Source organism: Microcebus murinus, chromosome 11 (genome assembly GCF_040939455.1).
Source record: "Microcebus murinus isolate Inina chromosome 11, M.murinus_Inina_mat1.0, whole genome shotgun sequence".
Lineage (NCBI taxonomy): Eukaryota > Metazoa > Chordata > Mammalia > Primates > Cheirogaleidae > Microcebus > Microcebus murinus.
In genome coordinates this window covers 60,986,124-61,562,839 of record NC_134114.1, presented here as the reverse complement: position 1 = coordinate 61,562,839, position 576,716 = coordinate 60,986,124, and the positions used below count along the sequence as shown (strand labels likewise).

At 34.3% G+C, this 576,716-nt stretch overlaps 1 protein-coding gene across 2 annotated transcripts; it reads left to right on the top strand.

Annotated features, from left to right (window-relative positions):
- The first annotated feature begins 130,539 nt into the window (after positions 1 to 130,539).
- EDIL3 (EGF like and discoidin domains 3) lies at positions 130,540 to 552,621 on the top strand. 2 transcript variants are annotated; one of them, XM_012784390.2, is made up of 11 exons: positions 130,541 to 131,138; positions 261,671 to 261,799; positions 287,404 to 287,433; positions 340,237 to 340,365; positions 382,231 to 382,344; positions 420,108 to 420,289; positions 448,672 to 448,827; positions 450,399 to 450,543; positions 455,176 to 455,360; positions 530,683 to 530,838; positions 549,639 to 552,621. In XM_012784390.2, the coding sequence occupies exons 1-11, from the start codon at positions 131,072 to 131,074 to the stop codon at positions 549,786 to 549,788; spliced, it is 1,443 nt and encodes a 480-aa protein (XP_012639844.1). In that variant the 5' UTR covers positions 130,541 to 131,071; the 3' UTR covers positions 549,789 to 552,621. The 2 variants fall into 2 exon arrangements, with proteins under 2 accessions (XP_012639845.1, XP_012639844.1); XM_012784391.2 differs by lacking the exon at positions 287,404 to 287,433 and having other exon boundaries at positions 130,540 to 131,138.
- Positions 552,622 to 576,716: the final 24,095 nt, after the last annotated feature.

The window sequence follows — 576,716 nt, the reverse complement described above, 5'->3', positions numbered from 1 at the left end:
TTTTCAAAGCAAACAAAGCCTAGGCACATCATAATAAAATTGGTGAGAAACAAAGACAAAGACAACATCCTAAATGCAGCCAGAGAATTACTTCAAAAATAATTCTTAAAAAGGACTAAACAATAAGACTAACTAGATTTCTCAATAAAAAATAAAGAATCAGAACACAATGGAATGACGCCTTCAGAGTTATAAAAGATAAAACTTCAAACTAGAACTCAAAACTCATCAAAAATATCCTTCAAATATGAAGACAAAATAGGTACCTTTACATAAAAATAAAAACTGAGAGAATTACTAGAGGAATTTTTTCAAACAGAAAGAACAAATCCCAGATACAATAAGCAACAGTGAAATAAAGGGAGGAATAAAGAGCAATGGGTGATGATCTCCAGTTCCATCCACATTGCTGCAAAAGACAGTATTTCATTGCTTTTTAAGGCTGAGTAGCATTCCATGGTGTATATATATTACATTTTCTTTATCTACTCATTAGTTGATGGGTACTTATGTTGGTTCCATATCTTTGCAATTGTGAATTGTGCTGTGATAAATGGGCTAATATGTGGACAAATCTAAATAAGTATTGACTATATAAAAATGACATCAGGCAGTGTTTAAATTACACATTAAATTAAAATAAATATATTTCAAAAGACAAAGGAGTAAGGCTTTTTCAATATTTAGAGGTAGAAAAACTCTTATTTGTACATGTACATTGTAATTTTCAGGGTAATAACCAAAAGATTAGTAAAGAATAAATAACTTATAAGCTAATAGAGAACAAAATAACAAAAATTCATGAATAACCCAGAAGACAGACAGTATAGAAAAATAAACATACTGTGGGACAGTAGAACAGTCCAATAGTTAGAACAAATAGAAAAAAAGAGAGTAAGACTAAATGCAAACATAAATGTGTATTAATAATTAAGTTAAATGTGAGTAGAATAAATATTCTTAAAAAGATGTATTTTATAGATTGTTCAACAGAGTTACAAACGAAAAGCAAGTATATGTTGCATTCAAGAGCCATAGCTTAAATATCAGGATATGAAAAAACATTAAACTAAAAGAATGGAGAATGATTTACCAATAAAAAGAAGAACCAAAAGAAAGTGAGTTATACTAAAATCAGACAAACTGGACTTTGAATTGATAAGTCTTACTAGAGGTAAAAAAAAGGGCATATTTTATCAATCCCTGGGATGGTACTATGATATTAATAATTCTAAATGTGTTAGAACAACATACATAAAGTAAAATAATATGAAGCAAAAACTGGCATTATTTGAAAAAAACTAGATAAATTTCATAATCATAGAGGGAAAGTTTGACAAAATCTTTGTGTCTGACAGAAAGAAAAACCAGACAAAAATAAAGCAGTAAAAACAGAGAATATTTGAAGAATGCAATTTATAAATATGCTCTTATTTATTTATGTTTATACATACATTTCCATCCATTTAGTTGTAGAGTAGTTATCTGGTTGCCTTATTGTTAAAACTTTGCATTTTCAAATAAGGGGAAGACCACAGAGAAATAAGTTATTCTCCTATTTTCTAGTATATCACAATTTGTGTTTTCAGGTTAATTCTCATGGCCTTGCAATCAGTAGCCTTCTTAGACCTGGTCAAGAGAAGCAGCTTTCCTGCTCCACAGTTTAGAGAATATCTGAACTGGTCTCTTTTAGCTATTTCTTTCTTATTAAATGAAAGGTCTTCAAAGGCATATTTTAACTGTAATAAGGCTTCCATATGATACCAAAGAGTCATCTCTCAGTGACTCTCTTGATGAGAGTCAATTTACATATCATCTTATTTTCATTTTAATCTTCAACCCCATTCCCAAATTATAGCTATCTTTTTTTGCAAATTGTTTAGACTTTTAAAAATTATTTAAAATATTTTATTTAAATATTTATTTATTTAATTTATTTAAAATATTGAAAATATTTTTAAATTATTTATTTGGCTTTGAGGACATTCTAATGCCTCTCTGCATTCAAAGACTCCTTACCAGTGTATATTTCATATGCTTATATCATTCTTTTAAATCATTTTGAACTCTTGTGTCTCATTTAGCTAGCAAGAACTCTGTATCCCTTTCCATATTTTTTTTTCGTTGTCTTACAAGTTCACAAGGCTTATATGTTAAGATGACCTTCCACATATATCTTGTGACTTCTGACTCTGGAGTCAAACTCTAAAGCCATTTTGACTATAGTAATAAATATTCAGTCAGAGTTGAAACTGAGCCTCAACTAGTATGCAGAGCTTGTTTGTGTAACAAATAGCTGAGCAGAGGGGTGCTGTCTTAGTCTGTTTTATATTGCTATAAAGGAATACCTGAGGCTAGGTAATTTATAAAGAAAAAGGTTCATTTGGCTCATGATTCTGATGGCTAGAAAGTTCAAGTTTGGGTATTTGTATCTTGCAAGGGCCTCAGGCTGCTTCCAGTCACTGCAGGAGGGGAAGAGGGAGTGTGTGCAAAGATCAGATGATAAGAGAGAAAGCAGGGTGTGGGTGGGGAGTACCAGGTTCTTTTTTAACAACTAGCTATCATGGGAACTAATACAGTAAGAATGCACTCACCCCGAGAGGAGGGCATTAATCTCTCCATAAAAGATTTGTCCCCATGACCCAAACACCTCCCATTATGCCCCACCCCCAACATTTGGCATCAAATTTCAACATGAGATTAGGTGGGGACAAACAAACCATATCCAAACCATAGCAAGTACTCTATCAGAGATTAAAGTTGTATTATTTCCTTCTTTAATAGTGGAAGAATTGCCAGAAAACTAGTTTGAAATTATTAAGGCTGACCTTCCTTAGAAAGTTAGAGAAACAAAGGACATAAGTATTAACACATCATTTGTACTTTGAGGTTCAACATGAAAACTTTTCAAACCACTACATGAAGTGGGGGATGAGGAGAAAGGAGGTGAAATTTTTAGGGAATAAATTCATCTTTCTGGATTGTGGAGGATGTTTCTGGAACCAACTGATGGCCTTTTAGATGATTGTTTGCAGGAACTAAAAAGGTCTGAGTATTTAAGAGCTACAACGTTGGATGGGATGGAGGAGGTCCCTTGGCCAGTGGAAAATTATAGAATGGTGTTCAAAGGCCTATCTAATTAAAATGGACCATAAACTCCACAGCAACAAGTTTTGGCATCACAATGATATCAAGGGTAAACTGATTAGATTTTAAGGCTTTCTTTTCTTATAAAAATTATAATGACCACTTTTGGATTATTTAAGCAATTAGGATACATGAACAATTCATGTGGTTCTGAAAAAAAAGAGTTGATAGATTTTAAGCAATGAATTAGAAAAATCAAAAGGTGTTCCTCTCTGCCTCAAATCTAATAATTGATTAATAAACATTAGAATTGAATCTGAGAAACTACTGTTTTAAAAAACTATACTTATTTGCTTGATTTGACATGGATGTTGGGAATAATGTTTTCAAAGGTTTGTGATATGGATGATGTGTCACAGAAGAAGGAAAATGATGACAAACAGAATGATTTCCATCAGCCAGACCCCAGGGACTAAGCTTGGCCCACCACAGGGGGAGGAGTAAGAGCAGAATATAAAGAAACACTTTTCAGAAGGTTTGTTTTGAAGTTTTGACACAAGCAGTGCTGATTCAGAGCCCATGGACTGACATAAAAACAGAGTTGGAAAGTGACCCCTTTCCCTCTTTTCTGCCCCAGGCAACTGCTCATCTATAGCAGCTCAGGGGTCACTATGTTTGCCATAAGGGGAACAGCAGTGACCAACACCAGCCACAGGCCTGTGCAGAAGAACATCTCTGCCAAGAAATGTAGATGAGAGGAGACATCTTTCTGATTTCCCCTCAGAAACTTTCTAGAGCCTCCCAGAAATCACTGGGAGAAAGTTTGAAGTAGACATTGATTTCTTCAAGTTATTAAAAAAAAAAACAAGCCAGCAATATTTGTGAATTTATATTAGTGTGACCTAGTTGGACCTATAGGCTGGGGAGGCAAAAGGACATTTGGTTTTAAATCAATTATTGAATATGTATGTGCAGCTTAAGGTGTACTTGGGTCCTGCACTTTTCAAGGGTGAATAAATATTTCGTTTTGCTTTGACTTTCTATATATAATTATTAAAAGTTGATTTAAGAGAGGTCATACGAGTGTGAAAAGTTCCCTCTGATTCACTCAGTGTCATAAACTATATAACTGCGTATTCTCAATGTTTCTCAATAAATATTTATTAAACTGGGGTGATATAAATAGAAAAATCTGAGACACAGTGGGGAAAGTAACCATGGAGAAAATTAGGGAATTTAGCAGAGTTTTCCAAAAACAAAAATTGTGGAGAGAGAAAGGAGTTTTCATTTTTGTTTTGATAGGAAAACACTGCTGCCAGTTATATAGCCCTAATTACATCAAAGCACAATTTGTTTATGATATGTGTGTTAAGTAATATTACCTGACATTTATTGATTTTTACTATATGGTAAGCACTTAATTAGGTAATTTAGATTTAGCATCTCATTTAGTCTTCTCAACAATCCTAATGTAGTACTATTTTTTCAATCTTTTTTATTTTGCATATAAACATTGAGGAATAGGTTGGTTTAATAATTTTGATGAGATACTTTTCAATAACTGTGAAGGGTCTGAGTTTTTACTCTTGCACAAGTTTGTGTGCAGCAGGTTCGTGGATGCTGACAGGAGACATGAGAATTCTGGGTCAGAGACAAATGACTTCATTATTTATTGCAGAGTGAGCAGCATGAGTTTCATGTTTGTGTCAGTTCCTTTGTCTCCAAGTCCCACATGGTGACACGGAGGAACCCAGCTGCATGCTGCATACACAGTGGGTCTGCGTCACAACTGAGAAAATCCGAACCTAGGAAACATGATGTTTCATGGTGAACAATAAGACACTCCGCCTAGCCGTTGCTCTAGAGGAGACTTTGGTTTTATATTACTGACTTCATTTTACTTTATTTCATTTTACTCCACTACAGAGGGAGGCACTGTCTCCATAATCCAAGGCTGTTCACTATGCCAACATTATTGAAAAGATACACTAGAATATAAAGAGAGTTGGTGCTCTGCTTGCAAGATTTTCAGAGAGAAACCTATTGAAAGTAGTTTCCCAAAACTATTTCTCACTTCCACATTACCTTGCCTTCTGGTGAATTTTCTCATGAGTATGTCATTCTATGTCCAGTCTCATTAATACCCAGTTCTCAATAGTGTTGCTATAATTTAAACCTTGGCATTCTAACTCTGATCTCTCTGAAAGGACATCAAGGGTATTAAGTATGTGTGGACCTAAGATAGTCCATACACTTAGCACTAACTAGCTGACAGAGAAAGAACCCAGCCTTTTAGGTTAAAGGAATGAGAGAAATTAATTAAGCAGGAGAAGAGAATTTTGTGAGCTATAGATCAGAAAGACCTTTAATTTTGCTGTATTGATTCTCCCAGGGATTCTTCAATATCTGTGCAGAAATCAAAATTATGTCTTAATGTTGAAACTAAATTTGTTTGACAACTATAAATTGTATAAAGTGATAACTTTAAATTTATTTTTAAAATATGTATTTATTCATTCAACAAATATATATTTAATAAATATGTGCAGATGCAGGAAGAGATATAGAGAAGAATTTTTTTAAAGAGACTGCTACATATTTATATCTAACTCCTGGGACTCTGATAAGTTTGTTTATTTTATATTTATCTTCAGCCAAACACAGCTTGTCTAAAATGAATGAGAGGAAGGAGAATCGCAGCTGTTGTCAGGAGAATTACTAAAGAATAAAGCACTGCCTAATACACAGCTGGTATTTGCTTTCACATTTCTAATTTTGTGTTATCTTTTTTTGTTCATAAACGTATTTTTAGGTAGTTTGAAACATTTTATTATTATAGTAATAATAATTCTTTTAGTTTTCCTAAAAGAACTTGGTGATGACTTTTTAGTTCTGCTTTCTTTTTTCTCTTTTTTTCTGAATCATGATTTTTTAATCTCTGCACTCATTTTTTCAGAGCTGCTCTATTTTTAATCTATCCATTTTGGAATATACTTCTTGTAGTTGTTCCAAGCTGTAGTATGGTTCTCAGGGCATTTAAAATGCTCTCTATATATGCACGTCTCCTCTGCATAAGTATGTTTCAATCAATGATGGAATACGAAAGTGGTCCCATAAGATTATAACACTTATTTTTACTGTACTTTTTCTGTTTAGATATATTTAGATACACAAATACTTACCATGTGTTCAAATTGCATACAGTTTTCAGTACAGTAACCATTTATACAAGTTTGTAGTCTAGGAGCTCTGAAGGACACTCTGCTTCCAAGAGAGAGAGGCTATTCCCTATAAACTAGGTGTGTAGTAGGCTACACCTCCTCTTTTGTGTAAGTACACTCTGTGTTTGTACAATGACAAAATTGCCTAACAGTGTATTTCTCAAAATGTATATCTATTGTTAAGTGACACATAACTATATATTCTTATATATGTTCTAATATAAATTACTAAGCACTACTAAGTCTCTAAGCACTACTGTGGAGAAAGATTTTAATGTCTCCAAATGCATTAATCCTACCATTCCTATCAGGGCTAGGACAGAGTGGTTTGCACACAAGCAAACATGTTCTTAAAGTGGCTTAGGGTGACAAAATTATGAAAGTTGAAGGAAAATGTAGGAATAAAAACGTTAAGAAGATGATGGAGAGGAGAATTATTTTATCTACTTCAAGGAGTTTTGGACTCTGGCAGCTTTCAGAGGCTTTGTGTCTCTGGAATCAACTCTCAGGAGTCTTCTAAACCTGACAGGTTTCTGGATCTCTGGGTGTGAAGAAGACTTTGCTCCCCACAGGACAACCGTTTAAATAGAATCAAACAATTTTCTTCTTTGGTTCTTGGCTTTTTATAAAGCTTTTTATAAAGAATTGAGAAGTACTCTGAACACAGCAGTTGTTCCTTAATTCATCAGGGGTTAGAAGAAGAGAAATGCTATAGTTTTTTCATGTTTGTTGGGTATCTTGACTTGATCTGAAGTTTGGATTTGATTTTGATTTGTTTTGTGTTTATTATATGTTTTAAATCAGTGAATACATGCATTGTATTTATGTTTTATATTTTTTCTAAAGGTTCTTCCTCATATACACATGTATACTCATATATATGCATATACAGAATATATATGGGGGAGTAATGTGTATATATTAAGGTACAGTTGAAAATAATGAAATGTGAATTGTCACACAGAATAAGGATGAGAGACATTCCCCTCGATATTTTAAAATACAAACAGAAAGGGCAGATCAGTGTCTAAAATGATATACACCCCATAATATAGATCAAGGTATTTTGTTTTACAACACAGTTTCACATGTCAAGGATGAATTCTGAATACCATAATTTAACTTTGGTAAGGTGTTCTAACTTACACTGACTGTCCTTCAACTCACAACCGTGTATCATTTCCTATCAATCCGGAGGGGAAATTCTCTATGATCACAAGCGAGAGACACATGGAAATGACATGGTTAGGACACTTACCATTGGCCCACAAAAACATGATGTAGAAAACAAATATCCCTCATCAGCCTCACAGAAGAGAAAACCCATTTCTTCTAACTCTTCTGTGCAAAATGGGCTTGTTTAAATCAACTGGAAACTCCTCAGCAATCCACAAGACTGCAAACTTAGTGGGGTCATCTCTGAAAAATAGGTTTGGGTTGCTTTGGTTTGATGCTAAATAAGGTCCTTGCTTGGGAAGAATTCTAGTCACCTCCAGCTAATGCAGCATTCTCTAGCCCACTTACCCTGAACTAAGGAAGGAGAGGTTGCACCCTTGTTAAAGAAAACACTATAAGAACAATTTAAGAAAAATGTCAGAAGCAGGGGTATAGATAATAGAATAGATTTTGGAGCATCTTACCTAAAAATATTAACTGTGGCAGACGTCAAGAATTTCCTGGACTTGACCTTCCATTACTTTGTACACACGCATTGTGGGAGTGTGAAGCAGGTTTGCTAATTACCAATCCCAAGAGAGGATTCCCACTGTGTGGAGAATAGCAAAGATAATCACTATGCCAACCAACAGACAGGAGTCCATATACTTATGCCCACTTCATCCTGAGCTATTGTTTAGGTCCACTATGCACTGATTACCTATTTGTTGGAGTCTGATGAGATAGAACACAAACACAGCAGGTTATGCAAAGCATGTTTATTACTTACAGACAGGCAGAAAGGGACAGATGAAGTCTCAGATCTATTGTGAGCTGGTTCCCTAAGGCTTAAGAAAGCTGCCCAGGATGGATGGAGTCTTGACTGCGGGTGTTCTACTTTGCACCACAGATGAGGGACCCCAAAATGTACCTTGCACTGGGACATGACATACGGAGCAAAGCTCTGAAGAACACCCTGCTTCCAGGGGAGAGAGGAGCAAAGTCTGGCTTATCCCCAGAGTTCCTACTTAATCCAAGCTGTTGTAATACTTTCCTCAGGAGGGGCAGGAACAAGGTCTGGGCTGCTTCAGGAAGCTCTCCCCTATCCCAGAATACTGCCCTCTCAGTGCATTCCATAATATTTTCGGGAACTACATGCAAGAAAGGGGTGAGAACTGGGTTGTTCCAAGGCCACCTTGAAAACTGTCCTGCAGAGAAAGAGGGAGATATCTGGCTCTTTCTATCTTTCTTTATCTATATTTACATCTATTTTAAAATCTCAAGTCATGGAAAGCCAGACTATTCTGGGTTTAAGATATCATTATTTTAAAACAAAATAATATGGTATAGATAACTTGCCCAAAACTTTAAGAAAATATTTTAAAGGATTCACAGTTCTGAAAATTCTGAAAAACAACCTTCCACTGTGTTTGGATTTCCTAATACTAAATTTAATTTCTACTCAGTCATTTATATTCTTTACAGAAGAAGTTCTGCTACCTTAAGAGGTGTTATCAACATTAACTGGACAGTAAATCAAATTTTCAGGATTTCTTTTTAAAACTAGAGAAAATGGCTTACATTTTTTAAGTATATAGAATCTTAGAATGTTCCAAAGTAACCCTGAAATGTTAAAAAAAAATCCAATTTGTAATGTTTAAAAAGCATAAGATATGAAAGATACTTTCTTCTATCTTGAAAAGGGAAATACACTTTATTCATGAGTGAACTCTACTTTAGGAAGATCTTTTATATTTAAGCAAGGCATGAGCTCAAAGCTTTATCTCCTCTAAGTCATTAAGGAATAAATGATTTCTCTGATAAAGAGTAATAGTTTCCATTGTGAGTTTCTTTTTTTTTTTTTTGATGAGTGAAGGTATATTATCACATTTTTAGGAGAAGATTCCATTTGTGTTTTATTATTTTGTTTTCATTTTCTCCTGCAATATTCTTGTCAACTAGATCTCAGATATTATCCAGCATGCAACTCACCATTGTACTTTGGATAGCTGAACTCAAGGTGCCTTCTAAGTGATTAGAATTGTCAAAGGAAACTGACATTCGTACTCAAGATCTGTAATCTATTTGCTATCACTAAGCCTACCTTCTATATGAAAATTATTCTACATAATTCCTAGTGGGAAAAAGCAGACTTAATGACATCCTGTACTTCTCAGCAAGGAACCTCTGTGGGCATCATGCCTATTTACTGACCACTGTTATCAAAATCGCTGTCTCTGTAGTTATTTAACATAGGATTTTGGGTGCCTTGCATGTTGAAGACACTGTACTAATGTTACAGGGGTTCAAAAATGACTACAATTGAAACTTTAACTCTCTAGTGACTAACCCTGAGAAGGAGATTGCATCATATATTATTTCCATACCTCCATACCACAACCGCCCCATCAGTGACCCCAATATGTGCAAATCTAGGAAATTCAGACTTTCAAAGAATGAAAAGAAATACCAACGTTTAAAAAATGGGAATGCCTATCTCATGTTTATTGTATACAACAATATTTAGGAATTGATTTGAATAGGAAATATACTAACAGTTAAAGTTTGAAAAAAATATAAGAAATAACTCAATGGAAAGCCTTGCTCCTTTCTTTAACTCCAGCTACATTGTTTCTTTCCCTGCAGGCAATGGGTGTTACTAATGCCTTATGCATCCTCCGAGGTATATTTTGTGCCTATACAAATAAATTCTTTTTCCTAACCAAATGTAAATTCTGGGTCCACACTGAATCAGTTAGGCACTATACAAGTTTCCTAAGAGCTTCTTAACTCTTATTCCTGGATGTCCTATAGTTTAATTAGTCACTGGTAGACATTTAGATGTTTGGGGGCTACCCCCCACATTTTGCTATTATAAATAAATGCTGAAAATATTCATTTATAAATACTCTATTTCACACATACACTAGTATATCATTAATTACTAAATTCAGATCATATGTGTTTATAATTTTGATAGCTTTTTTCCAATTTCCCTCAGTGGAAGCTGTACCAATTAAAATTCATGCCAGCAATATATGAAAATTAGTTGTCCCCACAACTTAGTCAAAGCAGTCTATTACCAAATTTTTGACATTTGCACATCAGATAGGTGAGAAATGAGTCCTAAGTATAGTTCAATCCTGCCTTTCTTTTAGGTGAAGTTCAACATCTAATATATCTTACAGCTATTGGCATTCTTTTGCTAGTGAATTGTCTGTTCATATATTTTGCTCATTTTTATTGTGTGTTATGTCTAATTCTCAATTTGATAATTCTTTAATTATATTTCTTTTTAATATTCATCGTGTTATATAGAGGGAACCAGTCTTTCCCAATTCCATGCCTATATCATTTATTTGTCTTTTTTCTTCCTCTTGTTCTTCAAGAACATTAACTTCTTCATATTAGATAGTATCTCAGATTTATTTATTTAGGTAAACTTTATTTTTCTTCTTGTTTTAAAGGTATTAACTTTAAGGTCAATTGAACCCTAATTATGTCTGAATTTTTTCCCTAAGTCACTATTTCTTATATTCTGAGCCACCATTTTCAATATTGTAAACGGTTACAAAAAATTGTCAGAATATATACTTTTTAAGGTGTAAGAAAGAGGGGTAAAATAATGTAATGAAATTTTTTTTTAAATTACTACCATACATATTTAACTTACATATTCCACTTGTATAATTATACACACACATACACACACACAGGCATGTACAGACAGATTCATACCCATGGCAGGATGGTTATATATTTGGCTTCTGAAATCAGATTATCCATTTTGACACCCAGGCTCTGCCATTCAGAGTGGAGGAACCTCAGTTTCCTCATATATATAAATAGACATAGTAGCAGTAACATATATCAATCAGAAGATTGCTGTGAAAATTAAATAAAAAAAATATCACTGCTTTTATAGTGTTGCTTCGACCTGGTAAGCGCATGATAACTAATTGTTGTTGTAATGCAGAGTGATGCAGAAAAAGCTAGATTTTCAGTCACCAATGAGTAAATTGCAGTCTTTCTATATATCAGTATCTTCATCTGTAATACTAGTATTGCAGTACTTGATTTCTGTGTGTAACCTAACACCAAGATTCTGTTGTTCTGTGGCAATAATTACATGTGATCTTGGTTCTGAAATGTCAGCATTATAGTGGAGTTCAATCGTGAACAACCAACATAAAAGCTATTATTGTAATTTTATTATTATTGTGATTAATATTATTCAGACAACTATAATTATTATTTTGATTGCTAGTGCTTATTTAGCTTTTATTCACTACCAGACAGTGATGTTTTGCAATCATCTTATTTGTTCCTCAGAAAAATTTTTAAGTACTATTATTTCTGTTTTAGAAATGAAGAAACTGAAGCCTACCTAGATGGGTTAATGAATTGATGAAGGTCAAATAACTGGAAAGTACTAAAATAAAGCTGAAGCATTAAGGAACATAAATGTCATCAAAGAGAAATTAGGAAAATTTAGATAATGGGCATGAATTTTAAAATCAGCCTTTTCTATAGACCTTAGATTATAAATTCCTGAACTAAATTCTAAGTTTCTCAAAAACAAGGACCATTTATTTTGTTTCCCAGTTTCTTTTAGCACTTTATTTAAAAAGAGTAGCCTCTCAATAAAACATATTGACTGAATCAATGAGCTAATCAGCCAATAATCCTAGCAATATCTTGAAAATATATTTGTTTCTTTTGGTGTAACATGAGCAGTCTCAAGCCATGAAGGCACAGTATTTTTAAAAATCACTGCATTTACTGAGTAAATGAATATAGAATAATTACTCAGAATCCAGTATTTTGGGGTCGAAGGACATCTCAATGTCCCAGTGTATTGATTTCATAATGTATTACAGTATATTGATTTCATTAGCTGTAGTTGCAAGTGTTTTCCTATAAAGAAAATTTTGGCAGAGCATTGACAGTGATCATTACCTTCCCGTGTGAACATCAAGTGGTTGGCAGAAGACAAGCAAAGTGTCAAAAGACAGGCTTCTGGTGCAGAAGGTCAGGGAGACATCTGTCTTTGCTAAAGACATACCATGTTCTGATGAACTGTGGCAAACTGAGAATGTCAACATCTCCCAGAGTTAAAAACCTGGGAAAATTTAGATGATCTCTGTTCTGAATAGAGAATTTATTTTCTTTTTAATATGATGTGATGAGTTGTAAATTGTTGCAAAATCTCCATTACATGCTTTTCCCCCCCTCAGTTTATGAGGGGGAAAAAAAACAACACACACCTACGACTAAAATAAAAGGATCACCAATCAGGAGTGGGTCATGTTGACACAGGGTAATTTTCCTTTCAGCTCTGAACGTGAAGCTTTGAAATGATGCCCAGGTTTTTCAAATCACAGAAACATTGTAGAATATTATCAGTATGAGACTGATACGCAGATAGTTTAAAGAACACAGACCTTTCACTTGTTTAACTAAAAGCATATTATGCCAAACCATGAGCTTTTGGGTTGTTTCACTTAAACTGTTGGTATACTTGCTTCCAATGTTTCATAAAGCAGAGTAAAATTGGAGCCAAGAATTTCATTTTGATATTGTCAGAAAACATAGGATGTCCATATTCTAATAGTAATAATGTTAACTAACACCTGCTCAGATCCTAATTCTGTCTGGTAATATACTAATCATTTCTCATATATCAATTCTGTATTATCTTACTTTAGAGATGAAGAAACTGGTTTTCAGAAAGATTAAATTACAGGCCAGAGTCACTGGATTGAAAAATGCCTTTGCCACAATGATGACGTCCTTTAAGTTCTGTCTTACTCCAAATTCTGTACTCAGACAGTATCATGTGAACTTCTACAAATTCATATTCCTTTCAATAAATACCACTATGAAGGGGTTTGGGGTCTACAGGGGACTCTCCAACATAGTACTTGTTGATCTGGTACTAAATTAGAATAATTTCTTACAGAAAGACTTTCCAAACGCTTTTCTACATATCACTCTGTAGTGATGTTAAAAGTCATGACTAAAACATAACAAAAAACAATGTAAAAGTAAATATTATCAAGGGAAAAGGTCCTTTTTCTAAAATATGTAAAGTAACTATAAAATATATTTAATAAATTAGTAACTTGTTTTTATTCATTGCTTGTTAGTAGGTCTTTAAGAAATAAGGAGGTTGTAAAGTTATATGTCATGTAATTCATGAACAGAAGCCCTGATGCCCTATTTGCATGTGTGTAAGGGACATTTCTAAATCTCAAAATTATGTATATCATCTACTTAATTATTATTGTTAATCTGTGTTATGTATCTTTTTATTTCAACATTTGTAATTTTTATTATATGTTTTGTGTTTATTTTATAAAAATATATTCTTCATTAATCCCAATCCTAAAATATTTTATATGTGAAATTTTTGGTTCTGAAACTACATCTAAATCAAATATACAAAAGTCAGAATATTTCAAATAGAGGATGCAAAATTACAGCTTCTTATTTCCATTAAATAGGAGGTAAGCAGCCTAAGATAAAACAATTAATAACTTTGGGAGCAGCCTAATAGCAGGGCATTGTAAATTTCAGTTAGCTGTTTTCTTTCTTATTCTGAAAGTATATCTATGTGAAACAGTTTTCCTTATATGCTATAATGAAAAAAAAATACAAAGATAGTTTTATTACTGTACCTAATTCAAAAATTTAATGCACCAATATTGTTGCTAATTTAAAATAGGCATGTGATACAACACATAATTAATTATCTTCTCATAAAAAATAAGAAAATATTGGTTATATTTTTATTTTTGTACCAAAAATGCAAAATGCATAATGTTTCTATGTATTCTGATACTTTTTTCTAATCAAATAAAAATGAGTTAATTTATATTTCTGAAGTTATGAAGTTTACTAAATTTTTTATATCAATTAATTTGTTGGAGACATACCAATTGCTGTGTAACTGATTTGACATAGTGTAGTTCTCTCCTGATGGTATTCTTCTATATATCTTTATCTGAAAATGATCCAGGTTGCAATGATCCAGGATCCTAGAGAAACCTCTTGTGTTAGGCAGAATTCTGCCTTCCCCTGAGTGTGGGTGGGCCCAGTGACTATGATGGGCTGTCAGTCGCATGATTAGTTTTATATAGCAAGGGTGAAGGGACTTTGAAGATGTAATTAAGGTCCTTAGACAGCTGACTTGAGGTTAATCAAAAGGGAGATTATGCTAATGGTCCTCACCTAATTAGGTGAGCCCACTAAAAGAGGATCTAGCAGTCAGATAGATTAAAAATGGGGAGGTTGCTTTTCCGTTGGTCTTGAAAAAACAAACTGCCAAGTTGTGGAGTAGGCCACAAGACAAGGAACTGTGGGTGGTTTCTAGGAGTTGAGGACCTCAGTCCTACAGCTTCAAGGAACTGAATTCTATTAACAGCCAGTGCGCTTGGAAGAGAACTTCAAGCTTTGAATGCAATCACAGCTCTGGTTTACAACTTGATTTCAGCCTAATAAAACCCTGAACGGAGGACCTAGTTAGCCTATGCTCAGACTCCTAACTTATGGAAACTATGGGATAATAAGTTTGTATCGACTTTAACCAGTAAGTTTGTGATCATTTGTTACACAGCAACATAAAATGGATAGAACTAGCTATAACTATTTTCTCTGGTCTTAAACCATGGATAATTGATTTGCATGTTCTTTGCATTATAACAGGGAGAAAGTAATTGCAGATAAGCATTCGAATTTTCTGTATTGTTACTAAATAGCCACTCTTTTCATTCATCAATACTAATTATTTTCCAGTTCAAGTAGCAAAATTGAATAATTGAAGCTTAACTCCCAATCAAGGCTTAAAGCAGCACAAAAAAAATAAATGAATGAATAAATGTCTATAAAATCAGTGGTGGGAAATCAATAATACATTTTAGTTCTCTATCCCATAGATTCAAGTCACATCCTATTTTTCTCTTAAGAAATTGAACATGAGTTTTATTTCATTTCCAAATTCTTCAAACTATGAAATATAATATCTTGAAATACACTAATTTCAAACAATCCAATTTCAACTGGACCAACCAATTCAAATGCCCCATGAGATTGTTTATATAAAGCTGATGAAGAATGTATATAATGAAAATATGACTTATTTGCTATACTGATAAAGTTGACTTGTCTCTCAGTTTTTCCAATCATGATAATATGTGACTTACTCAACAATATAATGAAAATTATTTTATGTATAATGATTTCCAAGGCAACTTCTTCAAGTATTTTTGAATTATGCAACAGGATGTAGTTCTAAAAAGATTCCTTTTGTAAAGCTGCATTTTATAAATTAAGTATTATTTCTTCATTGATTTTTTAGAAGTGCATTTCCAAAGGGAAAAATGGCCATAAAATAATCATTACCTTCTGAAAAGTACAGTTAGTATTCTTTTAAAAATGCCTTAATTTTAACATAAATCAAAAATTTGAATACATCTTTAAAGTAACACTAGATAAGTCTAATGTTTTATGTAAATTACTGTTTCAAAGTCATATTAGATTACCTAATATAAAAATTTAAATCTCAGACAGAATCAATAATATGAATTCAGCCAATTATGATTTTATCTCACTGTGGTAAATAATTTTAACCTGCAAAAAAGTGTTTTCTGAACCCTAGTCTAGGTCAGGCCTTCTGTCACAAGTTTTCAAGTACCTTCCTCTATTTTAACAATTGGTTGACTGTATTTTAATTACTTTCTAATGCTCACCTGCATTCCCCACCATAAGCTTTTAGGCTCCACTAGGATAAAAATTATATATATCTTGGTCACCACATGATTTTGATGACCTAGCATAGTGCATAGCACCAAAGAAACACTTAATGAGATGACTATCTGACCAAAGAAGGGAGAGAAGAATGAAGGAAGAGAGGGAAAAGAAGGAGAAAGGGTAGAACAAAGGTGGGGAAGATGAGGAAGAAGGAAGAAAGGCTAGAAAGCAAGACAAGCAGGAGGGAGTGAAAGGAAGAAGGAAGGGAGTGGAATAAAGAAGGCAGGAAAACTATTATCATGAATTTAAAGCATAATTTGTTTCTTGACAGTAATAAAATCATACCTACTCTTTAATATATGTCCAATAATAGACATTTGTTGCCCCTTCTAGATAAGTGTTATGTCTATTTTGCATATTTACATATTGCGTAATTCGAAAAGATATTCATGAAGTTCTAATATGCAAATAGTTTTCTCAGGCCAATTATTCAAAAATTATTAACTTATTTTTTCTCTTGTATGAAATGAAGATATTAAAAGTAATTATCTCATTGGATTCTTTTGAAAATTAAATGAATACAAAAATTGAAACAATGCCTGGAACATTGTAAATGCTCAATAAATATTATTGCTACTGTTTTTGTTGTGCTGCTACTAATTATTTTTATACCTATGATTATTAAAATGAAGCTAACAAAGATTTTTGTCCAAAGCTTCACACAAAGTGGCAGCACCTGAGTCTGAATAAAGATAAGTCTGCTTCAAATCCCACATTCATTTTATTACAATAAAATGTGACTACTCTGATATTGGAACGCTTCAAATTATGATATATTACTTCCTTAATATAATTTATGTAATTAAAATATATATTCAAGACATTTGAATATCAAATTTATCTACTATTTAGAGACAGCCATACTATGGATATTTTCTTAGAGCTGAAGAAACTGAATGACTTGCAAGTATACATATGGCTATAAAAGGAAAATGACAAGTTCCATTACTAACTTCTTCATATGGAAACATTTGTTTTTATCTGCATAAATATTTCACAAGCAGCAAAGGAGCTGGAGAGGGAATTCCTCTTTGCTGAGAATCTGTTCAAATGTTGAAAGCAGAAAGACTGAGGTTTTTTTTATATACAATATACTGTTTTCAAAAGTTTATAATTTAAACTCATAACTGTTTTATCCAATGACTATTGATGAGAGTTAATATTATTAGAGATTTTACATTTTAGATTTTTATGTTTGAGCCCTTAGGTTGTATTGTCATGCCCTAGTTTAGTTTTGCGTTACTCTCCAAGTCAATCTGCCCTAAGTTAAAGCCGGCCACTTTTCTAACTGCACTGAATTGACAGATCCTCCCTGAGAGGTCACAAGCTTCTTCTCTAGGACCCAGATGATCCAATTGCTGTAGATTCTACATGTAGTCATAGAATGTGCTTAGATGAAAATTAAAAAACAAAATCTATCTCTCTAGCACCAAAGTTAAATTATTCCGGTATTTTCCCCAACACATTGTTATTTCTTTTTCTTTTTTTCTTTTATTTATTTATTTTTTATTTTTTGCTTCTCGGATAGTAGTTGGAATCAAATGTCCTGTTATAGACAGCATTTATACCCAATTAGGCCGTACCTAGGTCTGTTCTGTTCTTAGCACTTAGTATTTTTAAGTATATATTTCAATCTAATGAATAAATGAAACTTTTTAAATGTTTGAAAAAGTAGGTGCACCTGTCTTTTGCTTAATGATTTTAATTTGTGTCTAAAAGCCTTGCCTCTTAAGTAAAAAAAAGTCCTTAAAATAGAAAAAAATATTAATTTTATTGAGAAACATATTTCTCTCTAACCTAATCTAAGACACCCAAATATTTTCCAATATCAAACAATGAGGAATCATTTCTATACATGGTGTCTTAATTAGCTGAAGTGCCTACAAAAAGTACCATAGCCTAGGTGGCTTATAAGTAGAAATTTATTTTTCATAGTTCTGGAGTTTAGGGTACCACCATGGTTGTGGTAAGGGCATTCTTCTGGGTTGCAGATTGTTCTCTTATCTTTATACCCTCACATGGTAGAGAGAGATTGACAGAGTTCTCTGGGAGTCTTTTTCTAAGGACACTAATCCTATTCATGATAGCTTTACCCTCATGATCTAATTGTTTCCAAAAGGCTCCATCTCCTAATATCATCACATTACAGGGTAGGATTTCAAGATATGAAGTTTTGGAGGGAAAAGATTCAGTCCATAACACATAACAATTTAAACACAAATACTATGTGTTCCCCAAAACACAGCATAAATGAGGTGTCTTGTACTGTTTAAAATCTAGGCTTTCTTATTATTCAGGTATGGTGAGACCAACAGATCAGGAAATGACTGCCATTGAAAAGATATTTTGTTACATTTCCCAAGTAGAGGGGACACACACCACAGGGGTCACACGTGGAAACACCAAGGTCACTCACAAGGTAGAAGAAGGGAGGAGAAATTGTAAACAAAAGTCTTTATTGTGGTTTCCATGGAGGGAATGGGCAAGACAGGGTAGGAGGCTTAGGATTGGCTAGTTTGAATGATTTAGAAAGCTCCAGGGACAACTAGGAGATATCCCTTGTCTGGTACGTGGTCCTGGGATGATTAGGACAGAGGAATAGTGCCCTGAGTATAGAAGTTCCATAAGGGAGGTGGTTAGAGGTATGGACTCTAGATAGTTGAATGTATGTGAAAGTTATGCTTGCACTTGAGTCCTTTACTATTTCCAGAAATTGGCTAACCTTAGGAGGGGCAGTCCCTCCAAAGTCAGCAAGGCCCCAAGGTGTTAAAGCAGAATACAGAAGTAGAAAACATCGTTAGTACATGTACTCAATATAGGAGAAAGATCAATGTGATTCTTGAAAATGAAGAAGATGTACAGAGCCATTCCTGAAAAGACAAAGTTCTCTTTCTGCACAATTTTGCCACCAGTCATGGCTCACAGCTATTATACTTTCAAACTACATTTAAAATAGAGTTGTAGCACAGAAAAACACCTATATGAGAAAATAAAACCAAAATTAAAGCAAAAGAGTATTTCAAAATATGTGAAAGTAATAGAAGTTGCTATGTACTTCTTGCTCTTGCTTAGTCTAAGCATATAAAATTAGTTATTTTAGATCATTCAAATATGATACATAAGTTTTTTTCCACATAATATTTTTTCTGATAGAAAAATAGTATAAAATTAATTACTACATCTTATTTTTGCCTAAAAGCATCATGTTTAAATATTACTTTTCATAGCATATTTATTTGATGTGTTTGGGGTTAAAAATACTAAAAAAATTAATTATTGTCTAAGAAAGGATAACTTTAAGAATTGTTACAATAAATCAATACTAAGTGAACCATGAGCTGAGTTGAGACAAGTTGGTTTAAACTATATTAATAACAAAATATACAACATTCATGATATTTCAATAAAATCTTCCTAAAAAATAAAGATTGTCAACATTTTACTTACTCTAGCTTTTCTCACTCTGTTATATATAGTACTTGCTTACAACTCTATCTGGGATTGACCTCCTTCTAGCTCCCTCTTCTTGGTACCTGAAACCCTTCTCATAGTTCTCTAACACTGGTTTCTAAATGCTAATTTTTTTTTCCTGAGACAAAGGACATAAAAATGTGGTGTGAAGTTGGCTGCTTAGGAATCAAAACCTTTTAATCAGTCTAATTGCCACACATAATAGCTTATCTGTGTTTCAAGATGCTCTACTTCCAGTGCCTGAGCGCTTCAACAATGCAAAACAGCAGTGTGCCGATGTGGAGCCTGGGGGTCAGTATTGTTTTCAGAAGTGCCCGTTCATTCCATCTCAGTTTCATCTCCAGTGTGATTCTGTCCCTATTAACCACCTAGCACTTTCCCTTGAATAGTAACATTTATATTTTCATAACTTAGTTACTGATATTCTATCAAACATCTCTGAAATTTTCATTTTCATTCTTTATTTTTTCCTTCATAGCTTTTTAAAAAATGATCAAACCTTTTTAAAATTTTCTCAAAGCATAAACAAAATGAGTCAACAGTCTTTAGATAATCATAATATGTTAATTTCTTGACACTGTCACTTAACATTTCTCAGAATTTTACAGCAGTCCTTTCATCCTTATTTGGAGCTTCTTGTTCACTTTTGAGCTTTCCATCAGTTTGGCAAGAACTTAGTTTGGTTGCCAAGTCTATCATATCATATTTATCTTATTAATCCTTCTTCACTTGTTAGTGTTTCCATAAAAATCTTGATGAGCATATGTATGTATCCACAGTCACACATCCACAGATGTGAATGCTGCAATTAATATAAAGTTTTTTTTCCTTTCTGCTGAGCAAAATGATCAACAAAATTTTATCAAATATAAATTTAAGGGCTTTTTGTTTAGATGTTTTCAATGGGTCATAGTTAACAGCTACTGCCAACCCTCTTCACCCTATTCCTAACAATAATACTGATTCATTCCTGGTTCAGACCTCTTTTGATCGGATGAGGGTGACGATTTTCAGAAAACGGATGATTTTCTCAGGTCAACACATGTGCTTACATATTATCTCCCTTGTGATTTATTTGAAAACAATGAACACACTGTTTTGGATCATTTACTCTGTACAAGACACTGTACTAGGCACTGTGAGAAAGGGATATATTCTTGGACTTTCTTGTAGCTACCCCAGGTTTGTTATAGGAAATGGAGGATAGGGGTTTGGTAGAGGGGCTCAGTATAAGAGCAGTACTGGTAACTACTTTTTTAAAAAAGACATTTAATTCATACATAAGTTGTATGTAATGACTTATCTGGATCACGAATGTTTCTTTTTCTCCACCCTCATGATTAAATCCTGTTTTATTAGTTCTGATTTTCCCTTGTGCATCTGCAAAAGATGAACAAAGATAAGAAGGCAAACAAATCTTTAAAACTCTACCTTATATTCATTTCTCCATCAGGACATACTTTGATGCAGAGAGATAATCTTTCCCTTAGTTACCTGCACTGTCTCAAAGGAAAAGCATTCTTTAAACCACTTCTTAGCCATGCAGAAAGCAGCCACTGGATTTTCACCCCATGCTAATACACTAGTTAGATATTATGTTGTGACTCTACTCCTGATGGGAAGAGCACAATTCTATCCTTCCACATAAAACACAAATTAATTAACATAGTAACTTATCTACTAATTTATTCAAGAATTATAATTTGAATGTCCTGGGGGAACAATGTGAACCAAACAGCCTAGGTCAAAATTTGTGTTAAAGTTTTGTTCTTGAAGGTGGGAGTCAAAGATTTTTTTAAATAAATGAATGAATAAACAAATAAAGAGTTAAGAAATAAATATATTAGATGAGGGTGATTTGTAGAGAATTTAAATAAAGTGATGTGATAAAATATGACAGGGTGGTGACTTTTAGTTTTGTGGGAATAAAAGCCACTCTAAAAGGGAGTGATGTTTTATCTGGAATCTGAATAATGAGAATCAGAGAGAGGCTTTCCATTTATGTGACAGATCATTCTAAGCAGAGGTAGGGCTAGTGCAAAGGTCCTGAGGTAGAGCAAGTTTATTATCTCCTAGGAGTGGAAAGAAAGCCAGTGTACCTGGAGCCTAATGGTGGAGAAGATTAAATATGCATTACAAATTTGGAAGGTGAATGGAGGTATACCACAAGAGGTTTGTCCATGCCTAAAGCCTTGAAACCTGTGAATATTACCTTCTTGGGAGAAAAGGGCCTTTGCAGATATAAAGAACAACTCTTGAGAAGATATTGTCCTGGATTATTCATATGGACTTTAAATTTAATGACAAATGTCCTTAAGAAAGAGTCTACTTTCTTTTTCTTTCTTAAGGACACTTGTCATTAAATTTAAAGTCCATATGAATAATCTAGGACAATATCATCTCAAGAAACAGATGGAAAGTTTTGCCTTTTCATGGATTGGTAGAATCAATATCGTTAAAATGTCAATATTACCTAAAGTGATCTACAGAATAAATGCAATCCCCATCAAAGTATCATCATCATTCTTTACAGATCTAGAAAAAATGATTCTTCACTTTGTATGGAACCAGAAAAAACCTAGTATATCCAAAGCAATCTTAAGTAAAAAGAACAAACTGGGAGGCATCAGTCTCCCTGACTTCAAGCTGTACTATAAAGCAATAATAATTAAATCAGCCAGGTACTACCACAAGATCAGAGGCATCAATCTTTGGGACAGGACTGAAGTCCCAGAGGTGAAACCATCTGCATATGGTAAACTAATCTTTGATAAAGCATACAAAAATATACATTGGGGAAAAGAATCTCTCTTCAATAAATGGTGCTGGGTAAACTGGATATCTACTTGCAGAAGAATGAATCAGGATCACTACCTCTTACCTCTCACAAAAATCCACTCAAGAAGGATAACAGACTTAAACCTAAAGCATGAAACCTTAAGAATCCTAGAAGATGCTGGGAAGACCCTTTCAGACATGGGGCTAGGAAAAGGATTCTTGAAGAAGACCCCCAAAGCAATCACCGCAGCAACAAAAATGAACAAATGGAATATGATCAAATTAAAAAGCTTTTGCACAGCCAAAGACACTATCATTAGAACAAATAGACAACCTACAGAATGGGAGAAAATATTTGCTCTCTACACTTCCAATAAAGGTCTGATAACAAGAATCTATCTAGAACTCACAAGAATTAACAAGAAAAAATCAAACAACTCCATCAAGAAATGGGCAACAGAAATAAACAGAAACTTTTCTAAAGAAGACAGAATAATGGCCAGCAAACATAAAAAATGCTCAACATCTCTAATCATTAGAGAAATGCAAATCAAAACCACAGTGAGATATTATCTAACCCCAGTGAGATTGGCCCGTATCAAGAAATCCCAAAACAACAAATGCTGGCAAGGATGTGGAGAGATAGGAACACTCTTACACTGCTGGTGGGACTGCAAATTAGTGCCACCTTTGTGGAAAAGAATTTGGAGATACCTCAAAGAGCTAAAAATAGAAATACTATTTGATCCAGCAATAGAATTATTAGGCATCTACCCAATAGAGCATAAGGCATTCTATTATAAAGACATCTGTACCTGAATGTTTATGGCAGCACAATTCACTATTGCAAGGATGTGGAAACAACCCAAGTGCCCATCAATTCATGAGTGGATTACTAAAATTGTGTATATGTTTACAATGGAATATTACTCAATTCTAAGAAACGACAGTGAGCTAGCACTGCTTATATTATCCTGGATTGAGCTTAAGCCCATTATCCAAAGCGAGGTGACACAAGATCAGAAGAATGGGCTCCTCATGTACTTGCCATCAAATTGGTACTGACTGATTAAGACTATGGTGCTCAAATGATGATGGCGTTCACCAGGGATTCGGGGGTTGGGGAGGTAGACCCACATCTGAGGGATGTGGTGAGCATTGTGGAGGGGAAGAGCACACCTCTACCGTTGCTAGGGAGAGGAAAAGATATAAAATGCAACCAAAATGTTTGTACTTTCATATTTTCTTGAAATAAAATTTAAAAAAAGAAAGAAGATAAAAAGACACATACAGAAGAGGAGAAAACACAGACAGAATAGGAGACAGTAATATGAAGACAGACACAGAGATGCTAGCATACCGTAGCACTGGGCTAAAGGAAGTTTTGTTGTGTTTAGGATGGAAGATACTTCTATTTATTTATATGCTGATATCTTACCTGTAGAATAAGTATTTTCACATCACCATAATAATTTTATTTCTTAATAGTCAATTTCTGTTAAGATAAAATAGAAGATAATTCTCTGAGGATAGTATTTTTGAGACAAAAAATTCACGGAGGTGAGAATTATTACAAAAGCAATGTTTTTAAGAAGGCAAGACTAGATAAGGATCTGGAACTTAGGTGAAAAATATTGGCCTGAAATAGGTAAAATTCATCTCCAGTGACATCAGAGAATGCCAGTGTCAGAAGTTTAGTACACTTCTCTGGGAAATGATGAAGACATTGCTTCTTTTCCTGCCAGAAAGAGATGTCCTGCCAAGCCCGTATCTGAAAAATAAGTCTCACTTCACTCAGTCACAACTACCATATCTGCCGCTAATTGGAATCAGCACAGCCAACAATTTACCAACCATTTCCTCATATCACACTAGGTCTCCAAAGATAAAAACTATTCAATCAAAAACATTTTTTTCCAATTATTTATGAAAAGCCTGTAAATCTTGGAAAGGAAAGCACTAACTAACCTTCTTTTTCTGTACAACTTTCTTTAAAATATTAACCTCTGAAATTATATGCAAATCATAGGTCTCACAAATCCTCCAAATATCTATAAGAAATAAACTTGTGGCCAAATATCTATAAGAAATAAACTCGTGCCAAATTTCCCTAGTTTATTCGAATCACAAAATGCCTTCAGTATTTTATGAGTGGAATGTTTAGCTGTCAGTGAAGTTGATTCTAAGAAATTCCATTAGTGTGTAGAGCACTTGATAGAATATTATATTTCTAGTACCCAAATATAAAAATTAGAACCTGTTATCTCCAAAATGGAGCAATCTTCAGCCACTGTGTGGCTACTGAGAAGATAGGTAATTTCTGAGATAATAAACCTCCAAATTCCTTGGAGTTTAAGTCTCATAACTGTAACTGGCTGTCAGTTGAGAATAACTCAATTGGGCTGAATATTTAGGGTAGTTAAAAAGCTTTTCATATTTCACTAAATTGCTTCCTTTTGCTGATGATTGAGACCCAACTTGTATATTGTGATTTTGTGAATGTGATATAAATTACCATCAGAAAATATTCTGAAGTCTACAGATTACACATAAAACAATCAATGTAGTCTGAATTGATTTGGAATTACTGGACTAGGGAAAGGCTTTTCATACCACTGGGAAAATTTCATTTCTTGCTGGTTTGATACTGTTAAGAAAAATATGTCACTTCTTTGAGGAAAGGATATTTTAAAGTTATCCTATATCATAGATACTGTGACACAAGTCTCTAAGTGAGTAACCCATGAGTCAAATAAGGTGTTTCCAGTAGATTGCTTACGTTATTTGACATACAAGAACAAGAAAGGAGGAAGAATCTCTTAGAAATTAAGAGATAATCATTTTTTAGGTCTCAGGCAAAAACAGTGTCTGGATTCAAAGTATTTTTTTGTTAAGGAGAGGAAATTATACTTTCTCTTTCTTATGCACTAGCATTAACTTGAGTCTTATATTCTTTGTATGTCAGCTGAGTTCTCTATTCACTACCTGCAGGCTTCTTCATCTTCTATTTTGTATATCTCTTAAATATTTCACAGCTTGTTTCATTCATTATTTACAGAGATTCTTTTATGTGCCAGACACTATGCTTGGCAGCAGTAAACAAGATGAATAAGGATCTTGCCTTCACAGAGTTTACCTTCTAGTAGGGGAGATGATGAGTAAACGAGGAACTTAAACCCAGTAAAGTTAGTACCAGTTGTGAAAAGTACTAGGACAGAAAGAAAACAAGGTCTTGGGATTAAAAGGATTAGGGTGGTGCAAGGCAGAGTATGAGTGGTGGGGATGAATAGTACTAATGTAGATATAGGGATTGGAAGGAGTTAGCCACGTAGAAAGTTGAGGAATGAGCGATGAAGGTAAGGGTTTGACGTGGGAAGAGCTTTGGTTTAATAATCATAGCAATGACGTAGTCATAACCTCCCATTAACTGATAGCTCACACTGGCAAAGTACATTAACTATTCATTCATCTTCCCTTTAGCGCTGGACAAAATGCTAGTGACCCAACTAGGGAAGCTCTCTACATGTTTGATTTCATTCCTTTATTGATTCTGTGGTTTTCATCTCCCTAACAGACTAGATTTTATGAATATGGTAACTTGTGTCTGTTTTGTTCCATGCTATATCTCCAATACCTACAACAGTGTTTAACACACAGTAGGACTCAAGAAACATTTATGGAATGAAATATTTAATAAATGAACTGTGGAAAAATAAGTCAATTTGGGGATGAATGAGGATTTTATCAGTTTAGGTTGGAGTAATGCATTAGTGTGTAATTCAAGGGCTTTTCATTTGAGCAAGGTTTGCTAAAACCCCTAGAAATGAAAAAGGAATACTACAAACAACTCTAGACCTAAGAAGTTGGAAAACTGAGATGAAAAGAACTAATTCTCTAAAAGACAAACTGCTCAAACTAAAAAGGATTAGATAATGTGAATGCTTCTATATATGTTAAGTTATATTTGTATGCACAGGCCTTCTATAAAGGAAGACTCAAGGCCCAGATACCTTAATTATGAATTATACCAAAAATTTTAACAAATAATACCATTATACACATCTTCCAGAAAATAGAAAGGAAGCATCTTTCAACTAATTCTGTGAGTCTAGGATTATTACCCTAATACCAAAACCAGATAAAGATGGTATAAGAAAAGAAAATTATATTTCAATAGCCCTCACAAATCCAGACATAAAAATCCTCAAAATATTAGGAAATCAAATACAAAAGGGCTTATACAGCATGGAATTCAAGGAATGCCGGGCTGGTTCAACACTGGAAAATTAATCAATGCTATGGGCTGTATGAGTATTCTAAATAAATGATCATCATGATAGATGAAGAAAAAGAATTCGACAAAAGTCATCATTAATGATTTAAAAAAACTCTAAGCAAACCAGATATAGGAAGAAACTTCTTTAACTTTATAAGAGATATTATAATAAAATCTACAGGTAACATCATACTAAATGGTGAGAGATTGAATGCTCTTCCTCTAAGATTAGGAACAAGGTAAAGGTATCCTCTTGTGCCTGCTATTACATGTAGTACTGGAAATATTTATCCTGTGGGATGGATTAACCTGGATCTCAACATGCAGTCACACCCTTGCTTGACTTCTGTCCCTTTCCTAGTCTGCCTTCCCCACCCAATTAGAGGCTTCTTCTGGAAGCTCATCCTTCATCGATCCCACTTGTATACAATTTCTTGTCTCACAGTCTGTTGTAGTATAACAGGACCTGAGACAATCCCTTTATGCCACACTCTTTCCCATTATTTTGATATGTTTTTTGTGTACTTTTAAAACCTTTGTAAGCTTTGAATGGACATTTTAATGAATTCTTATAGTATATGCATTTTTTTGTTCTCTCTCTCTCGTATTACCAAGCAGGACATATTCAAGATCTTTTTGTTTTGTTTTGTTTTTGGTTATGTGTGCATCCTCTCTTCCACCTGTGATGCTCCATTGTACATTGTCACCTGTCTTTAGTGCAACCTATGATAGATCACATGATAGAGGATTACTCATACGTGTCTCCTTTAAGCCCTGTGCAAAATTTTCACTGTTATATATATTCAGAAATAGAATTCAACTAAACTAAATAAAAGGATACTATGGAAAAAAAAAAAAACCCTAGAAATGGAAGTACAAACCTATATCTTACATATCATGAGTATGTAGTTTAGATTTACAGAATTTTTTTAGAAAGTTAAAACTACTGCTCATATTTATTTACATACGCATACATGAAGCCATTGGGAATAAAGAAAAATTATTATTAATAATTTATAATCCATATTCATACATCTCAAACCTATATTTAACTGGTACTTAATAAGTAGCGGTTTATGTGGATATATGTTTTTTTCTTCTATTTTACTGCTGTCTTGGGAAGTTATAATATGAATTTTTTCTCTATTACAAACATATAGTAAGCCTGAGATTATTTAATATTAAATATGCAGAATGTTTTCAACTATAGAATTAGTGGCATTACTCAATTTTAGGATAGTTTCCCCTCAAACCATAACTTTTGAATGTAGCTTTCAGAAGTTTTGCAAAGTGATATGTTCTATGAAATGAAAAATTAATTATTTTCACAAATGTCACCCACGGAAAAGCAGTCATAGAGCAGATGAACGTTTAATTAGGGTTTTTTTTTTTTTACATATTTCTTGTAACATTTTTTAATTCATTAATCAGTTAAAAATAATTTCTTAATGTTACTCGAACCTTCACACAGTCAAATTCCGGTGGGAATTTATTTTTTTAGATTGAATTAGAAACAGACATCTATTATAAATATATAAGAAACCGATTTCCAACTCAAACAAATCAGATTTTATCTGACAAATTAGTGTAGGCTTTCTCTACAGAATCCGAAAATTTCAGACTTTAAATTTCACAGTATAAGGCAACTTGTTCTTCATTCTCTGGAGACATTGATACTAATTGGACTAATGATCTCTGGCATCTAATCACAAATAAGTTTGGATCTAAATATGTATCACTGCAGCTAATGAGGAAGAGAGAGATGTGGCGCATAAACAACAGCTTCTGCCTTAGTTTCTAGTAAGTATCAAGAACTTTCTAGACTGTTCAGATAGAGTAACACTTTGACATATGCTATAGCTCCAACAGAGCACAGTTACATATTAACTGCTCAGTAGCACTAAAGTCTGCCTAAAATGTCAGACTTTCAGTAAGTTGTTTTAATAATAATAAAAATAATTTCCATTCAGTCGTTGACTCTACAAACCTCGCTGTGGTGTACAATCAATGTCAGGCACTGTGGTAGGGGCTATCTGGTTTACTGAGTAGCAAAACAAAACAAAACAAAACAAAACAAAACAAAAGTTGTATTACATAGAACAGAAAATTACGCAAGTCATCATGTTTTAATGTAAGTTAAAATAAACATGAATTTCAAATATTATATTAAATGTTATCGAACCTCAGATGAGAAAACTGAGTTCCATAAAGTGGTTACATCATTTAACTAAAGGTAAGCAACAGAACAAATTGCAGAGCAGAGTAAGGATCAATACTCAGGTGACAATGTCAGTTTTCCAGGACAAAGTTTTATATAATTATATCATTTATAGTGAAAGCTCTTTATTTTTATAGATGTGGTTCAAAGGAAAAAAAACTATGAGAAGGTCTACCTTCAGCGGGACTGGTAAACAGTGAAAAGTTAGTTTCACTCTAATGCTCAACATTGCAGCTTTCCTATCCAGAGGCAACCGATCTTCCCTGCTTCTTCAGTATTCTTCCAGGGATGGCTCTATCCATATATAAGCAAGTATGAATATATAGAGTAATTCTTTTTATTTGGAAAATTTGTGTTTTCTTCAAACTTGTAGGCTAAAGGGATCAGAAGGCTCTCGCATAAATAATGATTAAAAGAAAGCTGGTAGGGCTTTAGTGAAACCATCAGGTTAGGAATGTGCTGGTTCACTGTTCTGTGCTTAAATTTCAGATATACATCATCATCCATAAAGCGATAATTCCACTGACTTTTATGGGGCTAATTTTATTGGGTTAATGAATTCTTCACTGTCCTAGTCTACAAATTGTTAAACTTTACACTTAACTAGTTTACCCTTATTCCTGGTACATAAAAATGATTCCACGGTGTACATTCACCATTATACCATCATCTAGGGATTTCCTTCTCCCATCTTCATTATGAGATCTGCTTATGATATACAATGTCTTCCTTCCTTCCTTCATCCCTTTTTCCTGCCTTTCTTCCCTTCTTTCTTCCTTCCTTTTCCTTCTTTCTTCTTTTTGTCTTACTTCATCCTTAGTGGATCATGCCCTTGGATAACTTCCCAAGAAAGTATACGTGAGAAGCAAGTTGTTAAAGTTCTCAGCCTCTCATTTGGTTGGTAGCTCACATGAGTTTGGATTTCTAGGTTGCAAATTTTCTTTCAAAATTTAGAAGTCATTGCTTCCTTATCTTGTAGCTTCTACTGTGTCTATTAAAATATCCAAAGTCATTCTGATCATGATTATTCTTTTGTTGGAGATCTGTTTATATTCCCTCTCAGAGAACTTCTCTTTGACCTCACTAATCTAAAAGTCACAGTGATTTGTGTCTTGTGAGAGTCATTTTTATTTTTAACTATTATTTTTAACTATTATGCTGTACATGATATTTTGCATTTGTCTTTTCTAATGTGCAGATTGATACACAAGCTCTACCTATGTTCCTTGTTCCAAGGAAATGGTCCCAGTTCCTAGACCAAATGAGATACCAGAAAGAAATATTAACAGATAATAAGAACAGAAACATTCCTTAGTTCCCAACCACTGTTCAATTTTTGTTCTTGTATCATGTGGGATGCTCACAAAGGACATGAAATGGCAACAACCAATTCCAGATTATCTGATGCTGAATTAAGTACAGCCAATAGGCCATATTATTATTAATATTACTATGGTAGATTGCAAAAATGGTCACCATTTTTCACTCTTTCATAGAGGCAGTCCATTCTCCTAAACCTTGACTCTGAACTGACCAATAGAATGCAATGGAGGTAAACATGCACCAGTCCTGGGGCCTTTCTCTTTTCTATTTCTTTTTATAACTATACCTCTGCCATATGAACGAGACCAGAGCTGGCCTGCTAGAGCATGAAAAACATATGGCAAATTGCCTCCTTTCTCCAGTCAGCAGCTAGCCAAACCCCAGAAGCAGAATTGCTTACTTGCCTGACATCTCATTTCCCCATTGTATAAAAGATTCCCAAAATACACATGATCTGAGACAATGTAAAAATCAAGATTATGGCTGTAAGATCCCCTCTTAAAACATCTGAAAGAATTCAGACAGTGTATTAGGCCTTCTCAACTAGACAAAAGGGTTTCTGAGAGTCTGAAGGGTGTCCCACAGCATCCTGGCATACTCAACCAAAGTAAAGGGTACTGTGGGCCTGGCTTTTTGTTAATGTAACTGATACAATCAAATTCACTGGGGCCGGGCACGTTGGCTCACACTTGTAATGCTAGCACTCTGGGAGGCTGAGGCAGGCAGATCATTTGAGCTCAGAAGTTTGAGACCAGCCTGAGCAAGAGCAAAACTCCATTTCTACCAAAAAATAGACAAAATTAGTCTGGCATGGTGGCACATGCCTGTAGTCCCAGCTACTTGGGAGGCTGCGGCAGAAAGAAGGGTTGCTTGAGCCCAGGAGTCTAAGGTTGCTCTGAGCTAGGCTGATGCCATGGCACTGTTGCCCAGGCAACAGAGTGAGACTCTGTCTCAACAAAAACAACAACAAAAAACTTCACTGGACCCTACAAAATTTTAAAGAGAATTATATGAACAAAGGCGCTGCCTGCATGGATGAAAGGGGTAGTTCAAAATAAGAAAGTATCTATGGGCCCCTATCTTTCTTTCAACAGAAATTGAACTAAGAAACTAAGAAACATCCTCAGAAGGTGTTTTCCAATAACATTTTCAGAAATGGCCAAACGAAAAGAAATGGAAGGATATCCGAAAGGGTGGAGTTGAAAGGCATGCGATGCAATGGACTGGGGAGTGATTTCCAGGGGGCAGAATCAGGCCCTAAGTAAGAAAATTCTCTGCTCCTAGAATAGGTAGGCCTGGTAAAATCTTGCTTCTCTGAATTTTAGAACTGTCATTGACCAGTGATTCCACTGTTCCTCTGTTTTGCCCCCAAACAAGAGAGTTTTTGTATTTTTTTCTACTCCCATCAAACAATTATATGTCAGGGTATAGAAGAAAGATAACTTTTCATAGGTCTCTGGAGAAAAGTAATTGTATCCAAAGAGCTACACCCAATACTGATATAGATTATAAATTCTGTGGCTTTGAGCATGGTGCCCATCTCATCCATGATTGGATGAGATTTTGGAGGATCCTGGGATGAGTATAGTATACATTGCTTTTGGAAAGGATGTGATTAAGTTTAGTTAGCCTTCTGGAAGATGAGAAACACATGACTCAGTTGTTTATGTCATCCCAGAAGAGGCTCCTCTTTGACCTGTAACCACAGATGTATGAGGAAGTCAAGCTGAATCCAAGAGAACTTACCAACAGACCACTTCTAAAATTGTTGCTCTATAACTTTCAGCCATGGTGCTAGGCACAAAATTTTGTATTTGTCTATTGTAATGCCAAGGTTGGCACATAAACCTTTCCTGTGATTTAACAGGTGGGCCCCTGAACTCTGAAAATCACTTTGGTTGTCAGTCTTGTGATATAAAATTAAGGAATATTTTCAGACATTAAGGAATAGGGACTTCCCACTGATCACAAATTAGTGTTTCTTTCTTGTTCTCATAAGGATACACTCTAAGATTGGAAAATGGCAGCAGACAACCCTGGACTGTAAGGTCCAGGAATTTTAAGAAATAGCTAATGTCACTTCGTTTAGTACTTAGTAGGAATTTGAGTTAAAATACTCCCCATCAATATCAGCAGCCACTGTGTGAGGCAAGAACCACTTTGAGTGCTAGCTCCTCATTGTACTGTAACTCTAAAGCTGCTTTGATGTGTGGGTCCCTGTTATCAGGGAAATGACCTTGATTCTTTTTCTTAATGAAACAATAGGGAAGACTCTAACATATAATAAGGAAAACACTTATCATTTATCTAAACTACTATTCTCTGGATTATAGATAAAACCTCAATTTGGTAAGGAAACAAGAATGAGAAAGTATTTGACATTCATCCTCTGAACCATCAAAGATGCCCCGAATGGAAAAGGGGTAAAGCTGAGAGAGCAGGACTTGAGTTACTCCAACCTATGCTTCACCAGAGCTACTTACCTATTTCCTTTGTAAATATTGTTATTATTTTCTGAGTGATAAATGTGACATTTAAGGCTGCATGAGCATTGTCCTATTTAATTTTCACAGCTCCCATGAAGTAAGCATTATTTGCACCATTTTACAGATAAAAAGTCTTGATTCTTGGGAACTGAATCACTAAGTCTTACAGTAACTAGCAGGGCCTTTACACAAACACACACACACACACACACCATAAAAGCCAATGCTACTAAGATTATGTTTCACCTCTACTTTATAGGTTTTATTAATTTTTATGATAAAAGAAAAATGCTGCTAATATTTTGAGAACCACCAGATCACTAACAGAACTTTCATTCTAAGTTGCTTCAAGGATATGCAAAGTATTTAAAACCCACAATTTTTAGAAAAAAAATAGAAATAATTGTTTATCCACCCCTTATGTTCCAACTTAACTTTTTTAGTAACATGGCATATTTTTAATATGTAGAACATACCACCAGATACCAACTCTTACAAGAGAGGGGGTGGAATATATATATTTTCTGGCATCACTATAGAAAATTAAAGTTTGATAGTTAGGTTATTAAAACATAAATGTGTCAAAATGAAATTTCCCCAAATAAATTTTTGAAGCACAGATGCCTCAAGTTTTCTTTTACTGAACTATCTTGAAATATCAATTCTTTAGAGCATCCTAAGGTGGTGAAAAAAGAAAAATAAATAGTGATACTGATTGTATGCCAATATAACAAAGTGCTAGGTTGATAGATGAAATTACTGAATATGAGAAGATATTTTGTTATTAACTTAAATGAGAGGTACACCTGTCAATTCTATGTCTTATAGGATGACATGATCTAGCAAAGGTTAGTGTTAATGAAAAACATTTAAAATTTAATTTGCTGAAAATATTTTAGGAAAACCCCTTGAAGAATGATTAAATAAATGATAAAGCATATTCTCAGTAGGCATCGGAACATTTCAGAAATTTCATACTACTCAGGATTTAGCAATGCTTCATTAAACCACCTGGAATAAATCATATTTTGTCATAATTTTCAAATTTTGCAATGTCACTGTGATTAAATCATATTTATGAAAATGTTAGGTTAAAATACAAATAAGCAATTTTTAGACTAGGAGAGAAAAAGCAAAATATGTAGTAAAAATACTGTGCTGTTGTAAGAAATACATTCTCATATACTTTTCATTCACTGTATATTTACTTGCTGTGTCCTGACCCAGCCAGAAGGAAAATGATCATAGTAGAAACATGATCATCCATAGTCACTGGATTTTTTCTCTGTGAGACCTCCATTAGGCCAGAGGAGAAGCAGGGTTCTGATGGAACAATCTCTGAGACCTTTAAGTTCTTGAAGCTTTTAGTCAGAAATAATAATGATAATAATGGAAATAGTGACAATGATAATAATAATAGTAAAAGCATTATGTGCAAGAAATGTTTAGAGTATAAGGAAACATTAGAAGTCACTTCCCTAATCCCCTTTCTTTGCAAGTAATGAAACTGAGGCCACAGAGGCTAATTTATTCACATGTTGACGTGAAGTTATTTTGAGGTTGACATTTTCTTAGCTTTTCCTAAATTCCATTTTAGTGTTATTTACACTTATCTTGAAAATTGTGCAATCTGTTGTTCTCACCTTGAGTGGCTGCATTTGTATATATTGGAGTTGCAGTGAACATATTTTATGAAAAAAAAGTGAGAAATTTAATAGTAATGAAATAATAAAAATAATAAATGTAATATAGCCTTTTACTAAAATGCTAACAAATACAAATCAAGCGTGATAATATTTCAGTTTAAATCAAATATGATTTTCAATGAATTTTACCTTATGTTTTTATTGAGGATTCTCATTGCCAGGTATGTCCATACCAGAAACCCTACATTGATCCAAGAGTATATTTTTCATTACTATATTACCTAAGTATGTAGCCTATTTACAAATTATTTTGGTTGATGGGGAATAATGTCCATCTTAGGAAAAATGAGTCATAAACGTTACTTAAGATCTGATGCACATGTGAGCAACACAGCGTGGCTGTCAAAAACTCTGGCTAACTCTACATTGTTGGCATGTGCCATATCATTATGTCTTATAAAATAATTTGTTACCTAAATTATAGAACAAAAAATGGCTAAGTTTATCATGCAAAAGACCTTTCAAAATTTTGCTTTTATATAAAATGAATGATAAAACATCATTCATCAAGTGTTTTGTGCCAACACACTTTGCACACTAGATTTATGAATTGTAAATTCCTCAGGACACTTGTGTGTGTATTCATCTTTTCACTTGGGGAACATTTATAGATATTCTGCTATGTGACAGACATATGGATGCAAAGTTAATCAAATGACATGGTTTTTGAAGACATTAACAATCCTACTTAATGTAAGACATTCATTTCAATTTATGGATACCTGGTTGAGGAAATATTTGAATGGTCAGATATAGGATTTTAAGCATTATATTAAATGTGGATTCCCAAATCCCACCTGAAACTATTTGTATTTCCATTAAAACTAAGCTTATGGCCATGGGATGCATATGGCAAAAAAGAAAAACAAAACACCTGACAGTATTCTTTTCTAATAATATAGCTATATTCAAATTTAATTTCATGGGATATGTTTTCATATTTTCTGTTGTCTACCAATAATGAATCATAACATAGCATGATTTTATCACAAGGCAGTTGTCCTTTCACTGAATATTTGTATATACACTAAGCAGCTACCATAGATTCATAAATGAAACCCTAGATTATGAACCATATATTTTTTGGCTTTACAGTTGTTAAAACTTCAAGACTCAATTACATTGATTTTCTTCTGAAAACGGAGATATAATTCTACAAAGAAATAATAAACCGGAATTCCATAACCCACTGTACTTTAAATCTAATAAATTAATTTCAAGTAAAATGAATCATTAGTCACAGACTAAAAAATGCTTATGCTCCAAATTATATTCCACTCTGATTTTTAAAGCTACCACATTCAAGTACTTAAAGACATAAAAAGCAATATGCCTTCATTTTAATCACAAGAGTTTTACATTTTCTGAATTCTTACTGTAAACAAGACCAAATTAGTTCATACATTTATTTCACCATTTCCTGGCACTGTTTATGACTACGTGTCCATAAATATATGAAAAAAGTATTTGGCAAAATGCCTAGAGCAGCAGAATCTAACCATAGTACAGTGTCAAAGACATCCAGTTCCTTCCTTGGGAGCCATTACTGAGTGTAAAACTGAAAGTCTCTGAATTTTTTTCCAAATCTTGTGCATTTCATGTTTTGATGTTCGATAGGTGATATCATAACCTTGGCAAATCCCCCAACTATAGCCAATCTTTTTAATGTGGCCCATTGGTAACTAGGAAATTAAAAAGTACATGACATTTCTCATGTTAAAAATGCTTCAGAGTGATTCTGCCAGATTTTTCCATAAGATAGTCATTCAAATGAACTTGACTTTTGTGGTAGGTTTATAGGGTTGCTGAGTTTGCTTCTTGGTGCTCTGGGATAGTTATTTCTTCTCATGGTAGTATTATAATTCTTATTTTCCACTTACTATTTCTTTGTTTAATTGTTCTCACTCAGTTATGAAGTAATATGTTAAAATCTATCCAGAAATTAATGTTGAAGACAATTATTGCAAAGATAATTGTTAAAAAAAATGGTCTGACAAAAAAAAAAAGTATGACTTGTTTTGTCAATTCACGCTGAGTAACCAACTTGAAACTTAAGTGTGAAACTATTAGAATTCTAGAGGAAAATGTTGGAAATACTCTTCTAGACATTGGCCTAGGCAGAGAATTTATGAAGAAGACCCCAAAGGCAATCACAGTAGCAACAAAAATAAATAAATGGGACCTGATCAAATAAAAAAAGCTTCTGCACAGCCAAAGAAATTGTCAAGAGAGAAAACAAACAAACCCACAGAACAGGAGAAAATTTTCCCAACCTACACATTCGATAAAGGGTTGATAACTATAATCTATTTAGATCTCAGGACAATCAGCAAGAAAAAATCAAACAACCCTATCAAAAAATGGGCAAAGGACATGAACAGAAACTTTTCTAAAGAAGACAGAATAATGGCTAACAAACATGAAAAAAATGCTCAACATCTCTAATCATCAGGGAAATGCAAATCAAAACCACAGTGAGATATCACTTATCTCCAATAAGAATGGCCTTTATCAAAAAGTCCTAAAACAATAGATGTTGGCGGAGAGATAGGAACACTCCTACATTGCTGCTGGGACTGCAAACTATTTCAACCTTTGTGGAAAGCAATATGGAGAAACCTTAAAGCGATACAAGCGGATCTACCATTTGATCCAGCAATTCCACTACTGGGCATCTACCCAAAAGATCAAAAGTCACTTTATGAAAAAGACACCTGCACTTGAATATTTATAGCAGCACAATTCACAATTGCAAAGTTGTGGAAACAACTCAAGTGCTATCAGTTCATGAGTGGTTTAATAAAATGTGGTATATGTATACCATGGAGTACTATTCAGCTTTAAGAAACAACGGTGATATAGCACCTCTTGTATTTTTCTGGATAGAGCTGGAACCCATTCTACTAAGTGAAATAGCTCAAGAATGGAAAAACAAGCACCACATGTACTCACCAGCAAATTGATATTATCGGATCAACACCTCAGTGGACATACAGGAATAACACTTATCGAGTGAGTGTCAGGCAGGTGGGAGGGAGGGGAAGGAGATGGGTATATACAAACACAATGAGTGAGATGTGCAACGTTTTGGGAATGGTCACCCTTGAGGCTCTGACTCAAGGGGGTGGGCATGGGCAATATACATAACTTTAACACTTGTACCCCCATAATACGCTAAAAAAAAAAAAAAGAACACTGGAAATTACCACAACTGTGTCTAGATAAAATTTCAAATATCAATCTTCTACTTATGACTCAACTGCCTAATCTGGAAAACACCAAGAAATTAGACACAAACCAGTCTTGCCTTTCACCGAACTGTCTTAACGAGGAACAGTTGTGTAGATAGACCCTGTCTCCAAGTACTTATTGGGTGTTTAAGGCCTTTTAGATTAATAGTTTAATGATTTCCATTGGATGGCACTCATTCTTTTGAGAGCTAATTATTATTCTAAGAATAGTTAGCAAGATAAGCAACAAATATATAGAATACCCTTTGTGATTTTCCCCAGAGTCAAAGTCTAGTACTCTTTCAAGTGCTTAGGCAAGGACATCAACACTTCTAGGTCACTTGGGTATCATTCAATGGACCATAGAAGTAATAATTTAGGAAAATGAAAAGTCATAATCTGGAAGTTTAAAAGGCTTTTGTCCTATGGGCCATCTTTGTGCCATCCCTATAGATAATTCTTTTTAGTTAAAATAAATCATGATGTTAAAATATATCATAGTGAAGATAAATCACTGGCATCACATATGTAACAAATCATAGTATAAATGATTTCCTAACATTTGCACTGCAAGTATAATTCTATGAGGCATAATAACATAAATGTATATGAAGAAATGTTTCGTGTTTGGAGGCACAGAAATGTGAGTAATCTGGAAGTATTTTATTTATTTTACTGTTGTTGGAAATTATATATTGTTACATCTTTCTCATATTATGTGATATATTTCTAGCATTTTAAAACTTATTTTAACCAAGGAAAAATATACAGCAATGTGTATGGTCCCAGGGTCAATTACTAGTACAGAAGTCATCTTTTTTCTGTATAGTCTGGCTTTCAAATCCTTTTCATAGTGAAATAAATCATTAAGTTATTGCTACTTGGAAATGGAATGGAGATCATTACATTATGAAGTAATATTTTTTGTTAAATGATTTTTTGTTTGATTTTGTTTGGTTTGGGTTTTACCAACCGCATCTTATTGACAAAATAATGAACAAATCTAATAAGAATAAACATTAATCTCAGAATAAACATGAATCAGTTGAATAGCTTGAGCTGTCTATTTTAGCCATAATGCCCTGGATTAAATTAATTAAGCAGATAAATCCTCAACTCATTAATAAATCTAGGGATGCTTGATGAACATCTCTAAACTCTGAAAATTACTTTGTAAAGGTTAACTAGAAACAGAACAATGGAATACCTCAAAAATCAGGCTGATTAGATATTGCTTTTTTTCTATAAATGGACAAGCTTTAGTTATTTCTTTTCATATACCTGTACAAAGAATATTGGGAAAACAAAAGTATTCTTAGAAAATGCTACAGTATTTCAAAGTGAAAATCAAAATAATAATTATGCTTATTCAGTTGAGAATACATGTTCTGTATTAAAATTTTTCAAAGATAATGAACACCTACTTATGTCACTACATTAATCAGTGAGCAGCCACTATTACAAAAAGAGCCAGTTTGCCTGAAAATGCAAGGATAAAAGTAAAAATTTCCTTCTTCTCTTCCTCCTCTTCTCCCTCCTTTTCCATGTTATCCTTCTCCTTATTTTCTAATCAAGCTGATGCCACAAAATACATCTAGTCACTCAAACAAAAAACCCAGAATAATCGTTCTTTATTCCTCTGTTCCTGCCTCATAGCCAGCCAGTTAGTATTGGTAATTTTGTCTTCTAAGTACTTTTTAAAATATTCACCCACGCTTTCCACATCCCTATCACTATTTTCATTTAGATTCAGAGTGTTTCTCTCCTGGACTGCTTCAACCTTCTTTTGACTATTTGCTCTTCTGGCTTATAATCATATCTTCTCAAATCTATTATCCATGCAGCTGCCATGGTGTTCTATCTAAAACACAAAACATCTCTTAAAACTCTTTAATGGCTCTCTATTTTCTATAGGATGAAGTTTAAACTACTTTGTATACCCCAACTAATTTACCTTCACCTGGACCCTTTCTATCTCTCAAGACATATCTTTACTCTTGTCTGTTTGAACTTTATGATCTAAAAACACTGAGTTGCATGTAATTCTCTACCCACGTTATGTTGTTGGCTGTCTCAATAGCCCTTCAGATGAAGTTGCCTGTGATGAGAATGTCCTTACTTTCACTTCTCACCTCGGTAAATCCTATATGCTTGTTTGTTTTTAAGATTGAAGTTACATATGTTTATCCCTAGTTTTCCATCACTTCATAATTATTTGCATATATACTTTCTTTCCCACTGTATCGTATCTATCTTTAATCTCTGGAACTTACCACAGTGACTAGAATAAAAACACTCAATACATTGTTATAAATAATTGTAGAGTTCAAATAAGCATATCAATTTCAAAATGTTTATGCATGTTAACAGACAATGTAAACACTCAACTTAATCTTCACAATTTAACCACATCTTCACTTAGTCATCTATTGAAATGCCAAAGTGGAACTCAAGATATTACTATCACTCATTTAAAACAATTCAAAATGTGGCCATACTATGATGGATAAAGGAAATATATTCTAAGAATATGATACCAGTTTATCTGCTTATACATGGGAGCATGTTTGTTTTTTCTTGTTTGTTTTGTTTTTCTTTTTTAGAGATAGGGTCTCCATTTTGCTCAAGCTGGTCTTAAACTCCTGACCACAAGCCATCCTCCCGCCTCAGCCTGACAGAGTGCTAGGACTGACAGAGTGCTAGGATTACAGGAGCGAGCCACCACGCCCGGCCTGAGCATGTTTTTACATGCACTGAAATGCAGCCCTTAAAAACTACTGTGGGTCCTTTCAAGGGCAAACACAAAGATCCTCAACCCTTTGCAGTGGTCAAGTGATATATTGCCAGAGTACTTTTAAATTCAGCATCAGGTTATACATGATTTTCATGTTTTAAAAAGTGCTGCAATTTTAATTATATTTACGAGAAAGAAACTTACCATATTCATTAAAATTGTAGCTAAAACATTGGGCATTTTCTTTCAATCTTACATTCTTTATTTAAATTTAAATTCTTTCCAAGATAAGCTTTAACATGTAAGAGAAAAGTATTTATATATTTGAAGTTCAATCATACATTCATTTAATAGTCAATGTTATTTTCAACTTATACAGTCAGTCAATTCTTTGATTTCACCTCTTCACCTCTTCTGTGTCCTGGTAATGTGTAAAAGCCAATGCAATATTTGCTAACTGCTTGTGAATATATCTTCCAGATAACTGTAATTTTTTTTTTTTAATGGCAGAGGTCTTGCCTTTTCAGATCTTAAAGGTAGCAGAGCTAGAGCTTTCATCAACAAAGAAATGAAGGTTACATAAAATCTTCTTACAACTGTAACTGCTCAGATTCTATTCAAATTAAATAGCTCTCCAACAAGAAGTTAATATGCCCATTCAAGTGTTAACAACACACAGCTTCAGCACAGAGTCTTTCTGTTTGGTTCACAGAATACCCTGTGGTGAAGGTGTTGATGTTGAAAAGAAACCCTTATTTCAATTCAAAGAAAGAATGTTTAATTCATATGGAATTATTTTCCTTGTTGTTGAGTTAAGCTTTATAGGAAACACAAAATGGAAGTCAAAGATCTAAACACCATTTTCAGCTATGTCACTGTCTTGTTGCTTTAGGTTACAGGAAGTCACAGAAGCAATTATATCTGTTTTTCCACATGTATAAATAGAGACCATTTTTTCCCACAAATAACTGTAAAGAATCAGTTAGAAAGTGTTGTATCTTTATTAAATGTCCATTTCAGGAGGGTAAATGATATCCCACTGAACTGCAGGATTTAAAGGAGTTGTAAACAATATTTCATTTGATCAGTATTTTTTATAACATATTGAGCTTTAGGGGTCAAGTTGGGAGAACATAAATCTGAATGAATAATGTCAAAAGTCTGAGGGGAGACACATGCAAAGTAGGGTACACAAAGACAGAAAGGAGACAATTTCAAGGAACCAGGATCAGTCCAACATGACCACAGCATGAAGTTAATTGAGATTGGGGAAGATCGAGGCTAGAAGTTTGAAAGAATTGCTGCGAGAGAACTCATACCTGGCCTGCCATGATAAAAGAATTTTTTTAGGGAATAGTGAGCACACATTTGCAAAGGACGTTTGAGTCTAGATAATAAATAGCCTTGAATAGCAGACTTTTCTACAATAGTTTAGACTTTTCCCTGTAGGAATCAGAGGCATATTATGACAAATTGTATATGAGAAAAATTCATCCCAGAATAAACAATAAAATGTGGTATGTGTATACCATGGAGTACTATTTAGCTATAAGAAATAATGGTGATATAGCGCCTCTTGTATCTTCCTAGATAGAGCTAGAACCCATTCTATTAAGTGAAGTATCCAAAAAATGGAAAAGTAAACACCACATATACTCGCCAGCATATTGGTTTCACTGATCAACACCTATGTGCACATATAGGAACAACATTTATCAGGTGTCAGTCAGATGGGGGGAGAAGGGTATAGGTATATACATACATAATGAATGCGATGTTCACCATCTGGGGAATGGACACACTTGAAGCTCTGACTCTGGGGAAAAGAGGGGAAAGGCAACACACATAACCTAAACATTTGTAACCCCATAATATGCTGAAATAAAAAAAAAAAAAGAAAATGTAGAGAAGGAAGGCAGGTAGCTCAACTGGTATTCTTACAAGTTTTCTCAGAATATAATTATACCCACCTAAAGTAGTGTCTTGGGTGAAAAAAAGTTGTTAGTAATAAGAAGTATTATATATAGGATTTGATGACTCTCTGGATAAGAGTAAAGGATTACCTCCTGAAAGCAGGTAAATTTTCTGAAAGTTGTAGCTTAACGGATGCCCTAAAATTGAGTCTTGAGAAATGCCTATGTTTACAGAAGGTATAGTACAAGGGTATGAGCCTAGTTTAAGAGATAGAGAAAATTTGGAAAGCTGGAAGGGGCTTACCAGATGGCAAGCCTGGCAAAGACTAAAGAAACTATGTTTTAGGAAACGCAACTTCACTCACCCTGATAAGCATTTCTCTCTCTCCCAGAACCAGTTCAAAAACAATCTCCTTTGAGGAACCTCCCTTAAAGCCCCTTACTGCCACCATTGTTCTACTTGCACAGAGGCACTCAATTCCCTCTTTTAAACCAACTGTCTACTTTTGCATATGTCTGGCATGTGTTTAGTAAAGCACTAATTTCATTCTACTGTCATACTTATTTTCATGCCTATTGCTCATACTAGACTATGAGATCATAATGGCTGGCCTAGATTTTCTTTGAAGAACAGTTAGGACATGAGAAAAATCGCATGGAAGGATTCATGTATTCATTGTGATTGGAGAAATGAATGGATTGGAGAAACTTGGAACTGCCAACCAGAGGAGTATAATAGAAATCATGAAAAGACAATGAAATAAGTATTATGGGTATTGGGCACAGGATATATTAACTTATTTTATACAGCCACATTTAGACAGAAAAGACAAATAGTAATTAATTATAGTTTTAGGGATAATTCATACTTAGATATTATAGTGGTTAAATCATGTTTATCCAGGAGATTAGAGATAACAATATATTAATAGAAGATCTCCTATTAATAGGAGATCTGGCTGGGTATGGCTCAGGAACTACTGGAAGAGGATTAGTGGTCTGTATAAAGTTGGATTATAGGTATTAAATGATTGTATTATCTGCTGAAGATAAAGAGTAAACTCAGGAGTAGTAGAATAGACAGGTGCAGAGGCAGTGGCTTAAGAGAGGGTGTGTAAGCTTAAAGGCTAGAAAATAAAACAATGTAGGGTAGTGAGATCCAATGTGAGGCAATGCTAATTGAAGACTAAGATAAAGTAAGGATAAATTCTATCAGGCTGTGTTGTGGATGCTGAAGATTGACTGTATTAGTAAGGGTTCTCTAGGGAAACAAAACCAATAGGATGTGTTATTTGTGTGTGTGTGTGTGTTTATAGATAGATAGATAGATAGATAGATAGAGATAGATAGATAGATAGATAGATAGATAGATAGATAGATAGATAGATAGAGAAATCTATCTATCTATAAGGAATTGAATTATGTATTATGCAGGCTGATTAGTCCAAAATCTGCTGTGTGTGCCAGCAGGCTGGAGATACAGGAGAGCCAATGATATACCTCCAGTCTGAAGGATAACAGTGTGGAGACCCAGAATTGTTGATGGTACAGATAAAGTCTGAAAGCAGTCTGCTGAAGAACTTTCATCTCCCTTGGAGAAGCTAGGGTTTTTATTCTATTCAGGCCTTCAACTGATTGTATTATACCCACCTACACTATGGAAGGCAAATCTTCTTTATACAAAGTTTATTAATTTAAATGTGAATCTTACCCAAAATCACCCTCCAAATTGACCATCACACTCCCCATGCCAGAATGGCACCCAAATATGTTTCCTGCATAATGGCCATGTGCTTCACAATTTTCTCTTTCCTTCTTTGCTATCACCATTCATATTTCACACATAGTCACAATATAGACTGAAATCTCAGCAGAGAACAAGGAGGATCTTCAGGGGGAAGAAAGAAATGAATCAAATCAAAAAGTATCCTGACCAAATAATTAGCCTTCAAGGGGGAAAGTATCAGTGCAAATTACAGAAGACAAAGAAGGGTAAACACAGGCTTAATCTAGGTGATATCGGGTATAAACATTTTACACTATGGTAGGCAGAATAATAGATCCCAAAGATTTCCATGTCCTAATCCTAAGAACCTAGGAATATGTTAGATTATATAGCAAAGGGGAAACAATGTTTCATGTGAAATTAAGGTTACTAATCAGCTACCTTAAAACAGAGAGATTATCCGGGATTATCCAGGTGGGCTCAATGTAATTACACCAGTCTGTAAAAGTGGACAATGAGAAGATGTAAGAATGGAAGAAGAGACTGGAGTGTTTTGATGTGAAAGGACTCAACTTGCCACTGTTGGCTTTGAATTTGGAAGGGCATAAAACAAAGTTTGTGAGCAGCCTTTAGAAATAGGGAAAGGCAAGGAAATTCATGCTCTCCTAATACCTACAGAAAAGAGCACAGCCCTGCCAGCACCTTGATCTTAGCTCAATGAGAACTACATCAGACTTCTGACCTCCAGAACTATAACACAATAAATTTGTGAGGTTTTATTTCAACAAATAAATTTGTTGAAATTTGTTACAGCATCAATACAAATATAGCACAGACAAGTGACAGAAATGGAATTCAGAATATGGATGGAAAATAAGATGGATGTAATTGAAGAGAAAGTTAAAATCCAACAAAAAGAAGCCAAAAAATATTTTAGGAAATCAATGAAAAAAAATTAAAAAATGGGAAAGTCACTAGAGAGCTAGATAACATAAGAAAGGAAATAATTCAACTTAAAGAAATGAAAGAGTCGTTTGGGGAATTTCAAAATGCCATAGAAAGCTTTAATAGCAAGATAAACCAAGGAGAAGTAAGAATCTCAAAGCTTGAAGCCAAAGCTCTAAATAACGCTGTCATTCAAAGAGGCAGACAAGATTATTAAAAAGTCTGAGCAATCACTGAGAGAGATATGAGACTATGTGAAGCAAACTAGCATTTGAATTATAGGTATCCCTGAGAGGGGAGAAGAAAGAACTAAAAACATGGAAAATCTATTTCAGGAAATTATTGAGGAAAATTTTCGGGTATTGCCAGAATTCTTGACATACAGATACAAAATAAACATCAAACACCTGAAAGATTCATAGCAAATAGGTCATCTCCAGGACACATAGTAATCAACCTGGCCAAAGTCAAAATGAAGGAGAAAATTCTGCAAGCACCAAAATGAAAGTGGTGAATAACCTACAAAGGAAAACTCATCAGGCTAATTGCAGAATTTTCAGTGGAAATCTTACAAGCCAAAAGGGTTTGGAGCCCCATCTTCAATCAACTTAAACAGAACAACTGACAGCCTAGAATGTTGTATACAGCAAAACTAATTCACAATAGACAGAGAAATTAAGTCTTTTCCAGACTAACAAACACTGAGAAAATTTACCATGACCAGACCTGCTCTACTCAGAACAGCACTATACACAAAACAGCACAACTGATACCCACCAGCAATAGATTCACCAAAACAACAACAACAATAACAACAAAACCCAAATTCACAACTCCTATAAAACAATAGAACAAGACGTAAAACAAAGAAATAAGGGACTACCCAACAGGATGGACAAAACAATATGCCACATATCAATGTAACCAATCAATGTGAATGGACTGAGTGCTCATCTCAAAACACATAGGCTGACTGAATGGATGATAAAATACAACCCAATTATCTGCTGTCTCCAGGAAGCACATTTAAAGCACAAGGATGCACACAAACTCAATGTGAAAGGATGGAAAAAATATATTCTACGTAAATGGAAACCAAAAGGGAGCAAATGTAGCCATCCTCTTACCAGGTAAAATTTACTTTAGGCCATCAAATGTGAAGAAAGACAAAGAGGGTCATTATATAACGGTAAAGAAAGCTGTCCAATAGCTGTTATGAAGACATAACAATCCTAAACATGTATATACCCAACACAGGAGCTACCAGATATGTAAAGCAAATCTAACTAGAGCGAAGCAAAGAAATAAACAGCATAATTATAATCACTGGTGACCTCAATACACTACTCTCAGAGCTCAACAAATCATCAATGATTAAGCTAAAAAACTTCTGCCCAGCTAAGGAAATAATTAACAGAGCAAATAGGCAACCTATAGAATGGGAGGAAATATTGGCAAACTATACATCTGATAAAGGGCTAATAACCACAATTTACAAACAACTCAGGCAAATCAGCAAGAAAGAAACAAAGAACACTATGAAAAAGTGGGCAAAATATATGAATAGGAGCTTCTCAAAAGAAGAAAGACAAATGGCCAATAAGCATATGAAAAAAGCTCAACATCACTAATTATCAGGGAAATGCAAATTAAAACCATAATAACATATCACCTTACCCCAGTCAGAATGGCTTTTATTAAGAAGTCCAAGAACAATAGATGTTGGCATGGATGCATAGAAAAAGGAACACTTATATTTCTTGGTGGAACTGCAAATTATTATAACCTGCATGAAAAATAGTATGGTGATTACTATAAAAACTAACAGTAGAATTACCAATTGATCCAGCAATCTCACTATTGGATACCTACCCAAAGGAAAAGAAGACTTTTCATCAACAAAACACTCAGGACCTAGCACTCTGGGAGGCCGAGGCGGGCGGATTGCTCAAGGTCAGGAGTTCAAAACCAGCCTGAGCGAGACCCCGTCTCTACCATAAAAATAGAAAGAAATTAATTGGCCAACTAATATATATAATATAAAAATCAGCCGGGCATGGTGGCTCGTGCTTGTAGTCCAAGCTACGCGGGAGGCTGAGGCAGCAGGATCGCTTGAGCCCAGGAGTTTGAGGTTGCTGTGAGCTAGGCTGACACCACGGCACTCACTCTAGCCTAGGCAAGAAAGCGAGACTCTGTCTCAAAAAAAAAAAAAAAAAAAAAAACACTCAGGGGAAAATTCATAGACATAAATGCCTACATCAAAAAGATGGAAAGATCAGGAATTAATAACCTAAAGTCACACCTCAAGGAATTGGAAAAGGAAGAATAGAACAAACCCAAAGCCAAAAGAAGAAAAGAAATAATGAACGTTTATTGCGGCACAATTCACAATTGCAAAGATTTGGAATAAACCCAAGTGTCCATCAATCCATGAGTGGATTAATAAAATGTGATATATATATATATATATATATATATATACACACACACACACACCATGCACCATGGAGTGCTACTCAGCCATACAAAAGATGAAATAATGCCTTTTGCAACAATCTGGAAGGAACTGGAGACCATTCTCCTAAGTGAAGTATCTCAAGAATGGAAAAACAATCGCCATATGTACTCACTATTAAATTGGAGTTAACCAAAGAGTACATATCTGCACAGAAAGAAGTAAAACTCAGTGGAAATTAAGTAAGGGGGAGGACGGTGGAGGGGAGGAGAACAACCCAACCTAATGAGTAATATGAAAACTATTTTGGTGACAGGCATACCTGTAGCCAGGACTCAATCATTACAAAAACTATCCATGTGCCCTAAAACATCCTTATCCCCTAACACTTTGAAAATAAATAAATAAATAAATAAATAAATAAATAAATGAATGAATGAATGAATGAATGAATGGACTTGGGCAACCCCTTAAACTCCTGCAACTTACTTTGTTTCTCTATAAACAAAGAGTGAAATTAGATTATATCTAAGGTTCCTAGCAGTTATAAATTATTCAAGCAGATAACTGAGTCCATTTCAACTAGCATATATTATTCCACAGTTCTGTCTTATCTAGTGTAAAGTCTAAGGTTTTTTTTAATTTCTAAGAGAATGTGCTTTGCCAAAAAAGGCATGGATTTCTGCATAGGGAATTCTAGCGAGTTACACACTCAACTGTGGAAGGATGAATGGGATAAGGAAATTTTTTAACCTTTCTAAAACAGCAAATAGATGGGAATTTTAACTATCTGCATCACTGGCCTTGAGTTTCCCCTATAGGAGCAGAATGAACTAGAGAGATTCATCAATCCTTATGTAGTGTAATCCCTCACCCATTCTGATAGAGTCTGCTTCCAATGTGACTCCCACTTTGCCCAAGTCTGTGTAGCTTTTTTCACATCACAGTTCATCGGTGCTGGGGGTGCTCACTTGATGAAAATTGCTGCATTTACAACTTGAGATATCTACTTTGACTTTGCCGGGTTCTTGGACTAGAATCTATGTAAAAACCTATACTAGGGTAGCCACTTATGGGACACTGGTAAAAAAGCTAAAGCAGTTGGTCTAGGTGACGACATTCTTTCTAGACTAGAGAGAGAGAGGAAAAGAAGCAGATGTGCAATAGTAAGCAGCACTGAGAGACTATCTAGCCCAAGACAGAGCTGCAGAGACAAGTGTCCTCCAGAGTGGGGAGAGGGAAAGAGAGAAAGGAAAGGGGAGGAGAAAATGAAAATATGAATGAAAGGCAATGAATGGGGACTGCATAACTTTAGATCCTAGGGAGATTAAGCTGCTTTTACTTATGAGTAACATGGTATGCACCTGCTGAATATTTCCCCTTTCTGAGGAGCTAACTTACGTTGCTTCTTTTCCTTGCAATCAGATATTCTCTGCTTACAGCAATAGGATTTCACCAATGCAGTAATGATTTTCCATGCAAATACCAAACGATTTATAAATGATCAAATTTAAAATGATCTCATCTCATTCAATGAGCAGAACAACTAATTACAAACTGATGGCTATTCACGTATATAAATTAATAAGAATTTCAATTTGCAGCATTTAAGTTAAAAATTGAAATATGTGCCTCAAGATTTTTATCTCCTCTCTGCCAATTTCCTGTTTATCACTTCCCACTGAAAAACCTAAGCAGAAATGGGAAAAACCTATTAGTATTACTTATTAAGGACTTAACCTTGTTTAGGAAAAAAGAAAAGCATTGCATTGCCTAATAACTTTTTCTTGGCTTTGCAAGTACTTTTTATTAAAATCTTGTATAGACTTCTGAAGGTTATTTTGTTTATATCCAAAAATGATAAATGAGGATTTTTACCTTAGGATACAGTTAAATGTCCTTTATTTAAGAGACATATACAGCTCTGTGTTTCGCATTATATTCAAATACATGAATGTTTTAAACATTGATATTCTCTTTTGGTTTTATAAGAGATTGTGTCAATTTCTATTGTATCCAGGGATTTTTCCACTGCTTTAGGTATAAATATACAAAAACTCACAAAAGTTGGAATTTATTGATGTATTACTAGTGTTGTAGCAATGACAGCTTGTCATATGTTTTGCAAAGGAAGTCATTAGCTAAATGGAAATTTAGGTCAGCTAACATTTCTGAATGATATTTAGGAGATCACTGAAATTATTGAAAATGTGCTTCATATTTCATCATGCAAATGTCAAACTCAATTTCTCATTCATTTATTTACAGTCATGTTTCCAATGTTACCTGACTATGCAACTACTGAATATCTGTCATTTAGTAGAGCTTTACTCTCCCACATTTCTGAATCTCAAGAATTGAGGTAAATCACTGTCTTGTGTCTTTGAGTAAACTCCCTCACACACAAATAAATATTTATGCATATTATGTATGCATAAATACATGTGACAGGCACTAAATATATGAAAGTATAAGTACTTATAACTTTTTTCCTCTCATGCCTTTTAAAGAAAATGTATGTATAACCTACAGCACAGAAAGCAGAACAATTGTTGTCTGGGGCTCATATGGGGGTGGAGTGTATGTAAACTAACTAGGAAGGGGTATATGAAAACTTTTTGTGGCGATGGAAATGCATTATGGATTGACTTCGTGGTAATAATATGGCAGATAAACTTCTATAATCTCATTCAAATATACACTTAAAATGAGTGTTTGCTGTTGCTTATGCATTATACTTCAATACAGTTGACTAAAATAAAATAAAAATAAAAGTAAAAATAAAAAGAAAATGTATGATCTGCAATGTATAATGTGTGACGATATAAATGCAGAAGTATTAAGGATCCTGAATGCCTTACAGAGTCATCAGGGTGACAGATTCAATGGGTTTGTCAGCTACCTCTGTCACCTTACATGAACTTTGGCTAATTATAATATCATTCACATTGTGGTTGTAAAATGCCTCCATCATTGAAGTCACCGTGACAGTTCTGAGACAACTACAGAAAGTATGAAAATGGGAGAGAACCCAATTCTAGGAATTACTACCCAAATTCTTAGTGAAATCCAACTCTTTGGCCTTGAATAATTCTCCCATCAGTTAATAAAACTACAAAAGATCTAAAACCACTTCCTCCCAGGGCAGCTGCTCTTTTTCAAGACTTCGAGAGAATACTAGTATTGCCTGGTATACACACATACACACATATATATATGCATGTGTATTAATATGTTTGAATACCTAGTATGTCAGAATGGTTTTATGTGCTTTAAGGGAAAAAAGAATAATGAGTAAAATTATGCAAATAGTAGAGATTTATATTATATCAATTCTCTCTCAAAGTATGATCTAGGATCAGTGCAAATATCATCTGACTAATTCAAATTCTCTGTAGTTGATGTTTGCAAAACCCTGGGTTTTTTGTTTGCTTTTATCCTCCTTATTTCCTATGTTCTTGTTCTTCTCTTTTCCTAGTCAACTCATTTCCATGATAAGACTTTAGAACTTTATATTTCTAATAATTTTGCCCTGTTTATACTCTCAATTTTAAACATCCAATTCTCCATTTATAACCAATCTTTTCAGTTTACTCTCTCTTATATTCTGATTTTAATAATTCTTTGACTACATTGAAACCTTCAATTCATTGGTAGGATCAAGTTTATCTTCAATTTAATCAGAAAATTCAAAGCATTGCTTTCTCTTAGAATTACAACATATTCAGGTTGAATGATTATGTTTGTTTGTAATTGGTATTTATAGGAAAGCACTCCCCTCTGCAAGACCTCTATGTTTTCAATTATATTTCTTACATTATATACATTGAAGTCTTTGTAGCAATATACAAAGACAAAGCATAGTGAATAAATTCCATTTAAATCAGCACATTTTCCTAAGGGATCAGCTTTCTTTTTATGGGTTCTTCTTATATCCATGTAAACTCTATTCTTTTTTTCAGGTCGAGGAAGCACAAATGGAAGCTCCTAAAACTTATTCAGATTCCTGAATTCAAGCTTAGATTCATAATTCAAACTGTAAAGATATTCTGTAAACTTTTATCTCTGTGTGAACCTCATAATGCAAGATGAAACTTTTGTAGTTGATTTCTCATTGTAGTAAACTTTCTCAGCTGTACATTTGACAGTTTCTGACTGTGATTTCATTCTCTATTAAATTCATTAATGAAAATAGCATAAAGTGAACAGTCTCTGAGACTGCCTTTACACTTATTGACATAAATTGTTCAGCAGATTTTACTCAGTAACAATTTCAAATTTCCTGGTATTCTGCATCCATTCATAGTCTATAATGTTACAGACAATTGACATCATGTTACTTGGCACATAAAGCTAAGATCAAAGATGCATTCTTAAGAAACGTATTAAAACAAGGTGGCTTTTTGATTCATCTTTAAGGAGTCAGATCAATATTGCTATTTTGTTAAAATCCTTAAAATCATCTCAAATAAAGGAATAATGGTCTCTTCTGTACTTTAATTGGTCCAAGACTAGAGTTCATCTTCCTTCATCTCCCTCTCACTTGTATTTCAATTTGTGATATCTCTTTGGCTGCCTCCAGGATAGAGACTGTATCTCCTCATCCTTGCTCGGGACCTAGTAGAGTACCTAGGGCACATAATAGGTGCTTAGCACTGTGTTCTAAATTGCATCACATTAAGTTCAAATGTAGTCTAAAATCAATGAAATTTAAATATTGACTTTAATAGGAAGAGGAAGCTCAGGTCAAATTTGACTTAACTACATATATATTATCATAAATTCTTAAAATTAATATTCTGAGAATTTTGATTATTTCTTTTAAATTTAACAAAATACATACATTCATTGTAGATAATAATTATAAATGAAAATGACCAGAAAAAATAATAAAACCATCTAAAATCCTACTACCCAAAGGTAACTACTATTAATATTCAGTATTTATCTTTCCAGATATTGTTCCTAATATGCATTACATGTACTTCTCAATGGAAAACCATTAAGATAGCTAAAGGCAAACTGTGGTCAATTAGTCTGGAGTTATTATCTAGATGACATTATGAAAGTAAGATTTTAAAAATTTAATCTTTATTTTATCTTGTCTCCTATCAAAGTTTTCCATTGATCATATACATGCAGTAAAAACAGCCAACTCAAGATTCTAATTTACTTTTATATTGTTATATCTGTTGTTCTAAAAAGTCCAATTAGAGATATCAAGTAATTTAGCTAAATGTTTTTAAATTTAAGTTATTGGATTAATTTAGTCATAATACCAATGCCATCAAATGTCATAAAATTAATAATGAGTTGATGTCTCATGCTTCTCATTTTTCATAATTAGTGTGTTATTTTGTTTAATTAAGAACATTAAATGGAATTAAATATAATTCAATAGAATTAAAGCTAATGAAACTCATTTATGTAGTGTTATCTAAGATACTTAGCTGCTTTATATTTTTCAAGTACTATATATGATTTGTCTACAATTTAAAATCTTGTCAGGGCTCTACAGTAAATATTACCCCATAATTAATGAGTATATATCTTAATGAAGTGACTAATCTCTCCATTGATCTATCTAGGTAATCTATGGTATAGTTAAGTACTGATTTTTAAGGAATATGCTCTCATAGAGTAGAGGAAAATGCATGGCATCCAACTAAAATCTTTAGTGTGGAAGCTTTAAATTATTCCAAACCACATAACCATTTTGCATCACTTTCTTCTGATAAGTAATAAATAGTCTTAATATTTCACTGCCCTTGTGCCACATACTTATGACCTTTTTCTTGCCCAAGGCTTTCATTCACCAATTCTCTCACACATGTTTTCCTAACAAGTACTATTTCTCTAAACAGAAGAGTATTTGGGTTGAAATGGATTTTCGGAGTTCTATCTGTCCTTATTGTCACATAGTAATAAATCACCTTTCTAAAGAGAAAAGAAGGTCATCCAGATTTTAAAAAGCTAAGGAAGGAATGCCTGTTGAGAAAATGTGCACAGTAGGATCCCAACAGGATTTAGAATGGTTTATTTACAAAGAGAATAATTAAAACTCATAGGGGCAGATTTTGGGAAACCATAGCAAAAGTCTTTCCACTTTAATACCCTAAAGGCTAAGAGAACAGTTAAGAAACCCAGATGAATGTCAAAGAAACTAGGTTGTCTTGACAAAAGCAATGAACTTTAGTTGAAGGACACACTAACCTAAACTGACTTCTCAGGAATGGGGTTGAGAAAATGAATATTCTATTCCCATTCTCCGTTTTCTCTCTAATTTCCTCTTGGCCAAGCCTAAGGCACACCGGAGGCCTTGCAAACCCATTGATATAATCCATTCATGGTAGGGAAAGCTGAAGACTTGATCTGGAAAGAGGGGAAAGAGGGGAGGAAAGAAGGGAAAAAAACCAGAACAGTTGGTGAACATAAGATGAAAAATGCATGAAACTAAAAAGTAAATTAAAATCAACAGAATAATGGTTTCTTTACCATCTAATATGAGCAAGCTCAGTACACATTTGTGAAAAAAAAATTAGTCAGAAATTGAAAGAGACTGAAGAAAATGTGTAGAAAAAGGATATTTGAGGAAACAAAGATCTAGAGTCAGGGGCTGCCATATCAATGAGAAACATAAGTCCAAACTGATCAAGGAATTAGGGAAAATACATACTTAGTGTCAACTCTTAACAAAACCCACAGAGATAACTTCCAATGTACTTTATATGGACTTTTGTGGGGACATTCCCAAATTTGCTCTTTTACTGTGTTATTTATAAAAGTAGGTTGTCTCCTCTACCAAAGTTTAGATTTCTTTAGGGTGAGATCTATATATTTAATTCAAAAAACATAATGAATAACTATTAAATACAAGGCACTGATATATGACACAAAAACAAATAAGGACAAGTGTCTGATCTCTAAGAGACAAAAATATCCTGGAGGAATACAACATAACATGGAAAGCTCTTAAATACTTCACGTTATTCTGGATAAGTGCTGTTTGATAAGAAAATCTTTAGAAGTCTAGAAGAGAGAATAATTAATTTTGAGGAAGAAGATGAGATTTCAAAGAGAAAGTGCTAAGATGTACCTTTAAAAACTGTTGATTTCAACTGGTAGTAAACAGAGTAGGCATATTTTAGTCACAAGGAATATAAAAAAGGAGCAAAGGCAAGGAAATATGAAAACAGTGTATGAATGGTGAAAAAGTCCAGTGGAATGAATATGAAGTGCATATGTAGAGAATTTGGTATGGACCTTTCATTGCTTAGCTAATATTATTCTTTTTTACCTCCTAACTAACAGGGTTCTGATTTTATAAGCAGTAGGAATATTCCCAAGTTAATATTTCCTAACCACCTTGCAATAGGGGTGGCCAGATGATTAGTTCCTGCCAAATTTGTTGAGTAGGCTATAGATAAAGAGTCTTTAAAAGGAGGATGACATTTGGCAGGCAATTTTTGTCCTTTGTGGTTTCCCTTCCTCCTTTCTTGAGTACAGTGGATCTTTCAGTTGTTCTCTTATAACCATGAGATAATAAGAGTATCCTACAGATTGGCTAAGTATAAGAATACAAGGGTCCTGAGTCCAGATGGTACCATGGACATGCTATACCAGTCCAGGACTGCCTATTCCCAGACTTTCCAGTATGTATTTTTATATTCTTTTTAAAAAAATTTCCTGTCTTATTAAGCTACTGATTTGAGGGACTCTATTCTCAAAACTGAATGCAACTTTTTTCTTAATGTCTTAATAATCTTTTGTTTACAAAGAATTTGGAATAGTCACCATAACAGACTGGCAGAATTAAAATGCCATCATGTGTGATTATTTAATTGTTTGAAGTTATTATTAATATTATTTTATGGACAAATCATAATTGTATACATTTAAGGGATACAATGTGGTGTTTTGATATATGTATACAATGTGGGATGATTAAATCAAGGTAATTAACATATCCATCACTTCACTTACCTATCATATTTATAGTGAGATATTTGCAATATACTCTTAGTTATTTTGAAATATACAATGCATTATTATTGACTATAATCACTTTCTGTGCAACAGATCTTAAAACCCATTCCTCCTGTCTATCTGAAACCTTGTATCCTTTGATCAACAGCTTCTCATTCCCTTCCTCCCTTCCCCACTCCCTACCCTCAGTTTGTGGTAACCATCATTCTATTCTTTATTTCTATGAGTTCAACCTTATTAGATTCTACATATAAGTAAGATCATACAGTATTTGTCTCGCTGTGCCTGTGTTATTTCACTTAGCATAATGTCCTCCAGATTCATCCATGTTTGGGGTTTCCTGCTTTGTAAAGGCTAAATAGTATTCCAGTATGTATATTTACCACATCTTTATCCATACCTTCATTGATAAACAGTTAGTTTGATACTATATCTTGGCTATTGTGCATAAGGCTGCAATAAACATTGGTGTGCAGATATCCCTCAACATATAGATTTCAGTTCTTTTGGCTATATGCTCAGAAGTGGGATTACTGAATCATATGGTAGTTCTACTTTAATTTTTTTGATGAACCTCCATGCATTTTCCATAATGGTTGTACTTTACATTTCCACCAGCAAGGCACAAAAGTTTCTCTTTTCTCCACATTCTTGTCAAAACTCATTATCTTTCATCTTTTTGATAATAGCTACTCTAATAGGTGTGAGGTGGTATCTCTTTGTGGTTTTAATTTTCATTTCCCTGAAGATCAGTGATGATGAGCATTTTTTCATATATCTGTTGACCATTTGTATGTTTTCTTTTGAGAAGTATCTGTTTAGGTTCATTGTCCATTTTTTGATTGAGTTGTTTGGTTTCTTGTTATTGACTTGTTTGAGGAGTTCCTTATATATTTTGTATATTAGCCTCTTATCAGATGAATGGTTTGCAAATATTTCCTCCCAATCTGTAGCTTGTGATATCAGGGTAATGCTAGCTTTATAACATTAGTATCGACATATTCTCTCCACTTCAGTTTTTTGGAAGAGTTTGAGAATCATTCAAATTATTTCTTCTTTAAAAGTTTGGAAGAATTCAGCAGTGAAGCCATCTGGTACTGGGCTTTTCTTTGATGGAAATTATTTATTAACTGATTCAATCTCCTTATTCATTATTAGTCTGTTCAGATTTTCTATTTCTTCATGGTTCACTCTTGGTAGATTTTCTATTTCTAGAAATTTATGCATTTTATCCAATTTGTTTCTGTCTACTTGTTCATTGTAATGTGTGTGTGTGTGTGTGTGTGTGTGTGTATATATATATAAATAAATAAACTTTTGTATTTTGGATGTCTCAGTTGTAATGCCTCCTCATTCTTTTCTGATCTCATTTACTTGAGTAGTCTCTCTTTTTTTCCTAGTTAGTCTAGCTGAGGTTTTGTCAACATTGTTTACCATTTTGAAATCTAACTCTCAGTTTTGTTGATTTTCTTTCTATTGTTTTTACAATCTCTATGTCATTTGTTTCTATTTTGATCTTTGCTATTTTTTTCCTTCTGATAAGTTTGGGTTTAGTTTGTTCTTCCCTTTTTAGTTCTTCAAGGTGTAACATTAGATTATTCATTTGTGATCTTGATTCTTTTTTGATATAGGTATTTATTGCTGTAAATTTCTCTCTTAAGACTGTTTTGCCTGCATCCTATAATTTTAGATATGTTGTGCTTTCATTTTCATTTATCTCAAGGTATTTTTTTATTTCCTTTTGATTTCTTCTGTGATCCATTGGTTGTTTAGGAACATATTGTTTAATTTCTACTTATTCATATATTTTCTTAGATTTCTCCTGTTACTGATTTTTATTATACTTTCACGGACTGTGATCCAAAAGAATATTTGATGAAATTTTAATCCTATTAAATTTAACGTTTTTGTGGCCTAACATATAATCTACCTTGTAGAATGTTCCATAAGCCCTTAAGAATAATGTGCATGTTGCTATTAGATGAAATTTTCTGTATATGTCTCAAGTATAATTCATGTCTAATGCTTTCTTATTGATTTTCTCTTAGGTGATTTATCTATTGTCAAAAGTGGGATATTGAGTTTCCCTACTAGTATGGTACTACAGTCTATCTCTCCCTTCAGATCGTTTAATAATTGCTTTATATATTTTGGTGGTTCTGCATTGAGTACATATATGAGGATCTTCAAAAAGTTCATGAAAAATGCATATTATGAGAAACTATATAATAGATTTCAAAAATATTTTACACTCATAAAATAAACTCATACTGACTTGTTATAACATATCTGAATAGGATTTAGTTTGAGACAGTAAGAAGAAGAAGACTTCAATTTGAAAAGAGTCGCTATCTGAGCAACATTAATTCAGCTAAGCAAGAACAAATGTCAAATTTATAGTGAAGTTTGGGTAGAGGAATGGTAAAATCATTGGTGCTTTATGGAAAGTTAGTGGGGGAAAATGCTGCAAAGGTTTCCTAAGTTTTCAAATGGATAACTTGTTTTAAAAAGGGACAAGACAATAAAATAACTGAAAGTGTAGACTACACTCAATTGTCAATTGGAAATAGAGAGTTAAAATTATTTTGAGCATTTGACAATGGGAGCTGAGACCATAATAGGAGCTGACCACACAAGAGTAAATGACATTGCAAAGCATGAAAACTCCACTTTGATTTGATCTTCTCAATGTGTATGTGTCCATATACCTGGAATTCTTAGGATTTTCTCCCTTCTTTGTTATGTCATAAAAGATTAATACATAATAAACAAAGGAAATGAGTGTACGTACCATTACTCTGGTCTGTTAGCTACAGAGGACTTTTTAAAAGTAATCAGGAGTTACAGGGACACATGAATATTTCTCTCAAATAGGTGATTTTGACAATATATAAGATAAACTGGGACACAAAACCAACTCTTTTGACTGTGCTAAACAAAATGAACAAAAGTTTGTCTAGAATGAAATAGTGTGATGCTTGAATCAGTCTGGTAACCAAGGGTCATGACTCTATGGGGAGGGTTCTCAGACAAATAGCTGGATATGTTGGCAGATTAGCAAAAACATACCTGAGAGCCAAAGTCCAAGTGCTAAGTAAAAGCATTGCTTCAAAAATATTTTAATGAATTTTTCAACTATGACTGAAGAACTGTGGCCCACTGAAAGCCTAATGAGGTACTAGATGAGCAATTACATATATTGTTAAGAGATCAATCAGCATGAATGTTTCTGCAATTTGAGTGGAAAATTCAAGTTAAATTTAATGAATATGTTAATCTTTCTGAAAGGGGAAAGGAAGCTTACTCCTGTATAATTATAAGAAGAAAGCCTACATGGGGGAAAGAATGGAGACGACACTGCTTTTAAAAGATTCAGAACTGGTATGAAAAATACTACACATGGAGGTAGAGAGTAGAAAGATAGAGAAAGAGACTTGGAAGGGTGTGTGGGGGTCAGAGAGAGGATAAAGAGAAGTGGGTTGAAGGGTTCAGGCATACACTTAGACAGAAGGAATAATTTCATTGTTTGATAGCAGAGTAGGGTGACTATAGTTAAACCAAAATGCATTGTACTTGGGAGATGGACACCCTAAATCAGGGGTGGGAAACCTTTCCATGTAGGAAGTCTGCATTAATTAAGCTGTAATCAAACAAGGCCACATTCAAGAAGCTTCAACTAGCTACACTTAAAAATGTGCATTGTGGAGGGGAAGGGCATACCTCTAACCCTTCCCAGGGAGAGGCAAAGATATAAAATGTATTTTGTATGTCAAAAAATGTCAAAAAAACCAAAACATTTATCGGGTGTCGGGCAGGTGGGAGGGGGGAGGAGAGGATGGGTGTATACCTACATAATGAGTGCCATGCACACCACCTGGAGGATAGACACGTTTGAGGCTGTGACTCAAGGGGGGAGGGGTGGCAATGGCAATATATGTAACCTTAACATTTGTACCCCCATAATATCATTAAATTAAAATATATATATTTTTTAATAATGTACATTATTTTGTAAAAATCATGGCCGGGCGCGGTGGCTCACGCCTATAATCCTAGCACTCTGGGAGGCTGAGACAGGTGAATCGCTCAGGGTCAGAAGTTCGAAACCAGCCTGAGCAAGAGCAAGACCCCATCTCTACTATAAATAGAAAGAAATTAATTGGCCAACTAACATATATATATATAGAAAAAATTAGCCTGGCATGGTGGCGCATGCCTGTAGTCCCAGCTACTTGGGAGGCTTGAGCCTAGGAGTTTGAGGTTGCTGTGAGCTAGGTTGAAGCCACGGCACTCACTCTAGCCTGGGCAACAGAATGAGACTCTGTCTCAAAAAAATAAAAAATAAAAAAAATCTAACTACTATGTACTTAATAATTTCAAAAAAAATGAAAACTATTAATTTTAAAGTTAACTTACCTTTTAATGACATTCTTATGTCTGCTTTTTGTTGGAAAGCATTTGAAAATTTGGTTGCAGCATGGAGGTCTACATTTGCAGTGGATCCTCTAGATGGGTATCAGTCATTTGTGATCTTAAGGGGTATCTTGATTTAGGTTAGGTAGAAGAATATAGATTCTCAGCAGTAAGTGGTTGAAAAGCAAGAAAGTATCTTTCACGAATGTTGCCGAAGACGTGGGTATTCTACTGCATTTTTTCATATTCAGTTGGGATCTTTCTTAGCATCAAACAATGGCTTTAAAATATCACTTACTGGGAACTCAATCAATTCCATCCATAGGTGCCTTGGTGATTGATATCAACTGGGTGAGGCTGAAATGCTAATTTGAATGTGATGTCGTGATTCTCAAAATCAGTGAACATTTCATTATATTCTCCAATTAATAGATCTATAACAGCTGCATATTCTTCAAATGATTCACATATATCATTCTGCTTATCAATGACCTTTGTTAACTGGGGAAAATGTTCATCTGAAATTTCCATGAAGCAGAAGTGTTTTGAAAAAAGATAGCTTTTTTCAAAATACTTGGATTTTTGCCACATGTCATATGCAGACTTAGTTTTACCTTGCAAAGAAATATTCAAGTCATTTTGACTTGACATGATATCACACAGAAATGCTGCATTTCTATAGAAATCCTCTTTTAATAATTCACGTTACTGATTCTGTTATTCATAAAATTTCACTATCTGTTCTCACAGAGATAAAATTTTGGCCAACATCTCTCCTTGCAATAGCCAACACATTTTAGAAAGTTATGGCAAATCCACACAGAATACCTCAGCACTCAACTTTAACATATTATGAAACTGATGTTGCCATGCTGCATTTGTATGAATATAGTTAACAACACTTCTAACTTGTTGCAAAGTGTCACTTAAAACAGTAGCTATAGCAAAGAGATTTTGCTTATGAAGGATACAATGAAAAGAAATGAGAGCATCTGGATCCGTTAATATATTTTTTTGTCTGTGCAATAAGCCCTTCATATTTTCCTGTCACGGAAGGTGCACCATCTGTATATACATTCACTAAATTCATCAAATTCACTCCAACTTCATGATATTTATCTTAAAATTTGCTGAAGATATCTAGTCCTTGTGTTCTGTTTGCAAGACTGCCCAATGCGAGTAACTTTTGCAGCAATGAAAATCTTCTGTTATGACTGGAATGAAGTATAAAACCTGTGCTTAGTCTGTAGTATTAGTTGATTCATTGAAAACAATTGAATAATATATATTTTCCTTTTGCAGTATTGCATGAAATTGTTATGTTACATTGAAGCCTAATTTATGCTGCCTATCACTTATAGTTCTTAAACAAGCAGTTATTTGTACTTTTAAATTTTATTGTGTTCTAAGAATCCTACAACTTTGACAATGCATTGTTTTGCAATTTCTACATTACTGAACAGCTTCCCTTTTCCTCAGGTTTATAACTTTGTTAATAGGTTGCATTAGTGGCATTATTTCCAGGTCTTATTGCTACTTGAAAGAATTGACTTTGCTTTTGCATTTAATCTTTTAATTTCTGCAATACAATCTTTTGTTCCTCCCCTCTAATTTAAAATATTTGTGGTCCTTATTAGTGTTATAATGCTGATGAGCACTGAAGTTCTTAATGTTGATGTTGTAGTATCACAAAGCAAGCAAATCATCTTTCCTTTAGCAGAAACGAGATAATATTGTAATTCCCAATCCTCATTAAAAAATCTGTTTTCTCCCTTCAGTGTTCTCTTGGTCTTCTTTGATATGATGGGCTGTAAAGCAGACAGAGTTTAAAAATACTGTCAAGCTATGTAACTATTCACAAATTCCACTTCAAACGGAAACAGTGCACTGTTGTCAAAAGCTGGTGAAAGACTGGCATAGTCGATCCCCATAAACTCTTGGCAACCAGCCTTGTGCAGTAGTGGCCCAGCCAGGTGGGGGAAGTTAGAACTAAGTAACAATCATAGCAGCTGTCAATTTAGCCCTTATGGCTTACTAATGTTCTAATTGTGCTGGTCAATTTGGGAGAATTATTTCATTGAAACTTATTTTATTCCTTGGTATTTAAAATATGTTCATTTTAAAAATAAAATAAAAATATAAAAGTCATAAAAATGTATTAATAAAAATAAAAGATTTTGTTCTGTAAAATTTGAATTCATTGAAAAGGCCACACTAGGGCCTAGAAGGCCACATGTAGCCTTAAGGCTGCAGGTTCCCCACCCCTGCTCTAAATTTTCTGACTTGATTAGTATGCACTATATACAAGTAAGAAAATTTCACATGTACCCTATAAATTTGTACAAATAAAAAATAAAAGACTACATTGTAATGTATTTATTGCAGACAGATTTGAGAACCAGTTCTGACTCTGCCACTTCACTATAAGACCTTGAGTTACTTGGCCTCTCTGAGCCTCAATTTCATCATCTTAAAATAAAGACACTGATAGTAATTGCAACATATATTTATTGTGATAATTTAATGTATATAACATAAATTAGCTTTGTGTTTGACATAAATAAGAGACATTGCTACTGTAATTGGTACTATAATTGTATTGATACTGGTGCTAGCATTGGTATTGGTATTGCTACTGCTGTCAGTATCCATACTTGTGTTTGTAGGGTTATTAGTGTTTGTATTGGTTTTGGTACCACTGTTGGACTGGTCTTGGTGTTGACATTGATATTACTACAAGGTTTAGTCTAAAGATGACAATGATGGTAATAGGAAAAGGATAATTAAGCCCACATTTTAGTCAACTACAAGTGCTAGACCTCAGAAGAAAAAAATATAAGAACAATCTATCTTCGATAACTTGGAAAGTGAAGACCTTTACAATGAAAGCTCTCAAAGTCTGCCAATAAAACTACATCAGGTTTTTACATGAATAAAAAGCTACCTGCTAGGTCGGGATGTATTAGCTAAAAAATATGCACTTATAAAACCTGCTTGAAAGGATCACAGTGTAAATTAAATGAAATACATGTCTGCAATAATGCCCAGCACACAGTAGATAACTTAGAATTGTTATTTCCCTGTCAATCCATGCTTACTCATATCAATTCATCTACTTTTTCCCTAACTTACTTTTAAAGCAAACACATTAACTGCAGTCTTGTTTTTTTGGACACTCTTTCATTTCTTGTAGGAATAAGATTTTATTCATCCTCTTAAAACTAAAAGGAAAGTCAATATATATGACCAAAGAATATGGCAAATTCTGAAGTAAAGATAATTTTAAACAGTTAATTTTATTAATATATAAGGGAATGGTTGTATAGTAGGTACAATCAGGAGAAATGACTACTACAAAAATTCCATTTGTCTTTTTTTTCCTTCATCTGTTAATTTTATATTACCTTAAAACAAATTTGAAAGATGCAGGATTTTAAAAACATGCAAGCTGCTCAGAGATAATTTCTGATTTCTATAAAAACATGAAATTAATGTTTTATATTTTTAGAAATTGGCAAAACAAGTTCATGGATCAGAAATTTAGGGGATGTGTTAATTTCCTCCTGAAAGCTAAAAATGGGTTGTGACTATTTAGTCCTGAGAATGAGCCAGAAAAGAAAACTGAAGTCTTCTATTTTGTTAATATAGAAAGATTGATAATTTCAGCAGCAGTTCTATATAATTGGTCTAAAAATTTTTGCTATCAAAATTATTAGGAACATTATATATTTTCTTATTTCAGTATATCCCTTTTATGCTTATACCTTTAATAGTTTACAACTGTTAATATGTCTTCATATCATTTGTTTATATCATCTAGATTACGAGTTTGGACAGTGACCAAGTATTATTCATCTTTTATTCTCTCAAATGCTTAGAAAATAATTATCAGTATATATTTTAATGAACTAATTGTGCATACTCACTATAAAAATGAGCTTAAATTGATCAACATTTTCACTTATTATAATTTAAGCACAAATCCTATGACTTCTATTTTTAATTTTCATTGATTGTTTTAAAAAATATAATACCAAAAAGAAAACCTCTTTGTGTTTTTTGTTGTTGTTGTTGTTCTTCTTCTTCAATTAGGAACCAGAGAAAAATTTGGTACCTTGTGGAGTCCTTTTGCTGCAAGATTTTAAAGAAAAACAGATCAATTGCTTAGAGAATAAGAAGCAGGTTTTTATTTGTCTTTCTGTATTGTTTTGATTTAATAAGTAGTATAGCTGGAATCGTGTTTGGAAATTCAATAAAAATGATAAGACATAGAAGATGCTGAGACTATTTGCCTTGAAAAAAAAAAAAAGATGTATCTAGGGAAATTACAGAACTGTGTCATTAGGGAACGTGGGGCCAGCTCAGAATATCAGGACAAAGAAAGCATTGTTCAATGATTGCTATAGACTGACACTGTCCCTAAAAAGAGTAGCAAGATTAGAAAGTATGTGGGAATGTGAATAACTACTGTTGACAGTATCCTTATACTAGTTACTCTACTCAGTTGTGGAAGTGTGGTAGTAAAACATAAAGACATTTTGAATTACTATGAAATCCTGGTGAATGTCATTGAAGTTTAGACAGTGAAGTTTGGGATAACCTTTAGTAAGCTCCTTGCTCATGAGGTTTATGAGGAGTGCCATATGCTTGGTAACTTTTAACCACTTCTGTGCAATGCTCACTGGTCGCGAAACCTTGCCCACAGCCGGCAGTCATAGTTCACACGGTAGTTTGTGCTGTGCATTGACGACAAATCCGTTTTGCTCTTGTGTGATGAGGAAAGCTTTAAAGCACTGAAAGCTTGTTTTACTTTACAGGCAGCTTTACTTGTAATGGAAATCAGAATACGTAACATATACATATATGTTTTTATTATGTTATTTTTAAATGTCCACAATTTTATTTTGATAAATGAAAAATTAGAAAAGTCATATTATGGCTGTCAGCTAAAGTCGACGTGCGTGTTCATCTGTGGCTGTCGACTATAGTCGACGCTGGTACCAAAGTGGTTAAGGAAAACAATTACAAAATATTATTCATAATCAGTAGGTCCCCCCCTCTCTTTTCCCCCTTTCTCTCTCTCTTTCAAACACATACACACACCCCAAACACTTTTTGGGTATAGAATTAAAGCTCTTAAATTAGATCCTTAAGAACCCACATAATAATGACATGCCTGGAATTTCCTAGAATTCAAGGCAATCTTTTACTGTATCTCATCCACGTTCTCATCCAGGTAGTAATCAACTTCACTTAGCTTGGTAGGTATGGATATCAAATAAGATAGAGAAATTATTTTAGTCTTCCTTTATGTTAATAAATCCATAAAATCTGAAATTGTACAGAATCTCTAATCTAGTTTAAATAAATGCTAATGTATCATCGGATCTGACACAAAACAAGCCTGGAATTAATGTCTTAATTTGGATTGCAGACATCAGTAGACGTCCCTGTCTCTTGCTCTCTCCTCATTACCCCGTGCCACCATATCTTTGGCTCGAAGGACATACTCCTCAGGTTAAGATATTTATAAAAGGTAAAAAAGTGTTTGCATTGCCTTTCTCAGAGTGACATGTTAATGCTTTAGATGGGCTTTATTTTTTATTTTATTTTTTGTTGGGATTCTTTTGAAAACACATTATTAGTGTTTCCATTGTCCTTGTGTTTTAAAATAAAAGATTCTGCCAGAATTCAACTCTTCTCATTTATTTAACATCTTTCATTAGTGTGATACATTTGTTACAATTAATGAACTAATATCGACATGTTATTACTAACTAAAGTCCATAGCTTAAATTAAGATTCTTTCTTTCATGTTTATTGCAGGACAATTCATAATAACAAAGATGTGGAATGAACCATAGCCCATCAATTCATGAGTGGATTAGTGAAATATGGTATACGTACACCATGGAGTACTACTTAGCTGTGAAAAATGAATTAATACCTTTTGCAACAATCTGGATGGAACTGGAGACCATCCTCCTAAATGAAGTATGGCAAGAACAGAAAAACAAGCACCACATGTACTCACTATTAAATGGGAACTAATAAATCAGCACTCATGTCCCCAGATGGAAGAAAAACTCAACAGAAATCATGCAGGTGGAAAAGGGGAGAAGAGGTTGAGTGAAATCATACCTAACAGGTACAATGTATACTATCTGGGTGATGGGAACACTTATAACTTTGACTCAAGCAGCACAAAAGCAATCCATGTAACCAAAACATGTGTACCCCTGTAATATTCTAAAATTTAAAAAAAGATTCATTCTTTCTTCCTTTGTACACTATTTGTACAGTTCTATGGGTTTTGGCAAATACACATCCATCATTAGATTATCATACAGAATAGTTTAAGTGCCCTAAAGGCTCCCTATGCTTTACCTATTCATCTTTCCCATCACCGTCACCACCACTCCCAGCAAACCCTGACTTTTACTGTCTCTTCTGTCCCAAATGTCTCAAATGTCATATATTTGGAATTACACAGAACGTGTTCTTTTCAGAATGGCTTGTTTCACTTAAATACCACATACATTTAATGTTCCCTCATGTCTTTTCATGGCTTGTTATCTTATTTCATTTTATCATAAAATAATATTACACCGTATGGATATACCATGCTTATTTATCCACTCACCAATTGATAGATATCTTGATTACTTCCAGTTAAGGGAAATTATGCATACAATTTCTATAAACAATTTTGTGTAGGTTTTTGTGTGGATATGTTTCAACCAAACTGGGTAAATACTTAGGAACATGACTTCTGCATCCTATAATAAAACAGCATCAAGATTCCTCAAAGAAATAAAATTAGGCCTGCCATTCAATCCAGCAATCCCGTTGCTGGCTATCTATAGAAAGGAACAGACATCATTTTATTAAACAGACAACTGCACTTGAATATTTATCACAGCAAAATTCACATCTGCAAAGATATGAAATCAACCTAAGTGCCCATCAATTCATGAGTAGATAGAGAAAAGTGACAAATACTCACACACACAGATACACACACACCATGGAGTACTACTCAGCTGTAAAAATGAGTGGAATAATGTGTTTTGTAGCAGCAACTTGGACGGAATTGGAGAACATTATTCTAAGTGAAGTATCTCAGGAATGGAAAAACAAACACATATGTTCTCACTAATAAGTGGGAGCTAATCTATGGGTACCCATGTGCACAAAGATGTAAATGACATTGTATACAAAGAAGGGGAGGTGAGGGATAAAAAGTTGCCTATCAGGTACAATGACCACTATTCTGGTGATGGGCATACTAAAAGCCCTGAATTCTGCATTATACAGTATATACCTATAAGAAAAATATTTATACCCCCTTAATATTTTGAAGTAAGTGAAAGACTATATTTAGCTTTATTAGGAACTGCCAAAGTATCTTCCAAGGTGGCTGTACCATTTTTCATTCTTATCACTAATGAAAGAGAGTTCCTGTTATTCTACATCCTAGTTAATATTTGATATACTGAGTTTCATTTGGAGGTTAGCCTTTTAATAGATGTGTAGTGATATTACGTTGTTTTAATTCACAATTATCTTATGACATATAGTGTTGGGCATACTTTCATTGGCTTATTTGTCATTTTCATATCTTTTTTTGTTAAAATGTCTGTTCAGATATTTTCCCCAGTTTTCAACTTATTTTCTTGTTATTGAGTTTTGAGGGTTCTTTAGGTATTTTAGACATAAGTACCTTATCAGAAATGGTGTTTTGCAAATATTTTCTCCCAGTTTATGGCTTGACTTGTTAGTTTTTTAACAGTACCTTTAACAGAGCAGAAATTTTTAATTTTGATAAAGTAAAACTTATCAATTATTTTCTTTCATAAACTGTGCTTTAGGTATTGAACATGAAAATTCATTGCTAAGTACAAGGTCACCTAAATTTTCTACTATGTTATCATATAGAAGTTTGTAGCTTTGCTTTATAACTCTATGATCTTTTTAAAGTTCTGTAAAAGGTCTGTGCCTATATATATCTTTTTGCATAAGAATGTCTAGTTATTAGGCACATTTATTGCAAAGATTATCATTTTTCCACTGAATTGACTTATTTCTTTGTCAAAGATCAGTTGACTGTATTTGTGAGAGTCTATGTCTAGGCTCTCTATTCTGTTCCATTTATCTATTTGTCTATTCTATCACCAATATCACAATGTCTTGACACAAGTCTAGTAAATTTTAAAGTTCAGTAGTGTCAGTATACCAAATTTGTTCTTGTTCAGTATTATGTTGGCTGTTCTGAGTCTTGTTTCCATATAAACTTTAGAATCAGTTTTTCAATATCCAGAAAATAACTTGCTGGGATTTTATTGAGAATGAGTTTAGTCTATAGACAAAGGTGGGAATACTTGATATCTTAACTATATTGGGTTTTGGTATAAAAGAACATGAAATACCTTTCTATTTATTTGGATCTTTATGATTTTCTTGATAAGAGCTTAGTAGTTTTCCTAATATTGATTCTGTTCATATTTTGTTAGATTTATATCTAAATATTTCATTTTTTATTACTTATGTAAATAGTATTGTGTTTTTAATTTCAAATTCTAGTACTTTATTACTAGGATATAGGAAAGCAATTGACTTTTGTATATTAACTTTGTATCTGAATCCTTGCTATAATCACTTATTGTTCTAGAATTTTCATAAATTAATTGGGATTTTCTAAACAATCAACTAATCTGTGAATGAAGACATTTTATTTCTTCCTTCACACTCTATATAGTTTTATTTCCTTTACTTGTTTTATTGAATTGTTAAAAATTTCCATTTCCTTATCATTTGTTTTTTTTTAATAATTGCCATTATTGTATTGTAAGTTTTCTTTTGTAAAATTCAGAATAATATTGGGGTACAAATATTTTGGTTACATGAAATGCTTTTCCCTCGCTCAAGCCAGGGCCACAAGTGTGTTCTTCCCACACACAGTGTGCCCCATCATCATTAGCTGTGGGTTTACCCACCCCACCTGCTCTAACCTCGACCCCACCACCCCCCACTTGACCAACACCCCGTGAATATTACTACCATGTGAGCACCTTTGTGTTGACCAATTAGTACCAATTTGATGGCGAATACACATGGTGCATGTTTTTCAATCTTTGTGAAACCTCACTTCAAAGGATAGGCTCAATCTCTATATAGGATAATATAAAATGTGCTAGATCACCATGTTTTTTTGTAGTTGAGGAGTATTCCATGGTATTCATATACCACATTTCACTAATCCACTCATGTATTGATGGGCATTTGGGTTGTTTCCACATTTTTGTAATTGCAAGTTTTGCTGCTATAAACATTTGAATGAAGATGTCTTTATCATAGAATGACTCTTTTCCCTTTGGATAGATGCCTAGTAGTGGGATTGTTGGATCAAATGGTATTTCTATTATTAGCTCTTTCGGATATCTCAAAATTACTTTCCACAGGAGTTGTACTAATTTGCAGTCCCACCAACAGTGTAAGAATGTTCCAATCTCTCCACATCCAGTCCAGTATTTATTATTTTGGTACTTTTTGATAGAGGTCATTCTCACCGGAGTTAGGTGATATTTCATTGTAGTTTTGATTTGCATTTCCCTAATGATTAGAGATGTTGAGCACTTTTTTCTATGTTTGCTGGCCATTAGTCTGTCTGCTTTTGAAAAGTTTCTGTTCATGTCATTTGCCCATTTATTGATGGGATGGTTTGGTTTTTTTGGTTTTTTTTTATTTCCTTACATTCTAGATAGATTCTTGTTATCAGCCCATTATCGGATGTATAGAAAGCAAATATTTTCTCCCATTCCATAGGTTGTCTATTCACTCTAAGGACAGTTTCTTTGGCTATGCAGAAGCTTTTTAATTTGATCAGGTTCCATTTATTTCTTTTTTTTGCTGCCATGATTGCTTTGAGGGTCCTCTTCATAAATTCTTTACCTAGGCCGATGTCTAAAAGAATCTTACCAACATTTTCTTCTAGAAAGAAAATATTCTTAAGTTTTCATGCCTTAAGTTTAAGGCATGTTAAATCAGCTCTGTTATCCAACATGAGCTGATTTTTGTGAGAGGTGAGAGGTGGGGATCCAGTGTCAATCTTCTTCATGTGGATATCCAGTTTTACCAGCACCATTTATTGAATAAAGATTTTTCCCCAATGTATACTTTGTCTGCTTTGTCGAAGATCAGATGACAATATGAGGATGGTTTTATATCTGGTATCTCCATCCTATTTCAAAGCTCTATGTCTCTGTTCTTTTGCCAGTCTGTGCCGTTTTCATTACTATAGGCCTATAGTAAAGATTGAAGTCTGGCAGACTGATGCCTCCTAATTTGTTCTTTCTGCTTAAGATTGCTTTGGCTATCTGAGGTCTTCTCTTGTTCCAGACGAAGCGTATAATTAATTTTAAATATGTAAAGAATGATGGTAAAATTTTGATATGGATTGCATTAATTCTGTAGATCACCTTAGGTAGAATGGACATTTTAACAATATTGATTCTACCTATCCATGAGCATGGTAGGGATTTCCATCTGTGCACATTGTCTACAATTTCTTTTCTAAGTGATTCTTTTCTAAGAATCTAAGTGATTCTCCGCATATATATGTGTCTCTCACCTTCTTCATTAAATATATTTCTAGATATTTAAATTTCTTTGATGCTATTGTGAAAGGTGTTGTGTCTTTGATTTGATTTTCGGCTTGACTGTTATTGGAATATATGAATGCCACTGATTTGTATGTATAGATTTTGTATCCTGAGACTTTACTGAATTCCTTTAAGAATTCCAGGAGTCTCTTGGTTGAATACTTGGGATTTTCTAGGTATAATAGCATATCATCGGCAAAGAGTGAGAGTTAATTCCCTTCTCTTGTCTGATTGGTCTGACAAGGACTTCCAGCACTATCCTGAATAGAAGTGGAGATAGTGGGCAAACTTGTCTGGTTCCAGTTCTAAGTGGGAATGCTTTCAATTATTTCCCATTCAATATGATATTGGCTGTGGGTTTGTCATATATGGCCTTAATAATTTTAAGAAATGTCCCATCTATGCCTTCTTTTTAGGGTATTTATCATAAAAGTGTGCTGGATTTTATCAAATGCTTTTTCTGTATCTACTGAGACAATCATATGGTCTTTGTTCTTGCTTTTATTTCTGTGGTGAATTATATTGACAGATTTGTATAGGTTGAACCAGCCTTGCATCCCTGGGATAAAGCCAACCTGATCATAGTGAATTATATTTTTCATGTGCTCTTGGATTCCGTTTGCTAAAATTTTTTTGAGAATTTTTGCATCTATATTCATGAGGAATATTGGTCTGTAGTTTTCTTTTTTTGCTACATCCTATCCTGGCTTTGGTACCAAGGTGAAATAAGCTTTGTGGAATTAATTGGGGAGGAAACCATCCTTCTCAATGTTTTGGAATAATTTCTGCGGTATAGGTATGAATTCTTCTTTGTATGTTTGGTAAAATTCTGTGTGAATCTATCTGGTCCAGGACTATTTGTTTTGGAAGATTTTTTTATTGCTGCTCCAATTTCTGTGCTTGATATTAGTCTGATCAGGTGATCTATTTCCTTCTGGTTGTGTGTTTACAAGAATTTGTCCATTTCTTCCATATCTGTAGCTTTGGGGCATATATATTTTTATAGTATTCAAAGATAATGTTTTATATTTCCATGATGTCTATAGTGACCTCTCCTTTTTCATTTCTTATTGAGTATATTAAAGTCCTTTCCTTTCTAGTTCTTGTCAATCTAGTAAGAGAGCTATCAATTTTGTTTATCTTTTTGAAAAACTAGTGTTTGGTTTTATTGATGTTCTGTATAGTTCTTTTGTTCTCAATTTCATTTAGTTCTGCTCTAATCGTAGTTATTTCCTTTCTTCTGCTAGGTTCAGGTTAGGTTTTCCTAACCTAAGGAAACCTGTTAAGTTTTAATTTCCCTCCAGGCACTTCCTGGAGATAGCAGATACTTGGCTTATAATGTTTTATCCATTCAGCCAGTCTATATCTCTTCAAAGGACAATTCAAGCCATTCACATTTATTGAGAGGAATGATATTTGGTGTAGATTTCAGTTCATATTGTTGGGTAAGTTCTTATTGTTTTGTTTTATCTCTCAAACCATTGTGGAATCTGAGTTCTGGGCTTTAACTCTTGAGTGTTTTCAATTTGGTGGCTGTCTATTGCACTGTTCAGTGGTTAATGCATGTCTGAGTAATTTCTGCAGGGCAGGTCTGCTCTTCACAAATTAAATCAATGATTGCTTATCTGGGACAGTCTTTATTTCTCCCTCATAGATGAAGTTCAGTTTTGCCAGGCAAAAAATTCTAGGTTGGCCATTGTTCTGTTTAAGAAGATTTAGGATGTGTCCCCAGTCCTTTCTGGCTTGTAGAGTTTCACTTGAGAAGTGTGCAGTTGGTCTGATAGGTTTTGCTTTGAAGATTATCTGTTGTTTTCATCTTACTGTGTGAAGGATTTCTTCTTTCATGTTCAATTTGGCCAATCTGATAATTATGTGATGTGGTCTTTGCCTCTTCACGTTGAGTCTCCCAGGAGTTCTGTGTGCTTCTTGTATCTGGTTATCTAGGTTTCTGGCCAGGCCAGGCATATTTTCCTCCAGTATTCCAAGAAATAGATTTTTCAGCACTTGTGTGTTTTCTTCTTCTCTCTCCAAGATGCTTATAATTCTTATATTTGATTTCTTTACATAATCCCACATTTCTTGTATGTTCTGCTCTTGTCTCTTCCTCCTGTGTTCTTGTTCTTCATCTGATTTGTTTAGCACATAGGCATTATCTTCAAGCTCTGAGATTCTCTCTTCTGCATGATCCATTCTATATTTAAGGCTTTCCACAGTGTTTTGTTTTGAAGTTCCTAGAAAGCCTCCTTCATTTCCAAAATTTCTGGTTGGTTTTTAGTAACATTTCAATTTCTTTTTTCATTTACTGTATTGTTCTTGTGGTTTCTTTGTGTTGGATTTCTATTTTCTCTTCAATTCCATTGAGTTTCCTTATAATCCATATTCAGAATTCTTCCTCTATCAATGTAATCATTTCATTTACATTAGTTTCCTATTTTGAGGGCCTCATGATTTCTTTTGGGAGTGACTTTTCTCTCTGCTTTTTCATATTTCCTGTGTTCTTTTTCTGGTTCTTTCTCATCAGGGTAATTGATTGAGAACTAGGAGTGCTAGGAATAGTTTGTGCCCTTAACTTTAAGCCCCCAAGGGACGTTCCTTAAGAGTGGTGGGAGGAGGCACACTGGTCTTGTATTGCCTGGCAGTATTTTGTCAAGTTGAGTTATCTCTGACCTGTTGTCTTCACCTCTTGCCAATGGAGATTAGTGAGCTTGATCTCCCAGGTTAAGCTGCTATGTGGTCAATCATTCCTGTGTGTATAACTCCACTGCCTTCAAATAGCTTGAGATGGAGGGCACTGTGTTGAGCTGTGAGGTTACCCTCTGTCATTGGTTGTAGATTGTGTATAGGATCCACTTATCAAATTAATCTGATGCCTCTGTGTTGGTTTCTGGTCCAAGGGTGAGGAATACTAGTGCCCCAAACTTTAGGAAGGATCTTGCCACACCTGAGGGTTACTTGGACTCTATTCCCCCTTAAAGTGGTGGTAAGAGCAAGGCAGATAGCAGCTGCTGCCTACCAGCTTGGATGTGTGTGCTTCTATGTTTGTTCGATCTGCCGCTAGGGGGAGCCACTAATATGGTTTTCAGGGTTCTTCCACCACACTTGTAAAGCTGCTCCTGATAGGAAGGTTACTTGGTGCACCTGCTGGGGCCTCTGGCCAGGGTTTTCCTTCCCTGACTGCTAAACCCACTGTTGGCAGCCACCTGGATGCAGAGACCAGGCCCCAGAGTTATGATTCTACTGGATGACCTAAGCTGGTCTAACAGGCCAAGTCACTGGGCTGTAAACTATTGATCTGTGCCAAGGCCCTGCAGATTCACTCCCGTCACACAGGGAAAGTGGCTTTTATTGTCTCTCCCTACCTCCAGGCGTGGAGCCTAGCACTTTCTGTGCCAAAGTCGCTATGCTAGGGGAAGGGGTGATGCCCAAGTCCGTCCAGCACCCCAGTGCTTGTGAATCCTGCAGGTGCTAGCCTTCCATGACTGGGGAAGCACTCAAATTTCATCCATCAAAATGAGCCCAGCTAGTTGACAATAGATCGTGGAAGGGCAGAGCCTGTTGTGAGAGTCCCCAGGCTGGAGGAAGGGTGGTGCCCGAAACCATAGCACACCACAGCGTCTGGGTTGTGGACCCCCAAAATGATGACTGCCCACCCACAGGATGCTAGCACTGGAGGGGACTGTTCAGGAGTTGGCGGACACCTGATCTGGGAGCTGAGTCAATAGCATGCCTGCTGTTCTTGTGTGTTGCCCTCCTGCAATCTCACGTCTGTCCAACAGGAGATCTTGCACTTTCTAACCCACCCTGAGCTGGCCTAATCTCCCATAGCAATTTCCAGGGTAGAGTCCCCTTTTCGGTGTTCACTTCCATTTTTCTGGTCCCTCCGACTACTAGAGGTGAGGTGCCTGTCTCCTAACTCCCTCAAGCAGTAGCTCAGACTAGTCCCCCACATACACACTCCCAGTGCAGTCTTAGCACAGAGCTCTGGGGAGTTCAAGATGCTTCCCGCTATTGTCCCCATTCCACAGGGCCCAACATCTCCTGCCATGATTTTGTACCAACTTCAGGTATGTCCCTGTCTGAGTGGGTGTGGAGATCAGTGGAAAAGCAGGACATTCTCCTGTGGGTCAGATTCCACTGCACTTGCTGGCCAGGTGGGTGCAGCTGTTCCATGTTCTATTCTCTATTGTTCATCTCACACTTTTCAGACTTTGCAATCCTATCTCCCATTCACCTTTTCCCCCCATGTTGTATGCCCCATGCTGTTTCTCTGCAGTTTCACAATGCTATTCTTGCAGAGGATCAATCCACTCATATATAGCAGACCAAGTTATTCACCTCTTTCACTGGGAGCAGGGAGCCAGGAGGTCACCTTTACTTTGCCATTTTTCTGCCTCCCTTATTTATTTATTTATTGGATGGGGTCTCACTATGTTGCCCAGGCTTGTATTGAATTTCTGGGCTCAAGAAATCTTCCTGCTTCACCTAGGCTTAAGCAATCCTTCCACCTCAGCCTTCATACATAGCTGGTATTACAGGCCTTTTCCACTCTGCTTTGCGTTTTTCCTTGTGTTATTGAATTAGTTAATTTGTAATTCCAGTACAATATTGAACAAGAACATTAAAAGGGGATATCCTTATTTGTTCTCAGTCTTAAGGGGAAAACATCTAGTTTCTCATCATTAAGTGTAAGGTGAAATTGTAGGATTTTTATCTGTTTTGTATCAAATTGTGTATCCCTAGTTTGCTGAGAGTTTTTTTAATCACAAATGAGTGTTGGGTTTTGTCAAATGTTTTTATGTACCTGTTGATGTGATACTATGATTTTCATTCTTTAACTACTTATTGTGATGGAACACATTAATGGATTTTTAAAACTCTGAACCAGCCTTGCATGCTTGAAATAAATCCTATTTGGTCATAGTATATCATTCTTTTTATACTTTATTGGATTGGATTTGATAATATTTTGTTAATTTTTTAAAATCTATTTATGAGAGATATTGTTCTGTAGCTTCTCTGTCATATAATATTTTGTCTGATTGTGATATTAATGTAATGCTGGCCTCTTAGAGTGCAATAGAAAGTATTCTCTCTGCTTCTACTTTCTGGAAGTGATTGTGGAAAAATTCATATAATTTCTTCCTTAAATGTCCACTAGAATTCACCAGTGAACCCATCTGGGCCTGGTGATTTTGGTTTGTTATTGTTGGGTTTTTTGGTAAGATTATTGATTGTTTTTAGAATTCTTTCATAGATTGAGGGCTATTCATATTTTCTTTCTCTTTAAGTGAGTTACTTTCTCCTTAAGTTTTTGTCTTTCATAGAATTGCCTCATTTCATTTAGGTTATCAAATTTATGGGCATAGAGTTGTTCATAATAATAAAGGAATGTTTTTAAGGTTCACAAGATCAATAATGATGACCTCTCTTTCATTTATGATAACAGTACATTGTATCTTCTTTATTTTTTTCTTGGTTAGCATGGCTAGAATTTTACCAATTATATTGAATTTTCAGTGAGTCAACTTTTTATTTCATTGATTTTCATTATTGATTTTTTTATCTTAAATTTTAACTTTAACTCTAATTTTCTTTCTTTTCTTCTGCTTGCTTTAGAAATATGTTGCTCTTCTTCCTCCAGTTTCATAAGGTGAAGGTTTAATGATTTCACATCTTCTTTTCCAATTGGATGGGGTCCTGCTTAGCACTACTTTTGCTAAGTCTCACAAATTTTGATAAGTTGTATTTTAAATTTTATTTAGTTGTAAATATTTTAAAATTTTCTTGATACTTCTTCTTTAATTCAAGTTGTAAATGTATAAGAACAGCTCTTAAAGGAAATTAAAATTGCTCCTCCAGTGAACACAAGAAACAAAACAAAATAGCCTTTTTTAAACATTTACCCATGGCATTAACCCCATGCATTAACATGATAGTTATATTGTAATAAACATGGCTTTAATATTAAACTTTTCCTTATTATCCAAAGTCAGCACAGTCCATTTCAATAAATATAAAAATATATTCTTAATACTTTGTACAATACTGTGTTTGGTCCAATATTTTCTGTCTCAGAAAAGCCAATAGATTCAACTTTAAGAATACCTAATTTTTTTTAAGATTTCAAAATGGATTTAGGCCACTTTGAATAATGGGATTTACATAATAAAATCTGAGACAAGATTAAACAAAAAAAGTTTCTAGCACAAAATTCAAAATTCAGTTTACAGATTTATGTTATACCAAAAAAGTACAGAAACAAAATTGTATTTACTCAAGTTTCATAATAAAATAATGAAAAATGCAAGATAGGTTACAGAGGAATGAAAACACAAAAATAACATATAATTATTAAATGGAGAATTAAGTAGATCTAACAAGTCCTTGGCATGGACCATTCTTTAATCAGCCTTCCTCTATCAGAAAATTTAATGCACAATACACCCAGCTCACTCACTCACTTCAGAAATATACCACCACAAACTTGGCATAGAAATCATTCATTTCAATATGCTCTAACCTATACAGAATTCCTCAGATACAAATATAGTTGCAATGCATTCTACAAATGCTTATCAATGAACATAGTGGGGTAGACAAAGATGTTCTATACTAAGTCATTTTCCATGGAGCTCTACTCCTGGGTACAGCCAGACTACGTTAAATCCATTAATGCTGGATCCTAAAAATATTTTTGCTGAAAAATCAGTCATTCAGTGAGGAACCTGGCAGATCAAGTGCCAGGAGATCCTGGCAGGCCACCTTGACCAAGTGGTGAAGGTTAACCTCCCTAGCAATGATGGGTCTTAAGTACTCTGATATGATGTGAAGAGCTTATATGGAGAAAGTTTTAGGGGACTAGATAGAAGATCAAACTAGACATAGTATTCGCTTAAGCCAAAGCCTAATACACAGCAAGGGCCTAACTCTCTTCAATTAGATGAAGGTTGAGACATGTGAGAAAGCTGCAAAAGAAAAGTTTGACTCCAACTGAGATTGGTTCAAAAGGTTTAAGGAAAGAAGCTGTCTTCATAACAAAAAAAAGAAAGAAGAAGAAGAAGACGCTGCTTCACAAAAGGCGAAGCAGCAAGTGCTAATGGAGAAACTGCTGCAAGTTATCTAGAAGATACAGCTAAGATCACTGATGAAGGTGTCTACACTAAACAATTGATTTTCAATATGAACGAAACAGCCTTATGTTGGAAGAAGAGGCTATCTAGGACTTTCATAGCTAGAGAGAAGTCAATGCCTGGCTTTAAAGCCTCAAAAGACAGGCTGACTCTCTTGTTAGAGTCTAATGCATCTGGTGATTTTAAGTTGAAGCCAAGGTTCATTTATAATTCTGAAAACCCTAGAGCCTTAAGAATTATACTAGATCTACGCTGCTCCATAAATGGAATAAAAAGCTTGGAGTACAGCACATCTATCTATAACATGGTTTGGTTTATTGAATATTTTAAACCTACTGTTCAGAACTACTGCTCAGAAAAAAAAAAAGATTCCTTTCAAAAAATACTGCTCAATGGCATTGCATCTGGTCATCTAAGAGCTCTCATAGAGATGTACATGGAGACTCATGTTTTCATGCCTGTTAACACAACATCTATTCTGCAGCCAGTGCACTAAGGAGTAATTTTGACTTTAAAGTTTATTATTTAGGAAATACCTTTTGTAAGACTATAACTTCCATAGACAGTTATTTTTCTGATGGATCTGGGCAAAATCAATTGAAACCTTTGGAAAGCATTCATCGTTCTTTATTTTCATTAAGAACATTTGTGATTCATGGGAGGATGTCAAAATATTAACACTAACAGGAGTTTGGAAGAAGTTGATTCCAACCCAAATAGATGACTTTCAGGAGTTTCAGATTTCAGTGGATGAAGTAACTATAGATGCTGTAGAAATAGCAAGAGAACTTAGAAAAGTGGGGCCTGAAGATGTGACTAAATTGCTGCAATCTCATGTTAAAACATGAACAGATGAGGAGTTACTTCTTATGGATGAGTAAATAAAGTGGTTTCTTGAGATAGAATCTACTCTTGGTGAAGATGCTGTGCACATTGTTGAAATGCCAACAAAGGATTTAGAATATTACATAAACTTAGTTGACAAAGCAGTGGCAGGGGTTGAGACCATTGACCCCAATTTTGAAAAAAGTGCTACTGGGCATCAAATGCTATCAAACTGCATCTTTTATTAGAGAGAAATCTTTCATGAAAGGAAGAATCATTGTAGCAAACTTCACTATTTCCTTATTTAAGAAACTGCTACAGCCACCCCATTCTTCAGCAACCACCACTCCAATCAGTCAGCAACCATCAACACTGGGGCAAGACCTTCCACCAGCAAAAACATGAGGACTTCCTCAAGGCTCAGATAGAGGATCATTAGGATTACTTAGTAATAACGTATTTTAAATTAAGTTATGCATATCATTTCTTTAGACTTAATGTTGTTGCATACTTAATAGACTAAAGTATAATGTAAACATAACTTTGATATGCACTGGGAAAACATAAAATTCATGTGACTCACCTTATTATGATATTTGCTTTATTGTGGGTGATCTGGAACTGAACCCACAATGTCTTCAACATATGCCTGTACTTATTGGCGTCAGAAGCTTCTGTCTCAAGTAAGTTGATCTGGGCTGTGACTCTCTGTATTCAACTCTCTCTTCAAATTTTGTGGTGGAGATTTGCCTGTGAACTCAAGTCTCTGATGAATCTAAGAACAGTGTTGGCTTTCAGTTTTTTCAGCTTTTTTTTTTTTCTTATGAGGACAGGAGTAATTTCAAAAGATTTCCAACCTTTTTATGTATTATAGGTAAAATCTAAAGTATTTCAAAAAACCTGAAGTCTTTTAAAAATATTGTGGAAGTGTTCAAAAATTTATGCCAACATTTAAAACTAATAATACAAGTGTACGAAGGAAAAAACAGAATATCGTATGTTTGCTTTTGAATCAAAAACATATTTTTTCCAGTAAACATACTAGAAATAATTTTGTAATATTTCAAAATTCATAACTTCTCTTCTACTTTATTAATCTTCAAATGTATTAATGTATCAGTGAAACATAAACATTTTTGTAATAATAGGCTAAGCCTGTTAAGATATGTTTTTACTATTTTTAGAACAGCTAATAACTTTCATAATAAAATCGTCTGGTCTTTTCTGTAGTCAAGGACAATTTACAGTGAAAGACTTTTCTGGTTTCTGTATAAAAAAGACCAAGTCCTTGACATGAAGTATTTTCATTTTTTTCTCCATGCCACTTACTCTGTCTGGAAGTCTTTTTATATAGTCCTGGCTCAGAAACTTCTTTTCCTTTCACTACAGTTGTTTGCATTTCTGACTCATCGATATCCTTATAAGTGGTTTGGAGTACAGAAAAAAAGCTTTTTATCATCAGTTTCTCCCTTACCCACCAAGCATGAGTTTTGAGCCATAAACACAGCATTGTGAAAATCTTAGAGTTCAAAAACCATGACCTCTTCATTTTCCAGAAAGAAAAGTAAACAAGTCAAAATATAATCAAATCAATCAAGTATATGAAGTAAGAAAAATGGCAAGCACAGTGGCCAAGGAATAAATGTGCTTTCGGCTCACCCTGTACACATCCCATTACACTCTGTATACTAGTTATATTAATATTTTTATTGCTATTTACAAATTCTTGTGTAATTATCTTAATTCATTCCAGGCTCAGAAAAGGAAAAAAGAAGTATTATTTGTTGACTTCTAAAAATCTCATAAATAAGTAGTATCTGGAATAATAGGAGTCAGCTTGTGTACAGGTTATTTTCTTAAAGAAATATACACTCAGTATTTCTCTTGGGGAGAAGTAAGATTATAGAAAGTATTATTTTGATTATTTAATTTAATGATAACTTTGTATAGGCCATTGTGTTAGCCCATTTGGGCTTCTATAACAAAATACCACAAACAGGCTAGCTTATAAGCAACAAAAATTTGTTTGTCACAGTTCTGGATACTGTAGACTCGGAGATCAAGGAGCCAGCAGATTAAGTGTCTGGTGAGAGCCCACTTCTTAGTTCACAGATGGCCATCTTCTCATTGTGTCCTCAGATGGCAGAATGGGCAAGACAACTTTCTGGGGTTTCTTTAATAAAGGCACTAATACCATTCATGAGGGCTCAACACTCATGACCTAATTGCTTCCCAACCACCTCATCTTCGAATACCATCACATTGATGATTAGGTTTCAACTATTAATATGAATTTGGTGTGTACAAAAACATTCAGAATGTAACAGTGATAAAGTTCTGATCATCAAAACATTGGGTACTTAGGTTCATTGACATTGTTAACTTTGTATCTCCAAACAGTTCAAGCTATATTATTGATGCTTCCTCTTTGGAGTAGACCATAGGAGCCAATAAGAAAGCAGCCACTGCCTCTGATGTAACAACACTGGTGGAAAACAAGAATGGGGGAGGATCTTTTCCCAATTCTTCATGTAGCCTGTTACCATTACTCTGTTCAAACCTTTACCTAAAAGTTGTTTTATAAGAAGGGATGGTCCTCATTTGATAATATAGACTTCCAGTTTCTCTATTCTAACCATTGAGTTTTTAATGATGCTTCATAAACCCAGACTGATAATTTTGAGCCCTAATTAATGTCTTCATAAGAAAAAAGTCACTGAATTTGTATTGGTTTTTTAATGGAAAATATCATGCACTCAATAAAAGATATTAGTTCTCTAAAAATAGTCTCCTTCCTTCTCCTGTACAATATATTCAGTTTCAGAAACAATTCTTGGTGCTAGATATACAAATAACTTGTAGTTAAAGAAATTTTCAGAGACATTAAATATATGTTCTATATTGATATATATACATAGCAATGAGATATTTTGTACATAAATGGAGTGCGGTAGGAAAAATGAACAAATATAGAGTCAAAAGGTAAAAAAGTTGTATGTGATCTGAAAAAAAATAAAATGGTATATAACATTCTAGAAAAATTATTCTGCTAAAGCACATATTATAAATCAAGCCTATGACATTATCTGCCAACAATAGAAAGAAAAAAAATAATTTACACCCACATGATTCTTTTGACAGATAAAAGGCTTCCCATCTCCTAAAAGAGTATTTTGAAAGCTTGAATTGATTTTTTATTTAACAAAATACCAATCATCTAAAACTAAAAGTGTTCAAAAAGTATATTGCTTTAGGGGTCTGGTAGTAGTTTGCCAAATATTAATTGTTAATATGCCCCCAGCAACCTTCCATATGCTATAGAGGATCATTTGGATCAGTCCTTCTTTAAATGGCCAATTTAAAAAATTGACATGTTAAAAAAAACCTAGAGGATAAGCTCAAACAATTATTAACCTGATTACAACCCTCAGAAAGAAAATATTGTGAATTGTGTAAGAATAGTCATTGAGGACACAGCATCCCCGTAATGTTATATGCAGAATGAATTTACAAGCCTGGAAAGCAGCTGATGTATGGATGGTCTCCACAAGGGCATTATGTCATTTGATGTAGGAGACAGCAGGGTTCTAAGCTTTTATGGTGACCCAAGTAGCTTCTGATCTAGGAAATTACACAACTCTGACACAAAGAAAAATATGTTAGGGAAATAATCTGATACGGAAGTGAGTTTTTACATCCTGTTCCCTAAAAGGAATTAGAACCATCTTACTTGTTTAAATATCTTGGGTTGAAAATCTGCTAGAGAGATGTTTAAATATTTTGTGTCTCTAAGCCGTTTGAACTAAATTAAAATAAAAACAATGTTTATCAAAATTTATAAAATGTTGCAAAAGCAATGCCTAAAGGGAAATTTATAGCATTGAATGCATTTATCAGAAAGGGAAAAAATATCTAAAATCATTAATCTAAGCTTCCACCTTAACAAACTAGAAAAAGAAGAGCAAAGTAACGTCAAAATAAGCAGACAAAAAGAAATAATTCATTAAATCAGAAATCAATGAAATTGAAATGACAACATAAATGAATAAAAGCAAATAAGCACATGAAAATAGGTTAAACATAATTTGTCATTAGGAAAATTTAAATTAAAAGCATAATGAGAAGCCACTAAACAATCAGCAGAATGGGCTAAGATAAAAAATTTGGACACTATCAAGTGATAGAGAAGATGTGAAAAAATTAAAAGACTTGTCCAGTGTTGATGGAAATGTAATTTAGTACAGCAACTTTGGAAAAGTCTCTTAAAATGTTAAGCATAGATTTACCACATATATTAGTGATTCCAGTCTTAGATATCTATCTAAGGAAAATAAAAACTAATGCCCAAAATATTCCATGTGTCCACAGCATCATTTATCTTAGAATGTTCAGACTGCTATAACAAAATACCATAAACTGGGTAGCTTATAAACAGCAGAAATTTATTTTTCACAGTTCTAAAGGCTGGAAGTCCAAGTTGAAGGCACTAGCAAACTCAGCATCTGGTAAAGGGCCACTTTCTGGTTCATAGAATGTGCTTTCTCAAATCGTTACATGGCAGAAGGATACAATGCAGCTCTTGGGCCTTCTGTTGTAAGTGCATTTATTCCCACATATAAGGGCTTCATCCTCATGATCTGATCGCTCCCAAAGGCCCCACCCCTAATACAAACACAATGGGGATTAGGTTTTAACATAAAAATTTGGGGTGAGAGGCACATGCATACCATAGCTAGCATTATTCATAATAGTCAAAAATTGGAAAAAACTGAAAGATCCATTAATTAGTGAATAGGTAAAGGGAGAGTATTCACACAATGGAATTCTACCAATGATAGGGAGGAACAAACCACTGATACATGCTACAACTACCTTGATTGGATTATTATACTATAAATACCCCAAATTGTACCCCATACATATGTAAAATATGTAAAATAAAAATGTGTCAATTAAAATAAATATTTTGTAAAATAAAATATATTATACAGATAATATTTGTTGGCACAAAAGAACAATCTAGAGAAAACAACGAAGAAAATAATTTTGATAAAACAATTTACCCTGAGCAACAAGAACAAAAAAGTCACCAAAACAAAAAAGCAAAACAATATAAAAGCTTTAAATGTAATTCATAATGTTATATTAATAAAGAAGATAAGATCATATGATAATGTCCATAGATGCAGAAAAAGAATTTTTAAAATGTCAGCATTCATATTTATATAGCTTTTTAAGAAAATTAAGAATAGGTGTGAAATTAAATGCTTTCTCCTTGAGACAATGAATGAAAAAAGATTACTGTTATTGCTACTTCTACTTAACATTTTACCAGAGCCAGTACAATAAAGCAAGAAAAAATGATCAAAATTGAAAAAGAATCAGTAAATGTGTCTTTATTTGCAGGAGACTTGAGTGTGAGTTTATTACAGAAAAAAATGCAATAAATTTCAGATAGACTTTGGATATAAATGTGAATGACAAAAGATTAGATTTATAGAAGAAAAATACTGAGTATCTTCAAGATGTTGAGATAAGCAAAGATCTTTTAAAAGAGACACAATAAACACTAAACATAAAAGAAAATGTGTAATTGGGCTTCAGTAAAATTGAGAACTTCTGCTCATCAAAAGACTACAAAAAAGAGAATGAAAATGCAACCAGACACTGGAAAAAGATATGCATAATACAAGTACACAATGTAGAACTCATATTCAGAACACATTTTTTAAAAAATCTTATACATAGATATGAAAAAGGCAAACAATAAATAAGAAAAATAGTGGCTAGAAAATGGACAATACAAAAGAAAAATATGACTTAAAGATGTCCTTCATAAAAGAGAATATACAAATGGTCAACAAACAAATAAAAAATATGTTTAGCCTATTTGTTTGACAGGGACTTGCAAAGTAAGACCACAATTAAATTCAATTACCTATGTACCAGAATTAGTGAATGACTAAAGTAAAAAATAACAGTACCAGGGGTTAGGAATATCCGCAACAATAAAAACTTCATACACTACTGGAGGAAGTAAAAACAAGTACAAACTTCTCAAAATCTACTTGGCATTATATACTAAAGTGAGCATAATACTCTTATATTTACCCAATACTCATAGGTATTTATTCAATTCCTTTAGATATATACTGGTATGTATAAATCCAATACTTCTAAGTATATATTCATAGGTATGTAACATTCAAAATGTGCACATATGTGCACTAAAAGTCATGTGCAAAGTTATCAAGAAAATACCATTTTATAGCAGCCACAAAACTAAAAATAAACAAGTGGTCATCAACAATAGAATTAATAAATTGTGCGTCTGTTCATATATAGGATTCTATTTATAAATTCAATTGAATAAAATACTGCTACGTGCAAAATGAATTAAGCTCACAAACACAAAGTTGACCAAGATAAATCAGACTATATAATTCAACTTATATAAAGTTGAAAAAGATAAATCTAGTTGAGAGGATAGAAATCAGAATAGAGTTCATCTCTGAGGAGAGAGAGGGAGTACTTGCAACAGGACAGGTAGTGTTTCAGATGCTGGTAAAACTCTATTTCGTGGTCTGGGTGGTCCTTATACAGTTATGTTCAGTTTATGAAAAGTGTGCTGCTCACATATGTTTTGTGTTCTTTTCTGTATGTATGTTATACTTCAAAATTTTCCTAAAATTAGACAAAGTAAACATTATAAAGGTTAGAAATCAAAGGAAATATTGAAAGGGAGCAATACACTTTAGGGAAATTAAAAGAGGAATACACCATGGAAACAACTTATTTTATCATATACACAAAACTGGAAAACATATTCAACTGAATTCTTTTTAAAAAGCAATTCAACGTTTGTACTATAATAAGTAGGAGGATTATTTTCTTTTTAAAAATGTCAAAGGATCAGACACAAAAGTAGATTTAAATATATGTTACATGGTAGAATTACAGTGATCTTAAGAATTGAATGTGCTTTTAATATTTTTTATATTAAAATTATGACATAAATTTTAGTGTTACTCTTGGAAAATTATATCCCAAGAAAATTAATTTTCATTTCTCTGTAAATGTACCATAATTCAATTCCTAATGTGAAAGTTTATTTTTCATTTTATACATTCGTTCAGAAAAAAGAAAAAGCCCCGCTGAATTTAGAAATTTAGTGGTTGGCCTTGCTTAGGGCCCACTACTCCACCTCCAACTCCTTACCTGCTTGCCTTGGCTCTCAGCACTCAGGCCAAGGTGACTTTTCAGTTTCTTTGTCATTCTCTGAAGCCTATGAGGGAACTCTCCAAAAGGGGAGCACTCCTATTGTTTTGATACCACAGTTGCTGCTCCAGAGGCCAACTGTGGTTGAGTGCCTGAATTATTGGTTCTAATTTTTCACACCTTTCTGCACCTGTGACTTTTGGTAGTGCCCTTCCATGCTGACTCTGGGCCTGGCCACATAACTTGGTTTGGGCAATGAGAAAGTAGCCAATTTGCAAAAGGAGGAAGCTTGGGAGAGCAATTGTGCTTTCTTACTTCCTCTCTTGCTCTTTTGCAAAGCCTGTTGGAAGATAAGGCACCTAGTATAGAGCTGAATCACCCCAATTGTCCCAGCTGAGGCTACTCTATACTAGCCAACAGACAAGGTTTTAAAAGAGCCTCTAGCAGATATACTGCCAGTCACAGGCCCTATGCATGAGCCTAGTTGAGGCCAGAAGCACCTAGTCAACCTGCATACTTGTGAGCTACACTTACTGTTCTAAGAATCTAAGGTGCTGACTGTTGGAGGTAATTCATTACACAGTATTGTTCTAGCAATAGACAACTGACATGCTGCCATTCACTTCAAATACTATCTTGGCCATACATAGCTAGGATCAGAGGAATGCCTCAGAAAAATGAGTGATAGCAGTCTTCTGACTTGAGGTAATCTCTATGCTTATGTAACTCTGACTTTGCAAAAAGATACCAGTTATAGTCTACAACACTAGCATAACATCAAATTGTAACTTGAAATTATCACTTATTATCTCTTTCATTAGATTTAGGGTTTAAAATATTATTCTTATGGGCTCTAGACATACACACACAAAACTAGTAGCTACTCATTGTCCCTTCTGCAATGTCTATCCCAGCAATTTCTTCTGCCCGGGATCACTTCACATATGGTTTCCTATGCTATTATACACCCTCTCTCCCTTTGACTTGTTAACACCTACCTTTACTTTAGACCTCAGCTCACTCTTTACTTTATGGATGACTGCTCTGATTTCACTAAGTCAAGGAATCCTCATTTCACCATGTACTTCTCCTTATTACCACTCATCACATGGCACAGGTTTACATTTATTCAAGCAATTTTTAGATTAATTATCTATCCTTACTTAGATTTTAAGTTTCATGAGAGCAGAAACCCTACATAGTTTTGCTCACCATTTTGTTCTACCACCTAACATAATGCCTCACCCATAAAAGACAGTCAATAATTATTTGGTCATTGATTGAATAAATTTAGTTTAAAGTCAACATAAAAACAATGCAAAATTAAAATGGAATAATATATTTGTGCATTTTGTTGCACAAGATAATTTTATTTGTTATTGTCTGCCACTTTTTAATAAGGAGATTGAATATATAGTGTTGCAAAGTAAGCAAATGATCAAATGGTAAAATAACAATAAAAACATCTAGAAAAACTGGAGGAAAACCTACAAAGACATGAAATTTTGAGAACATGTGCTACATTTAAAGATTATTTATAATTATTGAAACTTAATATAGTGTACCTTAATAATTATTAAAAAGATTGCAAGGAAATCCTATACCAAATTAACAAATCAATTCAGACTCAATAAGTAGTAAATTAATAATATAATATGCATATTATATTTTAATATCATAATCATTTACAATATTTGGTTGATATGAAAACAAAGTTTTCAAAGCAGGTTTTCCCCATTTAGTGTCAGTATGTATTTCCTTTCATTTGTAATTTAATTAGATTTTTAATAGAGAATTGAAATGGAGAGTTGGAATAATTATATGTGTTATGTAAACAACTAAATCAACCTCAACATTGTTAAAAAAATTTAGATATATAAGGAAATGAAAGTATATTTATTTCAATTTAACATTTTATACTTTGATGTAATAACAAATTAAAGTATATAGTATATGATTATATAAGGTTATGTGGTAGTGTTTTCCTACATCTACTTGGAATAAAACTTATTATTAGATGGCATTATAATATCTACTCATATAAAAATATAAATGTTTCTGAACCAATCATATCAGTTGCAAAAAGCATATAACTTAATTATTACCATTTAATGAGCACCTTTTCTATGTCTCTATTCTGTTAAGTGTCTAGACACTTGTGGTCTCTGGAAAATAGAAATTTTTAGCTTGTTTTATAAATGATAATATGAGGCTCTGAAAAGGTGAGTAAACCATCCATATTAAATGATATTATAAGGATTTTAATTTAGACCTTTTTTATTTCAAAATTTATTCTCCTTTTATTGCACATCATTCTATCTCCCCAAAAGACTGCAACTGAGTGAAAACATGTGCACATATTTTCATAAGATGGTTTTGGAAAACATGTCCTTTATAAATTGGTTATTAACTTAAACTGCTCAATTATAAAAGGAAATTGATTCTTAATAAAGATTATATTATGAATTATAATTAATTCTGGAGTGTATAGTTTCTTCACATTTTTTCTTCAGAAATACTCTATACAACATATATCGGGTAGAATTATACCTGTAATAATGGACAAATCGTGATTCACAATTGCTAGGTGGTTTAACTCCCCATCATGCCAATTATCATTTGCTAAATTAGTACATAGCACAACTAAGATTTGGATTCCCATCAGTTCTCACCTTATTGTTTCCTCCAAATAGGACCTGAAAGCAAATAATCCTTCATGGACCTATTGCATTTCTGCACATCTAGCAAATAGAGGTACTTGCTGTTCTAGCCTATCTTTACAAAGATATTTGTATAGGAAATAGCCTTGGAAGATAGATCCAATGTATCCCTCTGGAGCAAAAGTCAGACATGCTTAGTGCTCATTATAATTTGAATTCTCCAAGATCAAGTTTCCTCTCTTGTAATGCAACCTACTAAAATTCTAAGAATTTGATCTGATTATTTTTCCCTTGCTCTTGCCATCTTTTCAGTGAGAAATGCATTTATAATGAAATTTCTATTGAATCCAAAGTTCAGTTACACTATAATATCTTTGATTTCTCAAGAACAACTATTATCATACTCTTATGGTTTTACTGTTCTAAAAAAAGGACTAAAGAATGTCCCTTAATTGTTCTCTTTGTTTCAAAAAAATTATATATTTTCTTATACAAGAAAGCTATAAGAAACATATTTAAGTCACATTCTTGTATGTTGTTTGTGATTTACAATATGCTAATTTTTGTAAATGTCCATAACTAGTGTTTTTTTTTTTCCAATGTTGATTTTATTTGAAAGTACATATTTTGGCAAAAATTCCATTTTTTCTGTAATCCAATATATATCATTACTGATATAAAATAGTTCTACATATTAGATTTTCTTTGTATATATTTAGTTTGAGGAGATCAAGTATTTCTCCTCATTTTTATTATAATGTCTCATTGAGTTCTGAGGTAAATAGTTAAATAATACTATCTCTTACAAAGTTAACAGGTAGTAGGAGACCTGAAAATCTCATCTTTAGTGAATAACTAAAGTTTGGGTACCAAAATAGGAATACTCTTATAATATTATTACAAGTATATTATTCAGTAATGGAATCCTTTATTTGGGAACACTTTGGTGATAAAATGCCTTGTTATATTTTGTTTTATCAATTAACTCATGTAGGAAATAGTTCTTTAGGATTAAATGATTCCTTCTTTGATAAACTATATACTTTTCTTGATCAACAATGTCCATAAAGATTGAATACTTGCTCCAGATATATTTTTTATTGTCATTATTGTTGTTGATTTACTTTTTTGAACAGGAATCTTCTTTGAAGTTTTCAGCTCTTATCAATATCTCGAGTAAACTTCTTTTTATTTTGAACCTACTCAAATATAAGCAGTCTTCATCTTTAAAATAATAGTCATATGCCTAATAGAAAATAATATATGTAAGAGATTTTAGAAGTTAAAATAATAAATATAAATTAAAAACACACATAATCAGACATATGAAACATCAAGGATAAAAATCATAGAGATGGCCGGGTGCAGTGGCTCACGCCTGTAATCCTAGCTCTCTGGGAGGCTGAGGCAGACGGATTGTTTGAGCTCAGGAGTTTGAAACCAACCTGAGCAAGAGCGAGACCTCGTCTCTACTATAAATAGAAAGAAATTAATTGGCCAACTAATACATATAGAAAAAATTAGCCGGGCATGGTGGCACATGCCTGTAGTCCCAGCTACTTGGGAGGCTGAGGCAGAAGGATTGCTTGACCCCAGGAGTTTGAGGTTGCTGTGAGCCAGGCTGACGCCACGGCACTCACTCTAGCCTGGGCAACAAAGTGAGACTCTGTCTAAAAAAAAAAAAAAAAAAAAAAAAAAAAAAAAAATCATAGAGAGTAGAATGCATGAACAGTGAGGAAATCAGTCTGGCTTAAGCAGAAGTTGTGTGCTGTGTGCTGTGGAGCAGTTGTACATAGGGCTATAAATATACTCATATTTGAACCTTATGTTTGAGGCAATGAAATCTTTGAACACTGGGTACTCTGAGTAGGAAAGACAGAGGATGACAGCCTTACTGTCCTAACAAGATAAATTACAGAAAGAAAAGAGAATGCAGATTCCTTGAGGGTAGATGCTGCTTCTCACTTATCTTGTTATGTCTGCAGCACAGTACAGTGTCAAGAATGCAATATGTTTTGAGAAATAGTGAATGACATGGAAGAAAGAGACGTGAGCCAGTGTAATAATCTAGATATTACTTGAAAGAGGCCCAATCTAAAACAAGAGTAATATTAAAAATATCAGGGTAAAATATAAGAAACTATAGCCAATTTTTTAAAAATATCAAAAATAACACTTAGGTTTTAACCTGATAAAGCACTGAAAGAAACATGGCTGTAAAAAAAAAAAAAAAAAAAAAAAAAAACAAACAACAACACCAAAAAAAAAAACAGGTAATTAAGGGGAAAGCAGTTTTAGAAGTTTTGAGGTTGATAATGGAAATAAAACTAAGAAGAGCCATAAACAGTCAGAAATACAGGACACAATCCCTAATGAGAGGTTAGTGCTGAAAATATGCACATGAAGTTTTCTTCATGAAGTCACAGCTAAAATCTCTGAGAATATGAAACGGTTCTTTATAGCTTCTCCATAGCTTCACTGTACAATATGGCTACTATTAGCCATTAGCCACGTGGCTATTGAACACTTGAAGTGCAGGGCAACTTGAGATGGGTTGTAAGTATAAATTACACATTGATTTCAGCATTAGTATGAAAATAAAAAGTATAGAAAGATCTCATTAATAATGTTTATATTGGTTATATGCTAAAACAACATTTTGGTTATATTTGGGTAAATGAGATACATTATTAAAATTAATATACTTTTATTTTTTCTTTATTAACATGGCTACTAGACTATTTAAAATTGCATATTTGGCTCACATTCTATTTCTTCTGGACAGTACTGCTATAGAAGGCCAAGGATTAGATCCTCACAGTGGGAAATTAGGTAAAAGGCTTTGTCTAGATTTGATAGCCCACAAATCAAAAACATTGTCTTTTTCACCGCTGTGATCTCTGTCTCTAACATAATGTCTGACAGATGATTAATGAATAGACACTGATTAGATTTTTGAATTATCAAAAAAATTACATATAATTAATTACAGCATTCTTGAAGTATGTCACATCTATCGGCATCATCAGCATCTTCTGAGCACACCTTACAGACGGAAATTTTCAAGCCTCAACACAGACCTGCTGAATCAGAAACTGAGATTGCAGAGCAGCGACCTGTTTTGACAAGCTCTCAGGTGATTCTCATGATTTCTCTAGTCTAAGAACCACTGGTATAGAGAAAGGTACGAAAATTGAAAATATTAGGATAATTTGCTGGATATTCTTAACAATAAGTTAGAAATACTCATTTCATTGTGTAATACTCATTGAGATAAATCAATATTATGGTAAGTGACATTCAAGCAATGGAAGGAAAGAATGGGATTTAGTGTAACATACCCGAGAATTTAAAGTTCAATTATCTGCCTATTGAGATCTTAAAAATAGATATGAGTTTCACAAAGTAACGTAGACCTGTATGAAAGTTTAAAGCAGAAATGAAATGAAAATTTAATAAAGCTTTCACTTTTATTATAATGTATAAAATTGTGAAGTCTATTGTTAGCATCCTGATAAATTAAGGGGCAGTCTTATATTATCTGCACATTCCCTACTTTTAAATCAGCAAATAAAAGTCTATACAGGCACATCAAGGCTTCAACTGACTCAGTGACTATCTTAATCATAATCATATTCAATGATTACTATTTCACAGAAAGACTCAACCTATAGAAATATAGTTTATTGGTATATTAACAGATATGCCCAAACACAAATTCATATATATCTATGATCTTCACTTTTTAAAAATATGCCTTTGCTCTTTTTGCTATTGTGGATTTTTCTTTTTCTCCCTATGGCTATTATACAATATTGTATTTATCTGAAAAAGAACTGCATTTTATCACTATCTCTAAAGAAAGTACAACCTTATTCCTACCTCTTTATCCTTGGCCTTGCATAAAATACAAAATAAAACTAGTTAGAAATATAATTAGCTTGTGGGTCTACCTAAGAATGAATTCCACATTATAATTTCTGTTTTGACTGCCATTATTTATCTCTCCAGTCCATCTTTCTTAAAATCTAGAATAACATTGGCTACTGCATAGAAGAAATGAAAAACAAAATGATCCAAATGAAGATATTTGTTTACTTTTCTTATTATGAATATTAAATTGTGCTGAATATGAGATATAAATCCAATGATTGTAAACATACTTAGGGGAAAGTCCAACAATTTATAATTAGCTTATGCCATCACTGCTGGTCTTAACAAGGGTGAATGTAAATCAAAACAGAAAAAAAAATTGTCTGGAAATACAAGTAATAATACGGTCCACATTTCTTGCAACATTAGGCAATCAATAAATATGAAAGAATTAATTAAAAATTAAGAATTACAAAATAATGATGAATTATGTAATAGATTTCTCAATGGGTGTGTGCTGAGGCAAATATTACTCTCCTATAACATATAAGAAAAATATTTTTTATGTAATTTAATTTTATTTTTTGCAATGTTATAGTAAAAGAATCAAATATTTACATAACTCTCATGATGAAATCCAGGAGTCCCATGGACACAACTATTCACCCTCTATGACTACTGCCCACATTTCCCATTGACCAGTATATTTGAAACTTTTTACTGATTTATTGTATTGTTCCATATCTCTATGGAAAATATTATGCCTATATTATGATTTTTTTTATTTTTCAGCTTAAGAGTTATCTATCTCCTATAGAAAAGATAAGATTTTAGCTCTCTTGAACCATGCCCCTTCTCTTTTACCACAGCATTTATATATACACTTTTTATCTTTCTATCATCCCAATATAGTCATATAAAAATTCTGGTTAAACCAATATTCAGTGTTTATATTATTAAGATTATTTAAATTCTTTTCATAACAGAGTCTATAGAAATTGATAATCATTTTTCATACATTATTTTTGTTTCTTTGTTGTCAATAATTGCCTCATTTTGTCTTTGTTTTTATCGCAACTCTTTCTAGCTATATAAATCTCCATTCAACATTCATAGATTATGTGTTCTATTTTCTTACCTTTTTAAAGAAATATCTTCTACCACATTTTTACTTGACCCAATTTAAATGAGTTAATCTCTGGGCCTCTTTTACAGCTGTCATCTTAATATACCTCTCAATCATTGTTTTAGACATTCCCATTCATTATTCTCTGAGGTTGAAGGCTTTATTTCTTGAATGTCAGACTACTATCTTCTCTTGATTCCTCTCTTATTTTAGTGAAGCACATTTTAATATAATTTTGTTACAAAGGATGCATGTGAGATAAAACTTTTGAGATCAAGAATGTTCAGAATTTATCTTTATTCTAGAGTCTCACATATTGATAGTTGATTTGGGTATAAAATTCGAAGTAGAAAATCATTTCCCCTCAGATTTGTTGAAAGAATTTTTCCATTGTATTCAACTTTAAATTATTGCTATTGTAAAGTCTAGTTATCTTCTGTTTCTTGGTTCATTTATACAAAACTCTATAATACTATTTCTTCTTATAAGTTAACAGGATCTTCGTATTGCTCCCAATAATATCAAATGCCACAATGATGTGATGTGAGTCCACTTTTTTCATTCTGCTGGACCGTGGTGAATCCCAATAATTTGAAAATAGCTAATTCTGAAGATTTTGAAATTTTCTTAATTTTGTTTTGTTGATTTACTCTTCTCTGTTTTCCTATACTGTTTTGTTTTTTGTTTGTTTGTTTAATTTAGATGATAAAACACTTGGCTGGTTCTTTCATTCTCCTAATTTCTCACCTAATTTTTTTCTTGTTGTATCTTATCCTTTACTTTCTATATCTCTAATCAACTCTTCTGTTTCAATTTTCTTCTTTATTCTATTACATTTTTTTGCATATCAGTCTTTTTGTTTACTTCATGTTCTTTATTTGATGTAGAATCTTGTTCTTGTTTTATGTTTGGAATAAGTCATTTTATCTTTTGAAGATATATATATTTTTTAGATTTTTTAGAAGTTTTATTCTCTCTGCATAGTCTCTGTTTTTTAAACCATTCTTTATTTGTTTACTATCTTGGTCTTTACTCCACATGTGAGGAACTTGCCTTTCACATTCCAATCATTGGATGGATGACCATTCATATTTATGAGATATTTAAGAGTATGCCAGTATAAGGCTGATTAAATGCTCTGGGCCTTTGTGTGTGATTTAGCAACATAGTCTTCCATGTAGAATAATCTGATTTAAATTTATTTGGAGGACCCACATTTTGATCTTTAGTGCTTTATTTTAGTCTGATCAGATTCCCCAGAGAACATTTGAAAAATGTCCTTCCTGGAGATATATAATTCTAAATGCCAGGGTTTGGGGAACTGACAGAAGTCTGAGAGGTCTTAACAGTTAACATATGAACTTTCACCATGTTTTTGACATGGTACGTTAGCTATTAACTATGTGTGATATCCTTGAAGGCAGAGTTTTTATATTTTATCATCTTCAAAGGAAAACATTTTAATCTGTATGTAAGAGGTTACAGTGTGGATATTTGGAATTCTCCTACAAATTTTGTAGGTGTTTATTTGATTTAGTCAAATATACTTGTCAAAAGCCACATCTGCAATTTTTTCTAGACATGGTATATTAGTCAGTGTTCTCCAGAGAAATAAAACCAACAGGGTGTGTGTGTGTGTGTGCATGTTTGTATATATGTGTGTATGTGTATATAGAGATAGAGAGAGTACTATTTTGAGGAACTGGATCACATGTTTGCAGAGGCTTGGTAAATCCAAAATCTGTAGGGTAGGCCAGCAAATAGAGACCCAGGAAAGAGTTGCAATTCAAGTCCAATGACAGTCTTCTAGCAGAATTCTTTCTTACTCTGGAGAAGTCAATCTTTGTTCTATTAAAGCCTTCAGCTAACTGGATAAGACCCAATCACATTATAGAATGTAATCAGTTTTATTCAAAGTTCACAGGTTTAAATGTTAATCTCATAAAAAAAAACGGTCATAGAAATATGCAAAATGATATTTGACCAAATATTTGAATCATATGGTCCAGCAAAGTTGACACATAAAATTTACCTTTATATTATATATGCCCATCTCTTTTGACTAATTTACAGGTACTTTGACTGTATCAGCCTTCTTTGGGGCCATAAACAATCATTCTAGCAGCTCTTTTGACGAGTTTAAAGGATTAACTATATCTGACCTTAATATTTTTAGTAATCTTAACAAAGTTCTACAGCACAGCTTTGATTTGATATTTACCTTAAGCTTATGTATTACTGGCAGTATCCTGGACTTCATCTTTTTCCTGAAAGTGTTGTAATGAACACAGCATTGATTTGGTAAGAAGCAGCTCACATTTTCTAATGGAATTTGGGACTCTGTGTTATTTCATAATTCTGTTTGCAAACTAATTTTTCTTTTCTGATTTCACCTTTTCTCTTTTTTTTTTTTTTTGGTAATATCTTAACTAGCAACCACCAGCTCATACTTTCAATATTTTGACTTGAAATGTATTCGTGCCTCTCTAAAATTCATTAGGAATATTTTCTGTCTTTCATTATATAACAAAAGACAATTTTATGGAATAGCTTACCATTATATATAGGTTACCATTGTGCCAGCTTTCAAAACAGTTTCCTTAAAATTTTTGAAGGCTCCTATAGCTATTTTATCACTGATCACTCTTCCCCCAATGCTTTTATGATATCACATTACTCTTCTGTGCTAATTTTTACATTATTATCTATTACTATGCATACTATAATTTTTCTATTTCTGTTGTAACAAATTCAATGTGTTGTTAGGGTTGAATTCCTTCTGGAAGCTCATGAGGAGAATCTATTTGAGAGATTGTCCATACTCCCTGGCTCATGGCTGCCTTCCTTACATCTTAAAATGCAGCAAGAGCAGACTGATTACTTCTCAAGCTGCCATCGCTCTGTTTTTCTATAATCAAATCTTTCCCTTTTTAAAAGTGGTCTTCTGATTATGTTGAGCCCACCCAGAAAACCCAGGGTAACCTCTCTATTTTAATGTTAACTGATTAGTAATCTTAATTCCATCTGCAAGCCTTAATTCTCATTTGCTATGTAATGTAACTTATTCACAGGTTCCAGAGATTTAGATGTGAATATCTTTGTTGAGCCATATGCTGCCTACCATACTGTGTAATAAGCAACTGCAAAATCTCGGTGGTTTAGAACAACACACATTTATTTCTAGTTCCCACATATGCTAACTGGCTGGGGTTCAGCTGGGTTTGTTGGTCTTACCTCTAAGCTTCAGGTCAAGTTGAGACATGTTTTATAACCCTCTCATTTTCTTTGGACCAGCAGTTGTCTCAGGCATGTTATTGCAAAAGGCAGAAGCACAAGAGAGCAAGCAAAAGCTCACAAACATGTTTCAAACTTTTACTTGCATCATATCCCAATAGCCAAAGAAAATGGTACAGCAAAGCCTGGCATGTTTGGAGTAGAAAAATATACTTCCCATGAAGGTGTGGGGAAGAAGCATTGAATATTTGATAAGTGCATATAATTTTTAATTTATACTTTGTATGTGTATTATTTATACTTAATATATACTTTATAGATTTCAGATATTTAATATATAATATATATTTTATATACTGATATACTGAATATATATTTATATATTCAATATGTATATATTCTACTTTACTTACTAAACAAGGAATTACAGAAAATGGAAACAAACATCTTACAACTCCCCATTCACTCAACCTACATCTATGAATGCTATTCAAATACATAGTGTCTATTCCATGCATTAGAAAAAATGTTAATTTATATCTTATTTATCTCTTAGTCTCAGGTTAAAATATTTTAAGCAAATAGTAAAGCCAAAAACACTTTTTAAAAATAAGTTATCAAGCATCCATCATATCAATTACCATGTACACATAAAACTATTTCAATTCTTTTTGAAAAATATGATAAGGTCCATAAATAGGTTCGTAAAAGCATAGTTAAGTGGTCAGACTCCTGAGAAATTGTCCATTTTTGAAAGATTATAGAGTCGAGTTTACTTGTGGGGATAGCATCTCTCAAATAAATGGTGATATGGAAGTATGATGTCAGTGCACCTATAATACTTCAAAGTCAAGACAAGATTATTCATGACAAATGTTTATTTTTGTAGTCCATTTCACTGAATGCCATCAATTCATACTACAATGATCTACTTTAAACCACCTCTCAAGTCTTTAATTATAATCGTTTTATTTCTGCAGATAAAACATAAAGTGACTGTTAGAGAAAATAAGACTCTCTAAATGAAATGAATTTCTAAGGCAAAGATTATGATTAGAATTTTTTTCCAAAAGACTGTGCCCTAACTGGACTTCTGAGTTGTGTTACTTGATTCCATTATATACTGAAAGTTAACAATTTAATAACTTTCCATGAGTTAGTATTTACCTATATGTACCTACTGTTTACCTATCTTGCTGCTCAACGGAACAGAAAAATACATGGTAAATAATGATTTCTGCCATCTTCATGGGATCTAAATGAGCATTTGATAATTGCTTCTTTGAAAAAGTCACTTCAATGAGAAGTATTATTGGGCATATCCAATCTACAATTTAGGTAATATTTTGAAAAGTTGAAATGTGATTGATTTTTATTTTATTACCATTAAGCAAACACATACCTCTATAATTATACTTTTCATTATTTTTTTACTTTTAAATCATCTCAAATTTACAGAAGAGCTGCAAATACAATATAAAGAAGTTTGTCTTTTTCTGAGGCATTTCAGTGTAAGTACACTCTCTCCAGTATAGACAGCAGCCTTATTACCTGGCTTGGGCTTTGCTTTTTTATGCTCAGCTTTCCCTCACCTGGAAAACCAGTTTTGTTCTGTCCACTTAATTGCCTTTGGAAGCAATTACCCAGGAAAGGAAGAGGTAGGAACAGCATTAATTATACTTCTGGATTTCTTTTGTAGGCATGTTGGTTAGGCAGTACATACTGTGTGATTAGTAGAATCTTGGAAAGCATTATTCCAGAAAATGACAATTTAAAAAATCTTTGTTTTGTCTTATGTATTTTAATCTCTACCTCTGAAAGTTCTCCTATAAAAATGCCACATCTCACAAATAACAAAATTAGCGACCTAACAGCATGACTCAATCATATCTACTATTTGACTGCTATATATTTTTATTTTAGTGAAGTATTTTAAAATAATATTTTAGATATTTGCAAATAATATAAAATGGTAAAGTCTATACAATTGAAGATATTTTGAATGCATATTTCAATTAGTCTATGTCCAAACATCTGAAGATAATTTTCATGTATTTTATTACAATTTTCAATTGCACTTAGTCATGGCTGTTTTTATTATATTATTCTTTTTGTTTATTTTTAGTTTTTCATTTTACAGGCTAATCTTTAAAAAATAATTAATATTAAAAGGTGGTAGGCCTCCAGCCAAAAATAAATACATGGGGAGAAAAGACAGCCTATTCCAAAACAAAAATATTTCTGTCTTCATTTCTGGAAAAATGGTCTGTTTCTGTAATGCCAGGGGCAAGGTTTAAGCATGCTATTAGTACTAAGTGCATTTTCTAGGAGGAAACCACAAAGTACCTTTGTGAATCAATACATTCTGAAAAACAAAAGTTTAAACCTACCCCAAGATAACTTCATTTTCAAAGCCAAAGGACAGTGGAGAATAATAGTTACTAGAAACTTTTTCTTTCTCTCTATTCAGGATGACCCTGAATTCTCTCATCCTGAAGACAAAAGACTTAGATACATGGAACATGCAATTGAATAACAGCTCAGTAATCCTGAGACAGAGACCATGGCCATGGAAACTGCCACGATGGTGGAAAAATATCTGCCTTCTCTGTAATCCATTCCAGAGTTTTTGCAAAGATTTTTCCACTGTGGTGTAAGTGTTACATTTAGAAAATTTTTCTTCCATTTTCTACTGAGTCTCTTCTAATAATATATTTGCATGTCATAATTTCAATAAATGCAATAAGCACATGTGTTTTGAAAATATTTTTCCTTCAATGATTTTTATTTAAGGCAATCAAATAATATATTTAATATTTAACTCTGGGCAAACTGTACATGTCAATTTTTCTTGTTATGTTATGGAAAAGACATAGGAGAGGACAGATTACTTTAGTTTGGAATCATACAGCTGCTAAGAATATGGATTTTGTATATTTTGATTTAACCATTATCTCTTAGTCATTCATTTAACAGGTCAACCTTTATTAAATAACTGCCATCTGCCATAAAATTGCAAAATGTTGGACCCAGGATCACAGTGATAAATGAGATTGCATATGGGCCTTAGAGATATTCAGAGTCTAATGGGTGCCTACATAGAGCAGCTTTCAAAATGTTTGGAAAATTGAAAGTGAAAGTCATTTTACCATGTTCTGTTAATATCCATGAGAAAAGAACATTTGCTTTAGAAAGAAGTAAATTGTGAGAGTCAATGTACCTATAAAACATTGATTAAATATTAATAGGTTTCTATGATACATTGAAAACAAGTAGAAGTGGGAATCAACATTTCATGTATTAAATTATCTAAAGACATAGAATCTTCACAAAGGAGGGTTATAAATTCCTTCAATATAGAGTCCTCTGTCTTAAGCTAAGTCACTACATTCCAGCAGTCAAAGAATTAGAGGATTAATCCAATATATGATGACTGAAATCTTGACTCATTCTAAGTCTCTTCTATTTCCTTAATTGAGGAGGTTTTGAAATATCTAATTTAACAAGATAATTGCCTTCACTCTGCGCTTTACTTTTCCTTTGTAGACATTCTGCACAACTGTCTGAGATAATGGTATACTTCATTATATGTTTTATTCATTTAAAAATACTGACTAAATATATACTTCAAACAAGTAATAAAACTGTTCACATTCCATTTGGCTGATGGATAGCCTCTCTTTCATTTTTGCTTTAGTGCGTCTCAGTAGAGTTACATGTTTATAGTGTCATTTTAAAAATCAATAAATTCTGAGCTGATTTTCAACTTCTGTAACTTCTTGTGCCCTCTTATATGATCTAGTAAGAGCAAGAAAATGTATCAGTTATCTATTGCTGTGAAACAAACCACTTGAAGAAGTTTTGGTGGCTGAAAACAACAATAATTTACTATTTCACACAATTCTGTGGTTGGTTAAGCAGTTCCTCTGTTGGGTTTGCTTGGGCTCATTCGTGTGGCTGCATAAAGCTGGAGGTTGGGTGGGCTGGATGGTCCAAATGACCTCAACTACATGTCTAGAAGTTGGTGCTACTTCTCAGCCTGTGTATTTTGGTTTTCCTCCCATTGGCCTCTTGTTCTCAAGTAGGTATGACTGGACTTCATCCCAACATTGTAGCCTCAGGGTTCCAAGATGTAACAAGAGAAAGAACCAAGGCTTCTTGTGACCAGGGACATGAACCTAGGAAGGTGTTTTTTATTGGTGAACATTATTAAAATTTTCTATTAGAATATAGATTAATCATATAATTCCAAGTATGAAAATAACTTTAGGAAACATAAATGTCATAAATTCATATGATTTAAATATACATTTAGGACAAGTCAAATTATAGATTTAACATGTGCATTTCAAACTAAAAAGTTTATTTTGCCAAGTGCAGAGTTTGCGTGTACCAGTTAAAACACGGGTACTCAATTAATTACCTTTTGAAAAAAGTCATCATAAAATAAACTCATGGAGTCCAATACGGAAAGCTCTATGAGATCAGGGAGCTGTTTGTTTTGTTGTTGTTGTTGTTGAATTTGTTTTTGTTGTTATAATTTTTGAAACCACTGTTTCTTCAGCACCGACCAACCTGACACACAGGATGGATTGAATTGACATAATAAATATAGTAGGCATTTTAGTTGTCTTGTTGTTAAACATATAGTATGCATTGAGTTGTTATAATAAATATAATGAATGTGCTAAAACTTGAAAGACATATACAAAGACATGCATTGGATTTATTGGCATTGTCACTGAGAAAGAATAATCTAAGAAACTAGTTAAAATCTTATCATTGTTTTAACGAATTCAATTTTAGAACATAACCATTTACTGTGAGATTTTCTGTTTTGCTTTGGTCTGGTTTTGTTCATTGTTTGTTAGCTTGTAATCTTACTTGAAGGTTGAATTCACTTGTTTTAGAAATGAGAATACTGAAGCCCAGAGAAATTTAATTAATCATCCAGTATTAAACATTTCAGGAACAATAGCAATTTAATCCAAACTCTTAGTATGTTTATCTTATGGGAAAGCTATGTGTCCGTAATTTCCCTACATGAGTCACTCCTGACATCTGACCTCCTTCACGTAATAAAAGGAAATAAAAGATATGTCCTACAAGCAATATATGTAATGATATATATATATCAAAAGGTATATAAATATGTTTTTTATTGTATTTATTTTTGTTACCATTTTTAAACTATTATTTTTATTGACAGACTGACTTTCCCTAGAAAGAATAGTTAATTAAATAGGCATGCATTGCAATTCTGTTTTATTAAATTTCTTTTCTCTAAATCCAATCATATCTATAAAAAGTTTTCATATTCATTCAATAATCCAACTGTAAAACACATGTGCTCAACCTAGAAAGACATACATTGGATTTATTGGCCTTGCCATTATGGAAGAAAAACCTAATAAATTAGTTAAAAACTTATAATTGCTTTAACTGATTCCATTATAGAACATAACTGTTATTTTAACTCTAACACAATATTAGGTTAAATGTCTATGAGAATGATAGTTTTGAAGATCATAGCATAGGCAAACATAAAGTGATTTAATTACTTCCAAGTATTATATCAATAGTTGATTTTTGAAATACCTGTTAAACAGCATTATATTTTAATATTGCAAATTACTTTTACTCTCATAGCAAAGACTTTTTCAAAGTTCTTATTATCTAAGGATCATTTTTAAAACTATTTTTTGTCATGCTTTCCTTGGAATAATTTGAATAAGGGAATTTTTCATATTTCATGTAAGTGATGGAGCATGTTTAAATATATCAATCTTTTCATGAAGAGCTGTGTGACAAAGAACACACCATTTCTTTGGCAGCTTTGGACAGCTCTGAATATTAAAATGGCCTTTATATTGCAGGCTAAAATCTGTTTCCTGGTAACTTCCACTCAGTATTTCCCATCTAAACACTTCCTAGAATGATCTGTCCACAATGGACAGCTCTTTTAATCCCATCAAGTACTTCTTTCTACTCTATGTGGAAAGGGTAGTCTTGGTGCCAGTGGTTATTCTGGTGGTTTTTGCAAACCCCTGTGATGGAACCTTATCATGATTCCCTGGATGCCTTTTGCTCTCGCTATAAACTTTGATGGTTTCTCTGAGATGTTCTTATATATATTTTTTATTCTAATGAGATAAGTACACTCCTGAGGTGAAGGTTAGGGCCTGAGAGAATTTATCACAGTTATTCTAATCTTGTATTGCTCAACAAGAAATTTTACACTAGCTTCCTCTCCAAGAATAGTGTATCAGTAAATATTTCAAATATTAATTCATAATGATTAAAGAACCTTCTCTGAAAGTAAAAAATATTATTTTATTTGTATTTTTAAATAAGACAGTGAAATATATATTTTAGATAAATCATCTTGAAGTAATTAAAATAAAAAATTAAGTTTCTTTAAGTGATTATGAAACTTAATGAAATAAATGCCCAAATAAGTACTCTTTTAGAATGTAAAAGGTCAAATATATATTATGGAAATTTAGACAAGAACATGGCTGACAGAATGCCTTTGCCACACCCATTTCTTAGATTACCCAATAAAATTTCCCTTTCCACTATAATAAAAAATCAGATTTTTCAAATAAAGGAGGTGAATAAATAACAGTTAAATGGGATATTAAGAATCGGCATCTTGTATTTTACAAAAAATTTCTTAAAGAGTCATCTAAGATAGAATACTGAAAGCAGTCATCTCATCAGTATTCATAAGAAGCTGAGAGGTTGATCAGTTTTAGTCCTGAGCAAGATAATATGATAAGATTGAAAGAGATTCAATAAGCCAATCTGATCAAAACCTGGTATACACTAGGTTCTTCACACATGTAATCTCCAAAATTTAAAGAGTTCACAATACTTTTATGTAGATTTTATTCAAACATTTAAAAGATGGGTAAAATGTGGCTCAGAGAGCTTAACTAACTAACATGGTCAAAGTTACATAGCTAATAAAATGTGAGAAAGATAGGTTATTTGACTCAAAGACTATATTCACTTCTTGACACCACAAGCCAAGTCATTGTTTTTCCAGACCCATAGGAAGGAAAATCCAAGGAGTCCTGGGCTCATTTGTGGTTGCTTTAGCAATGCAGCTTAACAACAAAAGCAAAAGACTATGAGTCAGGCGATCTAGTCTTAAATTTTCCCTCAATTAGCTGTAGGAATTCAGGTGAGTCATTTTGCATCATGGTATCCAATTTGTCATATTTATGAAATATAATGTTTAAACTAGATGATCCCTAAGACTCATTTCAGATTTGACATTCTGTGGTTTCCTCACATAACTCTTTAAGTTACTTTTTCCTTTCAAATCAAGAGTTATATAGATTTAGATAATTGTATTTATCTTTTATGTCAGTTATTATCAATATTTGGAAACATGGTAGGTTATACTCTGCAAGATATCGGTAATAACTTGCAATAAACCTTTTAAAGTTTTCTTATGCTGATATCAAGTGTTATATTTCAAAATGAGTGATGGGTGACTGAAGGTCTTTTGATACTATTACTGTAATTCTCTTATTTAGAAATTGCAAGGTCCTTTGGCTCATGTGTACAGTTAAAGCTCTGGAGCATAGAAGCAGTGTTCCATTTTATGTGTTTTAAGTAATTCAGTGGTTTTGCCATTAGGAAAAATAAAAGCTGACATTTAGTTAAAAGTAACAATATAACATAAAATCTGAAAATTAAAAAAATGGAGGGATGTCCACCTAAAATATATGTGTAAATGTATAATCACACACACACACACAGGCCAAACTTTTTAGGACTGAAATGCTATATTTTGCATACAATTTAAAGAAATAAAGCTAACTTACTCAAACTGTTTTAACACTATTTTTTATGTCATTGAAACTGTCTGTTACTTTCAAATGAAAAGTGAGGAAATTTTCTAGTCCCTCTTTCTATCATTATTTATTTCTAAATTACATTTTTTTATTTTACAAAACAGAAAATGCAGCCAAGGAAAAAGAAAAGTTGCCTTCAACCCCATAATATAAATATAACCAATTTTTTAATCTCTTGGTATATATCCTTCCAAACTTTCTCTAAGAATTTGCATACATAAATATAATCATACTACATATACTCCTTTAACCTAGTTTATTTTGTTCAATATTTGACTGAACAAATACTAGTTATATTAATAATATTCAATGCCTTAAAAGTATTTGTATGTGGGTTATTCAATTAATTCGTATTATTCATCATTTAGTGGTTTTCCCATTTTTTTTTTTGATATTAACAATGTACCATAAACATGTATACATCCTGACAGAGCAAGATGGCGGACGAATAACACCGCCAGACAGAGGGTCTCTGCAGAAAAGACCGATTCTAGCAGAAACTAGAGGAAAGAAGCAAGAAGACGAGCATACAGCGGACAAGGGCCGGAAGGAGGGGTACCTGAGACCCCGGGAGACTCCACAGGAGGAGGCTGCGGAGGAGAACTGGAGGCTGAGACCACCGGAGCAGCCCGGAGACCAGCAGCAAGGGTAGGTGGATCTGCTGTTTCCCCTCCCCTGCATTCGGGACTGCTGGTGGGCTCCCCAGCGAGTGGAGAGACCTGCGGACACCAGCCCAGAGACTGCCGCTGCCTGCCAACGGTGAGCCTGTAGCAGACGTGGCACCAGGTTCCCAACTTCCTCCGGGCACCTCCGTTTGCACAGACCGGAGCCGCGTGGCAGGCGCCATATTGCCTCCTCCCCCCCTCCGCCGACCCTACCCGCGGCTGCCCAGAGAGACAATACAGTCACCAGTGGGAGGCACCTCCAGGGAACGAGACCTTCCCGTTTGGGACCCCGCCCGCCCTCCCAGGTGCTGCTGGCACCGTGTTCCCAGGAAAACGGTGCCGACTCAGAGGCTGAGAGACATAGACCCAGCTTGGGCTCCCTGTGGGTGAATTGGGACCGGAAATCCTCTCCCTGGTGGGAATACAGTTTGAACTCTGGGACCCAGAGGTCGGACCTGCAGACCAGATCCCCTGCACCGAGGGCTAGCATTGCCCGGGGCACAGAAGGGTTATACGTGAACAGCCTACTGAGGTCTGTGTGCCTCCAGGGGCGGATCGGCGTCCTAGAGGGCAACCCTCCTCCTAGGAGGAGGCTGTGCGCCCAACCCAGGTGGCATTCCTGTGCAGGGAACCTCCCCGCCGGCATCACAGTCCGGGGAGGCCTGGTAGCTTGTGGTCTGGCCTGCTGGCAGAGGCCCAGGAGTAGCTGCGGAGTTGGGGAGGGTGGAAAGAAGCAAGGCCTGCTGCAGACTGTGGGTCTCAGACAGCCCCACCCCCACACCCAGACTTTCTGGCTGAGCGGGACCATTTCAGCCCCGCCCTGACAGCAGAGAACAGAATTTTGACCCCTGCTAACGGCCTGAGGGCAGGCTTACCCAACCCAGCTCCGCCCAGAACAAGAGCTGATAACAGGACTCAAAATCAACACCATAGCCTGTTCCTCCAAGCAAACGCCACCTACTGACAGGGACGGCATCTTGCACAGCCTTTCCACGGCACCCACTGACTCAATATACAGGGAGTGGTCCAATTTCACCCACAGGCACCACCTAACGCCTCAGAAACTAAACAAGGTGTGTGAATACCCAAACAATAACCTAAGGAAAGAAACAACAACTGATCGACATGGGAAGAAATCAGCGAAAGAACTCAGGAAATATGAAGAACCAAACGGAAAACACACCCCCAAAGAGGAGCACCAGCCCCCTAGAAACGGACACCGACCAAAATCAGGCAACCAATATGACAGAAGAGGAATTTCATATGTGGAACATAAGAACACTCACCCAGCTGCAACAACAACTCAACAACCAGCACCAAGAAAAGACAAAAAATCTCCAGGATATGAGAAAAGAAATAGACACATTGAAGAAAAGTGTAACCGAACTCCTGGAAATGAAGAATCAATTCAAGGAACTACAAAATACAGTGGAAAGTCTCAAGAACAGGGTAGATGAAGCAGAAGAAAGAATCTCAGAGCTTGAAGATAACACCCTCCAATTAAATAAATCAGTCACAGAAATAGAGCAGAGAAACAAGAGAAAAGAGCAAAGTCTACAAGAGCTGTGGGATTATGTGAAGAAACCTAATGTGAGGGTCATAGGGTTACAGGAAGGGGAAGAAGACAACACTCAAGGATTGGACAAGCTGTTTGAAGATATAATAGAGGAAAATTTCCCAGGCCTTGCTCAAAATCTTGATATACAAGTTCAAGAAGCTCAGAGGACCCCTGGGAGATTCAACGCAAACAGGAAGACGTCACGACATGCAGTCATCAGACTGACCAAAGTATCAACTAAAGAGGCCCTTCTAAGAGCTGTAAGACAAAAGAAGCAAGTAACATCCAAGGGAAAGCCAATTCGAATAACATCAGACTTCTCTAATGAGACTTTACAAGCAAGGAGAGACTGGGGCCCCATTCTCACTCTTTTGAAACAAAACAATGCCCAGCCTAGAATATTATTCCCTGCAAAACTAAGCTTCGTATATGAAGGAGAAATAAAAACATTCTCAGACAAGCAAAGGCTCAGAGAATTCACCAAGACAAGACCAGCCCTACAAGAAGTACTTAAAACAGCGTTATGCACGGAACATCATAATAATAACCCACGAATATAAAAACAACCAAAACCCAAAGATATTAAAGGCCAGATATTACAATGGCTCAAGACAGAAATCATAGCAACAACATCCAACCCAACAGAATGATCAGTAATCTACCTTACCTATCAGTTCTCTCAATAAATGTGAATGGCTTAAACTCTCCACTCAAGAGACATAGGCTGGCTGAATGGATAAGAAAATACAGGCCAAGTATATGCTGTCTTCAGGAAACACATCTAACCTGCAAGGATGCATATAGACTAAAAATAAAAGGGTGGAGATCAATACTCCAAGCAAATAGAAGCCAAAAGAAGGCTGGTGTGGCAGTTCTAATTTCAGACGATTTAGTTTTTAAACCAACAAAAGTAGTAAAAGACAAAGAGGGTCATTATATAATGGTGAAGGGCACAGTCCAACAAGAAGAGATAACAATTTTAAATATATATGCACCCAACTTAGGTGCACCCAGATTCATAAAGCAAACCTTACTGGAGCTAAGCAAATGGATTAATAGCAACTCCATAATTGCAGGAGATTTCAACACCCCACTGACGGCACGAGACAGATCCTCCAAACAGAAAATTAATAAAGAAATAATGGACTTAAACAAAACTCTAGAACAATTGGGTCTGACAGACATCTACAGAACATTCTACCCAAAATCCACTGAATATACGTTCTTCTCATCAGCTCACGGGACATTCTCTAAGATTGACCATATCCTAGGACACAAAGAAAATCTCAAGAAATTTAAAAAAATAGAAATCATACCATGTACCTTCTCAGATCACAGTGGAATAAAACTAGAAATCAACCCTAACAGAAACTCACATTTCTACACAAAAACGTGGAAATTAAACAACCTCCTACTAAATGATTACTTCGTAAATGAAGAAATCAAGACGGAAATAAAAAACTTCTATGAAGAAAACGACAATGGAGAGACAAGTTATCAACTCCTCTGGGACACAGCTAAAGCAGTTCTGAGAGGAAAGTTTATCTCCATAAATGCCTATAACCAAAAGACAAGAAGATCACAAATAGACAATCTAATGAAACGACTCAAAGAGCTGGAAAAAGAAGAACAGACCAACCCCAAACCCAGCAGAAGAAGTGAAATCAACAAGATCAAATCAGAACTAAACGAAATTGAAAACAGGAAAGCTATTCAGGAGATTAATAAAACAAAAAGTTGGTTCTTTGAAAAAATAAACAAAATTGACACGCCATTGGCTAAGCTAACGAAAAGCAGAAAAGAGAAATCTCTAATAAGCTCCATCAGGAATAAAAAAGGAGATATCACAACAGATCCCAAAGAGATACAAGATACAATTTATGAATACTACAAAAACCTTTATGCACACAAACTGGAAAATGTGGAGGAAATGGACAAATTTCTAGAAACACACAGCCTCCCTAGGCTCAACCAGGAAGAAATAGATTCCCTGAACAGACCAATCTCAACAGCTGAAATAGAAACAGCAATTAAAAATCTCCCTAAATAAAAACTATTATCTTTGAGAAAAAAAAAAAAAAAAAATCTCCCTAAAAAGAAAAGTCCCGGTCCAGATGGCTTCACACCTGAATTTTACCATACTTACAAAGAAGAACTAGTACCTATCTTGCAGAAACTATTCCACAACATCGAGAAGAACGGAAACCTCCCCGACACCTTTTATGAAGCGAATATTACTCTGATACCAAAACCAGGAAAGGATGCAACAAAAAAAGAAAACTACAGACCAATATCCCTAATGAATATAGATGCAAAAATTTTCAACAAAATCTTAGCTAACCGAATCCAGACACTTATCAAAAAAATAATCCACCACGACCAAGTGGGCTTCATCCCAGGGATGCAGGGATGGTTCAACATACGTAAATCTATAAATGCAATTCACCACATAAACAGAAGCAAAAACAAAGACCACATGATTCTTTCAATAGATGCAGAAAAAGCTTTTGACAAAATTCAACACCCTTTCATGATACGAACACTTAAGAAAATAGGCATAGAAGGGACATACCTAAAAATGATACAAGCCATATATGACAGACCCATAGCCAACATCATACTGAATGGGGAAAGATTGAAATCATTCCCACTTAGAACTGGAACCAAGGCCGGGCGCGGTGGCTCACGCCTGTAATCCTAGCACTCTGGGAGGCCGAGGCGGGCGGATTGCTCAAGGTCAGGAGTTCAAAACCAGCCTGAGCGAGACCCCGTCTCTACCATAAAAATAGAAAGAAATTAATTGGCCAACTAATATATATAATATAAAAATCAGCCGGGCATGGTGGCTCGTGCCTGTAGTCCCAGCTACTCGGGAGGCTGAGGCAGGAGGATCGCTTGAGCCCAGGAGTTTGAGGTTGCTGTGAGCTAGGCTGACGCCACGGCACTCACTCTAGCCTAGGCAAGAAAGCGAGACTCTGTCTCAAAAAAAAAATTAAAAAAAAAAAAAAAAAAAAGAACTGGAACCAGACAAGGCTGCCCACTATCTCCACTTCTGTTCAACGTAGTGCTGGAAGTCTTGGCTACAGCAATCAGACAGGAAAATGGAATCAAAGGTATCCAAATAGGGGCAGAAGAGATTAAACTTTCACTGTTTGCTGATGATATGATATTGTATCTAGAAAACCCCAAGGATTCAACCAAGAAACTCCTGGAACTGATCAATGAATTTAGTAAAGTCTCAGGATACAAAATCAATACACAGAAATCAGAGGCATTCATATACGCCGACAACAATCTAATTGAGAACCAAATCAAAGACTCAATTCCCTTCACAATAGCAACAAAGAAATTAAAGTACCTAGGAATATATTTAACCAAAGAGGTAAAAGACCTCTACAGGGAGAACTATGAAACACTGAGGAAGGAAATAGCAGGGGATGTAAACAGATGGAAATCCATACCATGCTCGTGGATCGGCAGACTCAATATCATCAAAATGTCTATACTACCCAAACTGATCTACAGATTCAATGCAATACCTATTAAAATCCCATCAGCATTCTTCACAGATATAGAAAAAATAATTTTACGCTTCGTATGGAACCAAAGAAGACCCCGAATATCAAGAGCAATTCTAGGCAACAAAAACAAAATGGGAGGCATTAATATGCCAGATATCAAACTATACTACAAAGCTGTAGTAATTAAAACAATATGGTATTGGCACAAAAACAGGAATATTGACCAGTGGAACAGATGTGAGAATCCTGATATAAAACCATCCTCATATAGCCATCTCATCTTTGACAAAGCAGACAAAAACATACGCTGGGGAAAAGAATCTCTCTTCAATAAATGGTGCTGGGAAAACTGGATAGCCACCTGTAGAAGGCTAAAACAGGACCCACACCTTTCACCTCTCACAAAAACCAACTCACGCTGGATAACAGACTTAAACCTAAGATATGAAACTATTAGAACTCTAGAGGAAAAAGTTGGAAACACTCTCCTAGACATCGGCCTGGGCAAAGAGTTTATGAAGAAGTCCCCAAAGGCAATCACAGCAGCAACAAAAATAAATAAATGGGACATGATCAAGCTACAAAGCTTCTGCACAGCCAAAGAAATAGTCATGAAAGTAAACAGACAACCTACAGAATGGGAGAAAATTTTTGCATCCTATGCATCCAATAAGGGACTGATAACTAGAATATACTTAGAACTCACGAAAATTAGGAAGAAAAAATCAAATAACCCCATTAAAAAGTGGGCAAAAGACTTGAACAGAAATTTTTCTAAAGAAGACAGAAGAATGGCCAACAAACATATGAAGAAATGCTCAACATCTCTAATCATCAGGGAAATGCAAATCAAAACCACAATGAGATATCACTTAACCCCAGTGAGAATGGCCTTTATCAAAAAATCTCCAAACAATAAATGCTGGCGTGGTTGCGGAGAGAGAGGAACACTCCTACACTGCTGGTGGGACTGCAAACTAGTTCAACCTCTGTGGAAAGCAATATGGAGATACCTTAAAGCGATACAAGTGAATCTACCATTTGATCCAGCAATCCCATTGCTGGGCATCTACCCAAATGATCCAGTGACACTCTACAAAAAAGACACCTGCACTCGAATGTTTATAGCAGCACAATTCATAATTGCAAGGCTGTGAAAACAGCCCAAGTGCCCATCAATCCAAGAATGGATTAATAAAATGTGGTATATGTATACCATGGAGTACTATTCAGCTCTAAGAAACAATGGTGATATAGCACATCTTATATTTTCCTGGTTAGAGCTGGAACCCATACTACTAAGTGAAGTATCCCAAGAATGGAAAAACAAGCACCAGATATATTCTCCAGCAAACTGGTATTAACTGACTAGCACCTAAGTGGACACATAGGTACTACAGTAATAGGGTATTGGGCAGGTGGGAGGGGGGAGGGGGGAGGGGGGTGGGTATATACATACATAATGAGTGAGATGTGCACCATCTGGGGGATGGTCATGATGGAGACTCAGACTTTTGGGGGGAGGGGGGAAATGGGCATTTATTGAATCCTTAAAATCTGTACCCCCATAATATGCCAAAATAAAAAAATATATATATATATAAAAAAAAAAAACATGTATACATCCATCTTTGCTTGACCAATGCTTCCCTTAGGATAAATTTCAAGGCATGAATTTATTAAGTGAAATGGTAAAGCAGTTATAAATGTGTTGATATTCACTGTTAAATTTGCCTACAGAGTCTTTAGCATTTTACATTTGTGCTTATTTCCCTACACTCTTCTGAACACTGATGTCTTCTGCTTTAAATAATAAATACTTTGACCAGGTTATCAAATTTTATATATATATATTTCATACAAAACATACAACTATCTGAATTATAAAAGTATTAAAAATGAAACCCCACAATTTCCCAACTGATATTTATCTTACCCCATGTAATGGAAGCCTACTGTTTTTTGATCATCTAAAAACCATTTTCTTTCTTTGATTTTTATTTTTGAAGTGGCCTGCCCCACTTTCAGTCCACTTGCCTTGCTGGAGCTGGTTCGATCCCCTATTTCAGAGGTGTATATGTGACTCAGGCTTCAGCCATGCAGTGCATTCTATTTTCCTATCAACAGAGGTTGGTTTAGAGATAAACATGCTCCTAGATTTGAAGCATTGATTCAGACCTGTTTAATTTTAAATTTAGAAAAGAACAGATATTTGTATATACTAAAATCCCGGAATGATAAGAGGCTGAAACTTCGATAGCCTTTTATGCACCATGATAAGACACGTTTGTCTGACTGGAGCCAACACAGAGGCAGGTAGAACCAAGAGAAAGAAGTCAGCACCTGTATTAATCTTTGATGTTCTGAATAGTCATATCTGAATTGTGAAAGATCTCTAGATTTATTCACTTAAACAATATTTCTCATATGGATTAAAGTTTTGGTTACATGCAATTCAAGAGGTCAATGCTAAATGATATATGTTCAAATAAATTATTGAAATTTCAGTAGCTTAGTCTACACCAAATAATTTCAGTAATAGATTTATTTCTGCATTTTTCAGAATTTAGCTTTTCCTTCTTATTTCTTTCTATATTCACTCTATATGTCTAACCATGTTATAGACATGTATATTTGTGTCACACACTGTCCTATGTCCTCTCTCATGTACGGACACTAAAACAGTTATATTTTATTTCCAATAAAAACACATAAACAAATAAGTAACAAAAGGACAACAGCAAAATCCTCAATATTTTTTGCTGAAGTACATTTTATTAAATTTTCTTAATTATCTTTAAGTATTATAGTTCCTCTACCTCTACACAGACTATGAGCTTTTAGGGGCAGGTTGTCATTCCTATATTTCTTTGCCTTTTCCTCAGAGTCTTGCCTTTAACAAAATAGGAACTCAATAAAAAATGTGCTGATGGATTGGAAACAAGTATTTAATGACAAAAAAGTAACAAAAGAGGACCTATTTGTAGAAAGGCTTATGGCCCTAAGAGCCCACAAATCCATATTAAACATAAGATAAATTGAACTGAAAAACTCTGCAGGCTACCTTGTCTGCAATATCTCAAAGATTAGTAAAATAATGTTCTTAAACAATCACACATAACATAAATTATAAAATATAGAGAGATAATTGGAGCACTATACTAGCCCAATTCTATTTTGAATATGTTATTTTATTCACTTTTCTCTAATTGCTAAAGTGTATGGCTTTTCTTAATCTTTGAAAACAGAAAAACGATCAAATTATTTTATCTGAAGCCTCGGTGTATTCTTTACATTAAAATAAATAAATGAGTAATTCACAGGATTAATTACTTAATATGTTATTTCCCATCTAAAAAAGAGTTTCATTTATCCACTCTTGACACATACTTTAGGTAGAGTAGAGATGAAGCCTTTATTACAAGCACAGAGGCATTTTCACAATATAGCAGGCAAGCCTCGGATTATCATCAAATTCATCACGATTGAGCTCAAAAAAAGTAGAAACGTGTGGGCTTATCAAAACATACAGAAATGCTGTATGACTGATGCTGGAGTCAAATAACTGGTATAAAAATAAACCCTGAACAACAGGAGGTTTATATGAATAAAAATGGATTTCTATTATATGAAGCCTTTATATTATTTTGTTACACACTGAGCATCATACATTTTATTAACTTTTAAATAAAAATGGTTTTATAATTTTACAACATATTTTGGAAAACAATGTGTGTAATGTATAAAACTTTAAAATAAAAAAATGTTGAATTCAATTTCAAAATACTCATCATGGCATTCTTTAGAAATTAGTTTTGCTAACATTTTGATAAAAACCTTCCAACATGTTTCTTATGAAATTATAAGCAAATTTTAACAGAAATTGTATTGTATTGTATATAGTTTTGAAAATTTCTTTATTTGGTTCACTGAATCATGATTATTTTTCTATGTCAATGAATTTTTCTATAATGTAATTTTCTATAATGTAATATTAAGAGTCATATGTATTCAATTGCTGGGAGTACCATTATTTAATTATTAACTTATTTAATTAACTAATTATTTAATTAACTAATCAATATTTACATATAATTATCCTGTTAACATGTATTAACTATTAGAAAACAAAAATTTGATAAATAAGATATTTAAGTTCCTATTTCTCTATAATAAGACTTGCAAGACTAAGCAATTTGGATGGTTTACATGATGTCTACCATGAACTAATTTCTAGCATGTTTGTCACTTATTTTACCCTTCTGTTCCAAAATATTTACAGATTACTCCACAAATTACTGAGCTATTGATGTTAATGTTATTGCAGGTTACTCTACAAATTACTGAGCAATTGATTTATTTATTCTGAGGAAGGATAGAGCAATTTTGTAGGTTTATCACATTTCTCGCTAGCAGTGGATTAACCTCAATGCTAATGAGCCTAAGTTTCAGGGCCTCTCATTTGCACCAGCACCAGCCCCTTCCAAGGCCCAGGTACAGATCTGGCACTATGTGCATACAGTCATGTGCTTTTTAAAAAATAAAATTTGAAAAAGTAATGTTTTTGACCACTGTCTCTTCCCAATCAAACTCCTCCTTTGTGAGCACATTTTTAATGAGGGTTGGCATTTGAGAGGAAATAGAAATTTGGAAATTTGGAGGATCTGATTATGAGAGTTGGGATATATTTATTTGCGGTTTAGTGGTATATACTTAGTTTGCAATCACCTCTACCTATAGTAAGGAAGTGCTCACTGTTGTAGTGTAGCAATGACTCCATGAACATTCCACCACATCCTAGCCCGACTACACTAGGGCTGAGATAAGATATACCAAATGGAGGTAACCAGAACCAACTTATTTTCCCTTCCTTTTATTTCATTATATTATGGGGGTACAAATATTGTTGGGGTTACATATATTGCCCCTGCCACCCCTCCTCCCCTCTGTGCCAGTGCTTCAAGGTGTCCAACCCCCAGTTGGTGCACACCACACCCCATTATGTAAGTATATCCCCTTCTCCTCCTCCCCCCCACCTGCCCACCAGGGATTCGGGGGGGGGGCACATCTTAGGGATGTGGCGAGCATTGTGGAGGGAAAGGGAATGCCTCTAACCCTTCTTAGGGAGAGGCAAAGATATATAATGTAACCAAAATGTCAAAAAAACCTATTTTGATAGTGGAAGAAAAACATGATTTGACAAATAGAAATGCAGAGATCTAGCCTGTGGAACAGTCCTTCAAATTTTACATCTTATTTATGAAAGAGATTTGATAGAGTTTTGTCACCTTTAACAAGAATTCTACAAGTTTATGATATGACTATGAGTTGTGAAACATACAGAAATTTACTAAATTATTAATGTAAAATGTTTTTGGTTAATCATGATAGAAGAAGGATGAAATTATTTTTCTATTCTCTCTATGGAAATTCATATTTTAAAACTGTTAAATGAAGAAATGATCAAAAAGGATATATCCAAATAATGAGAAAAAACGTATGTTATGTGCCAGACTATTAATTAATCAGTGTTTGCTTAGTGAAGTTTAAAACTTTGAGGTATTGCTCAGTTTCTAAAATTTTAAAAATAATCTTGGTCACTCTAAATGAATATTCATTTGTGTAGATAATTTTTTATATATAGCTTTGCATTATTTTTCACAGAAAGAGTTGGCAACATTATGCAAGTGTTAGGCACCACCATACCTCGATCTTCAGGCATTCACTCTTCAATGCAAGCAAGGAGAAATATGGGACTGAATATTACAACACATTACTCTCATCCTCCTTCATGTTTTTCTTTTTTCATGTACAAAGGGAATATCATTAAATGCTAAAATACACAACTGAAGAGTTTAACAAAGAATTGTAGTATTTTTCAGATAAACAAACATTGTCAGCATCCTATAGAAGGTAAGTGGTTTTCAGATGATTTCCTATGGTTGAAAAAGTGAAAAAGCATATAACAAAATTATAAAGTCTGGGCAACTGTCAATTTACTTCTAAAGCAAAAAATACTCTGTGGTTTTCCTAAAATAAAATTGATAGAGGATCTTTTAAATGGCTTTAAGTATAGAATGTCTATGAAAAAGCCTATGTACATACATAATATGCTGTTTTTAAATGTATATTTAATAATCTACATTTTAAATAAGTGAATATACCATTATATAAAATACATACATGAGAAGAATCAAGAATAAAATTTGTCTGGATTTTTTTCAGTTAATATAGGACCATGATAATGTGATATTAAACATAAATGAAAAGACTGAAAAACTACATAAAATATTTAAAACTTAACTTTGTTAAGTAAAACTTAATTAAGTTTTAGTTAAGTTAAGATAATAAAAAGCTGAGAGAATGCTGAGACATATTTAAGAAAATGTTATATCCCGGCTGGGCGCGGTGGCTCACGTCTGTAATCCTAGCACTCTGGGAGGCCGAAGCGGGCTGATTGCTCGAGGTCAAGAGTTCGAAACCAGCCTGAGCAAGAGCGAGACCCCATCTCTACTATAAATAGAAACAAATTAATTGGCTAACTAATATATATAGAAAAAAATTAGCTGGGCATGGTGGCGCATGCCTGTAGTCCCAGCTACTCAGGAGGCTGAGGCAGGAGGATCGCTTGAGCCCAGGAGTTTGAGGTTGCTGTGAGCTAGGCTGACGCCACGGCACTCACCCTAGCCTGGTCAACAAAGCAAGACTCTGTCTCAAAAAAAAAAAAAAAAAGAAAATGTTATATCCCCACTGTATTAAATTAAAACTTCTAGGAAATTATGTAAAAATACATCTCAATAAACATATGTATAGAATATATATAGGTAATTCATATAAGATGAAAGTTATTGGTAAAAAACAAATGGAGATGTTTGGACTCACTAGTAGTCAGAGTAACACAAATTATAATAATGAGGTTTATTTGACTATTTGATTTACATAACTCCAAATGCTTTGTGAATATTTAGTATTGTGGGAGAAAAAGGGTACTCTGGTACACTACTGGTAAAAGTTTAACTTGATATAAACTTTAGGAAAAATATAAAAAGTATCTATTAGAATTTAAAATGTGTATGTTTTTCACTCAGTAATACCTCCATTAGAAATCTTTTGCACAGAATGAATTGCTGGGGTTTACAAAGGTATACTTACCAAACTATTTGTTACAGGGTCATCTATGATAGGAAGATCATCAATCAACAACAAAAACTGCAGACAACCTAAAAACCAATCAACAAGGGATTGAATCATTATGTCGTATTTGTTGTATGCAAAGGAATGTTGTATACCTATTTTAAAATTACATTTACAAACGTAATGAACCATGAATATATCTATGACACATTGCTTAATGTATAATGAGAGAGAGGATTAATGTAGGAAAGGGGGAAGAGGGAATGAGGTAATATATACATGTTCATGTACTCTGCTCATAGGCATTCAGGAAATATACTGAAAAGGTATATTCTAAAATGTTAGCAGTAAGGTCAGGCGTGGTGGCTCATGCCTGTATTCCTGAAACTTTGGGAGGCAGAGTGAGGAGGATTACTCGAGGCGGAAGTTGTTCTAGACCAACCTGAGCAACCTAGCCAGAACTCATCACTACAAAAAAAATTAAAGGGGAAAAAAACCAAAAAACCTCAAGGCCTGGCATGAGGGGGCACACACCTGTCACCCTAGCTACTCATGAGGCTGAGGCAGGAGGATCACTTGAGCTAAGGAGTTTGAGGTTGCAGGCTAGGAGGACACCACTGCACTCTAGCCATGAAACAGTGTGAGACCCTGTCTCAAAATAAATAAATAAACAAATAAATAGGATATTAGCAGTCATTAAAAAGCAATGGTAGATTACAGATGATTTTTTTTCTGGTATTTAAAAAACATTTAAGTTAAACATCAGCATTTCTCTTATGTCTGAATTAATTAAACCCATCACGTTATGAAGAACATAAAAATACTTTTATTGAATTGGTTAAAATTATTTATCCTTTTTAAGTCTGGACATTAACCTGTTTCCAATATTTGATGTAATAAATAATATGAGAATTATTCTATTAATATTTAATGTAATAAATATTCTAGAATAATCACCTATATAATTGAATTTTATTCATATATAAACTATATCAAATGATCTCCTTAATATGAGTTCTTAAAACTTGTATTAAGTCAAACCTTATATATTATATTATTATTTTATTTTTAAGGTTCTTCATATATTTTGTCATATTATTTTTAAAAAAGTAGAAGTAATTAATATTCTCACTGGTAGTATGAGAATCAATTATTACTGGAAAGTATTCTTCCTACTTTGAAGTTTACCTTTTAATTCTTTTATTATTTTTGATATATAGAAGGGTTTTTTAAATTTTCTTTATGTAAGCAAATTTGTCTTTCATTATTTTCAATTTAAAAATGTTCTTACTTTTCCAAAAACTAGCTTAAAATATTGACACAGTTTTCTATTTATGTGATTTAATGGTAAAGGTAATTAGCATTTTAATGAATTTTTAATTTATTTTGGTCAATTATTCAAATGGAAGCCCTTTAATTCTTTAAAAATAAACAATTACTAGAAGTACACCTACTTTATTTGATTTGCAGAAATATTGAATTTTATGTGCATATTAAAAATTGGGAAATTTCATATTAAATTTGAAGTTTAAAAAAATCGAAGACTGGCCATGCTGGTCCTATAACCCTACAAAATAATAGTTGATTACAGTTAGGTAGCCACTGTTCCCTTTAAATTGAGCATGGATTTTCCAATTTTCCACCACTCATTATTGTCTTACACTGGATCCACTTCACTCTTCTATGTGGCTTGCCTCAACATAGAAGGTAGTTAGTGAGAATTTTCATCTTAAATAATAGATGAGATGTTCTAATCTAATAATAGATCAGAGAAGACTAATCAGGATTGAACTGAGCTGTGGTTTCCTTATGGAACTGTTGTCTCTGTTGTCTGGAGCTAAATGAATTCCCATATTTGTTAAGTGGAGTGGATGTGTAGTCCTGGCAAGACCAGCCTTTTGGGTATATACGTAGAGGATGAGGGTATATGCAGGTGAATTTAGTCAAGACTAAGAAGTTACTGGAATATCTGGGATACACAATATTAGTACTAAAGAAAATTATATCATAGCATTTGACAGACTTCAAATTTAGTGGCTTTTACATAATCTGCTTAGTATTGAATTCCTCTACTAAGAGGGTCTTCTTCCCAAGAAGAGTGTCATCGTAATTTACCCTTAACATCTACAATTTGTGACATGAGATTTTTAAAAAGCTTTATGTAAACTATGATATTGTAACTATTCTAAGCATTTTTTAAAACGTAACAAAATTACGTACTAATTATGATCAGAAAAATAAGCCAGGAAAAGTTGATGGTGTTCATTAGGTTTTAACTGAATGGAGCAGTTCCTTATAATAACAATTGTATAGTAAGGATAAAACACTTAATGTGTATTCATTTTAACTTGTTATGTATTTTTAAATTGCCGAGAAAAATAAATAACTTTGTACATTTGAAAATTTCTTCCAACAACAACAAAAAACTTCTTTGTAAAATGCCTGAGATATAAGATAAATCAATATTTTTGTAATGCATGAAAGAGGAGGTAAATGATTGAATGTCTCATGATAAGATTTCATTATTGGTGAGTTGAAGATTAACTGAGAGTAAAGATCAACTAAAACTGCCTGAAAAAAATTAAACAGAGCTCAGAGTATGTAAGAAGGAAAATAGTATAAAATGAGAGAGGGGACTGGTAATGCTCACCATGGGTTTAACTTCATGGATAAGACAAAAGTCACTGTCACATTGACCAAAGAGACACACTAATAGGAAAATTCAATTGATAAAAAATGTTATTAGGTTATATTCCAAGAAGGAAAATAGGTTATAATGTTTAAGCCACGTATGTTGTTCTAGTTTTTGAGGTAGCTAAAGTCAATGTGAAACTCATCCTAAGAAATACATCTATTGTACATTTGGCCCCATCCCTTTTTTTTTTTTTTGAGAGAATTAAACTTTATTTGACACATTGATGATACAGTAAGATTTAGGAAAACAAATTAATGCTAGACAACCAAAGCTTCTGCTTGTGAAACTTCTTAATAGAGATTTATTTCATGGAATAATATTTAATAGTCAGAATAATAAAAAAAAGTCTTAAATTTTTAGAATGCCAGTGAAAAGCAGATAATACAATTTCTAATTATTTTAAGTTCTCTCATGGTTGTAGGAGTATCAAGGAGACTGAGGTCTCTGCAGCTTGTAATATGTTATCGGGTATTTGGCTTCCTAATTTCTGTTAAGTGTTTCACTTCAAGCCTTTCCTAGGACCACACCATTCAGTCTCCCCAGCTTTTACACTTTCACATTCCAAGTGTGTACTCTGAGCTCCAGTTACTCAAACATTAGCAGTTATCCATCCTGATATTCTTAGCCTAAGTAAGAAATACATCTCACTATTTTTCTTGGGAAGACCTTGATGCATTTTTTTCTTCCCACTGTGCTTTTTTACTTTGCCTGTTTTTAAAGAAGAGACAAAAATCAAACTTGAAATTAATTTTCTTTTTTAATTTTCTTTTCACCACAACTTGTTCAAATGGCCTAAAGAAGAGACTCACTATTCTTTTTAAAAGACTTGTACAGCAAGATATAATACAGTATATCTCCCTTTGCAGCTCTAGATACTTAGAAAAATCCTGCTGGTGGCAAAGACAAGGCTGTTTACAATGTGCTTCTGTAGGTTGTTCACATTTGCACACCTCTGGACTGTAGCCTGGCTTAGAATGCACCAGAAGTTCATACCACTGAGAGTTATTTAGATTGGTTTTGGAAGTTCTAGACGATGCAACTAATGAAGTAAATAAAACATAGGTAATATATAAGGAAAAAGCAAAAACTCATTATTTGCATAAATGATTATTTCCAAGAAAAAAACAAGGACTCAGAAAAACTGGTAAAACCAAAGAACTTTGGAAGAGTGATGGTATGGTTTGAATATTTATCCTCTCTAAAACTCCTGTTGAGACTTAATCCCCAATGTGTCAGTATTGAGAGGTGGGGCTTTTAAGACATGGTTGGAACCTAAAGGCTCTCCGCTTCTGAATGGATTAAACTTTTCATGAATTAGTGGATCAATGGTTTAACACAGGAATGAGACTCGTGGCTGTATAGGGAGAGAAAGAAGGATCTGAGCTAGCATGCTCAGCCCTTTCATTATATGATGCCCTGCACCACCTCAGGACTCTGCCCAGGGTCTCTATCAGCAGCAAGAAGGACGTCACCAGATGCAGCCCCTTGACCAACTTTTCAGCCTCCATAACTGTAAGAAATAAATTCTATTTCTTCATAACTTATTCAGTTTCTGAGTAAGAAAGGTGAAAAGTTATATAACAGCATTCAAATGTATCAAAGAGTCACTTAGAAACATAATAGCAAACTATATTCACAATAGAAATAAAAGCACACATTATTTTGAACACATATAATGAGAAGCATTTGGGACTGATGAAGAGTGAGCGAGAGACACACAGACACACAGAGGTAGAGAAGGACAGAGAAACATACACAAAATTTCATTAAAGGTAGCTAGTAGGCAGAGACACATATTTCAGAACAAATAAAATAATTCTATAAAGATAGAAGCTATTTCCAAATTGACCTACATAATTAAAGTGAACCGTCAAATTTCAATGGGGTACATTTTAATTAAAAAAGACATTTATATTAATCTAGTAGAATATGTATTAGAAATTCATAAAAATTAAACAATGTGGCCTTGGTACCAGAAAAGACAGAGGACAAATTGAAAAAGCATATAAAATATCAAGTTTGTATAAAAAAATTAATATTTGAAAAAGGTGACTTTTAAAATCAGATTTATTAAATATTTGGTAAAGATAAATAAATTTGATGTGGCTGAAGGAAGAAATAAACTATACAATGAAGAATTCAAATAAAATAAGAATTCTGTAGGAACATTTGCAGTTTATAAAATATCTTATGGAATGGTTGTTTTTAGATGTATATGTCTAAGGGAATTATGATAATTCCTGATTTTATTTTCATCTCATGCTATGGGCTAAATGGAAGGCTTGGCCACTGTCAAAAATTTGCCTTTAATTTATGAATTCACTTATTAAGGAGTGAATGAGCTTAGAAGTTAGAAGGCAACAATGCTCTAGTCTTTACTCTGATCTGTCTGTGAGTGAGCTGGTGCTTATTGCTCCTGTGGGAAGAAATCCATAGCTGGAAGTCCCTGAGACTGCCAGGAGCAGTGAATTAAGGTCTATGCCATGCACTTCCTCCACAGGACTGTGTTTTAGGGCAAAGGTGCCATCTGAGACTAAAGAAGGAGATCTGTTTTAAAGCATTAAAAGGCACTTTACAAAACTAATTAGAAGCAAAAGGGCTGTCTGTCTCCCTCATTAGGAATGTAAGCTATTCAGAGAATTCATAAGATAATTTTCCCGCATTTGAAAAAAAATAAAAATTAAAAATTAAAAAGCTAAAGGAAATATAATAATAAAAATGTAAGTACACTAGAATATAAAGCAGATAAAATGATTAAATATTTTGGTGCAGTTAAAAACATAAAAGGTAAAAAAAACAATCAGCTCTTTATTTAAAGTAAACTGGATAAAATTTACAGATCAAGAGTCTGCACACTTAACAGAAAAAGGCAGGGCTCTTCTAAGCAGAAAACTTCCTGGTATTTTCAATCATTGCTTAACAACCCCAGGCAGAGTCTTAGACAGAACTGAGTCACCCGCTCAGGCCATAGTCCAGAGTGACACATTATTTAGTAGGGGAAAGGAAAATGTTAAAATCATATAGAGTTTTTTTCAGCTGACACTGAGTCAGACCATTCAAGACAAAACTGGAAACATTTTACTCTTCACCCTAAATGCTGTTCTGTTATCTCCTACTTATAAACAGAAATCCTTAAAATAGTTTAACATCCCTATCACTAATAGTTTTATTTTTAAAATGCTAACTTAAAAGTTTTTGCAGGAGTACCTGGACTTTTAATTTACTCATCTCCAATTTGAATGTTGAGGGGATCATCTCAATTCATTATTTTGATGAAATGATTTTAAATTGATTTCTAATATCAACTTTCAAATTCACGTTGATTTTTTTCATTTCATGTGCACATGTACACACAATAAATAACCTTCTTGTAAACTTACAACAGCCAGTTACAAAATATAATGGGAAAATTGCATTTAGGTAGGTACATAAAAAGATAAAATAAGTTGAAACTGAACAAGAAGAACATAAAAGAAAACTTGGATATAGAAGTAGGTATACTGATATTATTAATATATTTATTCTCTTGTTTCTACTTGACAAGGTCATTCTAAAGTTCATATAGGGAAAAAATAAATGAACTTTAGTTAGGGAATATATTTTAAAAAGAAGTAGATGTGGGTGTTTTACCCTAGCAGTTATTAAAAATATTTTAAACAGGCCGGGCGCGTTGGCTCACGCCTGTCATCCTAGCTTTCTGGGAGGCCGAGACGGGTGGATAGCTGCTGCTTCAGGGGTTCGACACCAGCGCCTGAACACTGCCTGAGCACAGCCAGACCCCGTCTCTAAATCTAAAAAAAAAAAAAAAAAAAAGTAAAAAAGGCAAAAAAAAAAAAAAATACACAAAACACAAAACAGCCGGGCGCTCTGGCAAGCGCCTGTAGTCCCAGCTACCTGGGAGGCTGAGGCAGAAGGATCGCTCACAGCCCAGGACCTGGAGCTTGTGGTGACCCGCCCTCACTGCACTCTGCCCAGGATGCCGAGTGACACTCTGGCTCCACAAAAAAAAAAAAAAAAAAAAAAAAAAAAAAAAAAAAAAAAAAGAAAAAAAAATATTTTAAACAACAATGAAGAGTGTGTTACTGGAACATGGACAGATGACCCATGGAATGGTCTATAAAAGGAAACAGTAGAGCCAAATATATGGTGATTAAGTGACTGAGTTGGCATGTCACATCGATTACAAAGACATAGATTTATTTAATAAGTGGTTTGGGTATAACTGGTTGTTTTCTAGAAAACAAGTAAGAGCTATAATACTACTTTACACAAGAATAAATTACAATTGTATAACAATTACAAACACACATGTGAAACACTCATCAGAGTACCATTAGAAAGTCTAAGAGAATATGTTTATAAACCCATAATGATGAGAGTTTATCTCAGCAAAAATCGAAACCGAGAAATCATACAACAAAGAAGTATAAATTTTATAACCCAAATATAAAATGTTTTTTTTCACAATAAAATCCAATAGTTGTAAACTAGATTAAAGGACAAACACCAAGTGAATAATTTTTTTGACATAAGTTTGATGCAAAATGGGCTAATTTCTTAATATATACAGACCTACAATCAATAAGAAAAAGGTCAGCAATCCAGTAGAAATAAGAGCAAAAGACATGAAATGCAGTTCACATAAAGAAAATAAACATTATTTTTAAAATATGTGAAAAGTTGCTCAAATCCAGCATACTAATAGCTATTCAAAACTGTGAAATGCCATTTTTCATCTATCAGATTCAAAAGACCAAAGATTGCTAAGATATTTGTATCTACCACACTGTAGGGAGACAAGCTGTCTGATGCAGTATAAGTGGAAGGATAAACTCAATCATCCTTTATGAATGGCAATTTGGTGATATCTATCACAATTTTAAATGCATATATCCTCAACCAACACCACCACTTCAAGCAATCTATCCTAATGAGTTCATCTTGCACACGTGTGCAAAATGTGTATTCACTGCAATATTACTTACAATAGCAAAAGATTGGAAGCAACCTAAATGTCTATCAAAAGGCATTTACATTAAACAAATACTATGCAGCCCTTGATAAAATTTCAATATATAAAATATTTGTGAAAAAAGCAAGAGATATAATGTTTACATAATTTAGTAACTTCCATAAAATGTGTATATTTACAGGCACACACCCTATATATACACATGTATATAGACACACACCTACATGTATATATATTTATATGTGTATATAAGTATATGTGTATGTATATACACACACATACACATCTATAGAAGAATACATAAGCATAGCTACTAGATACCAATGGTAGGCCTTGGGCATCAACCTTGTGTAAGGAAGGAATGACATGAGGAAAAATACTTTTATTTTCCTGTACAACCTTTTGTACCTTTGAAATTTTATTGTATGCATATATTAGTTATTCAAAAATATTCCAGGAAGCTAAAAACCAAGTCACTGAAATGAGTTAACCAGAAAACTGGAGGAAAATAATTAGAAACACCAGAAATTTCTCTTACCGGGATTAGGCTCTAAAGGCAAAGGTGCACTCTTGCTTAATGACCCTGCACATTTTCTGGAAAGAGCATTCATCAGTGAATCAAGCGGGAAAACACTGGGAACTAGGGATTTCATATAAAACTTGTAGTCTTAAAAATTAATTTTCCTTGGTATTCACAGTGGGAAGACTAAAAAAGTTTAAAACATTAACACACAGCTATGTCTAAGACATGCAATTATCTAAATGGCAAGAATCATTTGTAATTCTTTGGAAAGTTAAGATTAACACAAATGAAACAACTAGAGAAATAAAAAGCATTGGTAATTCTAAGAAATGAAGATTCTGTGGTGTAGGAATAATTTGGGGAGGTCTTAAAGGAAGACAGGAATTCAGCTAGGAGGATTTCTAAGAGGGTATTTCAGGTGGGGATAACAACAGGCACCGAGAGGGCTGGAGGAATGAAGTAGGTTGGTGCTTGTGGGAGCAATGAAAAAAATATACAAATATTTTAGAACATTTTAAAATGTGCTTGGAACTCTACATTCAAGGAATGTATATTTTAAAATGATAAATCAAGAAGATCAGAGAGAATGTAAACTGTATTAAAAAGGCAATTATAATCACAGCAATTTAAATTAAAAATGTAAATAAATAAAGTTAGACTACTGTCTAAAAAGGCATTATAACAGAATGACTGTGAAAATTGCTCCTGGAATCAGATCAGAGCTCAGATCCTGGCTCTTGGCTCCATCCCTCACAGACATCTTGATCTTGGGCAAAGTACTTAAATGTTTTGATCTTTGGTTTCGTCAACTGTTAAATGGCAATAATAATAATACCTCATAATGGTTGTTGAGATGCTTTAGAAAGGCAATATACGTAAAAATGCATTGGAGCTTAGGATACAGTGGATCCTTTATAATTGGTGGCAGCAGAATGTAGTAGGCTCTGGATTAAGGCTGTTTAGATTCAATTATTGTCTCCAACACTTACTAACTTGAGATCATAGGTAATTAACCTAACTACTCCAGGCCTTATTCCTTCCTTCTAGAAAAAGAGATAACAGAAATAATCTACTATATCAGTTTTCTTTTCTCTGTATAAAAAATTACCACAAACTTGGCAGTTTAAAACAACACCAATTTATTAGCTCACAATTCTGTAGGTCAGAAGTCCAGGAGGTCTTGGCTGGGTTCAGATTTGGGTCACATAGGGTAAAATCAAAGTTTTAATAGAAAGATATTTTCGATGTTAAAGAAAAACTTTTTAGAAATAAAAAAGTTTTAAAATACAAAATGATAAGCAAAATTAATAGTAGTACTGAATATAATTTGATCATATAATCTAAGATTCTACATCTAGTTTATTTATAAATGTTCAATAATATAATTACTATTATTCAATGTTTTTGCATGGCAAATTGAATGATGAAGTTAAACTTTCTAAATAATTTAATGGGGTAGAAGATAGAGAATAAAGATAAGCAGCTATTTAGAAAAATTATTTTGAAATTCTGTATATGATTATTATCTTATTATCATAGCCTTTCATCATCATCACTGTTTGCACACTACTGCGCTAAGTCCTCAAAATTTGTGCTTATACTTACCAGTGTAAGTTTGGTACTATTACTAAATTTATTTTATAGATGAGAATACTGAAGCTTGGCAAGTCACAGATTTTAATTGACTCAAAGGAGTTATAGGGGTAGAGACAGTATTCCTACTCAGGTACGTACTAAATCCACCATATACACTTGAATCCAGGTATGCTCCAGAATCCAAACCTCTAGCCAATAAGAATAATTTGTGAAAATTGTGTTAGTCGGTTTGGGCTGTTAAAACAAATTAGGGCCGACTGGATGCCTTAAACAACAAATATTTATTTTTCACAATTCTGGAGGCTGGGAAGTCCAAGATCAAGTCACGAGCAGATTTTGGTGTCTGATGAAGGTCCACTCTCAGTTTCCTGATAAAGAAGATGGTTGTCTTTTTACCATATCCTCATGTGACAGAGAGCAGAGAGAGATCATTTCTCTCTCTGTGTTTTTTATTATAAGAGCACCCATTCATGAAGGCTTAACTTTCATGACATAATCACCTCCCAGAGGCTCCACCTTCAAATAGTATCACATTAGAGATTGAGGCTTCAATATATGAATTTGGAGGGGACAGAAACATTCAGTCCAAAGCAAAAATCAATACATTTTCTATAGTCCCCCCCTTTTTTTCCTGCTAGTTTATTCTGTTTTGTTTTAAAGCATATTTTTTTCAAGGTATTTTCCTTGTAGCACTACATCTTCAATATGTTAACAGGTGTTCTGAGCAAAAGCTTATCATAGTTTAAAAAAATCTGCAAAAAGGTAAATTAAACACTTTTGTAAAAGTATCTTAACCACAGGTCTTTTCAAAATATTAAATATGTTAACATTCACCATGAATCTCCAAGAGGCTGCTTTAATATCTGATGTTTCCCAAAATTATTTGATCATGACTATTTCCCCCCAGAAGCCTATTAACATCGTGGGGAAAATGAGGCCTGCAGAAAACAATTTGAGAAGTGCTGTCTTCAAGTGATGTATAGATTCATTTTTGGCACTTTAGGCACGTATTTGGAGAAGCTATAAAACTAGAGGTTGGATCATAGTAATCAGTAAAGGTCCCTTAGCACTTTATGTAGGGTAAAAGATTCATAACAGAGTTTTGTCCTTTTACTTATTTTATTTTTTAAAAAATAATTCAGTGTCTGTGTTATTTTAATTTTTCTTATATACCAATTCTGAAGAGGTCATATATGAGTTCGGTAAGAGTGAAATGTAAATTAGGTAAAGTACCTAGAATCTTCAAAATGAAAGGCTATGGGTAGATGATCAATATCAATAAGTGCAAAAAAGGGGGGGATAATAATAGACATGGAGCTATGGATTTATGACAATGTATAAATTTTCAATTTTTGATTGGAAATGGGACTTGAGAAAGTAGAGGTATTAAACTGGCAACGTATTTCACAAGTTGTCTACTTGGTAATATAGGATGGCATTTATTGTCCACACTCTGGGTATCTGGGCATAGAATATGCATTTTAATGCAGTCTTATGTCCTCTGGAATTTTTTAAAACCCTTCCTTAAATATAAAAGAAAGATAAATGTTTAGTAAAACACACTGTTGACAAAAAATAATTTAATTTCCTAACATGCTTAAAATCATATATTACCAAAAAAGTGAACATAACCAGGGAATAAAATAGGAAACTAAACAAAACTCTTAATCCACTCTTTTCTCTTAAATATCTCATCACAGACCAGTTTCTAATTTTACATGCTTGGAGATTTAATATTATCCTTTAGAAATAATACCTTAAAACTAAATTAGAATCTCATTTCAAATGTTAGAGAAGTACTTTAGGACAAACATGGGACAGACTGACTGAAAGCATGCTTTCAAAATTAAGTAACAATGATGTGCTAGAGAGTTGGAATTTGATTGTTTGAAACTACTTTGCTACAACTCTGCACAATGCTGCCTTAGTCTAACCTGTGGCTTTAAGCATAAAAATAGACAGTAAATAAATGCATATCCCTTTTTCTCTTAGCAGACTGATTTTTAAAAACTGTATTTTAACCCTCCCACCAAACATGCGATGGGAATAAACCTTGTTCTGATAGGTCTTTTCCCCCCCTATTGTCGCTGTTGCTTGCCAGTGATACATTTTAACTTCTTCGTAGCAGTATTCAGTATTACTCTTCCATCCGCCTTGCATCTTGATTTCACTTTAGATTCCAAAGGGAAGGTAGAAATTGAAGTTTAAAGGACTCAAGGAGGCACACGGAGATGAAGTTCCATGGATAATTGCCCTCTGTTCTTCTTTTCTTCTTTCAGATTCTTCTTTCAACTTCTTGCCTTCAAGAACGTTTCTTCCAATTTCTCTATGTCTGTATTTCTGTCTCTCTCCCTACCTCCCTCCTTAGGAAGAAAAAAAAAAAAAAAAGAAAGAAAAGAAAAGAAAAAAAGAGCCCTGTTTCATTTTGGTACCTGCAACTGATGGAATTGAATCCACGTACAGTAAGCAATCATTCTAACCGAAAAACAGAGGAGAAAGCACAATTGTAAGCCATGGGCTGTATTTTTGGTTCAATCACTTTCACTACAAAAAAATAGTCCATTCATTTTGGTGGATAGCAGGAAAATTTGATCCATCTTCGTGATGCTTCAATAATCTGTCCTTGCCTTCTATTTTCTTGCTCGGTCCCCAACTCCACTATTTCTCATCTGAGACAGATGTCCTCCTTAACGAGATGCATGTCTCCTACTCACTTTCACCCTTTAGCCCCTGTGAACAGATGAGCCCACAACCCTCTCTCCCCAGCCCTGGAGCTAACTAAACTGCAGACAGAACAGCAGAGCAGTCCTGTCTCAGCTGATTAGAGTCTGGCTGCCGACTAGGTTGCATTTCCTGAGAAATCCGGGACAATTCAATTTGAAGGGTTCTGTCTCTCACGAAGCTTTGTGCCCCAAAAGCCACTTTTCAAAATCTTAACTTCTTTTTCCTGGTTATACTGAGAAAGGAAGTTCAGGGGAATCCTTAACGTGGTTATTTACAAAGTCAAAGCTGGAAACCTAGAGACTCTCAGACACCAAGGGTGCACCTCTTAACCCCAGAGTCCCCGGTGTACAGGCCATGTAGTAACTTCAGAGGTGGTGGCAGGTGCCAGGGTGTGGCTGCGGTTGTCTCCCTTTTCTCTTCCACCAGAAGGAGCCTCGAGAAAGAGAGAAAGGGGGAGAGAGGGAGAGAGAAAAAGAGGGAGGGAGAGAGAGAAGGGGGGAGAGAGTGAGAGAGAGAGGGAAGGGAGGGAGAGAGAGAAGGGGGGGACCGGAGACCAGGGAGGGAATAAGAGGGAGGTGGAGGGCGGGGTGCGGAGGGTGCGGACGGGCGCCTGGGGGAGCTGGGAGCGCGCCTGTGAGGCTCGGGCTCTCACGCACGCCGCCTCTGTTTGTACACAGTGCGCTCCCGGCCGCCCGCTCGCTCCCCTCCAGCTCACGCTTCATTGTTCTCCAAGTCAGAAGCCCCGCAGCCGCGGCGGGGAGAGCAGCGCGAGCCGAGCGCACCGTCCGTCCGTCAGCCGGTGGCTCTGTAGCCCGCGCGGGAGACCCGGCGCCGCCGCAGGAGCCCGCGCCCCGCCCGCCGCGCCCGGCGGGGACCCACTCGCCGCGGAGGCTGAGCCCGCCGGCGGCTCCCCGGCGCTCGCTCACCCACCTCCGCGCACCGGAGCGCAGGCGAAAGAGAAGAGACTCCTCTCTAGCCACCACTCTTTCTTGCCCGCTCCAAGAATTTGTTTAAGAAAGAGCTGCGGGAAGAAGACGTCTCCTTGAATTCTTCAGCAGGGGCGGAGTCTACCACTGCCCTGCGGTGCCACCTCGGCTACACTGCCCTCAGCGACGACCCCTGACCAGCCGGGGTCACGTCCGGGAGACGGGACCATGAAGCGCTTGGTAGCCACCTGGCTCTTGGTCGGGCTCAGCCTCGGTGTCCCCCAGTTCGGCAAAGGTGAGGCGACGGGGCCCGGGCCGCTGGGTGCGGGACGGGCTGGGAGTCCCCTGGGAAACGCCGCCTAGGGGGCCGGAGGCGGTCCCTGGGGCGTGCAAGGGCGGCGAGCGCCGCAGGCGGCGCGGAGGAGGCGGCGAGTCCTGGGAGCCCCAGGAAAGTGCTCGCAAAGTCTGAGCGGAGTGCGCGGGGCTGAGCGGGGAAGAGAGTGCGGGGTGCCGGGGTGAGATCCAGGAAAGAAGAATGAGGGGAGGAGGTGGGGGACGGCGTTTCGGGTAACCGGCGACTCCGGGCGCACTTGGCCACCCGGTCGCCGGGCAAGCCCTCCCTAGGCAGTGCGGGCGAAGCTGGCCACTGACGCCTGGCGGGACTTTCGTGGGGACCGGAGCGGGGAGAAGGAGTGCTCCGGGGAGTCTTCAGGTTGATGTGGGAAGAGGCTGGGGAGCCGCAGGGCCGTCCGCCCCCGGGGTGCGCTGTGCTCTGGAGCAGGGCCCGGGCTGAGCCGTTGGCAAACCCGAACCAGGTTCTGGGAGTTTTGGTCGCGGGTGAGGTGGAGTCGGGTCTGGCAGGTCACATCGACTTTCTTTCGCCTGCCTATCCCAGGCGCGCAGCCTGGATTACAGCAAACCCCAGGAACCCGCCTCTCCTTTAACCTCAGGAGACTGGAGCTTTGCTCTGCGCTCCCTCCCGGTAGGAGCGTAACTATCGCTAATAGAGAATGGTGCGGTGCTAGCCAAGCCTCGCGCCCCCGCCCAGGAGCTGAAAAGTTGTAAAAGCTGGTCTGGTTGTACCTTCCATGACTTGCATTAAAAAAGAGAGAGAGAGAGAGAGAAAGAAAGAAAGAAAAAAGGAAGGAAGAAAGAAAAAAGCCTTTTAAAATTGCAGGAGTTCGATGAGCCTTCTGCCGAGTTGTTTGGGCGACTTCCAGGTCCTCTGGCGAGGTGTGGCTTGTCAATAAGAGCCCTGGTCCGGACCTGGGTCTAGCTGCCGGCCAAGGCTTAAATTGGAGCCACAAAAGGGCAGGGGGAGCGGCAGAGGCTCTGGGGAGGCTTGTGAGAGCTGAGCGTGCGTTTGGGAGAAGCTGCCCCTCCTGGCTCACCGATGCAGGCGGCCCCTAGTTCTGAGCGATCTGCGGGTAATAGAATCCTCTGCAGTCAGTTTCAAGTGGAAAGCTGAGTGCACTACAGGGTTTTAAATACTGTGCCTCTAAAAAAAGGTAGTTGGATTAAAAAATGCGTTGACTCAAATCCATTTGAGATCAGACACTGCATGAATATTCTACACCTTCCATCCATGATCCTATCCATCTGTTTGTTTCAGGGGAAAATTGTGGACTGTAGGGCGACTGTTTTTGCCCAAGTAGCTGGGTCTTGCTGGTCAGATGCCCTCGCAGATCCGGCAGTAGAGATCCATGGCTGCGCCTTCCCTGGGCCTCCTTCCCTCCCCCAGAATGAGGCTATTTTCCCCAGCGTGTAGGCGTGTGAGTAGGTGTGTACCTCGCCTGCGTTTACAAAGTGCCCTTCCAGCTATCTGGCAGAGGCAGCCGCTCCACTGAAGGTTAAGAAATGGTAATGGTTCTTGTAGTTGCTCAGCCCAGTCCCCAGAGATAGGGAAAAAGAGAGTGCTCCCACTGCCGATATTTTTCCTTTATCTTATATCCAGTCTGGATTCCTTCTGCACTTTGACCCCTTAGCAGGAAGGGAAAGGAGGATTGCAGGCACTCCTCTCTCCTCTTTCCCTTCCTTGTCTCCGTTTACAGCCCAAACACGAATACACACTCACCCACTCACACGCACCTACACCGTAGGTCCCCGCTCTGAGGTGGAGGGCGGCGGGGGTGGAGGAGAAGAAAGTGCATCTAGCATGCGTGGCGGAGCTAGCCTCGCTCTGTCTGGTTGCAGGAGCCCTGGTGCGCTGCGAGTCCCGGCTCGGCTCGCTGCAGACAGGAGCTCTGTCTCCTAAAGATACACACGCCGAGGGCGCCCCTTACTCAGTCAGACAAGCCAACCGTGGAGCTGTTGCCTGGGCTCTCCATCCTGGTCCTCCTAGACAATGCTCGGCCAGCTGTAGACTCCATATTCTTCAGTAGATTTCTCCTTTTTTTCAACCAGCCCGAGGGGAGAGGGAGAGGGCTTTAGGAAAGAAATGGACCATTTTGCATTAGTTCTTTTTGTTTGAACTTGCATCTCTCCAATTTTTTCTTCCTCACCTCTGCAGAAGGCAGAGTGTAGCTTGCGTGACAGCTCCAAACAATTAAACTTTGGGAAAACTTATTGAAGCCAGTGTCAACACTGAAAATGTTCCTTGCACTCCTTCCCTCCACCCCCATGAATTATCTGACGTATGTCTTTTAAAAATTAGTGTTTTCCTTATGTGTGGGTTGCCATTTGCTTGCATTGATGCCTGGGATTTGATAAGGTTATGTAGCTTCTTTTATTAGTCGTCTTTATTTTAAAATTAAACCAATGGATCAGTCAGATTGAATATTTTATTAACTCTTAAATTATTCATGGTTATGGGTTTGCTCTAAAAAATTCAATAACATGCATACAGTTGCAGCAAGCACGTGACATCTTATGCAATCTGTCCCTGTGCCTGCAGTTTGTGCCTCAAGTCTTTAAGCAAATGGCACTGTCTAAAAATGTCTAGACATGTCCTAAATACTATGAATCATTGGCATTTGCATTTTCTTTTTTTAACCAATGGCGATTTTTACTTAATTCTACATGAGAATAAATTAATATCTGAACAGTCTCACTTCAGATAATAAAACTGTGCTTCCCCCATGATTGGTATAGCAATATTTATGCCCAAATAACTGTTTTCTTAATTTATATTATTATTACACATTACTGTCTTCAATACCTTAGATGACCATTAACTTTATACTTTCAAAATAAGTGCTAGCTTCAGATTCAAGATGAAACATTGAAAACATAAATATTGAATTGAAAGTAATAAATGAAAATGAAGTTTTCTAATGTGTTGTGACAGTTTGACATTAATGCAAATTCTTGGCCATGTCCTACACTGTCATGATATAACACAGAATAGTTTCCTCTCATCCTGAAAAAGTTTTTCTGATTATTCTTAAATGTTTCCTTAGAATTAAAATGTATTTTAACTTTGTATAGCTTAGAGAAAACATTTAAAATAATAAATTGAGAGAAAACTGAAATGGTCTATTCTTCCTTTTTTGGCCTTGATGTTGCAGAGATCTCTAAAACTAGGCAAATATATTGTATTTAAATTAAAACTGTTCTGCTTTTCTCAACTATCTTGAGATCAATGTTGATATAAAACATATTCAGGATCTAGGATATTTTTAATAAACATTGTAATAAAGTTTGCTTTTCTCTCTGCATACATATGGTTTTTCCTTCTCAGAAAATTATAGCAATATAAAGTAAAGGAATAAAATATACATGACTAAAATAAAATAGCATTGTTAGTCAACACCATTACTTAAATAAGTTTGACAATTTTTAAGAGATGAAATTAGTAGTCCAAACTCTTAATTTTATTGATTTTAATTAAGATAAAGTTTTAATTAGGTAATTTATTCTTAAAAATTTTCATCATTTTAATAGTTTTGGATAATGGGATGGACTGTATATGTTATCATTTGTGTACAATTTTAAAAACCTGCCTTGTTCAAGAGTTTCATAAAGCCTACAAAAGTAATTCTGATATTTATTGTTTACTGCACATGCTTGCAGGTGCAATAGCTTTGAGTATGATTTATGATGCAGTAGGTTCATTGTATCCCTGCCAAAGAAACAGTGCAGGCGTCAGAACTCAGTTCAAGCCAGAAGTAAATCATAATGAGTAGGTACTGAGTAAGAAATAGCAAATTTTGCAACTGTATAATTAGTGGTATGGCTTCTCTCATAGCTAATCAATTTACTCTTTTTATTTGCTAAGTAGTGGGAAAACTAACATTATTATGAAGAAAAGTAGAGAACCAAAGCTAAGCCATTACTATTATTCATTTTTTATCTGTATTTTAAGGAAGATGCCTCGTATATTTGTTTTTGTTCTTGTTTGCGTATCACAATTCGTGTAATGATTATAATACCATTTGGTTAATCAAATCAAACATACATTTATAGACAAGGAGTTAAGGCTGCCCACGTGAAGTGGTGTAATTATTAAAGTGTTTCTCATTGTTTCCTATGTAATACTTCTAAAAATGAAGAACTATGACTACTTAAACTGAATGAATTAGCACTTAATTGTTTCTGAAAATGCCTCTGCCTCTGCGGAGTCTTTGATTTGAATGAGTTGTTGTAAAGTAGACCAGAATCAACTGTGCCCTCACCAGCAGGTGTCAGGATAATCAACGGAGATCTTTTAAAGGAAAGATGGAGGAATAAAAGAAGTAAACTTCTCTCACTCATTATGTGCACCATCTGGGGGACGGTCATGCTGGAAACTCAGACTTGTGGGGGGAGGGGGGGAAAGGGCATTTATTGAAACCTTGAAATCTGTACCTCCATAATATGCTGAAATAAAAAAAAAAGAAGTAAACTTGTAAATGCTAATTTGCAAATCCACATAAAGTGACTTTCTACTTTCTATGAAATTAATATTATTAGTTTTCAGCGATCCCCTGAGAAATAGAGGGAGGGCAGATTGTACAGACCTACTGCTTTCACTACAGGATTTTAACTTGGAAACAAACAACTGTTTGCCACAGTAACAACTGTTTGTTACTGCCACAGACAACCAAGCACACACTTAGATTGAACAATTATTTTTCAGGGGTCTTCTGAGTACCTTCCAAGGAAATACACAGAGATCTATGACAAATAATTATTACTGAGATTTCTGCCATACTTTCTAAGCACTCTCCGTACCAACTGGAAGTTTCATAAATAAAAATTTGGTTATATTGATTTACATGGATATATACATTCACCTGTTTATTAATGTTTGTACACAACTACCACACTGGAAATAGATGAGTGCTATACTTACCCTTTTTATCAAGATGGTAAAGTGTATGTTTCCTAGTGCTTGCAAATTTTCTGTATGACACAAGTCATGTGACCAAAAGAGTCTAAATGTCATGATAAATAAAGCTTTATCACAACCCATTTCAGCCAGTTATTAATCCTCATATATGTGTCTATTGTGTATCAGTAACTAAATTTGGAGTCAGTCATTGTGTTTTTAATTGACTTTTATCTGATAACTTTTAAGTTCTAGCATCTGCTAATATAGCCCTTAAAACTGTGTTTCAGATTCACTGTTATACCCCTTCTATGAGTTTTTTGTACCCTAGCTGATATGCAGAATGGTTGGCTTCCAGTGTCATCCTTTCTGTGTCAGTTTTCCTAAAATAAAAATTATCTCTCTCAGCCGGGCGTGGTGGCTCACGCCTGTAATCCTAGCACTCTGGGAGGCCGAGGCGGGTGGATTGCTCTAGCTCAGGAGTTCAAAACCAGCCTGAGCAAGAGCGAGACCCCATCTCTACTATAAATAGAAAGAAATTAATTGGTCAACTAATATATATAGAAAACATTAGCCAGACATGGTGGCGCATGCCTGTAGTCCCAGCTACTCGGGAGGCTGAGGCAGCAGGATTGGTAGAGCCCAGGAGTCTGAGGTTGCTGTGAGCTAGGCTGACGCCATGGCTCTCACTCTAGCCTGGGCAACAAAGTGAGACTCTGTCTCAAAAAAAATATATATATAAAATAAAATAAAATAAAATAAAATAATCTCTTTCTGTCTCTCTCCCCTCATCTCTTTCTCCCTGTCTTACTGTCTGCACCCCCCTCCCCCGTTTCCTTGCTGGATAACAACTAGGCCACAACATCCACTATAAAATTTATGATAGCATGCTGTCACCATTATTAAAAGGTTGCAAATCTACAAAACATTGTGAAATTTGCAATTTATCCTTTTGTGAGGAAAAAAGGAAGTAATGTAAGACTCTGCCTTCTAAATCCTCAGGTTTAAAACACAAATGAAAATAAACTGGAATCTAAATTATGGAGCAACTCAGGGTTTTGCACCTTGATTTGATCACAGTGCTCTGCCTAAAATTACAATTGTATAGTAATTTATATCCACCCCGCTTGTGGAGAAATTACTTGCCTTGCAGCTTCATCCATGTAGTGCATAGCTGAGAACCTAGAAGAAGGAATCAGAAACTCCTGACCACATAAAATAGATGTCACATTTAGGCCTTAGATCATGTATTGTAGAAAAGTCTATTTCTCTTGGCTTTCAAGTTCCTGGGCCTTCTATAAACTGGATCCAGAAAATGAAAGACATAGTAGCTAATAGGTCAGACTTATTCAGTGCAATAGAACATGCCAAAATTTTGACAAAGAGGAGACTGGAATAGTATATATAAAAGCAATGATACTTTACCATGTGAAAAACTGGGAACACTTGGTGTAGGGGTGGGGAGGGAGGGGGAAGTGTAAAGACCAAAAGGCAGCACCATATGAGAGAATATAATACTTGGTACCAGCATTGGTTTTGCATGCTAAAGAAAGGCTCACTGCAATAATATGTTCAACAATTTTGGCGTGCAAAGGCAATGAGATGTATACATTATTGAAAAAAATATTTTGTCAAAAATCTTTTAACTTGAAAGCCTGCCCAATGGTGAGTTAGATATCTTAAGAATTTACTTATTTATAAAGTTTATTTTCCTATCATGCCAGAGAAAATGTTTTTTATTGATTTTTTTTTCCTCCTAAAGTAGTAAAGGAAGATATAAGACACAGAACTCAATTTTGTAAAAAAAGAAGTAGAACTTGGAATGCAGATAAGATGTTCTGCTATTATTTGGTTATATTTTAGAAAATATACTCATATTTTATTTCAAAATATGCATTATTATAGTGATAGTGACTGTGTAGGACTTGTTCAACAGAAGATTTAGAGTGCATGATGTAGAATGGAGGAATTTAAGAACAAGAATTTAGGTGAAGCTTTTTAAACACTAAAGCACTTTTGAGTGTGATTGTTACTGTGGAGAAAGATTGCCTTAGTGTTTCTGCTTTAGAAAAAAGAAAAGGTATCAAACTGATTGATATCTTAAAAAAATAATTTAATATGGTATAATATTCCATAAATGAGAGGGCCAATGTTTTAATTTCTCGTTAGATGACAATGTGCTTGATTTGAAGATAATCTCTAAGTGGGGTTAGGCCACCATGCATTCCTTAATGTTTATGCGTGGTATTTGACAAAGTGGTTTATTTTGGGAATACCAAATAATCCTTTAAGTCCCTTCCTGTATTTAGGTCAGGATGACTATTTAGATTTACTAATACTGGAGAGTATATGAGGTTAGCCAGGGCCAAATGGACTCATGACACTTGCACAGAAAAATCTAGAACAGGCAAATGAGAACACTGCGGAATATTTTTATTTGAAATAAGTTGACTAACCTCTTCCTATAATGTAGAGCAGTTTCTTACCTATAGATATGAGTCTTCTGTCTGTATTCTCTATATTGCTCTTCTCTCATCACGTTTTCTCTCCAAGTGTTAGTTGAACTCTAATTTAATATATGCTATTTTTCCTATTTGTTTATGTATCTTTTTCTTTCTATAGTTTAACTTCTTTATTATAAACCCTAACTTTTTTGGAATGTTGTCTATAAACAAACAAAAACCAAATTAGCATTCACAATGCTTTAATATTATATGCCAAGTTCTTATTTCACGTTTTGTGCTTTCTACAGAGCTGAGGCCTAGAGTAGTGCTAGGCAAAACAAACAATAAAACCATGCAATAGCAATGACAACAAAACCCAAATCAGACACTTAATAGATATTTAATTGAGCCACCACATTCCCCATCCCCCACTGCCCCATCAGTATTCTTTAAAAAGTTCTTGCTCATTTTAAACAGCAGTATTTCTTTTATATAAAAAAATAGGCCAAAAATAGTCTCAGGAACATTCAAAAGCTTTGTTTCTCACTTTTTTACATAACCATTTCTTATAATCTGTGTTGTAAAATGAACCTACTTGGAAAGTATTTCTCAATGCTCCTGCAAGAGCATTGTTGAAAATATAACATTAAAGGCATGCTCTAAAGTGCTTTCTATGTTTGTTATGTATCTTCAATTAAAAGAAAAGCTACTTCTAAGTATAGATTCCTTTGTTAGATGCAAGGTTCTGACACTTGAAGCTCAATTTAATTTTGACCTAGAAACAATAAATTTCTAGGGATCTTTTTGTTTTTACTTTCTTCTCATTAGTTGGGGTTTGCTACCATGCCAACAGAAGTGTCTTAGATAAGTTAACAAGTGACATTCATTCTGGTATCTTCTTAAGTACAGTAAATAAGTCTAGTATGTATTGATTGTATACTATCTTTCACTATTATAATTACCATCTTTAATTCTCACAACAACTCTATGAGGCAGGTACTATTATTATTGACATATGAATGAGAAAATGGAGATGCAAAGAGGTTAGATAACTTTCCAAGATCGTACAGCTGCTAAGTAGTTTGTTAGAATCCAGTTGGAATCTAGAGCCTATTAACTACTAAACGATGCTGTGCCTCAATAAATGACATATCCTGTACTATCGTGGAGATATTTTGTTAAATGATTTTATTATTTCTAAAACACTCATGTCTCATTCCTATTTAACCGGTAGTTATTTTGGAAGGGGTGAGTTGTATTTGTCTTCTTGGGATAATAATTTTAAAATTTCAAATTTAACTTGGTAAAGTGCCTAAGTTCTGATCTTTTCACATTCAGAAGTAAAGGAGTGTGCTTGTTTGGTCAGAAAGAGTTAATGTGTCTTTTGGAATGCATCACTACTAAGAATAGTGAAGATGGGAGAGAGAAGAGGAGCAATTGAGAAGTGATTCCTAACACATTTTCTTCAAAATCTTGCCATTCAATTTGATTTCAGCATGATTTTTATGATTTATTTTAATTTCCTAGGATTTCATTGCTCCTATACATTGTTTCATTGCTATTCAATGTAATATGTGAGAACATGCTTTCTTTGCAATTTTCAGATATGTAATATAGTACAAAGTGACTTTAGAGGTTAACAAGGTTTTTTATTTTTTCTAGTTTAATAAAGGTATTTAATTTGTCTTATATTCCATCCTCATTTTATTTCTGTGTAATTGCATTAAGAAATTTTAGCCAAATAAAAGCACCAAGTGATCTTCAAAGCACATTAGCTAGAATATTAGGTTTTCTGGTTTATTTGAGGAATTATATAACCAAAATATGGTTTCTTTTTTAGAAAACTCAATTAACTTTAAATTTTTTACAAGATAATGAAAATTGTACTATCTAAGATCATCCTCATTTATATCTTCTTCTGTATAACTGTATGTTTAACAGTTGAAATGGACCTCCACATGAGTTACTGTATTTATTCCCCTAAAATAATAAAATGGTAGTTAACATTTCATAAGCATTTCTCATCTCTACTTACGGGAACATAAACAGAGAAGATATTTTTAATTTAACAGGTAAAGAACCTTATCTGGAATTCAAGAAACAAACAGAATTTGAAGTTGATTCTGATTGAGATCCCTGTTCCGATTCCCATTTATTTCTTACTCTTTAGCTTTATCACTTTACTTGAGGGAAATATAGTTATGCTTTTTTCTTAGTTCTTGGACTCATGAGATGAGAAGGAGGGGTTGGTATACTATAACTTTTTCAAAAACGATTTCAAACTGCTTCTCAGTCCAACATTGAACACTTTCATGCCATTAGCATAAAATACCTCCTTTCCTCTTTGGAGCCCATTACTAACCTTCATGATATCCCATACTTCCTCCATGGTTTCAGAACCTTATCTCTTCTCTATCATTATCCTCTTAAAAACTTTCACATCTGAGCTTGTGCCCTTTTAACATTCTGGTATTAAACTTCCTGGAAGATCCCAACATTAATGATTCCCATCTCTATTTTTTAAGTAGCTACTGGCAATGCTATCCATTAGACTTTCTCATGACATGAAATTACTCAGCTACCAGTAATTTAAATTTCTCACACTTTGCATCTCCTACCAGGATTTCTGTCTCTTACCTTTCCTCACCATTCATTCCCACTGAACCTACTCTTGGACACTACTCTAATTTCCAATCCTTCTTATCTTTGTTTTTTCTAACCTGGTGCCTCTGGTTATCCATTTTAAGAGGTATGCAGCCACTTATGAATTTCTCCATTGGCTTTACCCATTTTGGCTTTATTTGATGTTTTTGCTTCATTAAATCCCAAATTAAAATAGTTTCCTATCTTAGTCCTTTCCCCATTTTGGCACTAAGAAGGCTGGAAGACTATCAAAAGATGGTAGGATCCACAGTGCGGCTGTAGGAAATGATGATCTGAGGAAAAAGATTATGGAGGCATTGCAGTCATTATACTGCAATTATAATTTTGGTAATTATAAGTTTGAGAGCATGATCATAGAAGTTATAGTTGAGGGAGGGTAGAAGACATGATGGTTGAAAAAAAGAAGTCAAGGCACTGAATGGTCAGCTGTTGGAAAAATCATCTATGTAGGAATTGAAATCACAAAAGCATATACCATGAGGAATGTTGGAGAGGGTGACAATGAACCAAAATCAGGAATCTTCAAGGAATGAGGGAATGTAATATAGAGATCAGGAGTAATTATACCAAGGAGGAGGAGTAGAGAGCAGAGATAGATGACATGAAATTAAAACTGGGTGTTTTTAGAGATAAAGGAGGGAGAATGTTCTGAAAGTGGCAGTGAGCAACAGGAGGGTCTTGTACCCCACCTTTAGACCCCAGAAAGTACAGGAGAAAAGCATCATTCAATTAAGAGGGCTGCAAAGTAAACAGGAGAGCTGGTTTCCTCTAAGCAGGATGACATATGATAGCGTAGTCTTCAGGCATCATTCTCTTTGACATCTTCATTCTACAACTTTTGACACATTAAACTCATAATAATAATAAATACATGTCACTAAGAGCAATGCTTCCAATTGCACAAAATATGTGTTTGTATACAACAGCTTTTTATAATCTCACAACAACCCTATGGGTTGTTATTGTCCTTATTGACAGTTGAGGATACAGACTGAGAATAAAATAAGTGATCAGCACTCAAAACTAGGTCTTATAGATCCAAATCCGGGAATCTTTTCACTGTAACATAATTACAGAGAAAAGCCCCAAATCCATGGAAGAATCCCTTCTAAATTTAAAGCATAGCTGGGGGATAGGAAGATTTCTGCAGCTCTGCCCTGACCTACTTTATCCTGTTCAGACAGGGCTCTATGAATTTTGAGGTTTGCATAGTTTAGGTTACTGGGAATGGGGAATATGTCTGCTTGGTGGCCTTAATTTTTTTCCCAGGCTAGTGTTATTTGTCTAAATTGTTCTTACTGGAAAGCTATTAACATTAGTACCAGGGAAATCGTTTTTTTTTTTTTTCTTTTTCTTTTTAATATACTCACAATTGTGTACCTTGTACAGAAAGAACTCTTTTTCCTTAAATTTACATGTTTCAAATATTTGTAAGCCATAATGTTTCTCTTTTAGTTTCTGACATGCTGAAGTTGTACATATTTTTTCCTTTAATCTGTCCTTGTAAGCCATTCCTTTCATCATTTTAGTTGTTTCATTTGGAATCCATCCAAGTATCCTATATATTTATTCAACAAGCTTGCCAAAAACTCAACAGAGAATTCCAGGGATGTGCTTCCCTAAAATATTGCCATGCATATTAATTTGCATTTTTAAAATTTTGAAACTAAATTTTAAAATTTTAATCTATTATTTTGCTAGTTATTTAATTTTTTTCTATCAAGTCACCCTTTTCTAAGTAATACATAGCTAGATTATGTTTTAAATTTTTCATAATATTATTTTGTATTTTTCTTCATTGGAATTTTACTTTATTTTTTTAGTCAGCTTTTAGTATAATTGTTGTTAATATTATATGATGTATGCTCTCCCCACATGGAGTAACCTAACTTCATTTCCTGCAAATGATATCATTATATATTTATTGTTATTTTTAATATCATGTACATATTTGCTAAATAATTATATAACATATAAATTCCTATCATTTGCTTTTTATTTCATATTTTGAGGGTCATTAAAGTATTAGTTATTTTCTTGAAACTATCATCTATCTCTATTTTTCTCTCTCTCTCTAAACTATATTTCTATATCTATTTCTAGCTATCTCTTTCTATATGTTGTCATTTTTCTGCTTCCAGCTCATTCCTCATCTTAAACTACACAGTCTCAGGCAATCTCTCTTTGATTATCTTGTCCAAGTAACCCATACTAAAACATGTATATATACCCCTGTAATTATTCTATAATTCTATCCTTTTTACTTTTATAGCACCTTTCAAAAATTATAGCTTTATAATCACTTTTTTATTTGCTTATTTATTTTCTATCTGTTTCTAGTGGACTGTAAGGTTGATGAGGACATGAAAAATACTTACTTTGTTCCCTAAAGTATATTGAGCTCCAAACATGGTGCCTTACTCATGGTAGGCATTCAATTAACATTTATTTTCTGAACTCATGCATGCATGCATGAATGAAAATCAACTCAGCTGGTATATAAATCTTTTTATGGTTAAAATGTGTTCCTTTGATAGACCCATTAACTTATTTAATAAATCCTTATCTATTTGATGCACTGATGCATTGACTTGTGTGAATCATGGTACACGAGATACATTATTAAAAAGCAATAAATACTTTAGTAATAGCAACCTCTAAAAGCTGAATAAATAAATGATCCACTGTTTCTACAGCTGTCTGATTTATAAACACTTTGAAAGCAATATTCGTGCTTTATCTTAAATTACCAAATTACAATAAAATAGATGTAATTGTATATGGAAGATAGACAGTAAGCTTTAAACTGTCATTGTATGACCAAAGGTTGACAAGAAAAGTATGTGCAACAAAATCAAAGCACTTGGTGATGTTTTTAATTATCAGGTGGAGGAGCTGCAGGTAGCCCTATGATCTGCTAATTGCCCCAGTGCCCTGACAATCACTCTTACAAGCTCCACCAGCAATAACTTTCCTCCAACCATAACTTCTTTCCCTCCTCCCACCGTGCATTCGCACCTGCTCAACTCAGAAGCACTTGGCAGAGAAGAGACAACACCTGGGAGCTGTGTCTGCCTGGAGCAGGGAACCTTCTCAACAGCTCTGTTTAGAGTTGTTTGTGTAATGACAACCTGTATGTCACTGCACACTGCTGTGTATTCCCCTTTAGGCAACTGTACCTCTACCTTTCTTAAATGCCTCAGTGGTTCTAAAACAATTTATATGCTTCTGACCTCAGCAATTGTGTGATTTCCACTCCTAGTCTGAAACTGAAAAGGACATATCATTATAAAAAGGTACATAATAGAAAAGGATTGTGTAGAATAAAAACTGTAAACTCTAATACTTTACTCCTTTTTATGTGATAAGAAAGAAGCTTTGGCAACTATTTTTTTGTTTGTCTGTTTTGGGGAAAGGCAGTAATTCCTCATCCGTGTTTTAAAGTTTTAATTATTTCTTTAACCTATAAGCTAGTATATACTCCTTGAAGAAGTTTTAATGGTGGTATATTGGTGTCTATATTTAGAGGCTTCTTTAAATAAATGAATACCTTTAAGAAATAGGTTTAACCATACAATGGATCATATTATATAGGGTTTTTGTTTTATTTTCTTTTTTTTTAAAGATAGGGTCCCACTCTGTTCCTGGGGCTAGAAAGCATAATAGCTCACTGTGACCTCAAACTCCTGGGCTCAAGTGATCCTTCTGCCTCAGCCTCCTGTATTTGTCATCATTTTATTATGGTAAAATGTACATCACATAAAATTAACTGTCTTAATCATTTTTTGTGTGCAGTTTAGTGGTGTTAAATACATTCATAATGTTGTGCAACCATTATTGTTACTGAAAGCTTGGCCACTTGTCCATGAGGCCGAATAACGAGGACAAGCAATTTGAGGAGGAAGGAAAGAGAGTCTACTTTGCCGGCAAAAGAGGAAGCATGGTAGAACTTCTCATCCCCAAATCCCAAATTTCCTAAACATAGGCAGAAATACAGAGCTTTTAACCACTTCGGTACCAGCGTCGACTATAGTCAGTAGCCATAGATGAACGCACACAGCCCAGCGTGGACTTTAGCCGACAGCCATGATATGAAGCACACAGCCTAGCGTGGTCTTTAGTCTATAGTTTTGAATTGACTTTTCTAATTTTTCATTTATCAAAATAAAATTGTGAACATTTAAAAATAACGTAATGAAAACATATATGTATATGTTACCTATTCTGATTTACATTACAAGTAAAGCTGCTTGTAAAGTAAAACAAGGTTTCAGTGCTTTAAAGTTTTACTCATCACACAAGAGCAAAACGGATTCGTCATCAATGCACAGCACAAACTATCTGCAGGACTATGAGTGCCGGCAACGGGCAAGGTTTCATGGCCAGTGAGCGCTGTACAGAAGTGGTTAAAGGGAATGTTCTAGGCTTCAGGCAATTACTGTGGTTAACTATTCCAATCCTCCCATCTTTGCTTAAAACAAAGCCAGTGAACTCTGCCAGCCACCCACCTAGGGGGCTGGCAGCACCTGGGAGTTTTAACAGAAGACTTAACTGTAGGCCAGGCTGCAGTTCCCAAAAGAGTGGGGGACGTTTTCCAGGCGAGTCCCTGTTACACATTTCCCACTCTCAATATTTCCCTTCCATCTCTATGGGAAGAGGGTCGACTACTCTGTGACATACAACATTTTCATAACTCTTCATCTTATAACACTGAAACACCATGCCCATTAAACAACCTCCTCATTCTCCTACTCCCCAACCACCATTTTACTTTCTGTTTCTATCATTTTGACTAGTCTAAATACCTTATATAAGTGGACTCACACAGTATTTGTCTTTTTGTAACTGGCTTATTTAACTTAGAATAATGTCCTGAAAGTTCATTCATGTCGTAGCATATGTTAGAATTCCCTTCCTTTTAAAGTTTGAATAGTATTCCATTATATCTATATACCACATTTTGCATATCCATTTATCCACTCATGGGTACTTGGGTTGCTTCCAAGTTTTTGCTATTGAGAATATTGCTGCTATGAACATGGTTTTACAAGTATCTTTTGAAACTCTTTTTTCACTTTCTTTGCTCTATACCCAGAAGTGGACTTGCCAGATCCTATGATAATTTACTTTTAATTTTTTGAGGAACTTGCTTACTGTTTCCACAGCAGCTGTAGCAATTTACATTTCCATCAAAAGTAAACAGAGGTTCCAATTTCTTCACATCCTATGCAAAACTTTTTATTTTCTGTTTTTTATTTTTGATGGTAGCCATCTTAATGGGTATGAGGTGGTGTCTCATCATAGGTTTGATTTGCATTTTCCTAATTATTAGTGATGTTGAACATCTTTTCATGTGCTTATTGGCCATTTATATATCTTCTTTGGAGAAATATCTATTCAAGATTTTTGCCCATTTCAAATCAGTTGGTTGTTTTGTTGTTGAGTTTTTGAAGTTTGCTATATATTTCTGTGTTAATTCCTTATGAGAAATGTGATTTGCAAATATTTTTTCTCAATCTGTGAGTTGCCTTTTTATTCTATAGATAGTGTATTTTGATATACAAAATTTCTTTTTCTTTCTTTCTTTTTTTTTTTTTTTTGAAACAAGGTCCCACTCTTTTGCCTGGACAGAGGGCAGTAGTATCATCATAAATCACTGCAACATTGAACTCTTGGGCCCAGGCATTCCTCCTGCCTCAGCCTCCCAAGTAGCTGGGACCACAGTTAATGTCACATGTACTCCCATGTTTATAACAGCATTATTCACAATAGCCAAGATATGGAAGCAACCTACATGTCCACCGATTGATGAACAGATAAAGAAAATGAGGCATATATATGCACAGTGGAATATACACAACCTTACAAAAGAAGGAAATCCTATCATTCCTGACAACATGGAGAAGCTGGAGAACATTATGCTAAATGAAATAAGCCATATAGAATTTGTCTTTTCTATTTCAATCAAAAGACAAATACTATATGATCTCATTTACATATGGAATATGAAAAGCCAATCTCATAGAATCAAGGAGTAGAGAAGTGGTCACCAGAGGCTATAGATATAGAAGGGGATGGGGAAAGGGAAGATGTTGATTAAAGGGTACAAAGTTTCAGTTAGATTGAAAGAGTAAGTTTTACTGATCTGCACTGCATGGTAACCACAGTTAATAATGTGTTATGCATTTTGGAATTGTTATAGGAGTGGATTTTTTACATTTTCATCACAGAAAAATGGTCAGTTGGTGAAGTGATGGATATGCTGATTGGCTTGAGTCTATCTATAATGTATATATAGATCAAAATATTACACTGTACCCTATAAATATATAGGGTTATTATTTTTCCATTACAAACAAATTTAAAAACAAAGTTAAAAATAAACTTATCTCCAATATTTGAAAGAGTAGGTCTTTTTGTGTCCACCCAAGTTCTGCAAGCTGTGTGCAGACTGTTCCAGGAACAGGTATTCAGTTGTATAACACAAAGCTGAGGATCTGGGATGGTTGGTTGCTACTGTGCTAAGAGCTGATTTTTTTTTTTTTATTGCTTTTAGCCAACCCTCTAAAATGAAACAATCTTGCTTAGTAGCAATTTTAAAAAATTTATTACTTTAAATATGAGTCCATAATAGTTGAATTAATATATCTTTATAAGTTACATGTGATGTTTTGATACAGGCACATGTTGCAAATTGATCGAATCAAGGGAATTGGGGCATCCATTGCCTCTAGCATTTATCATTTCTTTGTGTTAGGAACATTCCAATTCCACTCTTTTAATCATTTTAAAGTATATCCTAACTTATTGTTGATTATAGTCACATTGTTGTGCTATCCAATATTGTTCATTCTGTATAGTAACTATTTTTTCACCCATTAACCATCACACTTTATCCTCCCTTCCCTGCTACCCTTCCCAATCTCTGGTAACCATCGTTCCACTCTCTGTCTCCATGAGATCAATTATTTGTTATATTTACCTCCCATATGTAAATGAGAATATGTGAGATTTGTCTTTCCATGTGTAGCATATTTCACTTAACACAATGTTCTCCAGTTCTATCTATGTTATTGCAAATGGCAGGATTTGATTCTTTTTTTGATGCTATATAATATTGTATTGTGTATATGTACCATAATTTCTTTATCCATTTATCTGTTGATAGACACAAGTTGATTCCATATCTTGGATATTATGAATAGTGCTGCAATAAATGTGGGAGTGCAGATATCTTTTTGATATACTGAATTCCTTTCCTTTGGATTTATATCCAGCAGGGGGATTGCTGGGTCATATGGTAGTTCTATTTTTAGTTTTTCTGAGGCACCTCCATACTGTTCTCCATAGTGGATGCACTAAGTTACATTCTTACTCTCAGTGTACAAGGGTTCCACTTTCCCCATGTCCTCACCAGCATTCTTTATTTCCTGTTCTTTTGATGAAGCCATTTTAACTGGAGTGAGATGATATCTCACTGTAGTTTTGATTTGCATTTCTCCGATGACTAATATTGCTGAGCATTTTTGAATATACCTGTTGGCCATTTTAATACCTTCTTTAAGAAATGTCTATTCAAATCCTTTGCCCATTTTTTTTTAAATCAGATTATTTGGTTTTTTCCTATTGATTTCCTGGAGCTCCATATATGTTCTAGGTGTTAATCCCTTGTCAGATAGATAGTTTGCAAATATTTTCTCCCATTGTATGAGTTTTTCTGTTCACTTTATTGTTTCCTTTGCTATGCAGAAGCTTTTTAGTTTGATTGATATGTTCCCATTTGTTTAATTTTGTTTTGGTTTCCTATGTCTTGGGGGTATTACTAAAGAAGTTCTTGCCCAGAACAATGACCCGAAATGTTTCCCCAATGTTCTCTTTTAGTAGTTTCATAGTTTCAGGTCTTAGGTTTAAGTCATTGATCTATTTTGATTTGATTTTTGTATATGGCGAGAAATAAGGGTCTAGTTTCATTCTTTTGCAAATGAATATCCAGTTTTCACAGCACCATTTATTGAAAAGACTATCCTTTCCCCACTGTATGTTCTTGGCACCTTTGTCAAAGATAAGTTCACTAAAGATATGTGGATTTACTTCTGGGTTCTCTATTCTGTCCCATTGGCAAATGTGTCTGTTTTTATGCTAGTAACATGTTGTTTTGGTTACTCTACAGTAGAATTCTATAGTCGAATTTGAAGTCAGGTAATGTTATTACTCCAATTTTGTTCTTTTTGCTCAGGATGGCTTTAGCTATTCTGGGTCTTTTGTGGTTCCATATAATTTTTAGGATTGTTTTTTCTATTTCTTTGAAGAATGTCATTGGTATTTTGATGGAGATTGCATTGAATCTATAGACTGCTTTGGGTATTATGGACATTTTAACAATACTTATTCTTCCAATCCATGAGAAGAAAATATTTTTCCTTTTTATTGTGTGTTTTTTTAATTTCTTTCATCAATGTTTTGTAGTTTTTATTATAAGGATCTTTCACTTCTTTGATTCAGTTTATTCCTAGGTATTTTATTTTATTTGTAGTTACTATGAATGGGATTGCTTTCTTGGCTTCTTTTTCAGATTGTTTGCTGTACTAGAGATGCTACTAATTTTCATGTGTTCATTTTGTGTCCTGTAACTTTACTGAATTTATCAGTTTTAATAGGTGTTTTTTTTTTTTGTTTTTTTTTTTGTGGAGTCATTAGGTTTCTTTAGATATAAGACTATATCATCTGCAAACAAGTGTAATTTTTCTTCTTTCCAGTTTCAGTGCTCTTTATTTCTTTCTTTTGTCTGATTGCTCAAGCTAGAACTTCCAGTACTATGTTGAATAATAGTGGTGAATGTGGTCATCCTTGTCTTCTTCCATATCTAAGAGAAAAGGCTCTCACTTTTTCACCTTTCCGTGTGATACTAGCTGCGGATCTGTCATACATGGCTTTTTATTGTGTTGAGATATGTTCCTTCTATACCCAGGTTTTTGAGAGTTTTTATCTTGAAGGGATGTTGAATTTTATCAAATGCTTTTTCAGCATCAGTTGAAATGATCATATGGCTTTTGTCCTTTGTTATATTGATATGGTGTATCACTGTGGTCTCCATCCCCTGGGCCATGGACCAGTACCAGTCCCTGGCCTGTTGGGAATTGGACTAAACAGCAGGAGGTGAGCGAGGAATGGGGAGGGCAACGGGTGAAGCTTTATCTGTATTTACAGCTGTTGCCCATGACTCCCACCACTGCCTGAGCTTTGCCTCCTGTCAGATCAGCTATGGCATTAGAGTCTCATAGGAGCCCGAACCCTACTGTAAACTGCACATCTAATGCCTGATGATCTGAGGTGAAGCTGAGGTGGTCATGCTAGTGCTGGGGATCGGCTGCAAATACAGATTGTCATTAGCAGAGAGATTTGACTGCACAGAGATCATAATAAATCAATTGTTTACAGACTCATCTCAAAACTCTATCAATGAGTGGTAAGTGATAATTAAGCTGCATCTGGTGGCAGGCTTTATACTGGCAAGTGAGTTAATGTACTTCAATTGTCCACAGGCTCTGAGCCAGCATGGCCGCAGGAGTTGCTCAAGGACTACAGCTTTTGTGGCCTGACTATCTCACAAATTTAGTCCACGCCCAAAGGATAGCCAGAACTCGGTTTTCCAAGTGGAGGATTTCCCCTCTGGCTAGGCTAATCTAAATCCTCCTTTTTGTGGACAACAGCAGTATTCTGCCGTGTGCTGAGTTCCCCTGTGCCAGGGTAGCCCTGAGTTCCAGTGCAATGTCCCACGATCACTTTGTGGTCCCTCCCCCAGGCACATAGATTCTCTCTGCAGTGGGTGCACTGGCACAGCATTGCCAAGGAATGGGAGAGGAGCAGTGTAAGCAACATAAGACTGTCTTTTCTGCCCTCTTCAGTGCCTCTTTCCTTGGCAGAACGTTAAAAACCAGGCAGTTATTGCTCACCTGATTTTTGATTCTTGCTTGCTTGTGTGGATAGTTGTTGAATTTGGTGTTTGTGTGGAGGGACAATCATTGGAGATTTCTATTTGACTATCTTGCTCCTCCTCAAATCAAGAGCTGAAAATTGACCCAAATTAATTTCAGTTTATTCCAAACCATCCTTTGAACACTTCAAGCCCTCAATAGACTCCAGAGTTTCAAAATAACTTACATCAGACAGAATCCGCCAATGCATTTGTTTTTCAGGTGGGAAGGCAGATTCTTGGGGCTTCCTATTTCAACATCTTCCCAGAATCGTCTTACCATACAGTTTTACGACTTTTTATTTAACAACATTTTATAGAGATCAGATAGATAGATGCAAGAACTGTTCTGGGTGCCGAAATTACAATAATGATCAAAAAGCTGAAAATCTGTCACATAGAGCTTATATTCTAATGGAAGGAAAATAAGCAAGTAAATTATCTAGTTGCTTAAAAGGATGGGAATAAGACATTCAGGGATCGATTTCCTCTTTATGTTGAGTGCTGAGGTCGAGTTTCACTGCTGAAAACATTAAGGAGGTGAGGTATGTATTGCAAATATGTTTTCTCAAATTTCATTTGTCTTTGTAATACATTTATTACATTTGTTCAAAGTTGTTAAAGTTAAAATAAATTTGTTTTATAAAATATATCTTTATTTCCCTTTATGATTTCTGCTTTTGGCATTATATTTAAGTACATAAGGATTACTCCTTGTTTTCTCCACCAGATAGTTATCTGTGCATCTCCACACAACTTAAAACAACTGTTAAAAAGTAAAACGTATATCATATACCAAATGCAATGGTATATTTGTATCATTTCATGGACTTATTTACTGAACTGCTTCTCTATTAATGTGACATCAGGACTTGGTTTTAATTATTGTGCTTTGTTATATGTTTGTGCCATTGTGTGTAATTATTTAAAATATATCTGAATATGATTTGTGAATATTTTTGTGGAGATGTTTGCATCTATTTTCATAAAAGTTGAAATGCTATGTTTGTCAAGCTTGCTATTGGAGAAATGCTAGTTTGGTATAATTAATTGGGGATCTTCTCTTACCTGGAACATACTAAATACTAGAAGAGTTTTCTGTTTCCTTAATTTTTGAAATAACTTACCTACTAAGCAGTGTTCTCTGTTTGGTGGGTACTTTTGTGAATACTGTTTCTAGAATCTTCTATAATTAGTAGAGTATTACCTTGTTATCTCTTTTTAATTTTTCACGATTTATCATTTCTTTTTTTACTTTTAAATTTTTCTATTTTTAATTATTTCAGATACATAAATATATATATTTATAAGGTACATGTAAATATTTTGGAATGGAATTGGATTGTTTCTATCATCTCTGACAAAATGGAATATTTTAAGAATATTTCCTAATATATGTAGCATTAAAGTTGTTTTGAAGTTACACATCTATAAAATGTGAAAGAAAAATATACAAAACATATAGATTACAGAAATTTATATATAGAGTATGATAAATATAAAATAAAGAAGTAAGCATAAGACAAGATAAAACTTCTAGGTCTCAGGAGTCATGGTTTTCTCCTTTAACAGATTGCTAATTTGGTTTTCTCCTCTATATAATGGGGACCATAATAGGGCCTGACTAAAAGGTTATTGTGAGAGTTTAATATAGTTAAGGTGCTTAGAACCACATTTGTGGGTCATGATGATGGTGATGGTGATGGTAGTGGTGGTGGTGTAGTGTCTCCAGTGCCATAGCACAATGCTTGGCACACATTCTCATAAAAATAAGTTAATTGGCGAATAAATTGAGTACCAATAAGTTTTCTTAAAATTTTTTTATTATTTTCCTTTCCATAATATTTATCAAAAAAACTTAAGTCTTTTAACTGAGCTATAATTTTCAGGTATATTGATATATTGTGTTTGTTAAGAGCATAGTCTTTGGAATTAGATAGACTAGGAATTGAATTTTGGATGAAACATTTACTTGTCTTGAAACCTTCTACAGGTTATATACATAGCCTATTTCCTCATCTCTAAGGTATGGTTAAAGCAATAATAATTTATTATAATGGAGCTGTAGTAGGGATTAAAAGATATAACCCATGTATATGTGTTTACAGACCCTGGCATAATACCAATCTTAAGCATCAGGTATTATTATTTTAATAAATGTGGTTGTGGCTGTTAATGTGAAGGGGACGATTATCTTGGGACACATCCCAGAGGACAATAGGATAGAAGGTATGGGAACCTGGAATGATCTGACAAATGAGCTGATCAGCAACAACCCTAGAATTTATGTTCAATATGCTTCAGTTATGCTTCTGGGTTTACATAATTATATTTTGGTGGCATTTGACTATAATAGAGTATTCTTTAATTTCTTTAATGTCCTTTAACTCACTAGATGGCTTTTCCTTCTCTGTATTCTTTCCACCTAGGTGTATTTGCTTTCTACTCTGAAGATAGATTGTAAGTTGTGTTCTGATTAATAACCTATAACAGACACTTTAAAAATATCTTAGATTATTTTTATTTTACATTTTATGTTAGAGATCTTAATTGTGACATTGTATGTTAGGGAGTTTGAAAAGTAAGTTGGAATATGACCTTGTTTTAGAGATAAGTTTTTATACAACAGAACTAGATTTTAGACTGAATGGCCAAGAGTGTGAAAGTTTTATAGTTTACTTTATTCATGACTGGTTGTTTCTGTGGTCAGTACTCAGTATTCTGAAAACTCTTTACTGTTTCCTGCCTTTTAGAAGTTCAAATTTTTAAAATTATAACAAAGGCTGTCTGGAAAGTATCCAGCCATGTAGCTGGATACTTTCTCATTATATTAATAATGGTTGGATACTTTCTGGACAGCCCTTGTATGTAGCCCAAAAGCAGATAAAAATTAAGTGTATGTTGGGCTTAAGATTTTTTACATAAAAAAATTGCTTGCATTTTAAATAATTTATTTGTACTACCTCTCCTTTTCAAAACAACAAAACCAGAAGAACCCAATACTTTCCATGAAGAGAAGACATTTAAGTTAAATTCAAGATATGAATATACAAACATGTTTTAAGTATTAATATAGCACTATATGGTTTCCCACAGAATGAATCAAGTGGCTCAGCTGAGTTAAGAAATAGACATTAATAATTCAGGGTAGAAAATTTCTAGGTCAATTTGCATCTATTTCCAAAGTAACAATAATTATGACTAAAATTAGCCTATTATAGGATTCTGTATGAAATTTACATAGTTAAAACATGTAAGATTTATCAAGCAAATGTGTTATATATGCATTAATTCCAAATAAAGTCACAGTTTAAAACATTCTTTGGGATACTATAATAAATGTCTCCATAAAGAAGTAATTGTAATGTGCAGATTCAGGATTATCTCACTATTTTAAGGTAGGCTTATTAGCAATCTTAACTGCATCTGCCATGTTCCTGTTGCCAGTTAACATAATATATTTAATGAGTGTAACACCAATTGATAAAGATCATGGAGATCCAAGTGCTGCCTATTGCAGTTGTTTGTATGCACAATCTTATATAGGTATAGGTTTGTGTAATTATTCGTCTGTAACGTGTGTCTATGTGAGAATTTGCAAACCAGTGTGGACCAGCCTAGGTATCAAAAGACTTGATCCTGGCTCTACCAAGTACTTGCCTTGTGACAATGGGCAAACTCCAATCTTTGAGCTTTAATTCCTTACTTTGCAAAAGTAGAGACAATAGTCTCTATACTACTTGTCTTTTTGGCTTACTATAATGATCAAAAGAAAAATGAAGCAATATGCAGGGAATGATTTTGGAACCTGAAAGCTGTCATATGTTGTCTGTTTTCATGGAAGCTTCAAACTCTTGATTTGTTTTTTTATACCTTTATATTTATAGAATCAGACAGTATTGAAAGTAGTGACAATTCCCAGATTCTTTATAGTCTTCCCTTTTTTATTTTTGTATTTTTTATTGTATACATCCAGATGCCATGACAACTTTTGATTACAATTGTTTGGAAAATGAACACAAACATACTAAGAAATAATGACAAATCTGATATCTAGGTAGTCACTGAATCGTGAGAACTTAACTAGTGATGATCAGAATATGGACAGTCCCCATATATTAAAATGGGTATATTTATGTCTGATGTCCCCAAATTTCCATGATTTCACTTGTCTTTTTCCACCCTCAGTGGAGATCTAGAACTTCCTGGCTAAGATATTTTTTGTTCATACAAATATAGAAAGTTATGAAGTAAAATTATTCTCTCACCCTCATGAAAAAATTGGCACCCCTAAAAGAATCAGCATTATCTTATCTCCTGCTACACTCCTGCAATCTCAAAATTTAGCCTTTTGTTTTTCTAATACCAGTCAGCAAAATGAAATTACTTCAAATTTTCTTTAATATATCACCCATAGCATTATTAAAATATATTTTAGCCAATATGATAGAATTGTTTCTAGAGATCCATATTTTGTTTATAAAAAGCACAATTTCAAAATTGTATATGGACCATATCTTATTTTTGAATTAGCAATTTCTTGATCATACTTCTTAGTATAAGAAGTAGCTTAGATTTCTACACCAAAATGCAGTTATTGAAATTTCCCCATGGTAATTGTAAATACACACACACACACACACAAATTTTAATACTTAATTATAAAGGAAAATATTTAAATAATTTAGAAGAATAAATATGTTAATTAACTGACCTCTTTACTCAGTAACATAATTTACAAGGTGATAGTTTTAAAAATTAAATATATTTGTAAGTCATATTTGCAAATAGGAAAACAAAATATAAGCAAAATTGTTGCTAAAATTAATTTGTCTGTTCTTTGAGAAGTGGCATATATCAGCATGAAGTAGTATTTCTTAATTATTTCTAAAACGGTTATTTATCTTGCTTTGATTCCCCATAATTCAAGAGTACCTTCTAAAATATTCAAAATGTTATTAATAATATTATTAACAGCTCCATAGCAAACCTATCTAGGGTTGGAGGTTTCAGGTCTCTAATTTAACTTTACTTGGGAATATGTTATAAATTAAGTCAAGTGATTTGAGGATAATAAGAAGCATGAAGAAGTCTTCTAGGATTAATATTTTGTGAAGTCAATTACTATGAGCACATCCTAGGATATCAGCTCAGGCAATTGGAATATATAAGCTTTAACAGGGACTTCCTGAACTCATTTATGTTGGCATATCAATATGAAAATATATATTTTAATATGTAATTGCATTATATAAAACAATATTTAGATCATTTGGAAATATTAGGAATGTAAACCATCACTGTATAATATTTAATAGGAAGAAGTCCTACTTAGGCAGTGTAACTTGAATCAGACATTTTATTAGATTCAAGAAATGTTAGGAAGGCACTATGAGGAAGATACAATTAAAAAATTTAGGGCTTATTCAGGTGGTTTAATTGTTCCCTGACTCTCCTACAAAAGAAAATTAAAGCAAATTGAATTGATGAATCATTTGGTTGCACTCCAGGAATTTAAACACTGTTATTTCTCACATTGAAATAATAACAAAGGTGTGTAATAAAGCAATAAAGCAAAAGATATTGTTGTGTGCTTGTAAATCTGTGAATCCAGAAATTAAAGTGGAAACCACTTTTAGAAACCTATTAATATATGTTTATAATTAAAACTAGATTTCTTTGGCTTTACTGTCCTTTTGGGAAGTTGGCTTATATATATTCTATATCAAGTTCATTTTATTATATATCTACATAAAGTTGTTATTGTAGGGTATGTTATTTAGAATGCAGCTATGAAACTACATACAGAAAACTCATGTGTAATCAAAGAGTATTTATGACTACCATTTTGGGATATTAAACTATTATGCTTATATGGTCAATTAGGTTTTTTAGTTAATGAAAATTGCTGATGTATCTGTAATGATAAAATGGTGCTCTAAATTTTTTGAAGCAGCATAATTTATTGATATATCCAAGAAACACAATGTTAAGTGTTTACTTCAGTGATTTTTCAAAATTATATGAACATATCTAATCACTACCTAAAGCATGATATATTACATTTCTATAATCCTAGAAAATTCTCCTATGCCATTTCCAGTCAAATTCCATCCTTATCCCTCCCCTCTCAAATATCTGTTTTTTATTTCTATCACTGTGAATTAATATTGCCTATTCTTGGACTTTGTGTTAGTGTTATGATATTGTGTGTGAGTATGTATATATCTTAATCTGCCATCATTCATTCAATATAATAGGTTTGGTGTTCATCCTTGTTTTGCACATACCATGAGTGCATTCCATTTTATTGCTGAATAACGTTCCATATAATTATACAACAATTTGTTTTTCTGTTATTAGTTGGTGAACATTTGGGTTTCCAATTTTTAGGTATTGTGAATAAAGATAATATAAAAACTCCTATGTAAGTTTTTTTTTTTCCTAATAGACATATGATTTTATTTCTCTTGGGTGAGTATGTAGGAATGGAATTTTTGCTGAGTCAAAAATAGATTAACATGAAAAACAAGCCAACATATCTCCAAAATTATCTACTTTTGTTTCATACATTACCTTGTTTTAAAACAGGAATTAAGTATAAATAGTAGAGATTATGAGCCCTTTGGTATGCCTCACAACACTTACAAAAGCACTTTGCATGTAGGATATACTTGATAGACCAGTTGAATTCCCAGAAAACTGTTTTATTAATTTTTTATAAGATAACGGACAATGCTATTAGAAAAGTGTCAACATTTTAAGTAATAAGGTTTATAAACTAAAATAAATATAGTAAGAATATGGAAGTTTCCAGAAAAATAAGATTCACAACAATCCAACCTATTATAAGCTGATATAACAGAATCTTTAAAACAATGAGGAGTAGTTCATGAAGTCAAAAGAACTTAGAATAGCTATGGTCACCTTATTCTTTTATAAATAAAGCTTAGGCTTTAACCATCTTAGATAAATGACTCTTCTATTTATAAAGATATTGATAATTATAGTTACTCCTAACTTTTTGCAGATTAGTTAGGTCACAGGGTAAGAAAACATTGTGCAGATGGTTCTTCCTGTCTCAGAAATTTAAAGAGTGTGTGTGTCTTGTGATGGATGACCTTATCTTAGAAGGGTGGTTATCACCAGAAAACTTTTGCTTGGACTGAATCTGTTTTAGTTCACACCTAAACCTTGTCCAAATGAATGATATTTTCTTTTAAAAAGGTGCAGCAAAAAACTCTATCGCTTGTCTATCTTTTCTATTACTACTCATTTTGCAGAACTGACTTAGGAAAGTAGACAGTGAGAAGCAAGATATATGCTTCTGAGCTACTAATTGTTGGCACCTTTTCAGCACATAAAATATTTATTATTGTTAATATGGTGCCTAGAACATTTTAAGAAAAAGTATTTCTAGGAGAGTCATGCTATCTAATTGTAAGATATTCTCCAAATAAATTATTTTTGCCATTTTATGAGATAATTAAATACTTTCTTGTGTTACCGGAAAAAAAAGATTGCATTTTTCTTGCTTGAGAGGTCATTATTAGCAATATATTTATACTCACTGTCTTCTCCAGTGGTTTTGATATGCCACATATGATTATAGTAAAATAAAATCAAAATTTCTTAAAGGACCACTTTTTCCATGCCTGTCTGTGGTAAGATTTCTCAGATGTATACCAAGTTCTACTTTGATGTTTGCTTAGGTATGTTTTCTTTTCTTTGCTTCCTGAGGATTTCATTTAAGTAATTACCAAACTGGAGGTGATAACCTACACAAGTGATGGCATTACTTATTCCTTTTTTACTAATCTAATAGGAAATTACTGAAAAAGGGCATTCAATTTATCTACTCACTTTATATTAAGAGATGTTTTTTGAGGCAGTGAATTTATTCCCAGGCCTCAAATACCTTGGCCTTTGATTTGTCAAACTTCAGTATTTAAGTAAATTAGCTGGACTCTGACTGAATTAATTGAATTCATGGAAGGCTGTACAAATAGTTGTTCCTATATTTCTCACAGATTTTTGTAAAGCCCAAACCATTGGGAAACAGTGAGATTCTGAATTAGCTACTTCTGCAACACCTGTTCTTTGACCTCATAAAATCTCTTCTTTTTTCCTCTCTTAACCCTTCCCATGACTTCTCTTTTCTATTCAGCAAATATCATTTAGCCTCTCACATTAACCACTTTTCTTGAAATCATCAGTTCCCTTGATCTATGGACCTTAAGTTGCTCCCCTTTGATAATAGTTCAAATGAGCTGTTCAATCTTTAAGTCAGTGCACTAAGAACCGATTCAACTTCTAGGTGTGAACTCCAAGGGATATACAGCTCAAAAAAGTATAATATCAGAATATGAATTTTTAATTTCATAATGATAATTGTAATCACTGAGGATTTGAAAATAAATGTGAGACTTCTGGTCAATTCATTCACTCCTATTGATCTTGGAATCAGAAGAGAGAGGAGTTTAGTTGATTGGGCTGAATGTTTAATGATAGGAGCTAAAATGGTCTGAGCACAGTAGGGAAATGACACCTGCCCCACAGTCTGTGCTGCAGTTTCCATTCTCTTGATCAGTACTTGGATGGGGATTGCGTGGTTGGTCTCTCTGTTCAGGTTTTGGTGCTTAAATTGCTGAATAACATCTTTGTCTCATCCAGCGAATCCACCAAAAACATTATGATGGGGACATTCTTTGCTTAGATGTGGTAATATATGCCTTTAGTTCCAAGTCAATTCTAGCTGGCCCAGAAGTCAATCTTTTGTATCTGTTGATACTTTAACCATCAGATAGCAAATTTATTTTTCATATTTCCAGGTCTTTAAGTGGTTCCCAACCTGTTTAAAATTGCAGCCTCAGTATGCATGAGTCATATAACTAGAGGACTATAATGTTGAAATTTGTTTTGTGTTATTTATTTCAGAAATAAAATTGCACATCTTACAAATGCAATTTGTGCTTGTACATTTAATGTTGGCAATGTGTTATAATAAGTCATTTATCTAATTAAATACTTACCTGAACAAATTTTGAGTAAAAGTTGGGCATTAGAGATGACACTTATCCAAACTCTTGCTGTGTTAAGTATACCTGCCTTGCACATTTTATGATAATGCTATAAAGGCAGAAATGCCGGGTAATGTTTTAATCAAGCAAATGGTTAATTTAAAATTTTTACTCCTATTTTTTTCATGTTAGACTGAAACCACAAGCTATAAAATGTTAATCTTAATTTGTGTGGGATGGAGCAGCAATAACATTAAAATAGCAGTTTTTAATATACAAACCCAAATTCCCACACATACATGAGTGTTCCCTTCAAAGTAATTGCCTAGGGAGGCTTATTCTTTTTTCCCCCAAATGTACCACAATTGTTCAATGGTATTTTAAACTTTTAGTTGGAACTGCTTTTAAAACCATAAAATAAAAATGAGTACCATCTTTTTCATGCCATAGTTGGCTCCCAACCCAAAACTGTTTGCTCAGCTCCATCTTTAGTTAACTAGGCATGACACTGAGAGATTATTTTACTCCTTTTGAAAATCCATATATAACCTCAAATGACCAAAATCTGCCACCATTAAGGTTCTTCAATATACTATAACAGAATATATGAAAGCAATTCCAAAAGGGAACTTCTTGCTTTTACAGAGCAACTTTTATATCACCTGCATCACATCAACTAGGTCTAGACAGTCACAATTATGAACAGCACTTTTCTGTGGCCTTATAGTGTATATATCATTAGCAAAAACTGCTGCATTTGGGGTCTAAAGAGAGGAAGAGATGCATTACATAGTTCAAGAAGACCAGGTATAACTCTTGAATTCAGTCTCTATTTGTAATGTATGCACTGGAATTGGCCTCCAAATCCCAAATTTCTGAGGTCCTAAGGTATATCAGAGCTAATTATTGTGTAGAATGCTCTTGGCTGTGTGGAGGATTCTTGTGATTAGTCTGGGTTTTCTGTGTGAATCCTGCTTCCTTGTGGCTACCACATTTCAGCAGTCTGGGAGTGAAAGACAGAAGTGGAGTACTCTACCAGTATTCCTAGTGCTTCCACATTTGCATTTGATCCACAGGATGGTAAGAACCTGGGAAGTGGGTGTTGGTCTAGAACTAATGTGAGAATAGACATTAGAAAGATTGTTTTCTCAAGGACCTAAAAGCCAAATAAATGATATTTGAGGAATCAGAGCCTGGATCACCAATATAATAAACATTAGAAGAAAATGAGTATGATTTATTAGACCTAAGATTATATGGGAGAAGAAATAACAGCACTGCATTTATCTGATTGTGGTAGACAGAGGAATGGTCCTCCAAAGATGTTCATGTCCTTCCCTGAACCTGTAAAGAAGAGACTATGTAGATGTGATTAAGTTAAGTATCTTGGAATGGGGAGATTATCCTGAATTATCTAGTGGGCCCAATATAATTACAAGGATAGTTATAAGTGAAAGAGGGAGGAGGGAGATTCAAACAAGGAGATGTGATGGCAGAGTTAGAAGCAGAGCGATCATTATGGAAAAGACTCAACTGACCACTGATGGCTTTGAAGGTGGAAAGGGGGAATGAGTCAAGGGGTGTGGGCAGCCTCAAGCAGCTGGTGAAGGCAGGATAACAGATCTTGCCTTGTAGGAGAGACCCTAGAGCATCCAGAAAGAAACACAGTCCTGTAATAAGACACTAATACCCTGACAGAAGAGTATCCCCCGCTTACATAATCCTGGCCATTCCCTCCTCATCACCATTTTGTTTTGGTACAGTGAATATTAGGAATAAGATGATTTTTACATGATTTTTATGTTTGGTTAAGATTTTTAAAACAGTCACAGTGTGAATTGATCTGAAAGAACAAATAAGTTAGAGAACACTGTATTTAAGCATATGTTTATCAATACATTTAGGAAACATAATAGTGCTAGTGAACTGAAATTTTCAGTTTCTCCCGAGAGTTAGTTCGTTTTTCTTAATTTTAATGTGAAGCTATACTTCCCAACATTTTTGTAACTTTATTAAAAATAAACTTTAAAAGGTGTCTATATAATTTCACAGTACTAAAATACCATTTTGTTTAATATTGCTAGAGATAAATGGGCCATCTGCTCTGATTTGAAAGCATTTTTTTCATACAGAGAGCCATATATTTGTGGTATTCACTTTAACAGAACTTGATAGACGATTTTTAATGAGGTGCTTAAAAATAGGAGGCAAACATGAACCAGAACTAGTACAATGATACAGAAATTCTTGTAAGGAAATGAAAATTAAGACATAAAAATTATCAAATGGAATAATTAAATATATCTTGAATATATTTCAGCCATACATATTTGAGGAATTGTAACACATGTAAGCTGCAGAAACTATAAATTTAATTTTATTTTTTTTAAATGCCTTTCCATATGATGGTTATTTAACTATCATCAAATGGCGAGGCACTTTAAGAATTATTTTTGGCTGAGTCACTGACAGAGACATTGTCACCACAGAAAGGTCAAGTGAAGAGGCACCCACTTGTCTTCCTCCCCATTGTTACTGTGCACTCTTGGCACTAGGATATGGCTTTTGTTATATACCTACTGTATTCTAGTTGACATTATTTTATTTAGTACTCACTAGCTTTACAGGTAATTTATCTACCAAATTCTTATTATACAAGCATTTATGCCCAGACTTATGAGGTTTTTTAAGGAAGCAACAACTTTTAAGAAGATGAAAATAGTAACTAGTGAAGAGATGAGTAATAAAATTAGCTTTCATTTTATTAATAATAATACTCTGATTATCAAACAACTGCCTGAACCTGTATATTATTCATTATTTTCTAACCAATTATACAGTAAATATTGAAAAATACAAAATAAATACAATGTTAAACTACAGCCACAAGATTTCTATTGAAAATGATAAAAATAACAAAGAATTAAGAAAACCTATAATATTATTTTCCAAAATGATCTTTATGTTTGTGCTGTCAGAGCCATGACTGAAGTGAAAAGTAGGCAACTATTTAATAAAAAAGTACTTGGTTGTTTTTGGCAAAAAATAACCCAAATTTCTTCCTCGCCAATCAATTCTTGATTCTTTGTTCTGAGTACTAAGGCAATTATAAATTAATTTTGCTAAGTATAAGATGAAATAAACCTACTTTCATAATTCTTAGTTCAAGATAAGCTTCAATCAAACCTATATTTACTATAATATTAAGATATTTTTGGTACTATTTAATTAGATTCATTTAAAAATTTTTTTCCTAGAATTAACTATGTTTAGATAAATCCCTCTCGTGAACACACTCCATTTTACAGATAAGAAAGTTGCACTTGGTGAACTTAAGTCACGGACTGAAGATTACACATTAAATAAGTCTCCAGCTCCTCCAACCACCTGCCTTTTTCTACTGTTGATACTTGCTGGGAGACCCAAGTGTAGCCATAATCAAGAGTTTACATGGAACTGCTTGCCTTTTTGATTGGTTACAGAAGCTGTTCTGATGGGTTGGTCCCCACAATTTAGCAGTTGTTAAATATGTTGAATATTACCCCTGTCTACTGCCTCTGAGAAGTTCCCTCCTCAAAGTCTGTCTGATGCAAAAGCCTGCTGTTCCTGACATATACCCATGCTGTTCATACACCCATCAGGAAAACAAAACTAACATGCCAACCTCTATCATGGGAAATGAGGGAGGGAATTCTTTTTAGATTTACCTCTATTTATCCACATGCTATGGCTTCATAAATGTCACTAAATTATTTAATATTTTAATTTGAAAGAATCTTGGAGAACCTAGTGCAAATCAAATACTCATTTTGAAGATGAGGAAATTGACATTTAATAATTGTTAAGTGTTAAATGTAGCTGATTGTTCAATATGAAAGAAATAATATATATTAGTTACTTCCATTCTAAGAGCACCTCAGTTAGGTTAGTATCATTTCCATTTGCTAGATGGGGAAATTGTGAGCTTCAGCAGCTTTCTCAGGGTTACTCAGCTCATCATCAGCAAAACAGGATCTGAGCCCTGAAAGGACTTTTGGGCTGAAAGCCGAATTCATTGATTTACCTGCACTATGTGTTTCCTACAGAGATAGAAGGGAGCAGCTTGGGTTGCTGAAGTTCACACAGCTGATTAGCAATACATCTAGGGCCAGGACTTAGTGTTTGTCCACAAGAGGTCTTAAAAGAATGGCAAAGATTGTAGATAGATTTTGGATCAGATAATATTGCAAAACAAGAATGATGCTGTAAATTTATTGCCTCAAAATCCTGAAAAGAGTCACAATAGAAATGTGCAAATAGCACTAATGAGAGCATACAGTTTCCGAGAAACATGCATCTTTGCTGACCTATAAACATCTTTTTAATACCCCAAAAAGCTAGTTTAGAGAAAAGGGAGAGATGCTGGAGCTTAAAAAAGCACTGTCCAGCAGAGCAGTGATTGGCCATGTGTGGCTACTGATTGCTTGAAATGTGGCTAGTGTGAATTAATATGTGCAGGAAGTGTAAAATACATGCCAGATTTCAGACTTAGTACCAAAAAAGTAAAATATATTATTAATTTATATATTCATTATATATTAAATGCCATTTTAAATAAATTATATTGATTTGAAGTTTAATGATTACTTTATTAAAATTAATTTCACATGTTTCTTTCTCTCTTTTTAATGTGGCTACTAGAAAATCTAAATTCGCATATGTAGCTCTCTTTATTTTTTTCCTTTATTTTTTATTTGTATGTATTCATGGAGTCCAAATGCAATTTTGCTACACTGATATTAATATATTGCATAGTGGTGATATTTCTATTGAACAGTACTGAGGCTACAGTATAAATTAACAGGGTGAATAGTCAAGTTAAAAGTACAAAACATCTGCTCATGGAATATTTTTCTGTGCAAGTTTAAAAGATGCATAGTATGGAGCTCACTGTTCTTTAAAAAGCTATATAATAGCTTGCTATTATTTTAGTAATAGGCTTTTTGTTAGTTAAGACTAAACTTTATTAATATTTTATGGATTGTCAGATAAATGGTTAGCCTATGGTTTACCTATAAGCAAATTTTAGAAATTTAAGTATAGTTATATGCAATATCATTGTCCTAATATTTTAAGTGAATGAAAAGTCAAACTCCACGTGCTCATTTACCTCAATAGAGCAATGATCTAAAGTGACTACTGGATGTATCAAAGAATACTCAGTGTCACCATTAAGCAAATAAGTAAAAATTAAAACTAAAAATTGTATGAATAGCCTTTGCTACCTGTCAATAAGGCAAAAATAAAGGTTTGATAATATCTCTTGTTATTCTGGGCATGGATTGCTGGAGAGATTGTAAATTGATTCACATTTTTTGGTGGTAAAATTGATAGTAGGTATAACAATGTAAGGAATTCAGTAACTAAATTTGAAGCATAATATTGAGACATAAATACATTAAGTTAACTTACTACAGCGGATAAGGATAAAAAAACACATTCTGGAGTGAGACAGCCTAGGCTAGACAACAGGATCTTTCATTTACTACCTGTATAACATTGAGTTATTCACTTGGTTACCTTGTGCCCCAGTTTTCTCATTTGTAGAATGGAAACAAGAATAGTATCTATATCACAGAGCTTTCAGGAGAATTGAATAAGTCCATATTGCTAAGGTTTTTGTACCTGGCACAAAATAAATTGTATGTATTTTTAAATTAATCAAAAGTATTTGCTAAGATATATGCACATATCAAAATCTATAATATTGCTTGAAATATAGAAATTGAAAGTAAGTGAATATGGTGTATTCATTTTCTGAAATAATATGCAGTCATTAAAATAATGTAAGCTGCATTTATTGACATGGAAGAGTTGTTGGTGTATAAAGAGAAAAGGAGGCCATGTAACAACACAATGTGTACTATTATTTATTTGGTATATATGCATAGAAAAATGTCTAGAAACGTGTAAATAGATTCCATTTGAAATGGAATGTTCACTTTATAAAACTTTGCTTGTTTTTATTTTTCAAAATGATGCTGAACTGTTTGTCACTAAAAATGTATTTTAAAATATAAGTCACAAAACATTAGTTCTTTTCTTCAATAAGGAATCAGGCACTTTTGGAGTTGGCAGACGGTTAAGTCCATTACTACTGTTCACTACCTTTTGAGATTAGAGGGATAGGTGGTTGATCTTCTTACTAGATCAATTCATTACAATTCACCCTAACCTGTAGCTCTTGGAAGGAGAAACAAGATGCTTTGGGTCAAGCAGGGCCAGAGAACAGGAGTGGAAAGGCCAGTGCTAATTAGACTCCTCTGGACCATGAATTTTCCACAGCACAGGCTGCAGAAATATCTGGTGCACTGTTGCCTCAAAACCTCTGCTTGGGAAAGAAAGCTGTTTTCTTTATAAATTATAGTAGCAAGACATGTTTCTAAACTTGGCAATAGAAGTTAAGAATGTTGTTGGGCTCTTACAAATGCTACATTATATAATAAAGAGAAGAGAAAAGGGGGCTAGAATTTAGTTGCATGTTGAAATATAATGAGCATTATTCATTAGGATTATGGACTGGGGTTGTGACATATCTAAAATAGGAATTGCATTATTTTTATTTGTTAAAATAATGATTAAATAAAATGTTTTATTTCCATAATTTAAGAGTAATAAAATATGACTTTTATTTAATGAAACATAAAAGATATTTCAAGTGTAACATTGCTAAACAAACACTAGAAGCATGAATTTTTTACAAGTTGAGGTGGTACTTTAAATATTTTGAAAACATGATGTTTATGCCTTCAGTAGCCATTGAAGACCTTCTCTGTGTTGGTGAATTTTCTGAGTACCATGGCCAAAGGAAAAAAACAAAACAAAACAAACTAATACATTGGGAAATCATTAATATGTTTCAATGCCTACATCTTTAATCCAAATAGACATGTATCTCAAATTTGGAATTATTTTTGTGTGGATAGTTTTTGTTTTTTATTTTGTTTTGCTTTTAAAAGCTGCAAAGAAACGTAATAAAAATGAAAAAGGAAAATCAGGAGAGAGATTTTGGATTTGGTAAAATCAAAGAAAGAGGAGGTTTTTTAATAAGAAAGCTTAATAAATTAGGTATTTCTTTTTTTATTTTTAGAATATTGCACAGAACAGGTAGAAAAAAGAGAGACAAAAGATGTAGGTATAGCAAACAATGCTAGTGTCCACTTGTACTCTCAGACCCTGCATTTTGGGGTGCTAACGATACTGTCCAGCTGCCACACCATTTCTATGCTTTTTCTGGAAGAGGTAGAGTAGAAATGACAGGGAATTATCAACCACATGGGTGAGACCTCAAGCAATGGCTGCAGGGACTTAGCGTAGATACCCCAACTCCCATGCTCAAAGTGGTTTAACTCTCTGATAAGTGTTTACCACCTTTCCAGAGTTTGTCCCCAAGTAATTAAGCCCAAATCACCCTCTGCAGTAGCTTAAGTAGTCACTCTTTCCTGGCTGCCTTTTCTTTCATGGATCACTTTTGTTTTCTTCACCATTGCTTCCAGTACCTGGGCTTGAACCTAGTCTATCTCTGGTCTAGTCTCAGGAGTACCTGAATGAGATAAAAGCCTGCAGTTAGGAGATAAGGAGGGCGTTTAGCTAATTCATTCAGAATGGTAGCGTTTGCCTTCCAAGTCTTTCTAATAACGATGCGAGCAAAAATATGAATATATCTTATAAAGAAAAATAATTCAATTAAATAGATACTGACTCCGTTCTATATGGTAGAAACTGTGATAGCTCCTGCAAAGTCTCAAACTAGCGACACACATCTCTACCTTCAAGAAAACTGCAGCTTAATATTGGGTGAGAAGATGAGTATAAAGGTGGTTATAAAATAGACTAAAATAATATGATGACTAAAATAATATAATAAAATAATAATATGTGAAATCAAATGGAAGAATTACTCCTATTAGATTTTAGAGCTTAATGTGACAAGAATTTTTCCTCCGAAGTTATTCTTAATCCAGACCTGTCTTTAGAAACTAATAGATTGTATCTGAGATTATAGGGAAAGAGTCAAAATATGGTTATATATATTTGTGTAAAGAAGATCAATAAAAAAGTCACCTGCATTTAGTTGCTATAATTAATGATGTTGGCACAAAGAATTATAGTAAAACTATAGGCAAATTTTACTGGAAATGTCAATTAGGGATTCCCAAATGGAGAAAAATATTTCTTTCCTCATACATATTCAGTTTTTGTCTTCTGCTTCATGATACAAGATCTGAAATTATTTAGAGTAAAGTGAGATGAGTAACTTTTCCAATAAATTTAAGGACAGATAAAAATAGAGCATTGTATTTGATGAGCTGTGAATAGCTTCACAGTTTTACTATTTTCCTTCCATTCATATAATAAATGCTGCTTTGGACAGAGTATGGTGACAGAAGGTCTCAATGTTACTATTTCTTGGCCATGTAGATAAAGAAACCAGTACTCACCTGGGTAGCTTGAATCCCAGAACTAGGATTTAGAAGGCTTATGATATTATAACAATTTGTTATTATATTTTTCTTAGTACTTATTGCATGCAAAAGACAGAAAATGAACTTATGCTAAAGCAAAAAGGAGAATGGATTTTCTTATGTAATTGAAATGTTTCTGGTTTCACACACAGGTGGATCCCTGGGCTTAAATGATGCCATCAGGACAGAGTATCACTCCATCCCTTGGTTCTGTGTTAGATTCATGCTTATACAGGCTAACCTTATGCAGAAGCAGGCTATTAGTGGCTCTAGACATGTATCTTATTAGTTTCAAGTCTAGTAGAAAGAGAATGAACTTTTTCTCTGAAGCGTTTCAGAAATGTCCTACAATAAGCGTCATTGGTTCTGATGTCCTGGTTGCTTCATCTCCTCATCCCTGAGTAAACCCTGATGGCCATTTAAAACATGGATAACATTTGGAGTGGGGGTCCCCAAGGAACATCAGGGGCTATTAACAGAATGAAAGGAATGGAAGTCAAGCAGGAAAAACCAAAAATGTCTTCTCTGCTCACTTACTTAAGGAGAATATTCAAAAAAATACTGTGGCAATCAAAATTAAATTGGCAAGATCTGTTGTTCAAAGAAATAGAGCAGTGGTTAGTCCACTATGATGGCTCTAGGGCCAAAACATCACCCACAGTCTGTTTTTTAAATAAAGTTTTATTGGAACACTGCCAAGCCCATTCATTTATATATTATCACTGCTTGTGTGCTACAGTAGCAGAATTGAGTAGTATTAACAGAGGCAATATAAACCGCAAGCCTAAAATACTGACTACTAAAGAAAAGTTTGGTGATTTCTAAAATAGAGATTTAAGGGGAAAATAGTAGAATTAAGTAGTTGACTTTAAAAGAGTAAATGAAATTGGTATAAGCATCATTTAAAAAAAAAAATATATATATATATATACACATTGTGTTTGACCTTGTTCCAGAAGGTGATTTTTTTTGAGTCACCTGCCTCAATAGTTTAGGAAACATTGCTGTGATTGCATAGGGATTTGCTGAGTGAGCATCCCCCATATGTTTTTTTTGTTGTTCAGTCTGTACCTATTTTTAGAGGTTTTAAACCAGCTTTTAATAGCTTGAAATTTATCCTTTTTTTGTGTGTGTACTTTCGTTTGGTTATGTTTCATTTTTTGAAAATTTTGCAAAAATGCTTAATTTTCTAGATTTTTAAAAAACAAATTGCATAATGCATAAACATACTTTTTTGCTGGCATCTGTTTATTTAGTCATATAAATTAATACAAAACATCATCTCTTTCTGTACTACTCTGAGTCTGCCTAATTAGGGAGCAATTAATAATGATATGATTTTTTTTAAGGGGACCCTACTAAGCCATCTGTAGGAAAGCTCAGGTTTGAGATATTTTGTTACACGATTTCTCAAAGTCAGCATTTGACAACATTGTAATTCGAGAGCCATGGCTCTGCTTTCATTCAATTCTTAAACAAACTTAAACAAAGTGATAGTGTTTAGATTGGAAGTGTATCTGCCTTTTTTTGTATCTTATTTTTTAATTATTGCTGTTTATTTTTCTATACTAAAAACTAAGCAAAGAGTAAGGAATATAAAGAACATTTGAGCAATTTTCTTTCTTTTTGTAAAGGTGAGCTCATATGACATTTCCTTGGCAGAATATGTTTAAGATGTCTCAAATCAATAGACTTCTATATTTCTATGGCAAGAGAACTAGTGGCGTGGGTTACCCAATAATAACATAATTACAACAGGATTTAAGTGGTTAAGTATTTCCTCTGTGGTGAAATCGAGATGTTACAAAATATATTTATATTGTGGAGCCTGTAGAATTATATCTGTGTGAGCCAAGAAAATGAGACACAGGAAAATATGAGAGAATAACTTGGTTCTTCAAATATTTCTTTGAAAATACATAAGCCTCTTAAAATGCTTCGTAAGCAGTTACAAGGTTTTTTAGAACTGAATCACCAGTTTGCTTTAAGTATAAGTGATATGACTGCTAGAAAATGATATTATAATTTTGAAGCAACATAAAATGTTTTAATGAAGAGCCCTACCATTTGACACAGTACATGATTTGTTATTATCTAAAGTGGTTCTATTTTATAGAAATGTAAGGCAAACCACATGTGTAATTTAAAATTTTCTAGTAGGTATATTAAAAAACATAAAAAGGAATAGATCAAATTATTTTAACAATATATTTTAGTTGATCTTATATGTGAAAGGTACTCTCATTTAAACATTTAACAGTATAAAATTATTAATGATATATTATATTCTTTGTTTTATTTATACTTATTTTAAGTATTTGTACTCTGATACATGCTTTTAATACACTTACCTCTACATGCTAAATTTTTATCAGAAATACTTTCTCTGCATTTAAATTTCACAAAAGTTATAGTTGTAAAAAGAGATCATATACCCAAGTTGTTGTTAACATATTTAAAATTTTTCCAATAGCTAAATTGAATATTAGATTTATATTTGAATTTAAATTAAAGTTACAAAAATAAAATTTTGGTTCTTGAATCATGGTTGCCACATTTTAAGTGCTCAGTAGCCATGTGTGGCTAGTGGCAACTCTTGTACTCTTCAGGGGGAGGATTAATAGATAAGTCAGAGTTTTCAAATACTTGTGATTTATTTGCTTATAATAAAACATATGAAAAGGAATTTCTACAGTATGCCAATTGCAATAAAACATATAAAAATAATTCTTCACACTAAAAATTGACTGGCACATATTCTGTAGGCATTTTGGATTTTTCCAAACTCTGTATGTGTCTTTTTTCCAGGCTCTAGCTCCTCTTCCACATTATAGAACCTCTACTACCACAAGTGTATGCTTTCAGAGATACATGGACCACATTTGTTAAACAGGAGAATTTTTTTATTGAAGGAAATTTTCTCTGAAGTGTATTGTTCTCTTCCACCAAATATTAAAGATAGCAACAGTTTCATGTCAGAATCCAGGTGGGACTTTAATTTGAATCACTACCTGAGCCTAGGATGCAGTGTGACTCTTTGATAATGGAGGCAGGATGCCTTGGACCTTTAGCACCAACTCTAGAGTGTTTTCCATGGGGGAAAAGAAGTCTGTACTTCTCTTTCAGCTTCTATTCCAAGCCAAAGGATTGGCTTTCCTAGAAACGACAAGTTAGAGTGAAACCAGAGTCCACAGAGAGCAATCTCCATTCTGGATCTCCTGTGGATATATCAGAGTAAATAAATTTATAGCTACTTATCTACTGTATGTAGGATATACCTTAATCTTTGTTTAGTTTAGGTTGGCTTTCTCACGTACCAATGTAAGAAGTTTTCATGGTAATATTACATCAGCAGTTAATGCTCACAATTTTCTAAATATTAAAGTATTAAATAGTTCCAAGTATACTTCTCACCCAATGTGGATGAGCTGGCCCATATTACAGTAGATCAACTAGACAATTTTATTTCTTTCCTAAAAAAAAAGCAATTCATTAATGGCAAAGAATTTTTACCTTAGGTTAAAAAGACTTAAAAACCTGACCTATTGTTATAGCAGTTTAGGAACATAGCCAAGAATAGAAATTATGTCAAGCACAATTTTTTCCCAAATTTTAAATGTACTGAGAATTCAGTTAGTGTTAAATAAATGAAAAACAAGTAATTTCCAAGTGCTGAACTTCTTCAGATGAAAGTTTACTATTATAAATAATAATAATAAAAATAGCAGCCAAAGAAGGTACACATCTCAAATCTTACATGGGCTGAGTTTAAATGATTTCTCAATACCTTTTTCAGTTTCTCTCTAAAGAAAGTAGAAGACAGGCAAATATTTTATTTTTACTTGCATTTTAGCTTTTGAAAATTCCAACATACATATCATCAGTCCTAGTCTTGAAAATGTAGAAAAATATAACTGTATATCATAAAGGTTTTAAGTAACTTATGAGAAAGTGTAAAGGAATTTGGACAGGAAATTAAGAAGGCTTTCCATTGTGACTTCACTTTGCTTTAGAACAGTAAGGTTCCATTATTAGGAAATCTGTGTTAATAATAATAATAAATGCTTATGGCTATTTAACAGTTTATGAGTTCAAAAAAAATACTCTTGTTATAAAAAGTACTATCAAAATTTGAAAAACAAAAGCCCCCTGATTACAAAAGAATGGATAGATTATTTATTTATTTATGTTTTTGTAGGGGCAGGGTTTCACTATATTGCCCAGGCTAGTCTTAAAATCCAGGTCTCAAGTGATCCTCCCACCTCAGCCTCCCAAAGTGCTGGGATTACAAGCATGAACTCCTGGCTTGAATAGATAATTTCTAAGTTTATTTTCAGCTCTACAAGTTTGAAAGTCTCTGAATTAAGGGAGAAACAATGAAAAATGAGGAATAACATTCTGGCAAACAACTTCATTTTAAGTCAGGATCTAAACTTAAGACTGAAATATAATACTGAACAATTATTAAGGATAGATAATCCATCATACAAGGATTGACTTGCTGTTCTGTATTCAAAGAATAGATGAAAGAAATGCTTATTTAGTCCTGGGAAACCAAGTAAGAGTGGTTCATAATTTTGGTTGACAAAATTTTTTCAAAGGAAAGAAATCAGTTCATCCCTCAGGGTCCAAACAGGACATATAGTGATTGTAAACCATCCCCTTTTAAAAATGGGGAGGAAGGTTGTTATTTTTATTAAATATTCAAAGATGGTGTAAGGAAAAAAGCAAGCACTGATAAAGTATTTAATGTGTATTTAGCTTCTATGTGCATTATATTTCTGGTTAAAACATAGGGACATTTGGATACATATAACATATTATATTCAGATATTCAGTTGGGTTTTTCTTATGAAATATCTATATAACAATGACAAAAAATACATTTTCAAAACTCCTTCATCCACTAGAAGTTAAGGGTTAAAAAATAAGTAGTTGAAATGGGATGGGTTTTCTGGTTGAACCTATTTCAGGTGAGATTAATTTGCTCTGGTCAGCAATTTTTCTTTAGGGTCTAGTCTCAAAAAGATTTGAGATGACTGTGTGAAACTTCTGACCTAGCAAACAACACCATGAGCAATAGAAGAAGTTCAAACATTTTATAAAATTATACAGAAATATGTAACAAAACTTTATAGAAAAATTAGGGACAAGTATCTTCTGTGTTAATCTGAAAAAAATTGTCTTTCACTTTTTTTATTTAGTCGGGCACAGTGTCTGACTATAAACTCCTCATTCAGCTAGAATACAATCCATCAGAGCAAGGATTTTTGTGTCTTTTGTTGACTGCTCCATCCCCAATCCAGAACATTGCATATACTAGGAGCTCATTTAATGTTTTCTGAAACATGTTGAGTGTATGTTACAGTGTACAAAATATTGAGTACACAAAAAATAAAAGATCAATGTGTATCATTCTGTGAATATTTTTGAGAATCTATTTTAACAAAAAGATGTGTTTAGCTACCAAGCCTGATGTATCTGTCAGGGAAGATAACATTAATCAGGCAATGGATATAAGATGAAAAGGAAATATAATAGGTGCTTTGAGAGCATAGCCATATATCAGGGGATAGATGAGGACAGCTTTCTGTTAAGTCTTCCTTGAGTTGACTTTTGAGTGGATCCATGAGTGGAAAGGAGGTGACTTAACAGGGGTGATGCGGTAGTGGTAGGGGAGTGATTTGAATGGGGAACTGAGGAGCACATGTGGCAAAGCCCTGTGACAAGGGGAATCACTTTTGGTAGTATGGACATTTTTAGCAATGTGGATTCTGCCAATCCATGAGCATGATATGTTTTTCCATATTTGTGAAATCTGCGATTTCTTTCCTCAGTGTTTCATAGTCCTTTTTGTAGAGATCTTTCACCTCCTTGGTTAAGTGCATTCTTAGATATTTTATTTTCTTTGTAGCCATTATGAATGGTACTGAGTCTTTGATTTGACCCTCAGCTTTACTGTTATTGTTATATAGGAATGCCACTGATTCACGGACATTGATTTTGTAACCTGAGACTTTGCTGAATTTATCAACTTCAGGAGTCTCTTATGGGATCTTAGGGGGTTTCTAGATATAAGATCATATCATCAGCAAAAAGCAATAATTTGACTTCCTCCTCCCCCGATATGCATACCATTTATTTCTTTCTCCTGCTTGATGGCTCTGGCTAGGACTTCCAGCACTATGTTGAGTAGAAGTGGGGGCAGTGGGCACATTTGTCCTGTTCCAGTTCTTAGTGGGAATGCCTTCGGCTTTTCACCATTCAGTATGATGTTGGCTGTGGGTTTGTCCTATATGACTTTTAAAATTTTGATATCTGTTCCTTCTATGCCTAGTTTCTTCAGGATTTTTAGCATGAAAGGATTCTGAACTTTGTTGAATGCCTTTTCTGCATCCATTGAGATGATCATATGGTCTTTGTTTTTGTGTGTGTTTATGTGGTGAATCACATTTATTGATATATGTATGATGAACTATCTTGCATCCTTGGGATGACGTCTACTTGGTCATGGTGAATTATTTTTTTGATGTGCAGCTAAATTTGGTTTGCTAGTATTTTATTGAAGATGTTTACATCTATATTCATGTGGAATATTGGCCTGTTGTTTTCTTTTTTGCTTCGTCCTTTCCTGGCTTTGATATTGGGTTCGTAGAACCAGTTGGTGAGTATTCCCTTCTCGAAAAATTTGTGAGAAAATTATGGAAAAATTTCTGCAGTGTGCATACCAGCTCTTCTTTGTAGGTCTGGTAAAATCCAGTGGTGAATCAATTTAGTTCAGGACCTTTTTGTTGTTGTTGTTGGAATGTTTTTTATAATTGCTTCAATCTTGTTGCTTATTATTGATCTGTTCAGGAGTTCTATTTCTTTCTGCTCGGGTCTTTGGAGATTGTGTGTTTCCAGGAAGTTGTCTATATTCTCTGTTTTTGAGTTTATGTGCATAGAGATTTTCATAATATCTGCAGATGATATTTTGTATTTCTGTTGTATCAGTTGTAATATCTTCTCTCTCATTTCTGATTGAGCTTATTTGGATGCTTTCTATTCTATTTCTGGTTAATCTACCAAGAGATTTATCAAATATGTTTATCTTTTCAAAGAACCAACTTTTTGTTTCATTGATACTTTGTATTTTTTTTTTCATTTCATTTAGTTCTGCTCTGACCTTTTATTTCCTTTCTTCTGATGGCTTCGGGTTTGGTTCGCTTTGCTTTTTCAGTTCCTTGAGATGTGTCATTTATGATCTTTCTGTCTTTTTGGTATCAGCTTGTAAGATGATGAATTTTCCCCTAGGATTGCTTTTGCTGAATCCTAGAGATTTTGATAACTTGTGTCCACTTTGTTGTGCAGTTCGAAGAATCTTTTGATTTCCATCTTAATTTTAATATCGACCCAGTAATCATTCAGCTGCAGGTTGTTTAATTTCCATGACTTTGTGTAGAATTGAGTATCTCTCTTGGAATTGATTTGTTGTTCATCCCACTGTGGGAGATATTAATACATAGTATGATTTCTATTTGTTTGAATTTGTTGAGACATATTTTGTGGCCTAAGATATGATCAATCTGGTAGAATGTTCCATGTGCTGATGAGTAGAAAATATATTCAGTAGTTTTTGGTTAAAATGTTCTGTAAATGTCTGTTAGGCCCATCTGCTCTCAAGCCCTGTTTAAGTCCAGTGTTTATTTATTTATTTTCTGTTTGCATAATCTGTATAGTTCTGTCAGTGAGGTGTTGTTGTCCCCAGTAATTACAATGTTGCTGTTCATCTTTCTGCTTAGATGTAGTAGAATGTGCTTTATGCATCTGGGTACTCTTGTGATAGGTACAAATATTCAGGATTGTTTTGTCTTCATGTTGAATCACTCCCTTTACCATTATATCATGAATATCTTTGTATTTCTTTAACATTGTTCATTTAAAGTCAATTTTATGTGATATGAGAATGGTTATACCATTAACACTTTTAAGAAAGTGACAGCAGCACTGAACCAATAAAGGGACCTTTTAACCTTTCACCTTTAGGCCTTTAACCTTTAACCTTTGGGCCTTCTGTGGCCCATGTAGCCAGGCTTGGGGAGCTCCTTTAACCTTAGACAAGAGGCACGGTGATCACTTTTCCTAAAAGAAGATTTCAGTAGATTGGAATATTTGTTCTCTTATGTATTTTCTTCTATCATGTGACCTTACAATGAATGAAAGTGGGAGGAGTTTATACTTTCCTACTCCAATGATGTTGGGTTTTTCTAATGAGATTTCTTTAATCAAAGAGTGAAAGTGACAGTGTGTTGGTTCCTACATAAAGTCCCCAGGCAGTACAAGTTTCAACTTATTCCCTTTTGGTCCACCGTTAGAGGGGCATGCTCTTACAGAAGGAAGGGAGGGAGGGGGCTTCTTTTCCTGCTATAGGTCATTTGGGCTTGACCTCAGGCTACAACTTGAGTTCATATGTGCTTCATGTGTTTTAGCCTTCAATGGAATAGTCTTCTCATGGCAAGTGGCAGAAGTGCAAGAATCCAGCCAAACTGCACAAGCACATTTTAGGTTCCCTTCTTAAACCCTGCATCTGTGTGCATTCTATTGGCCAAGGCAAGTTACAGACCCAGCCAAATTTAGTCAGAAATTGGCTTCTTAAAAGAATGGTCTCCTCAGTCCTCATATTCTCAAGAATTAATATAACTTCCATTTATGGTTGGTTATGCAGATTCTAGCCTGAATAGTATTATGAGTAAAAAGAATAAGATGTTAAATTAACATAAATCTAGAGTTAGCTGTTAAAATATATTTTTGTATCCAATTATTTGATCACTATGCATATAAATCTATGTGTATAGCTAATTATTTAATAATAGTTATGGAACTTTAGAGAAGCGTAGAAGCGTATCTTAAATAGAAGAGAAAATGCACATTCTTATATAGTTGCCTGACTAATAGTCTCATATGCCTCATATTTTAGTATGGCACAAAAAAGGACAACCTCATAGCTTTTGCATAGTGTTGCATATGATTATGATTTCTTATTCAACATAGAATTGAAGATTACAGTTCTTTAGTAAAAATGAAATATTCACACCATTATAGAAGAAATCACTTTTCTGATAATGATTCATCCTTTATCATGATGAAGAATAGTTATGGAAAATATTGAATGTCAGCCTAATATAGTAATTGAGTCATAAATTTGTAGGTAATGTAAAATAAAAACTATGCGGTACCAGCAAAGGGGTTTTTATTCTGTATTATATCTGAATCATATTATATATATATATATGCACTCTAGAGTCATACTCTAGGTGTGGATTTTTTTGCTGTAGTTTCAGACAGTTGTCCCCTGAAGAAGCTATGTGTGTGTGTGTGTGTGTGTGTGTGTGTTTGTGTGTGTTGTGAGTGTGTGTGTGTGGTTTATAATTAATTTTAGGCTCACTAGGCTAAGTCCAATTCTATGATTAGTTGCCCATATTTTCTAATTTGAGGCTATAGCTACCAACTGGAATGAGTGTAGGAAATGTCTAACTCAGTAGTATCCTACATATGAATTCAGAGTAAGACCCCCACATCCTTTATCCGTGCTTCTAGTTTGGGGACAGTTCTCATTTAATTTTTATCACAGTGGATAAACATTTACCTAGATAAAGCAAGTTCTTAAAATACAATGGATGAAGAAGGCCTCCTCAAGACCATAGGTGACTATGGCATCTTTGTCCAGATTTGAACAATTCACCTTCCCTAAGAAGATAGTTCTGAAGGTACATGGCTTGTTTATCAGAAGGATGTTTCTATGGATTAGGAGAAGGTGCCTCTTCAAGTTTTATATACAGACTTGGAACAGTGTTCAGTGTGTGGCTGCAGAAGCATAGGCTGGAATTCAGTTTCCACTTAGGTACTTAGCCTGGTGACCTTGTGTAATGATCAACCTGTGCAATTGTATGGAGTCCCTATGATTTAAAGAACTACTGAGCCAAGGCAAGAATGAGGTTAGATTTCCACTTCGGCTACTTACTACGTGAGTGACTTTGAGCAAGTCCATTAAACTTTCAAAGCTATTTAAAATTTATCTCAGAGTTTTGAGATAAGATCTCACTGCAAGGGAGAACAGAGGAAATATGCCCTTGGAATCTCATTTTTAAACACTAATTCATTATCTAAGAGAAATAAAGTTACTAGAAATTGTTATTTTTATGGTGATATTTAGTATTCCTCAACTATATTATGGATTAAACATATCTATGTTAAAGACACCACCAGTCCACCTTATGGACCAATCCTGCATTCGTTATGGACTGCCTTGTCTCCCCTGCTATAGTTACTGAGTATTGATGTCCTTTCTTAAACAATTGCATGTATTTTACTGCTTTTCCACCATTACTCTCAGTACCTTGGTCTAGACTCTGATTATTTCTTCCCTGAATTATTGAAATTACTTTTCCCATTGATTCTGAATCATGTTTCAACCCTCCTATAACCTATTCTCCATACTGTCTCAATAGTTGTCTTTACATGGTAGGTATCCCCTCTGCTTGCAGTCCTTCAGTAACAGACCATAGCTCATAAGAAGTAATCTCGGTCACATGTGAGGCTTCTCATGATCTGATCCCCATTTACCTCTGCAGTCTCATCTTCCACCCTCCTGTTCTTCAACTATATGTGAACCTAAACACGTGAACTTTTTTACCCTTCTGTGCCTCTGAATACGCTAGTTCCACTCTCTTGAATGCTGCACTCTCACTTCCTGTGTTCTCTTACCCATTCATTAAGTTTTTATCTGTATATCAAGAGTCAGTTCAAACTTTCCCTCTGCTGTGGTCTGAATGCATCACCCCAAAATTCATACATTGAGACTTAATTACAAATGTGATAGTGTTAAGAGGTGAGGGCTTTAGAAGGTGACTTAGTCATGAGGGCAGAACCCACATAATGGACTTAATGATCTTATAAAAGAGGTATGAAGGACCTTTTGCCCTTCTGCTTTCCACCACGTGAGGACATAGCAAGAAGTACCATCTATGAAGAGGAGAGTGAGCCTTCACCAGACGCTGAATCTGCTGGCGCTTTGATCTTGGACTTCCCAGCCTCCAGAACTGTGGGAAATAAATTTCTATCTTTTCTAAATTACCCAGTTTTAGGTATTTTGTTATAGCAGAATAAACAGAATAACACACTCTCCTCTCACATATCTTCCCTAATCCCTCTGCCTTATCTTTACTTCCTTCCCAAGACATATACCCTTTTCTTGTTTATAACAATTAATGCCATTGTATTGCAATTGTTTATTTCATAAGTTGTAGCCTCCATTTGATTGTGCATACTTCCAGTTACAGAATTGGATCATAGTTTTCTTTATGTCCTCTTGTTCAAGGCATGACTTAAGTAGTTGTTCCACCAATGTTTTTGAATGAATGGCACTACTAAACACATTCAGTGCCTAGGTTAGTGCTTGCCTTCCAGTACAAACATACAACATAAAATAAAAGGTCAAATAACCTGCGGGTAAAAATGGAACATGTGATAATGCTGATAAAAAGAGAATGAAAAGAAGAAAGGAGATTCCAATGACAAGAGGGTAGGACGAGGAATACCTATGGAAAGCAGGGACCAATTAAACAGATAGCATGGCTGCAAAGCCCTTGCCAAGAAAAAGGAAAGGGAAACTTGTGATGATTTGAAACTTTTTTAATGTAGGCAAAGAGATATAGAATGGACAAGACATTTTAGACTGAACATTTTAAACATACAATGGTTCTGCCAGGTGATAGTATAAACAAAATCATGCATCAAGGATATAGGATTAAAAGTGACTTCAAAAAAAAAAAAAAAAAAGTGACTTCAGTGATGGGGAGTAATGGAAGTTATCACAGTGTAAACCAAATGCCATAATGGAAACTTATTGTAAAGGGATTAGTGAAATATGTTATCAGTACAGGCAACTTGGAATTATAAGGAAAATAGGATTTTTAAAATAATATTAGGATTCTGATTAGAATTGTATAATTACTAACAAAATGGAATAACAAAATAGCAAATTATACTCTTAGTTTGCTTTCTACTACACTGTTCCTGTCAGTGAACACTATAAAAGATCAAGCTCTTATACCCTGAGTATGAATGATAACCTGAAAGAAGATGATAAAAAAGAGAAATATGTATAAGGTAAAATGGTGCAAGTAGCCATCACTATTAGTATGTCCTTCACTACGGCAGCACTGTAAAGATGCCAAACTCTATTTTCTTTTTTAATTTTTACTTTTATGTTTTAAAACAGGATCTCGCTCTGTTTCTCGGGCTAGAGTGCAGTGGTGTCATCACAGCTCACTGCAACCTCAAACCCCTGAGCTCAAACTCTCCTCCTGCCTCAGCCTCCCAAGTAGCTGGGACTATAGACACGTGCCTAATTTTTCTATTTTTTGCAGAGATGGAGGTTTCCTCTTGCCCAGGCTGGTCTCAAACTCCTGGCCTCAAGCCATCCTCCCATCTCAGCCTCCCAAAGTGCCTCCCAAGATGCCAAATTCAGATGGTACTCAGAGGAGGACAAAAATGTCATTCAGCCTCTCTGAGAGTAATAGTACCCCCGTACCCAGGGTTAGGATCATCACAGGACTCTACTGGATTTCCCTGGAAGGAGCTTCATTGTCCCAGTGGCTGGGCTGACTAGATCTGACTGGATGGTTCATTTAGGCAGAAGTGGCTTCAGGTCTTCCAAGGCAGATAAAACTGTGTTATTTCTCCATGTTCACCTATTGTGGCTTTTTGCATGACTTGATTCTCCACTCCTGCCCTGTTCTACTTTCTTGCACTCTGGAGGATTTTTGTCATGTGTTTAACTTCTTAAATTTATTAATCAATAATCAAGGTAATTCGTTTTCTAAACTTGATCTATGTTGCTTATAAATGCCACATCATTTACAACTAAGGTTTAAAGACTAAGCTATACTGTAGGTCAACCAGTTATGACTGGCTGGAGGTTCAACAATCGAGTGCTGGTTGCTGTTATTGTTCTTGCTATAAAGCACTTTTGCACATGATAATTTGTATGCTATAAGATAGTTACTCTTTGTTGTATACATACATCTAAAAATGTCCAGTTTACACAGATTCTACAGGAAAAATGCCACCAAACAAATTGCCTCTCTCTAAAATCACTAGAAATGAGTTACATTATAAATATTATATAAGGACTGACAGTTACCAGGGGCTAACTCAAATATTAGGAACAACACTTAGATATTTGCACAAATTTTCTTGTTAATCTTTACAACATCTCTCTAAGGTAGGTAGCTTTATTATTCCCCTTTTTCTGAAGCTTTTTCTGAAGCTGAAGTTACAGAGGACAAACTATTTTGTTCCTAATCATATAGTAAATGATAGAATCAAGATTGAAATCTTCACAGTAAGCCCAACTTGTTAAGTGACATGCTGTATTGGAAACCATACGCCAGTGAATGAAATGATTACTTGATTTTATGTTCGGTCAGAAAGATGTGTAGAAATCCCTTTTACATTGTGGCTCTGTGGACTGATTTTTGCTTATAGAGGCAGTAACTGCTAACTACCTGCCTGCCCGTGATTGCAAAATGGTCTTTTCTTCAAGGAACTGGTCACCTCCAGGGTCTCTCTCAGTCACAGTCTTATCTTGGCCATCTCATGGGCTAATATCTGGCTGGGGCTCACAATTAGGGAAGACCACTTGAAGATTCCTCTTTCTAGGAAAGTATAAGAACTTTCTTCAATTTTGGTATTAGAGGATCGTGAGTTAGAATTACAATGAAAACTAATGATAATTACTTTATATAAAATTCTTATTGAACTTGTATTACCATTATTTCATATTCTCAAACTGGGAGAATAGAGCTGGAAAAGATTTAAGAGTCCTCTAACCCAAGTTTAGTTTAATTTTTTTTTTTTCACACGAAAAGGCATGTGAACCACATGCTCTTCAGTGGTTAGTTAGAATGTTTTTTTAAATATAGTATATATTGAGAAAAAATTTTCAAAAAGATTATTTTAGGAAGATATATAGGAAATGATATATGAGGTAAAAGATAAAGAACAATTATGAATTTGGGAGTACCATTAAAAAATGATGGGGTCTCAGATGATGATGAGACTGTAAGCTCAGCAAGTGCAGAAACCAGGCGTGTCTTTATTCTTTCTGCCTAGCACATAAAATGCATTCAATAAATATTTACCAAATTAATCAGTAGGTATGTATCTCTGAAAGGAAGGATAGGAGATTGAAAACCAAACACCCGAAAAGGAACAATGGATCACTGAAAACTGGCCGCAAATTCCATATGTGGATGGTTTAAGTTTAAAATGAAGAAGACAGTAAGTAGACATTGGTTTCTTCCTCTTTTTTTCAATTGCAGTATTTGAAGAATAAAATATTTCATTTATCCCACATGGCCCCTGTGCACGGTCATCACTCTTACAGCAGAAGATTCAGGATGAAAGAACTTCAGTGGCTACTAATACCACTTTTGTTCTTCTGGGCAGGAAGAAACTTACTGTACAATTATTGCATTTTCTAAGTCCTGGCCCTTGCCCTACTTCCCCAAGAACCTGCAAGGTTACATCCCTGGTGTCTTTGGTTTTCCTATCTTCCATCAGGCAGCAATCAAAAATTCTCCCAAATGTGAACTCTGAATATAACAGATTACTGCTTTTTGTTGATTATATGTTTTGGGAGATAGTTTGTACCAATGTTTTATTATTATTATTATTAAGTATGGTATGGCACAAAATAGAATATACTGGTATAATATTTATGGATATTAATATTGTACTTGATTATCAATTTATCTTAAGGCCTTGTAGTCTGATTAATTAATGAAAAGTACATGCTGCCAAGATTAAAAACAAAAAATAAAAATAAAAAAACAAACTTTGGAACGAGAGAATTTTATGTTCTAAAAAAACAACCTAGCTAGTCTCCAATTATTTACAACTTTTGAGAGAGAAATTTATCTTTCAATTCCAAATAACTCTTCCATTCTGTTTTATTTTTTTTAATTAAATTTTAGTAGATTTCCTGTTTTATTGCTGGCCACCTTCCTTTCCCTTTTTGTATCTTAACTCTTCATATTTTCGTTGTATCTATGTGTCTATCCAACTCTCTGATCTATGAATGCATATACACATATTTAAGAAAGCCCAATTAACCCTTTCCTCAATGCAGTAGGCAATAAGTATATTAGCTGGTTTTGCCCCTATTCTGCAATATGCTGATGGAATTTTTCAAGATGGTCTTCCTCGTTAAAAGCTCTTTGTGTCCATCATAGCCTTCTGAGGAACTGTGGTGTTACTTATTGAAGTTGTACCTCTGCCACCAAATTTTTGGTTGAATCAATGACAGATACCAGTAATGTGACTTGCCCTGGAGCATCCTTTCACAGGACCTTATGTCTCTGCAAGTGAAGATCAAGTTACGATTGTGACATGTCTTCTACACACATGAAAGGAAGAGAGAGGCCCTTTAAAGTCCAATAAGGAAAACCAGTTACTTGAGCTCATGAGATCTTGCACTAGAAGCTAAAATTCTATAATAAGAACCTTAGCTTGAAGCCTCTGAAATGACTTTCACCTGGGTTAGGAAATCAACCATTGCAGGACTCAGTTCACTTTATTTTCCTAGAGTGAGTCTGATATAAGATTTTCTCTTCTATCAGTCAGAAAATATCCTTCCATAGATTGACTGGAGAGGCTTTCAGTGATTTTCCTAGTGAGATGAATTGTATCCCACCTCACAGCAAATTTACCAATTTGCCCTTAACTCTAGGGGTAAATAACTCAATAATTCCATAGGACCATACAATAAATTTACTTATTTTTTCATCAAGCATTGATTGAGAATGTATTGTTTCAGTTCTGGAAATGTGCAAGAGGCATTAAAAAGAACACAATGAAATAGCCCTTACTCTCAAGTTGATCCTGCTGTTAAAGAAAGAAAAAAGTATACAGAAAAAATATCCAACTGCTCTTGTAAACGGATCTTTTGAAGATAAATGTCAGTAAGGAAATAAAATGAAATAAACAACAGAGAAGTTGCTGTAAGGGCTGGAATATCAACCCCTTCCTGATTCATTTTTCTTTGCCTCACAATATTCTAGGGGCATAGACCCAACTGTGCTCTTTATTGCTTTTCGCTAAAGGTGCCATTACTTTCTAGGGAAGGTAGCTTTACTGCAGGCGTCCTTGCAGCCTTGTAGGAGCTCCTTAGTGACCCTATCTATCTACTTAAAAGATAAGCAGAACTGAAAGGTTGGATTATAAATAAAACAAAAACAACTAGGGAATTTTATTAATAATGTAGCTCTTTATTGTAAATGTTGACTACATTTTTTATAAGTTTGTACCTTCATCAAGATAATGTTGTTATTGACTCTGCTCATTAAACACAGAGAAGGGAAGATAGCTGTGGTAGCTTTTTTTTTTTTTAAATGTTATTCCTTTATTATTTCAAGGAGGTAAATACGTAGCCCAATACACCAAAGCAATAGGGAATTAGAGGCAGCAAATGGCCAGTTTTTTTTGAGAAAAGCCTCATGTTGCATCTCTAAGCTCCTGTCTGCCCACGGCTACTTGCATAAAGACTGGGCCAGTGACACGGGGCTTGCTGTGACCACAGCAGTGGGCAGTGGATAGTGTGAGGAAGCATCCGATTAAAAATGTGGTATATATATTTTTACCATGGAATACTATTCAGCTTTAAGAAACAATGGTGATATAGCACCTCTTGTATATTCCTGGATATGGCTGGAACCCATTCTACTAAGTGAAGTATCTCAAGAATGGAAAAACCAGCACCACATGTACTCACCAGCAAATTGGTATTAACGGATCAACACCTAAGTGGACATATAGGAGTAACATATAGGAGTAACATATCGGGTGTCGGGAGGGTTGGAGGGGGGAGGAGGTGATGGGTATACACAATCACAACGAGTAAGATGTGCAACATTTGGGAGATGGACACGCTTGAAGCCCTTACTCAAGGGGGGAAGGGGTCATGGGCAACATATGTAACCTTAACACTTGTACCCCCGTAATACGCTAAAATAAATATACAAAAAAAAAGGAAAAAAACAAAAACAAAAACAAAAACAAAACAATCCCACGACGAGATACCACCCTGTCAGAATGGCCACTATTCAAAGGTAAAAAATAAGAGATGTTGATGTGGATGTGGTGAAAAGGGAATGCTTATACACTGTTGGTGGGAATGTAAATTAGTACAACCTCTGTGGAAAATAGTAGGGAGATTTCTGTAAGAAGTAAAAATCAATGCCCTTTGATCCAGCAATCCCACTACTGGATATCTACCCAAAGGAAAAGAAGTCATTATATCAAAAAGACACCTGTACTTGTGTGTTTATCACAGCACAATTCACAGCTGCAAAGGTATGGAATCAACTTAAGTGCCCATCAACCAACAAATGAATAAAGAAAATGTGATCTATATATACATAGTAGAATACTACCCAGCCATAAAAAAGAATGAAATAATGCCTTTTGCAGCAACTTGAATAAAACTGGAGACCATTATCCTAAGTGAAGTAACTCAGGAATGGAAAACCAAATACTGCAGGTTCTCACTTACAAGTGGGAGCTAAGCAATGGGTATACACGGTCATACAGAATGACTTAATAAACACTGGAGACTCAAAGTGAGGGTAGGAGGGTGGTTAGGAATGAGAAATTATGTAATATGTACAATATACATTATTTGAGTGACATATATTAATACTAAAAGCCCACACTTCATACTATACAATTCATCCATGTAACAAAAATCACTTGTATTCCCTAAATTTATTGAAATTTTTGATTACAAATTTTAAGTTCCCTAAGAAGATAAAAGATCCTTCCAGTTGTAGTAAAATAAAATACGGCCTTTTCAGTTTTTCCTGCTAGGAATGGACATTAATGACTATATATAAAATACATGATTTAATTGATTTTTAGAAAAAAATGTTGAGTACAAATTTGAGAGCTGTAATGATACTAATTCTACCATGGTAATTGTATGAACTAACTTAATTTCATTTTTGTTTTAATAAAAGGTTTTCTGACTTTAAGGAGAAGAAAATAGCACTTATACAAAGTATAGATTATACTAGATTAGACATTGAAATTAACCTTCATGAAACTTTATTGTGTAAATGACTTGAGTACTTTAACACAAATGTGACAAGTTTTACCTCTCAGGAAGAACTTTTGGCCATTCAGGGTAGTGTGCATGCAGCCTGACCATACCTATTTATCTTTCTCTTGCTTGTTTATTGTCATCTAGACAAAAGCAGAAAACACTTTTCTGTATTTCTGAGTTCCAAGCTTTCAGACCAGTTTTAGAACTAAATTTTTCTCCTTGTACTGAAAGGAAAAAGCAACTAGTTACTTCAGGAGAAAATAGAAGTTTTCTGGGAATATCAGTCTCTCTGCTTGTCTTATATTTCACATTTATTTGGGAGGGATTAGTTATTTGAGGGTTAATATTAGAATTTAATAGCTATCTATGATACATGTCTTTGGAAAATTATGTGCTGGCTTTCTAACAAACAACTTTAGATATTTAAATTTCTGTGTGTTTAGATATTTAAATTAGATATTTGAAAATCAATGTGATGGTAATTTGGTGCTCTGAAGTGGAATGTCTTCTGCAAAGCCCAGCATTCTGTATAAAATGACAAATTGTATAATTTTGGACAAGTCACTTGATAGTCTGCGTTTTCTTTTAGCAAAAAAGATATGACCTGTCTTCTTATTTGAAAATATTGTTGTGACTAGTATATGTGAAACTACTTTGAAAAATGCAACTTGTTATGCTTATCATTTCATTCATTATTGTGGTAAGAATTATCTTTGCCATTATTATGATAATGGTGATAAGTGTCAATTACAAGATGAAATTGCCAAATAATTTATACAGTAGAATGAAGAAGGAAAGTAATACAGATAATAACTTATTAATCTTGGGGAAGCAGCAAAATAACAAACACAGAAACAGAGACAAACAGTATACACAACAGGTGGTATAATCAGCATGCTAACTTTCAAGAAAATTGCTAAATTAGTAATGTGGCACAGTGTCATAGGATGCAGTCAGATGAGCTATACAACTCTGAAAGGCTTTCATAGCAAGCACTGTGTAATAGTAACAGATGCATTCTTCATAGTAAGGCATCTAAAGAGCATATATTTTACATTTATCAAATTAGGAAATAGAGCTAAATTGCTTAGCTTTGTATAGTCTTGAAAAATCTCAGTATTACAGAAAGACATGAGCATAAGTTAAACAGAAATTGCCCACCTTTTACTTTACTTTTCCTGTCTTATTTGTAGCATGGGATGTTGATAACATTCAGCTAGTAGACATGACATTAAAGTTTTTAAACAAAGCATTTGGGATGGGGCATAAAAAACAATGGTCATTTTCTTTTCCATGCTGTTTTCCTCCTCGTTGAGAAAAAAAGAAGGGAAAAGTAAGTCGCAATTTTCTTGTTCTCAAAGCAGACATTCTTTTGCATTTATTATAAGAAATAAATGTACAGAATGGTGGCACTTGCATAAAATCATTTAGAACACGGATAGTGAAATTGCATAAGCAGTGGGAGAGGTTTAGTGCTGACTGCTTTTCAGCATTGGTACAACGGATGGTTCTGTGACAAAGAACTGTACTTCTTTTAAGAAGATCTCTATCTGAAGGGTCAAACAGTGAAGTTGAAAGTTCCCCGAGTAAAATTTCAAGCATTCGTAAGAAACTTTACAAGTATCTACCTCTTCTTCTTTTCCTGACTGAAATAATCTTACAGACGCAGTGAGAGATAATGTGAACTACCGACTGTTAACTTGAATTTGACTTCAGTCAGGTAACTGCACTTCTTTTACGATGGAATGTTGAGAGGCATTTTACTTTAGCTAAATTCTGGTATTCTTTGAGCCGAATAATTTTGCCATTTTTTGCACAGAGGCAGAGGCATGGTAAGGAGATACAGCAGGGTGAACTTTGTAGTTCTGTGGAGCCATTTTATAATAAAGATGAAGAGTCCTTAGGTATCGAGGAATCATTGATCTATTTCAGAAATATTTGAATCAAGTTTTTGCAACCCAAAATCACCTAAAGCATTTATTGGTAGATGAATTACGCCATTCAATATGGACATGCAAAGGTTTAATCCCTTGGGGATATTGCTCATTCTATTATGGTAATAGCCACACCTTTCTGCAGAAAGCAGCAGCAAAGACATGGATGGGAGGTGGCTAGTAGTGGTGGGGAGGATTTTCTGTATAGTCAACATCACCATAGCATAAACGTTCACAAAATGTAGGATGCTTGGATTGATTCCATCTAAGGCACAGCTTTAAGAAACAAGTTCTACGTACAAAACTTCTAGTTCTTTAGAAGAGGATTACTGAGAAGGGCTGAACTGTTTAATTGCACATGACATGCTTCTATAGTTATGTTTGAGAAAAGTTTCCATGTTACCCACATTTTTCTAAAAATATTGTTCATTATTGCCTTTTTTCTCACTCTAATGTAGCAAGAGAAAATGTTACTTATAAAAACAAGAAATTACATAAAGAATATTCATAAATGTTATTGAGGTGGTAAATTTAATGTTGGAAATAACTTCTTTTTATAAGTATTCATTCATTCATTTAACAAAATGATGCAGACTACCTCCTATATGCTGACAAGACTTGTACTATTCCCATATAAAACTGACATGAATTAGGGGTATACCCTCAACAGGATAAGTAGAAAGAAACCCAGTTTTCTTGCCAGTCACTATTCACACTAACTGTGTGGCTCCAAACATTCCAACCTAATTTTTTTTTTTTTTTTTTGTCTGAGACATCGTCTTACTCTGTCTCCTCGGCTAGAATATAATGGCATCATCATATCTCACTGCACCTCAAACTCCTGCATTCAAATGATTCTCCTGACTCAGCCTCCCAGGTAGCAGAAACTACAGGTGCATGCCACCACACCTGGCTAATGTTTCTATTTTTTTTGTAGAGATAGGGTCTTGCTTTTGCTCAGGCTGGTCTCAAACTCCTGGCATCAAGTGATCTTCCTGCCTTGGCTTTCCAGAGTGCTAGTATTACAGGCATGAGCCACTGCACATGGCCCAAACCTAAAATTTAATGTAAAATGTTCTTGGGAAATTGGTGTCCTAAATATGTAACTGATGTAAATGCCAAATGTCTATGTAGGGGAAAATGAAATACAAAACTCTAGCTGTTCTCACAGAAAAAACTCCAAAGAACATGAATTAAGAAGCATATAGAACAATAGATATATAAATAACATACTATAAAAAATGTTTAAAAATGCAGATACCTCAAAGTGATATAAATAGATCTACCATTTGATCCAGCAATTCCACTACTGGGCATCTACCCAAAAGATCAAAAGTCACTTTATGAAAAAGACACCTGCACTTGAATGTTTATAGCAGCACAATTCACAATTGCAAAGCTGTGGAAACAACCCAAGTGCCCATCAATTCATGAGTGGATTAATAAAATGTGGTATATGTATACCATGGAGTACTACTCAGCTTTAAGAAACAATGGTGGTATAGCACCTCTTGTATATTCCTGGATACAGTTGGAACCCATTCTACTAAGTGAAGTATCTCAAGAATGGAAAAACCAGCACCACATGTACTCACCAGCAAATTGGTATTAACGGATCAACACCTAAGTGGACATATAGGAGTAACATTTATCGGGTGTCGGGAGGGTGGGAGCGGGGAGGAGGTCATGGGCATACACAACCACAACGAGTAAGATGTGCAACATTTGGGGGATGGACACGCTTGAATCCCTTACTCAAGGGAGGGTGGGGGGGCATGGGCAATATATGTAACCTTAATACTTGTACCCCCATAATATGCTAAAATAAAAAAATAAAAAATAAAAATGCAGATTAAATTTGCAAAAACTGTACATAATAAAATTACTATATACAGAATATAAAATAAGCATTTTTATGCTAATCTCTATGAACAACAACAACAAAAAATCAAAGGTGATGGAGTTGAAAGTGTGATAAAGGCATAAGTGACTATAAAAATTGGCCAGTTATATCTGAAACAGAAGAAATTGAATTTCTGAAAATGAAAAATATAATAATTGAAATTCTTTGTAATGGATTCATTAAACTTTAACACTGAATAGTAGGCACAATTAAAAAGACATGGGGAGATATTGGTAAAAGGGTAAAAAATTTCAGTTATGCAGGATGTTTATATTCTGGTAATCTAATGTACAACATGGTGGCTATAGGTAATGTATTATATTGTATTATATGCTAGAAATTTGATAAGAGAGTATATTTTAAGTTTCCTCACAAGAAAACAAAGTGATAATTATGTGAGGTGGTAGATATGTTAATTATCTTGATTTTGGTAATCTTTTTTTGATATATACCTATATGAAAATATCACAGTGTACACTTTACATATTTAAAATTTCTGTTTGCCAATTTTAGATCAATAAAAATGGATGAAAGACATTTAGCACAGGAAGATACATCTAAAGAACATATTTAGATTGCAACACAGAGATAAAATCATATGAAAAATTTAAGAAGTTAAGAATGAAGGATAAATGAATTCATATTATCTGATTGAATTTTCAAAAAGAGAGACTATAGAAAATGGTAAAAGAAAAAAATACTCAGATAAAAATAGCTTAAATACTTTCTAGAAATGATGAAAGATTTGGAACATACTAGAAACAAAATCAAGAAAAATAAGAAGCCACATTTGGATACAGCGTGAAGTACAGAATGCTATAGACAAAGAGGTCTTACAGGCAGCTAGAGAGAAAATACAGATGACCAACAAAGGAATAAAGTTTAGATTTATATCAAACTTTTTTTTCAAAATGGTTTTATAGTTGTAAAATACACATAATATAAAATTTACCCATCTTAACCATTTCTAGGTGTATAGTACAATGGTATTAAATACATCATACTGTTGTGCAGCCATCATCACGATCCATCTCCAGCATTCTTTTCATCTTGTAACATGGAAACTTTATATACGTTAAACAAAATTTTCTCATTTACCCTTTCCCCGAGCTCCTGGCAACCATCATCCTACTTTCTGTGTCTATAATTTTGGCAGCTCTCAGTATGTATTAGTTCATTCTGTCTTGCTATAGCAGAATACCACAGAGTGGGTAATTTATAAAGAAAAGAAATTTATGACTTATAGCTCTGGAGGCTGGAAGTCCAAGGTCAAGGGCCTAGCATCTAGTGAGAGCCTTCTTGCTCTGTCATCCCATGGTAGAAGGCAGGAGTGCAAAAGAGCAAGAAAGGGTCAAATAGGCTTTAATAACAAGCCCACTCTTGAGATTACTAACCCACTCCTTTGATGATGACATTAGTCTAGGATCTAATAACCTCTTAAAGGTCTCACTTCTCATAATTGTCGTATTGGGGATTAAGTTTCCAGTACATGAACTTTGTGGGATACATTCAAACTGTAGCATTATATAAATAGAATTTTACAGTATTTGTCTTTTTATGACTAGCTTATTTCACTTAGCAAAATGGCATCAAAGTTTATCCATGTTTTAGCATATGGTATAATTTCCTTCTTTTTAAGGCTTAATAGTATTCTATTGTGTTTATATATCACATTTTGCTTATCCATTCATTTTTTGATGGGCACTTGGGATACTTCCAAGTTTTAGATGTTGTTAACAAAGCTGCTATGAATATTGGCATAACAAATAAGTCTTTGAGACCTTGCTGTCAATTCTTTAGGATATGTTCTGAGGAATAGAATTACTGGATCATATGGTAATTCTGTTTTCAAGTTTTTGAGGGACCACCGTATTATTTTCCATAGGGGCAATAATATTTTATATTCCCATCAGTAGTGCAAAAGGACTTTAATTACTCTGCATCTATGCCAACACTTATTTTCTGGTGAGTTTTTTTTTTTTTTTATAGTTACCATCCTAATAGCTGTAAAGGGATTATCTTGTTGAAGTTTTGATTTGAATTTCTTTAAAAATGAGTGCTATTGGAACATCATTTCATGTGTTTATTGGCCATTTATATATCTTTCTTGGAGACATGCCTATTAAAATCCTTTGCTCATTTTTGAATCAAGTTATTAGCTTTTGTTGTTAGTATTGAGTTTTAGGTATTCTTTATATATTTTGGATATGAATCCCTTATCAGAGATATGATTTACAAATATTGACTGCCATTGTGGGAGTAAAATTCTCTGTTGATAGTGAATTTTGATGTACAATTTTTAAAAAAATTTCATGAGTCTATTTTGTCTATTATTTCTTTTGCTGCCTATGCCTTTCATGTAATAGCCAAGAAATTATTGCCAAATACAATGTCACAAAGCATTTGACCTATGATTTCTATTAGAATTTTATGTTTTAGGTCTTGGATTAAGGTCTGAGCCCTTTTGAGTTAATTTTTGTATATAGTTCAAGGTAAGGGTCCAACTTCATTCTTTCACATGTGGATATCCAGTTTTCCCAGCACTAGTTTTTGAAAAGATTGTCATATCCCATTTAATGAGCTTGGTACCCTTATCAAAAATCATTTGGCCATATTTGTTTGGGTTTATTTCTGGGCTCTCTATTCTGTTCCATTAATTTATATGTTCTTCTTTATGCCAGTACCACACTGTTTTGATTAGTATTGTAGTAAGTTTTGAGATCAGGAAGTCTGAGTCCTCTAGCTTTATTTTTCTTTTTCAAAATTGTTTTGGCTATTTGGGGGTCCCTTGAGAATTCAAATTAATGGGCTTTAGGATGGGCTTTTAGGATGGGCTTTTCTATTTCTGAAAAAAAACCACATTGGAATTTTGATAGGGATTGTAATTAATCTGTAGATTGCTCTAAGTAGTATTGATATTTTAATAATATCACATCATCTAATCCATGAACATAGGCTGTATTTCCATTTATTTATGTCTTTAATTTCTTTCAGAAATGTTTTGTAGTTTTCATTTTATGGGTTTTTCATTTCCTTGGTCAAGTTAATTCCTAAATATTTTATTCTTTTGATGCTATTGTAAATGGTACTGTTTTAATAATTTTTAAGTTTTTCAGATTGCTTCTGGTAAGTACATGGAAATGCAATCAATATTTGTATGTTGACTTGGTATCAAGCTATTTGGGTGAATTCATTATTAGCTATAACTTTTTTTTGTTGAATCTTTAGCGTTTTTACACATACAATCATGTCGTCTGTGAACAGAGAGAATTTTACTTCTTCCTTTCTAAATTGCATCCCTTTATTTCTTTTTCTTGCCTAAGTATTCTGGTTAGAACTTCTAGTATACGTCAAATAGAAGTGCCAAAAATGAGCTTCCTCACATTGTTCCTGATCTTAGGGGAAAAGCTTTCAATCTTTCAAATTGGTTATGTTGCTTGCTGTAGGTTTTACATGTATAGCTTTTATTATGAGATACTTTTCTCCTATTTCTAGTTTGTTGAGTGTTTTTCTCATGACAGGGTGTTGAATTTTGTTAAATGCTTTTCTACATTAACTGAGATGATCATGTACTTTTTCATTCTGTTAATGTGGTGCATTACATTTATTGACTTTTGTTTGTTGACACATCCTGTATATCAGGAATAAATCCCACTTGGTTCATGGTGTGCAATCATTTTAATATGCTGCTAAGTTCAATTTACTATTATTTTATTTAGGATTTTTAATAAGTTTTAATAAGTTTTCATAAGGGTTATTAATCTTATATGTTCTTTTCTTCTAGTGACTTTGTCTGGTTTTGATATTATGGTATTGCTAGTACCATAGAATGAGTTAAGAATTGTTCCTTCCACTTCAATATTATTTTTGGAAAAGAGTGAGAATTATTGTTATGAGTTCATGCAAAAGTGTTTGGTAGAATTACCAGTGAAGAAATCAGATTAGGGGATTTTCTTTATCAGGATATTTTTGATTACTGATGAATCTTCTTACTAGTTAAAGGCTTATTGAGATTTTCTTTTTCTTTGTGATTTAGTGGTAGTAGGTTTTGTGTTTCTAGAATTTGTCCAATTCATTTAGGTTATTTAATCTACTGGCGTATAATTCTTTCATAGTGGTCTCTTATAATCATTTTTATTTCTTTAGAACTATTAGTAATGTCCACACTTTGATTTCTGATTTTAGTATTTTGAGTCTTCCTTTTCTCTTTAATTAAAGGTTCGTGAAATTTGTAAAATCTTTTTGCAAAACTGACTTTTGGTTGTATTGATTTTTTCTATTGATGTTTTATTTTTATTTCATCTATCTCTGCTATAAATTTGACAATTTCCTTCTTTTTGTTATCTTTGAGTGTAGTTTGTTCTTAATTTTCTAAGTTGTAAAGTCAGGGTGTTGATTTAAGCTCTTCTTATTTTTAATGAAAGCATTTATAGGTATACATTTCCCACTTAGCACTGCTTTTGTTATGTTGTGTTCACATTTTTATTGGTGTCCAGGTATTTTCTAATTTTTCTTATGGTTGCTTCGTTGATCCATTGGTTGTTTAAGAGTGTGTTGTTTAGTTTTTACAAATTTGTGAGAATTCCAGTTTTCCTCCTGTTATTGAAGTCTAACTTCATTCCAGTGTGGTTAGAGAAAATATTGCTCATATGATACCTGTCCTATTAAATGTATTGAAACTTAATTTGTGCCTTAATGTGTGGTCTATCATGGAAAATGACCCACACGAACTTGAGAAGAATGTCTATTAATTTTATTTTATTCTGTTATCTAAGTTCTCTGTTTTCTTATCTTCTGTTTGGTTGTTCTATTAATATTATTCAGAATGGGGTACTGCAATCTCTAATTATCATGGTAGTACTGTGTATTTTTCCCTTCAATTCTGTCACTTTTTGTTTTATATATTTTAGTAATCTGTTTGGTTTATAAATGTTCATAATTATTATACTTTCTGACTTTATTAAAACTTTTATTAGTATCTAATGCCCTTCTTTTATTTTTATAAACTTTTTGACTTAAGGTATATTCTGTCTAAAATTAGTATATCCACTCCTACTCTGCCTTGGTTACTATTTGCATGGAATATCTTTTTCCATCTGTTTACTTATAGTCTATTTGTGGTTTTGGTCTAAAGTGAATATCATGTGTGATAGCATTTAGTTGTATCATTTTCTTAATCCATTCTGTCAATCTCTATTTTTTTTAGTATTTAATCCATTTACATTTAAAGTAATTACTGATAAGAACAGAAGTAGTCTTGTCATTTCTCTATTTGCTTTCTATATACCTTATAGTTTTTGTCCCATATTTCCTTCAGTAATACCTTCTCTTGTGTTCAGTTGATTTTTTTATATTGAAACATTTAAATTCCTCTCTCATTTACTTTTGTGTATATTCTACGGCTAATCTTTTTGGTCCTTGTGGAATTACAATTAACATTTTAAAATTATAGTGTTCATTTAACTTTATATTAGCTTAAATTTAATAACAAACAAAAACTGCTTGTTTACAGCTTATTACCTACAACTTTCAGTTGTTTATGTCACAAAATTACATCTTTACACATTTTGTCCCTGAAAACATAAACTAATAGTTCTTTAAATTCATATTCTCTTACATGCAAAACAAAATGTGGAGTTACAAACCAAAGTTACAGTAATACTAGCTTTTATAGTAATAATTGTTTTTTTATGAATGCATTGTCTTAAATTATGTAGAAACACAGAGTGGAGTTATAAATCATTGATATAATAATACAAGCTTATAATTGTTCCTGTATTTACTTCTATTGAGATGAGATATTTATTTCTTCATATAGCTTCAAGTTACCATCTAGTTTTCTTTCATTTCACCCTGTTGGACTGCCTTGAACAAGAAATCTTACACAGCAGGTCTAGTTTCAATGAAGTCCCTCAGCTTTTGTTTATGTGGGATGTGTTAATTTGTCCTTTGCTTTTGAAGGGCAGTTTTGTTAGATACAGGATTTCTGGTTGATGTTTTTGTTTTGTTTTGTTGTTTTTCCTTTCAATACATTGAATGTATCTGCCCACTGCCTTCTGGCCTGCATAGTTTCTGATGAGAAATCTGCTTTAATCTTATTAAGGATCCCCTTGTATGTGATGAGTTGTTTCTTGCTAGTTTCCACATTCTCTCTTTGCCTTTGTTTTTTGAAAGTTTGATTATAATGTCTTTTGGTGCTGTTCTCTTTGAATTAATCTTACTTAGAATTCATTGAGCTTTGGTAGATGTTTAAATTCTTCTCTTTTATCAAATTTGGGAAGTTCTCAGCCATTATTTCTTGGAATATTTTCTCTACCCATATGTCTTTCCCTTCTCTTTCTGAGACTTCCACAATGTGTCATTTAATCTACTTGATGGTATCCCATAGATTCTGTTCACTTTTCTTCAATGTTGTTTTTGTTTTCCTAAGACTCACTAATTTCTATTGTCTTTTCCTCAAGTTTTCTGATTCTTTCATCTACCTCCTCAAATCTACCTTTGAATACCTACCCTCAGTGAATTTTTCATTTCAGTTATTTTACTTTTTTATTCTCCAGAATTTCTTTATGGTTCTTTTTAGTTTTCTTATTTCTCTGTTGATATTTCCATTTGGTTTATATTATACATCATTTTCTTGACTTTCTCCACATTTTCCTTTAGCTCTTTGAGTATCTCTAAGACAGTTTTTTTTAATGTCTTTGTCTTTTCGTAAGTGATTTGTGCTGCTTTATTTTTTTTCTTTTGAGTGGGTTGTACATTCCCGTTTCTTTGAATATATTTTGAATTTTGTTGAAAACTGGATATTTGAATTTAATTATGTGGTAAAGCTGGAAATCAGATTCTCTCTTTTCTCCAGGGCATTACTATTTATTATTATTATTTTTTCATTCTGTCAGTGCCAAGAATCAGTTTGAGGTGTAAAACTTAAGGTCTTTTCTAAGCTTGTGTCTTTTCCTCTGCGTGCCTGGCCACTTTCTAATTTTCCCCATACATGAAATTATTTTTGAATGTCCTAGTCCTTTCACTATATCTTGCTCCTAAAATGAGAAAAATAGAAAACTTAGGGAGAAGAGTATACAAGGGTGATTGTCTGGGCTTTTGAATATTGTGAAACTAACTTTAGCTTGGGGGGAGGAGTTTGCAACAATGAGGAGGGGTGTAACAGAAATGGCTGTCCAACTTTTTTTTGTACTTCTATAATCAGAAGTAGTAATCACTTATCAGATCACAGATCCCTGACATTTAGAGGACCATGTGCTTTTTAGACATCCTGGCTTCCGCAAGCTGAGTGCAGGCTGCTCCTCTAATGCCTGCAGAGTTGCCTGCCAGAGGGCTGAGGGTTGAGGATGAGTAGCTGCTGTTGTGCTGAGGGCTGAAATTTACCATTTATGCTTTCTCCGAAATTGGAAGCCTTCAATAGACTCCATACTTCCAAAATAATTACATGAAACAGATTTTGCCAGTGCAATTGGTGGGGATATATTTTCCTCATACTTCCCACTCCACCATGTCCCCAGAATCCTCCAGTATATAACTTTTTAGTTGGAACAATTGAAGACAGAAGACATCAAATCATATTTTCCTAGAGCTTAAAGTACCTTAGAATTATATTAGGTAAACTTATCCTTCAAAAATAAAGACAAATTAAACATATTTTCAAAATAACAGAAGCTGAGATCATTCGACACCAAAATATATACTAGAAAAAAATCTAAATTATGTATTTCTGGAAGAAAGAAAATAATCGTGTTAGGAAAGTCTGCACAAAGGAATAGTGAATGAATAAAAAGCTAAACATATAAGAAAATCAAATTAAATGTTGATTATATACAATAATAATAAAAACGTTTAACCTTTTTTATGTTAGAAAAATCACATTACAAGCAAAGCCTTTAAAAGCAATTGCATTCTCACCAAGATTTATTGTTAAAAAAAAAAAAAAAGAAAAGAAAAAAAGCAATTGCACATAAGTCTAGAGGTGAATGCTGTAAATTTCCCTGTATTATTTTTGAAAAAGACAAAGATATTGATTAGCCCAACACATGGAGTAAAATATGTATTTTTCAAATTTCTAGTCGACTGAACCCGAACAACTAAAAGGAAAGAAATGGAAAGAAATATATATTCCAAATAGATCAATTAATTAAATAAGGATGGATGGAATCTTGGTCAATATATAAAACAGAAAAATAATACCTTCAAGCAAAAGCAGAACAAATTAAATGCTTGTAAGATGGAAGAATTTAATCCAAACATATTGGTACTCTCAATCAGTATGAATGAACTCTCTAGTTCAAATAAAAAAAATTGTTAAACTAAATAATAAAGCAAAATATTTTTAGGAGATACATCCATAATATGGGTACAAAAATGTTGAAAGTAAAATATTATGGAATAGTATGCAAATACTAAAATGAAACTATTTTTTAATTAGACCAAATGAACTTAAGTATTATTAAAGATTGGGTGCTATTACATATTGATAAAATGTTTAAATCTCCAGTAACACATATTGGTTCTTATCTTGTATCAACTAATAATAGTTCAAAATATGTAAAGTCAAAATTAAACAAGGATAAATTGACAAATCAACTGTCAAGGAAGATTTCATGCTCATATTCTTATAACTGATAGAGTAAGTAAGTAAGAAACCGGACATGTATATAGGAAATATGAACAACATAAATTTGATGTAATGGACTCATGTAGGACTGTGCTACCAATAAATTGAGAATATATATTATTATAAGAACACAAAACATTATCCAAAATTGTTCACATTCTAGGTTCTAAAGCATGTCCTAACATATTTCAGAGAGTCGGCATTATGAGATTTTATTTTTAGAACAAAGGTTTACCTAAACATCAATAAGATGAAATAACTAGAACAAATGTTTGAAAACTTAAAAAAAATTATAAACTACCTGTGATTTTAAGAATTAATAATTGAAATTAAAAATATGCTTTGAACAGAATAATAATGAAAATACTACATATCCCCTTAGAGCATGCATTAAGACAATAATTAGAGTGAAATACACAGGCATTAGAGTTAATATTAGAAAAGAAAAAGGTTAAAATTATATAGATAATATTTTGAAGAAGTTGGGATTAATAAAATAATAAATCTAAACAAAGTAAGAGTAAGGAGATTATAAAATAAGAACACAAATTAGTAAAAAAAAAATAATATATTAATAGATCAAAAGTCAAGAGTTGATTCTTTGAAATTCCTATGGTAAAGTGTTTAAACCACTTGCAAGATACATCAGGATAAGAGAAAAGGCCCAAACAAACAATATTAGGAGAGATATGGACATAATTACAGATACTATACAGAATAAAAAGGTAATTAGAGACATAAAATGAACAGTTTCCTTGAAAAATACAGTTGCCAAAATCCACTGACAGGGCATAAAAATTTGAATAGTCAAGTTGTTAAAAATAACTAAAAGGAAATGTACAGTTGTTAGGGAGCTACTAAGAGGGAAATATAATATGCTTTTTAAAAAAACTTCATGAGGCTTTTATTGTTTTGATCTACAAACCTAACAAAAATTGGAGAAGAAAAAAATTTCAGTCCAGTCGTAGTCATCAAAATAAAGCAAAAATTATAAACAAAATTTTAGCAAATGGAAACAATGTGGGAAAAAGGTAATGCATCAGAAACATGGTTTTATTCTTTAAATATAATCTGTTTCAAACTTTGAAAATCAGTTCACCATATTAACATGCTAAAAAGGAAAAATCATCTGAAATATTTAATATCTGCAGAAATTCCTTTAATAGTATTCAATAATCATTCATAGGCAAAATTTTCAGCAAGGTAGAATGGAAGGAAATTTCTTTCTTAACTTGATAAGGATTCTCTACCAAAACCTTTAGCAAACCTCATACTCAAGGAATAGTGTAGCTGCCTATATACTGCCTTAACTTTTTTTCCTGTTGGCATCCTTGTGTAGAAGAAATGGTGGAAGTTAATTTTTTTTTTTTTTATCCTCTCTTATGTTTGGTGTAAGATGGCTTGGAACCAGAGCAGTTCTATCAGTCCAAGGTGCAGATTGCTGTCCCTGATTCTATTAATACCATCAATCTGGATGGATGAGTCTGTTCAGAGGCAGTCAGTATTGCATAGGGTTTTAGGATGATGTACCAGAAAGAAGGACAGGTGGGATGCCTCAATTCTAATTCAGCCTCATATTAGCTATGAGATAGTTATAAAGTTTATAGGTCTCAACTGCGATGTCTGATAAATGACGCTTTTTGACCAGGTTGTACTTAATATCCCTTTCTCTTGATGGGCCAGAGCTGGCTGCTCTACTTTTCAAAGGTGAGTAGATATACAAGTTTCCAGTGCTTTTGTTAAAATGCAGATACTGATTAATTCTATTTGGGTGGGGCCTGAGTTTCTGCCTTTCTAACAAGCTTTTAGTGATGCCATTGCTGCTGGTTCACACATTTTTAAGCAATACATTTTAAATAGCAAAGCATTTTTTTTTAAAAGCATCCTTAGAATAATTCTTTCAATCAGTACATTTTATTTACTGAACTTAAAAAGAGATTCAATTTACAAGAAAATGACTCGCAGGCATCTTTTTCAAAAGTATTAATTACATTAAATCCCTTTAATTAGCAGTGTATCTGTTTGATTTCACAGATACACTGAAATCAGTGAAGTGTTTTATCTTTTTTGTTGTTGTTAATTCTAGCATGAAAGAAGATATCATGCTATAATGGAAAACAAACAAATGTTAAACTCTGGATTTGGTAATAATGAGACCTGAGTGCTAATCTCAGCTCTACAACGAATTGATTATGGTTTAAAATTTAGGTTATCTAAATCTTTTTAGATACTGAGGGATTAGAAGTTAAATGAGCTACATGATTTCTCTGGATTGCTCCAGCTCTAAATTGATATAATTACAAAACATTCATAATTACAAGAGTTTTAAGGTAGCTCACATATGAAATTTTGGATCATTTATATATAAGCTAAGCAGCAAAGTGCAGAGTTCAGTCCCAGCAATTATCTCAATCATTGAGAAACATAATGAGTATTTCAATTGGATCGTTGGTACTGGATGGATGCCTTATGCCTTAGTTCATCTAATTCACTGGAAATAGATCAGTTCACCTTTCATTTTTGCAGTCAATCCCATAAGTTCTGTTAAAACAGAGGTAAATAAAATAAATATTTGCAGAAGAAAAACATTCATGCATTGTGAAATTTGGTAACATCACATTACACTTCCCATTTTGCTGTTCCTACAACTATCATAAAAAAGAATAAGATTCAAAAGATATTTATATTTTAAATTAATTTGTATGAACCACTTAAAATAATAGGGTTAGTATAATTTCTTGAGGTTTCTTTAATTCTTAGGACATTTTCATTTAAAAAATTTAATAAACATACATATTTATTAAATTAAGAATGGATTTTTAACATTTAACATAGTCTGAAAGACTTTGCAAAAATTTATATGCTATAATGTCCTATTTGGGACAATTTAGAAAAATTATATTTTAAATATTTCACATCATAGAATGTGAAAGCTACAGTGGAAAGGATTAAATGATAACAATTTATCTTCAAAGTGTTTTGGAAGGAAGATTGATGTTCTTTCCTGCAAAGGTAAATTGGCCTAATAATTTTAACATGGTGAAATTTATGAAATCTAAGATATCTTTTAACTTGTACTTCTGTACATCTGTATTAATAAAAGATTCTCTGTAGCCTAAAATAGACTTTCCTTTGCATGCATTCATTATATGAAAGTCAAATTATAAAGGAAGAGGAATAAAGCAAATTGGGCATGAAGATGAAGCAGATGTTTCTGACACTATAAAGACCTAGTATAGTGAGTCAAAGTTGTGATGGAAGACACTCAATTCATCTTTGGAATTATTGCCTGCTGTTCCTACATTCCTGTCCATGATAGGAGCCATGTCCTAGTGTGGACTGCCTTCTGATTGCCACTGTGGTCTTCCATTTCTTTTTCCACTACCACATCCCACTTCGGTACCTGCCCTGTTTTCTCTCTGTCTACACCTTTAGTATATGGATCTTTTCTCAGTGTCTACAATTTGGCTACAAATTCAGAATTACCTGGGATCTTTAAGAAATATCGGTGTCTATACTGTATCTGCAAAGATGCCAATTTAATTGGTCTAGGATGTGGCCTGAACACTGGGATTTTTAAAGGCTTTTAAGGTGGCAAATGTGTACTTGAAACCCACTGAAATGTTCTAGGAAGTCTACCTGGCTCTTTGGAATTACCACCTAGCTTGATGCTCAAAATACTCTTCTAGGTAGATATTATGTACATTGTAGAGAAAAAGAAATGGGATATCAGATTAAATGACTACCCTAAGGTTAATACCACTAGTATATTTAGCTATAGGATTCTGTCCATGTTTTACATTATTGCAGGTTTGCTTTTTCCCTTTACTTTAGAAGTAGGCTGAATTTTGTGTTCTGTGACCCAGATTCTCAGCAAAGCCGTGGTTTCTTTTCTTGCTGTATCAAATTTTTGTTAAAATAATAATGTTCACAAAAAGTTTAAGAAACATTATTTAGTTATATATAAAGCTAACTTTCTGCATATCTAGTGGTAGAATGATTAAGTTATTTTTCCTCCCCTAATATAATGTGGAGCTACAATGTTCCATCTGATTTTAATTTGCTGTGATCTGTTTTTCACCCTGACCAGTGGTGTCAGAATGCTTATTTAGTATTTTCTGTATTTCATTTAGTGGCAAGAAATTTGAATCTACCCTTATTTAATTTTAGTTAGACATTTAAGTATTAGTATATGCATGTATTTTCAATATTGTGGGCCCTATCATAAAAAACAGATCATTATTATCAGTAATTTACATAATTTTATGGCAGGACCAAAATGCCATGAACATTTCTGAGACTTATTAAAATTATATTTTTCTTTCAAAATATATATATTTGAGATATTCCAATGTTATATTTGATAATTATTTCTAATTATGGATTTCTTACTTTTCATCCTATATGCTAAAATTGCTGTTTATACTTGAATCAACTATTTGCTGAGGAAAAAGGCACACTGACTTAAAAGAAGATCACTTTGATGGATTATTTTGTGCATACCTAACAAAAAAATGTGACTTAACAAGAAAGATTCTTCCTTCCAATAATGTTGAATGCTAAATAGAACATACATTGAATAGAGAGAAGGTACATTGGTGCCACCATTTGTGAAGATGTTTGTCATTATCTGCTGAAGCTAATGTAAATTAACTAAATAACTAAACATATGTGTAACCTAAGATCAAGCAAATAAAAATACATGAAAATGTTTATGGTGGCATAATTTATGATACTAAAAATCTGGAAACAGCCAAATGTCCATCAACAGTGGAAAATATAAAAACAAATTGGTATTTTCATCAAGAGAATATAGCAATAAAGAAAAACTATTCATGTAACAATATGGCTGAACCTCACTGACATAATGTTGAATGAACGAAACCAGACACAATAGAATACATTCCATTTATAGGAAATCCAGGAGCAGGCAAAACTAATCTATGATGATGGTGGTCTAAAGAATAGTTACCTTTGAGGGATGATTATTACCTGGGTGAGAGCACAAGGGAGCATGTTAGTGTGTGGGAAATCACTTATGCATTAATGAGGGAGGTTATAAGGGTACATACGTTGGTAAATTTGGAGCTCCACATTCTTGATTTGTACACTTTACTGTATGCAAGTATAACTCAGTAGTTGATGTGTATGTATGTCTATTTTTTAAAAAATTGATCTAAAAGAACAGAAGTTCTGAGTGCAAAAGACCATAGAACACAGCAAATACTTGTATAAGAATAAAGGAAAATATAATTGTGAACTCAGAAGATTTGAAATTAGCACTTTAGATGGCCTTGTCATTCACCATAGTGCTTAGATAAGAAATTTATTTTTCAACAGTTGCTTGTCTTCTGGGGTGCAATAGAATTATTTTTTTAACTTATTATTTATCTATGGATTGTTCAAATGGTTTAAAATTTCAGTCTTAATACAAAAGTTACAAAGCATACAATTCTTAGAATATATGTTTTAACATAATGAAAGAAGAGCTCAAAATTTAACATTGCCCTAATGTAATCTCCTTCACATTAAAAAAATATTTTTGTTTTCTCTCATACTGTGGATAAATTACTTGCCATCATTATTCTGAAGATTTCTTATCTGACCTCATCATGATCATTAGCTTTCCATGCAATTGTAACTATTTATCAAGTGCTAATCTGAGCTGAGAAGTGTTTTCTAAAACATCTAGATTTCAAGGTTCAGTTATTTTCTTTGTCTGGAGAATGACTTTAGAGTATCATTTTAAAGCGGGCGGTATTGGTGTCAGAATTCAGTTATTAATTTTTAATGAAAGTCCTTCTCTCTTAACAGAGGATCCCTATTTCATATCTGTAGGACGTCTCTGGAATTGAGGGAAAGCAGTGATGACATGGAACGACACTGTAGGTTTAAGAGACTGAGGAAAAACATTTATTAATACCAAAGAAGTACAAAATTGTTGGCTTGAGAAACAAACATAAATCCCAGCAATTAATTTTTAAAAAGGAAGGCTTATGTACATGGACAGGAGAGGATAAATGGGGAAATTCTGTTAGGAGATGTTCATCTTCAGTATAATCATGCGAGAGGAGTTTAAGCTAAGGTTGAAAATTGTGTACTCAATGTGTAACACAAGACTTAAAGTTCAGAAAGGAAATGTAAGCAAATTATACAGTAAGTCCTATACCTTTATATAAACTATGGAAAGACATTTTTTGACAAAAATGTGAACATAAAATCTGCTTTTTAATGTCCTATAAAAATCACTCAGCTTTCATAAAGGATCATTAACTAATTCTCATGAGTTCAAAATGAAGCAACTGAGTGATGGGTGATAGAATTTTGCAACTTAAATTGATTACAAGCCTATATTAAATCTTGTAAGAAATCTTTTTTTGAAAAATATAATATATTGCTAGAAAAAGAAACCAATTTAATTTTTAAATATTATAATCCAATATGTATCGGACCAATAGATTGATCTCTTTATACAGTGATATTATTTTTAAAAGATATTTTTAGTTTTATACTAATATTATGAATCATTTTGTCCTGCTAGACTATCAAAGCTTTCTGTTTTATAAAATATGAATCTTAAATTAATAATTTACTTTTTATCTCATTTTAATATTTCTAAAAATATCTAGCTACACAAGAGTACTAAATTTGACTTTATACATGGCCAAGGAAATAACAGTTCTTCCCAAGGTAATTGAATTAACTTGAAATACAATAGATGGCATGTACCCATCATATAAAAATGAAATACAATTAAGATGAACACTACTCTAGACTGCTGTACATCTGATTAGGACAAGACTTCATTTGGGGAGGTTGCACAAGAAAGATTAGGAATATTCATATGCACGAGTCACCTTGAGCTTTACTGTCCTTCATGCAAATAGTCACTGCTGCTGTCTTCCAAATTCCAGATTCAAGTTAGTACCTGCCTACTTCGGCATCCTACAGGCCATTCACACTCAACATTTTCAAAACAAATGCCTTGTAATCTCTCCTCTCTCTGCTGAAACTGGATAATTTATTTATAATAAAGGACAGAAAGCTAGGAGAGCTCTTAATCACTAGGTCACATTGATTCTACATCCTAAATATCTCTTCAGTTTCTCTCTTCTTGCTTCCTATGTCTACTTCTCTCACACTGAGTATTGTAAGTGATCCCTGAATTATCTCCTTGGCTTCAGCCTCGTATGTTCTCATTATCTTCTTTATACTGTTGGCCAGAATTATTGTTCTTATATATAGATCTAATCATAATTGCTTAAAGTCTTTTAATGGGTAAAAGGATAATGCAAAAATCTTACAAATTTATACATGATATGGCATCAAGCTATCTTTCTGATTTTATTTTCTACCCTAGAACTCTTGTCAAACACAGATTTGCCTTTTTCCCCCTCCTAATTCATATTCTCCTCAACTTCTTCACTGCTATGTGCATTAGAGACCTAACTTTCTTACATACTGCACCTTCCTTTTTCTCCTCCTATATTTTTTATATCTCTCTCTTGTACAGGCTCTAACTAATTGTGGACTTTCGTCAAGTTCGGACTTGCACTCTGCTTTTATTCCCTCTAATAACTCCCTCAGAGAGAGTTCATTTGCTCTCAGAGCTTCAACTGCTACCTCTTTGCTCCCGGTATTTCCACAACCCAATGTACGCAGCCTACAATTGCTAGCATAACCTCTCTAAACCATAGTTTTTGACAAGTTATTTTCCTTTTCAAGAAACTACAGTGATTTTTGTTATTTCTCATTTATTTAGGAATAGTCTAGTCATTTTTAATAACTAAAGCTTATATAAGATTCCTACAAATGACCCCTCTGTTTTTGTTGGGCCTCTTTATCAAACATCCCTTTCATTTTTGTGAGGACTCTTTATTTTTCCTTATCCAAATTACTTCAGCACCATTCTTCCCCATCCCATTTGTTAAGTTTCTTTTCTGTACCTTTCTTTTCTTTTCTTTTTTTTTTTTTTTTTTTGGTCTTTACCTAAAATGTTCTTCCCCAATTTCAGTTAACCTGCAGACTTCATTTAACTCAAGATGTAGATTGGATTCACTTATTCCATGAATGCTTCTTTGACTAATTCTGCTTCTCTTTTCTCACTCCCTTTGGAATGATTTATTATCTTTTGTTTTTTTAAATATATTTTTTCATTCTTTAATTCTATCTCCCTAACGAGATTTATGTTGTGATACAGACATTTATGCTTTTTCTATCTCTAGCACCGAGCATACATGAGATGGATACTTAGTTGGTGCTTATTGGATGAATATAAGAATAGTATAACTCTTCCTGAGTGCTCACTGAGTGTTAAGTACTGTGTGAAGCATCTTACGTAAATCATCTCATGAAGCCCTTTTGAACTGGTACTTTTATTACTTTCATTTTGCAGACAGGAAAATTAAGGCACAGGGAGGCAAAATGACTTGTCTAGGGCACACAGCTGGCGAATAGTGAAACTGGGGTTTGGAGCCTGTGCACAAACATCATCACCAATTTTCAGTTTGGAAAGTGTGACTTGAAAGGGCAACATAAGATGCTGCTGATGACTAAATCATCTCAGGAAATGACTTATTCAGGGAGCATGGTTTACAGCTCTAAAAGTTTTGCCACCAAACTTTATACCACAAAATAATAACACAGATGCCGTGGGAAAGAAATGCTTTCACTAGAGATTGATTTGTATTTGAAACTTGACTCATAGTAGAGTACTAACTCAGTAAACTTTAAAACTTACCGATACTGTCTGAGCAGCATTGGCAAAGAAAGAGTGGTAGACAATTTGAATATAGAATATATTTTTCCATAATCTTAGATGTCAAGGAAATTTCTGTTTAGTTCATAGAAGGTGGAAAAAATCATTATTATTCATAACAATGTTTACTAGTATGGTGTCATCAATATAGTGCACCCTATTTTTAGAAATATATTATGAACATTAGAAATCAAGTAGTTTCTGTGTTATGGCTTCTAAACAAATGTCGTGACTTTAAAGGAACACAGTTCCTAATGCAACATCAGGCTGGCTGCTGTTGTGACTGGTCTCTTTTTATTTCAAGGCAGTGCTTCATCCACGCTAATGACCTTCTTACCTGGCAGTTGATTCTAATACTTCTCTGTCAACAGTGAAAGAGATGTTGCAAGAAAAGGGCTCGTTTGTGCCTGGTTACTATTCTTAGGATAATTTCTTGAGCATGCTTTGATGCTTTTGTATAAAAAAGTAGAAAGTTAAATGGAAAACAATTCTTACCCCCAAAGGAAAGATATTCTATTCCTTAAAAAAGTCTGAAGAGAAATTTGTTCAGATTCACATATCAGAGAATCTGGGGGACATGAGATCAAAGTAAAGAAAACATGTACACAGTGTGTCTTAAGGTTAATTTTAAACTGATGAGCAGGAGAATAACAGCTTGGAATTGTACGTCGTAACACCAAATCAAACTCTGTTGAGAGCCTCAGGGAGACCTTGCCTCATTTAGCTGATGGATTACAGCCTACATCTAAAAAGGCTTCTGAGGCCAAGGGCTACAGCGCCAGTATGAGCCTTTGGGAGTCATTACACAAAAACTGTAAGAGCTAAATTTTGTAGAACAAATTATATATATATAAGGTAGGCATAGAAAATAGTTGCAAGGTGGTCCAAAGAAATTTTACTATCTGAGGGGAAGGAGATGGTTAATATAATTGTTCACCTGTGTACCCATGGGGAAATCATTGGAATTAAAAAAAAAATATTAGTGGCATTTAAATGCACTAATTTCTTATTTTCTCCTTCCTTCCTTCCTTCCTTCCTTCCTTCCTTCCTTCCTTCCTTCCTTCCTTCCTTCCTTCCTTCCTTCCTTCCTTCCTTCCTTCCTTCCTTCCTTCCTTCCTTCCTTCCTTCCTTCCTTCCTTCCTTCCTTCCTTCCTTCCTTCCTTCCTTCCTTCCTTCCTTCCTTCCTTCCTTCCTTCCTTCCTTCCTTCCTTCCTTCCTTCCTTCCTTCCTTCCTCTCTCTCTCTTTCACAGGTTTTTACTCTGTTGCCTGGGCATGATGACAGTGGTATCATCATAGCTTACTGCAATCTTAAACTCCTGGGCTCAAGCGATCCTCTTGCCTCAGCCTTTGCTCAGCTAATTTTTTCCATTTTTTGTAGAGGCAGGATCTTGCTATGCTGCTCAGGCGGGTTTTGAACTCCTGACCTCCAGCAGTCCTCCTACCTTGGCCTTCCAAAGTGCTAGGATTATAGGTGTGAGCCACTGTGCCCAGCCTTAAATGCATATTTCCATTGAAAGATAATGATAAAGCCTGGATTATTTAATTACTGCTTAAGCCTTAGATTTGTTAATTCTAAATTTATTTTATCTTTGGATGCTTGATTTTATTCACCTTCTTAAATACTAAGAGTTAGTTTAATTTTGTTAGTTTATCCAAAATGTTCTGAACTATTCTCTAATGCAGTGGTTTGCCTTCCCAAGATCCTTACATTTATTTTTAGATAAATGAATTACATTAAAATAATCATTTCCCCTTTTCTGGGATTATGTTGATGAATGTTATATTTATTTATTTATTTATTTTTTTTTTTCTTTTTTTTTTTTCAGCTGCCATTATGAGTTGGATATTTATTTATTTTTAATGAGGGATATTGTTGCCTTTCGGAGATTTCTCAAGTGTGCCACCACACGTAAAATGAGGACTTTAATTTTGTATTTTATTATCATTTTTTTTTGAGACAGAGTCTCACTTTGTTGCCCAGGCTAGAGTGAGTGCCATGGCATCAGCCTAGCTCACAGCAACCTCAAACTGCTGGGCTCAAGCAATCCTGCTGCTTCAGCCTCCCAAAATTTTGTATTTTAAAAGGAGATGTAAAGGTCACTGGGAATCAAGAAGGGGAAGGGGGAGGAAGAAGGGGCAAAAACTTACCCAGCCAGTACAAGGAACACTATTTGGGTGATGGACATACTGAGAGCCCCCACTTAAGCATTATAAAAGGTATCCATGTAACAAAAAAATTTGTATCCCTTTAATATTTTGAAATTAAAAAAGTAATAGCTTTCATCATACTCAAGATTTCCTGGCTTGCATCAATTTGTTATACTTTTTGGCTGCTTGGATTTGCTTATATTGAAATAAGTACTCAGAAGTTTAGTCATAAAGATTAAAACCAATTAATGGATTTCAATGAGGCTTATCCCAAGACAATATGTATTATTCTTTAGATCTCAATATGATATTTAAAGCATAATTTCACCTCATACACTTAATTGATCCTTATAACAATATGTTCTAAAGTTGGCCTTCAAACATTCATTTAGGATGCATAAAATAAGAATTTTTTTTTCCTCTGGCATTCTTGTGTCAATCTCATTAAAGCAAGAACAGTGGAATAGAGGCTGCCTGTTCAAAACTACAAAATGCAAGCTGACATTCAGCATTTTGTGGTCTGTCATGCATGCCAGTTAAATGACAGAAATGCCCCAGATGTTCTGTAACACATTGAGAAAGCTCCATACTCCAAGTAATGCAATTTTGGTGCACCCTAGGTGACTTCGAGTTGGAAACCCTAAGCTTGACATTCTTGTCAGTCCATTGACATATATCAAAAAATGTAGTCAGGGGTGTTGCATTATGTTAAAGCCAGGTCTTCTGTTACCAATTCAGGTTTTACCTAGAAAACATCCTTATTACCCAATGATAGGATACAGGATGAGCTATATTGTTTACTGAACCATCTAGTTCTGTGTATCTTCATATATTTACTATTATAGTAAAAAGATTTCTCAAAAAAGAGTCACAGGCTGTTTAAATAAATAGTGGTTTGTCCACACCAATTAATACATTATTCTGCACTCATTACAGATAACATGATAAATTTATATGAATTGACATGGAAAGGTGCCTATGATATACTGTAGTGTATAAAAGCAAGTTGCAAAACAGTATATATGGCATGTTCCAGTTTATCCGAAATACTAACATGGACACATACATACATATACACGTACAAACGCCAACTGTTCAAGTGGTTCCCTCTGGAAGTGGGATTTAAGAGTTGGAAGAATGGAAGAGGGAATTTAAAATGTCATTGTATCCTATTCTGTACTGTGAAAAGTTAACTATAATTTTTAACTATTAACTTTTAGAATAAAGTTATTCAATAAAAATGTAAAAACTAACTAACATAATAACTGTTTTCCATGTGCCCACATAGATCTTAATCACTAAATTAGTTGTGGAGTGTAGACTAGCATCCATGAAATCAGAATGCAATAAATGACTATTTCACGAATGTAATTCATAACGTTGGTAGATTAACAATTCAGAAAATGGAGTACTAAAAGTTGTGATCACCATGTCTGTACATGGCTATAAGGCAGGTTTGGACAGCAAGGTGAGAGTGAGTTGTTTGGTTAGCTTGGCAGGTATGATGGTAGTTCCTGGTTCTCTAGTTCTCTTACTGTTCTACAGGCAAGTGGGATTCCATGATTATGAAGGTAGGAGAGTAGTGGCAAAAAGCATATTTCAAATATACTACAGCTTCTTGTTAGATATTACACATAATAAAAAGAAGTAGGAGTGAGGAGTATCCTGGCCAAGCAGTTAAGAAAGTGAGCAGAGAGTAAATACCAAAAGGAAAATGGAGAATGACAGTTTGGACAAAGGACAAATGCACAGGTCCACCCTGACGCTACACAAAGGATATAACCCATGACTCAAAGACATATGATAGATGAAATATTTGGTTATCCAGATGGATATAAGGGAACAGAATTTTGTGGACAGTGAGGGAGAGACACAGCTTAGTTAATACAGACAGACTAGTCCAAGATAGACTCATAAAAGACAGAGGGAAAAATTTACATAGCAGGCAGAAGGCTAATGAGATCAGGGTTTCCACTTCATACAGCTGCAACTGGCAGCACTCCCATCCGTGTCTGTGGCGCCCCTGAGCTGTGCAGTGCACAACTTGCCCGGCAGTCCACGCTGTCGTGAAGATCAGCATGACTGGATCAGAGAGCTGCTTCAAGGAAAAGTGTCACAATATCTTTCACTTGCTTTTTGAGACACGCCACAAACTATGATGGAGATAGCTCTGATAAGCATAGAGTCCAGCATTTTCATTGAATAAAATAAATTGATGGCTAACTAAAAGGTTAAGCTTCACTCAGATGGCCTGAGGTGGAGACTCTAGAGGTCTATGTTTTGAGGATATTAACATGAGATACAGGATGTGTTATGAGACTTAAGTAATTTATTTTTAAGGTTAGGTTTTCACATATGTAAACTCAAGAGAAAATGTTCATGATAAGAGAAAAATTGAAAGTGCTTGGCATGGTGGCTGCAGAAATAAAAATCTGGCAGATATGGCAAGGGATGAGACTCGGGATATAGGTAAAAGGATTCTCTTTAGGACAGACACCACCTATCTCTCTGAGGTTAGGCTCAATTAAGAGCTTCTTAACTATATTGTAAGTATCATGAAGACAGTACAAAGCACAGAGGAGGCACTGAATGAAAATATTTTTACCTTGAGTATAAATAAATGATTTTCATTGAGTTTCTCCTAGTTGATCTCAGTTTCTATATGAATTTTGAGATTGACCACATTCTACTTGGATTGAATTCTTTAGTTTTTAGTATTGTTTCCATGGGCTCAAAATCACCAGTACATTAGGTGTGCTATTACCTAGAATAGAAGACATGTAATAGAGGTAGGTAATGAAGAAAAGACTTTGGAAAACAACACATATCACAGCTTGTACAGGCTACAAGTGTTCCATGTAAAGTGGTAGGGATTGTGAGATTTTTTTACAAATCGTGTGTAGTTATTAATGTGCTAATTTAAGATGCAGGGAAAAAAGCTAGTAAAACATTAAAATGGAACCAATAAAAGAATAAAATGAAGGCTGTATAATGAATACTAAATTTCTCAGAAAATTACCAATAAGATTTATAATTGTATTAAATGACTGAATTTTGAAACAGAAGTTTATAAAATACATTTTATTCATATATGTATATCCATATGTGTAGTCAATAATCTTTATAAAGAACATATATTTACCAATTTTTTAAAATTATTTTAATGTTGGGCTTTTCAACAACTTAAAGTTAGCATAAGATAGATTGATTTTAACCTCCTGTCTCACAATACTTTGATAATATGATAAAAACTATAGAACCTCTAGGAAGGAAAAACAAATTACACCAAAACATAAAATCTGAATCATAGATGAAGAAATACCTAGAATTTATGTTTCTTTTTCATCACCTTTTTCTCATCTTCTCTATTTGCTTTGGACTAATAAGTTCTAAAGAATTGCTGAGACATTTCTTAGAAGAGGAAATAAAACTCATCACAAAAGAAAGTGCTTGGATCTTGTTGATTTTTAAAATTTATTTTACTAATGATTGCTTCATTAAGCTATAAGACATAGTGGCCTGTAACATGATGATTTATAGTTAGAGTTTCATTTTTTACTACAAGTATGACAGGCTTCTGTCAAAATAATGATAATTACAATTTATATAACAAGAAGGAAGTTGACATATTTCAGCGAAGAGGGATGTGACCATTCTATTTTTGTATTTAGCCCATGAGAGCAAGAAAATACTAAGGCTTACAAGAATAAGAATATACTTTATTACATATGACTTGATTTAACTGGATTATTTTGAGATTGACAAGTCTAAAATTTGTCCTGTCATCATAACTATTTGTTATAGTTCATGCTGTTAAATTCATTTTGCTTTATGAGCTTGCATTTGACTTTTTGAAAACTTCTTATTCTATATTATTCCACATAATTTCTAAAATATTTTATGAGACATTGTATGTGTATGCATGTATATTGGCTTGGCATCATCAAACCTGGATTCCAGGTCTAGTTTGGGTTCCACCACTTCTTGATGGCATAGAAAATTTCAATCTAATAATTGTGTGATTAAAAGCATGCTATATAACTTTTCTGTTTCCTTGTCAATGAATGGAGATACAATGCACTGGAGAGTATATAGTTTTATTTGAAACAATCGTAAATGGAAGCATTATGGAATTGAGTTATTATTTATATTCATTCTTAATTAACAAGTATTTGTTAAGAATGAATTTCCCTCAATGCTTTTGTTAGAATACACATTTCATTTTAATATAATCATGATTGATTACATATTATATAGACTTTTAACTCAGGAAATAACTTTTTTTTTTACATCATAAAACATATCCAATGTTGCTAAGTCTTTTTATGGATAAGATTTCATCAGTGATATTGGGTGTAGTAGGGAGAATAATGGCCTCTCAAAGATGTCTATATCTTTCATAATCCAGGGGAACTGGAAATATGTTACTTCTTTTGGCAAAAGATACTTTGCAGTTGTGATTAAGATTCAGGGCCTTGAGTTAAGAATACTACCTATATTATCCAGGTAGACCCAGCCTCATCACATGGGTATTTAAAATCAGAGAACTTTCCCCAGCCGGCTTCAGGAGAGAGGGAGATCTGGCTACAGAAGAATAGTCAGAGAGATGTAAGAGGGCTGAGAGTCAAGAAATTCAGGCAGCCTCAAGAAGCTGGGAAAAAAGCATTGAAACATATTCTTCCCTTTAGCTTCCAGAAGGGAATGCAGCCCTGCTGAAATGTTAATTTTAATACAGTGAGAACTATGTCAAATATTTAACCATAGAACTGTAATAAAATACATTTTTGTAATTTTGAGCCACTAAGTTCATGGTAATCCGATATGATAACAATAGAAAACTAATGCCCTTAGAAGTGTTGGCAAATTCAGACCAAAGACGATAGATATAAAATATACTATATGTGGTAACACAAGTTTCAAATATGATATACAGAATGTTCCAAATTTATTGGCTAATAATGATTTCTCTATAGGCAAACAAAAAGATTGGTGCTAAGGTGGTTAACTAATTAAATATGTTCACCTCCTATCCATTCTGAGATCCAACTGAAACAGAAGTATACATAAGAAGGTCACTAAGTACTTGTAAACAAAGGCAATTTCTAACGCCAAGAAATGTGGCTTTGGACATATAAAAATAGAATAAATTGAGACTACTTAGAATAGTAAAAAACAATAATGATAGTCACAAAAATGAAACTATTGAATATGAATTTAGATTTATATTGGGAAAATGAGGGATAGAGAACAAAGATAGAGAATAGATATATCATAAAAAAGTAAATTTAAGAAGGTAGAAGTGTTAGTAAGGTTTAATGATAATATACTTTTTTTTAGGACTATATAGGGAGTGGGAAATCTCAGGGGGATAGAATTTCCTGAGAGTATTTACATTCATATTAACTGGTTATATTAATATATACATTCAAGTATATATTAATATGTATTAGTATATATTAATATATATGCATGTTGTTTTGAAAATAAAAACTAATGTTAAGAGTCCTAATAGAGAGGGCAGCAGGGCACTGCCACCCACTTCTATCCTACTACTCTAGGTATCCCCACTTTCACCTGCTTTTGCTCCTTCTTCTGATACCAGCTTAAATAGCTTTACAAAATTATCTATATACCATCATCTCTTAGTTCAACAACTTTGAACGTTGAATTCCTATTCTGTTTAATGAGAATTGTATCTGTCTTTCTATACACTCACTACCTGTTAGTGGATTCCAGAGGTAGATCATCCTCTCTTACCTACACTGCAACTTGTTAACAGAGTACTCTGAACAAAGTATGCTTCTCAGTGTTCCACTTCTCGGCACAGGTGCAGTAGTTTTTTAGGCATTTCTTAAATATCTTATCCTCAGGTTATGGCTCTCCTCTTTGTTGGAGATTTAAATGTTATAGTGCTCAGTAAGCAGCTTGCAAATGAGGCTATGTTAGGTGGCCTAGAAAGGATGTAGTAGAGGGTGAAGAAGCAACCACAGGGCTGAACCCTACTGTGCCCCAACCATAAAAGACTGAGAATCTACATTTAATTGGATAAGAGAGGAAGCCTATGGATAGTGGCAGCTAAGAAAGAAGAGTGGCGTCAAGGATGAAGAAGTCAATTACATTCAATTTAAAAGGCAAACAAAGGTGTGATTATTGCTTTCACAATGTAGTGATTATATATGATGTTGGCAAGGGTATTTTACATGGAGTCATCTAGCCAGTTGCCCCATTTGAGTGGGTTATAAAGAAGACTGGTGACAAGTTTCCTTTAGATACCTTGATGTAAAATGTCGACCTGAACTTCTCTTTTGTTTCAAATTTAGGTGGCATAAAACAAATTAACTTGAATATTAGTTTGATCAGTTTAAAAACACATTAAGTTTCTCAAAATGAATAATAAAGACTTGTGCTCTTCAGGTGTAAGACATAGTTTCATTTTAATTTCAAAATATATATTTAATGTTCTTTGAGTATATGCCACTCCTAAATGTTGCGGGAAATGCAGAATAGAACTGACTGATGCTGGAATGTAAGCTTTATCCACAAAATCACTAAAATACGTAACTAAATTTGAATGTTGGTACAATAGTAATAAGGTACCTACTTAGAAAGTCTGAACTTCACTGCCTAGAGCTCCCAGGTACATAAAGAGCTGGAGAAGAAAATGAATGCTCTGAGGCAAGGAAGGGAGGGAAGAAATTTAATGTCTTTTCTGTAGCAACTTAAAGTTTCTTAAACTTAAAAAAAAAAGAAAGTAAGTAAAATGTTGTACTACTATGTGTCAGATACAAAGTTTATGGCTTTTGTATAGTATGCATTTAATTCTCATAACAAATTGAGATAATAACACTAACTATCCTCATTTTTCCAATGAGAAAACTGAGGGTAGAAGAGGTAAGGCAGTGGTCCCCAACCTTTTTGGCACCAGGGACAGGTTTCATGGAAGACGACTTTCCACAGCCTGGAGTGGGAAGTGATGGTTTTGGGATGATTCAAATGCATTACATTTATTGTGCAGTCAAACCTCTCTGCTAATGATAAATCTGTATTTGCAGCTGCTTCCCAGGGCTAGCATCAATGCCTCAGCTCCTCCTCAGATCATCAGGCACTAGATTCTCATAAAGAACACACAACCTAGATCCCTCACATGCACAGTTTACAGTAGGGTTCATGCTTCTATGATAATCTAATGTCACCACTGATCTGACAGGAGATGGAGCTCAGGCAGCCATACGAGTAATGGGGAGCGGCTGTAAATACAGATGAAGCTTCGCTAGCTTGCTCACCCATCTGCTGCTCACCTCCTGCTGTGTAGCCTAGTTCCTAATAGACCATGATCCCAGTCCACAGCTTAGGGGGTGGGGACTGCAGAGGAAAAGTAAATATAAATGTGGCTGAACTAGAAAGTGGTAGAACACAACTCTGAAGTATAGATATACTAACTTCTGTCATATGCCTATAATAACAGGTACTCGCTCCCTATGGGATTGCTGACCACCTGAGTCACTGTTCGTCAGATAAAGACAAAAGTATGTATAGTATAGTAAATGGTGTTTGTACAGCAGTTAAGCAACACAGGGAAATAATTCAACTCAAGTTTTTGTGTATAAATAATGGCAATGAATATCACTCTGCATTATTATGTTGTAAGTTTTGGAAAATTTTGTAGTTATATCTTTTAAGGGTAATAGTTAAATTATAGCACTATAACCTTTATTATTACTTATTGTTATTTTTGAAATAAAGCAATGAACTGTGATAAGCTTTTAGACATTAGTCAATATATTTAGGTAAAGTCAGTAGGTCTGCCTTTTTCTCACTTTAGAAATTAATTTTTGTTGACTATTCAAAAAAAATTAAAGTCTTAATTTGATTTAGTTAACCTTTATAATGACTATGCTTCAATAGCCCATTTATGATGACAGACTTCACTTTAGTAATGTTGCTAAATTTCTTTTTGTGTATAAATACTACTGAGGGTTTTTTTTTATTATTTTCTTTTGTGGTTCATATTCTTAGTGTATAAATGGCATCTAACATTATTTTAGGGTGGTGTAACGTCCTTTCTTCAAATGACATATTGGTCAAATATACAGGTTAAAACATACACACTAACATATGCATACCTACAGAGTTATTTTTTGAGGTTACATATCCAAAAATATTTTCCTTTAATTTACTCTACATTATGATGTGTGGCATAGGAACAGAAAAAAGTATTAAAGTTTTCCATTTTCTTATGACTGTTGAATTTTCTGCCTTTTTCTTTTCTGGCTACTATTCTTATATTGAAGTTCTTGCACAAGATCTATGGGAACTAGACAAATGCTCCAAATAAACTTTCCCTTGATAGAAATGTATAAATATTAAAATATATTATGACATACATTGTATTTAATTTACTGGCATGCTTCAATTTTGTTACTCTTAAGTATAGTTATTGTTGATGCCTTGAAACCAGAGCTTCTTTGGTCTAGATCCTAGAGTCAACAGCATACTCATTATAAAGAGTACAGCAGCATGACATGGGCAAATTACTAAGCTATGCATTCTGTAAGGTGAGGATGATGGTGCTTAATTGACTGTAGGGGTTTATGAAGGTAGTGCATATGTATTACCACAGCATTTGACACTTAGTAAGCCTTCAGTGAAGATTAACCAATAAATATTTTGCAATATATTTTTGAACTGTAAAATCTATTAATATATGACTTTTTTAAATGCTTTCAGATAATATGAATGGGTTCTGGTTTATAATTATTATTTTTTTATATAGGAATCTTTTTATTTGGTCTAGTATTTGAATGAGATACACATATATGTAGATATGCATGTATGTATATATGTATGCATATATGCATGTATGTCCTGAGTATCTCAAAAGACTAAAATTTGATAGTAAGTATTCAAAACATTTTTTCTTATAAATATCTGTGAAGTATATGTGGCTAGCTGAAATTTTTCACAGCATTTCCATCTGGATGATGACTACTTTATGGCCATTATGGCATATGTAGTTTTAAAAGGGAATCTGTGATTTTGCTGTATGCAGTTTGACTTAGTTTTTTTGGATGCTGCCATACTTCATGTGTTTTATACAAACACTTGCAGATGGGATATACAATATTATTTTGTTTCCGACAAATCCAAAAGATGTATTTGCATGTCTATATAAATATATTAAGATTTTGGTGTGAAAAATTACATGCAAACAGAAACGTGAATAAAAATAAATATACATCATAATGAATTGTTTTAAAGGGAAAATTCATGTAACTCATCACCTGGCTAAAAAAGCTCTAGTCTTAATCCATTCTCTTTGTGCCCCTTTCCAACCACAGCCCTTCTGTTTCCCCAGCTTGCCACAACTGACAAAGAAAATGCTATCTTTATTTTTATGGCAATCACTTCCTTGCTTATTTTACCACATTACAGCTTGAAAATGTATCCCTGAAAGCTGTATATTTGCTAAAATTTTACCTTCAGGTAAACATTTAACTGGGTCATGTGTTGATTGAACTTGACATCATTCATTTTTCACTGTGTATGTTTATTCATGGGCAAATGTGTGCTTGAAAACAAGTGTTAGCAGAGCCACTGCAAAGTAAGCTGTTAGCACAGTGGTTAAGAGCTCAGACTCCAAAGGCAAGAAACTTGGGTTCAGCTTGAGTCTGGGCCTCAGTCACTTTGAGAAAATTATGCAAGCCTTTCCTAACTTAGGTTCCTCAACTTTAAAATTGGGGTAACAATAGTGTTATTCCTTAGGATTGTTAGGAAAATTAAACTAATTGACTTTGTAAAGTGTTTGTGTTTGTTAAATAAATATATCAACAGCTTGATGTCATTGTGTTCTTAGCAATGACTCTGGGTTTACTCAATGTACCCATGAGTTTCTGATGCCTGGTAAATTCTTCAGTCTGTGAAATAACTAAAAGTATATTTCCTGAGAACCAAATATTTTAATGGTAGGATATATTCAAATCTTTAAAAATAGTGATGATACAATTATAAAATTATTATTTATCTTTTAACTTTCAACCATTAATGATAGACACTCATAGCATTTCCTCTGCCATGAATAGTTGATATTATTGATGTGGGCTTGACAATATGTGGGACAAACCTGTGCTATTCTCTGTCCTGTTTGTTTTGCACACAGCTGAGAGACCTAAACAAAAGCACATTTATAAAAAGTGAATGCTTTCTTTTCTCCAGAACACTATGTCTCATTCAGCATGAGATAGGTTCTGAAATTCTGTGAGTCTTCTAATATTTTATTCAGAAAATAAGCTCTAACTTTTGAATGCCATAATTTTGTGGGGTTTTTTCTAAATAATATGATCAGTATTATTGATATTTCCAATTATTGTTAGTAGACAGGTATGAAACGGAGCATACATAGTATAACAAAGATGCCACGCCTGATGTATTAGTTTCTGGGGCTGCTGTGACAAAATATCATAAACAGGTGGCTTAAAAAGCAGAAAACTAGTTTCTCACTATTTTGGAGGCTAGAAGTTCAAGATTACGGTGTCAGCAGGGTTGGTTGTTCCTGTAGTTTCTTTCCTTGGTTGGTAATTGGGTGTCTTCTCCCCAAGTCTCCCCATGGGCTTTTCTCTATGTTTGTCTATGTTCTCATCTCTTCTTATGAGAACACCAGTTGTATTGGATTAGGGCCCACCCTGATAACCTCATTTTACCTTATTTATCTTTAAAGATCCTGTCTCTAAATACAGTCACATTCTGAGATGCTGGGGGTTAGGACTTCAGCATACATATTTTGAGGGACACAATTTAGGCCATAATACCTGAGAATGAGAACATAACACATTTGATTCTATTTTAAAATAACAATATGACATTTTAGTATGACACTTAACTGAGCTGACTTGCCCATGTTTTCTTCAAAGCCAATTTAGCTGTGATATATCATGATTTATGTCCAAATTTATATAAACATAAATACCGAAGAAATTAGCATTTTAGAATCACTTATTAAAGATATCAGTTCTCTGAGGAGTGGGAAATTCCTTTTTAAAAGTAATTTTAACTTATACAATGAATCCATGAATGCAATTTTTAAAAAAATAATTCATTTCAGGAAACGATGAAAAGCAATATTGTCCTCAGTGATTACCCTCAAACCCTGTTACTTTTATGTTAAAAAATTTGATTTGTATTCTAGAAGAGCACTGTCCAATAGAAATTTTTCTGATGATGGAAATATTCTATTAATATATTTAATGTGTATAATATGGTAGCCAGAAATTCCATGGCTTTTGACCACTAAAATGTGGCTAGTATGACTGAAGAACTGGATTTGTAATTTAATGTTATTTAACTTCAATTTATATAGTCACCTGTGGCTAGTGCTACTGCATTGGACAGTGCAGTTCTAGTACTTTTCTGAGTATTTTTCTTTTAAACTGTATCTTGGCATATTAATGAAATGTGCTCATATGTGTTGATGTTGGAACGTTAAAAATATACTTTAATGTTCTCTATATTTATGCTATGCTTTTTAGAAAGTTATTATTTTCAATATATGTAGGCAGTGTGGTTATGTGTATACAGGATAACGTCTAACTTCTTGGTAGATGGTCACTTATCTCATAATCTTTGTGTAGATTTTCTTTAAAATTCTATTTACTTTGATATTTACATTACTTTTCTTTAAGCAGAATGTCTTTGGTGTATATATATTTCATCATATTATTTCTTATATTTCATAGTTATTTTATTTCAAATGTACCTTTTTAAAAGTGCATATACCTGGATCTTGAAAAATTCAGTCTGATAACCTGTCTTAAAAAGTGAGATTGTTCCTTGGTTCAAGTATTCTTTATATTCAAGGAAGCCAGTTGCATAGGTATGTGTGTGTGAATATAGTTAAAATATAATTAAATGTCTCAATATCATTTGGCTAACATTCTTGTGCAGATAATGAAAATCAATTTAGTAAGGAGAAAGAGTAAGTCTTAATTGATTTAGCTGCCTATAAACCTATTAGCTCTTTTCTCCTTTTAGTTCAGTTCAGTTCTACATGCAGCTACTGAGTAACTTGTATGATTCTAAATGTCACATAACCTCACTACTGGGCAGGCATTACTTCCCTGTTTTTTTTTGTATTGTATATTGAATTTTTAAAGAAAATTATCCTGGAGATTTTAATATGAGCAAGCTCTTCCGGTTATAATGTTCCACTGCAGAGAATATTTTTAATTTAAATGTTGCAGTAAGAGTAAAGCCGAAATAACAAGTGTTCAGGGGCAATCTCTTCCAGGATTGAAATTGAGCCACTTGAAATAAGGTAGCAAAGGAAAAGCGTTATCTCTCCCCTCTTAGAGTCTTTGGCTGGGGCTGAGAATTAAGTTGGCTTAAGGCAGATTAATAGGAGAAAAGCATACAGATTATATATTACACATACCTGGAAATCTCCACAAGAAAATGAAGCCCCCCCTTGGCTGAGCATGGTGGCTCAGGCCTGTAATCCTAGCACTCTGGGAGGCCAAGGTGGGAGGATCACTTGAGGTCAGGAGTTCAAGACCCCCATCTTTACTAAAAATAGAAATAAATTAGTAGGACAACTAAAAACAGAAAAAAATTAGCTGTATGTGGTGGCGCATACCTGTAGTGCCAGCTACTCGGGAGGCTGAGGCAGGAGAATGGCTTGAGCCCAGGAGTTTGAGGTTGTGGTGAGGTAGGCTGATGCCATGGCACTCTAGTCTGGGTGACAGAGCAAGACTCTATCTAAAAAAAAAAAAAAGAAAGAAAAAGAAAGAAAGAAAGAAAGAAAGAAAGAAAGAAAGAAAGAAAGAAAGAAAGAAAGAAAGAAAGAAAGAAAGAAAGAAAGAAAGAAAGAAAGAAAGAAAGAAAGAAAGAAAGAAGGAAAGAAGGAAAGAAGGAAAGAAGGAAAGAAGGAAAGAAAGAAAAGAAAAAAGAAACTGAAGGCCCCCAAACGTGGTAAAACTTGAGTGATAGTTTTGGGAAAGTAATTAAAATGTATGGGGAGGATAAGGAAGATAAAAGTTACTTAATGAAAGTTATCTGTACAGATATTTTTCAGCCTTTACTATCTGTCTCTTGTAACAAGAAAGTTTCTTTTCTCCTTGTACAGGGAGAAAGGAGGAGGTCAGACTCTCTCCTTTACATCTATTGTTTTTCAAATGCCTTTAGCTCAAAATAATCTTCATGCCAAAGTGGCATATTTGAAGGCAGCATATTCTGCTAACTTTCAATAGCACATATTGTCAGTATCCTAAGTATTAGAGATGACATACGTCTAGATGAAGTTTCCCAGGCACCAGAGTCTGAAAGAGATTTATGTGCAGGAAGAACACTGAGGGAGTAAGGGAAGAGGGCCTGGGAAGATGAAGAGGTTCACTGTGATGCAGTTTTAAAACAGGTCTCAGATGGTATCATGAGAATGGCTTTTCCCAGTTGTCTGGCATCGAGGCAAAGGGGTTATCTTTTTGTACCCTGGTATCAACCAGTCATTGCATATTGATGAGGCAGCTTTCTTGGCCAGGAGAATTAGTAGGTAGGAACTAACTTGTGAGTTTTCAGGAGCCAACACTCTTGGCTTGAGAAATCAATGCTTTGTACCTGAAGGGGGATCTGAGAGGCCCCCTAAAACATCTTCCTCAATGTATTATTTAAAAGGCAGGAAGAGCACGTTTTTAATTCTTTTTACTAGGCACTAGGGTATTAGAATGATATTACTTAAAATCAACAGAATATTTCAATGAAAGAGTATACAACACACTTATTAAAGTTTTCATTTCCTCAATATATTTTAGTGCTTAAGCAATTTCTTAACTTAAAAGTTAGAAGTATCTGAAATTATTATTAATAACTTCAGTAAACCTGTTTGTTTCTGGTAAGCAAATACATCAGAAAGAACACCTACAGAGATTAGTTAAAGGGATGGAGGGAGAAAAAGGAAAAATGAATGAATACTATCAACAAGATGCTACAAGAAAAACTTTAGACAAATTAAATTTATCAGAGTTTAATTGAGCAAAGAATGATTCACGAGAGAGACTCTGGTGCTGCCTCATGGTTGGACAGGATTTATGAACAGAAAGAAGAAAGTGACATATAGAAAATGGAAGTGAGGTATAGAAATAGCTGGTTTATTACACCTTGGCAGTTGCCTTATTTGAACATGATTAGCACAGTTGGCTACCTGTGATTAGCCAAAAGTTGGTGATTGATACAAAAGTAGGTGATGGGCTGTTTACATATTTAGTTAGAGTTCACTATGGACAGAGAAACCTCTAGGCCAAATTAAAATAGGTAAGGAGGCAGCTTCAGGCTAAACTTATTAACAGTTTTCCCCTTTGGGTCCATCTCTCAAAACTTTAGGCATTGATGTCACTCTGTCACCATTGTAGATGTCCTTATTTGGCCTCAGATGCCACTGGGAAATGGCAGAAAGTGGTTTTATCAGTTGGGAACAAGGTTACTTTCTTGTGAGAGTTATTGTAGAGGGAACTTCCTTATTATGCTGCAATCTCTCTCTCTCTCTTTTTTTTTTTTTCTGGCGTGTGTGTGGGAAACCTGGACTGTGTGAGGATCTATCTGCTCCCTTAAAGTTTTAATTTGATTGTGTCACATTTAACATGAGTGACTCCATTTTGGTGTGGCCAGGTCTGTTGGGGCCCAGTGCATGAGCTCAGTCCAGAACGACCTGCTGGATTTGGAATGCCATCCTTATACTGAGAATTTTAACCAAAGGTGTAACATAATCTGACATGTTTTAACAAAATGACTCTTGCAGACATGTTGAGAAAATACTGAAAGGGTCAAGAGTAAAAGCAAAGAAACTAGTCAAGAGGTTATTGCAGTCATCAAGGCAAAAGAGGATTATAGATTGAAGTTCAGAGTGAGATGTGGTCACATCATGGATGTATTCTGAAGGTAGAGTCAACAGGAACTGCTGACAGAGAGGATGTGAGTATGAAAGAAAGCAATGAGTCACAGATGCCTCTAAGGCTTTGGACTGAACTGTAAGAATCAATTTGACATTAACTGAGATGAGAAAGACAACAAGGGAAAATAGGTCTCAGGAAATGATCAGGAGTTTAGAAATGTTAAATTTGAGATTACCATTAGTCATCCAAGTGAGGTTGTAAGTATAAATCTGGAGTTTTAGGGCATGCATCAAACCAGAGATAAAAATGTTGAGTCATCATCTATAGATGTTATTTAAAGCCAAGAGACTGATGTCACAAACGGAGGGTATAGACAGAAAAGACAAGAAGTCCAGAGACTTAGCCCTGGGGCATTCTAACTTAAGGGCTTAGAGAGGAAGAGGAAGAGCCTATTAAGAAGGAATAGCCAGAGAAGGAAGAGGGAAACCAGGGAAAAAGTACATTGGAAACCAAGTAAAGGAAATATTCTACAGAGTAGGCAGTGCTCAGCTGTGTTAAATGCTGCTGACTGGTTAAGGAAGATGAGGACTAGGAATTGGCAGTTATTATCAAGCAATGTTTTTAATTTCAAATGATTTGCTTCATTTTCTTGTATGATCATATAAAAATCAGGCCTGTGTATCATGCTTCCTTCTGTGGCACAGAAATTCTTGCATTTTAATCTGTACTATTTATCATTAACCTGTGTAATTTTGTTGATTCATTTCTAAATTCAACTTGAATTCCAAACAGCATTAGCAATCGTTTTGACAAATATTTAAACACCAATTTGACCTCCAAATGTAATATCACAAGTATTCAGGATCTAAAAAGCAGTATTGTTTCTTCTTCATTTTTATTTAGCTCAGTTCTGCCAATGATGATCATGGTGATCTGGAGATATGCTGTAGAGAAAACCAAAACCTGTAGAAGTCTAACACCCACATTTTACATTCTTATTATTTTTCTTTTTATTTATTTATTTATTTTTAGAGACATTCTTATTCTGTCACTGAAGATGGGGTGCAGTGGTGTAATATCAGCTCACTGCAGCCTTGAACTCCTGGAATCAAGTGATCTTCCAGGCTCAGCCTCCTGAGTAGCTTGGACCACAGGTGTGTACCACCATGCCCAGCTAATTTATTTTATTTTTATTTTAGTAGAGCCAGGGTCTCTCTCTGTTGCCCAGGCTGCTCTTGACTCCTGGCCTCAAGCAGTCTTTCCTCCCTGGCCTCCCAAAGTGCTGGGATTATAGGCATGAGGCACTGCAACCAGCCTATCTTACACTCTTAATAATAAGTTCTCTCCTTTTAAAATAATATCACATATCTTATTACATCCAAAAATAAGCTCTCATTCTTGTACAGGTAATCAAAATAGTAAAATTTCTTTAAAAATTAGATTACTATATATATCTTATAGAAATAAAGCAACTAGATAAACACAGACTTAACTCAGTAGAACTCTACAATTCATAAAACATATGCATCTATTACACCATTCAACAATATTATTTAATATATAAATCCTCACCAACCAAAAATCTGTGTGCCTCTGATTATGTGGCTGCCTTGCTTTCTCCCTCATTAGTAGGGTTATTTTTTGGCCACAGACATTTAGGTAGGGGATTGTTTTCAGAAGAGCACTAGTGAATGTTATCTAAACCACGAAGCAGGTTTTTACAGTCATCTCTAGCCTTCTGCACTGGCAGGGCTGAGACCCTGTGTCTGGCCTAAAGGGTGAGCAGAATTCCCAGAGTTCTGCCTAAAACCCCAGTGGGGAGAGCAGGCGTGTACAGGCTGCCCTGATGGGAGCCCTGAATGCTGAGCAGCTGAAGATCAGCCTAATTAATTCTAACCTGAAGTGCAGGGATTCATTTTATGAGGGCAGAAGAAAAATCATGAATAAAGAAAACGTTGTATCTGAAACCTTCAGAAAGAACAAACCAGCTCTACATTTTTCTGTGTATTCTATAGCCCTATTTAACCTAATTGCTTATAAAGTATACAGAAAGTACAATCAGGGTCCCTTATATAAAGAATTCAACTACTTGTTTAATGCGGTGGGGCCCTGGCTTAAATTTAACAAAATAGAAAAACAAGCACACCCAGAGTATATGCTAAATACATTGTCTTGATTCATAGTATAGCTATCTACTGACTTCCTTCAGTATAGGCTTGATAAGACCATAAGCACTGCATATCAGCTTGTACTGCAAGATTTATTGCTGAATAGTCTTTCTTATACTTCAGAGAGTATTTTATTTATTCTGTTTTTCATTAATAAATCTTCTGTTCTTTCATGTGGACCACTGTGTCATTTTCTTTTAAATTAGGGGCAGGCACTGTTACTCCCCAGTATCTCTTACATCTGTAATACATGCATAGCATGAGGGGAGCGCAGCAAGCTAAAGCACACATCAGTTTTTGTGAAAATACATGATATCACAGCGTTAAAAACATTTTTAAAATCCTTAACGGCAATCTACTGCCTATACTATTCTCAAGAGGGCTTGGCGCACAAAGCAAAAGCTCAGGAATATTTATGCAGCTTGACTATAGAGTTCACAGTAAGCCTAGAGCTAAAGCAAGAATTTAAAGATACAGGACAAGAGTTTCATCTTAGATAAATCCATGGAAAAAAATTCCCATGGAATCATATAGGTTGAGATTCTAGCCGCTAGCAATAATGTTCAAACAGGTAAAAGGGACTACATGTATAATATAATTACAATTCTGGGCTCTGTGTATATCCGTATTTCCATATAAAGCACTGGCACTGAAATTAATCAGTGCCACTGGATCCCTAACGCCACTGACAGAACAGTCACTCTGACACTCGTCCTGTAAAGACTTTCTATCTGAGGCCTTCCACAGTCCATCACTCCCCTTCATTAAATCCACGAAGAAAGCAGCCGCTATCACTGAAAGTACAACAATGCATACCAAGTGGGTCCAAACATCTTAGTAGCTACATGTGAATTCATTTTCAGAATGAATTCTGAAGTCCCAGCCTGACATAAGCTTGTCTTTTTATTATGGTTTTCTTTTATGAATGTGTTTTGTCTCAGGTAATCTGAACATTGGTTTTATATTATAAAGATAAATTGTTTTGGTTCATTCAATTGGCCATTTATTGCATACCTAGTATATGTCAGACACTATGCTAAGCACAAGCCATGTAAAGTCTCCAAAAGCATGGTCCCAGCTTTCTAACCAGTAATGCTTCTTATACATGAAATACTGGTAACTGCCAATTGGCTTCATATTACCAAATCTATTTGTAGATAAAGTAGCATTTGAAGGCTAAATAAATAATATAGTTTATACACACACACACACACACACACATATATATAATGTGGTTCCTATAAACACATATATTTGTTGGGATTAGAAAATACAAATTTAGGTTAGTTAACGGTAGCATTTTATCAGTAAGCCTTTCCTTGGAATCAATGAATATTAAAAATACAATTCAGGTTATGTGAGGGTTCACAATTTTGGGACACTTAAAAGGGGGCCACTTATTCAGGAATGTTCAAATTCACTGTTATGCAGATTTATGTATATACTTTAAATATACTCTACTCTTAGTGCTGTTTAATACAGTTTCACTTATGAGTGCCTTTGGAAACATTCTTGTAAGTATTGACTTCTTGTGACAGTTGTTTGGTTTGTTTGTTAAACTAAAACTCAACCCATCACAGAGCTATCTCTGGTATAGAGAATGTCACTGAAAATAATAGTTTTTATAGATTTTTTCTCATTGTTTTCTGGATGGTAACTGATACTTAGCTGCAAATCAAAAAATATATCTTTCAGGAAGGAATGGGATAGTGTTTTCTTTGTTATACTGAAAACAAAGGTAGCATTACAGCAATATTCTGTGGTGTCTATTTCCAAATATGTGCTTTGGTTTTTGAATTCCTCAAGTCTTTTATTTTTATTGCATTGTTTATAATTATGATGCTAAGACCAAAGTATTTAAAGACTTTTGCAAATTAACGTTATTGTTATATCAAGCAGAAACATTATTTAGTTAAAAGCAACAAAAAAAAAGGAAAAGCAACCCAGTAACCCTAATACTGTTTTCTGTGGAAATTTCCATCTTACTATACTGATTATAGTCAATTCTTGGAGCAAATATTTTTTGAATATTAATGATGGCCCTGGGTAGCATGTAAGTGCTGACAATAAAGTGATGAAAGATGGGCCTTTGTCCTTAAAGATTGCTCAGTCCAATGTGAAAGGGGGACCAGTAAACAGATCCAGTGTATGGGTATATCGGCAATGCCCTAGGAGAAATGCCATGGAGTTTCTAGGAGGTGTTGCCATACCACTAATGGGTTTGGAGGGTGGGCAAGGAAGGCAACTGGGACTTGGAAATGTCAATCCATGAATGAGAGGTAAAGACTAAAGGGTGCTAACCACAGAATAAACATATGCATATAGACCATCTACAAATATTGACTACACATTTTGTTTTAAATACACTCATATCAAACAACCCACATGGCTAATGAATGTGAAAAGATATTTGATCTCTGCATTGATTTACAAATCATAGAAATGCAAATTAAAACAACACAACAAGAAAAGTAAAAGGGGTCCAGGTGGGGATTCTTGGCAAAGGGAGCAGCTAAAGCAAAGAAATGAGGCTTGATGATGGTGTTGAGAGTGAAGTGGAAGAAAGGAGTAGATACCAGGATGTTTTAGGAGGTAGAATGTGAAAAGGATTTGGTGATAGATTGAATTCTGGTGGTGAAGGAAGAAGGGGATTCTCTACAGGTCCTGTTTTGTGCAACTAACTGGATGAGTTGTATGCTCTTCGCTGAGCAGTTTTGGGGGATGGTTAGAGGGTGCATATGTTCAATTTTAAATATAATTAATTTGTGATGCCATAGAGACATATGAATTGAGATATCTAGCAGGCAAAGTAGATACAGAAAAAAATGTCCTGAGAAATAGAAAGAAAAGTGGGATTATATGCTAGGAAACAAGGAATATATGTAAAAAGTTAAATATATTTCTTTCCAGAAGAAATAATGCACTATGGCGCAGAATGATGTTGAGATACTGAGAAAGATCTGTGAATTTCACATAGTACCTCAATATGGTTAGAAATGTGGGGCCAGGGTGGCTTGTACTTGTAAGCCCTGCACTTTAGGAGCTTGAGGCTGGAGGATCCCTGAGGCCAGGAGTTCAAGGTTACAGTGACCTATGATGATGCTACTTCACTGGAGCTTAGGGTGACAGAGGTAAACCCTGTCTCAGAGGAAGAAAAAATAAAAGGAAAGAACGAAATGTGAACAAATATTTGGGTGCAGTTCTAAATAATTGAGATTATTGTTTTAAAGTCAAGGTGCACTGCGGAAGGTTTTTAGCTGTAGCCTGGTTTAGTTTAAAATGGCCTTTGTAGAAAAAACAAGAGTCACACTTAGCTTTAAAAATAAGAGCCCTTAAAGATACCTCAGCAAATTCAGAGTCATCTTAATTTGTTCTTATGGAATAAAAGTGGAGTTTGGATGAAGAAAATTGTGCATTTAAAAAAGAGCAGTCAACTATAATCACAGCGGTTTCTGAGGCTAACTCATAAACATGAATAGTTAACTGACCTTATAATTATTACAATGATTATCGCCATGATGTTATGATTATTGTGTCATGAGCAGCCATTTATTAGCTACCAATATGGCATGGCACAATTGGGAATAAACTGTAGCCTTGCTTAGTGGACATTTGTAGTTAGTTTTTTTATATGTTTCTTATGCTCTATATTTGATCTTACATATGAACACTGAACACACTAGCCTAATGCAAATGTTACCAACTTACCTTCTTTCAGAGTAACATATTGGTTAAAAATAATAATAAAAAATTAGATGCAGTTTATTTTATAAAAGTACACTTTAATCATTCATACATGATGCTTGATTAGGTAATCCCAAGAACAAATTCACTGATAAAATATAATCTATGTATATTAGTTTATCAAACAATGTGTGAAACACTCAAAAATAAATAACAGAGACTGTCGCTGAATATTAATATTAGATACTTAACTAGAGATTCTATTTTCCTCAATTTAAACAAAAGAAAACTGAACAGTAATCAGGGAAATGCAAACTAACATAATAAAGTGGTATGTTCCTGTATCTATTGATTTACAGAGAATAGAAAGCCTGACAATAGTAGGTGTTGGCTAGACTGTGGAACGGTAAAGATTCTCAACCACTGGTGGTGGGACTAGAAGTAGGTACCACTGCTTGGAGAGTGATATGAGAATCATTTAGCAAATATTTTTAAGAAAAGATATGGAAAGATACATTCAGTATGATAAAATATGTAAAGTTTACAGAATTAAATAGAACTCTAGATTTGTATAGATACATACCTGTGTGGTAAAATATAAATCATAAAATGATACATACAAAATTATATTGATGACTTCTGAAGAAGGAGCAAGGGAAAGGAATGAAATCCAAGAAGGACACACATGCCACTATCTCTTTAATACTTTGTTTCTTTAAAAAATGGAAATAAAATATGAAAATACTAAAATTTGGCAAAGTTAGGTGGTAGATAGATGGCTATTCATTATATTAATCTTCATAGTTTTTTGTATTCTTCAACTATGTCTTAATTTAAAAAAATATTTGGACTGCCTAGGGTTATAGTTCCTTATTCTCAGAGCTGCGATTAGAGAGTGTCTGCTTGTCATGATCGGAAAAGAACAAGCTGGAGTCAAGTGTGTACACACAACTGCTCATGCAGAAAAAGACAAAATGTGCACTTGCCATTTCCACACTGTGATCACAGATGTCACCCACAGACCATATTAACAGCTAACATTTTTAAGCACTGATTAGATACTTTGCTGAGTGCTTTATGTGGATTATGGCATCAGCATAAGATGAAAACATGAGTCAAATTTAAGTGAGCTCTAAAATGCATTAGAGTGGACTGCACATTTCTGACAGAGAATGTGGTTTGCTAAAGACATTCACAAGGTAAATGAGTAATGTACTTGGGGATGAAGTGATGTGAGACAGAATATGTTCCACCCTTCTCTGTTTGTAGCCAAATTATTCTGCTTTAAATTGATTAAAATGGTAGCATGCATAAAATATCAAAATATTGAAAATAATATTTGAATTCTGTTGATCAAAGTAAAGGTAAGAATTAGTATTGAAGAGAAAGGACTGATAAGAAAAATGTAACACATTAGAGTTTAGAAAACACATCAAATTCCTTAAAGAGATCATGGAAAATGAGTAGTTGCTTATATTAGTGGTTATTTATTAAACACTTCCTATGTGCCAGCCACTATTCTCAGGGCTTTGCAAATGGTAACTTATTTAACTTTCATAGTGACCTTGTGAGTTAGGTGTTTAGATTTTTCTTCTTTATAGAAGTGATCATCAAAGCACAGATTTTAAGCGATTTTTTTTTTCCAAAGTTACAAAGCTAGTCTTTGATAAGGACCAAATTTCAGGACTCACATTCTTAATCACGGTGCAATGCCCATAGTCATGGTATGAAAAGATGATAGAAAAAAAAAATATGTTTGCAGATAACAGCTCATAAGTGAGGAAAAGACGACATCATAGTGTAGTAACCATAGAAATACAGTGTGCTAGGAAAAACATACAGACAGGCAGAATGACACTGTACAGAAAACACTGCAGAGAAGCTGGATCATTAGCAGATACTAGTAAAATAGCCACTATTGAATCAATGCCGCTAGATGATCATTATCTTATTTAAGTACATCAATCTCAAGGAGATGAAACTGAACCCTAGAGAAAGTAATGAATCAGTATAAAGTTATACATGTCATGTTTTGTACAGCTGGCTTTTGAACATAGGTCTGTGGCCCCCAGATCCTTGTCTTTGTAGCACGCCACATACTACTTGAGCATTCATGTTATTATTGTGCCTGGTAGGAGCATTGGGAGTTGCTATTGTTATCCTCCTTTGCATTCCTAATTGACAGTCCTTTCTACTCAGGAAAGGTGAAGGAAAGGGAAGGGCAATGAGGGACATGTGTCTGGGGACACCACAGGAAATGATTCTTTGCTAGGCATTTTCTAGAGAGTGAAGCCACAGAAGCATTACATTTTGCCTCTCTTTTACTCAGCCATTGCCCTTCAGTGATGCAAGTCACGTGGGAAGAATGAAAAGCAAATGTGGCCAAAGCGTCAAGCGCCATAAAGCAAAGGAAATGTTCAACTTCCATTCTTCTGTAACTGGACAACAGCAATTCTTGAGCAGTGGTACATTAAATAGCAGCAAAGGGACCCCAGGGATTAAGTACTGGAGTGTATCAGTCCATTGGCAATAAAGGGATGCTTATTTTAGTACAGAATTCTTGGGTGTCTGGGGAGAATCTGCAGCAGTAAAGTGTTCAAACAATTTTGGAATGGAAGCTAAAAAAAAAGAGAAAGTGTCAGCAGAGAGAGTAGAAGAAATATCTTAGAGAAGCTTCTGCCCTTATGATTTCACTGTGAGAAGCGGGTCACAATAGTAAGAACAGGATAAGGTGGAGCAAAAGGGAAGGGCAAACGTCAGACTAGAGCATCCATCCAAATTAGAGTTTGAGAGACAAGGTTACAAATGGCAAAATGCTCTGCAAATAGTAGCTTTGACTCCAAATAAAAAAGGAACAGTTTTAAGATATGCACAGTATATAGCAGAATCTGTTCATAAAGCAACAGACATTGTAGGTTTAGCAGTATCCAGTGATCGTAATCTCTGTAAATACCATCATGTACAAATAAAGAATGAATATGTAGAATGCAGATTATAGTATTTATGCTAATCTATTTTATAGGATTCCTGAGGAAATTATATGTAATCTGTTTTTAGCATGTCAGTTGGATGCTGAGGAAACTTCTCCAAGAAGAATGTAGATTTTCTTTTATTGCCTGGATTTACTAATAGTTAAGACAGTGTTTTGATGTGATTTTCCATATATATTTAAATTATTCCTTCTTACTGAAAAAAGTTGGACCTAATATCCTTTATTCTAGCACAGGACTTGAATACATTTTCTTTCATGAGAAAGGAGAAAAGAGGTGGGAAATTTATAGTCATTGGATCCCTGTTATACACCAGGCATTGCGCTAGCGACTTTACATGCATTATCCTGGTATCTCATTTAGGAATCCCAATTTAGGAATGGAGAAGAAACTGAGGCAGAGAAGGCTTTTCCTAAGGTAGCAAAGCTAAAAGTGGTAGAGCCTGGGATATGAAAAGAAATTGATCTGACTCTAACATCTGTATCCCTTAAATCACACCATAGTCTCCTTTGCTTGGTCTCAAGAGCAGCAGAAAACATGGATAGGAACTATCATTTGCCATACCCTGTCAGAAATGTCAAAAAGAACACTAGGAGACAGGATGGAGAATCCTTGCTCCTCCATGAGAGGAGTCAGTAGATTTGCATTTATCTATGCACAGGCATTTCAGCAGGGCAAATATGTTATACACTGATCCTTTTCATTTCATGGAGAAAAGTTAGTTCTTAAGATAACATTAAAATCTAAGAAGTAACAGTGGACTCACTGGATAAGTTAGTATTCCTTTTCTTCAGTGCTAGCAACCTTCAGATAATTCTTCCTGTTTTCTGTATCTGATACAATATTGGACACATAGTAGGTCCTTAATTTGCTGATTTGTGCTGAAAGAATGAAAATTAGAAGACAACAGTTTTCAGCCATCATTGCATAAGTATAATATGTGACTTTGAGGAAGTAATTTTACCCATCTAAGTTTGCAAAAATCCAGATAAATTTTTTTGAGTCCCTATTTTATGCCAGGCTTTATGCTAAAAACACTAAAACAAATAGACTCAGTCCATATGTTCAAGTTCATATATTCAATTTAATAATGGAAGCAGTGATTTGGATAAATAAATGAAATGCACAGTGAAACACAAGTGAAACATGCACACTATAATGCTATGCTTTCATTCTTTTCACTTGTTTGAAATCCTCTCCCCTTCCAACTATCCTTGTTTCATAAGTTCTTATTATCCTTAAAATCTTTTGTAGGCATTCCCTTTTCTGTCCATTTGCATATAACTTTCCTTCTATAAAATAAAGACAACAAATAAAAACTATGTAATTAATATAGGCTGTGAATGGAAAAAGAAACATATATGTGTATAAAGTGCTTTGAGTTATTTGGGGAAAATATGCTACACACAAACAAGTATTATTGGATTTCTAGTTACACTGGAGACATTAAAGCTTGAGACCTCAGGGATAGTACTTGGGGACATAGTGCAATAGAAAGGCACACATTATTTCCATTAATTGCATTATGATGTAAATTAACTTTTAGAGTAAGGGGTTCAATTTCCTGTAAAAGGATTTCTATATTAACAAACTTAGTTTTAATTTGATTTTTATTAGCACAATGTTTTCATAAATAAATGGGAATATTTTACAAGGCCCGCATGCATATGGTAGAAATTTATAATGTATATTTATAACATTATAAATTGCTATTTCACTATATGAGACCAGGTACTTAAAAATATATGTTAAATGAATGAATGAAAAAATTATGACAATCATACCTGAACTATGTCTTACGAAATGTTAGGAAGTAAACAGCATAAGATATATCAAACACTGATCTTAACAACTTTTATAGCTATATACTGGAAAGAGGTGAATGTTAATATTTTTACAAATAAACACAATTCTTCATATAACATAAAATAGCAAATAACCAATATCTCAGTTTGGGCTTCTGTGACAAAATATTGTAGACTTGGTGGCTTATAAACAACAGGAATTATTTCTCACTCTTCTGTATGCTAGAAGTAAATATCAAGGTATCAGCAGATTTGGTGTTTGATATATAAGGACACTAATCACCTCCCAGAGGCTCTTCCTCCTAATATCACCTTATATGTTATAATTTAAACATATGAATCTTGAGGGGACATAAACATTTACTCTATTGCAGTCAATAATTGAAAGGTTTAATTAAGCAAAAAGTGATGTCAACTTTTTAATTGTTAAAATGGCTTAATTTATGTAATAGATAGCAGTTTATAGAGTTAGACTACTGTTGTTAATGGATGAATATTAAAAATGTCAATGGAAAAGAAGCCAAACTCTGCAAAATAATTAAAAGAAGTTTATTCTGAGCCAAATTTGGGGACCTTGGCCTGGAGCCATACCCAAGAACCCTTAAGCATGTGGACTTCCTATAGTTGGGTTACAGTTTGGTTTTATACATTTCAGGAGACAGGAATTCCACATAAAGTCATAAGTCAGTATATGGAAGGGGTATATTGGTTTGGCCTGAAAGGTGGGACTTCTCAAAGATGGGGCTTATAGGTTATAGGTGGGTTTAAAGACTCTTTGTGCAGAGCTTTTTAATTTGATCGGGTCCCATTTATTATTTTTGTTGTTGCTATGATTGCTTTGGGGGTCTTCTTCATAAATTGTTTGCCTACACCGATGTCTATAAGAGTTTTCCCAACATTTTCTTCTAGAATTCTTAAGGTTTCACACCTTAGGTTTAAATCTGTTATCCATCATGAGTTGATTTTTGTAAGAGGTGAGAGGTGGGGATCCAGTTTCAGTCTTCTGCATGTGATTATCCAGTTTTCCCAGCTCCATTTATTGAATAGAGATTCTTTTCTCCAATGTATATTTTTGTCTGCTTTGTCAAAGATTAGATGACAAGTGGAAAAGGACATGAACTGAAACTTTTCAAAAGAAGACAGAATAATGGCCAGCAACATATAAAAAAGTACTCAACATCTCTAATGATTAGGAAAATGCAAATAAAAGCCATAATGGGATATCACCTAAATCCAGTGAGAATGGTTTTTATCAAAAAGTCCAAAACAACATATGTTGGTGTGGATGTGGAGAGATTGGAACACTCTGACCCTGATGAAGGGACTCCAAATTAGTACAACCTTTGTGGAAAGTAATTTGGAGATATCTCAAAGAACTAAAAATAGAAATACCATTTGATCCAGGAATCCTACTACTAGGCATCTACCCAAAGGAAAACAAGACATTTTACAATAAAGACATCTGCATTTGAATGTTTATGGCAGCATAATTCACAATCGCAAAGATGTAGAAACAACCCAGGAGCACATCAATACATAAGTGCATTAATAAAATGTGGTGTGTGTATACTATGAAATACTACTCAACAAAAACAATGGTAAACTAGCATAGCATCTCTTATATTATCCTGGGTAGAGCTGGATCCCATCCTTCGAAGTGACGTATCACAAGAATGGAAAAAGAAGCACCACATGTACTTGCCATCAAATTGGTAGTAACTAGTCAACACTAAGGTGCCCACATGAAAGTAATGTTCACTGGGTAGCAGTCAGATGGAAAGGGGGTGGTAGGGATGGGTAAACTCACAACTAATGGATGTACAGCATGCTGTATGGTGGAAGGGCATGCTTGTAGCTCTGGCTTGGGTGAGGCAAAGGCATTATAACCAAAGTGTTTGTACTCCCATAATATTCTGAAATTTTTAAAAAGAGACTCTTTGATTTGCAATTGGTTAAAGAAAAGAAGCTTTATCTAAAGGCTTGGAATGTTTTAAGTTAGGATAAGGAAATCTGTTAATCAGGGACAGACCATAGGCCTGTATACCCAGACACAAGAGATTTGTTATATAAATTGAGGACCTGCAGGTTTGTCTCGCATAACCTCATGCCTATAAATGAGTTACAAAAGACATCTCTAAGAAGGAAAGTGGGTATGATGAGGTGTGTCTGACCTCCCTTCCCTTGGCCAGCAACTCAGTTTTATGATATTACTGGGGTCCCCTTGTCCAAGAGTGGGTCCATTCAGTCAGCTGGGAGGAGCTTAAGAGTTTATTTTAGTTCAGGAAGAATAACAAAGTGCTGCTTATTATTGCTAATATATTTGAAAAGAATGTGTTAAAAGTGCATGGTTTACTTCAATTATTCTTAGAATATGCTATATAGGACTAAATAAAATTACTTGAACATAAAGTCAAGAGTTATATCATCAAAGTCATGGCGAGGAGGAAATGAAGACATTGGCACACAAAATAAACAGATCAAAAAGCAAATACCTTTGTGTTGACAGATTTTGAAGGAAATGATTAAAAAGTTACAGAAAAGCAATTAAAGCACAGTTAGAGATTAAGTACTGTACATGGGGAGAGTTAACCATTGGAACTGACAATTCTGGAAACACATCTTAAATTTGTGTTCAAAATGCATAAGCTAAAAATGTAAATATTTTCTAAAATTCATCTGACTGTAAATTTAGACACACACCCACACTACAGTCCCCTAAAACTAGCCCATATTTCTCATTTAGGGATTCCCTGTGTAAGTTTAAGCAAATTGAAAGTTCTACATACAGATGCATATGAATAAGGAGCCAACAAAGGAATCTCACAGGTAGGATGAAATGGCAAAGTCCAGCTCATTAAGGCACCAACACATGTGTAGGAAGGAAAATAGTAAATGACTCTAAGGTGGCTTTGAAAGGCTTAGAGCAGTAAGAAAGAGAGATCCCTAACTACACAAGAGGAAAACTTACTGAATAATAGTCATGCAATGAAAAATGCAAACTGGAAAACCTCCCTCCAGCAAATCTATAAATCTAATGAATAAAAAGTAGTTCAGTCTTTCCATAATGAGGCCCTGAACTAGTATTAATAGATCTATTCGACAAGAAAAATGTTGATGCTTAAGATTTACTTTTGCATTTTACCCATCCTATCTTTGTTTTGGAGCATGAATTTGTCAAAATCATCCACTACCTCCCTCTAGGGACTCAGTTAATATGTTTGCCTAGTTGTTCCAATCCTTTCATATCCACTGTCTGTGAATAATGATGCTCCTTTAATCACTTATTTGAGCTACAAGTATTTTAGATTATCACCTGCTTAGATTACCTTAGGAATAAATCTAAAGAACTCGCAGAAAGTTCTTTAAAACCTAACACAGATACCCCACACTAAAACTGATTCAGTTGGAAATAAGAGAAAAATATTCAATGAGAATTCAATTTGTAAATAAAACCAACAAATGATATGTAATTGAGATTGATTGTTAAGAGTATGTTAATATGTTTTATATGGCTACCTACCTCTGATTTTCTTCTTTTGCTGCTATCAGAACAGACTATTTTAAATGTGAGTGGTTTAGATAGGAAATTAAAGACTGGTATAAGATTTTAGTGAAAAATCAATTATTTTGTGCATTTGATAATAAAAAAGCTCTGCTATATGCAAATTGGAAAATAGATGTTGCCACAATCTCATCTTTGTGGTCTAGCAGATAGAAAAAATACAGTGGGGCTTGACACATTGAAACTCATTAACACCAGAGCCACAGTTTTTTGGCTCTTAAAATAAGAATAACTATGGAGTAGGTGGCGTGGTATAGTAAAACAACTATAAACCGACAAACACTGGCTTGGGAATCAAGACATTAAGATTTCAATTCAAAATATGCCACCACCTGGTGGGGTGACTTACTGCTATATTTCTAGACCTCATTTTAAGCCTGTAAAGTGCGAAGGAGATGGATTATACAGTCTCTGTGGTTCTCTTTACCTCTGAAATTTTGTAGATATATTGCATACTAAATTGAAGGGTTATTTTTTGAGATTGAAAATAAAATATACGTTTCTGAGCATACACTGCAATAATTAAATTGCTATAAAATGCAGTGAATTCTTTATTTTTACCAATCTGATGACTATTGTACTCTGAAGGTTTCTCTCTTTTATGTGTGTGTACATGTGTATGTGTGTGTGTAGTTATCACTGTTGTTGCTTATTATTGGTGGATAGTGTTTACAGAGATCAGTCATTTGTTATGATAGCCAGAATTTTACTATATCCATTTAGCATCATTTTAAATAAACACCAATATATTCTTTAAATTATCACACATCTTAGTTAAATAAAATTACTAATAACACCCATAAAGTGGATTTTGTATGCTAGTTTCAGTTTTTCTAACAAATGCTAAAATAAATACATAAAATATTCTTTCATGCACTGCTGAAAATCATCTCTTACTATTTGTAAAAAAAATTGATCTAGAATATTATTGGAAAGTAGTGTTTAGAGAGGTTAAATGTTGAGGAGTAAATGTGATATTAGAATATTTTAGCGTATTTAAATTCAAATGTACTTTTCAAATCAGAGACATAGCAATCGTGGGCAAAGTAGATGTACATCAAACACAGAAGGTGTGGTACAAAAACAGTGGGAAAATAGGTCAGTTTATCTCTGTCATCGAGATCTTGGCCTAATTTTGACAATAAAGCATTAACTGTTAACTATTATTACGATTATAACCAAGAAATAATTGTGCAGGCATGAAACAAAGTGCCCTAACCTCTTCCTACATTATACAGGCATAGAAATACAAAGAGAGGGGTAGGTAGAACTATTTAGAGGCTTGAAAGAACGCAGCACCAGGGGAAATTGAAAAACTATGGTGCTGACTTCGCCGTGTATGTAAGGAGTATGTAGAAACCTCTATGAAAGAAAAATAGAAACCAATGGCAAGGCTTACAGTTTGCATAAATAGGCAACTCTCAAAGAAAAAATGTGTGGTTGAGAAGTTTTAGGCCACTGTGACAATGCTGTGTTCCTCAATATTCAAATAGATTTTATAGATTTATTTAACACTATTTAAGTAATACTTATTTTACATGCTATGTACATTTTTAAGTATTTTGTGAATATTAACTGCTTTAATTCTCATCGCAATCTTATCATGTAGGTACCATATTATCTTCACTTTTTACATGTGGAAACAGAGCATAGGGAGATTAAGTGACTAATTCAGGTATGTTGGAAAGCTAGGTTTGAACTCAGGAGTTTGAGTTTATCATTAGCAGATTCATGTTGCTCTATCCTACAATTGGGCTAATTGTTCTAAAAAGGAAATCCCTCCTCTTTGGCAGAATGATTTATTCAGAAAATTAGGTTTAAGCCCATTAGCACCTTAAGGATAGAAATTGAGTCAGGAATGTTCATGTGTACATTGAGGGCCAATGAGTAGTGAGGGGAAATTTTCCAAGTCTTCTGGGAAAAAATTTTTCTTGCCCTTATTAGAGCATGCTTAATTAGAGTCTTTCTCTCTTCTTCTGGATATCGTTGGTTGTCGTTGTGAATCCTATTATTGCTTCAGTCTTTTTAGTATAGTATAAGAAACTCTTCTGATCCTACACAAGTATTGAAAACAAACAAAGCCAAGAGAACTGTGGAGAAACAGAGTTTGAACCACTAGCCACTCCAAAGCCACCTCTGAACTTCCAGCAGTCAATACATTTCTGAAATAATGAAATAATGTTGATACAACGTGGTAATGATACACTTCATTTTCTTTAGAAAGTAATAATCAGGACATCCATAGTGACAACTTCCAGAAAAAAAATTAATGCATTCTTCCATTTTATATTTGCTAAAATAATTACGATTTTCATAGTGCTGTTTTAAAGATGTGTTCAGATAACAATTACTACTTCTCTCATAATGTTCAAGTTTGAGTTCCTTAGAGTTTCAGAACAATTGGCACCCTAGCCACAGAATGTCCCATAGTTCAGTTAGTCTGGTGTTTGATATTTGATTATACCTTTTATAAGTTGTGTTTATGGGGCAAGATTTTAAACCTCTTATGCCTCAGTTTCCTCACTTGTGAAATGCTGATAATAATGCCAACCTCATGTTTATTTTGCATATTAAATGAGATTATATTAGCATATCTATGTATATATGCATAGTTCCATATGTGGATATATGTAGTTACTAGATATGCTTTCTGATATGTAGAAAATGTTAAAAAAATATTTATTAATGTCAATAAATTTTTGAAAAATAAGTAAAAACATTCTTACAATGGAAAAGAAACTTCATATGTTTTCACTTTGATCTTTATGACAATTATGTAGAGGTTGGTGGTGTGGTTATAATTATCATTTCTATTTTATATATTAGGACAATGAGGTTCAATTAATGATGTGGATTTGCAAAATTTACCTAGCTAGTAACTAGAAGATTGTGGATTCAAATTCATTTCATCTGTTTCTATATTTTTAATTGATTTTCAATCCTTACAGAAAACCAGTATGTTTAGATTCAAACCTCAAAATAATTATTAAATATATTTTCTTCTTTACATCAAAAAATAAAGAAGTTATATGAAAACCTACAAAGGCTAACCTAAGTGTGAGTGTTGTTTTTGTCATATGCTTGGATGTCTCTTGAGCTTTTAACTCAATATCATTAAACAATGTAAATTACAAGTAGTTCTAGATTTTCTTTTTTGTTAAAGAATAAACAAAACTTTTAAAGTTTAGTCAATAACAAGAAAAACTCTAAGAAAATCTTCTCAGAAAATAAAGCTGGATCATTCCACAATTGAGCTTGTGGTCTCTAATTTCTTTGACTGCTGTCAATTATGCCATCCTGCCTGAGGAGTTTCTATGTTGACCCTGGAAATGCTTCTAGATTTTATCATGCCAATCAAATTACTAAAATTGAATTTGGTTCCCAATAGTATTAGGTTGTAGCTGATTTTGTAATTAAGTAATTGCTTTAAAAAGCATGAGACATAATTTAATTAATCAAAGTGAAAAACTTGATAAGGGGTTTAAAGGGGTGAAGGGAAACTTGCCATTTCCCCTAAAAGTTCGCTGAAAGATCAACTCACAATGAAGGCAGATTAATGAGAGAAAGGTTTATTTACCATGTGCATGAAGAGAATCACAGGGTGATTACTTAGTATCCCAATGAAGTTCACATATTTTTATACCTGTCCTTTTGGGGGGGAGGAGGAGATGAGGAGCAGAGGTAATTCTGTTTAGGGGGAACCGATAGTACTAGGGAGGATAAATGAATGGGGGAAACAGATTGACTTGTAAGTGATTCTCTTTGCAAATTAAATTAACCTGAGCAAATTAAATTAACCAGAGAGACAGGTATTATATTTAAGTGATTTGTGCCAGGTCTGATTGCATTCTTGATCTTCCTTTCTGCAATACACTGAGACAACAAGGAGAGAAAGGAAAGTCAATTGCCCCTTTTGATCTTTTGATTGGTCGGTCCAGTTAATGCAGATAGAGGGAAAGCCCCCTCTGATGCTTTTTGATGTTGAACAGCCTTTAATTCAAAATATTCTTTATACCAAGGAGTCATATTTTGGGGTGAAATTTCCTGAGCTCCTTCAGGTTTTATGTGAACATAAAATAGATTTTCTTTTCCAGAGGTAAACTAAATCTCAGTAGCTTACAAGCTTACAACATATCAGTGACTTAGGGGCTTCATGGGGAAAATCAAAGGCACATAAATCATTCATAAGGCATCCTCTGAACATCAGCATTAGTTTTCCTTCTGTAATAAACTAAGTTCCCACTTTAAGTAACAGTTAAATGGGGCATTCTAATTTCCCATCTAATTCCATATTAAAATAAAAATTAATAAAATGGCATTTTCAAATAGACTTAATTTTGTCTATTTCTCTTCTTTTAGAAAGACTCAGAAAAGGTGAATTTTAAATTATCTAGATAAAGTTAAAGAATAAATTGGGCGGACCAGGACTGTGTCATAATGTTGTGGCTTAACTCTTACACTAATTAACCTTGTACCTTGAATCTAGTAGGAGCACAATAAATGTTCTTTGAATGAATGGTGGCCTATATGAATGACTAGGAATATTTTTAGGTTTTGGCTCTATAAGTGGTCCAAATCATTATTTATGTTTCTATGATATTTTCATTTCTGCCTACTCCATGGAAATCTCTTCATTTTTTCTGTTAGGCTCTAGATCAGAGAATAAGAAGTCAGATTTATGGGGCTGACAGTATAGGTTATATTACTTTTTAGATGTGAAATCATGAGTGTGCTAATGAACTGTACTTTTTATTAACTGTTTTTTCTAATTATAAAAATGGTGATGATAGTAGCATCCATGATTATTACGGAGTTTATATAGAATAATATAAAGTGCTTAGGACAATGCATGGCATGTAATTAGTTCTTAATGGTTAGTTTTTTATGGATGTTGGTGTTAGTATAACTATTAAAATTTAAAATTAAATAAAAAAATAAAAATGTAACCTCTCAAGATACATATCAATAAAAATAAAAATCGTATTAGAATTGAGTTATGTATTAATTTTATCAAAGAGGTGTTATAGGTTGACAAATACACCATGTAGGGTAAGTAAACAATATCAACATATTTGCTGACAGATATGTATATATCCTTAGGCCCATGAGTTTAACAGCTAAGATAGATCTTGATGATAGTTTACACCTGTGATATGTGTTTGATGAGACTGTGCTGGGTTCCTGAAGATCACATTTTTAGTATTCTCTATGTTAAGAAATATTAAACATTCATGGCCCATCATAATACTTACTAACCTCTGTTTCTTTCAGTTCTGCCTTGGTAGTTATCATTTCTGCTTCTACCTAGCTGCTAATTGGATTTTTAAATGTTGTAAGTTTTTTAATTAAGATTTTATTACAAAAAGAAGCATATAATTGTAGGAAACATTACAAAATAAAAATAAACATAATGAAGAATATTTGAATACTCCTGTGACCTTGCTATCTAGTGATTACCCCTGTTAATCATTTTGAGTGTATCCTTTTAGAATTTCCTTTTTCTGTACAACTCTAGAAGAGAGATCATACAGCATATACTGCTTTTTCATTTATTAAAAGATTTGACAAGTTCCAGCAGCATTTGTGTAGTAACCCCATGCTCACAGATTCTCATCACCTCCTGTGAAGAGATATCCCAAGCTCAAGGTGGAGATCATGGGCATGAGGAGGGACGATGGCAGGCCAGGACATTTAGAGATTCCTTAGTGTCTACTGATAAGTTTCTTGAGTTTCCTAACCCTAGTTCTGGGAAAATTGCCAAGCATTTGTATTAACTTTGGGGCCCATGTTTAGAATAGCATTAAAGCTTTAGGCTGGACATGGTGGCTCACATCTGTAATCTTTGCACTTTGGGTGGCCAGGGGTTTGTGACCTACCTGGGCAATAGCAAGACCCTATCTCTACAAAAAAATAAAAATTAGCTGGATCTGGTGGTGTGCACCTGTAGTCTCAGCTACTCAGGAGGCTGAGACCAGGGGATAGCTTGAGCCCAGGAGTTTGATGCTGCAGTAAGCTATGTTGATATGACTGCACTCCAGTCTGGGCAACAGAGTGAGAATCTATCTCAAAAATAAATAAATAAATAAAAAGCTTTAAGAGCCTCCAAATTTGTGTATCTATTGGATTAGTTAGGCAATAAAGCAGATCATCCTTTATTGGTTTTTTTCCAGATAATAAGAACACAGAACTCATCTTGTTAGAACCAACCTTATAAATGGCTATTGAGTAGGAAGTGAAATCTTACATATATATTGCTTATGCTAATATAAGTTAATTTGGAAATAGTTCTAGCCCAATGCCACCAAGCATAAGGGAAATTGATACAATATTAGCTATCTGATACATTAGTATGATATTTCTGGAAGGATATTAGGTAGCAATAATAAAATTTTTGGAAGCATATATTTACTTCTAAGCTTCTATTTCCAGCAGAAGCAAAAGTTCTCAAAGGTGTTTGTACAGGAGTGACCAATTGATAATACTTTGTAACACCAAAAAATTGAAACCTTCTAGATGTCTAGTGGTATTGAACTGCATATAAACAATGGCATACTTGTATTTTTGGATACCATATATTTGCTAAGAAAAATGAAATGGCTTCATGCTGATTATCTCTAGACATAGTGCAAAACAAAAAGAATTTGGTATGGAAGTGTGTTATTTCTGTCCATTTGAGGAAAACACACACAAGAGAGAGTATTTATGTATAGATTTTCAGAAAGGATACAAACGAAAGAGCTAACTGTGGCTACATGGAGGGTGAGGGAATGAAAAGAAGGGAAGGGGATATTTAAAGTTCATGTAATAACTTTTTTACCTTTTTAAGAGATATATACCTTTTTTATTTTATAGTAAAAATATTTGATTACAATGAATAGAGCAAAACAGAAAAAAAATTTTGGTGTACAATTCAAATGAGTATTGATTATAGCTAAGGAATGGGATTATAGAGAACTGTGCTTTCTCCTTTTTCTATTTCTGTACCATCTAAACTGTTTACAATGAACATAAATTATTTTTAGAATTAAAAAAATATTGAATTTTAAAATGGTGTATCATTGAAGTATGAAGCGGTGATTAATAATGTAGGTTCCTGAGTTGTATTGCCAGGGTTTAAATCCTGTGAATATAGAAAATTTTCTTAAATTTTTATAATAATAAAAGTATTGGAATCATTATAAATGCTCAATAAAATAGAGGTACTATTGTTATTGTTATCTGAAAAACCTAAGGGGAAAATTTATGATTAGAGCAGCTTTATGTTCAACATAAATTAATATTAATAACTTAATACTCAAAGTGTAGTTGAAAAAATAAATCTTAATACTCAACTGTAATACTCAATACTCAAAGTGTAGTTGAAAAAAGTAGATCACATCATTACAATGATATTGACATCTATGTCTGAAATCATTACTAATATTATTTAAAATCTAAATGCTCTTAAATTCTTAATGATGAACCATTTATACTCATGAGTAAACTAGCTATAATGGTATTTTTGTAAACATAAGGTAGATTCTGAAAGGATTGTTGTTTGCACAGAGAAATCTCACATTACTTTGTTGCTTAAAGTACTATTCACAACTAAAAAAAAAGATCAATCATAAGCCACAAAGTTCAGAAATTGTTCATTACTCCTGCTGATGGCCCCACTTTAGTGATCCATGGATGTACATTTGGCATGGAATTGGATCATTATTGAAAGACAATATTTCTAGCCAAATTATTACTGAGATGCACTACATCAGCCTCCACAAGCTGTTTCTGTTGTAGGTATTTTGTCATTTTCGTGTGATCGTTTGTTCTCATCTTTCTTTTGAGAGGAAACCATTCACATATGTGTGTGAGATTTCTTGCCTGAATGCATATTGAAACCACTGTGGACCAAATATTGTTCTAGGACTTGTCACCTTCAACTCAAATGATGATTCATATCCTGGGGTTATTCTCAAAATTTTCCAAGTAAGATTGGAAATAATAGATGGGGTCCCTTTATAATACTCAAATAAAACTCATTAAGAAATCAATATATCAACATAGCATACGTGATCTAGTCCAGTGTCTGCCCTACTATCATATACTTGCACTTGCTTTTCAGCAATATTAAGCATTGCCCACATTAAGGGGATACAATATCATACTAACAGACATAGCCATGTTAGCTGCAGACTAAAACTCAGAATTATTCCTATTTTAGCAACTGGAGGGTCAGATATGCAAATGATGGGAGGATTAGTCCAAGAAGCCCAATTTTTTCAAAGGATGAGAATGGTGGGCAATACACAACAATACTAAATATTTAGCCACCAGGCAGAGAATAAAGAGAACTTGAAAAGATGAAAATCTTGAAGAGGTGAAGAGAGAAGGTGAAGAATAATAGAGGCAAGGGAAACCATCCCAGTGCACAGTTTCTCATTTCTGAAGTCATGCTGTCTGTGTGTGAATCCCACTTTTGCCATTCGTTATTCTATTCCTTTGGGTAATTTCTGCAAATGTAGTAAATTTTATTTTTTTCCATAGGATACATGAGGCTTGTTAATAATATCAGCAAAGTTTCCCATAGGGATATTATAAGGATTAAATGTGAAAATACTCATAAAACACTTAGTATACTGTTTGACACATAGTCAAGGAAGCAAAAAAAATGATCAATATATAACTAAAAAATAATAAAATGTTCTAATAGACTATGTGTTGGAATAGAAGAATCTAAGAGTATATGAAATTTGAGAATTTGTGCGAGGAGGTAATTTATACCAGAAAAAAAAAATTTACAGGAACAGTTTGTGTGATTTCAGACTGAAAGATAGTTTTTGTGAGTCATAGGAATAGAGGGAGGGGAAGGTGGAAAAGAGGATTTATATATACATGTTTCAAGTGGTTTTGTGGTCCGCCAACTCTGGGAAGATTGGCGGTAGCTCCATCATATTAGTTCCTTGCCAAGACAGTTGTGTCAAAGCAGAGCTATATGGAACTTGGGATAGGGAATCACTCAAGGGATTATGTAATTTGAAGCCTTAACCCCAGAGGATTCTAAACTGCACTCATACCACCCCTTATTTGAGCACTGACAAAATCACATAGAGAGTAATTTGAACAGTGAGAAAAGAGAAAGGGAAATAATGTTAGAGGCTGATTAATAGCAGAGAAAAAACCGATGCTGGGTTCTGAGCTTTGGGGCTAGAGCTCCTTAAAAGCCCTCCCGCTTCATTTCATGGCTGGTTCAGTGATTGCAAAGGATCTGAGGGGTACCAACTCATCACAAAATTGAGGATGAAAGGGATACAGAAACTGAATATGAGCAAAGCTTTACACGGAGCCCCAGAGTATTGATTTGTCATTTGGACTTCAAATTATCCACTCAATAAACTACATTGATAGGCAAGAGGAGTAACAAAGTCCCACTTCCTAAATATTTTCCCGGTCTACTTAGTATAAATGTACTAGTATTCTAAATGGAGTTCTATTAAAAAGTCCTGAAGAAAGGGCACTTTTCTTTCCTCCTGGAAATCAGATTGTCCCCTATAAACATGCAAATTGGAGTGTTAACAGCAATAACCTGACACCTGTTGAGAACCAAGAATATAGCAAGAACACACATAATTTCTGACTTCCACTGAGTTAATTGCTCTGTTGTCTTTTCTTGTCAGGAACTCCCTTACATTAGGAAAATATATTACCCCTATTGCCATTAAATCTGAATAACAGATTTTATGTTTGTTAAAAGAATTAAAGAATTCATTTGTTCTCATGTTTATCAGTAAGCATGTCTATAAAGGGGTTCTCTATCAAAGTGTTTTATATTTTTTCTTTCTAAGACTGTTGTGGCTGTGGATAAAAAGATTAAATTTATGAAATTTTAGAGATTCTTTGGAATTAGAATGCATCAGCTCTTTTATAAAGTATCGTCTTCATGTGAAAACCTTGCTGTAAAAGGTGAATAGGAAATCATTCACCTTTTAGAAAATTTTATTAATATCTAAATATGACTTTTTAAATATGACTTCCATTCCTTAAATTAATTGGGTGTCTCTTAGCTTTTTTTAGTTGGAAGAGTACCACTTTTAATTTTTGTGATGTGTTTGCATTCTCCAGCCACTAAGTAGATAAACATTTATGGTCAGGTTCAGTGACACACTTTATAATGTTATGCAATTAGGTGATTAGCTACATGAAACCCTGGAGATAAATATGTTGGGGCTGCACTTAAAACAGTAAAAGATATCCCTTCAGATTTTACTAAGGAATTTGTAGTTTGAAACTAAGTCATTCTACTGCTATCTTAAATTCTGACTTTTTAAACAAGATTTTAAATAAAACACAAAATTAGGCTTTGCAATTTTTTTCCATAATTTTAACATTACATAGTCTTCCTGCCTGAAATACTGATAAAACAAGTTATCTAGTGATTAACAAAATGTTCTGCTCTTCCTTTAGGTTATTTTGCTTAATAAGTGATCAAGTTAACCGATTCATGTTCGACTTCTTTTCTTCAGAGGTTATTTTTACTTTGTGTCTGACCAGGTTTACACTTAGAAAAGGCAGAATTCACAATTAAGTATCTAAATAAAAAGGTGCTGTGAAATTTCCACTTTTGGACATGGCACTGAATTTCATCTTCTTCGGAGCACCTGATTGTTTTTATAAAGTCTGTGTGAGTTTGTGTTCTTGACAGGGATTGATGGACTTACTGTTACCATCATGATGTGCTGCATTATTTATATACAGCAGCCAAATTCTATCTTTTTAGTTTGTCCTCTGCTGTCAGCTGAAGAACTGCAATATTCTCTGAAAGAACATTTCACTGGGTTTGTAATTTTTGCATAATTACAAAAATATATAACTTACGACTATAAAGTTCAATAAGCTATATATTATGCATTTTTCAAAAAATCTGGAGCAGTCAGGTGTCACTCCTTTGCTCTGTTGAGCCTCGCCTCATCTATGTGCTAAAACCATAAGGCTGGATCCAGCCATCTGCTGCATGCCCACACACCCCAACTGCTGAGCTCTGACCAGACACGTGGCTGGGTACATGTTGCCACTATCCATTTTTGTCTCCCAACTCAACTGGGCTCTCGGTGCTTTGCCTCCATCTTTTTTCTATGCATTTCTAGGCAGCAACCTTCTGTTCACTGCAGATGCATGTTACCTTCTACTCTTCTCAAACTTCTGATTCCATCACATTTTCAGTAGCCTCCGACATAAACATCAGATGGGAACTCCTTCAATTTGTGTCTCAGCATCTACAGACATACAGGCATCCAGGCCCAATCTTCCTAATACATCATCTTCCTCAAGTCGAACCTGAATCCTTCCTACTCTAAGACCCATCCAGCCTGTTTTTTAAATACTCTCTACCCTTTTGATTATTCCTCTTTACTGTTATCTTTAACCTCTTCTTTTCTAGTAGCTGCTTCTCATCAGCACCAAAACACTGTCAGGTTTCTGCCATTTTAAATACATTTCCAACTTCTGTCCCACCAGATATTTATTTTAATTGACTAACATTTATTGAGCACTTTTATGGCCTGGAACTTTACTAAGTTTGTAAAATGCATTATATCGTTTGATCTTAACCAATTGATGTTTTTCAAATAAGCAAACAATAATTTACAAGTACAAAATAACTGGTGAGTAGCAGAGGAGGATTCTGAGCCTGACCTGCCAGACTTTCTTAGTCACGGTGGTATATCCCACATAACACACTGCAATGCTTTTGCCTAACTCTTGAAAGAATTGACTCATTAGTTGCAATACTCCAACCCCTTTTATTCTTCACCCTATTGCAGGCTGGCAATGACACCCACCCCTCCTGTGAATGTGCCTTTATCTAGGTGAAGGAACATTACCTTTGAAGGAACATTACCTATGAAGGAACATTACCTTTTCTAAAGCAAAACAATACTTCTTGTCCCTTAGCTAACCTGAACTCAGAAATATGCAACACTAGTGCTCACTCTGGTCTCAAATTGAAGGTCAATTGCTTGGTCCCCTCTGGTGCTTCCTTGGCTCTAATATGCAGTGGTAACTATTTATCAACTTATTTCTGTCATTGGTTAAATTCTATGAGGACAAGTGTTTTTCTATCATGTGCTCCATAATATGTGCAGTAATTATGACTTTTAGTGGCATATAGATGGGCTTTGATAAATATTAACTTATGACTAGATGGGTATTCTTCATAGGTAGAATAATATAGTCAAAAATACTTGGGGAATCTACAATATGGTTGAATTTTCTGGTTATTTATAAGATTTCAGCTAATTATTTTGTAGGTATTCAAGATATATTAATATTAAATAGTAGCTATTCTATTGTCCTTAACAAAGTGGCTGCCCTTATTTGTGATTTGCTCATTTTAGATTCCTGAAAACTATTTTTTCATAACTCATAGTGAATTGCCAAAGAAATCTAGTCAGATAAATACCTTTCTTCATCTTCCTTTCTCCCAATTAAAAGCAGAAAAATGTCAATTAACTTCCCTCCTGCCATCCTTCCTCTTTACCTCTGTTTTTTTCCTTCCTCACTTTATCCTATTCCTTTTTCCTTCCTCTTTAATAAATTGAAATCTTTGGATGAGCTTTTAAAAATGTGGAGTGCTGGGTTCCTCCCCCAGTGACTGATTTAATTGGACTGGGCATGAGGTATTTGAGAGGCCCCCTGGTGATTCTAATACACAGCAAAGTTTGAGAACCACTGGATTAGATCATCTCTAATGTCCCTTTCAATTCTAAAAACCCTATGTTCTGTTATTTTAAGGGACTCTCCAGAGTGTTTTAAAATACAAAATATGCAAAAGAGATTTCCTTTCAAAATGTTAGAGCCCAAAATATTTTTGTCTTTTTATCCAATGGGTCTTGATTGAAGCTTCATGTCATCAGATGTTAAATTCAAATAGTCAATACTAAATAATTGTTGCTGATTTTCTTCTAATTCGCTTTAGTTCAGTATGGCCTTAGCATTTGAAAACTTATCTAAAAAGAAAGAAGTCTTCAAAAATATGAGGCCAACCACTGGATAATAGCTGAAAGATGTCCTGTTTTAAATTAGCATTAGTATAATTTTAAATGTGTCTAAGAGGTTTCTTTGTTCATTTATTTGATTTGCGTCTTCCATTACTGAATATGGTTATTTTGGATTCTGTGAACACTGAGGTGTAAAAATAGATGGTCTCCTATTATCACAAGGATGTCTAGTGATATACCAGTAAAATGTCATATCCAATTAATGTGGATATATTGATTCCTATTGGCGTTTGTATCTTATCTCTTTCTATACTCGTCCTAATTCCAGGATGGTCTGCAACAATTAGAATTTATTTTTAAAGCATATATGAAGGTAAGAATCAGATTATATCTTTTTAACTATTTTTTTTTGAAATTTAAATTGATCACACTCATAAGCTTTAGTTTGTGAGAGGCTTTAAATCAAAATATATGCATCAAACTCATTAAAATGAAGAACAAATGAAATTTCAATATTCAACACAGTGGTCTCTGAAGAAGCACCAAAGTAAATTGTGAGGCCTATTCTTGATTTAAAAAATGACATTTATTTTGTTCCACTCAATTTCACAGGCAGTAAGTCATAAGGGTGCTAACATTTTCTGTCAGTTTTACCAGTTTGAATATGCAAATTTTCATGAACTTTTATCTCATTTTTAACTAGAGTTATTACTGACTTATGTAGTAGAGTTGGAACATTCAAATGAACTCATTTTGCCAAATATTCTGTTTAGCGGTTAGTTGAATATTCTGACTTGTACGATTGAAGGCAAAGCTTTTATTTTCTTTCAGTTTTTTGATGAAATGATAGCATAGCTTCCAAGTTCAATGGAAGAGCAATAAGTTGAAAATGAGGTTGTAATGCACAGAGCTGCATTGTCACAGTTATAGGACATGAATTTAAGTGGTCTCTGTATTTTACTTTCCCACATATAAATATGTAGTTTGTTGAGCTATTGAAAAAACCAAATAGTATCTTGTAGTAGTGAGGTAACATGGAGAAGCTTGCATTTGTCTAAATATGTTATTAATAAATTGATATAACTATGTAAATACGAATAACTATGTAAATATGAATATATTAACAGTACTATGTAAATGCATTAATATGCAAGAGCGATATCACCATGCAAATACATAAGTATATTAGTCTATAAATACAATAGTATATTTTCAGTGGATGTTTAATACATATAAAGAATAAGCTTATCAGAAATGCCCTTGATTAGCATGAGCACAGAGAATCAAATGTTAGGCATTTAATTACAAATCAGTTTCTATTAAAATTGTATTGTTGGCAATAAACATTAGTGACATTTTCATACTGTGTACCAGATACACGGGCCCCCTTTCTGTTCCTAGAATTCATATTTCTCTTGCCTATCAATAGGGCTGAACACTTGCTGTTTCCTCCTCCTAGAATGCTCTTCCTTAGATTTTAACATCACTAACTCATGCTTATCCTTCGATTGTCAACTCAGTTGAAGGCCTTGCTTGACTGTTTATCCTAAGTAACCAGTTCTGTTTGCTATTTTTCTCATCAGTCTGTTCTCCTCCCCCATGGCTTTTATTACAGTGGGCTGTATATTGCTTATTTGTAAATTTTTTTATTATTCATCTCCTCCACTACAATATAAATTGAAAGACTAAAGCAACTTTATGTGTTTTATCTCAGCTGTATTCCTGGTGTCTAATATGGTGCCTGGCATATGAATATGTGATAAATGAATCACTGATTCTCTGATATGTGTACTAGAGACAGATACTAACATATTAAGACAGCTGAATATATAAACCATCCAAGAGTTTAAATATCAATGAAAAAAATCAGCTATCCATTCTGCTTGGTTCCCAGAGTAGTGTCAACATAGAATTTTCTTCTTTGCATGGCATTAGAAGTTTCATAATAGTATTCTGAGCTTACAAAAAATGCACAACCACAATCATAAAGGTACTGATTTTAGGTTTTTAGTTTTCTAGTTTTTGGGGGGTTTTTTTGTATTGTTTTCTGTAGTACTACATGACATTTTATAGATGCCCACATACTGTGCTGTGTAGGTTAAACGATCAAGGATTACAATTGGATAATGAAGTGAAATAAGATAGTCCCCGAATTACCTTGAACATGAGGTGACTGGCAACAGGTAGGAAGTAGGTGAGAATAATGAAACCAGTGGTTAATATATGCAGAATCATTCAGTCTGATCAGAACCCTGTAGAGTGGGTGGAAAGAACAGGCAAACAGTAAGTTAAATTTAGCCTGCAATGATTTCTTGCCCCTGGGAAAAATAATTGCTTCATTCTATTGCCAAAAGGCAAATCGGCATCAGCTTAATTTGCCTGAATCTGCCATAAACTGCAGATGGAACCATAAAACATAGTTAGAATCAAATTAAACACATCTGTCCTAATCTAAAGCAGGTGAGGCCAGCCAGCCAAGAAACATCAAGGTGTAACACTGCACACATTACAATATGCAGATGTATATATTTGGATCCTGCTGACAGTAGGACAAAGAGCCATGAAATCTTGTCCTACTTCCCATTATTGAGCATAACTTCTTGTACTGGTTGTCACTGGAGTTTTAAAGATGCTACCAACATAAATACTGGGAAACACAGAGACAAAAATCACTGAAGGCCAGGGGTCGATTGCATTTTAGTCAGGATTTCTTACCTGAGCTGATACTACCTTAGATAAATTGAAATTACAGAGGATCAGAAGTCCCTACAGTATATTTTAATTAGACATGAAATTCCGGCCAGAGAGAGTTTGTTATCACTGAAGATATCAGTCCACATCTGTACTAACCACTGAGATAATGGCTGTCTAGAAAAAATAACAGCCTAAGATATGCTGATTTTGACAAGAGTAATCTTATAACTCATCCAAACCCAGACTGTTTTGGGAGTGAAGGAGGACTGTGGTGTCTATGAAGCTGCACCACTCCAATTTCCCTTCAAGAAAGAACATGTCCAGCTGTAAGTTAGCTGGCAGCCTCCTTCAGAACTTTCAGGATCTCTTGAGCTTTAGAGTCTCACTCTGCCTGGGCTGCCTCTTGCCAGTGACCAAGCAGGGCGAGGCCACTAGTACCTGGTCATTTCTGCTCTACGGGAATTCCTTCCTCTTTGCTCTGGAGCTCCCTGCAGGATTGGATAAGACCTTGTCAAGTCTGTTTTACAGACTGAGGCTCTCCCTGCTCAATCCTGCTTCTACTGCCCCTACCCCTGTTTCTTTCCTTTCTTTTCATTGGTGTCAGACCTGTGTCACAAGTTGAGGCTCTTGCTATCCATTTCTGCTTCCTCATCATTGTACTATTCACAGACATTATTTCTCAATAAACGTGTTACACTCATAACTTTATGTTAGCATCTACTTTCTGAAGAACCCATCTGACACAGGGATGCTATTAATGAGTGTGTGGGGGGGAATATATTTAAAGCAAAACTTACAATAACCCTGATAGTGTTTGTTGTTTGTCCTCTACTTTTTCCAAGACCAAAACTTTGCTTACTGTTGGCACAGTCCTCTCATCACAGTTCCATATGGAGCCTTTATTAATTTCAGGCAGACTTTGATGTGGTATACTCCAGTTAAATAAATTGAACATTTATGCTGGAGTGGGAAGGATCTAGCACTCATTGGCTTCTTTGTCTGTTTTGAAGACTCTTCTCTTCTTTCCTCACTTATTTGTTGGTGTGCCTAAGGCCCTCTCCTGCCCTTTCTTCTTTCCTCTCAGCACCTGTCTCTTCTACTTTCCTCCCCTGCCTTCTTTTTAAAGAATCTCACTGAAATCTAGTATTATTAATAATATCCATACTTAACCCACGTTGAAGCAAAGCCTCTCCAACTCCATAACTGCTTATTAAAATGCTAATTGGACATTTTTGTTAAAGATGTGCCACAGACTCTTCAAATACAATAATTTCTTTAAAATTGAACCCATTATATTATTAATTCCTTATGAAGGATGGTTACTACTCAGGCATACAGGTAAGAGCTCTAGAAATCAACTCATATTTCTTGCTCTCCCTCAACCTCCAAATCAATTTGTACACATTGTCATCTGGATTCTACCTTGTAGATTCTGGTGAAATCTATTACCTCTTTTCTCCCTTTCAAAAAGACACTATGTAATTGTCAATGATGCGGGTAAGATAAAAAAAAATAACTGCTCACAAGTTTTATAATGTATTAGAAACGAGTAGACAGAAGGAAAAATGAAGAACAAAAGCTACAAGGACAAGAGAGAAAATCAGGTCAGCTAAACAGCTGGCATCTGTAAGGTATAATGAGACGTGAACAAAGAGTCCTGTCTCATTTTGACCACAGAAGCATTACATGAGTGGCACACACACCTGATAGAAGACCGACTAGATTTAGTTTTATCATCTATAAAGAGCAGCACAGGTGCCAAGAAAGGTTTATGAAGGTACCCAAAACTATTCACAATGATGAGATAATGAAAGGGACCAGAAATGCTGGCCTCTTGTGCCCCTGGGTATATCAAGACTGTATGCCCACCTTAGTTAATATACCATGCAGGAATTTTGCTATAGGAGAAAGTGGGATCCAAATGAGAGGTTCTTGATTATGGATAAATGTGTAAATAACAAACGGATATACTTGACAATGTTGAGGATATTGCTCATGCCTTCATTTTCTCTTGTAGACATTGTGTCGGTCAGTGTAAATAAATCAATATAATCATCTACAATTTACCTTCATCTATTAACATTGCTGCCATTACAGATTCCGGACTGGGGAATGTAGATCCTTTTTTTTGGTACTATTGAAAATAGATGGGATTATGGCTGATACGTCGTTGAAAAAAGTTTGCGTGTTAATACTCACCCTCATACAATACATGGATTTAGTAGATGACAGTGTTGTTAGACTGACTTTATCAAGCTGGGCTGCCTTGCTTACACCAAAGGCATAGAGGCATGATCTCACATTAAACTGGTGATTGACTCTTCCTGTGAAATTTCAACAATAACATCTTTGCTTTTAGATTGATTACCTGGGGATGGGGATGGAGATGAGTAGTGATTTGGGGGATTTTAATTTCTTGTTTCATGATCTGGCATTTAACTGAATTTGGGATCAAACAGTGCCTACATTGCTTTCCCTGCCTATAGCTACCTTTATGAATGGTCAAGAGAATCCTAATCAATTTTTGCTGGGACTACTTCATACTGAATGGGGAAAAATTGAAAGCATTTTTCCCAAGAACTGGAACAAGACAAGGATGCCCACTGTTACTACCTCTATTCAACATAGTGCTAGAAGTCCTAGCCAGAGTAATCCAATAAGAGAAGAATATTAAGAGTATCCAAACTGTGAAAAGGGTTGTCAGACTATTTCTCCTCATTGACAATATGATTTTATATATAAAAAAAATCCCAAAGATTCCACCAATAGTGTCCTGGAATTGACAAATAATTTCAGCAAAGTTTCAGGATACAAAATCAATGTACATAAATTAATAGCATTTCTATATACTATTAACAGTCAAACCAAGAGTCAAATCAAAGACCTAATACCATTCATAATAACTACAAAGAAAATAAAATACATAGGAATATACTTAATCAAGGAGGTGAAAGTTCTGTACAAGAACTACAAAACACTGAGGAAAGAAATTGCAGAGGATATAAACAAATGGAAAAACATATCATGCTCCTGGATAGGCCAAATATCATTGTTAAAATGTCCATACTACTCAAAGTGATATAAAAATGCAGTACAATCTCCATCAAATTACCAATGTCATACTTCACAGATCTAGAAAACATAATTTTATGTTTCATATGGAACCAGAAAAGAGCCCAAATAGCCAAAGCAATCTTAAGGAAAAAGGACAAATCATAATATTACCTGCCTTTCAAACTATGCTACAAGGCTATAGTATCTCAAACGGCATGGAATTGGTACAAAAATAAAGATGTAGAGGAATGGAACATAAAAGAGAAGCCAGATATGAAACATCTACCTGCAACCAGCTGATTTTGGCAAAGCAGACAACAGTGTACACTGGGGAAAAGAAGCACTGTTCAATAAATGGTACTGGGAAAACTGGATAGCCACATGCAGAAGAATGAAACAGGACCTCTACGTGTTACCACTCATAAAAATTAATTCAAGATGGATAAAAGATTTAGATCGAAGGCATGAAACAATAAGAATTCTAGAGGGAAATATAGAAAATACTCTTCTAGATATTGGTCTAGGCAGATAATTTATGACTAAGACAGGGCAGTCATAGAACAACGAAAATTAATAAATGGGATTTGACTAAACTAAAAAGCTTCTACACAGCTAAGGATACAATTGACAGAGCAAATCACAGAATGGGAGTCAACCCACAGAATGGGAGAAAATATTCTCAAGCTACACATGCAATAAAGGGAAAGAACTCAAGCAAATCAGCAAGAAAAAAAACACTATTAAAAAGTAGTCAAAAGATACTAACAGAAATTTCTCAAAAGAAGAAAGACAAATGGCCAATAAACATATGAAAAATGCTCAAGGTCACTGATCATCAGGGAAATGCAAATTAAAACCATAATGAGGCTGGGCGTGGTGGCTTGTACTCCTTGCGCTCTGGGAGGCCGAGGTGGGAGGATCGCTTGAGGTCAGGAGTTCGAGACCAGCCTGAGCATAAGTGAGACCCCCACCCCCGTCTCTACTAAAAAAATAGAAAGAAATTAATTGGCCAACTAAAAACATAGAAAAAATTAGCCGGGCATGGTATCACATGCCTGTAGTCCCAGCTACTTGGGAGGCTGAGGCAGAAGGATCACTTGAGCCCAGGAGTTTGAGGTTGCTGTGAGCTAGGCTGACACCATGGCACTCTAGTCAGGGCAACAGTGTGAGACTCTGCCTCAAACAAAACAAAACAAAACAAAACAAAACAAAACAAAACAAAAAAACACCATAATGAGATATTACCTTACCCCAGTCAGAATGGCTTTGATGAAAAAGTATCAAAACAATATTTGGCAGATATTGGCATGGCTGCAGAGAAAAAGGAATGCTTCCGCACTTTTGGTGGGACTGCAAATTAGTACAACGTCTATGGAAAACAGTATGGAGATTCCTCAGAGAACTAAATGTAGACTTACCATATGATCCAGCAATCCCAGTATTGGGCACTTACCCAAAGGAAAAGAAGAATTTTCATCAAAAGACACCTGTACTTGAATGTTTCTTACAGCATAATTCACAATTGCAAAGATGTGGAATCAACCCAAGTCCTCACTGATTCATTAATGGATTAATAAAACCTGGTATATGTATACCATGGAGTACTACTCAGCCATAAATAAGTTGAATTAATTCCTTTTGCAACAGTGGGGGTGGAACTGGAGACCATTCTCCTAAGTGAAGTATCTCAAGAATGGGGGAAAAAACACATCACGTGCACTCACTATTAATTTGGAACTAACTGATGAGCACACATGTGCACAGAGGGAAGGAAAACTCAGTGGAAATCAATCAGGGAGGAGGGTGGAAGAGCAAAAAAATCTACCTCATGAGTACTATGAACACTATTGGTGTGATGGGCTCACCTGTAGCTGGGGCTCAAGCGTTACAAAAGTGATCCATGTAACCTAAAACTTTTATAACTCTTAACATTAATATTTTGAAATTTTAAAAAATTAACATAAACTTTAACCTCTATTTTCATTTTTCTGAAAGTTTAAAATGATTAATCTAAAGAAGTGAAATAATTCATGTGAAGCTGTTACAAAGAAATAAAGTATCAAAGGAATGCAAAATAATAGCAAGTTGGGGCCCATATGCTTTTTTAAATTTTGAAAATCCTCATTCTCTTTTAGTCCAGGAGGTGGCACTTTTACCTACAAAGCTTCTTTAAAAACTCTATATGGGCTATATACATACATAGTGAGTGTGATGCACACTGTCTGGGGGATGGGCACACCTGAAGTTCTGGCTCGAGGGGGGAGGGGAGACAAGGGCAATGTATGTAACCTTAACATTTGTACCTCCATTATATGCTGAAATTAAAAAAAAAGAAAAGAAAAACAAAACAAAACAAACAAACAGAAAACTTTATGGGCTTTTATGAATTCGATTCAAATCTTCTTTGTGCAATAAAGCCATACCCGTGATTCTGTCTGAATCCTACTTTTCACTCTGGACTTAATCAGGGCTACTTTGGGTATGTTAGGCTGCTCAGGGACAATCCTTAAGATCTGTAGAAGCCCTTTATTTAGCTGAAAGGGACTTTCATGATCCATTTGTATTATTTTAAATGTTCTCACGAAAGTGCTTGTAGCCACATCCCTAATTTGATGTTTATGTTGGGGCCATGTCTTTCTGGATTTCAGCATTCACTAGCTTGAGAGCCTGGAGTAGAGAAACAGTTGTATTTTCTAGTACAAGAGAAATAGTTGTGCCTGGTCCCTCTAGATTCCTTCTCTTTACTTCCCAACTAACTGGTTCTTTATTTAGCACGTTTTTTTCTTGTGGTACTTTTATCATAGACAGGTATTAAGAACCAACTGATGGTTTAACAGTCGACCTGGAAATCTCATTACTCATATCCCAAAGTTCATCACATATGTTTTCTGTCTCCTAAGCTACCTCAGGGGACAGCTATACCAACTGCTTCTCTACATATCAAAAGTAGAGCCTTGTGCAACCATTCCATTAGTGTTTTTCCAGCTTTCATCTGCCACTCACTACCAAAGCCAGGGCCACATATTTTGTAGCTTGTCATAGTTATGGAACAACTACTTCTCTGAGGCAGTTTCTCTCTTATCCTTCTAAGTTTCTCTCACCTCTCTCAAGCAAGCTCACCTGAATTCATTCTTCTGGCAGTGGCAGAATTCCAAGAGAAAAAATGATATATTTAAGTGCTTTTTCAAATCTCTGCTGGCTTCAAGGCTGTTAACATCTTACCGGCTGAAGCAAGTCACATGGACAAGCCAGATTCTAGAGATCTACAAATAAACTCCACCTCTTTAGTGAAAGGAACTACAAAGTTAAACAGCAAAGTATGTGGCTACAGAGAGAATATTTATTAGAGTAATTAATGAAACCAGCCTTCCACAGATATTTAAGTTAATAGTTTTTAACAAATTAGACAACAGTTCATTTGCGTGTGATGACAGAACCTAAAACTGTATTAAGAGTTTTCAGATGCAATGCTTGAATTATACAGTTTAATTTTTATCATGCTGCTTACTATTTTTTAAAATGCTCATGGTTTCAAAAGGGTTATATGTAAATCTTAATAGTAAAATGACTTTGCCAAAGAAACATCAGTGGAGTATGTGAACTGGTATGCTGCAATGCCTAAGACAAAAAAAACAAATGTCAATCTCTGTTCTTTCTTGCTCAGGTGATATTTGTGATCCCAATCCATGTGAAAATGGAGGTATCTGTTTGTCAGAATTGGGCGGTTCGTCTTTTTCCTGTGAGTGTCCGGATGGCTTCACAGATCCCAACTGTTCTAGTGTTGTGGAGGTTGGTAAGTGCAAGATTTAAGCATTTCAGTAATTTCCCTCATAGTTTTTTTATGAATGACTGACTGACAAATTTGGCTATGGTACATTATGGAGTTATTCTGTATAAGATTATTGTATGTTATTAATTAGTTTACTCCTTTGTAGGACTCTCAACTTTATTATTTCTAGTTTATATTTAAATTATATTTCTCTTAATGGTATACTTAAAAATATATATATATTTTTACATTTATGGTGATTAACACTACACTTTAAAGCACTAAAAATAATCCTAAATATAAAAATTTTCATATAACTCTAATATTGATAGAAATTTTACAATTTTATTTTGAAAATAATTCCCAAGACAATGCATTCAAGTTAAATACTCACTATAAATTAAATAGGACTTCTATTAGGGACTACTATTATCCATAGGTATTTTGTAGCTGTTCTAGCTATCACTTTTCTAAGAAAATAAATGTACATTATATTTCTAAGTGTATAAAAAGGACACTATTCCAAATGTAATGCTCTTCAAAGTCTTTCCAAAAACCTTACTTCACAAAAATTAATTACAGTCGCTGATCACATTTCAATTTTTTTTGTGTGTGAAGTAATTAATTGGCAGGCATAGTTATGGATATAGGGTCATTTCCATTATTTCCAAATAACTCCCCTTTGAGGAAATAACTGTACTTTAAAATAATTTAACACTACTTAAACTTATGCAGAGATTTTTCTATCCTATTAAAGATAGTATGATTAAGTTTGATAAAAAATTTATGCTTTTACACATAAGTACCAAGAAGAGTACAAGATGGACTATATCTGTTCAATATAGGAAATCCAAACATGTTTTAGGTTAAAAATATTTTAACCAGGATAAATCTTGGAAGAATTGTATTCTTCAATGACTTTTTGCAAATAATTTTGAAGGAGAAAAGTAATACAGTCTATAGTAAGGGATCATTTTGAATTACTCAGCATTGTATCTAATGAACCTAACCTAGCATCTTATACATAAAAAAAGCCCAATAACTATTGGTTGAACGATTGAAAGGATAATTAAATAGACTATTAGCTTACCATATTTGACCACTAGTTATTGGATTTTAGTGCGCTTTATTTTTTAAATGTATTTTCCTTGTATTTTTTATGTTATGTTAGTATGAATGTATGTTATCTGAAAAAGTTAATTGTATTCTTGTGGAAGGTACTTTGTTCGTTTAATTCATTTCAAAGATTTTTTAAGGCTTTTATTAACTCACTAATATTTTATAGGGTTTGACTTAGTGCCATAGAAATAAAATTGTTATAACCACCTTGACCTAGTCATCGAATACGTACAGTTAAGTTAGGAAAGTCTATATATCTGAAGAAAATTCTACTCATAATTATTCCTAACAGGAATGTGTGAGTAGAATAAAATTTCAGTGTTGTATTTTAATCCCACCAGTCACAAATTGGCAGTGCCTTAACACATTGACTGCTATATGAGTTGTATTTAACTAAGGCTAGTTTCAAGCCCTGGGCCTCATGAAGCAAAACCCGGCAGCTGATCCATGAAAAATCTTACTTATTGATGTTCTTATTGTTATAATTAATATTGACAATTTAATTTTAAAAATGTGGATTGTATTGCATGTAACTCATACACAGAAAACAATTAAAAATAACAAATTATAAAGGATTGTTTTGTTTTAATAAAACATGTGACCGCAGGGGGAAAAAAATTTTTTTTCTAGTGTGGCAGTCAATGTGTTAAATTTGAGGTAAAGAATGCTTTTGTCACTTCTTTAAAGGAGCCAAATCTGAATTCAAAGAGAAAGATATATTTAAATAAGAAACCAGTATCTTCACAAAATTTTAAACTGAATAATTGAATACTTTTGGACCTTATTTTCTTTTTTTTTTAAATTTTTTTTATTTCAGCATATTATAGGGGTACAAATGTTTAGGTTACATATATTACCTTTGCCCCACCTGAGTCAGAGGTTCAAGTGTGTCTATCCCTGAGACAGTGCACACCGCTCCTATTTGGGGTGTATATACTCATACCTTCCTCCCCCCTCCCATCTGCCCAACACCCAATTAATGTTATTACTATATGTACACTTAAATATTGATCATTTAATACCAATTTGAAGGTGAGTACAGGTAGTGCTTGTTTTTCCATTCTTGTGATACTTCATTTAGTAGAATGGGTCATTGTAGGTGGGACTGCAAACTGGTACAACCTCTGTGGAAAGTAATAGAGAGATACCTCTAAAAGCTATAAGTAGAACTGCCATTTGATCTAGCAGTCCCATTACTGGGCATCTACTCAAAAGAACAAAAGACATTCTATAAAAAAGACATCTTCACTAGAATGTTTATAGCAGCACAATTCACAATTGCAAAGATGTGGAAACAACCCAAGTGCCCATCAATCCATGAGTGGATTAGTAAAATGTGGCATATGTATACCATAGACTTCTACTCAGCCACGAAAAACAATGGTGATCTAGCACCTCTTGTATTATCTTGGGTAGAGCTGGACCATATTTTCAAATATGAATTCAGTATTCACCATTTTATCAGAAGAGTCAAATTATGGGCAGCAATACTTTAAAAACTAAACACACTACTATATCCTAATTAGTTCAGTGAGACTTTGGGGAATCAAATGCTTTATAGAATTAAATTGCACTCAGATTCATTATTATAAATTTTTAAAACACTTCTGATTTTCAGAAATTGGATAGTTATACTATATTATCTTAAGCTGTATGTATTTATGGTATGTTTTATGCAACCTTACTCTTCTATGAGGTGTATTTAGGAATTCTTAGAAGGAATATGTTCAGTTTGTATTTGCTCAATCACTTAACATGGCATATTAGTTATACCAATTATAATTTCATGTACTGGTACTATAACAGTATATAGAATAATAATAATAACATGTATTAATGGTTTAAAATATTCATAGTTTCTTGAGTATAACTTTGTTATACTGTGAAATAATTTTTTAAAAGGGTCAGAAAATAAGGGGAAAACCAGACATAATTTTCAGGTTAGGTACCTCCTTAGGATAGACACAGTACCTTACTTGCCTTTCTACTTCCTCTTCCTCAGCTTTATATTTTTTTGCATATTAAGGTAATATTAAATATTAATTGAATAAAAATACTTTGTAGCAATTCCTTTACTATCTAGCCTACCTAAGGTCTTTTCATATTTTAAAACTAATTATTGGATCCAAACATTTGAAACCTTAGATCATTAAACCATTCTGCCTTTTCCATTAAAAAAAAATCAACTTCTTTGCTGAGATTTTTTGCTGTTGTTTCTAGGCTGTTAGATAAACTAGTGCAGAAAACAGAGTATTGAAACTTTATACAAAAAAAAAAGTATAGATATTTTAAGATAATATCTTAAAAGGTAAAAGAAAATTTGAGCTATCACCACTGCTGTATTTTTACTTATTAATCCTCACACAGATAGAGATGTGTCTAAAGTTTCTCCAGAAATTCTAAATCTCCTTATTTTTAATTTCAAAGGACAGAAAAGTTTTATTTTGATTCCAATTTTTAAAATTATGTTTACCCTGTTCATTCTACAATCACATATATACTCCCTTCATTGTAGCTCATCTTGAAAGGAAAATTTCAAATGCATGCTTAGAGAAAAGCCCTACATGATTTTACCTCAATACTTATTACTTTGCTGTAGCTTTGTTTAAACTTCTTGATACTACTTATGTTAAAAGATCCTCATCCAATTTTGTACTTTTATTCTTCCCTCCCAAAGCATAGAGTGTCAGATAAGCACTAAACACTTAACCACATTTCCAATCAATACTTACATCACTTACATTCCTGTGTTGTGTATGGTAGGTTGGTAAAATTGACTTGCTCAGGTTTGTGAACTTCATTCACTATGCAATGTTACTTTTCTTTAGATTATTTTTTTTATACTTCTGTGTACTCTAATATTTCTCTCTCTCCCTTTCTCTGTCTCTGTCCCCCAAAACATACCTACCTATCCATCTTAATGTGCTCAGCCTCATAGAGTTATTGAAGACTCACTTCTGGTATCTATAAAAGATAGTAAGAAAACTTCTTTCCAAACAAAGTGTAGAAAAAACTCCTAATTTACATCTTTGAGTTTGATGAAGACATTAGCTAGATTAACCAGTGTTTGTACAGATGTGCACTGAGTGTTGCCTCTCTTTCCAGGGGAATTGTGGACAGAACATCATGTGGCACTGGATGGCACTGTGTGATTTGGAGCTGAATTTTGACATATTCATTTCATGCAGAAAATTTATATTACCTAATAAATATCCTAGAGTTCATAAATGGAAATTTTGAGAATTACTAAATTGTCTAAGTTATGTAGTATAGTTCTCCTATGTATGCTATTATAATAATCCAGTAAACTAGTACAAATATAAACTTTTACAACTCAAATATATAGCATATTAATGCAATCAAAGGGAATGAAATAAGTGACCTTTTTTTTAAAAAAAATAAAATCTTAGTTTTTATTTTTTCTTGAACAAGTATATTTAGAGTGCATACAAATTAACTGTCACCTGCATGGTGGTAGTGCAGCGGTAAATAAATTTACAGGAATAGCTGTCCAGTTGGGAAAGCAGATAAATATGTAGATAGATAGATAGATATTAATAGACAGACAGGCAGACATTATGGGCACTGTGATAGCAGAAGTATATAGACCCATAAAAATATAAAGCAGGTGTTCTATCTTAAGATAAGAGTCAGGGAATACATGACTACTTGAAAAAATAACATCTAGTCATAATTCTAAAAATAATTCCAATACAGAAGATTTTTTTAAAAATCTCAAAGTATTCCAAATGAGGAAATAATGTATAGAAAAACAGGAGATAAGAAAAGTCATAATGTCATAAACTGAAAGAAGTTAACTGTGGCTAGAGCTTGGAGGGGAGAGACATGTTGGCTGGCGAAGAGTCTGGGGGGTGATGCTAGGGGCTGACCCTGCAAAATTGCACGGTGTTTAAAGGAATTTGAACTTTACACTGAGAACAACAGAGATGATTTATATTTCTGCTTGTGCTATATGGAAAACAAATTAAGCAGAGTACAACGTGGGGAGAATTTGAAGGATTGCAGCAAACTAGGCTAGACATGCTGATCTAAGTCACTATAGTAACTAAGGAGATGAAGAGGGGAGAGTCATTGATTATTTAGAGTATAGAGTAGACAATGTTTGGTGACCTATAGAGTATTGATTAAAAGGACTTTGGAGGAAGGTGGAGTAAAGAAGAAGCATCTCCATTGTCTGGTCTGTGAAATTGGGTGTCATTTACTGAAATATCATAAATGGAGAATATACAGGGTTGGGTGGCAGAAAGAGAGTTCAGTATTTAACATATTGAATTTGAGGAACTTGCTAGACATTATCTAAGAAGTGTACTATAAATTTGGAAGTCATAATTATATAGACAGTTATTGAAGCTGAGAGAGTGGTTTAATCTTCCCAGAAATAGGAAAATAGAAAAGAATAGAGTACCTAGGAATGGAAAAGAATGGAGGTCTGGAAAAGGAAGTGGATTAAAAGGACCATCAACATTTAAGTGATAGGTAAAGAAAGTTAAATCTGTAAAGGAGTCTTAGAAGGAGTGGTCAGGAAGACAGAAGGAAAACCAGACAAGTTGTAACACACCAAAGGATAAATCTGTTTCAAGGAGTGGATAATCAGCAATGTCAATAGAGAAGTTAAGCAAGATAAACATTTACACTGATTACATGTGATTTATGGATGATCTTGCTGATTTATGGAAGATTAGTTTTGCTGCAGTTGTGGAGAAATAGTTTGATTGTGGCACAAAGAAGAATTAATGGAAAAATTTTAAAAATGGATAAAACAAGCATTCGTCAACTTATTTATTTACTTACTCATCATCCATCAAACATATAGCCATTAAAAAATAGGCTTTGTCCTCATGGATCTCAAAGACTGAGAAGATGGCATTTGAAAGACTAAGAAATTAATGTTTGAATAGAGGTTAAAACTGAGACAAGGCTGAGCACGGTGGCTCACACCTGTAATCCTAGCACTCTGGGAAGCTGAGGCAGTCAGATCGTTCGAGCTCAGGAGTTCGAAACAAGCCTGGGCACGAGCGAGATCCCGTCTCTACCAAAAATAGAAATAAGTTAATTGGACAGCTAAAAATATATAGAAAAAATTAGCCAGGCATGGTGGCGCATGCCTGTAGTCCCAGCTACCTGGGAGGCTGAGGCAGTAGGATTACTTGAGCCCAGAGTTTGCAGTTGCTGTGAGCTAGGCTGACGCCACAGCACTCTAGCCAAGGCAAAGGAGGGAAACTCTGTCTCAAAAAAAAAACAAACAAACAAACAAACAAAAAAACCAACAGCAAACAAACAACAACAACAAAAACTGAGATAAGTTCTGAGTTGAGAACTGAAATAGTAGGAATGAGGAGAGAGGACAGTAGCTGAATGGAGAATTTGGGCCAAAGGAGGTTTTTCTTTTAAGATGAAAGACTGTAATGTCACTATGATTCAGAAATAAAAATAGAACTTAAGCTTGCATTCCAAAAATAAGCTATGTGAAGTGACACTTAGAGAAATTTCAATAATAGTTTGCATACATTTAACCTATTAAAACTGTCAGTTTGAATGCAAAGGATATAAACATCGGAATTTGGTGGTAATATAAGATTTATCATAATTCTTGGAAAAAAATTCAATGTGCCCATATGAGGAGTTCAGTACAGGATAACAAAGTCTGTACTCTGTATTTGTATTTATAATTCTTTCTTTTGTTTCCCCCTTTCTGTATTTACATTGACACATAACTAAGCTTTTCATTTCCAAAAACAAAAATGACAAAAAAAAAAAAATTAAGGTAGTTTATCCTGTTTTATCCCAACCTATCCTATCTATTTTATACCATCTAAACCTATTTTCCTTTGATAATTGGCATCCCTTTTCTAAAAGGAAATTAGATTCTGTTAAATTTGTGACCCTCCAATCTCATCACTACTAACCTGTTCCTATCCTCTCTTTTCATTATGAGAAATTGGTTATATTTACCTCAGAAACATAAAGACCATCATATAAGTTTTTAAATTATAAGTTCACTGTACATTCCATCCTATGAACAGCCATATTCATGTTTATCTTTTAGAAGGTCATCAGTGTCAGAATATGAAGTAGCGTAACAGACTCTGACTCTGTCTAAAAGACTCCTTGTTAGTGATCATGAAATATCAGAATGTTAACAAGCTTTAAGTAGATCTCTTGGGTGGTGTGAGTCTATTTTTAGATTTCTGAACTTTGGCTACCAAGTGAGGGATTTGGTAAATTTCAGTTAAATTATTCATGTAGTAGATGAAATTAGGAGTAGTTTTCAGGGTTTTTTCCCTTTACGATTACCTCTTGGACTGATGATTGAACCCATCTTTCTAAAAATTATCATAATGAGAGCTATGCTGCATGGACTAAAATAGTTTCTCAAAAGCTGCTAGCCATAGATGATTGCTAAGAAGTGTTCCAGTCAACGAGGGTCAGAAGGATTTATTTTCACAGTTATATTTGCTTACTTTAATAATGAGAAGAATTAAATATATATTTATACAAACAAATAGAATTATACAGTTGACAGATACTAATTTAAGGGAAAGCTTTTGATTTTATTTTTTGTATATTACAGAAAAGTAATTTTGTTTTATGTGTATAAAACTTCTCTAACATAGCTTATAAACTCATCAGCTTATTGATTTAAATATATTTCTACATTATTATTAATTAGCAATGATTAGAATTTGTTAATTTGCAATTCCAAGCTCTAGCAATGGTGTGTATTAACTTGCAGAAAGAAAAAAAAAAGTACAACATCAAAGAATCTTAGAAATTATCGAGCATAGAGAGCCTCTCTTAGTGGAAAGACAAAAGCCAGTTTGTGTGATAGTTTATACGTGTAAGAGAAGACAACAACACATTAGGACAAAAAAGATGCATATTATGTAAAACACTTTTCTTTCCTCTGAGTTGACTTTTGTATGTCTTTCTTATTTGTGGTAAATACGTTTTTGTGTGTGACATAACAGTAGATCTTTAGCACTAAGCCTTTTTCTGCTTAACAAATAATCATGCAATTTCGTGAAGTTAAATAATCATTTATCTCAAAATTATGGGAGATATCTAAGTGGGTATTGTTGTCTGGGACATCTTGTAGATCTTTTCTGCACTTTATACCTGCATCTGCGGTCAGCTGGTTGGTTGACTGGTGCTGGACAGAAGATGGCTCAACCCATCTCTACTGTTACAGAGCGGCAGTGGCAAAGGTCTCAAGAGTAGTAAGAATGAGCAAGTCCTAATAATTACAAGCACCTTTCATATCTCAGTGTGTATCCCAGTAGCTTATGATACTTTTGATCGGAGAATATGCTATTTCATATTGCAAAGGTGAGGGTGAAAGAAGGGGAGAAATTTGTGGCTGCTTTTACAATCTACCATGAGATGTTAGTGAGTTGCTTCTCATTTTACTTTAATTTTTTGAACAGTTTTTATTGATAATGCAAAAAGCTGATAAACATGTAGATATGTTTGCAGATATTTCTATGTTACTATGAATGTACAAATTCTAATAACATTAGTTTTACAAATTCTCTTCCATTATTTTCATAAGGAAGGAAAAGATTAAAACTTTTCTAAAATAGGAAGAACTTATTTGTTTTCATTTTAGGAAAATAAATTGAAAAATCAGAAAAGTTAAAATGGAAGGTAACATTAAATTATCCTTTCATTCTGAGTTCAAATGGAGTTGCATGAAATCAGTTGTGGCACTGCTAAAATGTATAATTATATAATACATTTATGAAAATGAAAATTACTATTTTAAAGTAATTGGCCACAGTGGCAAATTTAGTATTAATCTCTGGAAAAATTTTGTCTTCCAATTTGAACTCTTTTGTGGAGAAGAAGTCTACAGAATACTCACAAGTGATTTGCAAAATACTATTTAAAACATGCCAACAATCTTTAAAACCTGCCATCATGTTACTTGGTTGTATCTTCTTCATTGGTTTTCAGCATGAATCTATTTCTTTATTCTAGGCAATTACACCTATTGTTTGTTTCCTTTTCATTAAGTTAATTGCACACCAAACTACGGTATTGGAGTAAGTCATTTAAAAAAACTAACTTTTAAGCAATCATGACAAGGTGTTAAAATTTTATCATCAGGGAAATTGATATGTTGTTGAAGAATGAGCAGAAAGTTCTTTCTATGATTACAATACAGACAAAAATGAGAAAAAATATAATTTTTTTGTAGGTTAAGTCGCTGAATGTGATTAATAGGAAGAAAAAGTAAACAGTCTACAAACTGCTTTTGTCTTGGGTTTAGCCAGTTGTATTTATTTGCTTTATTATAAAAGTAATACGTTAGACAATTTAGGAAATACAAAGTAAAAGTTGTAAACAAAAGGTATCATAATCCTAAGGTATATATGTGTTCAGTCTTTTTTTCTATCATTTATCTATATCTGTTGATCTGTGTATGCACCTATAGCTATATGTAGTCACATAAAGAATGATAGCAATTTGGCTATTTGTTTAAAATTGTGTACATATGGATGTTTATGTATACACAAATGTGTGCATAGAGCATATACTACACTTAGTTCATATTCCTTGATGATCATTTTTATTATTTTTTTATTTAAGGATGTAAAACTGGTCATCTTTCCATTTACTAAAAATTCTTTTCTGAAATGATTTCACATATCAGGATAACTTTCCATTATATACCATCATTTATTTAGCGAGCCCCTACTTTTAGATATTTAAATAGCATGCAAATTTCCTCTGTTAAAAACATTTTTATAACTAATTTTTGTGTACATTTGCTGTGTCTCAGGCTAAATTAAGTAAAGGGTTGGGGTAAGATTATTTGAGAGCCTTTAATATCATAAGGATTATATAGAAATGGTTAAACAGTTTATCATGATTGATTTATAATGAAAGGGAAGCTTAATGGACTTCTGTCCACTCAATCATAGTAATGTAGATTTGGAGTTACTTGATTTGTGTAAGAGGGGGAGAAAAATATACTTGGAGAGCAAAAGAAGCAATTGTTAACCTATCAAATATATTTTAAAATAACATATGATTATATCCCCTTTTATTTTCACTTAAACACTTGATTATCATAGTAGGCCATAAAGCATTTTAAAAGGACAAACTAAAGCTGGTCATATATAAAGACCAGTCATAATAATAAACAGTCTTGTTGATATAAACTGCAGAGAAAGAGCCGTTCTCTAAAATTAATACCAAGGAGAGAGAGTATACATTTAACCAAAGCTTAAATAATGTTTCAGAGCATGTAGTGTATAGAACAGGCTTAGGATAACTAGAAAAAGAAAGCTCACAAAGGTTATATAAAGGTAGGAAATGGGAAAATGATTAATATCGCTCTAATGGGAAGTCAAAGGCTGTTGGGTGAATGACAGAGCATTTGCTTTCTCTCTCCTCATGCCACTAGCAACACAGAAGGAGGAATGAAGAGAAAGAGCTGGCACATTAAGAATTCATTGAAGTGTTTCGATAGTCTGGAATTAATTTCCTAAAAATATTAAAAACGAATTCTGTAACATATAATTCAAATCTGATTGACACCTACTATGTGCTAGAATCATGCTATTTGTTGTGAGGAATTACTAGAGCAAAGCAAAGGGGCTAATTGAAATGAAACAGGAGGGAAGCATGAATCCTTTTCAAGGAGCTTAAAGTAGATGTCATTGTTTGTGGAGGTTTATTTGGCCACATTCCCTGAAGCCACAGGAAAACTAGATGACACTTCAAGGTAACTTTGTACTCTAAGATAATTTATTGTCCAGTATACACCAAAGTATTTATATAAAGACAAGTTCTGGAATCTATATTGCTTAAAGAACAGTGGCAACACATAATTTTTAAATGAGTCACATGAGAGAGAATGTGGGCTGAATCCTTTTGAGCACAATTTTGCCCTTTAAAAGTACAAAATTCACCAAGCTATGGTTTAAAATGGACAACAATCAATATTTATTGTTATCTTCCTTTTATTTTAATTAGAGCCTGAAAAGTAATGCAGGGAGGATACAATTTCAGTTCCTCAGCAAAATATAGAACCCAGAAAGGAGATCTGTTTTCTTAAGTACTAATTCTTGGAAAATATAGCAAATTTCAAATAAAAATTAGCACCCTTCTTTACCTAGTATATAGATAAAGCCCCTCAATATCTTTATCTTCATCCAAATCACAGGGAGCCAGTGAGCACAGAGCTCATTATTATTACTCATCTACACAAGTAGCTACAAACATTTTCAAGAAAAAGACACATGCTGTGTGTGTCAACTCAGCTCTCTTTTAGTCTGTGATTTCGGCTTCCCAGGCAATAGATAAATTGGAGTGCATCACAGAAGAGCCTATGGCTTCAAAGGTTAGATTTCATTAATTATTCAACTATGGAGGTGTAGGAATGAAGCTGTATTACTTTCCACAATGATATCCTGACTCCACACTGCCATGATAAAGCTCACCTCACAACCAGGTGTTTTGGTTATCAAGTCATCATGTGACGGACATTGAATATTATGGACAGATAGTCTTTTTATGCAATTCAGAAATCACTATAATACCAAGGACTTTGTTTTCCTTAGCCCTTCCACTTTAATAGTGCCTGTATTTATAGAATACACTATTGATTAAAATGTGTGTGTGTGTGTGCGTGTGTGTGTGTGCGTGTGTATCTGTAAATAAGCAGGTGATAAGACCAATATCAATGATAAATAAGAAAATGATTTTGTGATAAATGCAATGACTAGACAAAGGTCATAGATTCCCATTCCTGCTCAATGGAAGAACAGGTGTCAAATCTGAGATTTTTTTCTGCATTATAGTGCTTGTGTTCAAATTAAACTGTACCTGTTACACATATGGGGGTGGATGCATTGAAACAATGAAAGAATCTGAAGAAATAAAAATAATACTTTTAATTCTAGTGTCTGTCATATGCTGAGCATGCTCGCTTGGAATTTTGTAGTGTATCTGAAGGGACACATGGTGGTCCCATGTGTAGTGTATCTGAATTTTGTAGTGTATCTGAAGGGACACATGGTGGTCCCATGTCTAATGGTGGTATAGTTAAGAACCTAGCCAGACTGAGTTCAAATCTTGGCTTTTGTATTAAGTCTGTGACTCTAGGAAAGTTACCTAACCTCTCTGTGCCTTAGTATCCTCATCTGTAAAACTGGCTAACAGTAGCCAACTTCAAAGAGATTTTATGTAAATTAAATGAATCAGTATATGTAAGGCTCTTAAAACAGTGCCTGACTTATAGTAAGTGCCATCTAGGAGTTATTTAAAAGGTAATATAAATAATTAAACCTTATATACAATTCAAAAGCTGGAGGCAGAAATCAAGCATCCAAGCCCCTGACTATTTTTCCATCATCTTAGTCATTAATAACATTATTGAAATGTCCAATAAATCCTGACCTGTTATTTTTATCTCAGGTTTTTTTCTGCTTGTGCTTGAATATGCGAACCAGGGGCAATTTAGCTGTCAGCTTTTAATTTTTCAAAAAATTTCTTTCCTTCAACATGTAATTTGACAAATCACCTCATTTGGTATGGGAAAAAGAGAACTCTATATTTTATTATTTGAAATTTATGAGTAATGTAAGTAATGCTTGCATAATTAGGAATTGGCCCTATAGGAATATAGCTTTCCTTATGCTGAGAGCAAATAACTTATGAATTGATTTTTCTTTGTAATATTACAAAATGGGAATCCTGTAAAGGTATAATAAATACCAAGTTGGGATTTATGACAACATATTAATATTATGTTCTTAGATGTGATAGATCAAGACTAAGCTCTTTGTGGCTTTGCATAAAGATAGAATCACAGGGGGAAAAACACAGGAATCTTCCATTTAATAAATGGTATTGAGCTTCCGTGGAAAGCTTGTGATCTACCCTTTTCTCTATGATCCCAAGAAAAAGGGCCTGCACTGGAAATACGTACATTTGAGAAATGGTAAGGACAGATATATCATTAATCATTACATACTGCAGAAAGTATTAATAATTATCATAAAGGGGAACAAAGTCCCATAAATATCCAGCAGAGGAAAGATCACTTCCTGTCCTAGATATCAGATGTTATGGTAGAGGTAGCTTTTTGAGATGAACTGGGATGGAAATGGAGCTCATCATTAGAAGTTATTACATTGGAATATTTTAAGCAAAATACAGGATGTTAAAAAACACAAGGAAGACATGGGAAGTTTCTGGAAGAATTAGCATTAGTGCATTCTCAGATTATAAGATGTTTACGGCAAGGATTGGAAGCAAGACCAGGAAGGTAGTTTTGATCTGTATTGTATAGAGCCTCTAGTCGTCTTTTTGAATCATAATATAGTTTTCAATATTATTACCAAAACTGTCCCAGAAACAGTATTCTTTAATCTCTTTTGATAATACACTACTGAAGCATATAATCATTATTAAAACAAAAAACAACAAAAAACTCTTATCTGAATAATATTTAAGTACTACCACAGACTTTTCTTTTGAGGATTTAGTTGTTTAAGTTATACTTTTTTTCTATTCCATCTTTATTCTGCATCCAAGATAAATCTATTTTTTAATCCATTAATTATTTTGAATATTTTCAATATGACTTGATCTAATAAGTAGTTGTTTTGAAAAGGACTAAGTGTGGCTCATTGAAATTAGTGCTAACTTCTAGTCTAGTATTTTTAACCAGAAAATAATTATTAGAAAAAATAACTATAAAGGTTTAAAGTCAGTAGAACTAGGAGAACCTTCTACAACTAGAAATGTCAATTGATGTGGAAAATTCCATGAGAAGCCACAAAATATGTATATTCAGCTAGGTGGACATTTAGCTCTGGACACTAAGGAAGCTGTTTCAATGAGAACAGATGTTTACTTTTTCCTGTTTGTGGACTTTAATCAGCTACATGTGAAATGCATGCAAACTAGATTCTTTGCTAGAGAGAAAGTGAAAGATCAGGAGAGTATCTTTAAGACTTTGCTTGGTTTCAGAATTTTTCAATTCTTTCCCATTGCCAAGATACTTTTCACATTGCTGGCATGCCAGGCATATTCTCACTTGACCTTCACCCCAAACATGACCTCCTTATCACATACCTCCCCTTTCCATTTTTTTCCTGACTAATCTTGCCCTTAGGCAGGAAGGAGATAAGATTACTGGTCTCCAGTGCTCTAGGAATTGGTCCCTAAGATGGGGCTGAAGGAAGAAGGGAAAGGAAATTAACTCTTCACTCTTAGTAGACAATAAAATGTTGGATTGCTCATTGTAACATAATTGCCTAAACAAAACAGATAATAACACCATTGTATTTTGTGTTAGTTAAATCACATCTAGAGTATTGTTTCCATTTTTGTTACTATATGTTAAAATACCTTGACAAATCTGAGTTTTTCAAGGGTAGGTCAACAAAAATTATGACTGGAGTGCATACCATGATATGTAAGATTAAGTGAGGATGTTTATCTCAGTTAAAAAAAGAATATAGCTCTTCAAATATTTGAATGGCTGGCATGTCAAAGAACAAATTATATTATTCCATTGTTTATTAGAGGCAAGCTCTGGGAGAGAGAGGTGACATGTTCCATTGTGAGATTTTGAGTTCCCTGTCAGTAGAAGTTTTGAAAAATGTCTAGATTTGTGGTTGGCAGGTAGGACTAAGTGACCTCTGAATTTTAAGTTTTGTTTGGCCTTTAAATTTTATTTTTAAAAGTTACTTGCATCCTATTTTCCTAACAGGCTATTTTCTATACTGTTTCTTGAAGGTTTAAAAGAATAGAAATTAATAGTATGCATTCACAGCTTGAAAATAATCTAAAAGATAAGACAAATGAGGTTTGGGCCCTCTCCGAATAGCCTTGCACCTTTATTCAAATTCATTGTCTTTAAGTTAGACCTGTCCACTTTTTTTTTTAATCAGTTGAGTTCTTTAAAGACATTCCAATTACAGAAAAAAATTAGCCTAGGGAGACACATTTTGCAGATAGGAAAATTACGTTGTCATTGTCATTGGATTAACACCTGAGAGTAGATACACTGACTGTTTTCTTTTAAAAAAGGTCCTAATGATTCTGAAAAGAAAGCATTTAATTTTAGCTGTTATTTTATAGAAAGAAAAATATTCTCTATGGCAGTCATTAACTCACTTCTAAATAAGTCAGTGGCACATTACATGAGTCAGTTTTATATAGGCAAGCAGAAGCTGTGCTTTATCTCTTATAGTTAGTGTCCTTGGGATGTGTTAAAACTACATGCAAAAGATAATTCCCCTTGACCAAAAAGAAACATACAGATTCCACAGAAATATTTTATCGCTCTTCAAATTAGACCTGCCCACTGTTTTTTTTTTTCTTCATCTTTTGAGATTCAAAAGATATTTTAATTAAGGCAAATGTGAGGACTGTATTTTGGGAACTCATCATTTCAAAGCCATCATAAGATTTCTGAATTTCTTTTTGGAATATAAGCATTGAGAAAGGAATGATATTTTACTAAAAAAAAAAAGGTTTCACAAATTTCAAAGTGGCAAAAACTGTCATGCTTGAAATAACTGTAACCATATTAAATACTTCTTAGTGTATGCACACACATATATTATGTCATATGCCAGGATTTTGCAATGAAGTAATTTTTTTATATTTAATTAGTCACCATTTATTTTTTAAAACTATTGAAATTTTGTATTATTTATATCTCAGAAAGTGTAGGATACTTAGTATTCAAACCTAAACATCTCTAGTGGGTTGGGGGGTGATGGACAGGAAAACCTATGAGTCGGTCTAAACTGCATCTGTCAGGCACATAAGTCAGTCATTTCTTTGTCCCTGTGTCCTGTGCTCTTGAATATGGGATGTTGGAAATTTTACTTGATCTCCATTAATGGTAACTTTATTAAAGCAAGAGAGTATCTTTCACCAGAAGATCACAAAATTATGAAATCATCCAATATATTTAAGAAATGTATAACTAAAGCTAGGCAAATGGCATAAAACAGAATCATTGAAAACCTTGTTTACAAAAGGGAAACATTTTCTATTGTGCTTAGGGTTATGAGTTCCTGCTTATTTAATACAATTATTTGGTAATTTATGTTTTATATTTCTGCCATGATTCAAATGAAATCTTATTATTCACTGAAACATCATTTGTAAGAGAAAAACCCTGGAATCCATTCAAGTATCATTCACTGAAGAATTAAACAGATTATGCTATATCTATGAAAGAAAATATTAATATTATTCAGTACTGTCTATATTAACTGATCATATTGACATAGAAAATATATGCAATATATTTAAAAATTAAAAAGCAATTTACAAAATAGCATATATTGTATAATCCTCTTTTAATTTATATTGTAAATATGTATTTAATTATTGTTACATATGTGAATGTATTCAGATATTTAAATAAATTTACTTCAAAATGTTACTCTTGGTAAGTTTTTAGTTGATAATTTAGGTGATTTAATAAATATGCTTCTATCTTTTAATGCACATCTTAACCCATTGAAACAATGGATTTTTTGTAAACACTCTTAATCACTAAGTCTCTTCCAGCATTACCATATTATGTGAAATGATTCTGTGGTTTTCTTAAGTGGGTACTGTCACTGAGATTTGTGCCGACAAATTGCTGGTCTATCCATTACTTTTTAGTTTTTTGATCTTTTGGTTTTAACAGATTTGCTTTTTAGATTAAGTCATTTGTCCAGCCTTATAAAAAATGAATTGATGTTGAAGAGAGAATTCTCCCATACATAAATAACGAAGAAATTCATAATCATGAATAAGCCTGATGGTATCAGCTTCCTCCATCAGGTGCTTTGAAAGAAAGTAACGTGGTGCTGTGACCACCTGAAATTCACATACACTGAGCAGGTAACCTCAGCTTCATGGCTTCTTTAATCACATTAAATAGCATTCTCATTGTAGAATTATTCCTCCTTTCCTGTATTAAATTTTCAAAAAGATTATGAATTTATTAATTTTATTGAAAAGGTATAAATCTGAGAAATCATTTATATTAACTTCTGATCTGCTTTATCCCTTGCATGTTTCTTTTTTTTTTATTTGCACAAAATTTTATTAGAATAACTTAGGTTTAGTTTACAATCCTCATTTTATAAGCCTAACAAAAAATGTAAAGTCATTAATTTCACTTACTAGACTACATTTTCTCATCTTTAAAATTGGATAGCTTTCCAAAAAATATTTATACAGTACCTATTATGTACACTACACAAAATTAAAACATAACCATTGGCCTCAAAAAAAGAATAATGTCCAGCTTGGGAAACAAGGCTGAAAAATATTATGTGCCACTTTGTTTAGAATTGGCTTTGGATGATAGTTTAAAGGGCAGTAGGCTTGATACGGAATATCTGGAGACTGAAACAAATACTAAAGAATTGAAGATGGTGTGAATCAAATTCAGTTTACAAAGATGGGATGAATTTGAATAGGGAGGGAGCATATTCAATAGACAAATGATATTTGATAGTAATCAAATATATAAGCAAAATATTGAATTAAAAGTCTTTTTGTGATGTCAAATCACCTAGCTTAAAGATATTTTATACTTCCTTTAAGTAAGAAAATGTGTCCCAATTATGTTCCCACAGTCTTTTTAATACTAGCTGGGAAGTGAGTGTATTCGACTTGAGTCTTCTTACTTTCCAGCTTCCCAATATTCTGGCTGAATTATACAAAATATCTGGTTTTTTTTCCACCCCCACTCTTTGGCAAAATCTCTAAAGCTTCCATTGATTCTTTGTTATTTTCCTCATTTGTACCTCTTTCCAAAATGAGAAAATCTCAAATGCACTGCTAATTGCTGTTAAAATGATTCACTGTATAAATAGCTTGCGAAACCTATGTATGTTATATCACTACTAAACAAAGGAAATGCATTTTGTGGTTCTATTTAATGAATTTACTTAATTAATAAACTGTAGTTTGATGGTTTTTGAGTTACTTTAAAAACGCAGATTTAATTTTTCATGAGATGATCAAATGGTCGTTAGAGCAATAATCGTTGTTTTTCCAACTATTTTTCCTTTCTCTCTTACCCTAAGAAAGAAAATCTTATTTCAATAACTACATATAGTAATGCAAACTATGCATATAATTATATAGATATTTATATGATGAAACAGAGATACAAGGCTTTCTCTTTTACAGATTTAATAATATTACAAAATGAAGCAGCTGAACTTTAGTAAAACAAAAGTCTGTATTAAACATATTTCCATATTTTTTTTATTTCTTTTGACATATTTATTGAATCCCTACACTGTTTCAGGTAGTGTTTTAAAAACTACAGATGTAATGGTTAGCACAAAAAGGTGCAGCCTTGCCCACATGAAACACTTTGTCTAATAGGAGAGATTAATAAATGAATAAATATATGCCTACACACTAATGACATGTATACATGATTATGTTTTATGTATTATATATTGTCAACTGTATTTAAATAGACACCATCCTCCAAATTTATTACAAGAATCAAAATGCCGGTAAAATGTTAATCAAATAGAGAAGATTTTTTGATTCTCCTAACATTTTCTTTCTTTTTCTTTTTTTTTTTTTTGAGACAGAGTCCCGTTCTGTTGCCCAGGCTAGAGTGCTGTGGCATCAGCCTAGCTCACAGCAACCTCAAACTCCTGGGCTCAAGGGATCCTTCTGCCTCAACTTCCCGAGTAGCTAGGACTATAGGCATGTGCCACCATTCCCGGCTAATTTTTTCTATGTATTTTTAGTTGTCCACTTGATTTCTTTCTATTTTTTAATAGAGACAGGGTCTCGCTCTTGCTCAGGCTGGTCTTGAACTCCTGATCTCAAATGATCCTTCTGCCTCAGCCTCCCAGAGTGCTAGGATTTCAGGTGTGAGCCATCTGAACCTGGCCTCTCAGAACATGTTCTATGCAAATGAAACATTGTGCATGGCTATGATCCAAATACTCTGCAGTTCTGAGATTGTATTCATAGAATTGATCATGTCACATGCTTTCTGATCTTTGGCCAGGAGAGACTAGCTATCTTTGTCATACTTTCACAGGGAAGAAGTTGGTAATAACAACTGTTAAGTCCTAAGTCATGTTCTCATTGGGACATTGACCAAAAAAACAAACAATAAAACAAAGATCAAACAAATCAAAACTTCTTTCTAAATACTTCTCTAAATACTCCCAGAGGCAACTCCACAACCTATTTTAATGACTGAGTTCACAAATATGAAGTAAAATAGTTTACCCTTCTTTGTCTAGTAATTCCACACACATACACACACAGACATGCACATATATATGTAACATTTAACATTGGGGTAGGCATAAGTAAGTATGAATATCATCATTACTATTTTTGCATCACTGTAGTTGAATAAAAACATTCTAAAATATTGCCAGAGTACAATAATACACAATTCTTGTTACTTTACTTATAGAAATGATTAATTATGAGTATAAATAATTGTATACTTGCAAAGCATATTTGGTGCATACTTAACTAAGTTTATGATATAGCCAACAAAAAGATCAATAAGTCACTATGAATCGAGTAACATTCACATGTAAAATACATTATGTCAAGAAATTTATTTTCTGTATTTCATAATGAGCTTTTACCGTCTGATAGTAAGCTATTCTGGGTACACAATGATTTTGAATCGGTGGAATTTCTAAGTTTTCTTAAAACACTCAAGGATAAAATAGACAAAAACAGAATATATAAGAATTGTTGAGACCACCCAAATACTAGATCCTGTCCAATGAAGAAGTTTGTGTATTTTAATATCATATTACATGAGAGTAATATACAGCCCATGGGATTTTGGTACTTAATGTACTTCGCAGTTGATCTCTGTGGAAAAAGGAGAAAGACAGTGAGGGAGAAATGAAGTAAAGGGAAGGAGAGTCTGCATGATGCCCTCTCCTCCTTTTCCCAAGCACCACCCCACTTCAGGACCATGTACAGTGCCAGACTGTCCTGTAAAAGAGCGACTAACTTCAAAATCAAAGGAATAGGTTTATTGGATCCAAGGATCACAGTCAGCTCCCTAGAAAAATAAAGCACTGAAAACCTAGCTGTCCTCTGCAAGCACAGCCTGGGACTATATGTACTTTTGGTCTCACTTGCCTTAGATAATTAATTCCTTACACATTCTAATGTATTTTAAGAGGGAACCACAAATGTGATTAGGGTTGTAGCAGAATGCCATTTAGTTGTAAATAACAGAAGCCCAAGTCAAATGATAATGTGAATGTGTTTTTTCATGAACTAGAAGCCCAGAGGTAAGTCGCGGTTCATGGTTGTTATGATTCAGTGGCTCAACAATATCATCGAGAATATAATTACTTCTTTTTGCACTCTGCCTTTGAGCAGAATCAGCTTTCTTCTAAAGCTGACCCCCATCACAGTTGCAAGATACTTACCAGCAACTTCCAGGGCTACAAACTTCCTTATCTCTATCTAAAAGAAAAGAGGGGGGAGTTATTTCTGGAACACATTCTCAGAAGGATGAGGATGTCTTCTTTCTAAGAACCTCTCCCCAACCGGACACATGTAAGCCTCTCCTTACATTCCATTGTCCCTAAATGGGACATATGCCTATACCTAGACCAATAACTATGGCCAAGTAAAGAGAACAGATTTGGTTAGTTTGAGACACAGACTTCTTTAAATCCAACGGGGGAATCATCTTCCTTCAAAGCGTTGATGTAGATACCCAATGAAACCTGAATATGTTACAAGGAAAAGAGCATTGAAAGCTGATGAAACAACCACAGTGTACACTGCAAATGGTTCCCTATAAGCCTGCTAATTTACTGCTGTAGTTCCAACAACTGGCCTCCTGGCAATTTCCGAGTGAAACAAGCTTTGATGGGCTATAGTCATAATTTTCAACATGGTGTTCATAACAACCTGCAGAGCTTTTTAAAAATGCAGAAGCCTGGGCTAACACCCAAAATTCAAATTCAGTAGGTCTAGGGCATTTTTTTAAACTTTTAATTTTTTTTTTTTTAATTTCAGCATACTGCAAGGGGTACAAATGTTTAGGTTACATATATTGCCTTTGCCCATCCGAGTCAGAGTTTCAAGCGTGTCCACCCCCTAGACAGTGCACACCACACCCATTAGGTGTGTATTTATCCATTCCCTCCCCCCCCATCTGACTGGCACTCAATGAATGTTATCACTATATGTGCACTTAAGTGTTGATCAGGTAATACCAATTTGCTGTTGAGTACATGTAGTGCTTGTTTTTCCATTCTTGGGATTCTTCACTTAGTAGAATGGGTTCCAGCTCTATCTAGGATAATACAAGAGGTGCTAGATCACCATTGTTTTTGTGGCTGAGTAGAACTCCGTGGTATATACATACCATATTTTATTAATTCAGTCATGTATTGATGGACACTTCAGTTGTTTCCACATCTTTGCAATTGTGAATTGTGCTGCTCTAAGCATTCCACTGCAGATGTCTTTTTATAGAATGTGTTTTGTTTCTTTGGATAGATGCCCAGTAATGAGATTGCTGGATAAAATGGTAGTTCTACTTGTAGCTCTTTGAGGTATCTCCATATTACTTTACACAGAAGTTGCACTAGTTTGCAGATCCACCAGCAGTGTATGAGTGTTCCTATTTCTCCCTATCCACACCAACATTTATTGTTTTGGGACTTTTTGATAGAGACCATTCTCACTGTGTGATATCTCATTGTGGTTTTGATTTGCATTTCCCTGATGATTAGAGATGTTGAGCATTTTTTCATGTTTGTTGGCCATTAGTCTGTTTTCTTTTGAAACATTTCTGTTCGTGTCTTTTGCCCACTTTTTGATAGGGTTGTTTGATTTTTTTCTTGCTGATGTTCTTAAGTTCTGTATAGATTCTAGTTATCAGCCCTTTATCAGATGTGTAGTATGCAAATATTTCCTCCTGTTCCATAGGTTGTCTGTTTTCTCTTGTGATAGTTTCATTGGCTGTGCAGAAGCATTTTAATTTGATCCGGTCTCAATTATTTAGTTTTGCTGTTGCTGTGATTGCCTTTGGTGTCTTCTTCATAAATTCTTTGCATAGGCCAATGTCTATAAGAATTTTTCCAACATTTTCTTCTAGAATTCTTGTAGTTTCATGTCTCAGGTTTAAGTCTTCTATCCACAGTGAGTTAATTTTTATGAGAGGTGAAAGGTGCAGATCCTGTTTCAGTCTTCTACATGTGGCTGTCCAATTTTCCTAGCACCCTTTATTGAACAAGGATTCTTTTCCCCAGTGTATGTTTTTGTCTGCTTTGTCAAACACCTTGGATGATTCTGTTATGGGTGATGGGAGGACTACACTCAGTTAAACTCTGTATGTTAGATGTGTATCAGATATATTTCTTTACTGTCTGTTTTCCTACTATCACCATAATTTCAGTATATCCTACTAAATGCTGACTAAGTAGGTTAATAGTTACTTATTAGTTTCTTTAGTTTTGCTTTTCTTAGTGTATATTTTTTAATTTCCAGAATTAGAGGAGTCTACCTGTGGCACAGACTCATATATTTTTTTAATTGCTGATTTTATGACTTCTAAGAGAAAGAGTAAAGAATCATTTGTGTAGCATGACAGTACGTTCTATGATAATTGTTTTATTGGAATGTCATTAAATAGGCAACTAATATCCACTTTAAGGTTTATTTTTACTCTGGGGCTGTAGTTACCACCTGTTAATAGTTCATGATGTTTTGTTCAGTAATGCAGTTAGGCTACAAAGCTGTCTCTGCTGCAGAGGTAACTATAATAAATATTTGTACCCCCATGCTGAAATAAAAAAAGAAAAACAAAACAGTGAATTAATACTAACACTAACTCTTGTGTATATGTCTTTGTGTGTGTATATTTTAACAGCATGAATATTGATTAGTGACATCTATATATTACGAGGAAGCATTATTAAGTAGATATTGCATATAGAGTTCTCAGCAAAGTTGGGTACCTGCTAACTCTAATATTGTTAATTTGTTACAAAGAAGCTTCCAGATAGTGCCAGCTCAAATGTAGGTTAGTGCACTGCTTGCCATATAGGCTTTGGTTTTAAAAGGTTCTATTAATAATTGCTGACTCTCGTAAGTTTGGAATTGTCTTTATTTCTGTACTTGCTGGTTTCTTCCTAAAATTTCTTGCTTACATATACATAATGGAAGAATATGATCTTAGCACTTCTAATCTTTCTTCCTTAGACATCACTTCCTTAGTGCGTTTTTTTTAACCACAGAGTCAGGATCTCACCTTCCTATGTCTCTCATCTCTCTCTGGATTATAAGGAACATGAAGAAATTTCCCAAAAAGAAATCCATTTCTTGAAGGGATTTTTCTCCTCAGCCCCGATATCGGTGTTATTTTCTTTCTTTCTTTTTTCCCCTATGCTTAAGTGTAACTAACATTATCAGGAATATAGCCAGTCCTCATCTCGTGACCCAACACTTGTGATAGTAGTGAGTGAATTTTAATAAACTCCTTGTCATCTAGGTATTTTTTTTTCCTTTCTTTCTTAAGTAGACATTGATTCAGCACTTTTGAGACAACAGGGTATAGTGAACAGAATTTGATTTTAAAGTCACAGTGACATGAGCTCAAATTCAAACTGACCTTAAACAAATTGTTCAGTCATTCTGAACTTATGTATGTTCCTCTAGCAGATGAGAGTAATTTTCATTTAATTGATTACTTTGTGAATTAAATGAGTAAAGTGACCAGTCATAAGTTTTAAGGTTTTTTTTTTTTTTTCCATTTTGAATCTCCAGACTTTTATTAACAATGACCCATCTAAGTCAGCACTCTACAAGCCCCTGTGGTATTTTCCTAAAAGGGAATTCCCACGAGCTACCCAAAAATTTTCCTCTTTGAACATGTTATGATATATTTTGGACATGATAAAGCAGCAAACAGCTTTTTAAATATTTATGTTCTCCATGCCATGCATGCCAACTGTGTTTGCTTTCTCTATTTCTTTATGTGCCAAGGAGACAAGCCAAACAGTGTGAGAGGAAAATACTGTCAGGACACAAAGTAAGCTTGTCTAATGTGTACTCTGTGCAGATGTAGCCTTAACGGAAAAGAGTGGAGACCGCTCCCTGGCTACCCGGTGTACCTTGATTAACAAATCAGCTGAGAACAAAGGTCCTTTATAAGCAATTCAGCTGAGTAAATTTTTATTTTAAAACTTCGTGAATTAAGTGAAATAGTACTGGCTTGTGTCATATAATTCAACGGTAATATTCTGAGTAAACTGCACTTGTGCACAGAGCAGAGCACAGAGCACTTGTGCACTCCTCACAGAGTGTGTCTGGAAGTATAAAGGTGAATAGGTGGATTCTTGGGAAAATTGTGAAGCTACTTCAGATAAACAGTTTCCCCCCCCCCCACTTTTGTAATTGCTGTGCTCTATCCTCTACGTACACAGAGAAGTAGGTTATTGCCCTTGGAGTCTTGCTGCTCTCATTCCTACCTGTTAAAGCAAGAATCAAAATGATTCACACTTTTATGAGTTACAGTTAATGTTCCTTATATTGATATTTCCTAGAATGTCTCAATCCTGGGTACAAGTTAGTACCATTTAAAGAGATTCGGACTTAATTGGCTTGACATAGAGCCCAGTATTTGGCATTCTAATATACACCTACGGTTGTTAACCACTGCTCTGGGATAAAATTGCATTTTCATATTGTGTCCTCCTCCTTTATAATATCTGTATTTATCCATGTGTGGGCTGCGGACCACTTGAGTTAAAACCATCTAGGGTCATCCTCTAAAATGTAGGTTCCTATGTCCTTATCACAGAATCATCACTACTAAACCTTGAAGAACTTGGTATACATGAGTGACTGTGTGTGTCTGTGTGTGTTTGTGTGTGTGACAGAGAGAGAGAATGAGAAAGAGAGAGAGAAGTAGAATTTTCATTTCTTTAAAAAAGCCCAAAGTGATTCTGAGTCACTCTAAAGTTTGATAACTCTTTTCTTATAAATTCTATCTTATATCTCATGGAACGCATTTTTGGACCATCTATAATGCCTTTTAACTCTTCTTTGCTAAATAGAAAATTAATGGTGGGTTATGTATATGTTATATACAATTCATATTTTAAATAGTATAGTAATGTATGATAATTTACACTCAAGTTAACCAAGGTCAATATTATTTTCAAAGGGAAAAAAAATCACATTCATACAATTGAATGTTCTTTTCTAATAAATACATATTTTAAAGTATAAGAGCATATGAATTTTAATTTAATGCAAATATTTATTAATCTGTTATAGATAATGACAGATTTCTAATGTACAGACACAATTACAACTCAAGGGCTTGCAGTCATTGTTTGGAAATGTGAAACATATTTATGTTCAATCTCAATTTGTCTCTTTCTCTCCCTTTTCTCCTGCTCCCTTCTCCCTCCTTCAATTCCCACCCTTGTCCTCTCCCCACTTCACCTCTTTTCCTCTTATCATAGCATCAGATGAAGAAGAGCCAACTTCAGCAGGTAAAGTTCCTATGTTGTAAAGTTTATTCCTATTTAATTTATACTTTTAATAATGGATTTTCAGAATTTGAAGTATATTTTTTCAAGTTTCAACCAGAAAACTGGCAGATTTATTTATTTATTTATTTTTTATTTTATTTCTTGGGTCTACTATGTTGTGCCACTATGCTGGTTAAGAATTTTGAAAAAAAGAAAAAGAGAAAAGAATTGAAAAATGAGCTAATAAAGAAGAAAACATAATACCCAATGGCATATCAACATTAAAAAATAAGGAAAATTGGAAAATGAGAACATGGAGAAAAATGTAGAAAAATAATACAATAGGATGAGTGATAAAGTAAAGGAAGATCAGAAATGAGGAAAATGACAAAACAAACTGAGAAGTATAACCCTCTATGAGATAATATGACATCATCAAATATATAACTGGCATCAAACATGCTATTCATTTAAGTTTGCCTCAAACACTCATTTTACTTAAAAAAATAATTTTTACAATTATAATTTAATGATCCTACAACTTGTCATTGTGACTCAGCTCCTCATCCAGATAATTAGCATTTATCAAAGATAGGCTTGGGCCTGAACCATGTACTATGATGAATGTAAATGGAGAAGGTATGGTACTTTCAACATGGTTCCATGACAGTGGGACATGTCAAAGAGATATGATAGGATACTACAGACCAGACACACTTATAAGGATAAAATGGGAAGTACAGCCCATTTTATTAGAATTAATGAAAGACCAATGCTACCAGAACACCGACATCAGGAAAAACAAAACAAGCCCTGAGATGCAGGCATTTAGAGGTTGTTGTTAGAGGTCGGTGTGAAGAGAAGTATAAGACCACAGCACTAGATGGTTTCCTTCTTAGTAACTGAGGAAAGGAGTTAAGTCTGAGAGAGAAGAGCAGGAAAAGGTTACTGAAATTAATGGACCAAGCAGAGCTTACTTATGTGGGAAGGCAGGGAAGTAGCCTAGTTATTAGAACTCAGATACAGGGTAGCGTCAGTTCTATTCATAGACTTGACTTATTTTAACTAGCCTGACTTCATGACTTCCATATCCCTGCAAAACTGGACAAGGAATTTACCTGTAAGAATAAGTTCAAAAGGCCAAAATTGCAGTGGCAGGAAATAAAACAGGTATTGTACACATTTCTTTGATAAGTTCCAAGGATATAGAAATGTCATATTGCTTGATAGTCAATATAATTATAACTGCCTTGGTAATAAGAATCACAGATTCAGATAAACTCTCAATTGATGTTTCACTTTTATAATATTGTTAGACAGTCTATAACCTGATTTGGATGATAGAAACTCCTATGATTTTCTCCCAGTCTGATCAGTGACATGTAGCTTTTTTCAGGAGCAACCTAATCACCTGACTTAATAGCAAACTCAACTGTTGTTCAGGCTCCTTTGCCTACTTTCTGATGCCTTTTTGTCCTGATTATGAGGACTTGCTGTTTACAGGGTTGCCCAAAGACTGTATTTGTCAACCTTAATTTAATTTTCTCTTTGAGTGTCAATCCTTGACAGCACCCATTGTTTTCTAGCCCAATTAATCTCATCTCTCCTGTATGCTTGCATTCCACACCTTGCTATGTTGCTTGCCAAGCAATGGTGGTGCCATTGCAAAATAATTATTATTTTGCTTGATGAGGATTAATTGTAACACAGCGTAAATTACATTTAACTATAATATAGCTATTCTTGGTTTATTTATTTGATTCTAAATTTATTTTAATAACTTCTCTGCTTACTATGCTCTTTTTGTCAAATGTAAATGAAGATTTTTTTCCTCCAAATATTCATCTTATTCCAGAGAGATCTGAATATCATAGAGATTAAATTGTTTTAAAAATACTTTGTTTTTTCAGATCTGAGCAGATGTTTTTGTTGTGATTTTAGCATAGACTTTTAAATTTGAGGCCGGGCGCGGTGGCTCACACCTGTAATCCTAGCACTCTGGGAGGCCGAGGCGGGCAGATTGCTCGAGGTCAGAAGTTCAAAACCAGCCTGAGCAAGACCCATCTCTACTATAAATAGAAAGAAATTAATTGGCCAACTAACATATATAGAAAAAATTAGCCGGGCATGGTGGCGCATGCCTATAGTCCCAGCCACTCGGGAGGCTGAGGTAGCAGGATTGCTTGAGCCCAGGAGTTTGAGGTTGCTGTGAGCTGGGCTGATGCCACGGCATTCACTCTAGCCTGGGCAACAAAGCAAGACTCTGTCTCAAGTTAAAAAACAAACAAACAAACAAATAAATAAATAAATAAAATTGAACAAATGTGCTCTTAAGGGATACTCTAGCTGTAAATTTCACATACAGATTATATTAACATTGAGAAATTGTCATTTAGTATAGCAGACATACGTTTTATATAAAAACTGACAATGGAAACCAATTGGTTTCCTTTTAATTTTATCAAACTATATAATAAAAGGAGTTTTATAGGGTAGTTGTACTAAAACTTTTGATAAAATGTTATATTTGCAAAGAATTGATTTCATAAGGAATATGAATAATCGTAGAAAATGGATTGTGATTTCTTTAGTTCTTTTTAGTACCTCTTGCCCCCAATTTTTCAATACAATTTTTAATGGAATATTTATCATTCTGTTCATGTGTCTTTTCAGTAATATTTATCAAATATATACCTTTAATTTGAAACTGCTACTCATAATATATTCACTATGATATTAATATTCCCTGTCTTTACTCTCATCTCCTTTCATTAATAGAATTTATTATGCAGAGTGATATTTTCTAAGCTCAGACTCATTTTGTGGCCCTCTTTTAACTTATCTTTCTGTCCTATTATTTCTCCACTCTGTTTAAATTATCAGTGAAATGCACTCTTTTGTTTACCACAAAAATTGTACATTAATTCATCATTCATATGTTCCCACATGGTATCTTTGCCAGGTTCATACACTTCCTTCAGATTCTCATCATGGTTGGACAGTACTTTAATTTGTTTAAATTAAATAATTTAATTTTTCTAATAGGAGATAAGCCACTTCTCAAAGTACAATAATAGAAAAAAAAATAAAGTGAATGAGAGTTTTTATTTTTACTGCCAGATAGTCATAGGCTCCTGATTAATAGTTGTTAATGTATAAATATTGAATTTAAAAATTGTATTTTTTGAAAAAATCCATACATGATTTATTTAAAATTTGTAGGTCCTAAGTAGATACTACTACTCAGTAATATTATTTAGTAAATGTGTTATGTATGGGTATTATATGACAAATCTTAGTTGTTTTTATTCCACAGTCACACAGAATTGGATTAATTATAATCCAATAAACATTTCATGTTCATTGTTTAAAAATATTTTTAAAGAAAATAATAAAATTTCTATCTCAAATAACATAGAGTATGAAAAAAATCAGGAAGACAAGAAATAACACTGAGAAAATTAATTAGATATTAGATAGCATTTTACTTGTGTTATAATGCTACAGAATGATATGGGCTTTTCTTTTTATAATATAACATATTTGATTTGCCTTATATTTTGAATTGTTGAAGACTGCTGTCACTAAAACAGATAAGTGACCCCTCCATTTTGTTCCCATATAACTCTGTTTAGATTTAATAAATAAGTTAAAAATAAAAATATCCTTATACTTTAAAAAATAAATTCTCATTGGTTATTTGTTCATATGTGCCTATTTTCTTTTATTTGAATCTCTAAATTGCCTTGCAAATAGCAAGTGCTTCATAACTGTTTTTTTTTTCTATTGATTTGTAAAGGAGATGCTTAATGTATCACATCTGCATTTCTAATAGTAGGCATACATTCCCTTATTGATTATGAAACATCTGCTCGTTAATTATTTTCAGCTCTGAATGTTCTGATAGGAACTAGCCTAAAGGACCATATTTTGTAACATCTGAGTTACAAGGGCAGCTTCACTTAACACCTGCTTCTATAACTACCAGAAGCTTTTTTTGATTTATCCTAGTTGAATCCTACGATCAGGTATTTAAACATCTGATTTTACTGATTATAAAACACATCAATGAACTCTACTAGAAATTTTTTCAAGCTAGATTATATTCCACAGTCTAATTATAAACTACTGTGATTCATATTTTTTAAGCAGTCTTAACAAATACTGTACCTCCAAATGAGTCACCTTTAGAGGTGATATATTTAATCCAATTATACTCTTATTGCCTAAAAATTTTTCAGAAACTCTTTTCTTGGAATTTCCTTCAGAATCTGCTTTTGGGATTATAGTGATAATTATTCTTTTATAGTTTCTGAACTGTTCTACGGTATTCAGTAATATACCTTAAAAAACATGATTTAATTTGATCAGGTCCCATTTATTTATTTTATTGTTGCTGTGATTCCCTTTGGGTTCTTATTCATAAATTCTTTGCCTAGGCCAATGTCTATAAGAGTTTTCCAACATATTCTTCTAGAATTCTTATAGTCTCATGCCTTAGGTTTAAGTTTGTTATCTACCATGAGTTGATTTTTGTGAGAAGTGAAATGTATGGATACTGTTTCAGTCTTCTACATGTGACTATCCAATTTCCCCAGCATTGAATAAGGATTCTTTTCCTCAGTATATGTTTTTTTTTTTTTGGTGTTATCAAAGGTTAGATGGCTATATGAGGATGGTTTTATATCTGGGTTTTCAGTTTTGTTCCCTTGGTCTATATCTTTGTTCTTGTTCCAGCACTATATTGTTTTAGTTACTACAGTCTTGTACTATAGCTTGAAGTCTGGTAAATATATGTTTCCCAATTTGTTCTTTTTGCTTAAGATTGCTTTTGCTATACAGGGTCTTCTCTGGTTCCATATGAAGTGTAGAATTATTTTTTGTAGATCTGTGAAAAATGATGTTGGTATTTTAATAGGGATTGCATTGAATCTGTAGATCACTTTGGGTAGTACAGTCATTTTAACAATGTTGATTCTGCTAACCTGTGATCATGGTATGATTTTCCACCTATTTATGTTCTCTGCTATTTCCTTCTTCAGCGTTTCGTAGTTCTCCCTATAGAGGTCTTTTACCTCCTTAGTTAAATATAATCCTAGGTATTTTATTCTCTTTGTTGCTATTGTGAAGGATATGGCATCTCACAGCCAGGGAAACTATCATGAGAGCAAACAGAATGGGAGAAAATATTCACATGTTACACATCCAATAAAGGGCTGATAACTAGAATCTATATAGAACTCAGGAAAATCAGCCAGACAAAATCAAGCAACCCTAAAAAAAGTGGGCAAATGACATGAACAGAGACTTTTCAAAAGAAGATAAACAAATGGCTAATAAACATAGGGAAAATGCTCAACATCTCTAATCATTAAGGAAATGCAAATCAAAACCACAATGAGATATCACTTATCTCTAGTGACAATGGACTTTCTGACAAAGTCCCCAAACAATAAATGTTGGCATGGGTGCAGAGATATAGGAACACTCCTACACTGCAGATGGGACTGCAAACTAGTACAACCTCTGTGTAAAATAATATGGATACCTCAAAGAGCTACAAGTAGAACTACCATTTGATTCAACAATCCCATTACTGGGCATCTATCCAAAAGAACAGAAGACATTCTATAAAAAAGACATCTGCAGCAGTACAATTCACAATTGCAAAGATGTGGAAACAACCCAAGTGTCCATCGATCCATGAGTGGAGTAATAAAATGTGGTATGTGTATATCATGGATTTCTACTCGGCCACAAAAAACAATGGTGATCTAGCACCTTTTGAATTATCCTGGATAGAGCTGGAACCCATTCTACTAAGTGAAGAATCCAAGAATGGAAAAACAAGCATCACATGTAGTCACCATCAAATTGATATTAACTGATCAACTCTTAACCACACATATAGTGATAACTCCTATCAGGTGTCAGGCAGATAGGAGGGGCATGAGGGGATGGGTTTATACACACATAATCAGCAGTGTGCACTATCTTGGGGATGGACACACTTGAAGCTCTGACTCAGGTGGGCAAAGGCAATATATGTAACCTAAACATTTGTACTCCCTGAATATGCTGAAATTAAAAATAAATTTAAAAAAAGATTTCCAAATATTGTGTGTGCATGTGTATGTGTTTCTGTGGGTGTGAAATATAGGTAAGTTTACAACTTTGAAATTAACAAGATTCCCTGGAATATATGATCTGTATATTTGAAAGGTTAAATTTCATCAAATAATACTTTTTAACAAAGTTAAGTCAGTAGCTGCTTCTTCTATGTTGCAGAAATCCAATTTTCATTTATCTATTATTTAAGTTTCATAATAGAGAGATGCTTCATAAACTGATGATAACAAACCTTTTTTCTGTGTCCTTTGAAAAACTAAGACATTGAAACTAAAAAATTGACCGCTACAAATAAACTAATCCATATAAAATATAAACTATATTTTATATATAAACTATATTTTATATGCCTTATTAACCATAAGGTATATGAAATCAACTTGATCTCACACAAATTTCCTCATTGCCCTTAATTTATTTATTAACTATCATTTTACATCTCTAGAAATACTGTTTATTCATCAATTTGAAGAAATATTCTAAGATATTCTAAAATAAGGCCAGAAATGGAAAGTGTTTTTGAATGGGATCAGAATCAGTAAGAAACTAACACAGTGGAGATCTTGTAGCTATACAGTAAATCAGTGGTTAAAATTAATTAAAACCATAAATTATTATTTTGTTCATATCACCTCAAATACAAACCTTGATTACTTTTCTTTTTTCTTCTTCTCCAAAGGGAGATTTTTAATTACTTTGTCATTTTTTTTAAATACTGGAGGGGGGACTGAGTTTGGATTTACATAAAAGTATCTGCTAATATTGGATTATCTTATATAATAATGAAAAATTATGATTAGAAAAAATTTTTTTCTAATACATATGAAAGTTAAAAACTTTTGTTCTTTTTCATTGTACATATTTAAGGTATGCATGGTATCTTGATATACACATATATATTGTGAAATGAGTACTATAGTTAAGCAAATGAACATATTCATCATTCCATATCATTCTGTGTGTGTGTCTGCATGTGGATGTAGTAAGAGGATCTAAGCTCTACTCTCTTAGCAAACTTCCATTATAGAACACATATAATTGAGTGTAGTTCTCATGCTGTACATTAGATCTCTAGATTTATGCATCCTGAATAACTAAAACTTTATAACCTTTAACTTACACATGTCCACATTCTCCATATCCCCTACCCTACACCAAGTAACCATAGTTCTACTCTCTGTTTCTATGTATTTAACTTTTTGTTTTAGATTCCACATATACACGACATCATACAATATTTCTTTCTTCATCTCAGCTTTTTCCACTTAGCATAATGTCCTCCAGTTTCAACAGTGTTGTCACAAATATCAGGATCTCCTTTCTCAAGGCTGAATAATAGTCCATTGTCTAAGTTTCTTACCTATTTATCCATCAGTGCACATTTAGGTTATATCCATTTCTTGGCTTTTATGAATAAAGCTGCAGTGGACATGAGCATCTAGATATCTCTTTGAGGTGCTGATATCATTTCCTCTAGGCATATACCCAAAAGAGGAATTGCTGGGTCATAAAGTAGTTACATTAATTTTTTGAGGAAGTTTCACACTGTTTTCTATAGTGGCTGCACAAGATTAGATTTCTACCAACAGTGTACATGGATTCCATGGATCCTTATTTTACACAGTATACAAAAATAAACTCAAAACAAATATAAGACCTGAATCCATAAAACTCCTGGAAGGAAACATCAGAGAAAAGCTCCTTGACAATTGGCCTTGGCAATGATTTTTTAGATGTGACACCAAAAACCTAGGCAGCAAAAGCAAAAATAAACAAGTGGGACTACATCTAACTAAAAAGCTCCCATACAGCAAAAGAAAAAAATCAACAAAATGAAAAGGTAACCTATAGATTGGGAAAAGATATTTGCAAATCATATATCTGATAAGGCCTTAATATCCAAAATATATAAGGAACTCCACAACTTAATAGAAAAATGAATAAATAAACCAATGCAAAAGTAGGTAGGGGACCTGAATAAACATCAGTTTTCTCCAAAAATAATGAAATGGCCAACAGGTATATGAAAAGGTACTCAGCATAGCTAATCATCAGTGAAATGCAAATCAAAACCACAATCAGATAGCCCCTTATACCTGTTAGTATGGCCGTAAAATCTTTTGGACAATCATAGCTATGTTAAAACACCAAATTACAGAAGCCATACTGTTCTTTATATATTTATATAGTTAAAATTTTCATTTAATTTACTTAAATGTAAAAAACTGTGTATGTGACCTCTTAACAGCTAATCCAGACTGGCAGTGAAGATAGAGGTCACCACCTGGATATAATAGTTTATAAAAGACTCATTGTGAACACTGAAGTCCATAGAGATAAAGACAGTGATGACTCAGCACACCAGTTCTTCCACATTTTTGCCAGTTTCTTCTAAATCTTTTAATGTGTTTAATTATTAAATTACAAGTTTGGCTATTGAGGAAACATGCCTAAGAGTACTAATGATCTGCACATATACGAACGCCAAAAATAGAATACTGGCTAGTAGTATTCTACTAGTAGTAGTAAGGATTTGAAGCAGCAGTTTTATATTAGCAAATTAAAAACTATTAATAAATAAACTATATATATTTTACCTCTATATAGGACACAGTGCTAAGACATTTTTCTCTAACTTTTGAAATACTCGATTTTAGTCCTACAAAAACATTACTTCGTTTATGGTGAAGGTTTTATTTTCTTAACTATGCTACACATTTCTTTGAGATTTTGTTTCTGTTTTCTTGTGGAGTTCAATTCTGCTTGCTGACTATGCTCAATTATTCTACAACTCATGCATTTTGAAAATAAATGATATCTTACCATATTACTTTCTAATAAACAAGAGTTGCTTTTGCATTCTGATCTTAGTACTTTATTTCCTTGGGGTCTGAAATAGAGCTTCACATCTTCGTTTTTATTTGCCTTATATTTATTACAAATTTATATTTCTTTTTATACAGAAGTACATATTTTCCCTGTAGTGCCTGGAGCAACTTTACTAATTATTTTATCAAGTATGTTCCTGTTCATAAATATATTTAAACAGGCTTAAATATTAAAACCTAATATATAAAAACCAAAAAAATGTGTTGCTATAATATCTAAAAATTTGAAAAAAGTAATTATTTGTAGATTCTCAGTGGAATTGGGAAGAAATCATTGCTTCTGAAGATTTGGCTTTGGTCATTTTACTAAGACATTAGTGAAAAGACCAAATAGTACTTTTTATTTTACAAAATAAAACTTTCGTATTGAAAAGTGATAGTGATCTTGAACTATGGGAAAAAGCATAATTTAAATTCCTGTTATATATTGATAGTAATTTTTTCATATTTTTACTAAGATAAACTTTGTTGTAGAATGAATACGGTTGTGGTACCAGTAGGGAATTTGGGAGAATGTATACTCCATGTAGTTCTCTTTAGACAAGTTTAAAAATTAAACTATCACAGAAAGGACAAATAATATATTTACCCACATACCTATGAATATATATACGGTTATATCGTCTATCATCTTCCCCCCAAAGTTTAAATCTACAGTTGAAATAAACAGTTAAACTAATAAAATTTTATTTTCAAATAAAATAACTCAAAATCTCTCATGATGATATAGCTTGAAACCATTATATCTTCATTATCGTATGTTAATATCTAGCAATATATAATTATTATTTATTGTGACATGATTCTTTACTTGTAAGTAACAGAAATGCCAATTTAAGCATGAGTAAATAATAAGGGATTTTATTGATTCACAGAATTGACAGTGGGTGGCTCAATGATGCCACTAAATGTCTGGTTTTTGTTTTTCTTTCCCCTATTTTTCTTTTCTATCTTCTGTGATATAACATTTCTCTTCATTTTAAAACTGGATTCCTCTGTGGTTGTGATTTGTGCAACAACAGCTACTGTGGCTAGATACATCCTTATCCATGACCAGAAAGGGCAAGGAAAAACTGTCAACACAAGAGTCCTGAGATCACTCAGATTGGACAGGTTTAGATCCCTTCTGCCACCCTTGAGAAAACATCAGCCAATCAAAACTCTCTCCTGGAGCATGAGGTTGATTTTAGTTGTTTTTAGCTTACTCTGAAGATTATGAGCTGTGTCGCTGAGATGTGGATACATGAACAAAAATCAGGGTACTCCTTAAGAAGGGAAAGGTAGAAATACCAGGTCAGCAATCAGTGAAGTCAACTAGAAGTGACAATTATAATACCTCTTTGTCATTTCAAGTATCCCCATGGCTATTTGCCTTTACTTTAGTATGTTATATTATTTTATACAAAATTCTGTGAGATTCTGAAAATCTGACTGTTGTGAAATAAAGTTGGTGCATAGCTCAATAATACTACAGTTTATATTCATATGTGCGGTATTACACATTGTTGCTTTTAAAATCCCAACTTCACCATAAACTTTGTTTTCCTCATGTGCATAAACATAATTTTTCATGTTTGCTAAAACTGCATATGCATTATCTGTTCTGTACTGACCTTTCCTCTTTGAACTTTAATGATCTATTTCTACTGGAACTACTAAATTTACTCAGCTGACTGTAATCCTCCTTTCTCACATTTTAAAAACTGACAGAATTGTTAAACTACATTTTCTAGAACATTCCTAAGAGTATTAAATAGTACTATTAGTTAAGTTATATCAAGTTGATGTTATCTTATTAGAAATAAAAATTATCATGACCTATAGATAAAATATAATAATTTTATGTTGAAAATAGGTGGAGAATAACCATTCATATTTAGTCAAATTTTTAAGCTTTGGAAAAAACAAGTGATGTAATCTTTGTATATATGTCACTGAAGCATTAAAAATTCAACTTTTTGAAACTTTCATTATAATGTTGAAATATAGCCCTAGAGGTATAAATCAAATTTTGATTAAATGTTTGTAAAAATTTCATGATTTTATTTTAATTAATAATACATACATATTGTGCTGTTGCCCATTAGAATGCTAGAAGAAAATTCAAAAATTAGACCCTAGTTAATGTTAAGATTAAACACTGGGAAAGCATCAAAGTTAAAAAAAATAGTAATAAAGGCACTATTACTAAAGTAATAAAGGTATATATATATATATATATATATATATATATAAATAGAAAAAAATATCAACAGAAAAAGAGAATTTGTCAGGGTTCTCCAGTTCTCTAGTGAAAGAACTAAAAGAATGTTGTGTATGTGCATACGTTTATGGGAGTGTATATGAGTAATATATGTTTATATATAAAATAAAATATTTTAAGAATTGGCTTATATGATTGTGAGGGTTGGCAAGTCTAAAATTTGTAGGGCAGAGAAGCTGGAAATTCAGGCAAGATTTCTATGTTACAGTCTTGAGCCAATGTCTCTTCTTCTCTGGGAAATCTCAGTTTTTGCTCCTAAGACCTTCAAATGATTGGATGAGGCCCATCTATATATTGAGGGTGATCTCTTTTACTTAAAGTCAATCAATGGTAGATGTACCACATCTGCAAAATACTTCCACAGAATCATTTACAATAGTATTTGACCATGCAATTGGGCACCATAGCCTAGCCATATTGACATATAAAATTTAACCATCACAGAAAGTCAGAAACATATATAAACCAAATATTTTGGTTTATTTTCCAACATATCTATTAAAGAGAAAATTAGGTCAAACATTTCCAATGCTTAATAATAATGAATGTTCAACCCCCCCCCCAACTCCATGGTTGGAGACTTAGAGTCTTCTTTAATTTTTAGTCCTCCCTGTATTGGTTGTATTTGTCATCAAGGCTGTCTGTCCAATTATCTGGGTCAATTTTCTTTTGCTATCCAGGGATTTATACCCAAGTTAAATCCAATAAGAGTACAAAGAAGTATTAGTATTTTAGAGCTTTGTTGGCACAGGGAAAGAATTAAACTTTGTGGGTCATGCTGGATACTATAAAACCCCATGGAGTTGCAGGTCTGAACCTATACCTTTAGGTGCTTTTGTCTTCCAATAAATACCTGTCTACTGCTTATAAAGTATTTTCCTTCTACAAGTTTAATTTTCCGCATCTGTAAAATAGGATGATAATAGCACTCACCTTAGAGGTTTTCTGTAATAATCAAACATGGTGATATATGTAAAGAGCTTACCACAATGATATTCATCCTGTAAGTGCTATACAGGGAATCTCTGCTGTTATTTTTACTTTCATTATTTTCATTGTTGCTTGCTATGTTATCATTATTGTGATTTTGATTATGATTTTTTAGTCAGTTAATATGTTTAGTGTTCTATGTAAAATGTTTTATATAATTTTCACAACAAAGAAATACTGCTAAATATCTATATGTATTTTACACAGACACACACATATATATGATTTAAAGAGGAAAACTGAATTTTAAAGCATGTGAAAAAACATGTCCGAGGTTACATAATAAGTAATAGAATCAGGATTCACATTCAATCTCCTCTGGAAAAAACTTGCATTTATTCTACTACAGCAAACTCTGCCTTTTTATTCATTTATAAAAAGTTTTCTTTTATTAAAAGTATGGTTTATTGTTTTACATTTTTTAATTTCAGAATATTATGGGGGTACAAATATTTTGTTTACATGTAATGCCTTTGCCTCACCTAAGCTGGAGCTACAAGTGTGCCCTTCCCCAATACAGTGTGCTATGTACCCGTTAGCTGTGCGTTTATCCACAACCCTCCACCTGACTGGCACTCAATGACAATTACTTCCATGTGAGCACCTTAGTGTTGGTCAGTTAGTACCAATTTGATGGTGAGTACATGTGGTGCTTGTTTTTCCATTCTTAGGATACTTCACTTCAAAGGATGGACTCCAGCTCTATCTGGGATAATATAATGAGGTGCTAGTTCACCATTGTTTTTTGTAGTTGAATAGTATTCCATGATATATATACATATGTATATATACATATACATATATGATGTATATACATATATATATACACACACATATATATATCACATTTTATTAATTTACTCATATATTGATGAGCACTTGAGTTGTTTCCAATCTTTGCAATTGTTAATTGTGCTGCCATAAACATTTGACTGAAGATGTCTTCGTTATAGAATGTCTTTTTTTTCTTTTGAGTAGATGCCTAGTAGTGGGATTGCTGGATCAAGTGGTATTTCTATTTTTAGTTCTTTGAGCCATCTCCAAATTACTTTCCACAGAGATTGTACTAATTTGCAACCCCACCATCAGTGTAAGTGTATTCCAATCTCTCCACATCCATACCAGCATTTGTGGATGGGGGGACTTCGATATTTTGGGACTTTATGATAAAGGCAATTCTCACTGGTGAGTTAGGTGATATCTCACCTATTCTCACTTTATGATAAAGGCAATTCTCACTGGCAGTTCTCACTGGTGAGTTAGGTGATATCTCATTGTGATTTTGATTTGCATTTCCCTGATGATTAGAGATGTTGAGCACTTTTTTATCTGTTTGCTGGCCATTATTCTGTCTTCTATTGAAAAGTTTCTGTTCATGTCCTTTGCCTACTTTTTGATGAGGTTGTTTGATTTATTCTTATTAATTTTCTTAAGTTCTATATAGATTCTAGTTATCAGCCCTTTATCAGATGTACAACATGTTACTATTTTCTCTCATTCTATAGGTTGCCTATTTACTCTAATGATAGTTTCCTTGGCTGTGCAGAAGCTTTTTAATTTGATCAGGTCCCATTTATTTACTTTGTTGCTGCTGTGATTGCTTTAGGAGTCTTCTTCATAAATTTCTTGCCCAGGCCAATGTCTATAGGAGATTTTCCAACGTTTTCTTCTAGAATTCTTAAGGTTTCATGCATTAGGTTTAGGTCTTTGAGTCAATTTTTATGAGAGGTGAGAGGTGGGGCTCCAGTTTCAATCTTCTGCATGTGGTTATCTAGTTTTTCTGGCACCATTTGTTGAATGAGGATTCTTTTCCTCATTGTATATTTTTGTCTGCTTTGTCAAAGATTAGATGACAATATGATGATGGTTTTATATCTGGGTTTTCTGTCCTGTTCCAAGGGTCCTTATCTCTGTTCTTGTACCACTTTTATGCTGTTTTGGTTATTATAGCCTTGTAGTAAAGCTTAAAGTATGGTAGACTTATGCCTTCCAATTTATTCTTTTTGCTTAAGATTTCCTTGGCTATACAAGGTCTTCTCTTTTTCCATACGAAGCATAGAATTATTTTTTTTCTAGATCTGTAAATGATGATGGCAGTTTGATAGAGATTGCATTAATTTTTAGATCACTTTAGGTAGTATGGACATTTTAGCAATAATGATTCTGCCAATCCATGAGCATGGTAGGGTTTTCCACCTGTTTACATCTTCTACAATTTCTTTTCTCAGTGCTTCATAGTTCTCCCTATATAGGTCTCTCACCTCCTTCATTAAATACATTCCTAAATATTCAATTTTCTTTGATGCTATTGTGAAAAATGTTGCATCTTTGATTTGATTTTCATCTTGACTGTTATTGGCGTATATGAATGCCACTAATTTCTGTGCATTTATTTTGTATCCTGAAACTTTACTGAATTCATTTTTATCAATTCCAAGCGTCTCTTGTTTGAAACCTTGGGATTTTCTAGGTATAATATCATATTGTCAGCGAAGAGTGATAGTTTGACCTCTTCTCCGCCCATTTAAATGCCCTTAATTCCCCTCTATTGTCTGATTGCTCTGGTAAGGACTTCCAGCACTATGTTGAATAGAAGTGGAGATAGTGGGCAAGCTTGTCTGGTTCCTTTTATAACCAGGAATGCTTTCAATTTTTCCCCATTCATTATGATATTGGCTGTGGGTTTATCATATATGGATTTAATAATTTTAAGGTATGACCCATCTATGCCAATTTTGTTAAGAGTTAAAATATGGTGGATTTTGTCAAATGCTTTTTCTGCAACTATTGAGAAAATCGTATAATCTTTGTTCTTGCTTTTATTTATGTGGTGTATTGCTTTTATAGATTTACATATGTTGAACCATCCTTGCATCTCAGGGATAAAGCCCAGCTGCTCATGATGAATTATTTTTTTGATGTGCTGTTGAATTTGGTTTACTAATATTTTATTGAGGATTTTTACATCTATACTCATGAGGGATATTGGTCTGTAGTTTTCTTTTTCTGTTGTGTCCTTTCCTGGCTTTGGTATCAAGGTGACATTGGTTTCATAGAATGAGTTGGGGAGGAAGCCCTCCTTCTCAATGTTGTGGAATAATTTCTGCAGTAGGTATGAGTTCTTCTTTGTAAGTTTGATAAAATTCAGATGTGAACCCATCTGGTCCAGGAATTTTTCTTGTTAGAATATTTTTAATTGCTGCTTCAATTTCTGTGTTTGATATTGGTCTGTTCAGGAATTCTGTTTCTTCCTGATTGAGCCTAGGGAGGTTGTGTGTTTCTAAGAATTTGTTTATTTCCTCCATGTTTTGTAGTTTTGGGCCATATAGATTTTTATTGTATCAAAGATAATGTTTTATATTTTAGTGATGTCTGTAGTGATCCCTCTTTTTTCATTTCTAATTGAGATTATTAGAGTCTTTTTCATTCTAGTTCTTGTCAATCTAGCAAGAGGACTGTCACTTTTGTGTATCTTTAAAAAAAACAACTTTTGGTTTTATTAATCTTCTGTATAGTTCTTTTGCTCTCGATTTTATTTAGTTCTGCTATGATCTTTGTTATTTCTTTTCTTCTGTTGGGTTTAAGTTTGATTTGCTCTTCCTTTTCCAGTTCCTTGAGAGAATTTATTGGTTTGTTGATTTGTGAACTCTGTCTTTTGGATGTGGACATTTAATGCTATTAGTTTTCCTCTCAGGAATGCTTTTGCTATATCCCACAGATTTTGATAACTTGTTTCCCCATTATCATTTAGTTCAAAGAATGTTTGAATTTCCAACTGGATCTCCTCTTTGACATAATAGTCATGCAGCAATAAATTGTTTAATTTTCATGACTTTGTTGAAGTGGTGAGTGTTTCTGTTGGAATTGACCTCTAATTTTATTCCACTTCGGTCTGAGAAGATAAATGCTATAATTTCTATATTTTAAATTTTGTTGAGATCTGGTTTGTGTCCTAGGATGTGATTGATTTAGAGAAAGTTCCATGAGCTGATGAGAAGAATGTATATTCAGTTTTATTTGGGTGGAATGTTCGGTAGATACCTGTTAGACCCATTTATTCTAGAGCTCTCTTTAAGTTCATTGTTTCTTTGCTTATTTTCTGCTTGTAGGATCTGTCCAATTCACTCAGTGGGGTATTGAAATCCCCAGCTATACCATGGCATTGCTGTTCATCATGTTATTTAGATCAATCAGGGTTTGCTTTATGCATCTGTGTGCTCTTGTGTTGGGTGTATAATTATTAAGAATTGTTATATCTTATATCCAGGTGAATGGAAGTTTGTTTTCTAAGCCTTGATCTTGAGTCTGAAAGTGGTTTTGTGGGTAAGATGTGTTTTCTGGAGACAGCAGATATTTGGCTTGTGTTTTTTTTTTATCCATTTAGCCAGTCTATGTCACTTCAAGGGACAATTCAAGCCATTCACATTTTTTGAGAGAATTTGTTGAGATAATTGGTATTTGGGATAAATTTCTGTTCATACTGTTGGATAATTCTTATTGTTTTGTTTTTCCTCTTGAGCCATTGTGTAATCAGTGTTCTGGACTTTAACTTTTGAGTCATTTTACTTTGGTGGGTGTCTATTGAGCTGTTCAATGTATAATGCAGGTCTGAGTACTTCCTGTAGGGCAGGTCTGGTCTTCGCAAATTCCATCAGTGATTGCTTGTCTGGAAGAATCTTTATTTCTCCCTCATATATGAAGCTTAGTTTTTCCAGATAAAGAATTTTAGGTTGGCCATTCTTCCTTTTAGAAGATTGAGGATAGGTCCTCAGTTCCTTCTGGCTTGTAAGGTTTTAGTTGAAAAGTCTGCAGTTAGTCTGATAGGCTTTCCTTTGTAGCTTATCTGCTGTTTTCATCTTATTGCTTAAAGAATTGCATCTTCCTTATTTACTTTGGTTAGCCTAATAACTGTGTGACATGGTGATTGCCTTTTCACATTGAATCTCCCAGGATTTCTGTGTGCTTCTTGTACCTGGATATCTTAATTTCTGGGCAAGCCAGGTAAGTTTTCCTCCATTATTTCAAGAAATAGATTTTCCAGCCCTTATGTATTTTCTTCTTCTCTCTCTATAATTTTTATGTTAGGTTTTTATACAAAATCCCACATTTCTTGTATGTTTTGTTTATGTCTCTTGCTTCTGTGTTCTTTTTCTTCACCTGATTTGTTTAGCACACAGGCATTATCTTTGAGCTCTGAGAGTCTTTCCTTTGTATGGTCCACCTATTCTTAAGGCTTTCCACTGCATTTTGTAGTTCCTTGAATGTCTCTTTCATTTATAGTATTTCTGTTCTGTTCTTTTTAAATTCTTAAATTTCTTAAGAGAATTTTTCATTCATCTCCTGTATAATTCTTGTGGCTTCTTTGTGTTGGGTTTCTATTTTCTCTTTAATTCCATTGAGTTACAATCCATATTCATAATTCTTCCTCTATCAATTTAGTAATTTCATTTAAGTTGGTATCTGTTGTTGAGGATCTAATGATTTCTTTTGGGGTTGACTTTTCTTTCTGATTTTTCATGTTTCCTGCATTCTTTTGCTGATTCTTTCTCATGGAGGCTTCTTGGCTGAGAACTGGGGCTGCTAGGACTGGTTTATAGCCCTGTCTCCAAGTTCCCAATGGCCATTCCTTGACAGTGTTGGGAAGAGGTTCACTGGTCCTTTATTTCTTTAGGGGTATTTTAGCAAGTTGAGTTACCTGTGATCTGTTGTCTTTACTCAAATGTTGTCTTTACTTGCAAATGGAGGCTACTGACTTTGGACTGCCAGTTTTAGCTCCAAGTTGATGGATTGCTCTTGTGGGTATGACTCCACTGTCCTCTAATAGCTTGAGATGGAGGGCACTGTGTTAAGCTATAGGATTACACTCTGTTGTTTATTATAGTTTGCATTGAATAGCCAATTATCAAGGTAATCTGATGTCTCTGTAGCATGCTCTGGTTCCCCTTATGGAGTATATTAGTGACCTGATCTTTGGGTGGGGCCTTGCCACTCCTGAGGTGCTTGAACCCTGTTCCCCCTTAAGATGGGTATAGGGGAAAGATAGATCGCAGGTGGTATGCACTGGGTGTGTATCCTTCTGTGGTTGCTTGACCTGCGGCTAGGGGGAGCCACTAATATGTTATGCAGGGTTCTTTCATGGCACTTGAGAGGCTGCTCCTGGTGGGAGGGGTCAATTGATGCAATTGCTGAGGTCTCTGGCCAGGTTTTTCCTTCCCTGACCACAAACCCCAATGCTGGAGGCCTCAGGGGACCCAGAGAGCAAGCCCTGGAGTTATGTTCCTATTAGATGGCCTATGCCAGTCCAGTGGGCTGAATCAACAGGCCACCAACTATTTCTTTGACTTCACAGTCCTGCAGATTCACACCTGTAGCCCAGAGAAAGAGGCTTTCTTTGCTCCTCCCCTCTTCCAAAGGTGGGGGCTCGCTACACCTGGCACGAAAGTCCTCGGGCTGGGGTAAGGGTGTTGCCTGAAACCACAGGTCGTCAGCTACACCAAGCTGAGGACCCCAAAGATGATGGCTGCTGGAAAGCTCACGTTGGGGGCGACCACTCGAGTTGGCAGAAGCCAGGCCGGTGGGCTGAATCAACAGGCCACCGGCTGTTACTTAGGCATCACAGTCCCACAGCCTCCTGTCTGCTTAGCAGAAGGCCCTGCTGTTTTTGTCCCCGACCCCACCGACCACCAGCAGGCCAAATCGCCAGTGGTTTCCAGTGACAGAGCTCCCTTTTTGGCGTTCATCCTGTGCTCTGGTCCAGCTGACCACCAGAGGCAAGGTGCCTGTCTCTAAATTCTTTTGCACGGTCACGGTCAAGGGAAGTAACCACTCAGACCAGTCCCTCACTGCCCAGTTTCGGTTCTACAGTGCCTGCTGTGCCATGCCACTCCTTTGCACTGACTTCTGGTGCGTCCCTTCTGGGTGTGGAGGTCTGTGGGGTTGCTGGGCATCCTCCTGTGGGTCAGATCGCACAGCACTGGCTGGCCCTGCTGGTGCAGCCCTCCAGCACTGCTCTCTATTCCCTATCATATTTCTCGCACTCTGCGATCTTTGTGAATGTATCTCCCTTTCACCTTCTTTCCTGCGCGGCATGTCCTACACTGTTTTCTGTAGATTCACAACACCGTTCTTAGGGAAAAGTGATCCACTAGTGTGTAGCTGTCCGAGTTCTTCACCTCCTTCTCAGGGAGCAGGGAGCCAGGAGGCCACCACTAATAACTATTTTTCCCGACCCATTTATGAAAAGTTTTAAATGTCCTATATTTCTTTTAATTGCAAAAGTTATACAGAGTTATTCAAGTTTTTTGTTATGCATACATTATAAAATTGTAAATAATAACATGTAAAATTTTATATATTATTTTAAATGCCTCTCTGATTACTATAGTAGTTTATGGGCCTTATAGGCATTTTGGAGAATAATAAAATAGAAAATGAAAATCCCGCTTTCTGCCTTCATCCATATGGCACATTTGCAGTCTTAAAAATATTCTGCCTCAATCCAGTCTTCATGTCACTGGCTCAAGCCAAAATCTTTAAGGTCTAGTTGGATGATACCCTCTCCATCCAGTTCACCAGATCTTTCTAACCTTGTCTTCAAAAATAAATACAAAATCTAATCAGATGGTCCAAGGTACCGATCTTCTCACACTTGGATTATTATGTAGAAGCCTACTACTGATCTTGCTCATATTCAAGGCCCCTGTGCAGTCTCTCTGCGACGTAGTAGACAGCGTGATTCCTTCACAAGCCTGTAGTGAAGTAACTCTTGTCTAACTCTTCAGTAGATTTAGGATAGAAACTCTATGTTTATTATAGAGGAGCAAACTCTATGTTTATTATTATTTCTCCATTACCTCACAGACTTCAATTTCTGCTACTGCCGCCTTCTCCTTCCTTTTCAATAAAGCAAACAGAAGCACAAGCCTTGGCAACATTCCTGTCTCAGGCAGGACTTTTCACCCAAAGATCTTTGCCCGACGGGCTTCTCAGGCAGGTAACTCCATGATTACTCAGTCACGACCTTCCTGTCTCCCCCGAAGGTGCATTCTCAGAGAGGCCTTTTCTTTGTCCTTAAAAAGTTCACATGTTCTCCACGTTGTCATAGTCTTTTGCTCTGCTTTATTTTTTATTGTAATATAAATGCTTATTTTTTAAATACCTATATACCTTATAATACTTAACGTATCTTACCTATTTCTGCCCAGGATGAAAAAAAACTCCTTTGGGCTGACATTTATTTTGTCTATTTTATTCATACTGAATCCCCACCTGCTAGAACAAGCGTTTGTTACATGGTAGATGCTTTATAAATATTTGTTGTGTGATTGGATTAATGAATAAATTAAACCATACTGATTTTATGCTGATTTTAAAGCAGTCTTAACCCAAGAACACACATAGTAGTTCTTCCTCATAAGATGATACAAAGAGAGGAGTGACAATAGATGTGTTTTCCTGCTGAATAAATAAATAAAAAGATAACCTCAGTAATTTTATAAGAATGTTAAAGAATTGTTAAATTATGATCGGCCCTTCTTACGTGTTGGTTCTATATTCCTGAATTCAACCAACTTGGGATTGACAATATTTGGGGGGGGGGAAGCAATAAAAATAACAATACAACAATAAAAACCAATACAGTATAACAAAAGTATACATAGCATTTACATTGTATTTGGCTTTATAAGTAATCTAGAGATGATTTAAATTATATGGGAGGATGTGCATAGGTTATATGCAAATACTACACCATTTTATATAAGAGACTTAAGCATCTCTGGATTGTGGTATCAGTGGGAAGGAATCCCTCACAGATACTGAGGGACAATGGTGCTATTTAAATTCCTTAGCAAAAAAAGAAAAAAAGAAGGCCATTACATCAATCTTTGTTTTTCTGCTTTTGTTGCAGTAGAATAGAATACTTTTGCTTAGTAATTCTTTCAGCGCAGTGCTCTAACAAAGCCAGTAATTTAGCCATTGTTAGTAATTACTGGCAGGAAATCATAGCAGTGCAGATGCCTCAAACATGACAACTACCACCATCTAGTGCTGGGTATGAGTACAAGAGTGGGAGGGCTGGGGGAAGGAGGAAACTCACAGTGCAGCACTGGGCATGCGTGGGCAGGGGCAGGCCCGTGGGTTCAACTGGCTTTCTGAGTTAGAGAGGTCCAAGAAGAATTAGGAAAAGGCTATGTTTTTTATAAACTAATTTGCTCATTGCTTTTTTTTTTTTTTTTTTTTTTTTTGAGACAGAGTCTCACTTTGTTGCACAGGCTAGAGTGAGTGCCGTGGCATCAGCCTAGCTCACAGCAACCTCAAACTCCTGGGCTCAAGCAATCCTTCTGCCTCAGCCTCCCAAGTAGCTGGGACTACAGGCATGCGCCACCATGCCCGGCTAATTTTATATATATATATTAGTTGGCCAATTAATTTCTTTCTATTTATAGTAGAGACGGGGTCTTGCTCTTGCTCAGGTTGGTTTCGAACTCCTGACCTCGAGCAATCCTCCCGCCTCGGCCTCCCAGAGTGCTAGGATTACAGGCTTGAGCCACCACGCCCGGCCTCATTGCTTTTTTTATTGAATCATGCCTCATCGGGCTGACAGACATCTTCAAGTAATTTTATTTTCAACATTTCATGAATAGTAGATATTTTATATCTTTAAGTAATTAAAAATAAAATATACCTGGGTTTAGTATTCTTGAAAGATACCTTTAAAAAAGATATTTGTCCTAACCAGATCTTCAACTGCTAGAATTCACCAAGATTTAGAGATAGATTCCATATCTGTTCAGCTCATTTTCTCTTTCTCTAGAAGGAAACATAAATAGAAATTAGAATATACCCAGTTTTTTAATCCAATTTTTAAACATTTTATATTGTTGATTGTTTTTAAAGCTTACCAGAGGCTTTTGAAAAAGAATGAAGAATATGGTTCTCAAAAATTAAAAACAAAGAATTAAAACCACTGTGCATTTTAGGCAATGGTTTATGCCAAGGCTTGAGATGTTCTTCAAAAAATCTATAATACCTGTCTAAGACTGAGGCCCTCTGAAACTATTTCATGCCATAATTTAGTGTTTAAATGTGTTGGGAGAAATTGTGCAAGTACTCAGCTCCTTAGAAAAACACAGCTAAAATGAGAATGATTAGAAAGTACGCATAGGGATTTCTTTCCAGAAACATTTTAACATTCTGCCTCTTTGCCTATCTAAGCACAGTAAGTTTTATACTAAGTTTTATTTATAAGATCATCAAGAAACCACTGAAAATTCTGATCCCTGTTGAGTTCCTACAATATGATAATTCCTAGTCTAATTTCTTTGGCCAGAATGCTTAAACAAGTTGTCATACTTTTAAGATTTCTGAGAATTTATAGAGCTGTAGAAAAGAGAGATTAGAATATTTTTAAGTAATCTAAGTTTCCAGACTGTGATCTTTTTTCAGTCTTCTTTTGCTTCTGTCACCCAATGACACTAGTGCTCTCTGACATTTGGGTGGGTGATGGGAGGTTGAAAGGTAAAACTATTGTTTCTCATTTTTTTAATTCTTATTCCGGAAATGAGAGAACCAATAAAAATTGGCCCCTTAACGCCTTCTTTCCTTTCACTCTGTGAAACCTGTGCCTGGTTTTTATGACCCAGAGCATCCAAGCTGCTTCTCCTTAGGAGGCGGGACAGACTCTTCTATTCCAGGTCACACATGCTGTGCTCATTCTCACCTCAAAGCTTAATCCCAGTCTGTCTGTCTAGAGCATGCTTTCCTTTCCTTTCAGATCTCTAAAACCTATCCAGCCATTCATACTCATCTGGTCTTATATCTTCTGTCTGCTGTAAAGCACATTGATTTCTCATTTTCCAAATCTCATTTATACATCTGTCAGGAATGTTTTCTGTGGCAGGAAACTGGGATTAGCATGACTGGGGAGATCACAGGCTCTCTACTAGCCCCTTCCAAGTAAATCATTTTTCCGTGAGTATGAAAGAAGGGATAAAATAGAGTTTAGAGAGGCAATAGTTTTCGTTCCTAATGGGATTTGAGTTCCTTTATTACGTAATGGATGTGATTGAGCAATGATGAAGACAAAATCAGGGACCCATACCTGTTTAGTGATCAATAAATAAATGTCTGTAAAAGTAACATCATTCCTTGGGATCATACAGCAAAAAATGAGTGACAAAAATCAGAAGAACATAGTGATTTCAAATACATAAAATATGTAAGCTACGTTCTCTTAATTATAGCCTTATGTAGGTAGCGTATCATCTTGCACTTGTACAAATTGTAGTTGTATCAGTCACATCCCTTGATTTATATCATCCCCTATTCACTTGGACTATCTATAGCCGTGTGAGTTTCCTGAAGCTGCCCTAACAAGTTACCACAACCTTGGTGGCTTACAACATCAGAAATTTATTCTCTCTCAGTTCCAAAGATTAGAAGTCTGAAGTCAATGTGTCAGCAAGACCATACTCCCTCTGAGGACTCCAGAAGAGAGTCTTTCCTGGCCTCTTCCAGTTTGTGGTAACTGTCAGCATTCTTTGGCTTTGTGGACTTATGGTCACATCATTGCATTTTCTGCATCCATCTTAATTTCACTTCTACTTTTTTTCTGTATTTGTTCTTCTTCTGTCTCTTAGAAGGACACTTGTCATTGGATTTAGCGTCCATTGGGGTAATCTAGTATGATTCCATCTCAAGATAACATTAACTTAAGTGCATCTTCAAAGAGCTTTTATTCAAATAATATAATATTCACAGGTTCCAAGGATTTGGATGTGGGCCTATCTTTGGGGAGCCACCATTCAACCTACTACAACAGCAAAAATAGACGTGCTAAATACATGTACAATGAATTAGGTTGGCATTTTTTGAATCTGCAAGTTTTAAGTAAATAAACATGTTAATTTACAATGAAAAATTTATAAAGATGGGTGGAATATTTATTCTTGCAGATGTGATATTTTATATTTCTTGGATTAAAAATTGGTTATAAAATATAATGATGAAATCATAGCTTATTTAATGAAGCAGAACAGACAGCATACAAAAAGCCTATAAATATTTTTAAAGCCTCAACCAATACTATTCAATAAAGATGGGACTAACCTTGATTTTAGTAGAAACTATATATATTCTAAGTAATGAGTTCTGGATAAAAATTTAGGAACAACTATAATAATGTTTATGCTATTTTAAATGTGATGTGTTTATATGTTCTGGATAGAGGAAAAAATAGAGATAATCAATATATTTTAAGCACATTATAAGATATCTGTTTTTAAAAAGCAAACATGATAGTCACAGATTTATTCTTAAATATTTTAAAATAAATTTCTAATTGCTTGATGTTACACAGGTTCTCCAACTTTAATACTGGATTCACTCATTTATAAAAACAATAAAAAAAAATAAAACACAGAGCCTAAGGTTATAGAAAACCAAAATGCATTTATTTTTTTCCAGTTAGCTTAAGCTTAAAGTAACACAGACTTGTAAAACATAAAATTAAATCTTACCAATTTCCACTTCAGTATTATGTTATCATTTATTGGCAGATAAAATCAACTCATTATAGTTTATCTGTTTTGAATGAAAAACAAATATTTACTATGGTAGATGAGAACAATCCTTTGTCCATATTCATTTTAGCCATTTGGGAGATAGAGTTTAATGTCACTATAATGAATACATGAACTGTTAAACTAATACTATTTTAAATTTTACTTTCATGCAAATTTTAACATATAAATCTTGTTGTTTAGCCAACATATTTTTTACACTTTGAAAATGTCCTTTAAAGAAGGTGACGATAAAGGATATTTTAGAATGTGCTTAGACACAAGTCTAAGCTCCTTCCAGATTTAAGTAACAAGAGCCAAATGTCTCAGTGTGATGTAGAAATGACCCCTGGGAAATCATCATGTTGAGTAACTTGAGGGATAGAAGAGAAAATACCAGTAGATTGCTGTGAAAAATGTGTCAAAAAAACATTTGAACAGAATTTCTTTCACTTTATTTACCAGCGAACTGGATACTCAATAAATATGTGTATTTCCATTGCTGAGTGTTATAGCAGTGCCAAGTTCTCTAACCCATGATTGATAGAAGTTGAGAATAGCCTTACTGTTCGCCATCTGTCATTAAAGAATCAAGTTTTTCAAGTGGACACAGCTTCCTTATGTGAATTAAAAATATTATTGCTATTACACATTCCATATTACCTATGTGAAGGAGATACAGAGTCCTCTAAAATGGCACATCTGACTTTATTGTTTTTCTTGCTGCGTGTCATATTACTGTCCATCCTTGTTTTAATTGGTTATTTGAATGTTTCTATCATAACTTATTTTATGCATATTGGAAGGGTTTAACATCCTTCTTGAAAAAAAGTGGGACACAGGTACAAACATATATAAATTCCTATGTAGAAAGTTACTATTTTAATTATCAAGGCTACTTACATTTACACTTTACATTTAAAAATTACACAAGAGTAACATTTCCCTTTTAGGTCAGGCAGCCGTTTTTTGATACTTGGCTTTGGGCCAATGAACTGTAGCTTGTAAATGGGCATAACAGAAAAGAGAATTTTAAGAACGATTTTGAGATCTCTAATATATTACTTCAAAGACGAGCTGAAGATTCTTTGAAGGATACTGACGTCACAGTCATAAGGGGCCTGCTGAATTTCCCAGCTAATTGGAACTTCAGCAGACTCAGGGAGGACAGGTTGTATGTTTACCTAGAGATGGAAAATAATTGGATAATGACTAAGACTGAGATTCTATAAAGATGCATGATTTATTTATTTAAGATAGAATTTAAGAAAAGGAAGGACTTTTTTAATTAAATAAAGAATAGGCTGAATATCAAGGGCATGGATTTATATTATAAAAATATATTAATTATCTTGATTGTAAAAATTCAGTTTTATTTTAATCTACATTTTGATGAAAATACTTGTACCAAATATAATCAGCGTAGACAATGTTCAAGATATTTAAATTTTAAAATTGGCTGCATTCTGTATTGTTAGTTAAGGGATGTACAGTGGACATTATTCCCTAAAGTATATGAAAGTGAATTTGACTAACTGGGTTATATAAATATGTAGTTTTTTCTTGGAAAACCAATAATAAATTTCTAATGAAGTACTTTAAATAATTTGCATAATGTTGGTTATTAAGTTTATTCATTGTGCCCAATAATGGCTGTAAACATTCTTCACTAAGGTGAAGTTGTGTTTGAAGTTTTGCTTTCAGTAGCTCTTTTAGAATGAAAGTATTGCAGGTACAGAGCTACAAAAGTGAAGGTCCTACAAACAGGGAAAATGGAACAAACAGGAAAATCAAAGCTTTTTTTTTTTATTTTTGGAGACAAGATCTGGCTCTGTTGCCTGGGCATGAGGGCAGTAGTAGTGTCATCATAGCTCACTGGGACCTCAAATTCTTGGTCTCAAGTGATTCCTTTGCCTCAGACTCCCCAAATGCTAGGATTACAGGTGTGAGCCATATTCCCGGCCCAAAGCTGTTTTTTAATGACAGAATCAGTATCTGCAAGAATTGTTGATTACTTTTAAGGAATTGGCAAAATCATATAATATTCCAAATTAAAAAATGAAAAGAATGTTTCTACAGAGGTGCACCTTACTTACAATTATGCCTTTTTTATCAGAAAAGCGCAAATATTTTCTCTTAAGTTATGTAAAAGGAATAGTATTTTTTCCTTAGAGAAACGCTGACACTTTTTAAAAGTAAGGGGTATTATTTTTAAGTCTAGAAAGCAGAGGAGCCTTTGACCTAAAATTCTTAACTGCCACTTGTGAGAGAACAATGCTTCCATTATGCTATAGATTTTATTTTAGTCACCACCTATACGACCTTTCAATTAAATTATTGGAGTGCATTCTAATTTAGGATTTCCCTGGAGATCACTTTGAATATTCATCCAATTCAGAGGTTCCCATATATCTCGTTAAGCATTATGACCCACCATGAACATGTGCTGTTGGCACACCAAAGTCAGTACTGAGATTCAAATTCCTTTTGAGAGCAATTTGTGGAATTAATTTACCTATATGATTTAGTCCCGTTAAGGGGTTCATTCAACATCTGTTGGGTCATCTTTGCTACGGATTTTTTATTTGAAGAAATAAAAAAATAATCCTAACAGTAGTATTTACTTAATTCCCTAGATTTTAATTTAGGCAAACGTGAGATATAGTGCTCATAAAACACCCCATCTTTGAGATTTGTTCAGCTTAATATTCTGCAAAATATTAACATATTAAAAGCTGAGCACTTTTCAGGTTTTGCTTGTCGTAAGTTAACTGTTTAGAAGCAGAATTTTGTAGTTTGAAGATGATGCATCTGGTTAGTTATCTCTGCAGTATTCAACCTGAACTGTAATCCATTACTTCTTGATTCCATCTCCCCTTGGCTTCAGTGACCCTGTACTCTGTCACTTGGCTGTGCAAATGTTTGTTTCTATTTAGTATCCCTCTGCCTGTCTCTTGAATATAGTCTTTTCTGTCCCCTTTCCCCTCTTCTCTGTAATCTCTCCCAGGCTTCTATTATTCCTTTATAGGTAGTACCCCCATATCTGGATAGCTAAACCTATTAGTGCCTCAGTTCTTTCGGTGAAATGGTAAAATTGCAAACATTACTGGAGACATTATATGCAAAAGACCTAGAAGAGCGATCAATTCATAATACATGTGAGACTGCTGTCTCTTGTCTTTATACTCTTATATCCCTGAACTCTCTGTTGAATTTTGGGATTCCGTTTTCAGCCATCAGCTAGATACCTCTAATGGCCTATGAGTAAAAATGAATATTCTTAACTTTTTCTCTCTGCTCTCATGTATTTCCTCTGTCAATAGATGGCCTTACCAATTTCTGTGTCAGCCATAAAATGTCCAAATCAACTTTATTTCCATTTGCTTCTTCAATACTACCTTCTGTAATGATTTGGTTCTTGTCTGCTATACTGTCAAGTCCACACCCCACTATGTTTTCCTGATCAATATCCTGTAATACTAAAATTCTATGTTTGCACAAACTTTTCTTAGCTATTTATAGCTTAAAAAATGTTATGAAGTGAATGCACCAGACTCACATTACCCTTTTAATGCTGAATTAGTTAGGATAAACTTGGTTATGCCTCAGGAACAAGCTACATCTGGATCTCAGTGGCTTAACACACACACACACACAATCCTCAGAGTATATACCCAGAGTGAGTCAGTAAAAATCTCTGCTCATTGTAGATACCCAGAGACTCAGGCTGACAAGGAATACATCTCAATAGTTGCTTCCACAATCACCAAAGCAGTGAGAAGAAACATGGCTAAATACTCATTGGCTTTCAAAACTTATGTCAGAAATGATGCACATTACTTCTTACATTATTGACCAAAGAAATTCACATAGACGCTACCAACTTGAAAAGGGTTCGAGAAGCATAGTCCTATTATATGTCTATAAGAACTGGAATATTTGTGAAGTCTTAATGAATATAATCTGGAAATTAGAATACTTGCACACTGATTTCCTTAAATATACTGGCTGCCTTCCTCCTAAAACACTTTACTGCACAACTCTTCATCTTAATCCTATTTTTAAAATGTATTTACTATTTACTTCTTCTATTATTGTGCGTATACCACATGTTACCTCATCATAGCATAAACTGTGGCCTTTCATTTTGCATTGAATAGAATCATATGTAGGTTTTAACATATAACTAAATTATTTATTTTTATATTTTAAAATGTAATCGGCAATACACAATTCTAATTTACAGTTATGTCATGTTGTAGATTATTTAACTATTTCTCAACTTGTGGAACTTTGGATTATTTCAGGTTTTTCACTCTTAGTCTATTTAGCAGTTTTAGAAAGGCTGACTGAGTTGAGATAATTCAAAATTTTGGACTGTCCTATCTGCCTTACATAAATCAGAGATCTTATCCAATATCAAAATTTGCTAATAATTTTCAGAAGCACAGACAAAACAGGGAGAGTTTGGGGACATTGAAGACAGCTTCTTGGTCCTTCTTTTCTGCATTGGGCACATGCTTTCTGATAAAGACAAATAAATGAAATCCTTAAGGGGTTATTACCATGAGTTACCATGGAACATGGGTTACCATGCATATAGAAATTGTTGAGGTAATAACCTATTTTCATATAGCTGTGTAGCTTATATAACATTTTCCATGGAGCTATGCCTTACTAAAGATTTGTTTACTATAAACAATCCTAAATTAGAGGAATTCTGCTAAAAACATTCTTAGACAGGGATTCTCCTAGCAACTATTTTGGAGCAGGTTTATTTATCAGCACATTTACAAGGAACTCATATACCTACCTTTCTTTCGTTTGGATCATATGCATGATAACAGGGGAGAAATGGATTACAAGCCAGTTGTTTACCTGCTTTTTCCAAAAGTGAATTAGCATTCATATTCCAGATTATTTCTTTGATGTTTAAGATACAAGAAATTAAATTTTATCATTACCCAAACAAATATATCCTATTAAAATGTTAAAAAACATCCAACTTTTTACCCTGTTCCATGCCTGTGTGATTTTTAGATTAGTTACAATACTATGAAAATAGTTATGCTAGCCCATATACAATTGCTTGATAAGTAATTTTCTTAGGACTTCCTGTGAAGATAAATTTTAGTGTAAAACATATGAACTTAAAGATTGGTTCCTGTGTCTTTCTCCATATAAGACAGTTCTTTTCCTTTTCTTTCCAATATGCCAGTACTTTCTAAAAAAATATTTTTTTCCTATCAATGCCTACATATTTAGTAATGCCTGTCTGTTACTAACATTGGCCTAATTTGAACTAAATATAATTTTGTCTCATTTAAAGTGAGTTTCAGCTTTACTAGAATAATTATATGATTAATCACTTTAATTTTGTTAAGAAAAGTGTTAATATATCACAAAACTATGTAATAAGTTTAATAGTTTTGATGTCATATAAAAATATAGTCCTACTTCTAAATTTGAAATCCCATCAAATTATCAGCAATTAAAATATATAATAATTTGATATAGTAAATATTCTTTATGTATATTATGATTTTTGTTTTGAAACTTACAGTGTTATTTCAGAGCTGGGGACAAAGCATACTATATTTAGTTACTCATAAATATTAATTGTTCTTTATGTTCAGGGTGGTTTATTGAAACAAATATGCTTTACTGCTTATTTGTACTTAAAATCTTTGTATATAGTCATGATTAATCCCTGAGAAAACCTAAACTCATTGGATAATTTATAAATTAATATTCTGCTTTTTTAAGAATGATTTTACAGCGATGTCTTTAAATGCATACATAAACCATACATTATGTATAACTCATATTCTAAATAAATTCATTTAAGAAAATAAATCCCCAGGAATATAATTCTTTTTGGAATCATTTGGGTTTTCTTAATCCTTCAGCCGTCTGGGAGACTTGTTCCAATGCAATACTAGAAATAAAAAAAAAAAAAAATCTGTGGATTTGGGAAGGGCTTGTTTTCTTATCATGAGACATTGCTTTATTTCCTCTCAGTTTGGCTCTCGATCCTTATTCACTTTGCACTTTGGTACAGGATACATTTCCAGGGCCCTCACTTTTCTCCACATGCTGCTGCTAATGGAGCTTTAAACTCAGCTGAGTTGTGATACACAGAAGCCCATATTTCCTTTTACCGCACTCTACTAATGTCCCCTTTAGTTACAGTGACACACTTTTCGTTGCAAAAATTTTACTGGAGATTTGAGACTACCTGGAAGAAATAAAAGATGACATGACAAATAAAAAATAAATGCAACACATAATGTGACTGTTCCTCACATCCAGGAAAAAAGAAACAGACAGTTAAACCCTTCACATTTCTTTGTTGGTACACTCTGTCCAAGCCTTGTTCCTCTCTCTCAGTCTCCATGTTTTTCTTCTTTGCTTGGAAATCTGTCCCTTATTCAGTCCTACCATTGAAGATCTCCAGCTTTCTTGAGGATAAGAGATGAAGTTCATTACAAAGTATCACCAAGCAAAAAACCAGCTACCCAGGGGTTGCTCGCTTGGGGCTAGATCACATTTTGCAGTTAGTTGTTTCCCCTTCACTGATGGTTAAGCTTTCAATATATGCAAATAGAGTATAAGGATTTTCCATCTGTTTCCATAAGTAGTTGGTAAAGGACAGGATGACTGGTTATATGTCACTGGAAAAGGAAAAATAGGACAAAAGAAAGAAATGAAATCTGACAAATTAAGATGAAAGTAAGGTGAAGTCTCTGTATGAAAGGTTTGCTTGCTCCTAGCATAGGCCCTTCTGATAGAGGCAAGCCATGAATTGGGCTCTACATTTCCCCCATAAGGGCTCCCACTGTTTTCAAGATATAAAAGATCCTAACAAAATAAAAAATTTCATTGCCTACCCACTAGAACAAAGACTCCTTCAGAAGCAAAATCAATTAAAGTTTCAATTTGCTCTTCACGCAAAGGGCTTAGGCTCCCATCAAGTGAGACACTGTTGGGAACTGATTACTCTGGAAATCTTATAACCAGGCAATCTCATTCCATCTTAGAAACATTAATATCTTTGGTGACCACTAAAATTGGAAGTTTTTCTGGCTAGTGATCTTCACTAGTCTATGTTCTCATATAGTTCTGCTTGCTCTGATCACATCCAAATTTCTGCTGCTTACCTTTTTCATGACACTTAAGAATCTCATGTCATGGCACACAAATTCCACAACATGTTCCACATCTCAGAAATTTTTCTTTTCTCAACAGTGTTTCCAAAAGTATGATACTCATTGCTGTTTGTCATTGGACGGTTTTAGTTGGTAGATAAACAAGGCATCAATAACCTAAATGACATAATAACATAATGAGAATTGCACTTCCTTGCTAATTCTCCTTTACTCATTCTGATCACATCAAGAGCAATAGCTCAGTACATTGTTAATCTTTAATACTTTTCTAACATGTTATAAATATATATATATAAAATACAAAGTGTATATATGTGTATATATGGCTTTGCAACAGCACTACATTTTAAAATCAGGTCCAGGTCTCATGTGCATTCTTGAAATATACCTATTTTTTTTTTTTTAATCTCAGACCTTCAAACTCTGTGTCTCTCTGACCTTCTCTTTCAGCTCCTTAAAGCTTTATCTCCTTTCCCTTAGTAGCCAAGACCAAAAGGTCTATCATCAAAACCACTGTCTTGGCTGGGTGCAGTGACTCACACCTGTAATCTTAGCACTTTGGTAGGCCAAGGCAGGGGGATTGCATAAGGTCAGGTGTTCAAGACCAGCCTGAGCAAGAGCAAGTCCCTCATCTCTACAAAAAATAGAAAAATTCGCCGAGTGTGGTGGGGCATGCGTTGAGAGGTTGAAGCAGGATTGCTTGAGCCCAGGAGTTTGAGGTTGCAGTGAGCTATAATGATGCCACTGTGCTCCAGCCTGAGCAAAAGAGTGAGACCCTGTCATAGATAGATAGATATATAGATGACAAAAAACACACATTTTCAGTTTCTTTGTCTAAAGCCACATAAATCTAGAAAACTTCTAACCTTGTGTTAATGATATCATCATCTTTCTTTGCTAAGAACAGCAGAAGAAATGCCACACCATGCAGAGACTGGTACAGTTAGAGTTTCCTAGTCTTCAATACCAGCTAAACATCAACCCTACCTACACATTCTCTGATTGGTGATTCAGATGTCTACGGTGCCTCACAATTGTTTTAAAAATATTTCTACTTCCTTTTCTGTTACACTACTCTATGCCTCTTGGGTCCTGGATAACATCATTCCTTACATCCATGTACAAGGGGCCATACTAATTTTCTCTGTATGTGTGCTGCTGAAGTGAGCACTATAATTCCTTACTGTAATAAAGCAGGTTTTTTTTTTTCTAAAGTCTTTTTTGGTAGGTCAATGGAATAAGAAAAAAACATAGCGCTATAAAAGCATTTCTGTATTTGTCAAGATGATTTTATGTACATGGCTAATTGCTGTTCTGGAATGACACAGGACTAAATCCAGCTTTTGATCAAAAGTGAGTAAGTTTAAGATTCTATTCACTGCAGAGACATACTTAATCAACAAAGCTGTATTGAATACCTTGTTGCCAGGCACTTGGGGCATATTAGCAACCAAAACAAAGTTTTGTGTCTTCACAGAGCTTACGTTCTAGCAGAGGGAGACAGGTAATAACAACACAAAAAACATGATAAATAAATCACATGTTATGCTAGACGGTGGTAAATGGTATTGAGAAGATTACAGCAAGGGAGAAATAGGCATATTAAGATAGGAATATGGTTTAAAAATTTAGATAGGATGTTCCTGGGTAACCATTGTCTAGAAAATGACTATGAGCAAAGGTTTAATAGGGATGGAGGAATTCGAGGAAGAGCTTCTCAGGTAGTGGGAACAGCCAGCACAAAGTTCCTGAAGTAGAAGCCTGACTGGGATGTTCAACCCAAGTTTTTGCAAAGTAGTATCAATGAATCATTTATTGTGTGTATTCATCTGTGTCTACTGACTTTATGGTCTTATAACATTTTGAGGGTAGAGGCAACAATATTTCTTCATGAGCTGGATGCAGGGTGAATTCTCATAGACCCTCATGCTCCAAGGGGCAGCATAGGCAGAGGTAGGATTGTCATTCTCTTATGAAAGTGAGAGGCCTGCCAAGCATAGGTGCCTGAATAAAAGACTGAAATTTTTAGCCTAGAGGTGAGCTGAAGTAGCTTCTCTAAGAAGAGCTAAGTTCCTCCTTGAAATTTTTGAAGTTCCCCTTTAGCACATAGATCAAAGAGAATTTGGAGCTCTCATGTTCTATGACATAAAACATGTTCAAAATTATTTTAGCCAAAAAATTATTAAAGTAGGGACAATAGCATATCTACTATACTCGTGGGGACAAGCTTCAGTCCTCATCCAGAAGATATTTAGTCTTGAACAGTATAGTTATTCTTGAAAGTCCAAATTACAGACATTTTTGCTGCTTGCTAACCTTCTATCAGAATTCAACACATCTGCAGAAACGACCAGTGTGTTGTACAACCATGTAATGACTTTGTTTAGCTGGTTTTTTGAGGGGAGGAGGGGAGGAGTAATTTGCCACATCTATACATTTACACTGATGTTTTAGCACTAAGTAAGCAACCATAAATCTCTTTACTTCATTGTTTGTGACTTACTTCAATTAGACTCACAAATTATTTTTAAAGGCATTTTGCAGGAAAAATCACACTGACAACTGTACTTTATTGACCAAGTGGAAGACACATATTCTGCCACTTATAGTTCAAAATAGTTACTTTGAAAATATGTTATATCTGATACACTGATTAATCCTAGAGTTCAGACCTACTATTTTTAAATGGTATGTTGTTAATGACCTCGCTAATTAATTATTTAAGAGGTTCATTTATAGACTAAAGGCTTCCCTATTTCTTATTGTTTCTCTGTACTGTAATAACATTTCATCTAATAGAAATCCTATTGGAAATAAGAAAGGATAATAGACAGAAATAACCAAAGGCATTCTGAATTGAAGGTGTGAACCTCAGCTTTTTTTGTCCATTCAGATGGTGACATTGTGATCATTTTAATTAGCATATTTTACTTGGATCGTGAAAAACACTATAAATATTAAATCACAGTGCACTCAAACCTGGATTATTGCCACTTCTTTTAATGACTCTCTGACCATACTCTATGTAGTATTAAATACAGTGTCAGAGTCCCAAAACAGTGATATTAAAGTGTAATATTTAATTTTTTATCATTTTGATCAAACTGAAGAAAGCTTAAATGTCTAATAACTTTTGTGAAGGAAGCCTTGCCATTTTATGAACTGTAGTCAATCTTTAACAATATTTGCCACAAAATTGTCAGGAGGAATGATTTCTTTTATAGGAAATACAGTGAAATTGCCCATCTATATTCATGTGATTAATGTAACATGGAATTTACAAATTTAAATGCATAATGCTGGAAAAGTAGAAATAAAGATTTTTATAGTAATGCAAATCTGTGCTGCATACATTTAATACTTTCATTGGAAAGTATTAGTTAGAAAGTGAACTGTGTTCAATTCCTATTTTTAATTGGGTTTGCAATGATAATAAATTCTTATACACATTGTTAAGTGGATTTTCAGACTTCTCAAATATTTAACTGACTACTACATTTTCATGTCTACTAGGAAGCATAGAGAAGTACTTTACACAAAGAGTGATGTTATTATTTCTAAATGGCCTTCCCCCCACAACACACATATTGCTTATTCCTGTGGGCAAATCTTTGTAGAAGTTTTCTCATTCTAATAGTAAAGCAGTTTAAACTGGGTTCTCTAGTCAGATTGTTCTTACAGGAACAAATTTTAGATGTATAGTCAAACAAAAGGACTTTTAAGGCAGTCAAATGAAAGTACAATGTTGAGAACAGCACCAACAAGACAGATCATGGAAAAAAAAGGACAAAAGATAGCCAAAAAGACTTTAAGTAAATCTGAAAACATGTATAATTTCTCAATGTGTTTTTTTTTTCTGTCTTTCTTTCATTTTGATCAAATATCCTCCTTTTCTCCATGTTTTTACTTTTCCTCTTTTAGGCCAAATATGTCTTGTTTTGAAAACAAGTATTGGCAGTTTCTCTAAATCAACTTTTCTTTATTTATGTGAAAGTGATTCTCTAGATAAGCAAAGGGAACAAACAGAATATCCTATGCTTTGAAATAATGCCACTTAAAAGAAACTTTATAATAATATATAATATATTGCAAGTGTATTCAGTTCATAACATGAACAGTTTTCATTATTTTAGTAAGTATTTGTTGGATGCTGGGAGGTATATAAAACAGAGAGTGGATTATAAAAGACATATAATATAAAACAGAAATCCCACATTTCCAGGAGCTTAACATCTGTTCCTAACTCTAAGATATGTACATGTTAAACAGCTCGTTAATCCTGCAGAGCAGTGAAGTACCACAATGATACTACACACCCACTATTTTTTTTTGTTTTCCTGCCTCTGGATTCTGCCTTGTCTGGGCCATTGCAGTTTCTACCTGGCCATTAAATTAGGGCATTTCTTGACTCTTGACTCTTCTCTGTTCTTTTTTCCTATATTATCTCTAAAATTTCAGTAAGCAACTACATTTATACCTATTAATTACCACCTATTACCAGGAATACCAACATTTATATCTCCAGGCGATACTCTCCTCTGCCTGCTTCTCCCCTCTTCTTGACTACCATGTCCATAAAGCTGACTCATGATATTCACTTTCAGTCTAGCCCTTCTTCCATTATTGCTGCCTCAGTGAATGGCACCGATGTTGATCTATTGGAATGTGAAATCTACAAACAGAATATTCATCCTTGACCCTTCTCTGTTAAACTTATATTCATATTGACCAGCCCACCTCTCTGATCCAGGATCCCTATCACATTTTACCTGGACTAGTGTGATGATACCCAACTGTTTGTCCTTCATCTACACTGATCCTTTCCAAGTATTCTCCATACAGCAAATAGAATTATCCTTAGAATGAAAATTCAGTCTTGATTGTTTAAATGTGTCCATCAGTGTATCCATAAAGCCATTTTTAAGAAAATACATGGCCTTTGAGGATGTACTGGGTTTGGTCCTTGTCTATTTCTCTATGCTTGCTGTGTCTACTCCAGCTACACTATCCTTCACACAAGCCCTTATTCTTGCCCTGCTTTTCCTTCTACATACCAACAAATGAAATACTCATCTCTTTCTTTACTAAGCTCTTACTTAGTTTTCACCTCCTAGTTTATGCTTCACTCCCTCAGGGAACCTCTTATTAATAGGTTCTCAGGGGGCAAGGAATTCCTTTCTTTCATAACGTCTTCAAAAATTACATTTCTTTATTTGACTATTTGATTAGAATTAGCCTTCCTGTATGATTGAAGTTACATTAGATTGGAAAGAGTACCTGTTCTGCCCACCTTTTATTGCACTGGAACACAATAGGAGCTATAACTATGAACTGAATGATTATATCAATGAATGAATGAACCAATGAATGAAAAAATATGTCGGAGCACAATTAAAAATTGTCGATATACATACATAATGAGTGCAATGTGCACCAACTGGGGGATGGACAGGCTTGAAGCTCTGACTCGGGGGAGGCAAGGCAAGGGTAATATAAACCTTAACATTTGTACCCCCATAATATGCTTAAATAAATAAATAAATTAAAACACTGTTTCTGCCATTATAAGCATAGCTGTTTGTGGAAATAAAAACTAAAATAAAAAAAATTGTCGAAAGGGAGATTTGGAAGAGAGAAGGTAAAGAAAGGCGCTGGGCATTCTGCATTTGGGGCTGAGGAACCACTTGAGCAAAATTTTAGGCATATAAATGATTTTTAGGTGGTAGAATGGTAACTTAGCCAGGTGAAGCATTGCGGTTTATTTTTGTGAATAGCAGAGGTAACATTGACAAAACAAAAATAGCCTAAATTTATGAAATTGAGAATACACGTCTGTAGGAGCCAACAGAAGCTTGTGATTAGGTTTGCATGCTGTATGGCTGTGGCGGGTGTGTAAGAGAGAGAAATCGGATAGGAGACCATCACAATGATACAGTTTATTGGATGCATCCTTAATTGTCCATTCAAGGAACAAAAAAGCTCATGATCTTGTAATTATTAAGTGTTTGTGAGGGAAAGCCTACTTTCTCAGAAGAGGACACTTCAGTTTATCTTTGAAAGCACAATAACATAAAAATGTGTTTTGACTAATTAGTGACTATTTGCAGCTTTTCTGAGGAAATTATTTGGAAAAGCTTGAATTCAATGGCTATGACCGTAAGTGCCTTTAATTAATTAAGGTCAGTGTGATAATGCCCCTCACATATTTTCTTAGTTTTAAACTTCTTATTTAGCTTGTCTATATACATTGATACATGCACAGTGGGATAGTAGAAACTGGTGTATTTACCTAGTTCCCTCAATCACATTCATCCTCTGCTGTTTGACATGGATTCAATACCATCAAAAGTAAAAATGGAAGCAAAGTTAATTATTGCTGTTTTGCATCAATTTCAACGTTCTTATTATTTTTTTGTGTGTGTATGTATTTTTAATTCTTGATTTGCTTTGGTGACCTTTTGTGTGTTTAGGCAAGCATTCCCTAAGCTTTCATCCAGTGATTAAGAAGCAGGCATTATGTACTCTGTTTGACATGGTCATTACTTAATGCTCACTTAACAGAATTCTACAGGACCAAATTATCACAGTGGGTGAAGGAACAGATGGCCAGCTGGCAAGAAGCCATGCCTGCTTTGTTTTACGCCTTCTCAAGTCTGCCACAAAGAAGCCACATGTGAGACTGAGGAGGCAATCCAAACAGTAACTAGCCTGCCCAGCTGTGCTTCCAGTGTTCTCAGCTGTGAGGTCTGGGTAGGTGCCGTTCCCACATGAGTGCAGCTGGAACGTCTTCTGCAAGAATCTCTTTGCTGCATGATTGGGATGGCAGTCACAGAGGACAGATTCCAAAAGTAAAAATAGAAATCCTTTCCCCCACCTCCTGTCACTGCCTTCAAGATCAAAATCACTATGCTAGATTTTAAAAGAAAGAGCTGTAGCTTTGTGAAAATAATGCATTTATTTTTTAACATTCTTTGTGTATAATTATAAGACTATCCACAATCAGATATTTTACAGCTTGCTATAACATTAAACAAAGAAAACTGGGCTTGGCCCCCAATCTTAAAATTGAGTTGTTGAAACCTGCTAGAGTGAATGAAAAAGGGCTACAGATAAAACTCTAAAATTTAGATTTCTGGTTACAGATTATGGTTAGTAGTTTGGGTTGTATGCTCAAGTTACTAAAATTAATAATTTTCATTTGATTGACACATTTATGAAGCAATATCAAAGTATTAAGCCCCTTCTTAGGGTTTATGGGGTACAAAAATATAAGGAGTGGTGGTTCCTATGCACAAGTTGTTTAGAATTGAGTCAGCAAGAAAAAATAGACCCATGAAATAATTGAAGAGTGAAGCAATGAACAATTAGATACTAATCATGTAGTATAGGCAACAAGTTTAGTAGGAGCCAGAAAAAGGTAAACAGCTGTCACAGAAAGATTGATGAAGAACATGGAATTTTTGTAGCTGCTTAGAGACAACATGGGAAATAGTGAGATTGTTGGATGCCCCTGAAACTGGGGCTCAAATATTTGCTTATAATAATATGTATAAAAACAGTGATCTCTGCTTTGTCTTTAATCTATGCCTATTGGTATGTAAAAGGTGGAAAAAAAAAACATGGTAGCTAATGGCAAAACTGAATAATGTCTTCCCACTTTGTACCACCTGCTGATGTGTCTCCTCAACTTTGAATCATATTCTCCACTGAATGACTTGTGAGTTCTGACAGACGAACCTCTCTACTAAGTGATTTGCAGAGTTTTTGCATGGAAATAGCTCCTTGATTAAAAAGGCATTTTGATAAATTTTCTTAGATTGACCAAAAATTATTGAATGCCTGTTTTGGCAATTAGGTTGGATTGCATTTATGATTTGTAAAGTTTTCACAGGAAATTTCAAATGAAAATCACTACTCTTATTCTAGCAGCTATCAAAAAAATGTCAGGATGATCCATACTTTTGCCATCCATGTTTCACTTAGATTTTAGGCGTGTTTATCCCATTATCCATTGATATCAGAGAGTACCTAGGATCACTTCTAAGCCTTTTGGCTAAGATCAAGTGCAAGGAGCACCTATGCCTTATATTACAATAATAATATATTACAATAATAATACCTTAGTTTTATATGGCATTCACTAATTTACAAAAGGCTCCTATGTACTAGCTTTACTATTCAAAGGCATATTATGTCAGATTTAGTTTACTTAGTTTTTGAAAGAAAACCATAGGCTACATTGTTTTTGTCTTGTGTTCACTATGTATTTCTCTGTAAATGATAACATCACATAATCAATCAGACAGTAAATATTGGTTAACTAGAAGATGCCCCAAAATAGACAGTATGTTTTAAAGGATAAAAAAATAAATATATTCTATATGCAGTGTGACTACAGAGCCATGATATAGAGTTTTGTTTGAGTAATAAAACATTCTGAGATGAGGATTTCCATTATGCAAGTGGTGGTTTAGGAAGTTTGGTTTGGCAGCCGTGTGCAAGATGAATGAACAGGGGAAGAATAGTGTAGCTATCAGGTGTAGCTACAATAATACTTAACATTTTATAAAATGATAGATCCTTTTGCTATGATTGGTTATTCACTTTGTAAAAGTCATACTAATGTTTAATGATATTCATTGGAAGAAAAGGAGATATCAACTGCAGTGCCACAGTGACATGTTTCTAGAATTAATACATGTAAAGACATTCTCAGAAAGTTGCTCTCTAGCTGGAAAAAAAAATACTGCCATGAGCAAGCCCAACTCTAGACAAAAGTTTTAAGTGAATAAAGATCAACCCCAGGAAATCTTCATTCTCGCTTTGAAACTTCCTTCTATCTTGAAGTGCCAGATCCTCCTTGATGCCACCTGGATATTCATTTCTGGATTTTTCCTAGTCACTGCTCCAAATTTAGATTGCTCTCTTGATCTTCAGCACCATCAAAACTTATCTAGCACTGCTCTATGATGAGAGCCAAGTGAAGTTAATTTTGGTAAAGAGGCCGGTTATGGATAAATGTGACTGCTTTGTCAACCAATTTTAATGCATAGGACTGGTTTTCTTTTCTTTTTTCTTTTCTTTTTTTTTTTTAGACAGAGTCTCACTTTGTTGCCTGGGTTAGAGTGCCGTGGTGTCAGCCTAGCTCACAGCAACCTCAAACTCCTGGGCTCAAGCAATCCTCCTGCCTCAGCCTCACTAGTAGCTGGGACTACAGGCATGCGCCACCATGCCAGGCTAATTTTTTCTATATATTTTTAGTTGGCCAATTAATTTCTTTCTATTTTTAGTGGAGATGGGGTCTAGCTTTTGCTCAGGCTGGTTTTGAACTCCTGACCTTGAATGATCCACTGGCTTCGGCCTCCCAGAGTGCTAGAATTACAGGCGTGAGCCACCGCGCCCGGCCTCCATTGCAACTTTGCTTATTTCTGAACAGGGTATTAGTTTTCTAAGGGCTTCCATAACAAAATACCACACATTGGGTGGTTTAAACAACAGAAATTTATTTTCTCGCATTTCTAGAGGCCGGAAATCCAATATCAAGATGTCTGGAGGTTTGTTTTTTTTTCTGAGGCCTCTTTCCTTGACTTGGAGATGACCATCTTCTTCCTGTGTCCTCACATGGCTTTTCCTCTGTGTGCCAGAATCATTGGTGTCTTTTTTTTGTGTGTTTAAATTTCCTATTTATAAGGATACCAGTCGAATTGGATTAAGGCCCATCCATATGGCTTCATTGAACCTAAATTACCTCTTTAAAGATCCTGTATCTATATACAGTCACATTCTGAGATACTGGAGCATAGAGTTTCAACGTATAAATTTTGGGTACTACAATTCAGCTCATCATAGGGTCTTTGTGGATATAAATTGTTAGGGATCTGGAGATTAAATCATACTGGATTTAGGATGGGCCCCACATCCAATGACTCACGTTCTTAAAGAGAAGAGGAGAGAAACAAAGGGGAAAAGGCATGTGAAAAAAAGTAGAAACACCCGAGGGTGGAAAAGGCAAGAAAGAATTTTTTCTTAGAAACTTCAGAGGGAGTTTTGCCCCACTGACACCTTGATTTCAGACTTCTAGACTCCAGAATTATGAAAGAATAAATTTCTCTCATTTTAAGCTAGCAAGTATGTGGTGCCTTGTTACAGTTATCCCTGGGAAACTAATATAAGGCCGAGGATTCTAAAGTACCTTTTCTAGCCACTGATTACCTCTGTGTCTTGCCATAGACAGTTTTATATAAACAGAGTCTTGAAGAGAAAGTCTATTGATAGGTATTGAAAAATCTCTTTACCTCCAGATTTTAATTTTCCCAATATTCGAAAATGTTTTTATGTTTAATGAAAAATTTGCTGAATTTGCTGATTTTCCACTACAGTGGATGTTTTCGATTTTTATTATAGACTAGTTTCTTTCTTTACATACAAAATACCAATAGACAATTCTTCTCAAATGGCTGAATTTTGCTCATTTACATATACAAGATAGGAAGATTACAAATGAGGAGAAGGAGAAGTAAGAGGTAACTAGTATATAAAAAAAGTTTGAAAACATCAATCGTGTGAGCTTTCCCAGAAAATTTCTTCTTTTTCAACTAGTTTTAAAATAGAATGGCAATAGCTCAAAATGGCAACTGCCAAAATGTTAAAACCTTATTCAGTGTAAAGTCAACACTATAAGAGAACTGCAATATTTCTCTCTCTCTCTCTCTCTCTCTCTCTCTCTGTGTGTGTGTGTGTGTGTGTGTGTTTCCTTGAGACAGTCTCATTCCATTGCCCTGGGTAGAGTGCAGTGGCATCATCATAGCTCACTGAAACCTCAAATTCCTGGGCTCAAGTGTGGGCTCCTGTCTCAGACTCCCAAGTAGCTGAGACTACAGGCACATGTCACCACTCTCAGCTAATTTTTTATTTTTATTTTATTTTTGGTTGAGACAGGGCCTCGCTATTGCCCAGGTTGGTCTCGAACTCCTGGGCTCAAGCAATCCTCCTGCTTCAGCCTCCCAAAGTGCTAGGATTACAGGTATGAGCTCAAATCCGGCCATCAGTGTGTTTTGAAAACTGGAATTTGGAGTGAAGTTTTGGTTTATACTTGTTCCTATTTCCTTTTATTGCTAGAACAACTAGTAAAACTATGCTATTGCAATCAATTACCTTATTGGTATTACTTATTACATAATCTAAAGTGTATATTCATTTTAAATATCAATATTTGGTGGGGGGCATAATTTATAAAATTGACCAAACCTTAGTATACATTATTACAGGAAAGTGTTAAACTATTTACTTTATAATAATCTGCTTATATACTATTAACTGTTCGTGATTTGGGGCATAGTCTCCAAATGTGTGAGAAGCTAACCATGTTACCCATATAGAAATAACTTCAACTCTACTATTGGAATTGTAAGGAGGTAGATGCAGAAGAGTAGCAAACCATATAGATCTATTGCTTTTGTGAGCAATTAATCTTGTTGACATACTTATATGAGCTTGCATAAAAATGCCTCGAAAGCATGCTGTTGAATTCAATTGTTCATTAATATTGATCATATGCTGTCCCCATTGTGTTAGGAGCTATTTAAAGATTACCTACAAAAGTATTATAGCATTATTGATTTTAAAACTCCCTGAAGCCTCTTGTATCTTGAAAGTCCATTTATGCTTTTATTGTTAAGAGTGATATTACCAAATATTGCTGTCTAATCAGATAATTTGAAATTTTATGAATACTGATCAGAACTAAAGCTCATAGTCACCAACCACTCTATATACTTCTGTATACCTATAATGCAAAAAGAGGCAAACTTCTTTATGAGACTTGTAAAGTGGAAAGGAATTGAGATCATTCTTATCTGTTTTCTTTTTGTTTTTACAAGCTTTAAGTGGTTGAGTAATACTAATTTGTTTTCACACTTTGCTTTACTATTAAATTGTTTTTATGACCCAAATACACCAAAATTTTGGCTGCTAAATATAAGAATACAACCTATTAAAACATTCGTTAATATGATGCCCCTAGGAAATCCTAAAATTAAATTTCCAGAAACCATTATGTACACAAAGAAATATATTAATACCAAGCATAGTACATTTAGAGTAAAGGATAGCCATTAAAATTACCTTTAAAAATGAAGTACATAAACTGGATAACTAAGTATATTCTTATGTTGTACGCTTACTCTTTTAGCTGCTAACAATTTTAATTTCATTCAAATCATTTATTGCAAATTACTAGCAGAGTTCCCAGTGCATAATGCATAAATGTTATTTAACCTGAAATTAGGGGAAAAACCCCTCTATGATGTGCAGTGTCAATTTATTTCTTATGTTCACAGTATACAGGCAATATTATGTGCTATAGGTTATGATTATTATTTATCAATGTTTCAAAAGCTTCAAAAGAAAGAAGATTATTGAATAGGGAGGAAATGTTTTCTAAGATCCATGATTCTCGTATGGGTAGCCTGTTTGTCACTTGAAGCAAGACACCTGGAAACTGTTGCTATATGTTTTAATTGTTGTATTGAACATCAAACACAAAGAAAAACTTTATTGACTGTCAAGCAAATTTTGTGAGTTGAGATCTTGGACTACATTTGCTATGTTATCCTTATGTGCTAACTTATATTTTGATGATTTCATCTTGCTCATGCCTAAAGTGAATGTTTTTATTTACACAGGACTTGTTAAATTAGGAGACTAAAACACTTAATGAGATTATACAAAGTTACATTTTTTCTTGACTCTATATAAAGAATTAAGATACATGTAATCATTATGTAAAAGTACCCATTCTAATAGTCTGTTATTTACAATTCAATGTAATACTTTTCAAGCTTAAACCATATTAGAGACAAAAAGCATTGAAACCTATTTATAAAGGACCTAAAAGGTGTAGAAATGGTACAAAAATATCCAAATTAATTATTGAATAAAAATCCAAAGAATAGTGATGCCTTCTAAACCTAAAATTAGGATACAGTTTAGGCAATAGGTATAATTGTTATCAATCTTTATTGCCATATCTTTTTCAAAAGTATCCAACACCTACTGTGTGCCCATCAGGACTCTTTTTTTTTTTTTTTTTCAACTTTCTGATTTATTTATTTTTTTTTTCTTTTTTCTTTTTTTTTTTTGGCATATTATGGGGGTACAGATTTTAAGGTTTCAATAAATGCCCATTCCCCCTCTCCCCCCAAAAGTCTGAGTCTCCATCATGACCATCCCCCAGATGGTGCACATCTCACTCACTATGTATGTATATACCCGCCCCCCTCCCCCCTCCCACCTGCCCAATACCCTATTACTGTAGCACCTATGTGTCTACTTAGGTGCTACTCAGTTAATACCAGTTTGCTGGAGAATATATCTGGTGCTTGTTTTTCCATTCTTGGGATACTTCACTTAGTAGTATGGGTTCCAGCTCTAACCAGGAAAATATAAGGTGTGCTATATCACCATTGTTTCTTAGAGCTGAATAGTACTCCATGGTGTACATATACCACATTTTATTAATCCATTCTTTGATTGATGGGCACTTGGGCTGTTTCCACAGCCTTGCAATTATGAATTGTGCTGCTATAAACATTCGAGTGCAGGTGTCTTTTTTGTAGAGTGTCACTGGATCATTTGGGTAGATGCCCAGCAATGGGATTGCTGGATCAAATGGTAGATTCACTTGGATCGCTTTAAGGTATCTCCATATTGCTTTCCACAGAGGTTGAACTAGTGTGCAGTCCCACCAGCAGTGTAGGAGTGTTCCTCTCTCTCCGCAACCACGCCAGCATTTATTGTTTGGAGATTTTTTGATAAAGGCCATTCTCACTGGGGTTAAGTGATATCTCATTGTGGTTTTGATTTGCATTTCCCTGATGATTCAATGCAATACCTATTAAAATCCCATCAGCATTCTTCACAGATATAGAAAAAATAATTTTACGCTTCGTATGGAACCAAAGAAGACCCCGAATATCAAGAGCAATTCTAGGCAACAAAAACAAAATGGGAGGCATTAATATGCCAGATATCAAACTATACTACAAAGCTGTAGTAATTAAAACAATATGGTATTGGCACAAAAACAGGAATATTGACCAGTGGAACAGATGTGAGAATCCTGATATAAAACCATCCTCATATAGCCATCTCATCTTTGACAAAGCAGACAAAAACATACGCTGGGGAAAAGAATCCCTCTTCAATAAATGGTGCTGGGAAAACTGGATAGCCACCTGTAGAAGGCTAAAACAGGACCCACACCTTTCACCTCTCACAAAAACCAACTCACGCTGGATAACAGACTTAAACCTAAGATATGAAACTGTTAGAACTCTAGAGGAAAAAGTTGGAAACACTCTCCTAGACATCGGCCTGGGCAAAGAGTTTATGAAGAAGTCCCCAAAGGCAATCACAGCAGCAACAAAAATAAATAAATGGGACATGATCAAACTACAAAGCTTCTGCACAGCCAAAGAAATAGTCATGAAAGTAAACAGACAGCCTACAGAATGGGAGAAAATTTTTGCATCCTATGCATCCGATAAGGGACTGATAACTAGAATATACTTAGAACTCACGAAAATTAGGAAGAAAAAATCAAATAACCCCATTAAAAAGTGGGCAAAGGACTTGAACAGAAATTTTTCTAAAGAAGACAGAAGAATGGCCAACAAACATATGAAGAAATGCTCACCATCAGGACTCTTTCCACATAGAATTTACAGTCTAGTAGGGAAAAGGCACAGGGAATCACTCATTTCAACACTCCGTCCTGAATGCTAGCCAAAAGTATATACAAGGCATATAACGTCAGTGGCCCAGTATAATTATTACAAAATAATATTGGGGAAATTCTCATGTTTGACAGTTGATTTCAAACATAGCTGAAATGAAATGGGGTATTGTTAGCATAGCAGAGCATATCTATATTCACAATATTTAATATGCCCTGACCCATTTACTAAAAAATACTTCAATTATGGAGACTTTGAAGTGCTGTATTATTTATAGGAATGTGCTTAGTGAATGCATGCTGATTCTGTTTACATCTGTGAAGACTAACATATTAATATACAGATTTCAACATGGTAGGAAGGGAGCTTAATGGAAAGGTCATAGATTTTTTAGTAAGGCAGAGTGTGTTTAAATCTATGTTTTTTCAGATAGATTTGTTACTTAACCTCTTTGAGCCTGTTTTCTTGCCTCTAAAACAAGGATATAGTCTTACAAAGCATTATCAAAGATAATATGCATACTTCCTGTTGTTTCGCATTCATGTAAGGGAGTCTAGAAAGGTTAAATCAGTGTTCCTTTTGCTTTACTTCTCCCTCATCCTTTCAATGAAAATCATTGAATTTCTTGGAGTAGGAAAAATAACAGCAGCCACAACCTCTGAAACAGGTAATCTTTTTCTAAAACCCAGATGTCAGCCGAGGTCATGATGTCTTTTGGGGTGTAAATAAAATGAGCTCCAACTTATCAACTCACATCTTTTGGGAATCCCAGAGGTCATGCCAAGATTTCTGGACAGGCTTCACCTGTGCCCTCAGGAAGTGCCCAGAATGTCTGGGACTTAAGATACCCCTGTCAGCTCTATCTTCACGTTCCTGTATCCGCCGGATTCTTGAATCTCTTGGGCATGATGTGCAGCAACACTTCTCCCCCTCTGCCAGGATGAGCTACATCAATAGCACAGCCCTTTCCCCTTGATTTCCCCAAACACCACTCACAGGCTTGTGTGTGGAGCAGGCTTTATTGTAAAGCTGCATGCTCCAGCACAGACAGTTCTCATAGCATCTGTGCGAAAACTTAAACCTGAATTTTGGACATCACAGTCTCTTACCAGCTGCTTCTCATCACATATTACAGCCTCCCAGCACATGGCTTGAGCTCCTGTCTCCCTGAAGACTTTACTTCCAGCTTTGCTTTTGAGATATCCTCTCCTTGGTCTTTTCCATCCATTCCCTAGTTCTCCCCTTTATTATTCAGATCCATTTGACTCATCTTGTCCCCCTCACCTTTTAGCCAAGTTTTCCTTTTCCAAAGATGCAGTAGGCTTGAGTAAACATTACCACTTATTCCAGGCTCATATTCAGCCCATTTTTGTTAGTGACATCCATTGACCCCTTTCCTCAAAATCATTGCTTCATTTGCTCTCAAGAACTGACAGAGGCTGGTCTTGAACTCCTGACCTCCAGCAATTCTCCCATTTCAGCCTCTCAAAGTGATGGAATCATAGGCATGAGCCACCACCCCAACCTTACTCATTTTTTATCCCTCCCTCATCCAACTCTGTAAGTATAAGGATGCAGAAAAGAGATTTATTTTCTTCCTGTGTAAATTACTCCATTCTCTTGAGGAATTTTTCATCGGTTTGGGTTTTAATAACTATTTTTTCCTCCTAGGTACAATTTCTTACACATAATTTTCCTTATATTTTCTGGCATTTTAGAGATATTACTGAATTTGTATTTAGTTTTGTTTTCTTATCTACAAAATTGAAAAATTGTATTATGTGACCTCCAAGGTTCCTTATTTGTTTAAAATTATATAAATCTTTGACTCTAATTACTTATACATTTTTTCTTTAGCAATTGTATGCATCGCTATCAGTTATCAGTTAATTTAAAAATCTAAGTCATGATTTTTTTCCTTATTTTGAAGTGAATCGATGAGTCAGAACTTTAATATCACTTTTACTTTACTATTCCTTCCTCACTTAGTTGATGCCCTGAGAGTGTATGTTTTAGAAGCACAGATAGATATTTAATCTAAGGCCTGAATGTGCCACTGGTAGATGATTGAGAAATATTATCTAATCTTTACAATCTTCATTTTCTTAGAACTTACACTCCTTTTACCAAAAGAATAACAGTAACTACCTTGTTGAGTTGTGGTGAGGAATAAATTAAATTATTTATGTGAAAAAGAGTTTGTAAATTATCACTATCAAATGTTAATTAATTTAAGAGGAGAGAAGTGGAAACTGAGAAAGAAGAGGAGAAACGGGCTCTGAGTATGCTTTGCATCTTTAAGCAGTGGAAGAAAATGATTCAAATTGCTCCGTAATTAAGCATTGGTCCTGCACCTCCTCCCTCTCTCAAACATAAAGGGCAGGTTTTAGGGAATTTAATTGATACGAACTGCAGCACAAAACTGCCTGGTTAAATAAATGCATTATTTTTAATTGGTGTGGAGATATCTAGGGAAAACATCACAGATCCTCCAATTTCTGTTTACTTTTTTGAAAGCCACCCCTATCAGGAAGTAAAAGTCCAAGCACTGTAAACTTCATAGTGTTTCGTATTCTTATTAGACTCTACAACCATTGAATTTCATAACACTTTAACATTGAAAGAAATGGAGTGTCAGCTGCTGGAGAAAGGAACAGAATCATAAAATCCTGCCCTAATGCTGCCCTGTTTCTAAGGGCTTCCCAACCATTGTTGATGTCCTATTGCACTGCTCAAAGTGAGATAGTGAATTTCCTTTCTTTTCCATAAGTCTTTAAATGGCTTTGACACCATACTCCAGCACTCACTCACTGTTGCACTCCTTGACTAAGCCTTGCCTGGTGGATCCCACATCCAGTTTTCTCAAGTTATCACTATTCATGTGTCCAACCCTCATCTCAGCTGAAAGCACTCACTCGTTGCCTTAACTAATCTTCTTCCAAAGTTCTCAAATTTACCTCTTAATACATAGTCAGACACTTAGTGTAATTACTCTCATTTTTCTATATAATTACTCTCACTTTCATATATTTCTACTATATGTACAATTTAACTTTCTCTTGGGTGACTTTTCTTATAACTGTGTTCTAGTCTCTCCAAATAAAATAAATACAGAGAAAACTATATTTTTTGCTTGCCCTTTCTACATCTTCCAGGGAAAATCCTTTTTCCTTCAACTTGACTCTCCCCTTCTTCAAAATCTCCAGTTTGGTTTCAGTTCTGAATCAATTAGTATCTTCCAGGAAGCAAACCTTAACCCAGAATTAGAAGTACAAAAGATTCATTGGCGACTGGGATGGACAATAGGAGTAGCTAGGATGAGCCTTCAGACTGTGACACAAGCCTGTCACTTCTGAAGGGAGAAAAAGAAGGAAAGAATATTGCATAGAAAAAACCTTCAGACTGCCATGGTTTTTAAGAAAACCTCAGCCAAAACAGGGGGCTGCCCCAGAGTGAAGAGTATTCATTAGAGGAGTCCTAGGTCAGGCAGTGCTGGCTCAGCTTTGCACCCCTGTGGTGCTCAGCCATCCCTGGTGAGTGTGGCCTCCTTGGAATGAATGCTGCTGTCACCATTCCTATGGTGCACTAGTTGGACATTGTGAGCTAAAGACACAGCTGGCAGCTGTTCTCTCCAAAGAAAGATTTGAGCACCACACATCCATTGGCTGCCACAGGTGCCTAACACTCTGCTGAAGATACTAAGTTCTTACGTATGAAATGTCCGATTTCCTTAAGTATTAAGTTTGACAGTTGATGTCTCTGACATTTCACTTTCACACTTCTTGTTTTATTTTTATTGTGAAGGTGTATCCTCATTTTTTCAAATGCATAGCTTGGCTTGTGATTATCTTGCAAAATTTTTTAGACCAATTTTTGTGAAACCATGGATAAGTAAAAAATTCGAGGTATTTTTGAATATGAGTTCCCTCGTGGAACCAAGGCAGCCCAGACAGCTCGAAATATCAACGGAGTGTTTGGGATGGATGTGGCAAATGAACACACAGTACATCGATGGTTTGAGAAGTTTCCTTCTGGTGATTTTAATCTTGAAAATGAGCCACGTGGATGACCTGAGACCAAGGTGGACAATGATGAGCTGAAAGCGGTAGTAGAAGCAAATCCATCTCAACCTATGTGTGAGTTAGCAGCAAGATTTGATATTACTATTCCAACAATATTGGACTATCTGAAACAAATTAGTAATGTAAAGAAGCTGGGTAGATGGATTCTGCATGAATTAAATGAGTGCCAAAGAGAGGTCTTCTCAAAGCTTGCCTTTCTTTGCTCTCATGATATAAAGGTGAATCTTTTCTACACCATATTGTTACATGTGATGAAAATGGATTCTTTTTGGCAATCGCAAGCATTCAACACAATGTTAGATAAAGATGTAGTGCCAAAACACAGTCCAAAACTGAATATTCATGAAAAAAGCTAAAAGCTAATGGTGTCTGTTTGGTGGTCCAACGCTGGTATTATCAACTACAGCTCCATGAAACCTGAACAGTCTATTACAGAGGATGTCTACTGCAACCATTGGATGAAATGATGAGGATGCTTGTGATTAAGCAGCCGAGATTGGTCAACAGAGCCAGGCCAATCCTGTCGCAAGACAACTCTCGGCCATGTGTTGCACAAACAACGAGGCTCACACTACAGAAGCTGGACTTGAAATCTCGCTGTCACCCACCATGTTTACTGGACCTTGCACTAACCGAGTAGCACTTTTTCCAGACTTTAAACCACTTCTTGCAAGGAAAAATATTCAATTCTGAACAAGCTATGGAAAATGTGTTTTGGGATTTCTTCTCCACTCGCTCTCCTGGCTTGTTTGCTGCTGGCATAAACAAGCTACTGTTAAGTTTGCAAAACTGTGTCGACAGTTTAGGCTCATACTTTGATTAATTGTACTGCTTCTTGTTTGAGATATAATAAACTACACTTTGATTTGAAATCATACATTTCATATTTAATGACCTAACACTTTCTCAAAGCTTAAAAATGACTGTCAGCCCCTCTTCTCTAAATAGGCAACATTTTATGGATGAGTACTACTCTTTGGTATACATACACCACATTTTATTAATCTACTCACATATTGATGAGCACTTGGGTTATTTCCACATATTTGCAATGAAAATCAATGGTGAACTAATATCTCTTGTATTATCCTGGATGGAGCTAGAGCATATTCTTCAAAGTGAAATATCACAAGAATGGAAAAATAAACACCACATGTAGTCACCATTAAATTGGTACTAATTGATCAACACTATGTGCATATATAGAAATAACATTCATTGTGCATCAGGCATGTGGGAGGGGGTGAGTAAATTCACACCTCATGGGTGCAGTACACACTTTCTTGGGGATGGACAGGCTTGTAGCTCTGACTCAGGCAGTGCAAAGGCAATATATGCAACAAAAGTGTTGTACCCCCATAATATTCTGAAATTAAAAATGCAACATTTGATGAGCTTCTTTTAGGTTGGCAAAAAATGTGCTTCTCCCAAGTTATGCTACACTATAAACATATACATAGTCTGTAAAAGCATTGCAAACGGCTATCTGATTCACTTGGTTTTTGTGGTTACAGCCATATGCTACTTGCATAAGCAGGGAAATAAAGCTCTTCAGTGTTCACGACTTCAAAAATTGCCATTCAGTATTACTTTCTAGACATGCAGCAGATATCCTACAATTCAAAAATTTTAATAATGTATTTCATTTAGTGTTAATATTTTCTGAGTGCTTAATATGTGACAGACAGTGTTCTGGGTATTTTGTATGTATAAACTCTTCATCTGTAAAGCCCTTAAGTTACATTTTATTAGTATTGACATTTCACAGAAGAGGAAACTGAGGCACAGAAAGGTTAAATAAATCTCTCAAGACCACATGACTAAAAAGTGGTGAAACCAAGACTCAAATCCAGGCCATTAGTCTCCAGAACTCAGACAACCAGTACATTTCCTATACCACTAATATCTAAAATACTTTTTTTCTATAAAATTATTGTTTGCAAAATGTCGACCTAATGTCTACTTTTAAGCATATGTATCATGCAGCAATATGTTTTATTTCTTTCAGGTCCCTGTATTCCTAATCCATGCCATAATGGAGGAACCTGTGAAATAAGTGAAGCATACCGAGGGGACACATTTATAGGCTATGTTTGTAAATGTCCTCGAGGATTTAATGGGATCCACTGTCAGCACAGTAAGTTATTCATAGTCATCGTTCTTTTATTATTATTGATTGCAGAGTATACAAGTCGTTGTCATTCTTGTTTGTACTAGAATCGGAGAATCTTAGAGCAGCAAAGAGCCCTAGCATTCGACTAATGCTGCTTTTCCCCTCATGAATATGCCATATCCACAGCTGAGGACACCCAGACCATGTTTTAATTCTCACAGTGATGAGGGAGGGTGAGTGGTCTTCTGGTTGGTCTTTTTATTATTGTTCAGCCATACTTGCAAAAAGTTGTTCTTTATATTAAATTGATATCTGTCTCTTTCTTTCATACTTGCGATAAAGCTACATTCTTCAAGCTTTTGCAAAATTATTCTGGTGATTATGTTCAGAGATTATGCCAAGAAAGAAAAACAAAACAAAACACCAAAACTACTCACCTTGACCTTAAGCCAGTTTTCTCCTTCTTACTCATTGACATTTTTAGTATGAAAATCTTTGAAAGTAATCCTAGCACTCTGGGAGGCCGAGGCGGGCGGATTGCTCAAGGTCAGGAGTTCGAAACCACCCTGAGCGAGACCCCCGTCTCTACTAAAAATAGAGAGAAATTAATTGACCAACTAAAAATATATATACAAAAAATTAGCTGGGCATGGTGGCGCGTGCCTGTAGTCCCAGCTACTCGGGAGGCTGAGGCAGGAGGATCACTTGAGCCCAGGAGTTTGAGGTTGCTGTGAGCTAGGCTGACGCCACAGCACTCACTCTAGCCTGGGCAACAAAGTGAGACTCTGTCTCAAAAAAAAAAAAAAAAAAAATCTTTGAAAGTGCAACAAGTAGTATGTTATCTGCACTTCTTTCTTTTATCCTGTTTCTCATTTACCCTGGAAAGTTAAATAAAGTAGGTCCACTTGTGATGATTTCTTCTTAAAAGCAGGGCTAAATATAAATGCCAAATGAGTTTGGTGTGGGCTCCTCACTGCTGCAGGTGTTCAGCAAGCAGCAAGGCTATAGCGGACTCGAAGCTGTCAGGGGAATTTCTTCCAAGGGGTTGCCACATATGAGCAAGTCTTGAAGGAGGAATAGGATGTTGATAAGAAGGAGGTGAATGGCTCATGGTAGGAAGAGTGGGAAGGGAATATGTGAGCCATGAATACTACACTGATGGATAAATTAATGGTGTTAAGAAGGACAAGGCAAAGTTGGATATGTCAGTAAGAGCCAGATTTCCCACCACCAGCAAAAAACATAGAGTACCTCCTGACTCTGAGACTTTGGGAGCATCTTGTACTTGTTTGGAAATTTGCCATGGCCTGGAATTGCTAGAATTTCTGTAGAGGCTGTTATAGTACGTGAGCACTTAAGCTTCTTGCAGCTGGCACCTAAGCTGCTTATAATTGGCTCTAATAGCTAAGACCACCAACAAAGCAATGAGAGGCTACTGATTTTTCTCATACTGGGTCTAGGGGTACCAAGGCTGGGTGTCCCTGACAGTAGCATTACTACACAGCCTTCACACATGAACACTTCCACATAGCCCTGGAAAAATAGATATGAGCTAAGAATCTTTGCTGCCTTGGCATTCACTTAATCCTTGGAAGAGAATATTACTACTTCTTCCATGTAGAACCTTGTGATGTAGTCTTGTAAACAGTGCTCTGAAAGAGACAGTCTGGCATGCCACTGAAGACCCTCAATTCTGAGCTGCTTTTATATAGCGCACACATTTACAGAGGATTCCTCTGAAAAAAGAATAGGATTTCTATGATGGGATGTTCTCCAGTGTTCAGAGGCAGGCTTTCTATCCAATGTCAACCTAACTAGGTTTTTTTTTTTTTTTATGGTACAGGGGTCTAGGAGAAGGTAAGAGTATGAAAAGGGAGATTCTTACTGTTAGAAGAAATCCTCAAAGGGTTTTACTAGGCGTTCTCAAACTATGGCCCGCAGGCCACATGCGCATGTTTTTGGCCATTTGTTTTTTACTTCAAAATAAGATATGTGCAGTGAATTTGTTCATAGTTTTTTTAAAACTATAGTCCAGTCCTTCAACAGTCTGAGGGACAGTGAACTGGCCCCCTGTTTACAAAGTTTGAGGACCCCTGGTTTAGAAGGACAATATTTTGAAGACATGTATAGACTCCTGATGTCACTTAAATATTCCATATTTATTAACCCTCCCACCTGGACCTACTGTTTAAGTCAGAGTAAAGTTGGGGCATGCCCCTTAACCAGAAATTAGGAAACTTTAAATCTTAGGTCTAATTAATGATATCTATACATTAATAGAAAGTTCTTTTCCCATCTCTGAGCCTTGTTTTCTTCATATTGTGAAGGTCAGTTTAGTTTCAGTTGTCTTTAATGGCCAGGAAGTCCCCATTGAAGACACCAGGTCATTTGTTTGTCCCCACATAAGTGAGGTTTCTCGGGAAAGGTGTTTCTGGATATGAGTCCACCCTGACTCCCTCACGTGGTTGGCTGTGAATTGTTTCAAGAGAGCCATCAGTTTTGGGGAGATAGAGCAGATCATTTTTGTCCTCATTCTCCATGGTGAGACATACAAGTCTTTTCTTTCTTACCCTTATACCATGCTCAAATAAGCTCATAAATCCATATCATTTTGTTAGATTTCAAGGTTTACTTTAAAGTACAAAAAAATCCTCTCCCTTAATATATCTGACTGCCCCTGACACACACGCACACTCACACAGACACACACACACACCACCAACCCCCCAAACACACACACACACACACACACACAAGATCTTAAACCTTTATTAGGAATTGCAATGAGAAGCCCCAGGCTGAGAGATTCAATTCAGAACTGGGGTATTGTTGTCTAAACCATCTGATCCCTATTCTCTGAAGTGCATCATTATTAAAAGAACCAAGAAAACAGAAGAAAAAGGACTGGTTTTGGAATCAGAAAGCTGGATTTGAGACCTGACCTTTACAGTTATTGGATAAGTGACCTTGAGATGGTCACCTGATCCCTTTTCAATTGAAGACATATAAATTGAGGAATTGAACTAGAAATAGATGGTCTTTGGTTCATATGAGCCAAGAGGGTATTATGACTAAATAGGTAGCTTACTCACCGTACAAAGGTTAGAAAGCCTTCCTCCTGATAGACGAAATTGAGAAGGTTTATATATTGGGAAAGCAGATTTAGAATTGCTGAGAGCCCTGAAAGCTTCTTCAGGTAAAAGAACAGAAAAGCAACAACAACAACAAACACTTCTTTAATCCCTTGCAAAGACTCCTAGGTTTTTGGGTTTGTTTTTCACAGTGGCATTAGTAATAGTTTTATGAGCTAGATATTCTCTGGAACCTTGCTACTCAAGATGTAGGCAAGCATCAGCATTGTTTGGAAGTTTACTAGAAATGCAGATTATCAGGCACCACCTCAAGTCAACTGAATTAGAATCTGTATTTCAAATGATCCCCAGTTGAGTCTTATACATGTTGAAGTTTGAAAAATACTGCATAAGGCTTTCCATAGCCAAATATATAATGCCAAATATATAAAGCCAAATATATAATGATGTGATCATTATAAAGAATTAGCAACTTCTAAATTCAGTTACATAAGAATAGATTATAGGCAAAATATTCATTAAGCTTTGTAAAAATGAAAATTATACTGAAAATCAATAAAAATGAGCAATGTACCAACATAGTATGAACATTTTATTTTGAAAAAGAATTTTCAAAAATCCTCAAGACAGCCATATGAGAGGGGTGATTAATTTATTATTAATTTATTAATTTAGAATGTTGACTAAATATCTTTTGGAATATAGTTAGACATTTAAAGAACTTTAATTTTTATGACACAGTATAGTTAATAGGTTTTGTTTAACAACTATTATGTCAGTATGTTACAAATTAGAAAAATTATTTCCAGGGCCAGCATTAATACTACCTACATATGCTTTCAAAATGTTTTTTGGGATTTATAAACTTTGTTTTTAAAGAAGTTTAGGTCTATAGAAAAATTGAGCAGAGAGTACAGAGAATTCCCATATTTCTCCCTCTACATAATTCTCACTATTATTAACATTTTGTCTTTCTGTGGTACATTTACTATATTTGATGAGCCAATACTGATACATTTTTGCTAAATAAAGTCCATAGTTTACTTTAGTATTCACTCTTTGAATTGTATAGTTCTGTGGGATTTGAAAAATGCATAATATGATGTGCCCACCATTACAGTATCATACAGATTAGCTTAAGTGACCTAAACATCCCTTATTATTAATTAAACATCCCTTATTAATCCTTTCCTATTTTCCCCCAACCCTTTGTAACCACTGATGTTTTTACTCTTTCTATGGTTTTGCCTTTTCCTGAATATCATATAATTGGAATCATACAGTCTGTAGTCTTTTCAGACTAATTTATTTATTTTACTTAACAATGTCCATTTAAGGTTCTCCCATATCTTTTTAGGACTTAATAGCTCATTTCCTCTTACTATGAATAATATTCCATTTTATGGGTTTACAACACTTTGTTTATTCATTTATCTATTGAAGAAAATATTTGTTGCTCCCAGTTTTTGTCAAGTATGAACACTCATGTTCACGTTTTTTATGTGGACATAAGTCTTTAATTCATTTTTACTAACTATCTCGTAGTGTATTTTCTGGTATGTATGGTAAAACAATGTTCAGTTTTGTAAGAGATTTCCAAATGGCTTTCCATGGCGAACATTTTATCTATTTACCAGCAATGAATGAGGGTGCTTCATTTGTTATTGTTAGTGTTTTGGATTTTACCCATTACATATGCTTTTCATGGTAATGAAAGTAGCACGAGGTTTTAATTTTATGTGAATAACAATGATTAGTATTGAATTTTATATAGAATTATCAAATTACACATGTTTTTAAATGCCATAAGATAATGTGAAACATACACACATGTATATGTGTGTGTGTATGTGTAAATTATAGGAAGTAAATTATAGATTGAATTGAATACCAAGATAGTCTAGACTCGGTTAGACTTTTGACAGGCATTTTTATGGCAGTGGTTTTCTTCTAGAAGCTGCATTTGGGACTGGCTAGAAGTGATCATATTTTATTTGTTGCCTAGTAACAAATCTAATGCCTTAGGGAAGGACTGTTTCTTAGTTTCCTGAACTCTTTGCCTGTCTTCCCACTGAAGGTATCCTGTGCATTCATCCTTACCTGTGCATATCTCCACAGCCTTTGACTCCTTTAAAAAACAAATTTTCTTGGTCGCTACACTTCAAAGAAGAAGGGATGATCTAGGAGTCCATGAAGCACTGAAAGAAGGACTATTTTAAAGAAGTGGCCCATGTTATCACATTAGCTCAAGATAAAATGCTCCATAGTCCTTTTTGCCTCCAAGAAAGTTGGTCAGAAAAACAAAAACGAAAATTTTCCTCTTTATACATTCTGCCAACTATTGTAAACCAATTTGATCTTAATTTTTAATGATTGATTAATGGATACCTACATTCAATAAATATTTATTGGGGTCATGAGCAATTTTCCTCTTGTAACTTGCATATTCACTTTTCTTAGAGTTAGTCAGTGATATTTCATGATCATTGCTAATTGGATTAAATACATATTTGGTAATTATGTGCTTTCTCTGGTTTATTGCACTTGTCAAGCATGCAGACTCCTGGTCCCACTTCAGTCCTATTGAATCAGAATTTTTGGTTGGTATCCTGGATCTAGTTAAAGGCACCCCTATGATCCTTAGGTACACCAAATTTAAAAACCACTGGCTTAAAGAATAACCATTTATCTTCAGTCTCAAAATTATGCTGGAGGAACTATGCTGTTAGGGGAAGAATTCTGGGTTAGACCTGGGTTTTTGACATAGTTCTATCTTGATCAATTGATGAATGGCCAATTAACATTTAATGATTTGTGCCTCGGGTTTCTCATCCAGGTATTCAATTCAATTCAACAGGCACTTACTGAGAACTTCACAATGGAATATATGCTAGAAATATAATTTCTACAAAAACTAGAATTAAAATCCTTTGTCCTATTTCCCTAAATAGGTATTTATTAGGATCAGATGAGGTGCTGCAAAATACACTTTACAAGTTTGGAAAGGTTACATTTGCCTAATGGACTAAAATTTTAAAATATAATAGAGTTTCCTGCTGGTCTTTAATTTTTCTCTCCTGTTAAAATATTTTAATTGTAATATTTTAGAAAAGCAATTGTGTAATGAAGCAGGGGAGGCTCAATATGTGGCTTTATACTTTTCAATAAGAATTCCTCTCTTAACATTATTACTTCTGATAGGTAATTATTTTTTTAATCACTCTTTATCATTTTAACACGATGGCTTCTTTATTTTAGCTTTATCCCTAGTAAATTAATTTGCCCTAATAAAGCATTTGCTTCAAAACTTTTTGAAAGATGTTACTTAGAGTTATTATATTCCTGATACCAGCCAACTATATAACTACACTGGCTAAATAAAGAGCTCTAAGTAGACTTCCAAACTAGACTTGTCTCCAATCCCAAGAGCTTTCAGAATGAAGTTGAGATTCCAAATTTTCCTACTCACCAGTGACTTCACAGGCCAATGTGAGCCACATTAACTCTATCAGCCAAAGGTTCTCAATCTTGGGGTGCATGTGAATCATGTATGAATCTAGATTACTTATACATTCCATTTGTTCACCCATAGAGATTCCAATTTAATAGATCTAGGTTTGGATCCAGGTCTGACTATTTAACAAGTATCCCATTGATGCAAATGGTTCTAGAACTCTGTTTCTTAATGTTGGCTGCACATTATAATCACCTGGGGCCCTATAAAAAGTAATGATGCCTGGCTCCCACCCCAGAGATTCTGACTTAATTTGTCTGGGGTATAGTGTAAGCATTAGGAGTCTTAAGACCTCCCCAGATGATTCTAATGTGCTACTATGGCTGGAAATCAGTGTTCTAGAACCTTACTGGGAGGAATTAACGTGTCAAGAAACTAAGTGGAGAAATACTTAAAGAAAAACCAAGCTTATGTTTCATAATTATATTCCCACACTATTGTCTAATCTTACAACCTTAGTTAACTCAATCATTCTTTAATATAATGTAAATTATTTTATGCCAAAAGCCCCTAACTGACTGAAAGAATCAGGCCAGAAAAAGATATTAGCTTACTGTTCTTAAAATTTGTTAGCCCTTAATCTATCTGTAGTAGCCAGAATCCCAAGACATTTTTATTTTCTTCTTTTCTCCTTTGGCTGGAAACCAACAAAGAGCATTACCCTGACAGACACATATAATATAATGGATATTTCCACTTTCACTACCCCAATATAGACATTGGAATGTATTTCATTGCAAAAATCACAAACTTTGCAATGAAATTGATTTTTGCAATGAAATACTCAGATTTTTACAAAACTCAAAATATTCAGAAATTGCTACTTTTCTTTTCTGTTATTTGTTAAAACAAATTTAATTGCCAACAAAATGATAAACTGAGAAAAATATGTTTTATACTCATGAAGATGGTGTATTTATACTAATAGGCCTGAGCTTCTTGAACTCATGAATTTATAAACACTTTCTCCAAAAATAGAGATGGAATCACAAATGTAGTTTTAAAGAATTTGTAGATAATTCATATTTTTTAGCCCTTCCAGCCTGTGCTGACATTAAGATGGATTTCCAAATTACTATTGCTCTTAGCTATCATCTTCCAAATAATTTGCTCAGGTAGTACATCATTCTCCTCTAAAATCTACCCCAGCCATGTCAGGGAATAATTTACTTATTTACACATTTGATAAATATTTATCGAGAGTTTACCTACTGTCTGGCCAGGTTGCCACATGCACTTAGAAATGAGCACTAGTTCCCTGACTAGCTGGTCCCACCTTGAGCACAATGCTAAGGACAGGCTATGCGCTGTTCTCTGCTGGTGGCCACTTGGCCAACTGAAACTACACATGATCTGAAGAAACATCTGGGGAAGTCTAGCCATTTTAGTAACATTGGGTCCTACTATGTTCCTTGTAGTTGGAAACCTCTGTAGCTTTTGACAGAACCTTACCACTCTGTGAACACAGTTGCTCAGCCTTCTTGCCCTAACTGATTTTTCATTCAGGGCTCAGATGCCTCAGGCCAGTTGGGATACAGGCACCGTGACCACACGTCTCTTCTTCTCATCTCTAGTCATTCTCGAGGAGCTATTTAGCAGACTCATTTCTCCTCAATCAGTTATAAAAGTATAAACACTGTGTACATGGGACTAAACCTCCATAAGGACCTGAAGCTCACTTATCAAGAGATATATATTAACTTTTTACTCTGTGCCAAGCACTGTTCAGGATACTGGGAAACAGCACTGAACCAAAACAATCAAGTCCTTGCTGTCATATGTCTAAGGAGGAAAAGTATAATAAAAAGTACGACACATGCATTAGCACACAGCCAAGCAGTTGCACTCTTGGGCATTTATCCCGAAGAAATAAAAAGGTAGGTTCACATAAAAACCTATATACATCGATATTCATAGTAGCTTTATTTGTAACAACCAAAATCCAGCATTTGCCCAGATGTCCTTCAATAGGTGCATGGTTAAGCAAATTGAGGTGTATACATACCATGAAATACTTGCTACTCAGCAATGAAAAGGACCCATTGATACATGCAACTACTTAGATAAATCTCCAGGAAATTAAGCTGAGAAATAAACAGCCAACACCAAGAGAGTACTTACTCAATGATCCATTTATATAATATTTTTGAAATGTCAAAGTTTTACAAATGGAGGAAAAATTAGTGTTTTCCAGATGTTAGGGAGGGAAGGAGGTGAGTGTGGTTATAAATGGGTAATGTGAGGTATTCTTGTGTTGCAACTATTCAGTATATTGATTGTGATGATAGATACACAAACCTATGTATGTGATGAAATTTTATAGAGCTAATTACATACACATGCATCAATGTAAGTAAAACTGGAGAATCTAGGTAAGATTGGAGTATTGTAGTAATGCCAATACTTTGGTTGTGTTCTTATACTGTAGCTTACAAAATGTTAATCATTGAGGGAAACTGAGTAAAGTATACAACAGATCTTTTCAATTGCTTTTTTTCAAATGGATGTGGATCAACAATTATCTGTATAAAAAATTCAATTAAGAAGTTAAAACAGTAGTGTATAATAGCAAGTACTGATATATGTTACAAGGATAGGGACTATGGAACAATGCAGTGCTATTTTCGAGCCTAGCCAAAGAAGTTTTCTCCCACCAAGTAACAATTAAGCAGAGATGTGAATGAAGTCAGGGGGCAGGCATGTGAGTCACAGAGAGTAGCAAGTGCTAGAATCTGAAGATGAGTATGTGTTTGGAGCATGGTGAATGATTAAGAAAGGGGACAGAAAGGAGGCCTGAGTAGTAGTCAATGGCCAGACCATGTAAAGTGTTATAAGCTATAGCAGGGAGTTGCTATTTTATTGTATTAATAATTGTGGAAGGATACTGTTGGAGGGTGGAGAGTAAAGGAATATGTAAAGTAACTTCTGTTTGGAGAATGACTCTGGCTGCTGGTGAAGAATAGGTTCAACTAGGGGCAAGAGTAGAATCCTTGGGACCACCTGGGGGGTGATAGTGGTTTGGAGCAAGGTAGTAATGAGGACTTGGTAGGATCTGAACAGTGCTTAGATTTGGAAGGTGGTTTGAAGTGGATTACAGTCAGCATCATGAATATTTGTGGGGCTTTTTTTGCTAATGAATATCAGTAGTATTATAATTACTTCTTTTTGTTTGCCTAAGTTCTTATTGTAGACTTAGGCAGTAAAATATAATATTTTTATAATTTCCAGTGTGCCTTGCTATTATCATTTTATTCTAGCTTTCAACAGCATCATTAGAGAATCTAGAATTTTAAAGATAAATACATATATATGTATACACATGCATATATATTTATACAAATATATACAATGTCTTAAATATGTATGATGTTTAAGATATTAAATTTTTAAATGTTGATATTTTTAAAGGATTCATATAATTGTTTGCCTTTAGATATGTTGTATGTTACTTTATCTTTCACATTAGCTGAGTCATGATGTTTTAACTCAGTATATTTTAAAGAAAACATTACCACAAAAATGTATAAATCAAGACTAAAATAATTATGTGCTAAAATACAATAATATTTTGAAAAAGAAGACATCATTTACATTTGAATGGGAGATCTGGAAATCATAATTGGGTTTAGTATATGTTTACTAATGTCAGCCTTTAAAATGTGACTTCATTGATTTTGCTCTCACTATTCCTGATTTATTTTGCAATCATGCCATAGCCTATAAGTTTAGAGAAATTTAAGGGAACACATCCTTTGGAAATAAATAGCCTTAGATATTGAGGAGATTTTGATCATTTTTATAAGTTACATCTTAAATTAGAACATTTCCAAATGAGAAATTTTCCCTTCTCAGCCATCTGAATAAGGCTGTTTTAAGAGTAAGTAAAGGAATTTATTCTTTTTCTATATAAGATGACTACAGTTTATTTGAACAATGAAGGACACATTGTAAAGGGTGTTGACAACTTAAAGGTAGAAGAGGCCAAACTTCTTTCCTTCTATGCTCTTAACAAGTCATACCAACTTGAACTAATGATTATGCCAAGCTCCCTCATCTTTAATATAGAAATAACTGGACTATTTGCTTACTCTCAGGTCCCGTTTGATGATGTCCAAGCAATTTAATGTATATGAAAGTATTTTGTACAATTAGAAGTTTTTTACTCTCATAAGCTATCATTATTTTTATGATTTGTTTTCAAAATACTTTTTTAAATCATGGCAGAAAAAAATTAATACTAAAATAAAATGAAAATAAACACTGATTTTAACTGAGCTAATTACACAACACAAAGGGTGGAACCACTAGATTCCTCAATTTAAAAAGTAAGATCTTTTAATTAAGAGTGCACACTTTCTCAATAACTGGAGTGAGAGGTACAGAGAGAAGCTAGGGGTTGGAAGTGAAGAGAAGGAGAGAGAGAGAAAGAGAGAGAGAGAGAGACTGAGGGAATAAGGGGGGGAAACCTATGGGTTCTACTGCTCTAGATATCTGCTTTCCAAGAAAACTCTGTAGAAGAGTTATTTATAGTCAATGTCTCCTGTATGCTCCATGATTAGTTTAAGACTATATCCAGAGTCTAATCACCTCTTAACAATCTTCACTTCTTCCCTAAGGCACCATTACCCTGTATGACATGCTGTTAAGGATTTCCCTATCCCTAGTTTCACTTGTCCTTAGTTTATTCTCAAAACAACATCCAGAATTATCCTCTTAAAACATGTATCACATTAAGTCATTTCTGTGTTCAAAAACTTCCATGGTTTCCTAGTGTACTTGCAGTAGAATTCCAGGTGTTTATAGTGACCAAAAACACCTGATGTGTTCTGTTCCTGCCCATCTCTCTTGATCTTCTATCCAACTAAGCTCCACAATACTTGCCCACTTTCTTTTTTTTTTTTTTAAATCTTGGCTCAATTTTTGATAATTTTCCAGAATGGCCTTCTCCAAATAATTTGAATAAAATGACATTTTGTAACACCTTTATCCAACATCTCTTTACTCTCTATCCCTCTTACCTTTATTTCTTTTTAGCACTCCTCACCACCTGCAATATTATATATTTATTTTTTATTGTTTATTTCCTTTCTAGAAAGTAAGCCTCTTTTCTAGAACAAGGACTTGATTTAGTTATGTTTTCTTGTATTCACTATGCCTAAAAAAGTATGTAGTTCATAATAGGTGCTTGATAAATATTTGTTAAATAAATGAATGAACGAATGCACCAGTAGTCTATTAACCAGTAAATCAATTAGTGTATTATTATATCTAATAACACTCTATCTTCCATGATAATGAGCTTTGTGAAAGACAAAAAAACTCTCCTAAATAGTATATGCCTTTAAGAGTTTATGAAATTTGTGTGAAGAAAAATAGTACTTTAACAAGAACTATGGCCAAATAAGTTTGGCAACATTGTACATTATCTCCTCCTTTTGGAGATTGTCAAGTGTTCATTAGTTTACTGATGGCTCTGAGAAGCTCTGCAATTTATTTTATAAAGAACAGTAGATAAATGATTGTTGAATAGTTTTAAAAACTTGTTTAATATTCTTTAAATCAATTACGTGGAAGAGAGAGGAGTGGCAGTGGCATGGAAATCTCAGATAGAGGGCTTAATCATTATGCAAAGGAGAGAGGGCAGATGGAAACAAAGTGAGGTGGCGGCCTGAGAAGGTGAGGGAGTTATTGTTAAATGATTTAAATATGTAGGAGGTAAAGGTGGGGTGAAATTGAAGGTTAATGCAGGGTTCCTTTGCATTTGCACATGTACATGTTTTAATACAAATGCATACTAGGAGGATCAGCCACCCACGAGTACCTGTCTACAAGCATTTATTCAGCACTTAAAATTGTCCCCAGAAATAGTGATTATGTTAATGTTGCCTTGAATGTGGTGCTTTCCTTTGTCTAAGACATGAAGGAGAGATGAGCAATGCTTTCCATCAAGATTATCTAGAGAGCTATTTGCCACTTTTGCTGCTAGATGCTGTGCCATTATTTGTGGTTTACATTCAGCACACTGTTTTTCTTTGAGTCACTTTTCTTCGTATATCTTTAGTTCATTGTCAGCTGCTATTTCCCAGTTGTGTATGCCTTAATGCTGCATTTCTGCAGAGTGAACTGAGGGCTTTTGTGAGCTACATTCTTGCAACCTAGGCAGTGAATCTTTCAAGAGCAATATTATAACACAAGAGCGAGCTAACACTTAAGAAAGGAATGCAGCACAGGAATTACACTGGTGAGAGGAAAGAGACCCTGAAAACCTGCAGTCACAAGTAAAGGCAGCCACAGGAGAGGATGGTTTTGTCACAGACCAGATGACTCTGAATATATGTCCTCCCAGAACTGTGCTAGGTATATAATTACTTTCCTTATAGAGCTCTATACACCATCTGGTAGAAGAAAGGTATATAGGAACAACTCAATGCAAATGTCAGGGTTGGTTTTATGAGAGAGTTGTTGTCCTGGTTCTTTGGCTTCTTGCTTGGAAAAATCACAAGCAGGGCTGGTGCCACAGACTGATGACAGACATGGAGCAGTTCCACACAAGCAGCTTTATGACAGGAAACAGAAAGCTTTACAAAAGCGAAAGTAAAGAGAGAATATGTTCCAGAAAGGGGAATGGGTCTGTTTCTACCAGTGGAGAAGACTCTGAGTTCAACAAGATTTCCCCTTTTTATGTTGGTTCCCTAGCTCTCTGTTAAACTTAGGGTGGAATACTCATGATTTTCTAAGAAAGGAGTGGAGAATTCTTAGAACTGGTACCCTCCACTTTCTGCCCTTGTATGGCTGGCTCCAGAACTGTCATGTCACTGGGAGGTGTGATTTTTACCATGTCAATGTATGCTAATTAGGGAAAGGTTACCTTTCGCCAAAGGCTCCTAACTTCTGTAAGTGCTCCTGGTCCTGAAAAGTCCCTAACCTCAAGTTCCCCTGTTGTTGTGGTTTCTTTTCCCTGTTGTTATTGCTCCTGACCCTTAGCCCTAGACCACATCCCCTTATTGCCTGTCCTGCCACCTGTATGCCCTTAGTCCTACCTAACAGCAAGGATCCTGGATTTGTCTGGCCATGTACATAAATACCATGTAATCCAATCCAGATTATAAAATATTTTAGAGCAAGAGTCTATCTGTATGTTTTCTCTACATTTTGCTAGCAAGAAGCACAGTTAGAGACACCACCTATCTCATCTGAACCTCATCTTTTGCCAAAATCTGGACCTGACCTAACTTTCCTAATTTAGTTTCATTTTTACCTTTATATACAGAATGTATCCTTGAAGTAAGCCACTTGCCATTCCTCCTCCAGCTTCCTTAATTTCCCATTGTAATGCCCTACTGCTGATGCATTTCTCTTCTGGGAAAAGCCCTTTCCCTTATTTCTGATCCATAATGCAAGGCCCAGATCCTCCAGGAACATTTCCAAGATTCCCATTCCTTCCACAAGCAAGAAAGTACCCCTACTTTCTACCTTAAATGGCACTTACTTCTTCATTCATTCTACCTTGCTTTGTATTTATTTGTGTATTTCTCATTACCCCAGGTAGCTTTAAGATATTTCTGCCTGAATCATCCTTGATTTCTGATCATAAGCTAGAATTATGATTTATACATAGTTGGTAGTCGAAATATATTTGCTAAGTGAGTGAAAAAAATGAATGAATAAAAAGAGCTCAGTAAATACTTGCTTATTGTTTGACTATCAAAACTGAAACCTAGACAACATCATGGTGGATTGCAACAGAGATTATTGCAATTATCTTGTTCTTGTGCTATACCTTTGAGATTATTTGCCCTTGGTTGGCAGGTTTATGTGGTTGTTTTTCATGAATATGTATCCCTTATATCTTAAGATCCTTGGTACATGGTAGGGTTACTATAAATATTTGTTGAATGAATCAATGCAAAGATATCTGTTATCAGCATATTATTTATATATTTTATTTGAATTCAAGGAAGCACATATTCATTGTTTCTACAAAGTACAAGGTACAAGGATACTACTTGTTATCAAGAAATGAGAACTATAAAAGCTATTTTGCCTGGTATAGACAATAATCAAATTCAGTGAGTATCCTATCCTAGGTTCCTATTTCTCCCACTCCACTGTATAGTTTAGGGAGATCTGATTCTATTTTAACTATCTTGATTTGGAGGGATTTTACTGCAAATTATTTTAACTGATTTGTGGAAAATGTAGGATATATATTAAAAATAAATAAGTATTTTAGTTTCTTCTAATTGGCTCTCCATATGTAATGAGAAGATCACAGCAGTCTGTACAGCAATAAGGTCCCTTTGCTAAGTGAGTGAATAAATGAATGAATAATAAGAGCTCTGTAAATACTTGCTTATTGTTTGACTATCAAAACAGAAACCTAGACAACATCATGGTGAATTGCAACAGAGATCATTGCAATTGTCTTGTTTCTTATGCTATAATTTTGGGATTATTTGCCCTTGGTTGGCAGGTTTATGTGGTTGTTTTTCATACATACGTACATACATATGGTCAACTTCAGTGGTCCAAGTTGGCCTCCTTAGAGGCAGACAGTTACTCCAAGTTTCTGAGTGGTTATGTATAAATGATACACCATAATTAAATAGAGTAAGCAATCCATTTACAAGTTGATAAGGTATTATTTGGATAACAGTATGGATAGTATTTTTCAATATAATCATTTTCTGTGTCTTCATTTAAGATGAAGTTCATTGAACTGAAAGGCTATATATGCAGATTTCTTTTGCTAAAACTTGTCATGTGCATCTTTCTATCTATAAAAGATGATACATCTGTGTTAATGCATTATTATTAATACTAACATTACTCTAAATTATATAGATGGATTGACTTGGGATCACTGATTTTGATTTTTATTTACACTAGTTAATCTTTTAATTCTGGTTAGATAAATTCCTGGACTATCAATGACTCTTTTATTTATGAAGTCATCTGAGATATCTAGATATTTTTTGCATAGATGTTCTTATATGTTCAACATTAAACAAACATGAAATTGCTTTTTTCTTTAAGGTAGTTTAAGACTTAATTGGCTCCATTTTTTAATTAGTATTTTAAACTCATAGGAATATAAACTTATTTCAATTTCTCTTTAAGTGTAGTCTTATAAGAATATAAATGACATTTTTATCTGAGAACATAGTATTTTTATTTCCTCTTCAGAGCAATTGCATTAAAGAAAATATTTATTGCTAGCTATCTTTCTGCTGTAGTTTATGGCCTGCAATTCTCAAATGGTTTAGAGAGTATATTTAAAATGAAACCCTTGGTCATTTCTTATTTTTCAGGAATTTTGAACATGATTTGTTTTTGTCATCTGAAAGTAGAGTCAACTCTTTGAGGTTCAAATTTCTTGCCTAACTTTTATTTTTAAAACTTTTCTCAAGCACAAAACTCCAGAACCTTGGTGGATTTCAAAAGCAAACCATCTTTTTTTCCCCAAAATATTTCCTTTCAAAAAACTATGACTGATACTAAGGATGCTATTACTAATAAAGTAAAATAGGGACTGTGGAGAAGACAGAAACACTTAATTTTTTTCTTTCATTGTGTATCATGATCTCTTATATTCAGTTACATGTGGGCTGGTGTTTGAATGCCTCCAGCAAAAAGTCTTGGCTAATGCTATGCATGCTGGGTACAGAGCAAGAACAGGGAATTGTTTGGGGAATGGACTACAATTCTACAGTATGTGTGAAAAGACAGTGAAAGAATGTTTGTGGATTTCCTGTGGGCCAGAAGTGGACTTCTCAAAACCAAGCAGCTGTGTTAACTTAGGAGGGATGGAGCCCAAGAGGAAAGTCAAGAGAAGGGTCCCAGACCTACCAGCATTGGTGGTCCAAAGAAAACCCGGAAGCAGAGCATAGTGGCCCAACAGAGAAGGAAGCTAGAGGCAAGGAATTGCCATTGTTGAAATATGAAAAACCTTCAAAATTGTACCAGAAGGAAAAAGGCCACAATGGCACACCTGCCAAACCCAGGTGTCACCAATGCCGCATTTCAACCTGTCAAGGAAGACTTATATCTCATCTATTCAGATACTGGCAATTTCAGAACATAGCTACAGAGTGGAGGATGATACGGAATGAGAGAGAATATGACCCTAATGAACTCACTTCCCAGCTCCTTCTTTAGACACTGCCAGGAGGGACCCCTTCCCTGGGTCTCACATTGGAGATCTTGCTCTGGCCTTCTTCTGGAATCATCCCTATCCGTGGGGCAAGGAGTCCATGGACATGGGGGAACATGCCCACCTGGAGACATCATCCCCTATCTAGACCATGTTCAGGGTAATATGGGCCATAAAATATTCTGCCCAAATGGCACCTAGCGTAATTCCCGGACCTATGTGGGCCTTTTCTCAGTATCTGTCCTCTCATGGATAGATACTCAGTGGCATGCCATAGGGTAGCTGATTGCTGTATGGAAGTAACAGAGTTTGAGTGTTTGAGCTTAGTAAAGAATGGTGGATTGAAAAATCAGTTTTTCACATGGTGTTCACTTTATTTTATGAAACTCCGAGGTTTCTGAGAATTCTGAATTCAAACCTAGTCTTCTACATTGTTAGAAAGATAGGAGACACATGTTTAAAATAATTTATGTAGTCTTATTCACAATTTTTCGCTATTTAGACCTGTAAGAGAGTTGCCATTTTGACCCAGACTCTGCGATTATTAGGAAAGGGCCCACTTTGTTCCCAGTGGAATTTTCACAGCCTACAGTAGGACTCAGCTGGAAAAGAGGAATTCTGAATTGTATCATCATGGACTTTTAGATGCTATGAAACTGCACTTATTTTAGTAAATAAGATACAAGTGACTGTTTATTAACTGAAAATAAGCTAAGGGGATTTTTATTACCTAAAAGCAACAGGAAAAATGATGGAAGTTGCTTCAATACTTCATTCAGGGTTAGGTAGAAACAAATATTTAGTATTAGGCACAGGACTTTGTTTTTTTATGTTATAGACTGGGAAACTCTTTGGTTAATAAGGAATCAAGTGTGCATGTTTTGGTTTGGGGAAATCCTTACCTTACAGTCACCCTAAGATCTTACCATCTTGCCCAAGATATCTAGCACTTTCTTTAGTCATAACAAACCCAGGTTTTAAAAAGGCATTCATCCTGAAGCTAGCCAAAGGCATGTTTTCTTTTTCCACCCTTATTTTTGGAATACTTCACTAGATTTAAAAGGATTAAAATAAGAAAAATAGAATTCTATCACACGTTAGTTATTCTCTAGGAGTTATAAATAGTTAGGCATGATTTTATGCTTAAAAACAAATAGGATGTATTTTAAATCCCTAGATCTATGTTCTTAGATACTTATAGAGTAGTTGTTTTCACATTGGGGTGCATATACCCCAGAAGAGTGCAAGACACAATCCTCTGGGAGGTGTGAAGAAAATAGGAGAACTTGCTTTTATGTTTACTTTTTGATAACAGCTGCATACGTTATGTACTACTCTTTATCTCAGGGATTTGCAGAGGCACCTGACTAGAGTCATCTGCCAAAAGGATACCAACCAGTACAGAACTTCTGAAGGAAGAGTAGGAGTTCTAAGAAGCAGTACACTTTCAGTACAATGTGTCTGTTATGTTATCTCTTTAAAATTAAATTAACCCTCATGAAATCCACAATTGGCCTGAAAAGAAATTTACGGAGAAATGTCAGAATGAAGAAAATACCAATAATGCAAGCAGAGAAGAAAATAGCTAACATTTCTTCTCCTCTTATGAGTTAAACTCAAAATATTATGAGATAAAGCAGTGTCAAACTAATCATATCTAACAGGAAATTGGCTCCCCAGGTTGAAATTATCAACATGATGTATAATAATATGTGTTAGCACCCACCATTATTATTCACAAGTTCACTCAGAGCCAATACTGTTTTATGCTTTGAAATATGAGTTGATGATAATATAAAACCATTGCAATTGGAAGATGCTTTAAAAATGGTTATTGCAAATCTATCTCATTCTTTTTGAAATTTATATTTCCTATATACATTTTATAATGAACATAATATATTTTTTGGTAATAATATGTATAACTTATAAATTCTTAACTATACATTTATTGGAAACGCATGCCACAATCAGAATTTTCCTATAAGAATATATGATCAAATATTTTGAGACCATAGTTAGAAAGGACTAGAAAGTAGTTGAAAAATTTGAAAAAAATTTTGAAAGGAAAAAAAAATACATCATGTGACCTCATGTAAGCTTGAGCTTGTAAGAGTAACAATAAATAAATGTCTTATTATACTTACATTAACCATTTCTTCTGCTACTAGCTAACACTAAAGACATTATTTTCCACCTACAAAGTTGTAGTCTACTTATGATTATTGAAAAAATATAAAACCTCAATCAGAGAGATTTATACAGCCCTAGGAAAAGTGCCTGTAACAATGTTTGTGCCTTAGCTTTCATATAGTGCTTAAGATGAGCTAATTCATAAGTGCACTGTTTATTTATAACGTATAGCTAGTTGTCTTTAGCAGTTTTTTAATGGAAATTTCTAGCCTTTAATTTGTATTGTACAGTGGCAGATAGTGGGTCTCTGGAGATGCCTTGTGGCTAAATGTTTCCACTTGGTTGTACATATATGGGCAATGCAACTATCATTAAAACATAATAAAAATATACATTGTTTCTCTTTATTGTTCAGTTTGTTCTATTGTTATAGGCACCACAGGGAATAAATTTATGGGTTTTATAATAAATGAGTTTGTGGGGCCATAAAATAACTATAGATATCTGGAGGAGTAGAGTATGATTATTAGATCAATACCCTCTCTGTTAAGAATGGAACTGAAACACAAAAACATGAAATCACAGAATTGAACTCTTTGACCTGAGGTTTCAAATATCAAAGTAAACACCTTGTTACTGAAGATGAGAAAATTTATTACAAATACTTTTTTTAAGTAAGAGTAATTCTAAACATTTTAGGCTGAAAGGTTTCAGGACATTAAACCAAAGATTTTTATATGTATGTGTTTTTCTATTTTAACTATCCAATTTTACCATGTAATTGAGGGATAAATAGTAAATAGATACGAAGCTTACTTTTATAATAAGGTAGTACTATCCACTACATAACTGGAATATAAATGTATCTTGTATATGCTAGAAGCACTTTAAAATTATGTTTTAGTAATTGATGTATTTCTGTGTTGATGTTCTGAATGCTCTTTCATCTTCCAGGTATTCTATTTTGTAGCATAATTCAGGGCATGTCTCTGAAAAAAAGCTGACATATTTACATATGTATGAATGCAGCTGAATTTCTGTGTGTTTTGCTAGTGGGAATCGGATAAATTATTTTCCCAGTATTCACTTTAATTTCCTTCAGTGCAGATACTATTCTTCAAAATATCAGAGCAGTGTTCACTTTGAGAGTTAAGAGGTAAATTGCTAAGACCCTTAAGGTTACCTGTGTTTTGTGAATTGGTGAGTAAAAGTAGAAAAATGAGAATGCCAAACTGTTACTTGACTCTGTTCGATATAATTGACAGATTTGTAAACTAGTCAGGTTTTAATTTATTTTTGCTTTCAGTTACTTAGACATCTGGTTTTACAAATTTTTAAAATCTTTCCTGATATGTAATGAAGGTTGTGCCTAACACTTTTGTCTGTATGCTATTTTAATTCTTTAAGTATATGCAGCATGCTACTTCATTATAGGAACACTTCTTTGTTCAGTATTGTAATATATTCTATCATTGTCTAGCAATTTTCAGAAAAAGCCACTTTTATTGCACCAAAATATGCAATATTCTAAGTCTGAATTAGTGTTTTTCACTCATCCAAATATTTATGCATTTAGTACATTACACATATAGCTATCTATATGCTATTATTTTTAATTTATAATAGATCTCTACAAGAAGTAAGCAAAAGGGAAAAGCAAATTTACCAACAAGAGTTTGAAAGGATTAAAAATACTCCTTACCTTCTTCTGTATTATTGTCTCCACAAGCTTGTTACAAAGATCATACAGATTGGTAGCTTTCCTACTGTTAGGAACAGAGTTATATTATATGGGCAGATAGAAAGGGTCCAAGAAATTGATTTTGAGAAAATGTAGAAATAGACTTTATAATTTGAAAGAATATTTTCAATATGCAGAATGAGAAAATAATGCTAGAAACTATGTGTGTAGATATACATACACATATTATACAATACATATACAAATATAAATACATATACATAAGTATGTACATTTTTAATTGAAAAAATTTAAACTTTCCATCTCCCATGGCTCCCAACCTCTTTTTTCATCTTAATTCTTTATAGCAGTTTAAATATTATTTATTGGGTTTCTTATTTCACATCTGGAATGTGTATAAAACTGTTTCAGAATCAATGATGTGAGTAAATCCTCCATTTCATTTTAAAGAAAGAACCAAAATGTTATATAGAGATTCTTCTCAATTACTCTTGAACTTTTTAATGGAAATAAAATGGCAGAAGAATTGTTATCAAAGCCTTATTAAGAATCACTATTCTTTCTTTAGTTCTAAGGAGATTTTTTTTTTTTTAAAGTGTGGATCACAGTTAATTTCTGGAATAAAAAAATTTAATAAAGATGGCCCTGGAGAAGGAAGAAGCCCAACTGTGTCAATTACATGTACTTGATAGTATTCTGGCCTGATATCTCAAATGTTGTAAGATAGATAAAATAAAATGAAGAAAAATGTTATCTATTGGATGCTAAATTTACAAATACAATTAACTTCTCCTGAAACTTTCTTAAACTATTTCTGGGATCAACGTTATTGCTCCCACAGGGAATATACTCTTCTGTAACTTTACAGAGCAATCAGAAGAAATGATTTTATGTTTGGGGCCGCCACCCTCCCTTGAAGGCTGTCAGAGGGCTGTCCTTAAATAAAGAGACTGGCAGAAGGTTGGTTTCCAAGTGCTAAAATTCTCTTAATTAGCAATTTTGGAACAAATGGTAAACATTTTAGTTAAAATTTTGGATGCCCTAATAGACTGTCTCCTTCTTTTCTTCATATATATTAAGATATGCATTTAAACTTAGCCTTTCAAGATGGCAGACTGAACATACATATTTACCATTCTTTTATTCTCAAACCTCATTGGAGAGACTGTGAATATTAAATAAAATAAAAATAGATAATGAGTTTTTAACAATCTAAAAATAGTGAGACGGACTATTAGTACCCCAGTGATTTTTGACATTTCCAGATGAAGGAATATAGAGTCATGTTGGTAGAGAAGGTGACCCAGAGCCTGCATGCCTGGCCTGGAAAAGTTTAAAATGTCAGTAGGCACTGTTTTTTGCCTACTGGAAAGGGTCCAAGCTAAGAGTGAGCTGATACAGAGAAAAGAGTGGACAGAAAGTTTAGTTAATTAAAAGTTCTCTTTGGAACAGCTGCCCCAGGTACCCTCCTCTTCCTTCCCCGTCCCTCCTGCATACAAAGCTTGATTTCCAAGGTTAAAACCAGAAAACTGGTGTCTACAAATATTAAGAGTTCCTAGAGGAGAGCTTGAGTTCCTAATGAGGGAGTTGACAACACTGACTAAAATCTTATTTTACAAGATGGGGGTAACATTACTACCTATTCCCTGCCTGTGCTCCCCATACTTAGAGGTTGCAGTCAGTCCTTCCATGTAGGAGGAAAGTTTGTTGGTGAAAAGAAACTTATAAAAGTACTGGATAAACTACACCAGTTAAATATATGAATCAATAGAGTCTTTCATTCATGTAAGTAGGCAATCAAGACTCACCAGACATTTTAAGTAAACTGCACAAAGCAGAAGATCCAAAATGAACATATAAATAACTGATGCAAGAGGAAGCAAGTGTGATTCATGGAACAAAGAGACCTCTTAAAACATTTTAATTAGGAACATAAAGAAAAGCTGATATTCATAAAACAAGAATACTGTTTGTATTCCACTTTGAAAAAGAGTTCATGGGTTATGAAAAATATGATTGAAGGATTTAAAAAAAATTCAGTAGGAGGTTTAAGTCATAGTAATTGTCCAAAACATAGATCAAAATATTTTAAAAATGAAAAATATGAGATATATGCTTAACAAACATAGAGAATCAACTTAAGAAATTCAACACAGAAATAATTTTGTTGCTCCAGAGAAAACAGAGAGATTGGAAGCATTAACAGATGAGTCTTCATGTTGAAATAAATTAATGAGTACTAACACAAGGAATGAAAAGCAAGACATTTCTAGGCAAATTCTAATGAAATCTGGATATAGAAAAATCCCAAACCCCCTAAGAGATGTAACAGGTTAACTCAAATGAAGAAAAAATTATATTAGTTTTAAATATCTCAGGTAGCAACCATATATATATATTAGAAGATAGTGAAAAAATTAATGTACTGTAACTTTCTGGGGATAAATGAATTTAAAATTAGACACACAATACCAGCCAAACCTAATTCAAGTGTGAGGATAATTGCTCAAAATAACATTTTTCTTACTCCTTTCATGAAAATTACCCAGAGATATTTTATGGCAAAGGAAAGGAGGATGTGAAAAAGTAGAAACCTAGGATTCAAGAAAGAGTAGAATAAGCCCAGGTGGACAAAGAATATAGATGGCTCAGGATGTAGCTTGCAGCCCACCTGGAAAGCAGTCAGTTCACCTCAGCACAAGAAATCAGAGCGCTCCCAAAGGATGTCTTCAAGAATCACAGGAATACATTTTAATAAAAATATGGAAAAATTGCAAGCATATGTTGAATACATTTTTACTTCTGTCAACAAGAAGAAACAAATATTCCAGAAGACAAATTTAAAAACTCTGTAAATACGAAGCATATAAATGTGTCTTAATTTTAAACAATTTATAAAACATATCAAAAGAAAGTCCATTTGATTGTGATGCTAGAACAGTTTCCTTAATGTGGCACATTTTTGGTGAAGCACAATAACATTTTTCTACTTGGTCTATAGGAAATAATATTTATATAATTATTGTATTATATATCCTTTCAGTTTTTAATTTTTATAATCAATTGAAAAACTGAAGGCATTGAAGACTTAATGTACAGATGACATTATTGCCTCAATTTTTTACCCCTCCCTATATTTTCAACATTTTGTGACTTTGGAATTGTCCCATAGAGAAAAAAGATATTTCTCTCACCCCTTCACTTTGGGCTTGGAGGTGTGGCTTGGTTTGGTCATTGAATGAATTGAAATGACAGAAAGTCTCTTCTGAGCCTAAGCCTTGTTGCATGTATCACTTTCTCTTTGAAACTTCTGCCATTACTATAGCAGAGATGCAACAGATATTAAAAGCTGCTGTACACTCAGCTTGGATCTCAGAATGATCACACAGGGAGCCAACTTCAGCCCAGACCTCAGTAAGAAGCCAAGCCCAGCACATGTGTATCTGAAAGCAGAGCTCAGTGTGGCTGACTCTAGATTTCCTGACACCACTCCCCACTGAGATGTCTGAGAAACAAATGCATGAGTATTGTATGCCATGGAGATTTTGTGAATAACTCTAGTTGTGACTAGCTTTAGTTGACTGATGCACAACTATAGAACAGAATGCGTCGTAAAATATACATAAAATTTTGACAGTAAAAAATAAAAACGGGACTTCACAGGCAGGAAAGAGATATAATGGGTGATGTAGCAGCCTTAATGTCTAAAGCTGATGATCAAACAGTAGCTTTAAATATATGATTTAACAAAAATCTGGAGGGAGTATAAAGTAAGGAGAAGTGGCTAGAGGGGGATCATTTTCTCATTTGTACAATGAGTTATCTATCGGTAATGAAGAGAATAAAATGAAAACTATGGACTAAATAATAGCACACTCACAGAATTATATGGCAGACAGATAAAAATAAGGTTTCAGTCATAGTGAACTATATAACCTTTATATTTTCATAACATATGAATTTAGTGTTGTTTAGCAGTGATATCTGTAGAATGTTCTAAAGATTTTAAAATTATATTTGAATATTCCGTGAAATAAATTCATCAATAGATCTTAGTCTTTTTCTACCTCTGCATGTCTTAACCAAAATATTTTAAATATTACAGTGCCTTATGGATGGATTGTACTTTGGGATGATACTAATATCACCTTTAAAGATAATTCTGTAGCTTATTTAATTGTGACTGCATAAACTCTCCTTTATCCTCTGAAACACAGCAGAAGGAGATTTAATGAGTTGTAGGGAAGTAAGATGCTGCATAAACTCAAACTATTATACTCAGGGCCAAATTAAACAACCAAATTAAGTGGAGGGGGTTACACATATACTTACTATTTACTGGTATTTAGTCTAAATCACAAGTCATTGAATTTTATTAAAAGGAACTAAACTTTTTTTCTTCATTAATCTTATAATAGCATAACACGACAATGCATATTCTAATAAGACCCATTCCTCTTTGATAGAATAGGACCATTTGTCAAAGCACTTGTTATGGAAATAGCCAATTATTTTATCAGGTTCATTGGCTATGAATTGTTGCCCTGAAGGCTTAGTTTTCCTATGTGAAATTACATGGTAAGTAATCAATGGAATTGAGATTTCCATCTTTGTGTATATTAAAATAAATTAGTGTTTATAATAAAAATATCCTTTTAAACATATATATTTAAAAGTTTTTCAAGTCTTACCTTTCATAAGAGCGATGAGAACTAGAAAATTATTTCATAGTTCCTTTTCAGAAATCACAATCTCTAGAATAAATCATAAGGGTACAGGAAACATACATATCAATATACTTTATGAGCTTCCTTCAGAAAAATGTTTGGAAAATAAGAATGGTTAGGGAAGGTATGAGTAAACCCAGTTATGGTTTAATATTTTTCAGGTTTCTGATAGTCAATGGTATCAGTAAGAAATTCAGTCCAAAACCAAAAATGTAAGAGCAATAGAATATCTTGCAGTTACATTACGTTTTTTCCCCATTCATCTTTATTTAAGGCTTCCTGCAAAGACTTTTCTTGAGTGATGGAAAATAACCTGCAAAGCAGGAGGCAAAATACCTTGAAAAATTAGTATTTTTGTCATTTTTATGAATACAGCTCCTCCTATTAGTATGTTTTATTAAACTACTCAGTCTTTCAATAAGACTTGCCTCTTTGCATTTAAGCTGCATGATTCTCACTTCAAAGTAGAAGTACATTTTAAAAAACTCTGTGTTGTGAGAATTTGAAAAGGCTGACATTCCTCATTAATTTTGTGGACCTGTTACTGTGAGGGAGAGAGAGAGAGAGAGAGAGAGAGAGAGAGAGAGAGAGAGAGAGAGAGAGTGTGTGTGTGTGTGTGTGTGTGTGTCTGCAGTTCTAAATTCATAGCCAGTAAATATGTGGGTTAAAAAAAGAACTTTGACATGATCACTTTTAAAACAGTTTTGGTGAGGTATAACTGACATAGAATAAAACACCTATTTTAAATGTACAATGTAATACATTTTGACACATGCAACAACCTGTAAAACCATTATCTTACTCATGATACTGAACATTTCCATCACATCACCCTCAGAAGTTTCTTCCTGAACCATTTTAATCCCTCCTTCCTGCCTGCAACTACATCTCACACAATTACTGATCTACATTCTGTAAGTTTCTGCTTAGTTGCATTTCTAGAAATTTATATAAATAGAATTTTAAAAAGTACTCTTTTTGTCTGATTTTTTTCACTCAGCATAATAATTTTGAAATACTTTCATATTCTTGCTTGTATCAAAAGTTCATTATCTCTCTTTTTTTTCTTTCTGAGTAGTACTCAGTTGTACTAATGTATCACGATCTGTTTATCCATTCACTGATTAATAAACAATTGGGTTGTCTCAAGTTTTGGGCTATTACTAATGAAGCTGCTATGAACATCCATAGAAGTCTTTATGTGGACTTGGTTTTCATTTGTGTTGGGTAAATTCTTAGCAATGGAATGGCTGGATCATATAGTAGAATATTCATATGTTTGGGTATTTGAGAAACTATCGAACTGTTTTCCAAACTTTTATTTTATATCAGATCAGCAGTGTATGCGAGAGTTCAAGTTCTCCATAACCTCATAAACATTGTAATAGTTTTAGCCATTGTAATAGTTGTGTTGAGATATCTAATTTTGGTATTAATTTGTATTTCTCTTATGACAAATGATGTCAAATATCTTTTCATATGTTTATTTGCCTTTCATATATATATATATACACACAACACATATACACACACATATATATTATTTTGTGAAGTGACAATTCAAATATTTTGCCCAATTTTTATTGAGTCATTGCTTTCTTGAGTTGTAAGAATTCATTATATGTTGTGAATACAAGTGCTTTATGATATATTTGATTTGCAAATATATTCTCCCAATCTGTGGCTTGTCTTTTAATTCTCTTAAAATTGACTTTGAGGAGCAGAAGCTTCTCATTTTGATACAGAACAACTTATCAATTTTAATGGCTCATGCTTTTCATGTTGCTTCTAAGAAATATTTGCCTAAACTGAACTCAAGAAGATTTTCTCATATAATGTTTTTAGATTTATTATTCTTTTAGGTTTTACATTATACTTTAAATCCATTTTGAGTAATTTTCTGGATCTGGATCTAAGGGGTTTTTGCATATAAATATCCAGTTATTCAGTATCATTTCTATTGAAAATACATCTATTCACAGAATTACTTTGACATCTTTTATAATAACGACGTGCCTTTTTGCAGTTTTCTTCATTTTTTTGTGCTTGGGATTTGTGGGGCTGCTTGAATCTATTTTCATCATATTTGAAAATTTTCAGCTGTTATCTAATTATTTTCTGCTTTCCCTTTTCAGGGTCTCTAGTCACATCTATTTTAGGCAACCTGTATGTGTCTTACAACTCACTGATGCCCAAATTTTATTTTTCTCTGTATTTTACTTTGTATATGTTCAATTGTCCTGTCTTAAAAATTCACAAATATTTTCTTCTGCAATGTCTAATTTGCTGTTATTTGTTTCTAGTATATTTTTCATCTTACACGTTGTAGTTTTCATCTCTAGAAGTTCAATTTGGCTCTCTTTTTACATTTTCATGTCTCTACTTAACATTTTTTATATCTGGCATACGCATACAGTTTTAATAACTGTTTTAATTACTTGTCCACTAATTCTAATACATAGTTGATTTTCAGCTTTCTTACATGCGTGTTAATCTTGATTATATCCCAGACATTAATTTTACTTTGTTGAGTGCTAGGTACTTTATACTCTTATATATCCTCTTAAACTTAGCTTTTTTACATAGTTTAGTTACTTGGGAATAATTTCTGGGTCTTGCTTATAAAATTTGTTAGGTGGGACTGATTGGGCTTTAGTCTAGGCTTAATAATTCCCACTACTGAGGCAAGACTACTCTGAGGATTCTCCCTAGTGCCCTACAAAACAGTTTATTTTCCAGTCTTACTGGTATGAATTGGCAGTTTTCTTGGACCAGTGTGAGCCCCAGGTGTTATACCCTGTGGTCTATTCAGATGTTTCTTTTTCCAGTAGTTTGCTCACATGCCAATCAGCACTCTGCTGAATACACGAAGAAGCATGCCAGTGTTCAGGACTTCAGATCTCTGTGTACTGTCTTTGCGCAGTCCTCTCCTCTCAGGCATTCTGTACTGTAAACTCTAGTCTTCTTAGACTCTCCAGACTGTCAGCTCTCTCTCTTTAACTCAGCATGTTTGCCAGGCTCCTCCTGGATTTTCCCTCCCTGTGCCATGGCCTGGAATCCTTCTCAAGACAACAAACCTAGTCAGTGGTTACCCAGGGCTCACCTGGTTTATTATTGTCTTTTGTTTCTTAATATCCAGTATGTTGAATACTATGGTCTGATCTATTTTGTCTGATTTTTTGGGGATTGTTTCTGGCAAGAGAATTTGTCTAAAAAATCTGGTCCCTTTTACCCTGTCTAGCCCAGACTCAAGAGTTCCCTTGAATCCCAACATTATCACTTTTAATGAAGAAAATATGCTGATTTGGCATACTTAACAATAAATATGGGAGAAAAAAATAAATTATAAAAAGCAGTGGCTTGTAGACAGCACATTTTTGGCACTGAGTAGTGAGTTGGTTGCTTGAAACAGATTCTTCCATGGTGGCCTTGAGTGTAACAGATGTTTTATTGCCTCTAGCTCTGCCAGAAACCCACAAAATGTCCTATAATTATGTAGATGAGATTCTGGAATGAGGGAAATCTAGCCACCTAGCTCTTTCATCTCAATGAGGACTAAAACTTCTAAGAATTTAAAAATGAGTCTTTTCTGTATTTACCAGCCATAATTTATGTCTGTCAGATATAGATTTTATTAATCTATCAGCCCAAATTTATGGAGAGTTGGTGAACTAGTTTAAAAAGTAGTAAATGTCACCATTTTGGAAATAAATGTTTCCAATATTTGTTGTTGAATATTTGTTGAATTATCCCATTCAGTGGATTAAAATTTCCACGAGCTTTGAAATTTTGTGGGTAAATGCTGTCTTTCATTCCTCTCCAAGGCAAGATTATTCTTCTGTAAGATATTTATGAAAATTTTGTACATTTATTTACTCTGATGATAAACTCAAATATGGAAATATCTCTCTATAGAAAGCCTCATAAGCAATTTACCTATGTTTTCTTCCAGGGACATAACCCCACATTCTGTTGAATAATGTGAATATAGTTGAACCCTTATAGTACATTGATAATTCTTTGTACAGTATTTAAATTTTGTAAGATATTTTTCTTATAAGTTACCTCATTAAATCTTCATAGTAGCTTTAGCAGTATAATATAAACTCATCATTTGGGGATATCATTTTTGTTTAATTATGCCTATAATATAAAATTTCAAAAATATAAAACTGTAGCAGGAGGCATTCCTATTTTATTACCTGAGTCTACATATGTCTGTATGTTAGAGTTCATTTAATAGGTTCATGTTTGAGAAATTACTTCAGGGGCTAAGTAAAGTTATTTTTTCTGTATGTATAAAATTTACGTATGTATTAGTGCCTGTTATTTAAATATAACATTTTGTCTTATAAACTTCCAATGGTTCAACATTTTTAGTGAAAGTTACTATTTATGTTTAAAAAATATTCAAGGAAATTGAAGAGAAAAATGTAATTCATCTTGGTGAATTAAAGGTTTTAATTAATTCCCTTAAAAGCCCCTCTTGGTAAAACTATAACTTAAAAGATAATGTATTGATGTTAAGCTTTTCTACTTGCAACTTGCATATGAACTAAAATAAGTCATTACCTACAAATTTCATACAGTTTGTATCTTCAAAAATATTATTAATTAAATTACTGATGTGAGTGCAAATTGGTGAAACTAATTTAAGAGTCAGTTTGTCATTATCAATTGAAGTTAAAGGTATGCATTATTACGACTGTGCCATTTCACTGCTGGGTATAACCAGAAAAAATTCAATACAGTTCTATATCAAGAGACATGTGTAAGCATGTTCTGCAAATGTCATTAACAATAGAAAGGAAAAATGTTTATGGTACATTTTACAGTAAAATACTCTATAGCAAACAGAAATGAACTCACTGCAGTCACCTGCAACATCATTGTGAAGGAAGCAACAAACAGAAGAACACATACTAAATGATTTTTTTTACTATAAAGTTCAAATATAGGCAAAGATAAAATATGCTGTTTAGAAATACATATTTAAATGGAAAACTATAAACTATACAAATAGCAAGGCTGTGACTCCCATGCTAAGCAGTGAGGGTTTGAGGGAGACTGAATGCAAGGGGTGCATGAAGGCTTTGGACTGCTGGCCCGATGCTGGTGCATCCTTGGTGGTTATTAGACAGGTTGTCTCTTCACAATAATTCATGTAGCTCTACTGCTTTATGTACTTTTCTGTATGTGTGTTAGTTTTTCAAATAAATATTTTTATACAATGTGGATTGTCACCCAGGAAAAATAACAAAACATGTAATTGTACACATATAAAATATAGCTATGCCCCCTACTAAGAAATTTTAAAATAAATGTATTTCTTTCATCTGAATGTAAAGTTAAAAGGCATGTATAAAAGAGTGTAATTGTCAAAAAATTCCATATTTACAAAGAATAGCAGTGATAGATTTTGAGATACAAATGTCCATTAAACCCAAACCGATTAAGATTTTGAGAAAATTACTAAGAGGAATAAAGGAATTGGAGGGGAAAGTACCCCAAACTATGATTTTAGGACTAGAGTATTTGATCTAGAGGAGAAATGGTAATACTGTTAGGTTATTATAAACAATTATAAACAAACAATTATAAAATTTTGAGTGCAAGGATGATATATTATCCTATTTCTGTCCTCATTAACACATAAAACAGGACCTGCAGGGCAAATATAAAGTGCTGATGAAGGAGTACTCTTATTTGCTAGTGATGGTAAAGCATACTAGTGAATAGAATAGATTCTTGAGACAAATTATCTGGCTTTTAATCTCAGTTTTACTATCTGTGTGAGCCTGGACAAGTTGTTTACATTTTCAATCTCTTGATTTACTCATCTGTAAAACAGGTATGATAATAGTAACTAGTTCATAGGGTGTGCTAATATATATAAAAGGCTCAGAACAATATTTGGTACATAGTAATCTACAAGTGGGAGAATGTGCTCATTGTTATCAATATACTGCCATCTTTATTTGGCCATTCTTGTATTATTAAACACTATATAGAGGTCAACTCCAGAGATTATGCTTCACACAATGCAAGCAACAAATTTTAGTTTAAGCAAAAGCCTAAGAAAGACTCTTTATCAATAATGATTTTCCACCATAGGTAGTTTTCCTTGGGGTCTGCTGAATAAGCAAAACGGAAATCATGATCATATGCTGAAAAAAAATGCTTATAAGAAAAGAAAGAAACTATGGAGAAATCATATTCTGGTTGACATTTCAAGTAGAATTTCTCAATAAAATTCAGGATCCCCAGATAAATTGAATTTTGGAAAAACAATGATTTTTTTGTGCAAGTATGTCCCAAATATTACATGAACATGCTATATTTTCATTTGCTAAATCTGGCAACCCTAAATATTAGGAAGTCTATATGCATTTTATATCAAGCTAAATGTTTAAATATATGGGGCTATAGCTGTAATGTTATGAAATTTGAGTGATATGGACTCAACATAAATTTCCCTTATGACTTTTTGAATTATGTTTTCAAAAGCTTACAAATATTGAAATTCTAGAGTATATGAATGAGCTTTTGAGAACACTGAGCTATTCAGTCTCAAGTCCCCTTTCACACTTCTTAAATTCTCTATTAACTCCCCAATCCAAGGACTAAAGTTCAAACTCCTTAACTTGATATATAAGCCATAAAAGTCTGGTCCCAGACTATTTAGTAACCACCATCCCCAGTCTCTTTCCCCATCCCAGTCCCTGAGCATGCTTCAGAAATTTAAATTGCTCACTTCTCTCAGAAAACGTTGTGTTCTTTTATGTTCCTTCCTAAATTAGCACACATTTTAAAACTCCTGCACATCCTTTAAACACAAACCAAATTTATTACCTCCTGTAAACAGTCTTCCATGTCTCCTCTAGGAAAAGCCACTGTTTCCTCTATAGTCACAGTACATTTTGTACATAATGCTATACAACACATATTTCACCATATTGTGTTATAGTCATTTCTCTTCTAAGCAGAAGAGAAGAAGGTGAAAGATCTCTTAGTGTAGGAACTATCCTTATTTGCTGTATCCAATAATATATTTTAATGCCTAATTAATAGAATTCATCAGAATGAATTTTGGTGAGTGAATCAGTTGGTAAAGACAAACTATGTGAATCACATCTATGCTTCTAACATGAATCCTATCTCACCTGACCAGTTATGATTTTTTCATAACTCATTATAGAAAAAAATCCAAAACAATTGATCACCAAGATCGACTGATAAAACTAGAGAAAGCTGCAAGTGAGCTAATTTGACATGTAACTGACAGCATATAATGGTTAATTTGAATAAAGCATTAGAATATGCAAGAACATATAAATGACAACATATCATAATACAAGTAGGAAGCCAGGAAATGTATGCCTTACATACTTGGAGCAAAGAACTATGAGACAATGAGGAGTCATTCTTATATCTGGAGACAACTGGTATGAAGAATAATGAAGTACATATAAATTTAGAAAGATAACTTTACAAAGTAAGTTATTCATAACTCTATGTAACTCAAAAGTATAGTCCCTAGTTTGCTGGACTCCTTCTTTAAAACTGAACATTCCCTAGCCTACTAAATCAATTTAGTTTTTAACCTTTGAGAAACTGTGCATTTTCCTGTTATAGCACTTGGCACTTTACACTGTAATGGATCATTTATATCCTTGTGTATCTACTCTACCATAAGATTTGAGAAAACTATGGAGCCGGGATATATTAAAATTTGCATTCTTAGCACCTAAGATAGAACTAGGAATGGAAGGATGGATGGATAGAAGACTTCATAAGCAGAGTTCTCTTCAGAGTTTGCCAATTCTGGCTACCTTTCAGAATCACCTGAACTTCTTTTAAAACTGTATTACTACTTTCTTCCTTCCCAAGACTATTCAAAAATCAGAATCTCTGGTTGTAGGACTTGTGCATTGGCATGTTTTAAAAGCTCCAACTTTTAAAAGAAGCATTGCTCTAACTTCATTTTTCGTTAATAAAATCCCTTTAGAAATAGGCCAGGGCAGCTGCCCCAATTATGGGACTCACTTTTACAGTACATATTTGATGATTCTCTGGATGACTAAGAATCCCAGTTCTTTCTCGCCAATCAAAAATATTCATTTATTTAGACAGTCTCTCTCTGTTGCCCTGGCTAGAGTGCTGTGGTGTCATCATAGCTCACTGCAACCTCAAACTCCTGTGCTCAAGATATCCTCCTGCTTTAGCCTCCTGAGTAGCTGGGACTACAGGTGTGCGCCATCATCCTCGGCCAATTTTTCTATTTTTAGAAGAGACAGGGTCTCACTCTTGCTCAGGCTGGTCTCCAGCTCCTGATCTCAAGCGATCATCCCATCCCAGCCTCCTAGGGTGCTAGGATTACAGGTGTGAGACACCAACCCTGGCCAACAAATATTTATTGCAGGACAAGTTACTATGATGCATGCCACTGATGTAACATCCTTTGAGATGGTTTGCCCTTTTGTGAAAATTTTCACTGAAGAAGGCATCTGTTCCTATCAGCTTCTGCTGTATGTTTTCCATGTAGCTTATATTTACAAATATTTTTAAGTAATCAAATATTTGTGCTTTAGAGACATAGCACACTCTTGATTACCCCTTCCATATCCCTTGTTCTGCCTCTCATAGTTTTGGTTTTATAAGTATCTTGGAATAGCTATCTTATCTTACTGGCCAAATATCTGATTAAAAGCAAACAAAGCCTTACTGAAATAATTTTATGTGGAAACAACCCAAATAATTGGGATGACTACTGCCTGAATACTAGTAGCAATGGTATTTGCATCTAAATAGATCTCAAAATAATTACTAGGATGCCAGGATAGGGATGGACAGAAAATATGATCTTTGTTAGAAAGAGATGATGGATAAATTCCTCTTGGATTTGGGATTGTTGTTACACTGATGTTCTTGGTAAATGAATGTTACCAATAAATCATCATAAACAGTTTGTGTGTTATATCTTCTTATTGAAGAATGCTGATTTTAATTTACTACTGTAGAGTGAATTACTAGTAATATAGCAGAAAGCCAGATCAAAAAGAAGTTCAAGAACAGAAAATTTTAAATATACTGAACTAGTCCCAGAAATGACTGGGAAATCCTCTAGATAATTCTAATTATGACATAATTAACTTCAACATCTGAGTGGGAGGAAAGAATTCCTAGAAATTCATCATAAAGCCATTCAGTCTTAAAAAAGAAATTGAAAGGCCATAGGCTTTAGATAAGAAAAAAAAATAAAAGGTCAAATTTTAAAAGGCAATTACTCACAGGAGGTCTGGAGAATATTTAATAGCTAATGGAGAGCCCAGGGAAGAAGTGTTGTTAAGGATCAAGAATAGCAGGCTCTTGAAAATAAGCTCTCGCAGGCTAATTAGAAGTCAATAACAATATTGCAGTAGGAAAGACAGCCCACGGGAAAGGAATAAGGAAGTCAAGAAATATTGCTTTTGCAAAAGAAAAAAAAAAGGCTTTATCATGGTGTCCTTTTACTATATCAAAATAAGGTGCTCAGCCCAAGAATCAGTGTTCTTTTTTGATGCTTGTTGGGGCCTGGATATACCTGGGGAGGAAGAAGAGATAGATTCATGGTCAAGTTGCCTTTGTCTTTACTAGGAAGAGGTGAGATAGGTTTCTGTCCTCAGGAAGATTGAATGCCCTGGTGCAAATGGTGGTCAGTATTCAAAATATTAATATCTAAACTAAGTTACCAAAATAAATGTGACCAAACTAATAGGGACAGATGGCATTCTCCTGAGGAGTGCTGAAGGAACTCAAGGATGAATTGGGACAATGATAGCCCAGAAGTGCAACTTTATATCGTTCCTACTCTGCAGATTACAAAGGTGAGCCAGTTGGAGACTAATTAATTAGGTTCGAAAGTCTCCAGAATAGACCCCAGAGAATTGGATTCAAGAAATCTCTATTTTATTTCTGGCCAGTTAGTGGAGTCTATAATGAAGAATGAGATTATTGAATATTTAATATCATTCTGAGAAAAAGGAACATGGTTTCTGAGACAAGAAATTATGCCCAGATGATTCATTGTTTTTGAAGGCACCAATAAGTAACTAACAAATACAATTTTCATTTTAAAATCTCTTTGACAACCCACTACTCCAAGGTCAATTTCATGGGCTTTGGGATATAATTTGCACAATTATGGGCCTGACAAAGGTCCAGAACAAAGAAGACGAGGCATAACTGCATAACTGAACATTTCTCAGGATGTGGATGTGTGTAAGCTGAACTCTCTAAAGGATGAGTACTCGAGGAGATCTTAATGAATACATGAGCAATTCTCCAATTCCTGGAAGAGGTTTCTCACAATTAAATCTGTAGAGTGCACATGGGTTAATATTATTTCTGTTAAAAAGAAAAAGAAAAAAACAAGCCAAAGAGGGTAGACTACCAACACACTATTACAAATCTTCAGAAAGTAAATTAAGTATGACATAATGATACAGATAAGTCTAAGTTATGCATATAAAGTGAATGAATCTGTGTAATTAGTTATAACAGAGGCAAGGGCCTGGCAATCCTTGTACAATACTACTTTGGTTTAAAGAAATTCATGTTTCTTTTTAAAGAAATTCAACTGTGTACTTTCTCATCTGTTCCCCCTCCTTCCTTCTTTTCCTTGCTTTCTTCTTTCATCATCAAAAAACAAAACAGAATTTAAAAGAACCTCTCAGAAAACAGTGAGTCATGACTTTACATACAGAAACCTACATGCTGTTCTGATCAGTGTGCCTCAGTTACAAACTCAGTTTTATGGATTCAGGACTTAGCTGGCTATCTTAATTATAAGATGATATTTTAAATGAAACTGTTTTTTTAAAACAGGACTTCAAAAATGACAAATATTATTATTATAAATGAACTATGAATATAACCAAATATGGAGAATTCCTATTTTTATAGGGGGACTGCTATGTCAAATTTTTTCTAGTTCTAAAAATAATCTAGTGTATTTCTGTTTATTTGAAACAGATGTGGACTTTTTTCTGAAAATGATAATGTCTTGATCTGTGACAAGGAGAAATGTTTGTGATTTATTGTAAATATGTTTAATTTTCAATTTATTACATTATATTGTGTGAACATTTATGTCTAGTCTTTAATTAAACATGATTTATACAAGTTGAGGTCAGTTTCCATTTGGATTGCTTGCTGTGTTAATCACAGTACAAACAGCCTTCTCTGCTGAAAGAACTCCTGCATTATACTAATATGTAAATGATTCTGTGTGGTTTTCATCTATTCTCTGAGTCTGAATGTTACTGGAACACTGCAGAACTGCACAAATGCAGAAATGTTTTACTAATTTTGCAACTATATTAAAAAATATAGGTCATTTAAAATAACATTTGTGTTTTTATGAATTTAGTTTTAAGTAATTTTGGAGTTTAAAAAACATTGAAAATGCATATTTAAAGAATGGAAAGGTCATTCTTTGTCACTAATTGGGTATGTCTACACAGCATTCCCACTTTAGCAAATTGCAATCCAATTCATTCCCCTTCACCTTAACCTCTGGGTAAAGGTGTTAACTGTGGTTTTTTAGAATAAGATGTTCTTAATTATAACTTGCTTTCATCAGATCTGGCCTGATTATATTATGAATGGATGATTTAAAGATTGATTTTTCTCAGATAGATCCACAGTCACATATTTTAATTATTATTTATTGTTTAAGAACTTGGAAGATTTAAGCAAGCAAAGAACAGTGTCTGCGTATCAGTAATATTATGTATAATAACTCTTGATGGTTCTCACATTGCTGACTATGAAAACGTCATTCTATCAACATTGCAAAGCAGTGGGAACTGGGTTTGATTGTACTCATGATATATTTTAATCTTAAAATTAAAAAATGCATAGAGCTTCTTACATGAGAATTAAAATACATTGTACCTATTAACATTAAATCTTTTGTGGGTCTCTGTCCTGCCTTTTTTTTGTTTTATTTGTTTCTCAAGTCCATTGCACATCTGGCTTCACTAAGCTCTTCTAAAGTAGAAGAGTGAAGAAAATACCCTCCCATCCTGCTCCACCTTGTCAGTGCCAGAAGATAAAATCCAGTTCCTTCAGTTGGCACTATCAGGATCTGGTCCCCATCTACATCCTCAAACTTGGAATCCTAGTACTATTCTTCACACTCTCTGCTCCAAAGTGGGCTACTGTTGGACATAAGCACAACATTATACCATGAACTTCTTCTCAACATGGCGGTCCCTTCTAGTTCCCTACTTCGGAATACACCAGCATCTCCATCTTGACCTTGTTAATTCTAATTAAACCTTTCTTTTACATCAAAGATCAAATTATAATTTCCTTTAGACATGAGTACTCAGTTTTTTCTCTGTAAGTATATAAAAGAATAACTGTTTATCTCCAACTTTTAAAAATATGGCATTTTTTTTCCCTAAGAAATGATTATTTAACTTAGCCATTGACATGTTCTCATCTAAAACAAATTGTAGTAGGCATGATACAGGTAGAGACATACTGGACGTGTTCCAAAGTAGCCAAAGATTGTTGTCTTACATTGAATTGACAACAAAATAAATATATCAGAGATACCACTTACAAAATTTAATTAAAATGTTTTGCTTGTCAGTTCAATAGAAATAAAGACCAAGTGAAATTTTGATAAGAGCAATATTTCATCATATAAAAATAGTGAAAAAATGACTTATGCTCATTCACTCTTTTTCTTTCATTCTTCTGTAGAGTTTCAGTATCAAATATTTGGGAGTCTATCATATTTTATAGTACGTAGCTCTTTTTAGGGGTCAACAGATCCTGATTTTATCCTATTATGAGTGTTAAAAAATCATCAAATTACTTAGATTTTTTTCTGAACACACCATAAATTGTCTCTATTTTCAAGCTGTGACAGATAACCAGAAATCCAAAAAAGGCTGCCTTTTCAGAGAAAGACATCACCTGCCCAAAGAAATTTAGTCCATACTTTCTATAGTGAACTTAGAATGAGAGGGTGACTAGCTTTCAGGAGAGGATACTGTTTAGAAGAAAGAATTTGAAAGAAAGGATAAAATAGTTTTCCAGCATTTTTTTCCTTGTCTTGTCTTTAGAGGGTAAATTAACAGTCACGCTGCTTTAAGAAACTGTGATAACCCAGGACTTCAGTAATACATTTTGATATGTAATAGTGTACCAGAAGACACATTACAAATCTGAAATAAAATGTTTTCTCATTTTGCTTTGTTTTGCTTAGTTTGTGCACTCCACTATTTCTGTTCATTTGGTGTTAATAAAAATGTTATCAGGAAACATTTGCTGGACACCAGTGGTTTTCCAGACGGAGTGTGGTATTTGCAGGCATACAAAGAACAGGGCAATCTGGAGCTGCATTCTAAGTGTGCCCGTCACCCAACGAGTGTTCATTGTACCTGTTAGGTAGGTTTTCACACATCCCCTCCTCCTCCTATCTCCCTGCTTGATTTCCACTGAGTTTCACTTCCCTCTATGCACATGTGTGCTCATCAGTTAGTTCAAATCTAATAGCAAGTATATGTGGTGCTTGTTTTTCCATTCTTGAGATACTTCACTTAGCAGAAAGTGTCCAGTTCCATCCAAATTGTTGTCAAATTTATCAATTCATCTTTTTTATGGCTGAGTAGTACTCCATGATATACATATAACACATTTTGTTAATCCACTAATGAATTGATTGGCACTTGTGCCGATTCCACATTTTTGCAGTTGTGAATTGTGCTGCTATAAACATTCAAGTGCAGGTGTCTTTGGAATAAAATGACTTCCTGTGAGTAGATACACAATAGCAGGATTGCTGGATTGAATGGTAGGTCTACTTTAAGTTCTTTGAGGAATCTCCATACTATTTTCCATAGTAGTTATACTAATTTGAAGTCCCATAAACAGTGTATATACATTGCTCTCTTTCTGCATCCACATCAGCATCTATTTTTTTGGACTTTCTGATAAAAGCCATTCTAACAGAAGTAATGTGATACCTCATTGTGGTCGTATTAATAATTTGCATTTTCCTAATTATGAGTGATGTTGAGTATTTTTCATATGTTTAATGGCTATTTTTCCATCTTCTTTTGAAACGTTTCTGTTCATGGATTTGCCCATGTTTTAGTGGGGTTGTTTTATCCTTGCTGATTTGATTCAGTTATTTGTAGATTCTGGATGTTAGCCCTTTTTCAGATATATAGTTTGTGAATAATTTCACCCATTCTGTAGGTTGTCTATTTGATCTGTTGATTATTTCCTTAGCTGTGTGGAAGCTTTTTAATTTAATCAGGTCCCATTTACTTGTTTTTGTTGTTGTTGTAATTGCCATTGAGTTCTTCTTCATAAATTCTTTATGCTAATATATAGAAGAGGTTTTTTTTTTAACATTTTATTCTAGAATTCTTATGGTTTCATGCCTTACATTTAACTCTTTTATCCATCTTGAATTAATTTTTGTGAGTGGTGAGAAATATGGATCATATTTCATTCTCCTACATGTGGCTATCCAATTTTCCCAGCACCGTTTATTGAGTGGGGCTTCTTTTCCCTAGTGTATATTGTTGTCTGCTTTGTTAAAGATGAGTTGGCTGCATGCAGATGATCTGGGTTCTCTGTTCTGTTCCATTGGTTTATATCTCTATTTTTGTGCCAATATCATACTGTTTTGACAAAATCCAGCACCCTTTTGTGATAAAAACCCTCAATAAACTAGGCATAGAAGGAACATACCTTAAAATTACAAAAGCCATGTATGACAAACCCACCCAACATCATAGTGAATGGTGAAAAATTGAAAGCATTCCCCCTAAGAACTGGAACAAGACAAGGGTGTCCCCATCACCACTTCTATTCATTGTAGCACTGGAAGTCATATCCAGAACAATCAGACAAAAGAAAGAAAGAAAGGGTATCCAAATCTGGAAAAGAGGAGGTCAAATTATTGCTTTTCATTGACATTATGATGTTACATCTAGAAAAGCCCAAAGACTTCACGAAAAGACTTCTGGAATTGATAAGTAAATTCAGCAGTCTGAGGTTACAAAATCAATGTACACAAATCAGTAGCATTTGTATTCACCAATAACAGTCAAGCTGAGAGTCAGATCAAAGACTCAATATCATTTACAATAGCTACAAAGAAAATAAAATACCTAGGAATATACTTAACCAAGGAGGTGAAATAGCTCTACAAAGAGAACTGTAAAACACTGAGTAAAGAAATCACAGATGACAGAAACAAATCGAAAAGCATATTGCACTCATGGATCAGTAGCATTAACATTGTTAAAATGTGCATACTACCCAAAGGGATTCATAGATTCAGTGCAATTCCCATCAAAATACCAAAGTCATATTTCACAGATCTAGAAAAAAAATTCTATGCTTCATTTAGAACCAGAAAAGAGCCTGAATAGCCAAAGCAATTTTAAGTAAAAAGGACAAATCTGGAGGCATCATATTACCAGACTTCAAACTATACTACAGTACTATAGTTATCATTTGCATATATTGGTGTCAAGTCTTCTCTTCTAGTTACTTTGAAATATATAAAATATTGTTGCTAAAGCAGTCAGTCTATTCTTCTATCAAATATTAGAACTTATTTATTCTATCTAACTGTGTGTTTGTATCCATTGACCAACTTCTCTTCATTCCCCAACTCCCACCCACCTTTTCAGTCTCTGGTATCTACCATTCTATTCTCTGTGTCCATGAGAGCATGTTTTCGTGGCTCTCACATATGAAAACATGTGTTGATTGTCTTTCTGTGCCTGGTTTATTTCACTTAACATGAAATCATTATTTCTTTTTGTGTTCAAAATCTTACTTGTTTTCACTGTTGTCCAAAATTAGAAATGAATTAATATAATTTGCTGAATGTTTTATATTTCATGTTATTTAGCATCATACATAATAATAGTATATCAAAAGTAAGTCCCTTTAGTCATCCTAACTTTAGATACCCTTGAATGAGATTAGGAAGTGATCATCATTTACATTTATTATACTTTGCATGTAACGAGCTTTAGCTATTAACTCTAATTTGCTTCTCATCATATTCATCAAAGGTGAACTATTTAGAAACTAAAACATCTCTGTCAGTTAGAATTTTAATGAATTAAAATAAAATGAGACAGTGTTAATTGGCAGTTGTTGCTACAGGGGAGGTTTCTAGATCTTTTAAGTGATACCAATTCATCTTTTTATCAGGGTTAATTTGTTTGATTTAATTCTAAGGATATACTGAATATTTTCCCCAAACTATTATATTTATTTTCAAAATAGAAGAGTGGTTTATTCTATTGTTCTTTCATCTGGATTCTCAATTTCACTAGAAACTGATTAAAATTTGATTGTTAATAAGTTATTGGTCTTAATCACCATTTGTATTACTGACTAAACACACACACATACATACACATGTACACAAAAAAATAGCATTACTTGGAGATTTTATTTTAAGATTCCTAAAATATTCCAATATCTAGTCACTTTTAACAGTAATTCTCTTTCTCTGTCTTTTCTGTTTTCTTCAGACATAAATGAATGTGAAGCTGATCCTTGTAAAAATGGTGGAATATGTACAGACCTTGTTGCTAACTATTCCTGTGAGTGCCCAGGTGAATTTATGGGAAGAAATTGTCAATATAGTAAGTATTTACGTGTGTGTGTATATATGGGTGTGTGTCTCTCTGTTGGTATATATACAAAAAAACATAATTTTATTTATATGGTCTCTATTTATTATGCAGTCTGAGCCAAAATCAATATCATTTGCTTTCAGAGTGCATAATTAATTGAAAAAGCACATTCTGTATTTGTTGTTATTAGTGTTATTGATACACACATACTCTCCAGGATGTCTTGCTTAGTGTACAATATGCATAGAAGTAGGATCTTGTGACCTGAAAAGAATGACAACAGTTCCTCAGATACACAAATCCATCTCTCCCGTGAATCCTATTTTGGCTTTTGAGTAAGTATATGACCTAAATTTATACCACCAGAGTGGTGACTTTTGTTCAGAAAGTGAATTTTGGACACTGGAACCAGACAGCCTGTGTTACAAATAAAAGGTGGAGGTAAAGGGGGAGGCAGTTGGCCTGTAGCACACACCAGCAAGAACTTTACACATTATTTATTTTTGGAAGTCTAAGACAGTAGGGTCTTGAGATGATGGATCAAATGACAGGGCAATTATTTGCCTGAAGTGTTTACAAAGAATCTGAAAGCACCACTTTCCTACAAAAGAGCAGGGACAAGGCAGGACTAGGGCCAATGGGATGGGGCCCATATGGAGTTTAAACACATGCAAACGAGAACACAAATGCTATAGCTTTGTAATTGTTGGAAGCTTATAGACACTTCATACTGCTGCTGCTTTGATGTAGTATACAATTATTATTATTATACAATCTGAGCACCACAACATTATTTTGCAAGTTCAGAATGCAGATGCAGAAACTGAGATGCACATGATGTGGTTTACCCCAGCTTTCACAGATAGTGACAAAAGCAGGACTAGGAAGAACACAGATCTCTAATTCCCAGTTCCATGTAATTTCCTCACAATTGAGATGCCTCTTCAGATCGAGATGTACAAGATAAACATGAATACGCACTACACGTGTTCTCTCCCTTACACACACACACACACACACACACACCCCACACCCATAGTGCTTTATCTTTAGCTATAGTGAAGAATTTATTTCTCACTTTCCTTCTCTTTCTTCCTCTTCAACCATGATCTTTACAAAATAAAGAATATTGTTAAATAATTTGAGTTACATATGTAAACAAAATAACGATCTATAAATGGGATGCTCATTTCCCTAGTACTGAAAAACTGCACTAAAATAACTAAATTCTGAATATCATAGAAAAAATTTAGATTGGGGGAAAAACTTTCTAAGCTTAAAATAATTGAGGGAGGACATTCAACTTGAGTTGATGATGCCAGCTGCAAGACACAGACAGAGGGAAAGGGCAGGCTGAGCAAGCAGATTGACCATATAACTACATAGAACAATTGCCATCCAAGCAACTAATGTAGACACCTTCCCACAAAGCATTTAACTAAATGCCCACAAAAGTAACTCAGACCGAGGTTCAGCTGGTCTTTGGTCCACCACAGGCATAGCACTTGCATCCTCCTTTGTTTCCTGGAATGTGAAGATGGCTACCCAGACAGTGCTGGAAGTTGTGCTAAAATGTTCCTCCAAGATACTTGTAAACGAACACTTTATTAATATAAGGAATAACAAAAAACTGATATCAGTGACCATTTCACTTTCATGCAGCCAAAACAGAGAGATCTGGTGCCAGAATAGGAGATCCTCCAGGAAGCACTAGAACTTTGGCAGAGTTTAGAACGGTACCTGGATGAGAGCATGTCCAGGAAGAGTAAGTCAGTCCACCTCTGACCTGTAGGAGGCCTGGCCAGGGGAACAATTGGAAGGAGAGGCCTTCTCATGTTCCTAAAAGGATTGTATAAGAGCCATGTCATGAGAACCCTGCCTAGGGATGCGTATCACTCTGTGGTGGTGAAGCGCTAGCTCTCTGAATGAGCTGCAGAAGAAGTGGTGTCTGAGGTTGTAGACTTCCTGGGAGAGGGGACCTAGAGCATGGAGCTATAGGGTGTGGAATAATTGGGGTATAGGTGAGAGTTGATAGGTTGGCAATGGGGAGTTATAAGACAAACACTAAGGCCATGGAAATGGGAGAGATGCCCTTGTCCTGCCGTGCTGAGCACGAAGCCACCAGACAGCCAGCTAGATGCTTATATGTTGAAATAGAAGAAAACCTGAATGTGAACTAGATGAACATTATTAACAGATTAACTAAATGTTTAAACTAATGACTAAAGCCCATACATCTTCATACATCAGAGACTTTTACTGAGAAGTCTCCTCGAGAAGAAAGCAGCCTGATTGATTATGGTAGGACATACTAAAATAGACTGTCAATTTAATTGCCACCAGTTTGTGTCCAGTGTCTTCCAATCAGCTTTTGATATTGTGTTTAATGAAACTTTTGTTTTTTCTTTGATTTGAATATATATATATTATATATATAATTATATATATAATATATATTATATTTTATAAATATAAATATAAATATAATTATATATATAATAAATTATATATATTATATATAAATATATATAATATATATATATTTATTATATATATAATATATATATATATATACATTTGGACTTAGACTTCTCTTTGAACATGAGTGTGATAGTGACATGCCTTCCTTAACCTATCAGGTGCTCTGACGTTCTAGCATTTCCTTTATTTATTTCTGTGCCTCAACAAAGAGATCAGAAAGAGTCACTTAGGGGCTGGGCGCGGTGGCTCACGCCTGTAATCCTAGCACTCTAGGAGGCCGAGGCAGGCCAATTGCTCGAGGTCAGGAGTTCGAAACCAGCCTGAGCAAGAGCGAGACCCCGTCTCTACTATAAATGGAAATAAATTAATTGGCCAACTAATATATGTAGAAAAAAAATTAGCCAGGCATGGTGGCTCATGCCTGCAGTCCCAGCTACTTGGGAGGCTGAGGCAGGAGGATTGGTTGAGCCCAGGAGTTTGAGGTTGCTGTGAGCTAGGCTGACGCCATGGCACTCACTCTAGCCTGAGCAACAAAGTGAGACTCTGTCTCAAAAAAAAAAGAAACAAGAAACAAGAAACAGTCATTAGGGTACAATCTAAAATATGTTTCCGTATTGAGGTGTTTGTTTTTATTTTATTAATTTGTAGTAGCATGTAATAAATTAAGGATCCTCATTCTCCCTATTTCCTAAGTTTCTGGAGATAGGGTTCTACGTTCTAATGTGGCATCTTAGTTTTTAGACAATCCAGAGTTTGTTTTGTTGTTTTAAAAAGGGCATTCTGCCACACTGATGATTTAGTTTTGACCATTGAGCACTTAGAGAACTAACTCACTGCGGGAGCACAGAGAAACATGTCCAGGTTACAGGTGGTACCCGCTCTAAGCTTCTTGAAGTGAGGATCATGGAAGGGGACATCACATAGATTATAAACCATGTGCTGGCTTCCACCCTGGAATAAGATTGATAAACTTTCTCTTGGGCTTTGTATCCAGAGGGTCACCACTGGGTCTGTTTACACCTGCAATAATGGCAGAGAAGTGATTTGTTTTGGCAGGTAATTCAGGAAGGAGAGGGAAGAGAGAATGGTGGGTGCTAACTGCTGAGTTTACTATACTGAAATGCCATTACCCTCATGTTCAAATCTAAACTGTCTTCAGTCCAGTCTTGGGTTCCTGCACTCATAGTTGCTTCACTTGTCCCATTTTTTTCTTATTTATACAGATGGAATAATTAGGTTCACCACATTTTGTTGGAATTTTATGTTTCAGATGTATTTTAGAATAAAAACATTCTCAACACTCTCCCCAAAATAATAAATTATAAAAGATATTGCAAAAGAATAGAACTGACTAAATATCTGTCAAAAGTAGTAAAGTATAAAAGATAAATTAATAAACTGAGGAAATATTTATAATAAACATAGAAGATAAATATCAATTATCCTTAATTCATTGTAGTTTTGAATTAAATAACATTAGTCATAATTTTAAAAAGCATGAACAGAACCTTCCCCCCCCCGGGAAGTAATTTAATATTTATTATATTATGGTTGAGTTGGTCCTTCATCTCTATCCTTTCTGTATATTTTGAATTTTCAAAAATAGGCATAGATTGCCTTTATGGTCTGAAAAGAATAATTATATTTTACAGGAATTCTTAATGAGAGAGCATGAGATATGGGAATAAACCGGAACCGATTGTGCATCTTTTTCTGCCCCTTCCTGTTGCTTTGTATCTACCACTTCTTATCTTGAAAGTGAAAGTGGAAGAAGGGTAGCAGAAAAAATGAAAATAGATAAAACAGATAAACAGAAAAGGGCGAAATGCTAAAAAGAAGCAGAGACTAGTTGGCATTTAAAAAGAACATAGAAATAAAAGGAGGGAGGAGGGAAAGGAGTGAGAGCTGTTAAATCATGGCTCCCTTCTGAACACGAGGCTCCATAGGAAGCCGCGCACAGGCTCACACGTATGCACACATACAAAAGCACACATGTGAGCATGCACACACACTCAGGAATTTGCCTTAATCATGAGATCATTGGAAAGCAAAGGAGGTGACAAAAAGTTTTTTAAAGGCATAAAAAATCCCACCTTACAATTTTGCTGATGGGAGTCTCTTCTCTACTTATAAGTATGTTCCTTTCAGCTCCACCCAGCTGCTAGAGAGAACTTGTTTTTTTAAAAAAAAAAAAAAGCCAGAATGCACTGCCTTGTCACTTAAGTGTTCTACTGGCTTCTGATGTCAGGCAGAGTGAAAGTGAGAGTCTTAATTCCTGCAGCTAGCCCACAGGACCTGCTTGTACCCAGGATTACTCCTTCACCTCTCTCTGATCCCATCTCCTCTTGCTCTCTCTTTCTTGTGCACTGCTCTGGTCACACTGGCCTCCTAATTGCTCCTGGGCACACACTGGCACATTGTTGCACTGGAACCTTCCCTCTCCCATTTCTCTCCTTCTGTAATAGTCTCTGTTGTGACACACTCCCATGCCCCCTTGAGGTCATTGCATAAAACACCTATCCTCAGTGATGCTTCCCTGGCCTCTCAGCCCCCTACCTCAACACGTTGGAACACACACTAACCTCCTTCTTCTTTGCTTTATTTTTTTTCTTCTTTGCTTTAATCACTACCATGTATTTTCAATTTTATAGATTATTTATTGATTATTCTCCCAAGAGATATGCCTCTTGAGGGAGAGATTTTATTGCTATGATCACAGTTGCCAGAATAGTGCTGGCATAGAGTAAATGTTTGATAAATATTTCCTGAATGAATGAATGAACCTAGCATTCTGAGTTCCTCAAGTATAGGAATGATATCTGATTTCTCTGGCTTTCCTCCGCTATGTTCAAGTTATTGTTCATCTGACTTTCCATTTTCTAAGGAGTACTCTGAAGATGCTTTTCCCAGTATATAAAATGTAATCTTGTCATACTAGTTGGTACTTAGTAAATGTTGATAGGAACTTGAATTGCTTTTCTTTGATTTTATAAAATCTTTTATGACTCTACATTGCTATACGCAAATGGATTTAAAATAAGAGAGGCAAACAGATCGTGTTTCTCTTTTTAGGCCACTTCTACATGTGAACATCTTGATAATTTATATTATGTCACTTATTTATCCCTTTTAAATAATCAACAGCACATATGAATGCTGTGATCTTCGCAGCTAGTATCACAAACAAGCCTTGAAAATATCAATGCGGTAATTTTGGAGATAATTTGTTTCACTATAGACAGACTGATTATGGTATCTTTTCACTCGTTATCAAAAGGATTCGCTCATTTCAGATCTTTCTCTGCTTTTCTCTTATTCTTACTTGACTTCCCATTTTAAGTGAAATATGAAGGCTGCCTTTGCCAGTATAATCAAATAAAACATTTTCAACATTAGTGATATATCATTTATTAAAAATTAAAATGTATTTATTTATTTTCAGTTAAACAATTAAAAGCATGTCATTAATGTTGTGATATTACCTTAATAAAAATTACAAAAATAGATATGTGAATTCTTTATTATAATGTATGTCTTTAATTAATATAGCTATTAAGAACTCTTTTTTTATTTCAGCATAATATGGGGGTACAAATGTTAAGATTACATACATTGCTCTTGTCTTCCCTCCCCCCTCGAGTCAGAACTTCAAGCATGTCCATCCCCCTGACAATGCACATTGCACTTATAATGTATATATATAAACCCACCTCCTCTTCCCCCCTCCCACCTGCCTGTCACAGATAAATGTTTTTTTTTTTTTTTTTAACATTTTGGTTAGATTTTATAACTTTGCCTTTGCCTAGCTAGCCAGGGTTAGAGGTATGCCCTTCCCTTCCACACTGTTTGCCACATCCCTCAGATGTGGGTCTACCCCCCATCCCCTGAATCTCTGGTGAACACTACCACCCTTTAAGCACCATATTGATAATCGGTCAGTACCAATTTGATGGCGAGTACATATGGAGCCCATTTTTCTGATCTTGTGTCACCTCACTTTGGATAATGGGCATAAGCTCAATCCAGGATAATATAAGTGGTGCTAGCTTGCTGTCTTTTCTTAGAATCGAGTGATATTCCATTATAAACGTATACTCTTTGTGGAAAAGAATTTGGAGATACCTCAAACAGCTAAAAATAGAAATACCATTTGGCTCAGCAATAGCACTATTAGGCATTTACCCAAAAGAGCATAAGACATTCTATTATAAAGACATCTGCACCCGAATGTTTATGGCAGCACAATTCACTATTGCAAGGACATGGAAACAACCTAAGTGCCCATCAATTCATGACTGGATTATTAAAATTTGGTATATGTTTACAATGGAATATTACTCAATTCTAAGAACTTTTACTTTATAAAGAACAAAGGTATATCTAGCTGTATCTATCTATTATGACCTTATGGACAATAATGTGAGAATTATTATACAAATCAATTGCTTATTGAACATTTTCAGTAACAGCATATTTATTTCAAATGTAAATGAACCTATTAATACCAGGCAAAAAAAATCTGCCTATAATTTTTCCAGTAATTATTTACTAATTATATTTGTGGGGGGTAAGGCAATAATATTTCTGATTTAAATAATTTCAGTTTAGATTTCTAGATGAGGATCATACAACTTATTTACTTTTTTGGTTTAATTTTTTATTTATTTATAAAGGATTTGATTAAATTTTATTTTTTATTTTACTTGAAATTACTTTTGCTGGATATGTAAAAACCATTTAGATGTTCCTACAGTATTTATTATAGCATTACAGCAATTCTTCTAATTAAAGTCCTAATTTAGACTCCCTTGTTGCTTTTAAATGGTATAAGCTCATGTGTTCAGACTGCTATTTTCATAAACAACTTGAAAGGAAAATGATGATAAACTGGAATGAGAAACCTATTCTCATAAGAACAGATATGCTTTACCATGTATATTTAACAGAACATGATGCTTAAACTAGAGTAAGTGCAATGAAAATTGATAGCTTGTTAGTTAAATAATCTAGAAATAACTAGGATTGTTTTCATTTATTTGACTGTGTAGTCCACAATAGCCGTATGTATTTCCCTCCTGGGGGTTTAAATGTGACATGATTGAATTTCAGGACTGGCACACAAATTCATTTTCATCACTGACACTACTTCTGGAAATTGAAATAGTTACCAAGGGAGCTCTATAATGAAACATCCCGAAACTATTATGCCAAAAAAATTAAGACTTAAATGATTTCAGAGGGTTTTATTAAAAATGAAAACTAAAATCTTCAACTAAGGATAAAGTTGTATTACCAAATGTGAATATGAGCCAGTTTTTTAAATTTAATAAAATAAATAATTTAGTTAATTCTATGGCTCTTTATTCTATCTGTAACATAAGGAAAAAGATGATACATGTGAATATATTTTGAAAACTGTAAATTAATATTTTCTTATCATGATTATTTGAACAGCTATAACTCTTTTAGCCATCATTATAAAGGAACTAGGATTTGCAACACAAACATAAACAATATATACTTTGTATATGTACATGTATATTCTTTCTTTTGATATCAGTGTGTTCCACCAAGTACATTTGGATAAGTACAAACTTATTCAGTGAAAATTACTAAAATATTTTATAGAATAGATAAATAAATTATGCAACTTGTATTTTATTGTTGAACATTTTCTAAAGAAGAATTTATAAATAAGGACAAATGCATCTGTTTTGTTTACTCAACTGTATCTTGTCACCAGCTAATTGCCATACAATGTATTGATTTTAATTTAGACTTTACCATGTAGCAAGCACTATCGTAAGTATTTTAGATATTAATTTTTTAAACTTCTTAGCACTCTTTGTAGTAATTACTATTTATCACCGGTTCCATTTGACGGAGAAAACCGATCTACTGAGTGAGTAAATACTTTTCATAGGTTCACATGGCTAGTAAACTGCAGAGCTTGGCCTTAATCCCAGGCATTGACACTGCAGAGATTACAGTCCTAGCATGGTAGGATTCTTCCCTTTGTAGCATAAAAGGACACTGTTTATTGCACTGTACACATTAAAAACACTTGCACTTGACAAGTGGTCTTGGCAAGTGGCTGCAAATAAGAGGATAGAACACAGGCTTTGCATTCAAATAGAACTGGAGTTTAAACTCTGACTTTTTCTACTTGTAACTGTATGTCCTGAACAAGCCAGTGGTTCCAACTGAGCATCAGATTTCTCATCTATAAATAGAACTCATAATTCCTTTTGATATATATTGATAGGAAGATTAAAATTAATAGCATACATAAATATTTAGTAAAATAATTAGGCCAATAAATGTTATATATGAAGAAATAATTGTGTAAATACACACAAAATTTCTTTTTAATTATTTGAAAAGCAAATACTTTTGTATCTCACCTTTTATTTTGTCATAATTTTGTGTGAGTTTACATTTTATTATATACTCAAACAATTCATTAATATTTAGTAAATGATAGTAAATGAGTGTATTTCCTTGAGAACAATTGGTGTAAAAGTCAAGAATAATGTATTGCACACCATGTTTACAGGTACCTAAATTTAGGAAATCCTGTGGCATTAACATAAGTTTAAAAAAATAAATTTTCTAAATCATACCAAAATTATTATAATAGAAAGGATTTGCTAGGTTTTTTCAAAAATATGATATAACATACTTCTGAATCACAAACAATTTGATTTCATTTTCTGTTTGTATCTTTGCAATTATTGTAAGATATCACTGTTATTTGATCAAGTATTTTAGTGAATGACAAACAGATGTGAACAGTGGAATGAATAATTTCAGTATTTTATTACACTGTAAAAATGATCAAAGGTTATAGTTTTATACTATAGAATACTGAATTCCTACTCTTCTACATTCTGGCTATGACATAGACCCAAAAGCAAAATATAGAGAAATTCTGATGCAAAAATAAAGAAGATTTTTTTTTAAAAAAAGAGATGTTTATAAGAAAGTGAAAATAATAATTAAAGCTCATGTAAGTTTAATAAGAAAATTATATAAGTCTTTATTTATTGAGCTTTTCTTAATGTAATTATATACCAGGTTTATAGAACATATATTAATAAATTTATTTATTCACCAAATTGCATCAAACAGCAGCCACTTTCTACTGCTGTGACAACAATGGTAATTCAAATTAATTCAATTCCTGCTCTCATAGAGTATACAGATTTATAGATGAGAAAAACAAGATTACTAATATATAATATTTAAGTAAGACATCATAAGTGACATGAAGGCAAAGAAGAGGGAGCTGTGATAGGGATACTTGTCTTATTTGGAGGGGTTGGAAGGAAGACCAGGCCACCTCATCTGAGGTGAGGCCAGTAGAATGTATAGTAGGTACCTAAACAAAAAGAGGAAGGGTGGTAGAGATGAGAGTTTTACAAAGAGAAAAGCAATATTCTCAAGAATAAACAGATTTTTGTCCTTAAGAATCTTAATACATTGAGCATCAAATCAGAGACTCAATACCATGCACAATAGCCACCAAGAAAACACAATATGTAGGAATACACTTAACCAAGGAGGTGAAAGAAAGATATCTACAAAGAGAACTACAAAGCACTGAGCAAAGAGATAGCAAAAGACACAAACAAATGCAAAAACATATCATGCTCGTGGATCAGTAGAATCAACATTGTTAAAATGTGCATACTACCCCAAGTGATTTACAAAATCAATGCAATCCCCATAAAAAATGCCAAAGCCGTATTTCACAGGTCTAAAAAAATAATAATAATTCTGTGCTTCATTTGGAGTCAGGAAAGAGCCCAAATGGCCAAAGCAATCTTAAGGAAAAAGAACAAATCTGAAGACATCACATTACTAGTCTTCAAACTATACCATAAGACTATAGTAACCAAAACAACATGGTATTGGCAAAAAACAGAGATATAAACCGATGGAACAGAACAAAGAACCCATATATAAAACCATCCATATACAACCAACTGATCTTTGACACAGCAGACAACAGTATACAGTGGAGAAAAAAAAGCACTATCCAATAAATAGTGATGAGAGAATTGGATAGCCACATGCAAAAGAATGAAACAGGATGCATATATCTCACCACTCACAAAAATTAATTCACAGTGGATCAAAGACTTAAATGAAGGCATGAAACTATAAGAATGCTAGAAGAAAATGTTGAAAAAACTCTTCTAGATATTGGCCAAGGCAAAGAATTTATGAATAAGACCCCAAAGGCAATCATAGCAGCAACAAAAGTAATAAGTGGGACTTAATTGAATTATAAAACTCTGCACAGCTAAGGAAATAATCAACAGATCAAATAAACAACCTCCAGAATGGGAGAAAATATTTGCAAGCTACACTTCCAATAAAGTGCTAATGACCAGAATCTATTAAGAACTCAAACAAATCAGCAAAAAAAACAAAAACAAACAAACAAACAAACAAAAAACAAGCAACCAAACTAACAAGTGGGCAAAAGACATGAACAGAAGCTTTTCAAAAGAAGATAGGCAAATGCTCACCAAACATATGAAAAAATGGTCAACATCACTAAGGGAAATGCAAATTAAAACCACAATGAAATATCACCTTATCCCAGTTAGAATGGCTTTTATTAAAAAGTCCAAATAGCATAGATGCTGGCTTGGATGTAGAGAGAAAGGAACACTTTTAGTTCTTTGAGGAATCTCTATACTGTTTGGGGGACTGCAAATTAGTATAACCTCCATTGAAAACAGTATAGAGATTCCTCAAAGAACTGAAAGTAGCCCTGCCATTTGTTCAAGCAATCCCACTACTATTTACCCAAAGGAAGGGAATTCATTTTATCAAAAAGACACCTGCAGTCAAATGTTTATTATACCACAATTCACAATTGCAAAGATGTGGAATCAACCCAATTACCTATCAATTCATGACTGGATTAACAAATTGCGGTACATGTATACTATAGAATACTATTCAGCCATGAAAAGGATGCATTAAAGCCTTTTGCAGCAATTTGGTTGGAAGTGGAGACCATTACCCTAAGGGAAGTATCTAATGAATGGAAAAACAAATACCACGTTTACTGGCTATTAAATTGGAGCTAACCAGTCATCACACATGTCCACAGAGGGAAGTAAAAATAAGTGGGAATCAAACAGGAGGGAGGGAGGAGGAGAAGATGGGCAAAAACCTACCTAATGGGTACAAAAAGCACCATTTGGGTGATGGGCACACTTATAACCCTAACTCGAGCATAACAAAAGCAATTTATACAACCCAAAACATTTGTACCCCCATAATTTTTGAAATAATAAAAAAAATCTTAGTATTTAGTGGATGAATTAAGACTGCTGTTTAATCATCATGTGATATAACTTTTAGTATACCTTATCTTTTATGCTTTAACATTCTGGAGTCATGAAATTTCACTTTGGAGTCATGACCAGTCCATGACAAACAATATTTCTATATTAAAAATCTATCTTATAAACTATATTTTTTGCAATCACAAGGGATTTTTAAAACACCATAATAGATTTTAACTTTTATAAATGTAACAAGATATCAAAGAGAAAAGAAGAAAAATAATTATTCAAATTTAATCCTGTTTTATTCCAGAAAACAAATATTAAATATCTCTTCTGTTTTAGAAATGAACAGGGTACTTTGGTAGTGATTTTTGTCATTGAAAGTATTGGCTAATTTAATTTAATATTAATCTACTTTTCTTGCAATATGGAAAATAGGACTTAGTTCAGAACTCCAATGGAATAAAAGAAAGAAAATTTACCTCAAGCTGGCCCCTTGTGAACATAAAAAACAATAAAGGAATTGACTGTCCCTTGATGGAAATCTTCTTTTCAGAATTTATTATTTTTGTTTGTTTGTTTGAGACAGAGTCTCGCTTTGTTGCCCAGGCTAGAGTGAGTGCCATCGTGTCAGCCTAGCTCACAGCAACCTCAAACTCCTGGGCTCAAGCAATCCTGCTGCCTCAGCCTCCCAAGTAGCTGGGACTACAGGCATGCGCCACCATGCCCGGCTAATTTTTTCTATTTATATTAGTTGACCAATTAATTTCTTTCTATTTATAGTAGAGACGGGGTCTTGCTCTTGCTCAGGCTGGTTTCAAACTCCTGACCTCGATCAATCCGCCCACCTCGGCCTTCCAGAGTGCTAGGATTACAGGTGTGAGCCACTGCGCCCGGCCAGGATTTATTATCTAATATTAAATCTAAGGTGCATAATATTTAAACCTACTTATAAATACATAGAGATATAGGTATAATACCCATAACTACATGTACTTGAATATAGGTAATTATTTTAACTTAATTTCTCACATTCTTTTAAATGATGTGACAGTAAGTTACACACCCAAAAAACAATGTGGTACAAGTATTTCAATAGCCTTCAAAGAAAAAAATTATTCCATTACTGTAGGATGAAGTCTTTGCAACAATAAACACAAAAAAATTGACTCATTGACAAAACTGAATTGGATTTTCTCTGTCTGACATGGAAGTCTGATCTTCAATCAGATGCCTCTGGGTATATTTTTTCTAAATGTTACGCAATAGTTTTGTACAGACATATCTTACTGAAAGTTCAACTACTGTACCTTAAAGTGTTAATATGATAAAGGAAAGAAAGCGCAATATCTGCAAAATGCTCAAATAGACCCCCTAGGACTTCTTAAATAGTTCTAACAAATTGAATCAGATTCTCATTACACAAAAGTTTTGTTTTTGATTACAAATAATTACTTAAATATTCATTAAGAGCTTCTAGATTTTCAAATAATTTCAATATTCCCATTATTTACTAAACTGTATATGTCTAGGGATTATAATTTAGCTGTGCATTTATTCTTGAGTCTAAAACTTACTCTAATATTTCCCAGTTTAAACACAAAGAAAGATGAAGTACTCAGAGATCAAGGGAGTTTGAGAACAGCATAACTTGATTTAGTACTCATAAAATTTAGAACTGTATTGTATGATTGGAAAATATTGCATTTTTCTCAGACTGAAAATATCAATCTTTTCAACTATAACCCCAACTCTCACCCTTGGGGAAAAAAGGGGGGAATCCAAATAATGCATACACAATATTAAAAAAAACACAAAAACCCTCTGTTAGGAAACTCCTAGAGAAGAAGCCATCCTAGGACTAGTATACTGGAATATGGTAGAAATGTAATTTGTGGGCTAGTCATTATTCCCTACACATGTTAACATGGCATTCTTGGGTATTTAGGTGAAATTTTGGGCCTGACAGTCAAAGTGAGGCTGAAATGGTTGTCTCATAATGGGGAAATTACAGACAAAAGCACAGCGATTTCTGCTTTTATCACACCACTCTACAGCAGAGATAAATGCCTTTCTCATTTAGGAGAAAGGAAAGGATATAGATGATTCCTGATCTTTCACTGAATGTGCACAATTTTTCAAATGATGGCATGATTTCCTGAGCTCTCATGGGTTTCAAATGGTTGTAGTAAAATTTTACTGGCAACCATGGAGCTAAGTTTGGCAGTGACAGTTTGCACAACTAGTATGACCCTAGCTGCAGTTTTCAACTGTATCGGCACACTTGGACGTGATGGTTTCCAGCAGCATGTGAGACAAAGCCACGGACATGTTTTGAGTTTCATCTTCAAAGCAATCTTGATCAACTGAAAGATAGGAGCACAACAATTTTCTTTCTTGCTTAGACAGAATGAATTTTAGGTGTGATTGGGGCATCCTGATAAGGTAGTATAGCTAGTTATTAAAATGCAGCTTGCAGCTCCAGGAAGCATTGGTAATAGAGATTCAGATTTAGGGGTCAGATGAGAATGGGGAAGTGATAAGATTGGATGGCATTGTCAAGGGAGAAAGTAAGGAGAGTAAGGAGTATGAAGTTGCTAAAGACAGAATCTAAGGTAGGTAAAGAAATGCTATCTGCAAAGTATAACACAAAGTACACATACATACATACATACGCATACATACATACATAAGAGTAATCTGAGAAACAGAAGGAGAATACAGAGTTACAGTACGGAAACAAATGTTTCCAGAACAGGAACTGCTCAAGGAAATGGAGGCCTAAGGAAAGATTTTTTTAATTCAAACCATGAATGGCCCTTACATAATTGTGTGGGTGGTAGAGAAGAATGCTAGATTGCAAGTGTTCCTGATTGAGCAGGTGCTGAGTAAGAAATAATAGCCACAGACTGCTCCTCCCAGGTTATGGTGCACTCTACTTTGAGCGTAGGTTAAGCCCCAAGGAGCCATTAAGGTGACCAAGGACCTAAAAATAAATTTCATAATAGTTACCTTAATAGCTTTATCTGGTCAATAATACACACTCTTTTTAGAGCTCTAAAGGGAATGGACACATAAAGTATCCAACTTAAAAATAAATTGAACTGGAGGAATATGGTTCTATAAAAAGAAGTAGAGCCAGAGCAAAGACAGTAAATCCAATACTAAAATTCAAGGAAAACAGGAGCAGGGACAGAAAATAAACTATTCTGACAAGAAAAATGGATAGAACTATAGTTATATAAGGAAGCCTATAAATACTCGGCACTATTATCTAACTACAAAACACCAAGAAATTGAAACTACAGCTCTTAGCTCTGAGAAACCCAGAGATATTTGTGGTGGTTTGTTCAAAGTAAAATTCATTTTATATTTCCTCGGGTACACTCAGACAGAAACACAATTTTTTTAAACATCCCTAAAATGATTATTTGGTACCTCATACCAACTTTGCAGTTATCTTAATAATGCCATTTTCTTTGCTGTAGAATTATTCCTGGATTCCACCATTGTTAATAGTTTTCAGTTTAATGGAACATGAGCACTTTTCTACAAGAATTAATACATGCACATTCTTAGTCCCTCTCTTTAAATGCTTAATGCAAGGGTCTTAACGCTGAGTATAGATAGGACTCTCAAAGAATGAGTGGACAAAAGTGTCTGTGTTCTTTGATGAGAAAACAAAAATCATATGTTTATTTTTACTAAAATAAAATGATTGCCTGAAATTCAGAATTTCTATCAATTACAAATATAGGCAACAACCAGTCATGGTATTAGCAGTAGCTGTGACTTTGTCACTAATAGAAATCACAGATATTTTCATTTCACATTATACTTATTACAAATATCTAAATATATCATTTATATTTTCACTAAATATAAGGCTATATTAGACCTGCCTCTACCTCTTATTTAATGTATTAATGAATAAGCACATTCATTGAAATATCACACATTTTAAAATATTTTGATGATGACTTTCAATTTCTTTTTATTTCATTTTATGCATTAAAAGGTATTGTTCTGAGAAGGTTCTTTAAGCTTCTCCAGATTGGCAAAGGGGCCCATAATACAGGAAAGGTTCAGAAACCTGAGTGAATAGTTTATCTGTTTCAAAAGTATTTTTTCCTCTATATAATGAAGATGAAGATTTTTGAGATAAAATCTATCGATGAGCCCTTTTCATTAAACGTCCATTCCTGGCCTTTCTGCTGAGTTTTCCCCTCTAGCTCCATATGGGTTTAAAAACATGTAGATAAAACAGCAGACAATGAGATTGTTAACCAACATTTTTGTCATTGTGTTTACAGAGGTTTTACTGACAGAGTTGAGCTTTTATTGAGCCCATTCCTGCTTCTTGCCAACAGTGCAGATTTAGAAAGTTTATAACCTGTAGAGAGGTGATGTATTCTAAGTTACCTACCCTGTGGACACTAACCCATATTTAAAAGACAAAGGAAAAGAGATAAACTAAAGAACAACCAACACCTCACACTGCCAACATCACTTTTCACATCACTCCTGCCCAGGGGCTGCTGTCTGAAGTTGAGCATTTTCAGTCTGCCTTTTGCTAAGACCTTTTCAATTTGCTTAAAACTAGTTATTATCCATGTAAATGTTCATAATCGATTTAGTTATTTGGTTTTCCAATGCCTTATACAGAGTCATTTTAGAATACCACAGTTTGACTATGAGTTAACCAAAAAGTGCCAGTTGTTCAGAATCATAGCTTCATTGCAAAGTAATGGGGATCAGTCATTACCTGGGGGGAGTGGGGAGGGAATGCCAAGCTGTTAGCTATAGTGTTGGTTCCTGTGCACGTCAGTTTCAAACCATCAAGTTACTGTCACCAAACACATAATTCATTCTGTTTTTGAATTTAGTTCCTTCTTGTCACAGAGTTCACTTGTACCTAGAGTTATTTTAATCAGTGTATGCTTTCCAGATATATATGACTGTATCATTTAATAGACCTTCTTTCTTTTAAGAAAGCTACATTTGCACAGACATCAGGGTGTCAGATTGTTATTAACTGATCTACACCTAAGTGGATATATAGGAATAACATTTATTGTCAGGCAGGTGGGGGGGAGGGCATGGGTATATACATACATAATGAGTGCGATGCCCACCAACTGGGGGATGGACCACTTGAAGTTCTGGCTCAAGGGGGGGAGGGCAAGGTCAATATACATAACCTTAACATATTTAACCCCATGATATGCTGGAAAAAGTAAATTAAAAAAAGAGAGAAAAAAGAAAACCTATAGTTGCATCTTTTACTGTATTAAAAATAAAATGTTTAAAAGACAAAAAAAGAAGAAATGACTTGTTTAACAAAAAATTAACAACTTAATTTTTTTTTTTTGTAGTATGACTGATGTGCTGGGAAAAATATCAAAATATATAACACATGATCCTTGATATTAAGACATTTAAAATGTTGCTCAGATATAATTTTGGCTGGATTTTTTTGATTCCAAGAAAATAAATCTACTCAGTTTATCTCTATGAGAAGAGATATTTTCAAGAAGGGTTATTTTTAAGTTTATATATGAACCAGATTGTGATGAAGGCTTATGTACTACTCGGGTTTCTATCTTGCTTTCTCATTCTCTCTCTGTTCCTGTTTCTAGGTCATATAGTCTTGTAGAATTTTTGCTTTTCCATAAGTTTTTGTTCTAGTTTCTTCTCTGAAAAAAGGATTTAAATTTAATACTATTCCAATTATAACAATATTTCACTTGGTGTGGCTTCATTTAATGAATACCAAGTAGACCAGTGGATTGTTCATGAAAAGATTACTTATAACACACCAAAAAAGCAGTCAGTTTATAAGTGTATCTATGAAGAAAAATAATTCATGTAAGTGTTTCTCAACTTTTCTCAACTGTTTCTCTTCTTCCTAGCATAGGAAAATACCAGCTTTTTATACACATTTAACCTTTTGGGTAGTCAGGTGGGTTTTACCCTAGGAGATTCTGTGAGTTCATTCATCATGCAAAACACTACAAAAGTCCCCACAAAGCTACTAACTGTATCCTTCTGGTCTTTGGTCTATTCATAAAATCTAAAACTTTTTTCAGGTACTATGGACATTGATATCATTAGCCTAAAAATATTACAAAGTAATATAAAAAATTCTATTATATGAAATTGATAAGCCAATATAATAGGACAAATGTTATTTTTCTAAGACACAACTATCCATCAAATAATTTCTAGTGAGCATCTCCGTGCCACTTAGCAAAGGGTGAGAGCATTTCTAAACTAGTGACATTTCACTTGTTTTGAATGGCCCATTAATGTTTTCTTAAACAGCATTTTTTCTGATTATAAAATTATTGTATATCTTAAAAAGAACATTTGGAAACCAAAACAATCATGCTGTTATTTCTTTTCATTTTGTAACAGAGTTTGCATAGATCCACCACGTGTAACACACCATCAAAGACTGTATATAACATTTACCTACTGTTACTTCATTCTTTCTAGAGTGTGTTTTCCTTGTGTCTGGTTGGTCAAATTTTTATTCTGTTATTATTACTGACTGAATTAATTTTGTTTAGTATTTCACCTTAATCAGACAGTACTAGACAGAGGTTAAACCTGTAAAAATCATGTTTCAGTTAATAATTCATGTTAATATTTAGCCATGCTTATGAGAAATGGTACTTAAAACTAACTCTTAAAGCTATTGTAAGGTATGGGGAGTAATTATATAATCAGTTGATTTATTTTATTCACACAAATTTTCTATTCTGATAGCACAGATAATCAACTTTGGATCTACATTAAAGTAGATATACTAGAAAGGAGAAATATAACAGGAAAATCCAAGTTTATGTGCACATGAATGTTTAATTGCTGTTTGCTTATTCATTCTAAGGATCGTTTTATACCTACAATACAAAGCTATGAGACGCAAAAATGAACACCAACTATAAAAACAATCCTGTATTGGATCACAGGTTTCTTGATAAATAATGATACAAATTTGGAAAATTATACATAAACTTTTACCTTTTTGTCCTAAGTTAGACCAATGCTGTAGTAACTGCCCAGATGCTAATTTCATGTCTAAAGATGTTAGCATTGAAAACTATTGCCTCCACGATTTATCCCGAGGCATTTTCTTAAACAGAGAAAAATGGCACATGGGCCCTAATAGACTTTATTATAAGAGGAAATATGAAAATAATTCTTATTTTATAGAGAAAAAATAAACAGAGAGAGCGAGAGAGAGAAAGAAAGAGGAGAAGTAGAGCTGTAGACATCCTTGAGGTAGATGGTTCATAATATTCCTTTTCTATGGATCTCTAGTTGCAAAATGATGCTAACTTTATATAGTTTCTACTAAGCTACTCTCAACTGTAAAAGCACTTTCAATCTTAGCTGACTAAAGTATGAAATGCTATACCTCTGCCTTGCACAAAGAAGAGGCTCAAGAAATATTTGTTAAATGCTGAATGAGTGACAGTCAAAACTGACCCTTCAGTCCACAAACCATGGCAGGAACAATGGAGATAGAAAACACAAAGTGAGTTAGGTCACTACTCTCTATCTTTATAAACATTATGGACAACTGCCATGTTCATAATTTTTTATAGCTTCTCCACACTCCTGAAGGCATATGCAGCAAACAGATCATACACAGAACCTCATATCCCAATGTTTGTAATGACTCATTGGGAATAGACAGATCTGGTTCCAAATCCTGGCTCTATGTGTGACATTAGGGGAATTACTTAACCTCTCTGAGCCTCAGTTGCCTCAATTAAAATTGGAAATAAAAATACTATTCATAGGGTTATTTGAAGGCCCAAATTCCCAGCTTTTATCTCTGCAATAAATATGTGCAGGCTTCATTTGTATTTGTCAGGGAGGTCTTGGAGAGAAAAGATAGATCCATATCTCTAGAAGAGGATCAGGGAATTGCTATTGAATATTTACCCTAGAGGGAATCAGCATGGTTAGATATTATTTCTCTTAGTTGAAGGAGAGAAAGATGTTGGAAAATATATACAAGGATAAAGTGAAATTGAGGTGAGAATTGGTAAAATGCCACGAGTGTTTGCATTGCAAGTTAGGGAAGCATCCTAAAGGTGAGAGATTCTCTATTATGTTAGCCACCATTGAATTGCTCAGTTATGGTTTTGAACAGCTATTATTATCAGGGACTGTGGAAGATGCAGGGACTAGGCCCATGCGTCCAGCAGGACCCAGATATAACCTTCGTTTGGCAGAATTTGCAATCTAATGTGGAAGACAAATTTATAAATTCATAAATGCACATAAAGTATACTTAAATGCCAAATGCTCTCTGTGATACAAGTATACTTAGAGTATTTCTAGACCCCAGGCTTGGTAAAATAAATTCAGCTTGGGGAAAACATGAGACAGGGAAGAAAATTACAGGGGCATGACCTGAAAAATATTTCATACACTGATATCTAAGATTTGGAGTTTGGTATTGCTGGAAGATAAATTTCAAGCAGCCAAGAGGATGACCTTTATTTTCTGAGCAATGGGGACCCATTGAAAAAAATGTCTTACTAGGAGAGTGAAATGGTCAGGTTTTCAGAAAGTTTATTTTGAATTCAGTGTGTAGGATCAATGAAGGGTACTCCGTTGAGAAAGAAGAGGCAGTACCATAGGCAATAAGATATTGAACTACGGGAGTACTGGCTAGATGAGAAAAGAAAGGACAAATGGGAGAATTACTTAAGTAGTGAGATAGACACAAATTAATAGCTATTATAACTAATGATATTTATTTACAGTTTGATTTCAAAGTATTAATTTGGGGTTTTTTTGAAATGTTTTCCGGGCAGAAACTTCTGAATCATTTAACAGTATTGTAATTTCTCACTCTCAGAAACTATATAAGATAGTAATGAAACAAAACAATTGGAGCGTTTAGATCCAGATTGTTAAGAAATTCTCAGGACATATACACTTAGAGTGCAGTGAATGGAGTAGCTCCACCTCTTTAATAAACTTTAATTGTACAAGTAATATATACTATAGATTCTAACATAATATAATTCCAACTTATTAAAACAGCTTGATGTACCTGTGAGATTGTAGCAGCCCCCTCTCCACTGTCTCTGTCACTTCTTGCTACATATGAGTGAGAACTCAGCTGCAATCTTTCCACTGAAATTAAAGACCTTTAAGGAACACAGTTGTTTAGTAATATCATATTACTCTACTGATACTGCTTTTATATTTTTAGCTTAGTCTTTACTGTGTTTAACCACTAGCAGCTTTCAGAGTGTGCAATCAAACCTTAAAAATATTACACTCATGCCATTTCTTCATGACAAGGGGTCTTGTGTAAAGACATGTTCTTCTAGTTTCATATGGTGAAACCACCTTTGTTTTCTAATGCTACAGATACATTTTCAATAGAGAAAAAAATTTGTCTTCCATTCAGTATGATATTTGATATACAAAACTAATGGAAGAGTGAAGAGAATCTCTAATTTTATTGATAAATAAAAGTGGAATTTTTAGTCTTGGATAAGTAATTAATAATGAGAAAGAAAAAAATAGCTTTTCTTATGTGGTTTCCATGCTGTGGTATCTGTGTGAAGTGAGAGAGTAGAAAACAGAGCCCTAAACTCCAGGTGTTACATTCATAACTATCATAAAAATGATAGGATATTTAAAGAAGCAGCATTTTGTCAAACTTCCTTCTGTCCATCCCTCTTCAATCAGTAGTCAGCTTAATGCTAAACTTTGCTGAGGTTGATGACTTGAGGAAAGAAAGATGCAAAATGAAGGGAGGATAACCCCTCAGCTCTTTGGATATTTTAAGTAAATATTTGCTACCCTGTTGATTTCTGTGCCAAAAGGTGAGCCACACTCCTCTATATAGAACAAAAAAGCCAGAATGTTTTACTGCACTATCTGAAGTTTTTTAGCATGTGCTTTTGACAACCCTTGTGCAAAAGTTTACATTTCCTGAATTTATCATGCATTTCATTTCTTCTCAAACTGTCTCTTCAATTTACCTTCTTTATAAGACATTTCATAAGAAGCCAGCATTCATGCATGGTTTTCTTACATCTCTAAATCAGACCGCATGAAGAGTTGGCTGGATGCTAAAGGGCATTTCATGATTTTTTTTCCACTACATCCCCATTATGTCCTTAGAAATCTGAAACAATGAATATTAACATTCTTCTCATATTGATTGGAAATAAAAGTCAAGATCAAACATAAAAGGATATGCTGAGGATGTGAGAGCCAGGTATTATTCAATTTGGGGGGAAATGGTTTGTTGCTTTACTTTCAGTTATGAACTTGAGGAAATGAGATTTTTTTGATTGCTCTGACAAAATTACCAGCAACTAAAACTTCATCTCCACTTATCCTAAAGATAGGATTACTCAGATATTAAATTCAGTAAAAAAAAAAAATGATTGTTAAAATGCTTTTCAGGGGCGTAAGCTGATTTATCAGGAGTATTAATATGAGATTTTTCCATAGGAGATACCCATTTTGTACCACAATGAAGAAAAGTGCCTGCCAGACATAGACCTATTTTAAAAGAAGATTATTTAATTAGTTATTTTTATTTCCAGTGAGTCTGGCAATATACTATGGGGAATCATTTCATTTTCATTCATTACAAGAAACCATAATTTATATTTCCCCCAGGCAAAGAGTTTTATCTGACAATTTGAATGCTTTGGTGACAGAAATAACTGGTGATGAATATGGTATAAGGAGATGCCAAGTGACATGATAGTTTGAATCATTTTCAATAATGGCTAATGATTGATAATTGTGCTTATGTATGTATTTCAAATTTTTATTAAAGAATGTTTTGGATGATAGGGAAGTAGATGTCCTATTCCTTTTCTGTTTCTCTGATAAGAAGTGAATGCATGTAAAACCTGGCTGAACCAGTAGCATATGTTTAAACCATGATTCTCTACGTAGTAAAAGTGGAAGTCCACCTCCCCCAACCTTGACTTTTTATCTGTTACTTTTGTTTTATAACAGTAAAACAACACTGTGAAAGCTACCTGCCATTCACTATGGGCATATTGGTTGCCATATAGTTTACTATGTGCTAATCATGTATTGTTTCTAAACTACAGAATGAACCTTTAAAGTGAATATTAGTCTCCCTGGAGTACACAGTTCCCATACTTTGGTGTATACTGATATCACCAACAACTTTTAAAAAGGCAGCTATCTGGCTCCTGCCCCAAGGCATTCTGATTGGTACTGTATGAGATGTTGAGTGGCACTGAAATTTTTCCATGTTATCCTAATGTGCCACTAAATTTATAAACTCCTGGATTAATCTGGAACTGCTGAAAAATTAAGCAAATTCCCAAAGGCCACGTAGCTGGTAAGTGGTGATGTAGGCATTCAAACCTCTCTGGCTTCGTAAGCCAAAATCTTCAATGACAGATGACACACTTTTTGTTCAGGGCTCTGTTCAGAGGAGAGATTTTTGGAGCTTCATTTGCCTTCATGCCCGTAACCAAAATTTCAGTGCAGGGCAGTTCTGATAAACTGATATAATAGAAAATTTGCTGCTTGATACACATCACGAGATACTATTACATCATACTTAGTTGTTACCTTTGTTATATCCCGTATAAATTGCACGTATTTGTAAATTGTAGGATCTGAAGAAGTCATACACCTTTAAATCTATAAATATAAAATGAGTATTTTAATTTTCTTTTTACCTTTGTGGCTTTGGTTTAGCTGAGCTGGTAACTTTTCAAAGTACTAAGTAAGGCACCAAGGATATATTGTCATAACCCCCTGCCTAAGCAATTTATCGTTCACACAGTCATTCTTTTTTTCCCTACAGTTTAAGAGGATTTTGGTAGTTGAAGAAAAATGGTCAACTAATGAAATATTTTCATACTAATATAAGGTAGCATTTATATCCCTGGTTCTCTCTGTGGAAGTTTATGTAATTTATCTTCCATTTATAGTAAAATCAGTGACTATATCCTGCTGTGTCTTATGACTACCAAGTTAGAAAATAACTATGTTTATTGTTTCTGGAGCATTTGACTAAAAAGAATGATTTTTAAGACTAGAAAGTCACTATTCTTCTAGCTTATACAGGACATCTTAGAAGTGATTAATTCTGCTGTATTCATTTTGTGTTACTGACTATGCATCATTTTATGCTGTGACTTTATGGCCCCTACCTAATTCCTGATCAATCCTATAAATAAACGTACTAGAATGGTGAGGTATCCAACATTTGTAAAATAAACACTTCTGGAGATCTTAGTCTTTTTTTAAAATTCCCAAATGAAAGAAAACCTTAATTTCTCTTTTCTTTAAAAGCGTAAGAAAAGTGTGGAATTCTAGCTGTTGATTTTTTTTTTTCCAAAATTTATAACTTCATAGTGGGCAAGCCTAGGATTATTTGTAGTTTAAAACTTTGCATTTGGCATATATTTTAATATAAGTTTATAAGACATATATTTATTTACTTAATTGTTAGTCTTAACTCTGTAAGAGGCTGGGGGCAGTGGCTCACGCCTGTAATCCTAGCACTCTGGAAGGCCAAGGTGGGCGGATTGCTCGAGGTCAGGAGTTTGAAACCAGCCTACCAGCCTGAGCAAGAGCGAAATCCCATCTCTACTATAAATAGAAAGAAATTAATTGGCCAACTAATATAGATAGAAAAAATTAGCCGGGCATGGTGGCACATGCCTGTAGTCCCAGCTACTGGGGAGGCTGAGGCAGCAGGATTGCTTGAGCCCAGGAGTTTGAGGTTGCTGTGAGCTAGGCTGACACGATGGCACTCACTGTAGCCTGGGCAACAAAGTGAGATTCTGTTTAAAAAAAACAAAAAACAAAAAAACAAAACTCTATAAGAGTATCAGTAGTGTATTCTGTGGCAGCATATCAGAAAATAACAATTTATCACACTGTGGAGATTGTGTTGAACATAGCTAATGTGCCATACTCATTTCAGCAACTAAAGATTTAAGTCCAGATTTAAGATTTTTAAATACATTTAGTCATCTAAAATATATGTATGAATTATAAGTAGCACTGACATAAATTCTAGAAGTTGTTTTTTCTACAAATATTGTTAAATAAAAATAAATATTTAACTGAGACACCACAGAATTTCAGGATCTACTTTATTATTATAGATAATAAATTTGAAAAAAAAAGAAGTCAAATTTCCTATTTCAATAGGCTGATCCATATTCATTACATTATAAAACACATCCAGTATGAATTTCTTTTGAATGAGAGATAATATATGAAAAGCTGGCTTAGCTTCTATACGTTTGCAATAAAATTGTTACTCTATTAAATCTTCCTAGAATGTTCTTCACCATGTGGAAAGCATTTTTGTTTTAGTAGCTTTGCATTTGTTATTTTTAAAACTCTATGATGAATTATTTTTTTCTGAAGTACCAAAGCCATTGTTAGATTATTAATTATGAAATGTCCAATTTTCTTAGGTACTAAGTTTGACAGTTGATATTTCTGACATTTCAATTTGACACTTCTTGTTTTATTTTTATTGTGAAGGTACATCCTCAATCTTTCAAACACATGGTTTAGCTTGTGATTATCATAAAAAAATTTTTTAGAGCAATTTTTGCTCTTTGAAACCATGGATAATTAAAAAATTCTAGCTATTTTAGAATGAGTTCCATCATGGAACCAATGCAACACTGACAATTTGAAATATCATCAAAGTGTTTGGGAAGGATACAGCAAATGAACACACACTAAGTTGATGGTTTGAAAAGTTCCCTTCTGGTGATTTTAATCTTGAAAATGAACCACGTGGGCATCGTGAGACCAAGGTGAATAATGATGAGCTTGAAAGCTATAGTGGAAGTGAATACATCTCAACCTATGCAAGAATTAGCAGCAAAATTTGACATTACTATTCCAACAATATCGGACCATTTGAAACAAATTGGCAAGGTAAAGAAGCTAGATAGATGGGCTCCACATGAATTAAACGAGTATCAGCAGAGAAATCATCTCAAAGCTTGCCTTTCTTTGTTGCCAAAACATAAAGACAAACCATTTCTACGCTGTATTGTTACGGGTGATGAAAATTGGATTGGTTTTTGACAATCTTGAGCATTTGGCACAGTGGTTGGATAAAGAGGAAGTACCAAAACACAGTCCAAAACCAAATTTTCATCAAAAAAAGTTAATGATGTCTATTTGGTGGTCCAGCACTGATATTATCAACTACAGCTTCACAAAACTTGGTCAGTGACTTACAACAGATGTCTACTGCAACCAATTGGATGAAATGATGAGGAAGCTTGTGATTAAGCGGCTGAGATTGTTCAGTAGAGACAGGCCAATCCTCTTGCAAGACAAGGATAGACCACAGGCCGCACAAACACTGCTCAAATTACGGAGGCTGGACTTGGAAACTTTCTGTTATCCACTGTATTTACCAGACCTTGCACCAACTGACTACCACTTCTTCCAGGTTTTGGACCACTTCTTGCAAGAAAAAATATCCAATTCTCAAAATTGTGGAAAATGCCTTTCATGATTTCATCACCACTCGCTCTCCAGGCTTCTTTGCTGATGGCATAAACAAACTACAGTTAAGATGGCGAAACTGTGTTAATAGTTTAGGTGCATACTTTATTGACTGTACTACTTCTTGTTTGAAATATATTAATAATAAACTATACTTTTGATTCAAAATTGGACATTTCATATTTAATGCCCTAGTATAATATTCAATGGCATTACATATGCACATTATGGTACTTTTGTCTATAGGATGGTTCAATGAGTAAATGCATATGATCAGAAATTAATCCTTTGTTTCAACTCTATGCTAGAAATACTGGTTCTCTATACGTGCAACATCATTAGGCTCATAGGCTCAATATCATTATATATATATATATATATATATATAAATTTGGATAGAGGAAATATGGCACAAGTGAGGTTGTGACTTAGAAAGCAGACTTAAAAATTATTTGAAAAATTATTATTTTTTTTAGGTCCTCCCCCAACCCTAATACCTCTCTGATTATACAGGTATTATTTATTTATCTTCTAAATCACAAACATTGTCTTACATTTTTTAGAATGAAAAAATAATATAGGTGTCTCTAGAATTCAAATGAACACATTATCTACTATGCATTTCCAGGCTGTATTTTGCTCTTATAATTTACTCTACAACTTTACAAAGTGGTCTGGTATTAGAGAAGGCTCATTATGCCATACCTTCCCCTCTGCAGTGGTCTCCTGTTTGATCTCTTGTATTTCCTTCGACCTCTGAAACACTGAGATTTCATACTTGACCTGAGATAACATCCAGTATGAAGAAAAGTATAACCACATTGTATAGGAAAAAAATGGCTAGGTATAGCTGGTAATTGGGTTTGGGACTATGATTTATCTCTCAAATAAAAATCAATGTCTGACATGCCAGCAATATTTCTTTATAGCAAAACATCAGAGGCAATGCTTTGTGGCATTTATCCTGATATGCATTTGCCAAAAAATCTTAAAAGATGTAAATAACTTAAAAGCATAGAAATATGTCTTCTGCATAGCACTGTTTGAATATTTACATTTGGTATTCTGCTCATGTTTCTTCAAGTAACTGAATCCCTTCTTTAGCATTTTACCTTGGCATTATACCCTTTTTAGCTCTTTCCTGTGCATAGATATGTTTTGTCAGAAAGCAAGAACAGCTATACATCTTTAGGTTTTTGAATTTTAGGCTTTTGACTATACAGACAAATGTTTCATCAAACCATGTTGTTATTTTCATAGTTGATAGAAGACGAATTGTGTAGTTTAACTGGAAGTCTAAGTACAAGTTACTGAAATCTTTGCTGGCTGCAAAAGTGCATTTAGTACTTGAAAAACCCCTATGTTCTGTTTTTTTGAATGAATGTACCTAAAGCAAACTGAAACATACTCTTCTGCTGCCCTAGAGCAACACTGTTTACTGTGATAGAATGATAATCATATTCTATTTTGAACACTTTTGTGAATTACCTCAATAAGAATTTTATCCTTTGAAAGCTGAGGCCCTACTATTTAAATAACACCATCCTGCATCAATATGCTCACAAATCAGCTTTGGGAAATATGAATAATTTCCTATTGTCCTTTAGCTTACTCATGGGTTTGATTTATCCTGAATTCAAAACAATTAATTTAAACTGATAATGTTTCATAATTGACTTGAGGTAACATACAGTATGAAGAAAAGCATAACCGTATTTTACAGAAAAATAGCTAGATGTCTGGTATTTGAATTTGTAACTTTTTAAACATCGTTGTCATTCCAAACATGATATTTCCCCTACCTCCAAGAGGTGACTCTTACCTATTTTAAGCAATCCAGCATACCAAAACAGCATTTCTGATCTTAACACCCATCCAGTATGTTGAATCCTAAACAGTGATAATATCTACATTCAGAAGATTAATTCGACTTCAAAAAAGGAAGAGAAGTAATTCCAAAAAGTGATGGTTTGTTTTAATTTACTTTAACCCACAATATTGAGAACTGCCAATTTGTAAGCACTGTGTTAAGTGCCTTGGAAACATAAATAATGCAAAAAGCATCCTTTCTACCTTTAAGAAGTTTATTATCTAAGAGAGAAAATATGCACAAATAGTTATTCCTCATCATTTAACCTGGACACCTTCTGAGCTGTTCGGTATGGAAAATTATAGAATAGCATGCTAAATAGCATGGGGGAAATGCTTTCACAGCCACCTATCATAGAATCACAGTCTTCACCGTTGTGAAGAAAATCAGCATTTATCTAAGCTAAGCCACCCATCTGATACAAAGAGACAGCCTTTTCTCTAAGGTACACATATGTTTTATATGCAATCCAAATAAGCTTAGCTAATTCTTAAAGACAATTTTGATGATTTCACAATTACTATTTTCCCTAAGCAAGATTACTGTGCCTGTGTATGAAGTTTGTACCCTGACATTAAGAAGCAGGTGTGGAGAGAAACAAACAACACCAAAATGGAATTTTCATTCCAAGTCCTTTGAAGGTGATCATTCTCAGTGTCCTAACCAGAGGCTGACGTCCAGAGGGCACTCTGCAGGAACGTGGAAAGGAGTGAATGAAGGGAAGGCTGTGTTTATATGTCCACCTTCTTGGTTGCAGGAAACATTTTGCCATCTCCCCTGTCTCTTGCACCCAAACTGGAAGATTCAGGCCCTTACTCTGAGATCAGCCTTTCTTAAGGTTCCTGTTTTTACTTCATCCCTCGCCCTCTTTTTCTCTCACACAACTTCTAACACCAGAAAAATGATAACCTTGAGAGAAATCAGATCAAATGTGTTAAGACTCATCTGACAAGACTCACCAGAAAAAAAATCTTCAGGGCTCCTTTTAACCCCCAGGCAACTGTGTGAGAAACAGTGGCCTTGATCCCTCCCTCACCAATTTAAAGCCTGGTCTCAGGACAGCTCTAAAAAAAAAAAAAAAAAGCAAATGCTAGGAGTAAAGGAAAGACCGTGGTCCAAGTGGCACAGAGGGAAGCTTGCGTTTGAATCAGCATTAATTTCTGCAGTATTAGAGGTCATCAGTAATCTATTCGCCAGTGCGCGCGTTCAGCACAATTATCACGCTATGCTAAGCACAGCAGAGGACTCACTCCTATGAGATGAGATGCTTAGAGAAAGGGAGGACTGGAGATGTTTAAAGGAGATTTGTTTCTTACAAGGCTTTAATTTGAAGTCCTTTCATTCTGAAGATGTCTGGATATTGAGATAGAGCAAATGAAAGCAGTGCATTCCTGTTACAGATTCAGCTGTGCATCTCATGTATTTGAAAGGCTTAATCAGCACACTCAGGAACAAGATGTGAGACATCTTGAGGCACTGCTTGCCTGTCAGCTGCAAGATCAATAACACGCAGCCGCCATTCTTTGCCATACTCCAGAGAATAAGTTTGCAGAGTGAGAAGGACTTTGCTTTGAAGCTGTGTTATTCACATCCGATGACGTGGTCGAGACAGAAAAGTCCTTCTGGGGAAAGCACTTGAGGCTTGACCCCAACTGGCCCAGCCACTGCTCAGCCTGCCAGCTTACATCACTCACTTTGCTCAGTGTTAGTCTGAGCAGCAGGGTATTGGGTCAGAGGACATTTCCAATCCATTTGTGCAATTCAGATAATGCAATTGTTTTAAATGACTATGTAAATGATGCCTAAAAGCCCCTGGTAGTCAATGTTGAATGAACTCATTAATTTAAGATTATTGCTATATCTGACAAAACCGTGCACAATACCAAAAATACATAAATACAGATTTTTCAGCCAGGAAATATAGACTATCTTATTCCACTACTATATTCTACCATTATATTCTACCACTGTATTCAGCATTGATTGAATTGCCAATGTTTCCCAAATTCAATGAGGAATTTTAGAAATACCTAGTAATGCTGTGTAACAGCTAGTTGACAGAGGAGATACTCACTCCACTATAAGTCCCATTTTTTTCCATTAGTAGAGAATTTACTCAGCATATAAACAATTTTGAAAGAAGATCTCTTTATATGTGTACTCTTGAGAGACTGTAGGTGAATATGATTTTTCAATTTAAAAATGAACTACACAAATAAAATGTTACAATGTTACCTGTAATTTATACTATTTACTTACCTTTCATATTTATTATTAAAAAAGTAATTATCTCTACAAATATTTATTAAGTCTCTGCTGAAATGGAAGCCTGCTGCTAAATACTTTGAGGAATATAATCCTTGCCTGCAAAGGAATTTTCCCTCTTACGGGACAGCAGATGTGCACACATAGTACATGTGAATAAGTTTGGGGGCAGAGAAGTACTTGGCATGTCTTGAGTGTGGAAGTAGGTTTTCCCTTTTCAATCCTGCCTGTGGTTAATGAGAGAGCAGCCTACCAAAATCCAGGTAGCAACAGCAGGTCAAACAAAAGCAAATCCTCCCAAGTGCAATTCAGCAGCATGAATGATGCTTGATAAATTTTAAGAGAGGAATTTGGTTCAATTGTGTTACTTGCAAAATATAACCAGTCTCAATTAAAGTGGCCACCTATCTATGCTTTCTGTAACTTTTGAAATTCAGATAGCTCATTCTCTTCCTCGCCCTGCATCTAATCATAACTAGCTCCGCCTAATTTTACCTCCTAAGTATTAATAAATAGTTTTTTAACTCTTCTTCTTCTTTACCCCTCTTTCAGACCCGCATCATTTTTTTTTACCTAGACAATTGCAGTTGCTCACTATTTGGCCATAGTTTTTCCACCTCTTAAATCTACCCTTCAGGGTACAGTAAGAATGATCCGTATTAAATGAAAATGTGGCCATGGTTAGAATCCTTAAAAAACTCTCCATCACTAATAGAATCAAGTCCTATCTGCAATCTCTTCAGCAAAATAGTCGAGGGTCTTCCTACTTCTCTACCCTATTTCTTAACGATCCTCTTGCCAACCCATCTTGGTCTAGTGATGCTGCACTGCCTCTACTTCCCTCATTTTAACAGGCCGTTTCCTGTGTTTATCTTCTCTTTCTCCACTGTGCTGGCTCCTATTTTTTTCTAGGAAATCCTTCTTTGAACCCTAGGCTGGGTTTTGATTCCTTCTTCCATTTTCTGTTGAATCGTGTGCATCCACCATAATGGCATCTGCCACATTATATGACAATGTGCTTATTTCTGTCTGCCTCTCCCACTACACTGAAAGCTCGTTGAGGAAATCAGTACTATAAATCCAGCACAGTAGGCCCTGCTTCCCATTCAGAGATCAGATTTAGTGTCACCTCTCAGAAAGGCCATCAAAGATCACTTGACACGCCCTCACTTGATCCACCCTTCTTTTTCCTTCACAACTCTTACTGTTTTACATTTTCTTATTTATTTTTTTATTATTATTATTTGTTTCCCCACTAGAATATGGACTCTTAGAGAATAAAGACCTTTTCTGCCTTGTTCATCTTCATATCACCACTTTCTAGAAAAGTGTCTGATATAAAGCAGACCTTCAGTAAATAGTATTTTCTAAACTGAATTAATTGGCCAGGCATAGTGGCTCACACCTGTAATTCTAGCACTCTGGGAGGCTGAGGTGGGAGGACCGCTTGAGGTCAGGAGTTCGATACCAGCCTCAGCAAAAGCAAAACCCCCGACCTTACTAAAAATAGAAAGAAATTAGCCGGACAACTAAATATAGAAAAAAAAAATTAGCCCAGCATGGTGGTGAGTGCTTGTGGACCCAGCTACTCAGGAGGCTGAGGCAGGAGCATCACTTGAACCCAGGAGTTTGAGGTTGCTGTGAGCTAGAATGACACCAGGGCATTGTAGCCCAGGCAACCGAGAGAGATTCTTGTCTCAAAAAAAAAAAAAAAAAAAGAAAAGAAAAAGAAGAAAAAGAAAACTGAATTAATTGAACAGAGGATAGATAAATGAATGGAGTGATGGATGGATGGCCACATAATAAAAGGTCAATAAATTAGTGAGAGGAATATTAGCTTATCCATATTAGATAAGCAGTATGTTGCCAATAATGGTTATCAGTTTAATGTTTTTACACCTCAAGGGACACATACCCATAAACCCTCAATATTTACTTCTGTGACTGCCTGCCATACAATGTTATCTATTGTTTTAATATATCCCAATTTGTGAAAGCTCTGTCATATCCTGAATGCCACTAGTTATATTCCACATGGTCTCTCCATGTTAATTCTCCTTTCCTTTCTCCCAGTATGTGTAAGTAAACACACACACACACCCCTCATAAAAAATAGAAGAAAAAGATCAGAGTCAAACTTTGAAGCATCACTAAACTCTTCACACTAAATTCCAGACTCATCTTTTACATGTTTAACTTTCCTCATTCATGAAATAGGCATGATAACTTTTTTCCTTTAAGTATTATTTCAAAGACTATGTGAGAAAACACTTGTAGATGCACTTTTCAAATGTCAGAATTCTCATCTGATATTATTTTATCAATTACTATTTCGTATCTCTTCTCTCATTTATTGATAGTAAAAGCAATGCATATCTTCATATTGTCTTTCCTTTTAAGCATCATACTATTAATTGTTTAAGGTCACTTAATCTTGGTGTGTAATCATTTTCATTCTGAATTGCAGCTTCTTCATTGGTTTTTATAACTGTTGAATTTAATAGGACATTGGGGAAGTGGATAGCACAGGCAAAAGGAAATTGGATTTTGAACCTTTTATTATGATGACATCCATTTGATTGTAGGCCACATGATTAGTGAAGAAAATCTGCTGTTGTGACAACTTTCCACTGTGAAATATACTTAAGGCTTGGGTTTCCTTATTAGTTTACTGTTTGGAAAAAAAAAGATTCACAAAGCAACATTCAGTGCATATTTATTGAGCTCTTTCTGTGTATTGTGAGCATCTAAGGATGCAACAGTGAAAAAGACACAGCACCTGTCAAGAGGGGCTAAAAGGCCAGGATCACCTCAGTTGGGGTCCACTAAAGAGAAACATCCAAATACCTTACAGAACCAAGCTCATTATTTTTTTTTAACAATTTATAGATACAAATGCAAAGCATTTGTGACCTCATGTTCTTTCACAACTGATGGATTAGGTATCATTATAACCCCAATTTAAAAAAAGAGGAGAATGGAGCATCACTAACCCCAGCGAGTACACTGATAATGCTTCCTTCAGGGACCCCTGCCACAGTCATGTTTTCTCTGGTGGGATTTTCCAACTGCACACAAGTGGTAGAGTATGTATGTGAATGTTGCAAAAGTTTGTATTGAAAAAAGCAACAGTGTAGAATTGAGAACTGGAAAAAGAAATACTTGTAAATTTGACATCACCACAATGAGATAGCTCATGTGAAAATAATTTGAACACTGAAGCCCTATATAAATATAACATGTCAACATGTATTTTTTTAAATTATGTTATTTTAATTAATGAATTCAAATTACTAATGAGGGCATGCCAATGATCGGGAGCCTTATGGCAAAGTAAACCTATGCGAGTATATTTTCAAAATCACTTTTTGGTATTTGATTATATCATGATGCAATATCATAGTCAATATGTCTATTTATATGTTAGCTAAACAACATATAAAGGAGGTTGGTAGGTTTACTTCATCATATTGATGAAGTAAAATTATAGATGTGTGGTTTGAGATCTACTCTGTCTTTTAAAATGGTTACAAATTCTGTGAAGATGTCCAAGTCAGCATAAAAGCCTTAGAAGCATGTAACTAAACAGCATAGAGTACTTTTTAAGGTTATTACACAGTTTAATTAATCCATGCTGGCTCTCTCTACCTTTGCTAGTCTACTTACTGGCTTACGCAGTAATGGTCTGCAATAAATGACCTCCCTGCCTGCTGCCTTTTTTCTTCAAAACATTGTGCATATCAAGGACAAAATCCTTGAGACTCCTTTAATGGTAATAGTTTTAAAAAGCTTAGGCTCCTGCAGTTTTTAAAATCAGAGTGTCATCATGAAAGTTCCTAGGTACTTTTATGAAGTCTGTAAAGATCTCTAAGTTTAAAATGGAAAGCAAAACAAGAATCTAAAGAATCAATATTTGAGTTTTCAGTGTTATGTTTTATGGAATGTAAAAATCAGATTATTATCTGCAGCTCCTAATATTACAGTTCTACAAATGGATGTCTTTTTAATTTAATGACTTCAAAGTGATATCATATACCTTTATAAAGTGTTAAATAGTACTAATTACATGTTCAAAAAAGATCTTCTTATCTATGTTTAACATATCAAGTGAATAATTTTTTAATTATCAATGGCAAAGATGAAATTTTTTACCATATCAATGTCATCTTTACTAACATAGTCCTGATTAAGATGATTACTTATCCACATATTTTCAACTTTTTTAAATTTCAGCATATTATGGGGGTACAAATGTTTAGGTTACATATATTGCCCTTGTCCCCCCACCCCCATGTCAGAGCTTCAAGTGTGTCCATCCCACAGATAGTGTTCATCGCACTCATTATATATGTATATACCCATCCTCTTCTCCCCAATCCCATCTGCCTGACGCCCGATAAATGTTATTCCTATATGTGCACTTAGGTGTTGATCGATGAAACCAATTTGATGGTGAATACATGCAGTGCTTATTTTTCCATTCTTGGAATACTTCACTTAGTAGAATAGGTTCCAGCTGTATCCAGGAAAATACAAGAGGTCCTGTATCACCATTGTTTCTTATATCTGAATAGTAGTACTCCATGGTTTACATATACCACATTTTATTAATGCACTCATGGATTGATGGGCACTTGGGTTGTTTACACATCTTAGCAATTGTGAATTGTGCTGCTATAAACATTTAAGTGCAGGTGTCTCTTTTATAGAATGTCTTTTTTCCTTTGGGTAGATACCCAGTATTGGGATTGCTGGATCAAATGGTAGTTCTACTTTTAATTTTTTGAGGTATCTTTATAGTACTGTCCATAGAGGTTTGCAGTCCCACCAGCAGTGTGTGAGTGTCCCTATCTCTCCACATCCATGCCACCATTTATTGATTTGGGATGTTTTGATAAAGGCCATTCTTACTGGAGATAAGTGATATCTCATTGTGATTTTGATTTGCATTTCCCTGATGATTAGAGATGTTGAGCATTTTTGCATATGTTTGTTGGCCATTATTCTGTCTTCTTTGGAAAAGTTTCTGTTCATGTCCTTTGCCCACTTTTTGATAAGGTTGTTTGATTTTTTCTTGCCAATTTTCCTGAGCTCTAAATAGATTCTAGTTATCAGTCCTTTATCAGATGTGTAGCATGCAAAAATTTTCTCCCATTCTGTAGGTTGTCTGTTTGCTCTTGTGACAGTTTCTTAGGCTGTGCAGAAGATTTTTAATTTGATCAGGCCCCATTTATTTATTTTTGTTGATGCTATGATTGCCTTTGGGGTCTTCATCATAAATTCTTTACCAAGGTCAATGTCTATAAGAGTTTTTCCAACATTTCTTTTTAGAATTTTAATAGTTTCACATCTTAGGTTTAAGTCTGTTACCCATCATGAGTTGATTTTTGTAAGAGGTGAAAGGTGTGTATCCTGTTTCAGTCTTCTACATGTGGCTATTCAGTTTTCCCAGCACTGTTTATCAAATAAGGATTCTTTTCCCCAGCATATGTTTTTATCTGCTTCATCAAAGATTAGATGGCTGTACAAGGATGGTTTTATGTCTGGGTTCTCAGTTCTTTTCCACTGGTCAATGTCCCTGTTCTTGTGCCAGTCCAAGCTACTTTAATTATTGTAGCCTTGTAGTATTGTTTGAAGTCTGGTAAATTGATGCCTCCAATTTTGTTCTTATTGCATAGGATATTTTCAACCTCTTTATAAAAAATGTTTAAAGGTTTTAAAGCCATCAGAGCTATTTACAATCAGAGCATGGAATTTAAAAAGAAGCATGTTTATAGCAATGAAAAAAATTGTTTACCAAATGAGAAATATCTTCCTAACTTTTAAAAACATTATAATCCAGCTGCCAAATGCTTCTTTTCATATTTTCAAAATCAATGTGAGTGTAAATGTTTAATTTCTGACAATGTTGGACTTCTGTAGTAATTAAAATCTTAAATGTGCTTGGTGGCAATCACCAATCAAGTTGGCTTATACATACTGACATTTAATAATGGCAATGTACTCCTTTCTTATTTTCAGGAATTCTGGTAAATTATTGTAGTGTATTTTATCATAGAATTATCATATTTATCATACAAATATAACATGGCAAAAGGTTGAGTGTAATGTGTGAAATGTTAATGAAATTATGAAAATCAGATATTTTTCATTATATCATAATCATGCTTATTCTGAATTTTTCAAATTGTATTCAAAATGAATGTACTTTCTGGTGAAATTTTTGAAGTAATTAAGTAATTCAAATATACATAATTTTATATATAAATATATAGGTATAATTTTTAGATGAATTTACCTCCACTTCTAATTTAAAACACTAAACATACTTGGTATCTGAGATTATATTGTTCAAATATATTATGCTTTAATCTTAGTATTTTAAGTTTTATTAGGAAATTTTCTTAAGTTTCCAAGTTACAAATTTAAAGAAAAATAAAGGTAAAATGTAAGTGCAGAATCTCAATATCTAGAATTATAAATTTTGAACTAAAAATATTAGGAAGATAAATATTTTAACATCTTGACTTACTGAGTTGTACACATTATATCCCATATAATGTTGTCAGAGAGTTTACTTACTCTCTATAAAAATAATTTGTTCATGCTTGAAGTTCTTACTTGAGGGGGCAGGGGAGCATGGGCAATATAAGTAACATTTACACTTGTACTCCCATAATATGCTAAAATAAAAAAATTTAAAAAAATAATAATTTGTTCATATATTTTTTATCATTTATAACATATCAGAGGTTATGTTATTATAGTAAATTTTTTTAAATGTTAACAGACTTATGCATTGCCCTTTTTGTGGAAACATAATTGAGAATGGGTATAAAAATTTAAGGTAAATAGTTTATATTAGTGAGAAATGCTAAATTAGTGCAAAAATGATTTTGACACTAAACTCAAGTAAGTGCTAGTCAAGAAATAATGAATTGACAGCTATTTGTTGAGGGCTTAGGATTTATGTGGTATACTAAATATGAGGCCTTTTAAGTACATTATGCTTTTGTTGACATGATCAACAACCAAACATTAATGGTACATAACAGAATCATAATGCAGAAGGGAAGTGTCTGTTCAGTAGCCACTCTCAAAGCAAAGGAAGAAGAGACTGTCGTAAGGAGCAAGAATTATTTCCTTAATGTAGCAGTCAGTAAGGGAACTGTAAACTGAATGAGATGTAAAAGACATGGTGGCACAAATTCAAATCATTTAAAAAATATCTCCCATCAAATCTTACAGCCACATTTTGCATATATATTATTTCTAACACATTCACATGTTTTTTCCTTATTTGTTCCCAGAATGTTCAGGTCCATTGGGAATTGAAGGTGGAATCATATCAAATCAGCAAATAACAGCTTCCTCTACTCACCGAGCTCTTTTTGGACTCCAGAAATGGTATCCCTACTATGCACGTCTTAATAAGAAGGGTCTTATAAATGCATGGACAGCTGCAGAAAATGACAGATGGCCTTGGATTCAGGTAAGAGATGAGGTGGGACAAGGTTACTGCCAAATATGATCAGAGTAATTTAGGAAAGCAACAAGTGAGAACTCAATGTGACTCTTCCTCATGGTCAGAGGAAAGGGTGGTTTAGTTAAGAGCTCTAATTAGCCACAAGCTCTGAAAATATTGAAAGCATACATATTCTATTGGAAAATGTGTTAAAGGGATTAAAAATGTTAAAATTCTTGGGGCATAAATACCACTATTTTACCTATCCAAGGAGGAAGCTTTCTCATATGCTATGTGTCATTAGCACAGTGTTAACATTTAGCAGCAATTTAGGATACTTCAAGAATATAAAAATTACATCTATTTCTTGCCTAAGAAGTGATTCCACATATGCAAGTATAAAATAGACAATGGATTATGATAGCAGTACTTCAAATGCACCTTCTTTCAATAGCTGAGAGTATTCATTCCCATTCATTGTGGCATTTGTTGTCATCAGCCATCTATTCTTTTAAAACAGGAGAAAACAACAACATACTGGGAAACTAAGTGATTTCCCAAAGATGGCCTGGATAGTAGCTTATATTCTATCCATTCCAATGCTTTTTGAGCATTTAGATAAAGTGAAACATTAAAGTAGGTATTAGGAGAACAGAAAAGATGATCAAACTGATTTCTGTGAAAGATTATCCCCTGTTGGGGAAAGCACATTAATAACTATCTAACAAGTCATTGATTTGTGCTAAAGGGAAGAAAAATCCAGTATACTATAGGGTCAGAGGAAGAAGTAATTAATTATTTTGAGAAAGCCAGATGGGGAAGACAGGATTTGAGTGAGGTCTGGGAAGACAACTTTCAGGAGAGACTAGACACCCAAGGAACACCATGACCAAAGGAGCCAGATGGGGGTCTGGGGAATATCATGTAAAAAGTCATGACTTGAGGAAAAGTTGCTGTAAAGATGTGTGAGTTTGCTGTGCCTAAGGATTCTTACTGAAAGGCATTAGCCTTATTCTATTGGAGTGAGGCACTATTAGAGAATTTTGATTAGTTTAGGTGACTGATCTGTTCTGTTTACTACATATTTTGAGCTGGTTTATAGGCATTTAATATAAAGAAAAATTGATTTATGGCCAAGTCACAAGACTTCCATACATTCAGAATGGGGCGAAAATCTCCTTCAGATACTTCTTTGTTCTGGTTTCTTAGGAATTTTTATATATCATATACATATATTTATTTTATCTATACAGCTCTATATGGTTACCTGAAGTTCTTGTTTTGTTTTATGAATTTATATTTGCATGCATTTGCCACAATTACTTTTTAAATTACATTTGGATTTTTCAATCTATAGCTACATTTGTAGAAAGAATTCCAGGTTTTGGAAATGGCACATCTATATAGCTTTGATCACTGACTGATGAATATCCAATTAAAATTTAAAATAGACACAGAATAACAGAAAATGCTTGTATTCTACTTACTAATAATCATTCCAGAGACATTTTTAATCACTATAGTTGACTATTCATTTCAGCATTTGTAAGACTGTGGTCATAAAACTTCAGAAATTAATATTTGTAGCAGAAATTGCATAACAATTGAGAGATGATGTCATAGTTAACATCAGGGTTTCTGTTTGGCAAATTATGTTTGTGAGCTTCAATGATTGTGTATTTCAGCGAACCAGAAATAGCATACTTTTGCAATGTTTACTCTGAGAAACACCTTATTAATGTTTCATGTCCAGATTTCTCACTTTGCTTGCCCCATTTTTGCCTACTTAACATCATTCTACTTTTCAAAGGATTGCACAAACTTTAAATTCTCTTTGTCCCAGTGACTATAAGTATGAGCTTAATGGAACAAGACAACGGTCTACTCTGACAGAAATTTAGATTAAATATGACTTTGTTTATCATCTTAAGCAGAATAATTAAAAACTTGTTTTACTTTTAAGGGAAGGGGGATAATGATGTTGATAATTTTGCTTTTTGTTGAAGATTATCATGAACTCTTATAGAAATATAGTTGAAGTAAATATAAACGGATATATAATGGAGGAAGAAATTTCCCACATAATGAGAGAAAAACTGAATCAAAACTCTCCATTGTTATTCAATAAATACTTAGTGATTGTGTTCAAAGTATATATTTTGTTATTGCATTATTTAATAGTATCTTATTTTCTAAGTTATTTTTCTATTTCAAAAACTTTGTCAGTTTCTTAAAAGAAAATCATATCTATGAGAATCTGGGAGGTCTAATGATGTATCCAATTTTGTGTATTTGAGCATTCATCATTAATTTCCCTTGTCACTTAATTCTTTTATTTATATTCAGTCCTTCAAATGAAACATTTGAGTACTTTGCTTAAATTCACTGATAATTAGCAAAATATTCTAATCTTTCAAGTGTATGACCCATATGCACTAATTTGTATTCAATTTTATTATCTTCCTTGTCCTGATAAAATAAAAATTGAAATTACCATTTAAATTTATATACTCAGTAGGAAATTATTGATAGAACCACAATGCTTATAATTGGTTCTGGATTTAAAGGGATAGTAAAGTAAATGCAGTTAGACAAGAACATTTTTCTCCCTTTTGCAAGTTTATCTGACCTTTATATCTTCATCTAGATTTTTTTCAATATTAATTAGCCACCACATTAAACATTAGCCCATCAGCATCTTCTTTCTGACTAATGTGTTAAAAATAGCAACTTTGCACAATTATGGAAGTATGTCTTGGATTATTACATATAAAATATTAAAAGATTATTTAAAATTTCTACATGCTTTATTAAGTGAGATCAGCCAGAATGATTATTTCTTACTTATTTTAAAGATATCTATTCTCTATTCCTTTGTATTTTTCTTTTACTTCATGTATAGTACTTTCTTTTTAATTTTTGGGTTAATTGTGGTTCATGTATATGTTTTCTTTCTGGAATGTGTATTGTATTTCAAGCCATTAATTTATTCATCCACTCAACATTTACTGAAAGAATTTGTACTCTGCACACCATATTCTAATAGGCACTAGAAAAAAGATAGATTTGCCTTCAGGATGCTCTGAATCTAGAAAATAGGAAACTAGATAGGGTAAACATAATAATAACATATTGGTGGCTTGGTCTTACAGAGTCTGCTAACTATTCCATTTGAAGCAGGATATTATATTTTACCAAACCAGTCTATTTTTACTAGGACTTTTATTAAACTAGAACTATATTAGCATAGTATTCATAGAATGAATGGAGAGAAATTCCCATTACACAATGTATTATGTAGCTATCTTATCAGATGCTAACATACTTGATGGGTATGGTATAGTAATATATTAAGGTAATGCCATAATTTTCTTTTGAACGTTAATTTACTAGTAGTTGTTTCAGTTTCAGCACTTTATCACTGAGAAAATTAGGTTTTGAACTCTTTCTTTTAAATAATTCGTCACCTTTTAAAAAATATGACTATAACCTTAATATGTTCCTTTTCTGTATGCCACAGATTTTGTGAGAGGAAAGATAGTTACTTCTCAAACTCTACTGTGCATAGGACGTATGGGGCACTTGGTAAAAACAGAAACTTCCGAATTGCTCCACAGACCTGCTGCGGGTCATCCTCAGAATACACTGTAAAAACAAGTCTCATTTGCTTTATAAACTTTGAGTTTGTAATGCTTGAGTTATAGTAAAAAAAAAAAAAATGAGTAAAATAAAATAAACACTTTTGCTTGATGATCTGGGCACTTTGTTGTTGGAACTGCAAGTAGTGATGACTGTGTGGGGTGAAGGGAGAGGAAAGAACAGCAAAGAAAAACGAGGAAGGATAGTGGGAAATAAGTGATCCAAGAAAATTCTTTGAAGTAGAGGGAGGCAGAACCAAGCTAGGTTGTCTCCTTAGAAGCACATGCAGCTTTGGCAGCAATTCACCGGTAAGCCTTATTTCTTAGCCATGAAACAGCTGAAGTGCTTGAATGGCCATTAGATTCTTCTTTGTTATAAAATTTAAAATGTTCCAAGGAAAAACCATCGGACTTATGCATTTAAAAATATTTAATAATAGTTAATGTAGAATGCATGGGCCCAGAGGAGAACTAAAGGAGTACATACACATCAGGTTACCAATACCCAGAGTACAAATTCCACACATGGATTATTTTTTAAAACTTGGTTAACAGTACAATTAAGAATGCTACAAAAAGACAGACTTAATCATCTATTTCATTTCAAAAGTCTGTATGTAATATAAGTGGATTTTTCTTTCTTTTTTTTTTTTTTTTTTGGCACTCAGAGACACCTGGAACTCCTTCAGATGCAAAAATCATTTTTATAAGATCAGAATTTAAGAAGTAGATTTTCTTTTTCAGGTAATTTTTTAGTTACAGAATCTGAATCACATAGAATCTAATCCATCTTTAGTAATTCCCCATTCAAGTGGAAAATGTTTTAGCCTGCTGATTTTTTTCTTAAAAAAAAAATACTACATTCCCAGATATATTCCCACCCATACTAAATACCTTTCTAATGTTAATTATATCAGGGCATTAATGTATTGCTTTTTCTGATGATCTTTTTATTCAACTGTGATCCCAGATGGGAAATTACAATTTTTATTTAAGTTTATTAGGAGTGAGTTTTTCATACATAATTGTGTGTTTTAAAAACAAACATTACTTTTTAAATTTAAAAAGTCACTTTGCATTAAGTAAAAATAACTCAGTGCTTCCATACTCAAAAATAATATATTTAGTCTCAAATTATTTGGTCATTTACCACATTTATACTAATATAATGCATATTGCTTGCTTATTAGCTTTAAAAGATGCATTTTAGAGTGTAACTTTAGATTCTATGAGCTATGTAATACCTGATTAACCATATAGCAGTTGTTCTCAATTTAAAAGAAGCTGCATGTCTTTTTCTTCCAAGCTGCTTCCTCCCTGATTTTCAGCCCCAGTGCTTCACTGACCTGGATTTCTTGCTATTCCTCAAATTCATGTGCCTTATTCTGCTGCTGTGCTTTGGCACATACACTGCATGGTTCATCTATTGATCCATCTACCAATCTTTTTTAGATTCAGGTCCAACATTCCTTTCTCTATAAAGTAAATCCTGAAAGCCCTGCCATTCATTGCCAAAGATAGAAGTGACTACATTCATTTTTTCCCACTCTGCCAACTATATATTTCAATCATAGCAGCTAAAATATCTCTATAGTTATTGTTTGCCATTCCCTCTCCTCCTGTACTGTAAGCAACTTGAGAGTAGGAATTACACCTAGAGTAAGTCTATTTACATAGCACTTTGAATAGAAACTATGTTGTATAGATGCCAATTACTGGCTAAGAGAAGAATATAGAATGTTGAACAAAAAAGCCGGCAAAGAAATAGTGTTTATATTCACATGGTACTTATTCTGCACAGTTTAAAACTAAGAATTTTCAGACAACTCAGTTCATCTCTATGTTTAGCTATTATATACTAACATTTAATTGTGCCATTTAAGCACGATCCCATTGGTGCCACATTGGTACATTTATCTGTATATGGAAAATGTCTCATCCATCTGGAGAGCAGAGGAACCATACTTCCTGTAGATCCTAGTGGGCCATACTTTGCTCTATAATCACTGCAAACCACTCTGATAAGAAACATTATTTGGGCATGGGTAACATTTGTAAGATGGTAGCCAGGATGTCTGCTAGTTAAAGACATCAAAATTTTTACTTCCTATCCCATGTATATTTTTTCACAAAATGTTAAAAAATAATGTTTGACTTAGCTTCTTGCACATTTTTGTAAATTTATCATAATCACATCACAAGAGTTTGCAAACCTTAGTACTATTGTTAATATTTAATATAAACATATATTGTCCCTCTAAGATTAATTTATTTTTAAAAAAAATAAACACAACACCCTAGGCTCAATCAGGAAGAAATAGAACTGAAAAAATAAAGACCTTATGCTTCTCTGAAGAGACACAGAAAAAGCAATCAACAAAATTCAGCATACTTTTATGATAAGAACTCTTAAGAAAATAGGCATAGATGGAACATACCTCAATATTATAAAAGTGATATCAAACAAATCCACAGCCAAAATCATACTGATCAGGGAAAAATTGAAAATATTCCTACTTAGAACTGGAACCAGACAAGGTTGCCCATTGTCACCACTGCTTTTCAACATAATGCCAGAAGTCCTAGTGGGAGCAATCAGGCAAGAGAAGAAAAACAAAGGTATGAAAACAGAGAAAGAATAGATCAAACTATCGCTCTTTGCTGATGATGTGATCTTATATCTAGAAAACCTCAAAGACTCTGTGAAGAGACTCTGGGATTGATAAATAAATTCAGCAAAGTCTTGGGATACAAAATCAATGTATGCAAATCAATAGCATTCATAAACAACAGTCAAGCTGAGAATCAAATCAAAGACTCAATACCATTCACAATAGCAATAAAGAAAATAAAATACCTAGGAATACATTTAACCATGGAGGTGAAAGACCTCTTCAGGGAGAACTACAAAACACTGAGGAACGAAATTGCAGAGAATGTAAACAAATGAAAAACATATCATCCTCATGGATCGGCAGAATCAACATTGTTAAAATGTCTATGTTACCCAAAGTGATCTGTATATTCAATACAATCCCCATTGAAGTACCAATGTCAGTTTTTTTCAGATGTATAAAAAATAATTCTTACCCTTTGTATGGAGCCAGAAAAGACCCCGAATAGCCAAAGCAACCTTACACAAAAAGAACAAATCAGGAGGCATCACTGCACAGCCAAGGAGACAACCAGTACCAAATAGATAACCTACAGAATGAGAGAAAATATTTGCATGCTACACATTTGATAAAGGGCTAATAACTAGGAATCTAGAAAGAACTCAAGTGAATCAGCAAAATAACATCAGATAACTCCACTAAAAAAAAAAAAAAATGGGCAAAAGACATGAACCAAAGCCTTTCAAAAGAAGATCAACCAATGACCAATAAACATATGAAAAAATCCTAACACCTCTAATCATCAGGGAAATGCAAATCAAAACCACAATGAGACATCACCTAACTCCAGTGAGAATGGTTTTTATCAAAACGTTCCAAAACAACAGATGCTAATGTGGATACGGAGAGAAAGGAACACTCATACACTGTTGGTGGGACTGCAAACTAGTACAACCTCTATAAAAAGTAGTATGGCTATACCTCAAGGAACTAAAAGTAGAGCTACCATTTGATCCAGCAATCCCACTATGGGGTATTTACTCAAAGGAAAAAAAAAAAAGGATTTTATTAAAAAGACACTTGCACTCAAACGTTTATAGCAACACAATTCACAATCACAAAGATGTGGAAACAACCCCCAAATGTTTCCATCCATACATGAGTGGATTAATAAAATGTGTTATATGTATACCATGGAATATTACTCAGCCAAAAATAAATGGTGAACTAATGCCTTTTGTAACAACCTGGATGGAACTGGACACCATCTTTTTAAGTGAAGCATCAAAAGAATGGAAAAACAAAAACCACATGAACTCACTGCTAAATTAGAACTAATAATCACCACTCATGTATACATATGGTAGTAAAATTTAATGGAAATCAAGCAGATGGGAGAGGGGAGAAGGGGATGAGTGAATTCACACCTAATAGTTACAATACCCACTCTCTGTAGGATGGACACACTTATAACTTTGACTCAATCTGTGCAAAAGCAATTCATGTAACCAAAATGTTTCTATCCCCACAATATTCTGAAATAAAAAATGAAGACATGAAATTTTCAAAAAGCTTTTAAAATACTAGTATCTTTCTAGCTCATGAAATTTGAAATTTTTACCCTTACAAACAAACAAACTATCCCTTATTACTGTTATTCATAAAATACAGAATATAAAGACTTACAAGGAATTACTTTTAACACAGACATTATCATCTACCAGTAAGAGTTTAGCAAACTCTTAGTATATAAGTCAATTAAAAACCCTTGTAGAAGACTGTTTCATTATACTTGCTGTGCATTTTGGCCATGAGGAAAACTTTTCTAACTTAACCGATGTATTTCTAGAGTTTGAGATTTTAAATGCCTTGCAGTTCAATTGGTTTTCATTTGTCTCGTGAATATTACCAGAGTGACTTTTTGTTTGTTTGTTCATTTATATGCTGGTTGAGTGAAATGGAGAAAATCTGAATTGATTGAAAATAGCAACTTGCTATTATCATTAAAAAATTTCAAAATTGAGAACCCCTGGTTTTAAATCTACCTTGATCGCATTCATGGCAAATTTATTGTGGTTCCCTCTTTATATCTTTTCATGTGACCAGCTAGGCAGCCCCTAGACTATATATCCCAATTCCTGGCACTTAGGACTAAAGGAGTTAGCACTCTGAGTACCTGTCATTTTTCAGAGTTTCTTACTGTAACTTTTATTTTATGTTGCTAATTGCACTCTTCAGTATTCCCCTGTGAATCTGAATTCAGCTTCAACCAAAGGTATTAAAACTGCTTATAAGACCTGCCTGTGGGAAATGTAGCTTATGAATTAGAGTCACTTCGTGCCTCTCATGTAACAATTAGTTCTAATAGAACTGCATCAGTGCCTCCTTGCAAGAGCAGAGGTTTACTGGCAGCCTGTCCTAAAGCCCCTAGAGGTGAGAAATTCAGAGAAGCAGGGAAAAGTGAGAGTCTGAGCTAAAGGTTTGATTGTCTCTTCATGTTTATCTTCTGGGAACTAGTGGGATTACTATTTGGATAGGACTGAAGGAATCTCTTATTTTCACAGTAGACACTGAATAAATTTGTTCTGCCTTAATGCCTCACTGAAAACCTTCTTGTGTTGAAAATGTGACCAAACACCCAGCCACTTGGCCTGATTCTGAAAGTTTTATTTTCTTGAGGCAGCAATTAATTTGAAACCATTTCTATTTGTGGGAGTTTGTTGTTGTTTAAAAGTGACTGAGTGTAGTTAGACATAATTGTAGAAAAAGTTATATATTCACCTATACTTAACCTAGAAACCAGTTTCATTGACCATAGTTTTGTGTATTAGCCCTTAGATCTAACAGCTAGCATTTAGCACAATGTGGTATTTCAACTGCTTTACATGTATAGACAGTAATTCCATCTAACTGCTGTTGTTCCTATCCACATTATTCAGATGGTGAAATCTAGCACAGGGAGATAAGTAAATGTTCTCAGTTTATTAACTAGTAAGTTGCAAAGTTAGGATTCAAACCCAAGCAGCTTGTGTGAGAAGAATTTGTAAGCTCTGCACTATCCTTTCTTTGACAACTCTTGGTAGTTCCTTTTTTACATTTTTTGGGGAGTGTGTGGGCTCTGGTAGTGGGTGGGCACTGGTAGTTGGGGGGGATCTTGAATTTTCTTAAGGCTTTATAAAGAAACTATTCTATCCTATGAAATTTATATTTCTGCATAAACAAGCAGTTCATTTCTAGTCTAGAACAATGTTTCTCAAATTTGAACTACATAAAAATTAACTGAAAAGCTTTTTTAAAAATGATTTCCATCCTTAGAGTTTCTGAATTAGTAGGTTACCATTGGAAGCCAGGGTACGCCTAGGTGAATTTTGATATTGGTGATCCCAAATAAAAAGTAGTAATCACTACCCTTGATGGAGCTCACAGTCTATCCCTGAGAGCAAGATACTTCACCTTGGATGTGTCCCTTTCATTATTAGAAGCAACTTAACTCAATAAATCAAGATGTTGGAGAACAGTATATTGCTCTTCAAAATGAGACATCAGTGTAAAACATTTTAAAGTAATAGATGACATCGAGACATTACAAACCCAAGACTTAACTACTTATGGTGCCTTGGTGATATTTTATTGCTAACTTGCTTATATTAGTGTCACCCTTAGGTGGAATCCACATTCATCCATGAACTAGAAATGGCAATGCTTAATTGTTCCTAAAGGATTTTTGCCTGTAACTTGAGGCCTTCAATAATTAAGTCATAATTAAATAGTAAAAGGGTTGTAAAAACATCTACATCCCCATAAGACCAGTCTTTAAATGTTTTATTGTTAAATTTTCAGCTGAGTCTTTCCATTCCATGCTAGTGGCATGGAAAAGAAGTACTTATTTTCTGTGGAACCAGAATATAATGAAAACATTGAAAAACATTTTAATTATTAAAGGTGATTTGGCATATTCAGCATCTTTGAGTATGGCATTAAGGAAATTATTCCAGGCAAAGGGAATAGAATAAGCAAAGTTGCAATGGAGGCCGGGCGCGGTGGCTCATGCCTGTAGTCCTAGCACTCTGGGAGGCTGAGATGGGAGGATGGCTCAAGGTCAGGAGTGCAAAACCAATCTGAACAAGAACGAGACCGCATCTCTACTATAAATAGAAATTAATTGACCAACTATATATATATATATATATATATATATATATATAGAAAAAATTAGCCGGGCATGGTGGCGCATGCCTGTAGTCGGGAGGCTAAGGCAGAAGGATTGCTTGAGCCCAGGAGTTTGAGGTTGCTGTGAGATAGGCTGATGCCATGGCACTCTAGCCAGGACAACAGAGTGAGACTGTCTCAAATTAAAAAAAAAAAAGTCACAATGGAGATGGAGAAAACTCAATTTACATCAGGGATAGGTCTTATTATACTGAGAAGTTGGATATCTCTAGGGATAATAGGAAAAAAGTTTGGAAAGATATGGAAACACAAAAATGTGAAAATATGTCAATGTTAGACTCAGGTGGCACTCAAGAATTATGGAAGAGTTTTCAGCAGGGTGTCAACACTGTGAGAACTAGAGTTTAGGAAGGTGACACGTCACAGTGATCCGTATTATCAGTACCCAACACGATGCCTATCGCTGATGAGGCATTCAGTAAAATTTCATTAAGTAAATGTTGAATTGTGCTTTAAGGAGAGGGTAGCCTTGGACCAGGGACACCAGCTAGGAGGCTTTTACAGCTTACTGCCCAGAGAGGAAGATGTAAGAAGGGCTCAGATTAGATTGGCAGCTGTTGAAATAAAAAGAAAAGAAAAAATGGTAAGAGAACTCGAGGGTGCAACATGGACAAGTGATTGAATCATGTGTTAGGGTAGGGGGTGAAGCAAGCAATACAAAAAAGGGGGGGGGCAAGCAATACAAAAAAGTTAAACAGAATTCCAGGGTTTTGAGCTTAAGCACGATGGTGGAAATACAGAAATCAGGAAAAGAAATCGGTCTTCTTTTTGATAAACTCAGAGAAAATCCTGATAAGGGTGTCCAGAATGAAATTGGAAAAGTGAGTTTGCTGCTCTATAGAGAGAGAGGAAGCAGATTAAGTTGACATCACTGTCATGTGACACCACTCCCATGTGACATTTCTGTTTATATGCCATTGGCCGTTTGTGAGTCCCATGGACACACTAACAGAGTGGGAAGTTGGGTGGTGTCTACTTAGAGCTGAAAGAGATATTTGAGGAAACAAGTGAGAAGTCCAAAATAAGGTTTGATTTTTCCCTATTTCCATTTCTGTCAAAACAGTTTGATGGAAGATAATAGTTTTCTTGGGAGCACCATTGTGCAAAACCCTCCAAAACAGATGAACTGAACTCTGAGGTTCTGAATAAGTGTAGTCATTCTCCTTTAGTGGATTTTTCAGAACATTTCATTTTGCATCATATGTTAGTTACATATTATCCATGTATTTGTTTTTCACATTGTTAATGCTGCTTTTGCTATTTTCCCCAGAATTGACGTATTTAATAAAAGTAGTAGCTATTTCATCCTAACATTGGTATATTTACTATAGATTACTTTATTTTGTTGTGATTTTGGGTCTTGAAAAATAATAAAGGTCTCCCTTTTTTCCTCACAAATAGGCTCTCAAATTTCTTGCTTCTATTTTATATTTAATGTTTCAATTGCTTTGAAACAGTTTTTTCTGAGTTCATAATACTTGAGCTATATTTTCATTTCTCAGATTTAAAAAACTATGTTCAACTCATGTCTACTTAGTTTATTACTAACATTAGTGCTGTTAAGAGATAAAGTACTGAGTTTTAGAAGTAAATGTGAATTTTTTTATCTTAGTTTTTCTAGCAGAAGCTCAACCTAAGCCAGTGTTTTTACATAATGGCAGCTTTCAAGAAGCTCTTAAACAGAAATGTGATTACCTCGCAGAACAAAAATAAAGAAAAGGCATTTTAATAAAATTGCCATTAGATCTCAACTTTTCTTTTCTCAGAAGCATTAACCTACATTTGGGAAGATGTAGATAAACTTTGGAAGATGGGCACATTATCTAATATTTTTTGTGAATTCTTAGTTTCTAATCTGCAGTAGAACTAAAATTTAGTTCTTGAGCAGCTACTATTTGTAGAGAGCTGTTTGTGCAACATGTAAGTTTTTCTATGCCCATGTAGAACTTATTTAAATAGATAAAATGTTTCAAATTATCTTATATTAAAACTTTCTATTTCATTCTGTGGACATTTGAGAGAGAAAAATACTTTCTGATTTAATTCAATGAATAGTTATGCTCTGGGAAAAGTGAAGAATTTACTAAGTTCCAGCCATATGGGACTATGTGAAGGATGCCCTTTTCTTTTGTTCCAGGCTTAGAAAAAACATCTTCCAAGTGACCCCCAACTTCAAAGTAATGAATTTATTCATTCAGCATGTTCATGGAGCATTTCCCATGTCCCAGTTCTGGTCTTGATGCCACTTCCTCAGGGAACCCTTTCCCTCCCCCCAGACTAGATTCAGCTTTCCTGATATATGTTCTTACAGCTTCTTGTTCTTTTCTTGCATAGCGCTTGTCACAGCTTGTAATTAAAAACTGTATGGGAGATTATTTTATTGAGTAAGTTGCATGAGGGCAGGAATACTGTTCATTGATTCATTTTGTATTCTGACCAGTTCCAATGATTAAGCCTTTAATAAATAATCATCATGATTCTTTTGGCATCAAGACTTAAAGCATTTTGATTTGCTCCATACGTATTTATGATATTCAAAATCAGTGGTTCTGCATTCAGACAGCCGTTCACTGTCACCTTAACCAAAATTACTTAACTACTCTAAGGTGTAGCTTCTGTGTATATAAAGTGTCATCGAAAATAGACTGGATTGTTGCAAGGGCTATACAATGGATATGTAGTCAAATACTGGCCATATAACCAGCAATTAATAAATGTATGTTCCCACGAATCCAACAAATATTTATTGAGAGTTGTAGCCAGATTTTTAACTATCTTCCCACATCCTTTTCACCTGTTTCCACAGTAAAAATTAGTTAAGCGTATTTCCCAACTTCCCATTTTTATAACTGTGGCCACGGGACTCACAAATAGCTGAAGGCATATAATCAAAAGTGTCACAGGATAGTCTCTGAAAACCTTCCTTAAAGGAGAGCACCCACACATCCTCTTCTCTGTCTTCATCCCTGCGTCCATCCTGCCAGGAGCTCAGAGGCTGCCATCCTGGACCCTGAGATCAGTCTGCATCCAGCACACACTTGGGTCCCTGATGTATCAGTCCCTTCTGCCTCAGCACACATTTACACAAGGGACAAGCCAACTTCTTTCTATGTAAGTCACTGTTAGTTTGGGTTTTCTATCACTCAGAGCTTTACCGAACTGTACCTAATATGAGTCCGTAACATACCATATTTAGCACTAGATCCAAGGCAAAATATGATTGTGCTGAAATAACAATTCTTAAGTGTAAAATCTAAGTACAAAGGACACTATTTAAAAATGAGACTTTAAGGACAGATGTGTTTTCAGTTTGACACAGGAGGCGTGTGAAGGGCCTTTCAGGTGGATAGCAAAAGAAGAAATTACTGTTTTCTTCATCCTTGCCAGAATCCTCGTGATGCCTAAGCATAGGTACTCTACCTCCTGGGCTATCTCTTATGTTCTCCTCTGGATCTGAAATGGCCATTCAATGCTGCCATGTGACCTCAGATATGTCATTTGAACTTGCTAGGCCTTGGTGATCTGTCTCTATTTGGTATTAATTGATATTTTCTTTTTATGGCCCTGGCAAGGCATTTGTCCCTTTATTTATCATTTATAACATTCTGCTTTGTTTCGCAATTTGTTGTTTGTGTGTCTTTTCCTTTCTATTAATAGATTACATGTGGCAAGTGCAGAGATCTTCTATCTTTATATATTCCAATGCATCTATCATAGTGTTTGTACATTGGAGACACGCAAAAAAATATTAAATGGATTTAATACATTCAGTCATTATTTAAAGGCATAAATTCACATGTGATAATAGAGATAGAGCCAGAAAAATGAGTCGTGGTGACATTGTGGGAATTTGTGAATGCCAGAGTGAAAAATATATGTGTTTTAATTTGGTGAGGGGGAAACCACCAAATGTTTGAAAACAGAAAAGTGATCTGAGAATGGAGAAAAATCACAGTTCAATTTACTAAAAAAAAAAAAAAAGAAAGAAATCAAGTGTAATTTAGTTTGTGTAATTTTGAATGTCCTAATAACATAATTATAGTATTTTGTTAGTATAAAATTTATATCGTTTTATAAAATCATTTGAATCTTAGAATTTTGCATTCATAGTTTTTAAATATAAACATGTAAAATTGTTCTATTCACTTTTTATAAAATTAACTGTAAAACTGAAGTTATAAATGTAATTTTTCTGTATTAAATCTAGTCAGTGATGGGAATGAGGTTGCTTTGGATCATTACAAATAATTTGTTTTTTTAAATTAAGGTCACACTAAAGAAATTACAAAAATAAAATAATGATATTCTCTCATTTGACAATAACTTATTTTTCAAGGCTAGAAAATCTTAGATCAAATTATAGTATGCTATCTATTTAGGAGCTATAGAAATAAAACCTTATAAAAGATAGAATCTGTGAGGTTTTAAAAGATTTCCTAGCTGCCAATATCTGTTCAGCAGAATTATTATTTTAAAATAATGAAATATATCCTATATTCTTCTTCATAAATTTCAAATAATATTTTGCTATCCAGAATTGTTTGAAACTGTGTTTCTTTGAAAACATGTAAAATATTATCTTTCTACTTTAGTAAGAAGTTCTGAGTTTGGTTTTTCTCTTTGTGTGTTCTTTTCCTTATTTCCATGGAAGCTGAGATGACTGAAATTCCCCACCATTCTTCCCTGCTTGACCCATAGAGAAGACCAGAATTTTTCAGTTTATTTCTTAAGGCTAACATAAAAAGCAAATGAAATACCAAGTCATGTGTGTAAAGGCACTTGGAATAGTAAAAGATAATTGCAGAAATAGAGTCAAAAGGGGTCTGATCTTTGTGAATTAAAAACCATTTAGTTTTTTTGTTACTCACCTTCCTTCTATATTTGTAAATGAGAAACTTACTTTCCCTCTTCTTTGAAAAAGAATGGTAATGATAACAAACCATCAGTGACTACAGATGTTAAGCACCTAAGGGGCATCATTGCCATTAATACCCAGACAACCCTATGAGTTAGATAGTATGTTACCACCGTTGTACACATGAAGAAATTCTGCAAAAAAGGTTAAGAAACTTGCCTGAGGTTATGTTAGCAAGTACCCTAGCGCAGCCACCTTTCAATCCTGGATTTTCAAAAGACAAACACCTTGTTCTTTTTTTTATTATTATTTTTATTTCAGGATATTATGAGGATGAAAATATTTTGGTTACATTTTATATCTTTGGCTCACCCAGGCAAGGATTAGAGGCATGCCCTGCCCCTCTACAATGCTTACCCCATTCTTAGTTAGAGTGATCTACTTCTGCTGGAAGAAACAAAATTTCCATTGTTCTTTCTTGTAACATTCCTTGGTTGAGACAGACAATTTTAGCTCCTAGTGGTCATCCCTTTGCTGATCAGTACCTAAAAAGGATGTTCTTCTTTGCACTCTAAAGAAAGTAAGTATAGGACTCCTGATTCCAGGATTTTGCTTCTCATATTTCCAGAATTCTCATAGAACCCCCGATATCCCTAGCACCTAATAATGAGAGTCCCAAACTCAGTAAACTCAGTCCCAGATGTTGGTTTGTTGTGAAAAACTCTGACTTCAAATTTTAGGATTTTGTCATAATGATATTCAAAACATTAAAAGACTTTAGGGTATATTTCATATTTTATTAAAATAGATATTTAAGAATGGTACCCATAACTGCCCATGGAAATACAATAGAAATTATAAACTAATCCCTGCTATAGAAATGTGTAAGTAAGTGGAAGGATTAAAAGGTATTACCTCTTCTAGGGAGACTTCATTTTTGACTGCATTGAATCTTTTGTATCAGGTAGCATTCTAATAGATTATGAAATATTGCCAGTGTAGGTCTGATTTGTAGGTCTGATGTCTGTAGGTAGGACATCACATTAAAAACTTACTCTTAGCATGTCTGAAATTAGATAATCTTATTAGTAAAGCAAATAACTTTCTAGCAGCTGCCTTTAGATCTAAAGTAAAAACTTAATAATAAGCAGAAACAGCCAAGTAATGTTTAGTTTGTTTAATTATACACATTTTTAATCATAAATTTAAGTTCTCAAGAAAAACAATGAAATATAAGCAATTTTTGTATTTTTCAGAACATTTGCTGATATATTCCATTGTGACAATGTGATTTAATTCCCAAAATGTATGTATTTAATTTGATTTTTGAAATGCAGATGTAAGATTATAGTTATTGGGATTAAAATAAAGACAAAAAAACCACAAAGTACTTTTTGTGTAGTTGGTAATATCTAACAAGTAATATTAGCACTCCAGAGGCACCCACTCTTTCTATTTAGCCCTCTTATTTCCCTTTTTGGTTAATTCATTCGTATTCCATAATGCTAGAAATTAATACTCTAGAAAACTTGCTGACTTTTGCACTGGGGTATGTGTTTGCTTTGCAGACTTCTTTTATCTTAAGTGCATTAAAAATGAAGAGAAACACTGTTTTCTGCTTCCCAGAAGTACCTTTTAACTTTTTATTATGTGATATTTGTTTCTGTCTCAATGTTTAATCGATCCCAAGTCAGCATTTAAAATATCAAAACACTTGCTACCACTACCAATAATATTTTCATGCATGAAAAGGTATAAAGTGTTCTCATATCAAAACTTGGAAACCCTTCTGTTGACATTGTTATTATTTGCATGCCTCAAATAATATACTAGATTAAGAAAAATCAGGGAACACAGGTCTTCTTATCTTCCTGCTATCCCTTCATCATCCTGGAGAGGGATATGAATATCAGAGAGTTCTGTTTTAGCTAATATCATACTTAAAGTAATTGGATATTTCATTTTTATTTTTCGTTTCTGATGCACTCCACATTGTAATTAGTCACATTTTCTTTAAAGTCCACTCAGTGAGATGTTAAAAGCAGAGGTGTGCATTCATATGGATTCTATAGTGACCTTCCTCCCCTCATTCCTGGGTCAGCTCTTAGATGTAATATAACTCTCCATACCTCTCTTAATTTCTTTTAAATTGATAAACTCCTTAAAATTTTTCAACATTTATTTTACTTTATTTTTTTTGGTAGAACACATTTGGTGACGATCACCCACTTCTCATCAACTTAAGAGCTTTTGCTTGATAGCACAAGCCACCTACAAGAATCTAAGAAAGTCAATCCTCTGATAGAAAGCCTTTCTCTTCCCTCTCCTCTATTTAGGAGATGTAGAAATAAAACCTTATAAAAGATAGAATCTGTGAGGTTTTAAAAGATTTCCTGGCTGCTAATATCTGTTCAGCAGAATTATTATCTTAAAATAATGAGATATATCCTATATTCTTCTTCATAAATTTCAAATAATATTTTTCTATCCAGAATTGTTTGAAACTGTGTTTCTTTGAAAACATGTAAAATATTATCTTTCTACTTTAATAAGATATTCTGAGTTTGGCACTCATAGCGCACCCACTGCCCCTGAGCTTGTGCATCAAGGATATATATTTTCTCTTTTTGGCAGCACTCTGGCATCTTTGAAAAATATTCATCAACAAGATGACCTTATTTTCATTGTTTCTAATGTGGGGTTAGCATTTCTACTCATGTGCTGACATTATTTTCTCTTTTTACTCCTCCTGCTTCTTCCCAACTTCTCCTGTCTCTTCTTCATTGTGTACAGAGAAGAAAGAGATTTTTCCTCCCCTTTCCTTCCTTTAGTCTTTCCTTCTATCCTTTTATCATTTACTGAATCTGTTCACATTATTGAGCTTTTTTTTTTATAAATATTGATGCCTTTCATTTTTGTACTAGCTGTATGAGATAGCCAGGAAAAAGACAAGAGAAGTCCAAAATTCAAAGCATTTGGACTAAAATCTACACCCCAGACAATAAAACCTTATTTACAAGAGTTCTAGATTACCTTCATATATACAAGATTCCATCAAACTTAATATACAAGCTAAAGTCTTTAAGACAAAGTAGCCCCTGTTCATTTCGTTCCTGAATGTGAAGCTGTGAACAAACTAGCAGCAGCAAGTACCAAGAGAGGGAAGATGAGTACAATATAGTAGAAGCCCTTGAAAACAGGTGGAAATTCAGAGGAAACAATTATTCTCATCCAGGACTCCTGGAAAAACCAACAGATTACACCCCTGGTGGTGTATTGCTTCTGTTGCATGCTGTTTAGTGAATGGGGTGTTTCACTTTAATTGGAAGTTTTACCAGGTGCAAGGAATCATAAAGAAATTATGTTTACGCATATGTGTTCTTTTCCTATTTTTTTAAAGAGGATAGTTAAGTTAGTTGAACACACGTCAAAGGCTAACCAGCGTTCAGAACAGTGGAGAATAGTTTAGAGGCCCTTTGATCTGGGTCTTCAGAACTAGTGTTTGGTTAGTGAATAAAAACTTTGATTAAGAAAAAAGCATTTAAATTCCATGTCATATTTCTTGGATGAACATACCTATAAATGCATTATGGATATGTTAGCTTATATTTTTTGCACAAACATATTGGTGAAGTTAATCAAGTGTAAAATCCTAGATATCGATCCTTTTCTTAATATTATGGACTTCTCGTTATTATGCCTTTTTGAGGTTTTTCAAAAAGCTTTTTCATGTTTTCACAGGGAAAGAAAAAAACTCTTTTCATAGTCATGTGTTATCAATTATGTTTAATTAAATTACATAATTAGAATAATAAGCACAATTTGAAAAAAAAAAAAAAACAGATTATGGGACAAACACAACCGACTCTTGGTGAGTTCAACTGCAAGAATAGAAGAGAATGGACCGAGCAGAGACTAGCCCAGTGTGCCAGGGTGTGTAAGCTGCAAGTATGTTTACCAGTGGCAATGAAGACTTTCAGTTAATTCGGTGGTTGGTAATATGGAGGTTAAGAGAGATTGTGCTGTAGCCACTAGGATTAATCATACTGAACTTATGAGCTATGCTCTGTTTTTCTGAGTTGTGTTTTTCACCCTGGAACATCTCAAAACCCCTCCTCCTTAGGCACATTCAGGATGCTTCCCACCACTCAAGCCTCTGCAGAATGTGACACATTTGATAAAATACTTTATATTAATAAGATAATGGGAAAGAACAGGCGAGTTCCAATTCCCTGTAACTTTTTAAGCTTTTTAACTAGCAACTTTTGGTGATCACGCTCCTGTCTTTATATTTCTAACCCTTAATGTCAGTGGTCCCCAACTCTTTTGGCACCAGGGACTGGTCTCATAGAAGACAATTTTTCTCTGGACCTAGGCCAGGTAGTGGGCCTAGGCCAGGACATGGTTTCAGGATGATTCAAGGGCATTACATTTATTGTTCAATCAAACCGCTCTGCTAATGATCATCTATATTTGCAGCCACTTCCCAGCGCTAGCATCACAGCCTCAGCTCCACCTCTGATCATCAGGCATTATATTCTCATAAAGAGTGCACAACTTAGATCCCTCACATGTGCAGTTTACATAGGGTTCATGCTCCTATGAGAATTTAATGAAGCTGCTGATCTGACCAAATGTGGAGCCTATGCAGTGATGGGAGTAATGGAGAGTGGCTGTAAATACAGATAAAACTTTGCTTGCTTATCCTCCAGGCACTCCTGCTCTGCTGCCCAGTTCCTAACAGGCCATGGACCGGTACCTGGCCACCACCCAAGGTTAGGGAACAAAGGCTTAAGTGGAATCTTTGCAATCTAAATCACTGGGGCTCTATTTAGAACTGGCTTGGAGACCCAGCATGGTGGCTCATGCCTGTAATCGTAGCATTTCGGAAGGCCAACATGGGAGGATTACTTGAGACCAGGAGTTCGAGACCAGCCTGAGTAAGAGCAAGACCTCTTCTCTATAAAAAATAGAAAAATTAGCCAGGTGCAGTGGTACATACCTATAGGCCCCACTACTTGGGAGGCTGAAACAGAAGAATCTCTTGAGCCCAGGAGTTTGAGGTTGCAGTGAGCTATGGTGATACCACTGTATTCCAGCATGGGCAACAGAGCAAGACCCTGTCTCAAAAGGAAAAAAAACAAAAACAAAAAAAAAACTGGGAGGCTCAAGCTATCTTTCATATGACCTAGAACAGATGAATCCCTGTTTTGTTTGCCTCAGGCATGCTTGTATTGCCAGCTCCCAATCAAAAGCCCTAGTAGGAGGCTTGTTTTTACTGTGACCAGTGGAAACATTTTTGTTTGAGATAAGAAAAAACAAACTAGTGTTTCCTTCTCTCACACTCCACACACAGCACTGCACCTCTGGTCACAAAAATATGTGAGGATTTCTTCCCATCAACAACCAATTCTCCAGTGGACAACTAACTGGGTATTCTACAGTTTAACTCAATTCTGACACTATCCAGAGTCACTGCAGTCTCCACAGGTTAAAGGCTCAGCCCCACAAGATTTCCTCCCCACTTCAGACACTAATCTCAAGTCATAAGTTGTCACCTATTCTTCTGACCAACTCGCTGTAAATCAGGGTTCCCACTACCCCATCCTTAGGTTCAATTAATTTCCTAATATGGCCTGTAGAACTGACTTTTGCTGGGGTATTATGAAGGATATTACGAAGGATACAGATGCACAGCCAGATGAAAAGATGCTTAGAGTGAGTGAGATATAGGGGAAGGGGAGCTTCCTTGCCCTCTCCTGTGTGCCCTATCTGGGAACTTCCATATGTTCAGCAACTTTTCAGCTCTCTGAATCGTGTCCTTTTATGGTTTTATGGAGGTTTCATTACATAGGCTTGACTAAATAAATCCTTGGCCAGTGTGATCATCATAACCTTCAACCTCTACCTAGACATCCTCTTCTCAGAGGTTGGGGGTAGAAACTTACAACTATCTAATCACATGGTCGGTTCCCCTAGCAACCGACCCCCATCCTGAGGCCATCAGGGAGCCCACCAAGAGACCACTCATAGACCTCCTCTTTAGAACAAAAGAGGTTCCTATCACCCAGGAAATTCTAAGGGGTTTTAGGAGCTTTGTGATCAACATTCTTACCACTCAGGAAATTGTAAAGGTTTTAGGCGGTCTTGTGTCTGGAACCAGGATCAAAAACTAAATATTAGAACTCATGTTTTTTGCAATTCTCATTATGGAAGATAGATCAGTCTCATCGTATCATGCAGACTCCATTATTACTTAATATTTTACCTGATATATTTTTTTTGAGACAGAGTTTTTCTTTGTTGCCCAGGGTAGAGGACAGTGGCATGTCATCATAGCTCACTGTATCTTCAAACTCTTGGTCTCAAGCAATTGTCCTGCCTCAGCCACCTGAGTAGCTACAGGCTACTACAGGGACTACCGGTGCATGCCATGATGCCTGGATAATTTTTCTATTTTCAATAGAGATGGAGTCTCTATCTTGCTGAGGCTGGTCTCGAACTCCTGAGCTCAAGCGATCCTCCCGTCTCGACCTCCTAGAGTGCTAGGATTACAGGCGTGAGCCATCATGTTCAGCCCCTAGCTGATACTTTTATTATGTATGTAATAACCTACAGCCCTCACCATTAAAAAAAAAAGTTACTACTTCAGTAATCTCTATTCACTAGCACTCAATAGTTAATTTAAATAAATTGTCTGACATTTGTACATATTATGATAACATATTCTTATGCATAATGATTCATATAGAGTACTATTATTATATAAGTTCTATGTGTTTATTTCATTATAACTCCAATTTGTTATCTAAACTTCAATGGTACATTTTTATATAGCAACTCACAAGCTATTGTTTCTGTATGTGCCTCAATATTTACAAGGTAAATGACCACTAAATGTTTGATTATAACTTGATTTTCCTAAGAATAAGTTCTGAATCAGTCATTAATTTTTTCCTAATTAATCTTCGATTGGCAATGATTCTTAGAGTTTCTTCAAAAAAGGAATTCTTTCCTCTTTAGTGAATATCAAAACTTTTATCAAACCTAAATATCAAAACTTTTAATAAACTGAATGCTTTTAATAAGATAAGAAAGTAGTTTCTTTTTGCAAACTGTGTTTGCTCCTATATTGGGATTATTTTTGTGAAGGGATACCAATTACCAGTCAGACACACACTTGAATGCATTAATTAAATACATCTCAACTTTTAGTAACAAGTTTGAGTTTGAGTTATAGAAAAATAATTACCTGTTTTTAAAGCTAATTGCCTATTTAAGCTTTTGCCTAAATTATAACCATAAATACTTTTAAGTATTATAGTATATAATAAAATATTTGAAATGCTTATGCACTATATTTTATGCCAGGGAACAAGTCTGAGAAAATACATTTGTAGGTAACTACAATTTCATAAGATGGCAGTGCTTGCGTCATTTTCCTTGAGAACAAAAGAGTGAGTCAATGATTCCTTCCCTCACATTGCATATCATCTGCCAGCACTGATTAAAGACTACACCTCCTTATTTCAAGGCACATTATTATCATTGGTCCAAGCAAGATATCTTCCCATTTAATATTAAATGGTTATTTGTTCCCCGCTTTCCTTCCTGTTTCTCTTCCCCTCTGTGAGCCTAATCTAGTAGTTGATATGTAACCTTCCATTTTATCTTCCTTATATTTATTTACACAAGTGAATTATTGGGAAGCACACAATATTATATCATAATGTGTGTTTTTAAATTTACATATGTGGTATGTTGTGCATTTCATTCTAACCTTTCTTTTTCATACATTCTTCTGTATTTTTAGACAGCCTTGTGTAAATCCAGTTCATCATTTCTGATTCTTAGAGAGTATATCTATTGGGCAAGAGCATACGCCTATGCATGTTTGGATATACACATCCATTTTATATTTTAATTCTCTCTTCCTCTGAGGATATCCACTTAAGATGCTCCTCTTTTCTATCATAAAAATTTTTACAATAAATATGTGTATACACTTCTGTTTGAGTACTTATGCAAAATACTCAGAAATACTGTTGCTTAATTTTACTAACAAGTAATAGAGGGAAATAACTACGCCAGTTTTCACTCCCACTGTCAACATCAGAATACTTCACCAACACTTGATATTATTTGAAATTTTTGTTTTGCCATTCTGTTGGCTATAAATTGCTATATCCCTTTTTAATTTACATTATTTAATTCATACTGAAAGATTTCTCTGAATTGCCTTTTATATCCTTTGCTATATTTTCCACTGGTTTCCTCATCTCGTTGAGTTGTGTGTGTGTGTGTGTGTGTGTGTGTGTGTGATTTGTAAGAAAAGAAAAAAAAAACTTGTATATTTCAGGTCAGTAGCTCTCAACTGCAAGTGCAGTTCACATATACCCTGCACAGATAGGGTGTCCCAGAGATCCATTCAATACGATCACAGGTCAACATGATTTTCATAATATTTCTAAGACTATCTTTGCCATTTTCACTGTATTAACGTTTGCACTGAAGCCACAAAAAAATGGTTCATGAAGCTGCTAGTCCCTTAGCACAAATCATGAGAGTGGCACCAAACTGTGCTATCATAATTGAATTTATCTCTATCATTCACATGTAAGGGTAAAAAAAGAATATCTAATTCATTCAAGAATGTCCTTGATGAAGTAGTAATGATAACTAATTTTATTAAATGTTTGAATGCTTTGTTAAGTCTTTAATATTCTGTGTGATGAAAAAGCAATTACATATAAAGCACTTCTTCTGAGTACCGATGTGTGAGCATTGTCACCAGGAAAAGTTCTTGTGAGATCATGTAAGTTTCAATATAAACTACCTCCTTGCCCACTTTTTTGGTATCATGTTTACTTCAAAGAACAATTGATAAACCAACCATAGCTCTTCATTCCTGGATATTAGGCAGACATTTTCTCGAAAGTGAACAAAGCAATCTTGCCACATCAAAAAAAAACAGCTGACAGTATTTGCTGCTAGTAATAAAATTAGAAATTCCAAGTGAAAACTAGAATGATGGAAAACCTGTAACTGCCAGGGTGAGCTTGATAGTTTACAATAAGTAAAAACTTTCTGATGAAGTTGGTGGTAATATTAATTAATATGATTTTTGATATTATATAATAAAATGTATCATCACTTAGAGAATCTGCATAGCTCAGTGAGCCAATATTTTGCAAATGTCCAATGCATAATGTTATAAAACCTTACATGGATAAAAGATCCATTCAAAATGTGGAGATAGACCAATGGATTTTTACACAAGAAAAGTGAGAAGTTCATTGGTAGATTTCACATTCCATGCAGCAACTAAAATCGAACAACCTACCTATGTTAAAATTTAAGAAACAGGCTGAGTGTGGTGGCTCACGCCTATAATCCCTGCACTTTAGGAGGCAGGAGCATCACTGGAGGCCAAGAGTTTGAAACCAGCCTGGGCAACCTAGAGAGAGCCCATCTCTACAAAAATAAAAAATAAAAATTAGCTGGGTATGGTGGCATGTACCTATAATCCCACTACTTGGTAGGCTAAGATGGGAGAATCACTTGAGCCCAGGAGTTTGAGGTTGCAGTGAGCTATGATTGTGCCACCGCTCTCCACCCTGGGGTGACAGATCAAAACCCTGTCTCAAAAAGCAAAAAGATCAAAAACTAAAAATCAAACCAAAAGCAAATGGTCTAAGAGCTTTCTAGGTGGCAAATGGTGTTAAGTTTTTTACATGCATATATCATATAATCTTCACCTATAATAATTTTATTCAAACCCCTTTTACAAGGCAGGAACTTAAATTCCAAAAAGCTTAAACAAATTGTCCAAGATTATATAAGCACGAGGTGACAAAATCAGCACTGAGACTCATTGATCCTGTCCTCCCTTTTCCCTACCCTTAGCATATAGGTTCTAGGGATTTTAGATCCAGGTTATTCTTCTTCCTGTTTATATTCATTCAGGGAAAATAGTTCTCTCAAAACACTTTAGAATGCGTTTTTTTTTAAAAAAAAAAAAAGTCATATCATGTTCCTACAACCCAGTGGAACAATAATTTCCCTGAACCAGATATATAAATGAAGATATTTTATTTCACATCCCAGTATCCATCAAGTTCATAGAGAATAATTTAGGAATTTCACATGTAATCCTCAGTAGACCTTTAATGTATGTGGGATGGTTCATATAGGCAGAATAAACCTGAGATCACCATTTAGCAAAGAGATCAAACGATGGTATTGGAGCAGGGTTTACCTGCTGGAGGTGTTTGTAGTGGTGGTGTTTCTAAAATTGTGTTATTACTTTCCTCCAAGGCTTAGTTTATTTCTTACAGAAACATAAATTCCTGGCATTAAATTTGAGTATGGGCCGGGCGCTGTGGCTCACGCCTGTAATCTTAGCTCTCTGGGAGGCCGAGGCGGGCGGATTGCTCAAGGTCAGGAGTTCAAAACCAGCCTGAGCAAGAGCGAGACCCCATCTCTACTATAAATAGAAAGAAATTAATTGGCCAACTGATATATATATAAAAAAAATTAGCCGGGCATGGTGGCGCATGCCTGTAGTCCCAGCTACTCGGGAGGCTGAGGCAGAAAGATCACTTGAGCCCAGGAGTTTGAGGTTGCTGCGAGCTAGGCTGACGCCACGGCACTCACTCTAGCCTGGACAACAAAGCGAGACTCTGTCTCAAAAAAAAAAAAAAAAAAAAAAAATTTGAGTATGACCAAAATGATGAAATCTTTGCCCCTTTATACTGAATTCATTATTATCCAAGCTTAATAGTGCTAGATACATGAGAAGTCAAAAGTCTAAAACCCAGGAATTACTAAAACTTAGTGATCCAGAACCTGTATCTATAAATAAACCTTTGGTCTTTATTTTGTGTTTAATGAAAGTAGCCTGAATATTTAATTTCAGATACCTACTAAATGTAGGTTGGGTGATTCTTTACTCTTTGGAATTCTATTTCCCTAAAATATATATTCAGAGCTTCTAAGTATTAAAGCAAATAGAAATCTTTTAAAACATCATTTCTAATGATTTAGAGAAAAACATGAACTCAGATTTTTATTTTTATTTTTTGATCCTATTATACTTTTACAATTTAAATGTTAGAAAATTAGCATATAGCTCATCAGCCAAAACTCTCGCAGAGATAATTTGGCCGTCTCCAAGAGGTATAAACAAGATAATTGAAACAAGATAAAAGATAATTGAGGAAAGGAATTCTCAGAAACATCGAATGTAAAACTTGGCCTCCAAAATGAGGGGAAACATGATTCGCAGTGTCCACTGTTTACACTGTGTGTATTGGGAGGGTTTAGGCCATGAAGGGTCTCAGAATTAAAAAAGAAAAACTGTCATATCTAAGGTACTTAAAGAATCTTGCTCTTCCATAGCAATGTACTAATTTACCTAACATACTAAAGTGTCTTTCAGAAATTCCCTATTCCAAATTGCACAGTTAAAACTCCAAAATCAATCTTTAGAGGACTAATGGAGATAAATATTAAAAGTAGTAAGTAAAATTTACATTCATGAGGGATGTTTTCTTTTTGAGCCTCCAAACAATAACGGGGCTAAAATGTATTCATGTTCGCAATTATTTTAATGTCTGAGCATTGAAATGATAAAAGCAAAAATTGGCTGTCTGAGTCAATCTACTCAGCATTGTTAGAGAATAAAAGGAACCATCGACCCAAACTTTAAAAAAAAAAAAATAGATATTATGTTTAAGGTCTGTGTTGTAAGAGTGAAAGAGGGGCATGCTCACCGGCTAAGAGGCTGGGGACTACCCCACCCAAGTTCTTTAACTCGTCAAAATTCCAGGCTTTCTTTATATATGAGAAAGACCTAGAATCGCCTTGTGAGCAGCACTTGGAGGGGGGCCTCATGATGTTCAGGGAGGGAAGAAGAGACTTTGGGAAATTCAGAAACTGATTGTAGAGTGGCTGGTTTCATCAGGCACACTCTGTACCCTTTCAAATGTTAACTCTCAGAGCCTCATCCTAGAGTAGAAAAACCCTAATCACATACAGAAATCTGAGTGTTTTCTGGTTTGCTCAGGAAAATAGTCTGTGAATTATTAACTTACTATTGCCTTATGACACATTTAATTTTTTCTGATTTATACTGGTGGAGAGGGGCACTTTATAGCAATTTATTAAGAACATTGAAACAAAACCTTTCTACTAAGTTTAAGATTTTACAGACATTACAAAGGCATATTATAATGAATGGAGCAAACTTTAATGTTTACCATATGTGAATAAAGCATTTTTTTCTACACTGTAGTTATTTAATTTAATTACATGTCAAAAATATTTCTTTACACATAAGAATATTAAAAATTTTATTAGATATCTATTACTCCTGCAGTAGACTTCTGTAAAGTGATTTGGAATAGGGGTGTATGTGGAGAGAAAATCCTGGTTAGAAAGTTTCCATGTGATAAATTGAAGAGAAAAGCAACTGTTTGGTGAAAAACTAAACTAACTCCAGAGAATACAGTATAAAGATCCAGAAACTGAAGAGACATTATATTTTTGTTTTTGACATCATCATTTTCTTTGTTTTCTTATCTAGTAATTGAAGATCTCAGTGATATTTTCAGGTTTTATTTTAAATGGAAATTTCTAGAAGCTTAAATCACTTTAGACACATTGACAGTTATGTTGACATTAGAGTTTCATACAAATGACACTGAGGTTATTTTGACAAAAGAATATTTCCATTTTTCAGTTGACTAAGTCACACTTGCATAGCATAATCAACCAAATGCTTTCTATACTTATATTTTTGGGGTACATTGCTCTTATCAAAACCTGTCCACATATATTGCTTTACTTTAAAAAAGTATTCCATTGTAGAAAGAGATTTTGAAGGTAAAGTTAATATATGCCTGTTTTAAATATTTATTTTTTTTAAAGTATAAGAAAATTATTAGCTTTTCATATTATTTTTAATCTAAACTATTATAATAAATCAAAATGTTCTATTTCCAAAATCAATACTGTCAGTATTAATCTTAAAGCAATGAGATTATTGTTGATTATGCCTTTTCTCTTCAGATAAATTTGCAAAGAAAAATGAGAGTTACTGGAGTGATCACTCAAGGAGCCAAGAGGATTGGAAGCCCAGAGTATATAAAATCCTACAAAATTGCCTACAGTAATGATGGAAAGACTTGGGCAATGTACAAAGTGAAAGGCACCAATGAAGACATGGTAAGATTGACTTAACCTACTTAATTTAAAAGTAAAATCATTGATTATCAAGTGACAACAGAGTATTCCAGAGAAGCCTTATATAGAAAATAATTACCGATACGTTTTGTTTTTAATTTGACTAGTAGCTTTAAAGAAGAAGGACTTTTTCCAAGTTATAATTTACAGTGGCTGACATTTAAGATTTTCTCAGATTGTAATTGGTGATCCTACAAAGTTAGCTTTATTGAGCTCTATTTTAACAACAGTCAGCTTTCAATTTTATTTCTGTTGCTTTTACAAATTAGCACTTTTCTTAAATAAGTGCTGGTTCCAAACTTAAAAGCACCAAATCATAGAAAAGATATGTATATTTGTATACTTCATATTACAAAAAGATTTTTGTTTAGCAGAATAAAGTATTTTAGAAGTGGATATAATGCTCAACATTTCCTTTCTTTTTCTTATGATATTCCCAATTCTTTTATTAATTCTTCCTCAAAAAGTTTAACATTAAAAATATCAGTATTGCAGATCTTCCCTTAAAAAGAAAAAGCATTATACTAGACTCGAATAAATTGTATAAAAGGGTTTTTAAATTGATCTCTTAAATGAATTTAAACTAAGCGAAGTAACACAAGAATGGAAAAACAAGCATCACATGTACTCACCAACAAATCGATATTAATTGATCAACACTTATATGCACATAAGTAACATTCATCAGTTGTAGGGCAGAGGGGAGGGGGAGGGGAGCTGGGTATACTCCCACCTAATGGGTGCGGTGTGCACTGTCTGGGGGATGGACACACTAGAAGCTCTGACTCGGGTGGAGCAAAGGCAATGTATGTAACCTAAACAGTTGTACCCCCATAATATGCTGAAATTAAAAAAAAAAGTTTTTGAATTATCAAGTTTACATAAAAGGAAAAATAAGAATGAAATTTAAAGGAATACAAAAATGATACATTTTAGTACTTCATTTCTAGTGGGAAACATAGTTATTCACTGGAGATATATTTAAAAAACCTATAATTCTCTTATTCAGTGATCTGGGACTGATTGATAAAGATGTAATCTTGATGAGTCAAACCCTTTAAAGGATCATAAATCTGATTATAGCATTAGAGAGACTGGTCAGAAAGCAGTAGTAAAGACTATTTCCTACCCAACAACGTATAAATACTCGGTAGCAAAATGAACAGACTGAGAGTAACTTGAAAGATTTAAAGTGCCTATTTGTAAAAAAAAAAAAAAAAGAAAGAAAGAAAGAGAGAGAGAGAGAGAGAGACAGAGAGAGAAAACCACTACCCTGGCTCTGAGGGGCTGGCCTTAAAATTGACAAAGCCATCATAGTGGAGGATAGATTATGCCTTAGGCCACAGTGGTTTGTGGCTTTCATTAGGATTTTATGTATGGGTTTTATATTCACTGCTGATGGCAGGGTGCTTCTGAAATGCTCCATGCTCTCAAATTATTTAATCCAGCCTTTGAAGGATTATTTTGGGTAATGAATAGGGTCAATGTGTGAAAATAGGTAAAGAAGCTGTGGCAATTAATAATTCAAAACTCTGTATTCTGTCTTTGCACAGGTGTTCCGTGGAAATGTTGATAACAACACACCGTACGCTAACTCTTTCACACCTCCCATAAAAGCTCAGTATGTAAGACTCTATCCCCAGGTTTGTCGAAGGCACTGCACTTTGCGAATGGAACTTCTTGGCTGCGAACTGTCAGGTGAGTCTCATATTACTTATTTCTGGTATCTCTCTAAAAAAGAAGTGTATTTGTATGTAGCCTGCTACTAACCTGCAAATGCAACACTCATAGACATTTATTTCTTCTCCAAAATGTCTACGACGTGGTTCCTTGGGAACCCGTGTGTATTTATGTGTGAGATAAACAAGTTCTAAAACATGTTACCGGGTAAAATTAATACAGAAACAGTAATAGATTTTGTTGAGTGGTCAAAGAAAGTGCAAGGGTTTCTCATGGGAAACTACAGTCAATTTGAAATGTGTCTCATTGTTTTTGGTAGTAACTGTGATTTATGTTTTGTGACAAAAGTTCAGTAAAAACTGGAATCTGCCCGACCTCATAAATTGCAGTGAAAGTTACGCTGTACGGCACAGAAAATTAAGCTTTATTTTTGTCCATCTACCATAAGAACTTTTTTTTTTTAGGTTTTATGAAACATGTAAATTTATCATTACTCCCAAGAGGACACTACTTCAATACCAAGATTGCTACTATAAATTCATTCTTGGGTCATTCTTAGCTAGCAACCTGCTTATTGTACAAATAGTGGTTATCCAGCTTAAGGATAATCTATCAAAGGACTCAGAGTTAAATATTCTCTTCCTCCAGAGCATCGATACTAGATTTAAAGGTGAAGACTTAATATGTGGATCTTACAGTGGCCTCATTTTAATATAACTAGATTATAAGCTAAATAGAAAATCTTGTCTAGGCATTTCACTGTGTTATATTTTTAGTGGATGTTCCTGTAATTCTGGCATCAAAATTTACAACTATCCTTGCTGCAGTAGCCTGAAGTTATTTTATTTAAATAACTGTGAAGGAAACTAAAAATTCATGTGGGTGTCAATTTTTAGTATAATGTTAAAGTGTGGAAAAGCCTTTACCAAACTTTAAACAATGCCATTTAGTTAAAAATAGGATGACAAGTTCCTGCAAAGAGATAATTGTGGACTTTGTATTCATTTCAAAAACTTGCTAGGCGGGGCATGGTGGCTCACCCCTGTAATCCTAGCACTCTGGGAGGCCGAGGCAGGCGGATTGCTCCAGGTCAGGAGTTCGAAACCAATCTGAGCAAGAGCAAGACCCCGTCTCTACTATAAATTCAAAGAAATTAATTGACCAACTAAAAATATAGAGAAAAAATTAGCCAGGCATGGTGGCGCATGCCTGTAGTCCCAGCCACTCGGGAGGCTGAGGTAGCAGAATTGCTTGAGCCCAGGAGTTTGAGGTTGCTGTGAGCTAGGCTGATGCCATGGCACTCACTCTAGCCTGGGCAACAAAGTGAGACTGTCTCAAAAAAAAAAAAACTTGCCTATAGGTTAAAGTCCATACTTTATATTTGTTGCCCTTCTTAGACTTATTTGTGGTGCCTAGAAAGGGACTGATTTGTAAGCAAAACAAAGTTACTATTAATATTAAAAATAAACCCATTACATTTCAAGTAACTAGAGTAATTTGGCCAGTTGAGTCAACCTATTTTAAGAATCACATTTTCATATTCCATATTGGGTTTCTTTTGTTTGTTTGTTTTGTTTTGTTTGAGCAACCAACATGCAGTTTTAGTACCATTAATTATTCTAACAGAGATCCGTTCCCTTATTTTGGTAATTCAACCAGTCCTATTGACTGCCAATCAATCTTAGCAGAATTATTGCTATACAATGTTTGTATTACATGTCACTATATCACCACAGGCCAGTGTCATCCCTAAGCCATTCATCATAAAGCAATCAAGAGTAAGCCACAATATGATGAGGTCTACTGCAGGCTTCCTGGTTTTTAGTTACTGAACATCACCTTCCCCAACTTTTCAGTCATTTGATTCATGAAGATCAGTCTTTCATACATGGCGCAGTTACACCCCTAAGGTGTGAGTATATTTTATTTCCAAGTTTGACAAGAGGATACGCCTGACACTTTACAGATTTTATTTTCTCAAAAAAAAAGTAGGGTCCTGTCTCTGAACCCTGCAAATTGATTTTGAACTTGCATGCAGAGAGCAGTGTCTCTCAGTGGATGCTTTTAAAAGCTGGGGCACTTCACTATAGAAATATCAGTTTCATTAATACTTCATTTTGAGCAGGTGCTGTCCACACTGGTAAAAGAGTTAATTAATTTAGATGCATGAAATCATATGGGTAAAGAGTAAAAATAGGATGAGGCACATTGGCAGAAAGGTTACCTAGAACACTTAGAAATAAACACTAATGTAATGTAAAGGACTATTTCCCAGAGACCAATGCAACACTGTAAAGCCCAAGGCTGCCTTATTGTATTCACTAAATTGTTATAAGATCTTTGGGCCTCCACAGAAGATCAGCAGTTAATCTCTTCTCAGATACTTAAAAAGATCATCTCCTAAATCTCTGAAAGATATATGGAGATATTTCATTCTAAACATCTTTATTCCATTCTAAACTTAAGATGTTTACAATATTTGTGGTCATAATCTATTTCATTCTAAACTTAAGATGTTTAGAATGAAATAGATTATGACCATAATTAGAGGACAAATACTCATCCATTCATTCTTTGAACAACTAATTATTTGGATAGTCTTCTGGGCTAAGTACTAGAGATCAGAATGAGTATGAAATGAACTTTATGGTTAGGCAATAATGGTAAAAGTAAAGGCATTCCTCTTCTATTCAATACTTCATTATTATGTTATATCGCAAAAGGAGAAAAACAACTACTTTTTCTTTTGCCTTGTAAGCAAAGTTTTTCTTTGTAAGCAAAATTTTATAAAGACTTGGTGGGAGAAATAGAGGTGGAATCAGGGATGGGAATAAAAGAACAAGTCAGAAGTCTATAATGTAAACAATGCATGATATTTTGGAACTGCCTGAAGATAAACAGCATGCCACTATGGCTAACAGAACTTTCTAGAATCTTTGAGATTTGTTATGACATTTTTGTTACCCAGAATTTATATTCAGGTTTTAGAGCTCTTTTTATCATGGAACCTAAGATATATGTCTCCTATGCCAAAACTCACTTGTGCTAATAAACATAATCCTCAATTGTCATTTTTTGTATGTTTGCATAGGATAGGCATTTCCTAGAAGATGGAGGTAAACATGCAGTAGCCTCCAGAAGGAAGAAGTGATCTATATTGACCAGGACAGAAAGCAATTAATTGTAGTTAAGAATTATTTATCAATGAAGAGTTCTAGATCATCTCTTTTAGAGATTAGACTTAGAGTGGTCTAGTTTTAGAAACTGCAAACCCAGACATACGATATTCTTTAATGCTCACTAATATGCTAATATTGGGGGACTTAATATTACTGTCTGTTGGAATGAGTTTTACCAAAATAATAAAAATAGCTAACACTTACTGAGTGCTAGCTATGTGCCATCGCTCTTTCTAAGTAGTTTATATCTATTAATTAATTTCTTAGAACTCTTCTTTGAGGCAGTTTCTATTATCACCAGTCTGCAGAAGGGAAAACTGAGACACAAAATGGTTAAATAACAGGTACAAGACTACACAGCTGGGAAGTGGGAGATCAATAAAGCATGAGAAGAAGGTACTGTTTTGGTTAAAGTTTCACCTTTTTATCTTTGCTTCCTTGATGATCAAACATACCTTGAGAGTTTCTTGGCCTAAATGAAACAGAAGACTCAGCCACTGGCTCATATAATGATAGCATCATGCTTCCTATTACAAACTTTGTAAATGAAATTTTGTCACAGTTGCAATTCATGATTGGTAAATTGTGTGTATATGTATACAGACACACACACATACATACACACACACACATGCACTATTTTTCAAAGATAGGGAAAACCAAACTTTGCACCATATTAAACTTGAAACTATATGTAGTAGATTTGAAAATCTTCTTGAAATATCTAAATTTTAGAGGTTATTGAGTATGATTGAAATATAAGAATTTATTAAGAGCTTTATTCAGTAATGGTCTTTGCCAGAATTTTCTTACTTTCTTCTATCTATTAGTTTACATTCTACACTTGTGCAATGCCTGACACATGGTCACACTGAGTAAATATTAGCTTCCTGCCTTTCAGAAGAAGCTATGTGGGTGCTATAAGAATCAGTGTTAAAGATTAACATATTTCTTGAAAAAGAAAATGCTGTCCAGTTTAGAATACAATAGTGGAGCAGTTTGGGAAAATGACACTGTACTGAGGGAATTTTCATTTGCAGTATTATGAAAACAAATAAAAGAAAAACAAATATACTTTGTGAGAAAATGTCCCATTTTTAAAGACACAATGAAACTCTTGAAAACTATGGAACAGTCATGAGGCTTCTAGTAATGAGACAGGAGAGATCATTTCAGCATTGCTTTCATTTTGCAAAATCATTTATCACAGAAAAGTAGTTTCAATTGTCTGTCTTGTTTTCAATTTTTCCAAAATATATTCAGACAAAATAGCCTGAATTGACTATCTTGTTTTTCGATTTTGTTTCAGATTTATTTCTGATTATAGCCTTTTTTTAAAATTTAGATGCTCTCCCTTTGGGGGAATGAATAGCATTATGTTTAATCTTCTCTTACCTATCGAAAATGAACACAGAAAAGTTCCAGGATAATAAATTATTTTTCTTATAGGGCCCTTCTCATTTTCTTTCAGGCTGTTCTGAGCCTCTGGGTATGAAATCAGGACATATACAAGACTATCAGATCACTGCCTCCAGCATCTTCAGAACGCTCAACATGGACATGTTCACTTGGGAACCAAGGAAAGCTAGGCTGGACAAGCAAGGCAAAGTGAATGCCTGGACCTCTGGCCACAATGACCAGTCGCAATGGTTACAGGTAAAATTTTCCAGAACTATTTCACCACCCACTGCTTCTCTTCTTTGGTTAGGTGAATTTGGGGGTCATTACCTTCACATTATTTTAAATGTGACTTCATGTTTGGTTTAGCCAGTTTAATAACACATATATTCCTTATAAAGCCTTATCTATGGGTTATTTTTACTCTGGTGTTGATTTATAGATGCCACTGTCAGGTTGATGCTGAAGATTGTACCATATCACACTATGTATGTGTCAATTGATCGATTAGGAGAACATTTGCATCTTAACTCTCATCTACTCTAATGCTTTGCCTTAATATTGCTTTTGAAAGCATGACAGCAGGAATTTAACAGGCATCGAAATCATGCCACTGACCTGTAGATTGTTCTCATAGAATCGTGACTCCTGACATACTGGCTCTTTACCTGTGGTTGCTAAGCAATGGAGCAATTTGATTACACATTCTCCTACCAGAGCTTGCTTATGGAAGGAAACCATAGATACTGCAGAGTCTATTTATCATTTGCAAATGAAGTAAGGTTACAGTCAGTGCTCTTTAAAACAATCTTCATGAAATTCACTTTTCTGTGGAGCACTTTTGAGTATGCACAGGTTTGTTAATGTCTTTTGTGGCAAAGAAAAGACAGACAGCTCAGTTCTATAATACAATCACTTCATTTGAAAGATAAGAGTCCTACTCGTTGATATTGATGCTGTATCCTTAAGTTTAAAAAATGTAATTCATTTTATTCCTGGAAATCATGAAAATAATTCAAATAGCAATCAAACTAGATTTGCCAAAACTGAAACTGTTCTTAGCAGGTCACCTGAAATTTGTAGTCCCTTTTCAATCTTTTCTTCACTGGGGATTACTTTTCCTTATTCTTACAGTTAGAAATACTCACTTTTTTCTTTGCATTCCCTTAACGTTCTCTCCGCATCTTCATTTATCTGGAGCCTTATTGAGTTCTCTCATAAGCTATCATGCATTACAAATATAATTATGTATGTCTTTCTCCTATTTCTGTTCTATGAACTTTATGAAGACAGGGGTATGTTTTTCTATATATCATCCCAGCACCCAACCTGATGTTTTTGTCATGCAAATAGCAGTGCTTACTAAATTCAATCATTTAGTTAACAAATGTTGTGGGTTTTTTTTTTTTTCTTTCTTTTTGGAGAGACAGACCTATGAAGCATCCCATAACATGATAAATAGTGATGACACATGAGCAAGCAACACACTGTTCATGCTCTTATGACATTATTACCGACCAGGCGCAGTGGCTCACGCCTGTAATCCCAGCACGCTGGGAGGCAGAGGCAGGTGGATCGTCTGAGCTCAGGAGTTCAAAACCAGCCTGAGTAAGAGCGAGACCCCGTTTCTACTAAAAAAACAGAAAAAAAAATAACTGGACAACTAAAAAATATATAGAAAAAAAAATTAGCCCGGCATGGTGGCACATGCCTGTAATCTACTTGGGAGGCTGAGGCAGTAGGATTGCCTGAGCCCAGAAGTTTGAGGTTGCTATAAGCTAGGCTGATGCCATGGCACTCTAGCCTGGGCAACAGAGCCAGACTCTGTCTCCAAAAAAAACAAGACATTATTACCTCTTGCTTAATGCATTCCTTTTGTTTGACTTAGGTGACAACCAGACTTCTTTTCCTCCATCCTCCTAGCTGATGTTTCCCAATGTCCTTTCTGGTCCACTCTTCCTCTGCCTGTGGTTTTTCTCCTAACTTCTCTCTCACCAATCCCAACCTCTCAGATTAACAAGTATTGGTGATTTCAATATTAAAATATGGATTTAATCCGCCCGGCTAGCTCAGTCAGTAGAGCATGAGACTCTTAAAATATGGATTTAAGTACCATAAAAGCATTTTACTTCTCACCACTTCCGTTGCCACTTCCATGATCGTGGTTACTACCCTCTTTCACCTGGGTTTTTACAGAAGCCTCTTAATCAGCTTTCCTTTTTCTGGTTTTACGTTCTAAAAATCTTATTTCTTAAGTAGTAACTCACACATATTCATGTGTGTGTGTGTGTGTGTGTGTGTGTGTGTGTGTGTGTTTGTGTGTGTTTCCTGAAATGCAAATGTGATTCTCTTACTCCCTTATTTAAAACCCTTCAATTCCTCCCTCTCAGCATCAGAAGAAAATGCAGTATCCTTAATATAGCCTGAAAGGAATTGGCCCTATTTCATCTCTTACCACACTTTTCTAAATTTGCTTATTTCTCAAACCAAGCTCTAGCTCCCTCTTCCCATTTATTTACAAATGTCCTCTTCCTAGAGGAAAAGAAAAGAAAGAGCCCCTCTGCCCACAAATTTCTCAGCCTTCTGTTGTTTAAGTCCTTCAGCTACAGTTTGGACATACCTTTCTCTAGGAAGGCTTTCTTCTAGGAAGGAGGCCAACTTCATCCTACTCCATGTCTGACTTAAGTTCTGTCCTGTATACTACCATCTCCTCTGTAATTCTCTCACTGTACCAGTTCTCACACTATACTGGAAATTCTGTTTTTATGCTAGATTGCTTGCTTCATGAGGGCTAGGGACACACCTGTATTGTTGAATTTCTTAAATTGTTGGCCAGCACCTAACCAAATACTTGTCACAATACCTGGGCACATGGTAGGCATTTTATAAAGATTTGTTGAATGAAATAATTCAAACTAGAAGTTTGGGCCAGTACAAATATAAGTTTGATCCCCAATTTAAGAGGTCAACTGCTACATATTCTCAAAATTTTAAATTGTATTTGAAAAAGAAATACAAAAAACTTATGTCAAAGAGATGGCCTTTTTTAAATACAGAAACTAAATTTCCATAGTATTCGAGTCATTTCTCAGATTAAGGAAATATAGTTAATATTATTGGTGATTCATAATGCTGTGTGGAATAAGGCAAAATATTTTATAACCCACAAATAGCTCAGAAAGGTTAGTAGACCCCAGGAATATCCACATAATGGGACTACCAATGGCACATTTTTTTAGAAAGATAAAAATAAAACAAATATTTTTAAATGAATCATGGTGTAATCTTTAGTGTAAACGGCCATTCATCACTCTAAGATGGCTTTTCAACTGTCTTATTCCAGTCATTTGCATGCTGAAATTGATTCATTTTGTCAATGACAGATTTTCTGTCAATTCAAGGACCAGTTCTTCTAGTATATGTCATATTTTTGTTGTATCAAAATATAATCAGGCCGGGCGCGGTGGCTCACGCCTGTAATCCTAGCTCTCTGGGAGGCCGAGACGGGCGGATTGCTCAAGGTCAGGAGTTCGAAACCAGCCTGAGCAAGAGGAGACCTCGTCTCTACTATAAATAGAAAGAAATTAATTGGCCAACTAATATATATAGAAAAAATTAGCCGGGCATGGTGGCACATGCCTGTAGTCCCAGCTACTCGGGAGGCTGAGGCAGGAGGATCGCTTGAGCCCAGGAGTTTGAGGTTGCTGTGAGCTAGGCTGACACCACGACACTCACTCTAGCCTGGGCAACAAGTGAGACTCTGTCTCAAAAAAAAAAAAAAAAAAAATATAATCAGAATCTCCAAGGCAAAGTAAATGGATATCTTCTGTTTTATTTATTTATTTATTTATTTTCTGACATCATGCAAGAAAAAGCTTCAGAATTTTTTTTTAATCTTTTTTGTTTCAGCAAATTATGGCAGTAAAAGTTTTAGATTACATATGTTGCCCTTGCCCCACCCAAATCAGAACTTTAAGTGTGTCCATCCCCCAGATGGTGCACACCACACCCATTAGGTGTGTATATACCCATACCCTCCGCCCCTCTCCTACCTGCCCGGCACCTGATGAATGTCATTACTATATGTGCACTTAAGTGTTGATCAGTTAACATCAATTTGATGGTGAGTACATGTGGTGCTTGTTTTTCCATTCTTATGATACTTCACTTAGTAGAATGGGCTCCAGCTCTATCCAGGATAATACAAGAAGTGCTAGATCACCATTGTTTTATTGGCTGAGTAGAACTCCATGGGATACATATACCACATTTTATTAATCCACTCATGTATCGTTAAAGCTCCAGAGTTTTGGCTATTTTAGTGTTTTCCCCTCAAGAGAATATAGACCGTTCAACTCCACATTATTATGATTGTTAGTGTTTCTATTGAAAATAAAATTAATATTTTTTATAGATAACTATACATAGGATGATTTTGTTTTTGAGTTTTTGGTATAGAGGTGTTATAGAAATCAATTTTTATTCTGAATTTATGTATAAACTTAGAGGCTTCTGAATTTATATATTTTAGTTGTATTTTTAACTAAAATGCATCAATTCTGAGCAATAACTCTTCAGAAGAAAAGCCATTTCTGTCTTTTAATTCCCTTTCTTCATCATCAATCTCTTGCTAATTAACTTTTTAAGAAACTGCTCTTTATATACCATCTAAAATATCACCCTCGAATAAAGAAAATTTTATTTTAGCCTAATAGGTTTTTCTAAAACCTAATCAGGTAATATCTGGAAATACAATTGTAGTAAATGAAGCTCAAAAAAACACCCTTATGGCTAATCATGATATATTTGAAGGAATTCTTATGTGTCCTTCTAGAATTCATATGTATTCAACCATCATGTTAACATTTTATTCTTATTATTACTCTAATGTTTCTTCCAATCTCTTCTATAAGATGAAAATGTCTGGAGCTTCTCAAGTAAATGTTCTTGTGTTATTTTTTAGAAGTGATCATATCTCACTGATTAGCTTTCTTGAGTTAGTGTTAATCATAAAATCAAGCTATTCCTATATGAACATGGCAACAGTGTGTCAGGTTCACAGGCAGTCCTAAATAAGAGGCATTTCTCAGACTTCTGAAAGAATGTTGTTCAATTACTCTCATGTGTATGATGTTTTCTAAAACTTTAAAATTTAACCAAAACTTTCAGCAAAAAGCCCTACCAATGTGTTTCCAAGTCTCCCAAAGGTTAAACTGCAGTTTCTGCCTTTCAAAAAAATCTTGCCTACATCTAAAATGAACGATCCTAAGTCAACCATTCCTGATTCCTAGGCTGGACATTCCTCACACTTGGCTAGACTAGATTTTAATTCTTGTTATAAAAATAAAGTGGCATTTAACTCACAGAGTTTTTTTTAGGATCAGACTATTAGCTTCTGTAGTTAGTTTCTAAACAAAGGAGCAAGAAATTGTGTCAGATATTAAGGTGAATTACATAAGACAAATAACAGAACAGTAGAAACACGCAGTACATACCCAGGAAAGGAATAGATCCCTTCTTTTTCTTTCTGGTGGATCATGGAACCTCAGGAAAATGTAATTTGACATCACCAATTTTAGTCAAAAATCAGCATTTGCATACATATTCTTCACTTCCTCTAAATGGAATTTCCAGTAAAAAAAAGAAATGAAATGTAAAGTATGCATTGTTAGATTGGTTGCAAACTGTAAGTAGTGTTGACAAATTACATAAATTGGCATTGGCAAACAAAAAATTTGAAATGTCTTTATCTAGGTATCATTAGATTTTTCAGCTTCTTACGTGGCAGTAGAAATCATAAATAGTTATAATTTAAAATGTGTACTATGTCATTTGCCAATCTTCTCAAATGAAACTGTATTCCTAGTAGAATGGTATGTGTTTTTATATCCATTATCACTGGCTTTCACCAAAAGTAAATTTCCTTTTATGCTCAGATTAAACAAATTGATTGAGGTGTTTAATGACATTCTATCAGGAGCAAGGGTATTCCTCATGATGGTCTTATAAATTGTGAAAGAATATACTGATTCATTTTGATGTTGCACATAGAAGTATGAGAGGAGTGCTCTAAGAATTACCGTGGATTAATTTAAAAATTATTTTAAAATAAAACATCACAAATCCTTTTATAGTGAATATAGTGTATATGTATTCATTACCTTATTGATGGTAACTATACAAAAAGAATAATTCACAATCTGTAATTAAAGTTACTAAAAAGGTTTTCAGGTTTCATAATGGGGGACATAATATAAATTACTAACAGGAAGAAAATGTTACAATGTCACCTAGCAAGTGGCCTTTTGGTCTATTTCACAAAATATTTGCTAATTTAAGGTAGTCTGCATAGTATTCGACAAAGTTAGTAGAATTAATAGAGTTGTTAGACTGCACATTTTAGTGTTCACCTTTGTCAAAATTGCATCTAACCCTATACAGCTTCATTTCAATACTAATTTTGTGGAAATGTGTAAGAGAGCAATTGAATTTAAGCTTTCAAATTAAATAAGCCTTGTTTAATTTAATCCTTTTTACAGTTTTAAAAGGTGGGATTCTAGCCATAGAATTAATAACTTCTTTAAAGCCAATAGCTTCTCTTGCCCTCTGGACAATTTCTTTACAGAAGAGTGGAAGGGGAGGTTCTCAAGGATCAAGTGACCTCTAGACCCCTAGGAAACATTTGGCAAAATGAAGGAATATTCTTATTTCCAACTCACAATTCCAATATTTTATATGTTCATACTGTTTACTATACAGAAAATATAAAAGAGATTAAGTAATGAAACATATATGATTGTGAGACAGCTTCCATTCTTTCATAATGTTATACATATTTTAGAGTGTATTAAAAGAATCATAGGATGCTTATACGTTGCTAGGACTATGAAATCATCTTTAAAATTTCTATAATTTTATGATGTCAAAGGGAATCCTCACTATCCAATTAGAAAAAAGCTTTTAGGCCAGGTATCGTGGCTCACACCTGTAATCCTAGCACTTTAGAAAAGTGAGGCAGAAGGATCACTTGAAGCCAGAAGTTTGAGACCAGCCAGAGCAACATAACAAAACATATCTCTACAAAAAATAGAAAAATTAACTGGGCATGAAGGTGCATGCAAGTAGTCCCAGCTACTCAGGAGGTTGAGGTAGAGGTATCACTTGAGCCTAGGAGTTTGAGGTTGCAGTGAGCTATGTTGATGCCACTACATTCTAGCCTGGGCAACAGAGCAAGACCTTGTGTCAAAAAAAGAAAAAGAAGAGAAAAAAAGTTTTTAGTAAGCAAAACAAAATTGAATAGGGCATTTGTATAGAAAGTACTTAGAGAGCAGAGAAGAATGCAGCCGGTATCAATGTAGTATATTGAGTGCATAATTCGAAGTCCAAAAATCTAGATTTGAGTGATGACAAATCAATACCCTGGGACTCAGTGTTTTTTTTTTTTTTTTCCTTTTTCATCTAAAATGGAGATATTACCAAAAAATCACCCCTCCAAGGCTATCTTCTCCTTTTAAAAATCCTGACACCACTAAGATTCTAGTATGTAAATGATGATTAGCCCAATCCAAAGAAATCAGAAAATTGTCAGGCCACCAGCTGATTTCTTTGTAATGTAGCACAAGTATGAAGTTAACAAAAAGACATCATATAACTTAATTATTGGTATAATTATAGCCATCTAACTTTAAAATTAACTTATAAAAAGTTATATAATACATAACACATCTAAATAATACTCAAAATATTTCCCTCACCTTTTCATCTGTTTTGATTTCAAGTAATTTACTTGGCTACTAACCCCGGTAACCTTGGGTTATATCTCTCTATAATAAACAGCTTAAAAAACAAAAACAAAAAAATCACTAAGACAACGCACTAAGATATATTAAGCATTATTAATTAGTAATACACAGCACTTACATATAGAAAGTTATGAAAAATACTCAAAATAGTAGCTTCTGATGGCAATAAGGAGTAGGTTCAAACACAGTGTACAGCCTTGGATAACAAGCCTCTGTGGCCCGTAAAAATTGGATGGAAGCTTTGTGGTTTGGAGATTAAATGACTTTATGCTTTTTAAATTCAACTAAAGACTTTTGAGGCACCTGTTATAACAACAACACACAATGCCAGGTGCAAGGAACTGCAGACATATTCAGCCCTATGTCTGCCTGCATGTACGATTGCTGATGCCCTAATTGTCATGGATCCAGCATTCCAAAAGCAATGAACAGAAGGGAAGTTGGATGTTTCTGCTTAGAATTGGTATTTGAAACCATTGAAAAACTGAACAACAGTACTTATAAGACTTATATGTGCACAGCATGCCCATTCATACTTTTTATGATAATGAGAATTAAATGATTTCTGATTCCTTTGTGTGCAATTATTATATCATTTGTGACATATTAGTAATCTTCATATTATCAAAACATAGCTGTGAGAATGGTAACCCATTCTCCTCTAAGAAATACTAGCTGAAAATATGCCAATGAGTAAAATTTAGAACTTGGGAATACTGTTTCAAATAACATGAGCAGTTTGTAAAGGCTTTCCAATAAAATCAGAATCAGTTTCAGTCGGTGATCTCATCTTGTCTTTAAAGCAGCCATCTTGGCAGGCTCAGTTATGTTTGTTTTGTAATGAGGTTATGAGAGAGTCAGGGAAGCTTGCTAAAAATTGCACAGCCAATCAGTAGTCTAAAGGGGACTCAACACTTGCCGGAAGCTCATGTGTTGATTGTTACCACAATAATTTTTAGAACATTTAGTGGATGAGGTTACTCCTTTCTTCAGGGGATATTTGTTGGATTAGGAAGTCCTTCCTCTGCCCAGTTCTGACCAGCCTAGTTCTGGCCACTTATCTTGTCTTAAATAAGAGCTCCTAGTACTTCTATGGATCCAGCTTGCCCTCTAAATTTCTGGTTCCACATTATAAAACTTGTATATTTCTTTCAGTGTTATTGAGCATGGAATACACATACACATACACATGCACACAAAATATTTGGAAAATGTAATTCCTACTTTTTCTTGGTTTAAAATAAAACAATAGGAAACAGGAATGGAAACTCTAATATTTTCTCCCCACCTCCAGTGATGTGTTTGTTGTGCATACATCACATTTTAGAGAAAGCTGCTCTGTGCAACAATCTTGGTCATAGTCAAGCTCACCTGGTTCAGATGCTTTGGTTTAGCTGAGAGACCTTTGTAATTTTTCTTCAAAGCCAATGATGCTATAATGAGTAGGTAAATTCAATTTTTGTTTACTTTCATGGCTGTAGATATGTCTTATTTGTGAAGTATTTTATTTTCTAGCTAATGTCACCTTAAATTTATTTATAGCCAATATTACATCCATCTTCTCCTTCATTAATAAATTAACATTTCTGTAGGGAAATAAGCCTCAGTGAAATGACTGTGAAATCTCTGGTGTCTTTGTTTTATGCTGCTATTATAGTTAACTAGCATAGTGTTTCTCTTGAAAAGCATACGTCCAACTAGCTATGATTTTTATGTATTAACTTTTGGTCAAATGTTTTCTCTAAGATTCTTTAAGATGTGGCTAAGGACATATTTATCCTTCTACAGCTTCCAGGCAATCACTTTCTGGAATTAATTTATATTTGAGGAGAAAACTAGATATACAGTTTTTGGCTAGCACAGATTGTGACCTCATGATCAAGGCCCAAAGTTTTGACTTTTTAACTCATTGCTTAGGTAATTTGCCTGAGGTCAGTCAAGAAATCTGGAGGCTGCTCACTCAGTTTGACCTGCCCTCTGCTTCCTGCAAATCCTCTTGTGTGTCTGACTGCTCTCCTCTCCTGCCCTCTTCTCCACCTAGCCCAGTTTCCTTTCTGATGGAGTTTCACAAACTGCTCTGGCTCTTGTTAAGGGGCCACCTGATGCCACCTTGACCTCTGGCTTCTCAGTACATTTGGGTCCAGCTTACTGCCATAGCTGACCTCCACCTTAGGCTGTCCACCAACCTCAGCATTCTTGGTTCCTGGTCCTTGTAGTGAATCCAAGGCTGCTCTTTTGGCACTCCCATTTTTTTTCAGATATACCTTTTCTTCAGATAGTTCCACTGCCAGATTTGGGTCCTCGTGACTACAGACCCAGAGTTTTCAAAATGCTCCTCTCTTCTTTGTCTGATTATGAACTGATAAAATTTTTAGGGTAATATATGTCACTCTTTCATGCTAAAAATGCAGTACTTCAAAACAAATTAGGTTCTCTTTCTCTCCAAATGATTAATTTTATCAGTATTTCTAAAAATATACCCTAGAAAACACTACTTCCATAGGCTTCCTTTATTGGAAGTACGGAGAGCAAATATTTTCTCCCATTCTGTAGGTTGTCTATTCACTCTAATGATAGTTTATTTGGCTGAGGAATGTTTATGGCAGCACGATTCACTATTGCAAGGACATGGAAACAACCCAAGTGCCCATCAATTCATGAGTGGATTATTAAAATTTGGTATATGTTTTTCAATGGATTATTACTCAATTCCAAGAAACGACAGTGAGCTAGCACTGCTTATATTATCCTGGATTGAGTTTAAGCCCATTATCCAAAGTAGGTGATGGTGACACAAGATCAGAAAAATGGGCTCCACATGTACTCTCTGTCACATTGCTACTGACTGATTATCAATATGGTGCTCAAAGGGTGGTGGTGTTCACCAGAGATTCGGGACTTGGGGGAATGGACCCACATCTGAGGGATGTGGTGAAAGTATGGAGGGGAAGGGCATACCTCTAACCTTTGCTAGGTAAAGACAAAGTTATAAAATCTAACCAAAATGTTAAAAAAAGGAAACATTTATCAGGTATCGGGCAGGTGGGGGGGATGGGTTTATATATATACATTATAAGTGCAATGTGCATTGTCGGGGGGATGGACACACTTGAAGCTCTGACTCGAGGGGTGAGGGGGAGAATAGCAATGTACGTAACCCTAACATTTGTACCCCCATATTATGCTGCAATTAAAAAAAAAGGAAAAAACATTTAAAAAAATAAAAATGTAAAAGACTGAAAAAAAAAAGAATCCTGTAGGAAAGAGATTTAACTTTTTTTGGCTTGGTAATTTTCAAACTTATCTGATAAGGGAGTGCTTTTTAAAAATACTTTAATATCCTCAGAAACCACTTTGGAATATTATATATTAATTAAGTTGCATTTCTATAGCACTTTGTTATTTTCAAAGGGTTTTGTAGTATTTATTTTCACTGTATCCTTATAGTAATATGGGTACATATCATTATTTGTGTAAAGTACTCTGTTCCAAAAGTTGAAAATACAAATTGCAGAGATTACATGACTTAATTCTATAAATGACAAAACTTGACACCAAAATCCAATTTCTGGCCAGGCGCTGTGGCTCACGCCTGTAATCCTAGCTCTTGGGAGGCCGAGGCGGGCGGATTGCTCAAGGTCAGGAGTTCAAAACCAGCCTGAGCAAGAGCGAGACCCCGTCTCTACTATAAATAGAAAGAAATTAATTGGCCAACTGATATATATATAAAAAATTAGCCGGGCATGGTGGCGCATGCCTGTAGTCCCAGCTACCTGGGAGGCTGAGGCAGAAGGATCACTGGAGCCCAGGAGTTTGAGGTTGCTGTGAGCTAGGCTGACGCCACGGCACTCACTCTAGCCTGGGCAACAAAGCAAGACTCTGTCTCAAAAAAAAAAAAAAAAAAAAAAAAAAATCCAATTTCTGTCTTTTCCATTGAGTGCCATTTTTCATGGCTGTGTCTGACATCATGTAGAATAGGGTCTAACCTTGGAAGCCTTTTTTCATCAACATGATTTTTTTCAGTTACAGAAAAATATATGCAAAATATGTGTATTAGAAAACTTAGTTTTCCAATTCACTGCATTCCTCTGTTCCTACTCAATATCACAAAACAATTCATCAATTCTGTATCCATATCTGTGCAAGCCGAACATTTAAAATTGCCTAAATGGATTCAAACCATTGTTTTCATTTCATCTTTAGAATGCTACACATAAGCTAAAGTTATCCCAGATATACCTGAGGAAAGTCAATCCTTGTCATGAGTAAAATGGGTCATATACATTGACTACTCTATGCATGGAAAGTAACATGTGAACAGTTATACTTGCTGAGAAACAGTTCCCAAGAACTAAAGGGTTTAGGTAGAGAAGTTTACAATGGTACACAGATTTATATGTCACTCAAGTGGTAAAAATTTTCTGTCTCATATCTTGAAACACATTTGATAACTTTCTTTAAAACTCTGTTTCTTTCCCACTTAAAATGACAGGGAATCATCACTGAAACTTGCCTTTCTATAGTTTGTCCTTCTGCAAATGTTCAGACACTTTGGCTTTCCCTTCTCTGTGTTCATGGTGTAAAGTTGTCTCTTTGTTCCAATGAAAGGCTTTTGTAACCGGCATGCATTAAACTTTAATGTAGAATCTATATTAGGATATTCACCATTTTACATTAAAATGGGGCAGTAAACATCAGCAATAGACATATTGTAGCATTTCGGATGTGAGTAACAGGAACTCTCCTATGAAAGAATCATTATTTTTTTCCTTGTAGGTTTTCCTCACTTAAGTCAGACTACAGACTATTTGAATAGTAAGATTTCTATTATCCCATACATTCTCTCTTCTGCTAGTCTGGTGTCTTTTTGAATCGGAAAACTTTAAAGGAGGAAGGGGTGTGTGCATACTTTTATTCAGAGACATAAGTTCATGTGCCCATTTACACTATTTTTTATGCTACTAAAAATTTATAAACAGCTTTTTGTACAAGGTTATCCAACATAAGAAAGGGGAAAAGCAAGAGATATTTACCCATAGCTATTATTAATTAGTTTCTATTTTATGATACCTGTTCTATAGTTTTAAAATAAAATATGGAATAAAATTTTATAGTGATTTCATTCAAGGTTGTATTAATTAACATTATGGAATTGTACATGATTATTATTGCCATTGTATATGCAATGATTAAAAAATCACATGTGATTAAGATGGTTTAAGGTAAATGAATAAAATAACAAGGATAATTAAAAACTATTAGTTGCATTAAACTCTAAGTCATCTTTCCTCCTTCTCCCAATATCCTGACACGTACTAAAGGCTCAACCTTTGTTTATTTCTGATGGTCTGGGGTAAAATACCACTCCAGTATCACACAGCACTGTGGAGTTTTAATCCTCAAAGCTGTAGGATTTGATGGTCGTTCATGAGTACCTCAGGACCCATCTGTCATGGACTGTTAAGCATGTGCCTAGTGATATGGGAGGATTTGTAATAAAAGATAATGGATCTAAGAGTACTATCTATACATCTATATATATATGTAGATATATGTGTGTGTTTACGTATACGTTTTCTACAAACTGCCTCAAAGCTCTATAATGGAAATAGGCAAAATTCTAAAAATAAAGCAGCTATAATGATCTCCCTGGGAAAAGGCACACCACTAGCTGCTTGTGTCTTCTTCCATGTTGGTGTCAAAGTAGTTTTCTCAAAATGTGATTTGGAGACCTCCTGCATCAGAATCGGCTACCTAAAAATGCAGATTCTTAAATTTTGTCCCCAGAGATTCTGATGTTATTAGGTCTGAGTTGGGCATAGAAATGTGCATTTTTGAACAAATATCCTTGGATTCTTGTGCAAAATGAAATTCAAGAAAAGTGGAATTGATTGTTTATGACTTGAAACATGTTCATTTAAAAGCAGCCATTTTAATGGGACTTGCTTAGATATGTGGAGTTAAAAATTACTTGAGTATGAATCTAATCACAGTTTAAGAGTAGAGTACTGGTAAGCTCCAAATTAAAGAAATGCCATGGTACTGGTATTCAGGTGCCAGAAATCTAGACTGACATTGATCTGACTTTTATTAAATGAATAAATTCAACAACAAATTTCTAATTTCTCCTAACTCTATAGAAAATAAAGTATATTAAAGATACACATATAGAACCAGATCTAAATCTATGAGATAGGATTTGTTTTGATATCTGTAACTCAAGTTTCTCTGACTAGGAAAAAATATAGATATATGTATGTGTATATATGTATGTATACATTTAGTATAAACATCTATTATATGAAATTATTAAATTTAAATAATCAAATATTTTTGTGCTTAGCCCTTTAATAAATGTAGCACAATAACAGGTATTTCTCACAATGATCATGAGGTATTACCAATTTCTGAAGTACTATCTGAAGAGAGAAAATATGTTCAGCAGAATGGAATATTAAATTTACTGTTTGTAGTCTGTTGAAAAGGCCTTGGGTAAAGTAGGTGTATGATGCATGTTGCAAGTTTGTTGAATAATATTTTCAAAATTGTCAATCCATGTGCAGTTGGTGAGATTTTTGAATCCACTGATACATTTGACAAGAAATAGTATATCAAAATGGTTAGGGTCTTAAACTCTATAGCAGACTTATCTGGCTTCAAACCCTTTCTCTGCCACTAATTAGTTGTGATATTCTTATTTCCTAAATAAGGATAATATCTACTTTATAGGCTTATGTGCAGGATTAATTGAATTAACATTTATAAAGTGCTTAAAAATAATTGCTACAAAAATGTTGGCTATTATTTCATTGATCAAAATGACTCCTTCTGCACCCAATGAAACTGTATGTGGCATTTGTTTTCATTTAAGTTTGCCAGATAAAAATACAGGACACTTAGTTAAATCTGAATTTAATATAAATTATGATGATATTAGTATAAAGGTGTTCCAGATATTGCAGGGGACATACTTATACTAAAAAAATTTGTAATTTATCTGAAATTGAAATCCAATGGGCATTTCATGTTTTATTTTGCCAAATCCAACAACCCTATTTTCACTCTGTTTCATTGACTTTCTTTCCCCTGGTACATGCAATTGAACTAAGTTATGATGCTGATATAATGATGAGTTCTGGTCAATAGATAATGATTTTAGTAGATTGTTCCTCTGTAATTGTTTTGCATTGTGCCTCTATTGCAGTTGCATAGATATTGGAAAATCTAATAGTTTATTAACTTTAAAGCAAATATGCTTAAATTGACCTCTACTTCAAAATTATTAATCTCTGTTTTGTTCTGGGGGAAAGAACCTATTTTCTGTTTTAGCTCTTGTATGCTCAGTGGATTGCTGGGGATAAGACAAACCCTTTGGATCTACACATAAATCCAGGAGATGAACTCAGTCTCCCTGATTAGATAGGAACTCAGTATAATATTTCCCATCCTGGGAATGGGTTGAAGTTTCCAGAAATGCCTCTGAATGACTCTAAATGACATTTGAAATCTTGTGTCTACAGTTTGTAGAAATTGTCACTAGATGGAATTTAATATCCTTAGAGTTATTTTTAGCTCAGTGGATTCATATTCTCTCCCTCCCCCTCCCCCTTCTCCCTCTCTCTCTCTTTCTCTCTCTCCCTCTCTCATACACAACACACACAGTCTTTAGGACTTGAACTCAAATATTGATCCCTTTTAGCTTCTAGCTGTGTGACACTGGAATGGTATTTTACCTCTGAGCATCACTTTCTTTATCTCAGAAATACAGTAAATGCCCATTCCACAGAGCTGTTGGAAGACTGAATGAGGCCACATCTATACAACATCCTGCATGGTGCCTAGAATGGTGTAAATGCCCCTTGTGAGTTCTCTTCCCTGCTTCTTCCTCAGCATCAACACAGAAACTCTAGAGATTAGCAGTACTGGAGCTAAGTTTGATTCCAGATTCTGTGGTTGTATTATACTAAATCAGAAGACAAAAGTAAAAGAAGTTATAGGATACTTTGTGTCCCTAGCTTTGAATCTGATTGTTTTACATACGTCAAAAGTTGCCTAGACTCCTGGATTTTTCCATGATAGCTCCACTTAACTATCAGTGAAAAATACTGGGACATCCCACCACTGCTAACACCACCCTTTTTGAGATTATTCGTTGTTTTTAAAGCCCAGCTTTCCTTCTTCTGAAAGGGACTCCTTAGAGGAGCTATCCTGGTCTAACAAAGTATGTGTATTAGAAGCTGCTGACATAGTCTCACATTCCCTGGCCACAGCTGAGTCCTTCAGTGAAGAGTCCAGAACTTTCATGTAAAAAAAAGCTTAGGAAGGGCATCTTGTTGCAATTGCCATGCAGAAGGTAGAGGCAGAGATAGGAGACAGTCCTTTAAGCTGCATTTGAAGAGTGAGCATGCCATAATTTATTACAAAATTATTATTTAGGGAGACTTTGTGGGAAATTGAAGGCGGAACAAAATCTCTCAGCTCTCTATTTGTTGGTCTGACATTCTGCATTCAGGTGTGAAATTGAGAGACAGGCTAGGTGTAGACTGGGCCTGACTATCACATGAAGAGAGCTACTCAGGAGCATGAAGTGGAGAAGAATATTCCAGCATCATTCACTGTTTCTAAGCTCACTGCTCATATTAATGGATAACATATTTTTCCATCTGCCAGACCATGCTAACCAACAAAAGGGAGAGGATGACAAAATTTTTTTTAAATTCCTGGTGACTTTATATTTTATGGAGTCTATCTTCTGTTGTTAATTGGGATTATTTTTGTTTGTTGTTGTTCCACAGACCATATAGGTCCATGGAAACATAGTCACAGAATCACACTTTTCTGCCTTTTAGTCAACTCTTGGAGAAAAAATGCAACTGGAAAATAGAGCATCTTAAAAATTTTATTTATAAATAATATCATGAATTAAAATGCAAATAAGTTTTAAATATAGAAAGTATAAAAATCCCTTTAGGTAGGTTTATGCTTTGAATATTTTTAATATTCTGAAATTTGTTTACATATAGCATAAATATATTCACTTTCCTTTTTTTTTTTCTTTTTTTCTTTTGAAGCCAGGCCTGGGACACAAATATATTCACTTTCAAGGTGATTTTTTTAAATGGATCAAATAAATGCAAAATGTATTAGAGAAACCTATCTTATTTCTTACTATTTCTTTTATTTGAAAAATTTACCTACTCTTTGATATCTCCAAAATAAAGTAGAAGCAACAGATAAGTTATTTTCTAGCAATGTCAAGTAAATTAGACTTATTTTAGACTTATGTTATTTTCCTACTAATAGACCAAATGCTCATAAAATGGGGAGATGAGCAATAGTATTAAACTGGCCAGTCAATGCTAATTATGAGACAACTTTATGTAAGAATTTCAAGTTCCAATTATTGTAGCCAAGTAGGGAGAAAGGAGGGAATATCACAGGCCCAGAGCAAGAGTGAGCATGGGTCACTACACACCCATAGACTGTATTTGTGTGAAAGTGCCCCCACTCTGGGTTGAGCAGGGATGCTGAGATATGCCACAGTGAGCAGAGCCCGGGATGCTTTTCAGCACCCTCTTGTCCTCTCAGCTGCGTATCCTTTTGTGAACACAGCCCATATAGCCTTACACTGCAACCCTGAAATGACCTGATGTGAGGCATGATGGTTAAGAAGAAGAGCATAAATACCCTCTGCTTCAAGTTTAGCTTGATCTGTTTTCCAATGAGATGAAGCTCAGCTAGGGAAGCTGAGGAAAGCAGAGTCATCTAAGTTTGGCCAACCCTGTCACCATCTCTGTCAAAAACATTGATTTTTTACTTAACAAGCAGAAACTAGACATAGGAAAGAGAAAAATGCAATTGAATAGGAGTTAAATTGAAAAGACTATTAGAACTCAGAAGCTTTAAATGAGAACAGTTCCGTCACACAGCTAAGGTTTTAAAATTTTGCAATTGCATTATGCTAGCATCCTTCAAGTCCTTAGTGACTTGTCAAATCACACCCATATCAGTGCTGAAAGCAAAACATCTTAGAAGTCTTAACCTGCTTAAAATGGGTTGGCAGAGGTGATGAGGTGCTACCCACCAAAGAAATTTCTTAAAATGTGATGTTAGAAAAGTTCAAACTTAAAATCTGCAAAAAAGCTGAGTTTTTGTTTGGCTGTGCCATTAACTTACTGTAAGTCCCTGGGCAAATGATCTGCCTTTTCTGAAGCCCAATCTCCTTATTTTCGAAGTGGAAGGGATATCATAGAAATAGAAACAAAAATGCCTTTCTTATTGATAGATGCCTGGTATCTGGTAAAAGAAACTGTGGTGCCTACAATTGTGCATTAAGATCATATAGCTAATCCAGATAGAATCCAGAATGGACCCCTATAGTGAGAAGAACTGAATCTACCCCTGCCTACCCCAAGAACCACATATGTTGTGTTCCCTATTACCATCGCTAAGAGAATGATATCTTCTGGGTATTCAACATCATTATACATCATCCTTCAGGCTACTCAGGAGGAAATTGCACAAATAGTGATCACTGGTTCTTATTTCATCGATTTCATTATGCTATGCTGTGAAGGTTTTTTAACAAAACTTGCAAATTTTTACTATATAAGTCAGTTTCACTTACCGCTATTTCAATAGCTATTTATCAAATGAATCCCAAGTCTAGACTCTTGGGTCCCGGGATCCAAAGATAAGATGAAAGACTAAGTCCCAGGCCTTAAGAAGTTCACAGCCAATAAAGACAGAGCTATAAACAGTAAATAAAATAAAAATGTATATTGTAGTAAACCAGAAGGCATTATTAGAACATACAACAGAGATCTGGTCTGGGCATTAGGGTAAACATACTGAGAAAGGATATTTGAACAGAGACCTAAAATATGGACGGGAGTTAGTTGTGCCTGCAAGTAGAAATAGGAAGATTGAGTAAAAAAACACTCCAGAAGAAACATATGTGTACTCTAGGAGGTCAAAGAACCCATGGCATGTTTGAGAAACTGAAAGTAGTTCAGTTCTAACAATTTGATAGAAATTTTTGGTATATTAACCCATATACTCTGCATATCATTTTAAATAAAGTGATATCATAATAGTAAAATGAAATGTAGAATGTTTAATGCAATAGTTATACCAATGAATATTCCCATTTCTAGAAGTATTCGCATAAATATTTACTATGAATTAAATGAATATAATTTTATGAGATTATCATTATTTTTTTAAAAATGTAACCGGTTTTATTTCTGAATCCTCTAAGAAAGGTTTAAAAAATATGTCATTTAATATTAAAAATGAAGAATTTCTGTAATAAAAGTTAGAAAGAAGGGAAATGTATTTATGATCCTACCACAAGAAAGCTGAATGAATCAGCAGGATCTTTGCTGAGATTTAGTCATTAAAATGACAAAAGTATGAACTTTGCTACCTGGTGCCCCTAAATGTGCATCAAGTCTAGAATAAAAAGCTTTATTTATATAGATACTGAAATGAATTATTTTTACCTAGACCTAATACTAGTGAGAATTCTGATGTGTGATTCAGTTTTATCATTCCCAAGGTTATACTGGTTTGAGAAATTTATTCTAGTTTTTAAACCTGGATTTAAGAAACATCATGGTCTTTTCAATCTATGATAAAAAGTAGTGTCACAGAAATTTTTTACAAAAATAAATCATCGTAGAATCAGTTTTTCAAAAGTCCAAGTACTTAAAGAAGTTTACTCACTCGGGGCTTTTACTACAGGGATTTTACTATGGGAGTGGATATCAGTGACACGGCTAGCCTGGCCAGACTAGGGAAGACTTTTTTCTTCTAAGGGCTTATTGACTGGGGAAAAAGTGAAATACCAAAATAGGTCCCAATTACTATGCTTCAAATTCTAGCTCTGCTTTTTATCATTCTTATTAGCTGGGTGTATGAATTCATCACCCCAAGACTCTTCATCTTCAAAATAGAGACAACTTTACATCAAGGGATTATTGTGGAGCTGAAATGAGATGACATCCATGATAGTTATAACTATACTACCTGGCACAACATAAGCAACAAATGAACACCCTTCCTTGACTTTTTCCCCACATGGATACAATAGAAAAAATTATAGCAAGGGCTATTCTAGATGGGTTGAAGGCACATTTGCTTGGTCTGCTGTGTAGAGTTGACTATGACTTAGTGATAATTTTTATGACTATACTTAAGGTATCCTAGCCTGCTGTCTGATAAAATTTATCTTCATTATTTCTAGAATGACTTGGTATCTAATTTCCACCTAAAATGTGGAAAAACAAAAAAACAAAAACACCCCACAGATAACGTATACTTCAGTTTTTGAGAAAAATCAAAAGTTTGTTTAATTTTTTTTAAATCAAAAATATAAAATGAAAAAGAAGTACCATTCTTTTTTCAATGAAATGATTGCATCCAATTTTGTTGTGTGCATCTGTGTTTGTGTTTAATGGCAAGTGTAATTATGCACCTGCAATGTGTGGCTCTCCTAATTTTAGTAAAATTGATGAAACTATTTAGAAAACACATAACAAATTACTCTTTTAAAATGAGTAAATTTGAATGCTGAGTCCTTTTTAATCTATCCAAATGTTGGTCTTCTAATTACAGGCAGTAGCTGCACACAGGTACTGACTGTGTCTACCAGTTGATCCTGGAGTCTTCCCAGTGGGTTCAGAATCTTGCCCTGCTTTCTGCAAGATTCACAGTGGCTACAGGCCAGCTAGTGCCCCTATTCCCTCCCTGAAATGCTCCCCTCCATATAGGACCATACAGGGCGGGAAGGAGCCTCTGTTCTCATGTCAGAAACATAGCCATGGGGGTTAGAAGAATGGATTCTTTTTGTCTGGACTACCATGTTAAAATGTAAAGTCACGTACAACTCAGAGTCTAGATCACTAAGTCAGTATATCCCACAGAGTCCAACTACCAGTAGGTAACTGGCGGCTCACAGGAAAGTATACCAGGACTCCAGAAACATGCTGGATTCTTTGCATTCTTTCCAAACTTTATTTCCCTAGGCATTACATTCCAAGTTGTTAGCGTTTTGATATTTTTGAATTAGAGGTATCTTGTAGATTGCTTTAGCACAATTTTAAAGTCAGATGGGAATTATTTTTAAGTATGAAAAAGATGAAGAAAATAAACTAATTCCTACTGGTCAGGTGATTTGATTTTTCATATGCAAAGTTGTATTTGGATCAGGAAATCATCAAGTTGGCATTAATCATCAAAATACCAAAGGGCAGAGCAATTCAACACACCAGTAGTAGAGAAAGCATAGGAGTTAGGAGTCTTCGGATCCAGAGAAGCACCCTACACTGGAATAGTGGATCAGAGAGGCAATTCATGTAAAGGAGAGAGTCTGAGGGCAAACTCCTGGCAATTGCTTGATGGGTATACCAGCTAGGGATGACAGCCACAAGACTTGAAAATACGGTCTTTGAAAGCAAACAGAGGAGCAGTTCAAACCTGAGCGTCCTGAAGCTCTACCCTGTCTCAGTGCACATGCCAAAGGCCAGGCCACTCTGAAGGAAGCCCAGCTCCAGCTGAGCACTGTTGAATGCTACCCTTGCACATCTTCTCAACCTCTCAGCCAGTCATCTAAGAGCATATTTCAAAATGTTTCATTTTCGATGGCAGAAACATAACAGCGTATATTTGGCAGCAAATGACATTATGTATATTTCTGAAAATATAAGGCATACTTTAAAATCCTCATTAGTAATCACTATATCGCAAAGCAGCAGCGGTCAAAAGTCATGTCAATATTTTTTTTTTCTGTTTCTTGAAATTTTCCTGGATATTTCAGAAGAGTACTTGAAAATGCAAGCTTTCTTCCCAAATTGTTATTGGCATTAATCAAATTTTTCTATGTCTACATAAGCTGTGTGACTCAGAAATTTAAGACAAATATTTTTAAAACCCTGACTGGAAATGGTTAGTTTTTTTAAAAAAGTATGTAGAGACTCATATTCCTCCTATATTTGCTCAATATTCCAGTTCTCTAATGTTTAATTCTCCTCTCCTTTTTTCACTTATAGGAGACTATTTTTCATGCAGAATCCTCAAGTTACTCAGAAGTACCAGTTGTTAAATTAGATTTATTTTAATTCTACTTTATGAATAATTTTAATTTTAAAATGAGCACTAATATTAAACTTAGTATATCCTTTTTCTGTTTAGCTGTTTGGATTTTTAAGGAAATTCCATATAGATATGTGTAAAGGCCAAGTGAATTTTAAAGGTTATGCCAGTGGATTATAAGACTTGCCTTTCTAATTATATTCATTATGGAACAGAATGTTAATTGATCTTATTGGAGTGAATCTTTTAAAGGTTTTTGGTTTAATTAAACAATGGTTGTATTTAATTCATTTCAGATAAAACTTTATTTTTAATTAAATAGGAAAAGGTATTTAGCAATCTTACATGAATGCCTTTCTGACAAACTCTTGCATAAGAAAAGAAAAACACTGATTTTCCATATCTCAAGAACAAGTATGCTTTTCTCAAACACCACTTTGTGCTCCTCTTTATTATGGTTCATGGGGCTTTCAATGAGGTTTTGTGCTAATAAATCCAGCATATCTGAAATTACAACTGAAATTCTTGTGTAGTATTTTGAATTCTTAAGGCCTTTTTGTCATCTTCAGTTGACACAGCTTTTCTTGTGTCTTACTCAGTTTGGGTGCTATAACAAAAATGCCACAGCTTGGGTGATTTAAACAACATTTATTTCTCACTGTTCTAAAGGCTAGAAAGTCTGAGATCAGGGGGCCAGCATGGTAGGGTTCTGGTGAGGGCGCTCTTCCTGGTTCATAGGTGGCCATCTTCTTAATGTGTTCATATGGTAGAGAGCAGAGAAAGAGGAATTTGTTCTATCTCTTCTTATAAGGGCACTCATCTCATTCATGAGGGCTCCACCTTCATGACCTAATTACCTTGCAAAAGCCCCACCACTAAACACAATCACGTTAGGAATTAGGCTTTAACATAGGAAATTTGGGGAACCTAAACATTTAGTCTTTAACATCTAGAAATAAGTGGTGAATGAGCAGATTTACTAACCAAGTCACGACCACAAAAATGTATCTAGACTTTTGCCTGAAAATGTGGTTTGCTAAAGTAAAAATTATTGTTCAAGCTATCTTCTTTAGCAAAATGTCTTAATGCCAAAGCATCCAGTCAAAGCCTGAAGAAATGTGTCAAATAACTATTTCATATACAAAATCAGTTTAGTGTATTATTATTATCTTTTTAACTATTATAGGCTGAAGTGTGTCACCTAAAATTTATATGTTGAAGTCCTCAGAATGCGAATATTTTTGGAGATAGGGTATTTAGAGAAGTAATTAAACTTAAATAAGGTTATACAGGTGAACCCTAAACCAATACAACTAGTGCCCTTAAAAGAAGAAAAGATTAGGACACAGACACACATAGAGGAAAGACTTTGTGAAAGACACGGTGAGGAGATAGCTGTCCACAAGTCAAGAATAGGCCTGAGGAGAAACCAACCCAGCCGACATCTTGCTCTTGAACTGTTAGCCTCCAGGACTCTGAGAAAGTAAAGTTTGATTGTTTAAGCCACAGAGCCTGTGGCACTTTGTTATGGCACCCCTAGCACCCTAATACAGTTACTGAACCTAGTCAAACCAAAAGGGGAGTGTGCTGAAGTGAGGAGGCCTGGGAGAATGTAGCAGTGGTTGTTGGGTGTGAGAAGAAGGGAGGAAGGCACAGTGAGGAGGTGCGGGCTGCCACAGCTCACTAGCCCTTGGCTGCTCCCCAGATCTTAGGTTCCTTGTGATTCTGCTACTACAGAAATCACAACTGGCATCCTAGTGTTCCTTGATGGATAGAACCTGGAGAGGACAGAAAATGCTTCCTGTTTCGTGGGAAAACCAAATCCTAGAGGCTGGAAATTCACAGCAGTGCAGCATAATCTGCCGGGTACTTTAAGATATACATTTAAATTACTCTGTTTTAAACTCGTCTATAAGTGTACAAATACAGCCCTAGGAATAAACAGAAATTCAATATAGATACTCTTGTGCTATTTATCATATCCCAACTGTATTTTAGAAAATTGCTTTGCTTGGTAGATAAGATATTTTTAGAACAACTCCTGATGCATCTATTCCTTAAGGAAAGCCATTTAACCTCATGTTTAATGTTCGTGAAGTAGAGGTTACAAGGTTGAAAGTAAAAGAAATGTAGACGAATGGTTTGAACTTTCTGAGAAATGTAATTAATTTTTAAAGAATATTATTACTTATGTTTAGATCTGCAAATGCATGTGTAATTATAAAGTATGTCACATTTAAGAGTTAAAAACTACTTGAATTAAAAATGAATTAACCAAAAGAAAAATACATACACCTTTGTACCATTAACTACAATGTTGTCTACTACATGTATCTATCTCTTTTCCCTATATGTCATAGATTTAGAAAGGGACTCTCAGGTCATCCAGATTCAAATCGGTCCTGATGTTTGGAATGCCTTCAACATAACCTTCATAGATATGTGATCATTGAGCTGGTACCTGGATAATTCCAATCACAATGAACTCCATTCATTGCTGGATTATTCTAATTATTAGACTTTTATTTTTAAAATAAAGCTCCCTTGAGTTTCTAACCATTTTCTTACCCTTAACATCCTAAATAGAACATAGTACCTTTAGCAAATTCATTTGTCTTTCTCTGGGTGTAACTTTTTTAAAAACTCTTTTAAAATATTGTCCCTAGGATTGAACACAATATTCAATAATTTTTTTTTTATATTTCAGCATATTATGGGGGTACAGATTTTAAGGTTTCAATAAATGCCCATTTGCCCCCTCCCCCCACAAGTCTGAGTCTCCAGCATGACCATCCCCCAGATGGTGCACATCTTACCATTATGTATGTATATACCCGCCTCCCTCCCCCCTCCCACTCACCCAATACCCTATTACTGTAGTACCTATGTGTCCACTTAGGTGCTGCTCAGTTAATACTAGTTTGCTGGTAAGTATATGTGGTGTTTGTTTTTCCATTCTTGGGAAACTTCACTTAGTAGTATGGGTTCCAGCTCTAACCAGGAAAATATAAGATGTGCTATATCACCATTGTTTCTTAGAGCTGAATAGTACTCCATGGTATACATATACCACATTTTATTAATCCATTCTTGGATTGATGAGCACTTGGGCTGTTTCCACAGCCTTGCAATTATGAATTGTGCTGCTATAAACATTCGAGTGCAGGTGTCTTTTTTGTAGTGTCATTGGATCTTTTGGGTAGATGCCCGCCCAGCAATGGGATTGCTGGATCAAATGGTAGATTCACTTGTATCGCTTTAAGGTATCTCCATATTGCTTTCCACAGAGGTTGAACTAGTTTGCAGTCCCACCAGCAGTGTAGGAGTGTTCCTCTCTCTCCGCATCTACGCCAGCATTTATTGTTTGGAGAATTTTGATAAAGGCCATTCTCATTGGAGTTAAACGATATCTCATTGTGGTTTTGATTTGCATTTCCCTGATGATTAGAGATGTTGAGCATTTTTTCATATGTTTGTTGGCCATTCTTCTGTCTTCTTTAGAAAAGTTTCTGTTCAAGTCCTTTGCCCACTTTTTAATAGGGTTATTTGATTTTTTCTTGCTGATTTTCCTGAGTTCTAAGTATCATTATAGATAGAGTGTGTCTCTATCCCTGTGAGGGAGTCCCTGTGTCCCTCTGACTTTATAGACACAGACTGTAATGAATGCAGTGTAACATAATGGAACGTTTTCTTGCTGCTGTTTCAGTACTATCAGCCTAATTTTATGATCAGCTTAGTCTTATGAGGGTTGAAAAGTCCTGTTTAGTAAAAGTGTTAAAGTAGTTTTTTTTTATTTTTATTATTTCTCATGAAATATAAATATATAAATTTACATTTAGGACATCAGTACGGATGGACCTTATTATTCAAATATAACATTGTACAAAAGCAAAATTATATATATTTACATACCTACCTATATATATAAGACCCCATGTGTATGTGAAATATGTGACTCTATATATTCACATACATATATATATATCTGTGTTTGTATGTATAGGATTATTGGAAGCCTTTGGAAATATTTTGAAAGTCTAAACATTTTCCAATAAATTCTCCAATAGTAGTATCTCATATATATCCTATATATCTATATAAAATTTCATCTAATTTTTAGATGAGTCTTATGAGGTAAATTTTTTGAAACTGAAGGCCAGATAAATAACTTGCTCGAGGCCACATGACTAATATATGGTAGACTCAAGATTCGGTTTTACCTGTCTGATTCTACCTCTTAACTCACTACATTTGGTGAAGGCAGGATTTAGAAGCCGTTGAAGGCTATAAAGTGACATGGTTAGATTTGCACACCAGGATGATTAATCTGGCAACTGTGTGAAGAGCGGACTTGGAGGATGGAGATACCAGCCAGGAAGATCACTTAGGGAGACACTTAAGAAAATACTGGAAAGGCAGGTGGGAGATAATAAGTTCCTGAGTGTAGCAGGGACAGTGGGAATAGGCAGGGGGGGGAAATGGACAAGAGAATTATGTGGTAAAATTGGTAGTCTTGCATGACCAGTAGTTAAGTGAGGCTGACTTTTACATTTCACAATGCATTCACTTTTACATTTCACAATGCATTAAGAGGGAAATCTTAATTTGGGAAAGAACGTGGAAGATTATTTTTGAGACACTGAGGTTCATATATAACATGGTAGTAGTAATGCCCAGGAGGCAATCTTAAGTGAATAAAATAATTGTCTATGGTTCAAGAGAGCACAAGCTAAAATTTAAAAGTTATTAGCAAATAATTTCAGGGAAGGTTCAAAATCTCAAAGAGAATGTACCACATGAAAAGAGAAGAGGGCCAAGGGTCGAGGATGCCAATGCAGCAAAGTGTCTTTGGGATTTACCCTTTTTATTCCACCCCACATTCTATTTTGTAGATTCAGACTCATTACCTTTGTGATATCTTATACACTAATTTCACTATCATCAGTTTTTCACCACTTCCCTCTCTTGATCCCGCTCCCCGCTCATTCCTCTGTACTAGGTTCTTCATTACCAGATTAATTATCTCACTGATCAGAGTGCTCAGACTCCTCATCAAAGTCTTCCTACTTCTCCAACCTTAAATTCCAGTGCTATATCATAAGCATTTTACATGTACTCAAAATGGACTGTGTCACAGCAAAAAGCCTAGGCAATTTCATCTCTATATTTGGATTGTGCTATAACTTCCAGAAGGAATAACAACTACTCTAGAAACAACCTAAAAACTCAGATAGAAGCAGATAGAATTCTCTGAAAACTTATAGCATCTGTCTGAAGATTGGTATGTTTATTATTTCTCTTTCTAATTCAGCAAATGTTTTGAACACTTTTAGTCTTGTCTTGAAACATAGATTCTACCCTTTGGGGGCTTCTACTTCAGTTAAATCTTAACTTGTAGATAGTATTACAGTAATCAACACATACTGTTCTCTACAATAATCTCTTTATATGTACATAACACAAGCTAATGTAGTCTAGCTTGAGCTCAAAGGATACCAGAGCAAGAAGCATGCTTACATGAGACATTTTGGACCTACTAATGATAAGGCTGTATTTTTCCATCTAAGAACGTAGTAGACCACACATCAAAATAGCTGCAGCTATTTAACACATAACTGCCATGTGAGTTGCATTTAACTCACACTAGTTTTGAGCCCAGGGCTTTGTGAAGCATATGTAACTCACATGTCTCTTCACCTTGGGAGTCTTTAGAACTATTTTAAGTTGCATATAACTCACACAAAGAAAACAATAAAAAATAACAAATTTTTCATTAAATTAGAAAGGATCATTTGGTTTTCGAAGTTTTTATTCTATTTTCATAATTAAACACTGTGACCCCAAGGAAAAAAATTCTAGTGTGGCAGTCAATGTGTTAACTGATTTATAAATAAGTATTTGGAGCAGATTTTATCTAATTCATATTTAAAATTGCTATTGGAAATAATCAAATAAAAATAAAATTGGCTTTGACTAAATCCCAAGATAGTAAAATGTTGTACAGACTAAACATTAAAGGAACAATCAAATATTTTGACAAAAATTAGAATAAATTTAAGCCAGAAAAATTGGACTTAGTAGAAACACCCATAAAACCATGCAAAGGCAGAAGGGTAAACAGTATAATTTTATATCAAAAAAGATGATGACTATACTGAATCTTTGTCGTAAAATTGAAATAGAGAAGAACTGATCCAGTAAAGTGATTTTATGAAAATAAGAAACAAACACAGAAACAAATTTTCCCTGAAAGGGAAATTGATTAAAGAATTAAATTGGCTCAATGTAATTTGCCTCAGAAAATGCTTTCTTATGAAAGCATCAATGTTAGAATAATTGTAATGAAATATTTAGATTTAAAACATTTGTGAGGTCAAAGAGAAATCTTACATTCTACAAGAGTGGTGCCTTGCAATATTTAGTGTGCATTTTAACCTGGGCATCTTGTTAAAATGCCAATTCTAAGTCAGAATGTCTTGCAGTGAGATATTCTTGAATATTTTTGGAATCAGATAGAAATCTAGATATTCTGCATTCCCGACCAGTTCCCAGGTGATACCAGTGCTGCTCATCCAGAGACCACATTTTGAGTAGCAAGGTGCTAGGATTTTTTTATGAAATCAAAATTATGTCATCTTTTTCAGGCACATAGCCCAAAATAAAGAGCCATCTCAGTTCCAATTTCTTTGAGAAAATCTGATTTACCCAGTTTGAATGAAGGGGTAAGGACTACAAGGAACAAATAGTGGCAAATTGTGGCAAAAGTCCGCTCTTATGTGTGCGTGGTTTGGGAGTGTCCCCAAAAGATACCCTATTATATATAATTACATTATGTATGATAATGATGCTGTATATTTGTCTAATATATTATGTTGGCATAATAACTTCCACATAATTTAACTGATTCTCTTAGCAAGAAGATGAGGTAGGTAGCATGGGTACCACCGAGGAAATACTAGGAAAATACTGATGGACTAGACGTAAATGTTGTGGAGAAAGAAGCTGAGATTTATAGAAAGGTTCAGTTGCTTGGCAACTCAAGGTCATTGTAACAGTGCCTTCAAGACAAACTCATTTCGTTCATTTAAGGGTGATAACATAATCTATTTCTTGCCAATCGGGACATGAAAATTTTGAGTTGAGAGCTTCTAAAAAAGATAAATATGGTTCTGCTGAATCCTGAAAGTTGAATGTTGTGCTTTTGCTATTTAATACCCAACATTTTGGCAGTTATCTTGGAATATTGAAAGAAGCTAGTTGGAGAGATAAAACCTATACTGTGAATGTGGTGGAGTGACAAAAAAAGGGAATAAACTTCTGTCTTGGAAAATGCTGATGGACCCCTGAATTAACTAACCCTTGAATTACCCTATTTAAGATTTTGTGTTATGTGAAATAATAATTTTTGCGAAATATTTAAGCTCACATGGGTTGAGTTTTCTACAACGTAGAGCTCACAGCATCACACAACCAGAAGGAAAGCTATTCATGGTGGAAAAATAGGGCTTCAGAGTCCCTGCCAGTGCTCTTTCTTCCTGCCCCAGGTTTACCATGCGGCCTTATACTGCCTCAACCTTACAATGGGGTAAATGACAAGAGGAATAGGTTCTGCACTTATACATTTAGATCCTGAAAAGTACGTAGGCCAGGGCCTTATATGTAATGGGTGCTCAGCAAAAAGTCATTAAATTGAATGAATGAATTATTGAAAACTTGATGTATTACTAGACGGAAGGAAAGAGTAAATGGGGCACTGGATGCTAAAGGAAATTTATTAAAACATTTTTCTTGGCTGTGCTAAATAATGTTTGATTTTAAGATAGGTTGTTAAGAGTAATGTCAAAGGACTATTTTCTATTGAAGAGTTATAACAAAGAATATTTTTCAGAAAATAAACACAATAACTATGAGAGTGGTTTACTATGAAGGATCTGCTTAGTCATAGCATGCCTGAGTCAGGCCAATTAGGAGTGAAGTATAGTTACAAATTTTGCATTGCCTCTGAGAAGGTTTGCCTGGTATAAATACCAAGGCTAATCTGTGCTGAAATAATCTCTAAATCCTGGAAATTGGGTTAGAGTCCATCATCAATGGCTCGGAGCAACTAAAATTTTAATGCACTACATATCAATGAAAACATTAAAATTAATTATTCAAATTTAATCTACTTTTCAGCTTCACAGAAAGATGTAAGTTTAAATTGAACAGTGCTATTGTGTCATTTGAACTGTAATCTTGCAAGTGATTTAAATATTGAAATAATTTTATGGTTTTTTTTGTTGATAATGGGATAATTTATCATTTTGCCTTATGTCAGTTAGTAATTGGGTCCATAGTATACAACAGAGAAGAAAAGTCTAATGAGACAAGTTAATGGGAGCCTTGACATCCAACTGTTTCTAGAAAAGAAAAAACATCTCAACTTCAAATTTAAATACAATCTAAGTTTCCAAATACATATTTTTTGCATTTACATTAAGCATGCTATTATAATGCAGGAGGGTCAGTATGCAAGCGAGTAGGCTATACTTAAACTTTTGTGCAGTTTTGAAGTTGTTAAATGAGTAAAAATATATATACTAGAATACTATTTAACAGCTATACTATTCCAAAGGACAAGTTGTTATAATACATTACTGGCATTTACACTAAATTCATGCTATCCAATACCTATTTATTCTTTAAATCATATAAAGTTGAAATAAACTTAAAGATACACAAAAGGCACTTTATATATTACTCTGTACATCATTGCATGATATAAACAGCCTAAGTAATTCTCACAGTTAACTAAGTCTTAAAATATAAATAATGCATTTGTCAGTCATTTCTCTTTTTTAACTTTTTTTTGTTTTGAAACATTTACTTGAGAAATAAAGATTATGTGTATTCAAGGTGTACAAAATGATTTGGTATACACATTACACTGTGTAATATTATCACAATCAAATGTAATAACACATAAATCACCATCGACCATGCTGTGCTGTGAATTAGATCCCCAGAAGTCATGTCAGTCATTTCTTTAGATTATTTTTAAAAGCCTCTTAATTTATTTTCTAATTTTATCATTCTTATCTTTAGTTTTAATATATTTCTCTTTTACTGGACATTTTCTCTCTCTGATTTACTTTTAATTCTTTTTTAAAATGCAAGGAACGTTTTCTTTATTCTACCTAAATGTAAAAACTGTTGATATATACACATATATATATATATATGTCTTTTCATGGAGATTCTTTAGTGTAGCTTTTTCTTTTAGTAAGGAAATGTACAGGAGAATTAGAAAGACATTTCTCTAATATAATTATGGTCTGAAGAGGAAAGTGATTTATATATGTTTATATAGAGAGATTTATAGATGTTTCCCATCAAATACTACTGTTCTTACTGAGTGAAACAGACATATAAGTAGATAGATAGACAGATAGATAGGTAGATCGATGACTAGCATAGATATCGAGGTTGTATATGTGTGCGTTTATGTGTGTATAACCAACTTGGTACATCCTGTTGCAAAGTTAGCCACACTTTTAGCCACACTTACAGTCAAAGTTTCTTTAAAAAAAAAAAAAAATCACCACTTAAACCTAGTAAAAATTATACCCCTAAAAGTTAAAGAGATGCAAAGAAGAATTGATTATTAAGTACTCAATAAAACTGTTCCTTTGATTAGAAATCTAAATGTAACCCCATCTGGACTTATCTCAACAACTGCCATTTAGATTGCTGGATTGTAATAAGAAATGAGTTTGGCCTGACATTTTCGTCCTTAATTCAGGCAACTATCTCTGGAGAAATGGCCCATAAGAAAGCAATCTTCTTAATCCATATTTCCTTTGGTTGAATATGAGTTTGAGCCATTCCCAATCCATCCAAGTCTCCTAAATTATTAAAGCAATTAGTAGATGAATTATGTTGCTCAGATAAGGGACAATCTATTTAAAGCATCTAAGAAATGTTCTCTATATATCCTAGTATTTTATAAAGTGTATTTTAGAATGCTGCAGACAGTGCATGAGATTAGAAAAGTAAAGTGCTTTTGTTTTGGGGATTTATTTTGTACAAAGGTAAATCTACATTTAAATGCACTAATACTCATTATAAATCTTTAGAAAAGGGCCATTAATTGCAGTGTTTCTGTCACTGATTAGGCCTTGAAGTACTTTGGTCCTATATTACTTTCTCAGGACTAGTGCTCTGTGGGCAGCAGTTTAGCACCTCCCTGAACAGTCTCTTGAGGACGCTAGAACTAAATGAGAACACAAATTCCAACAACTCAAGAGGAAAATCAAAGGTTCAGTTAAAAACAGCAAGAGTTAGCCCACTTTGAGCTTCTCCTTCAAATTTACGTTTTTTAGGAAATGGAATGAAAAAACTGGCCTTGCATATCAACCCTTCTTCACATGCAAATGATTTGGAAGCCCAAGAACAATGTGTTAGGAACCCTGTGTCACTTCCTTCTTTTACATTTTACTAGAGGGATGCAGGTCCTTACAATGTGTATTACAGCCAACCTCAGGTGCAGTTTCTCTTTGCCTTTTGGGGATTCGGGGCTTTGTAATTCCAGACTTAATGACTTGTTGACACCAGTAGAGAAAGGCAAGCCTCATAAGATTTCACTGTTTTTTTGAATGGGGGAATGTATGAGGTTTCCTGATTGATTGCTCCAGCTGAAGACAGGGGCCATCACAAGGAGCCAGGAAGCCAGGTGCAGATGACACTTTATGACGCTTCACAGTAGAGTGAGGTTGAGTGTGAGGGCAAATGTGAGAGTGAAGACAGCTGTGGAGAGATTTAGTGAGTATTTTCTTCATGCCCCTCTGGTCTATTGGTGTGTTAAACCCAAGAAATTAAAGGAAAGAAAACGTCCTCCCTACCATGAAGAGAATTAGCCTGCTTGTGGGGAAGGAGGAGTTAAAATACCTGGAAGGTTTCTTAACTATCAGTCAGTTCTTCTTCATGAATCTCCTCAAGGATTTGCGTATTTGCCTAATAAAGTAGTCACTGTGCTGAGATAAACGTTGCAGAGAAGTATCAGATGTAAGGAAATCACATTTAGATGTAAAATAAGAATTTATGTCTAGAAAGATGCGAAACAATGCAAATTAATATATGCTGGTGGCTGACTGCACACTTTAGACAGCCATGCCACAAGAGTTCCTCCAAGAACAAAGAAATGGCTATGGATCTGAGTGTCCACATTTCAGAGAGGAAGAGTAATTTACTTGGACAGAGAAGAGTAGGGCCAATATATGCACAACTTTTCATAGGATGACCAAAGCAAAGTGACGTACATGATGACTCATTGTGGAATAAAACAAGCCTTCTTTGGGAAAGTGTTATTTGTTCCTCTGGGTTTATTATAGAACTTTTCCTGGAAGTGACATAGTTTATGATCAGTATTAACAGATGACAGAATAAGTAATCATTGAAAAAAAAAAAACCCAACAGAATGAATTTCACTTTGTAATATTTGTAATTCACGTCATATTGCCCAATGAGTGCATACTCTCATTTTTCCCAATGCATGCTTCACCATATATTTCCTGTCCAATGAATGCAGTCCTCACAGGTATTACACATTTATTTTCAAAGCATAACTTTTAAAAAAAAACTGAAAATGTGCACTGGTGTGCTACAATGTGTGTCTATTTCTTGAGTTATAATAAACTGTGACTTTAAAAATGATTTTGGTCTTCACACAGTTTTGCACAGAACAAATAGAGATGCTCATAAAAGATGCTTCCAAATTCATAAAAGAAACTCAGGTTATTGTGATCCTACTAAAGTCACAGAGTGTTGGTTACACCTGGGAAATGAAACTGCCTTTAAAATGAATATAAGCAATAATAATTACTCTGTCTTACTGAATCTTTCTATGTATCGTACTGAATAATAGACAGAAGGATAGGTTCATCAAAGCCATGCACAGCAGCTTATCAAATTGCCAGATAAAATAATAATACCTTATATGTGTATAGAAATTTAGGTTTTATAAATGGAATTGTAAAACTTAACACTAAGAACTAGGTTAAGTGTGAGGGCAACATGAGAGTGAGAACATCAATAGAGAGACTTATTGAGCACTTTCTGCATTGATCCTCATAAAAACTTTGGTAGGGAAGATATCCTCACTTGTCCATGCCATTTTGTACATGAAGAAACTTGAGGCTCATCATGGTAAAGGAGCCAGTCTAAGGTTACAGAGCTACTAAGTATCACAGGAAAAATTCAGGTTTCAATTCTCAGTCTTGCAGTCCCAACACTCAGTGCCCTACCAGTGTCCTCCCACGGTACCTATAATCTGGGATCTCTTGTGTCCCTTTATACAAACACTTTGCACTCTATTAAGGCAGCTAAGTGTCCATTATCCAAAATGCTTGGATCCAGAAGTGTTTCATATTTTGGATTTTTTTGGACTTTGGAAATTTTGCATATACATAAAGATTTCTTGAGCATGAGCCTCAAGTTTAAACATGAAATTTGTTTATTTTGTATATACCTTATAAACATGGGCTGAAGGTAATTTTATACAATATTTTTAATAATTTTGCACATATAATTAAGTTTTAACTGCATTTTGACTGCTACCCACTGCTTGAGGCACCATGTAGGCACTCAAAAAGTTTAGATGTTGAAGCATTTTGGATTTTGGATTTACAGATTAGGGATGTACAAATTGTATTTGTTGAACTCGATGGATTACAGCATCCATCAAATATGAACTACAATAAGGAATGTAAATTCAAAATATGAATTTCTACACACTGGGCTACAGAATGAGACTTTATAGTAAGAAAGTAGAGAAGTGAGATGAGCTTTATTAGAGTCACCCAATATTTTGGTATGCATGAAGATGAACTAGACTTACTGTGAACTCTAACATTCTCTTCTGGCTAGACATCTAATCACACACCATTTAAAGCAAATTTGCTCTAAGAAATGTAACACACCAGGTAATAAACAGATTTACGAGATGACAGAGGTGTAGAAGAAATGTAGTTCTCTAGAAAAGCTGTAATTCTAAATGAAAACTCTCAGAGCTATTGCCACAATTTAAACATTTATTTCTCAAGAAAGTTTCTACTATCCATACGGATCTTTTAGCTTCTTAAAGGCTTCTCAGCCTTGTTTAGTTTTTGACAGAAGTTCCATGAGTTTTAGAACTGATGCAAGCTATTTTTTTTCTCACTGTATCTTAATGCCAGATAGTCTTCTATCCAAATACTCTTGTCTTATTTCTTTTGTAAATTGATAGTATACATTCTTATCTGCTTCATGCCAGCCACATTGATTTTCTTAGTATTAATACAATACTGAGAGTTTTGTTGGGGAAATATGCACTTTTTGTGGAAAAGTGTCTTGTTCTTTTTTCTTTTCTTTTAATGTATATTTTAGGAATCAAATATTTTTATTTGATCTCCAGTTCTTATTTGCAATCTTTGAAAAATGATAGAGCTATGCCTAGCAAAGAAACTTATAAATTGTAGAATGAAAGTATGAGTCTGTACATAAAATACAGACTGCAAACCAAAGTTGCATTTCTTTCCTAGCTCTGCCACCTGCTATACAATAATCTTGCTCATTCTGCTTTTGGACTAGATGACTTGTGTCATTCATCCAGCTCTGACATGCCATTATATTATTGTGACTTATTAATAGCTGCTTTTTGCTTCCACCTAGATATTGTCCTTCAGAGCCCATATTCCTTCAAACACAATCTTTCCACTACCCAGTCATGCTTACAAAGCAGTCATTAGCTACACCCTGTTAGGTCCCAATTGTACCAAAAACTAAAATCACTCAACTAATCTAAGTGGCCTGAATTATTTGTGGGTTTGTTCATCTATAAAAGAAGAACAGTTTATTTTGTTATTACCAGGAGAAGCAAGTCTACAAAATTTATCTATGGTACAGAGATCACTGTGCACTCTGTCCAACCTTCTTCTGTTTTTAGGTGCTAATATTATTATAGCCAAACTGCAGGTCATATCAATTCCTGGTATGATTCAGTTTTCAGAGTTACCCATTTGCTCTTCAGTTAGCGAGGTTCTGCTACCAACTGACCTTTAAGATACAAAAAAGTAATTTCCTTAGTTAGCAAGCTTTTCTTTTATATTTTTTTCTCCTGGATTTCTTGTTAACGTGACATTCTAGTGTTTCATTTCACATTACATGTCATTGGAGTCTTTAATGTTTAGTCACTAATCTGATCAAAGACTTAAAAAGTGACTTTACAGTGCTGGAAAACTGACATGGTAGTTTCATGCTCTTGGAAGAAGTTGAGTAGCTTACAAGTGTATGCAGTTAACAATAAAGGTGTAGTTTCTTTGACTACCATTTATCACTAAGCTAACCAAACAACTGGAGTTCTTTCATATTTATACTATGTCAGCTCCAAAATATATACTACACTGGAAAATCCTGTTAAGCATAGTAAAGTCAAGATTTGTTTGAACTGAATAAAATATTATTAATAATTATCATTATACATAGTAGTGGATTTATAGAGCTTGTCCAACTATTAGGGTCCCAGATTTGAAGCTTGGAAAGTCAAATATAATATAAGTAGCTATGGCTAATTCTAAGGTGCACCATGAATGTCCCATTGAGATGTGCACCATCTGGGGGATGACCACACTGGAAACTCAGACTTGTGGGGGGAGGAGGGAAAGGGCATTTTTTGAAATCTTAAAATTTTTACCCCCATAATATGCCAAAAAAAAAAAAAAACCCAGAGAAACAAAAACATTAGCTTTCAATTTATCTACAGTTCAATCCATACGTAATATAATTAGATTGGCCAACTTTTCAACCAAATTAACTTAAGTGACTCAGTACTGTGACATTTTGTTAATTCAGCTTAAGGTTTATTCCCTGGAAGATAGGTTTGATATGCAAAATGTTTTGTGTTCTAAGAGATACACTTGTATATCTTATACCTGTGGTCCCAAACTCCTGGGCTGTGGCTGGCAACAGTTGATGGCCTTTTAGGAAAATAGGGCCCCACATCACTACCTGAGGTCTGCCTCCCTCCCCTCCACCCCACTGTCTACTGTCCCCTGCCCATGGAAATTTGCTTCCATGAAACAGATCCCTGGTGCCGAGGTTGGAGACCACTGTCTTACACCATTCGACTTGGGTTGAACATGTACTTTAAACTTGAATAGGAACATCTACTTATACATACCACTTTTTTCTTTCTTCAATGCTGTACTCTGGCATTTAGAACCATTCTAACATATAGTTGGCACTCAATAAATATATAGTAAATGAATGAGAATAATGAGAAAATGAATGAGAATAAATGAATAATGTGCATATCTCATATTCCCCAACATTTTTTCATTTATTATATTAACCAGCACTACCCACAAGGAAAGAATCTCTATGTTTGGCAGCAGAATATTCCTGAAGCCTTTTGATAAATTTCAAATAGTTTCAGTCTTCATAATAAGAGAATTCTTTATAAAACTAAACCATAAGCCATTCTAGCTCTAAATCACTCTTGTTCTAAATCACAAATGGCATTTATTACTTTGACTGAGATATCCTAATAGAATGGCACTTTTATAATGAACAATACCTCTTTTTGTTTTTAGACTGAAAGCTGAAAATTAATTTTTGTGTTTCCTTAATGTATATTATATGTTTATATAAGATCATTTAAAAATGGTTAAGTACATTCTTTTAGCTTCTGTTCCTAAAAATAAAATAAGCTAAGAGGTTGAAAATCTTTCCTTGGAAGCTTGGAAAGGTTTTTTATTATTATTATTTAAAAATTATACTTCTGAAACAATTTTAAACATTTTAATTCTTTAAATTTGCCAGCCTTGTGTTGCTTTAATTAGGAGGAAACTCTAGTAAGATAGGAAGTGCACATTTTATCTGAACACAGTAAAATCTTCATATAAATGGTAATGTACCTAATAGATTTTATATATTCAGTTAGAGTCATGTAAAGTGAAAGCTATTTGTAGGGTAATAAGTTTCGCTTCTTCAGTCAGGAAAAAAGATTAAATCATTTCTGGAAGGATTTGGAATTTCTCTGATTACTTTACCAGCCCTTTCAATAGTTTAGAATAGAGTATTTATAATTAATACATGTCTTAATCTGTGGAGAGTAGTAAATTGAGAACCTTTGTTTATAGTTACAGATGGAATATTTTTAATTCAATGAGAAAGTGGTCCACTGTGCTCAAAATCTACTGAATAATTTACTAAAATACCAGGTTTAACAAGCTTTGACCCAGTAATATTAAGCAGACATTACTCCAAATACCATTGTACTGCATTTCTAATGTAAGCATGAACATTTGCGGAAATGAAAAGTATTTGTTTTATTAAATTGATACTTAATATTTGAACTCAAAATGAGGTCAGTATCCTGATCCTGGGACTACACCCCTGACTGGTGATATTTCTGTAGGAATTGACCAAATGCAGTGATATGCATTTCCATATAAGTTATTTTTAATTTCTAAAAATCTATGAAAAATAGGTATTAGCATCCCTATTTAAAAGTAAAACAAAAACCTGGTTTGGAGAGGTAAGTAACTTGCCTACAATCAAATGGTTAAATAGTTAAGGACAAACTTACTATGCCAACCAATCCAAGTCCAAGTCTGTCTAACTCCAAATCACTTCTTCTTTTCACTATCATGCTGACCCAGAGGGCACCTCCCTGTCACACCTTTCCCTTTCGGATTCTTCTGAAAGGATAGATATGAATAATAACAGCTTATTCACCAAACACTTACTGAGCACATTCTATAGGTCGATAATCATGGTAGGCGCTGGAATTGGAAAAGATAGACTAAATCCCTGCCTTTATGGAATCTGTACTCTAGTGGAGAAGATATCAATTAACAAACAATTTAAAATAATGATAATATCAAGTAGTGTAAAGTGCCATAAATTAAACTCAAAACAGGGCAAAATTGATGTGTGTGTGTCTATAAGTCGGATTGCTGTTTTAGATTGGGTAATCAGAGGGGCCACTTACCTAGTAACTCGAGATTAGCTATTGAATGAAGTGAGAGAGCAAGCCAAGAAAAGTTATTGCTAGGGATACAGGCAAAAGCCAAGGCCCTAAGGAAGGGATAAACTTAGTGTATTAGAGGAAAAGGAAGACCACTGTGGCCAGAGCAATGTCAGCAAGTCAGAGACAGTGTAGATGACTTCAGAGAGGCATGCAGGACCAAGAGGACACAAGGCCACCAGTTTTGCTTTGTGTGTGATATGTGATTAGAGATTTTCAACACGGAGGAAGTAACAGACTTGTCAGTATTTTTAAAAGATTATCTTGGCAGCTATGAAGAGAATTGACTGTAGGAAACCAAGTGTAGAAGCAGAGAGACCAATTTGGATCATCTAAGAAAATATTATAATACTCTAGTGAAAAATAAGACAGGATTTTTAACGTGGATGATAGTAATGGAGGTAAGGAGCAATGGATAGTCAGTATAACTGTTAAAGTTAAACTTATATGATTTGGGAGAATTAATGCAGGGCTTGAGGGCCAAGAGAAACCAGATATAATTTCAAGTTTTTAGACCAATTACTGAGATAGGGAAGATAAGAGGAAGAGCAGGTTTAGGATTCTTTGGGTTTGCAGCAGACAATGATGTAGCTAACAAAAAGTGTAAAGACACAGATGATGTGAAATGCCATCAACGGAGAAAGATAGGGAACCTGAGGGGGGTGCTATGTAAAGCAGTGGATAACACAGCACACTACAGAAGCTTAAAGTCAGAAGTTTGATTTTAAAATACCTCACTGGGACATGGATGATACCTCCCACACTGAAATGTCACATGGAGCCATTTTTTACTGGGACTTGTTGTATCCCATTGCACATACAATCCCCCACCTTGTTCAGAATGCTCTTGATACACGCTACCTGATCACTGAGTGGATTTGCTTTGTGACTCAGTGATGTCCAGGTCGTTTCCCAGAAGCACCTCCTCGCTGCTCCCAGCTTCATGCCTATCTGAAATTCTCTCCTAAATGGGAGAATGTGATTAAAGATAAGTGTGAACTGCCTATTCGACACCTATTTATAAAAACCTCAATGCTAGGAGACCCCAGACTTAATTCACAAAGAACATGGCAGAATTTGCAATTTAGTGAGGGTTAATATGTGCATGAAAGAGAATAATCCATTGAGATAATGCCCCTGCTTTGTAAACTGGGAAGCACAAAACTATACAGTATTATTAACATTAAATAACACCTGTAAATCTAGGCAGGAATATACTAGAAACTGTACCTTACATTTGTAAAAAACTAACTACAACTAAACATTAAAAAATTCAGAGCAAATAAAACCTCTACTGAAATGATAATTTGGAAAAATAATAATTTTGAAGAAGAGGATAACAGAATGCAGCAAATCGAACAAAGCTGGGGACAGTTAATAGCCTTGCATAGTGTGAGTGGAAAGTATATAAGTAAAATGTTATAAAGAATCAGATTTTTTAAAAAGAATTAGAGAATGTGAATAAAAAGAATCATTACTATAAAGTCCCCAAACTATACATTAAGAATTTTATGGGAGGTGATTGTAGGGAAAGGTTACCTTGATACAAATGATACTCAGAAAGGTACACTCTATTAGTAAGAAAGAAGAAGAAACCAGAGGTGTGCATGTTAAACATTATATTTCAAAACACCCCAACCACCAACTTAAGTACTTACAAGTACTTAATGAGGTCGTGAGAGGAGGGTCCTTGCTGTTATTAGTGTGAGCTGTGGCATCTGCCAGTCTCTGCTGTGAATCCCAGCTAGGCCACCTGCTAGCTGTGTGACTTGCACAAGTTGCTTAACATCACTAAGCTCAATTTCTGCCTTTGTTGAATAAGGACAATTATGCCTGTTCTATCTAGTTGTTGCCAGTGAATGGTAAACAACTTGGCCCTGTGCCTTAATGGCAGTGATCTGCCATCTGGTCCAGGGCTAGGGACATAGGGTGAAGGGAAAGAAGGACTGCACATGCATGGTACCTGATGACCATTGGCCTGGTCAGTGGAAAGTTCTTCCTTCCCACAACCTGCAGTGCTTCTAGTGGCTGATTATGAATGTAGTATCCTGCCATTTCTAGATACCTCTGGTCTCCAGCTATCTAATTCCCTATCATAAAGGTTCCATTTGATGTTTGTCTAGCAGCCGACAGTGTTCTTTACTCCTGACATTTCTCAATATCATTAATCTCACAAGATCTTAATTCAAATGTTAGCTCATTAAATTAAACATTAATCTACCTGGAATTTTGCTTAATTGCCTGACAATAATGTTAGCATGCTTAGGTTGTTTCTATAGTTGATTATATCGCAGATAGATGGTGACTTCAATGTGTTAAAAATATTTGTTATTCAAAGCAAAGACACAATAAGGCCCAGGGAGTGAAAATGCCATTTCATCAGATTGCAGTCTGGATTTTACAAGTTTGGAAAGAATGTTGGGAGATCCCACCGGCTCCATCTGTTCTTGGCCCTATAGCAAAATGGTCATCAGGTTAATGATTATCACTTCCATAATTTCCCAGCTTTGAAGTTTGTATAACATGTAACAAATTCAAACAAATATAAGCCTCATTAAGCAGATTTTATAAAGAAAGTGGCTGCCTTTATTGTTTTCCATTCTGGGGAAAAGTTTAAAATGAAACAAGACAAACAAACAACCTGGGTGGGCCCGCCAAGTTCAGATACCTACCTATATTTAACAATTCCTGAAGCAGCTTTTTTAATGTGGGACCCCATTAAGATACCCACTCCTAATCCATTAATTAAAGTCAGCTCATTATATCCTCACTTTTTTACCTAACTCTCACCTCCTACTCTGCAATGCTGGCTCTTAGTCTGAGAATATGGGGTGAGTGCATTTTCTGGGACACCAGTGCTTTCTGCTGCTTTGGCAGCCATGTTTCCCTTGCTCCTCCATATTCTTCCACACATTGGGAAGAAAAAAGGAATACATTACTTTCTTTGAGTCAGAGCAGATTCTTTCCCCTTGAATACCAAAGTGGAAACCATAACTGTAATTGTTCAGAAATATAGGCACCATGAAAAATTCTAGTCAATACTATAGTGTGAGATTTTACTATTTAATTGCTTTGTGTCTAATATTATTATAAAGGTTCGCATTTGCTCAGTGGCACTTACATAACGTATTGGCTGACATGCTTATAGGAACAACTAAAGTTAATCAGAAACACCTTGCTCTCTTTTTCATCTAGATTATTCATCTCAAAATGTCTTTAGATTTACCAGGGATCATTAAATTTGACTACTGAAATGAAGGAAGCTTAAGATTACTCATAAACAGGTCAGGGAAAAATATGAACACAGTGGCTGTACTTTAGGCTTCCTAATTGATCAATTACAGAAGCCAAGGTAAATTTAGGGTACACATTGTCTTAGCTCATTATGGATAAAAAATATGTCTGTCACGAACATAATCAGAGTCAAAGCCTTGCTTACTGAGTGGGAGGGGGAATGAGCCTTCATGAAAGTTAAAGCATTTTCTGTTCTCAGTTGGAAATTTTGAGCAGGAAAGGAATAGGCATATGAATAAAACATGCTAATAGAATGTAATAAAGCAGAAATTGAGACATATCCACTAAGTAAGATCACAGATAGCATACAAATTTCACTGACCATTAAAATGACTCGTCAGGAAAGATTATGATATTTTTAATCCCTAAAGTAATTATGTGATAAGTCTTACAGAGTTTGGATTTTATTAAAAATTTTAAGAGTATATGAAAATAGATTAAAGTTCAGCTTCTTAGATTCAACATTCATTTTTAGTATAGAACAACTCAGCAGTTTTAATGATTATTGCCAGATAATTCTACTCTTTAGACTGATGTAGAGACAATTTCTCAAATGGTTCATCAGTTGTATGTCACGTACTGGTTGTGGGGACATTACAGATGTGACACACTTGTAGAATAAATGCCTTCGCACCTCATCCTCCTCCCCTGAAATATGTGTTTATATACAAATGTAATGACTGTCAACCAGGAACCTACAAACCCCCTGGTGATGGGGGAGCTGAGAGGAGGGGTGGAGGGTTTGCCAGGGTACTGTGGATTCCTAGTATCCTAAGTGTCTTTAGAATAAAATGTGTGCATGTGTGTGTGTGCGTGCACGCACATACTGCTGTCAAGAATTAAATAAAATCCATTTAAAGGTGTCACTGAGTTTTCAAAGCTTATTTTGTCACTATGCTTTTTATCAATAAACAGATGTTATAAGTAAAACTACCACTATAAAGTAAAGGAAAAGGCAACACAAACTAAACACACACATACACACACACACACACACTTAATTATAATTGCTTCTGCAATGAAAGAGATAGTATTTTTCATATATCATTGCACTAGTGAAATACATATAAGGAACAAATAAATAAATGAATAAGGAGATAAGAAATTAGAAATTGTAGAATAAAAAGTTTTGCACATAATGATATTTTCTAATTTGTCATAATTTTAATGGAGTAATTCCAATGAGAAACAAGTTTTCTTGATAAACAAAGTGAAGAATCTTTTATTCTCTACACATAATTTAGGTGGAAATACATCCCATAGATCCAGGTTTTCTCTCCAGGCAAGAAGTAATTTGGAAAGAACTAAACAATATGGTGTTGGTAAACAGTGTTTCTCTCTGATAAAATGCCAGCCAAAAGGAGAATCTATAACAATTACCAAACTCTAAATTTAAGACTTTTATTCAGATCATTCTTTCCTTCAGCCATTATAGGAAAAAAAAAAACTTATTAAATGAATGCTTTTAATGCAACTTGCTTTTGTTGCCTGAGCATAGAGAAAAATTGGAATATTTTGAGCAAGCTATCTTTTGCTAAATAAAAACCTTTATAGCCTGAAATGGTAGAATAATTGAAATGGAAAAAAAGGTCTTGTGATATTGTGCCCATTGGATTTCTATAAATTGGGTTTCAAATATTCTTCCAAAAAGTAACTTGATAAAGTAAGTAAAATCTCTTCTATTTAACTTAGTCTACTAATAATAGAAGTATAGAATATATGTATTGGTGAAAAAGAGTATAGTTATATGAAAATATCTTATAGATTAAGTTTCATAACCCTAGCTTTATGGGATAATCTCAGAAATAATCTCAGAACTTTTTGCAACATAAAGAAAGTGTAAAATACTTAAGTACAAAAACAATGGAGATAAATAATCTGCAAGGTTTCCAACTATGTCCTAATTTAATTATAACCCTGTTATAATATCCTACTAAGCCATTTCCCGTAAGGGAACTACACATAGTTATGGACAGCTTTCGGGACCAGAGTAGCCAAGGATTGACACAAAATAGAAAGGTGAGTACAATGTAAATAACAATACATGGTAACAAATGTTTTAAATTGGTGGTTTTCCACTTATATTTCTCAGTGTCTCAGGATTGTTTTGGAGGCCTTGGGTACAAATAGGGTGCCATAAGGCAGAAAGGAAAACTCAGCAAATAAATTTTGGTTAGTTTCACTCCTTTCTGAGTCTGAGTAGGCCAGCATTCACCATTTTGTGTATGCAAGTTCCATGGAAGATTATGCATATTTACAAAAAAAAAGCTGTAATTAAAGCACGCCTGAATACCCCTGGTTTAAAATTTAAGAAGAGTATCTTGTGGCAGGTAGGCCATGAGGTTCAAAAGCTATTCTCTGAAGATTGTCTCCAATCTTCACATAATGTGATTAAAAGACATCATTTATAGAGTTAAAGGGTAAGGATGCAGATAGGGAAAAGTTGTACACTTCTAGGGTTTCTTATTTTAATGGGGGTTGGAGGAGAATATGTGTGAATTATTTTAAGAAATCATTGTGTGAAATTACTTTGATTTCTTTTATTCATGAGGTTTATTTAAAATTTCAAATAATATGAAGGGTATAAAATCTCTATATTAAACACAGGGGGATGTGCCTTTTATAAAGTCAAGAAACCTTACAATAATTAAAGTCTTGCTTAAAGTGCAATTTATTACCAACTAAGCTCTTTTATTCCTTCCTTGCTGTAATTATTCATGCTGATGTTTCATATTATTGACTATTTTAAGATTTTTATCTTGTTTAAATAAATTGAATCTTCCAAAACAGCAACTAGCACTTCCACAGATACTTCCACAGCAGTTGATTTAGGTAGGCACTTAATCTGGGCCAAAATTTTAAAACTTTATATTTGCATATTACTAACCTAGAAGAGAAAACTAAATAATCATGAGCTAATTAATTAAAAGATCTCATATTAAAAAATAAGTCTATGGTTATAGTAATAATTTTCATAATATGGTATATATTAGCCTAGCTCTATAACATTAAAATTAATAGATTCATGTAAACTATCTTTCATTACTTCAACCTGTGTTTTGTTTAAAATAATTAAATAGTGAAATACTGAAATATGTGCAGATATCTCAGTGTCTTCACTGCTAAAGTAGCTGGAATTGACTATGAACATGATTTTAATTATCTGATTATAAGCACATTTTAAGCCTTCGGAGCTCATAAAAAATTTTCTTTTTCAGCTATTTATTTACTAGCCTCCATCTCTTCCTTGCTCCTTTGTTAATCAGTGTCTAGATGGCAATGCTTTGACTCATTCACTGACATGATTATGGTAGACTATGTATTATGTATATGCTTTTGAAAATTAAGGGAGCATTTAGTTTTAGTTATCAAGGTTCATGGAGCATATTGTCTAAATCGACCTGATAATTGCCACATCAGTATTTTGCTTTATTGGTGTCAAGGGAATAAACACAGATTTTTAATCTAAAGAATTCATAATGTAGATTTCTGAACACAGTTGTTATACTCTTTCAATTCATTATGATTTGGGTTGGAGTTACACAAAGTTCACCTTTTATGACCTATTCTGGGTGTTCCCACCTAGAAATGTAGCACAGTGACAATAGCTCTTAATAGCTACCATGACTCTTGCATCATTGAGTCTCTGTGAAATGCACATGCTGAAGCTTTCTGAAACCTCCAAAGGCAGACAAATAGATTGTAAGGCACAACATGGAAATTATCTGAATCCACAAATTCGCCAAACGTAGTGGTTTTCTACTTATATTTCTCAGCTTCTCAGGATTGCCTTGGAGGCCATGGGTGCTAAATGGCAGGTTTGCTGAAGCAGAGGATGTGAGTACACTCAAATTCTGGCCTGGGGAACTTTGGGAAGAGAGGCACCACTCATCAAGGGAGATGGGGGAGAGAGAGCGCGGTGAGGAAATCTCATGTTCTGCCTGTGATAAGGGGTCTCTGATAGTCTAATTACATGTCAATATCGTGCCCAAACCTAAAAGAAGCTGTTTTTATGCAATCACAGGTGTGATTGCATGCAGTCCCAATGTTTCCCCTTGTTCCCCAGTGCCATCAATTTCAAGTTGTCCAGATACCATGTTCCCTTTGTTGCTTAAATGACTGCCAAAACTAGTTGGCAATGAATGACCTAGAGACTACGATCTTGTATACAATTCTGAAGGCATGAATATGTTAACGTTCGTAAGTTCATGTGAAGTTAAATAAAAGTGATAAAGTAAGAGGTGTGATCAAAGGAGAAAAGCATGTTGGACGAAATTTGGAAACAGATGGTGAATCGATGAGGCAGATACAGTAAAATAGAGTGATTGGTTACCAGAAAGAACAGCTAGCCTTTTCTAATTAAAAAAAAAAAAAAGATTTAACTACTTCATTATAGTCTTCCCTTTTATAAAAAAGGATGTTTACAATGTCAAATTTCACTGTTTATGTTATTATAAAAAACAGTTTCTTGTAATTCAACCAGGTAAGGAAAGGAAGTGGGAGTAGTCCAGTTGATATAGGAATTCTAAACAAAGCTGTGAAAAGGAAATATTCAGTACAAGGATAACATTTATAAAGCAAAGCTTCAGAATCTGGAAAATACAGGATAAGTTAAAATGACTTTGTATTGTGAAAGTATTCTGTGCAGCAATGCTTTTGCTTTGCATTCTATTCACAAGTACAGGTCTTTATACTTTGTAAATAATGCAAAATGCTTTTATGCTGTCCATTCCCCGTGCTTCCATGTGCTTTGTAGCTCTTATTTCCTTCATCTCTCTCTCTATTACTTAATTTCTAATCATTTCACAAAGTCATCTTTCTGACTTCCTCCTGTTATCTGGTATGTTCATTTTTAAAATTTTTTTTTCATTTTTTAATACTATATAATATATTATATATATTACTGTGAATTAAAAGAACGCATATTTATTATGTCACAGTTTCTGTGACTAGGGAGTCCAACCATGGCTTAGCTAGCTCCTCTGCTGGTCTCAGAAGGCTGCAGTTAAGATGTTGACTGGACTGTGTTCTCATCTGGAAGGTTGACTGGGGAAAAATTTGCTTCTAAGCACATTAAGGTTGTTGGGAGAATTCATTTCTTTCTTGCTATGTGAGGGTCCAGCCTTTGTGCTAGCTAGCAACTGGATGCCATTCTTATGTCCTAGAGGTCACCTACACTTTCTGGCTAGGTGGCTTCTTAACATGGTCATTGACTTTATTAAGCCAGCCAGTTCTTATTCTGCTAAGATAGAGTGTTATATAATTTAACATGACCAAGGGAGTGATATCCCATTATCTTTGCCATATTCTACTTGTTAGAAGCAAATCATCTGCATTCAGGAAAGGAAAACATACAATAGTGTTTACACCAGGCAAGTGGAGACCATGAGAGCCACCCTAAATTCTGTCCACTACACCGGAAGTTCATTTTTTATTCAAATATCTCTTACAAGATCTATTCTTTTAGCTGTCCTGTGTCGTCCTTTTTCCATTGTCCTCTTTCATCCAAAGGATAGATCCTAGAACACATTCTACAAAGACCCAAAACAATCATCAAGGATACTCCATCTCCTCTTCCCAAATGATAAGGAGCAATGCATATTTTAAGACAGAACCAGCAAAGAAATAAATCACGACATTCTTTTGGCCAAAATATCTTCTCTATCTGGGAACTGTCTCTCTCACGTAGCACTGTTAGCAAAGCCTCACATTTGGACACTGGGAACAGAGGTACACATGGGTTGGGAGGGTGCAAAAAAGAAATCAGTGGATCTTTATCTAGCGGGACTAATCTTTTCTTGTATGCAGAAGAACAGATGAGGAGGAGTTGTTGCTTTTCTTTGTTTACCATTTATTAAAATAAAACAGGAATTATATTTCCTCATAAGCTTAGTTCCAAAAGTTTAAGTATTGAATGAAGAACTATAATTTTACTTATAGTGATTTATTCTATTATCCTGAAGTACATGGAAGTTAAAGTAAGCAATCCGAAGTTTACTTTGTAACCTTGTCAACTTTGCAAACAAAAGACTTAATATTCGATTTTATTTTTCCTTAAAATAATCTTTCAATGGTGTAAAAATGCTCCTTTTCAGAGGGTTCCAGACCTGAAAGGCTGAGTGGAGCAAGCACTGGTTCTAGGATTGAGAAATGTCGTCCTTGATGGTCATTATGTAACTACTATTGTTCTTGATTACACCTTTATGTTGGGTTTTATAATGGTATCATGATATTTCTAGGAGACTCAGCTTATATTGCTCTTTAGGAACAAACATGTTTTTGACTAAATATAAAGGAACATTATTTTAAAATATATTTTCATATAGCATTTTACCTATGCAGAAATATTTTCATCTGTCTCACATCTGACCCTGAAAACACTTATAGAAGGAGGTCAGGGACACTTGCTATGAACCCTACTTTATAGGAGAGGAAACAGCTCAGAGAAGATACATGATTTCCCAGGAACACTCAGGCAATAAATGACTAAGATCTACCTGTGCCAGCTATACAGAGAGAGCTCTTCCACTCAATTCCTGGCTAGAACAGATGAGCTCTGTGCAAAATGGGACAGGCACCAAATCTAGAGAGAAACATTAAAGAAGGACTGTTTTCCTCTTGCACTTATGGGAGCAAAGTCTTAATTGATTTTTTAAAATTTTTCAAATGAAAATATATTTACATTTAGTAATATAAAACTGAGTGATTTTCCTTCATCTTTTGAAAAGAAGTTGCCTGAGTCAGAAAAATATGATTAGTTCTCTTTTATGTGTCAGTAGATTTTCTAATTATGCATTATTTTATTGAGCAGTTTGATAAACACATAAATCACTGGAAATGTCAACACACAAATGTGTTGATTTTGGCTCCATTAATGTTGTTGAATTACTTTTCACCTTATGTTAGGAGAAAGAACATGTAAAGATTCCTTTGTAATCAATTTTAGTGTGGATTTAAAAGGGTGGTATCTAAAGATGCTAGGTCATTTTCAATGGGGAAAAAGCAAATTGCAGGCAAGTGCATCCTGTGTAGTCAGAAGACTATACTGTTATCTAAGAGAATTTCATAGACATTCACTCTGTTCCTGTTTGTGCTCCAGCTCAGGTTCCATTTTGCTTTCTAGGAGACCTTTATTGATAATATATGTTATTTGAGATTCTTAATAAATTATATATGTGTGTGTGTATTCTCTATCATATTTTTTAACCCAAGGAAATATGAAAATGATTTTTTTTACATTATTTTGTCAGACTCTGTTGAATATGTAGCTGTTCCTCCTCAGTGACTATAACAAGGACACAGAGGTTTGGACACAAGTGATGAGTCTGCGCATACTGGACATATATATGGACAATGAGGCAAAGTTGCTGTGACCATTTAAAAGATTAAGCTGTGAGAAGCAAATAGTGTTTGAAATATAAGCTGCAGATACACAAAGGATCTGCACTTTTCAGAAATGGAAAATTGATTTTTAGCAGCTGCATCTTTCTAGCACACCTAAAAGGTAATATAGGGAATTTCGCCCTAGCATTTCTCCAGAAATGCTGGTGAAAATTTTGCTACATATTTTGACATGTAGTAAACATTAAAAATTTACCATACTAATGTCACCAGAAATTAAAAATAGAATGCTATTTGGTAGTCTCACTAAATCAAAATATTTATATCATACCATATGAATGAATGCTACCTTTAAAAAGGCATAAAATGTTACTGGAATGCATTCTGGACTCACAAGTTGTGTATTGGTAATAGACTTTTATATTATTTGAGACTGAAACAAATTAAGCCATTTGAAACTGGGGTGGTATATAACAATTTATAACTAAGGACTACACAGTTTTAGAGATAAACATAAAAAGATTGAAAAAACAGAAATGCACTGCTAAAGGGTAGGTCTAATGATGTATTTCACACACAAAAACTAAAGTCCAGAGAGGTTAAAAGATTTGTCCAAGTGGAATGCATGATGAAAATCTAATTTCCTTTACTTTTAATATAGCACATTTAAGTTAAAATTTCAATTCCTTAGTCTAAATTTATTTTTTGCTTCCTAACTATGCCTAGTTACTAAGGAAATCCCTACACAAATTTATTCAAACTTTCAATTCCAGCCTCCCCGTCCCCTGGTTATTCTCTTTAATGCTTCGGCCACATGGAAATTATCCTTCTTCTCCAAACACATAAAGCCCTTTCAAATAGTATACATTTGAGAGTTTACTTCTGGCCTAGAATGTCTTTCCCTTTTTTCTTCATTGTCCAACTCCTACTAATCCTTGAATGTTTAGGTTTGCCTGGGCTCTGCTGGCTTTCCACTCTACAGATGCCTTGTTCCTGTGACTTAAGGGCTTCCCCACTATGACCTGTAATATAAGTGTACACAAGTCTGCTTCACCCGCTGTACCCAAGACCCACTAGGGGACTGTAGTGATCTGGGTGCCTAGTGCAGAGTAGACACTCGATAAATAAAGGATCGATATTTGGATAAATAGAGTATAAAAACAAATTAAAGTGAGGTAGCTTCAATCGATTAACATGCAGTATAGCGAATCACAGAGATTTTCTAATGGAATGGAGCCTCAAAAATCTTCTAAGCTGTGCTTCTCATTTTATAGCTGAGGTTCAGAGAAGTTAATTAACTTAAGATCATCAAACTAATGTATAACAGATTAAAGATTTAAATCCATATCGGATAGTTTTAGTTCTATACCATAAAGTATTTGACGGAAGAAACTGTGTTATATAAACTGCATATTGGTTATTTGGAATTTTACCAATACATAAGAACATAAGAAATTTCACAAGTATTGGGGAGCACTTGATGACTGAGCTCTTTTATGCAAGCTATTGTTTTAGTTTTTATTGTTGAAGTGGTTTGCTAATTGTATCCTTTTAATTAGTAGATTAAACAAAGTGGTATTCAACATTTTGTATGCATGCTTGTTTCTCAATCAGGGCACTTAACCTTGCTTTCATTTTTCTTAGTAGTATTCATCTTGTTTTCCAGATTTTATTTTCATGTTCTGCATTACAACTCTACACTTTTTAATATGAAATTTTATGTTCCACTGTAAACCTCAGTTGACATTAAAAGTAAAAATATGCATTAATTCCAACATCAGACTGACCCAAAAGAAGTCAAATCTTGATACTTAAAATACCAATACAAACTTATTTGTAAACACAACTATGAAAAGCAGATTTTAAATTGTATAAATTAATATAGTGAATTTAAAAATCACTTTATGTAGCAAGTTGGTGCTAGGTAAACTATATAAAACAATCAGCAAGAGAGTTCAGGCAAACATAAAATCAAGACCAATTTACTTATTTTTCAAAGCGTAAGTTGTGTTATTTTTTTCTTTGAACCAAAAATTGATTTCAGGAGTGGAGATAAGCAAGAAATTTTAGAACACAGTGTGTATGGTCCTTATTTATTATTTTGGTATACAAATACTACTCATTTCCCAAAGCTTTCTGGGCACCGCACCAACATACAAATACCACAATTAAATTCAATTAAACCCTGTCACTAGAAACCCACACTTCACATTTACAACCAAGAATGAAGAAAAGAATGAGGGTCTTTAAGGAATATTGTGTCCAACCAAAATTTTATACAAAAACATACATTTTTCCTAGCAGGAATGCCATACCAAAACTTGCTAAACTAGAAAAATAATTATGCCAGAACAGAGAACTGGTTCAATACTTTATATTAGTCATAAGAAATTTCAATTATATTTATTTCTGATTATCTTTCTCTGGGGTAAACAACATGCAGGGAAATATAGCATACAATTAGCATGAAAGATAATCTGTGGACACCAAGTAGGAAGGGTCTTCTACATTCTCCTATGGTCTTCCTTTTACTTAGGCTGGAATGAGAAAAGCAATAATCAAGGGAATGTTTGAGGAGAGAATCAAATAAATCTCAGAAGTGTAGAAACCATACTGAGTTATTCACCGTGTGTGTGTGTACATGCACACACTACCGTGGCTTAGTGCTATGGTGTATGCAGTGAAGTCCTGATCCCCCTTCTCCTTCAAAAAAAAAAAAAAAATACCTAATCTGTCAAAGGCAGAGCTATTAGAGAGTGAATGGGTTGCATTTTATCCCAGGAATACTGCGGGAGCAGATGACGTCTGGTGCATCCCACCGTTCAGGACTTTTAGATTGTCATTGATCTAGATGGAATTAGGCATAATGATCTCCCTGGCTTCCTGCCTGTGCAAATTCCCAGCCCTCAGATTGAGGGCACCTTGTGCATACTTGCAGGTTTATCCCCAAAAGCCTCAGATTCTGGAGCTAATCTTTTTCCTAGACAGTGGACATTTTTAAAGCCCTGTCGTAGAAACTCAGCCAGACATTATTAGAATTGCTGCTGTTTCTCTCTGTTACCATAGCCAGCTTTTAATTGCTGCGTTTTGACTTCTTCCTTTGGATCACAACCCTGTTTGGTCTCCCAGTTGATTCCTTTCATGATATTCGATCCCTTCCTAAATTTAATCTCTTGGAACTTTACCTGTTGTTTTCGCTAGTCATTTCCAAAACCCTTTGCAGTCCCCATTTCTTACCCTCTCTTTTCTCACACACTTTACTTCCTATACAGCATGCCTTGCTGGACTTCTCTGATTTCTGCAACTTTCTGTAGCAGCTCTTCTGTCTTTTGTCACTCTGGGGTCCCTGAAATCATCTGTCACTCTTAACATCTTATCTCCCAAGACATTCTGGACCTACCACCCTGACCAAGCCTCTCATCCTCATCCTATGTCTGTCATTCCTCTGGTCTGGCCTCTTCAACCAATGCTGAGTTCAGATTGGCATGGTCTACCTTTCCACTCCTAGCAAGAGAATCCAAACCATACTGCTTCTTTTAGTCTCCTGATGCCAACGCTTACTTGCCAAAATGACATCGGACTTTATATTCTAGTATTTTCCTCTCCTATCCCTAGATCCTTATCTACCCATTTCTGACCTCAATGTGTTAATGTACTCTTATTCCTGAAAGGTATCATTGAATGACAATTAGATGTTCTTTATTTTGATTTAAACTTGAATTAACAGTTCAAGAAAAGAAAGGCCCTGCCCTTTTGCCTATCAGATTGTCCTGGGGATTTCAGTTCTCAACACTATTCTATGAATCTAGAGACCTTTATCTCATTCTGCATTACCTACAAAGCATTAAAGTCATTCTCACTAACTTTAATCTTTTCTTGACAAAGTTTATACTGTACAATGCTGCCGAATTCACAGTGTCATAGAATATAAACAAGAAATTCTTTGACACTCCACCTTAAAACTTCTTTCTCCAGAGATCCTTTTTCTTCACTCAAACATTTCTTTGGATATTTACACATACTTTTTTCTTGCTCTTTATCTATGAAGAAAAGTTAACCCTGCTACATTTTGAAAACAAATTTGAACCTCTGTTTCTGACCCAGTCTCTTTCATTTCATCTGCCCACCTAATAAGTATGATCCTGGGTGCCTAATATGTGCAAATCTTACAATAAATTTGGAAGACATGATGGCAGAAACATGACTGTAGCATTCAAGGAGCACAAAATCCAGTAGAGGACAAGTATTTGTAAACAGATGACTGCAAACACAATGTGATGCATATTATAATGGATGGGTATACTAAAAACAGTATAAAATGATAGTTGACAACAAAAGTTCTAGTTTCTAAGACCCATACTAGATCATATGCTTCCTTTGAAGGAATTATAACAGGTCTTTCTACTCAGAGCAAATGAATTACAAAAAAGTACCTCGTTTGGGGAAGACCAATGAGAAAAAAGATTCCCCTTCTTCCAGGCTAGCAACAGCCACTCAAGAGTGTACAACTTAGGAACCAGAACACAGGCTAAAGCTTGGCTTTCATTTATGCACCATCCACCAGGGACTCTTCTGTAGGGTACAATCTGAACAATCTGCACACAGGCCATGCATCAGATAGACCTGATAGAAAATCTTGATTCTCTCACCTACAATTAAGTGACCTTGAAAAAGTCACATAGCTTCTCTGAGGCTTCCTGAATTGTAAAATTGGATAACAGTAGAAACTAACTCAGAGTTTTATTAGATGAATAATATGAATTCTCACTCTATTTATTGATACATAATAGGTACTCAATAAAAATTATTATTAAAAAAATTACTCTTACTGTTACTCTAGAGACAAAACAGAAGAGAGGTCAACTCCACTTCAAAGAGGATTCCAGGAAGAGCTTTAAAAAAACATGTGATCCTCCTGGTATGTTTTCAAATAGTTTGAAATCTCAGAGAGAAAAAGGAGCAAATATATATACAGACGGCAGCCAAAATTCTCATCAAAGGCAAATATCCAGGAAAGACTGGAAGTAGAGGAAATTAGAGAGATTTTCTACAGAATAATTGAGGAAAGGAGAAGACATTGCTTAATGAAATGCTTAGGGCCCTTTACGTGTAAGTTTCAAATGATTATCAAACATAGATGTATTAATTGACATTAATTTTGGCCCATTCAGTAATGGAAAAATAAAGACATAATAAAATGGGTTGAAAACCTAGCTCTCTCCTACGCATCATGTCATGTCAAAAAAGCTGGGAGGGTGTGGCAGATAATATTGGGAAGCCAATAAGTATTTCTAAATTAGTTGCATTGAATTTTGTTACTGTTGCATGTGGTTTTCAAAAAAAAATCTTTAAAAGACAAGAGTTAGATTTTTTTTGGTAAACTTATAATCAGAAAAATGATAACATTTATGGGAAGTAACTTAATTATATATAGTTTCCATGGTAGAGAAGTCTATCTGTCATTATGGAAAATCTAATTTTGTAATATAATATAATTTATGAAATATTACATCTTACATTGTTATTTCATGTTTTTGCCACATTTATTTTATGCCAGAGGCAGCAGGAATATGGAAATTTGAAAACAAGTTATACAAAATAAATTCAACTAGAAAATGACAAAATCTTTCTTTAAAATGAATGGCTCAATGCTAATGATATGTCTATAGTAATAAAAAATAAAAAATATCATGTAGAATGCAAAAAATAAAAATAAGAGTTTGCCTTTGAACACTCTAGATATTAGCTTTTCCTAGGCCTAGAATTACAATATTGTAGGCAAGGGGAATTCTTTTAAATCATTTAGAAGTTTCCTAATTATCAGTTAGTTTGCATTCTCAGATTTAGTGTTTTTAGGTTATACTTCAAAATTAAATATATACTGTCAGTATTACTAGAAAAATTTAACTGACACCTTAAAAGACTCTGTGACCTTACATAATACTTAAGAAGCAAAACCAAAGACAAAGATTATTTCATTCCCTCCCCAGGGTTACACGATATACTGTTTTTCTTTAATTATATAAATATCTCAATCATTTACTGAGAATAACATAATACTAAATTTAACATTATGTCATATTTACTTCAAAGTCTGTAGGTGCATTTATACATACAAACACACACACACACACACACACACACACACAGGGCTGTCCAGAAAGTGTCCAGCTATTGTTAATATAACAAGAATGTTTACATGGCTATATATTGAATGCCAGTAAGACACTGTCTTGATTATTGTAGCTTTGTAGTGAGCTTTGACATCAGGAGGTATGAATCCTTCAACATTGTTCTTTTTCAGGATTGTCTAGGCTATTCTAGTCTCTGGATTTTCCATATGAATTTTAAACTGAACTTGACAATTTCTGCAATGAAGCCAGTTGAGCTTTTCATAGGGATTCTGATGAATCTGTAGATCAGTTTGGGGAATATTGTCATTTATAACAATATTAAGCCTTTCAATCCATGACCTTGAGATATTTTTCCCTTTATTTAAGTGTTCCTTAATTTCTATGAACAATGCTTTGTAGTTTTTCTGTATAAGTCTTATATTTCCTCTGTTGAATTTATACCTAAGTATTTTATTTTGAAATTTACAATGCTACTTGTAAATGCAATTGTTTTATTAATTTCATTTTTAGATTGTTCATCACTAGGATATAAAAATATAATTGATTTTTGTATAGGGATTGTATATCCTACAAACTTGATAAATTTATTAGTTCTAATAATTTTGTATAATTCCTTGTGATTTTCTATATATAAGATTATACCATCTGTACATATAGTTTCACTTCTTTTCCAATCTGGATGCTTATTATTTAAATGTCTCATTGCCTTGGCTCCAATTGCATTTTTACAGTAAATAATAAACAATACTGAAATGACCCCCCCACACACACACACACTAAGGATCACATCAACTCTTTAGCTATGTATCCCAACCCCCCCCCCAAAAAATACTGGAATGACAGATAAAGAATTCAAAATGTAGATTGTAAGGAAGCTCAATGAGAACCAATAGAAAATAGAAACCAACTCAAAGAAACCAAAAAAAAAAAAAAATTCAGAAAATGAATGAAAATTTTACTAAAGAGATAGGTATATTAAAATAAGAAAAAACTCAGAACTTCTGGAAATGAAAATTTCAGTAAGGGAAATGCAAAACACAGTGAGTAATTTTAAAAATAAACTAGAACAAGCAGACAACAAGTCTTTCAAATTAATCCACAGAGTCAAAAATAAAGAAAAAAGAATTAAGAGAAATCAATAAAGTCTCTGAGAAATATGAAATTATAAAAAGCCCTCAAACAGGCTGGGCACAGTACAGGGCCTGTAATCCTAGCTCACACCTGTAATCCTAGCACTCTGGGATGCCAAGGCAGGTGGATCATTTGAGCTCAGGAGTTCAAGACCAGCCTGAGCAAGAGCAAGACCCCATCTTTACTAAAAATAGAAAGAAATTAATTGGATAATTAAAAATATGTAGGAAAAATTAGCTGGGCATGGTGGCACATGCCTGTAGTCCCAGCTACTTGGGAGGCTGAGGCAGAAGGATTGCTTGAGCCCAGGAGTTTGAAGTCACTGTGAGTTAGGCTGACACCATGGCACTCTAGCCCAGGCAACAAAGTGAGAGACTCTGTCAAAAAAAGAAAGAAAAAAAAAAAAAAAAAGAGCCCTTAAACACAAGAATCATAGGTATCCCTGAAGGAGAAGAAGAATAAACAGAAGTCCCCAAAAACTTATTTGAGGAATAACTAAGGAAATTTTCTTTGGTCTTACTAGAGGTATAGACATCCATATACAAGGAGCTCAATGAACATCTGGGAGATTCATTGCAAAAAGGGTGTCATCAAGGTGCATAGTCATTATACTATAAAAACATTAATTACATTATTTTTACAGTATAATTATATTATACTGTAAAAAACATTATATTTACATTATAATGTAAAATCATTAAGTAACTTACAAAGAAAAACCCATCAGACTAACAGCAGATATCTCAGCAGACATCTCAGCAGAAACCTCCAAACCCAAAATTGCTGAGGGTCCTATCTTTAGTTTTCTTAAGCAGAATAATTGTCAGCCAATAATTTTGTATGTTGCAAACAAAGTTTCAGAAACGAAAAAGAAATAAAGTCTTCCCAGATAAGCAAACATTAAGGGAATTTGTCTCCACTAGATATGCCCTATAAGAAATGTTCAAACGTGCTCTAAACATCAAAAAGAACAGGTGATACTCACCTTCATTTTTTCACATTTATTTGCTATAATATTATAATAATGCTATAATTATTTTATTGCATATGTTCCCTTATAGTCATATTTGGTAGCTTGTCTCAGAAATATATCTAGAAGTGCAATTTCTGAATCAATGGGTGTATGCATTTTCAACATCACTAAAGATCACTAATTTGTCATACAAAGTTAAGTCAATTTGAATTTTCACCAGTCAGTACCCGAGAGTTATTATTGCTCTGTCTACCCACCAATACTTAATATTCTTGAACATTTAGGTTTTGTACGTGAAATAGAATCTAAGTGCTATTGTAGTTTGTACTTCCCTGATTACTAATAAAACTAGTCATCTTTTCACTTATATCTTGTTATATAGATTCATACTCTTTGACTTATTTCCCTTTCATCTGTGTTTGCTTTTTGTAATAATTTATCATAGTTCTTGCGACTTTTGTAAAAATATCCTCTACCAAGCTCTAATTTATCTTTTGACTTAGTTTTTTATGTTTTAGTTGTGTGGAAATTTTCATTTCAATATAGGAAAATGTGTCATTTTTAGGTTTTGTTTAAAAATTACTTTTTACCTGATGTCACAAATGCTAGCTTCTGTATTTTCTTCTGAAATATTTAAAGTTTTGATTTTTTTCTTTTAAGAGATTTAGTCTTTTGAGATTTAATTTGGCATATGTTGAAAAAGGAGCTATGATATTTATTTTCCATATAAATAGCCAATTTATGCACCATAATTTATTTTATCCACTTCCATTGAGTTATTCTTCCATCTCTATTACGTGCCAAACTTGCAAATGACTCTATTTCTGTCTTTATTTTATTATGACTGTACACTTGTCTATCCTTATAACAATATCACAATATTTAAATTATAAAGCTCTGCTTGTTTTAAGTCTTAATCTTAAGTGCCAATAGCCCCTCATTGCTTACCCCACCACCACTACTAGCCATGAGTAATTGTCTGGGTTTTTCTTGGTCCTTCATTTATTTCCATAGATTTTCTGATAAGTTTAGCACATTTCTCAAATCCTAAAAGAATTTTGATTTGAAATGTGCTGAATTTTAGATGAATTGGAGTAAGTGGATCTTTGTTCTATATTGAGGCTTCTCATTTATGACATATGCTCTATCTATTTATTTATTTAGGTATTCTGCTAAGTTATTCAAATGTGTTAAAAGTGTTCTTTCATAAGGATTTGAATCTCTGTATGGATACTTATTCTATGAGTACCATAAAAATTGTTAGTATACTGAATGGGATTTATATTTTTTTATCTTTTTTATTTCAAACTATTAAGGGGTACAAATGTTTTTGTTACATGGATACCCTGTATAATGCTTAAGTCAGTGTTCTGGTGTGTCCACTACCAGAATAGTATTTATTATACCCAACAGATAAGTTTTTATCACTCACTCTCCCTCCTACTCTCCTCCCTACTCTCCCCCCTTCTTGGTTTCTAATAACTTTACATCTCTTTGTGCCTGTGTGTACCCATATCATTTAGCTCCCACTTATTAGTTAGAACATATGTTTAGTTTTCCATTACTGGGATATTTCACTTAGGATAATGGTCCCCAGTTCCATCCAAGTTGCTGCAAATGACATTATTTCATTCCTTTTTATGGCTGAGTAGTACTCCTTGGTATATGTACACCATGTTTTCTTTATAGACTTGTGAATTGATGGGCACTTAGGTTGATTCCACATCTTTGCAATTGTGAATTGTGCTATGATAAACATTCAAGTGCAGGTGTCTTTTCTACGAAATGACTTGTTTTCCTTTGGATAGATAGCCAGGAATGGGTTGCTGGATCAAATGGTAGGTCTACATATATTACTTTAAGGGATCTCTATACTGTTTTCAATAAAAGTTGTGCTAATTGGCAGTCCCACTAGCAGTATATAAGTGTTCCTTCTTCGAGTTTGAAGATAAGGTATGAATAGGGTTTTAAATTTACATTTTCTGATTGGATGAGGCTAATGAATAGAAATGTTATGAATTTCTGGTTAATGATCTTGTATCAAGTAATCTTGCTAAACTATCTTATTCATTGTAAAGTTTGTTTCCTTTCTTATTATATCATATGCTCATAATAGTAATTTTGCTTTTCCTCTTTGTTTTTATGCTTATTATTTCCTTTCCTTTATTATTTTGGATAAAGACTTTATTACATTGTTTAAAACAAGTTGTCATATGAATATGATATCTATTGTCTGATTTTATTTTATACAAAATTATCCAAGAGAATAAAAAATGAAAAAAATACACAATGAAAAACTAGACAGGAATAAAGACCAAGTAGGAAAATTTTAATATGAACATCTTTATGCCAATACATTTAGAGTATATTAAACTTTTTTATAGTGAAGGATACATTGCCAAAATTTACTCAAACAAGTAGAAAACCTGTATGTACAGGAAAAAATTGAGAAAAAAAAAGAAAAGAAACCTTGAATAGACCTATTATTATTAAAGACATTGAATGAGACTTTATAGTATTTAAAAAACATACACTCATTTTGTCACACAAACTACTCCACAGGAGACAAAGAGAGGAAAGCTTCCCAAATCAGTCTGTGAAACTAGTTTCCTGATAACAAAACTGGACAAGGAAAGTACAAGAAAAAATGCTTGGGAATTTCACTTGTGAACATTGATGTAGAAGTCTTAAGTAGAAATTAGTAAGTGGAATCCAACAAAGTTTAAATAGATTAACTATTAAGGGAGAATTTATTCCAGGAATACATAAAATGTTTTAACTTTAAGCAAATCTACTGCCATTAATCACCAAGTTAGGAAATTAAAGCTGAAGAATGTTGATATCTGAATGGTGGTAGTGCAAATGGGTAAAAACATCATTTTGGAAAATAATTTGTACTTATCTGTGAAGTTAAACATTCATACACTCTTCCACCAAAAAAATCTTATTCCTAGGAACATTATCAATTGAAAATTTTAAGCATCTTTACCAAAAGGTAAGGATAAGAGTATTCATCACACAGATTTCAAAAGCCAAATACTGGAAACAATCAAATACTAATGACAAGAGTAAGGAGAATTATATTGTCATATATGCACAGAGAATATTATGCAGCAGTGAAAATAAGTGAAATTTATATCTGTAAAGAATTATATGGATGAATCTTAGTAATATAATATCATCAAATTAAAAAAGCAAGTTCCAGAAGATTCATGTATGACACTTTTTATTAATTTTTAAAAAATTTAAAAGTAAAGATTATCATTTAGGGGTTCATTTTTATCTGATAAAGCCATGTATTAAAAAGCAAGAAAAGAATAAACAATGTAGGATTGAGTAGCCTTGGCTGGGAGAAGCAGAAAGACAGGGCAGACAGAGTACACATAGTATTGTCAATGTTACAGATTTGGGGTTGGTTGGGTGTCGGTTTTGTGGCTTTCGTTATGTATTAATTAATTAATTAATTAAAGGAAAAGCTACATAATTATATCAATATAAACAGACATATAATTTCATGGAATTCAACATCTATTCATGGCTTAAAATTTTTGTAGCAAATAAATAATAATAGGAAAGTTCTTAATCTAATCAAATATATCTACCCCAAAAAAGCTATATCAGAAAGCCTTCTCTGGGCTGAAATGTTAGACACATTAATTAATACCTAGGTTATATTGTTGGATTTTTTATTTTAATTTTTTAAAACTATTATGGGTAAATACTAGTTGTATATTTTTATAGGAACATATGATGTTTTGGTACAGCCATATGATGTCTATTAATTAAGTCAGAAAAATTAAGGGTCATATTCATCCCAAGTCCACTGGCTCAGGCCAGTGCAGTCATAGGAGTTGCCCAAGGACTACAGTCTTTGTGGCCTGACTGCCTTGTGAATTTATTCTGGACCCCAGACTGCTTTCTTCAGCTGCTGGTGGAGCTACCAGAACTTAGGTTTCTACCACTGGGGCAGAGGATTTCTCTGTGGCAGGGCTGGTCTCAATGCTCCTTCCTCGAGTGCTGGCAGAATTCTGCTCTGTGCTATGTTCCCCTGTGACAAGGTAGCCCTGAGTTCCAGTGCAAAGTCCCATAATCATTTCACTCTCCCTGTCAGGCACATTCATTCTCTCTCAGAGATTGGGGAAGGGTGGCATAGGTAATGCGAGACTGTCTTTCTCGCCCTCTTCAGAGTCTCTTTCCTTGATATGCTGTTAAAGTAAGGAACTGTGATTGCTCACCTGATATTTGGTTCTTATGAAGGTGTTCTCTTGTATAGACCACTATTGAATTTGGTGTTCTTGTGGGTGAATGGTGGCTGGAGGATTCTATTCAGCCATCTTGGCTCCTTCCCTCTCCTTGGATTATTTTTAATTATTATTTCCACCTTGAAAATACAACACATTAGTTGTTATGACATGAAGGTTTTTGAAAGAATGTGTTATTTCAAAAAATGTTCTTCACAATTTACCTTTCAATCTCTCCAACAACGACATTTCTTGTTCCTGAAGTATATTGTCTTCATTGTTGTTTATGTCTGTACAAAAGAGTTGGAAACATTGAATCCCAACACAAGGCCATGCTTTTCAGAATATAAAATATTAACATAGCAGTAAATTATATGTGTGACCTCTATTCTGAGTGCTCCTTCTCCTTTTCAGGAAACTTTGAGGAATCATTTTTTGGGGACCTTTATTGCTTCTGTTTAACAAACAGATGTATCAAAGCATATATTATGATTCCTAAACTAATATGTACTTTAGCATTTCTTAAAATGTAACAGATTTCTCCATAATTGGAAAAATATGTCAAAATAACCTCTTTAGGTACAAGCCAGAAACTCAAGAGACAAATCTTATGAGTTACTTATGAGGATGAATTTTTTTTTTTTTTTGGAGACAGAGTCTCGCTTTGTTGCCCTGGCTAGAGTGAGTGCCATGGCGTCAGCCTAGCTCACAGCAACCTCAATCTCCTGGGCTCAAGCAATCCTGCTGCCTCAGCCTCCCATGTAGCTGGGACTACAGGCATGCGCCACCATGCCCGGCTAATTTTTTTTTTTTGTATATATATATATATTAGTTGGCCAATTAATTTCTTTCTATTTATAGTAGAGATGGGGTCTCGCTCTTGCTCAGGCTGGTTTCGAACTCCTGACCTCGAGCAATCCGCCCACCTCGGCCTCCCAGAGTGCTAGGATTACAGGCGTGAGCCACCGCGCCCGACCAGGATGAATTTTCTTAATTTCTGTTTTTGTTTTTATGCTTCCTTGCTGAGAGGTTCCATTGTAAAATAATTTTCTGATATTATACTTTTAGTGTCATTCTATCTAATGCTTTTTAGAGGATTCTTTTTTTGTTTAAATCAGTATCTGAATTTCATTAAAAATTCTTTGAATTTCTGAATCCTTAAACACTTAAAATATCTAATAAAAAGGAATTATATTTCTACTTTCTGTTTCTATCACTTCTGATATTTTTTTTTCAAGTCACATTTAATATGCAGCTTTGAGCCTGAAACCTCCCATCATTTATCAGAGACAGTTAGGTCAAAAATGTTCAACAGATGGAGGTATCATATAACATTCTTTATTTAAATCTAAAAGTGAGCCTTCAGTGAAGTAAGCTACAACTTGGGAAAGTTTTTAAAATCTTGAATACATATGCAAAAAAAATTAATTTTAATGTAATGAGTTTGTTTCAAGTGATTTATTAATACCATACCTAATTTAAGATTGTGCTTTATGAGCTAGTTTATAGTAATAGAAAATACAGTGCATGAATAGTTTTAGAGTTAAAGAATGTGATTTTTAAAATATGAGGTTATTTGGAGCTGATTGCACAAAGAAATTAGCCCTGGCATAATTTCTGAGATAAGCATATATATAAGAGTCCCTTAAACACAATGCCATTTCTCAAAAGAAGGAAAGTATGAGTATCTTACTAGTCTTATGGAGTCAAGAACAAAATATTTTACAAAACTTTTATGTCTTATATTCAAGCCTGAACATTATAACTTGTAGCCATATACCTTTCTTGGGCTTCATTATAGATATATTCAGGCCACATTGTGCTGTAGGAATTAATTAAAATGTGCTCATTTTTAAATAGTATTTAGATTTTTATCAGCTTCCAGCACCTGGTTTTATTTTTTTTTATTTTTTTATTTTTGTGGCAATTGGCAAAATCAAGCTTGAATACATAGCACCTGGTTTTATATTTTACCATTTAATAAGCTCAAAAGACCCTGGACACTATATTAAGGAGAATAAATAAGAAATAGATATTGGGAGCTCAAAGAGAACCTTGATGAGATTAGAATTTCAAGTATATAACAGTTGCGTCTTATTTTCACTGAGAAAAAACAAGTGAAATTAGCCTCAAGAACAGCAGAAAAATATAGATGAAATATATATTCACACAATAAATAAATTAATATAAATATGAATAGGTAAAACGTTGACTTTATGGTTAGTTAGAGGGAAAATCTATAACCATGGTTTTTGATGAGGCTGTCTAAGACTACAATTACAATTTGTGGTTACTGAAGGACTGAGGAACTAGATAGTCCTGCAAGATCCCCTGGCGCCTGGTTGTCCTTCTTATACAAATATAACGCTGACAGTGTCACTGACCATGCATTTGAATGGAAATAATGTGTAGCCCTTTTATCCATACTATATATATACTCTGTCCTTTGGACAAAAGATTTTTTTAAAAAGTCATCCTTTGGGTCAGTACACTTTCTGTGTCAGTGGCTCTTAACCCTATAATCTGCAGGCAGTTCTCTTCCTGCTGAGTCATCTCCCTCTCCTTTCCTCTCCCATCACTTTGGAACTCTGTGCTGACCTGGGCTGTTTTTCTACTGCTGACATTGGTGGTACATTTTTCTCAAAGCAATCTGAAGCATTTACCTCATGCAAGACTCCTGAGAGGCCATGCCCTTTCCCACTTCCTTTGGTAAGGTCAGGGGGGAAAAAGTTGCATCTAGGTTTTTTGTTTTTTTTTTCATTGTTGTTTTTGTTTTAGCCTGAAAATGAATCACCATAAAACATGCACATATCCAGTTAAGACTGAAAAATGTAGAATGAAAGCTAGCATGATCTGATGAAACAAAATGATGTACAGGACTCTGTGGATGATTCATAAATTGTGGGAATGGTTAACTTTTGTATCTACATCCTCCAGCAAGCACAGTGAACAGAAATGCATTGTGTAGTCTTCCAACTTCCCTAACTTTCAAGGGCCTCAATATTTGGAATATGCAACGTTATTTACCATTGCAGTTACACTTTACTCTCTGGATCTTTTATTTTCGGTTCTCATGATTTTATTTATTTGTCACAGAACAAGAAGCTTTATGTAATTTATACATAATTGATGAACATATTTATACATAGATTTTTTTGTTTGTAAATGCCAGTCTCTAAAATATATAACAGTTATACAAAATATAACACCTTTGATAAAATTATATTTAGTAAAATAAGTGTCAAATATATTTATACTCAAACAGCTTTTTCACATGCAAACAATCAAGTAAATTCTAGCTACTGAAGTGCATGAAGTTTGATCACCAGTTCACTGAATCTTTCGCTGTACGAAAGATGCAGACACAGTGCTTACCTAAGGAACACTCACCCTGGGCTATCAAAAAGTACTAAATAACAAATTACTTCAATTCCTACTTAAAAGTTATGTAATTGTTTTCTAAATCACATGCAGTTCATTTACTGATAATTTTCTTTGTTTTCTACTTTATGTTTTGGCACTGCTGTAATTAAAGTATCCAAATAATCTTTAATGGATATCATTATGCTTTTTGATCAAAGACTTGTATTAAATAGCCATTAACCAATTAATAATGACCCTATCAATTATAGACTAATTCAATTAGACACCACCCTGAATTTTTTATTCATGGAATAAGTCAAAGTTCCCAGCCTAATCAAAATCAGGCTTGAAAGGCAAATTAAAGAAGATATGTTAATTCTGCTCTCCCAGGGTGATCTTAGTTTTGATGAACTCAGCAGAAAGTCACTTTGAATAACCCACTAAGAAAAGTATTATTTTGTTCCCTAAGCGTTTTCAAAGTTTTAGATTTTCTTCAAAAATGTTTTATTCTTTCTGACATAGGTCTTTAAAAAATTGAATAATAGCCAACCTGGTGACTTGATGCCAATTTTAGATACTTATAACTATAATTATTTTAGAATCATTTTCCAAAAAGAATTTCAAAATAAAATTTAGATAGCATATTACAAAGATCTTCTCATTTACAAAAAGGATAAAAATTCAAGTTATTTCCCTTTGTACATCATGATTTAAACAAATCAATACAAGAGCATTAGATTCAATCATTATAATATTATTTTATTAACTCTAAATGTTAATAAAATTTATAATTTTTGCTGTTTTTATATTTTAAACTTCTTTGTTAATGAGAAGTTCTCGATAGACAGACTTTTATTTAGAACTATTTTTACACATGGAGTTTTAGTGAAGTCTGGTTGAGTTTTCCAAAACAATTTCCTGAGAACTACATTTGGAAGGTTCCTCAGGAATTGGTAAAGCTGACATGATTTTAAGTGTTACTATATCACATACGCCATTTGAACTCATTCAACTTCCTAGTCATGATTGCCTTCCTATTATCCCTGAAGTATGCACACAAATATATATGCATAGGAATGCTTGTCGGTGACTTTCTGAGCTCTGGGCAGTCTCCTGTAACTATAGTGTGAGAACTCTAACATCTGAATCAGAACATCATTGGCCAAGACCCAAAGCCTGTAATGGTGGGCTAAAGGCCCACTGGTCACTTTACCATAGCCAGAAACCCCACTCTGTGGCCAGTGCTTTACTTTCCAATACTGCATCACACCCATTTGCAGAAAGAATACAACCTTCAATAATACAGATCTGACAAAGCTGCGTAGAGCACGGGTTGGGTATGTTAGATCACTGCATCCTAAAATATGAAACTATTGACTCAATATGTATTTATTGAAACACTCCATGTATGCCAGGTGCCTGGTGAACAACATGGACCAAGTTCCTGCCACTATGATTTTACATTCTGACAAGAGAAGACTGACAATAATATGATAATAAGTATATTGTATAATAGAGACATAAACAGTGGGCGTTTAGTTATTCATGAAAAAAATCCCCATTAAATGAGAAGTAAAAGCATGCTTTGGGTTTCGTGTTATCAAGAAAATAAATTATCTTTTCTATATTCCATGAAGAATAGAAAGAGTAGAAGAGGCTTGTCCTTCAGACCAGCTAAGCTATACTGCCCAGATGTCTACTGGGCATTGGTACGGAGGCCAGAGACAGTGTTGCTATCTGAAAGTCCAAAAGAGAATTCTTGTTACTGCCTGATAGAAGGTGAGGGGAAAAAGAGAACCTAAATGACTACTATGTAACAAACACCAGGACCATTCCCTCTCTTTTCAAGTTAAGTAAAGGAGAATAAAATAAGATAATATGGAGATTATTCTTATATGTGAAGAACAACAAAAGAAATAGGGATTTTTCGAAAAGTATAAAGAAAAACTAGAAAACTTTGTTCAGAAAAAAAATCAGATTTTTAGAATATATATAAAAATATTTTTCTCCATGAAGACATGAGGAATAGAGATGGCGAGATGAATTCTGAGATAATGAGGGAGCTGCTATATTTTTTAATTTTCTTGAAATAATATATTCAAAATACATGTCAAAATTACATTACCCAAAATAAAATCTGTAATATTGAGAAGCTCTCTGAGAATGCAGAGGAGAATAATAAAGAAATGAAAATGATGAGTGAGAAAATAATGTAAATAAGGAAGCTCAAATGTAAAGAGTTAATTTTTGGACAAATGGCCTTCTAGAATGAGATACCAAAAGAAGTAGAAGTTAATATTTTAAAATATAAGACAAGAAAACCTTTTGTGCACACATTCTTCTCCCAAAAAAACAATCTGCAGTTTGAATGGGTTCACTTTATTCTACCCCAAAGCAATGAAAGAAACCCTCACCAAGATATATCCTGATAATGATTAATAGTGTTAATTCAAAAAATAAAGAGAAAACTTTGTAACAATCATCCAGGTAAGGGGGGAAAGAAAAAGAAGTGGAAATAGATTATCAAACACAGAGTATTGAAAAACTTACATTCTCCTAAAAAATATAGTATGGTCCTATGTCATATCATGTATACACATAAAACCAAGATGGTTCAGAAGAAAAGAAAGAAAGACTGAAAGAAAATTTGAAGGGGAAACTCAAAGAAAATTGGGGGAGAACATACAAATAATTTTAACTGATCTAATAGATCAGTTAAATTTATAATTTAACTGATCAGTAGAAGGTCTTTTTAGCTAAAAAAAAAATATCACAAAGGGAGTGATTGATAGATTTAAGTATAGGAAAATTAAAAACTTGTGTCAAATGTAAAATTTTTATTTTAGCAAATTAGGAAAAAATACAACAAATATAACAGAAGCCACACATTGATACTATATAAATAATTGTTAAAAAATCAACAAGAAGATCTCTAATCCAATAGGTAATAGATAAAGAACATTAAACAGCCTATACATATATATTATTAGTGATACTGAACAATTAGGAAAATGTAAATGAAATGCCATTTAGTGACATGTATGTACATTAAATGTAAAAATGTTATTTTTTAAATTGTCAAAAATGTATAACAAGTTAAACACCACATATTCTCACTCATGCGAAAGCTAAAAGAAATTGATCTCATACCAGTAAAAAGTAGAATAGAGGACACTAGAGGCTGGAATGGTGGGGGGAAAGGGAAATAGGGAGAGATTTGTTAAAGAATACAGAACTACAGTTAGATAGAAGGAGTCATTTCTAGTGCAATACATAGCACTGTAGGATGTCAGTAGTTAATAATAATATATAGTTTCAAAAAGCTAGAAGGAAGATATTGAATGTTGCCAACACAAAGAAATGATAAATATTTGAGATTATGGATATGTTAATTTCTATGATACAGTGTATGTATTGAAAAATCACTATATACCCCATGAATATGTGCAATTATTATGTGTCAATTAAAAAAATAAAATAGTTTTAAAAATGTGAAATTATTAATGTGAAATATTAAGAATAGAATTGGTGAATGCAGAGAATAAGAGTTATTACATGCAGAAGACACAAGTATATCATCTTTCTGGAGACAAAACAATGTATATCACATTTCAAATGGCAGGTTCTTAGTGCCTATAAAAAAACAGTTACACCAATGAGCAAAGAAAGATACACATGGGAGTTGAGTCTGGTTTTGTCTGATCTAAAAGAAACTGAAACAAATTAAATGAACATCAATAGGGGATTGGTTAAATAATTTTCGCATCCATTCATGCACCCATAATAGAGAATGTTATAGCCATTACAGATTACTATTTAATATTATTTAATGTAAAAATATCCATTGTAAGTGAAAAAATATAAATTACACAACTGTGTATATACTGAGTTAACTTTATGAAGATACATAAGAATATGAAATATCTGAAAATAAAAATATAAAAAATTTAATGGGAATTAACTCTGAATAGTACAATTATAACTAATTTTAACTTCATTCCTTAAATCTCTATAGCAACTGAAATTTTCACAATGAGTGTTTAATACTTTCACATTTAAAAAGCTTATTTTTTTTTTTATTTTTGAAATCATTTTCTGGCCAGGAACAGGGCTCACAACTGTAATCCCAGCACTTTGGGAGGCCAAAGTGCAAACATTACTTAAGGCTAGAGTGAAAGGATTAAGATTTCATGGGAATATTAATTTTAATAGAAAAATTGAGGCAGGGGGCTCTAAGTGGTTGTGGCAAATCCTTAAAATGTCTTGATAGAACATAAAAGTCTTAAAACTAGCTTAATAGCATAGAGAATTATTAAAGAAATATGAAGAAATGAAGTGTAAAGTAATTACCTGCAAGTAAGAATGAAAAGTTTAACCAACATCTGGTAACCAATAATATTTTTCAAATGCCAAGAAAACAAATTTGTCTAAAAAACATATATGAAGGAGGGGGAAGCATTAATTGTATCTGATGGTGTGACAGAGTTGTTGGTTTTTAATCTTCTCTGTTTTTCTAATTTTCTACAGATCATATTTCACATTCATAATGAAAAAGAGTATTAAAATTAAAAATGTTAACTATAAAATATTCATAGTTGTCGTGCTAAGTCCTAGTCTCAGTAGAAGGATGCAGTTTGAACTACTTACATCATTCTAAATAAATCTTTTAAAAAGTTAATAGTCATGAGATGACAGCAATCAAGGGTTTAGGTTGACATATGGCATTGCTCATGTTGTAATTGCTGGCAATTTTTAAGTGTGGAAGTATCTATCTTGAATCTAGGGAAGAAGATGCCTATATATTTGAAATGTCTTCAGTATGCCAGATTCCCCACAATACATGCAGCTGAATGATCATCTGAGCTCAAAAAGTTTGTCTATGGTGCCATACATGTGTTGTGCATGGTTTTACATGCGAGAAGCATACCACCAAAGACCAATAAAAGAGAAAACTTCCTCTATCTTTTGGAAGGTTATTTTATGGTATGATTATTTTGTTTTAGATTTTATATTTTTAAAATGTGATAGGAAAAAGTAATTGCTATTTAAATATTTTTGGAAACTAAACATTTTTTAATAAAGAGAAAAATGCAATAGTGAATACTGGAATGCATATATTATCAAACCTCGATAGTATTTTAAGACTTCTTAACCTTAGAACGATTAGATCAAATCAGATACAGTGGCTGAATAATACTTCATATTAAGTTGATCTCATTAACTAGTTGGCCTGCAAATGTAGAATAAAAGTGTAGCCAATATCTGATAACCAACAATATTGTTCAAATGCCACACAAATTCAGGATGTGCCTTAAATGTATCTGGAATTAAAAATAATTGTTTTGTGTAATGTTAAGGTAAAAAAAAAATTTTATTGAAATCAAAATATCCAAATATCTTGCCTATACTGTGATTTTCAAATACTGTACTACTTAATTATATTAGCTTTGAATTTATTTCTACTTAATAATAAGTTAATTCTATAAAATTAACTTGTTAATTAATGAGTTAATTTTACAAAGCTCCATTAAGTTGTAAATTACATAATCCAAAATAAAAAATGTTAAAGCAAAAACTAGAGCATTTAAGTGCAGCTGAGTGGTACAGTTCTGTGATAAATCTCTAGCCTGTGTTTACTTTTCTTGTACATCTGTTTATCTGTGTCGCTTTTCATTTTCCTCACCCCTTCAAGGAAAATAAGATTACTTTTCCAGTCTGCCCCATCTTCTACCATAGAGCCAACATCAAGGTGCTGTGCAGGTGTCTGAAATGTAGTTTATCTTGATCTTTCTCAAATGAATGCTCACAGATTTTCTACATAATTTGTCTAAGTTAGACATTTTCTAGAACTATTTATGCTTTTCTAAAACATTACAGGATGTTTTACAACAAAAAATTTATATTCCCACATAACTCTCATGAAATACTTTTTATTTACTTTTGTATCATGTAAGCCTCATTTCCATAAGTTTCCTTTCTCTCTTGTTTTGACTCTAAGAATAAAATAAATCACTCAGTACAATTTGGAATTTAATTTTCTCTTTTAATATTATTTTAATATTTCTCTTTTAATCTAATTTTCTCTTTTAATATTATTTTAGAACCATTTTCTGGGTTGTGTTGGCTGCAACACAACCAATATTTAAATAGGGATACATAAGTTTCCACAAAATTTGTTAATTAATTTTAGTTAACTATTTCACTCATAAATGGGAAATGAAATTGTTTCACATTTTCTCTACTTTAAGTAACAATGAAATGACTATGTTTGTATACATCCTGAGAAGGTGAATAAAATATATTATGAACCAGAAATTGTTTCTGGAACAATCTAGCCATTCATTTCCCTGTTTCTTTAGCCTTCTAACAAGATACTCTGAGACTGACATTAAATTATTCCCTCAGATTTATTTATTTCATCTTGTTATCAAAGTTTTCTATAACACTTACTATAAGTCTACATATTGCTGTACACACTTCATAAGTATTAACTCATCCTCATAAAATCCTATTGGGATTATTATTATCATTTTTCAGATGAGGAAATTGAGATGTAGAGAGGTGTACTAGCTTGCACCAGGGCATATAGCCAGTTCAGAACCTCAAACCGTTCTGATCCACTAGAGTAGATTGATTCTTACAATCGAATTCCTGAAGACTGGAGAGGATTTTTTCAATGAGTTACCTTCTCCGGTAAAAAAATGAAAGCTACAAAGGTGACATTGTATTTCCCTGACAGGAAATGCCCACACAGAAAACCTAGGAGAAAGGATGCATAGTGGCATCATTAACCATGGGTTGGTTCTTATCCACAGAACATACTAATGAAATAGTTCTTGTTCAATCAGCAAAACTTTTATAGAGAGCCCATTACATGTAAGGCACATTTAAGACAGATCTAGACATGGAGCACAGTGCACTAAGCCAAATGTCTACTAGTAAGTCAGCTTAGTTTCCTAAATAACCTGCTCTATTTTAGGCATACTTTGGGGGATGAGGGTCTAAAAAAGCAGAAGATATTTTGTCAAGCATTTTGGCAATTCATCTTTAACTCAGAAGTTCTACAAGAGGGCAAAGTGGTCCTAGGCAAGGGTTAAGCATTCAGTCCTAAGGAATGGGCTTTTCTAGAATCATCCTTCATGCTGAACTTTGGAGTTACGTGGTCTAAGTGTTTCTCAGAATGGGTTCTATTCATGCCCTGCTTCAGCAACCTCATGTTAAGTGTGAGTTGCTGATTATTTTTGTACTGAAAGAAGGTTTGCTTAGGCCTAGTATTTTAAGTTTAATGTAACAAATTTTAGGACAAAATCCAGCTTGAAACAGATTGCTGACTATTTAAGCAGAGAGACTGGCTTAACTGGAACAAAAAAGAAAAACATTTCTAGATAGAAAAAATATTGGAGAAGGGGAGCAGTTAGAGTGGGAGAAAAACATATCTGTTGTAAAGAGCCAAGACACACAAATTAAGGAGAAAACATCTCCACCCAGCAGGAAACCCAACTGACTTCTAAAAAATACCATAGAAAAGGGGATGCTAGAAGTCTCCTCATTGTGTCCTCTTAGCTACGGACTTATAGAAGTTTAGGGCCTAAAGAAGTCAACCCTGGAGGTGTCCATATCCTCGGTGACACTGTTTGAGTTCCTGTTTGTTTCCAGCTTGTGATGGCAATGTAGTGACACAGAGCTCTGGAAGGTTTTTCTTTTAACCATTTATGGAAAACCAGCAACACTAAGAAGACATTGAAGAATAGCAGCTTTGCCCTGGTGTCTCTGTGAAATAAGATTTGGATTTAGGACAACAAAAGCAGTTTTTAAGCCTAAACAGCCGAAGAACAGAGAGTAAATTCATAATTAAACACAGGGCTTTGCTAACATTGTAAATCCAAGATTGCTTTTTGTCACTTTGATGAGTGTGGTGATTCTTTAGAAATTTCTGAAGTAGCCACAGGGAATGGGAAGAAATCACTGAGTGAAAATATGAGTCATCAACGAGTGATCACTCACTGGGAAAATCAATGACTGATCCATTACTCTAAGAATCCCCAACTGTGGTAAACCCTTGAATCAGAAAGACATGGATTTGAATATGGGATCCTACTTTATTTACTGTTTATTTTTGGATCACACACCACATAATGTTACCTGTCTGGGTATCCATCCCCTCATCTATAAAATGTAGATTATATCCTACCTCACACAGTTATTGAGAGAATTAAATGAGACCATACAAGAAAACACTTAGCATGATGTAAGACAGTAACCATTTCCTTCCCAGGATATCATAATTTTACCATCCTGTATTTTTGCTGGACGCACAAGGTATTTTAGATGATACATGTTTGGAAAATAGCAAACAAAATAACTTTTAAGTTTTGATAAATTTTATGAAATGTTTTAATAAAGCATTAAAAATAGTCTATCTTAATCTGTTGCTCAATCTGAACCTAATGTCTTTGACACGTGTTCCAAAAAATGACCAAAATGCCCATGTGAATTAAAAAATATTTATATTCACAGGCTGTGACACAGTGGGGACTTTTTTCACATCTTTACTGATGAGGATCTCTGTCACTAAATATGGCCTTATTCTATGCATCCTCTCTAACTTTCTTTCTCATTCATGCCCTGTGCCTGACCCATGACTATCTATTTGTAACTACCTTACATCTCACAGGATAGAGGACCTAAAATAGAAACCAAAGGACATAGTGGTTGAAAGCACCAAGATCACACATGGGATCGTGACAGCTAAAGATGATAAGATCAAGGATGTAGCCAGGCACTTAGTCACAGGAAATAGGGGGAAGTAGGTATCTATTATAAGAGGAGAGCGGAAGCTGTAGATCAAGGAACATAAATAAAATGAAAGGTAAAATTCTTATAAGAGTCGTCCACATGGAAAACAAAGCTTTATAGATTTTTTTTTTAATTAGCAGTATATGATATAAGAAAAGATGCAGGAATGAATTAGAGAACAAAGAGGGAAACATTAAACTATTCTATGTTATATATTCTTCTTTGATGAAAATTATCCTTATCTTTTGCATTTCAATTACATTTTTTTTTTTTTTTTTTTTTTTTTTTGAGACAGAGTCTCGCTTTCTTGCCTAGGCTAGAGTGAGTGCCATGGCGTCAGCCTAGCTCACAGCAACCTCAAACTCCTGGGCTCAAGCAATCCTCCTGCCTCAGCCTCCCGAGTAGCTGGGACTACAGGCACGAGCCACCATGCCCAGCTGATTTTTATATTATATATATTAGTTGGCCAATTAATTTCTTTCTATTTTTATGGTAGAGACGAGGTCTCGCTCAGGCTGGTTTTGAACTCCTGACCTTGAGCAATCCGCCCGCCTCGGCCTCCCAGAGTGCTAGGATTACAGGCGTGAGCCACCGCGCCCGGCCTCAATTACATTTTTATGAATTTAATGCTAATGAAATTGCCATGGGTCTCATGCCCTTTTAAGTATATATTTTGCAGAAAAGAATACATTATGAGCACAGATCCCACAAGTCAAGAATGCATATTTTTAATCTTCCTTCATTTTTGAAAAATACTTGACTTTTTAGGATCTTAGTTTTCTAAAAGAGGATTTTCACTGGACAATGATTACTAATTCTTACTCAATTATATATTATCAAATTGATTAAAATTCATAGAAACAGGATTGACTTATTATTTAATGTTTAATGATGAAATATCTAATACCATGTTTGTTCCTGATGTCCACACAGCTATAATTGTATTTTTATTTTTATTGAATTATCCAAAAGATTCAGTATATTGAGTTATAATCACAAATTCATGGAGATAATGATCAGTCTCTAAAAGGGCAGCCCTGCTAGTTCTGTTCTATCTCAGTTACGCAAAACCATACAAATAGATGAATCAGTTTAATATAAAATTAATTGGTGGACTGAAGTTAACATAATTTTATTTTAAAATGGCCAAAATAGCTATTCAAGGAGTCTTGGACTAGATTTATCCAGTGGCAGAATCAAAACTATAAGCCAACAAAAGATTCAGTCATTGATTTCAAAATACAAATAACTAGGCTGATTTGGGGTTTTAGCATGCACAAATGGTTTTTAATCTCTTGAGTTCAAAACACTTGCAAATTTATGAGACTTGATTATTGCATTTAACTTATGTCTTTTCCTTCTTTTAGGTGGACCTTCTTGTTCCTACCAAAGTGACCGGCATCATTACACAAGGAGCTAAAGATTTTGGTCACGTACAGTTCGTTGGTTCCTACAAACTAGCTTACAGCAATGATGGAGAACACTGGACTGTATACCAGGATGAAAAGCAAAGGAAAGATAAGGTAAGTCATCCAAGTGATTTACAAAGTTCAGAAGTGGAGGATCAGATTGTATGCAGTTTAATTGAATGAACTGCTTATATATTTGTTCTGAAAATGTCTACATATACTGAAAATGAATATTAAACAAAAAGTTTTAAAGAATATTATTGTAAAGGAGTTTGTAGTCCAGTATGTAATGGTGCAACCTGTAGGAAAAAAGAAATTGCTTTGCTGATAACATTTTCCATACTGTCAATGATCTAAGATCTGAATATATAAGATTCACTTTATATTTTTTAAACTTAATAGAAGCTTGAATAATTTATTATAAGGTGCATGTATATAGTTATTGTTGGAGCACATACTACTTTTATTTTCTTAATTAAAATAATTACTAGTGTTAGAACAAATTTTCTTTGGAGAAAAATATTTCATAGGTTACCAAATTATTTTTAAACATTTTAAATTTCTTGATTATTGGACAATTAGGAATTTTTTAAATAGACCAATTTAAATAGACCTCATCAAAATAAAAAATGAGATATTTGCTCAGTTTCCTTGATTGTATTTTAATATATAGATTTAATTTTCTTTTGAAATATGTAATCTGCTTTTAATCATACATATATACACCAGTATACACACACACCATACAATTCTGCACCATACAATTTCTAATTTCTTTTTTAAAACCTTCTTACCATTGTGAACATCTTTTCATAGTATCTACTGGTCTCATTATCTGTGGGACCCTGGAGAGTGAATGTGCTCAGGGGCACGATCAATGACTAATTGGGATCAGGTGTTAAAATATAACCTCAGTTGTACTCTCACTAAATTGAGTTAATTCATTGCCTAGAGTCTTTGTGCAAAGAATGTCAACTTTCTGAAGACATCAGTAAAAACTCTTAGCTCAAGAATTTTGGGAAAAATATAAGGAATTCTTTTATATATATTATGTATTTCTGAATTAATAATGATTTTGTTCCGTGTTATATGGCGCTTTTTTTCCATTAGTGTTATTTCACTATTAACCAATGGGGAGGTTGAAAACATCTTTCTTACTTCAAGTATTTAAGGCAAATAATTTATAAATTTCCCCAAAAAACACTAGGTCCGAAATAGCTATTTCAGTGATTCTACAGAGTCTGAATTCAGTTTGCACAAAATTTATTTTAAAGGAGACAGGTTTTTAGATACAGATTTTAAAAGATTAGATTTAAAAGCCACATCTATTCACATTTTAACATCTCAGAGCACACCCATTTAACATCTTAGGACACATACACATTTTACATGTTAACATCTTAGAAACTGCTATATAACAGTGTCAACATTTAATTGAGAGCACTTATTCTTTCCTAGAAGAACATAAAAACAATGGCATGGCTGATAATCAATAACATCATAGTTTGAATGAATATTGGGCATTTTGTAAAATTATCTTCAAAGTTGTTTTATAAGCCATAGACAAACGTCTGCCATAATTTATTTCAAATAACTATTCCTATTTTTCACCTTTTACAGTAGGTACTCTCATTCATAAAAAGTATATCTTTCATAAGATAAACTTCATCAATTATACAGGCTTGAAATTAATTTTAAGACAGATAAGTATTATCATCCTTTGTCCATGTATAGGATTCACTACAAAGCACATCCGTAATAACAAAATCTTTATATAAGTTAATTTAGGGAAAAAATCTTAAGAAAAATATTGAACAGTTGAAATATTTCTTCATCTCCATTTATATTGAACAAGTGATTTAATATGTGAATACTTTTTAAATATTTTTCAATTGATAAACTAGACATTTGCACATTAATGTATTTTATTTCATTATCTCAATCTGAAACATATGTAAAATTTTTGTGTCAAGTTGGTCAAATTGCTTGATACTGTTGTTCAAATTTCCTATATCTTTGCGGATTTTCTATTTACTTGCACTGTCAACTACTGAGAGAGACGTGAATATTTCCAAATACAATTATGAATTTGTCTATTTCTCTCTGCTGTTATACCAGTGTTTGTTTCACATATTTTGAAGCTCTATTAAAATGTACATAAACAATTAGGATTTTAATGTCCTTTTGATCAAATCATGCCTTTACTATTGAAAAATGAACTTCTTTATCCCAATATTTTCTGCTCTGAAATCTACATTGTCTGTTACTAAGAAAGGTATGCCAGATGTCTTTTTATTAATGCTACCTCAATATATGTTTTTGGTATATGATTTTTGCATCCTTTTACTTTTAACCTGTTTGTGCTCTATATTTGAAATGTATTTCTTCTGCGCAACATATAATGTGGTCTCCTTTTTTTCATCTTTCTCTGCTTTTTAACTGGAGCATTTAGACCATTTATCTTTGATATGACTAACAGTGTAATTGTGTTTAGATCTATCATCTTGTTATCTATTTCCTGCTTGTCACTCCTTTTCTTTGTTTTTCCTATTTTTTGCCTTCTTTTAGATTAACAGAATTTTCAATGATTCCATTATATCTCCTTGTGGATTTATCAATAATGTTTTGTTTTGTTATTTTAGTGATTGCTTTAGAATTTGTGGCGTACATTTAAACTTTGAATGAATATAGGGCCCCAGAAACTTATCTCCACAAGCACAAGCAATTATAGCTATAAATTCATGTATGTAGGAACCATATTTATAATAACATATGATTTGGATATTGTCAAAATAAATCTATTTTATTGATATACTTGTACATATTTGGGGGTACATATGGTATTTTGATACATATATGCAACGTATAATGATCAAATAAAGCTAATTGGGATATGTATCACCTCAAACTTTTAATCAAAATAAATCTTATTATAAAGAAAGAAATATACTCCCACTAGGCAAGTTAGAAAATTGTTAGAGTAGATTGACACATGCTATTTACAGAAAAGAATGTGAGCCAGAATTCTCATGTGAAACAATTAGTCATTCTATTATCTGTACAATGTAAAAATTTCTGAAAATGTAAGCCATTTTAGTGTAAACATATGACAATTGGCTAAATTCAGCCAACTTAACTGGAAATTTTAAAATTAAGTCTAACTAATTTACATATAATATTATAACTAATTAGGAACAATAGAGAAAAGCCTAGATAAATAAGTTTACTATTTACTATTGAGGGAGACAATTGTCACCAATAAACTATAGATTAAAATGTAACAATTAATATTATCATAAAGAAATTCTTTATGTAGAAGGAACTACAAGTACAGGGACCTTTTCATTTTTACATAGAAGGAACTTTTATAAAATAAATGAGAAAATGTATTGCATAAATTCTTTAATCCCTTGGAAAGATAAACATTTTATACATGCAAATATACATATACCTATATTAATCAAAATATGTTTTGATAGATATTAAAATAATTATTGTGCTTTGTTTTATTATCACTATTAGTAGATATTTAATCTATGATTTCATATATTTTTTATGAATGTGTTCTTCTCTTTAAAAGGGCCCGCCACTGCTTAGCAATTAGGTTTTCTGAGGTTAAATAAGCCATCTCCTATTGATTCTTACCATTATTTGAGTCTTGTTTTCCATGGTTACTTTCCATAAGGGGAAAAAAATTCTTCAATATTTACAAGAGCCTATTCAACCACAAGCCTTCATTTAGACAAATATAATAAATAAATTGAATGTTTCAGGGCAAAACATGTGTCCATGAGATGTTTTATAGATGCACATTTCAAACAGAAATATTCATAAACAAAAGTTTCTAAGTCTTCTTTTGTGCCTTCTGTATTTATTGACTGCTTGCTTTAATACATTTTGGGGGTGTGGATGTGGAAGTCTCATGTAGATCCAGACACAAGATTACTTCAGAAAAACAATCTCAAAATATAGCAATTTTCTAGTTTTACAATAAGTGGTATAAAATTCTAAAAATGTATAAATGCCCTTTGTGATTTTTATTAGTCAGAACTGACTAAGCCTCAGAAGATAAATGCCAAAGAAAAATTATATATGTACATAGGAGTGTCTAAATATTCATAGTAATGTATATGTATGTGTATGTGTACATACATACCAAAAGTCAATTGGCTAAAAATAATGTTCTCTTCACTGAGATGTCAGTTTCTGACTACCCTCCCACAGCATTCACAAGAATTATAATTTACTTTACTATTCTGCATTTTTTTACCGAAATTCTACGTTAAATTTCTTGTAATTGAGCCTGTGATGGAATTATTATCACAGTCTATACATTTTTATTTTTCACTTTATAGTCTACAGGATTTTCTAACATTTAACTAACTTCTATATTTCTCTACAGCATGGATTCAGGTACATTTTTTATTTGCAAGTCAAATGTTCCTTTGCTCTTATGAAAGTGACATTTGTTTTATACTCTTGGAGCTGTTTTGTGCTGCACTTAGCAGGAAAACTGCAAAACTTGACAGACACTTTCGGTATTTAATTTTTCAAGTTATAAGCCAAAGAAAAACAATAATAAATTTCAGTAAGTGTACTTATATGGAAAAATTAGAATTGAAAATGGCTTTTCTCATCCAATATATTAGTCATAATGTCAAGGTATTTAAATAAACCTAAATTCACACCATAGGAGCTTTCTTCTTTGAGGAATAAAAAAGATGGTAATATTCTTTTTCACCTCTCTCCCTGAAATTATCCAGGATCTCTAAAAGTATAAGTTTTAAAAAACTGAATCTCTATTCAGATTTTCCATAAAAGAGAATTAAAAAACCCTGTTTCCAGTAAGACTTTGTTGGTCCTTAAAGATGAATGGTGCATATTCATGAAGAAAAATACTGCCACATCTTGGGGAACGCTCTAGTTCAGTGGTTACCAAAATTGTTAGATCATGACACTCATGATGAGGAGAGCTTATTTAAAAATACAGATTTCTGGGCCCTGCCTTAGACTCTCTGGAGAGGAGCTGGGAATCTAAATGTTTACAGAGCCCCCAGCTAATTTGAATAATTAACAAGTCTGAGAAAGATGACTCTAATTGGTGCCAAAACCAAAATTAAGTTTTTGAAAATAAGTTCAGTTTTGTAGTTTTCTAGTCAGAATGGAATTTATTATTATAATTCTCTAGGACTTTCATTGGCCTCTAATTGGTCAGTGGAAGTCAATATGAATCAATGTCTCCAAAAATAAGTCGATTTTAATAAGTTTGCCAATTCCCTTATGAAAATCAGAAAGTAAACACATTGGATTTAGACAAAATTGAAATTGAAATAATAGATTTAAGTAGTTTAGAGCGCAGATATGGTGGGGGAACATCCACACAGAAGTCACACTGATACTCATTCCATTGTGTTCAGCCAGGCATTTACTGACTGCTTTATGCCAGACCCTGTATGGGGGAAAAATCTGAATATGACAGTACCTCAAAAACTCTTAGTCTAATGAGGAGCTCAGGAAAGTTCAAAATACTTTGATTCAGTCTGCTTATTTTGAATAATCAATATGGAATCCACAAAGTATAATATCTGATTAAATAACTCTAGGGAAGAGTTAGCACATAGGTGATGTCAGTTTCATACAAGTCCATGATCCTCCAGTAGAAGAGTTGAGTCCCCAGTCTTTCTCAACCTGCTTCCCTTTCTCCATATGGGTGCAAAATACAGAAGCAACAACATCACCAGTCCTCATTAATAAAGCCACCAGCTAAAATCTGTTTTAAAGGATATATTCAAATGCAACAGTAATTACAGATGCCACAGAGCATCCTGCCAGTCCTGCTGAAGTGGGCACTTTTAAGGAACAGAAATTGAATTTGAATGTTTAAAGTCCCGAAAGTCCAAATGGATAAGGCAGAGGTCAGATGAGCAGTCAATAATAGTCATGCTATTCTTTTGAAATTTGATCTGGGTGAGAAACTTAGACTCTACAATCTTCCTTAGAAGGTAAATAAGATGGAGTCCTCAGTGGCACTCAGGGAGGAGGATGATAGCAGGGAAAACCCACAGGGAATGCATTAGTCTTTCAAGGGGGAGTGCCTGCATGTCTCTGAGCAGGAGGACCAAGGACAGTTTCTCTCCATGTTGTTAATATATGGAGACCATTAGGTTCACCCAATCAGAGTTCTGTTGCTGTTTTCAAATAAGGCAGATAGGGAAAGAAAGGAAGCTACATGTGTAAAAGTCATAAATAGAATGGAATGCCTGTATATTTTGCCAAGGCCTCTGATCAAGAAGGCCATACCTCAGGAAATATCCACGTACTAGAAAATTAATTTAGCAAAGTGAAAGTGGTTTGCATGCCTAGATCTGCCTATCGAACTGGGAAGGGACAATCCAGTTGAACAAATTTGAATTCAGAAAGCCCAATATTATCACAGATGAGTAGTGTGATAGCAGTTACTAAAGTACACAGAGAAAAACATAATGGAAACCCATGTATCAGAACCAGCTGTGAAGCAGGGGGCCTGAGGTCAGAAATAAGGCAGAAGACTGGATGCAAGTCCAGAGGCAAATACACAGCTGGATCAGCTACAAGGAGGGCTGTGCTTCCATTTCCATGTTTAACATGGACTCCAAGTGTCCTCCCTATCCAAAGCTTTTCTTCTTGATCCTGAGGTGGAGCCAGGTTTAAGAGCAGGAAAGGAAGGGGAGAACAGGAAGTGGGCTGATGTGACAGACATGAGCAGAGAGAGGGTTAGCACTTTATGTAACTATAATCATAGAATAGAGCAACTGCTCTATGCTGGAAACATAATAAAACACAAGCTAGAATGACAGACTAGCCACAGGAACAATGAGAAGGCATTTTATCTTAAGGACTTCCATTAATTTTAAGAAGTCATTCAGTTTATGTGGAGAAATCAGTGGAAAGCCAGTTGTTTGTCTTCAACGAGTGATTATGATGTTTCTAAGAAAAATCTCCGTATGCTCTTTCTCATTTTTCATGTTAAATACTGGCAACATAAAATATTTTGGCCCATAAGTGTGTAATTTTCTTGGTGGTAATTGGATTTGTAAACCTTCTACATTAGAAAACAAAAACAAAAGTAGAGTGCAATCTAACAACACACCATCATATGGTAGAAACAAGCAAATAAACATCAGGTACAAAATCCACAAAACTCACCAATTTGGGGGTGGAATGTGAGTAAGGAATAGGAAGAACATCACTGCTGACATGACTGTTATTTAATGACAGATAACCTCCCAGCACAGAGGCTATGAAACATCATTTTCAGTAAGTTTATGGAAAAAAGAGAAAAAAATTCACAGTAATACAATAATGAGGAATTAATATTTGTTTTCCCTTTTTTGTTGTTGTTAATTATCTCATGTCCCCAAAATTTAGACCTTCATTATTTCCAGGAAATTTGCTATGCTACCGCAAAATCTAAAACTATAGTTGTTCTAGTTAACAGATGTTTCTGCGAAAATGAAAAAAATATGTGTGAAAAACACAAGGAATATGTTACATAGCAGTGTTATTAAAGTAAAATGTTCATAAATGAAAAATAACAATTTTTTTTATTATTACATACTTCATTACTTTAATTTCCCCAATACTCAAATGCCAAAAAGTTTATAATTTCCTAATTTTTATCTTCTCAATTCTCCATCACTCATCAGAAATCAATAAAAAGGTTTAGACTGAAAATTCTGAATATTTCATGTTTATGTTTGACTTATTAGACATACATAAGTGTATAATGACATTTCATAATGGAAAAAAAATTACTCATGCTTTATTTAGGTTGTGCTTTTACTACAACTATGAAGAACCATTAAGTATTAGCCCAAATATGACCCTATGCATTGACTAAAAATGCTAACAAATGAAAAATATTGATTAGTGATAGGTCCCCAATAAAATAATGAAGGGTATTATTTTAAGCTTTAATAAATTATTTAAAATTCAAGGATGTTATCATTCATTAAAAAGCATTGAGGAATCTGATAAAAGCAGGAGAGCTTAACTGAGAAAAAAATGATTATTTTTATTAGAAAAGTTACAAATGCCTATTTGCTGTGAATCTGGTAGTTTTCTTTTCTACTTGGAAAATGAGTGCTTAATCGATCTGTGCATGACAGAAACCATGTCATTGTTTTGATTGGTGGAACTATGCATCCCATTGACTAAAATATAGCAAAATATATGAACTCATTTCATTTCTAAAAAATGACCAAACAACCAATATTTTGATTGTTTACTATAGTATATTTTGAGGGTAAAAATATGCTGAAGGATATTAGTGTCACATGCTACATATGCCATTTTTACTCTCCACCATCACACCATCAGCTACAATATGTTAAGCAATTACGAGTCTCTCCTTGAACACTTTCAAAATGACTTAATTAATGTTCCAGTCTTGTTCTACTTTCTCATAGTTTAAATCTTAAAAAGAATGAAAAATGCTTTTTATATGTCCATGTTTATGAGAAGCAATAAAAAGATTTCTGAATCTGCCACACCCTATAAAATGAACCATGGCTTTCATATAGTTATTTTTTGTTGTTAAATCCCTAAGAGAAAGTGTATTAATTTGTATGGAACACTCTTGGGACAAACACATCTTTACCAAGCCCCCTGGAGCCCTTATTAAAGAGGCAACACGTCTTTCATTATCATAAAGCTTCTGGTATAATTTGAGACACAAAACTAATTAAAAATAACTTTAAAAAATATGGATTGAGTGATTATACTTGTGTGAAGGGGCATTCCTCTTAGTTTTTCTGAAGCTATCAACAGAGGACCAAACCTCAGAAGACTGAACATAAGAACTAATTTCCTTATTTCCAAAAAAGCTAGAGAAAAAAAATAATTTTGAACAGATAAATGAGATGTTTAATAGTTAACAATAACTAAAGGAAAGCCCTCCTCATGGGAGTGAAAATAATATTACTTTTACATAACAAAATTGCACTTGTATTTCTTTTCTTCTTTTTGGCTGTACTCCCATAAGTATTATAACAGCAAAGTTGACTCTTCTCTTCTGATATCAAGATATCAATTATATTTTAATAATCAATATGCCTCTCAACTGATTAAGAAAAAAAGACCCAGGATTTAGCTCAGCCCAAAGCAGAGTTCACACCTGCTCAACTTAGGGCCAGAGTTTCCTGTGTTCTTCATTTAGGGTTGTTCTTCATTTAGCCTTGACAAATAAAAATACAGGATACCCCATTCAATTCACATTCCAGATAAACAATGAATTTTCTTTAGTATAAATATATCCCAGATAATTGATATTGCAACCTCGTCTCCAATTAAGATCTCCCAGATCATCCCGCTAGACTGGATAGTCTACTAAGCATACTGAGGGGAGAGGGTATGTGCCTATGGAGTACACACATCCACACCTATGCACCCAGCTTCAGCTCTAAGATTCCCCTCTATCATCTCATCATCCACCTCCAGGATGATTTTCTCTTACTCCCCAATACTCTCTTCTCCTCCTCACCAGTCCGTCTTAGAAGACACATGGCTGAATGCTTAAATCACTTCTGTGTTCATACATAGAGCTCTATATTAAGTCATTTCTGACAGGGACAGGATGAAACTCCTCAAAGAGACTTGGAGTAAGGAATAGTTTCCTAATGCGGAGTGAGAATTACCAAAGACACCACTCCTCTATCACATTATTTCTCCATCTATTATGAAGGACTAGAGTCAGGCTACAAATTGTTCTGATGAAATGGAAAATACCCAGTGTGATTTAGGAGAATATTTTGAGAGATGAGCTTTGAGTTTCAACAGAGAGACAGGTTGCTCTGTACTTTTATAGAAGAGGAAAGGCATTTCTACATTTCTGATGTTAGGCTTAAAGGAAAAAAGTAAACGCTCTTACTTTCTGACTACTCCTGGTAATATCTCCTGGAGATATCTTTGAAAAGCAGATGATTTTCCAATTCTATTTTTTCTGTAGGAATATTTCTTATGGCAGTCAAAATCTGAGTACTAGAAGGCAGATAGTTTAAATATATAGCCACAGTTTAGAATGGCATATTTTATGTTTCATAAATCTTTATAGGCAATCATCCTATGTGACATATTTCCTAGGATATTCTTGTTACTTAAGGAGACTTTCATCATAAAAGAAGTTAAATATGATAGCATGTCCTATCTACTGACTTTTACACTGTGCATTCTAAATGCCAATGAGTTTGGGAGAAGGAAGATAGCAGTCAACAGAGTTAGCATCTTTTGTTTTGATTTTTCACTGGGTCTTTTCCTCAGGGTTGAGACCTAACAATAAAAGGTAATAAGAACTTCTGATTTTTAGAAAGAAGCTCTTTGGCCTCTTTCTAAAAAGCTGACAGTTCTCCGGCCACTGGAAGCCAAGATTATGGAAGAAAATAGCACATGGATGGAAGGGAGATGGCTACCCTGCCCCCAGTCCCTTCTGCCTCTCATCTGGATGAGTTGGTTCTTAGCAATTCGTAGCTCAACTTGTCACTCTTTCACTATGGACTAGGGAAGCACAAATATCACATAAGCCAGCTCACCAGTAATAGAGGTTGATACTACTTGGGAGAATTAATCATACCTTTTGGAGGTCAGTTATATGAAAGGCCAGAAGTTAAAAGTCCTCAGAAATACTCTCAAAGACGTGTTATTTCCTCCTCTTTCCTAATACTCTCAAATTCCAGAGTATACCTGGGAGGCCGAGGCAGGAGGATTGCATAAGCTCAGGAGTTCTAGACCAGTCTGAGCAAGAGTGAGACGCTATCTCTACTAAAATAGAAAAATTAGCCGGGTGTTGTGGCATGTGCTTGTAGTGCCAGCTACTCAGGAAACTGAGGCAGTAGGCTCATTTGAACCTAGGAGTTTGAGGTTGCTGTGAGTTAGGCTGATACCAGCGCACTCTAGCCTGAGCAACAGAGTGAGACTGTGTCTCAAACAACAATAGCAACAATGACATCAACAAAAAAAACAATTTTAAAAGGGCCAAAAATATGACCCTTTATTGCCAGGGTAAGAAAAAAAAAGACAACCTGTTTGCATTTTTTTTTGCCAAATATTACTGGAATCTCCCATTAGTGCATTTTGAGGAGAGGAGAATACCTATCAATCAGAAAGAGCAATAGAGTACAAATAACTTTGAAAGAATTCTGAGTAAACATCAAATTTGTGGTCTAGTAAAAAATTTCTTGGGATAAAATCAGAGATTTATATACACTGGGAGCATGAAGCAAATCCAGATTAGTTCAATGAAAAGTAGCATTCCTTGAAGCCAAAGCTCTACTTTTTTACATAATTACAACAGATAGCAAACTTTAGAGCCATAAGAAATTTCCTGAGGGCAACAATGGGAGTGGGAATATTTTATTTTATAGAATCTATACATTCATTTGATGGTTTAAAAAGATTCATGCACTAGTATAAGAGAGACTGCGGAACTTGCCCCCATGTTTTGCTTTTCACTTCTCCCAATCAAGCAAAAATGTTCTATAATTGGACTTTTGAAGTTAAATAGGCAGTTTGGAAGCCTCATATAATTTTATGGAGGAAGCTCGGGAAGCAAAGAAATCTCTGAAGCAACCAGATTTTTAAAAGGGCTATGGAACAAAACATCATTTTGGAAGGAACACAGATAAAAATTGGTATCCAATATGAATCAATATATATATATATATATATATATATATATCCATACTCTATAACTTTCAGAAAGACTGCAGTTTCTCAGGTGATTTCAAATTAATTCCAAGTACGTGGCCAAAGTAATATTTCTCAAAGAACTTATAAGCCTTTGAAGAAATAATATTAAAGAAATACAGAATAAAGATGTTGAATATTTTATTATGAAAATATAAAAGGGAACAAGTAGCACTAGTTGTTTGGTATATTTATTAGGTTTATGTTCATAAGAATAAATATTAATATCATCCAGAAATTAAAAATAGGAAGAACAAATAACACAAAGAGAGCAGAACCTAAGACTAGAGGGTTTAGAACATGTATCTGTGGGCCAAAATAAATAAATTTCAGTGGATTGTCATGTCAAGATTTATTCAAATAATAAGAAAAGGGAGTGATTTCACAATTAATTTTGTAGCCTGAATATTTGTCACAGCCTGGCACATGATGTTGGGAAAGTTTTAGATACAACCCTTTCAGCCAATGGAGATCGCTTTTCCAACTGTCAATGTGAAAAATATAAAAAAAATTGTTCTCTGAAATATATGACCCTTCAACACCCATTACTCATTCTCAAGTTTAGTATTCTCCAAACCTGTCCTCACTTCTGACACCCAATGCATGTTCAGAGTTCCCCAAGACCATCCTCAAGCTTGATAATTCACTAGAACTAACACACATTTAAAATTATTGTACTCACAGTTATAGTTTATGACAGTGAAAAGATAGAGATACAAATCATCCAAGGGAGGAAGCATTTGGGGCAATGTGCAGGAGAGTTCCAGACATGAGCTTTCAGTTCTCCTCTCCCAGTGGAGTCTTGGAGAGTGATGATTTCTCTCAGTAATCATGTGTGATAATAAGCCCAGCCTTCTGCCGACCAGAAAGCTCACCTCAGCCTTGATATCCAGAGTTTTTATTGAAGCTCAGTCATGTAGACACGGTTGACCATCTATATGGCTGAACTCAGTCTCCATCCCTTCCAGTGGTCAAGCTGACCCAAAGCCCCCACTGTAAATCACAATGTTATTATAGATAATCTGGTATGGCCCAAGGCTCCTGGGCAAACAAACACTCTTATCAGACAAGGCTTTCCAAGGGCTTAGAGATTACTTCCAAAGAGCTGAGGGCAGAAGCCAGACTTCTCTTTGGGTAAGGTTAATCTTTTACTGCACATTCATATTACACAAAGTTGTATGGACTGCATTCCGATTACTGGAATGACATGTGTCTGCAAACTCTATGCCTATACTAGATTTGACCCATCCTAAACTCTGCAGAAGAAATGTTCACTAGAGGAAAGATTTAGTAGTCAGTAATTTCCTTCAAGAGAATACACACAAGCAAACTGAAGATTAAGATGTCTTGATATATCTTACTTTCAAAGAAAATAAGGAGATCATCTCCTGTTGAGACAGAGAAATAAAGTGATTATTTAATGTATTTGTTATAGCTAGTGGGTGATATGAAAACAAGGCCTCTCTGCATTTAATCTTTTACCTGTACACACATTATATTTTCACAAATTGGGGCATGTAACTTTGTCACAATCTGTGGCTTCACTTTAAAGTCCCATGTATACACTTTTGTTGAATTTCTTCCCATTTGAGTACACGTAGAAATGTTTACCTGCTGATGGATCGTTTCAGTTAACTATGGCCTTACTTCATCTGCAACTTTGGAGGGCGATTGTTCTATTCAGGATGCTTTGGGAGGGAAGACACTGTGTCAGCATTCTCTGTTCCTCTCTGACAAGGAAGGTTTTTGCTACAGATTGTTGGGCTGTCCTATAGTGAAGGCTGACCCCCCGCTCATTCTTCTGCAGACTGGTGATCAATGTAGACTCTTCTTAACACAAACTGCTATCTCCAGCCAAAGCCTTTTTTTTTTCTTTTGGTGAACCTCTTAGAATAAAATTATCAGTAGGCACTATTTTCCAAAGGAACATTTCCTAGAATATTGGAATTTTACCTGAAAAGTAATTTCTTGTTTCCTTATTATATCTGAAAGAATGTACTCATATTTAGACTAATTTTGTTACAGAGCTTCATTGGTTTAGTGGAATTGATTGCAGAGAAAACCATCAAGAATGATATACCAGCCATTCAATCATGAAATGGTTTCAGGATGCTGGTAAATTTTCTTAGAAAATTGAGTTTACTGTATAATAGCTGGAGCTATGTTGGCTAAAAGAATTAAACTTTGGTTTCAAACTTTTTATATTAAATCACTAACAGAAGTTTCATACAAGCAAAACTTCCAAGAAGAATTTTTTTAATCTGATACAGACTTATACCACTAAATGAAATTTATGAAACAATTTTCTATACATTTTAACAATTTTGTATTTACTTTTCAAGGAAAAATTTTGATTTTTGAAATGCTCCAATATAGGGCAAAGTAGAATATAAAATTGTAGATTAGTCTAAAATATTATCAACAATCTAGTCATAGAATTAGAAACAATGAAGGCTTTCTTCCAAACACTATGTAAATAGAAAAATGTTATGTTTAACTCCACTCCTGCATACCAATTCTGTGAAAATTTTCATAAGACTTTAAATCACTTAAAGCATTGATTCCAGTTGTAACTTTAAATTTTTGACTGTCTAAAAATGTAAGTAATGTTGATACTAAGTGTATAAAAATGAGTTTTATGATGCTGAACCATAAGCTAATAAACATCTGTCCTTTATGTCACCCCAAAGCTCAGATTTTATATTCACATGATGTATAAATAGTTACTTTATAAAACCGATTCAAGTAAAAAAATGAGAAAATCCTGGCTGAAGAGAAGTTCTATGAAAACAGTAGAGTTTATTTGACCATAAATCAATCTATTATAACCCAAAATGTAATATAATAGTTTTAAATCTTAGACTACATTGATGGAAGTTTCCATTCACTACAAAAGTGCACTCTATCTTTTGAGCTGTTCATCTTATGAACTACATTCTATGTCCAAATAAATACCACATTTTCATTGATTCATAGTTAAACCACAGGGTATCTTATCTAATGGAATACAATCAAGATGGTGACAAGTCTGAAAATCATCTAACATGAGGAACTTTTTAAGGAACCATAAATGTTTATTCTGGAAGATTGAATTTGAGTTTTTGAGTGGTTTGTGTTAGTTATTGTGAAGTATGTCAAAGGTTCTTTCAATGGGTTAGATTTGTCTTATGCTCATTGAGAATAAAGCCCTAGGATTAATACATTGAAGTTAGAGAGATATATTTCAGCCTAATAAAAAGATATCAAACTGTCCAAATGCATGACTGCCCTAATGCGTGTGGGAAAGTTTGCTTTGAATAGGCTGAAAGTTCCATGTCATAAGTATTAGAGAGGGAAGTTGATGCCAGCAGATCTCTAAGTTCTCTTCCAAGTCTCAGATTCTTTCATTATGTGGGTAAAATTGGATAAAAACAGGGTTTCTCAGGGACCAGAGCTAGAAAAGACTGTTCTTATCTAACTTCTCTAAAAGTACTCTGTATGAAAGAATAAATTATTGAAATTATATGTACTACATAAAGAATTCTTAGCTATCACCCCCCAACACACACACACACACACACACACACACACACACACACACACACACAAACACATGCTGCCCTAGGGAAATGGATTTTGATCTATGTCTTCTATTCCGTAAGCACATCAGTTCAGTGTACAGGTAGAGTCAGTAAAACCAATGGTACACTAGACACCATTAACAAGGCAAACGTGAACAACAGACGAAACTTGAGAACATTTCATTCATCTTTGTATTTCCACAATATCCGGAATCATGGATGTGATTCTAGTCTCCACATATCCAAAGAGAAATAATGAAATGTATACGGGGACAATCAAAAGGCCAGAGGGATGAAATGGTAGTCACTTGAGATCTCACTAAAATACTGACTCTTAAAGCTTGAAGAGTTAAGGGAGACTATATAAAATTGCTGACAATCACTTACTGTTTGGACGATCTGAACATAAGTTTCCAAAAGGTTAGAACAATGGGAATCTCTTTAAAACTTTTAATGAGTTCAGTTTAGGACAAATAAAAAGAAGGACATCTTCATGAAATAGACAGTTTTCTAAAGAAATAGTATGTGCAAGAAATCCCCAAGGATTCTTTGATATTGAGAGCCCTATTTCATAACTGCTAAAGGAAGCTGAAATATTCCCACCTCTCTGACTGTCAGGGAGGATAATCTTCCCTTCTTCCGTGGTCCTTGGCAACCTCCTGTTGATGACGTCTGCACTGGCCTGAATAGACATTGGTCCCTAACAAGAACGACAGCTGTTATTTTATAAAAAATATAAAAATATTGCTGGAAGCAACATTTAATTTTTTTCATTTTATCTGGTATTCTCTTGTAATATCTGATACATGAATCCTCACTAGAATCTGATTTAAATTTTATCTAGCATCACAGGAGAGTTAACATATGAAAACAAAATTCAAGATCTCAGTTACATTGAGGGAGTCATATTTTTTCTGTCTTCTCTTCTCTTCTGTTGTAATTTTGGAAGCCTTTCCAAAGTACCTTGAGCGCCTTTTTCTTCAGGCCCCATATGTTAGGAACAGCCTGAGAGACCCGTAAGCATTATCATGTTTGAATACATCAGCAAACTTGTCATGGGCTAATTAGCCTCCTCCCTAAATGGAAACTCGTGCATACTTTTTCTAAAAATTTCTAAATCAAACCGTCTTTCTCATATAAATATTTTCCCTTTTAGATGGAGAGATTTCATGCTCTCCATTGGTCTTTTCAGACTTCAATTTAAGTCGAGGTACTTATATCTCTAAAAGTGTACATTTGAAAGCACTTTGCTACAATCATACAGATTTTATAAAGTTAACTAAAAATACTGTGTTTGCATTCCTTTTGCCATGCAAAATATTGAAATAGCATTCTTGAGGAGGGTCTTCCTAATGCTGGAGACAAGAAATAGCAAATGTGCCACATGTTTACACAGAAAGTACAAAATGTCACCCAAGAGTTATTAGCAAGCATGTGCTTTGTTTTGTGCTGCGCCATTAGTGGGAGATCTCGGAAAATAAGAGTATATTTTCAATACTTTTAGACCATGGATTGGGTTATTCCAGTATAGATTTTGGCTATTTTTCTGGGGGGGACTTTTGTTTTAGAAATTATCCTGTTTTATGAAACTTCACTTATTTTCTTAAAATGAGCATCCAAATATCTATGATTTTCACATATTCAGAAATTTCGTTGTATGCAATTTCAGAGCTAACGTAGTTTCTTTGTATAAGTTCTTCATTATAAAGAAATAAGGATAATCAATAATTCAACTAATGCTTTCTGGGTTGATAGTTCCTTATTGAAACCTGTGCTGAAGAGCAGACACTTATGAGAAAACTGTGTCTTCCTAAATTTCTTCCGCCAAACTGGCATAAAACTGTATTTTGGGCTGTTATAGATCTTGCAATGAAAGTTAATGAATTTAAACTCTATTACCCCAAGGATATATATTAAGTTCCCTAGCAGGGCTACGAAACTGTACTTTAGATTTCATGTTCAATTGTAACACCACAATCTCAGTGAAGCACTTGAGTCTAGCATCATGTGTCAGAGGGAATGCCCTCAAACCAGAGCTTATTTTCTGCCTTTGCACTGACAACCTCTCTCAAGATTTTTGGTGAGTGTTTACATTGTATGCCCTGTACTATGAGCTTTTGCTAACAGAGACACTGTTACTTAGTAACACATTCCAATCCAGAATGAGCGCTTTCTTGGTCAATGCAGGACAGAGCATTCCTGGGGATAAAATGCCTGTTAAATGAACATGAATTTGGATATGCCCGCAGAACCAGCAGCACCGGCAGAAAGACTAGCACTCTTGTCTGTTGCTTCTATTAATCAGAGCCCTACTGTCTAATGCTTTAGAGAAAACTGTCTTTCTTTTTTCTCATTCCAGGCAGGGGATCTTTTGTAACCACACGAGACTGGACCAACTTATTTTAGAAGGCCATTTTTAAAACCTTATCTTTAATTTCAAAATGTTCAAAGATGTGGGTCAAGTAGTTTGTCACAAGGCGATGGAGTTTCTTTCTTTTTTTTTTTTTAATGTTTTGGAATTTTATGTTCAGGTCTCCCTTTGGCCACATAGATACGTTTGGATCAAAAACAAGAAAGAAAATCATCTTACAATTATCAGATGCCTCATAATATTCAAAGAGAAAACATTGAAGAGATTTTCACAATCCTAGTTAAGCTAAAACAAAAATATACATATAAAATAGTTAAATGACTTTAATAAAAATGTTCAGAATCTATATGGGAGAAAACTGGTAAAATCTTCAAGTGAAGATTTATAATATAAATACCTCAGTTTCTTGCCAAATAATTTATAGTTTAATGCCATGTCTAATGAGATCCCAGTGTTTTAATTTTGTTTTGTTTTTCTGAAGTAGACATTTGTTTAACTTATTATAAAAGTCTTTTAAAGGAGAAGGAATGACTATTACATGCTCAAAAATGCTTTTTAACAATAGAAGAAAGAACAGTCACACAATGCAAAGCTTCAAGATAATGATAAGTCACAAATGATCACAACGGTATTGTACGGATCTAGGCATTAACAGATGAAGTAAAAAAAAAAATGGTTCAAAAACCATTGGTTGGGTTGCCTTCTTGGTGAATGGGTTAATTATATTCTCTATGTGAGAAGTAAGCAAAAGATACTGAGAAATGACATACAAAAATGATGCAAGCTGCTTCCATACTTGTTCTTTAACACATCCTGCACAATCTACCAATTCTCCCTCGCCTTGCTTCTTGTTAATGTGGGAGCCAGATGATGGGTATACTTTGCAAGCAGCTTGGATCTCTGAGTGACTCCTTGGAAGAAAACGCTTTCAGCACGCTTCCAGGCCCATGTCAGCCTGTGGAATAAACAAGACGACGACTATCTGTTGCATTAAAAAAAAAAAAAAAAAAATGAGAGAAGCAGACAGACAAAAATGGTTGACTTATGTATTCCTGCATTAGACAATTTTGCCTCATTTAACTCTTTAAATTAGCCATTAATTGATAATTTTAAATCTTTAAAAAGAAGTTTCAATATATTTAGAAAAAACAAAAATGAATAGTTATCCAACATCACATTTGGGAAAAATGTTTAAACAAGAAAACAAAAATAATTACAAAGGAAAAAAGTCTATGTGATTAACCTTTTTTGCTCTTCTTTATTAGGTTTTCCAGGGCAATTTTGACAATGACACCCACAGGAAAAATGTCATTGATCCTCCCATCTATGCGCGGCACATAAGAATCCTTCCTTGGTCCTGGTACGGGAGAATCACGTTGCGGTCAGAGCTGCTGGGCTGCACAGAGGAGGAATGAGGAAACCCTACACCCCACAACTCTCTTCTCTACTTCCCTAGAAGTATTTCCATGGAATGAACTGTTCAAAATCTGTAGGAAACTGAATGAGTTTTTTTTCATGAAAAAGTGCTCAAATTATGGTAGGCCACTGTCTTTTTAAGGAGGTCTAAGCCTGCCTTTTCAATGATTTAATTTGATTTTTATTGGTCAAGTCTCTTAAGTCACATCACATTAGCTGTGAATTACTTTTCTCATTGTTTTCTGAATTATTCACATTGGTTGGAATATGTTAGGGAAAGAAAGTAGCCTTCTTTTTATAGCAAGGGTAAATAAATCTCAAAGTCATCAAATACAAGCAAGAGCTGATAGAGCTTTTACAATCAATACTCAACTAATTCTTGTGAAAGGAATACTGCAATGTTAGCAATAAGGTATTTTTCTTCTGTAATGACTCTGCGTTATCCTAATTGTTTCCCTGTGCCTATCAAACACTGTCGGTGTTGATAACAAAAATTTGAAGAAGAATCTGTAACATGAGGTACTAGTTGATATAATTCTCATTTTACTTTCATTATATCTAATCAGAGAAAATATGATCTTTTTACTTTTGCTTCTGTTCTATATTCTTTATATTGCATATTGCCTGAATAACACAATATTTTTTCTAATTTAACTTTCTCCTATTCGTTGCCTAAGAGAAGTGTCATTTTATTTGTAAACATGGAACTCGACTGAATATCAGTAGATGGATCTGCATTTAATATCAGTATATTAAATCTGCAATTTTATTTTTGAAGGAAGTTATAACTACATAATTTCCAAATACTTTATTTATACAGAATCCCATGCTACCAGTTTGCAAAAAGGAACAAGAAATAATGTATTATGTCCCTTTCAATTTAAATCTTCATTTTAATAGTATTTACATGGCCTTATATTTACCTTAAAATAATAGAATCATGAATTGTCTATTTTAAAAAAATATTAGCAAATACTAACATAGTACTGCATACCTTGGCCAAGCATACTCATCATTTCTTTGTTCATCTCCACATTTCCTATGAAACTAAAATTTTATTGAGATTTGAAACTGGTGGTAGTTTCCCAGGAAAGCAAATTGTTTACTTATTTGTGAGAAGCAGAGTATTTACTAATGACAAAGTAGTAAACCATTTTCAAGATGAAAATATATTTCTATTTATTTTGTTTCAAAGGGCCTGAAAAAATAAGCAATTATCATAACAATTTGTTATTGATAATGGAGGTTCCATTGACATGTCTCTCAAATTAAAGCTCACACTGCCTCCATAAATGTCTTCAACATCTAATTTATAAGCTTTACAAGTATTTATTTTATAAGGCTTAGACAGAATTATTGGAGTTTTAAATTAAGGGTCTTGGAAAAGAAAAGATGGTATGTGTATGAAATGTTAAGGTCCTACACAACACTGCTAACTTTTTTTTCCTTTAATATTTGTGCTGCATAACAAAAGCCACTAGACTGTTACTGTCTTGTCTGTCCATGTGTTAACAGCATTTCTTAATGATGTATATATGGTCTTCAATCACAGTGAAGAATTTAAAGAGAAAGTCAATCATATTGGCATTTTTAATAAAAGCAAAATTAGTTGGTCTAAGGAAACTAGTTGACCACATGTTGGTTCCATGCCCCCTTGCTTTCTACTTCGGCTTCTCATTTTGAAATTATTGATTTGAAGCCTCTGAAATGATAATCAGTTTTCAACATCTTTCAAAAATAAAATTTTTATGTTGTCAGTGTCACCTTTTTAAGATAAATTTGAAGTTAGGAATTTTAAATATTTTTAATAGGCTAAACTTTAAAGATATGTGACAAATAATTACTTCAGTTCAAAAATATACACACTTACCATCTAGCCAGTTGTCCTCATTTCTTCCAAGGTTTACTGTCCCACCAAATTTCTAGATGTTTTGCTTTGCAGATTATGCATGATTCTTCATTCTTAAGAGTATATTTTTAAAATTCTGAGTAATGCTTTGTGATGATTTACTTTTTCAAAATTACTAATGTCTTTTTATGATGTTTTGAATTTTTTTCTACTGATAGCTGTTTAAAAAATATTTTCCAAGGGAGTTGGTTAAAATTCAATGTCCCTTAGAAAGACATTGAAATGGCTTTCTCTTGCTTTTGCATCTTCTCTTTGCTTTATATGCTCTTCACAAGACAGCATGTCCAACGGGATATCTATTGTCCCATGATGCCCAAAATTGATGACAGCAAAGGAGTCCCATATGTGTAAATTTTGATAATTATTGTGAAGTGATAAAGTAGCTCTTGTGTCACTTGTATCAATGACATCAAAGAGAAGCAAAATTTATGCTATATAAATTCACACTAAAACAAATAAAATACCATAAGCAGAATACACAAAAGAATCACCTAGTCATCACTATATTGAGTAACTATCACATGCTCATTTTATAATTTATGAAATTAAAATTTTAAGCATCTCCATTTTATCTACATCCTTTTAAAAGCATTTATTATATTCACTAATTCTAATTTTAGGGTTGACTTTCTCTTTCTGAATGATTTCATAAAGATTGGTGTGAATTTTGAAGATTTGGGGTACTAATGATTATATCTTTGCTAGTCAACAAATTATGAAATATAATACTCAATTCTGGCATCTAATATGTCAGTACGTACAGAAATAACTATGACACAAATAACCTTTGCAAACTTTCAAGCTGTGTAATATCCCAATGTTGTTTTTTCTTTGTATATATACTTATATCATGTAGGATGTTGTAAAATCAGTATGACCTTGTCTAGTCTTCAAACTTAAAATAAACTTTTGAAAACCTGGGATACTTTTGAAGCAGTTGTAATTAAACACATTTGTAAGAATACACAAATTGTCTGAATATGAATGCCCACTAGTCTTGACCACATGCTTGATTTATTTTCTCTTTGTACAGGGCTGTTAAACAGATACAAGAAAATTCAAAATAACAGTAGCCTCTAAATATATATTGACATCAGCTAAATTGGTCAGTCCAGGGTTATTAAAATGTGTACATTCAAACTACTCCTTTTAGTTATGGAAACTTTACTAGAATATTGATAATCCAAAGACCATTTTTTTTTGCCTCATGCATAAAGTGCTTTGTTCCAGGACTGATCTGTCTGTTGCTAATCAGATGATCCTGCTAATTGTTTCTATTGTTTTTTTTAGTTCATCATGCTCGGGAGTATATGAAGAGATACAGGTAGTAGTAAGCAATAACACAACACTAATAATGTAATTACCATATAACTCAGCTATTAATGAAAATTATGGCACTTGAGTTCTTTATAAATCCTGTTTCTGGCTCTGTGGAACTCACTGGGGAAATATTAAATCTGTGTACTTCCCACTTTTTTGACATTTTCTTAGGATTCAAAAAAATTTAAGGAAAATATTAAGATATTAAAGGATTGCTTCTTATTTGAGCTTCCATGAATTTCTGATAGCTCTCAGGATTCACTTGTTAAATATGTATTTCTACATGTTCCTGTTTAATAGCATCTTATTATAGTGGTTCGATGGGGTTGCATTGTTTGTCTAAGTGTTGCACACACACAAACATACACAAATGTGCTTTTATTAAATAAAAGCAATTATACATATATATTTTCAATACAACTAAAAAGGCATCATGACAACATTTATACCAGGTAAAAATTTATTGTGACAGCAGAGTAATTATTCACCAGAAAAAAATTTCAACTATGAGGCTTTTAAAATTGCTGATTCAAAATGCAAAAGTAACAGATGCATTTCAAATTCCAAGAAGAAAAGCCCAACTAGTTTGAAATTTGTTTTTTAAAAAAGTCTTAATAACTTCATGGATGGAAAACATTCTATGTAAGCTAAAATTTTAAAATATCTACCAATTCAGCTTTGCATGCATGCCTTTAAGTAAAAATGTTGATAAACATTAATTTTTACTGTCAGAAAAGCAGTACCTTCTATCTTTCTTCCCAAAGGCTAATTTAAAAAATTAAGAATCAATTTAGTATATTATTTATTTGTGGAAAATACTGCCTCTAGCCTTCGAGATACAAAAGGACTCTTCTATCCGAGCAAGTAAAACAGAGAATTAAACTATACTGCTTTTTTGAGAAATATCTCAACTACCCTGAAACAGAATGCATTGTCATTTGTCTTTACAAAGACAAATGAATACCTAGCTAGCATAAGTAGCAATTTTTCTACTGAATTTGAAGAAGGAAAGAGAATTTCTTGTTTCTATTGCCATAAATGTTTATGATTCACATTGGATGTTTCAACATTGCCACCGAATAAAGTGTTTTCCACAGAAGACCAGTGGCACTTACTCAAAGAGTTATTTCTGTGACATGAATTTAGTAGTAGAAATGGGCAAACATTTTTGGAAAAGGTTCATCATTTAGTTGTTTTTTGCATAACTTGGCAGAAGTTGATTGAGTCATTTGAAAACACTAATGCTTTGGAAATATGGTATAGTACCATCAGCAAATGGCCATCACATGACATGATTAAGCATTGCATATGGTGACTGCCTCTGATTGAATTTTATTTTAGCATCCTCAAAGGCATGAACCACACTTTTCCATATGTATGTAAAATTCCCATAGTGTTCTTCATATGCCCACACATAAGATGTTTATAATGATGATAAACTGCAAGGTAAGCTTAACCTGCTGCCACCTGTAAAGGGAGTGTTGGCAGTGAGACTGATGGTGCATTGAAACAATACATCTCCTAGGGCCAATGTGGAAACAGCTTTGTGGTAACTTACAGAGCATCAGGCTAAAGCACTGCTGAGAATGAACAGGAAGACAGCTGGGAGTAGACTGCGTTAATGTAACAAAGAGATAATAAGGAATGTTTTCCGTGCTAAATGACTTAAGTGACATGGATTTACACGTGTTCTATACTTCTTCTGCTTTTTAGTGATTATATTGCAGGGATTTAAAGAAGAAAATAATAAAAAGGCTTTACTTTTCAGGAAGAGCACCTCAGAAGGCCAGGGAATCTGAGGGGCCTCAATAGCACACTGCTCCTTAAGGCAAATGGCATTTTGTGCCTGGGCCCAGAGGAAGCACGAAATAATCAACCTTAAGCAGCTTTACTTCCTTGGTTCTCAAGTTTCTTAGGTAATGATATGGAAAAATAATTTTATTTAACAGCAGGAGCATTTCTTTAAAAAACAAAAACCCTTAGTGGTGTAAGTACCTTGATAGGATGCTTGACATGTGGACTGAGACTCCAAGAGCTGTATTTAAACAACATAATATAATGTTTTTCAAACTACTAATAGAGAGAAATTGGTAGATCAGAACTAGTGTCTTTTTTAAAATTAAATACATTAGAACAAAAAAAGGAGAAGAGTAAGGAGGAGAAGGGAGGGAGGGGAGAGAAGTACGAGTCCATTGTAAAAATTATTTTTAAAAACATTTTATTTCAATTATATTCCTAAGTATATATGTGTTTTTGATCACAGTGTAAATTATTTTGCTAACTCTGAGACACAGACATTAAAGCTGGAAACACCACAACACAACCTCTGAACTGCTTTCCAAATGGGTGGTGTCTGCTAGCTGCTGGGTGGCCAATTCGAGATTAGAGCCAGAATTGCCTGGATCCCATCAATACCAGGCTACTGGAGGCTTAGTAGTGAGAGAGAAGTGTGCTGTTGGAAGCTTGCGTGGCATTTTAAGAGAAAAACATAAAGATATTAAAAACAGAATTTTGTGAGTTTTTTTCTACGTGGTAGGTAAAGCCCTTAGCCTTTCTCCCCATAAAATATTCTAACATAATACTAGTTTCTTCCCACTACATTTGGCCATTGATTCTGCTAGGGAAGATGCACCCAAGTATTGCATCTGACATGAAGATGGGCTTGTCTCCTGAGCCAAAGTGGCCTGTGGAGGACCTGCCTCTTTGGGTTAATCATAACACAGATCTATGAGTTACTTTTTTGTTTGTTTTAATAAACTTTGATGCATGTTGAGTGGATTTTTTTATAACCTCGTGCCCTCTACACCCTCATTGTAACCTTCCAATCCTGTATTTCAGAAACTGGTATTATTAATTCCTTGCTTGAGTATATTCCCACCCAAGCTTAATATCACAGCCACTTATATGCCTCCAAATAGTAGCATTAGGTTATAAAATAGGTCCTTTAAAATATTAAAATATGTTTTCACTAGAGATACAAAGAAACACTAATTTCTTTCATAAATAACACACTGGAGAAACTAATGTATTAGTCTTAAGAAAATATTACCTAACTATTATCTAACTAATTATCTAACTATTTTTTTGTTTTTAACCACGTTTTCTTCCAGCAAAATTTAAGCATCTATCTTGTGCCAGCCACTGTGTGATGTTCCCAAAACACAGAGATGAAATGACTCTGATTTTCAGGAACACTTAGTATAGAGCATGGGGCTAGGAGAAGACGAGAATGCAAACAACTGTAACATATGCTATGACAAAAATGTGCCCCATGTGCAAAGGGAAGACAGAACACGAGCCCTTATACCAGTCAGTGAGGTTGATGATCAGGGAAAGCATCTGGGATAGGTAACATCCAAAATGTCAATAAATGTCAGATTTAATATTTGTGACACCTGAAACATCTACTTTACTACTTAATGATAACTCTACGAAGAATAGATTAACATGTCCTCTTTGCAAGAGGACCAAGAGAAACTGAAAGAGGGGAGATTTGCCCATGTTGCAGGGATATAATTTATATGTACATCTAAGGACATCTTACCCTCGGTCAATACTCTTTCTTCTTTTAAGTCCAAGTGCACTGAAAATGTGTTTCATTACGTACCAGTACAGGAACAACAGGAAGGACCTGCCTCCAATCAAGCTGTCAATAATTGTTTATTGGTCAATTTCTCATATTATCCTAAATAATTTAACACACTGGAATTACCTAATAACATATATTTAAAATAATTCCTCAGTTGGTAAAGTGTTGATCATCACATGAATATATAAAGAAAGAATCCAAAAATGACTGAACAGTTAATAAACTATTACTGTGAGATATATGAAAGTGTTAATTTTTTTAAAGGTAAGTAATATAAACCCAAGATGTCACAGCATCTGCTATTCCAAGACACAGTCAATGGACTATTCCCTTTTGAAGAACATGAGATCTTTAATGCAATAATTTTTAAACAATTATATTTAACAAAAATCTGAAAATAGTGCTCTGTAGATAAGAGAAACCACACTGAAACCACAAAATTTCTACAGTAAAACCGCATAATTTCCATTTAAAAAAACTCCAAAGAATACTAAGAAAACACAAAACCACCTGTATCAAGCTCTAGTTCTTGATATTTGAGTTAACATACTCTCATGATCTCACGGAGGTTGAGAGTAAAATGATAGTTACAAGAGATGAAAAGGATGTGTGGGGGGAGGGTGATGAGGAGAGGAGGGTTAATGGGTACAAATACGTAGTTAGATAGAAGGAACAAGTTCTTATATTCGATACTACAATAGGGTTAACTATAGTTAAAAACAATGTATTGTATATTTCAAAATAGCCAGAAGAGAGAATTTGAAATGCTCCCAACACAAAGAAATGATAAATGCTTGAGGTGTTAGATACCCTAAATACCCTGACTTGTGCATGATACATTCCATGCATGTATCAAAATATCCATATTTATGTACTCCATAAATATGTACAAATATGATAGATCAATAAAAAATATTTAAAAAATAACAAAACAGTTAACAAACTCTTGACTAAAAGAGAAGCTGAAGAATAAATAATATCTTAGAAAATAAAGTACAGTAACCACACCACTTAAGGAACCAACTTCTTAACAATAAACAGATCGGGGGGATTGTCTTTTTTTCCCCCCTGGTGACTTTTCAATTGGTAGAGTTCGGACTTAGTCAGTTAAAGATAATTCTGTATGACCTCGTGTAATCAGTAAATTAAATTGCCATAGCTTGATTTAAATGGTCTATTCTCTGTTAGTTGTTATCAGTGAACAAGAATAAGCTGAAAGAATCATAGACAACTGGAATTAAGGAATCACCAACTCTGGAATGCAATGTTTAAATACTGAATTCCTTAGGTTATTATTTATCCAATATCTAAGTATGTTCAAGAAACTGCCATATAACCCAAGTAAGTCTTTACTAATTCTAGTGGCCAATGAATCTGACCTAATATTTGACTTATATCTTTAGTGAAGCTGAATCCATATATTTCCCTAAAGTCAGAGAACTATTAGTTATTATCTTTTTATAACTACTTTGTTCTTGTCCTTTCCTGGAAAAAGAAAATATCCATGCTTTGTTGCCATCTTTATTTTTTCTAAACTTAATGTTAAATAATATTCTGAAAATGTAATCATTCTGAAAATGCACCAAACTGGATAAGGAATGTTGAATGTGGTGAAAAGATCATTTATGGTCCTTAATTGTTTATGCTTTAGTATTCCTATTTACCAGCACTACTCATGAGGTTGATGAATGCTCAATCTGCAGTCTACTCTGAGTACTTGATTATCTCTACTGTATTTCTGCACATTAAGTTATTCCAGATCTCTATCCAATATCCATTTCCTTCTTAAGTACATTGTCATACATGTATTCATATTTATTTTGTAAAGACATTTGCATAGTAAATAGTGATTTGAAAGGTGTGCAAGGCACTCTCTCATCTAAGGAATTTACTGAGTGCTGACTAACGTCAAAACAAAAGTATGCATGAAAATATTAAGGATAAAATTGTTTTCCAGACAAACTGTGTAAGGCTGAGCGAGCTGTGCTATGCACAAAGTAGCAAGACTGAAGAGCATGAGTGCAAATCAAAATCCAGCCTCTTTTTGATTTGGCAAGCTGAAACACCAAGGAAGGTCAGTCCACAGGTAGCACCTCTGTGTAAACTCATATTCACAAAAGAAGCCTCCTTTTAAAACTGGCATCTTATACACTGGGAACAGAGGCTTGATTATTTCCAATGCCTGCCTAATGTTTTTATTAAAGACAATCTTCCAGTATGGGAGACTATGGATTTTTCACAATGTACAATGCATTTAACATAGTCTGAAAATGTCCTACCCTAGTAAAACCCTAAGCGTAAAAGTGAAAACTCCAGCTTTTGCTCCCATCTCCCCTCCACAGATTGTGTTATAGATCGCACATTGCACCTAAAATGAGTATGGAGATCCTCTCTCCTTCTTATTCCTATCTTTAAAAATGGATAGACTAGTTATTGTAAGACTGTATCAGATGACACATATTTTGAACAGAAAGAGGAAACAAAAATTCTAGAATCTTCTTTATTCATTCATTAAATGTCTATTGAGTGGGTATTCGTTTGCTTGGATTTGGGGATCCAGACAACCACCTCAACATTCTGCATAAGCTTAGAGACCTTGCTTAATAATGATGTCAGAATTTTATTTTATTTTTATTTTTTAGTTTTTTAAGACAGAGTCTCACTCTGTTGCCCAGGCTAGAGTACCGTGGCGTCAGCCAAGCTCACAGCAACCTCAAACTCCTGGGCTCAAGCAATCCTGCTGCCCCAGCCTCTCGAGTAACTGGGTCTACAGGCATGCACCACCATGCCCGGCTAATTTTTTCTATAATTTTCAGTTGTTTGGCTAATTTCTTTCTATTTTGAGTAGAGACAGGGTCTTGCTCTTGGTCAGGCTGAACTTGAACTTCTGACCTTGAGAGATCCTCCCACCTTGACCTCCCAGAGTGCTAGGATTACAGGCATGAGCCACTGTGCCCACCCTGTCAGAATTTTAGCCGGAGTAAGGAGCTGATACCCATTGCCTGCCGTCAAATGAAAAAGCACTTTTATTGCATTGATGCCTTTATGTAAGTGCCTAAGACCTTTGTTTCTGACCCTTCTTTAAGAAAATATTTTCAAGTGGTAAAATGTTGAATCTACCAAGATTTACTTTTTCATGCTATTTGTGAAATACTTGAGTTCCTTTTTCCTTCCAAGCATGTTAATTGGGATATTTTAATCAAGAATTTATGCAGGGATGCAATTATTAATAAAACTGAATATTTGTACATTTGTTTTACAGCTTATGATCTATATAGCACATTACCAAAAAGAAAATGGAGTGAATGGCAGAGTGTGTGTTTTCAAAAACTTGAATCGAGAGGGCTTCCACCACAACTTTCATTAGGACACTCCCATCAATTATTGGGAAATTAGAGTCATTGATTTATACTCTCAAGAGATAAAAATTTAAGACATTTAAATATTAAAGACACATGTCTCTTAAGTTAGCTTCTGGTCTGCATTTATTTACTCACACAATCCCATGGAAATAAAAGCAATAGTTTCCCTATACAAGTCATATTTCTTTCTGTTGGTGTTTCCTCTGGTGCTGCAGAATTTATGTAACACTGCCTAAATAAAAATGTAATTGGCCTCTACCACAAACTCGAGCCCTGAAATGATAACTGTGGCTCAGCTGGAATTTACTTTAGTGTCAACATTTATTAGAAGAGACTCATTCCAATGAAATGGTTTGAGCATTTTGAGTTAACTTTCAATAAATAATAGTAATCCATCTGAGAGTTATATTCTTACCTCTGCTACCTATTTTGTTTCCAAAGAAAGAGCTAGTCCTTGTTCGCAGGCTCAAACAGTCTGACAATATTCAAAGATTAGAAATATATAAACTTTAATTTTATTAGTATATTCTAAGTTTGGTGTTTTAAATTACATTCTATTTGCAAACTTAACTCTCCCTGTCTATCCTTAAGGAATGCACCAGACGTCCTATATGACATTGCAGGATTTGCCGATAAAAGACAGATTCTTTTCTTTTGTGAATATATCTTCTGCATTTTTTTTAATTTTTTTTAATTTTTTTGTTTTTCATCTTGGAAAACTACTGCTGTTTTTGGCATTTCACTTTTTTAATAGTTTTTTTTTTTTAATTTCATCATATTATGGGGGTACAAGTGTTGTTAAGGTTACATATATTGCCCTTGCCTCCCCTCCCCCTTGAGTCAGAGCTTCAAGCGTGTCCATGAATATACCTTCTTTAAATTGACACATCTAAGGTGCCCATGTATGCAAAGAATTGGTATCTTTAATCTCAGTTAATGAAACCAGATTTTGTTGGTTTTTCCCTTTAAAGGAAAAATCTCAAGTTTGGGAATCAGACATCACTCTGGGGTTCAAATCCTCTCTGCAACTTTACAGGAGTTTTTCCTCTGGAAAGTTTTTCCTCTGAAAATATATATACTAGACTTGAAATATAAATATATATAATATAAATATATAATATGGATTGTATAGAATATATACAGTATATATTTTATATATATATACACACACACACATATATATATATATATATATATATATATATATATATATATATGAAACCTATACCTATCCCTGACACTTAAAATAGGTGCTTACTAAATTTCAGGTTTTTTGATGTTATTTCTGTTTTTTGTCACTGTGGCAGGCGTATTTTCACATTCCACAAACTCAGGTATTTAAAAATGTTTTGCTTTCTTTATATTTCACCTAATACCACCTAACACACATAAAAAACAATTAAGTAATTTCTAATACAAAAAAAAAAAACTCTTCAGTGATTTCCAAGTAAATTCATAAAATATATGACTTCACTGTTAAGGATTTCTCCTCTAAGTCACTTACTTTCTGCTGCCAGTCATTCATCCTGGGGTTGAGTCTAAGCACTGGGACACATAGAAAGCCGTGTGAGCTGGTGGGACAGAGACACCCACTTTTCCATTTTATCTGGCAGGGTGAGACATATAGAGGCATCCTGTCCTATCAATAACCTCTCAGCTGTCCTCCATGTTGGTGGCCTTTTCTCCCTCTGGCCACTTGCTGCTCCACTATGCAGTCAGAACTGCTATGCTTTACCATGACCTCCTTAGTTGGCAGTGGATCCTTCTTGGGGTGTTTGGGAAGATTCACTAGAGTAAGTCCATGAAGGGGGCTTTTGTGCATTGCTGAATCTTAGTCCTGCTCAGGCATCTATTTATTCTCTTTAGATATGTGTTAAAAGAATGAATGAATGAATAAACAAATAAGCAAATACAGCCTCTCCAGAGATTCCCCATAGGGAGGCAGACACAGAGCTGTCCTCAGACACTCTCTGTACCCTGCCTCAACCGCCTTCATTCCAGGGCTCCCAAAACACTATGACCTAAGCATATTTGTGAGGCAGCTAACTCCCACAATTCTGGACCGACAGTGGGTCACAGATCCCTTCTAGCCTTGATCACTGTCCTCCGCACCGCCAAATGGAAAACAGGGGCTAAAGCCAACCCCGCACCAATGCAGATGAGCTGTTCTTCCTCTCTGCCTCTCAGTTCTTCCCAAGCTCAGAGGGTCTTGGCTAGTGTCAAGAGGAGACGATATAATTTATTCAGCCAGGGATGTCCCCAAAATATTTCTGTGTGACATCTAGACTATAGCTTTTCTGTCTTAACTTGAAATTAAAGAATTGGGAGAAGACCGCAATTAAAGGTATAAAAGCCTGTGGAGAAAGACACACATCTGTTAATAATTCATGTACCATTAGCCGCATTCATAAACAGAACTATGTTAAACCTCTCTGAGCTTGTTTCCCTATCAACTAAAATGAAGGGGCTGAGTAACTTGCAAATAGATAAAGCCCTTGCAATCACTCATTAAATTAAAGTACAAGGAATCATGACACAATAGATATTTTGGTTTCTGTATTTGAAGGTTTAAATGAAATTAGCAGCAATTATGTATTTAGTAAATATACGTAAGATTCAGTAGCTCACAATGTGAGAATTCTTAGTAATTGAATTCTGTAGAAAAAAGATATAAAAAGTTATGCATAGTTACTAAAATAAATAATTGCCATTTTTTATAGTTATAATTTGATGTAGTGGGAATTGATAAATGAAGATAAACTAAGAGAAGTAAAAACATTTGATCTTTGAAGTATTTTTTTTTATAGATTTTCCTTTATTCTCTCTCTTTCTCTTTGCTTATGTTTGATGTTTCTTTCTTTCCTTCTCTCTCCCTCCTCATCCTCTCCTTCCTCCCGTTCATTTTTGATCCTGAATTCTTCTACTTGTAAATTCACAAATTGCTGGTTAGGCTTAATAAAAACACCAAACACACTTGTAAAGGTTTAACTCATCTAAAACTCTAAGTCTCTGAATCTACTACCTTTTTAGTTTAGAAAGCATGTTTTGAACGTAGTCATTCATGTGCCTCAACTTTCCTGTTGTCCCACACATGGCTGTCAAAATACAAATGTGGAGATTATATATATATATATATATATATATATATATATATATATATTTTTTTTTTTTTTTTTTAAGTTACATGCAGCTTTTACCGGCCTGCCAAAGCCTACTACACATCAGTTTACCGTACATGTCAGTTTACCAGCCTGGCAAAGCCTACTACACGCAGAACTCTTTTAACCAGCTTGTTCCAGTGGCAGACGACCACAGCTTTCAAGGAGTCATTCATAGAGCCGAGGAGTGTTCGCTGTGGCGGCATCTCTCTAACGTCTGCAGTGCCAGAGCTGTGCCAACCATAACTTGCAGTCAAAGCCATCATTGCCATGTCTGTCAGTCACTCCACATGTGGAAGACTGTTTCTTAGCCTAATGGAACGGTTCTCTAGATACCATCTTTGTGAGGGATTGTAGACCAGTATTACTGTAGAGCAGCTACAAATAAAGGTAATGTTTATAATGGGATATTTTTCTCCCAGAAATCTGAGGGTGGGCGAAATGCTAGACCTTGCAGTTCGCTCTTGCCTTTTCTCATTCTTGTTTTACCAAAGAAAAGGTGGCTTATATGGAAAATTAAAATCATGATTTGGACTAACTGGAAAGGGAAAGTTATCACATTTAATCACATTTAAAGGTCTAAATAGCTTGTGTTTGTGACAAGAAGTATAGATATTGTTTGATGTGTATGTGCAAAAATTAAAATAGTCAAGACACTCTTTCCCAAGTCCTGCTAGAGATAAGATGTCAATACAGTATTAGAGCAGCAAATGTGACTCACCCGCTATAAGCAGAATCCCTGGAACTTCTGGTCTCTTCAAACCCCTCTTTTCTATCTCTAAGAGGTCTATAGAAGGGTCCAGAAATGCTATTTTCCTTTTTTTTCCATCTTGTGGCATTCACAATTTCCTCTATCCTTCTGAAAACCAATTATCTGGTCCTTTACATTAGCATCATTGTAGTTGCCCCTACTAGACTCTGCCCCAACAAACCCTGTACTGGTGCCAACAAAAATATCCTTTATTCTTTGCTCACCTCTGTTACTCTATCAGCAGAACACCACCTGTGCTAACCCACCACTGAACTCCTCATGAAGCTACAGTCTCATGCTTGGGCCCCTTTCATCCATGTTTCCAGTTGTGGGGGTTTTTTTGTTTTCTTTTTTGTTTTGTTTTGTTTTTAGATCCATGCCTGGAGATAACTGAAATGTCCACCATGCTGTACTCAAAAAATTCACCTCCCCATCCAGCCTTCAAGCACTGCACCCCTGTCCACCGCCTTTGAAACATTGACAATTTCCTTACTTCTACAAGAGCAGTTCTTTTCCTACCCAGCAAGCTACCCAGACAGAGGGAAAGGTGGCCTTGTGGCCTCAGAGCAGGGACTGTCAGCCCTGCAAATCTGCTGCACTTTCTACTTGGCTTTCCTTGTCTTTCTTCTGAGATCTCACAGAAGCTCACTCAAACGGCGCCCCCTGGTGGCATTGCCCATTAAGACAGGTCTGAACTGGCAATGGCTGAACAGTTCAGGCTCTTATTCATGCATTCCTGCTACACTATGAATTATTGCTGGAAGGACTGCAAAAAAAAAATACAGAAGTTAAAATAGCGGCTCAAAGAAACTAATAAGAGAGAAGTTTGGTGTAAAGAAAGGCTAGTATTAAGAAGCCAGTATGTCTTTAAAAAAGAGGTTGGGGGATTCCATGGAGGTGGAGAGATAATCCCATCAGTGTGGGTGTAAGGAGGGCTCTACAGTATGAAAAGAGCCTGCTGAAAGTGACAAATATGACTTTGTATTTTGAAGGTAAATTTTTCAGGGAATACGAACCATAGAAAATAACACCTCATAAAATCAGTGTAGAGGCATCCCTGGAATGGGGCGGGAGTAACCATGAAGGGAAAGGAGATCCTTGGAAATGAGGAGAAGTGCCTATTCATTAAAAACAGTTAATGATTTATAAATGTCTGAGAGACACCAACTACAGAGTTGAGTTAGTGGGACTTTTCATGGCCCTATACATCTAGGTCCTTTATTCCTGGAACTCCTTAACTGACTTTTCATACCACCACCACCAACAACAACAACGCCTGTATCTGGAGCAGCAAAAGTTCCTGTTTCAAGAAATAAAATCCTCGTTCCTGTCAATTCTGCTTCTTTGCAATGATTTCTTCTCCTAAAGTGTTCCATTGGGGCGGGGGAGGGAGAGAGAGTGAGGAAGTGTGTGTTTTCTGCCTTCATTCCACTGAGTAGAGTGCGCTTCTTACATCCCCTCAAAAAAATCAGAACAGATTGTCATTTTGTTCAGAGAAAGGCTCGGGGTGCAAAGCTAAAAACTCCTGTTGGGGACCTTTTGGGTTTGTAATGCATTTTGACCAAGTGAGCTTTTTATCTCTGCCTGGGTAACCTTAGCCTTATCACTCTGCGGGAGCCAGCTGCCTTCCTTCAGGTGTCATTCTGACAGACACAACCGACAGCCCTCTCCCTTCCTATCGCACATTTATCTAGACTTCCTTGGAGAGAGGAAGCTTTCTCTTTCTGGGGCTATTTACTCTCAGAGGCAGAGGAAAAGTCTTTGCTTCAAAGATTGAGCTGCTATTTCCTGCAGTCAGACCCACACAGGCAGGAAGAGCACGTTGAAGCCTGCTAATCAGAGATTCCTTCATGCTCCACATTAAATAGTGGCATGCATGGAGTTGTTCAAAGGGTGCACAGCCTAGTATATTTCATTGCAATATCTACACATTAGTGTAATTGAAAGTGGATTTAGAAGTGAGGAATAGATTTAAAGCACAACCTCATGACTCTGCATGAATTTGTCTGGTTGAGACCAGTCTGTTCTAGCTGTGCGGAACCACAGCAATAAACAGGCCATTCATAAAGCATAGAGTGTGTGTTCATTGTGGCAGCATATTTTGCTTAAAATCTTTTAAATTATGCCATGAAGAATTTGGGCATAAATCCATTTCAAACCCTCATACTGTCTCAGGGGTGGCCAACATAAAGATATGTGCCAAAAATGCTGTGTGGGTTAATTTTAAGATTCCTTTTCCCCCACCACATTTATGATTTTATGCACTACCACCTACAAAAACCTACCTACAAAATCCCACCATATGCCAGCCCTGTCCGCACCTTCACATAAACCAACATAATAGAAACTCTCTCTTTTTCTGAACCAAATATGAAGTCATTACTTAGACAAGAGCTTATATTCTCTAAATTCATATGCTATCATGCTGCAAAAGAAGATATTGGATTCTTGACATTCTCTTTTTATAAGGTCACCAATCTTGTGACATGATATGATTTTAGTAACCGTGCATTGTCTCCGGCTATCTAAGAGGTCAAGGAAAAGGAGTATTAATTGATAAATGAATGTTACATAAAATACTAATGGATAGCTTTAATATTTATTACACTTACTATGTGCAGCACTAAAGGAAGCCCTCATATATTTATCTCATTTAGTTCTTACAGGAGGCTTATGAGGTAGACAGTAACATATTATTGTTATATACAAGGAAACCAAGGCACAGCAAGTTTAAGTATAATGCTATTGCAAAATGGAACTAGGCCATGAAGCCATACAATCTGATCTTGAACTCATGCTCTTAACCACTTGTTTATGTGACAAACTTCCATTTGTTCATTAAGCATTCTGCCTTCTATACTATGCTAAGCTTGCTCAGAAGCTGAAAAACAGGAAAAGACAAGAACAAAAATTATATAATTGGTTTTCATGTCAATGTTCATTTTCAAAATCAGTTTGGAACTTTAGGTGGGTACATTTCCCCCATTGTCTCCAGCTTTCACATAACAAGAATTCCTAAATTTCTAATCCATAGACCCTTCTCATGGGGCTTAGATATTTGGGGTACACATGGGAACAGTAGAGGGTTTTCAATGGAAACTTAAAATGCTAAGACATAATAAATTCTTCATTTCCAAATGTTGACAACTGAGGATATTAAGTAATTTTTTGTTTAAGGCAAAGCGCTGGGCATGAGATAAAGGGGTTAAACTAAACACATTGTATGTGACTTCTTGCGCTAGGTATCAATGGGCCTGCGGCAGTCAGAGACGGCAGGAAGCAGCGTGTCAAAGGGTGGCTGGCAATGTCAGATACACCGGAGGACATCTCCACATCCAGTGAAACAAGACACGCCTGTTCTCAGGAACTACACTAGCCCAATTCCTTTCTATCCCTTATGGGGGCTAGTCTGCAGATTTCCTCCTTATCTTTCAGAGTTCTAGAAATACACAATAACAACTACAGCAGCTCAGGGACTGTTTTTCCAGCTTGAATCCAGTAGCCAAAGGCATCTGCACTGTGCAGTTCGATTTCCTGGTCTCCCCACCTCATCTCTGCCCCATGCTCAAAGGCATTTCGGTCGAAAAGAATATAAAGTACCTCCAAATCTTCATTCCATTCCTCTTACCTAACAGAAACTCGACTTCATTCAGAGTTCCACTCCTCGAGAAGCACAAATTTCTCAGTTTTGTGCCCATCCTGATTATCCATGGTTCACTTGGCCATTGACAAGACTGAGGGCTGGGGCCTGGAGTATAGTCTACTTCTGGCCATTAAGATATAATAGAATAATTCCTAGTGAGGGGGATAAATGAAAATTATAATAAAAGCAATTGTAAGTAAATGTGATTGGCACACACACACAGTACTCTGCCGGCTCTGAGGAAGAGGAAATTAAGTCTTCCAGGGAAAATTGTTGCAAGGAGGGTAGGGAAGCAGCACAGAGGTGGTGACATTAGAGCTAGGCTATTGACAGGGAATTGTGCTGGAAAGGTGGACTAAACCTAGATTGGGAAGAATCTTCAATGCCCTCCTTGGGGGTATGAATTCATCTTTAAATAACGGGAAGCCAATGAAGACTTTTTCAAAAAAATATTGTAGAATATAGGTTTTATTGCTATGATAAAGGCCAAAATAATAGTGTCTTTAAAAATACGGGAGTTTATTCCTCTCCCACATGACAATCCAATAATAAGCCATACAGTGCTGATAAGGCAAAATCATGACGTTGGAGTCCCTGACACCTTCCATCTTGTTGCTCTGCTACCTTAAGCAGGTACCCTCAAATGATTAATCCACATCCTAGTATCATATCTGCCTCAAAGGTAGTGAGAAAGGATAAAGGGGAAGAGGAGGACATAGTACATTCCTTTTCGAGTCCGTGAGCCAGAATTTGCACCCACCAATTCTTTGCATATTCCCATGGACAAAATCTCATCACATGGCACACCTAGCTACCTGGGAAGCAGGGAGAAGTGTTCTTCAGCTAAAATGTTTATTGCATCAAAGAAAGGGAAAATAGATATTGGAAAACAGCTAGCAATCTCTGCTTTACGAAAGAGTAAGTTCAGTGTAATTGTGCTTGAGAAGCATACTTTGAAAATGCAAACAGAATGTCTGGAGAGAAGGAGGAGATCCTTTATTAAGTAGCCTGGATGCGGGCTGATGAGCTGAATTAAAGCAGCAAGTGGATAAATCATTAAGAGGAAGACTATGTTTGTAGGCTATGTATCAGAAAGATCCAGACGTCAGCTTATCCTATACGGAGGCAAGTGTCGCCAAAAGCATGGCTTCTGCCTACTTTACTAAATTGCTCCACTGAGCAGCAACAGCCCGAGCACAGCCACTTCAGGCAATCCTCTTTTGCGATACAATATTAACTCGTGCTCTCTTCTGGTCACTGTGAACACAGTTGCTGTTCTCCTTTGATCAGCGTCACAGTGCCCTCCTGAGCCCAAGCCCAAAGCAGCACACGGGGCTTGGGCTTACTGGAGGAGCGTGTTGAAGAGAGCTGGTAATTAGTAATGGGATCTTCATGCCCTGCTACCTTTGGGGCACTTCATGCTACAGAGAGATTTTAGCTGAACTGTTACCAACATTTTTATTTTTCAGACAGACTGATATACAGTGTGAATACACTGTGAATTATGAACTCATAAAGCCATTTGTTCATGATTTTTAGCATATACAGGGAAAAGCATAACCTTCATCCAGCTGTCTGATGAGTCCCAAGGTCTAAATGACTCACATACATGCATGTTCACTGCTAATATTATTTGGCTACAAGTCAAGAGTTCTTCCCCATCTATGACAGCATGAAAATGAGAATGAAAGTGTTGCATATTTTCACATAATTTTTCAAAGCTTGGATGTATATAGTTTTATAAGCAATGTTCTTGAATCCATAATTAAAGGAATTATTTTGTTATTTGTAAACAGAGATTGATCTCATTAAAAAATCTACACTCAGGAGGATTTCTACCTAGGATAGAGCCAAACTTCTCTTTGCTCTTGTGATAAACAGTTCCTGTTTCCATTATTTCTAAAGCAATAATTGGGATAGTTTGGCTCAAAGGGTTTTCATATGCTCAATTCCCTATTAAAGCTATTCCTCTATAACTATAGTTTCCCTCCTCACTTTTTAATCTGGAAGCAGACTATTTATGCTCAAAGGCCTACCCTGAAAGTCAATCTGTCTTTTTGTCAAACAAATTGAAGGACGAGAAGGATTGGGCAAACATGTCTAGCCTCATAGTGTCTTGACTTCCCCATGTCTACCACATCTTCAATGAAGACAGCTACTTCACTTTTAAGACCTTGCCATCATGGAGGTATATTGCTTCTCTGATATTTTAAACTTTAATTCCCAACTCTCTAACTGCAATCTCCTCTTAGTCGGGATCTCTCTCTTTCTCCTCTCTTATGATTGCCTTTGGTTCTCATTCAGACCTTCATTCCCTAGATGGAAGGGATTCATCCTAACTCATCTAGAACCTACCTTACCAGCATCCCTGACTCTTCAAACAAGCATTCACTGAGAGCCTGGCACATGGTAGATAAAACTAATATTCATCATATGATTAGATAAATGGCCCTCTCTGCATATTTCACCACATGCTTCCAGCACACTGATGCTACACATCCTTACCCCTTAGACCACTCCCCAAAGTTGTCTCCTCAAGGCCTGTACCTGGACTGATATCACCTCAGAGGAAAGTCACAGTGCTATGCAGATTGCTGCCTCAACAAATTCTTCTCTGATTCATTATGGACTCCTCATGCAGTAATCTTTTTGCCTTTCCCTGGCCAGCTCCCAGCGATGCCCCACAGTGGTGTTCCAAATCTAAACTATTACCACTTTCCTTAGTCCCCCACCAAGCACCCCTCACTCAGAACAGAGGGACCTGTAGGTAACAGGGGTTCCAGCCACCTCACCAAGTTCTCCCTTGAGCCCCACCACGAGAGCCTCTCTCCCCCTCACTCTCAGGAGCCAATGGTCCTCCTCTTGGCCACACCAGCCCTCTGCTTCTGCTGCAGAGCTGCAGACACCACTCCCACTCCCCATTCTTCTCGTCTCTCTGTGACTCCTTGTCTCTCTGTCTCCCTCTCCTGATCTTAAACTTCTTAGTATTATAAAGTGAAAGAAAAAATGTGAGTTTCAATACTGCGACTACATTTTTAAATTCCATGGCATCAGAAAGAGACTCGTTATCACATCTTCAAACTTGTGCCTCAGTTACACTACATGATAAATGGGAATAATAATACCACATTCATTTTAAGATTGTTGTGAGAAGAATGTGCAACAGCTTGTACAAATATGCTTATTTCCCCTCTGGCCATATCAGCGACCACCTGCTGATTGCCAGTCACTATTGCAGAGTAACAAACTGCCCCAAACCAAGTATTGTAAAGCCATAACCATTTGATTATGCTCACCTATTTGGTAGATGAGTAATCCGAATATGGAACAGCAGGTGAGAACTTTCATTACCAAACATTTTAAAGGTTATTTACACATATTCTTCTGTTTCTTAATAAATCATTAATCTATGTTAGACTGGTCCTTGCCTCCACCACTCCTCTAACATTATCAATGACCAAATGATCATCAAATCCAGCTTTTAACTATTTAACAAGTTTGATCATTCCCTTCAAACACTTTGTGCATATTGTTCATTTACCAAATGATCACTCATTTCCACAGGTTTATCATTCATGAATTCAACAAATGTTTACTGATTATATTATTAATGAAAGCTTATTGTTATTAATGATTTTAAAATTCTTTTGGAAATTCATCTGTATTAGGGTTTTCTAGAGAAACCAAACCAGAGAGACAGAGAGAGAGAGAGAAATTTATTTTAAAGGATTGACTCATATAATTGTAAGGACAATAAGTCCGAAATCTGCAGGGTAGGTCAGCAGACTGGAGACCCAGGGAAGAGTTGATGTTGCAGTTGAAGTTCAAAGGCAGTTTGTTGGAAAAATTCCCCCTTTATCCAAGGAACTCAGTTTTTATCTATTAAGGCCTTTAACTGATGGAATGAGGCCCACCCACATTAGGTCATGTACTTTATGAGCCTACTCATTTAAATGTGAAGTTCATGTAAAAGATACCTTCACAAAAACATCCAGAATAAAGTTTGACCAAATATCTGGGTACCATGGCTTAACCAATCTGACACATAAGATTAACTATCACAAATCCATACCTCGTCAACTTGGCACCCATGCATACCTCCTTAAACCATATTTAGTCTCCAAATACAGACAATAACAAGGTCATGTATCTACCTAACATGATACAACTACCCTGTCTGCATACAAGAGAAAATGCATGAACTCTTTCCCCAGACGGGGATGTAAAGTCCTTGGGTGATGTTTCCTCTTCTCTTTGAGATCCTGTAACTTAAATACTATGATGTAAAGTAAATATATTTTCTGTTATATAATAAGGAGATAAGAAAGAGAAGAAAACAAAGATATATGCTATACACACACATGTTAATAATAAAATAGGGAAGAAACTTTTGACAATTAGAGTCCTCATTTCTGTAACTGGTCATGTGGTCATAGATGGTATGTATAATTACTTTCTTCCATTACCCATTCCATATTCTCTTTGTCCTCAGCTGTTCATGATTCCTTAACAAGGATTTATTCCTGAAGGGTCTGCTCCATTAGTAGTCCTGCCGGAATTGGGTTGTTGTAGGTTTTCATTGACTTTAACCACATGGCAGAGATTTCCTGTATTCCAGACATGGTCTTCCTTATCTCTATTGTAGAGTAGCAGTCCAATTTCCCCTTGGTAGTCAGGATCAATCACCCCATCCAGCAACTTCCTTTTTTGCCTGTTGATTCAGAAGCAAAAGGAGCTCAAAGTGACTTGGTGTCAGTCTTAACTTTCAGTTCAATGGAATCATTGTATCTCCTACTGGAAACATTCCTTCCTTTGAACTAAGACCTCTAGGTTAGCATAGCATAAGGTTACAGGGACGGAAAACAAAAATTTTGCTAGTGGCTCACTAGGAGTAATGGTCCACTCCCATGTCCATTCCTTGATTTCTGGACATGAGAATCCTGGCTATTGCAGAAATAGCACCATACATTGGATCCTGATTCAGAGCCAGTACAACCTCCTGAAAAAACTTGTGCCAGCCCTGCAAGGTATTTCTCCCTAGCTGGCACTGTAACTGTGTTCAAAATGCCATTCCACCATTCTATCAACCTAGCTGCTTTAGGATAGAGGGGAGTATAGTAGGACCAGTAAACTCCACGAGCATTGGTCCATTGCCTGGCTCAGGGCCTTCAGTAATATTTTTCATTTTCTTTTTATCATAGTTTACATCTTACTCCAGCCTTTAAAAAAACTGCAAGTGATGTATTAATAGGTTGTTAAGCGCATCTACTACCTCAATATTACACTAACCTAAGTTGAATCCCAAATAAATGGAACAAGCTCAGTTAAATAGGAAGACATTAAGTATTTAGAATAATGGAGTTCATTGAGATTTTATAAATAGAAACAGCACAATCTAGTCAGGAGACTTGACTTCAAATCTAATAACAAGGCAGCTTAAAAATCTTCCAGTTTTACCATCTTTAAAAATGTGTATTCTGAGGAGTTACTCCAATTCCTCATATCACTTATAATGCAAAAACTAATTTCATTTTATAAAATAAAATAGCAATCATAGAATATTCCATTTCCTTCCCCTCCTGTGAAATAGAATGTATATAATAAATATCATTAATGTGTGTAATTTAAAACCATTAAATCTTTTACATTAGTCTAATTTTTCATAAAAGGAAAATTATTGTGTAACCAGAGGAAGGATCTATTGACATACTGCTTTTCTCTCAAGGTAAATTTAATTCTAAAGGTCACATTCTCTAAATATTTTCTACAAACTAAATGCAGACTTTTATGAACCAAAACACACTAATGGGCCCTCTGATGTGAGCAAAAATAATCTGTAAACTGAGACTTGACCAAAGGGTGTGTACAGCATACATCTATAAATACAGAGTAGGGAATATGAACTACAAAATCAAATAAACTCACCATAACTCCCACAAAAACATTGCATGAAGACATACACAAAGACATTTTAGATGTTCTTAAACCATGCGGTGCCTTCACATGGAGAATTAGCCAAAAATATGTTTCATTTAGCCACAAAAATGTGTGTGTATGTGTGTGTGTGTGTGTGTGTGTGTGTGTGTGTGTGTGTGTGTACATGCACATGAGCAAATGCAAGGGTGTCTAGAGATAGAGAGGGCATTAATTAGAAGAAAAGGACAAGAAATTATCTAATAAAAGTGCTGGATCTGTTTCTCTTTCAATAGAATCACTAAAATAAAAATTACAAAATCTCTTAAAGACATTTTATTACTGTCTCTATTTCATAAATGGCAATGAAACATGACAGAGGAGAAAGTCTCGCTGAAGATCATGCCTCCCATTAGTGTTGGAAAGGGAATTGAATTCAGGTCACCTAACTGGAAGCCCAAGATTTTATCCTTACACTAATACTTGTATATTACGAAAAATGCAGTAAGAGAAATCCCCAAAGCTCACTGAACTAAAGTCAACAGCTGTTCTCCCGTCATTAGTTTAATGAGAAAATGTTACATTTCATAGGAAGTCTGTTTTCAAATTTCATATAACATTTCCAGAAATCTGGCCTCAGGCTTTGTCCTTTCTTGCTCCACAGGGTGAATTAGTGTGTCCCTGAGCCTGCTAGAAAGAAAGCTTTGCCTCAGTGTCAGCCTGGACCTGGGACTCTGGCCTCTACTTCTATGTTAGCATGGATTGGCTTTCCTTGACAATTAGCAAGATTCCTACACTAGCACATAAGCAGCCACCTTACTACTTTGGAGCCTAACTTTGTGTATGACTTCTAGAAATTAAATATAGATATTACAGACACAATTTGAAATTGGTTATCCTATTGGCTTGCAAAAAAATTCAGAGGATATACATTGTAGATGTATGGCAATGGATAAACATGCTTCACCTATAGCTTTGATGTGATCCAGGGGATTAGATTTACTAAGATATATAGTCTCATATTCCTAGCACAAGGAAATATTTCTGAAAATTCTAAAAAATGTAAATTTCTCAGTGAAACGAACAAAGTTTTGATTTAATGTAATTCATATAATAACGCATTACTAAGAAGGTCAAAATGAACATGTCAATGTTTGTGTTGCATCTTTTTTACGTTGCCAATGGTTTTAATTTTTCTTTGTTGATTTGTACAATAACTTCATCATGTTGTCCCAGTTTTTACCACATCTATAATAATTCAACAATTTCTTTCACAAGCATATTTTAGTAAAAATATAATGTGCAAGAAATGTAGAGATATTTTCCTCTGCCCACTAGGAGTTACAGTCTACTAAAGAAATGGATGTATGTGTGAATCATGATTTAAAACAATGAAATTATTTCTTTGGGAAACTTTAACTTATTTCTAAAGTTGCTATTTTTCAATGCATTTTACACATTTTTTATATGATAAATATCTCACATTTAAACCAAAATTTAGTTTATAATTTTACCTTAAATTTTAAAAATTCAGAGTGCTGCCCCTTGCAACTCAGTTAATAGGAGCAATGCATCCAATCCAACTCTTGAAAATCTCAAATCTTTCAACAGCTAAATTAATGGTTTCTTTTTAGGCAAAGTACATATCAATGTAGAATTCATTATATTGTTTACTGTTGAACATTTACTCTGTCATATTTCTCAGCATGGAACTTGAGTAGCTAAAAATGACAAAAGGGGAATTTAACTCACTATTTGATAACCTGGATTTTCCTAATAGAAACTGTCTGTTCAGTCAGAAAGGGCAAATTTTCAACATATAGTAATTGCCACTAATATAATTGTTCCTACAGCGTATACTATCATAAATAGCCTCGGTCTTCAACATACAATGTGGTGCTATTTCCTTTGATTACATGATTTGGGAAGGAGCTAAATTAAATCAGTAGATATCAAAGATTTTTACCTTATTCACTTCTAACTAAACCTAATTACCCACATTAAGAAGTCAATAAAATATTTCAACAATATCACTATATGTTTTAGTATTTCCTTCCATTTAATTATGTAACTCTCACTTATCAAAAGAAGATGGTTTTATTAATATGTATATGACACCAATAAAACTGCTTAGATCATACCTTAGTATTTGAAGTACTGTCTTAAATAGCGGTGAGTGTTGCCCTTCCATATCATACAATGCCCACCACTCTTACATAAATATATTAAAATATAGTGAACAAAAGCTCCAATTTTGTGAGTCTTTTAGCTTTCAAATGACTAGTGCATCTTTTGTTAGTTTTTAAAGTATAAACCTAAGACCCCACCCCCTTGTTCATTATTTTATTTTTCAATGTAAATGCATTAACCTAATGAAGGAAAATAACATAATACAATAATGAACTAATTAAAGTTTCACACTGAGCAGGGCAAACCCAGTTTGAATCTATGGTAAAAATCCTTTTCCTTTTTTTTTCTTTCTTAATTTTCATGAAACATTAAGGAATGTGTAAGCTTTGCTAGCTGATTATTCAAAACCTGCACTTGCCAACTGGTGTTTTTATACCTTCAGGCTTAAGTGGAAATGAGATAAGAAATCTCAGTTGGATTTTTCTGATGTTGTTTTTATATTTTTGGTGTCGATTATTGTTGCCAACCTTATGCACAAATCCAAAAACATTAATTTTCATAAAAAATATGAAAATTATTATAAAATTGTTTAATGTTAGTTACCTTATATTAATAAAATAATACAATATGTATTTTAAGCTGAAAAGTCTCCTTTTCTATGGCTAACATCAACTATTCAATTACATAATAAAACCCATTACCACTATGAAATGTTTTACATCCAAAGACATGGTACACACCCCTAGCCCCTTTATCTTCCTTGATGGGGGTCACAAAGATTGGCCTGCTATCTTTTCCATACAATCAGAAAATATTTAATAAGCAATAATTACATGCTAAGCCATGAGGTTTTATTATAAATAAAAGAAAAATACAGTCAATGCCAGTAAGTGAGCAACAGCTGGATGCAGAACTGGCTATATAATTTGCAGGCCCAGTACTAAATGAAAATTCAAGGCCCATTGCTCAAAAATTATTAAGAATTTCAAGGCACAACTGCAGAGCACTAAACCCAGTATGAGGTCTTTCTAAACATGGGGTCCTAGGTACTCAAACAGGTCACATTCCCTTGAAGCCCACCTTGGGTCAATGACTAAATAGTAACAAGGAGGAGACTTTTTCAGGGGATATTAACAAATAGGTGTCAGAAAG

Coding starts and splice junctions, on each gene's coding strand:
- EDIL3 (XM_012784390.2), top strand. CDS start 131,072: ATGAAGCGCTTGGTAGCCACCTGGCTCTTGGTCGGGCTCAGCCTCGGT. Junction 450,544..455,175: donor TCTTGGCTGCGAACTGTCAG/GTGAGTCTCATA, acceptor ATTTTCTTTCAG/GCTGTTCTGAGCCTCTGGGT. Junction 455,361..530,682: donor ACCAGTCGCAATGGTTACAG/GTAAAATTTTCC, acceptor TCCTTCTTTTAG/GTGGACCTTCTTGTTCCTAC.